The following is a 576716-nucleotide window of genomic DNA, read 5'->3' as shown; positions in this document are numbered from 1 at the left end:
TAAATATAAACTGCAAGTGCATACTATAGAACACCAATGGCATAAATTATAAAAATACATGAATGAAATAATATATATGATATAGCAAGGGCGAGATTTCAGAGCAGCAGTGCGTCATGTGGAGTACTGAGATAGTGGAACAGCGGTGAGGCGCGTGTAGCGCTGAGTTAGCTGGGCAGCGGTGTGTGTCCTGAGTAAGCGACGCCTTGGGGTGCTGGAACAAGCCATTCACAAAACGCAGTCTACATAAATTAGTAACATTAGAGTGGATTTAGTGATGGTTGCGAACAGTATTCCAACTCCTTTCACGAATGAATCGATAAATATGAGTTGAATGGGCCATGAGGGGTACACAATGGTGAAGCCATTTACAAATTTGGGAAAGGTGTAGGTAGTCGGTTATTATTATTAAGGTGCATCAACTAGACGGGTGTTGGTAGGGTGGTACTATACTTTGGGGGAGGCTTGGAAATGCAAAACCTCACCAAACTAAATGGTGGTGCATGAGTAAACACCCCACAATGGCGCACTTCTTTTTTGCAATGCTTTTCCATATCGCATTCGATCAGCTGGAGGTCGCTTGCTTCTAAACTCCCCTCAGAGTTATAGTCTGATCAGCGAACATGTTAAGGGCTTAGGTGTGGAAATAAATTTACGGCTGGGTTTTCAATTGGTTGAAATCACCCAGGCATTTAGACGGAAGGAGGTAAGAAATCACGGTTAAAATAGGTATTGCGTAAAACATATGGGTTCTTTCTGTGTTAAGTTCCTATGCATGGATTGATAGTGAAGATAGTTCTAATATAGGATGCAAGTATGATCCCTTTAACAGTGGCAGCAGCAGCAAGTACAGCACGTGGAGAGAGGGGAAGGAAGGTTGTAGGGGCTCAGGTGGCGACAGCGGGCGCAGCTAATGGGACGGCGCAGGTTGGGGAAGGACCAGAATGGCGGGTTACCATAGTGTCAGATGTTTGAACTGGCTTCACCCCTTGCAAAATCGCCGCCGCACACGCGACTCCCCATTGAAAACTCACTCTGACAGGCGGAGCGGACATGTTTACAGCTTCGCGGTATCAGGGTTAAAACGGGAAAATTACTTAATGCAATCACTTCTACATAAATATTCTTATTTAGAATTAACTGTGTTGGTACTGAACATAGAGCTGCTGTCTGACCACTTGGCGTATCATAACACATAAATAAAAATAACGTAAGGAAAATACTGGTTAGAACTAGGAATTAAGTAGGCTGGGCCAGCAGAACAGGCTGGGTTGGTAGAGCTCCGATAATCTCCTTCAGAGAGGGAGGCTATGGTGACATCTTAGTTATAGCATGGAAGCATAAAATACATAATGTATGTGTAGGGTGTTCATCTGCAAAGGAAAATAATAAGGTGGTTACTTGAACCTTGTTACTTTTCCTTTTGGCTGATATAACTGGAAAGTAAGAAGTAACTGGGTGTTTAGTCCCTGGATCTAAGGGCATATGGGTTTTTGAATCTCAGAGCTTATCTAGGGCGAGCTGGTGGCGGTGGAACTTTCCGTTTTCTCCACTTTGCAGGAGGAACAGAACCTGCTGAAGGTCTGGCGCTTGTCTTAGAAGGTGGGGGGGGGGGGGGAGACATAGTTCCTGAATAGGGTTTTAGCCTATCAAAGTGGATGATCACTTTGCCGTCAGGCAGTTGTAATTCTGCATTAACAGGAGAGGTGAGCGAATAATTGAATATGGTCCGTCGTACAGGGGGAGTGAGTTTCTTCACTCTTTCTTTCTTTACACCACGTTTTTTAGTAAAACCAAATCACCAGGTTTATGGGGGAGGGGGGTGGGGGGATGGCATTTTTATTGCTTCTTTCTCTCTGATTCCTGGTTGCCTTGCAGTTGTTCCCTAGTACCTTCTTCCAAATGGCCTTAAGGTGGTGGGATAGCCCCTTAACAGTTGCGTGATCGATTCCCAGAGGTAATTTATCGATCTCAAAGAGGGATTCCATAGTGCAGCCAAACACTCCCTGTTAATGGGTATGTTCATGGCTTCATGGAAAACGGCTGTAGTACACACTTGCCACGTACAGAATATATCTTTGCCAGTCACTGTGAGTTGAGTTGTAATACGAAAGCATCCGTTTCACAGTGCGATGGACATGTTCAATGCGGCCATTTGCCTGAGGGTGAAAAGGGGTGATTCTCCATTTTTTAAATCTCAGAAATTTGCAGACTTGGACAAATAAGGTGAACATAAAATTGGTTATAATGGCTTCAGGCCTCTGAAAGGAAGTACAAGACGATCAACAAAAGCTCGTGCTACAGTTTCAGCTGATATGTCAACGATGGGTATCAAAATAAGATATCGAAAAAGTGATCAATATTAGATAGAATATATTTACTTCCTTGTGTACTTGTGGGATGTGGCTCAACTACACCCAATGCTATGAACTGAAAGGGTTTTGATGCCTCGGGAACAGGTTGTAAGGGAATTTTTATTCGTAGGGGTGGTGCTCGTTGGGTACATCGTAGGCAGTATTTTATACACTTGGCAACATCTCGCCATCTGTTGTCCCACCAATACTTCGTGGAAATACGGGAATTTGTGGCACTTCATCCACTATGGCAGGCTTGGATGCTGTTGTGGCACTGGGCAATAATTCTTGATTGCAAGTCTTTAGGTATTACTATATGCTTACCCAGGGGGGTATTGCAGTATAGAATTCCATCCTCTGTAACAAAATTCGGATGGGAGCGATACTGGGAGCATTTGGCATCATTTTCCTGGGAGTCTTTTAATTTGTCAATTTTAGCACATCGTCTGTTTGAGCTACTCTCACTTTTCTACTTAGGGCAGCAGCATTCTGGTGCAACCTTCCAGCTTTGTTTTGCACTTGGTAGTCATCCTCACTCAGTTTCAGGGTCCAGCGGGTGAGACGGCTGCTAGCGTCTTTTAAACTTAATAGCCACTGAGGTGCTGCATGATCTCCCTTAAAGATAACAACTAAAGTAGTTAACTCCAAACATTAACGTCAGTAATTGTTTCTCCATAGTGTTGTAATTAATTTCCGCCTGGTTCAGCCGACGGGATGCATAACCAATTGGTCTTTCCTCACCGTCAATACTTTGACTCAGAACAGCTCCTACTGCAAAGTCGGATGCGTCACATAAGAGAATGAATGGTTTTTCGAAATCGGGATACATCAATAAGGAGGAACTAGTCAGAACGTCTCTGATATGTTGCACAGCAGCTTCACACTCGGGGGTCCATTGATAGGGTACATCTTTTTTCAACCGGTGGGTAAGTGGTTTAGGTATTGTGGAACAGTCCTTTATAAAACGCCAATAATAATTGCTGAGTCCCAGAAAGCTTTGCAATTCTATTTCATTCTTAGGGAAAGAGAATGTCCCAACTGCTTCAATTAGACGGGGATCTCGCTGTACTCCGTCAGCACTAATAATATGCACTAGGTACTGTACTCGACTCTCAGCAAAGGAACATTTCTCTATCTTTAAACTTAGATTAGCACATCATAGTCTAGACAAAACATTTCTTAACCTGGTAACATGCTCATCTATGGTCCTGGAGAAAACAATGATTTCATCTAGATAAACTAGGCACATTGTAGTTTTCAATCCTCTTAACAGTAGTCTTCAAACCGTTGGAAAGTGGCTGGCACGGTGCACAGCCCGAATGGCATTCTCAGAAATTCATATAGACCGGAGGGAACTACAAACGCTGTTTTTGGCCCGGCCAGTGGTGCAATCGGTGTTTGGTGGTACCCACTCTTCATATCAAGGGTAGTGAAGCATTTGTAATCTCCTAACCTGTCCAGTGTTTATTCGATGCGGAAGAGAGGATAAGTATCAGGAGTGGTTATCTTATTTACTGCTCACATATTGACGCACAGACGATAGGTCTTCTCTCCATTGATTGATTTCTTGGGGACCACGACGACTGGGGACGACTAGGGACTGGCGGAGGGTTGTATTATCCCTGCCTCTAGCTGCTGTTGGATAGTTTCCTCCACAATTGGCTGGAGGTGATACGGCATTCTATACGGTTTCTGGGCAATAGGCCTAGCATTTTCGGTGGGAATTTCAGGTTAAACAAGGTCAGTATCCGGCAAATAACGCCATTCCTCGCATAACCAGCAGTGTTCTTCCAAGACAGAGTACAATTTATTTTGGCCAGCCGCAGGCAGATCAGCAAACTTATACTCAAAATTTGTCTTTGAGCACGGGATCAATATGACCTATGTTACGGAAGCCGGTGTTTGTGGTTACATTTTGACTTCTCTTGTACAGGGTGGTTTCTGGGAATATAAAATTTCTTCCCCTGCACTTCTGCTGTTGTTAAACCGCGTTTAACATGGACCTGTAGTCTGTCGAGGACATCGTTTTGACAGAGAGGATCCACGAATACGGCTGCTCTCGTCAGTTCGCGGGATTTGACCCTATGCCAGAGAATGCGTCCCGTGTCACCACTGATTCTAACAGAGGTAGAAGTACGTAACATCCACGTTTGCGGGGAAGGAACATGTGGAAGCGGCCGCGTTTCACAAATGACCTGCGACGGAACATCGTGGGAGCCGCCAAAACGGTGGGTTTCCTAGCCGAGATGGACGGTTTGCGTTCAGTAATCTACTACACTCTGATAGTGGTGGAGGAAATTACTCCCCAGGATGCCATCGAAATCTCGCCTTCATTTTCGAATTACCTTCGTGTCAAAAGGGTGGTGGCTGGTTCCAATTCTCAGCTTAACTTGGCGATACCCAGCGGGTATGATTATCTCGTCGCTCAGACCGTTAATGTGGCGACGGGGTGGTTTTAACACTTGTCTCTCCCCATGTCCTACGAATAAAACACTGGTTTGTGCTCCCTTGTCAATAAGTACTCTTACTTTCCTTCCTCAAACTTTACCGTTGTGGCGGATACTCGACGCCTCATTTACGACGCCGTGGGAGACTGGATGCGTAAATTTTACAGGGGGCGCGGTCTGGCGGCGTGGCTTGCCCCTCGACCATTCCCCGTGTGTCTTTGGTGTCGGGGTGGATTGTTGGTGAATTGTTCCCTCTGCTGGTTGTGCGAGGGGCCCCCGTTTCCTGGGTTCTGTGGGCAGTTTTTATTCATATGCCTTATGATTCCATACCGAGAACAATAATGTACACGGCACTGCGCGGCCGCGTGGCCTGCCTTTCGGCAATGTTGGCATGCCTGCTCGTATTTGAAAATTGGATGCTGCTGTTCGTCCGGGCGCGCCTAACTGATTATAAAATGTGCTACCTCCTCCCGCATCATCGCGAGTCATGTGGCATCATGCTTCCCCCCCCCCCCCCCCTAGCATACAGGTCGATTCCACGTATAAATACGTCAATCGAGCGGGCTTCCGCTTGCTCGATTAACACGTTGTGGGCGGGATCCGAACCCAGCGTGTAAGTGCGGCAAGTCACGTGCGGATTCGGTCAGCAAATGCCTCTACATCCTCCCTTTGCTTCTGGCGGAGGGTGGATAATCTGTCCCTGTAATAGCGGGCGTCACGTCTGTCAGAATATCTCTCTTTCAACCCAGTTTCTAACGTGGCAAAAGAAGTAGTGTCCCTAAGGGTGTGAACTGATTCGATGTACGTACGGACGTCACCTGACAGTTTAAGGTGGAGTACATTTAACAGGAAATCGTCTGGCCAAGCACAAGCGCGGCCTACATCTCGGACAGCTTGTAAGAAGGAATTTATTAGCTCATTGGGTTTCCCGGAGATCTTGAGATAATGTTGACTGCAGGGAAACTGTTAGCCGAAGTTGCAATGTATGGCTTGGGTACTGTGCTACTGGAGGTGCTTGCAGCCGTCATTTGCGGCGCATCAGGGCGTGTTCCTGGGGTACTTGGATTCTAAGATTGGGTTTGAGCCAATTTTTGGCATTCTTCTGTCAATTCTAAATGGTTCAAATGGCTCTGAGCACTATGTGACATCAGTCGCCTAGAATTAGAACTAATTAAACCTAAGTAACCTTAGGACATCACACACATCCATGCCCGAGGCAGGATTCGAACCTGCGACCGTAGCGGTCGCTCGGCTCCAGACTGTAGCGCCTAGAACCGCACGGCGACTCCGGCCACCTCTGTCAATTCTATTTTTCGTAATAATAACTTCTGGGAACCGTGGTGTGGGGTGCGGACGTGTTCGGCGAGCGCTCCGCTTGTTTTCGCTTTTGTAGTGGGAAAAAGTGGTCGTAGTGCAGTGGAAGTTTCAGCGTAGATAGCTAAAGGCGTAATCTGTCACGTTACGCATTAAAGACTAGTTCGGAGGCCGTAGTTTGAGCGTGAGAGGTCTTTCTTTTCTGTGATAGTGAATGCATTCTTGCGTGCCGTGTGGCAAGTTTCGTCGGCGGAACGGGAGGCTGTTGTCTTCCCTGTGGGCTGCGACGCGTTGCGCTTTCTGCTGACGGCGCGGAGTGCAGCGGGTTCCAGGGGCGTCGGACGCTGCGGCGCTGACAGCGCGGATTGCGGCGGGCTGAGTGTGCGAGCCACAGCCGTTGGTAGCGTCGGGCGTCCGAGACAGCAGCGAACGACTCAGCGGACGGCGTCTACGGAAAACTGGCTGCAGGTACTGTCAACTGGCGTGTAGCTCTCATTTCCTGGCGTTACCGAGTAACAGAGCGGCAAACTGTGGAACAAATCACAGAGCGTACTGCGCTTAACGGAACTGGTTGCGCTCGGTTTAGAGACGAACTACATGCTCAGCGGATCCAGAATTTGGGAATCGGCTGCCATACAGCAAATTTCGTCCGGTGCGCGCTCTATTCGCCTCACTCTGTGAAGCATTTGGGACATGGGACAGGTGCATCGGCTTTTAACTAAATTAAGCTCCACGTCCGCGAGTACACACAGACACTGTAGCATACAACCTGGTCCACGCTGGCGGCAGCCCCTGCTACTTTTGAAAATGCCGTACGTGCTCCCGGAATCAGTGTGAGCTACACATCAGTCGGAGGACGTCAAAACAGTGACGCGACTCCGACGGGCAGGAGCAAGGTAGCAATAAGACGAGTGGTATCCAGCGAAGAGTTAATTCCCAAAAGAAAGAAGATGGTAACTAAAATTATAAGCGCTGTAGATGAGATCCTAGCGGAGTTCCAGAATGAATTAAAGCAAAAAAGGGCATCAACCGCAATTACATCGCAGGTTAGAGGCAAAATTTGGGCACTCGCACTAGGTCAAGCAAGGCCTTATGGACAAAATGAAGAGCTCAGAACTGAAAACGCCAGACTCAGAAAATAACTAGCGGTTGCAAACGCACCCGATGCCCAGGAACGCATTCAGCGCCTGGAACGAGAAATAGCGGAACTCAAATCCGAAAATCAGAGACTAAAGTCAGAAAATAACCCCTCTCTCATCTGCAGCGGTTGAGGCTGCCGGTCCAATTGCTAAACCTAAAACCAAAGTACAGGAACGCATTCAACAAACAAAAGCTAAACAGTTCAGCACACTTTTCTTAAATCAGAAACCAACCAAGTTGTGAGAACCCTTAGAGAAACCATCACGAAAACAGTTAACACCAAACAAGACAAATTAAAAATAAAATCAATCAGGTCAACAGCAAACACCGTAAAAATTGAAACAGTAACCCAAGAAGTTCAGACCCCTGCTGGCAGAGTACCATGACTCAACAAATTTAACTGACCAGGAATTCTTAGAAGAGCTCTACAAAATAAAGCTGAGTGAACACATTACTAAAGACGAGCTCGATAACGAGGTTAAAGTAAAATTTAAAACAGGACCAAAGGGCAGAAAGATAGTAAACAATATTCTAGAAGTGTCGCCAAGAGTACGATTACTGCTGCTTCAAAGAGAAACGGTTTTTATAAGTTTGAATCTTTGTACATCAATGACTTTGTTGCTGTACAAAAATGTTTCTAACTGTTGGGCCTTCAGTCACCCATCGAAGCGTTGCTACAAAGATACAGTATGTGGAAGATGTGCAAAACCGGGACACAAAAAGTCAGAATGCAGGCAGGAGAATCCTGTAGGCTATATACCATGCAAACACAGAAACAGAACATGAGATAAGGCAGCGGGGCCAGACTGTCCTACATATAAGCAGCTCTACAAAAGACAAATAGAGCACACCGAATACGATATTCTGTACAACGTCCATTAATAAGGAATGCTACCGTAATTGTCAGAAATCCCCTAACACACGCAGGAACAGACGTAACTACTAACACAAACAGGGTAAGGTACAAATCGCCGTCGACTAGGATGAGAGGCAGGCGGCGATCCGTTGCCTCGAGGCAACACATGGGGATATTACAAACGCCAAATGCAGATACCGATACTAATTTAATGCCTTAGTTCTGGGAGACAATACAGTGTAGGTACTTCATTCAGCATTACCACCTGTACAGACGAGATGTGCACTCAGGGTGCAATTGAATATGAGGTTGCTAGGCACCTGATTGGGCCATCTTCCAGGCTGGTCTCCTTTTACGATTTTACGAACTGGAAGCCGAAATACTGCGAGATAGTACAGAGAAATATAACGACGTCCTTGAACATCCTGAGAATGATGATGTCACTGAGGTCACAAGAAATCCAACACCATAGGCAAACACAAAGACAATTGCACAACAAGTAGAATATGATACAGCCAAATGTAGACCCTATATTACACCAGTTCGTTTTATCTACGGGGATACTCACTACAAAAATCAAAACAGTACGGTAGCTGAACAGAAAGACACATCCTGCACCGGCACAATACCAGACACAACCACTCCAGAAACGGACATACAACAGTCACATTTTACGAGCAAGTCCCCGATAGAGATCAAAAACAACAAGTCACTATCAGGGGAAATTCTCAGCGAAAACACATCAAATTCCATACTACCAGAAACCATAAAGCAGGAAAGACATGCTGCACTACAAAATTACTCGAAATCGGAACAACAAACAAACAGTCAAGAACACCAACCAGACATAACCAAGGACCCCAAGCTGAATACCGTTAATCACGTAAACTACAAAAAATTAGAAGTTAACCTACGGCTTAGCAGACTAGAGAACAAGGATATATTTCAAACACCTCTTAGCTATGTAATACGAACTAAGCATGAAAACGGGGATAAAATCGCCTTTCCAGAAACAGAACAAACTGACGGGATAATCCTAATATTTGAACATTTGCCAATGAACCCCAAAGAGCTATGTAAGCTTTTAGGGGAGGCATGCTCGCGAAGGAGAGAGGACCTAAACCTAGAGAAAGTACACAAGGTCTTAGTGAGAACACATGGCCGTGTGTTTCTGGATTGTAAAGAAACCACACCCAAGTGTTTTTCCTTCACTAGATATCCATTCTGAAGGTAATGCAACTAAATTGCGAGGCAGCACCCTAGTAAACATGGAACTAGGTAGGATCTTAGAAGAAACAAAAGCAGACATCGCCTGCGTTCAGGAACCTTTTCTGCGAGGCGGAAAGTTTCTGGGCTCCCCTCACATTACATCACAATAGCAGGAACACGAATGCCGCGATAATAGTAGTTAATAAAAAGCTCATAGCAACACAGATCACTCAGTTTTGCTCTGAACACATTGCCACAGGATGTATGACTCATGTCGGCTATTTACTGAGAGTATTCGTATGATATAGAACCTTTCTTAGACAAAATAAAAGACATTGCACGACACTCAGAAAGAAAAAGGCTGCGCATTCTAACTGATATCAACGCCTAATCCCCCTCGTGGAACTCAGATAGAACAGACGACAGAGGGCAAGTAGTGCTTGACGTGGTAAATGAATGCAACCTCTTCATACTGAATAGGGAGTGTCACCCACCTACCTACCGCGGAGACGCCGGTGGTGTAAGTAACATAGACATCTCTCTAGGGAACGCAAAATCTCTTCCACTAGTCAATACATGGAGGATATTAGACACAACCACACACAGTGACCACAACACAATCGTCATAACCACGGACAGATATATCAATACACATAACATAGACATCGAACAGCAGCATTTACTCATAGGAAGAGCATACTGGCAACAAGTTCGAGATAATGTTGAGACGTCGTCACTACATACTGTTCAAGGCAGTATAGATTACATAACGCATGTACTGACAGAGATGCTACAAAGAGCACTGGAAGCAGCTGTACCACGGGAAAAAGCTGGGTGGGGACAGAAACAACCGTGGTCGGCAGAACTAGCAAGACTAAGGAAGGATTAACGGGACAAAATAAAATACTACCAACAAGCAAAGACAGCTCCTGAAAGACAGACAAGACATGCCCTGTAGCGTGACACTAAACAGAAATACTAAAAACAACTAAAGACAACAAGGCAAGACTACTGGACCAATTTCGTCAAAACGACATCTGGGGACAATCTTTCAAAATAGGAACAGAACGAGTTAAGACACTGACAGTTCTGTCAACACAAAAACAAGCTGACGGCACAATGAACGGAGGATGGAGAAGCACAGCAGACTATCTTCTGAACAGGCTCCTCCCAGATGACGACCCCACACAGGACGAGCGACACCACGCTGACCTAAGAGAGAGCATGAGGCAACCATACATAAGTGACAGTGAACCACGCCATTCGCGCAAGAAGAAGTAGCGACGGCAATCAGCAGGCCCAGGCAAAATACTTTCAGAAACATTAAAACAAACAGTAACACAAATCACACCGTTTATTACTAATATGTTCAACGAGGCACTACTAACAAGCAGAATTCCAAATCTCTGGAAAACTGTTAATGTAGGAATAATCAGGAAATCACAAGACAAAGAGCCAACAGACCTCAAAACGCACCAACCGAACTGTCTCTTAAACACTCTCGGCATGGTACTGGAAAGGCTCCAGTGTGACCGTTTACAACATCACAGACGCCTCCTCAGCCTAACGCCCCATCAATTAGGCTTCAGGGAATGTATATCAATAGAAGACGCCGTCAACCAAGCACTGACAGTTACGAATAGCATGAGCGTGGTGGCCATCCCTCTTCGCCAGGTTAAGGGAAATGAGACTATCAGCTTCCCTCTACAATAGCCTCCTCGACTACTGCAGAGGCAGAGTGCCGGAGTGGAGGGCTGGTACACGGAATGTTGTCAAGAGAATAACAAAGGGATGTCCACAGGGCTCGATCTGCTGACCAATATTCTGGGATATCGTAATCGAGCCCTTGCTGAACACCCTGGACAGTGACGACAGGGTAAAAGGTGTGGTGTCTTACGCAGATGACCTGCTCGTAGTGGTGTCACCCGACTCGAGAGTAGGACTAGAGACAAAAGGCACGCAACTGCTTCAGAAAATCAACAGGCGGTGCAAAGAAAATAAATTAAATATAGCTCCTAACAAAACTGTATAGTTACCGCTCAGAGGGACACTACAGAGGAATCCACTTCTAAAATTAGACAATACAAGCAAACAGAGGAAGCAAGGCACACGTTATCTCGGACTGCATCTAGACGAAAAACAGACTTTCGACCATCATATAAAATTGACAATTGACAAAGCCTGCAAAATTATGCACAAACTATCAAGACTAAACACAAGTCAGTACAAATTACTTATTAAGACGATAAGGACCTACCACATTGCGATATTTGAATCCACCGCATGCTTCGCCGCAAGTCCTTGGGCTCACAGACTGAACATACAGACTAACAAGACAATTGACTCCAGAGAATGAGCAGAGGCTTCAACTCCACGTCACCATAGGCACTTTGCGTTGTAATGGGGACCTACCCTATAGACATAACAATACGTTATAGAGGTGCACTTTACTGCACTTTAAGAGGGACAGGCTCGATAAACTCACTGAAATTACGGGAACCAACATTATGAACAAAACAAAAATGAAACAATGGCGGATTCAGACATGGCAGAGAGACTGGGATGCATCCGACAAGGGTCACCGAGTACACTCTTTCTTACCTGATGTACACGAAAGGGTACAACTGAAACATGTCGACCCAAGCCGGGGGCCACGCTCCGTATCCGGTACATTTAAACCGTATGGGACTAACGTTGGAGTACGCGTATACGGAGAAACTGGGACACCAGAACATGTCACACTGCAGTACGACATGCTACCACAAGTGAGACCTATACACAACGACAATGACATCGCTAGAATAATACGTAATCCCGATGACTTGAACACATTAAATAGCACAGCCGATATTGTATTGACCACTCTACACGAAGCATACAAGCACCAAAACCCATATGGAAAAAGGAGGCGTAGACAAGCACAAACAAGACAACAACCACATGGGAGGACACAAACACGACCATATATTCCGAAACCGAAGAAGGAACACTAAGTGAACTTGATTCAGAAGGGATCAACATGTAAGGGACCAAACCCAAGAATGCATGACACTGCATGGCAAAACACAGTCACAAACAACACAACAATCATAAAACAAGTAAACACCGTCACCACATACTAAGACTGTAGTAATGAGGTAATGTCGCTTGGAAGGAGAATGCTTCAAAAAAATTGTTCAAATGGCTCTGAGTAGTATGGCACTTTACATCTATGGTCATCAGTCCCCTAGAACGTAGAACTACTTAAACCTAACTAACCTAAGGACATCACACAACACCCAGTCATCACGAGGCAGAGAAAGGGAGAGGGCTCGAAGAGCTTTTATTCTGAGGCTCCTGTCCCCAATGACATCCTGCGTAGTGTTTAAAGTATACTGCACACAAGCAGTAATGTATTGCTCGTCTTATTCTGTGCAGACATAAGTATATTCTTTTGTCTGTTCAAAGCTACAATCAATGAAGTTTATATATCGGAAATGTATCAAGTTATTTAAGGAATAATGCATTCAGGTATCAAAGAACTATATTCTATTACTACTAACAAGTTAGAAACCTAAGTGTATTTCTAATGTAAAACTAAAATTCATATATTCCATGTATGAAGTGGTCAATCATCGATTAATCTGTATAAACTGTGTAAACATACATTAGCACAAACCATTTCAGATGAGAATACCTCGAGGTTGTACCGAGACCTTCGCATCTGAAATAGGTAGAAATAGGTCATTATTAACAAACATGCTACTTAGACTGTATTACACATTCAAATATCACTTCCCTCTGTAACCTCCCCCTCACTTACCGACCTCAATGACAGTGAAAAATTAAACCGCGTGTACCTAATGGAAATTTGGGAAAATCAATCGTCACCGAAGTTAATCTGTCGGTAAAGAGGGAGGAAAGGGTTACATCTAAATGGAAGGAAAAATGCTAATGAAACTGGTGGAAATTAATTTTGAAAAGGGGTAAAGTTAATAAAGAAAGTAAATGTGCGGCCGTTACGTTAACAATTAACTTGCGGTAATTAGATATTTGAGATTTGGGGGAAATTACGGTCGCCAGTCCTAAGGACAATTACTATAGTAACTGAAAAATAACGGTTATTACACATATAATTAGCACTAGAAGCGTGGCAACTGAAGGTTGACACGTGTAGTGTGAAAACTGAAAGTTTGTCAGAAGTAATAAATTTCGCTACACTCTGACTTAATTTCGCAAAAGAATTAATAAAACCGGAAAATCGAAACTTAATTTTGTGACTGAAGTTAATAGTGAGCTTTCTTTCAGAAGCACATCGAAATTCAGTAAAATACGGTTAGTCTTGGACTACCTCAACAATCATTTCAAAAGCTACTTGAATCTACGCAATTTAGAAATAAGAGATTTAACTTTGAACTTGAATTAAATGATTCTGAACAATTAACAATAGTAAAATTTAGTACGTACCAAGCTGAGCTGCAGTCACAGGTAAGCTAAAATACGGTAACAAAACTCGCACTCTTAATTTGCGCTTGTGTAATCTGAATATTGTAGCCAGCTTTGAATACCTTAACTGAACTTTGAAATTAAAGCAGTGAAATAAAATGGTGCTGGCGTTTGAATTTCAACGACACTCGGGCTCATTTCGGAAAAGGAAGGGACCCTGCTTGGTAATGCAATTGGGACAATGAGCAACAAAGGTTCATGCTAAGTAGCTGTAATTTTGTGATGCAACAATTTTAAAAGTTTGTAAAGCTGAGGTCTGCCATACAGTTCTAAAACTTTACGTGCTTCCAGTCTTCCTTGTTGGTTGAAGGAAGGTTTGAAGCCGTCGATCGAGGAGGTGGCGACAGTCACTCATTGTCGGCCGTCGCTGTTGCAGAAGCTGGACGTTGGCGCGCCTTCTTCTCGACACGGTCACCATACGAAACGGGCTCTTGATGTGCGCCAGCTAATGCTTCCCGTCCGCGACACCATTTCAGAAACTATCATCGCAAGTAGAGCGCAATTACATGCTGCCAAACCCCGAAAGCGCGGCAACTCGCGGGAGCTTCACACAACACACCTGCTCCACTCGCTACTCCAGCCAGACCCTCTCTCTCTGCCCGCGCTCCACGCGACAGAGTTAACACTCCCAAAGATCCTACACACTCTGATTCTTCACACGACCTATCGATGTAATCGTTCGATAGCAGTTTTCCCTAGGCAAGACCCAGCGTAAAAATACAAATAATATTTACGAAACAAACCAATTATACATCGACATAAATGCATAAATATATATGTACGAATAGTAAAACAGTTACAATATGTAAAGACACAGAAATGTCATATATTCAGGTAACAAAAATAAGGAAAACAAATTTATAGTACAATAGATGGAAATAGGAGGATATACACTTCCGGTGTTACACCTCTACATGCTACAAATTATTTTCACCACGCTCATTGTGTTATTTTTTTTTATTTTTCTTTGACATTTGAGTTATATAAATTAATTCACATCAACTACGTAGTAACAAATTATATGGAACCATTTTAACAACTGTTAAACATTCAAGTCACTGTAACCTCAGAGAAATCTTTATATATTATGTTCTTTATATTATTAAAAAACATTAACACTGTATACCAATAAGATTGTAACAATGAGAAGTCTTTGCTATAAGATTCTGAAGCATCTGACCCACCTTACATTACTCTGTACTGTTAATAAAATAAATAAATAAACAAGTAACTTATCTATTTCTGCTTGAAGTGCGGCTACTGGGTCTGGTTTTTCCGTAGGTGGAGTGTTCCCTCGCCAGTGGCGGTACTACGAGTGTGAGGCATGGCTACAATGTTAGGACACCAAGTGCTCGCTAACAACTTTACAATAAGCGCACGAGAAGAAAAAAAAAAGGGCCTATACTTGACAAGATGACGGCCTAGCTGGAAGCAAGGATGCCGCGGCGAGGAGAAATGAAGCGACGAACTTACAGAAGTTGCAGCGGTGGTGCGTTGGACGACGGCGCCAGGAAACGGCGGCGAAGGTGATGTCGGCGGTGTTGATGGCTGGGCGCCGTCCTGCAGAGCGGAGCAAGAGGCGGCTGCCCACGGCGTGGAGGCGGCAGAGGGGCAGCAGCTGGCTGTGTGGTGCAGGGAGGAGGCTGGCCAAGCGGCCTGGCCAAGAGAGCAGGAGAAGACAACGTTTGGTGAGGTCGGAAGCGGCCAGCAGAAGAGACCGGACGGAATGACCGCTCCCAGCGGCTGGTCGCCGCCCCACCCCCACTTGACCACCTCCAGGCCTCCATATTGGTCGGCGAAGTCGAGGAAGCGCAGTTCGATAACGTTACCTCGTTCACCAACAAGTGAATTTAGCTGCTGATGGTTCAACACGTGAGTTTCAAAGTGGATATGTCCGGTTCTGGGCAACGCGACTGGCACGCTGCAACTAGCCGCCAGGCAGAAGGCACTGACGAACATCAAGTGAAAAATCAAAATCAAATTTTTATACCAGTAAATCCATTTAGTAACGGCCCCCACTGTACAGTAGTCATCCAATTTGACGTCCCATGCGCAGAATTTTGAATTCATGTTACCTTCTGTGACCGTCAGATGGTAGATAGTGTTGCCTAGTGAAGTTTCTGTTTCCCATGTTTCATGTGGTGCACTGGGTAGAGTAGATTCGCGTTGCTGGTGCCTAGACATCTTATTAATACTTTAGTATTGTATGTGTGCAATTTCATGTTGTGGCTGTGACTTCTATGTCACTTGTATGTTTGTTTCTGACGGCAAACGGTGTGGTGCTGATTTGTTAGGAATGATTGAGGTTTTAGTTTGTGAGCATAGACCAGCGTGCTGCATTCTGAATTCGTTGTCAGGAACTAGGAATCAGTAGTTCACGGGAGTGTAATTTAGAGTAGAATCTGTGTGGCAGAGGAATATGTAGTGCTTAACTTCGTTTGGGTCAGAATTAGAGTGCATGCCTACAAGACGCAAGGCGCGTTTGCTACAGAGTAGCGTAAGTAATTGTGTTTTGTTAACCATGGATCAACGTCAGATTATTAGCGGTGACCCGGCAGATAATAAACGGGATTCTCAGGTAAATGAGGTTGCGGACCTGGCAGAAATGTCTAACGTAGAACCTGCAGAGTATGACCACAATCTCAGTCAGGTGACGAAAGTTAATGGGAGACCGCAGCAGAAGAAATGTAGGCGCTGCTTGTACGAGACGCACCATCAGTGAGACTGGCAGACCAGAATCACGAACGAAACGTCACAGAATAATGGAGTCTCGTTCGTCTAGTCCTGGAGGTTTTAGCGGTGGACCTCAGTTTGAGGCTCTCATGCAATTCATGCAAGAGGCAGAAAGGAAGAGACAAGAGGCAGAGAAAAAGAGACGGGAGGAAGAGGAGGAAAGACACAAGCTAGTCATAAGAACGGACACAGACGGTATAGATGGAGTCAAAAACGAGATTTAAGGAATCCAAGAAGAGCTAGAGAATGTCAAGAAAACGACAGCAGAAACGCGTGAGGTCGCGGACCAGGCGAAGCGCGAGGCCAAAATAGCGCGATTGGTAGCTCAAGCAGCACGAAAGGACGCACCAGTGGCCAAAGAACAAGTTAAACTAGCAATAAGTGAGGTGTGTAAGACAAAAATGGTACATGCAACTCTCCAAACGCAAGGCAAAAAATAGTTTAAGAAACGCAGGAAAAAATGAGTGGGGTCGCGAAGCGAATCGAACAGATAGAAGTTAAACAGGCCGAAACCTCTGAAGTTAAAGATAAAAAAAATGGTTCAAATGGCTCTGAGCACTATGGGACTATACATCTGAAGTCATCAGTCCCCTAGAACTTAGAACTACTTAAACCTAACTAACCTAAGGACATCACACACATCCATGTCCAAGGCCGGATTCGAACCTGCGACCGTAGCGATTGCGCGGTTCCAGACTGAATCGCCTAGAACCGCTCGGCCACTCCGGCCGGCAGTTAAAGATCAGCAGAACCGAGTCGCCGCGTGACAAAATGAGTGGTCAAAGGACGTCCGGCAAGCACATCAGCGAGTCGCGCAATTGCAAACACAATCTCGTCCGGTAGAGCGCCATCGAGAGCATCACAAATGTGAAGGAAATGTCTTGCGACTCTCCGAACCGCTATATGAAGAGACACTCCCTGCACATGGGCGACTGCAGCACGAATATGCTCCTGCCGCAGCGAAACGAGTAATGGAACACGCTCTGTCGGTAACACGCAGCGTGTCGGAGACCGAGCCGGAAAACAATTGTACACGTCTACGGAGGTCAGAAACGTTATTACGTGAATCTGACAACAAGAGGGGATACCATAACAGTGCACGAGGATCGTTTGGGCATGGATACATGGAGTCAAGCGCTGCAGACAAGAGGGAAAATTCGTACCGCAGATACGTCGAACCCTTCGACCACTAACTTTTCTTTACCATCGAGAATTTTCAAGTTTAGAAGGAGGCGAACAACGAATTAAATCCAAAGGCCTAGATGGCACACTACGATCACGTGCTACCACAATCATGCCCACTGAAATACAAGCTCTAGTTTATCTGTGGTTTCTTAGAATGGTCGACTGCAGAACATATGCGCGGAGTTGCGGAGAGTTGTCGCTGGTACCAAGAATTTAAGGACGCATTCCTCAGCACATATTGGTCGCAAGACACAAAGGAAATGATAAAATAGGAGATCATGTTAGGAAAGGCTTTAGAACTGCCAGGATTCCGCAGTCCTGTCAATTTCTTTGAATCCTCGGTCAAGAAGAACTGATTCTTGGATCAACCATACAGTTCGAAGGAAATTATAAGGCACTGGTGCATTAAATTAACTTTACGTTACCAGCAACTGCTCATCGGTAGATGCAGCGATTCAATCGAAGCTGTCAAGAGTGCGCTGTGCGAACTCGAGTGCATGAATGTAATTCACAACTCGCGGGAAAGTAGTAGTAGTAGTGACCCTAACTCGCCAGATTCGCCAGAGAGGGTTGGCGATGGACGAAATGGGGGAAAACATCGATCGAATCGAAACCAAAACTCAAACTTCAATGGCAATAGCCAGCCCTCATGGGAAAAAAAGAAGACGAGGAAATTATAATCATAACAACAACAACTACCGACGAAACGGAAACTGGAGAGAGCAACAGAACTCGAACCAGGACCAACTGATTCTAGGGACCAACATCAAAGCAATAGCAGGACACACAACGGTCAAGGTCAGTGGAAAGACCAAGATAGCGATTATGAGGAATTGAGGCCACCTAACCCACCGCAGGGGTCACGCAGAGAAAATTCAAACAGGAATTAATACACAGCCGGTGCCGACTCAGCTCAAAACAATGCCGCAGAAACTATCGGAACGAGCGATATTAACCTGTTAGAGTACAAAGATACAAGAGAACTGCCATGGCAAGAGAAGGTGCAGTGTCTAAATAGTCTCCATCAATGAACTGTTTAACGTAATTTAATGTTGATATTGTTTTGCTTAGCGTAATTTTCCATTTGTTCTATTTCGGTGTTATTTTGTTTGTTTGTCATTTCCATTAGTTTTCAGCATGAGTCATGACATGAAACAAAAGGTAAAAACTCCTTCCTGGACGACCACTGCTCGATCAACCCCTTACCTACTCGTCTCACGCCCTCGGTATAAAATCCACTGGGACTTGGACTACCCTTGGTTTCCTTTTGGAATTAGGTCTCCGCCCGATCAGAAAGAAAACAACACATAACAAAGTTATGACTGCGATGACACTGGGCACAGAAGTGCTCAAAATGATCATTACTCGCCGTTGCCTTTCCCTATATTGAGCAACATTTTGCACAATCTGTTCGGCTGATATGCGCCCCTCTTGCTCTAAAATGAACTGGTTTACAAATCTCAACAGACCTGGCTCCAGAGTTTGATTTAACAAGGTCAGATTCTGTCTTGGCAAAACTCTAAAGTGGCTTCTGTCCAGTACAGCTCTGACTGTCTAACATTCAATTGCGTGACTCCTGAAATTGCCGCTGGCAGATGGAAGGTTGGTCCTATTATGTTACACTTAGCTCCATTGATTAAAATTCCCCTCCCCTCGAGATCTACACGTTTCGTTTCTGCAAATACTCCCCGCTCAAAACAACTTTCTGCTACTACCAAATTCTCGTAGGTGGAGAATATCCAACGCATCCTGACCCGTTGCAAGCTCAATTTTGGCTCCACGATGTCCCTTGGACAGTCTATTCCTTTTCCCCTAGCTAGAAATAACTGCACCGTGCATGTGTCTCATATTTGTAGCTTCACAGATTTTCCTCCAACAGTCACTATTTTTTATCCAAACCCAACACCGATTGTGTGACATTTTTCATCCTTAAACTTACATTATATGAATTGGTGCAATAAACACGACTTTCCTGACCCCGCACTGTCGGTAACAAAAGATTTAAACAGGAAGTCGTACTACTCTGACATCGATCAACACATATTTATTACGGCTTTGCCGCAAAATTTACTCCCACGCAGTTATTTCTTGACAAGGACAACATCAGGTCAATTAATCCATGTCCAATACAACGGGTATTTACAGCAACGGCGCTCACACTTTTAATGTTACGGAAACTCCTGTGTTCCTGACAGTATTCATGTCTAGGGTGAGTCTCGGAAGAGGTAACTCACTGATTATTTCGTATGCGGTTGAAGATACCGAAAACATGCTTCAAGAAAATGATAGTACACAGTCTGGTTTGTAATCTTACTGTACCCGGAATTTTCTAAACTCTTGTACCCAACGAGAAACTGAAAAAAATTGGAAATTTGTGGTAAGTTGCTATGGGACCAAACAGCTGAGGTCATCGGTCCCTAGGCATACACACTACTTAATTTAACTTAAACTAACTTACGCTAAGGAGAACACACACACCCCTGCCCGAGGGAGGATTCGAACCTTCGACGTGGAGAGCCGCGAGAAATTGAAACAATTATAAAAAGTTTTCGGTGGTGCAGTATATTTTTAAAGAAAAAAGCCACGATTTGACTGTATATTACTGTAATTTTTTTCTGTACTCTGTAGATTTCGGTTTTTATGCCATTACCTAGTGCAATGCTAAAAGTTTATGTTTTCTTACTGGAAAGATGTACAGGGTGGTTATGATTAAACTTTCGCTTTCTGAGGGAGTTCCCATCAAAAACGAATGTTTGCAGGACCATGGAACTTACTGGAAAAATGAGGAAGGACATGCGGAAGAGAAATAAAGAGTGAACCATCGAAAGAAACACATTTTTAAGTTTTAATTTCCACCTGAGGGGGCGTCATTTGTTAATTGAGCATCACGATTAGGTTCCAGATCGTAAACGGGCTCTGTGTGACGATCTTCTGCATCCGCGACAGCCGAGATCGGCATTAGAGGTTGCTCTTTTGCTACCCCAAACATCTGAGTGTTACCTTGGCTATCTCCCTCGCTGTGCTCGTCTTTAACCTCCAGCATGTGTTAGCGTCCCGTTGATACACACTGTCCTTCAGGTGACCTCACAGTCAGGAATCATAGGGTTCGAATCTGGTAATCTTGGTGGCCACGCAGTGTGGAATGATCGGGCAATGATTCGGTTTTCTTCAAATGTGTTACGGAGTATTCGAGTTACCTCAGGAGCAACGTGAGTTTGAGCTCCATTGTGCATCAAAACAGTTGACTTCAAAGCACCTCTCTCTTGTTAGAACAGGAGTTACATGTTCCGAAGCAGGTTACAGTAACGTGTGCCGTTCACGCCGCTTGTCCTTGGTTGCTAGGATCAGAGGTCCTTGAAGAAAAATGGACTAACATCGGCGTCTAACGGCAAGTCATGACACCAAGGCACCGACAACGCAAATCCAACAACGCACAGTCTGTACTTCTTTCTTATGAAGTTGGGTAACCAAACGGTAAATACTTTTGCATTACAGTGACTCAGATAACGGAAGTTTAATTATAACCACCATATACTTCTTTTAACGGAATTCGTTATACTAAGCATTTCGACAGCTAACCTGTCTACACTACCGAACTAAAGGTGTGACATATCCCAGCTATTGAATGACCACTCCCCTCACCTTCAAAACGTCTTTCACGCGAATATCTGGGCTCGTGAGAAGATACTGCAGATGTTCTACTTGTACACCAATCTCAAGGAAATGCTGCCACGATTGTCCCATGTGTGGGGATTTCTACCCATATATGTAGTGTCCGAGGTTCCAGTCAATTATTCGGCCTCCACTCACTGAATATTATTTAACACGCCATTCTTATTTTGTTTATTTGTGTCCACAACTGCTGTGTTTTCTGCACCTGTAACCTCCTGAAAGGGACCAAAATTCCGAAATTGCAACAGTCAATATATTAATAAACGGACAGTCAAGGATGAATACGAAGCCATTTACAAACAATGATATTGTGATTTTGGTTTTGGGGAGGGTCTGCCTTGACGGATACGCAATACTTCTGTGTGGAAACCACTCTTTTTAAGTACGTGTAAGTGTGTGTGTGTGTGTGTGTGTGTGCGTGCATGCTTATCCGTGTTTGTGTATGTGTGTGTCTCTGACTGTGTTTACAATGTGTTCCACTTACTTCACAATGAAAAACAACACTATTATACTTTCACAAAATATAATAGCAACTGCGCGGGTACTTTGGATCTTTGAGTGGTGTACATTGGTGTACATGCCATTTTGTGTGTGTGTGTGTGTGTGTGTGACTGTATGTGTGTGTGTGTGTGTGTGTGTGTGTGTGTGTGTGTGTGTGTGTCTGTGTGTGTGTATGTGTGTGTGTGAGAGAGAGAGAGAGAGAGAGAGAGAGAGGGAGGGAGAGAGAGAGAGAGAGAGAGAGAGAGAGAGAGTAGGTGAAGAAGGCGTTTTGTATTTATTTAATTACTTATTTATTTTATAATTTATGTATATGTTTCTAGACTGGTGTTGTGTGTTAGTTCTTTGAGGACAGATCACAAAGCTCCGTCGTGGAAAGCTGTGTATTTATTTATTATTAGTTTTCCTTATATGCGAATAAGTAGTGAACAGCATTTTTCCTGCGTGATAGAAAGAAAACAAAAGACCAATGAAGATCATGAAATTTCAGTGAAACATGTCTGTCTGAGAGAAGAATACGAAAAAAAAGTGTGTTTGGTTCAAGGCGGGTCTCCTCCGACCTCAAGGAGATTACGGGAATATTGTATCTGTAAATTGCGCGGAAGTGCGAAGCCAAGAACAACACAATATTTTTTCGGAACATTTACTCGTACGTCTGAGACAAAAGATCATTTAAGCTATCCATCACCACAATTGTTTTATTTCGTTCATAACATTCGTTACAGCCGGCCGGAGTGGCCGAGCGGTTCTGGGCGCTACAGTCTGGAACCGCGTGACCGCTACGGTCGCAGGTTCGAATCCTGCCTCGGGCATGGATGTGTGTGATATCTTTAGGTTAGCTAGGTTTAAGTAGTTCTAAGTTCTAGGGGACTTATGACCACAGCAGTTGAGTCCCATAGTGCTCAGAGCCATTTTGAACCATTCGTTACAGCAGAGAAATACATTGGAAAAAGCAAAATGTTCAAATGTGCGTGAATTCGTGAGGGACTAAAGTGCTGAGGTCATCGGTCCGTAGACTTACACACTACTTAAACTAACTAGTGCTAAGAACAACACACACACACACACACACACACACATGCCCGAGTGAGGACTCGAACCTCCGGCGGGAGGGGCCGCATAATCCACGACATGACGCGTGTAAATGGGCGGCCACTGCGCGTAGCTCTAAAAATAGCACATGTACGCGATAAATTATACTCGTTGGTGCACTGAAATGTTCGCTGAAAACTCCTTGGATTTCTTTCATCCCCTCCGCATAATTTCTGCTTATGTTTTGCAAGGTAAGAAATTCTGTCGGAACACGCAACCACATCTTCCAGTGCCGACATTCTAGCTATGAATGCAGGAAGTGACAGAAAATTAGTGTTATAATATTTGTTTGTTTGCACACACACTCACATTGTGGACAGAACATACATAGTTACAGACCAATGCCGTATTGCAATTGTAAAATCAAGTGTTATAGAACACTTCTGTGCAGTCCACTGTCAGTGATAAGTTGGTCTTGGATGCGTGCCGTCATGCAGGATGGTAACGGATGACTAAGCCTGACAAGTTCATATGAAAGCATTCTGTACTTTCATGTAGTCTGGGGCACCCGAAGAAAACGTAATTTGCCTTCTCTTCTCCTCCACAAGAGCAGAAAGATGTCTTTACGGTATACAGGCTGTTTAGGGAAACATCCGTGGCTAAATTTGCGTCCGGGTGTTAGAGAGGCGAGTTGCCTAGACACTGACTTCCTGTGAGATTACATGGATTAGGGGACCGACGGGTGACTTGCTGCGCACTTCTTGCCTTTATGTCTAGTTGTCTCCTCCCATTCATGTTGCCAATTCTTCTGTCATGCTCTATATAGGATATATCGTAATCACTAATTCGGACCGGAGTGCTTCCTGTGACAGTAGCCTCTTTTTGGCTAAGCAGCCGATAGCTTCACTACCAGTTATCCCATAGCGTGATTTCACTCAGCCGAAAGTAACGAAATGACCTTCTTCATACATCGATTGTATCACTTCGATAATCGAGCGTACAATGAGGTATTCACTCAGACACAATCTAAAACTCTAAGTACTATTAGAGTAGATAAAGAGTCACTGAGTACGATACATAGGGACGCTTTTATCTGCGAAAAGAAACCAAGTGCTTCTAGCATCGCAACAAAAAAAAAAAAAAAAAAGAAAAGAAAATCCGAAAGACCAGACACCACACGGAATCCGCAGCTGTGATTCATTACACAATCCTGGAAATGGAAAAAAGAACACATTGACACCAGTGTGTCAAACCCACCATACTTGCTCCGGACACTGCGAGAGGGCTGTACAAGCAATGATCACACGCACGGCACAGCGGACACACCAGGAACCGCGGTGTTGGCCGTCGAATGGCGCTAGCTGCGCAGCATTTGCGCACCGCCGCCGTCAGTGTCAGCCAGTTTGCCGTGGCATACGGAGCTCCATCGCAGTCTTTAACACTGGTAGCATGCCGCGACAGCGTGGACGTGAACCGTATGTGCAGTTGACGGACTTTGAGCGAGGGCGTATAGTGGGCATGCGGGAGGCCGGGTGGACGTATCGCCGAATTGCTCAACACGTGGGGCGTGAGGTCTGCACAGTACATCGATGTTGTCGCCAGTGGTCGGCGGAAGGTGCACGTGCCCGTCGCAGTGCCGTAGGGGACCGCACCGCCACTTCCCAGCAAATTAGGGACACTGTTGCTCCTGGGGTATCGGCGAGAACCATTCGCAACCGTCTCCATGAAGCTGGGCTACGGTCCCGCACACTGTTAGGCTGTCTTCCGCTCACGCCCCAACATCGTGCAGCCCGCCTCCAGTGGTGTCGCGACAGTTGTGAATGGAGGGACGAATGGAGACGTGTCGTCTTCAGCGATGAGAGTCGCTTCTGCCTTGGTGCCAATGATGGTCGTATGCGTGTTTGGCGCCGTGCAGGTGAGCGCCACAATCAGGACTGCATACGACCGAGGCACACAGGGCCAACACCCGGCATCATGGTGTGGGGAGCGATCTCCTACACTGGCCGTACACCACTGGTGATCGTCGAGGGGACACTGAATAGTGCACGGTACATCCAAACCGTCATCGAACCCATCGTTCTACCATTCCTAGACCGGCAAGGGAACTTGCTGTTCCAACAGGACAATGCACGTCCGCATGTATCCCGCGCCACCCAACGTGCTCTAGAAGGTGTAAGTCAACTACTCTGGCCAGCAAGATCTCCGGATCTGTCCCCCATTGAGCATGTTTGGGACTGGATGAAGCGCCGTCTCACGCGGTCTGCACGTCCAGCACGAACGCTGGTCCAACTGAGGCGCCAGGTGGAAATGGCATGGCAAGCCGTTCCACAGGACGACATCCAGCATCTCTACGATCGTCTCCATGGGAGAATAGCAGCCTGCATTGCTGCGAAAGGTGGATATACACTGTACTAGTGCCGACATTGTGCATGCTCTGTTGCCTGTGTCTATGTGCCTGTGGTTCAGTCAGTGTGATCATGTGATGTATCTGACCCCAGGAATGTGTCAATAAAGTTTCCCCTTCCTGGGACAATGAATTCACGGTGTTCTTATTTCAATTTCCAGGAGTGTATATAAACTGTATGTGAAGAGGGGAGAAAGAAAAGGAAAGGAAAGGTATTACTGATGTACTGATGTCAGCTGCATCGGGATATTACGCGGAATCACCGGCGACGAGTGAAAATGTGTACCAGAACGGGATTCGATAGGCAGGTGCGTTAACCACTGCGCCATCAGGGACACAGTGCTACCGCAACTGCGCAGGACGCCACATAACCGACCCACATTCACACCGAGTGCCTCCTCTCCCCAGTCCATGTCCATTTCCTCCGTGCTCGCTACTCTGCGATTCCCGCAGGAGGTCGGATGTACTTGTGCATCTGCACTAAAAACGGTGGATCCATTGCCCGTGTATGCGAATCAGTTATATGAATGCATGATGTCTGCTCTTTCGGACATGTGCGAAAGAACAGACACCACTCATTCACATGTCCGAAAAAACAGACACCCGCACCCTCTCCCCAACGCATTCAAATAACTGATCCGCCTTGATGGGCAATGGGTCCACAAATACATCTGACCTCCTGCGGGTAGTGGACAGGAACTGCGGATAGGCGGCACTCGTTGGGGGTGTGGGTCGGCCGTGTGGTGCGCCGAGATAGTCCGCACAGTAATATTGTGTGCCAGGTGACGTAGTGGTTAACGCGCCTGCCTCGGAAGCAGGCGATCCCGGGTTCGAATTCCAGTCCAGTACACGTTTTCACTGTTTAAGGGACATGTAACTTTAGTTTCAAAAAGTATTTCGAAACACTCTGCAAACTACCTATTGTCTCCAAAACTGGGTGATAGTTTTATCATTAATGTAATCCTCATGGTCAAAGACCACACCAGTTATAATTCCAGTTATTCCCTGCCAATGAACAGTCATAAGGCTGAGGTACCATGCACAGTTTTTCTATTTTAATTCTTGAAGTTAGTCACATTCAGGGGAAAAAAACCATGTATTGCTTCTTTGACAAATTAAGCTACGGTTTTTGAAAGTACCCTAACCTAGTCGCAGTAGTGGTCGTTAGATCCAGTATCTTCCTCTACATTCTCAGTGCTACACCTATAATGAAATGTGTGTTTACAAGATATTAAACGCTAGCCACGTTTGTACGATTGTGACGACAGAGAACGCTCATCAGGTAGAGCAGCAAGGGCAACTGTAATCTCTTCACTCATGAGCTACAGAAGCACAGGAACTAGCTGGCGCATTGGTTAAGGCACCATACCTTCTCCTGAAGGAATTAAGATTCCAGTCCTCGACCAGCGAATCCCTGTTTCCAGCAATGTCGCTTCCAAATGAGCTCCTACCACCCCACTCCCTACCTTGACAGCATGAAGCCTCCAATTCATCCCCTACTACAGGAGTGATTTGACCATGTTTTAACAATCAGAGTGGAGTACATCAGGTCTGATGAGAGGTTAATGACCGACAGAAGCAGCACTGTCCATAGATACACTGTGTCATTAAAAGTACCCAGACACCACCAAAAACATATGTTTTTATATTAGGTGACTTGTGCTGCCACCTACTGCCAGGTACTCCATGTCAGCGTCCTCAGTAGTCATTAGACACCGTCAGATAACATTATGGGGCGTTCCGCGGCACTCACGGACTTAGAACGCGGTTAGGTGTTGGGTGTCACTTGTGTCATACGCCTGTACGCGAGATTTCCACACTCCTAAACATCCCTAGGTCCACTGTTTCTGATGTGACAGTGAAGTGGAAACGTGAAGGGACACCGCCGACTGTTGAAGAGGGTCGTAATGTGTAATAGGCAGTCATCTATCCAGACCATCACACAGAAGTTCCAAACTGCTTCAGAATCCACTGCAAGTACTATGACAGTCACGCGGTAGGTGAGAAAACTTGGATTTTAAGGTCGAGCATCTGCTCATAAGCCACACATCACGCCGGTAAATGCCAAACGACGCCTCGCTTGATGTCAGGAGCGTAAGCATTGGACGATTCAACAGTGGAAAAACGTCGGGTTGAAGGGGCGAATCACGGTACGCAATGTTGCGATCCGATGGCAGGGTGTGGGTATTGTGAATGGCCGGTGAACGTCATCAGCCAGCGTGTGTAGTGCCACCAGTAAAGTTCGGATACGGTGGTGTTCCGGTGTGGTCGTGTTTTTCGTGGAGGGGCCTTGCGCCCCTTGCTGTTTTGCGTGGCACTGTCACAGCACAGGCCTACATTGACGTTTCAAGCACGTTCTTGCTTCCCACTGTTGAAGAGCAATTCTGGGATGGCGATTGCATCTTTCAACACGATCGAGCACCTGTTCATAATGCACGGCCTTTAGCGTGGTGGTTACACGACAATAACATCCCTGTAATGGATTGGCCTGCACAGAGTCGTGATCTGAATCCTATAGAGCTTCTTTGGGATGTTTCTCAACGCCGACTCCGTGCCAGGCCTCGCCGACCGACATCGATACCTCTCCTCAGTGCTACATTCCGTGAATAATGGGCTGCCAGTCACCAAGAAACCTTCCAGCACCTGACTGAACGTATGTCTGTGAGAGTGGAAGCTGTCATCAAGGCTCAGGAAGGGCCAACACCACACTGAATTCCAACATTACCGATTGAGGGCGCCACAAACTTGTAAGTCGTTTTCAGCCAGGTATCCGGATACTTTTGATCACATAGTGTATTATACAGGTATATATGTGTGTATGTATGTTTCACCTCTCCTCCTAAACCAGTGGACCGACTTCAACCAAACTTGGCACACATTTCCATTACTGGAGGCAACAATCGCTGTACGGGTAACAGCTCTCTAGTTACCATAGTCTAGGAAATAAAACGACATAGACGCAGATGAGTTAGAAAGTGGTGCACCATGCATGAAATTCTTATACATTTAACCTTCACTATCAGGACAACTTTCAACTGCGAAGCGCAAACCACTGTGAGGCCAAAACTATACTCATCTACAGAGCTATGAAAAGGCGTTGCGATAGAGATGTTTACAAAATCGCGTTGCAGGCATGCGAAACAGCTGCGTCCAGCGTACAGCAACTGTTCGGGATCATCTCACACTGATTCTACTTTGGAATTACATATAACATTTCGTTTCTAATATAAAACTGGCCGTTACTCAAGTGGCGCTTAAGTAAGAGTCAGCCACATTCTCAGTTAAAGATGAATATTTTCGTAAAGAACCACAAACATATTAACATCGGAATTCACACTGTTCCAGATAAAAAGGAACTGAAATAGGCGGAAAAAGTACTTGTATACAGGTACATTACTACTGAACCGGCAGACAAAACAGCGTCAAAAGAAAAACCACACACTTATGTAATCAGAAGATACAGAATGAAGAAATAAAAGACGTAACTGAGAGCGAACAAGAGAGGTACTGTCAAATGATTTCACGTGCAACAGGGCGTAACGGATTACTTTAACGGCCGCCTGGAAGCGCCAGTGCTCCGGATGCGAGTTGTTATCATAATTCCGGATAACGTGATTGTCGCGACTAGCGAACAACAGGAATATTAACTATTTCAGCAATCTTTTACCGACCCTTCTGGTGCGTCTAGCTCTCAGGTAAATAGTCACAACTTGGTGCCTAGGCTGTCGGACCATGTGGGCTGTAGAGTAACTGTACCAGCCATGTAAACGCATCTTCACGACAGAAAAAATCGGTTCCCAGTGACGCAGACCTCTTTTGGGCGGACTGCTTAGCTGACGTAGCTTGCCAGACTCTGGCTTCTTCTATCGGCCAAAATCGTCTGTGGCATATCTCCTTTATATTTATGCACAAGGGTCCATTCCAACGTAGCACAGAAGACTCCCTTATCAGAGCGCAAAATTATCAACTTTTGAATTAATTGAAATGAGCAGATAACTTACGGACAATACCTCTACAGTGGGGCATCATTACTGTCGATTTCATATGTCTTGTTCACCCACACAACAAACATGAAATTAAGGATGAAATTACAGTAGAATCTGAGCAATATCGTTGGTAGCCTTAAGACTTTGTTAATCTCTGCTTAACCTAATTCTGTTGTGGCGATAATAGTTTGTCACGCCTGGAGTGCACCGCATCACACTACCATTGGGTTTAATGTTGTCACTGCTGTGTCAGTATGTCAGTATGCTTCCTTTAGAAATGATATGGTTGATTTTCTTAAGCATCCTCGTACAGTCCGAGCTTTCAATAAGAAATAAAAAATTAAAAAAATAAAACTATTCGTTGTCGACGGTATGCTGTACCCTTGGCTTCTTTTTCTTTCAAAAGGTGCATGTCGGCATTTGTGTGGAATGCTTCTTCCTTCTCATAACACGCAACTAAAATTATAAATCACTCCATAAAATGAAAGAAAGCGAGATTCTTAAAAGGGATCCTAATAGGATTTCGAGTATCCCAACTGGCGTATTTCCTTTACTGCCAACGGCCTTGCCGCAGTGGTAACACCGGCTCCCGTCAGATCACCTAAGTTAAGGGCTAACGGGCTGGGCTAGCACTTGGGAGGTTGACCATCCAGTCTGCCGTGCAACTGTTGGCAAGCGGGGTGCACTCAGCTTTTTTGATGCAAACTGAGGAACTACTTGACTGAGAAGTAGCGTCTCCGGTCTCGTAAACTGACATACGGCCCAGAGAGCGTGGTGCTGACCACATGCCCCTCCATATCCGCATCCAGTGACGCCTGTGGGCTGAGGATGACACGGCGGCCGGTGGGTACCATTGGGCCTTCCAAGGTCTGTTCAGTCGGAGTTCAGTTTTTAGTTTATATTTCCTTTACTACTGTGAACTGTATCTTTACCAAAATTGTAGTTTGCATACACCAGTATTTTTGAGAAATATTTTTTTGCATATTATGTGCAACCCCGACATGAAGAACGGAAAACTGCACACCCTGTAGCTACGCTAAGCTGACAGAACATCCATAACAGAGCCTGCGTTTATTGCATCTCCATGCGCTGCTCTAATCACAAACATCAATCTCATGGATTTACTATGAGTGTATAGAGATAACCTGTGCATTCAGTGTTCGTGAGATTTTATATATCCAGTTCGTTGCAGTTTGTAGGGAAAAATGAACAGTGGGTGGTAATACCAGTCTATAGTCACATATTAATTTCCTTTTTATAAAATTGTTGTTGATTTATTTTTTTCATATTTGTAGCCGTCGTTTCCTGTTACCCAATTACTCTCGAGCAATTTAGGAAACTACTTTAACCCACTCAGTACAACTGTTAACGTGGATATGCTGTATGTGTTACTCTCAGATTAATAGTCAGTTTTGCAGCCAATTTATATTGCCCCACGTTTTCATGAATCATAATCTCACACATATATTTACGCAAAAATAAATATAGTTGTGACTATCCTCTTGAGTAGCTTTACTCCAAAATTAACGCCGCTTATGTGGACGCTATCACAATCCATTTTCAGTCAGAAAGGAGAGCAATTAAGATTCTCAAGCCTCGAAATCTACACTTTGTTGAATAATGTGGCCCTAACGCTGGGAGGACGCTTCCACCATCGCACTCAATCTTTGTATCGATAGAGCAGTACTTGACACACAAGAGGAGATTCGCTGAGCAGTGCTAACAGAATGACACTGAGTGGCAGGCTGTCCTCTACACAGAGCGTTTTCTCCAGGTAGTGAGTACAAAGAGACGAAAGGATCTGTTACTGCGCACTGATCCAGTAGCAATGTGATGGCAAATTGTAAAAGTGTAAGTGGTACATCACAAAAACTCTGTGTACTACAGATGTGAATCTGATATTCAGATTAATATCAGGATGAGATTTAGAACAATGACGTTAGGAAGAACAATAACAACAGTAACTCGTTTTCTTTATATCCGTAGCGTGAAGCACAACAACCTTAGAATGGATTTGTCAGCATGATCAAAGCATTTAAAATGTAAAAGAGCAGCACTTCACTAACAAGTAGTGTGCATGGCCTTTTCCCCCCTGTACACTCTCTTCCAACACTTAATGAAGCCTACAAGAGACCTCAAACGCAATCCGAAGCTATGTATCATTGTGATATGTCAAACCTTATAGAATATACCTTTCTCTCCTGTGTGCTTGCAGCTTTGTGCATACAGGTAAAGTCGATAGCTTAGACCAATCCTTGATATGGCCACATATTGTTTCACTGAGGAGAGACGTACTGAAGTTTCTCCTGCCAATAGTTGTTTGGATGCCACAATACAGCCTTCGGCTAATAAAAATAAGATTACCGGTAAAATTGCAAAAATTATTACTAAAACCCTAAAAATCAAAGAGAAACAATCAGTACAGTAAGGACAATAAGTGCCTGGAACGCTAATTCGAAGGTTTAAACAATTAAGCAATAGTACTAAACGCAGACAAAGACAATTCAATTGGTATAATGACTGAGATACAGTACATAGCTAAAACAATTAGGGTTTTTTATGCAAATGGAATCACAACTTTAGTACATAAAAATAAAGTTCAATAAAACCAGAAAAGAAGGTCAAAGAAGGGAAAAGGAATTCAGCGAACAGGTAACTGACTGCCGAATTGCTTTCTCTGTTCTAAAATTTACTACAGTCACTGTACACATGGTTGCAATGGAATTAAACTTGTTACAAAAAAAGGCTTTAAAAACATTTCAGTTTAAGTTCCTGATTTTGAAATAAAAATAATACTGTCGTAATCATATATTGGCTGGTAGACCCCCAGCGCCCCCCAACGTCCTCATCATTGGGGCCTTACTAGACTTCAGAATGAAAAAGAAATTTCTATGAACACCTTTATTTTTAAAATGGCGAATTATACATGATTATTTAGTTTCTGTAGGAGTTCTATTATACGACGAAATAATGAGTCAGTGAGACAATTAGTACTATTTACTTTTAACAACCTTTTCTTATGAACGATGAAGCAATTCTCAGTCTATCGCGGGTACTACCTACAACACCTTCTATGAAAAGAGAGCTTATTATCTACATAAAGGCTAGACAATTGTTACAAAACAAGCTGTCGCTGCAACTATCTTCTTCCTAACGACACTTGCCTCACCCGTACCTGACACTCACATTTTAAAGCGATCAAAGTAAAACGGGTGCACTACGCTTCCAGTTTGTACTTCACTTCGTTACAGGACTCCTACTTCTGAACTGACAGACGTTGAAAGACTTAAGTCTGCCAAGGCTTTGAGATCTCAACGAATAACACACAAAACAGGTAATCTTACACTGCCTAATTTCGTGTAGGCACGCACAGGTGCAGCAACACGAAATGGTATGGACTCAGCTAAAGTCTGAAGTAGTGCTGGAGGGAACTGACACCATAAAACCTCCAGGGCTTTCCATAAATCCGTAAGAGTACGAGGGGTGGAGATTTCTTCTGAACAGCTCGTTGCAAGGCATACCACAAATGCTCAATAATGTTCATGTCTGGGGAGTTTGGTGGCCAGTGGAAGTGTTTAATCTCATAACAGTGTTCCTGGAGTCACTCTGTAGCAATTCGGGACGTGTGGGGTGTCGTATTGTCCTGCTGGAATTGCCCAAGTGCATCGGAATGCACAATGGACACGAAGGATACAGGTGATCAGGCAGGATGCTTACGTGCGTGTCACTGTCCTAGTCGTATCCAGACGTATCAGGGGTCCCATATCAGTCCATCTGCACACGCCCCACACCATTACAGAGCCTCCACCAGCTTAAACAGTCTCCTGCTGAAATTCAGGGTCCATGAATTCATGAGGTTGTGTCCATAACTGTACAGGTCCATCCGCTCGATATAATTTGAAACGAGACTCGTCAGACAGAACTACATGTTTCCAGTCATCAACAGTCCAATGTCAGTGTTGACGGCCTAGGCGAGGCGTAAATCTTTATGTAGTGCAGTCAGCAAAGGTGCACGAGTGGGCCCTCGGCTCTGAAAGCCCATATCGATGATGTTTCGTTGAATGGTTCGGACGCTGACACTTGTTGACGGCCCGGCACTGAAATCTGCAGCAATCTGCGGAAGGGTTGCACTTCTATCACGTTGAACAGTTCTCTTGAGCTGTCGTATGTCCCGTTATTGTAGGATCTTTTTCCGGCAGCAGCGATGTGGAAGATTTGGTGTTTTACCACATTCCTGATATTCACGGTACATTCGTGAAACGGTCGTACGGGAAAATCCCTACTTCATCGCTAACTCGGAGATGCTGTGTGCCATCACTCGTGTATCGACTATAACACCATGTTCAAACTCACTTAAATCTTAAATGTCTAACTTTGTAGGATCGGTAACCGAGCTAACAACTGCGTCAGACATTTGTTTATTTATACAGGCGTTGTCGACCGCAGCGCAGTATTCAGCCTGTTTACATCTCTCTGTATTTGAATACGCATGCCTATACCAGTTTCTTTGGCGCTTTAGTGTGTAAGATGTATTATGAACTACATTGTCAGTCCAGTTACTTAATGAGGGAGAAGTAAAATAAAGTTTTTTTAAAAAAAGCTGTATCGACCTGGCGGTTAACTGAAAATCATTCAAATTTTCCAAACTACAAAAGATTCCGATCCCCCAGTTCAGACCAGTGTTTTTAGATTGTTTCCCTTGATTGTAAACCAAATGTCAGAGCTGCTGATAGCCGTCCATTTATGCCCCATTGGGGACCTGTCTGAGCCACTATCAGCTCACGTGGTAACTGGCTGAAAAGAACTCCAAAAACTTAGTGTAGCCGTTGTTGTAATTCCGAAACGGCGCTGTTTATCTAAGGTCCAAAAAGGCATGATCATTGGTTTTCTGGCCAAGGGTGGAATCATTTCCGAAGCAACTACATTTGTAAACTATACGTCTGCTGCCACGCTTAAGTACACTGTGCGTGGCAAAACAACGCTAACCAAAACCGGCGCCGAGGCAATTGTGGTACACCATGGCCATAGATGATAGGGGTGAACGACGGCTGTGCAGATGTGTACGAGCGAATAGAACAGGTGATAACCCAGATGAATCAACGGGTTACTAACAGTACCTGATCAACGACCGTTCAGCGAATGTTGCTGTGCGTGGGCTTCTGAAGCAGGTGTCTGGTTTATACAACCATGCTGACTGCTATTCATCAGTGATGAAGGCTGGAATTTACACGCCAATACCGCAACCGGATGGCCAATGCGAGGTGGGAGGTGGCCTCTTCAGGCGGATTACGTTTTGTGCTCTAACGGACAAATGTCAGTTGTCGTATATGGCGTGCAACGTCTGAAAGCAAACTAAAATAGCTCTGAGCACTATGGTACTTAACATCTGAGGTCATCAGTCCCCTAGAACTTAGAACTACTTAAACCTAACTAGCCGCCGGCCGCAGTCGCCGAGCGGTTCTAGGCGCTTCAGTCCGGAACCGCGTGACTGCTACGGTCGCTGGTTCGAATCCTGCCTCAGGCATGGATGTTGTTGTCCTTAGGTTAGTTAGGTTTAAGGAAATCACACACATCCATGCCCGTGGCAGGATTCGAACCTGCGACCGTAGTGGTCTCGCGCATCCAGACTGAAGCACCTAGAACCGATCGGCCACAGCGGCCGGCTGAAAGCAAACACCCTGCAAAAATCGTCAGAAGGTTCCAGTCCGGATGAGGAAGCGTTGTTGTTCGGAGAACGTTTTCGTTGCATTCCCTGGGTTATCTCGTCATTACAGACGGCGGAATTGGTCAATACATGTATGCAACTGTGCTTGTGGACTATGCCCACCCTGCATGCAGTTTCCTTTACTTTGTCCTCAGCACGATAGTATCTAGCAGGAGGGCCGTACAACGTGTCAAACAGCTTCCACTGTACCTGCGTGGTTTGAAGAACACCAAAATAAGTTTATCCACCTCATCTGGCCAACAAATTAATTGTACATAAACCCAGTAGAAAATCTCTGTTCTCACAATGAATCCTCAACTGAGAAACCAAGAGAAACTAGCCATGCTGGAGTCAGCGTGGCTCCACAGCTCTGTCTGGATCTTCCAGAACCTCGCTGACTCTCCTTCTGCGCTTCTCGCAGCAGCGTGAGCTGCGAAAGGTGGTTATTCAGATTTTGGGCAGGTGGTCACACTAATGTGACCGCAGAGCGTATCATGAAAACGCCATCTTCAGTTTGCCGGTAGCTGCAACAATGGACTAGAAATTGCCTCATTATTCACTACGCAACAGATAAACGAACTAACTGATAGCGAAACGTGTAGTTACTATGTAATGGCTAATAACCTACTGTGGAACATCAAGTGTATTATTATTATTATTATTAGCAGTGGCAGTTGTGAGAAACAAAGCCTTGGCAGACTTAAGTCTTTCAACGTCTGTCAGTTCAGAAGTAGGAGTCCTGTAACGAAGTGAAGTACAAACTGGAAGCGTAGTGCACCCGTTTTACTTTGATCGCTTTAAAATGTGAGTGTCAGGTACGGGTGAGGCAAGTGTCGTTAGGAAGAAGATAGTTGCAGCGACAGCTTGTTTTGTAACAATTGTCTAGCCTTTATGTAGATAATAAGCTCTCTTTTCATAGAAGGTGTTGTAGGTAGTACCCGCGATAGACTGAGAATTGCTTCATCGTTCATAAGAAAAGGTTGTTAAAAGTAAATAGTACTAATTGTCTCACTGACTCATTATTTCGTCGTATAATAGAACTCCTACAGAAACTAAATAATCATGTATAATTCGCCATTTTAAAAATAAAGGTGTTCATAGAAATTTCTTTTTCATTCTGAAGTCTAGTAAGGCCCCAATGATGAGGACGTTGGGGGGCGCTGGGGGTCTACCAGCCAATATATGATTACACATAGGGGTAAGAGTTTCATAAAGGTTTTGACAACCACCGTCCTAAAGCATCTTCAGCAGAATTATAGTAACGATTTTTTGCCTTGAAGGAAATCAGAAGCAGACACAGATAAGTACAACAAATGCTGCAGTCACTGTTCTAAAATATTGTGTAAGTCGGTGGACTTTGTTATCAAACAGTGCTGTTTAGAATTCTCAGATCGGAAGGACTAGAGAGATTATTCTGTTGAGTGATCCTATACTTTGCATGAATTTCAAAGAAACGTCTGTTGGGCCAGAAGCCTTTCTGAGATTGAGCTCTTCACAGTTTCTCCGGACTCTGTGAATAGACGGGTAGCAACCACCTAAATTTGAGAAGGTTTTGCTATGTATTCGAAAGAAAGAGTGAGGTAACAAGAAGTTGAGGTATACCTTTCAGCACCTCAGTACATTGGCTGTCCGTGACTGCGATTACTTCTTCTCCAGGAGAAAGGGTTCAATGTGCGAGGCAAATGCGCCCACCGCAGACTCATAAAAATTACTTCTGTCACTGTCATCGCGTAAATTGTAGTACTCTTGTTTATTGTCGCTGTCAGATTTTCCTTATTATGATCCGACCTGTTTCAGCTGTTAGAAACATGCCCTCTTCGTTCTACAGAACAGATTCCAAACAACTATTGACAGGCCTCCACTTCAGCCATTGTTGAAAGCTTTCATCAAACTGGGCTTGTATTTATTTTTCTGGAATCCAACAGCCTTTCCTGCTAAATCTCAACTGATCTTTCGAAGTGTAAGGTACTTCTCTTGTGCCGGCTGGATGGTGAGTCAGCTGGTCTGAGAAAGAGTTATTTTACTCTGTGGTGACAGTTTCAGGTAGACGTTTAAATGTTAGAAATTTTTCTAGAGCGAATGACAATTTGAGTAGGAGGCGTTCGATGGGCAAGGAACCTGAAGAGTGGTGATAAGTGGCTGGCAGTCTACGTGATGAGGATGGCTTTCATGTCGCGTTGTTGGATGACGATATAATGAACATGTGTCAGTGCTTGAGTCTGGGTGTATTGGAGCGGTCTAGTAGAACGTACCTGTAGTCGAATTCCTTGATTCATGAGAAAGAGTACTCAGATATTTTGGAACTGCATTTCTCAGCTCCTTCTTTTCCCATTATAGACTCCATGGACTACTGTACTTCCCTGTCGAGAGTGAAAATGATAGAGTAATAAGAACTTATCTTCTGAAGAATTTTGATGAGAACAATCTTCAGTTAGAGACCGCATCATCATTTAAGGGGAAATATACGGCAATACATACAATGAAGTTTTTTTCGCATAGCGACAGGAGAAGTTTCACGTTCTTTTTACTTACTGTATACGAAAAAATCGGTTATCATTCCACAAACTAGTCTTCATAGCAAAACTACTGGCTTTAATACAACGTTCTGTTTACCCCCTTGCAAAAAAATGAAGTAACTAGGGCTGCCATGAACGACCTTCCCTCCATCTGGAATCTGGCTTTACTTAGAAAACTCGTATCAATATTTAGGCATGCAGGCTCGCTAATTACAAGCTTTGTCTAACCTTTTGATCTGCTGTTCTTATCGAACAAGTTAAGCATTCTTTTTACACACAAAGTTCAAATTGTCATTCTGATTAAGCTATTTTATTTCCGACTGAAAATGCAAGAGATCATCTCTGTGCAATTGTCCACCCGCGTTTAAATGTGACTGCTAATATGGAGCCTAATTGTTTCAGACTTTTGTCCACCCGGGAAGGTAGATGGTATTGCTAAGGGTCCCAGATACAGACGAAGGACCGAGTTACAGGAGGCCCAGGAAGTCAACCATCACACTGTGACTGTTCGTTTTGAGTATCGTACGTTAGGATAGGCTTATAGCAATCTCCAATAGTTATCAACTGCATGCAGCTTCCAAAATCTCAAGGAAAGGAATACCTAGAAAGATCTCGGAGATCAGGAAGATATCAGCTGACTAAATCATAGTTACGCAAACATATAGAAATAAAATTCTGGACAGTAAAGCATATTCGTCGCAAATACATACTTATGTGAGTCATAAACGTATAATAATGAACAGGTTAAACTTCACGAAGGTAAAGAAAAAGAAGTGTAGTGTGAAATGGAATAAGTCAAGTTATAGCTATAGAAAGCACATATAAATAATTATTCCGTTTGCTAATTTGTTTTATGTATTACGTCCAGCAATAAGTGTCAATGCATTAGAATATTACAAAAACAGAAATGTTTCAATATATCTGTATGTGTTTTTGCCGCAAGAGTGCCTGTTTTCGACTATCGAAACGACCGGTCGAGAGGTATCGCGATATCGAAGGAGAACACTGATAGCTCATTTGTGACGTGGCTGGTGTTCAAGTTTTCGTGTGTAAAGACATGGACAAAACATTTAAATCCCTATGTACACTACATCGTGTGAAGTGCAGAAAGACAGTGATTAATATTGACACGGAACCTCTTGAGTGGGAGTCGCAAAAGACTGATGATGTTTTCGGTATTCGACGCCCCACATATCGTCCACCATGCAACAACAATAATGGCTGCTATTGGCAACAGAGAGCGGGGCTGGAGGTATCCATTGGTGAACGCAGGATGAGGCTACAGAACGTAGTTGAATTGCTTAGTCCACGAGTAACTGAAAACGCTGCTACAGTGCTAGTGATGTTAATACCAAGCAGAGCAATGACAATAATAAACAATAAACAAAGCAACAAAAATCTAACATTCTGCGTGGTGTCTGTTGTTCTAACTTTCCGGCATCGAAGCTCTGAGCGTGTTTTTTAGGGAATTGACTGGTTTGAACCTGGGACCTGTTGCTGGTAAGGAGACGCCAGACCACACATGACATGTAGAGTTCAGAAGAGTTCAGTGAGACTAGCGATGATATAACCAAATACTTAATGATTTCAGCGTCAGCTCCATTGCACTCCCTGTAAAAGAATCTTAATACTAACTAAATTTAGTGGAAGAGGTTCAAGGCTTTCCTATTTTTAGTTAGCTGGTAAAATAACGTCGAAAAAGCAGTTAAGTTTACCATTGGAAATTTTATTCTACTCGCAAAACATTGTTTATAAATTGCACTGTTGATAAAAGGAAATCTTTTAATACAGGATGATAAAAACCAACTGTGTTCAACAAAAATGTGAACGAATATTCCCTGAATGGGTTTCCAAGTTCTACAATGGATCGAAAGATGACCTATGCCATATCACATCTATAATCTAGGTGTAAATTCAGTTTCACAAAAAAGAGAATACTATCAAAATGATCTACAGTGACCCTCAATTATCTTTAATTACTTATCTAACTTGTCGTAAATTACAGTGGCTGATGTGGCTTCTCAATAATTATATAACAGAAAAATCATCACGTTTCAGATTTTAACTTATGTAGCAAATGTGAATACCATGAGTTTTAATTGACGATTGACACTAGTATTACGCAAAACGGGGGTGTAACAGATGAGACTTCTGCAGTTCTCAGTGAAGCCTTATGCGCTCAAAAATACAGCATCGTGGGCGTTCATTAGCTTGTCGGTGTTCGTCAGGGGGCGGCGGCCGGCGCAGCTCCATCCAGTTTGCCATCTCGGAAGCAATTCTTTTCTAACATCTCATTTCTACAATTTACCAAAGTTGGTTTAAAAAAACTGTCTGGTTGTGTTTTCATCTGACCAATCAGGGTCTCAATGTTAACCTTAAGCTCTGCCTACAAAACTCTGTCTATCCAATGAGAAACGTTATATTTTTCGTGGTGGGGCAATGTTCTTAAAGTTTGCAACGTAATAGAGACGCGAAAATGTCTCACGCAAAAACTTGCAGCTGGTGTGGCCCTTTTAGTGTTATCGTGAGATCTATACTGTTCCTCTGGAGGGCTCTATCTTTTACCATGGGCTGGGAGGTGGTCCTGTCGGTTACTTTTCGTGGTGGGGCAATGTTTTTAACGTTTGCAACCTAAGAGAGACGCGAAAAAGTCTCACGCTAAAACTTGCAGCTGGTGTGGCCTTTTTAGTGCTATCGTAAGATCTATACTGTTCTTCTGGAGGGCTCTAGCTTTTAACATGGGCTGGGGGGTGATCCTGTCGGTCAGCTGGTGATGTGGGTGTCCGTCCCTTATCGTAAGGCCTTCTAGCTTAACATGGTTCTGCTCTCGGCTTCTGTTCTCGTTTCTCCCCTCGGAACTGCATCTGTCTTACGGTGGGAAGGTATGACATGCATTTAGGCATTCTTGTGGTAGTCTGTGGTATTCCATTTGCTCATTCGTTAATCGTATTACTTTGGTTAATTTAATGTCACGATTTATTCGGAGCTATGTGTCGTACTACTGGATTTTCTTATCATGTCAGGGTTTTCATGGAAGGTGTTGGATTTGCCTGACACCTTACATATCAACACCACCCTTCGAACTTAATTTGTGCACTGAAGTTGGGCAATGATTGAATCGTTGTCTAAGCCAGTCAAAAATTATTCCTTTATCTAAATTTTCTTGCCTACTGTTCAGCCACGTCATCCTGGTTCTATGCTAGTTTGTATTACTAATTTATATTTTTATATTCTTCCACTTTAGTCTCAAAAATATGTTTATATTGACAAGAGAAGAATATTTTTATATTATTATTATTATTATTATTATTATTATTATTATTATTAATTTTGAATTATTTTCTTTCTTTATTTAAGTGAGAAGTTTGTTTTTTAAGAAGTTTCTTATCGAAAATGAGGAATCTTTCACATCGATTTTCTTAGAAATATTATATATATATATATATATATAGTAATTAAGTAAAATCTATTCCTAACACATTTTCTAAATATCATGTACAAGTAAAATGTTTTTGTTTCTAGACACTCATTTCAACATTGTTACACTAACAAATAAGAATTATTTCCAAGAATTGCTTTGACAAAGAAATATAAATACACAAGTATTGAGATATTATCCTAACAAATGGTACAAATGTTAAAAAAAGGGGGAAAACATCCAACAAGATAATTTTTATTCTTTGTTTTTATATGGAGAAAATAAGTAAAATATAGTTATTCTTTTATTTTTATGAGGAGAAAATAAGTTGAATACAGTTTTAGTGTTTATTATGCCTTACCTTTGTTCTTTATATACTGTCCATTTCAGACCTAATGACTTATTTTTATCGACAGTCTATTTTTTACTTAAGTCCATAGTCGATGACTGTTATTTTGTAGTTTATTAACTGTCTTTTGTGCTTAACTTATTTAGTTTTTCACACGTTTCTTTTGCACAGTTCCTACATCACATAATTTGATTTCACACATTCACATAATCCTATGAATGTTTAAGCATGAGGTTGGCGAATGTTTTTGCACGAAGGTGATGGACTTGAGCGAGATGTATGTGGGCAGGTATTTAATGTACAGCTTCGTTTGTCATTCCCTGTTGGCTTTGCAAGTGTGTGTTGCTGTTGTGAAGGTCCCATAATGGAATGGAGCTGTGAGTGCAGAATCTCGTGGTTTACTGGCTTTGTATGCATGAAAGTCATCGTTATGTGTCTCTGAAAGCGGTCGTTTTTCGCTGTAATACTTCGCAGACGACTAGTTTACAATAGGATAGGGATTTGGGATGGTATGTCGTCTATTCTTCACCCATCTTCTTTCTTGGTCTCAATCTTGCGAATCTTCAACTTCTGTTCTTCCTGCTTTTTCTCTGCTTCTTACTTGATTCTTGGTTCTTCTCTGGGCAGGATATGGAAATATTTATTGATAACTAGTCGCTTTGAAGTTCTCCTCCCAGGAACAGTTTGATAAATTGTTTGGGTGTGTCATTTTTACTTTGTCAAAGTTTTCATCAGTTTCGTGCATAAGCGTGCTGCTTAATAGCAGTAGTGTGACTTTTACACATATATTTTGCCAGTGGTGGCTTGCCCAAGCCGTATTCTCTTTGGGCCGTTTTTTTGCTCGCTCCGCTGAGTCGGGGCGTCCCAAGACCCTCTTGGCTTTCCGTTTTCTGTCACAGCAGGGTTTTGCTTAGCGGTCAGATTTACTGCCCACTTCCGCTACAAGAGCCCTCTGTTGGTCTCGCTGTCTTTTCCCTTCTCTCGATGCTTCTGCCTTGTAGGAATTGTGTCTTGCTAATTACGTCCTTTTCTTTCTTGATACTTCTCGTGTTGCAACTTGTGGGTCATTGCATCTGGTCTTTGCTGGAATTTTTACAATGGTTCTTACAAAAAGTTTTACTTATTATCATCTAACATATGTCTAGTACCTACATTGTTTTACGCCTTCTTAAAAAGCTTTACAAACTTCAGCACCCTTTCCATGTTACAATTCTAAGATATTTTGAGTCTTAACTTCTACAAGAATCCTCAAATTCGTTTTTTATTTTTGTGTAGTGTCGTGGTATATAGCATTTTAGTATTTCATGCTGTTATTCTATCTACATTTTATCCCTTCACCTTAATCTTTGGTACTATTGGTGTTATTTTTGTTTTTGTTTTTATTGAAACTACTTTCTTTTTCCCACCTTCCTCTCTCTTCATTCTTCTTTCTCCTGATGATCTAATCTGCAACATAATCTTGAAATACTGTGCTGATTATTTACCGGTAATAAAATTAATCTTCAAACTTTTTGATATGGCTCGCATGGTGAAGTCCTAAGGTTTTGCCAGTTTTACTTCAAACTTGTACTGAAAGTGTTTAATACTGCCAGTCTTAGGTAAAAATACCTTTGCTTTATCTCGTAAAATACCCCCTAATTCTCTTTTACTGTGTTCCGAAATACCTTGAACTTCTTGCAATTTTTTGTCGATTTCTTTATGGACTTCTAACATGAGTTGAGGCGATTCCCCATTTTGTGCATACCATTCTAATTCTTCATCCTCTTTATCTCGCATCATTCTTAATTGTTTGTTTATAACTGGTATTTCTTCTAATTTTAGCTTTTGCTCAAAGAGAAGTGTGACATTCCCAAATGTTATGCTACCTTTCCCCATATCTATTATTGCTCATCTCTCATTTAAAAAGTCTGCACCTATAATCAAATGTACAGTTAGTTTAGGTATAATCATGAAGTTGGCTTCGATCTTTTGACCTTGACACGAAAGAGTTAACCTTTTTTGTCTCTTAACTTCCGCAGCATTCTTTCTAATAGGACCTCTTACTTTAATCTTACATGTTTTCAGAACTGGCAATTCCTCATTGGCATTACACTGCATGAATAAATTTTCTGAGATCGCTGTCAGTTCGCTTCCGCTATCAATTACAATATTGACTGGGATATGCTTTACCATGGCCTTCACAATTGTTTGAATTTGAAAGGGTCGGTTCTGTTCTTCTTCTTCTTCTTGCATCAACGAATCCTCCACTGAATCTTACATGAGTCTTTTCAGGAATTTCCCTTGTGAATTCGAACTTTCTGTAGGATAACCTTCAACTGCTACTTCTCATTCTTTTATTTCCTCTTCTCTATTAGTTCCTTCATGTACGCTTTCTTCAACATCCTCTACTTTTTCCTCATCTTCGTCTACCTTCTTCTTCTTCGTCGCTACTTCCACATAATCGCATCTAAATACTCTAATTATCGCTTCATAACTTCCTTCATTATATACGTTGGGTTGTGTGCCCACTAGTAACTTATTTTCAACTTCTGTCGACTGCACATTATCCTTATTGAATTAGCTTTCCCTGGTTTCCATCTCAAATAGCTCTGCAATACTCATTACTTCGTCCTTTCCTCCTACATTCGTTGTGCATGCCTCTGGTAATTCATCTTCCTCGTCAGTATTCTCCCAATTAATTTAGTCCCAACATGATATTGTTATTTCCCTGTCTTCGTTTTCATCTGGTCCCTGCGGATTTGTTTCTTCCTTCTTCTCTTCTCGTGATAAGGTATTTACTTCTCTGTTCTAGGTGCTGCAATGGTCCTGGGTCGGTGCGTCATTCCCTTTGGCATGGGCGCTTAGCTGTCAATTCGAACGTTTATCGGGGTTTGGTCGTCTTACCTCCACCTCTTCTATCTGTAGTCTCTTTTCTAGTTCAGCTTGTTGATAGTGGTTATTTTTTTGATAATTTGTCGGTCTATTGGTTCTCCAGTACCCGTGTGGTTGTCGTTATTCCCTCTGTAATAGTTGTTGCCGTTCCTGGGTGAATTATAGTTATTGCCATATTCTCTTCTAAATCCATAACCGGTTCTTTGTTGAAATCTATTGTCATTTCTTGGTGCGAAGTTATCACATGGTTCGTAATTATTGTTTCTTCGTACTGTGTCTTGTGGATTCCACTGCTTTTTGCTTTCGTTTTCACGTGCGCTTCGTCTTTTTCTTGCGTCATCTTCCGAAAATATGAAATATAGTTCCCTTAGAATACCTTTAAATGCTGCGACGTCATTGCTTCCGCGACCTACTAATGATTGCTGGTATTTCAATGGTAACTTCATCGCGCATAATTTAATCAACTCTCCGTCACTGTATGGTACATCTAAGCATTGATTTTTCTTTGCCATTAATTCGAAAATTTCACGGGCTCTTCCCTCCTGAATTTTCAAAATATGGGTTCTGTAATAATTCGTACTTCACTCTGTTCTTTGCTCCGCTGGACCAATGTCGTGAAAGAAACTTCTCTCTGAAATCTTCGTACGATCGGCATGCCGCTGCAACATTCTGCATGGTTTCTGCGACTGTTCCTGACATGTGTGCACATATAAAGTCTAATTTGTGTACTAGCGTCCAGTGTTCTGGTAATCCTACTCGGAATTGATCAATAAAAGTTCGTGGATGTAATGAGTTTCCTTCTCGAAAGTGTTGAAATTTTCTGACTGTGAGGAAACGACTGTTGTCGTACTTCGTCATAGTTCCATATGAAATTCGCGATTCTTCGCCACTTTTGTTTCTGATAATTTCTCCCGTCGTTCTTTTCGGTTGTGGTAGATCCATTGGATATTGTCCACTGTAACTTTTACTACCCTTGCGTAGTATCATTGGAGTAGTACGCAATAATTTTCTTCCATCGGTTGTGAACGTGTAGCTGAATGCATTGCACTGTACTCTTCGAGACCTGGCTTTCCATTGTCACGTACTGGTTCGGTATCTTGTCTGGCCAACCTTTCCGCTTCATTCCACGATCCGAACTGTCTTGAAACATACATTTTGGTTCTGAATGTGTTTGTGGTGCCGTTTGTTCAACAAGAATTCCGAAATGTGTTTGTTGTGGTGCAGGCTGTCTGATTTCACGTATGGTACTTTCCGCCTATGATTGGAATCGCAAATGCTTAATATCTTCGTTAATTGCTTGTTTTTCCGGTGCTGTTACAGATACGGATGTGGTTGCAGACTCAGTGCTTGGTCGATCCTGTTCAGTACGCTCTTCAATGGTTTGCAACAACTCTGTTCGCAATTTCTGAAGTTGTCGCTTCGTTTGCGGTTTTATTTTGATTGTGCGGTTATCATATCTTTTTCAGCGCTGCTTTTGTGATTCGTTAGTGTAACACACTGTTTTCAACAATTTCACGCACTGTACCTGCTGCTTGTCTAGTAATTACGTTTATCTGTTCCTCTAGTTTCTTGACTTCTCCCTGGGTGTTGTTGCGTAATGTTTTGATCTCGTCCTGAATGTCACTACGCAATGTTTGTACGTCCACTTGTACCTTGCCAACGTCTGTTCTCAATTGATTGTGGCCTGTTATTAAGTTTCCTATCACTAACGTCGCTCTGAGCGTGTTTTTTAGGGAATTGACTAGTTTGAACCTGGGACCTGTTGCTGGTAAGGAGACGCCAGACCACACATGACATGTAGAGTTCAGAAGAGTTCAGTGAGACTAGCGATGATATAACCAAATACTTAATGATTTCAGCGTTAGCTCCACTGCATTCCCTGTAAAAGAATCTTAATACTAACTAAATTTAGTGGAAGGGGTTCAAGGCTTTCCTATTTTTAGTTAGCTGGTAAAATAACGTCGAAAAAGCAGTTAAGTTTACCATTGGAAAATTTATTCTACTCGCAACTCATTGTTCATAAATTGCACTGTTGATAAAAGGAAATGTTGTAATACAGGATGATAAAAACCAACTGCGTTCAACAAAAATGTGAACGAATATTCCCTGAATGGGTTTCCAAGTTCTGCAATGGATCGAAGGATGAGCTATGCAATATCACATTTATAATCTAGGTGTAAATTCAGTTTCACAAAAGAGAAAACTATCAAAATGGTCTACAGTGACCCTCAATTATCTTTAATTACTTATCTAACTTGTCGTCAATTACAGTGGCTGATGTGGCTTCTCAATAATTATATAACAGAAAAATCATTGCGTTTCAAAATTTAACTTACGTAGCAAATGTGAATACCATGAGCTTTAATTGACGATCGACACTAGTATTCTGATTGAAGCCTTATGCGCTCAAAAATGCGTGATCGCGTGCGTTCATTACCTTGTCGGTGTTCGTCAGGGGGCGACGGCCGGCGCTGTTCCATCCAGTTCGCCGTCTCGGAAGCAACTCTTTTCTAACTTCTTGTTACTACAATTTATCGAAGTTGGTTTAAAAAAACTATCTGGCTGTGTTTTTATCTGACCAATCAGGGTCTCAATGTTAACCTTAAGCTCCGCCTACAAAAATTCTGTTAATCCAATGACAAACGTTATACTTTTCGTGGTGGGGCAATGTTTTTAACGTTTGCAACGTAAGAGAGACGCGAAAAAGTCTCACGCTAAAACTTGCGGCTGGTGTGGCCCTTTTAGTGCTATCGTAAGATCTATACTGTTCTTCTGGAGGGCTCTAGCTTTTAACATGGGCTGGGGGTTGGTCCTGTCGGTTAGCTGGCGACGTGGGTGTCCGTCCCTTACCGTAGGGCCTTCTAGCTTAACACGGTTCTGCTCTCGGCTTCTGTTCTCTTTGCTCCCCTCGGAACTGCGTCTGTCTCACGGTGGGAAGGTATGTCATGCATTTAGGCATTCTTGTGTTAGTCTGTGGTATTCCGTTTGCTCATTCGTTACTCGTACTACTTTGGTTAATTTGATGTCACGATTTATTCGGAGCTATGTGTCGTACTACTGGATTTGCTTATCATGTCAGGGTTTTCATGGAAGGTGTTGGATTTGCCTGACACCTTACAACAACCGTAGCCGACGTTGAAATCTCGTCAGTAAGTATCCCAGGAAATTCGGCAGCGCCAGAAAGAAGTAGCAGAGGAAATATTAGCGTTTCAGCAAGATGAGTAAGAGGAATGTGTGGTGTCGAATACGCTTGACTGTGCGGATATTAAACATAAGGAGTATAATGATGACAATATGCGCTTAACAAGTGAAATTGATATTGAAATAGTTATCGAGCCATGTAATTCATCGTCCTTGTCAGACAGGAAGCCATAAATCCCGCCTCTAGTCAAACGTAGTGAAGGACAATCGTTGTCCAAGGACCGGCACTAAACACAATTACATACATGAAAGGTGGTCTGCGGCATATTAAAAAACTCATGTACAGATTTGGAACAAGTTCGCAGTAATATTACCGTCTAGTGCAAAAGAAAAGCTACGTGTACTGAATGGGGGACAAGGCGCACTATTTACAAAAATCGGTGTTTGCGCGTTTCAAGGACGCTAGGTCACTTTACCAGCTACGTTATGCACATTAGATTTCGTGAGGTCTTAAGGGAAACAGTTGACGATTGCGTAAATTCAAGCAGTGCTACAGAGTTAGAGCACGTCAGTTAACAAAATTTCAAAACAAGCGCTAACTTGACGATGCACAGAAAATTAAGGAATCGACCCGAAAATTTGTAGACGAGATAAAAAGACTTCAAAATGGCTCTGAGCACTATGGGACTTAACAGCCGTGGTCATCAGTCCCCTAGAACTTAGAACTACTTAAACCTAACTAACCTAAGGACAACACACACATCCATGCCCGAGGCAGGATTCGAACCTGCGACTGTAGCAGTCGCGCGGTTCCGGACTGAGCGCCCGAAAAGACTTATTCCACCATTCAGTAGAGACTTTGTTTTCAACTCCGACAAATCGGATTGAAGAGAAAATACATATGAAAGAAACCCTGTAAACTGGTGGTACCAAGAGAGCTGTATCTTGATGGTTCAAATGGTTCAAATGACTCTGAGCTCTATGGGACTTAACATCTTATTTCATCAGTCCCCTAGAACTTAGAACTACTTAAACCTCACTAACCTAAGGACATCACACACATGCATGCCCGAGGCAGGATTCGAACCTGCGACCGTAGCAGTCCCGCGGTTCCAGACTGCAGCGCCTAGAACCGCATGACCACCGCGGCCGGCCGTATCTTGATGAACTAACACCAATGCTTCAACGCACTCGTATAGAACCATGCCAGGTGTTAATTTGGATGGTAAATTGGCTGGAAATTATTTTTGTGGTGCGGAAAGTTGTAGCTGCACTGTTCCTACAATTGTTTCTCATGTGTGCGATTTGGAAGGGCAGTAGGAAATACTTACGTCACAACAACTATGAGTGGCAAATTTTGGCTTAAGAGAACTAGAACGATGGTATGAGCTTTGCTTTTGTCCAAAGGCTGATCAAAATAACTTGATTTTGTTTAATTACTGGTCTGCCGATAAGTAGGATATAAATTCCGATCCTAGCCCCCTTGACCCAGCCCTGGCTCACACTGGAACTGACCCAAGTTATCCAGAACTGGTACTTATGTCGTAATATAATATACATTTTCGTGTATTTTCATTTAAATAACACATATTTTAGTATACATTACTTGGAAAATTAATAAAAGTCAAAGTTTTTTCTTATCACCTTCACCTATTATAAAATAATTATTTCTTTCATACAAGAGGTGAATGCAAGATAGTAAATTTAATACTTCTTTTACAAAAGGTCCAAATGAGAAAAAAGTTAATTAATCCTTACAAAGAATAATTCGTATTAAAAATTAACTGGATCTTCCGTTCAGTGTATTTTATTGATTAACTGGGCAGTCAGACAAAATTTAAATACAAAATTTGTTCTCAAAAAGTCCAAGAACCTTCGACGTGCCATGAAAGACACCTGGAGGGCTTTTTCTTAAAGTTTTACTCTCTTTATTTCTCAAAACTCTCCAGATATTTTCGAAGTCCATCTCGAAGTCCAGGTAGCTGTTCTTCATTGCACCCGGTCCTGCCATTTTTAACTGAGGGTTCAGAGGTTGAACAGCAAAACTTGGTGATCGATGATCCCGCTTGCTTAAGTGGCCAGCCCACTTCTAGCATGGGTCACTCCAGGAGCACATGTTTTCGACTGCAGTTTTTATATTTAGTTGGAATATGAATGACAAAGTACACTCTAAAAATGCTATTTTCGTCAGTTTAGTTTTGTGTGTAAATAAATTATTTTCTTCACATTTTCGAACAGAGACAGAATAAACAGGAAAAGCCAGTCTGCAGCCTTATCTCATTTCCTCTGACGCCAGCACTGCTGGCAATTTTGTGCTAGGTCAGTATTATCTCATCTAGAGGCCACATGCTGCCAGATAAATACAAGCTGTAAGTTCCCAGAACTGTCAGCTGCCTGAGAAGGCTTACGCAGGCAAGACCTATGTTTCTTTGTATGGATATGTGGGGAACAAACATCGATCTCAATCAGACATTAACTGATTTTGAAAATTCGAAATGTTAATATAATCTACATAACAATATCTATCTGAAATAATATATTCTAATTGACATACTAAATTTTTCAGTTTCCTTTTCCGCTTTATATCTGAAAATATTTCAAAAGGAAATGTAAAGATGAAGGTAACACTTCTATAACTTTTTACAAGTTTTAGGCATTTATGTAGTTAAAAATTTTCAGTAACTATTCCATGCTGTGCAACATAAGTTAAATTTTTCTTACCATATATTGTATATGCTAAGGTATCTGAAGTAATCTTTTCTGATTAAAAGTTGCACAAAATTTCACAGTCGTTTCCTGTGAAGTTGCAACATTCATTCCACAAGTCATGTTACTCACATAGATTAGATAATTTGAAGTAAAATTATATGGAGTTTTGTTAGTGCCTGATCTGACTAGTGTACCTCGTATAAAATCGAAAAATACATTGTATGCTTTGAGTAAAATATTTGGAGGATTAATATTCCACACGTCCTGTGGGAAAATTCCTTTCGTTCCATTTTTCAATTACATATTCAGTGGATTAATGTGGTGGAATAATGGTCAAGTAACTGATTATTTTCCAACTTATCTAAAATATAACAAATATGGAATATGGCATATCAAGTTCTTCAGTGTTGTAGTAATGTGTGATAACAAGTTGAAAACTACTACGGTTTGCAGCTCATAAAAAGATTCAGACTTTTGGGATTCTTCAGAATAATTTCTTATTGTTCTGACTCATAATTTGGTTCACATTTAAGAACTGGTACACGAATGTTCATCATTTTAATCACTATTTTTCCTTCCTTAGGAAGTGTATCGCTAATTTCAACTCCAGCATCATTATAATCAGGCCATCTAAGAATTTCATCTCCAGAATTAGAAGACCTATTAAAAATTACAGTTAAATTTCCGTCTTTATAATCTTTAAAGAGTCCATGAAGTAGTCCAAGTGGATAAAGTACCTCGTTTTTCTTACTACTTATTTTTCCATTTTTAGGAATATGTCCTTGCAAGCTTATTTTATCAGTGAAAGGTGAAATCAAATATAACATAGCTGTTGATGAAATAAAAGCCTGTTCAGTTCCAGATGAAATATTATTGCTTTTCTGTATGGACACAAAATCAAACAATGTTGCCACATAATTATCGATTAAGTTTTTAATCGACTTTCCATCATACTGTAGAGGACAAGGTGTTATTTTTAGGAAATATGCTGTGAAATTGTGATTTAGTGTATTTCAGTGCACGATGCGCCAGCCTCACGGCACATGACGGATGAAGGCTGGTCAGTGCACTATGCAGGTGACACAGTTTTGCAACGAGCGTCGCTATGTGTGTATGTGCGTGGCAGCCATCATCAGCCAGAACGCAGCATTAGCAGAATTACGTAGGTGCAGGCCGTGTGTGGGGCGGTTGCGTTAGCCAACTCATCGAGAACATTCTAATAAACATGGCGCCGTGTAACCGGCGGATTCAGCAGTGGTCTGCACTATTTAAGGACATCAGAGATGGGCATCAGCATCAGTTCGACCGATTGGGCTTTCGGTCGCTGTTATCTCGTTGTCATCAGCGACGCTGTGCCCGAGGACTGGCCGGCGGAGGGCGTTACCCACTGCTGCACTGGCGACTCCCGGCGTCATCACTAGCCGCAGCATCTGCAGGAGGCGAGCTAGGCTGGTACCCATGCTGCTAACCTCCTACTGCCTGTGCAGCCGATGACCGAGCACGGCGTCGTGTTCCTCGGGCTGCGCGCATCAGCACATCTCCACCATGACACGAGCTATGGGGCTGAGCTACCAGAAAATGTGCTGGAAGAACAATAATAAAGAGGAAGATTGCCAAAAACAGCCACCTTCTTCTACCCAGCCACGCCCTACAACTCTGACCACATCACCCGCTCCGATCATCCTATTACAAGTGGTGTCATTTGGGAAACCTGCGCATCAGACACCCCTGTTACAATTGGTGACAGTGATGGTCTTCTCCCTGGATTTGGAGGAGGTTGTGGCTGGTAATCGACGAGGATATGTGGCACCCGAGAAGGGCAACATTGGATCAGCAACTCCTACAACATGACAAGTAAGTGTCAATTTTTCGTTTGGTGCTTTGTCTGAACCTGTAGCACAGTCCGTCTTCCCTTCCTGTTCTTCTTTCTAGGCTTACTGTAGTCTTGATTCGATAACTGGTAGTGATGGAGCAGTCTGTGTCAGCCGAGGTGGCTATTCAGCAGCAACTTGAGCAAGTGTCGAAATAGATAGGGCTTGTTCGGTCTAAAGAAGCAAGCAAGGAACGGTTTCCTGTTAATGCAGTAATTCTTGACACTGACGCTGCATCTTTGGTCACCCCTCTCTTGGGAAAAGCTGGGGAGAATGTTATGATTTTTTTGAGAACCTTAGCATGACCGCTAAATTGGGAAATTGGGGTGCACAAACACTTTTGCATGTGGCTAAGTTGAAAGTAACTGGGGATGCCAGAGCATACGTTACATGCTGTGAAGAATTAAGGGATGCTCGGACATTTGAAGTATTCAAATAAGGGTTGCTGGAAAGTTATCAGAGGAAAATTACGTCTAGATATTATCGGGAACAATTGAATAGAATGTATCAAAGGAATGTAGAACCAATAGAAGCTTTTGTAGATCGAATTCGAAAGATTAATGTTAAGACCTATGACCTAACAGATACCGATAAGGTTAATAAAGCCATTCTGCAGGAAGCTGATTGGTTCAATGGTTCAAATGGCTCTGAGCACTATGCAACTTAACTTCTGAGGACATCAGTCACCTAGAACTTAGAACTAATTAAACCTAACTAACCTACGGACATCACACACATCCATACCTGAGGCAGGATTCGATCCTGCGACCGTAGCGGTCGCGTGGTTCCAGACTCACGTGCCTAGAACCGCTCGGCCACCCAGGCCGGCCCAGGAAATGCAGACGTTGGGGTCATCGCGAGTATAAATGCAATGGGTCCTGGCAGAAACATGATAGGAAACCGCAAGGTGGGCCTCAACCCCTCAGTTAAACGGGGCAGGGGGTGGTGTGTCCAATGTGCAACACCCCCAGTAAAGATTAATACTAGTGCAGAATCAGTGGCAGACTTTTTTCTGACTGGCTTGGTGAGGGGCAGACCGTGCAAATTTTTATTGGATACCAGGTCTCAGGTATCTGTGCCGAGTAGAAATGTAGTTGGTAAAGTAGAATTAAAACCACCATGCTGGGCGTTAAGTGGCGTGGGTGGAGGGCAGGTGAAGTCACTCGGATCAGCGGTGTTAAACTCCCGAGTGGAAATAAGGAACTTCCAGGTGAAGGTAGAAGTTCTTCCATTTGTTGGCAGCAGCTTTGTCATACTCGGATTGGATTTCCTGGTTGCGCATCATGCAAAAGTTAACCTGGAACGGTGTACAGTAGAACTGGATGGAATACCATTTCGTCTAGGTTCTGCGGCCGAAAAACCATTACTGTCGCAAGGAACCGCCCAGACGTCAGGTGGGACACCTAAACTGTGTTCAAGGTCCCTTAGGGTTAACTTGCTAAATATTATACCGTCGGGTACAGGGATAATAATCTGGGCAGATGTTGGAGCTAGCGTGCCAGTAAATTCGTTCTGTGTCGTTGAACCTTTGTCTTAGATCGAGCCGCTGGATAAAATGAAGTATTTTACGCGCCGTAGCGTGTCCTAAATGTGGGAGGTAGAAGGAAAAAATGTTGTGCCTGTCAGTATTGATAATTTTGGCCTTGAAGAGGTGCAGTTAGCACGGGGTACCATAATAGCGAATCTGGAGATAATAGGGGAAAATGAACTGGATAAGAATTTCGCAGCAGATTACACAATGCCAGGAGAGTCCGTCAGCTGGTCCGCACTTAGGGGTAAAGTAGCACATTTAGAAGGGCAAGACTGAGAAGTCATGGAGAACCTTTTGAGAGAATATAAAGAGTTATTTAATTCTCATGGTTCACTGCCCTCCAAACCGTTAGTTCAGCATTACATCCCCACTGGAAATGAAGCACCGGCGTATAAACGTCCGTATCTTGTTCCAAAAAATTTACAGCCCGTCATCTAAGAATTTATTAATCAACAGTTTAGGGATGGGATAATAGAAACCAGTAGTAGTCCCTGGTCCACTCCTGTCGTAATAGTGGGTAAAAAATCACCTTATGGGGGCAAGGCATATCGTTTTTGTTGTGATTATTGTTTCCTGAATCAAAAAACTGTGTCAGATGCATACCCAATGCTTAATATCACTGAAACTCTGGATAATTTGGGTCAGTGTCGGAATTTCACGACCTTAGATCATCGAAGCGGTTGCCACCAGTTAGAGGTCGCCCCAGACGACCGACTGAAGACAGCTTTTTCAACACTTAAAGGTCATTTGCAGTATCGGCGAATGCCTTTCGGACTCAAAAATTCTCCGGCAACCTTCCAACGGTTACTAGAAAGCGTGTTATGAGGGCTGAAACCTAATCAGTGTATGGTAAATTTGGACGACATAATTGTTTTCTCAAAGGAAGTGCAAGAACATGTGCGCCATTTAAGTGATGTTTTCGATCGTCTGAAAGCAGCGGAGTTAACTCTTCATATGGAAAAATGTCATTTTTTGTTTCAAGAAGTCCGTTATTTAGGTCATATTATAGGAAAGGAGGGTGTCTGCATGGATCCAAAACTTGTAGAGGCGGTAATGAATTTTCAGACACATACAAATGTAAAAGAGTTGCAGTCTTATTTAGGTCATACCAATTTTTACAGGAGGTATATTCCAAAATTTGCAGAAATTGCAAGGCCCCGCACATAGTTGTTGAAGGAGGGAGAAAAGTTTCACTGGTCAGCAGAATGTGAAGAGGCTTTTCAAAAATTAAAAAATTTGTTAACATCTAGTCCGGTTTTGGCTTCTCCAGATTTTAGTAAACAGTTTATAATATCTTGTGACTAGCAATTTTGCTTTGGGTATTGTATTATCTCAGGAAATAGATGGGCAGGAACACCTGATAGCATATGCTTCCAGACAGCTAAACAATGCAGAAAAAAATTACTCAACAACCGAGAAGGAGTTGTTGTCAATGATTTTCGGAATAGCCTACTTCCAGTTTTATTTGTATGGATGACGTTTCAAGATGATTACTGAGCATACAGTACTTAAGTGGTTGTTCTGGCTTAAAGACCCAACGTGTGGATTAACTAAGCGGGCTTTGCATCTTAGTGAGTACGATTTTGAAGTGATTCATCGACCTGGTAAATCGCACGGAAACGGGGATGGTCTGAGTCGTAAAGTATGCACCATGGAATGCACAGGAATAAATGAGAACGAATGGGAGGAGGCACAAACCGCTGACACAGATTGTCAACGATTTAGCTCGCAGTGACAGTTCATCACAGAAGACGGGATATTGTACCGTAAAACTAGGAACGGTCCATGCATACTCGTACCAGAAAAATTGCAAAGCGAAATTTTAAGGCAAGCACATGATTCAATGTTTTCTGGTCATTCGCGTAGAAGAGCAACGGAAAGGAGGGTAGCACAGAGTTATTGGTGGTCAACGCGTAGGCAAGATGTCAATCAGTAAGTAAAGAATTGCATTCCGTGTGCTCAACGGGCAGAATTGAGTCATCAGAAAACTTTGTTGCAACGACTATCGGAAGCAGATAGACCTTTCCAATTACTTGGCTTAAACGTCTTGGGACCGTTTGAGCAAACACCAGCGGGTAATCACTATGTTTTAACAAGAATAGATCATTTTTCGCGCTATGTGTCGATGACAGCTATTCCGCACCAGTGAGCCATACAGTGGATCACGCCATGGAACATCAATGGATATTGAAATTCGGAACACCTGAAACAAGGAACAGATCAAGGGACAAACTATATATCCGATTTGATGAAACAGTTTTGCAAGTTGTTGCATGTAAAGGAACTGAGAACAAGCGCGTTACACCCACAGGCTAATGGTCGGACCGAGAGAGTTCATCATGCAATAGCTAAGATGTTAAGTTATTATGTAAATTCGCAACACAACAATTGGGATACCCTATTGGTGTTTGTAACTGTGGCGTATAACTCAAAAGTGCATAAAAGTACAGGATTGTTTCCGTATGAAGTACTGTTCGGTCGGAAGATGCAATCTCCGTCTGAATTGCTCAAGACCCCACCAGGAACCGATATTTCGTCTGTTAAGGAGTTATCCACAAAGCTGAAAACAATCTGGCAGCAGGTGAAAAAAAATGAACAGTAAAGCGTTAGACAGACAGGACAAAGTTCACAATAGAAAGGTGGCTTTACCCAAACATCATGAAGGACAATAGGTGATGATGACTAATCTGTATGTACCAAAAGGCAAAACGAAAAAGTTTGTATCCAATTACCAAGGTCCTTTCCAGGTGTTCGAGATGACATCGCCAGTGAATGTAAAATTACAGCTTCCATCTCGCCCTACTATTGTGCATTTGAGCCGAAATAGGCCTTTCAAGGGGAATTTTGAGGAACTTCGTTCATTGTCTGCAGTAACTTCTAGTGGAGAGAAAGATGAATCTAAGAAAAAGAATAAGAAAGGTGTAGATAAACAAGGGAACCAAGTTAATGGTTGAAGCGATCAGACATGCTACTATGCTCTTAGGCCACGTGTAAAAAGGAAGAGCTAATGTGAGTTGCTTTTCTTTTGTTTCTCAGGAGACTTGAAGTTCCAGTAAGACCAGCAGTTCCAGCGTCATGGGTTGTGCTGAAGAGGGAAGAGGGAAGGTGTGCACTATCTCTTAGCATTGTTATTCTGTTTTGCTGTTGCAACTTAGCTGAAGCCTTGAAGGTACGGCCTATATCAAGTGGTGTTTTGTTCTCGCGACAAGCGGACGTAATTATGTCCGGACATCAATGGACCTTAAGGGTGGACTATAATATTTGGGCGGTTGAAGACGAAATCTATAAACTAGAGGATACATTTAATGAACTTCATTCCACGGTGGCTAATCAATCAAGGTTTAATGACACACAGGGGGAATATCGGCTACTACAATCAACTTTTGCATGCTTACAAGCTCAGTTGTGGCAAACTGCAGGGTTAATCCCGCACGTCCGTAGGAAAAAAGGATGGTTAGACGTAGGTGGCCGTATACAAAAAACTGTTTTTGGGACCTCTGACGCGGAAGATATTAAAAGTATTAATGAAACGATACAGCAGGTACAGGATAAGGTGAATAGCAACCAGGGAAGGCTACATCTTCACACAACCCAATTAGAGAGTTTGGAGAAAGATGTAGTTAATAATATGCGCCAACTGCGAGCCTTGGCCATGACCTTGTTGTCCCACATTAAGGCCACAGCCGACACAACCAATCACGACTTGGGTATAATCAAGTACCGGTTGGATAACATCGATTCACAGTTGATAATCGCTAAGCTGCTCCGTTTTCTTACAGATGGTATTACGGAAGCACCCATAGAAGCCACAGAACTACACGAGGCTTTGTTGCATGCAATGCACAGGCACCTAACCCCGGTACTGTGACCTTCGGAGCAACTTCGGGAAAGATTATGGGAAGTTCAGTCGCATTTGCCCGCATCCCTGGAGCTACTGACACAGACGAACACTTATCTCTGTACTACAAAATGACCATTGTTACCACTACACGGACAGTTACCCTGCCGTGAATTCATATCATAATACCATTAACATGTAAGGATTGTAAATTTGAACGTTACGTCTTGCATACGTATCCAGTGAAGTGGGAAATTTTGCAGAAATTCGTACAGTTAACCGTATGGGAAATATTATTAGTGGCACATAACAGACAAGCTCATGCTACTCACTGCACAAGACTTTCTGCGTTGTCGAAAAGATCCAGTTACCATCTGCCCATCGAAATTGTTACACACTGTTCCCAAATCTTGTGGGTATTCTCTATTCCACACACAACAACTAGTCACGGAGTGCACTAAGGAAATTATAGCAGGCACGGTAAAGTTCTTTCAGCAAGTGGGTCCACATTGGGTACTTTCACTAATGGAAAATCACAGTCGTTATTTGCGTTTGTTACGAGCAGGCTAAGCAAGGTAGTACACAAAGAATAGAATTGCAGGGGCAGGGACGGTTAATTAACGGCACACAGTGTGACATTTCAGAGCCGACTTACCGTTTACCAACCGTGATTACTGGAGCTACAATCATGAACATAACACACACATTGATCTATGTACCCGACCAACTGGTGCAATTCGTCACGAAAGAAAATCTCACTCTTTTGAATAGCACATTAGACCAGACTTTGCTCGCCTCTTTGGACCGGATACTAGCAGCTCAGGATGGACATATAACTGTGGAACATCTTTTCAATGAGTGCATGAGTACCATAATGAGCATAAACAACGCTTACTAGCTATTGGAGCATCAACCACCGCAACCTGTATTTTTATCTTTGTTGTAGGATTAGTGTACTATCGGCTCAAGAGGAAGGTAGCCCAAATCCCGCCCCTTCCAACCTTTAACCTAAGGGCCTAGACAAAATCACTGAGCAGTTGTGAGGCACTGCAGCAGAACACTGAGTAATGTTTATGAACGAAGATTAGACTGAGCATAGAAGTGAATGAACATGGTGTAAATAGTGAATCGGTCGCATTTTGTGGTGTTTGTGAAGCGAACTGTAGTTGTTTTGACTTTTTGGTTGATTTCTGGGACCAATTATTTTTGTATGAAGGAGGAATTGTAGAGGAAAAGGGGTCATTTTTAGGAAATATGGTGCGAAATTGTGATTAAGTGTGTTTCAGTGCGCAATGCGCCAGCCTCATGGCAGACGGCGGATGAAGGCTGGCCGGCACATTATGCAGGTGACACAGTTTTGCAACGAGCGTTGGTATGCGTGTACGTGCACGGCAGCCATTAACAGCCAGAGCGCAGCGTTAGCAGAACTATGCAGGTGCGGGCTGTGTGTGGCGCAGTTGCGTTAGCCAGCTCATCGAGAACATTCTAATAAACGCGGCGCCACATAACTGGCGGATTTAGCAGTGGTCTGCACTATTTAAGGGCATTAGAGGTGGGCATTGGCATCGGTTCGACCGATTGGGCGTTCGGTCGCCGTTACGTCGTTGTCACCAGTGACGCTGTCCCTGCGGACTGGCCGGCGGAGGGCGTTTCCCGCTGCTGCACCGGCGAGTCCCCATGTTGTCACGAGCCGCAGCATCTGCAGGAGGCGAGCTAGGCCAGGCCTCGTGCTGCTAACCTCCTACCGACTGAGCAGCCACTGACAGAGCACGGCGTAACGTTCCCCAGGCTGCGTGCATCAGCACTTCACCACGACAAGAGCGGTGGGTCTGAGCTACCGGAAAATGTATTGGAAGAACCAACAATCAAGAGGAAGATTGCTAAAAGCAGCCACCTTCTTCTACCCAGCCACACCCTACAACCCCGACCACATCACCCGCTCTAGTCATGCTATTACAATATGTTTGATAAACTGATTCTATATTACTAAAGTTCATGTGCAAATGCGCATGGTATGGATGAAGCCATCCTTCTCCAATTTTTTTTCAATCTCTGTATTCCTGTTGGGTGCATTTAAATTATTTTTAGTTTTCTCATTCACAGGGAATGAGCAGAACTGATAACTCCCAATTTTGTGGAATATTTAAAAGGATAAATTTTATAAGACATTTTTAAAACAACTGTTACACATGCAATATTAAAGTCAATCAGATTGTAATTTTTATCAGTTATAGCACTTTCTAAATTTTGAATAGGATGAAATACAGGAGTATCTAAAGGATAAAGTGGTTCCTGAATTATTGGTCCACCGAATTCTGTGTTTGGTTTAAATGAAGCAATAATATTAGTCTCTGTATGAAAATGATCAGTATGGTTTAGGAACTTTCCATCAGCTAGATTAAAGATTATATTAATTAACAGAAATGGAATAATTTTAGGAACATGGTTACCATCAGTCATTTTATTGGCTTCAACAGTCCACTTCGAACACTACCTTTTATATACCTGTACATTTTTACATCACTTCCAGTAGTAAATCAATTTAAGATATCATCTGCAGTAATGTGAATATTGGAGTTTTTCGAATGAATAAATGTTTCAAAAATTTTTGAACTATACTTACCTACCGGAATTTCTGTCCTTTCTCCATCACAATATAGTTACTTTTATTTTTCGATGTAATATTTAGAGCTAAAACGTCTTAAAAACCAAGTAATGTAAAAGTTTTGTAAGTTTCTCTTATTGAAAAAGTTGACTTTTTTAACAGTTGAAAGCAAGGGTAAACTACAACCCAAATTTTTCCCCAGGGCGTGCAGCTTTACTGTGTGGTTAAATGATGATGGCGTCCTCTTGGGTAAAATATTCTGGAGCTAAAACAGTCCACCATTTGGGTCTCTGGGTGGGGAATACTCAGGACGTTATTATCAGGAGAAAGAAAACTGGCGTTCTACGGATCGGAGCGTAGAATGTCAGATCCCTTAATCGGGCAGGTAGGTTAGAAAATTTAAAAAGGGAAATGGATAGGTTAAAATTAGATATAGAGGGAATTAGTGAAGTTCGGTGGCAGGAGGAACTAGACTTCTGGTCAGGTGAATACAGGGTTATAAATACAAAATCAAATAGGGGTAATGCACGAGTAGGTTTAATAATGAATAAAAAAATAGGAGTGCGGGTAAGCTACTACAAACAGAATAGTGAACGTATTATAGTGACCAAGATAGACACGAAGCCCATGCCTACTACAGTAGTACAAGTTTATATGCCAACTAGCTATGCAGATTACGAAGAGATCGATGAAATGTATGATGAGATAAAAGAAATTACTCAGATAGTGAAGGGGCACGAAAATTTAATAGTCATGGGTGACTGGAACTGGATAGTAGGAAAAGGAAGGGAGGGAAACGTAGCAGGTGAATATGGAATGGGGCTAAGGAATGAAAGAGGAAGCTGCTTGGTAGAATTTTACACAGAGGAGATCTTAATCATAGCTAACACTTGGTTCAAGAATCACAAAAAAGGCGGTATACATGGAAGAAGCCTGGAGATACTGGAAGGTCTCAGATTATATAATGATAAGACAGAGATTCAGGAGCCAGGTTTTAAATTGTAAGGCATTTCCAGGTGCAGATGTGGACTCTGACCAGAATCTACTGGTTATGAACTGTAGATTAAAACTGAAGAAACTGCAAAAATGTGAGAATTTGAGGAAATGGGACCTGGATAAACTGAAGAAACCAGAGTTGTATAGGGCTTCAGGGAGGGCATTAGGGAATGACTGACAATAATGGGTGAAAGAAATACAGTAGAAGAAGAATGGGTAGCGTTGAGAGATGAAATGGTGAAGGTAGCAGAGCATCAAGTAGGTAAAAAGACGAGGGGTAGTAGAAATCCCTGGGCAACAGGAGAGATACTGAATTTCATTGATGATAGGAGAAAATATAAAAATGCAGTAAATGTAGTAGGCAAAAAGGAATACAAACGTCTCAAAAATGAGATCGAAGGAGGTGAAAAATAGCTAAGCAGGGATGGGTAGAGGACAAATGCTTACAGAAAAATTAAAGACACCTTTGGAGAAAAGAGAATCACTTGAATGAATAACAAGCGCTCAGATGGAAGCCCAGTTCTAAGCAAAGAAGGGAAAGCAGAAAGGTGGAAGGAGTATATAGAGGGTCTATACTAAGGCCAAGTTCTTGAGGACTATATTATACAAATGGAAGAGAATGCAGACGAAGATGAAATAGTAGATATGACACTGCGTGAAAAGTTTGACAGAGCACTGAAAGACCAAAGTATAAAAAAAGGCCCCAGGAGTAGACAACATTCTGTTAGAACTACTGCCAGCCTTGGGAGAACCAGGCCTAACAAAACTTTACCATCTAGTGAGCAAGATGTACGAGACAGGCGAAATACCCTTAGACTTCAAGAAGAATATAATAATCCCAATCCCAAAGAAAGCTGCTGTTGACAGATGTGAAAATTACCGAACTATCAGTTTAATAAGCCACGGCTGCAAAATACAAACACGAATTCTTTACAGACGAATGGAAAACCTGGTGAAGCCGACCTCACGGAAGATCAGTTTGGATTCTGTAGAAATGTTGGAACACGTAAGGCAGTACTGACCCTACAACTTATCTTAGAAAATAGATTAAGGAAAGGCAAACCTATGTATCTAGCATTTGTAGACTTAGAGAAAGCGTTTGACAGTGTTGACTGGCATACTCCCTTTTAAATTCTGAGGGTGGCAGGGGTAAACTACAGGGAGCGAAAGGCTATTTACAATTTATACAGAAACCAGATGGCAGTTATAAGAGTCGAGGGGCATGAAAGGAAGCAGTGATTGGGAAGGGAGTGAGACAGGGTTGTAGCCTATCCCTGACGTTATTCAATCTGTATATTGAGCAAGCAGTAAAGCAAACAAAAGAATAATTCGGAGTAGGAATTAAAATCCATGTCATCCATGTCATCGCCGATGACATTGTAATTCTATCAGAGACATCAAAGGACCTGGAAGAGCAGCTGAACGGAATGCAGAGTGTCTTGAAAGGAAGATATAAGATGATCATCAACAAAAGCAAAACGAGGATAATGAAATGTAGTCGAATTAAATCTGGTGACGCTGCGGGAATTAGATTAGGAAATAAGACACTTGACGCAGTAAATGAGTTTCGCTACTTGGGGCGTTTACTTTCTCCTGATAACGACGTCCTCTTGAGTAGTCTCCGCCCGAGGATCCGAATGGGGGACTATTTTACCTCCGGAATATTTTATCCAAGAGGACGCCATCATCATTTAACCATACAGTAAAGCTGCATGCCCTCGGGAAAAATTATGGCTGTCGTTTCCCCTTGCTTTCAGCCGTTCACAGTACCACACCATCAGGGCCGTTTTGGGTAATGTTACAAGGCCAGATCAGTCAATCATCCAGACTGTTGCCCCTGCAATTACTGAAAAGGCTGCTGCCCCTCTTCAGGAACCACACGTTTGTCTGGCCTCTCAACAGATACCCCTCCATTGTGGTTGCACCTATGGAATGGATATCTGTATCGTTGAGGCACGCAAGCCTCCCCACCAATGGCAAGGTCCATGGTTCATGGGGGGAGATGTATGTGATAAACTATGGAAAAATCTTATTATATAAGGTATAGCTTTTGGATTGTTGATTACAAAGTGAAGATATGTGTTATTCCAACTTTTTCATTATGATAGTTCTTATCTCTAGCTAATTTTTCTCCAAGAGTTACTGTTAATCTATTAGTGAATTTATTTACATAATTCATCCAAATATATTAAAATGGTTTTTCGTTTACTTTGTTATGAGCTTGATGTCTAGATTCTAAATTTTTATGATCATGACAGGTGATTTCATTTTGTATGTATGCTTCATCTAGTTGATTTTAAGCTAGAACTCATTAGGAAGTCGATTATATGGTGGATTTATTAAACCTTTAGTAAACCTTTACCTCTTTTCCCAGGTGAATTTTTTCTGAATAATCTCAAGCATCTGAAGTGGAGTTATTACGTTAAGGAAAGAAATGTCAATAATTTTATTTTATGAAATGATTAATTTTATTCTAGTTCAACCATACTGGAGCTGGAATATAACTGTCAATCGTTAGTGTAGTTTTTCCACTAATGCTTGGAAATGTAACTGCACATGAAATAGAGGCATGTTCCCTTTTTAAAAGCAGTTGATTTATCCACTACTGGCTTGCTAGGCCTATCGCAGCTTCACCAGAGCCCCGTTAGCCGTCACGTTTCAGGGTTCCCATAGAGCCTTCTCAGCTACCGTAGCGGTCCTGGGGCACACGAAGTCCCCGCTGTACATCGCCCCTATAGGCAGTCCCCTACTTTGTGCCGTTGCCCATCTCCCACGACTTGGACGAGGGGTTGGACTTATGGCATACGGAAGTGAGACATGGGTAATGCACAAAAGCGACAAAAGTAGAATACAGGCTAGCGAAATGAAGTTCCAGAGGAGCAGGTTGGGTGTAACAAGACGAGAGAGATTGCGAAATGAGTATGTGAGGGAAAGACTAAAGGAGGAACCAGTACAGGACAGGATAGAAAAATCAAGACTGCAGTGGTATGGACACATGAAGAGAATGGATGAGGGAAGAATTCCTAAGAGGATGTTTGATCTGCAACTGGAGGGGAAGAGGCCCAGAGGAAGACCAAGAGATAGATGGGTGAAGGGAGTGAAGGAATGTGTGACGACAAGAGGAGAGAACTGGACGAAGGTGGAAGAGGGGGAATGGTGGAAAGACAGAACACGATGGAGAGGCTTGTGTTCCCGACAGACCCAGCCAGTGGCTGGAAACTGTCCAAGATGATGATGATGATGACATGAAATAGAATTTGGCCAAATTTCACCAAATTATTAGTATAAGTGGTTCATTTATTTTAGTTGAGTAATAAGTCAGATGTTCTTGAAAAAAGATTGTTGTTGTTGTTGTTGTGGTCTTCAGCCCTTAGACTGGTTTGATGCAGCTCTCCATGCTATTCTATCCAGTGCAAGCTTCTTAATCTCCCAGTACCTACTGCAACCGACATCCTTTTGAATCTGTTTAGTGTATTCATCTTTAGGTCTCCCTCTACGATTTTTACCCTCCACACTGCCCTCCAAAACTAAATTGGTCATCCCTTGATGCCTCAGAATATGCCCTACCAACCTATCCCTTCTTCTAGTCAAGTTGTGGCACAAATTTCTCCTCTCTCCAATTCTATTCAATACCTCCTATTTAGTTACTTGATCTACCCATCTAATCTTCAACATTCTTCTGTAGCACCACATTTCAAAAGCTTCTATTTTCTTCTTGTCTAAACTGTTTATCATCCACATTTCATTTCCAAACATGGCTTCACTCCATACAAATACTTTCAGAAACGACTTCCTGAAACTTAAATCTATACTCGATGTTAACACATTTCTCTTCTTTAGAAACGCTTTCCTTGCTGTTGCCAGTCTACATTTTATATCCTCTCTAATTCGACCATGGGTCACTGGAATTGGACAGTAGGAAAAGGGAGAGATGGAAACATAGTAGGTGAATATGGATTGGGGCTAAGAAATGAAGGAGGAAGCCGTCTGTTAGAATTTTGCACAGAGCATAACTTAATCATAGCTAACACTTGGTTCAAGAATCATAAAAGAAGGTTGTATACATGGAAGAATCCTGGAGGTACTAAAAAGTATCAGATAGATTATATAATGGTAAGACAGAGATTTAGGAACCAGGCTTTAAATTGTAGGACATTTCCAGGGGCAGATGTGGACTCTGACCACAATCTATTGGTTGTGAACTGTAGATTAAAACTGAAGATATAGCAAAAAGGTGGGAATTTAAGGAGATGGGACCTGGATAAACTGACTAAACCAGAGGTTGTACAGAATTTCAGGGACAGCATAAGGGAATAATTGACAGGAATGGGGGAAAGAAATACAGTAGCTTTGAGGGATGAAGTAGTGAAGGCAGTAGAGGATCAAGTAAGTAAAAAGATGAGGGCTAGTAGAAATCCTTGGGTAACAGAAGAAATATTGAATTTAATTGATGAAAGAAGAAGATATCAAAATGCTGTAAATGAAGCTGGCAAAAAGGAATACAAACGTCTCAAAAATAAGATCGACAGGAAGTGCAAAATGGCTATGCTGGCATGGTTGGAGGACAAAAGTAAGGATGTAGAGGCTTATCTCACTAGGGGTAGGATATATACTGCCTACAGGAGACCTTTGGAGAAAAGAGAGCCACTTGTATCAATATGAAGAGCTCAGATGGAAACCCAGTTCTAAGCAAAGAGGGGAAAGCAGAAAGGTGGAAGGAGTATATAGAGGGTCTATACAAGGGCGATGTACTTGAGGACAACATTATGGAAATGGAAGAGGATGTAGATGAAGATGAAATGGGAGATACGATACTGCATGAAGAGTTTGACAGAGCACTGAAAGACCTGAGTCGAAACAAGGCCCCAGGAGTGGACAACATTCCATTAGAACTACTGACGGCCATGGGAGAGCCAGTCCTGACAAAAAACTACCATCTGGTGAGCAAGATGTACGAGACAGGCGAAATACCCTCAGACTTCAAGAAGAATATAATAATTCCAGTCCCAAAGAAAGCAGGTGTTGACAGATGTGAAAATTACCGAACTATCATTTTAATAAGTCACATCTGTAAAATACTACCGCGAATTCTCTACAGACGAGTGGAAAAACTGACAGAAGCCGACCTCGAGGAGGATCAGTTTGGATTCCGTAGAAATGTTGGAATACGTGAGGCAATACTGACCTTACGACTTATCATAGGAGAAAGATTAAGGAAGGGCAAACCTACGTTTCTAGCATTTGTAGACTTAGAGAAAGCTTTTGACAATGTTGACTGGAATACTCTCTTTCAAATTCTAAAAGTGGAAGGGGTAAAATACAGGGAGGGAAAGGCTATTTACAATTTGTACAGAAACCAGATGGCAGTAATAAGAGTCGAGGGGCATGAAAGGGAAGCAGTGGTTGGGAAGCGAGTGAGACAGGGTTGTAGCCTGTCCCCAATGTTATTCAATCTGTATATTGAGCAAGCAGTAAATGAAACAAAAGAAAAATTTGGAGTAGGTATTAAAATCCAGGGAGAAGAAATAAAAACATTGAGGTTCGCTGATGACATTATAATTCTGTCAGAGACAGCAAAATACTTTGAAGAGCAGTTGAACGGAATGGACAGTGTCTTGAAAGGAGGATATAAGATGAACATCAACAAAAGCAAAACGAGGATAATGGAATAAGTCGGGTGATGCTGAGGGAATTAGATTAAGAAACGAGACACTTAAAGTAGTAAAGGAGTTTTGCTATTTGGGGAGCAAATTAACTGATGATGTTCGACGTAGAGAGGTTATAAAATGTAGACTGTCCAATGGCAAGGAAAGCGTTTCTGAAGAAGAGAAATATGTTAACATCGAGTATAGATTTAAGTGTCAGGAAGTTGTCTCTGAAAGTATTTGTATGGAGTGTAGCCATGTATGGAAGTGAAACATAGACTATAAACAGTATAGAGAAGAAGAGAATAGAAGCTTTCGAAATGTGGTGCTACAGAAGAATGTTGAAGATTAGGTGGGTAGATCATGTAACTAATGAGGAGGTATTGAATAGGACTGGGGAGAAGAGAAGCTTGTAGCACAACCGGACTAGAAGAAGGGATCGGTTGGTAGGACATGTCCTGAGCCATCAAGGGATCAGAAATTTAGCATTGGAGGGCAGCGTGGAGGGTAAAAATCGTAGAGGGAGACCAGGAGATGAATACACTAAGCAGATTCAGAAGGATGTAGGTTGCAGTATGTACTGGGAGACGAAAAAGCTTGCACAGGATAGATTAGCATGGAGAGCTGCATCAAACCAGTCTCAGGACTGAAGACCACAACAACAACATCACATACATTTTGGAAATCAGTAAAACATGTTTGTGACTTAACTTACAGGTTAGCAGTTATTCATGATACAGAAATTGTTGACAACACAAAGTATTTCAGTCAAAAAGATGGAATAACAAAAGTAGTGACAAATAACTTGAGGGATTTCATTCTCAATAAGCCAAATGTAACCATATTTTATCAGAATTTTGAATAATACACCACATACACGTTGTAAAAGTGAATAAAGGGAAAAGTCTTAGTAAACACGGTGATTAATCTAACTGGAATGCATAATATCGATTTAACACTTACTAAGTAACAGTACTGTGATCCATGTAACCGACTATATAAACTACTTGCTGAATGAGTAACAATCAATTGGATGAAGATTGAAAACAATATGACATCGCCTTTCATAATAATAAAGATTTAGAATCTAGACATTAAGCTGCTAAAATAATTCAGTTAGCTGCAGAAGAAACAATTGTGCAAATGATGTTTTTGAGGAGGGAAAAGTAGCTGCAACTGGAGTTAGAGGAATGATGTATAGAAAACGAAAATTATGAATGCATTTACATGTTGATGAAAACTGAGGGGGATTGTAAAATTATTAACCTTTAAAAATTTTTATCTATGTTAATGAATATCTTAATTGATCATTGTACTTTGCTACCAAGTGGCAAAACTAAACCAAAATCAATTAAAATTAACTTAAATAATTAACACTTACATAGTATTGACCAATTTTTAAGAGATGCACAAAAAAGGAAAAGAGACAAAAATCGTGGAAATTTACTTATTACATTCGGTATTCCTATTGTAAAAAAAATTTTAATATCTACCAAAAAAGGAAGAAGGCTCTGGATTAACAAATAACGATGTTGGATTTCTACCAATATTTTTAGTTACATTAACATACAAAGCGACTATAGGTTCACCTGCTAGTGGTTCTGCAGCAGTCGCAAATGCAGCAATAAACAAGAAAAAATCTGATGAAGAATTAGAAAACAAAAAAGGTATCGTTTAGCGATGGAAAAGAAAGGAAGTGGACGGAGAAAAAATTTCAAAAAAATAATCAAACAATAAAGTAATGCTTTATCTAATTATGATATACAGGGTGTTACAGAAAAGCTATGGCCAAACTTTCAGGAAACATTCCTCACACACAAATAAAGAAAAAATGTTATGTGGACATGTGTCCGGAAACGCTTAATTTCCATGTTAGAGCTCATTTTAGTTTCGCCAGTATGTACTGTACTTCCTTGATTCACCGTCAGTTGGCCCAATTGATGGAAGGTAATGTTGACTTCGGTGCTTGTGTTGACATGCGCCTCATTACTCTACAGTACAAGTATCAAGCACATCAGTACATAGCATCAACAGGTTAGTGTTCATCACGAACGTGGTTTTGCAATCAGTGCAATGTTTACAAATGCGGAGTTGGCAGATGCCCATTTGATGTATGGATTAGCACGGGGCAATAGCCGTGGCGCGGTAGGTTTTTTCGAGACAGATTTCCAGAACGAAGGTGTCCCGACAGGAAGACGTTCGAAGCAACTGATTGGCGTCTTAGGGAGCACGGAACATTCCAGCCCATGACTCGCGACTGCGGAAGACCTAGAACGACGAGGACACCTGCAATGGACGGGGCAATTCTTCGTGTAGTTGACGATGACCCTAATGTCAGCGTCAGAGAAGTTGCTGCTGTACAAGGTAACGTTGACCACGTCACTGTATGGAGAGTGCTACGGCAGTACCAGTTGTTTCCGTACCATGTACAGCGTGTGCAGCCACTATCAGCAGCTGATTGGCCTCCACGGGTACACTTCTGCGAATGGTTCATCCAACAATGTGTCAATCCTCATTTGAGTGCAAATGTTCTCTTTACGGATGAGGCTTCATTCCAAAGTGATCAAATTGTAAATTTTCACAATCAACATGTATGAGCTGACGAGAATCCGCACGCAATTGTGCAATCACGTCATCAACACAGATTTTCTGTGAATGTTTGGGCAGGAACTGTTGGTGATGTCTTGATGAGCCCCATGTTCTTCCACCTACGCTCAATGGAGCACGTTATCATGATGTCATACGGAATACTCTACCTGTGCTGCTATAACATGTGCCTTTACAAGTACAACGCAACATGTGGTTCATGCACGATGGAGCTCCTGCGCATTTCAGTCGAAGTGTTCATACGCTTCTCAACAACAGATTCGGTGACCAATGGATTGGTAGAGGCGGACCAATTCCATGGCTCTCCTGACCTCAACCCTCTTGACTTTCATTTATAGGGGCATTTGAAAGCTCTTGTCTACACAACCACGGTACCAAATGTAGAGACTCTTCGTGCTCGTATTCTGGACCACTGTGATACAATACGCCATTCTCCAGGGCTGCATCAGCACATCAGGGATTCCATGTGATGGAGGGTTCATGCATGTATCCTCACAAACGGAGGACATTTTGAACATTTCCTGTATCAAAGTGTTTGATGTCACGCTGGTACGTTCTGTTGCTGTGTGTTTCCATTCCATGATTAATGTGATTTGAAGAGAAGTAATAAAATGAGCTCTAACATGGAAAGTAAGCGTTTCCGGACACGTCCACATAACGTATTTTATTTCTTCGTGTGTGAGGAATGATTCCTGAAAGTTTGGCCATTCCTTTTTGTAACACCCTTTAGATCAACCTTCTAAGGAATTATGAAATTAATTATTATGACTGATAATTACCTAATGAAACAAAAACCAAAAATATAGTATGTGGAATAGTAAATTTAGACACATCTGATTATGTTGGTACTCATTGGACATATTACAAATAAAACAATTGAAATTAATTTTTGATTCATTTGGAGGAAATACACCTAAAAACTAAACTATTTGAGAACAATTGTCTGTACTACAACATCGATGGTGTATAGAGTGTACAAAGCTTTATTGAAGTAATTTGCGGTCATTTGTGTTTGTTTGTTTTAAAACAGTTATCAGATAGTTATAAATTCAATGATATTTTGAATCTAATAAATGGACATTTTTGAAAATAAAATGACCTTTAGGGTCACACAATTAATGCTCAAATAAATTTAGAAAACACAACATATGAATTAGAAGCAAAAATTGATCCAAGAAAAGAAAATTTAATTAAAAATTTCAAAAGGGATTATGTAAAATTTTTAAAGCAACCAAATGATATATTGATTTTTAAGGTAGAAAAGGAGTAGATATAAACGATCTAGTAGATGGTTATGATGCAGTTACAAAACAGTTAACTACTCTTGTTACAAAACATGATTACACAATTATTCTTACACAACTCAGTTATTACGTCGCTACTACACTGCTTACTGTAAAAGTTAATTAATTTAATAAAAATATCTAACAAAGTACTTAAAAAAAGTAAATAGAAAAACCTTTTCCATAATTTTTCTCAAAGGCAGATTGAACACCATACCTAAGTAATCTTCATAAAAGAATGTATGAAAGAAAACTGGCCTGCCAGTGTGGCCACGCGGTTAAAGGCGGTTCAGTCTTGTGTGTGATGTCCTTAGGTTAGTTAGGTTTAAGTAGTTTTAAGTTCTAGGGGACTGATGACCTCAGATGTTAAGTCCCATAGTGCTCAGAGCCCAAAGAAAACTGATATTTAATTTTCTTTAGAGGTGATGAAATATTGAAATATACATTTGAATATGGTGTAAAATTCAAGATAATTATTTTTATAGGACCAATATAGATGGTGATTTGTCAAACAATGATTATAAAATGGAGATAAACAGACATAATAACGACGAATTACAAATTTTATATCCAACTCAATTCAACAATCCATTACTTGGAATGAAAAATGAAAGATAAAATACTTGTCATAACTTTAAATCAGTCAGTTAAAACTATACCTGTTTGAGGTGAATTAACATTTTCTTGAACTGATTTTAGAATCAAATAATGACGATGGGACAGAACAATAAATTAAATATTTCGTCTATATGAATAGAAGCATACAAAATTTATTGAAACATGTAATCTTCACAGAGTAACAACTAAAAGTAGAAGACAAAATATAGAAATACAGTATGTAAAACTAAAAAGAATAAGTTTGTTTAAAAAATTGTAAGTAAAGTTATGAGCAAATATCTCACCCCTAATATTCATTAAGAAATCATTAATAAATTAATTAAACCAATCAGAGGAAAATTTTAAAAGAAGAAATTTAATTTCTTTTGGTATAGATTATTTATGGTGAGCTGATAGGATTGAAATGGTTTCAGGTAATTTCAAAGGAATTAAAAAAATAAATGAAGGATATAAATATTTATTAACTGTTTTAGATGTTTCTTCAAAATTTGCTTGGGCTATTCCAGCTAAAGATAAAACAGGTAAGAATGCAGTTGATGCTTTCGAAAAAATATTTAGAGATGAATGAATGAATGAAATTATGGAATGAATGAATGAATATAACCCTATTGTCCCATTAAGGGCAAAGGCCTCCTACAAGTAGGGGTAGCTGGTTTTAAAGACTCACATGGTGAGGCAATCTGTGTAAGAGGGTACCACACTTAATGCACACTACACATCGAACTACACCTGATCACTTAGTTGTAGTTCTAGTTCTTTCCACTCCTTACTGTTTCTACCAATGCCGGTCCACTGTCTTCCTGCTTGTTTTCTGAATAAGTCTGACCATTTGCATCTTGGTCTTCCTAGGAGTCTCTTGCTGATGTAAGGGTCCCATAAGGTAGCTCGTGCTGTCCTTCTGACGTGTTGCAGCCTCACCACATGCCCGCCCCTGTAGCCTTTTGTGCAATGTCTATTGTTGATGACTTCTTGTGAGTTGAGGTGTTTGATATTCTGTCTTTCAGAGAGATGCCAAGGATCCTCCTCTGCGTTTTCCTTTGGCATACTTGTAGAGTGTTTCTCTCTTTGGCTATGAGAGCCTATGTCTGACGTCTATATAATAACATTGGAAAAACGTAGGTTTTGAAGTGCCTCCATTTTGAGCCTCCTATTAAGGGTTCGGTCTAGCAATATGAACTTTAAGGCCCAGAAAGCTTTTCAGGCTAAGGAAACTCTTTGTTTTATTTCTTTTTCCATTTTGTTGTTAAAGGAAACTATTTAGCGTAGGTATATGTTTTGTGATGCATATATTAATTGTGTTCCTTCAATATATATTGGGGTTTCTAATCCATTTGTCATTATTGGCGTTTTAGATTTGTTTGTTGTGAGTCCTGCCATATTTCTTTGTGTGTTAAGCTCCTGGAACATTGACTGCAGATCCCTAGCAGTTTTGGAGATGATGACTATGTCATCAGCAAACCTCAAATTGCTGTTGAGGCATATTGGCATTGAGGCATATTCCATCTTTCTTATTCCATTTTAGTTTCCTGAATATGTCCTCCAATATGTAGGTAAATAGTTTAGGGGAGATGGGATCCTCCTGTCTAACTCCTCTTTCCACATGGAAAGGTTGGCCTGTCTTTTCGGTTTTAACTCTAGCGAAGCTGTTGTTTTGAATGTTTCCTAGTAACTGGATGTATTTTGATTATAAGCCTTGATTTCTTAATGCTTGAAGTATGTTTGGGTGTTCGATGGTATCGAATGCTTTGCTGTAATCAACAAAAGCAAGGTATATTTTGAGGCAGTGATCTTCCGAATTTTTTTTGTTATCTGATTAATGCTTTGAGTATGGTGAATTGTGCTACATCCTTTATAGTATCCTGCTTGTTCTGAGGATTGGTTCTCGTATAGTGTTTTGTTAATCGTCTTGTTAGTATTTTATAGAACAGTTTATACAGGTTAGACTTCTTGCAACGTATCCTTCCAGTACTGGTGGTGGTATAAGTCGACCTAAATAGGTAGGTTACCGTCGCTTTGACGTATCCTACCGCTTCTGCAAGCTACCGTCTGTAGTAGATGGTTTCTTAAATTCGTGTGGTCCACGAAATTACTGGCCCCTGCAAGTTATTGCTGGGTATTAATAATTTCTAGCGAAAGGTTTTAACGAACCGGTAGAAATTTGAACGCAACAGATAACGCATTTTTTTGAACCACTACAGAAGGCACCTATGGAGGGCTTAATAGGCATTATATAGCTTTTGTTTGCTTTCATGACCCAGAATTCGACTGTGGTACTGACTGCCACCTAGTCTTTATGATGGAAGGAGTAAACAATGAGTCGAGGTAGAGAGTAATTGATATTTATTCAGTACCGATGGTATTTCAACAACTAGTCATGTTTCTCTTGCAATGTACATAATCAAAACTGGTCTCTAGTTAACATGGTTCAGTTTCTCTACGTAATTATGGAATGGGACAGAGGAGCGCAGACCTAGCTTCAATGTAATTATATACAACCACACAATTATACCAAAACCCTCGGTTATTACATTCAGTTTCTATAGATTACTCAGAACAAGTTCTCCAAAGACAATACTAGCAAAACTAGGTCAGGGTGGAAGAGTATTTGGCAAATATTTATCAAATCAGTGGGCATTAATATCCTATACTTTTCTAGTGGCACGAGTATTTTGCTTAACGCACATCGCCAACAAATCACCTCGCTATGGGGCCAAATTTCAGTAGCCAACAGAAACCCAGAAAAATTTGGACACACAAGATTATTCCTTCCCTATTTTACACTCGCTCACTATCGTATGATTATTCATCATGTACAATATATTTTCAGACCGAATCTAAAATTTACCAATGCCGCGGTTGCTCCAACCGACCATGTGGCACGAAAGCAAGTTCACAAAGAAAACATATGGAAAATAAATAAAAACCTCCAAAATAATACTGTAAAAGGAAAAGCAGATTAAAATACATTAAATGAGTGAATTTCCGTTAAGCACAGAGCAATAACATGACCCTGAGCTTAAGGCACATGAAACTACAATTTATCAGTGTGGCGGTTGCTCCAACCGACCACGTGGCCCGAAAGCAAGTTCACAAAGAAAACATATGGAAAATAAATAAAAATCCCCAAAATATTACTGTAAATGAATGTGCAGATTAAAATACATTAAATGAGTGAATTTCCGTTAAGCACAGAGCAATAACGTGACCGTGAGCTTAAGGCACTTGGTGCGTTGCCTGAACAAGGCACTAACGCAAGGTCTACTGAAATTCGAGTACATTAAGAAAATCAATTCCTTATGGGGTTCAGTGGTAATTTCGCGCCTGATTTCACCATCTGGTCTTCATTACAGACCAGATTTCAGACAATCTAATACCTATGTTAACATTACCAAAACGAGAGCTGCGTCTCCATGTCTGTCCAGCACCACGACCCAGGAACAAGTGCCCTTCCAACTGAATTCGCCTAACCGTTCCGTTTACAAACGTGGTGGGGGTGGCGCACCAACCTGACAGAACCAATAGCGCGCCTATGGGTCATCTTTGCCCTGACCTGCAAACTTGTTCTCTGCTGAACTTGTTCACGCTTGGGAGGTTGGTACTACCCTACCCCAGAACGACCATTCATGCAGTGTTTCAATCTGCGCCTAAAGCTTTCTGCTAGTTCACACACTCACTCATTTATACCGTCCAGGCCGCACAAACGAAAGGAAAATGGGAAACGTGGTACACAACAGAAAAAAAATCAATAAATAACCCTGTTTAGTCCAATCTCTCCTTTTGGACACCAGCTGAGGTATTATCTGCAAGAGAAAAACTCTTGCTAATAATTTCTGCGTGCTAGCAATTTATTAAAACAATGAAATGGTACAACAAGTTCCGTTTCAATCTAAATGGATCTGTAATTGTTCACGTAATCTTTTGTGCCTGTTTTGTGCTAAAGTATAATCATACTTTTCTCCACTGGTCTGAAATGTCTTTTGTTTGTATGACTTTTTTGAACACTTCTGTGATGGCTGGTGTTAGGAGATCTTAGCCTTCTTTTAAGAGCTCATTCAATATGTTGTCTTCTCCGGGTGACTGTCCATTTTGCAGTTCAGTGATGGTTGTTCTAACCTCGCTGTGTATTGTAGTGGGTATGGTAACAGTGGTGTATGGGTCTGGATCATCAGGGAGCAGTCTGTTGCTTTGTTTCATAGACAACTTGTGTATACTGCTTTGTAGAAATCCGTTACTGATTTGATTGTATCCTCTCTTGTGTTTAGATGCTCTCCTGCCTGATTCTTCATTCCTAGTAGCCATTGATTCCCATCCTGGGGGCTTATCCTCGCTCTTCTGATTGATTTGTTTGTTTGTAGTATTTGTCTCCTTGCTACTGATTGGTGTTCACGGACAACTATCATATTTCGCTTTTCGTTATTTCGTCTTGTTTTGCATATTCTTATTTATTCCTATCTGAAATATCTCTGGTTTTTAGCATTACCGATCTTCGGTCAATTAGCTGTATGGTACTCTGACTTAATTTGCTTCAACTTTTCTTCATTTGCTTTTCTTTACTTGTGTCCTTGTGAGCTTTGTTTATGCATTTTTCTGGTCCATTAAACAGTTCTTGAGTTCTTTGTTTCGTATTGAAATTTGCTTGTTGTACTTGCTTCTGTAGTTCTGGGATTAGAGTTTAGAGGTAGAAACCAAAAAATGTACAAACAGATAGTGACAAAGAATTTTATAATAAGGATTTTCAAGGATTGATGAAAAAATATAATTTTAATCACTACTCAACTTTTGTTGAATTAAAAGCACCCATTGTTGAAACATTTAATGCAATACTTAAAGAAAATATGTGGAAAAAATTAACTTACAAGGAAATTATCGACAGATTGAAATAGTTTCAAGATTTCTTGATGAAGTTAGTAAGACAAAACATTCAGCTATAAAAATTGAACCAATAGAAGATAATGAAAAGAACTGTAAACCAGCTACTACTACTACATCTAATGAAAAAGCGAAATTTAAAAAGGGAAATAATGTTAGAATGAGCAAACGTCAAGGAATTTTTGAAACAGAATATACAGCCAGTTGGTCATCAGAAATTTTTGTAATTGAATCAGTTATTCATTCTAATCCAATACATATATACCAAGAGACTTAACAGCTGAAGGAGTAAAAGGAAATTTTTGTGACCATGAATTACATAAAACGAGATATAGTGATGAACATCTTGTTGAAGAAGTTTTGAAATGGAAAGGAGATAAAGTATACATTAAAGGGTTAGGATTTGAAAATTCACATACTGCTGGGTAGAAAAAAAAGGATATTATCTAATAAAACTTTATATATATATATATATATATATATATATATAATGGAGACTGAGAATATATTACAACTGTATAATAAAGGTTTACAAAAATCATTTAATGTTGGAATCATTTCAGGATTTTCAATTTGAGGTCATGGAATCTGACAGTTTTGAATCATTTAGCATTGTGGATTTTATTATTGTTATATACAATTTTTTTACTGAGAAATTATTAATGTTTTGTTTTACTATTTGTTATTTATTTTATAAGGATCTAAATTTAAACTTGTTAGAAAATTATTATCTTGCGAAAATATTTGTTATCTTTTTTCCTTAAATTATATACATTAACTGAGTCTGCATTACTGATTCTTAGAAAGTTATTTCCATTTCTGGATAACCTTCTCATAGTTCATTCTACCTAAAATATACAGAGTTATTTTGAGTTCTTATAATATAATGTGGATATCCCTGCATATGATTTTTCTTGAGTAAAATAAATTTAATGTGTTTACCTTGCGTAACTGTTGTAGGAGTGACATGATTGTCAATAATTTCATTGTTCTCTTGAATTTTATCTGAGGCAACATCAACTGTAGTGTTATTCTGTCTACTAATATTTTCAACTTTATTTTCTAAATATTCTTCATTAATTAATTTTACTTTGTAGGTAATATTAACCATATTTCCTCATAGATAGTAATACTTCATCAAAAACCAAATCTAGGAATTGTTCAGCTTCTTTCATTTTTAATTTCTTAATTAACGAATATAATCTGTGTTCACGTATAAAATTAGTAGCTGAATGCAAGTGTAGCTGCTGCCTACACTTCAGTTCTTTATATTTTTTAATATATTTGCTTTTCACATTGTCCTTCAAGATATCCCTTGCATTAACATATTCCAATAAATCACAGACATATTTTGCTTTAAACCACAGATTATTCTCTTTATCAGTTAGCACAAAACTTCTTCATTCGAATAAACCATTCTGTTGTTACTCTGAATAAATTCTAAAACATACATCAAGGTATTTCTCAACTAGCATTGGCTGCATCAGATGTGATTGAAATTGCTACCATTTAACAGAAACCCTTCTTATTAGATGTTTTATTTTCAATATACAATTAGGTGTAGTTAGGTTTGATGAATAGTAATTATACCATTAGTCAATTGTTCATGAATGTAATTATTTAAATTACTAAAGTAAAGGTGCCAACAAATAATTATTAAAATGTCTTTCATTTGTTGACACACATTTACTGAATTAGGATCATACTTAAGTCTCAACATTTATTCACAATTAGGAGGGCTATCCTGGATTCTATGCAACTGTTCTGTAAACTTCTTCTTTGTGTTCTAATTACATAATAATGATATTCTCAGTTTTCATCAGATTATTTTAAAAGATTAAAAGTTGGTATTAAAGTTTCGTTAACTGCCTGAGGAACAGCATGAGGTAATCATTTATTTATTTGTTTGTTTATTTCATTTATTATTCCTGAATAAATATTAAAAGTTTATCTCAAATTTCCTATTATTTCCTCCTCTGATTTGATGATTTCGTCATTTTTTGGACATACTTTTGCTAATTGTTCCACACAATAATTTTTTTGATTTATCTGATCCTTATAAAAAGGTATTACCTCGTTTCAAATCTTATGTTCTCCATGTTTTCGAATTGAAAGCAAAACTTCTTCATAACCCCAATCCTGAAGTCATCACTTTGATTTCATGATTAAGGGACATAATCCACATTCATTAATACAGTTTGTTTCAGGATGCAAGAGGAAGAAATCGTTCCCCACTAATTTTTTAATTTATACGAAGTTTTGCTCTTACAAGATCTCCAATTTCCTTTCTAATGTTTGTAAATTCTAAAAGTTTAGCAACATCTTTTGTGTTAACCTACAGATAGTGCATTTCATCAATAATCACTTTGTTATTACAATATGAAAGTTTGTTCTTGATGGTGCCAAAAATCAACTACATTTAAGAGAAGAAATTTATTAGATTTTTGTTTTTATTAGAAATATAACACACAGATGCAGCTTCTTTAATAAATATCATTGGTACTATGGTTTAGATTCATCATATAATATTTTAAGTGTATACCAATGAAGTTATTTTTGCAATTGTTGTTTGTGAGAATAGCAATTAGTGATATAAAAATTATGCAGTAAAGTATTTATTTGATTTTGCTTATTTGAAGATTCCACCAACACCTGATTTAACTCTAGTGAGTAATGATATAGTAATAGAATAATTAATATTATTTCAGTTAACACAAACTTGAGATAAATGGTGAGTAAAGTACAGGAACTTTAAATTTTATGAACTGACTAGATGTGGTGTATAAGATTCATTTAATAGTTACAGAACTTGTATGTATAAATGGAATAATAAAAATATAAAATAGAATTATAAAGGAGGAAATAAAAAACGTTAAAAGTAACAGAGGCAGCATTTCATTTATGGTAAAAATGTATTCATATTCAGTTTGTTCATGGTATTAACAACCATGATATTTTAGATACAACTGAAGAAGAATACATGCACCTGAAGTATCTGATCACTGATGTTCAAAGGAACTAGACAGAAAAGAAATGTGTTTGGTTCTACATCTTTTTGAGATATGAATAATGAATCTTTATAAATAAATAAGGATAAATATGAGACCTGGTATACAGAAACTGATAAAGTATACCAAATTATCAAACAAATTTATATGAAGTTTCAGTTCATGAAATTGGTCACTTATTAGGTTTATATCATTCAGATGTTTATGGCACAATAATGTTTCTATACTATATTGGTTCACATTTACAATTATTTCAAGGTGATATTGAGCAATTCAAAGTTAATATCATAAGAAAATATCTACAGAAATGAATATACCAAAATCTCCACTAGTTGTACCAACAGTTAAATTAAATAAATCAGTTGAAACACTATATGAAATTAATAAATTTCATTGCTTATTAATTATGAGTGGAGTTCTATATATTTTTATCAGAAGTGGGTAAGAATAGGTGATGATATGAATTCAGAGTTAATAAGTCATTGCTTAACGATTTTACTGCAGGATTTACAAAAAGTGTATGGAATATACCAAAGATGAGTATGTGCCAAGCAAGATCGAAAGAGATGGAAAAGAGCCACTGTGGTACAACAACCGAGTTAGGAAACTGCTGTGGAAGCAAAGGGAACTTCACAGCAAACATAAACATAGCCAAAGCCTTGCAGACAAACAAAAATTACGCGAAGCGAAATGTAGTATGAGGAGGGCTATGCGAGAGGCGTTCAATGAATTCGAAAGTAAAGTTCTATGTACTGACTTGGCAGAAAATTCTAAGAAATTTTGGTCTTATGTCAAAGCGGTAGGTGGATCAAAACAAAGTGTGACCAAAATGGTACTGAAACAGAGGATGACAGACTAAAGGCTGAAATACTAAATGACTATTTCCAAAGCTGTTTCACAGAGGAAGACTGCACTGTAGATCCTTCTCTAAATTGTTGCACAGATGACAAAATGGTAGATATCGAAATAGACGACAGAGGGATAAAGAAACCATTAAAATCGCTCAAAAGGGGAAAGGCCGCTGGACCTGATGCGTTACCAGTTTGATTTTACACAGAGTACGCGAAGGAACTTGGCCCCCCTTCTTGCAGCGGTGTACCGTAGGTCTCTAGAAGAGCAGAACGTTCCAAAGGATTGGAAAAGGGCACAGGTCATCCCCGTTTTCAAGAGGGGCCGTAGAACGGATGTGCAGAACTATAGACCTATATCTCTAACGTCGATCAGTTGCAGAATTTTGGAACACGTATTATGTTCGAGTATAATGACTTTTCATGAGACTAGAAATCTACTCTGTAGGCATCAGCATGGGTTTCGAAAAAGACGATCGTGTGAAACCCAGCTCGCGCTATTCCTCCACGAGACTCAGAGAGCCATAGACACGGGTTCACAGGTAGATCCCCACAGTCGTTTAATGAACAAAGTAAGAGCATATGGACTATCAGACCTATTGTGTGATTGGATTGAAGAGTTCCTAAATGACAGGACGCAGCATGTCATTATCAATGGAGAGAAGTCTTCCGAAGTAAGAGTAATTTCAGGTGTGCCGCAGGGGAGTGTCATAGGACCGTTGCTATTCACAATATACATAAATGACCATGTGGATGACATCGGAAGTTCACTGAGGCTCTTTGCTGATGATGCTGTGGTGTATTGAGAGGTTGTAACAATGGAAAATTGTACTGAAATGCAGGATGATATGCAGTGAATTGCGCATGGTGCAGGGAATGGCAATTGAATCTCAATGTAGACAAGTGTAATGTGCTGCAAATACATAGAAAGATAGATCCCTTATCATTTAGCTACAAAATAGCAGGTCAGCAACTGGAAGCAGTTAATTCCATAAATTATATGGGAGTACGCGTTAGGAGTGATTTAAAATGGAATGATCATATAAAGTTGATCGTCAGTAAAGCAGATGCCACACTGAGATTCATTGGAAGAATCCTAAGGAAATGCAATCCGAAAACAAAGGAAGTAGGTTACAGTACGGTTGTTCGCCCACTGCTTGAATACTGCTCAACAGTGTGGGATCCGTACCAGAAAGGGTTGATAGAAGAGATAGAGAAGATCCAATGGAGAGCAGCGCGCTTCGTTGCAGGATTATTTGGTAATCGCGAGAGCGTTACGGAGATGATAGACAAGCTCCAGTGGGGGACTCTGTAGGAGAGACACTCAGTAGCTCGGTACGGGCTTTTGTTAAAGTTTCGAGAACATACCTTCACTGAAGAGTCAAGCAGTATATTGCTCTGTCCTACGTATATCCCGCGAAGAGACCATGAGGATAAAATCAGAGAGATTAGAGCCCACACAGAGGCATACCGACAATCCTTCTTTCCACGAGCAATACGAGCCTGGAATAGAAGGGAGAACCGATAGAGGTACTTAGCCACACACCGTCAGGTGGCTTGCGGAGTATGGATGTAGATGTAGATGTAGATTTAGACCATATATTGAAGTTGTATTCTCTGTTGACAGTATGATATACATGGCTAACATAAAAATACTGCAGTTTATTTCGGGATATTCAATGTCAATATCTAGTACAAGTGTACATACAAACTTTTGATTAAATGGCGTAATCAACACTCATTCATGTAGAAGGTTTTTATTCTTTAGTGAACTTGTAGAAATAGATGAATGCAATATTAGATATAAATAATGAGGAGTTATAACTGGAGAATCTCCTAGGTTACCTACCAGAATGAATTCGGCCTTCAGATACATTAACGGATTATTGTATTTTTTCAAAGACGATACTTTTTATTAATATAATGAATTCTCAAAAAGTAGTTAGAGCTGGTCATCATAAAAACTGAAGAAACTGATCATCAATGTCAACATGAAGAAGCGGATAAGTAGATTATATTTTACCATAGGAAAGTCTCATGAACTTCAAAAATTATTGTACAAGCCTCTGATACTGATACATGAATAGTTTTGCTGGGAAAGATATTTGAGAAAGAAATTTACTTGGTAGGTCCAGCAACTAAGACAAAAAACAAGAAAGACCTTAACTGTATCAACTTCACGCAATCAGCACTGAAGTTAGGAGCATCATTATGTCTAATTCTACTAGCGACTCCTATTATTAGATAATTACAAGGCATGCAGACCAAAGTACTCCCTCCAGTGTTTACACTGGTTACTTCTGTTTTTTTTTTTAGGATCTTTACATATGCAAGGTGTCTTTCTTATAAACAATGAAATTTCCATCAGCTCTTCCTTCTCTTTGGCTCTCTTCCAAGTCTATTAGGACCCAACAGATTTCCGATTGTAGCCGTGAAAAAATTTCGTCTACGGGCACGGGCAGTCTTAGTTTTCCAGTTTTCTCTCGTTCCCTACTACTGTTGACTGTTGAGAAGAATTCAGTCAGCAGGAATGCGGCTGTGACTGTAATGACACAGGCCAGATGAAATATTATGCAGTAGTGTAAAAAACTTCGATTATTGAGTTTAAATCAACTTAGTAACTGTGGCTGATAGAAATTAGAGTGACATAAACATACTAAATCGACTAACCCCTTCAGTGCATTTGTGCTCGCAAAGAAATATTCATCAGATTTTCCATTGGAGTGCACATAGTACTACACATGTGACTATTGTGATGAGCTTTTCATCGTGATACAACTTGGGGAAGTAACATCGCCGCTGGTAGGAGTTTTTCGTTTGTTTATTGCTTTCAGTGAGGATGTAACGTCTGCATGAACGTTTTATTGGAATTTTCTGCGTTGGGACTGCCACTAATAAAAGATGAAAGAGACATTGAAAGCATAAATGGCGAACAACGGAAAATAATAAGGCTGGCAACGAGCTTTGTAAAATATAACGCATAAGTTCGAGAAATTAGCCAGAGAGAAATTCCAAAAATGTATTATGAGAGTGGGGTATGGCTGCAGGGCCTTCCTGGTGGGCCACGTCCATCGACAAAGGACCTGCCAGCAGCAGACAATATTAGTGTTTTTACCATTTGTAGAGAGCAAGCGGCGGGCCCCAAGACTGTTCTACAACATGATTCGGTTTAATGGAGGCTTTTTTCTACAGGATGAAAGAAAGCTGGATTCAAATACAACGTAATTAAATACTAATTCAACGTTTCACAGAATGACAATCCAACATATCAGCGTGCTTATTGCACTGAGGCGCATTTATTCAGACCATTTTATCAATGTAGGAAAACCATTGAAGTTAGTGGAAATCAGTTAACAAATATAGTTGCAATATTCACTACAAGTTAATAGCTTCACGCGATCCTTAGAAACGAAGCAGTGGATGATAGCTCATGACTCTAGCTACCATCCCTGTAAGTCACACATTGATATATATCTTATACATTGATTTATTGCAGTTTATATCTTTTTACTGTGTAGATGTGTCAGATGATAGTATCCATCTCAGATACATAGTATATGAAAGTAGTGTGGCGTGTCACATGTCTAGTCATACATGACCATGTTACATTCATTTTATTATAGACTCCTGGAAATGGAAAAAATAACACATTGACACCGGTGTGTCAGACCCACCATACTTGCTCCAGACACTGCGAGAGGGCTGTACAAGCAATGATCACACGCACGGCACAGTGGACACACAAGGAACCGCGGTGTTGGCCGTCGAATGGCGCTAGCTGCGCAGCATTTGTGCACCGCCGCCGTCAGTGTCAGCCAGTTTGCCGTGGCATACGGAGCTCCATCGCAGTCTTTAACACTGGTAGAATGCCGCGACAGCGTGGACGTGAACCGTATGTGCAGTTGACGGACTTTGAGCGAGGGCGTATAGTGGGCATGCGGGAGGCCGGGTGGACGTACCGCCGAATTGCTCAACACGTGGGGCGTGAGGTCTCCACAGTACATCGATGTTGTCGCCAGTGGTCGGCGGAAGGTGCACGTGCCCGTCGACCTGGGACCGGACCGCAGCGACGCACGGATGCACGCCAAGACCGTAGGATCCTACGCAGTGCCGTAGGGGACCGCACCGCCACTTCCCACCAAATTAGGGACACTGTTGCTCCTGGGGTATCGGCGAGGACCATTCGCAACCGTCTCCATGAAGCTGGGCTACGGTCCCGCACACCGTTAGGCCGTCTTCCACTCACGCCCCAACATCGTGCAGCCCGCCTCCACTGGTGTCGCGACAGGCGTGAATGGAGGGACGAATGGAGACGTGTCGTCTTCAGCGATGAGAGTCGCTTCTGCCTTGGTGCCAATGATGGTCGTATGCGTGTTTGGCGCCGTGCAGGTGAGCGCCACAATCAGGACTGCATACGACCGAGGCACACAGGGCCAACACCCGGCATCATGGTGTGGGGAGCGATCTCCTACACTGGCCGTACACCACTGGTGATCGTCGAGGGGACACTGAATAGTGCACGGTACATCCAAACCGTCATCGAACCCATCGTTCTACCATTCCTAGACCGGCAAGGGAAATTGCTGTTCCAACAGGACAATGCACGTCCGCATGTATCCCGTGCCACCCAACGTGCTCTAGAAGGTGTAAGTCAACTACTCTGGCCAGCAAGATCTCCGGATCTGTCCCCCATTGAGCATGTTTGGGACTGGATGAAGCGTCGTCTCACGCGGTCTGCACGTCCAGCACGAACGCTGGTCCAACTGAGGCGCCAGGTGGAAATGGCATGGCAAGCCGTTCCACAGGACTACATCCAGCATCTCTACGATCGTCTCCATGGGAGAATAGCAGCCTGCATTGCTGCGAAAGGTGGATATACACTGTACTAGTGCCGACATTGTGCATGCTCTGTTGCCTGTGTCTATGTGCCTGTGGCTCTGTCTGTGTGATCATGTGATGTATCTGACCCCAGGAATGTGTCAATAAAGTTTCCCCTTCCTGGGACAATGAATTCACGGTGTTCTTATTTCAATTTCCAGGAGTGTAGCTTGACAGAACGACAAAGAAAATCATCCACCATAGCCGGATCATCAAACATATGTAATTCAAAAAATGGTTCACATGGCTGTAAGCGCTAGGGGACTTAACATCTGAGGTCATCAGTCCCCTAGACTTAGAACTACTTAAACCAAACTAACCTAAGGACATCACACACTTCCATGCCCGAGGCAGGATGTTAACCTGCGACCGTAGCAGCAGCGCGGTTCCGGACTGATGCACCTAGAACCTCTCGGTCACAACGGCCGACTACGTAATTCAAACGACTAGTTCGAAGCAACACTTTTACCATCTTCAGGTCCCCTATAAACCACAAGAGTACTTTCGTTCCTTGGCATCTATGATAAAACGTTGTACGACAGGACCAGTGAACGCATGCCAAACATCACGTGTGCTGGTCGAGGGCAGCCAAAAGCCCGGCCTGTCACTTGATTTTGCTCGGTCCTTCTCGGAAGTACCTGGAACAGAGCGACATTTCATTTAGCATTGCGGTGCAGCATTTTTCGTTCGACGCAACTTTCTGGGTTAGGCAGAATCGTCCTGTCGGTGCTATTTGACCTTCGCTTTTCATTCACAGGTTCAGGCAGTCTAGTGATCTATCGTCGCAGTCTTTTAAAATGAATGGGAATGACAGAAGAGAGAGTATCTGCCACGAAACGACATTACAGTAGGATGCAGAATAAATTTAAAATTATTGGTTTACTAATGGCTGTACTTTTCAGCAATTGTAGTGCTTTTTTTAGGGTTACAGATACGTAGACGTGATTCAGTTTTTGTAACTTGTCAATCAGTTTTTAAAATAATCACATACAATATGTACATTTGTGAACATAGCGTGGCGTTATGCCTGCATGTAGAAGATATTGAAATCTTCTAAACCAATGCTGAAGATCACAAATTAAGTTATCGCAATCGGTAAAACGTATTAAAATTTAATTGCAACCGATGACTGAATTTTATCCTGAAAACTAAATTTAAAGATTTATTTGACAATGAAAGAAGAAAAAATTACAGCGATTGACAGATGAAGTTCGTTGTCCTGTACATCAAAAAGCACTTCATGATAAATTTGATGGCGTGTATAAATAGGCAGTACTAGTAATAAAATTTTTGTGGTCCCACGCATAGTTGCAACTGCATTCAATGGAACTGAACGAAGAGTATGGAGACTTCATATACACTCCTGGAAATTGAAATAAGAACACCGTGAATTCATTGTCCCAGGAAGGAGAAACTTTATTGACACATTCCTGGGGTCAGATACATCACATGATCACACTGGCAGAACCACAGGCACATAGACACAGGCAACAGAGCATGCACAATGTCGGCACTAGTACAGTGTATATCCACCTTTCGCAGCAATGCAGGCTGCTATTCTCCCATGGAGACGATCGTAGAGATTCTGGATGTAGTCCTGTGGAACGGCTTGCCATACCATTTCCACCTGGCGCCTCAGTTGGACCAGCGTTCGTGCTGCACGTGCAGACCGCGTGAGACGACGCTTCATCCAGTCCCAAACATGCTCAATGGGGGACAGATCCGGAGATCTTGCTGGCCAGGGTAGTTGACTTACACCTTCTAGAGCACGTTGGGTGGCACGAGATACATGCGGACGTGCATTGTCCTGTTGGAACAGCAAGTTCCCTTGCCGGTCTAGGAATGGTAGAACGATGGGTTCGATGACGGTTTGGATGTACCGTGCACTATTCAGTGTCCCCTCGACGATCACCAGTGGTGTACGGCCAGTGTAGGAGATCGCTCCCCACACCATGATGCCGGGTGTTGGCCCTGTGTGCCTCGGTCGTATGCAGTCCTGATTGTGGCGCTCACCTGCACGGCGCCAAACACGTATACGACCATCATTGGCACCAAGGCAGAAGCGACTCTCATCGCTGAAGACGACACGTCTCCATTCGTCCCTCCATTCACGCCTGTCGCGACACCACTGGAGGCGGGCTGCACGATGTTGGGGCGTGAGCGGAAGACGGCCTAACGGTGTGCGGGACCGTAGCCCAGCTTCATGGAGACGGTTGCGAATGGTCCTCGCCGATACCCCAGGAGCAACAGTGTCCCTAATTTGGTGGGAAGTGGCGGTGCGGTCCCCTACGGCACTGCGTAGGATCCTACGGTCTTGGCGTGCATCCGTGCGTCGCTGCGGTCCGGTCCCAGGTCGACGGGCACGTGCACCTTCCGCCGACCACTGGCGACAACATCGATGTACTGTGGATACCTCACGCCCCACGTGTTGAGCAATTCGGCGGTACGTCCACCCGGCCTCCCGCATGCCCACTATACGCCCTCGCTCAAAGTCCGTCAACTGCACATACGGTTCACGTCCACGCTGTCGCGGCATGCTACCAGTGTCAAAGACTGCGATGGAGCTCCGTATGCCACGGCAAACTGGCTGACACTGACGGCGGCGGTGCACAAATGCTGCGCAGCTAGCGCCATTCGACGGCCAACACCGCGGTTCCTGGTGTGTCCGCTGTGCCGTGCGTGTGATCATTGCTTGTACAGCCCTCTCGCAGTGTCCGGAGCAAGTATGGTGGGTCTGACACACCGGTGTCAATGTGTTCTTTTTTCCATTTCCAGGAGTGTATTACTGCAAAGAACGTTGGTTAAGGCAAGGTGTGTTTTTTTATTTGGCGTTGGGGGCAATGCGAGGCAAGGTTTAGCGCTTTGACACTTGGCCATGGGTACGGTGAGTGAGCCGAAATCTTGGTCGCCCTTGTTGTAGACCATACACTCCTGAGGAATGCAGTCCGCTACAACTAGTATTATATTGATTCTGCGATAGATGGACCAAGGAACGAAACTATTCTTTTGGTTTATTGTCGACTTCAAGATGGAGTAAGTGTTTCGTCGAAACTAGTCGTTTGAAATAAATTTCCTTTTTGATACGGCTGCGGTGGTTCGTTTTCTTTAGTTATATCATTAGCAGCTGTTCCATCGACGAGAACGATGGACTTCCACCAAGTGTGGTGATTCTGTTATGTGCTGGGGCTGGAAACAATGGACTTAATTAACAACTGTTGTACCTCCTGTTCCTGAGAACCCAGTTGATAATATAGTACTGAGTCAGGTACATCACGATCAAAAAGGGCTAACATACAAAATTCCAGATTATGCTCAACAAATAATTTTTTAAAGTCTGTATGTGGCCCTAAGTGATCATCTGACTGCATACAACATACGTTTCCTACAATTATCGATGATACAATTCCTACAATTATCGACGATCAAGAGTCAAAGAGTATATATCTTTTTCAAGGACTAAATAATTCTCTCTAAACAAATATTTGTGATCAGTAACTATTGTGGCATTTACAAAATTTTAAATAGAACTCCAGTGGCCAATCGGTTGTTAAGACCAATCAGTCATCCCATCACAGCTCAGGCGTGAACATTAGAAGACCTGCAGTATCTTAACCCTTTCTTGTCTCAACTACCAAAAACAATTTTTTTCAGTTTTTTATGGAAAAGAGAAGTAAATAGTAACAAGATAACACTGAACATTTTTCAAATTTTTTATTTCGTTGTTTTCACTATAATATAAAGGTGGCAGTTTTAAGTACCCTTGGCACTCTGATGGCTTGCTGAGCTACACTTCTCCGTATAGCACATATTGAAATTAACGAAACAAAATGAGATAGAATCTACAAAGGCTACAGATTAGTGACTATCAGGAAGGTAATTATGCAGTTCAAAACGTAATTCAGTAAAGTAAATTTTCTTTTTCGTGCAGCAAAGAAATTAATGTATGTAGTCTAGTTTGAAACTTTCTTGTACTACGTACGTAACATCTTCCCTTGTTAGCTGGGAAAGTGAGAAAGTTAACTTCATTATTCCCTAATGTTACACGCTTTTGGATTAAGTATTCCCATTTCTTCCTTTTGTTTTATGTGTTTCTGTCTGTCAGAACTTGCCTTCGATCTCTACATCTACATCTACATCTATACTCCGCGAGCCACCTTACGGTGTGTGGCGGAGGGTACTTATTGTACCACTATCTGATCCCCCCTTCCCTGTTCCATTCACGAATTGTGCGTGGGAAGAACGACTGCTTGTAAGTCTCCGTATTTGCTCTAATTTCTCGGATCTTTTCGTTGTGATCATTACGCGAGATATATGTGGGCGGTAGTAATATGTTGCCCATCTCTTCCCGGAATGTGCTCTCTCGCAATTTCGATAATAAACCTCTCCGTATTGCGTAACGCCTTTCTTGAAGTGTCCGCCACTGGAGCTTGTTCAGCATCTCCGTAACGCTCTCGCGCTGACTAAATGTCCCCATGACGAATCGCGCTGCTTTTCGCTGGATCATGTCTATCTCTTCTATTAATCCAACCTGGTAAGGGTCCCATACTGATGAGCAATACTCAAGAATCGGACGAACAAGCGTTTTGTAAGCTACTTCTTTCGTCGATGAGTCACATTTTCTTAGAATTCTTCCTATGAATCTCAACCTGGCGCCTGCTTTTCCCACTATTTGTTTTATGTGATCATTCCACTTCAGATCGCTCCGGATAGTAACTCCTAAGTATTTTACGGTCGTTACCGCTTCCAATGATTTACCACCTATGGCATAATCGTACTGGAATGGATTTCTGCCCCTATGTATGCGCATTATATTACATTTATCTACGTTTAGGGAAAGCTGCCAGCTGTCGCACCATGCATTAATCCTCTGCAGGTCTTCCTGGAGTACGTACGAGTCTTCTGATGTTGCTACTTTCTTGTAGACAACCGTGTCATCTGCAAATAGCCTCACGGAGCTACCGATGTTGTCAACTAAGTCATTTATGTATATTGTAAACAATAAAGGTCCTATCACGCTTCCTTGCGGTACTCCCGAAATTACCTCTACATCTGCAGATTTTGAACCGTTAAGAATGACATGTTGTGTTCTTTCTTCTAGGAAATCCTGAATCCAATCACAAACCTGGTCCGATATTCCGTAAGCTCGTATTTTTTTCATTAAACGTAAGTGCGGAACCGTATCAAATGCCTTCCTGAAGTCCAGGAATACGGCATCAATCTGCTCGCCAGTGTCTACGGCACTGTGAATTTCTTGGGCAAATAGGGCGAGCTGAGTTTCACATGATCTCTGTTTGCGGAATCCATGTTGGTTATGATGAAGGAGATTTGTATTATCTAAGAACGTCATAATACGAGAACACAAAACATGTTCCATTATTCTACAACAGATTGACGTAAGCGAAATAGGCCTATAATTATTCGCATCTGATTTATGACCCTTCTTGAAAATGGGAACGACCTGCGCTTTCTTCCAGTCGCTAGGTACTTTACGTTCTTCCAGCGATCTACGATAAATTGCTGATAGAAAGGGGGCAAGTTCTTTAGCATAATCACTGTAGAATCTTAAGGGTATCTCGTCTGGTCCGGATGCTTTTCCGCTACTAAGTGATAGCAGTTGTTTTTCAATTCCGATATCGTTTATTTCAATATTTTCCATTTTGGCGTCCGTGCGACGGCTGAAGTCAGGGACCGTGTTACGATTTTCCGCAGTGAAACAGTTTCGGAACACTGAATTCAGTATTTCTGCCTTTCTTCGGTCGTCCTCTGTTTCGGTGCCATCGTGGTCAACGAGTGACTGAATAGGGGATTTAGATCCGCTTACCGATTTTACATATGACCAAAACTTTTTAGGGTTCTTGTTTAGATTGTTTGCCAATGTTTTATGTTCGAATTCGTTGAATGCTTCTCTCATTGCTCTCTTTACGCTCTTTTTCGCTTCGTTCAGCTTTTCCTTATCAGCTATGATTCGACTACTCTTAAACCTATGATGAAGCTTTCTTTGTTTCCGTAGTACCTTTCGTACATGATTGTTATACCACGGTGGATCTTTCCCCTCGCTTTGGACCTTAGTCGGTACGAATTTATCTAAGGCGTACTGGACGATGTTTCTGAATTTTTTCCATTTTTGTTCCACATCCTCTTCCTCAGAAATGAACGTTTGATGGTGGTCACTCAGATATTCTGCGATTTGTGCCCTATCACTCTTGTTAAGCAAATATATTTTCCTTCCTTTCTTGGCATTTCTTATTACGCTTGTAGTCATTGATGCAACCACTGACTTATGATCACTGATACCCTCTTCTACATTCACGGAGTCGAAAAGTTCCGGTCTATTTGTTGCTATGAGGTCTAAAACGTTAGCTTCACGAGTTGGTTCTCTAACTATCTGCTCGAAGTAATTCTCGGACAAGGCAGTCAGGATAATGTCACAAGAGTCTCTGTCCCTGGCTCCAGTTCTGATTGTGTGACTATCCCATTCTATACCTGGTAGATTGAAGTCTCCCCCTATTACAATAGTATGATCACGAAACTTCTTCACGACGTTCTGCAGGTTCTCTCTGAGGCGCTCAACTACTACGGTTGCTGATGCAGGTGGTCTATAGAAGCATCCGACTATCATATCTGACCCACCTTTGATACTTAGCTTAACCCAGATTATTTCACATTCGCATTCGGTAATAACTTCACTGGATATTATTGAATTCTTTACTGCTATAAATACTCCTCCACCATTGGCGTTTATCCTATCCTTGCGGTATATATTCCATTCTGTGTCTAGGATTTCGTTACTGTTCACTTCCGGTTTTAACCAACTTTCCGTTCCTAATACTATATGCGCACTATTTCCTTCAATAAGAGATACTAATTCAGGAACCTTGCCCTGGATACTCCTGCAGTTTACCAATATTACGTTAACTTTTCCTGTTTTTGGTCTCTGAGGACGGACGTTCTTTATCAACGATGATAATGTCCTCTCTGGTAAGCCGTCAGGTATTTTATCGTTTCGCCCAAGGGGGGGTCCCTCTAACCTAAAAAACCCCCGTGTGCACGCCACACGTACTCTGCTACCCTAGTAGCTGCTTCCGGTGTGTAGTGCACGCCTGACCTGTCTAGGGGGGCCCTACAGTTCTCCACCCAATAACGGAGGTCGATGAATTTGCAACCATTATAGTCGCAGAGTCGTCTGAGCCTCTGGTTTAGACCCTCCACACGGCTCCAAACCAGAGGACCGCGATCGACTCTGGGCACTATGCTGCAGATATTAAGCTCAGCTTGCACTCCGCGTGCGATGCTGGTTGTCTTCACCAAATCAGCCAGCCGCCGGAAGGAACCAAGGATGGCCTCAGAACCCAAGCGGCAGGCGTCATTCGTTCCGACATGTGCTACTATCTGCAGCCGGTCACACCCAGTGCGTTCAATAGCTGCCGGAAGGGCCTCCTCCACATTACGGACGAGACCCCCCGGCAAGCACACCGAGTGCACACTGGCATTCTTCCCCGACCTACCCGCTATTTTCCTGAGGGGCTCCATAACCCGCCTAACGTTGGAGCTCCCTATAACTAATAGGCCCGCCCTCTGTGACTGTCGGGACCTTGCCGGAGAATCGGCCACTGGCCCAACAGGCGAGGCATCCTGTGGTGGCTCGGAAACGATGTCATCACCACTAGGAAGCACCCCGTACCTGTTGGAAAGGGGTAAGGCAGCTGCCACGCGGCCAGATCCCACCTTCGCCTTTCGGCCAGGCACGCGAGAGCCCACCACTGTCCGCCATTCACTCTGGAGTGATGGCTGACCGGTAAGATGCTCACTGCCGGAAGACGCAGCGACATCAGGGGTTCCATGTGATTCCAAGGCCACCGAAGTAGGCATAGGTCTCACCACAGTTGCCCCAACGCCACTACGAGCCGACGCCTGCGCCTCGAGCTCGATGAGCCTAACAGACAAAGCCTCCACCTGCCCCCGAAGAGTGGCCAATTCTCCTTGCGTCCGCTCACAACAACCACAGTCCCTACACATGACTATGTTTACCCTACCCTATACGGTGACAAATTCCCAAGATAATCTTCTGATGAGCTACTCTGATAATCAAGAAACACTCACTGAAATACGAGACGCGAAAACTACGCTAGGTTTTCCCAGAAAAACTATTTAAAAGCTAAGCGCAGCAAATAAGTACAAAAACGCTTTATACAAACAGTACTCGCTGCTGCTGGTGCTCTCGCTGTCACAAGACAACTGCTGATTCAAGTGACTAGTGGCTAACGGCCGCGAAACAAACAAATGACGGTTTTAGGGCGCTTTCTGTTCTAAACGATCAAGAAAACACTAAGAAATCTAACACGAAAACTACGTAAAGTTTTATCAAGAACTGTTAGTTACTATGCAGAGCAGATAAACACAAATAGAATCCCTTCCTTAGTGGAAGGTCGTAAACAAAATGCAAAATAAACGCTTTATACAAACAGTACTGTGCTGCTGCTGGTGCTCTCGCTCTCGCTGTCACAAGACAACTCTTGGACCGATGTGCTTTAAATTTGTTTGAACCATCGCTCCTTGAGCAACATTCCTCCTGAACTCTAGCAGTGGAATCATTCCAAACAGTGCACAGTATAGTACATCAGATTTTACAGATTCTATTTACATCATACCCTGGAAAAGGCAATGCCACCACTTTTTGGATTTTCTTCTCACCACATAATCTGATATAGATCTGTCAGCATGGTCCACATGTCTCATATTACAATTATAGTACTTCACTACACGCGGGTATTTTATATCTTTTTTTGTGCCATCCTTCCACATTCTGGATACAAAACTTACTTCTAAACTATGGGAACTGGAAGTAAGATACACAAATTTATTGCTTTTCTACAAACATACGTCAGTTCTGAAAGATGACCCTTTGTTAGAAAAGTCACGTCTTTATTTCCTTAGAATGTGAGAAGCCTCATGTAAAATCTGGATTTTGCTCCTCATTGTGTCACAAGCGAAAGTTATCTATACTTTTAGTGTTTTAGGCAGGCCTATGGAAATAAAAATGTTATCGAAGCACAAACTCTTGTTTTCGCCCAAAATCTGCTTTGATAAACCTAAAATTATCCTCTCTCTTAATGCATTATTATCAGATACCCTCTCTAGATCTTCATTTATCCCTTTGCTAATACACCACAGTTTGCAACGGTATTTCACTAGCTTCATTACGTTGTATTGTTTCATCACAGAAGATGGTATTTACCTGTCAAGAAAACATTTACAAAAATGATTATCGTGCTTGCGCTAAAATAAGTCTTGACCTGTATGCATGTGGATCAATGAAGCTAACAACATCAAAGAAAAACAGCAAACTAATCAACAAATTACGCTTGTGTATCAGTATACGAAATATGCACACATGGTTAGACAGTATTCTGAAATGGAACACGGTTTTCTGTTAATTTCGTAAATAAGACCTACCTATTTAACAAAAGAGGTGCTTGAGAAGATAACAGTAACTAACCTACATCGAATCAACGTTGGTAAACTCGAAAAATAAAACCATTTGCAAGACAATATACACATGAAATATGTTCTCTCGGAAGCCGCTCTTCAACTGTGACCAAAGGTTACACAGAAATACTCCTCGAACAGAAGCACAAGAAGAGGCTGAAGAGTTGCTAGCTCAAGAGAAACATGTACTTAAACTTACCATCAGCCCAAGATGTAGGATACATGAATATAATGGGAATGACCTAGAACAGAAAGTGGTGGTACTTAAAGTACCAACAGGAAACAAAAGTTTAAAGGCGAACACTGAGACATTGCATCATGTTTTCCCGCTACAGTAATCTTTAACATTTTTTTTTTAAATGCAGAACAGAATTTGGTACACAGATGGAATAAACTATTCAAAAACAGATTTTCCTCTTCACGCCAGTCACGGAATACGTTCCAGTAATTGAATTTTTTAATAAATGAATGCTTAAAACTTGTTTATGGCTTACACCGTCTAACAATGTCGCATAATAACTCTTAAGTTAAACAAAATGACAAATATACATCATTAAATGTGCAGGGTTCACTGGAGTGTTTGTTGCTATTTTCTTACATATTTTCTTACAAACGAGAGACAGTTGGATATTAACAAACCAAATGACAGTATAAAATCATCTATGTAAATTTTTATTATACTTCCTAATTTTTTCTGTTCTACACTGTAGATCTAGTGATTGAAACTACAGTAAACACAAAATAAGGCAGCAATTATCTGACGATAGGAATCGTATGTCCAGTAACGCAACTGATTTACAGTTGTTGAACATTCTGTTATCAAAGAATACGAGTGTCAAGTGACTCATACTCGAGTTCATTCCATGAAGATACTTATTACCACTCATCAATAATATCAAGAGTAATCTCATATAATAGTAAGAATCGCTACAGTAATTTACTCTTTAATAATTACAAAGAGGTCTTTTGGTTACGATTCTCATACTAGAAAGAAGTCATCTAAGACAAGCGGATTTATTATTGAAACAGTATCACTCAGAGTTCACCACAACGGTTATTAGGTATGCTGTTTATTGAACATTAGGCTTCCACGACAGAAGGAAGAATTTGATATCAGAGGAATTCGTTAACGGATATTTGCCAGCATTGATGAACTGAGCCCATTATCGCCTGACCCATTAACGAAAGACTGGTATGTGAACCCCGACAAGAGTGTCCACATAGCATCACGATTTATTGAACAAAGCAGCCTGTGTACGCTTCTTGTGACGCCACAAACTCCCCTTGCATCGTAGAATGTGTCACGTAATGATTCAGCAGATGATAGCGACTTGTCTTAAGTAGTCAACGTTTGTAAAGTGTTTCTCTATAGGTTTAGGTCAAAAAATTAGTTCCTTCCTTCATTCTAGTCTTTTATATCTGATTTAGGTGTAGAATTTCTGAGAGTGTTTTTAGATACAGAAGTTTGAACTGACAATGAATGTCTGCGCTCCCAGTGCGTTTTTCTAAATGAGGGTGGGCTGTCTGCACTGACCACAGCATGAAAAATGTTACAAGACGGAAACATATGATGGATATTTACTACAGACGTTTCTGTACTAGAAACAAAAATTCAACACCAATTTGCTAGAGTAAACCAAGAGAAGAACTGAGTGAAAAAGTAGTTAAGGAGGAGACCATTGAAATTGGTACATACAATGAAAACTGCTCATTTTAACGTATTATCTAAAAGCATATACGATATATCGATTACAAAGATGTACGTGTGAAAGAACACTGCGAGGCAGCTATCGCTGAGACATAGTATGTGTAACAAAGAGCTTATGTTAGGTCGCGCAGTAGGAGCCACTGGTTGCTCATGAGGAGAGGGAATAGGGCACCAGAGGGTGTCAGTGTCTGTTGCGATGCTCCAGAGTGGGCAGTCGCTTAATATTAAATATTGAGTGTAATAATTTCAGTGTTCTGTATTGATGATTTACTGAAGAAATAAAATCTGAAGTAAAATTAATTACGAAAATGCTACAGATATTATTATGAAATTTTGATGGAGAATCTTTGTACATATTGTTACATCGATCTACAATAAGATAATCAGTATTAAAGTAGTTATGGGCTTTTGCTGTGGAAGTATTTTGAATGAGACCAGTTTTTTGTGTAACCACAAGCTTTTTATTACATTTTTTTTGTAAAGATCATTTGTTTGCGTAAATGTAATTTTTATGATATGACTTACCAATTGCAAGTCAGTTTCAAAATATAGTAAAATTTTCAAGTGAGATATTACAGTTATGTTCCGCCTCCCAATTCCAGGTCGTTTTTATTTAACCAGATTCTAAATGAGTCTTAGCCAAATATCTTGCATTTTGGCTTTTGCAACTGTAGTTAGTTTAGTAGGGCTGAGAGCAGAATAAAGCGTTATCCAAGGCGACACCAACACGATGTAAGAAATTTATTTCACACAGTTAATAGATTTTCTCACAGTGACAACTTTCGTACTTATTCGATTTACAGATCGATTAGATCTGAATGTACTTACCTATAATTTGTCATTACTGGGCACAGGCTTTATTTAGTTTGGGTTTACTGGTACTGCTTTCTTGCTAATAGACAGACTGTTTAAAACAGGGGCAGGTATATATACAGATAAACGTAATCAGATAAGTAGTTGGCGCACCACTGGAAATAACAGTTCTCTGTTAGACATAAAGATCACACTTTATTTTAGACATAAACGTTACGCCATTAGTTTAATTGCCTTTTCCGTGTTGTGTATATTATGAAAACAAATTTTGTTCATTTGATATACATGTTGTAAAAAAGCTACGTTTTAAGCATTTTCTTACAGATTACCATCGAGTACTTTCTATCACAATAATGAATTACTTATTATGTTCAATTAAGGAAAGACATATGTGAAATGGTAGACTAAAAAAAAGAATGTAAAATAACAATTCAAAATTTAAAAAAATATAAGTGAAATAAATAATTAGCGTATCAAAAAATGTCTAGATATTTAAAATGCGTATGTTGGAAATACTCTCACAGAACCCTGTGTATAGTTTCTTTTCCTAAAATGGTATTTCAGGCTTCTGCTTTATTACACAGGGATGTATGTGGCTTGAATACTTCTTCCACTTATGTTGTAACAAAAGTTTTCGTTTTTAAAAATTTGTTGTTTGTTGAGTATTTTGAAAAATTTCCAGTTATTACAAAGATTGATTGTACAGTTTTCAGAAACATTAATTACGTACCAGCTTTTTTACGAAAAACATTTTTGTATATCATCGTTTCGGAGCTATTCGCTCTAAACCTACAATAGCCAATTACCTTTCGGGGTGTGCGTTATCCCTTCAGAGATAAATTGGACACAAACAAAAAAAAAGGTATTGCATTATTTTGCCCCTTCTAGACATCCGCCAAGGTCCAGCAACATCGTTTATTTACACTTGGGTATTTTCCCTTTAAACTTTAATCGATTTTTCAGCTGACAATTCAAATTAACTCTAGAATGAGATACAAGCTGACCCTAGAAGCACCTGGGTAACCATGGTTGTCCTAATTCCATTAATTCGTGTCTTAACAACTGCCAAATTTGCGCGTGGTGAATAAAATCTTCCTCAATGGCTACTTAAATACTCCTATTAAAAAGTCAAAACCGGTTTTGTGTCAGTGAAGATGCATCCCCGGACGATCGTATTTTACTGTTTAAAATTATAAAGAAACTTATCACCTCAAGAATCATCTTCGCTGATGTGAAACCGGTACTGACATTTTAATAGAAGTATTTTAACAGCCAGTGTGGTAGATTATATTAAACGTGTGAAACTATACACAATTCCTTGTTTACTTTATCATATTAGAGTCGTCAAAGAGAAGTCTTGCAGTGTTAACTGATGCGACAGTCAAGAAAACGACCTCGACATTCGACAGAAGAAAGTTACGGAGTTTACATAAACTGACAAAGTGCCTGTTGCCTTGTGACCCAGGTTCTACGACGGACGTTTGATGACTTTTCTGACGTTTCGCCAGCACGAGTGGCTGGTATTGCCAAAGCTTCACCCTCCATTGCTGGAGGTTGACTGGAGTAGAGTTCGTAGCCGCTGTTTATATGTACCTGGCACGTCATTTCCAAAAGCTTTTCCTCTGTCATTTCCGCTGCGGTTCTCCCCTTTCCACCTGCAAAGGTCGTTCGCTGCAGCATGCAGCTCGAGAATACAGGATCCGTTCATCCTGACGTTTTCTTCTTTATTGATGAAACTTTGTCATGTCTGTACATTTCTGTACATTCTCTGAACAAATGGGTACGAAAACTCTTCTCTACAGCAAGAACTTTCGTGTCAGCGAATTGCACTATGTGCTCGGTCTCACACAGAGAGTGCTCAGCCACGGCCGATTTCTCCGCTGCCCCAACCTGCAATGCCGCTTATGGTCGGTGGTCCTGGTGTTGAGGTGATCGCCCAGCGTTTCAAACAAACTTTTCGCATGTATATGGTATGCGGCATGCTCCCGACATTTCAAGTGAGTCCCTTTTCTCCTTCGTCGATCTGAAACACTATTTGATTTTCTTTGTCGGTTTATAAGCAATCGTTACGCCGTGTCTGCGCGATATACGGCAGATTCTTTCAGCCACTTTGGGGAGCGTATGACAGAAAGGCCGTAAGCGACATTTTTTCACCGATGTGTCTCCTCGTCGTGCGTTTGATTCTGGGTTGCATCTTACGTAACTGATGCAGTAGCCGTTGCTCCTCGGGACGCTTTCCAGGTGTTGCATCTCGCGTCTGAGGTGCATCGGCTCACGTATTTGTCTTACTCGCGTTACGAACGTATTGATCATAACCTTCTAACATATGATGATTTGACTGTTTCTGCAGGTGCCGGTCCGAGTGTGTCAGTTATCGATACACGCTGTGTCCCAGGTTTCCAGCATCCCTCGTGACCAGCGCTTCTAGAATGCGTAGCTGTTGGTCCTTCTCTATCTCCAAAGTACTTTTTATGTTGGCATGGAGCCTGCTCAGGTGTCTTAAGAAGTCACCAAGCTGTCCCTCACCATGGCCCCACACAACGAAGTTTTACTTAGGGCCAGGTCTAATGCCTGTGCTTTGAAATGTTCAATGAAGAAGTTGGCCACCACTAGACTAAATCGACTACCCACTGCGACATCTTCCCGCTGTTCGTAGATGTTAACACTCCGTATATGACAGCTTTCGGTGAGAAAGGTATGAAAGAGATTAGAGATGTCTTGCGGAAAAATGGAACCGATGTACTCCAGAGGGCCACTGAGTGGCACTTGGGTAAACGGAGGAACACCATCAAAGCTGATCAGGATGGCGTTTGGTCTCAGTTTTAGTTTCTTAGCATTCTCAAATAAATGTCCTTAATCTTTCCCACGAAGGAGGCATGCAACCAGCTGCGGCAGTTGCGCTCGCAGATGGCCCAAGACATCCGTGAAGACGCTGCAGGCGATGAGAAACCGTCAGCCGCCGCTCCCCTGGCGGAGCAGCCGGCGAAAGGCCACACCGAGGAAGAAGAAGAAGAAGACGGAGCGTGCCGCACCAACGCTGAAGTCCATCGGCTCCGAGCAGCTGCTCTGCTCCGATGAGTAGGCAACCAGGGCGATGAGGACGTCATCCGCAGCACGGGGAAGACGCAGCCACGGCTCTCATTGAGCCTGTATGCGCAGCCAACAAGCGAGGAGTGGTGCCGCTACGCGGTCAGTCATCTCCGAGCGCTTCGCTTCGACGCACGCTGACCCGACGCCGATGTACGACCTGGGCCTTCCCCCGCTTGATGTCAACACTGACAGCGCGGTAGGGACTCGCGCATCTCAGCAGTCTGTGCTGCAGCACCGTCTAGGACTGATCTCTTGTGACGAAACTTGGCATGACACGGTATCCGATTGCATGATACCAACTTCTAACATAACCCATCCTTCCATGACCTGTCGCAGTCAGCAAGACATCCGCTACTGCTCTTACTACCCGACCTAACTATCGCAGAGGTTTTTTTCCCTCGGCGCTTGCCTTGGCACTTTTTTCCCTCTGCCCTTCAAACCGCTACCCCTCGTTCGACTTTCGACCTAATCTATCTCCAGATGAGCGCGTATAAATGGGTAACCACAGCCAGACGTACGCAAACATCGCAGTACCCACATCCTGCGAAACCTCACATTAGTGGACACTAACCCTTTATGCAGAGATGGCAGCACACCTTTTGAGTTGGCCATCATGCCAGTGTGGGCGTGGAGGGGGTCCACCTCTTTAAAAATGAACTATGTTTGATATTTACAGCAATGTAATGGATCAAATGATTAGAGCGATTAACTTAGTTAAAAGTAGGAGTTCGACAGTATCTAAGTTAGTTAAAACGTGAATATTGGGGGCCAGAAGTCATTTGCGTGTTACATTGTATTGTGCTTCTCAGTTGTTTGGTAACGTGATGCAAGTAGGTCGGCGGAGTGCCGAGTTAAGAAAAACGAAAGAGAATACTGTGTCACCGACCAGCAGGGGACGTGAGAAATAGCAGCTAGTTTGCACGCCAGGGTGTCAACATCGAGGGCGATCATCGGTCAGTTATGCCAACCGAACAGCAACAGGACATTCCACCGACCAACTGGGGAGCAAGAACCGCAAAAATCATCAGCAGAAAGCCATATCTAAGGATTGGCAGCCAGCTCGTCATTATCGACTGTCATGGGGCGTTTGGATGACGCTGAGCCTGTGTCATTCAGTGCTGCCACCAGTTCGGAGTCGTCACGATCATCGCAGTCATCATAACGGTCACCGTCGTAATGCTGGTCGTCGCCAAGGATGCGCCACAGTGGCGCCGCTACCATAGTCATCACCATCACTTTAGTCGAACGCCTGGGAGTAGTCGCCTGAGGGGCGTTGTGGTAACACACTGTTCCTGGGACGCTGCCACCACAAAAATCGTGACCGGGGCCAGAGCTGGGGACCCTGAACCGCCAACGCCAGACAGCCGCCGCCGGTGATGGCCGCTAAAGCAGGGCAGTAACCTATCCCACTGCCGTTGCCGCCACGCGTCCCAGCCGCGATCGCAACAGAGCCCTGGAGTGCGTGGTTCCAGCCACCGTGTTACGACCCAGAAAGGCCGCAGCACCGGTGCCGAGGCAACGGATTCCAATTACGCCAGCGCAGATAGCAGTCGCAGCAGTGAGCGCACATGTGAGCATTCACCGGTCACCTTCGTTGTCGCCGGGAATATTATGAGTGGTGGTAAACCTCTCCCAGAGGGACAACGACCAGTGTATTGCAGATGATTAATAAATGTTGTCGTTTTGTCATCAGGAGTCATCCACGGACACACCTCCACTGTCCTCTTCGTCACGCCCCACGCCCCACGTTCGAATCCAGCGACAGGCACTGGAGTCCCTCGTCTGTTCACAGCAATGTACGGGGGCACCCAGTGGTTCCTTTCGTTTTCTAGTTTTCTAAGCTTTAAACAAAGATAAGCCACAATAACGCCCTCCTCAGAAGAGCTCATTTTTGCAACAGAACATGATTCATGCTGTTTTCTTGCTTGTATCGTGAGACGCATTACGCACCGTATAGCATGTTGTATCTCCCGAATGGAAAAGACGTAACGAGGCGTTTAATCCGCAATGTGCGGAGGGGGTGAAGGTCAGACCAGAGGTGCTTCTGTGATGTTTCAGGGCCCACCGATTCAAGAGATGATGAGGATGCTGTGGACTCTCTCCTCTTCCAAGACGGCACTAGCCGTGTTCGACTTCACTATGGATCTGCAGGCATACGTTTCTTGTTTGACGATCACTCCGACCCGTACTGCACCTCGAGTGGCCTGCTAAATCACACGGTCTTAATCCCATGGAAACTGTCTGGGAGTGTTTGGAGCAGCTGGTGAATCGTAGCAGTCACCATCTACATCTACATTATACTCTACACGCCACCTAACGGTGTGTGGCGCAGGGCGCTTTGCGTACTAGCGTCACTTCCCACTTTCCCTTGTTCCAGTCGTGTATGGTTAGCTGGAAGAATAACTGATGGGCTGGAATGACTCTAGTTTTACCCTCATGGTCTTTTCGCGAGGTATACGTAGGAGGCATAAATACACTCCTGGAAATGGAAAAAAGAACACATTGACACCGGTGTGTCAGAACCGCCATACTTGCTCCGGACACTGCGAGAGGGCTGTACAAGCAATGATAACACGCACGGCACAGCGGACACACCAGGAACCGCGGCGTTGGCCGTCGAATGGCGCTAGCTGCGCAGCATTTGTCCACCGCCGCCGTCAGTGTCAGCCAGTTTGTCGTGGCATACGGAGCTCCATCGCAGTCTTTAACACTGGTAGCATGCCGCGACAGCGTGGACGTGAACCGTATGTGCAGTTGACGGACTTTGAGCGAGGGCGTATAGTGGGCATGCGGGAGGCCGGGTGGACGTACCGCCGAATTGCTCAACACGTGGGGCGTGAGGTCTCCACAGTACATCGATGTTGTCGCCAGTGGTCGGCGGAAGGTGCACGTGCCCGTCGACCTGGGACCGGACCGCAGCGACGCACGGATGCACGCCAAGACCGTAGGATCCTACGCAGTGCCGTAGGCGACCGCACCGCCACTTCCCAGCAAATTAGGGACACTGTTGCTCCTGGGGTATCGGCGAGGACCATTCGCAACCGTCTCCATGAAGCTGGGCTACGGTCCCGCACACCGTTAGGCCGTCTTCCGCTCACTCCCCAACATCGTGCAGCCCGCCTCCAGTGGTGTCGCGACAGGCGTGAATGGAGGGACGAATGGAGACGTGTCGTCTTCAGCGATGAGAGTCGCTTCTGCCTTGGTGCCAATGATGGTCGTATGCGTGTTTGGCGCCGTGCAGGTGAGCGCCACAATCAGGACTGCATACGACCGAGGCACACAGGGCCAACACCCGGCATCATGGTGTGGGGAGCGATCTCCTACACTGGCCGTACACCACTGGTGATCGTCGAGGGGACACTGAATAGTGCACGGTACATCCAAACCCTCATCTAACCCATCGTTCTACCATTCCTAGACCGGCAAGGGAACTTGCTGTTCCAACAGGACAATGCACGTCCGCATGTATCCCGTGCCACCCAACGTGCTCTAGAAGGTGTAAGTCACCTACCCCGGCCAGCAAGATCTCCGGATCTGTTCCCCATTGAGCATGTTTGGGACTGGATGAAGCGTCGTCTCACGCGGTCTGTACGTCCAGCACGAACGCTGGTCCAACTGAGGCGCCAGATGGAAATGGCATGGCAAGCCGTTCCACAGGACTACATCCAGCATCTCTACGATCGTCTCCATGGGAGAATAGCAGCCTGCATTGCTGCGAAAGGTGGATATACACTGTACTAGTGCCGACATTGTGCATGCTCTGTTGCCTGTGGTTGTGTCAGTGTGATCATGTGATGTATCTGATCCCAGGAATGTGTCAATAAAGTTTCCCCTTCCTGGGACAATGAATTCACGGTGTTCTTATTTCAATTTCCAGGAGTGTATATTGATTTACTCTTCTAGGAATGTACGCTATCGGAACCGTAACAGTAGGCCGTAACGTGCTGCAGAACGCCTCTCTTTCAGCGTCTCAGACTGGAGTCGGTTCGGCATTTACATGGCGCTTTCGCAGTTACTAATAACGAAACGTGTTGCTCGTCTTTGAATCTTCTCTATTTCCACCGTCAATGCTATCTAGTACAGATCCTATATTGTCGAACAATATTAAAGTATTGGTCGAACGAATGTCTTACAATATAATTCCTTTGTCAATGGACTACATTTCCTGAAGATTCTCCCAATAAATCTCAGGCTGGCATCTGAATTACTAGCGATTAATTTTATGTGATCTTTAAAACTGAAATATATATAAATAACTGCTTCCAGCGACTGGTCAGCAATTTTGTAATCATACAATAAAGGTGTTTCTGTCTATGAATGAATGATCGTATGGAATCGTTGGCCGGGGTTCCCATTAGGGTTCGGCCGTCAACTGCAAGTCTTATATCAGTCGGCGCCACAGTGGGTGACTTGCGGCCGATGGTGAGGATGAGATGATGATGAGGAGAACACAACACCAAGTCCCCGAGAGGAGAAAAATCTGCAACCCGGCCGGGAATCGAACTCGGGCCCAATGCATGAGAGGCAAGCACGTCACCACCCAGCTAAGCAGACAGACTTTCTGTCTATGTATTCGCAATATGATACATTTGTTTATGTTAATACTCAACTGCCACTCCTTGCGCCAAGTGCTGATCCACTGCAGGTCTTCCTGTATTACCCTACAGTTTCGGAGCGTTGAGACTTCTCTGTAGGCAAGATTATCATCCGTGAAAAGTCTCATGGAACCTCCAACATTTTCTCCTAGATCATTTATATATCTTGTGAAAAGAAATGGTCCTATAACTCTTCTCTGGAGCACGCCCAAGTTAATTTTACGTCTGAAGACTTCTCTTCATTCAGAATGATATCGGCCGGCCGGAGTGGCAGAGCGGTTCTAGACGCTAGAGTCTGGAGGCGCGTGACCGCTACGGTCGCAGGTTCGAATCCCGCCTCGGGCATGGATGCGTGTGATGTCCTTAGGTTAGTTAGGTTTAAGTAGTTCTAAGTTCTAGGGGACTGATGACCTCAGAAGTTAAGTCCCTTAGAGCTCAGAGCCATTTGAACCAACCAGAATGGTATCTCCTATTTGCTAGAAAACTCTCTAGTCACAGATCTTGCCTGATTTTGTATAGGCTCATATTTTGTTCATTAGGTGGCAGAGCGTAACTGTATCGAATGTCTTTCGGAAATCAAGGAACACACTATCCACCTGGCAGCCTGTTTCTGCTGCTCTGTGTATCACGGACGAACAGAGAGAGCGGGTTTTCACACTATGGTTGGGTCCGCCGCTCGTGGTCTCGCGGTAGCGTTCTCGCTTCCCGAGCACGGGGTCCCGGGTTCGATTCCCGGCGGGGTCAGGGATTTTCACCTGCCTCGAGATGACTGGGTGTTTGTGTTGTCCTCATCATTTCATCATCATCCAGGAAAGTGGCGAAATTGGACTGAGCAAAGATTGGGTAATTGTACGGGCGCTGATAACCACGCAGTTGAGCGCCCCACAAACCAAACATCATCATCATCATCACACTATGGTTGATTCCGCAAAGTATGGTTCCTACGGAGGAAACTTTAGTTTCCTGAAATTTCATAATATGCAAGTACAAAACACCTTTCAAAATTCTGCAACAGACTGACGGCAGAGGTATAGACTACAGTTACGTGCATCTGTTCGACGACCATTCTTGAAAACGGGAATGACCTCCGCTTTTTCCGAACGCTCAGGAGCACTTCGCTCCTCCAGAGACCCAGATTACATAACCGCTAGAAAAGGGGCAAGCTCCCTCGCATACTGTGTGTAGAATCGAACTGGTATCCTATTAGGTCCAGTGGCCTTTCTTATGTGGAACGATTTCAGTTGCTTGTCTGTCCCAGTCACTTGTTTCGATATCTGTCATTTTTTCGTTCGTGCGACAATTTAAAGGAGGATCGTCAGTGCGATCTTTCTCCGAGAAAAAGTTTTGTAAGAAGACGCAATTTAGTGGTTTTAGCTTTGTGAGGTGGTCATGAAGGAATACCTAGACTATCTCCCTCGCCGAATTTAGACAGTTGTCAAGACTAGAGAGGACAGTTGTATAGTGTAAGCATGTTCACATGGATGTAATTGCAATAGTTACGCAGAGTTGAAGAGGCTTGCACTGAATTGACTTGCGCCATGAACTGCAGAAAATTAGGTTTTGAACTGAAGACCACAGTATAAACATCGTGCCTTGGAGTAGCCCGATTTTTGTAGATTTTCTGACGGTTTGATGCTGCTCCTCATCACTTCCTCTTCCCTGCAAACGTTGGAATAAGAAATGTGGTTTAGTCTCGTGGCGTAATTTTTATTCCGCTTGGTGGCCAATGGTTCTGGCATACAGTACGATCCATAGTCAACCTCACGATAAAAAAAAATGCAATATGTAGAACAACAAGGCAAGAGAAATTTACAAAATGTTTTTTACTATGGCAGCAAACGTATCGTATGCAGTGTAACTTTAAAATGCAGAGGTGTTCCCTTACCACTGACACTAAGTCGTCGTGCTGGTTTCCCAAGTATGCGTATCAAATTCTAAAAGTAAAAGTCAATTTTGAGCTTTAAATGCATGGATCGGTCAAAAAGTTACTGAAACTTACCGGAGATTAAAACTGTGTGCCGGACCGAGACTCGAAATCGGGACCTTTGCCTTTCGCGGGGAAGTGCTCTACCAATTGAGCTACCCAAGCACGACTCACGCCCTATCCACACAGCTTTACTTTTGCCAGTACCTCTTCTCCTACCTTCCAAACGTTACAGAAGCTCTCCTGCGAAACTTGCAGTACTTGCACTCCTGAAAGAAAGGATATTGCGGAAACATGGCTTATCCACAGCCTGGGCGTTGTTTGCAGAATGAGATTTTCACTCTGCAGCGGAGTGTGCGCTGATGATCTTAGCAGTTAAGTCCCATAGGATTTCACACACATTTGAACATTTTTTGACATGCTATAGAAATGTTTTTCTGTGCTCCCCAGAGTAGCACAGGAAGCATTGTTCCTAGCGGTCCTGACGAGATATGCAAGATGGGTCTTGCTTCGCAAGTGTTTACCATGGCTGACGCATACCTTTTACAGTTGTGGGTCCAGCGGAAGATTAATTGCCTAACGAGAGATGTCTGCACAGCGGATCATCTCCGCAGGCGCAGATAAAAGGTTCTCAGAGTTATAATGAAGTCACATGCCTATGTAATTACGAGTCAAGTCTACCTCTTGGAAATAGTAATGTGCCACACAAATAGTTAACGGCCGCTTTGGTAGGAGCTTTCGTGATTTCTAAGCAAATCTGCATGGAAATTCTTGCCTTAACAGGAGCTGTTCGCGAAAATGGCCCAGAATAACATAGAATGCATTCTTCCTGATAATCCTAACGAGGCATCCCACGCTACCCTTCCTGAAAATCGTTGTTTCCAGCTTTCACAATACGTCTCAGAAACGGTAAACGTTCTCAACGCTATGGAGAGGTTCCTATGTCCCAGCACAAAGGATGTCTTGTGAATGAATGGAACAATCTGATGAGCTGTTACTGAATTTGGGTGCCAAATTACTGATGCTGCCGGTGTGGGAGCACTGCCCGCCTTTTTATTCTGCAGACAAGACTTTCAGTGACAGAAATATAATGTTAGGATAACCATATTGCACAGTCAGTTAAACCCCGCAGAAGTAGTCTACAGATCGACAAATACATCCCACGTACTCAACGTGCTGCTGTGCAGCGCCGACGGAGGAAACTGCCGCCATAAACGCCGCCTATGACCGCAGTCAGGGAAGGGCTTATCAGTCAGAGAGAGGCCAACCGGCCGTAGACGACCACATACCCCAGGAGGACCTGAGCGTTAGGAGTTCAAACGCTGTCAATAGCCAAAGGGCAAACACTCGTTGCATTGAATCTTCTCCGATTTCCGCAGAGTATACAAGTGCAACATCCCGTCCCTATGGCAACTCAACGCAAACTTCGTATCAGTTCACTATAAACCCATCCTGGGGGGAGCCGCGAGATAAATTGTCATGAACCAGAAGCTGTACATAGAACAGGCAAGCCCCAGCTCGGAAAAAAGCTGTCCGCTAAGATGCTGTTTGTGCCCGCAACCTGCTTGGTTGCTGCTGTGCTTTCTATAGCCATCTCCAGACTCACAAAAATATTGGGAACCAGGAATATTTATCAGTGTAACTACAGTTAAATATTAGGATTCCTGTCACAGTCTGACACCGACCAAAGTATTGGGAATGTCTCCTTCTGACGGCCGTGGTTGTGGAACGAATCTTAATATCTATAGTGCAGATAATTTTTCATGTAAAAAAAAAAAAGTCTTTCATTCCCCTTATGGCTATCGATGCGCTGAATCTATAGGTCCCTCACGATAGGACACACAGTAACGATCACCAGACAATCGTACATATACCATGAAAACTGTTGTTCAATGGCTGGGTCGGTTCCCCTCGACACAAAGGCGTCACTGTTCCTGGACCCAACCTGCTTGTTTCCTTTCTACACCCAACTCCAGACTCTGGAATTACAAGAACACATCAATTTTCACATGCTTTGACAGAATATTTTACCATTTACGCGGTACTTCTCTGTATCAAGGACATAGAATATCGCTTGCATAGCAGTATCGGTTACACAGTATAATTCCGAAGATATAGACTGGAAATTATTTCTCTAGAAACTCGAAACTTTAACAAGGTGCAGCGTGCTTTAAACCACTGGGGAACTAGAAACTTTTTCCCGTATGTGAACATCTTTACGTCAAAACTCGAAAGAAATAGAGGAAACTGATATTTTCACTCGTGAATAGCGACGTCGGTGATATAACAGATTCCAAATCATTCTTATAGTTTAGAAAGTCGAGTAAGGTGTTTGTCATATCTAGAGAAGCAATAAACATGTCTTCCACCCGTCTTTCAGCTGCTAAATGTGCGCACCACAATCGATGGTCTCTCAACCAAATAAAGGCAGGAAATGTGCAGAAGCAGTCAATCAGACAATTTACTTGGAAGGAAATAATAGTCCAGCGCAAACATATGTCCATATTGAATCTTCCCAAATTTCCACCGAGAACACACGGATCACGAAGGCTGCCCAATACATATTGGGTATTAGTTCGCTATTCAGCCGTCTAGAGGATTACATGATTAAGTCAGCTACATTCCTGCATCCCAACAGGCCTTTCCATTCAGGTAGCTCCTGCCTTTAGCCGGAATTGTGAATCATTCACGCTGCAAGCCACCGCAGCCACGCGTCGCGTTCCCCCAGACAGAATCGTCATAGGTAACTGGCTACGTATATATTTTATCACCGTACTTACAATTAAATGTTACCATTTCGGTCTCAATCTAACAACAGTTGACAATGAGTGAAGTATTCCCCGGCTGATGGATATGGCTGTGGATATAGAAATATCTGTACCATTCTTATGACTTGACATACTATTTCCTTTGCGGCTATCGCAGTATTCCAAGTCAAATCCATACCTTCCCTTACAACAGGACATAGTCATTTTCTTTGCACATGTCGGACAACATACATACTTTATAACCCTGATGCTCAAGGCCAACCTATCACACATCCATTACTACTAAGTATTATACTTCGTCAATAACTGACTGCTGGCGATACGAAACAATACTGAGCGAAAATCTGCAATGGAGGTTCGTGTCTCATTTAGTTTCTCATGCGAATGGTACCATACTGTCTTAAAAAGTGAAATATAATGAGTAATTCAGCAAAGGAACGTGGTATAAAGCAGTTATATGCAGCTCCCTCATTCCCTCGCTAGATATTCCTCTATTATTAGCAACGCATTCTGTCTCAATGCCGCATCAGGGATTCTGCGATATATCCACTGGGTTACAGGCGACGGCTGATTAAGAATGATCACAAACAGCAGATGCTGTGCTGATTGAGGTCGAAAGAAATGTACATACGCTTTTCACATCGATAGTGCTACGCTTTCCGGTATTAATGCCATCTGCGATTTGGAATCAAGCTTTTCCATTCAACCACATACCTGCGCTGGATCCTATGGAGATTTCTTCTAATGAATACAGCCACTGGGGAGTCATATTTCTGGGACTCTCGTATCTTGGAAGGAGTCACCTTTTTCAAACCTATCTGCTACAACGAAATTTTAGATAGTCCCTATGCCTTTTGCAAATACTGTCATTTCTGCAGCTTTGTGCATGTGATCGTTCATTTTAAGTCGGAACTGAGCAGAAGTCAGTGAGACTATATCTGCCACCTTCTGCAACCCCTGTAGAGACAGAGTGACCCGAGTTATTGTGACGGCACCGTGTTTTGACCATTCAGTGGAAATGGGAACATGTTGTCGTGGCTCCACCAACAGTTTACGATGTGTAAGGTCAGTGCCAAACGAAGCCTGTTCCTAAAACACGAAGTAGTATAAAAGATAGTGTGGGAACTGGGAGAAGGACGAGGATTTTGCTACTGCATTCAGGTGTGTCCCCAAACTACATACAGGTACTGCAGTCCGAAGCAGAAGCACATCCCTCAGGGTTCATTCACGTCTATCACCCCACCATGCTATCATCATCATTCTGTACCATCCAACAGACGAAAATTACGAACTAATAAAGCCTCACTATTTTCATCCAACAGAGAGCTCGATAAGATTTTTAGCACATCTATTTCCTCCCATATATCTAAAACAAATACCGGTTCCATGCTGGCATCGAGCACATGTGACCATCCCATTAAATATACAGGGATGGATCCATTGTGCAGACCAGTGTAAAGTTGCATCACCTGCATTGTAGGAGAATGACTGTATGCCACAAACTATACTGTAAGTCGCAAGAGATGCCTCCTGTGACACTGTGTCACAGCTTGAAACATTGTTATTTTCTGCTGTAACACACTTTGTACACTGGTTCTTCCGCCATCACTTCGAGGCCTATGTCAGATTCTAAACTGACATTAAAACGGTCTAACCCATTTCTTCTCACAGAAAAGTAGACACATATGGTGTAAATCTTGTTACTGCTGCTACCATAACACGCCACACACTGGATGATTTTAAATAACAGTTACAACGTAAGGAAACTGGAAGAGTTTGGCAGCATTGTGGAGCGTTCCCAAACTGTTGCCCAAAGGTGATTGGCAACATCTGCATTTAAACTCCTCTGTCATTGTGACGGAATAGCTGTTGGCTCTGCATTCCGTTTCGACTGAATCCTCATATTGCTGTCATGCACACAATCACTGTTTCGGTGTTAGCCATCCCCAGGAGATGTTGCCCCTCCACCAAAGCTCTTTCTCCATCTCCAACAAGCGAAGTCAGTCTATCATTCTGTGGTAACCTATAGCATACCAGTGAATGTATGGGATGGATAAGACACCGTCGATGTACTGTAATAATAAGCATTGCAGTTGACAATGTGAACAATTTTAGCAATGTTACAGTAATTTCAACACTGACCAGTGATGCGACATCATCTTTGGCAATTTCAGTATCACGCCAAACTGCCCCTTTTCCACTTTGCGAGTGTCATCGTGAATGTAGATAGATGACTCTGCAGTACGTCTATTCATTATTAATTCTCGATCTTATTCAGTTTGATTAGTGGATGTAGTCCAAGTGTTCTATCATCCCACCAAAATTAGAGCTTCCCACCATGACTTCATTGCAATGTTGCCACATTTACAGCTGCCATCTTGGATCTGCGATCTTGAATAAATTTGACACCAATGCAGAGTGGGGCCACACAGCCCTTGTCCCCTTACTCCCATATACCGTAGTCAGTAGATCAAAGTATACCAGACAGCATTCTACAAATTTCTAGCACCTCTAGCATAGTGCTTAATTTACAATCTACCTCTATACAGATGGGAGTCACAGAGCATTCTCGCAGTCTTAAGATAAAAGTAGAGACTGAGGGACCCTCTCGAACTGTCTTTGACCAACCCCTCGACAGAAAAAAGAACTTGACTGCTTCACGGGTTCCCTTCACTTCCATGTCGACATTTTCTCGTATTCCTCTTGATGTCGCATACTTGTTCCCAGTTCAAATTGGTCTGCGCCAACCAGAAGACACGCAAGTACTTCCTCAATTACCCTCATTTCGGTGTATATTCCCTCAATTTATATGTATTTTCTGTCATTTTTCTCAATTCTATCGATTGTTTTTTCACTTCTACCCATGCAATCATGTCATAACCTCTCCTTTCATGTTCTAAAATTGCTTGTAAATGTAGTACAGCTGCCAATACCTAGCACAAATGCACTTTTTTTCTGATAGGAAGGCATGGCATAGCACTGTACTCGATTGAATCCAGTCGCCTCCACCCACATACTCCACATTTGCAGTGTGTTTCCTGTATGTCTGTGTATGAGTATTGTAAGTAGGCTGTTTAGGTTTTTATGTTGGTAACGCCACGTAACGGTCTATATGAAATTCACTGGTTGTGCTGTGTGCAGTCTGTGGCCGGTTGGCCTTGTTGAAATATTCGCTACTGTAGTGTTGGGCAGTTGGATGTGAGCAGCGCGTAGCGTTGCTCAGTTCGAGGTGAGCCGCCAGCTGTGGTGGATGTGAGGAGAGAGATGGCAGAATTTTGAGAGCGGTCGATCTGGACGTGTGTCCATCAGAAAGAGTAAATTTGTAATACTGGATATCATGAACTGATTCTTCAAGAAGAATATAATAATTCCAATCCCAAAGAAAGCAGGTAATACTGGATATCATGAACTGATTCTTCAAGAAGAATATAATAATTCCAATCCCAAAGAAAGCAGGTGTTGACAGATGTGAAATTTACTGAACTATCAGTTTAATAAGTCACGGCTGCAAAATACTAACGCAAATTTTGTACAGACGAATGGAAAAACTGGTGGAAGCCGACCTTGGGGAAGATCAGTCTGGATTCCGTAGAAATATCGGAACACGTGAGGCAATACTGACCCTACGACTTATCTTAGAAGCTAGATTAAGGAAAGGCAAACCTACTTTTCTAGTATTTGTAGACTTAGAGAAAGCTTTTGACAATGCTGACTGGAATACTCTCTTTCAAATTCTGAAGGTGGCAGGGGTAAAATACGGGGAGCGAAAAGCTAATTTCAGTTTGTACAGATACCAGATGACAGTTATAAGAGTCGAGGGACATGAAAGGGAAGCAGTGGTTGGGAAGGGAGTGAGACAGGGTTGTAGCCTCTCCCCAATGTTATTCAATCTCTATATTGAGCAAGCAGTAAAGGAAGCAAAAGAAAAATTCAGTGTAGGTATTAAAATCCATGGTGAAGAAATAAAAACTTTGAGGTTCGCCGATGACATTGTAATTCTGTCAGAAACAGCAAAGGACTTGGAAGAGCAGTTGAACGGAATGGATAGTGTCTTGAAAGGAGGATATAAGATGAACATCAACAAATGCAAAATCGAGGGTAATGGAATATAGTCGAATTAAGTCGAATGATGCTGAGGGAATTAGATTAGGAAATGAGGCACTTAAAGTAGTAAAGGAGTTTTGCTATTTGGGGAGCCAAATAACTGATGATGGTCGAAGTAGAGAGGACATAAAACGTAGACTGGCAATGGCACGGAAAGCATTTCTGAAGAAGAGACATTTGTTATCATCGAGTATAGGTTTAAGTGCCAGGAATTCGTTTCTGAAAGAATTTGTGTGGAGTGCAGCCATGTACGGAAGAGAAACGTGGACGATAAATAGTTTGGACAAGAAGAGAATAGAAGCTTTCGAAATGTGGTGCTACAGAAGAATGCTGAAGATTAGATGGGTGGATCACATAACTAATGAGAAGGTATCGAATAGGATTGGGGAGAAGAGAAGTTTGTGGCACAACTTGAGTAGAAGAAGGGGTCGGTTGGTAGGACATGTTCTGAGGCATCAAGGGATCACCAGTTTAGTATTGGAGGGCAGCGTGGAGGGCAAAAATCTTAGAGGGAGACCAAGAGATGAATACACTAAGCAGATTCAGAAGGATGTAGGTTGCAGTAAGTACTGGGAGATGAAGAAGCTTGCACAGGATAGAGTAGCACGGAGAGCTGCATCAAACCAGTCTCAAGACTGAAGACCACAACAATATATATATATATATATATATATATATATATATATATATATATATATATATATATATATATATATATATATATATAATGACTTTTGAATATTATTAAGGTAAATACATTGCATTGTTTGTTCTCAATCAAAATTTTTCATTTGCTAACTATGTCTATCAGTAGTTAGTGCCTTCAGTAGTTGGAATCCTTTATTTAGCTGGTAATATTGGCGCTCGCTGTATTGCAGTAGTTCGAGTAACGAAGATTTTTGTGAGGTAAGTGATTCATGAGGGGTATAGGTTATTGTTAGTCAGGGCCATTCTTTTGTAGGGATTATTGAAAGTCAGATTGCGGTGCGCTAAAAATATTGTGTGTCAGTTTAGTGATGATCAGAATAAGTAAAGAGAGAAATGTCTGAGTACGTTCAGTTCTGCTCAGCTGTTGGAAAATCAAATAACGTAGGAGGTTTATCAGCACAGTAATTCACCAATTTTTCTAAGGGGATGTTTCAGTATGTGCCATGGACAGCTCCCAGGACCTGATCCTCCTGCCGTTGGACCCAACTTCAAACCTACAAAACCTCTTCGGACGTAACGCCTCGTTGGTCCACCTGTGTGCCCTATCATAGGTGTGACGTGCGGTGGATCCACCTCTGAACATCAGTCTGGATATATAGTATGCAGAAGATCCACACTCAAACACTAATTCGGATATGGCATATTATGGATCTTCAGCCCAATATCCCTCTGTACATTCTGTGTGGCGGATCCACCTTCAAACCATATCCCAGACATGGTGTATTGTGGATATGCATCCCAGCATTGCTCCAGATATAACGCGTGGCATATCCACATTTGAACACTCAGGTCTACTGCGGGTTGGTGTTCAAACTACTGCAAAATTGTTAAAATTGTTCACATTATCAACTGTGATGCTTATTATTACACTATATCTATGGTGTCTTTTCTATCCTATCCATCCACTGGTAAGCTGTTGGTTATCATATGATGATCGACTGACATCGCTTGTTTCAGATGGAGAAGGAGTTTTGATGGAGGGGCAACACCTTCTGGAGATGGCTAGCACTGAAACAGTGATAGCGTTCTAGACTGCAATATGAGGAATCAGTCCTAATGGAACGCCGAGCCGTCAGCTATTCTGTCAGTGTGAGAGATGAGTTTAAATCTAGTGGTCGTTAGTGACCTTCAGACATCTGTTTGTAAACGCTCCACAATGCTGTCAAACTCTTCCAGTTTCCTCATGTTGTAACTGTCTTTTATTTAAAATCATCCACTGTGTGAGGCATGTTATGGTAGCATCGGTAACAACATGGTTTACACCTTTCATGTCTAGTTTTCTGTGAGAAGCAATGTATCATAACGTGTTAATGTCAGTTTAGAACCTGACACAGACCTCGAAGTTGGGGCAGAAAGAACAAAATGTATGGCAGTGTACAAAGCAAACAATGTTTGGTTCAGATAATGACAGAGAGTCACAGGGAGCGTCTCTTGCAACGGTTATCCTCCTATAATACAGGTGATGCAAGTTTACACTGATCTGTGCAATGGATAAATACCTGTATATTTAATAGGATCGTCACAAGTGCACGGTGCCAGCACACAGAGGGTATTTGTTTTGGATATATGGGAAGAAAGAGGTGTGGCAAAAATCGTATCGAGTTCGCTACCAGATGAAGTTAGTGGAGCATTAACAGGTCGTAAATTTTATCTGTTGGATGGTACAGAATAACGATGATAACATGTAAGGGTGATAGACGTAAATCTGCCCTGTGGGATGCGGATCTGCTTTGGGCTGCAGTACCTGTATGTAACTGTGTGTACCCCAATGCAGTATCAAAATCCTCGTCCATCTCCCAGTTCCCGTACTCTTATGCTATCTCGGGTTGCAGGATCAGGCTTCGTTTGGCGCTGACCTAATACATGATACACTATTGGCAGAGCTACGACATGTTCACATTACATTTCCACTGAATAGTCATAACACGGTCCAGCCACACTAACTTGGGTCACTCTAATTTTGTACAGGTTGCAGGAGATGGTAGATATAGCTCTCTCCAACTTCTGCTCAGTTCCCATTTAAATTGGAACGATCACATACACAAAAATGCAGAAATGACTGCAGTTGCAAGGGACATAGGGATTATAGGGATTATCTAAAATTTTACTGTAGCAAATAGGTTCGAAAAGGTGACTCCTCCATAAGATCCAGCGCAGGTACCTGGTTGAATTGAAAGACTTGATTCCAATTCTCAGACCCCATTTCTACCGGAAAGAGTGGCCTGAATAGCCGGTGTAGATTTTTTACGACTTCAATCAGCACACCATCTGCTGTTTGTGATCATTCTCAATCATCCATCACCATCACAGAACCTCTGATGTGGCATCGAGGCACAATGTGTTACAAATACTGAAGGAATACCTAGCGGCGGAAGGAGGGAGCTGCAAATACCAGCTTCATACTGCGTTCCTTAGCTGTATAACTTATCCCTCTTTCTAAGACATTGCGTTACCACTTGCATGAGATACTTATGAGACACGTCCACCCATTGCTGATTTTCGTTCAGTATTTTTTCATATCTCCAGCAATCAGTTACTGATGAATTATTACACTTAGTAATAGGGGATGCGTGATAAGGTGGCTTTGAGCATTAGGCTCATAAAGTATATGTGTCTGTACTGATATGTACAAAGAAAATGACTGTGTCCTGTTGTAAGGGAAGGTATGGATTTGACTTGGAAAATTGCGATAGCCGCAAAGGAAAAGGTATGTGAAGTCATAAGAATGGTACAGATATTTCTATTTCCAGAGTCACATCCATCAGCAGGGGGATACTTCGCTAATTGTCCACTGTTGTTCGATTGAGATCGAAATGGTAACATTTAATTGTAAGTACGGTGATAAAATATATATGTAGGTAGATTCCTAGGACAATTCTGTCTGGGTGAACGTGGCGCGTGGCGGCGCTGGCCTGTAGCATGAATGATTCACATTTCCGGCTAAACGCAGGAGCTATCTGACTGGAAAGGCCTGTTGGGATGCAGGAATGTAGCTGACTTAATCATGTAATCCTCTAGACGGTTGAAGAGAAAACTAATACTCACTATGTGTTGGGCAGCCTACGTGATGCATGTGTTCTCGGTGGGAATTTGAGAAGATTCAATATGGACATTTGTTTGTGCTGGACCATTATTCCCTCCCAAGTAAATCGTCTGATTGACTGCTTCTGCACATTTCCCTCCTTTATTTGGTTTAGAGACCATCGATTGTGGTGTGTGCATCCAGCAGGTGAGCGATGGGTGGAAGACATGTTTACTGCTACTCTAGACATGAAAACACCTTAGTTGACTTTCTAAAATGTAAGAATGATTTGGAATGTGTCATATCATTGACAACGGTAGTGAAAAATATCAGTTTCCTCTATTTTTTTCGTGTATTAGCTAAAGATGTTTACAGACGGAATTAGTTTGTAGTTACTCAGTGGTTTCCAGCTTGCTGCAGTTCGCCAAAGATTCGGGTTTCTAAAGAAATAATTCCCAGTCTATATCTTCGGAATTATACTGCTATGTAAACAATATAGCTATTGCATTGTATCGAAAAGTATCTCGTAAATGATATAATATTCTGACAAACCAGGCGAAAATACATGTGTTCTTGTAATCCCAGAGTATGAAGATGGGTGTAGAAAGCAGGCAAGCAGGTCAGGGCCACAAACAGTGACGATTTTTGCGTCGAGGGGAACCGACCCAGCCTTTGTACAACAGTCTTTGCGGTATATGTTTGAGTGTCTGATGGTCGCTACTGTGTGTCCTATCGTCAGGGAGGTATAGATTTAGCACATCAATAGCCGAATGTGGAATAAAAGATTCTTTTATGTGGAAAGCTATCTGCACTATAGATATTGTGATTCATTCCATCACCAGGGTCGTCAGGAGGAGACATTTCCAGTACAGTGCTCGTTGTCAGACGGTGGCAGCAATCCTAATATTTAATTGTAGTTACACTGATAAATATGTGCCAGTTCCCAATATAGCTGTGAGTCATGAGATAGCCTTAGAAAGCACAGCAGCGAGCAAGCAGGTCAGAGCCAGAAACAGCATCCTAGTGGACACCTTTGTTCCGAACTGGGCTTTGCCTATCCTATGTACACACGTTAAGAGAGTCTGAGAAAGCTTCTGGTTTATGACGGTTTTGCTTGTGGCTCCACCTAGATGGGTGAATATTGAACTAATACCAAGGTGCATTGAGTCGCCATCGTGGCCGGGTGTGTCGATTGTATACTCTGTGGAAATTTGAGAAGATTCAATACGAGTGTTTGCACTGGGAGTATTGACAGCATTTGAACTCCTAAGATCAAGTCGTCCTGCGGTGTGTGGTGGTCTATGGCTGGCTGTCCTCTCTCTGACTGACAAGCCCTTCCCTGGCTGTTTTCATGGGTGGCGTTTATAGCGGAAGTTTCCTCCGTAGGCGCTGCTTAGCGCCACGGTGAGTACATGGGATGTATTTGACGACCTGTAGACCACTTTTAAGGGGTTTAACTGACAGTGCTACATGGCGATGATAACAAGATATTTTTGTCGCTGAAAATATTGTCTACAGAAAAAAAGAAAGATGGACAGTGCTCCCACATCGGCACAATCAGCAATTTTGCGCGTAAATTCAGTATGAGCCCATCAGAATGCCCCATTCATTTACAAGACATCTTTTGTACTAGGACGTAGGGTCCTCTACAATGTTTACCATTTCTGAGACATATGATGGAAACAGGACATTACGATTTCCCAGAAAAGTAGCACGGGATGCCTCATTTTGACCATTGGGAAGAATGTATTCGGAGTTATTCTGGGCGATTTTCGTGAACAGCTCCTGCTAAGGCAAGAATTTCCATGCAGACAAGCTGAGAGATCAAGAAAGCTCCAACAAAAGCGACCGTTTACTATTTTTGTGGTACTTTACTGTTTCCAAACAGTAGACTTGGGTCTTATTTACTTAGCCATGTAATGTCAGTATTACACTAAGATTCCTTTAATTGTGTATGCGAGGATGCATCGCTATGCAGACTTCTCCCGCTTGACCATAAGGCTTCCGCTGGACCCACAAGTCTGAAACATATGTCTCAGCCTTCTTAAACGCTTCCATGGCTAGACACATGTCGCATGCCACGTTAGGGTCGCTAGGAACAGTGCATACTATGCTATTCTGGAGAGCATTGCAAAAATATCTATATCATGTCCAGAGGGGGACTTGGCTCTTATTTACATAGACCTGTAAAGTCAGTATAACACAGAGCCTTTTTTCTGCTCCTATGACGGTAAGCCGATCGGCAATTAGGTCTTCGCCGGACGGCATGTAGAGAAGCATTGACCCAGCAATGGCAAACAAGTGTGCGTGGTCCAGAGGTGTCTCTCATGTGGGACAGGCGTGAATGCGCCACCCAGCATGCATAATTCGGAGTCCTGTAGGGAAGACTTCGTTGACATGTTGTGGTTCCCATTAGTTCAAAGGCGTTTTTACGTGCAGTGACTATTTGTGCAGTGCATTATTTTGGGGTGTTTAACCATGTGAGCATGTCTGCATACAGTTACACATGTATTACTTTTTGACAGTTTTTGAGTAGCGGACAGTTGCATTATATTGTGAACCGGTCTGTAGGCTGTTCAGTGCATTATTTCTACTGTTTACAATTACTGAATGTATCTGCAGAGCGTTTTACATACATTATTTTGACAATTTACGAGTTGTTTTCGTGTCTGGACAATGGTGTATTGCATTATTTCGGTGCTTTACGAGTATTTCGCGGGTCTGTAGGCCATGTAGTGTCACTCAAAGGCCGTGCGGTTCTAGGCGCACCAGTCTGGAACCGCGAGACTGCTATGGTCGCAGGTTCGAATCCTGCCTCGGGCATGGATGTGTGTGATGTCCTTAGGTTAGTTAGGTTTAAGTAGTTCTAAGTTCTAGGGGACTGATGACCTCAGCTGTTAAGTCCCATAGTGCTCAGAGCCATTTTTTTGTGACTCAAAGCATGTCAAAGTGAGTGATTTGTATCAGTGTAAGAAATGTACTAAGTGAAATCCATCCCCAAATAAACGTTTCCAAAGTGAATAAAGTACACTCCTTCCTCTCTCCAGTAGCTGTACACAGACTGAGTCCTTTTCCCGTCATTATTCCCGCAGACCACAATGGGACAATGGCGCCCTCTGGTGGCAGCACTGTGTACTAACTCAGTGGGGCTCCAGACCTCATGGTGAACATACTGGATGGTGCTACTGCCTATGACAACTCAAATTGTTTAAATTAGGTCTGCCTTATAAATGAAGACTTATGTCCATCCTATCCAACAGCCTAGCACTGGTTAAGTCCTTTTCCCACAATTCCATAGAAGAGGTGGCCGTTGGATGACTTAGGTTTGTGGAGGCAGCCCAAATGACCTATTTCCCCACCATTTAATTTGGTTAGTGGAGGTAGTCCAAGTGATCTACCATCCCACCAAAATTAGGGCTTCCCACCATGACTTCATTGCAATGTTGCCACATTTACAGCTGCCATCTTGGATCTGCGATCTTGAATAAATTTGACACCAATGCAGAGTGGGGCCACACAGCCCTTGTCCCCTTACTCCCATATACCGTAGTCAGTAGATCAATCATTCAGTTCAGCAAATTCTATAATTTTTCTTCACATTCTCTGAGGATATGCATGTCACCAGCGAATCTTAACACTGATATCCTTTCACCTTAAATTTTACTTCCACTCTTGAGTCTTTATTTTATTTCCATCATTTCTTCCTCAATGTATAGATTCATCAGTAGGGGTGGAAGATTATATCCCTGTCTTACACCATTTTTAATCCGGAAACTTCATTCTTGGTCTCCCAATCTTGGCTCTTGTACATATTGTACATTATCCATCTCTCCCTATATCTTACCCCTATATTTCTCAGAATTTCGAATATCAAGCACCATTTAACATCGTCGAACGCTTTCTCCAGGTCGAAAAATCCAATGATCGTGTCTAGATTTTTCTTTAGTCTTCATTCCATTATCAACGACAACGTGAGAATTGCCTCTCTGGGGTCTTTATCTTTCATTAACGCCAAACTGACCATCATCTAACATGTCTCTAATTTCCTTTCCCAGTTTTCTGAATATTATTCTTGTCAGCAACGTGGATGCATGACTGTGCGATAGTTCTAGCACTTATCAGCTGCCATATCAGCAGACTCATACATTCCAAACACCAAAGTGAAAAACTGTTTTCTTCCCATTTCCCCCATGATTTCAGAAATTCTGCTGGAATGTTATCCATCTCTTCTGCCAAATCTTAAATCTTCTAAAGCCTTCTAAATTCTGAGTCTAATACTAGATCCCCTATATCTTCCCTGTGGACTCCTGTTCCTTTTTCTATCACATCTAAAAATTCTTCTCTTCCTGTCATACGCCTTCAGTGTACTCTTTACACATATCTGCCCTCTCCGTCCAAAAGTCTACAACACCAAAAGTCTACAACACACCAGCGTCAGAGATATAGGCTATAGTTTTGTGTGTGTGACAATCGTTCTTGGAAACGGAAGTGACCTCCTCTTTTTCCGAACCATCAGCAACAGTTCGCTCTTCCAGGGACCTACGGTACACATCTGCTGGAAAAGTCCTGTATTCTTAATGTCACTGCCCTTGCTTTAAATTTCGCCGAAGGTTGTTTTGGCGTTTCTATGTGCTGATTCTTCCTTCCGATAGCCATTTCTTTTTTAATCTCTTTACATCTTTCATTCAGCCATTACGCCTTAGTTTCCCGAAGCTTCATATTTACTTCATTCCTAAGCGACTTTTATTTCTGTATTACTGAATTTCCCTTAACATTGTTCTACATCCTGCTTTCACCTATCAGCTGAAGTGTATCTTCTGTTACCCATGGTCGCTTCGCAGTTACCTTCTTTGTACCTAAGTTTCTCTTACCAACTTCTGTGATTGCCCTTTTCAGAGATGTCCATTCATTGTAAACTGACTCTACTGAGCTATTCCGAATCTCAGCATCTGTAGTCTCAGGGAAGTGTATCTGCGCATTGCTTAGTACTTCCATATCCCATTTCTTTGCACATTGATTCTTCCTGATTTGTCTATTAAACTTTTAACGACTATTCATCACTACGAAATTTTTATCTGAACTATATCTTCTCCTGAGTACGCCTTACTATCTAGTATCTGGCTTCGGAATCTTTGCCTGACCATGATGTAATCTAACTGAAATATTCCTGTATTTCCCAGTCTTTTCCAGTATACCTCCTCTTTGATTCTTGTATAGTGTATTCGCTATTACTAGCTGAAATTTATTGAAGGTCTCAATTAGTTTTTCTCCTCTCTCATTCCTAGTACCAAGCCCATATTCTCGAGTAAGCCTTTCTTCTACTCCGTCCCCTACAATCTCATTCCTGTCTTCCATGACTTTCAGATCTTCATTTCCCTTTACGTACTGAATTATTCATTCCATAACCTCGCTTACTTTCTCTATATCTTCATCCTCAGCTTGCGACTTTGGCATGTATACCTGAACCATCGTTGCCGGTATTGGTTTGCTGTCGATTCTGATAAGAACAACCCTACCACTGAACCGTTCACAGTAACAAACTCTCTGCCCTATACTCGTCTCACCAGAAATCTGTCTTCTTTCCATTTCACACCACTGAGCATCACTAAATATAAATATTGAGCCACTGCATTTCCTATTTTAGATTTTCTAGCTTCCCGACCACATTGAAGTTTCTGACATTCCAAGGCCCGACTCGTAGAACGTTATCCTCTCATTGGTTATTCAACCTTTTTCTTAAGGTCACCTCCCCCTTAGCATTCCACTCACGGAGATCCGAATGGGAGATTATTCCGGCATCTTTAGACAGTGAAGAGATCTTCATGACACTTTTTCAATTTTAGGCCACATCTCCTGTGGGTACTAATTATGTGTCTTTAATGCAGTTCTAACATTCTGCATGGTGTCTGTTTGCTCTAAGTCGTGTCTCCGTACCACTTTCACGCAACGATGATCTGAGCGTGTTTTTTAGGGAATTGACTAGTTTGAACCTGGGACCCGTTGCTGGTAAGGAGACGCCAGACCACACATGACACGTAGAGTTCAGAAGAGTTCAGTGAGACTAGCGATGATATAACCAAATACTTAATGATTTCAGCAACAGCTCCACTGCACTCCCTGTAAAAGAATCTTAATACTAAATTTAGTGGAAGGGGTTCAAGGCTTGCCTATTTTTAGTTAGCTAGTAAAATAACGTCGAAAAAGCAGTTAAATTCACCACTGGAAATTTTATTCTACTATCAAAACATTATTTATAAATTGCACTATCGATAAAAGGAAATATTTTAATACACGATGATAAAAACCAACTAAGTTCAACAAAAATGTGAACGAATATTCCCCGAGTGGGTTTCCAACTTCTACAATGGATCGAAGGATGACCTATGCCATATCACATCAATAATCTAGGTTTAAATTAAGTTTCACAAAAGAGAAAACTATCAAAATAGTCTACAGTGACCCTTAATTATCTTTAATTACTTATCTAACTTGTCGTAAATTACAGTGGCTGATGTGGCGTTTCAGATTTTAACTTACGTAGCAAATGTGAATACCATGAGCTGCAATTGACGATCGACACTAGTATTACGTAAAAAGGGGATATAACAGGTGATACTTCTGCTGTTCTGAGTGAAGCCTTATGCACTCAAAAATGCAGCATCGCGAGCATTCATTACCTTTTCGGCGTTCGTCAGGGGCGGCAGGCGCCACAGCTCCACGCAAATCGCCATCTCGGAAGCAACTCTCCTCCTAACTCCTCCTTACTACAATTTGCCGAAGTCTGTTTAAAAAAACTATCTGGCTGTGTTTTTATCTGACCAATCAGGGTCAGAATGTTAACCTTAAGCTCCGCCTACAAAAATTATGTCTATCCAATGAGAAACGTTATACTTTTCATGGTGGGGCAATGTTTTTAACGTTTGCAACGTAACAGAGACGCGAAAAAGTCTCACACTAAGACTTTCAGCTGGTGTGGCCCTTTTAGTGTTATCGTAAGATCTATACTGTTCTTCTGGAGGGCTCTAGCTTTTAATATTGGCTGGGGGGTGGTCCTGTCGGTTAGCTGGCGACGTTGGTATCTGTCCCTTATCATAGGATGTTCTACCTTAACATGATTCTGCTCTCGGCTACTGTTCTCGTTTCTCCCCTCAGAACTGCGTCTGTCTCATGTTGGGAAGGTATGACATGCATTTAGGCATTCTTGTGTTAGTCTGTGTTATTCCATTTGCTCATTCGTTACTCGTATTACTTTGGTTAATTTAATGTCACGATTTTGTTTGTTATCGAAAGTGAGGAGTCTTTCACATCGATTTTCTTGGAAGTTAATTTTTTATAAATGTAGTAATTAAGTAAAATCTATTCCTAACACATTTTCTAAATATCATGTACAAGTAAAATGTTTTTGTTTGTAGACACTACTTTTCAACATTGTTACACTAACAAATAAGAATTATTTCCAAAAATTGCTTTGACAAAGAAATATACATGCACAAGTATTGAGATATTATCCTAACACATGGTACAAATGTTAAAAAAAAGGGAAAACATCCAACAAGATAATATTTTATTCTTTGTTTTTGTAAGGAGAAAATAAGTAAAATATAGTTATTCTTTTATTTTTATGAGGAGAAAATAAGTGGCATATAGTTTTAGTGTTTATTATGCCTTACTTTTGTTCTTTATATACTGTCCATTTCAGAACTAATGACTTATTTTTATCGATAGTCTATTTTTTACTTAAGTCCATAGTCAATGACTTATTTTGTAGTTTATTAGCTGTGTGGTGTGCTTAACTTATTTAGTTTTTCACACATTTCTTTTGCACAATTCCTACATCACATAATTTGATTTCACACATTCACACAATCCTATGAATGTTGAAGTATGAGGCTGGCGAATGTTTTTGCACGAAGGTGATGGACTTGAGTGAGATGGATGTGGGCAAGTATTTGATGCATGGCTTCGTTCAGGTCTCAATCTTGCCAATCTTCAACTTCTGTTCTTCCTGCTTTTTCTCTGCTTCTTACTTGATTCTTGGTTCTTCTCTGCGCAGGATGTGCAAATTTTTATTGGTAACTAGTCGCTTTGAAGTTCTCCACTTAGTAACAGTTTGATAAATTGTTTGGGCATGTCATTATTACTTTGTGGAAGTTTTCTTCAGTTTCATGCATCAACATGCTGTTTAATAGCAGTAGTGTGACTTTTACACATATTTTTATTTATTTATTTATTTTTGCCAATGGTGGCTTGCCCAAGCGGTCTTCTCGTCCTGGCCATTTTTTGCTTGCTCTGCTGAGTCGGGGTGTTCCAAGACCCTCTTGGCCTTCCGTGTTCTGTCCCAGCAGGGTTCCACCACTCTGTGGTTCCGTGTTCTGTCCCAGCAGGGTTCCGCCACTCTGTGTATCTGTGTTCTGTCCCAGCAGGGTTCTGCCACTCTGTGGACCCGTGTTCTGTCTCACCAGGGTTCCGCCACTCTTTGGTTCCGCTTGGCAGCAGATTTACTGCCACTTCTGCTATAAGGGCCCTCTGTTGGTCTCGCTGTCCTTTCCTTTCTCTCGACACTTCTGCCTTGTAGGAATCGTGTCTTGCTAATTACGTCCTTTTCTTTCTTGATACTTCTCGTGTTGCAACTTGTGGGTCGTTGCATCTGGTCTTTGCTGGAGTTTTCACAATGGATCTTACAAAAAGTTTTACTTACATTCATCTTACATATGTCTAGTACCTACATTGTTTTACACCTATTTAAAAAAGCTTTACAAATTTCGGCGCCCTTTCCATGTTACAATTCTAAGATATTTTGAGTCTTACATTCTACAGGAATCCTCAAATTGGTTTTTTTATTTTTGTGTAGTGTCGTGGTGTATACCATTTTAGTATTTCATGCTGTTAGACTATCTATGCTTTATCCCTTCACCTTAATCGATGCTACTATTGGTGTTAGTTTTGTTTTTGTTTTTATTGAAACTACTGTCTTTTTTTCCACCTTCCCCTCTTTTCATTCTTCATTCTTCTTTCTCCTGACGATCTTATCTGCAACATAAACTTGAAATATTGTGCTAATTATTTACCAGTAATAAAATTAATCTTCAAACTTTTTGATATGGCTCACATGGTGAAGTCCTAAAGTTTTGCCTGTTTTTGGGTTCATTAGTTCCACAGCATTATCATGAGCAATTTGGCTAATTATGACAGGTTCTTTGTAAGCAGCGTAAAACTTATGTATTTTGTGTTTCTGTTTGCTGGAGAGATGATGTGTTTTTACAAATACTTTCTGCCCTATTGCGAATGTTCTTTTAATTGCTGTTCTATCTCCTCTTTCTTTTCTTTTAATGGCTGCCTTTCTGATGTTGGAGAGTGCTGTTGCTATTACTTGTTTGTGCTGTCTATGTGGTACAATAGTAAATCTAACATTTTCTCTGGTTATGTTTGGGGGTTCAATATTTTTAAATACAGTAACTGGAGGTAGTAGTGTAGTACTATGTGGCATTTCATTTATTACTTCTTGAAAATCTTTAAGGTATATATCCCAAGTGTTGTGTTTTTGCCTGCGTATAATCGGCATAAAGTGCCTATGTCCTTCATAGATCGTTCTGCTGGATTTACGCTAGGTTTGTACTTAGATATGTAGATGGGTTTTATTTTGTGTTGTTTTAATGTGTTCTTCCATTGCACTGATATGTATTTTGGGCCATTATCCGAAATTATTCATTCCACTCAACCTACTTGTCTGAGAAAATCTTGTCTAAATGCTTTACTTATAGTAAGACCTGTTGCCTGTTTTAATGGTGTCAAGGTAACATATTTAGAAGTAAGTTCCAAAACGACAAATATGAAAATATATCCATTTCTGTGCGTGGGAGGGGCCTCATCAAATCTGTTGCAGCTATTTGTTTTAATTTTTTAGGGATTATTGGAAACATAGGTGGTTTGGTTTGGAAAGTGACGTGTTTAGCCCCCATACATTTTTTGCATTTGACTAATACTGTTCTTATTCGTCTTTCCATATTATGAAAATGGCTTATTTGTTTTATTTTTAAAAAGAATTTCTTTGGTCCAAAGTGGCCATTACTTAAATTTTTACACCATATGTACTTATTAATTAGTTCATCTGGGATATAAATGAACCATTCATTCATTGCAACATTTCGTCTAAAAATAAAACATTGTTTTTTACGAGATAGTGCTGTCGAATGTCTGGAAAATCCTTAATCCTCCACTTGTGTTTGATTCCTAGTATTTTGGGATCCTTGTCCAGTTTTTTGCCTATGTTTTTCAATGCTGTCGTAATGTAGTTTTGGAAAGGTACTTGTTTCATATAGTAAATTGTAAACTGGTCTTCTGCTGCTTCCAAACCTATGTTATTGGATGCACCCTGTGGACATCGTGATAAAGCATCTGCTAATACATTCGCTGGTCCTCGTATGCGTGTAATAGTGAAGTCAAATTCTTGAAGTATTAACATTCATCTGGCTAACCTCCCATGAGTTAGTTTGACGGATAACAGAGATTCTAATGCTTTGTGGTCGGTGTATACTTTTGTTTTTCTTCCGAATAGAAAGTATCGAAAACATTGGAAGCCCCACACAATGGCCAATGCTTCCAGCTCCGTGACTGAATAGTTTTTTTCGCTTTTTGTGAGTACACGCCTGGCAAATGCAATTGTTCTATACGATCTTAGCCCTGCCTGTTCTTATTCTTGGAATAAAACAACTCCTAAACCTGTTTTCGCGCTATCAGTGGCCATACAAAAGTTTTGTGTTAGATCAGGATGTGCTAAAATCGGTGCTGTTGTTAGTGCGTTTTTCACCTTTAAAAATTCTTCATTGGCTTGTTGATCCCATACCAATGGCGTGTTTTTTCCAGTCAATGCACATAGAAGTGGTGTTGCGATAGAGTCGATCGAAATAAATTTTTTATAGAATCCGGTGAGACCTAGAAATCCTCTGAGAGTTTTCTTATTATATGGAGTACAGAATTCTTTGATTGCGGTTAGTTTTTCTGGGTCAGGCATTACCCCTTTCTTTGAAATTATGTGTCCTAGAAATTTGACCTCTCGCCTTCCAAATTTGGATTTTGTTATATTTACTGTGACCCCATGCTCTTTCATGATCTGTAAAAACTGATTTAATGTGTCGTTGTGATGTTCCCAAAAGGGTTCTGCTATAGTCTCATCATCGACATAACAAGTAATTTTTTGTAAAATTTCAGGACTGAGTATAGTATTAAATCCCCTATTAAACGCTGCTGATGATATGTTTAAACCAAATGGCAATCGTTTAAATTAGTAACATCTACCGAATACGATAAATGCTGTAAATTTTCTACATTCTAGGGCCAATTGTATTTGCCAGAAACTACTCCGTAAATCAACTGATGAAAATATCTTAGCACCGTGGAAGTTTTGTATCAATTCCTCTAATTTTTCTGGGCGATCTGTCTCAGTGATTATGATTGTGTTGATCTGTCTGGAATCAAGCACTGACCTGATGCTCCCATCTCGTTTTTGTACAATACGGAGCGGGCTGTTATATGTGGAGGTAGCTGGTTCAATAATATCATCTATCATTTTAGATATCGCCTGGAATACTTTATTCCTGTAGCTTAATGGGATTTTATAGGGTGGCACTCGAAATGGTTTGTGCTGTTTTACTTCAAACTTGTACTGAAAGTGTTTAATACTGCCAGTCTTAGGTAAAAATACCTCTGCTTTATCTCGTAAAATACCCTCTAATTCTCTTTTACTGTGTTCCAATCAAATCTACAGTTAGTTTAGTTGGCCTCGATCTTTTGACCTTGACACGAAAGAGTTAACCTTGTTTGTCTCGTAACTTCTGCAGCATTCTTCCTAATAGGACCTCTTACTTTAATCTTACGTGTTTTCAAAACTGGCAATTCCTCATTGGCATTACACTGCATGAATAAATTTTCTAAGATAGCAGTCAGTTCGCTTCCGCTATCAAGTACAATATTGACTGGGATATGCTTTACTATGCCCTTCACAATTGGTTGAATTTGAAAGGGTTGGTTCTGTTCTTCTTCTTCCTGCATCAACGAATCCTCCACTGAATCATACATGAGTCTTTTCAGGAATTTCCCTTGTGAATTCCAACTTTCTTGGAGGGTAAGCTTCGTCTGCTACTTCTCTCTCTTTTATATCCTCTTCTCTATTTCTTCCTTCATTTACGCTTTCTTCAACATCCTCTACTTTTTCCTCATCCTCATCTATCTTCTTCTTCGTCGCTACTTCCACATAATCGCATTTAAATGTTCTAATTATCGCTTCATAACTTCCTTCATTATATACGTTGGGTTGTGTGCCCACTAGTAACTTATTTTCAACTTCTGTCGACTGCACATTATCCTCATTGAATTCGCTTTCCCTGGTTTACATCTCAAATAGCTCTGCGATACTCATTACTTCGTCCTTTCCTCCTACATTCGTTGTGCATGCCTCTGGTGATTCATCTTCCTCGTCAGTATTCTCCCAATTAATTTCGTCCCAACACGATTTTGTTATTTTCCTGTTTTCGTTTTTATCTGGTCCCTGCGGATTTGTTTTTTCCTTCTTTTCTTCTCGTGATAAGGTATTTACTTCTCGGTTCAAGGTGCTGCAACTGTCCTGGGTCGGTGTGTCATTCCCTTTGGCATGGGCGCTTAGCTGTCAATTTGAACGTTTTTCGGGGTTTGGTGGTCTTACCTCCACCTCTTCTATCTGTATTCTCTTTTCTTGCTCCGCTTGTTGATATTGGTTTTTTGTTGATAATTTGTCGGTCTGTTGGCGCTCCAGTACCCGTTCCGATTGTCGTTATTCCCTCTGTAATAGTTGTTGCCGTTCCTGGGTGAATTATAGTTATTGCCATATTCTCTTCTAAATCCATAACCGGTTCTTTGTTGAAATCTATTGTCGTTTCTTGGTGCGCAGTTATCACATGGTTCGTAATTACTGTTTCTTCGTACTGTGTCTTGTGGTTTCTACTGCTTTTTGCTTTCGTTTTCATTGCGCTTCGTCTTTTTCTTGCGTCATCTTCCGAAAATATGAACTATAGTTCCCTTAGAATACCTTTAAATGCTTCGACGTCATTGCTTCCGCGACCTACTAATGATTGCTGGTATTTCAATGGTAACATCATCGCGCATAATTTAATCAACTCTCCGTCACTGTACGGTACATCTAAGCATTGATTTTTCTTTGCCATTAATTCGAAAAATATCACGGGACTCTTCTCTCTTTCAAAATATGGGTTCTGTAATAATTGGTACTTCACTCTGTCCTGTACTTTGCTGGACCAATATCGTGAGAGAAACGTCTCTCTGAAATCTTCGTACGATTGGCATGTCGCTGCAACATTCTGCATGGTTTCTGCGACTGTTCCTGACATATGTGCACATATAAAGTCTACTTTGTGTGCTAGCGTCCAGTGTTCTGGTAATCCTACTCGAAATTGATCAATAAAAGTTCGTGGATGTAATGAGTTTCCTTCTCGAAAGTGTTGACATTTTCTGACTGTGAGGAAACGACGGTTGTCGTACTTCGTCATAGTTCCATATGAAATTCGCGATTCTTCGCCACTTTTGTTTCTGATAATTTCTCCCGTCGTTCTTTCCGGTTGTGGTAGATCCATTGGATATTGTCCACTATAACTTTCGCATACCCTTGCGTAGTATCGTTGGAGTGGTACGCAATAATTTTTTTCCATCGGTTGTGAACGTGTAACTGTACTCTTCGCGACCTGGCTTTCCATTGTCTAGCTAACCTTGCCGCTAACTGTCTTGAAACATACATTTGTGGTTCTGCATGTGTTTGTGGTGCCGTTTGTTAATCAAGAATTCCGAAATGTGTTTGTCGCGGTGCAGGCTGTTTGATTTCACGTATGGTACTTTCCGCCTGTGATTGGAATCGCAAATGCTTAATATCTTCGTTAATTGCTTGTTTTTCCGGTGCTGTTACAGATACGGATGTGGATGCAGACTCAGTGCTTGTTCGGTCTTGTTCACTACGCTCTTCAATGGTTTGCAACAAATCTGTTCGCAATTTCTGAAATTGTTGCTTCGTTTGCGCTTCTATTTTGACTATGCGGTTATCATATCTTTTCAGCGCTTATTTTGTGATACGTTTGTGTAACACACTGTTTTCAACAATTTCACGCGCTGTACCTGCTGCTTGTCTAGTAATTACGTTTATCTGTTTCTCTAGTTTCTTGACTTCTCCCTGGGTGTTGTTACGTAATGTTTTGATCTCGTCCTGAGTATCATTACGCAATGTTTGTTCGTCCGCTTGTACCTTGGCAATGTCTGCTCTCAATTGATTGTGATCTGTTACTATGTTTCCTATCACTTCTCGAGATTCTTTTGCCTCACCTTCAATGTGACTTAGGTGTAACTGAATTTTTTTTGTTTTGTTCTTTAATCTCACGCATTTGTCTCGTGGTTTCCGCAATTTGGTTCGTCGTTTCTGCATTTTGAATTTTAATTTGGTTCGCAATTTCTTTATTTTGTCTTGTCATGGTTTCCGTCATTAATTGTAATAATTCTGCCAGATTTGTGGGTCCTATTGCGTTTTCTTCCGACGTCCTACGCTCTGTGTTTTCGCCCAAGTGTTGGATTGCAACCGATTGCATTGAACTGTGCGGTGACAAGTTTCTCCTCGAATTCCTTATACTCTGTGGTGAGGGAGCTCTGATTACTTGTACTATGGGTTCTACGTATTCAAGACGCAAGTTAGAATCCTCATCGGCTGTCTCTCTACTTTCCTGCTCCTCTGTCGTATGCTGACCTAGGTTTCCTGTGCCTTGGCGTACATTATCCTCGTTATGGTGCGTTATCTGTCCTATTTCTCGCGATACTGCTTCGTCTGTTGTACTGTCCTATATTCTCTGTCCGTCTTCATATTGGGTCTACCTCAATTCGGTCAAGGTCTCGATCTGCCATTGCTAATCTTACCGAATCCCTTATTTTCTGTTTTAAAGGCAATACACGCGCCCTACATCGCGTCAACATGCGCTCATACAAACTCACGCGTTTCATAAACTTTTTGCACTCACGACTTGACAATCCATTCACTTACTTGTTGGGTCAGAACCAACTTGTCAACGATGTATCCGCCATCTGCGCGCTTGCATTGGAGAGCAAACTTAATTCTAACAATATTAAAATTCACAACTTAATTATGCTATTGTCTCTGCTAGAATGTCTCACTTTCTATTGAATACTCTCTTACTATCTATCGCTGCAGCTACTGTATTCGACTATTTATAACTTTAGTAAAAATATTTTTGTTACAACAATTTTCCAACAAGATATTTTTCTGACCTAGTTAGGCATGTGGTCGACCTTCAATCATGGTATTTTACCATCCTGGCAGGGTCGCCATTCTCTAACATTCTGCATGGTGTCTGTTCTAAGTCGTGTCTCCCTACCACTTTCGTTCAACGACGCTCTGAGCATGTTTTTTAGGGAATTGACTAATTTGAACCTGGGACCTGTAAGGAGACGCCAGACCACACATGACATGTAGAGTTCAGAAGAGTTCAGTGAGACTAGCGATGATATAACCAAATACTTAATGATTTCAGCGTCAGCTCCACCCCATTCCCTGTAAAAGAATCTTAATACTAACTAAATTTAGTGGAAGGGGTTTAAGGATTTCCTACTTTTAGTTAGCTGGTAAAGTAACGTCGAAAAAGCAGTCAAGTTCACCATTGGAAATTTTATTCTACTCACAAAACATTGTTTATAAATTGCACTATTGATAAAAGTAAATATTTTAATACAGGATGATAAAAACCAACTATGTTCAACAAAAATGTGAACGAATATTCCCCGAGTGGTTTTCCAACTTCTACAATGGATCGAAAGATAACCTATGCCATATCACATCTATAATCTAGGTTTAAATTAAGTTTCACAAAAGAGAAAACTATCAAAATGGTCTACAGTGACCCTTAATTATCTTTAATTACTTATCTAACTTGTCATAAATTACAGTGGCTGATGTAGCTCCTCAATAATTATATAACAGAAAAATCATCGCGTTTCAGATTTTAACTTACGTAGCAAATGTGAATACCATGAGCTTCAATTGACGATTGACACTAGTATTACGTAAAAAGGGGATGTAACAGACGAGACTTCAGCAGGTCTGAGTGAAGCCTTATGCGCTCAAAAATGTGGCATCGCGTGCGTTCATTACCTTGTCGGTGTTCGTCAGGGGGCGGCGGGCGGCACAGCTCCATACACCTCGCCATCTCGGAAGCAGCTCTCCTCCTAACTTCTCCTTACTACAATTTACCGAAGTTGGTTTAAAAAAAAACTATCTGGCTGCGTTTTCATATGACCAATCGGGGTCTCAATGTTAACCTTAAGCTCCGCCTACAAAAATTCTGTCTATCCAATGACAAACGTTATACTTTTCGTGGTGGGGCAATGTTTTTAACGTTTGAAACATAACAGAGACACGAAAAAGTCTCACGCCAAAACTTGCAGCTGGTGTGGCCCTTTTAGTGTTATCGTAAGATCTATACTGTTCTTCTGGAGGGCTCTATCTTTTAACATGGGCTTGGGGGTGGTCCTGGTGGTTGGCTGGCACGTGGGTGTCCGTCCCTTATCGTAGGGCCTTCTAGCTTAACATGGTTCTGCTCTCGGCTTCTGTTCTCGTTGCTCCCCTCGGAACTGTGTCTGTCTCATGGTGGGAAGGTATGACATGCATTTAGTCGTTCTTGTGTTAGTCTGTGTTATTCCATTTGCTCACTCGTTGATCGTATTACTTTGGTTAATTTAATGTCAGGATTTATTTGGAGCTATGTGACATACTGCCGTATATGCTTATCATGTCAGGGTTTTCATGGAAGGTGTTGAATTTGCCTGACACCTTACACAGTAGTTTCCACTGTCTTCTGCACGCTCATACCGTTGATCATTGCTGTCTCTTCCGTCTTTAGGGAATTTCTAAAGTGTACTGGTCGTTGTTCTAACCGACAGAATGTCGAGAGCACATCTTGATGAGAGTATCAGTTACAAACGACCACCTGAATTACTTGTTGGATATGTGTGTGTTGTCCACTTTTTCCTCTCTGCGGTTCCCGCTTCTACCAAGGAATTTACTCCTTGACATCTTACCTCGTACCATTACACCACTCCCTCTAGTCAGTGTTTTCTTTTCTTCGGCGAGCTGTAGTAAATCTCATATCTTTTATTATCAATGCAATTAATTTTCAACATTATTCCGCTGGACTAGAACTCGAACTCTTCAATATTAACATTTCCCGGTTTTCTACAACCCATGTTTCACTTTCAAATAATGCCGTGCTCTAGACGTAGAAGGGCGTTCGATAAGTAATGGAACACTTTTCTGTCAGACGATTTCCATTTAATAAATGCGGAATTTGCTGTAGAACGTCGCGGAATTTTCTCGCTCGCTGGAGCTGGTATAGTTTCATAAAGTTCAGATACGTGGTGGCGCTGTAAGCAGCCATCAAACTGACGTCTGAATCGGAGGCAAATTCCAAGCAGAGAGCTGTCACTGAGTTTATGTTGGCGGAGAACTGGAGCACCGCAGATATTTATAGGCACTTGCAGAATGTTTGCGGAGAGTTCGCAGTGAACAAAGCTACTGTGAGTCGTTGGGCGAGGCGTCTGTCATCACAACAAAGTCGCGCAAACCCGTCCAGTCTCCCGCGTGCTGGCCGGCCGCACACAGCCGTGACTCCTGCAATGTGCTACCCTCAGAAAATTACAGGAACAACATTAGCGTGTCCGTCGCCACAGAAATTCAGACAAATTCTCCTGCTTCATGATGACTCAAGGCCCCACACAAATCTGCTCATTCGAGAGGAGCTCACGGACCTTCATTGGACTATTCTTCATAATCCACCCTTCAGCCCGAATTTCGTACCCTCCGACTTCCATCAGTTCGGCCCAATCCGTAGGAAACAGTACATGGATGATGCAACAAGACGTTGGCTCCGAAATCGACCAGTTCGAATGATACAATACATTCAGTCCGTCCTAGTAAGGTGACGTAAGGCCATCGCATAAAACGAAGATTACGTTGAAAAAATAGCGTTTTGTGGCCAAAACAGTGGGGAATAATATGGTGTATTGGTAACCTGAATAAAACCAATCTGCTTTCAGGAAAATATGTCTTGCATTACTTACAAAACTCCCCTCGTATATTCTCGGATGATTCTTCCTTTCAGCAAGGAATGGTCTCTTTGCGTGTGCTAGTTTGCTTCTTGTGACACCTCTCATAAGTTATTTTGCTTTCAAGGTATCAGAGTCGTTGTCTTCCTGTAGTTCCCGATGTTCTGTTATGATGTTACATTTATCGGTACTACACCTTATTAATATTGTAATTTTTTGGTTTGTTCTCAGTGCTCATCAGACAGTTCTTTCCATTTAACATGTCACGAAATTCTTCACTCTGTGAGCGAATTTTCTCACTGATATCCTTTAATCCTGAATTTTTACCTCCTGTTTAAGTGCAGGACAGGAAAGGTTGCACTCCTGATTCTATTTTCAATATGGCATTTTAAATGAGCACCTCGACTATTTGGCTGTGTTCACGCATGGGTCTGAACAGAGGGATTGCGTTGACTGCTCTGTTACTTCCCCTGATCGTCTCCTGAAGATTCGTTTGCGTCTAGACTTCGCTGTCTTTGATGGCGAATTATACCCGATCCTGAAAACGCTGGAGCAGATGTGATGTGCCGTTCTTGCTAAATCCCTCATCTGTTCCCACACCATGAATGCCCTTCAGTCTCTACAACACTTTTACCCAGCAGATAAAATAGTCCAGGATATCCAGGACGTTCATCTCTACTTACAAAACCTGAGGAAGATGGTTTTTTTCTGCCGGGTGCTAGGGCACAAGGGTATGAAGCGGAACAAAATGGAGGATGTAGCAGTCAAGAAGGGGTGTCGTGACCCTCAGTTTCTTCAGTGAATGATGGACAACAAACTGCGTATGGTCAAGTCCACAACTCGGCCATGGTGTACCTCCTTCTAGCCATCCGGACGGGATGAGGACCTTCTCACTCCTCTTCGCAAAGGACACAGCGCTCTGACTGAAAGGTTGTTGCTCCATCGAGAGGACCATCCAATGTGTGGTGCTTGTGGCGTGCAGATCACGGTGCGTCGTATTTTAGTAGACTATATTTAGTATTCAGATAACAGAGACCAGCTCATTTTTTCAGTAGATATGCTCTGTATTTAATATGAAAATGATGAACATAGTATGCCTTTTTTAAGTTTTATGCGACGTCCGACTTTTTTGGCAAAGTTTTCGGACGTCAGTTTCATGGTGGCTTTAGGGTTGCTGCCTCATCCGTGCTTTTTGTAAGCGATCAGCCAGTCAGATACACGTGCAAATCCATTTTAGTTTTTCTGGCAGTTTTAGAACATATAACCAGTTCAATGCTCTCTTACGTCATTTAAGCTAGCTTAATTGTGCGGCTGAGAATGACGTCATCAGGAGAAACTGAACTTGCGCTCTACGGATCGGAGCGTGGAATGTTAGATCCCCTAATCAGTCAGGTAAGTTAGGAAATTTAAAAAGGGAAATGGATAGTTTGAAGATAGATGTAGTGGGAATAAGTGAATTCCGGTGGCAGGGGGAACACGACTTCTGGTGAGGTGAATAGAGGCTTATACACACAAAATTAGATAGGGGTAATGCAGGAGTGGGCTGAATAATGAATAAGAAAATAGGAATGCGGATAAGCTACTATGAACAGCATAGTGAACCCATTACCGTAGCCAAGATAGACATGAAGTCCACTCCTACCACAGTTATACAAGTTTATACTCCAATTAGCTCTGCAAATGATGAAGAGATTGAAGAAATGTATGAGGAGGTAAAAGAAATTATCCATATTGTTAAGGGAGACGAAAATTTAATAGTCATGGGGGACTGGAATACGATAGTAGGAAAAGGAAGAGAAGGAAAAGAAGTAGGTGAATATGGTCTCGGAGTGAGGAATGAAAGAGGAAGCCGCCTGATAGAATTTTGCAAGGAACATAATTTAATCAAAGTTAACAACTGATTTCAGAATCATAAAAGAAGACTCTACGCGTGGAAGAGACCTGAAGACATAGGAAGATTTCACATTGATTATATAATGGTGAGACAGATTTAGAAACTAGATTTTAAGTTATAAGTCATTTTCATGGGTAAATTTGGACTCTGACCACACTTTATTTGTTATAAACTGTAGATTAAAACTGAAGAAATTGAAAAAAATGTAGGAAATTAAGGACATGTGAGTTAGATAAGTCGAGAGACCCAGAGGTTTCTGAGTTTCAGAGGGAGCATTAGGCAACGGTTGATTAGGACCTTAGGGCCGGGTGGGGGGGGGGGGGGGGAGAATAAGGCAGAAAACGAATGGATAGCTTTAAAAGATGGAGTAGTCAAGGCGGCGGTGGATCAAACAGGTAAAAATACAAGGCCTAGAAAAAAAATCATTGGATAACACGAGAGATATTGAATTTATTTGATGAAAGGAGAAAATATCAAAATGCAGCAAATAAGGTAGGTGAAACGAAATAAAAACTTTTAAAAAATGAGAATGACGGTAAATGCAAAATCGCTAAGCATGAATAGCAAGAAGACAAATGCTAGGGTTTGGAGGCATATTTCACTAGCGGAAAGATAGATACCACCCACAGGAAAATTACAGAACCCTTCGGGGAAAAGAGAAGCAATCGTATGAGTATCAAGAACTCTGAGAACCAGTCCTCAGCAAAGAAGAGAAAGTTAAGAAGGGGAAGGAATATGTAGAGGGTCTGTACAAGGGAGATAAACCTGAAGGCAGTATTATAGAAGAGAAACGGACGTAGATGAAAACGGAATAGGGGAAATGATACTGCAAGAAGTGTTTGACAGGGCTCTGAAAGATCTAGGTCCAAACAAGACCCCGGAAGTATACCATATTTCATCAGAACTATTGATTGCCTTTGGAGAACCAGCCATACAAAACTCTTCCATCTGGCGTGCAAGATGTATGAGGCAGGCAAGATACACTCAGCCTTTAAGAAGAATGTAATAATTGCAATTCCGAAGAAAGCGGTTGCTGACAGCTGCGAATATTACAAAACTATCAATTTAATAAGTGATGGTTGCAAAATACTAACACGAATTCCTTATAGAGGAATGGAAAAGCCGGTAGACCTCTGGAAAGATCAATATGGATTTCGAAGAAATGTAGGAACACACAAGTATTTCAGCTCAAGATAATGAGATGCATATGAAGCCCGAAAATTACGTAAATCCATTTTTTTTTGTTGTTGCGGATTTCTGCTAGCCCTGTAGTATCATGCCTCAGAGATGGATAACTGAATGCATACTTTTACATACGATGCCCTACTGTGTACGTGCAAATATAGCACCACAAAGTATAGAAAACCACAAATACTGGTCACTTTAGACACTAATTAAATTCGCATCTCTACTTCAAAGCTAGAAATATCATAGGAGACCACATTAATATCAGGTACCGATGTTTTTCCATTGCCGCCGTGCTGCTGAAATATCTGTCTCACACACGTCTTCAGGCCTTAAGAGGCAGCTTTATCTTCATGGGAGTTCAATAATTATCATACATACACTCGAATCCATAAATTTCTAATACAAATTTATTTTCCTTGCATCAGATGGCGTTCTTATTTACATCAAATTACTTCATCTTCAACTGTTTACTTTCATTCCCTTGAGAATTTTCGAGTAGCATTGTACAAAAAAATATGGTGTAAGGTTGAAAATGCGAGATTCATGTTCCACGCAGTAGTATGGAATATATCAATTTGTAATGTCATCTGATGTTGCCATCAAACGGGGTAATCACGCCATTTCAGTGATACCATGATTAGCAGTCAGAACTGTTTACAAATTTGGGTGTCATTCCTTCATTTCTGGGTGCAATACTTGAAACTGGAGCGGCATGACTGCGCCATTTGACGGTATTATATATTTATGAATGTAATGAATATAGGAACAAATACCCACCCGGGTAGTCATGCATGTTAAAGGGCCGCTTCCGGGAAGGGAGATCTCTGACCGAATCCGCTTGGCACACTAACGACGAAGGTCGGTGTGCTGGCCTGCCTGGATGTAGTTCTCAGGCGGTCTCCCCCATCCCACTAAGTGAATACGGGAAAGTTACGTAAGACATGACTCAGTTACACGATCTTCGAGCTTTTAGAAATCCTTTACACACTCTCACACAAATAACGCTTTATGCAGAAAGCTGGGTACACCCATTAGTCCTGAACGAGAGAGCGTGGTGGGGGGGAGTGACGAGTGACGGGAAGGGTACCCGGCCACCAATTAAATTAACCATGCTAAATCCGAAATTAACCATGCCGAACCTGCATAGAAGTGGGACAATTGTACAAGAATAAAGAAAAAATAAAGAAACTAATACCCTGAACTTACAGAAGTCATGGATAGCGATGCGCAATGTGCAGATGGCGGTGATATCGTGAACACAAAGTGTAAAAGGGCAGTGCATTGGTGGAGCTGTCATTTATATCACAAGGCTTCCAAAGATTGGGGCTGTGCGATGGGAATCACTACACTTTGAAAGCGTAATGGCAATTGGAGCTAGACACATGGGATATACGATTACGGAAATTGTCAGGTAATTCAGTTTTCCGAGATCCACTGTGTCAAGAGTGTGTCGAGATTACCAACTTTCATCACAGCCAATGCAGTGGCCGACGGTCTTCACTTAACGATCGTGTGCAGCAGCGTTTTCGTAGTGTTGTCAGTGCTAACAGACAAGTAAATTGTCACTGCTTGCAATAGTCGCAGGAATCAACGTGGGACGAACGACGAACGTATCTCTTAGGACAGTGTGGCGAAACGTGGCGTTAATGGGCCATGGCAGCAGACGACCGACGTGTCTTTTCTAACAGCACGACGCCGCCTGCAGTGGCTCTCGTGGGCTCGTGACCATATCGGTTGGACTGTACACGATTGGAGAACCATGACCTGGTCAGCTGAGCCCCCATTTCAGTTCATGTTAGCTGATGGTAGGGTTCGAGTGTGGCACAGGCCCAACAAATCCATGAATCCAAGTTGTTGACAAGGACTTTGCAATCCGGTTGTGGCTCCATAATTGTGTGGTCTGTCATTACATGGAATGGACTTGGTCATCTGGTCAAACTGAACCAATCATTGACGGGAAACAGTTATGTTCCGCTAGCTAAAGACCACTTACAGCCATACATGGACTTCATGTTCTCAAACAACGATGGAATACTTATGGAGGACATTGCGCCACGTCATTGCGCCACAGGTGTTCGCGGTTGGTTTGAAGAACATCCTGGACAATTCGAGCAAATCATTTGCTCACCCAGATGGCTTACAGAATCCCATTCAACAATTATTGGACATAAGAGGTCAGTTCGTGCACAAAATCCTGCACCGAGAACGCTTTCTCAATTATGGACGGGTATAGAGGAAGCATGGCTCAATATTTCTGCAGAGGACTTCCAACAACTTGTTGAGTCCATGCCACGTCAAGTTGTTGCGCTACTCCGGGAAAAAGGAGGTCCGGCGCCATAGCAGGCGGCAACCCATGACTTGACACCTCACTGTACAGGAACAATTGGTTCAAACACTTGATAAGAATGGACAATAGTCATGTTTCAGATTTATATCTTCGTTATAAAACTTGACGAATACTCAGTGTGGGTCGTCCCATAAAGTGGTGGGCTTTTAAACTAGAAGAGACCTTTTAGTTCAGGCAATGAATATGATGGTGACTTTCAGTACCTTTTATTGCCTTCCGTATGGGGAACGGCGGACCGGATGAGAGTTCGCAGCCTCTCTGAGGTCTATGCTCTTGGATTTTTTCTTCATTGACAGTTTTTAAGTATTCATTGTTCCTTATTTTCATGCTTATATTTAGTTATAATAGATTTCATTTGTTGCTCTTTTTTTCGTATACTGTGACCACTCTGAAGCAGAGTGTCTTCCGTTATTCTCTTATACTGCTACTTGTGCTAAGCGGGAATTCGCGTTACTTAGAACAATATTTACAAATAAATTGGTTTCGTTACTTTTGTTTTTCGGTATAGATGTTGTAACCACTCTGTGTCAGAGTATCTTACAATAATTGCTTATTATAAGAGGCAGATTACGGTACTCGGAAGTGTATTTACAAATAGGGCTTATTTTCTAATTTCTACGTTTCCTGGTACAATGATGTGATGGGGATGGTTATGTTCAGGGTTCACAGTAGTCGGAAGATATATTGCTGGGTTTGTTGTGTACAGTATTTGACTTTATAAAGTTGTCCATTTTAAAGTTTGTCTACTAGTTTCTTAAGACGTCTTTATCGTCATATTTAGGTGTCTTAGTGGTCTGTTACGGGTTCCATTTTGGGGCGTTAATAATCAGAGTTTGGTTCGTCTAAGATTAGGGACGTGTGCTGTTTTTAGTAAGTTCGTCTATCTCGTCATTGATCTCCTCTTATGTATCCTTGGTGTTGCAGGCTGTGACAAGGGAAGGGTTGATGTATTTATGTTTACGTTTGATTGTGTGTCTGGGCTTTTGTGTAAGCATGTGTTGCATATCAGCTCAGTTTTCAGAATCCACGACCGTATCTGGCACGACGTTTAGTCAGTCTGGTTTGTAAAGGGAGGATTTTTGCTGCAGTGTACACCTCTACTCTTGGAGTAATCCACTGAAATCGAAGTACGCTACGTAGGAGTCGTCTTTCAGTGGCGTAGAGACTACCGCTGGAGGGTCGAGTCACACCTGAGAGTGGGGCTGATGAATATACGATTAGTGACCTGATGAGTGTCTTGTAGGTGTTGATTGCTGTGACAGCGCCGCATCCATCCAGTCTCATTGAATTCTGTCTTTTATGTAGTTTATATAGTGTATGTTTTACGTGGGTCTTCCAGTTCATGTATTTGTTTAAGTGTACTAAGTATTTTGAGTTTCTGAGGCTCACTCTAGAGCTCCATAAGTGAAAATCGAGATGATGTGGGCTTTGTCCACGTTTGCTGTAGAGTTTACTGTGACTGAAAATAATGGTCTTAGTTTTGTCGCTTTGGGCTAGGTTCTCCATCATTTCGTGCAGTATTGAAGTCGTTCTGGGTATGGTATGGGTATGGTCTGTCGATGGGCACTGCACCACTAGGCAGTGTCGTCAGCATACATTGCCAGATTTTCGTTGTTCCTGTTGGTTGTGGGAACATCAGTTCTTCATCTACATCTACATACATACTCTGTAATCGACCATACGGTGCGTGGCGGAGGGTACCTCGTGCCACAACTAGCATCTTCTCTCCCTGTTCCGCTCTCAAACAGAACGAGGGAAAAATGACTGCCCATATGCCTCTTTACGAGCCCTAATCTCTCTTATCTTTGTGGTCTTTCCGCGAAATATAAGTAGGCAGCAGGAAAATTGTACTGCAGTCAGCCTCAAATGCTGGTTCTCTAAATTTCGTCAGTAGCGATTCACGAAAAGAACGCCTCCTTTCCTCCAGAGACTCCCATCCGAGTTCCTGAAGCATTTCCGTAACACTGGCGTTATGATCAAACCTACCAGTAACAAAACTAGCAACCCGCCTCTGAATTACTTCTATGTCCTCCCTCAATCCGACCTGATAGGGACCCCAAACGCTCGAGCAGTACTCAAGAACAGGTCGTATTAGTGTTTTATAAGCGGTCTCCTTTACAGATGAACCACATCTTTCCAAAATTCTACCAATGAACCGAAGACGACTATCCGCCTTGCCCACGTGCCATTACATGCTTGTTTCACTTCATATCGCTCTCCAATGTTCCGCCAAAGTATTTAATAGAACTTGACTGTGTCAAGCGCTACACTACTAATGGAGTATTCAAATAATACGAGATTCTTTTACCTATTATCTGCATTAATTTACATTTACCTATATTTAGAGTTAGCTGCCATGTTTTACACCAATCACAAATCCTGTCCAAGGCATCTTGTATCCTCCTACAGTCACTCAACAACGACACCTTCCTGTACACCACAGCATCATCAGTAAACAGCCGCACATTGCTATCCACCCTATCCCAATGATCATTTATGTAGATAGAAGACATCAGAGGAACTACCACACTTTCCTGGGGGACTCCAGATGATACCCTCACCTCCAAGGAACAGTCACCATCGAGAACAACGTACTGGATTCTATTACTTAAGAAGTCTTCGAGCCACTCTCATATTTGGGAACCAATCCCATATGCCCGTACCTTAGTTAGGAGTCTGCAGTGGTGCACCGAGTCAAACGCTTTCCGGAAGTCAAGGACAGGATAGACAGCGAAGTTCACGAAAACGCATATTTGGGAGAGAGCACGTCTCAAGGTGATTGCTCAGTCGGTTTTTTTCAGTCGAATGAAATAACCGATAAAAATTATTCTCTGCGGCCACATCAGCTATGTGAATGTTTTTCACTCACTCTCTGAGTTACGACGGTTTCGCTTAATTTGGGAAAACGGACAGACACAAGTATGTGACAGATATGTCAGCTATATGCTTCCACTCTGTCTTTGTGTTTGAGTGATTTCTCTTATAAACTTTTTCATTCTTTTCGGTAGTTTATGAATTGTGACTAGGGTTGTTAACTTTTTTAGAGACAAATAATGTATTTTATCTCAAGAAGAGGCGAAAAAGAAATTTGAGCGCATTTTTACTTAAATGAAAATTTTTGGTTTTTCTGGATTTAAATATGGATTTTTGCTTATTTTTAAAATCTTGGTAACTTGTCCTACAATACAAATTGTGTTCAAGTTAATGGGTAATTACTTAAAGTTATTGAAGCTCTGTCTCTCTCTTGCAGCTGGTCTGCAGCCATCATTGATAATTCTGAGGTGATGTGAACAGAAACCATATGAGATACAATTTCCATCCTGATGATTTAATCACTTGCTTCTTAAATACTCGTATATACTTTCACTTGTAGGAACTACTTTTGTTTGGAGAAATATTTGTCATCATTCGTTAATTTTCTTTGAATTTCTTTAATTTATGTTGATTCATATTATGAATCACCCTTGCAGACACCATCGCACTGAATTTATCTTGAGGATCACTTTTTATTCAGTGATATGATTTCTTCCATTATCAGGTCAGTTAAAGTTCCGACAATGTGATTCAGACACCAAGTCCTCTATTAAGTAAACCGCTATTCACAAATATGGGCGAAAAACTGAACTAAAATCTGCTATTGGTACTGCATAAAAAGCAAATACCGGAACTATGGTAACAGAGACGACAAGCGATAACACAGTGTTGCCAACGATGACGATTTAACAATGCCAAAAATATCGACTGTCTCCTCCGCTTAAAAATGAATTTGCCGGTAGTAAGGCGGCTCCCGTTATCGGTCCCACACACAAACCTCCTGAAGTCAGACACTCTGATCGGTGCCAAACATTGTGTATCGATAGTGTGTGAACCAAAACACGGATTTAGTTCGTGCTATGTGCTATCGTCCAGCAGAACATGCGTAAACGTTAATTGAAAGTAACACCAGAACTACGGAGGACATGAAAAGCGTATCTGTGAACGACAATATTGCACATTTTGTGTGGGTGAGCCGGCCGATGTGGCCGTGCGGTTCTAGGCGCTGCAGTCGGGCTCCACGAGACCGCTACGGTCGCAGGTTCGAATCCTGCCTCGGGCATGGATGTGTGTGATGCCCTTAGATTAGTTAGGTTTAACTAGTTTTAAGTTGTAGGGGACTAATGACCTCAGAAGTTGAGTCCCATAGTGCTCCGAGCCATTTCAACCATTTGTGTGGGTGAGTTGGTAGAGCGTGAGCGCGTCTTATAGAAAGTTCCCCGTTGAAACCCCACTAATGACGACTCTTTTTAACTCGCGCATGAAACATTTACATGGGAGAACACTTTCCTAATACGTGAAACAACTTTAAGAGTTTGTAGCAATGTTCTTTTGACAGTCTGTTTTCGCTTCGTTAGTTGAAAGTAGAAATCCTATAGAGTACATTTGTAGAGAAAGGTGTTGTGTTCTGTCAGATATGTGCAACAGCACTGACACCACTCGTGGTGAAGCAAATAGAGCATTTGTAGTTCCACAGAACTGATCTTCCTTTCTTCAGAAAGCACAAGCACATGATTCGTAAGATATCCGATACTGTTCGAGATTCTTCGGAAGAGATTAGTCTGCAACACGGAAATTATATTCAATCGGTTGTGTTCTCCATGTTTCTATAATTCGCACCGTCACAGATGGATAGTGGCTAAACTCGTTGATAAACCCGGACCCTCCGAAACTTCGACGAAATACTGTTTCAGGCACAGGCTTTCAGTTTTTTAATCTACAGGGTGGATTCCCGAATGTAGAAGTCATCAAATGTGCTTGGTATACGGAAGTGATTTTCTTCACATACTTCTTCGTATGCGACCATTATTGTGAAGCCTCTGATCCTGAATGAATGACATTGTGTGTGTGTGGGGGGGGGGGGGGAGGGAGGGAGTGGGGGCAGGGTCGTATTTGCACTGATGTTTGAAAAGTTATGTGCATATTATTGATGTTATTATTTTCTTTTGTTATTATTACTATTATTTTTGTTGCGGGTGTTGCTATTTTTATTATTATTAGTACTACTACTGCCGCACGTTTGATGCAACTGTTTCCTCTTTTTTCTCTTCTGGATGTGTATTCTGTGGTCTCCAAATGTACTCCGCAGGTTTACTACTTTCAAAGAAACGAAGCGAAAGCAAACTGCCAAGAGAGCACAGCAAACACTGCTTTTACATGTCATAAACATGTTGTCCCATATAACACTTTCACGCATAGTACAGTAAATAAAAGTCATCATTGGAGTTTACCTCAGAACCCTTCGTACGAATGCTTAACGCTCTACCAACTTCTCCACGGAAACTATACGTGTTGCTTTCTCGCAGTAATGCTTTTGATATCCTTCATAGTTCTGGTGTTACTTTTATTTAACGTTTACGCCCTTTCGGTTGGACGAAAGCACACAGTGCGAACTGAATCGGAGTTTTGGTTGATTCTCTATCGACACACAACGTTTGGTACCGATCTGAGAGTCTCACTTCTGGAGGTTTGGGTGCCAGCGGCCCAGAGGTGTGAGAAAGTGGTTTCAGACAGCTTACATAGGCTTAACTTTGAAACTGAAACACCGGTATGTGAATTTGAATAGTAATTCCTAGTGCCCATAAATACTACATGCTACTTTTCAAATCCTGTACAATGTAATCTGGTGGTTACGATTTGTACATATTTAGATTGTAACGTAATTTTTTGCACAATAAATTTACCTTCCCCGCAAAAGAATATCTGAGTAAATGTTTGAGAGATAGATTCAAAAGGTTTTTAATTAATGTACACCATCAAACGTTCTCAGTAAAACGGAATGAAACAGTCGCTAAAATTTGGCAATGTTCCTTTCCGCTTTGCATACCACTAAGGGAAACTTCATCTTCAACTATGTATTCTCAACTCCACCATAATTAGAACGTGTTAATTGCATCTGGATCAACTTAACCCACACCAATATACTAATCAGTTGTAAATGATGAAAAGAAGAATTAGTCTGTTCAGTACAGGCTTAAATGAAAATGCTATAATGCCTATTTCAGCTTTGGCATATTCCCTGATTTGTCCTTACGTACCACCAGGAGTAGGGCTACGATCCAGGGGTATGTGTAACACGGTTGTATACCACTGCCTGAATTCAGCCAGTGGAAGTATTGCAGACTACTTTACTCAGAGGAATGTAAGAACTGCTCAGTCATGAAAACAATAAAAAGTGGTCTCAGTTGAAAGAACGAATACACAGAAAGAACGAATGAGTGAGTCAACACGAAAAACTACAATGCACTGTGTCGGCTGAAATCATTCTGTTGCTCCCATACACTGGTTTCACTCAAAAGAAACGAACTAACTCATACATAAAAGTATAAGCGACTGAATACATTGTTTCCAAGTTTGTTGCATCCACAGACTGGTGTCCCTCAAGAGAATGAATGAATAAATCAACCAATGAGTAAACCTACAACTGAATGAGATGAGTATTTTCCAATATCCAGCTGAATCATATTTTTATAGCGGGTGAGTCCCTGCAGACCGGTGTTGTTCATTACCGTCTCGTCTCCAGCCTAGCGGATGAGCAATGCGGAGGGAAAGAACATTCATCAGTGGAAGACCAGTGCTCTCTCACGTCTGGAATAGTACCTTCAGCAGATAACGATCTCTTTCTAAAAGGAACATGGAACTCCACAAAATAAGAGCCTTGCAACGAACAAAGTAGGTTCTTAGGAACTATGATGATAGGCTAGCTGCTGGGCAGAAAAACGTGTGATTGGTAAAAATCGCTTGTAACATTAGGAAGACAGATCATAGGGAAAAGTCACTGGGGCACTGATCGGACATATTTCTTGGCATTACCTTTGCAGAAGAGTTAAGCATGCCATTGGTGGACTGAGAGCCCTTAAACGACAATTGGTGGTCATGTATTGCCGGGTGGGAAGTGAAGAATAAGCTCTACGATTTGGAGAGAAATTTCGGGAGTTCTACGCCGGTTTTGGCACTCAATAAATATCTCTCTGGGCTGCAGTCTCCACTTACGCAGCCGACTCATGCTCCAGAGTTCATGCCAGCAGAAGGACTGCTGTCACCCTGCACTTAGAGAGCCAGCCATGATGGTAACACTCTGCATATATCATGCTGATAATTTATGGTGAGCACTATTAGTAGCACCAGCACCTTAAGACAATCCTTCGCCAGAATTTAGTCAGACCATTGCAGTTCTGTGTCCCAAGTCCATCAGCGCAGTGGTAGATGCATACGTTTTTCAGTCTAACAGTCAGGAAAACAGTCACTGTATATACTTTCTGAAGTCAGTTGCATCTATATGGCATATTGTCAAACCTTTCAAATGACTTTTGAATACAGCAAGTGTAAACCATCTTGTGTACTTTTATATTATTACACTAGAACTTATAACAGAACGTAAAATTATGTATGTCAGTAATTTCTTTACGTGTAATGTTTTATGTAAATATAGCCTTTGACCGCGAGTTTAACAACTAAGAGACGGTTATCTTTGGTCATGCGGGTAGGGGATTGAGGGTCTTTGGATCGAGAGCATGGGTTGGAGGAGGTGGTAATACAGATGTGGTGTAAAACAATGTCTTATTTCATATTATTGTAGAAGTGTTAAATGTGAATAAATGAATTAAATAGTGATGTGCAAAACTAATGTAACGTTTGCTCTCTAAAAATCAAAATACCACATCGCCCTACAAACCAGTTAGTCTCATCCAAACACAAAGAAAACCGCGGGAACATCGCAGTGGAATCACCTCTAGACTTCACGAAGACAACAACGCAGCCATCGATATGAGTTAAGTACCAAACTGTTCGTACTTGTTAACGACCTCGGACTATAAATTTGAATCTCCTGTAGTGCCTGAAGTCACCATGTGGACGAAGGAGTAGGACCACTTATAGACTGTGGAAATCATAGGAAGAGGTCCGTTAAAAACTGTCAAACTGTAAGGTCCATCACATTTTTGTGATTTATTTGGTTCATTTAAAACTTTTAATTAATCTCACTCTCAATATTAAGCAATTCTCCACAGCATGAGTCTTAACATTCATCGCATTAGTTAATCCTTTTGTGCACAGTAATTCAGCTTGGATCTCAAAGGTGTGTCTCCTTTTTCTAATGACTGCCATTACCTATTGCTAAAAGAATGAGACTTTTCGTGAGGCCTGTACATAAGCGTGTGATTGTTTATTTCTATATCTATCATTTCAGCATTTGTACGAAGATTGGCAGAATGGATTGTAGTTCGATCTTTCTCAGCGAAACAGTTTCGCTACACGCAATTAGGTACTTCATTCAGCCTTCTTGTGCCATTCCCGCTTACGATACCAATACGATCAGTATGGAACTGGGTAGATGACTTTGATCTGTAAGTGCTCTCTGGATGGAAAATCTCATCTGTTTTAAATGAACTGACATTACTACCGGCCTTTGTTAAAATTACCAACTGATTCTTCACATTCTTAAAGACGATTCAGAAATCCACACCATACGTTAATTTCAGATTTTTTACGCAAGTTTTACTGTCGACAGATGCTTTAAACAGACATCCAAGCTCCACAGAACACGGACCTGGCTGCCTACCGACAGTAATTTTCGCTGCAACGTCGCTACTGTCGACACATGTAAACCAATTTAAATTAGACATCAGTTTCGGATTGTCAGTTCGTTAGTTTAATAAATATGCCTTTTTGCCGTTAATTCGAAGTTAGGTGCATAGATGAATGGGAGAAAATCTTGGCAAGAATGAATACTAAAGACGGAGATAAATAATTTGAAATAGGGGGACAATTAAACTTTTAAATCAAATGTAGATGGCACCTCTTTAGACTCAGTAATAAATGGTACATTTCTAAGAACGAATGTGAATTCTCAGCTGAAGTGTTGCGAACACAGAACGATATTTGCAATGAGAATGTCATCAACATGTTACGCCCTTAAGGGTCCTACCATCACTGTGCAACGGCCAGTGTCTTCTAGTTTCTAATGGTTTGAGTTCGTTTGTTGCTCCAACGATTGCGATAAACTCATTTATTAGCTGTGGCATTCTTTTCTGGAGAACAAATGTACAAAATATGAACACAGTTTTCTAACTATAGGAAAGGTTCTTACGGATAGTAACCAAAATTAGTAGTAGATCTCATTGTAAAGATCTGTTCCAAACAGTAGGGATTTTAACTCCACTGTGCGAATATGTTTACCAGTCAGTAGCAAACACAAAAAATAGCATTGATAATTACACCACAAACAGTTCTGTCCACGACTATGGAACAAGATCAAAACTGTACATTTACAAACAAAGAATAAACATAAAACTTAAGACAGCACTTTTTACCAAGGAATAAAACTGTACAATAAAGGAGGTTAAAGAACTTCTAAAGACAAAGTTATTTGAAAAGACAGGGAAATTGTACCTGTTATGTAGTACTTTCAGTAGACTGAAGGATTACTTAACACAGATTAAGGATTTGGTAAAAATTGTAACAGACATAAACAGTAATAACAATAATAGAACGTCTAACATTCCATACAACTCTTTCGCAATAAATTTTTTCCTTCTCTTCTCCCTTTCTGGGAAAACCTACTCCCAACCGTATGCAACGTATAATTTAACACCTTATACTCTTTCTGATCGTAACATCTCACTAGTTTTAGAGGAATGCTGACTAAGGTTTTCAGGTTAGTAAATAGGAAGTTACGATGCAGAAAATGGTTCTGACATCAGCTGATGGAGTGTCTGTAGTGTTATGAAAGAATGTGTGTACAGTTTGTGTAGTGCTTGGAGCGACTGAGCGTGAGAAATGATTGGACAATCCAGTGTCAGATTGTTTCATTATTAATATTCGTAAAACAGTATTGTACACTAGTGGTAAACCGAGTGAGGTAGCATTGTTATAAACACAGTAACCTTGCGTTCTGGAGGGTGGAGGCCGTAATCATCATCCAGCCATCCTGATTTATTCTGTGGTATCGCTAAATTACTTCAGGTGATGGCCGACTGCCTGTTCCATTCTTGTCCTACTAGATCTGTAAATGTCTGTATATGTGAATTACTATATTTTTTTCTTCAATTGTAATATTAAGACATGAACAATATCGTTGTAAAAAAGATCTACGGATGGATAAAACTACAACTATATTACTACTGCTACTACTACCACCACCACCACTACTACAGACCAAAGAGGAAAGAGGGAACCGAAGAATATATATGTTTACCTCTTCTCTATAGCACGGAAGAAGGAAACCTGGTCTACTGAAAACATGTCTTTTGAGAACTCAAAGGCTCTTTCTTATATGCTGCGAGCGGTTTTATTGCTCTTGTTGCTTCAACTGTTGATCTGCAGCTACTGCTGCTGCTACTGCTGCTACTGCTACTGCTGCTGATATCGATGATGATGCGGATGATGATGATGATGGTGGTGTTGGTGATTTTGCAGATGACTAATGGTCACAGGGTAAGATACTGCAAAACCTCGTGACAGGAACAGGTACCCTTACGTAATTGTTGGCTAGGAGCGTCCACTCATACGAGAAGCAGTCACGTGACGGCCTGACTTGTCGACCTTGTGTGCACCGGCGGACGGCGGGACGGAAGCCGCAGCTGGAGAAAGTGGCCGGGCGCGACAGAGGGAGGGGGGGAGGATGTGGCGGGGGTCTGATAGCTCAGCTGTAGTCTAGATCAGGGCGAGCTCGTGACCGGCAGCAACACGGACCAAGCGGGGGCAGTCGACGTATCACGTGAGTAGGGCAGCGCCCTGTGTAAAAACACCATGCTTTGGGCTGTAGCGTTCTAGCACACTAGCGTAGCTGAGGCACAACCGTCCGCTGTACTGCGATGGCTTTGTCTTTTATATAACGCCTCATTCTAGTCTGGAACCAATCAGTTAAGGCAGCGTAACCACTCTTCCCGCTTTTAAACGAACTCTTTTGTTGACATGCGATACTGCAGTTTCGTGGTGAACGTAAAATACATGTCTAAAGGCTTTCGACACCGTTCCTCACAAGCGTCTTCTAAGCAAACTGCGTGCCTATGGAATATCGCCTAAGTTGTGCGACTGGATTCGTGATTTCCTGTCAGAAACATCACTGTCCCTAGTAAAAGACGGAAAGTCATCGAGTAAAACAGAAGTAATATCCGGCGTTCCCCAAGAAAGTGTTATACGCCCTTTATTATTCCTGATTTATATTAACGACGTAGGAGACCATCTGAATAGCCCTACTAGATTGTTTGCAGATGATTCTGTCATTTACCGCATAGTAAAGTCATCAGATGACCAAGACGAATAGCAAAATGATTGTGATAAGATAACTGTGTGGTGCGAAAAGTGGCAATTGACCCAGAATAAAGAAAAATGTGAAGTTATTCACATGAGTACTAAATGAAATTCGCTAAATTTCGATTACGCTATAAGTCACACAAATCTTGAGGCTGTAAATTCAACTAAATAGTTAGGGATTACAATTACAAATAAACTAAATTGGAACGATCACAAAGTTAATGTTGTGGGTAGAGCAAACCAAAGACTGCGATTCGTTGGCAGAACACTTAGAAGGTGCAACAGGTCTACTAAAGAGACTGCTTACACCACGCTTGTCCGCCCTATTCTGGAGTATGGCTGTGCGGTGTGGGTTCCGCATCAGGTGGGACTGACGGATGACGTCGAAAAAGTTCAAAGAACGGCGGCTCGTTTTCTACTATCGCGAAACAGGGGAGATAGTGCCACAGGCATGATACGTTAATTGGAGTGGCTACCATTAAAATAAAGGCGTTTTTCGTTGCGTCAGTATCTTCTAATGAAATTTCAATCGCCAGTTTTCTCCTCCGATTGCGAAAACATTCTGTTGGAACCCACCTACAAAGGGAGAAATTGTCATCACGATAAAATAAGAGAATACAGGGCTCGCACAGAAAAATTTAAGTTCTCGTTTTTCCCGCGCGCCGTTCGAGAGTGTAACGGTAGAGAGACAGCTTGAAGGTGGTTCATTGAACCCTCTGCCAGGCACTTTATTGTGAACAGAAGAGTAATCACATAGATGTAGATGTAGATAGGCATACCGAAACAAGAACTGCTATTAGTTCTTCGCAGAAGCCTGTTTCGTATGCTAAGCTATCGTTGAAGTTCCCAACTCGACTCATGTCTTAAACAGAGCACTATTTTATTGATCTATACTAAAGAAACTGATTGTATAGTAAATGGGAGAATACAGACGAGCATTTTTATTGAATTGCCACAGTCCTCTTGCCGTCATTTCACACCGCTTATTTTTTTCTTCACTTATTTCTTTTATCAGACAACTTTCTGCAAGGTCTTATTTCATCTATGACTCACATCTCGAATATCTGCGCGGGTATCTTTCTTTTAGTAGTACTTCGGCTTCTTTTGCTGTATTTTGTTTGTACCAGACGTTTCAAAAATTGTTTATAACCTCGTAGTACATGTAGTTTGTCCCGCGTAGATAATTTCAATGGCCTTCCTTGTTACATGGCCAAACATGTGTATCAATGTGCTCTCCTACCATACGCGTCTGCTAAACAAAGAGTGATAACAATATAGTTGGTCCTGATAACTATTCCATTTATATATAGCGAAATAGCACTATAATTCAGTTTGAAGTGCGAAAGTACTTGCGAAAGTTAGGTCAATATTGACATTGTTATATATTCTTTCTGCAATAATTTCCATGCCCTTTCACTAGCACAACAGCATTTAGCACTGACTATTGTTATCACATGAACTACCGGGCTAAAAATGGAGCTGTTACCACAGTCATATCAAATTTCTATCCCAAAACATGCAGGACTGTGAAACTCATTGTTTTTCTTTCCTAGCTGCAAGATTCTGAAAACCAAACGTGTCGGGAAATGGTCTCACTAAAAATGCATTTATAATGCCTCCTCTTGATGTCATAGACGTGTAAGAAGTTAAAATTTTTCAGTCATCAAAAAGCTGATGTATAGGAATTATTTTTTACTGATGAATAGTTACCGTAATGGGAATCAACACCTGATTGACCCAATATGTGAACATATGATGCTCCCAATTATCGAAACTATTTATCAGAAAGGAATATTATGCTCAGCGGCACAAGGCGTCATTTCTTTACATATACAGGGGATAGGATTTGGAGCACTACGAGAAAACGAAACACACAAATATTCGAGGTGTTTGTAACAACATAACCAAATAATTTTTGTAACACGTTTCAGCTAGTAATAGCGAATACCCTGTTCAAGAATCACAAGAGCAGGAGGTATACTTGGAAAAGGCCGGGAGATACGGGAAGATTTCAGAGATTCAGAAATCAGGTACTGCATTAGAAGGCGTACCCAGGAGTAGATACAGCCTTGGATAACAATATAGTGGTGATGGCGATTAGGTTGATATTTAATACAATAGTCAGGAAGAATTAATACGCGAAGAAGTGAGATACGGAAGTACTAAGGAATTACGACATACGGTTGAAGTTTTCTAAGGCTGTACATACGGCAATAAGGAATTCCTCAGTAGGCAGTAGAGTTGAAGAGAAATGGATATCTCTAAAAAGGACCATCAAAGAAGTTGGGAAGGAAAACATAGATACAAAGAAGGTAACTGAGAAGAAACCATGGGTAACAGAAGAAATACTTCAATTGATCGATGAAAGGAGGAACTACAAAAATGTTCCGGGCAACTCAGGTATTCAGAAATTCAAGTCACTGAGGAATGAAATAAATAGGAAGTGCAGGGAAGCTAAGACGAAATGGCTGCAGGAAAAACGTGAAGACATCGAAAAAGAAATGATTCTCGGAAGGACAGACTCAGCATACCGGAAGGTCAAAACGTCCTTCAGTGACATTAAAAGCAAGGGTGGAAACATTAAGAGTACAACGGGAATTCCACTGTTACATTCGAGGGAGAGAGCGGATAGGTAGAAAGAATACATTGAAAGCCTCTATGAGGAGAAATATCTGTCTGATGAGATAGAAGAAGAAACAGGAGTTGATTTAGAAGAGATAGGGGATCCAGTATTAGAATCGGAATTCAAAAGAGCTTTGGAGGACTTAAGATCAAATAAGACAGAAGGAATGTTTAACATTCCATCAGCATTTCTAAAATCATTTGGGGAAGTCGCAACAAAATATATGAGTCTGGTAACATACCATCTGACTTTCGGAAAGCATCATCCACACAATTCCGAAGACAGCAAGAGCTGACAAGTGCGATAATTATCACACAATCAGCTTAACAGCTAATGCTTCAAAGTCGCTGACAAGAAAAATATACAGAAAAATGCAGAAGACAACTGAGGATGCGTTAGATGATGATCAGTTTGGCTTTAGGAAAAGTAAAGGCACGAGTGAGACAATTCCGACATTGCGGTTAATAATGGAAGCAAGACTAAAGAAAAATCAAGAACCGTTCATAGGATCTGTCGACCTGGAAAAAGCCTTCGACAGTGGACAATGGTGCAAGATGTTCGAAATTCTGAGAAAAATAGGGGTAAGCTATAGGGAGAGACGGGTCAAATAGAATATCTACAACAGCCAAGAGGGAATAATTAGAGTGGACAACCAAGAAGGAAGTGCTCATATTAAAAAGGGCGTAAGGCAAGGATGTAGCCTTTCGTCCCTACTGTTCATCTGTACATCGAGGAAGCCATGATGGATATAAAACAAGGGTTCAGGAGTGGAATTAAAATTCAAGGTGAAAGGATATCAATGATACGATTCGCTGATGACAATGCTATCCTGACTGAAAGTGACGAAGTATTACATGATCTGCTGAACGGAATGAGCAGTCTAATCAGTGCACAGTATGGACTGAGAGTAAATGGAAGGCGAAGGTAATGAGAAGTAGTAGAAATGAGAACAGCGAAAAACTTAACATCATGATTGATGGTCACGAAGTCGATGAAGTTAAGGAATTTTGCTACCTAGGCAGTAAAGTAACCAATGATGGACGGAGCAAGGACATCAAAAGCAGACTAGCAATGGCAAAAGAGGCATTCCTGGCCAAGATAAGTCTACCAATATGAAATATCCGCTTTAATTTGAGGGAGAAATTTCTGAGATGTACGTCTGGAGTATAGCATTGTATGGTAGTGAAACATAGACTGTGGGAAAACCAGAACAGAAGAGAATCAAAGCATTTCAGATGTGGTGCTACAGACGAATGTTGAAAATTAGGTGGACTGAGAAGGTAAGGAATGAGGAGGTTCTACGCAGAATGAGAGAGGAAAGGAATATGTGGAAAACACTGATAAGAAAAAGGGACAGGATGATAGGACATCTTTTACGACATGAGTGAATGACTTCCATGGTACCAGAGGGAGCTGTAGAGGGCAAAAACTGTAGAGGAAGACAGCGATTCGAATACATCCAGAAAATAATTGAGGACGTACGTTGCAAGTGCTACTCTGAGATGAAGCGGTTAGCACAGGAGAGGAAGTCGTTGAGGGCCGCATCAAACCAGTCAGAAGACTGATGAACATATGCAGATCTATATCATGCCCTGCAAGCCACCTAACGATGCGTGCGGCAGGAATCACTAACTGATCCCCAATCCTTGTTCTATTCGCGAATGGTGCGTGGGAAGAATGATTCCCGATAAACCTCTGCATTAGGTCTAATTTCTCGAATTTTTCTCGTCGTGGTTATTCGCGAGATGGAGTGGGAGGAAGTACTACGTTGCTGACTCTTCCTGGAAAGTCTTCTCTCGAATTTTTTGCGGCAAAGTTCGTCTTGATGCACAATGCCTCTCTTATAAGTCTGGCTTTTTGACATCTCAGTAGTGCTATCGCGCCAACTACACTCCTGGAAATGGAAAAAAGAACACATTGACACCGGTGTGTCAGACCCACCATACTTGCTCCGGACACTGCGAGAGGGCTGTACAAGCAATGATCACACGCACGGCACAACGGACACACCAGGAACCGCGGTGTTGGCCGTCGAATGGCGCTAGCTGCGCAGCATTTGTGCACCGCCGCCGTCGGTGTCAGCCAGTTTGCCGTGGCATACGGAGCTCCATCGCAGTCTTTAACACTGGTAGCATGCCGCGACAGCGTGGACGTGAACCGTATGAGCAGTTGACGGACTTTGAGCGAGGGCGTATAGTGGGCATGCGGGAGGCCGGGTGGACGTACCGCCGAATTGCTCAACACGTGGGGCGTGAGGTCTCCACAGTACATCGATGTTGTCGCCAGTGGTCGGCGGAAGGTGCACGTGCCCGTCGACCTGGGACCGGACCGCAGCGACGCACGGATGCACGCCAAGACCGTAGGATCCTACGCAGTGCCGTAGGGGACCGCACCGCCACTTCCCAGCAAATTAGGGACACTGTTGCTCCTGGGGTATCGGCGAGGACCATTCGCAACCGTCTCCATGAAGCTGGGCTACGGTCCCGCACACCGTTAGGCCGTCTTCCGCTCACGCCCCAACATCGTGCAGCCCGCCTCCAGTGGTGTCGCGACAGGCGTGAATGGAGGGACGAATGGAGACGTGTCGTCTTCAGCGATGAGAGTCGCTTGTGCCTTGGTGCCAATGATGGTCGTATGCGTGTTTGGCGCCGTGCAGGTGAGCGCCACAATCAGGACTGCATACGACCGAGGCACACAGGGCCAACACCCGGCATCATGGTGTGGGGAGCGATCTCCTACACTGGCCGTACACCACTGGTGATCGTCGAGGGGACACTGAATAGTGCACGGTACATCCAAACCGTCATCGAACCCATCGTTCTACCATTCCTAGACCGGCAAGGGAACTTGCTGTTCCAACAGGACAATGCACGTCCGCATGTATCCCGTGCCACCCAACGTGCTCTAGAAGGTGTAAGTCAACTACCCTGGCCAGCAAGATCTCCGGATCTGTCCCCCATTGAGCATGTTTGGGACTGGATGAAGCGTCGTCTCACGCGGTCTGCACGTCCAGCACGAACGCTGGTCCAACTGAGGCGCCAGGTGGAAATGGCATGGCAAGCCGTTCCACAGGACTACATCCAGCATCTCTACGATCGTCTCCATGGGAGAATAGCAGCCTGCATTGCTGCGAAAGGTGGATATACACTGTACTAGTGCCGACATTGTGCATGCTCTGTTACCTGTGTCTATGTGCCTGTGGTTCTGTCAGTGTGATCATGTGATGTATCTGACCCCAGGAATGTGTCAATAAAGTTTCCCCTTCCTGGGACAATGAATTCATTGTGTTCTTATTTCAATCTCCAGGAGTGTAAACGATCCCGTGGCGAAACACGCCGCTTTCCATTGGATATTCGCTATCCCTTCTGTCAGTCCTACCTGCTAAGTGTCCCACATGGATGAACAATAATCAAGAATGAGTCCAAACTACCGCCTTTTAAACCACTGCCTTCATGGATGAGTTATATTTTCTTAAGGTTCTTCCTATGAATCTCAGTCTGGCATCGGCTTTTACTACTATTTGTATTATGTGGACATATCACTTCAGGACGCTCTTGACAGTACTCCTAGACATTTTACTGTAGCTACTGTTTACAACGATTTGTTATTCCTATGTATGCGCAAAATGTTACATTTATTTACTTTTAAGGTCAACTGCCAGAACCTGCACCAATCATCAATCCTCTGCAGGTCAGTCTTCAGATCGATGCTGTCTTCTGTCGCAGCTACTCTCTTACAGACAACGGCCTCACCTGCGAACAGTGTTTGAGAGGTTCCAACGCTACATTTTAAACAGTAACGGTCCTACCACACTTCCTTGGGCTACTCTGGAAATTACCATTAAATCGTCGACTTTGTTTCGTTAAGACGACATGTTGAGTTCTGTCTGCAAGGAAGTCCAGTAGTACATCGGGTGCGATAGTCAACAAGCTCGTATTTTTACCACTAAACGGCAGTGAGGGGCGGTGTCAAATGCATTCCTGAACTCAAGGAACATGGCGTCAACCTGAGTGCCGCTATTTACAGGAGGAGGAACAGGGCGAGCTGAGTTTCCACAAGATCGCTCTTTGCATGATGATCATGAGAGAAGAAAGGGAGTGAAACCCGGTGCCGTGACATAACCTGCTCCTCGAGAATAGCACCAAGGGGACAGCCAAGTTTAGCGTCCCCATCCGACGGATGGATCACCATCAACAGTGTCGCATGTGCTCACTTCATGAGACACTGTGGATATGTCTGGTATTTATACCAGGACATGTGCGCAAAGTCTCGCGATGAGGAACTTCGCGCCGCTACCTCTCCTCCCCATGTCGGCGAAATACTGGAAGTGGAAATTTTTCCACCGGCGGGATTCGAACCCCCAAGTCGAGCGCCACTGCACAAGCATGAGTTAGCGACCTTGTCCACGACCTCAGGAACTCAGTTCCGTTGACAAAATTTTATTTCCAAAGTTATTCAACGCTTGTCTTCTTGCTCTCCTTAAGCTCATTTTCGCCTCGTTCAGTTTTCGTGTGTCAGCAAGGTTTTGACTTCGCTTGAATCTGTAAAGAAGTTCTCTTTGTTTACGTATGCGGTTTTTTACACAGCCATTAAACCACGGTGGATCTTTCCCATCCCTTAAGACCTTACTCAGAACATACTTGTTAATGCATATTGCACGATACCTTTGAATTTTTCCCATTTCTGCTCTATGTCTTCCTCCTCAGCACTAAATATTTGATGCTGACTGCTTAGATACTCTGTAGTTTCTATCCTGTCACCCTCACTAAGCAAATATTGTTTCTTACCTGTAATATCATTCCCTGTAAAATCTATGGTCACACTCTACTGGCCATTGAAATTGCTACACCAAGAATAAATGCAGATTGTAAACGGGTATTCGTTGGAAAAAATATATTATACTAGAACTGACATGTGATTTCATTTTCACGCAATTTGGGTGCATAGATCCTGAGAAATCAGTACCCAGAACAACCACCTCTGGCCGTAATAACGGCCTTGATAAGCCTGGGCATTGAGTCAAACAGAGCTTGGATGGCGTGTACAGGTACAGCTGCCCATACAGCTTTAACACGATACCACACTACATCAAGAGTAGTGACTGGCGTATTGTGACGAGCCAGTTGCTCGGCCATCATTGACCAGACGTTTTCAATTGGCGAGAGATCTGGAGAATTTTCTGGCCAGGGCAGCAGTCGGACATTTTCTGTATACAGAAAGGCCCGTACAGGACCTGCAACATGCGGTCGTGCATTATCCCGCTGAAATGTAGGGTTTCGCAGGGATCAAATGAAGGGTAGAGCCACGGGTCGTAACACACCTGAAATGTAACGTCCACTGTTCAAAGTGCCGTCAATGCGAACAAGAGGTGACCAAGACGTGTAACCAATGGCAGTCCATACCATCACGTCGGGTGATACGCCAGTATGGCGATGACGAATACACGCTTCCAATGTGAGTTCACAGCGATGTCGCCAAACACGGATGCGACCATCATGATGCTGTAAATACAACCTGGATTCATCCGAAAAAAATCACGTTTGGCATTCGTGCACCCAGGTTCGTCGCTGAGTACACCATCGCAGGCGCTCCTGTCTGTGATGCAGCGTCAAGGGTACCCGCAGCCATGGTCTCCGAGCTGATAGGCCATGCTGCTGCAAACGTCGTCGAACTGTTCGTGCAGATGGTTGTTGTCTGGCAAACGTCCCCATCTGTTGAATCAGGGATCGAGACGTGGCTGCACGATCCGTTACAGCCATGCGGATAAGATGCTTGTCATCTCGACTGCTAGTGATACGAGGCCGTTGGGATCCAGCACGGCGTTCCGTAGTACCCTCCTGAACCCACCGATTCCATATTCTGCTAACAGTCATTGGATCTCGACAAACGCGAGCAGCAATGTCGCGATATGATAAACCGCAATCGCGATAGGCTACAATCCGACCTTTATCAAAGTCGGAAACGTGATGGTACGCATTTCTCCTCCTTACACGAGGCATCACAACATTTCACCAGGCAACGCCGGTCATCTGCTGCTTGTGTATGTGAAATCGGTTGGAAACTTTCCTCATGTCAGCACGTTGTAGGTGTCGCCACCGGCGCCAACCTTGTGTGAATGCTCTGAAAAGTTAATCATTTGCATATCACAGCATTTTCTTCCTGTCGGTTAAATTTCGCGTCTGTAGCACGTCATCTTCGTGGTGTATCAATTTTAATGGCCAGTAGTGTACTTACTATCATAGTCTCATGATCACTGATATCTACCTTTATGTTAACTGGTTTGATAAGTTATAGTCTCTTTGTCGCTAGGAGGTCTAAGATGTTACCTATACAAATTGCTTCTCTAATTATCTGATCGAAGTAATTTTTGATAAAGACATTCAGAATAACGTCACAAGGTCCTTTCTTTGGCACTAGTTTTCTATAGCATGACTCTCGCAATCTACTTCTGGCAAGTTTAAATGACCCACTATAATTTAAATGATCACGAAAATTACTAAGGATATTCTGCAAGTTCTCTCTGAAGCGCTCTGGCACTACAGCTTCTGACCCAAGCGGTCTGTAAAGTTATCCGATTACCATTTTGCACCATCCGTAGATGCTTACGTTCACCCAGATCAAATCACATTTGGAATCCGTGACAACGTCGCTATATATTATCGAATTTTTTACTGCAATAAATACACCGCCACCATCACGACTAAGTATCCTTACGGTAGACATTCCAGTCTGAACTTATGATTTCATTGCTATTCACTTGTGATTTCAACCAGCTTTCTGTTCCTAATGCTATATGTGCATTGTAACTTTCAAGCAATACTAATTCTCGGACCATTCTGTGGATGCTTCTTCAGTTTACTAATATAATATTAACCTTTTCTGTATCCGATCCGACGAGCATTCTCTGATATCATTGTGGCTGATATAACTTCGATTTTGGTCCCTCATCTCAAGGGAGATTCTCAAATGCAAAAAACCTCTATGAACACGCCACACATACGTCGAGGGGAAACCGACAGTTCCCCACCCGACAGCGGAGGTCGATAAATTCACATCTGATACCGCCACAGAGCTATCTGACCCTCTGGTTTAGGCCTTCTGCTCTGCTCCAAACCTGATTACTGAGATCAGCCCTGGGTACGGTGCTACAAATATTCAGCTTAGCCTGCAACCTGCATGAGATGCTAGTTTCTTTCTCCAAATAAACCATCCACCGAAAGAACCGAGGATGGTCTCAGAAACCAGGCGGCAGGCTTTATTAGTGCCGACACGGGAACAACGAGTTATACAGGTCTTGCTACGAACTTCTGACGTCACACTAGTCGTCTTGTGCGTCACTTTACGCGAACGCTCGGCTCCATGCAGGGCCCACGGGAAATCAGTATTTGATTGAAAAAATACCCACTATATGTCTTAACTTAATCGTGTGCTGTCGAGAGCTTCCATGCATTTAAACAAGCAGTCTCGTCTGAAATACTCACTCCCCACCAGACGGCTGCAGGCACTCGTAAGTCCTGCAGTGCCACGTGGTCTGAGGCACGTATCATGGCCTGTCTTTCTCGTGGGACTCGTGCCGACATTTGCTACTATTTGCATCCAGTTGCCCTCGATAGCCTCTGGCATAACAACCTCCATGTCACGGACTAGACCACCACGGAATTCTTTCCCATCCTGCATGATATTGTACTGTGGCATCCCGCTAGCCGCCTTACGCTGGGACTCCCAGTGACTAGCATATTAGCCCTCAGCACTTGTCCGGACTGGGAAGGAAAATCGGCCGCTAAACCAACGGCAGAGACATCCAGTGCTGGCTCGGTAGTGTTATCAACACTGGTAGCACTTAGTACCTGATTGGTTGGTTGGTTTGGGGAAGGAGACCAGACAGCGTGGTCATCGGTCTCATCGGATTAGGGAAGGATTGGGGAGGAAGTCGGCCGTGCCCTTTCAGAGGAACCATCCCGGCATTTGCCTGGAGTGATTTAGGGAAATCACGGAAAACCTAAATCATGATGGCCGGACGCGGGATTGAACCGTCGTCCTCCCGAATGCGAGTCCAGTGTCTAACCACTGCGCCACCCCACTCGGTCTTAGTACCTGATGCCACTGCGTACGTCGCTACCCTGTATCAGTGGTGATGTCTGTTGGGAATGTTCCGAACGCCATACGTAATGCTTCCGCTGATGTGGTTTTAAAACTTTTTTCTCATAAACAAAAATCTCAACTGCTTTTCTAGACTTTCTTTTTCGTTACGATCCGGAAGGAAGAACACTGGACACAACTGTGACTGGTGATGAGACAAGTTTTTCTGTAATAAGTGCGGAGACCTACATGGTGTGGCACCATGCAGCAGGATCTGAGAAATACACTCGAAGGAAAGGTATGGCCACTGTTTCCTCAGACACTGAACAGAAATTTTTGGTGGGTTTTGAGGAACGTGGGAGGAAGCTTAAATCTGAAGCTTGATTTCAGACGTTAAGAAACTAAAAAGTTCTCTTGACTTCTGATATTGTGTTATCTCACAATAATACACAGCCACAAATACACGTCAATGAGATGTCCGTAACTTGCTGCCACGATATTTCAGATCATAGTCTTCTGACCATCTTCGGGTGAAAGTGTTTACCCCGCGCCGAAATATCGTGGCAGCAAGTTATAGACATCCGGCGGTTCGTTCGAAATGTCATGAAACAATCTGTGTGGAATCAGGAAAGTTTTAAACCTACTGAAAAATCCTCCTGTCGAAGCACAATAACAGCGAATAAGCTCCTCTTTAAAAGACTATGACAGAAAAATGGGGAACAAGCTGCCTCAATCCTCATTTTGTCTTCTTCGTCAAAACTTTGGCTTGAGAACATATTCGCACTCCTTTAACACATAACACTCTAAATCCTTTTACCCAGTCTCTCTTTGTAGTGAAGCCTTTAACTCAGCATCTCTCTCTCTCACTGCCAGTCTATATATACCATTCTCTCACTGTTTCCTTTTTCTTCCATTAGTTTATACAGACACAGCACGTCACACAGTCTTATTGGTGTAAAAATTGCAACCGAAAACGTAGTTTGGTGACGCCAGAATCTTTGCGATAATCCCAGAACCCTTGCCATATGTTCACTGCGTTTGTTAAAACTACATTTACGCCTCTTACCGTACACAGGTGCAAATTTTACGTGCATAAGTACGGTAACTTTGAATCGCTGGATCGCGGTAATCTATTACTACATCGAAAAATGTTTCAACGTTCCAGGAGTTCATCATCTTAAGAACGTACGGTAAAAGTTACAAAAAAATGGTTCAAATGGCTCTGAGCACTATGGGACTTAACATCTGAGGTCATCAGGTCAACCTAACTAACCTAAGGACATCGCACACATCCATGCCCGAGGCAGGGTTCGAACCTGCGACCGTAGCGGTCGCGCTGTTCCAGACTGAAGCGCCTAGAACCTCTCGGCCACCACGTCCGGCGTAAAAGTTACAGAAAGGGCCATCGCCACAGTAGTACTTGTATTATCCAAACATCATGGTTTGTCGTTGTTTTCTCGAGAAAGTTCCATGAATAAATAGTGCTTTTATAAGCCGCCTAAGATCCATTCTAGATCACACCTAATGAAAAAGAACCAACCCGGTTTGTTCAGTTTGCTTCGACTGAAGGTGTACTTAAATTTAGACCCTGAACAGTAGGATAGTCACAGTATACCCAGTTTTTTCCAGTAGGTACGCAAATGGTCACTAGCCGAAGGGCTACCTGCAGTACCTGATCCATTATATCCGTGAACAATTGAACCGGAGTTCTGAACCCCTGAAAAACCACATTTTCGCGAGCATTTCTTTTGAATATAATGGTACCGTGTACTGTCGCACACGGACCGATTACATAATTACAATAATTGTTACGTCTGTTCATATGGGACTTGTTTCTTCCTTTTGAAGCATACTCGGATGAAAAGGTGGCTTGACTGGTTGTGGTCAATAGGGTAGAATTTGGCGTAAAGAGAATTTGTCATCTCTTTAAGGGATGTGATAATGCTTAAATCAGAATAGTAAGCATGTAGACAATAAATACAGTGATGTTGTTTTAAGTTTTTTCAGTAAATTTTCGTTATCAAGTATTTTATCAATTAAACAAAAAGTTTCTCAGGAGATACGTGACCATCTTTAACGCTAAAAGGTACTATACTTATCTTTGTCGTCAATATAATTATTTTCCATTAATTATCATCTCATGACACGTTTCACGAAAACGTCGTCATCTGAGCTGTTAAAATCGATAATTTTACGATTTTCATATTATGCCTAAATTCTTGAGGCTATCAAAATCCAACCTTGCTTCAGTTTCAGAGTTACGTGTAGCTTACCCAATAACTCACTGGATGAAGCCTTTTGTAATCCTAGGATTACGAGAAAGTACTGCCATAGGCATTACAGATAATTGGATGTACTACTTCTGAATGTGTGTTCAGGCTAACAATGAAACGTAACAGTGACTTACAGACAAGCCAAATGCAAGTACAAAATGGAGCCCAAAACGTTGCACCACCACCGTTAAGTATCGGATGAATTGGGCATTCATCTTGCACTCGAAAGGATTGGTGTTCGAATATTCACTTGTGGTGGTCCCAATTTAGGTTCGTGTGGTGCCTCTGAAATCAGTTAAGAATGATGCCTAAATGAATCGTTCAACAAGACCATGTTGGGTACCCTTCCCGAAGAATCGTTAATTCATCTCTATATCGAGGAGCGGCAGATGGAAGATGGAAACCTTCCGCAATGAAGATGTAATTAATGAGCTAGACATAGTGAACAGACGAGCACAAACCAACTGTAAACCTTCCACATTGTCTTTCGTAGGTCAGTAAGAATGGCTGACTGAGATAAAACTTTGAAATCCTCTATTTTAAAGAAACAGCGATAGTACAGGGTGTTTTTCATATGCCTCCAGGGCGAAATATAGCCAGGTGGACAACAGTGTAAGGAAAACAATGATCTTCACGTTTGAGATCGGCCTGCTGTCAGATGGAATTTGACATGATATACTGAATCAAAACGTGCAGAAGTTGTCATTTGCGTAACGTTATATTTGCAGAAAAACATCAAGAAATAGAATTTCAGATAAATGATCCCTTTAAGGAAATTACTGCACACAGTACAGTGAGCCAAGTTCAAAAAGAGCATTAGTAATCGCACAGAAAGCATTAGCCTTCAGGGTGCCCTCGTTTTCTACTCGCGATGAAATCACACCCACTATCCGCGTCCTAGGAGCAGACGCAGCAGCCTCTACGCAAGTCGTCAGGCGCTGATGCCGCATCCCACGGCTAATCTGGATCTACGAAAATTCACTATTTACGTACTAACAGTCAGTCTGCTGATATTTCTCGCTAGGACTGCGCTACAGATGTCTCACAGGCACAGAGGACACTTCTCCTTTCCATCCGCTCTCGTCATTCTGATAGCGGACATCTCTTGGCACGACCAGCGCAATCTGTTTTCTTTACGCGAAGCATCAGGTCAGAACTGCAAATTAACGGGAACGTCATGGAAGATCTACCCACAAGCTACTCATCTGCATGTAAAATCATGTTTTCAACGAGTTAGTGAATGTTTCAAATGAAGACGAAACGGTGTGATGCAGTGATTAGGGAATTGAGAGAATTGACTAGAATGTTTCAAAGAATAAATAATGAAAGACTCCTGCTAACTTTACAATAAAGTTATCACACATTAAAAACAAAGGGAGATAAGGAAACTGCTACAAAATGACCAAGTGAATATGATTATTTGATTAGCTAACAGACAAAAATTTGCAATATATAATAACAAATCTTACTTCTCTCCTCCGTAAGGTCTATAAAAATGTACGGATACACAGACACACACACACACACACACACACACACACACACACACACGCACACACACAGAGAGAGAGAGAGAGACGTCAGACGAAAAACAAGTGAAAGCAAAACCCGACAGACTTGGCAACTCCAAAGCAAACGACCCCTAGATTCTGAAAATGGCACCAACAAACTAGAAACTGCATTGATGCATGTTCACAAGGAACATTGCATCGCAATTTGGAATAACGTAGGCACTCCAATATTGTGTTGATCCATCGACACCGGGCAAGTGGCTTTCAAGTAAAATGTCTCCCCTGCACAGTAATACACATATGGATGTACGAGTACAGGTTGTACATAGTTTGGATTCGGCCGTAAGTCGTCCTCGAGTAGCCTGATGGTTTAGGCGAACGCTCTCGACAAGCGAGAAATCGGGGCCCAAGTCCACGTCCGGAACAAATTTTCACTGTCTTCATTTCACTATATTCCATTATACAGCTGATGGCTATCGATATTCGAAATTGCCAATGCATTTCATGTAATTCATAACGTGTGCAGTCGCCGCAGTACTTGTTCCTTCAAAAGGAACAGTGCATCGTTATTTGGAATAACACAGGCACCACAATATCGTACACTGCTGGCCACCGTAAATGCAACACCAAGAAAGACAAGAGGTAGCACAACAAAATTTATTTTGTAGATAACATGTTGACCAAGTATCAAATGATTACGTTTACAGACGTCTGTGACATGTGGTTCCTGCCAGAATCAGTAGCCACAGTAGCTGCCATTGTTGGAGATCACCGCTGCCACACATCTCGGCATTGAGTCAGAGAGACGTTGGATGTGTTCCTGGGGTACAGCAGCCCAAGCAGCTTCCACACGCTGCCAAAGATCATCTGGTGTGGCAGCTGGGGATGTAATCTGGGTCACTCGTTGAGCAACGATGGACCACATGTTTTCTATCGGCGAAAGATCCGGAGAGCGAGCCGGCCAGGGAAGCAATTCAATCTGGTTATTGACGAAGAACGTTTGGACAATGCGTGTCACGTGTGGTCGCGCATTATCCTGTTGAAATATGGCTGTGGCCGAGCCCTGAAGGTAAGGAAGGACAACTGGCTCCAGCACCTCGGATATGTAGCGCCGGCTATTTAAAGTACCGGCAATGCGTACTAGAGGCGTGCGAGAGTAATATCCAATACCGCCCCATACCATAATACCCGGTGCAAGACCAGTGTGGCGGTGCATAATGCAGCTGTCCAGCATCCTCTCTCCACGGTGTCTCCACACTCGAATCCGACCATCGTGATGCTGCAGACAGAAGCGTGCTTCGTCAGTAACGACAACGTCATTCCACTCTGCCGTCCACATCCATCTGTCATCACACCATTGGCGACGGTGACGTCTGTGGTTCTGCGTCAATGGTAGACGAAGCAATGGACGTCTTGCGGACAGACCACTCTGCTGTAAACGGCGTCGAATGGTACGCGCAGGCACTGGATGATGCGTTACAGACGCAATGTGCTGTGCTATGGTTCTGGATGTCACTGAGGTTTCCGTCACTGCCATGCGCACAATTTGCCTATCAGCACGTGCAGTGGTGCAGCGAGGTGAATGCGATCGACCACGTCGGTCCGTCGTACCCTCCTGCATCCAACGGTCACATATCCGCATTACAGTTGTTTGGTTTCGGCCAACACGACTAGCGATTTCTCTGTATGATAATCCACAATCTCGGTAAGCCACTATCCTTCCTCTGTCGAACTCGGATATTTGATCAAAAGATGTTCGCTGTTTTCTACGAGGCATAACTGATCGTCTTGTGAAACAACCACAAGGTAAACACACGTGCCTAACGTACACTCGTCGAAATCGCCAAGCCTTAAATGGCACTATGAGGTGGCGCCACAGGCGCGCGTGATGTGCGTCTGCGCTGAAATTCTAATCAGTTGTATATCTCATCGCTGCAAACTCATGGTGTAAATTTCACTTGATTCGGATGCTTCCTTCAGAGTGTTGCATTTACGGTGGCCAGCAGTGTATTATAGGAAGTGAGAGCTGGTTGCAATAGCAAAATTTTCGACAACACTTGGAACACATATCGGAAAGAAAGATTACACTCTCACGAGGATAGTGTTTATTGAGACAAGAAAAGTATTAGATTTAGCGAGTACCAAAATGAGTCCGATCGCGATCTAATATCGACAAGACTATCTGGTGGTCGACGAATTTAAGTAATCGAATTTTTATACCAACAACCAGATTCAAGCACACCGGTCGCAGAGTTTTTCGAAGATGGCCAACGTCTTATAATGTAATACTGAAAATTTAATCCAATAACTGCTACGAATAACTAGTCCGACAGTCCACACGCGAAAGAAATATTTTAGACCTTCTTTTTACAAACAGACCCGATCTGTTTGCGGATGTCGATATTGAGAAGAGGAATTAGCGACCGTGGCGATGTTACAATAACAATTATTGCGGATGGCAAAAAGTCATCAAGAGATCTAGGGAGTAGCTGTGGTCGTTCCAAAAGTTAGAGTCCTTATTAATTTATCTAAAGGATGAAATGATAATATTTAGTTCAAATCTGGTAAACGCAGACGAATTGCGATGAAATCGAAAGACATTATGAACCACGATATGGATAGGTACGTTACAACTAACAGGATGAGAGGCGGCAAAGACCCGGTGTGGTTTAATGATACGTTTCGGCGCTGTTTGGAAATGAGAGATCACAGTCTCACTATAAGAGATATTGCAGGGAAACTAACGAGAAAAGTTACACAATGTTCGTGCACAAGAGAGAAGCATGAGACCTACAATACTTTTTACAGTCAGTTCCCGGAGAAAGGTTCATCACAAAGTCCTAGAAAGTTCCGGTAAGACGTAAAGCCAATGAATGGGTGCAGACTTTATATTCAGTATCTCGTGGATCCATCTGGTGTTTTAAATCGAAGGCAGCAAAGACAGACCAGGAATAATAAATACGGTATGTAGAAAAGTACTTACGCATGAGGATGCGACCGTCCAATGTTCGCCAGCTGTAAAGATTCAAAAGTGAGAAATACTGATACTAGCATCTCCGATATTGAAAAACAGTTGCGACTAGGTGAAGCGAAGAGTCAGATTCTACATTTAATACGCCTCGGAATTAGCTCATATATGCGAGAACTGCTTGCGTTGCAAATGCTGTCAGATGAGAAGACTGCAAATACTTATGTTTTCTCTAACGGCAAGATACTGGATGCAGAATTAATACCTATAATGCTGCTGATTTCTGTAAGATGCAGCGTACTAGAGAATATTTGATGCTAAAATATTATGACAGTCCTGCGGGAAAACAATCGTGTCTCAGAAAATCAGTGCAGATCCAGGAGAAGCTCAGCTTTCTTTTTTCTGGCACAACATCTTGCGAAAAATAGCTGCAGATACTCAGGGAGATTACATCGTCTTAGATTTCTGGAAGGCGTTCGTCTGACTAACAGATCGCAGCACGTAACAACACATTCCGATGACAAAAGTCATGGGAAAACGATATGTACATGCACAGAAGGTGGTAATATCTCCTACGCAAGGTATAAAAGGGCAGCGAACTGGCGAAGCTGTCATTTGTACCTGAGTGATTCATGTGAAAAGAGTTCCGGTTTCATTATAGCCGCACGAGGGAAAGTAACACTTCTTGAACGAGAAACGGTAATTGGAGCTAAACGCATGGAACACTCCATTTCGGAAATCGTTGGGGAATTCAGGATTCCGTGATACACAGTGTCACGAATGTGACACGAATGCCACATTTCAGGCATCACCTCTCATGAGAACAACGCAGCGGCCGACGGCCTTCACTTAACGACCGAGAGCAGAAGCGTCTGCATGGAGTTGTCAATGATAACAGACAAGCAACACTGCTTGAAATAACCGCAGAAATCAATGTGGGAGTTACGACGGACGTATCGGTTAGGATAGTGCGGCGAAATTATTTTAACGTTAATGGCCTATGAAAGCAGACAACCCAGTAGCTTTGCTAACAGCACGGCATCGTCTGCAGCACCACTCATGCGCTTACGACCATATCGGCTGGACCCTAGACTACTCGAAAACCATGGTCTGGTCAGGTAAGTCCCTATTTCAGATAATAAGAGCTGATGGCAGGGTTCGAGTGTGGCGCCTACCCCACGAAGCCGTGGACCCAAGCTGTCGAGGAGGCACTGTGCAACCGGCGGTGGCTCCATAACGGTGTTGGTGGAAATTGTTATGTTCGGCTACGTGGAGATCATTTGCTGCCCTTCGTGGACTTCATGTTCCCAAACAATGATGGATTTTTTATGGGTGGAAATGGGTATCAGTGGGCCACAATTGTTCGCGACAGGTTTGAAGAACATTCTGGACATTTCGAGCGAATGACTTGGACACCCAGATCGCCCGACATGAATTCCATTGAACATTTATGGGACATAATCGAGAGGTCAGTTCGTGCGGTTATGGACGGCTATAGAGCCTGCATGGCTCAATATTTCTGAAGCGGACTTACAGTGGTTTGTTGAGTCCATATCACGTCGAGCTGCTGCACAACACCGGGCAAAAGGAGGTCTGACACGATATTAGGAGGAATCCTAATAATACTTTCGTCATCTCAGTGTAATGTTTTCATCATAAATAAATTACCTACCAGAGAAGGTAAGCAGCGGTATGAGCCTATTCCGTGATGAGGCTGTTGTTTGCAGGTAATTTACCGTCGCTTGACGATACTAAGTAGTGTAGAAGAACTGGGATAACACTTCTACTTGCGCAGTGATCGGCAGCTCTCTTTAATCCTGTACTGCATGGTGTTGCCATTTGCAACAAACCTTGAATTTAGAAGTAATGTTAAGAAAAATCTATCAAGTGCATGACACTGTCGTGTGGAAACGCACAGAGGCTGGCTGCATGGAGATAGTCTGTGTTAATTGTCGTTATGTTGGCAGGACAGTGAAAAATCGATCATTCATACTGAAGGGCTATTGTACGGAACGTACACGGAAGTGGATGGAACAGTGAATTAATTCTACCACTTAGATCACAACTAAGGAAATAAGAAATTATGTTTATGCAGTATGTAAAAAGAAGCTTCGAGGAAGAGCAGATTATGTTTTCATTTTTCTGGCACTCAACCATAAATAATCAACCAATGGCTTCGGTTGGTTGCCAAATGGAAACACTATGATTTTGTTGCCGTAAACGTGGGCAGGTTCAATATAATCGTGTTTGTTGGTATAACATATATTACTGCTTCGTTTTTATAAGGGTACAGACATTCTGCTGCAATTAGGAACATTTCTGGAGAAATTGATGACACCGAATGGATGACACTGACAGCAAAAGTATTTGCAGATAACTAAGAGGGAAGTCGGGTGAAGACGGGTAATACATAGTATGTACAAGAGCCAAGATGGCATAATAAGAGTAGGAGACCAAGAACGAAGTTCTCGGATTAAAAAGTGTAAGAAAGAGATGCAGTATTTCTCCCGTATTGTACAGTCTCTGCAAAGAACCAACAATCACGGGAATAAAAAGAAAGTTACAAGAGTTGGATTAAAATCGTGGGTGAAACGATATCAAATGATAATATTGGCTGATGACGTTGTTATCTCAATAAAAGTGAAAAAGAATTACAGGATGTGTTGAATGGAATGAACGGTCTAATGAGTATGAAATATGTAAAGAGAGTAAATTGAAGAAAGACGAAAGTAACGAGAGGTAGCAAAAATGATAACAGAGAGAAACTTAACGTCAGGTTTGATCGTCACGCAGTAGATGAAGTTAAGGAATTGTGCTACCCAGGCAGCAAAACAACCTTATGATGGATGGAGCAAGGAGAACATAAAAAAAAAAACAGATCAGCGCTGGCAAATAGGGCATTCTTGGCCAAGAGAAATCTGGCAGTACCAAACATAGACCTTAAACTTAGGAAAACTGTCTGAGAATGTACGTTTGGAGCACAGCATTGTGTGGTAGTGAAGCGTGGACTGTCGGAAAACCGGAACAGAAGAGAATCTAAGCATTTGGGATGTGGTGCTGTAGAACAACGTTGAAAATTAGGTGGACTGAGAAGGAAAAATGAGGTTCTCCCCAGACTCGGTGTGGAAAAGGAAAATACGGAAAACACTGACAAGAAAAAGGGACAGGGTGATAGAACATCTATTAAGAGATCAGGGAATATTATCTGTATTACTAGAGGCAAATGTAGAGGGTAAAACATGCAGAGGAAGACAGAGATTGGAATAATTACGACAAATCATTGAAGACGTAGGTGGCAATTGCTGCTATGAGATGAAAAGATTGGCGCAGGAGAAAATTTCGTGGAGGGCAGCATCAAACCATTCAGAATACAGACTATATCAAATAGTGGAAATTCCAGTACAATTGTCTCTGAGACTGATGATTGTAGTGAAGAACAAGAGGGGCTTACAGGAAGAACGAGATGAAAAGAATTTGTTACATCAAATTATCATTTTGCCACAGAACAAAGAAAAGCTCAAAGACAAATAAAAAGCCTGAACTTCCATGTAATTGGAAGAAAGCTCGAAAAGAACATCCGTGCCAAAACTTATTAGTATAGTTGATACACCTTCTCATATAGACCTACACCATCCAAAAGATTATTTTCATAAGTCTCTTTGAATATTGGGCATTATTAAAAAGGTAGGCAACAGGTTATAGGTAAAAAAAACCTTGAAGAATAGATGTTCAAAAGGCGTCACTGAATAAAACAATACAATCAAAAATTAAAATACAAAGGGGTAGGCCTAAAATTGTTCCACTATCTGATGTCAATTGCTTAGCATACATCTTTGAAATTTATGCTGTCAGGAGTAACCAAAATGAACATCTTCCTGACATAGATGCCAGTGGAAATGCGCTAAGACTTGCTACAATTATACCACAGCAGATAACATGTGAAATGTTTTTGACAACTGGTTCCGTAGATTAGGTTTGTAAACGGAACTAACAGAAACGGGAAATACTGTTCGATCTAACCGTGTAACGGGAAATATGTTTGACTGTGCCAGTGAAATGAAGAGGTGCAGGGGTTGTAAAGGATAAAAGACTATGTTCCTTGAGATATATACATTATTCTGTTCTAAAGTGGAGTGAGAACAGATTTCTGACATTATTCATAAATTTTGTAGGAGCATACCCAGTGACTGAAGTTGGTAGTTATCACAATAGGTTGTAGAGATCAGCGAAGGTAACTAACCTCAGGGCGACTATGCAGTATAATCAATTCCTGGAATGTGTAGATCCTATGGATCCATGTTAGCTTTGTGCAGGACCCAAGTACATTAATTTTTTTTTTTTTTTTTTTTTTTTTTACAGAAGAGATATATTGTCAAATGGAGTTCATCTGTAAAACACACTTGCCTTAGCCGAGTGCAAGATGGTCATAGGTAGAGGTATGCTGTTCCAGGGAAAAGTGATGGTAGAAAGCAGGCAAGCCCAAAATGTAGTTTTATTGAGAGATCTTCTGCCATAAAAAGGAGAAAGGTGCCGGTATTGTACTGCCTTAAAAGGGATGTGACAGGGTCGCATAAGACTTTTGCCTATTGTGGACACGAAAGAATGATGCGAGGTTCCATGATGCCATCAAATAATAGAGTGAAGTGTGAATGCAAAGTGCGTTCATCTTTCACTGCGAATTACAACGTGAATCATAGAATGTGGTATCAAGAGTATCACTATAAAATTTATGGGAGATTGTAAATAAAATGGAAAAACAAAAATTATTTTTAGATAAAACTTTTCCCTCGTTTATTTAGAAGTACATGAGTGTTTTTGATATAACATTTTATATATATTAATAAATAAAAATACTGTGAGTCTTTTGGAAGGTACATTATATTACCATATACATCGTTCTGCCATATGGCAACAAATGTAAAATAATGGAAAATAAAATTACATCAAAACTTCTATTTTTTAGCTAGTACAACTGATCTGCGTAGAAGACTATACCCCACGATATTCTTTCATTGATATTGGTTTCTCAAAAAACAAAGTCATTCTACAGACGGATAGATGTAGATAAATGAAAAATAATAAATACAACGAAGTAACTAACCCGATAATATCTAACTACAAGATTATTGGTGAACATATTATGCACGTTACATCCACTAAGTATTTTGAGCTAATACTAAGAGGAGATATGAAACAGGATCACCACATAAAATCACCATTAGAGAAAGAGAATTCAAGACCTAGAACTGCTGGAACGGACGCTGGATGATGCAAAGCACCTGTAAAGCAATTGGATAAAAGTCGTTAGTGTGTCCATTTTTGGACCTTTTCTCAATGTTTGAGCTTCTCTTCAAGTGAACTTGACAAAAGACATTGAGTGAATTTAGAGAAATATCGCTACTGATTGTAAATGGTCCGAAACTCCCATACGAAAGTTTAAAGGTAATTCTCGGAAATTTAAATGGGAATCCTTGGATGAAACACGAGGTAGCTCTCGCGGAACCCCGTTGGCCATATTTAGAGGATCCATATTTGAAGATGACTGTGCGACTAACATGCCTCTGCAATCGTATATCTCGCTTTTGAGTAATGAGAATGAGATGAGAGAGTTTGGGAAACGTACGAAGGCTTATAGACAGTCATTTCTCCCTCGCTCAATACGTGAAAGGAACAGGAAGGAAAATCGATACCACTGGTACCATGTACTCTCCACCATGCACTGCACACTGGCTTGTGGAGTACGTATTTAGATGTGGATGTGGGTGTAGAAGGTCGTAATGCTCTACATCATTTATTCATATGTTCCAGTTCAGGTCATATATTGCTGCGTTTGAAAGATTTATTTATGGATATTAACGCGTAATCTGATGTAATCCCTTGCCATTGAGCACTGAAACTGCGTATTACACACTTTTATTATAAAATTATAGTTTTTGGCAGCCAGAAACCGCTAACATATTAACAAAGACAAAGACAAGGCTGGAATTTTTCAATAGAGAGAACTGCTAAACCTGATTTACAGACTTTATAAGGCTATACGCCACCATAGTTCTTAATTTCTACTAGTACTTCTTGTCGTTCTTCGTGATTCTTAAATATTAATGTTATCCGATTAATTGTTATTGCTAAAGATGACCCTAATGTACCATTTAGCCTAAGTGATGAAAAAGGAAACTGGTACATCTATGTCGTAGATCACCTTATATATTTTCGGTACAAATAGTTGACATAAATGGGTGACTGAAATAAAAGTGGTAGTATTTGAAAGTAATTTTACCAAATAGGTAGGAAAGAATTTCTTTATTAATTAAATATTAGCTCATTTTGCATTGTTGAAGGATAGTCCTGATGCTCAATATTTGTACCCTGAACGTTAAAGCAACAAGTACAATAACCAAGAAATATACACTCCTGGAAATTGAAATAAGAACACCGTGAATTCATTGTCCCAGGAAGGGGAAACTTTATTGACACATTCCTGGGGTCAGATACATCACATGATCACACTGACAGAACCACAGGCACATAGACACCGGCAACAGAGCATGCACAATGTCGGCACTAGTACAGTGTATATCCACCTTTCGCAGCAATGCAGGCTGCTATCCTCCCATGGAGACGATCGTAGAGATGCTGGATGTAGCCCTGTGGAACGGCTTGCCATGCCATTTCCACCAGGCGCCTCAGTTGGACCAGCGTTCGTGCTGGACGTGCAGACCGCGTGAGACGACGCTTCATCCAGTCCCAAACATGCTCAATGGGGGACAGATCCGGAGATCTTGCTGGCCAGGGTAGTTGACTTACACCTTCTAGAGCACGTTGGGTGGCACGGGATACATGCGGACGTGCATTGTCCTGTTGGAACAGCAAGTCCCTTGCCGGTCTAGGAATGGTAGAACGATGGCTTCGATGACGGTTTGGATGTACCGTGCACTATTCAGTGTCCCCTCGACGATCACCAGTGGTGTACGGCCAGTGTAGGAGATCGCTCCCCACACCATGATGCCGGGTGTTGGCCCTGTGTGCCTCGGTCGTATGCAGTCCTGATTGTGGCGCTCACCTGCACGGCGCCAAACACGCATACGACCATCATTGGCACCAAGCCAGAAGCGACTCTCATCGCTGAAGACGACACGTCTCCATTCGTCCCTCCATTCACGCCTGTCGCGACACCACTGGAGGCGGGCTGCACGATGTTGGGGCGTGAGCGGAAGACGGCCTAACGGTGTGCGGGACCGTAGCCCAGCTTCATGGAGACGGTTGCGAATGGTCCTCGCCGATACCCCAGGAGCAACAGTGTCCCTAATTTGCTGGGAAGTGGCGGTGCGGTCCACTACGGCACTGCGTAGGATCCTACGGTCTTGGCGTGCATCCGTGCGTCGCTGCGGTCCGGTCCCAGGTCGACGCGCACGTGCACCTTCCGCCGACCACTGGCGACAACATCGATGTACTGTGGAGACCTCACGCCCCACGTGTTGAGCAATTCGGCGGTACGTCCACCCGGCCTCCCGCATGCCCACTATACGCCCTCGCTCAAAGTCCGTCAACTGCACATACGGTTCACGTCCACGCTGTCGCGGCATGCTACCAGTGTTAAAGACTGCGATGGAGCTCCGTATGCCACGGCAAACTGGCTGACACTGACGGCGGCGGTGCACAAATGCTGTGCAGCTAGCGCCATTCGACGGCCAACACCGCGGTTCCTGGTGTGTCCGCTGTGCCGTGCGTGTGATGATTGCTTGTACAGCCCTCTCGCAGTGTCCGGAGCAAGTATGGTGGGTCTGACACACCGGTGTCAATGTGTTCTTTTTTCCATTTCCAGGAGTGTATTTAGGTTATGTAGTGGATAGAGTGCAAAAACCAGCGCCCGATAGATCATTGGCATACGTTACAAGGATTAATTATTTCAGTAATGTTTTGAGACAGGTGCCCACGTTACGAATTTGGTTATTAGCTATGAAATATATCACAGCGCATCGTCCAAAATTGCCTAACTACACCAAAATGGTTTAAATGGCTCTGAGCACTATGGGACTTAACATCTGAGGTCATCAGTCCCCTAGATCTTAGAATTACTTAAACCTAACTAACCTAACGACATCACACACATCCATTCCCGAGGCAGGATTCGAATCTGCGACCGTAGCAGTCGCGCGGTTCCGGACTGAAGCGCCTAGAACTGCTCGGCCACCGCGGCCGGCTAACTGCACCACTCGACCGGGAACACACTGAACGAGTTGACACAGAAGTTCCTCTTCACGATAGTTCGTGCCTAGAACGCAAAAAAATTTCGAACTTGATTTTCGGTTCCAAGAAAAGTGTCGGGATACTCTTAAAAATGAAATGATTAAAACGCAGTAGAAAGGAACGGTTGCAGGTAAAGGTCTGGATAATGCGACCACTGTGCCTTTAAATATGACTCTGTAAGATCAGCACGTGTACTAAGCAATAGAGGCAGTGCCGATAGACAGCGTGAGGCAACGATGGCTGCAGGCATACGCCACTGCGTGCCAGCACGGCGAGCGTTTTCATGCCGTATTACATCGTTTATTTTACCTGTGGTAGTGCTGACAACTTTTGGTAGATAGTCTATTGTAGTAAAAGAAGGTGGCATTTTCTGCTTGAACTATGATTCAGCACGAACAGAGAGTACAAGTTTCGAGATGCTCTCATTTCAATATGTAAGCTACACTCCTGGAAATGGAAAAAAGAACACATTGACACCGGTGTGTCAGACCCACCATACTTGCTCCGGACACTGCGAGAGGGCTGTACAAGCAATGATCACACGCACGGCACAGCGGACACACCAGGAACCGCGGTGTTGGCCGTCGAATGGCGCTAGCTGCGCAGCATTTGTGCACCGCCGCCGTCAGTGTCAGCCAGTTTGCCGTGGCATACGGAGCTCCATCGCAGTCTTTAACACTGGTAGCATGCCGCGACAGCGTGGACGTGAACCGTATGTGCAGTTGACGGACTTTGAGCGAGGGCGTATAGTGGGCATGCGGGAGGCCGGGTGGACGTACCGCCGAATTGCTCAACACGTGGGGCGTGAGGTCTCCACAGTACATCGATGTTGTCGCCAGTGGTCGGCGGAAGGTGCACGTGCGCGTCGACCTGGGACCGGACCGCAGCGACGCACGGATGCACGCCAAGACCGTAGGATCCTACGCAGTGCCGTAGGGGACCGCACCGCCACTTTCCAGCAAATTAGGGACGCTGTTGCTCCTGGGGTATCGGCGAGGACCATTCGCAACCGTCTCCATGAAGCTGGGCTACGGTCCCGCACACCGTTAGGCCGTCTTCCGCTCACGCCCCAACATCGTGCAGCCCGCCTCTAGTGGTGTCGCGACAGGCGTGAATGGAGGGACGAATGGAGACGTGTCGTCTTCAGCGATGAGAGTCGCTTCTGCCTTGGTGCCAATGATGGTCGTATGCGTGTTTGGCGCCGTGCAGGTGAGCGCCACAATCAGGACTGCATACGACCGAGGCACACAGGGCCAACACCCGGCATCATGGTGTGGGGAGCGATCTCCTACACTGGCCGTACACCACTGGTGATCGTCGAGGGGACACTGAATAGTGCACGGTACATCGAAACCGTCATCGAATCCATCGTTCTACCATTCCTAGACCGGCAAGGGAACTTGCTGTTCCAACAGGACAATGCACGTCCGCATGTATCCCGTGCCACCCAACGTGCTCTAGAAGGTGTAAGTCAACTACCCTGGCCAGCAAGATCTCCGGATCTGTTCCCCATTGAGCATGTTTGGGACTGGATGAAGCGTCGTATCACGCGGTCTGCACGTCCAGCACGAACGCTGGTCCAACTGAGGCGCCAGGTGGATATGGCATGGCAAGCCGTTCCACAGGACTACATCCAGCATCTCTACGATCGTCTCCATGGGAGAATAGCAGCCTGCATTGCTGCGAAAGGTGGATATACACTGTACTAGTGCCGACATTGTGCATGCTCTGTTGCCTGTGTCTATGTGCCTGTGGTTCTGTCAGTGTGATCATGTGATGTATCTGACCCCAGGAATGTGTCAATAAAGTTTCCCCTTCCTGGGACAATGAATTCACGGTGTTCTTATTTCAATTTCCAGGAGTGTATGTTAGACGTATAAAATGCCGCCTTCTCTTACCATATTTGGGAATGATAACCCTAAGGTTTTATTTATCTCTAGAAAACATCACTTTCCTGTTTGAAGACACACTTGACAGACGACCTGTCTACAAGATATAGCGCCAATATCAGTAGACCAGCAGTAGCACAGAGGAGAGACTGAAGGGAGCCGAGGACTGATTCACGAGGCAGCGTCTAAAGGAGTGCTCAGTCAGAAGGTCCTTTCACAGGGGGCAATAGCCGAGCCTGCTCCTCACCGAACGTCAATTATTCATGACTGCCCAGTACTGAGAGCTGAAAACAAGTCGCAATGTACTACCAGCTCTAAGGAGCTACTAATGAAAGCAAAATTTGTTAACAACCTAAGAAAAATTCATAATGTATGATCTCGACAAAAGTCGTGTGATAAATTCTACACTATTGGGAACTGAAAGAATTATAAACGTGGAACAAACAATAATGCTTACTTAACTGACTAGTTTCAGGACTTATTTAGATAACAATATTCGCTGTGTTTCTTGCTTTACCTGTGCGTCTTTTTTTAATAGTAAAATAATCAAAATAAACTTAATCTTTATCTATACCGAGTGTTTCATTGTTTAATTTTGTTAAAAACGCAATTTACACAACACCAAATTATATTCTTATTTGTGCCCCGTGTACACGTTTTCTTTGTAGATGCACTGTAAAACTTACATTACTTACCGCTTTAAGATATTGGGTCGTTTTCGTTGGGGAAGAACCTTATGAATAATATGATACACTTATTCAACATTCGTAGTGTGTAATGAAAACAAAGCGAATATTAAAACAGAAATTAAGAAAACTCAACAATACTATACTAAAATCAAGTGCGGTGAGAATAGATTGAATCTTTAACTTTAGTTATCCTGTAGTCCTCATTTGCGTGATTATTATATTGATAACTTCCAGGTTACGTCCGTTTATGTGCAACAGATTAAAACCAAATTTATCACCCCATACACGTTTTGCCTTTATTCATTGAAAAGCACCATTAGTGCCTGACATACACTCTAAGACAAAAGAAAAGCGATGCACCACGAAGGAATTATACAAATGGGAGAAAAACAGGTAGATGTGATGTACATGTAAAGACAAACAAATGATTTGAGCTTGAGATTAATTTGGATGATTTATTCAAGGGAAAGATCACAAATTGAGCAGACTCTGCCCCTTCTGCAAACAGTTATTCGGTTTGGTGTTGACTGATAGATTTGTTGAGTGTCCTCCTGAGACGTATTGTGCCAAATTCTGTCCTACTGGCGCATTAGATAGCCAAAACCCCGAGCTGGTCGGAGGGGCCTGCCAGTAACGCTCCAACCGCTCTCAACTGCGATGAGATCCGGCGACCTTACTGGCCAACGTAGGCTTTGGGAATCACGAAGACAAGCAATAGAAGCTTTCGCCATATCTGTCCGGGCATTATCGCGCTGCAATGTAATCCCAGGATGGCTTGCCATGAAGGGCAACAAAACAGGGCGCAAAGTATCGTTGATGTAACGTCGTGCTGTGAGGAGTCCCGCTATGAAAAGAAATGGCACCCCAGATTATCACTCCAGGTTTTTCGTGCTGCATGGCCAGTTATAGTAACGTTGGTACCCCTTTGCTTTCCAGGGAGTCTCCAAACACGTCCTCATTAGTGATCGGTGCTCAGTTGGAAGCGAAATTCATCACTGAAGACAATTACACTCCAGTCAACGAGAGTACAGGCCAATGACTAGTCTAGAGACGCGCCAGATAGTGGTAGCATACCAACCTGGCATTTGCCCGCCTTACGACGTGACAACCAAAAGTGATGGTCATACCTTTTCATAGCCGGACAACTTCTGTTGTCATCCGTTGCACTCTTACAGCATGTGGCAAAGCCAGCGAGTGTGCCCAGTTCACTGCTAGGAGCGCCACGTCACCACCACGCGTCTGTGCGTAGCACAGAAGTATTGCACCGTAATTTAAGAATGGAATTAAAAGTTAAAGTTGCTTTTCTAAACTTTCCTAGCATGTGCTTTAGTATATTAATTTGCAACCTGTCAAATCTCAGATTGATCAGTTCAATATTTTCCCCTAAATACATCGTTTTAAGGAAACAATAAGTGGCACTAAATATAAAAGCTAGAAATCCAAAAATTGGTGATAATGTGCAGACGTATGTCAAAATTAACTAATACAAGTCTCAACGTGATTAAAGAAATATTTTGGTCAGGATCTGCGTTCCTAAGAAAAATAGGAGGCGCTAAATATTAGACATAGAAATAGGAAAATTTGTGTGAAGCTTAATTTCAACACAAAAACATTAAATATGTAACTCCATTTAGCTATCTCTAATAGTCTTCGAGGTTTTGCAGGAAACTAATTTTGGAATTAAGATGGCCTTATTTGTAATAGATCAAGTATCTGTTATACACTCCTGGAAATTGAAATAAGAACACCGTGAATTCATTGTCCCAGGAAGGGGAAACTTTATTGACACATTCCTGGGGTCAGATACATCACATGATCACACTGACAGAACCACAGGCACATAGACACAGGCAACAGAGCATACACAATGTCGGCAGTAGTACAGTGTATATCCACCTTTCGCAGCAATGCAGGCTGCTATTCTCCCATGGAGACGATCGTAGAGATGCTGGATGTAGTCCTGTGGAACGGCTTGCCATGCCATTTCCACCTGGCGCCTCAGTTGGACCAGCGTTCGTGCTGGACGTGCAGACCGCGTGAGACGACGCTTCATCCAGTCCCAAACATGCTCAATGGGGGACAGATCCGGAGATCTTGCTGGCCAGGGTAGTTGACTTACACCTTCTAGAGCACGTTGGGTGGCACGGGATACATGCGGACGTGCATTGTCCTGTTGGAACAGCAAGTTCCCTTGCCGGTCTAGGAATGGTAGAACGATGGGTTCGATGACGGTTTCGATGTACCGTGCACTATTCAGTGTCCCCTCGAAGATCACCAGTGGTGTACGGCCAGTGTAGGAGATCGCTCCCCACACCATGATGCCGGGTGTTGGCCCTGTGTGCCTCGGTCGTATGCAGTCCTGATTGTGGCGCTCACCTGCACGGCGCCAAACACGCATACGACCATCATTGGCACCAAGCCAGAAGCGACTCTCATCGCTGAAGACGACACGTCTCCATTCGTCCCTCCATTCACGCCTATCGCGACACCACTGGAGGCGGGCTGCACGATGTTGGGGCGTGAGCGGAAGACGGCCTAACGGTGTGCGGGACCGTAGCCCAGCTTCATGGAGACGGTTGCGAATGGTCCTCGCCGATACCCCAGGAGCAACAGTGTCCCTAATTTGCTGGGAAGTGGCGGTGCGGTCCACTACGGCACTGCGTAGGATCCTACGGTCTTGGCGTGCATCCGTGCGTCGCTGCGGTCCGGTCCCAGGTCGACGGGCACGTGCACCTTCCGCCGACCACTGGCGACAACATCGATGTACTGTGGAGACCTCACGCCCCACGTGTTGAGCAATTCGGCGGTACGTCCACCCGGCCTCCCGCATGCCCACTATACGCCCTCGCTCAAAGTCCGTCAACTGCACATACGGTTCACGTCCACGCTGTCGCGGCATGCTACCAGTGTTAAAGACTGCGATGGAGCTCCGTATGCCACGGCAAACTGGCTGACACTGACGGCGGCGGTGCACAAATGCTGCGCAGCTAGCGCCATTCGACGGCCAACACCGCGGTTCCTGGTGTGTCAGCTGTGCCGTGCGTGTGATCATTGCTTGTACAGCCCTCTCGCAGTGTCCGGAGCAAGTATGGTGGGTCTGACACACCGGTGTCAATGTGTTCTCTTTTCCATTTCCAGGAGTGTATTAATGCTCTGATCACAAATGACAGTAAATCTGAAGAAATCAGTATTTGATCAATGCATTCTTCCTGTGCTGACGTATGGTTGCGAGACATGGACACTGAACTGACTTACAAAAGGGGAACTTGACAGCACAGAGAGCTGTGGAAAGATCAATGCTGGGCTGTACAAGAAAGGATAGGAAATGGGCAGATGACATCCGGTTTCTGTGTCGAAGGTTAAGGACATCTTAGAGACAGTAGGCTCCTTGAAATGGCAGTAGGCTGGCCACGTCACGAGAAGAAAAGACGGCAGATGGGCGAAGCTAGTATTGGAGTGGTGTCTAGGAGAGCATCGGAGGCGTAGAGGAAGACCACCGGACAGATGGGACAAATATATCAACAAGATCGCTGGTAGCACCTGGCAGAGAACTGCCGAAGAGCGTTCCACTTGGAGAGGACTGCTGAAAGCCTACCTGAATCCACGACTCAAAGAGGCCACATAATTTAATGATTGATTTGACTGATGATGATGATGATGATGATATTAATGCTAGAAAGTTTTGGTTACAGCACATGATGAAACCTATTAAATAATAGAGCTATAACAAGTTTCAAGTCCTGGATTAAATGCTAACAAGTATAAGGTCTCTTAAAGTTGTAGTTCAGACGTCAGGTTCTACTGTCAGTCCTCTTCTGAAAATTCTAGGCGGCAAAGTTTAAATGCAGGCGAGCTAAAACTTTTTCTGTGATTTTAACCAACTTAACTACATGCATACGCAAATTACGAAGATTCTAAATTAATACACAACACTGTTTTAAAATATTATGTGTCCGAGAAAGTGGCTGTTTGTGGTTGCCACTGTGGACATAGAGCGGATGACAGCAGGTGTTCCCTTGGCCATCCGCTACGCCACATATATATAAATACAGCCCTAGAGGCAAGACTAGGCTTCACTTCGCACCCAGCCACTGTACGATCCGCGTCAGTTAAACGCTGAAGTGCTTGCTACCTCGGATGACATCAGAGACATGCTGTTACTAAACGCATATTTTCAGTAATAATAGAAAGCGAACTCGCGAGGACTGTACACTGTCCTGGATCGCTTAGATTTTGCAGAAGTAACTGTTAGTGTGCCGCCCGTAAGGTTAACAAATCTGCATAGCCTGTGGTGATACTTATTTTCCACTTTTTGGCGAGCAATTATTTTGATTAGAAGAAGTCAGGGAGAAAGACAATTTAATACTAACTTACAATAGAGGTCGCGTCTGAACTGCTCATAGTGCTGTTTAGGATAGAGAGATTCACTGTCAGTATGAACATAATGAATATTACAGTGTACTGAGTGTGAAACTTTACCAAATATATGTATCAATTAGAATTCAAAATCTTCATTTATAATAATAGTCCTGATCCCACTCAGCAAATAGAGAACAGAAACATTTCTTTCAGTGATCTGGACAAGAATGCGGATTTGTAGACTGGGAACTACGCTCAGTATGATCTCCATCGCTTTCTGGCTGAACAAATAAATAGTTTCCAGGTTCTCGTAAAATACGGCGAACAATATTCTAATATTTACAGCAATTCAACAATATTCTAGTATTTCAAGTATTGTCTCCTAATACCTATGATTGAGAAAAACCCGCCACTCCACAAGCACAGCGGTACTACGACCATATTTTACTCCCCGTTTCGTTGTCCTTCATGACAAGGAACCCTGGACTTAACATTTCAGTTGATGATGCCCGCACGCGCACGGCGGGAGTTTCAACTGCTTGTCATCGTGCATAACCCTACATTGTAGCCGGATCACTCTGCAGCTGAGAGCGTTTGGAGCATGATGGGCAGGGCTCTGACTCGAGATTTTGACAATATGACGTACCAGTTGTACAGAATATGGCACGACATCCCTCAGGAGGACACCAGACAATTCTGTCAATGCCAAGCCGGTAACTGCTTTGATAAGGGTCAGAGGCAGACAAACGCATTGTTGACTTGCTGAGTTTATGGATGTTTTTCTCTTGAATAAATCATCCACTTCTTCTGAAAATGTAATGATTTCTTTCTCCCCACATGTACATCACTTCTAGCGATTTGTGTGGTGCCTCGTTCTTCGGATATATAACTATTGGCGTAATATTTTCCTTTGCGTATTAGACATGTACTTTCAGGTGAGAAACAGTTATGGCACTTCAAGACTTTCTGCAAGGCAACAATGGTGCAAATTTACTGAGATTTCAAGAAGCAGCTCTATATGTGCCCTCGCTTTGATGTTTTTAACACTGTTATGTGCCTCACGTCTATCGCATTGTCACTAAAACATCATTTACTTTATCAGGCTCAGCAGTGTTGGTGTATGTCCGTGACTGGTTGTTTATAAACTTTTCGTTTCTTCGATATGTTAGTTATCCTGCATTACTACAAGCTATTCTTTGTACTTATTTATACTGATGATTTTCCCATATTTTTCTTTGTTGACGGTATGAATGTAGTGTGTTTTACATACCCTGCGAATCTGGCATGACTTATTTCATACTTTCAACATATGAATGTGTTTTAAAATTTCTCCATGACGTTCCTGTAGGTAATGCATCACAATTTTAGTATAACATTTGAATATTCCTACTTCATAGGATTTGCTCATCCTGATTTTTAGTTGGCATACTTTTGTTTGGTGAATTTGCCCCTTTCTACATGCTATGCTGAGGACCTGCTACTTTTGCCACTATGGTGTTAGTTTAAGTGTGTAAGTCATTACATAGCATGTCCTTTGTCCCTGTGTGGTATCGTTATTGTGTTTGCATGCTTTGTGTATTTCTGTTTTGGGGACTTGTGGGGTTTCCTCCTCTGTACATTATCTGTTTGTTTTTTAGCTGAGTTTTAGTTTTTTATTCTGTCAATGGCATGTATGTAATACACATTGTTCCTAGATATTTGCATTATTACACACATTTCGTTTTGATAAATACTCTTGTTTAGTGGAATCCACATTACTCTATATAACATGTGCCTGAGAGCACATAAAATACTAATATATTCATTTAACCATACATAAACATATACCAATTCACAGAGACATCCAGGGGTGGGTATAGCAGATACACATTCGGCATCTGGCGAAGACATTCAGTAGTTGGCCAAACCATTCAAAACAGTGCATGAAGACTATGTGGGCTTGTACTGTCAGTACTGTGGTGGTAAAAATTCGATACACTGGAGGCAGGAGAACAGATTTAAAAACAGAAAAGTGAGCACACAGGTACAGCAGCTTCTACAAACACTGCAGGTAAACGTTTGGACCATTATTGCGTTATAGGAAGACAGAAAGTGCCACATTTGTTTCTAACTTGAACGCACATTGGCTAACATGCAAAGTAAAACAATGTATACGTAAATGTGTATGTATTTCAGGACAATGATGATATCTTTCAAAAAAGCGGCGAACACGTATGGTATGATCAATTTGGCTTTATTCATTTGCACATAGATGGCCCAAAACGGAACATTATCTGCATAATATAAGGATATGTTAGCATAACGCTGTTAGCAGCTAACGTCGATGTCCCATCAAAACCTTTCTTCCAGAGAATTCATGAAGCTGACGTTACGTACCGTTCCGTTCTGTCTGCAGTTGGTCTAACTGTTTGCGACGTTTCGTGAAACGTTTTGACGGAACCTTCCAGGACGTAATGTGATATATAATCTGTATTGAGCTTAGCAGTGCTTATAAATAGTACAAACAGAATGCAGTCTCTCTCAAAACAGTATGAGACAATACGGTAAGCAAGAAGGTCTTCGCACTATCTTCCCAACCACTTTTTCCCTTCAACTCCCCAAAATATTCCAAGAATAATCAAAATCCAGAATATATCTGCCACTCTGCAGCAGGGTGGACGCTAATGTGAAACTTCCTGGCCGAGTAAATCTGTTTCACCGGACTTATAACTCCCGCTTCCCGGGATTTGCGAAATTAAAAGTTTACAAAGACCGTGAATTATGAATTTTGACCCGCGTCAGGATAAGACATCCGAATCCAAAGTAAATAATGATTATTGCGCGGGAAACAGGAGACGTTATAACTTGATCGTTATTGAATGAGTAATTTCGTTCACTAACGATCAGTAAATGAAATAATGGAAATAATTTGGAAATAAATTTTGCCAGTGGAAATTTTGCCGAAAGAAATTATTTAGTTGTAAAAGCAATTAAAAAATCGGTCGCCAGCTCAACTGTTAAGTACTGTTAAGTACGTGAATAATTGTGTCAAAAATAAAGTTTACCTGTTTGTAGCGCAGCAGGTGGAACGGGAACCTTTACGTAAGTGCTGTAGCTGGCTCAGTAGTCATATAAGACAATGTCATAACAATCTAACTACACTTATTTTGTTCATAATTTGTCTGCTAAGTGCAATGCTGACAACACAGATAATTATCTATCGAGATTTTGAATAATGGACTATCATTCTGTCTTTAAAATTAGGTACTTTGCACAGTTTAATCTACTGATACTGAAATGCATTGCCAATAATTGATTAACTATGTTTTGACTGATAATAATTCATTAATTGGGGGATTGTCAGGTGGAATAAGCCATATAGTTTCATGAAATATCCTTGAATTAACTTCAGCTGAATATGCATTGAAATAAATCTTAATAATCAGATTTATTACTTCAGTCTATTATTATGTTACTACGCTTGGCGTAAGCTTATTAAGTGCAACAATTGACTACGATAACCAGACTGAAATTTACCCTTCACAGTCTATGCAAATAATTTGATAATTAACATATTTTCTCTTGATAATGGCGTGACACACTCGGTTCAATAAGGTAAGGATTGGAAGGAACCTACTTGGTGTTATTGTCGGGTGGAATGTAATTGCAACACTTCGATTATAAAGTGCTGGTTATTAACTGTTCAACTTCAGAGAAAAGGACAGTCACTGGCAAGCCTTCTACAATTTTAGCCAACGAAAATTACGTATATCTTACTTCCCTCGTTGTCGGTGGATCGACGAAGTCCACGGTGGTGACACAATGTGACAGCGGGCTTTTACTGTTGCGACTTTGGCCCACAGTGCGCTTCATATTTAAGCCCTCGTTTCTTCAGCACTATGCCCATTAATCCATAATTACTTGCCCGGCCATGCTCCCAGATATTCCGATCATAACTTTCCCGTCGTACTTAGATCCACACACTAGCCGTTATATGTAACACAGCTAGGGCTAACAGCCCTCGACTGTACTTCTTACTCCGAGCACGGCGTTACTGCTGCTACTACCCGCTGGCGCGCTCCCGCGCCCAGAGGTGCGACAAAACAATCTCTCTGACTTCAACGTTAATTAAATATACCCTGAATTGCCAGTGTTAAATATTACATAATTTAAACATAGTATTTACAATACATATTTACACTAGACAATACGTGGTTCATGGTGTGGGTTCCTGTAGTCATGTCCTAGTTCATGAACCACGGGCAACGTATGAGTGGCCAAGTAAGTGGTCCCGACAGTCGGGATACCAGTTACTTTGGAATAAGGCTGGGCATCTCGGACATATTCTGAGTCGTGGTCACCTTGTGCTCATACGGCAAAGACTACCAAATCCACCGGTTAGTCCCTCAGCCGTTAGGGGTAAAACCCAATGACACTCGGGGCAAGTAAGGCTAGCAACCTGCTTCCCAGGTACTTTAAATATGATGCTGGCAACAATCAGAGCAAAATGCCTCGGACCTTTGGAGGTGACGGAGTCCCACCTCTAACTGACAAACCAGGGACTACTAAGATACGACTTGGCAAACAAATGGTAATGAGATGGGGAGCTATTAATATCAATGGGGCCTACTCTGGGAAGAAGGTAGAGCTGGCAGAGGCTGCAAGTAAGATGGGGCTGGACGTTTTAGCTGTTAGTGACATTCGGGTAAGGGGTGAGAAAGAAGAGGAAGTGGGAGAATACAAGATCTACCTGTCAGGAGTCAAAGCAGGAATAGCACAATGGGGTGTAGGGCTTTACATCAGGAAAGAAATGGAACCCAGCGTAGTTGCAATAAGGTATGTAAACGAACGACTTGTGTGGATAGTTTTGACAGTGTCTAGCAAGAAAATTAGGATTGTGTCAGTATATTCGCATTGTGAAGGGACAGATCAAGATAAGATGGACAGTTTTTATGAGGCACTCAGTGATGTAGTTGTTAGAGTAAAGGACAAGGACAGTGTTCTGCTCATGGGTAATTTTAACGCCAGGATTGGAAATCGAACAGATGGGTATGAAAAGGTTATGGGTAAATTTGGAGAGGATATGGAGGCCAACAGGAACGGGAAACAACTCTTGGATTTCTGTGCCAGTATGGGCTTAGTAATCACAAACTCCTTTGTTAAACATAAGAACATTCACCGGTATACTTGGGAAGGCAGGGGAACCAGATCAGTCATTGACTACATAATAACAGATCAGGAATTCAGGAAGGCTGTGAGGGACACACGTGTATTCAGGGGATTCTTTGATGACACTGATCATTATTTAATCTGCAGTGAAATTGGGATTGTGAGGCCGAAAGTGCAGGAGGTCAGGTCCATATGTAGGAGGATAAGAGTGGAGAAACTTGAGGATAAGGAAATCAGGCACAAGTACATAGCAGCGATCTCAGAAACGTACCAGTTAGTTGAATGTAGTCAATTACAGTCACTGGAAAAGGAATGGACAAGGTACAGGGACACAGTACTAGAAGTGGCTAAAGAACGTCTTGGAACAGTAGTGTGTAAAAGTAGGATGAAGCAAACTGCTTGGTGGAATGATACAGTCAAGGCAGCCTGTAAAAGGAAAAATAAAGCGTATCAAAAATGGCTACATACCAGAACCCAGGTAGAAAGAGAAAGTTATGTTGAAGAAAGAAACAAAGCCAAACAGATAATTGCAGCATCCAAGAAGAAATCTTGGGAAGACTTTGGAAACAGGTTGGAGACTATGGGTCAAGCTGCTGGAAAACCATTCTGGAGTGTAATTAGCAGTCTTCGAAAGGGAGGTAAGAAGGAAATGACAAGTATTTTGGACAGGTCAGGAAAACTGCTGGTGAATCCTGTGGATGCCTTGGGCAGATGGAGGGAATATTTTGAAGAGTTGCTCAATGTAGGTGAAAATGCGATCAGTAATGTTTCAGATTTCGAGGTAGAATGGGATAGGAATGATGATGGAAATAGGATCACATTTGAGGAAGTGGAAAAAATGGTCAATAGACTGCAATACAATAAAGCGGCTGGGGTGGATGAAATTAAGTCGGAACTCATCAAATACAGTGGAATGTCAGGTCTTAAATGGCTACACAGGATAATTGAAATGGCCTGGGAGTTGGGACAGGTTCCATCAGACTGGACAAAAGCAGTAATCACACCAATCTTTAAACATGGAAACAGGAAAGATTGTAACAACTACAGGGGTATCTCTTTAATCAGCGTTGTGGGTAAAATCTTCTCAGGTATTGTTGAAAGGAAAGTGCGAGTATTAGTTGAGGACCAATTGGATGAAAATCAGTGTGGGCTTAGGCCGCTTAGAGGTTGTCAGGACCAGATATTTAGCTTACGGCAAATAATGGAGAAGTGTTATGAGTGGAACAGGGAATTGTATCTATGCTTTATAGATCTAGAAAAGGCATATGACCGGGTTCCTAGGAGGAAGTTATTGTCTGTACTACAAGATTATGGAATAGGAGGCAAACTTTTGCAAGCAATTAAAGGTCTTTACATGGATAGTCAGGCAGCAGTTAGAGTTGACAGTAAATTGAGTTCATGGTTCAGAGTAGTTTCAGGGGTAAGACAAGGCTGCAACCTGTCTCCACTGTTGTTCATATTATTTATGGATCATATGTTGAAAACAATAGACTGGCTGGGTGAGATTAAGATATGTGAACACAAAATAAGCAGTCTTGCATATGCGGATGACTTAGTTGTGATGGCAGATTCGATTGAAAGTTTGCAAAGTAATATTTCAGAGCTATATCAGAAACGTAAGGACTATGGTATGAAGATTAGCATCTCCAAAACGAAAGTAATGTCAGTGGGAAAGAAATATAAACGGATTGAGTGCCAAATAGGAGGAACAAAGTTAGAACAGGTGGACGGTTTCAAGTACTTAGGATGAATATACTCACACGATGGCAACATAGTGAAAGAACTGGAAGCGAGGTGTAGCAAAGCTAATGCAGTGAGCGCTCAGCTACGATCTACTCTCTTCTGCAAGAAGGAAGTCAGTACCAAGACTAAGTTATCTGTGCACCGTTCAATCTTTCGACCAACTTTGTTGTATGGGAGCGAAAGCTGGGTGGATTCAGGTTACCTTATCAACAAGGTTGAGGTTACGGATATGAAAGTAGCTAGGATGATTGCAGGTACTAGCAGATAGGAACAATAGCAGGAGGATGTCCACAATGAGGAAATCAAAGAAAAACTGGGAATGAACTCTATAGATGTAGCAGTCAGGGCGAACAGGCTTAGATGGTGGGGTCATGTTACACGCATGGGAGAAGCAAGGTTACCCAAGAGACTCATGGATTCAGCAGTAGAGGGTAGGAGGAGTCGGGGCAGACCGAGGAGAAGGTACCTGGATTCGGTTAAGAATGATTTTGAAGTAATAGGTTTAACATCAGAAGAGGCACCAATGTTAGCACTGAATAGGAGATCATGGAGGAACTGTATAAGAGGGGCTATGCTCCAGACTGAACGCTGAAAGGCATAATCAGTCTTAAATGATGATGATGATGATGATGATGATGATGACTAGACAATGCGTCGTATACAAACAGTTTCATGTGTAAGCGAAAACATTCATAGCAAGGACTGCGTTGTAGCGTTACAGACTGAGCCTCGAATCCGAAACAGGCAGGGTATCCTCTTCTAGTCTCGACCAGCATGCAGTTTTAATCAACCAGGTAGTTTAATTACTACCAAGATGTTCGCATTTTTTGTGTTGTGTGTTGCGCTCCACTTGTTACGAATACGCCATCCAGGCCACAATGCGACCTCAGACCCGTCTTTCCCCCCACTCTTGGACACGCGCCCTATCTCGTCGCATTGTTTACAAAAGCACGACCGTTGTCTCCAAGTCTTCGTTAGTCAGCTCAGATTTCTGAGTGCACGGTGGCTGTGGCGCGTGAGACTTACCACAAACTGCAAGTTGAAAATAATGTGATCTACTGATTTGTTTCTGGTAAGTGTCCACGTTCCTCTTCATGCGAGTTGCGTCTGATAAGTTCAGCGATTGGTCTCAGAAAATGAAGGAAACAAAGGTTACAAGCAAAAACACTTTATTGGCATTCAAAGCAATCAACTTTAGGACACACTTCTGGCGTCTGTTGTGACGCGATTGGTAACAGTCAGCAAACGCTGCGAGTGGAATCGCTCGTAGCACCGTGGTCACGCATTTCTGGGTATCCACAACGTCTGCTCTCCTTCTTCTCCATATTTGGCTCCAGCAGACTTATTTTTCCGTACTCACCATAGTTTGCGAGGCCTAAACCTTTTAGGACTAATTTTAAATAGTCCTAAAAGGTTTAGGCCTCGCAGAGTATGGCGCTTCGAGTGGTTCCACAAGAAGCGTTTTCTGACAGCTTCCGATGTCGGAAATGTGTTGTAGCTAATAGTGATAGTAAGTCAAGGTATAATGTTTACAGCTCTGGTTTTCTTTATTTTCTGAAACCATTCACCGAACATTTCAGACGCACCTTGTAGTATTGTACACAGCGCAGAATAAAGCAGAAACATGTCGTTAGACATGTTGAATATTTTGTATTTTGTTATAGTTAGCGAGTGCATTTTTTGTAGATTTGACAGCCTCAGCTTTGTCCTGAAATTTACCAAGTTATGACAGCCACAACACATTCTTCAGTCTGCCCTCTGAAATCGTAACTCAGTGTTACGCCTGTTGTGCTTTATACATATAATTAGTATTTTTATTGGTTACGTAAGTTGAGTGAATATATCTGCTTTTGATGATTGTATAACGAAATACACGAGGATCAGTTGAATGGAAATGTGATTCGAATGCTAAAAAACAGTTTCACCAAATGGGTTTGGAGGAATACTGAGCCAGTTTCCTTTATGTGTATCCAGGAGTGGCAAAAAACCTTAAAAGTCCCTGCAGGGTTTGATCCACATATCTTTGTGAGAACGGATTCCCGACAATAGCCGTAATGAAAATAATAAAAAAAAACACCTTCATCGCCTGAACATGGAGAGTGAAAGGTGCTTTAACTGCTTTGAACCCAAACCTTCAGGAGCTGCTTAAAGAAAAACCGTTTCAACCGTCTCATCGATGTACCGAATTTTTCTTGTGATTTTCAGCACAAAAAAAGAATTTATGTGAAAAGTGTTGTTCAAGTGGAAACAATATCATTAGGTACTTAAGTTAGACATGAATTCATTTCTATAAGACTATAGATTTGTGTTATTCTACATTTAATAACATTCTTTTACTATAGTGTGCTTTGGAGGTTATTGTCAAATATACTTTCTCGAAAGAAGCAAAAAATATAAAAAGTAAATAAATAAAACAAATAATCATAGGGCCATGATATATTATGGGGTTGCAAAGCGAGGCCCAGGTGGAAAAGACTGAGACTCACCGTTCTGGAGGCAGTGATACTAACCACTAAACCACAAGTTGCAGACGTGCGCTATCAAACAGACGGCTACTAGTTAGGCTTCTTTCACAGCAGCGTTAATTCTCAGTTTTAAGGGATATTGTTTAATTCTCAGATCCTCTGAAATCTTTGCAACATACGTTTACTGTTATGCAGATGGTGATAAACGTATTTCCGCAGTTTCCAATGTAGCGATATTTTGATTTATAGCAATTGTTTTACGAAATCTAAGATAACGATTGTTACTGATTAACTTTGCCTGTTCTGAATTATAAATGAGTTGCATCTATCACATCTTAATACTTTCCTTTCTATTTATTCAGACAGCAATTTATAATTTATGTGTAACTGACGTCTTACGATCATTGTAATAGTATCACGTGCCTTCCACCTTCGAAACTGTTTCTGAAAACATGACGTCTGTAATCTATTTTATGTTTCCAAAATCTTTCGTAAGTTTATAACTCCTAAATCTCCAGCTGTTTGTTTACAGGTTTCCCGTGACAAACCTACAAGTGGACAATGTAGGTTACCTTACAGATGTTTTATATGACGTTAAATGACTTCCTGAACAATTATTTGCTTTATTATAATTTATGTCAACCAAACAGTGATGGACTTAATCGAAAGTAGATGACTGACAACAGCTGTTTGTTCATTCATGATAATATTTGCGAGGTGATATCCAAATGTTGGTAAAATGTAATTGTTCCACACAAATGATTACGGTTACACTTAAAAGCCATTATGTGTCCCACATACATGCTGTTTTAAAGAGTGTAGTACGTGGCTGCCAGCTGAGGGATTTAATTAAGTGTTGGTCAGAATTTTTCCATTGCCTCCTTTTCGTGAATTTTGCACTACCTGATTGCAAAAGGCAACGTGTCTCTACAATATTTTGTTTGAAACTTGCGAAAATTACTAAGCTTTTGGAGACACCGCTTGAAGTCAGACACAGACATACTACTAGAAGGGTTTCTTAATCGAGTGAACATCGACTGACGGTAACAACCGTTCGTGTCGGCTATTTGTATCCGCCACTGGAATGACCACACTTTTCATTATTTAGAATCAATTGCTACTTATCACGCCACACAGGTATCCTGTAGAAACCACTTTACAATTTGTTTTGGTCTTCTGATGACTTCACTGGATGGCAGACGACAACATCACAACCTAAGAGAACTGCTTACACTGTCACCTAAATTGTTTATATACGAGATTACGGACAGCAGAGGGCCTATAACTTTCCTTGGGAGCGCCAGACATCACTACTGTTTTACTGTTTCCAAGACATAAATCCTGTTTAACAGGCGAAGATTTGATACAGTAGAGGAGATTCAAGAGGAATCGCAGATGTTAGTAAACACTCTAATAACGAATAAAGGCATCTAGGTCTCCAAAAACAATCGAATAGTCTATTCGCTTCCAAGGGGAGTATTTTGAAGGTAATGGTGCAGAATATGACGGAAATATTGTACTTAAACATTTCGGTAGCTTTTGGAAGACCGGAAAAAATTTAAGGCGATTTCCATTCTGAATTTTATACATATGTTGGCTACATTTGCTTTTTAAAATTGTTGACTCCTAATACGGTTATTGAAGTATAATTTGGTATATATGCTTCTAACTCAACATTAAATTCAAGAGTGCAAAGTCCAAACATATTACAAAAATGGATGTATATATTTGTGTGTGTGTGTGTGTGTGAGTGTGTGTGTGTGTGTGTGTGTGTGTGTATGAGTGTGTGTGTGTGTGTTCCACATCTTCATCTAAACCGCTGGATCAATTTCAACCATATTTGATACACATGTCCGTTGCTATAAGCCAACAGTCGGTGTCTGCGTAAGAAGCATCAACTTATCATCGTTCAGGATATGTGAAGTCATAAACACTGAGATGTGTCAAAAACTCCTCCTTCATGCATGAAGTTTTAATACATTTACGCTTTTCTACTAAGACACTCCTATAGTCGAGTCAACTTAAGGAAATACCTAGCACCTAGCAGAGCATTTGACAGCTTTTAAAGGCGAAGCGAAAACGGCCTGCCGTAGGCGGAAACAACAGCCTTTATAGTTCTATGATGAGGCATTGCCATAGAGACGTTTACAAAATCGCGTTGTAGACGCGCGATGCAGCTGTGTTTATACATTTTTACGATTGTTTCATAATTTAGAATGTGTTTTCATGAATACCTTACACTACAAATACAGTTTTTTTACCGTTTCTGATACAGAAGTTGCAAAATGAATAGCTTGGCAACGCCGGGCTTTTCAGCTAGTAATTCTATATAGAGTCACGCTCAGTGCATGAACTTGTCCAGGGGCACGTTTACACCCCTTTGGTGCGCATGTTAAAACATGTTATGAGCACAATAATGAGTAGAGAAAACACACTACTAAAGTTTTCAAAATGTGTTTCATTGGTACTAAACTTACTTAAGCCAGTTAAGACACTAATACACAAAACTTTTACTGGCAGTAAATTAAACTTTGGGTAACATCTACCTTTTAACATAATATGGCCTACATAGAAGTTTAAACCTTAATTAAATGCCTATTCATCATGATTGTTCGAGTTGTAATTGCTTCACGCAAAAACGTGTCTCGTATGGCACAATCATCGTGAACCCACCTTCTACATCCAAGGCACTGTTCCCGTTCTTGATATCTTTTTGATTGGTTGTATCGTTTCAAGCAGCAAATACATAGGCAAATTTCAGTCTCTTCATAAGAAGTGGGTTTATACACTTTTTTCCTTCTTCTTGCTTATAGAAAGTTCATTCCCTGATCAGTCCTTGCACTCATAGAATAAACTCTTTCTGCTTCAAATTCGTTAGAGTCAAATATATATTATTTCTTGTGATTTTTTTTCCTTTTATTCTGCTATGTCTTCAGTTTTCTTAGATTGGGTTTCTGACTGCTGGTGTCTTAAGGTTTCCTTGATTGGGACGTCAGTTAGGATAGCTGATTACCTCTTTTAAGCAGTGCATAATAGTGTCTAAAGGAGCCCCAACAGAGTTACGTGAATGTGCCCCATCGCCGAGTTATAATTATTTTCGAAAGCGCAGTCGTAACTTTTAGGCTTTCAGATTATACAAATATACCTAGTAAAGGAGAATAATTTCGTGTAAGAGAAGATATATTTATCTGTTCTTATTTCTAAAAGGCATGTTCCTCAGGATCATCGATATCTGAGTGACAAAATTTACTCACTCTTCAGAAAAACAAAGAACGTTCTTCTCGCTAAGACGTTGAGTCAACTGGGATGGTGGAGTTTGGGAGAGACCTCAGTGGGTGGGAGCATCAGTCTTCCATTATCGGCAGCGCTCTAGCAAGAATGGTTCCCGCAAAAGTGCTCTGCGTAAACATGCACCGTGCGTAAACGTGGCCCTGTCTCCCCTCCTAAATTTAAATTTTTTACCTATCACATTTTTTATCGTAGAACATTGGCTTCCCGATGACGACCTCGCAAGTCATCTAGCCCAGTCATTCATATACGAAAGGGACGGGGTCTTCAATCAGATAACGAAAAAGTATATTTCTTGTCCTGTGGATAAACTTTTGAATCTCATTCTCTTCCGCTTTCATGCTGTATATTAATAAGCAGGTTTCGATAATTCAGTGTGTAAGAAACTGATGTACGTAGTTAAATGTCGCACACCAAGTCAAGTAGTAGTAGGATTATTATTTGTTTAGTACAAGAGATCGTTTTTTCTAAGACACTATACATGAAACAGACAAACGCTATGAAATTCATTAGTCATGTTCAGCAGGAAGCCGCTAGAACAGAAGCTTCGTGGCTTCGTTGACCTCGATATTATGGGCCACAATTGTTCAAAAATGGCTCTGAGCACTATGCGACTCAACTGCTGAGGCCATCAGTCGCCTAGAACTTAGAACTAATTAAACCTAACTAACCTAAGGACAGCACACAACACCCAGCCATCACGAGGCAGAGAAAATCCCTGACCCCGCCGGGAATCGAACCCGGGAACCCGGGCGTGGGAAGCGAGAACGCTACCGCACGACCACGAGATGCGGGCGGCCACAATTGTGACCCACTTTGCTGCCTGGTGTTTGCTTCGCACACAGTTACCTCCGGAGCATCGTTGACGCCGGTCATTAAGGCCAGTTATGTTGGAGCCCCGTTGGTGTACTCACCTTCTCCCTCTAGCTTAAGTCTCCACTCGGCTCCCTTGTATCTCTCTCCCTCTCTCTCTCTCTCTCTCTCTCTCTCTCTCTCTGTGTGTGTGTGTGTGTGTGTGTGAGTGTGTGTCTCTTTCTCACTCTTGACTCCGCTTCTTTCCCCTCTTCCCTCCGCTCCCAGCTCCTTTCCTACCTAGTACTTGATCCTTTCTTTCCCTCCCTCCCTCTCTCTCTCTCTCTCTCTCTCTCTCTCTCTCTCTGTCAACATAATTTATCATCGTACGCTTGCAAATCATAGAGATCCTATGAACGCTGTTGTTAACGTGACAAACTATTTACAAGACACGTAAAGTAAGAACTATTTTCCGTGAACAAGAAACTACACTGTTTAAAATCGCTTTCACCATTTCAGCAAGAAGTGAATCTGTGTCATAAGCATCAGCATTCCATTTTAATACTTCGTTCAGATATTTCAGATATTTGTAGGATGTAACGGATTGAGAGAGTTCCAATATAGTTTGTGAGATAATAGTAATTTCCTGTAGAAGCTACAGATTCTACAAGGAAAACTTCGAAAGATTCACGTCTCTTTTCCAGCATAGCATTAAAGTCACTCTGGTATACAATACATTGAAATATTGACATTTAAGTGTCTCCCTAGTCCGTTTTTCGAAGAGTGGAATAGTGGAAGCGCTATTATATGCTGTGTTCCATTTCTCAGGTATTTAAAGATTTTCATAGACATGTAATGCTTTGTCACTTCACAGTCGTGCCAAACATTCGTATTTGTACCTAAATTAATTTACAAAATGGTTAACAGAATGTAAATCGTAATAGAGAGCCGCAATAATGAAAAATTACTGATTGAATATGTCCAACTTGGTGACACGTTCTCAGTCTGTAGCGAAGAGGAACAGTGGATAGTGGAACAAAAAGATTAACAAAAATTTCAAAGGATGTCACTGATTTCTCGCGAGTGAACTGTACTGGTCTTTAGATTGATTTGCGTACAATATAAGTGGCTAATTACTGATGTAACTAACATTTCTCTTATTTCATATATCTACGTTTTAAAACAGAACAAATATCCTGTCTAACATTCTCGTCACGAGCTCCGCTGTAATCATCTAGAAAAAAATTTTGCTGCCCTAAACGAGTATCTTCAAGAAAAAATGATTTTTTTCAACGCAAAATGAAACTCAATGATTCTGTGGACTTAGAAAGTGATATGAAACTGTATATTAGCAGTTCCCCCCGAAAACGTCAATACAACGGACTTAACTGTAATTCGTAATCAGCTCCCTGCTCAACATTTGAGGTCAGGTATATAAGATGCTCTTTTTATTAAATTATCGATTACCAATTCACCAGTGCCTCGCATAACAAACACCACAAAGTAATTATTCTCTCAGTCAAGCATTTTACTGCCATGGGTGTAATTATACATGATGGCTTAGAAACCACATGCAATACGCTAGCTTGACGAACAGCACTTCCAACACTGGGCAAGACGTTAGACAATACAACAAATTTAAAACATGGTCCCATATCCATAAATGTGTGTAGGGTTCCTTTAATTACACTGGCCGTCAATGAAAATGTTTTGGGCTCAAAAATAGTTAATTCTTATGTATTTCCATCTGCTGCATTAAAAAATCAAAATGAAAATGACAGATTAGCTCTTGGTTTGGAGATAAAGTGACATTTTATTTTTACAGTCAACATTAGCTGTTTGGGGCATATCTTGTTTTCCGAGTTGGCACACCCCAATAACAAAACGCAAATCCTCTTAAGCTGTCATGAGCACAGATACGGTAGCTGTCACTGTGTGTTTCATGTAGTTTCTGCTGTAATTAAAGCATAATTTCTGATTAGCGAGTGCTTTTGTACTGTAAAATTCGTAAAAATATGTGTAAATAAGATGAATAATTTTTGTTACATTTTTGGTGAAAAAACATTTTCCGCACAAAATCGCAATCTGACACCTTTTGTGAAAACTGCCTATCAGCATTGTTTCCGTATGAAAGCAAGGGACCGAGATAAGTCTTGGGCTCCACATTCACGTTGCAACAACGCATGTTCATTTACACTGCGAGAATGGCTGAAAAATAACAAACGATCAATGACTTTTGCTGTGCCTATGATTTTGGGGGGGGGGGGGGGGGAGGAGCTTACATACCACACAGAAACTGCTATTTCTGTTTGACGCCACCTATAAAGGCAGGATGGTCTATGAAGAAAAGAAAAACAGTTCAACATCCGAATTACCATCACCTAATTGACCCATTCCGTATTCAGATAGTTTATCAGTTCCTACTCCACCTGAAAATTGTGTGTTTGAAATAAAAAATGAAGACAGTGTGGAAAAAGAAGGAGAAGAACAAGAACCAATGAAGCCTTCCACATCCCGTGACCAAGATTTTGGGGGGAAATATGATAAACAGCACAGACTGAGTCTAGCGGAATTGAGTGATCTCATAGGTCTGTCAAAGGAGAAGGCATAAATTCTTGGGTCTCGACTACAGCAATGGAATCTTCTCGAAAGTGATGCCACAATCTCACAGTAGAGAAAACGTCACATGGAACTGCTTCTCTTTTTGGAGAAGAAAAACAATCTTGTTATTTTCTGCGACTTAATGGCTTGATGAAATCTTTGAATTTGAACATGATCCAACTCAATCGAGTCTGTTCATAGACTTCTCAAATCTTAGCTTGAAAGCTGTATTTCATCACAATGGCAACCGTCTTCCTTCTGTTCCTGTTGGTCATGCAGTTCACACGAAGGAGACATATGCAAATATGACAGCCCTCTTGGACTCAGTCAGATATCATGAACACAATTGGAAAATCTGTGGTGATCTAAAAATCATTGCCATTCTCTTAGGAATGCAACTGGGGTACACAAAACATTGCGGCTTTTTATGTAAGTGGGACAGTAGGGATAGGAAATCGCAATATATTAAAGCAGACTGACCTGCAAGAAATCTTAACCCTAGCGGAAAAATGTCATTGCCGAGCCTTTCGTGGACCCAAAACAAGTTCTTCTTTCTCCCCTACATATCAAGCTGGATTTGATGAAGAATGTTGGCGAAGGTATGAACCAAGAAGGAAGGGTCGTTAAGTACATAAGAGAGAAATTTCCGAAATTAACGTTGCAAAAGTTAAGGAAAGTATTTTTATCGGGCGAGAAATTCGAGAATTTGTAAAGGTTCTTGCATTAGACCAAGTTTGGGAGGGGAAAGAGAAAGAAGCTTGGGAAGCCTCCAAGGGAGTCGTTCGTGGATTTTTAGGCAACAAGGAGATGAAAACTATACTCAGTTGGTGGCACTGCTCCAGAAACATACCATAACCTTGGATGCAATATGTCCCTTAAAATCCATTTTCTCCACTCCCACCTAGACTTTGTCCCTCCTAGTTGTGAAGCTGTAAGTGATGAACATGGAGAAAGATTCCAGTAGGACATTTCTGTTATGGAACAAAGCTATCAGGACCATTGGAATGAAACAGTGCTTGCGGTTTACTGTTGGTCTTTTTGTAGGGATTCTCCGGAACTCCGTTACAGGAGGCAAGCTAAAAGACGACGATCTCATGTAGCCACCATATGAATCTCTTCAGCCTCAACTATGGTTCGAAATGGCTCTGAGCACTATGGGACTTAACATCTGAGGTCATCAGTACCTTACAACTTAGAACTACTTAAACCTGACTAACCTACGGACATCACACACATCCATGCCCGAGGCAGGATTCGAACGTGGCTAGAACCGCTCGGCCACACCGGCCGGCGACTCAACTATCTGCGAGGTATTTTCCAACAATTTAGAACTCGTAAAACGTAACTACCGTTTTAAAAAATTCAAATACCCTTTCAGTGTTGTCGTAATAGAAATGTATATCTTTCTCTTAATCTGTAAATATAAAATGCTTCCAGTGTGTATCACAGAAAGTAGAAATAAGAAAAATTTTTCATAGTCATATTCGTTTTTCTCGATCAGAAACTAGTAAGGATTGACTCATGAAGCGCAGGAAACTTCCTTTTCTTTTTTTTTTTTTTTCTTTTTTGGGCCAGTGCTAGATGACAGTTTGCAGAAAACTGCCGTTCATAGAGCAGACGTTTGAAATGTTGGAACTTCCCCGGCAAACTTGTTTCTGTTGGTGACCTCGCTTAAGAAGTCCCCTCGTTTAACATTTCCATTCGTCCAGTCACCTTCATAACGCTGTCATAGCAAATCTGCCACGTGCATAACACATAATTTTCCGACGGAACGCTTTGTTAACATGTAGGAAACTGTTTGTGCGAGCAGCTTTCTTTCTTGTTCGCCGGCTGTAGAACGAATTATGTAATACTTCACACAAAACAACAACACCCACAGGTAATGGCAACCCTTTTGGCTGAAAACTGATGCTTACAGAAACAGAACTTTTATCACAGATGTCTTGCTTGTTTGCTATGTGACTGCCAACTGAAATTTGAAAACATTTTTGTTAGACTCTCCCGCGAACCTAACAAGTTTGTAACATTTCGTACCGCTCTTCTTTGTTTAAACGGTGATCAAGAAGTTTCTGTTTGAGTGCGGTGCTGCAGCCAATATACAAAATAGCGTGACTCCGATGTGTTTGTATAAGCACCGACATGTAGCCAAGGGCTTATAGTGGGATTCGCGGCTTTCCGGTGTGCGTGCGGCAAATATGGAAACGTGAACCAAGACGACGTTGTTACCAGATGCATCCAAACAGGACTAACGTGCTGTTATTCCTTTCATGGCCGTCGAGGAACAAACACCGATAGATATCCATTGGAGAATGAAGAACGTGTATGGGGCAGCATGTCTGTCCAAAACCGCCGTTGTATAAAAATGTGACAATCGGTGCTGTCGCTTCTTGATTAGGCAAGACTCTACATCGCAAATGCCGTAACGCAGAAGCTACGCCAACTCAAGTGGGAGACACTCGAGCATCTTCCCTACAGTCCTGGTCTCTCCCCATGCGATTATCACACCTTTGGTCCCTTGAAAAAGCTCCTGAAGGGTTAAGACTTCCTATTGGACGAGAACGTGCAGCCAGTTACAGACGTCTTCACACAGCAGGACACATTGTTGTTCCATAAAAATGAATATCTCGTAACACCAAGTTATCCAGATATTCCTCTTCCATTTTAATTAATTCAGAAAACACTAAAATACTAATCTACAGCCAACGAAAACGAGTCACACGTCATTTTAGATGAAAGTTGTCGCGCACCAAGAACATGCAATTTCATTTCTGGAGATCATACGTAATGTATTAATGAAGCCATTTCAATGAAGTCAACGCCAGCTTGAAAATGTATCCTTAATGAAAGTTATGGGGACTGTAGACTCTTTAGAGAGAGCACATATAATAACATTCGTAAGTATAGTTGCCCATATGAAGAACCTAAATTTGAATTTTCTCTACCCAAGTATTTTTGTACTCTGATAATTCTCAGTAACCTATTTATAATAGCGTTTTAAAAGCGTTTTCCAGTATAACGATAGTGGTCACACCTAAAAACAGATTAAAAACCTTTCAAACTAGGAAAGGTCCAACTGCGGGTATAAATAGGCTGTTTAGGTTTTTATGTTGGTAACGCCACGTAGCGCTCTGTATGAAAATCACTGACTGTACTGTGTGCAGTCTGTGGCTGGTTTGCATTGTTGGAATATTTACCATTGTAGTGTTGGGCAGTTGGATGTGAACAGCGCGTAGCATTGCGCAGTTGGAGGTGAGCCGCCAGCAGTGGTGGGTGTGGAGAGAGAAATGGCAGAATTTTGAGAGCGGACGATCTGGACGTGTGTCCATCAGAAAGAGTAAATTTGTAACATTGGATATCATGAACTCATATATATATATATGATGACTCTGGAACATTATTAAGGTAAATAAATTGTTTGTTCTCTATCAAAATCTTTCATTTGCTGACTATGCCAATCAGTAGTTAGCGCCTTCAGTAGTTAGAATCTTTTATTTATCTGGCAGTAGTGGTGCTCGCTGTATTGCAGTAGTTCGAGTAACGAAGATTTTTGTGAGGTAAGTGATTCATGAAAGGTATAGGTTATTGTTAGTCAGGGCCATTCTTTAGTAGAGATTATTGAAAGTCAGATTGCGTTGCGCTAAAAATATTGTGTGTCAGTTTATTGATGATCTGAATAAGTAAAGATAGAAATGTCTGTGCACGTTCAGTTTTGCTCAGCTGTTTGAAAATCAAATAACGTAAGGCGCTTATCAGCACAATCATTCATAATTTTTTTTATGGGGACGTTCCACGGGTTACCGAGAGCTTCTACATAATCCACGCGAAATGTGGCCTTTCACAACATAGCTTCTTTCATTCTGCAATAGACTGTGAGTAAGGAGAGCTCACACTTTTATAAGATGCAACAACATTTTCGACCAAACAAGGACGACACGACTGAAAACGCAGTTAGAAATTGCAAATGCAGTTGTTTCGAGGCAACGTAATTTTATGTATATGGGAAACAACTGTCATACACTCTCTTTACATTACTAATTAACAGGATACACTTTTATACTGATATACACTATGTAATCAAAATTATCCGGACATACCCAAAAACATACATTTCTCCCATTAGGTGCATTGTTCTGCCACCTACTGCCAGATACTCCATATCAGCGACCTCAGTAGTCACTATAAATCGTGAGAGAGCAGAATGGGGCACTCCGCGGAACTCACGGACTTCGAACGTGATCAGATGATTGATTGTCACGTTTGTAATACGTGTGTACGCAAGATTTCCACACTCCGAAGTATCCCTAGGTCCACTGTTTCCGATGTGATAGTGACGTGGAAACGTAAAGGGGCACTTAGAGCACAAAAGTATACAGGCAGGCCTCGTCTGTACAGGCAGACCTCGAATCTGTATTGAAAATTCTTGATTGCTCCCGGTTTTGGTTCAAATATAATAGCATGTTTGCGTAATATTCCATCTAAACCCTGCATTTGTTGATCTGTTAAGACCTCTAGACTTTGTATTTTTTTTCCATCTCTGTGTGAATATCTTCAAGAATTTCTACATCCATAGGCTCTGATTCACTTATCCTTAGATATCGTGGATTATCCTGACATGCCATAGCTCCTTCTACTTGCATCTGTAACTGTGTGTAGTTTCCGCAGATTTCTTCGTGTTTCAGGTTGTCTTCAAACTGTAAAGTAATTTCTCCTAAACTGAGACTTCCTCTGCCCATATCTAATACCACTTTCTGTTGACTAAGAAAATCAGCTCTGATAATCATATCGACTACCACTTTCGGTACTATGACGAAATTGGTTTCTTTGATATGACCCTGGCAGTCAAATGTGAGACTTGTCTGCCTTGTGACGTTCGAAGATTGTCCTATAATTGGACCATGTACTTTAACCTTGCGTGTTTTGAGCTCTAACAACTCATTGTCACTACTACATCGATTAAATAACGTCTCCGATATTGCCGTTAACTCACTTCCGCTATCTATAACCGCGTTAACCCCAATATCTTTTATTGTTACACACAGTGTTGGACTTATTTCCAAAATGCTATATTTCCAAAATGCTATCATCTGTAACTTCCTCCATTACATCGTAATTTAATCGAATAATTTTTCTCTGTTCAACTATTTGGGGAGAAATATTTCCCGTTTGCAATACTTGTTACTATTTTTGCTGCTTTTAGATAATCTGCTACCTTAGCAAATCTCGGTTTTCAAATCACTTTCGCTCTCTTTTAAATGTGTTTATTAGTCACACATTCGAGTGATCGTGTTTAATTTGGATTTTAAGACATGACAACTGTTCTTTAACTGTGATAGTACTTCTCGCTTAGATTCTATGCTTTCATTAAATTCTATGTTAGGTTTGTCTGTACTCGCACCCTGAGTCAATAATTCGTTCTCATGCTTGTTGTCTGCCACTGAAGGTTGCAGATTCATCTTTGTAGCTAAATCGTCTTTTATAGCGACGCTGTTTTCTGTATTTGGCTTGATGATGACTAAGTCTTGGTGATTTTGCAGTACTATATCCTCATATGTACCACAATTATATACGCTACACTCTGGTTTATCGGCCTGTTCAGATACTTTCTGGTCTGATTAATTTTTCGCCCTAGCCGAAACATGTTCCCTATTATTGGCATCTCTATGATCTACTTGTTCGTCTCTAATCTGTTCGATTCGCTGTATCCATGGCGCTTCCGACTCTTTCTGTTTCTCTTATAATGCGCCATGGAAGGAGCTTAGCAAATCTTGTAATGTGTCCAACTTTTGATTAGGTGTAGGAGTTTGTACTTTCCTTTTTTCTCTCGGACCTATACTAGCCGTATTTGGTGGGTTACTCTTGTCGTCTTGATCAAGTGTATTGTGACTTACATTTGGATGTATATTATCCTGTGCAGAATCGTCTTTTGTTTGTTCAGAATGAAATATTTGCACCATATACGTCAACGCTTCCTCATTGTCATTTGTTTCCTTGATAGGTAAAGCTAGGAGTCCGATCTCGTCTTCCGTATCTGTCCCTTCTATCTCGTCCCAAGACTTCAATTGGGACTTCCTTCCTATCTGAAATATTGGTCCTCATACTTCTGACGAACCTTCTCTCGTCCCTATTCCCAGTTTCGATTCCTGACCATCACATATCTTAACCTATTTATGGCTACGTTTACTGTGTTGTCCGTCTCTGCAGAAGGTATATCATCTGTTCGAACCCCTTCAATACCGGATGTTAGTCATTCTGTACGCTTCCCTGGATTTGGTGGTCGTAATTCTACCTCACTTTGCGGTTCATTTCTCCTGTAATTTCCTGACGTGTTTGGTTGTGGCTGCGTTCCAGCATCCCCCCCTCCAGCTGTTTTCTCTCCATGGACCTGGCGATCGCTGATTGAAATCAGGCTGTCGGTTTTCCCGAGTTCTCCAGTTGCCATTTTGATTATCGTCCCTGTTTGTCCTGGCCATACCCGTTACGTTGTGGTCGTGTGTTTACACTGTTCCCACTTACGTAATTATTGCCATTTCTCTCTGAATTGTAGCCCATTACCTGTCTACCATTACTGCCAGTACTGTCATTCTTATTACTTGTCCTTTCAAAGTTATTCTGTCCTGACTCGTTACGTCTTTGAGCGTCGTTTTTATACATGAATTCGACGTCTCGCAAAATACCTTTGAATGTTTCAACATTGTCACCCCCTCGTCCTACCAATACATGTTGATATTTCGTCAGTAATTTCGTCTTGCATATTTGGATTAATTCACTGTCACTATATGGACTGTAAATATTGATTTCGTTTAGCCATATTCTAGAAGAATTTGACTGCGGTTTTCTCTCACGAGTTTTCAAATGAGACATTTTGCAGTATGCCATACTTTATTCTCATTTGTGCCTCCAGTGACCAATATCTGGCAATAAAGGCTGCTCGAAACGATTCATACGAATCACAAGTCTCTGCTACCTTTTGCATAGTTTCCGTTATACTTCCGTCCATGTGTGCACGAAATCTAATTTACGTTTCACAGGCCAGTGTGCTGGTATCCCTACACTGAATTTATCTATGAACGTGCGAGGGTGCAGACTGTTTCTGTCTTCCTTGCAGTGCTGATATCTGCGCACTGTGGGAAAGTGATTACCATCAAAGTTCCGTACTTCGTTCTGCGATGTACCTTCTGTGTTTTGGAAACTCAAATTCTGCCCTAGGTTTGCATCAAATCTCCTCAAACGTGTGTAATGTGGCTGCTCATTGTGTGACTTTTGTGCTACAGAATCACTTGCAGAAGTCATTGCGCAATATGTGTGCATAACACCCGCTGCTACCGGCTCTGTATCTTGTCTAGAAAGCAATTCTGGCTCGTGAGATACTGTACACGTGCTACTGGCTGTGGTATTGCGTAATGTGGCGCTATCACTTGCTCTGCTTGTGTCACTCTCTGTGTTGACGTAGTAACCTTGCTGTAAACCACATTGTTCCCTACTGTAACTGTACTGTACTGGAATATGCAGTTTTGAGTTAATTTCCCGATCTCTGTCTGTGTTTTCGGAATGACATTAACATGTGCCTTACCGTCGTGTGTCACACGTACTTTCGCGTTCGTTTTCTGTCGTGTTACTGGCGACTGTTGACTTTGCCGTCTTCACAGTAGTATCTGCTGATATTAACGTGGATTCTGCCGCCGTCTGCGACTCCCCACTAACGCTTTCTGCATCTCCTCGACTTTCAATTGAACGAAATATTTCCGACCTGAGCCTCTGAAGTTGATGTTCGTTTTTCTCTTGTGTCTTTACTATACGAGCATCGAATTTACGTAATGCAGCTTTAGTTGCTCGTTTGTGAGACATTTTCTCGGCAATGGCATGTTTCGCTTTTGTCGATGCTCTGACGGCAAAGGCTTCGGCCTGTTGTTTTACCTTCTTGACACTTTGTTGTGTATCTTCACGTAACGTATTCATGTCTGCTTCTGGAGTGTCGATATCTATTCTCATTTGTGCGCCCCTTGTCATAAGCGTTTGAAGCGTGACTTTTTGCTTCTTAAGCTTCAGTTGGGATTTGATCTAACTGTCCTTATATATTATCACGCGTTTTCTATATTTCTCTATTAGTTTCTTTCAGCCCCTGTGTTACACGTCCTTCTAAACGTCCTGCTAATTCTTTTTGCCCTTTATTAGTTTCTCGAGATGTTTGTAGTAAACGCTGGAACATGTTAGTATTTTCTACACTTACATCATTCTCACCTGTTGCCCTGTGATGCAACCGTTCCCTCTCTCGTTTTTCATAAACCCTTTCCCTCTCTTCCAAACACCGTGTAGGTGCACTAACACTCAGTTGAGTCACATTTAATGTAAAAATTAATTTTTCTCCAATTTGCATTAGCTTTTGTCAACCTCTTTATCTATCAGTTTTCTATCCTGTCTAGCAAAATGCTATTAATTCAAAATCCTGGCACGCTATCAGAATGCTGTTAATTCAGTATCCTGGCAGATTCGCCATTTTGAAATGTGTCGTTGGAATTGTTTATTTGTAATGCGGCAGAGGATAACGATCTGACTGTCTTCTCAAGCCCAGGATGGTAAACAGACATTCCACATAGCTGTTCATTCTGGCTCTACCTCAAAGTGATTAAAAACGCTATTGTGACATTCCCAGAATACATAAATTGATATTAATGACAAGTTTGGGATTTAACCGGAAACGATAATTCAATCTCTCCCTTCTCCATATTACATTTAATTTACCAAAGCTCTCAAGAATCAAGTTATAATCAATAAGCAAGTTTAGTTACTTCTTTTCTCAATAAATCAATTAATATTTAAACATTGAATAATTAATCAGACTATACCTCTGTATGTGAAAATGTTATCAATTGAAACAATTAAATCTTTAGCAGTGAAACTTACACGTACGTCGTAGCTGTACAATGAACTAAGTAGGGGGAGGATGACTTTATCTTGGAGTATGCAACTCTGGCAAAATTGGACTCAACATTTAATTTCGCCAAAAGCGCTTCGTACATTACCAAACGGCAACTAAGGCGACGTTGTCTCCGTGCCGGATCTGCAATTGCTAATTCCCTACTCTGGCCTTGACTGAAACTAATCAGTGTGTGTGTGAAATGTGTGAAGTTCTGTGGGACTTAACTTCTAAGGTCATCAGTCCCTAAGCTTACAGACTACTTAACCTAAATTTTCTTAAGGACAAACACACACACCCATGCCCGAGGGAGGACTCCAACCTCCGCCGGCATCAGCCGACTGCAGCGCCTCAGACCGCTCGGCTAATACAGCGCGGCAAAGTAATCAGTCTCAAATGCTATGCGTTCCATTGAACGTTCAAATTTCCCTAGCCGAAATTAATGGCAATTGCACACTCGCTCTGGGTTGAAGCGACGTGAGCAAAATTCAGCCAGAAAACATTCCCGCAGGAATATTTAACTATCGCATTACGTTTGTCGCTACCATATGTGAAGCGTATCGCCCTCACTTCGCAAACGTAGAGTCAGGGTCGCGCCATTACCACAAGCAGGTGTGTGGCCCGCCGCTAGACGTGAGCACCCTCTCTCCCTGTCTCTGTGTCTTAACTGAGTTCTCAATGTGCTTTTATATGACTTTATCATCCCCACCTTGATTCTACGACGTCACACGTCTGGCTTCAAACGCCCACTTGGACGTTAAAGGTAAATTCTTATTTTTCTTTCCCAGGTCTCCACTCGTTAATGTACTCGGACCACTTACTTGCGTTTCGGCCGTGTTTATTCTGATAGGTATTGTATTGATTTTCCGTTATTTCTTTCTGCAGTGCACCTGGGCTTTCTTTTGTTAAAGCTAATTGAGTCGTTTCAGTGTCATTAGCCACCAGCCCTGTCCATCTCCACGCTGCGTTCACTTTATTATATTGCTCATGCCCCTGTCGCTAAAAGGGTAGATCGTTTGTTATTCCGTACATGAGATGGCTCTAATTATTTCCTGTTGTCAATAATATCATTATTTGCTGGGGATTTTATTCGGTATCGTCGTTATGCAGCTTATGTAAGGCCCGAAAATGTGGACACCTTACCATCTCAATACATCGGAGATCTCAGAAAAAATTAGGCACATCCGATGACATAGCAATAGTTTCTATATCTTTAAAACAACCAAAGTTAATAATTTACAGTGACTAAACATTTTCACAATGAATTTCTGAATTAACAACGTTTAAATGCTTCATGCAATTGCAACATACGATTTCTCAGTTGATAGTTTCGCACTATAGCGGTCATCTCGGAAAGCTACTCATCTGTGTCTATTTTACTTGTTGACATACCTTTTATATCTCTTTATTACGCAAATATTTGACAGAACATTGTATTCTCCACATTTACACAGTTACTGAATGCAGCATGAATACCTCACTTGCTGTCACATTTGTGTATTTCTTTAATGAACAATTTACTATTTTACCAATAACTTTACATACATGTTGACTGCAATTGCTATTAGAAATCTGTGGTAATTTAACAATGGATAATCACATGTATTAAGTGACACCACAGTTGTAAAGAGAATGAAAACACGCTTCACTCAAGGAGGCATCAACAATGGTTTAAGTAGTATTTTATGTCAGTTCGGTGTCATTTGATGTGAGCACACTTGCACGAGAAGATTGACTTATTTATTTGTGAAAAATCCTGTTTTTGTAATTATTGTGAATGATCTGATTGAGAGCAAATATTTATAACATTTCTTTAATTAAATATTGTTTTAATACGTTATAACAGACCAGGAAGTGATCGAAATTAATCAAATTATTTCTGTAGCACATAAGAATGATGTATTTTGGGTGAAGTGGCCTTCAGCCAATTGAAAAGCTGACAGTAGTGGAACACTATTGGAGTCAAGTGGAAACTAGGACTTTTCGAGTGAAGAACTCAAGAGAGTGATTCTGGACGTTTTTTACTTGAAGGATACAGGCCTACCTGTGGTAACAAGTGACATTCAATCCAATCATGTATGTGTTTGATTGTGGGTGGTGAATGGCCACTACCATACTTTAACTTCTGAAAGGACTTTACATTTCGACAGATGTGAATGTACTCCAAAGTATTACTCTAACGTTTTCCGATTGTATAACGAAACTGAAGACAGACAGACTATGAATTACTACGCTTCATATCGTGTGTGTCAATTTGTGACTCATCATGTTCAACTCTGAGCTAGTTTGAGCTGGTGAATGTTTAATGTATTGTAATCACGAAATGCACTTACTTTTGGTTTATCTTTGACAACAATTTAGTTAGGGGATTTAGTGACCATTCTCATAACGCTCTCAACGTAATTTTACTGTGTTTGATGAGGACATAATCGGTCGGTATTTAATTGAATATCGTACGACCACTTCTCGCCTATTTGAGACGTCCTCTCTTGAATAAACATTATCCAACACAATTTTCTGTTGTCTACATTAATTTCAGACGGTAGAACAGAACCCTTTTATTATATTACTCATTTATCTTTTATTTTACATTTCTGTGTATTTTATTAATTCGCAGTTCTAGCCAATGTACAGACTATTTGACTGCAGGATCACAGCTACAGGTTATTATTTGCAGCGAATTAGCTGCGGGGCATGAAAGCGAACGTGTGCAGCTCAACCCTTTAACTACATAGAGCTGTTCTTTTTAAATATAACCATGCATAGCCCACGAACCTAAAGTACGAGTGATCACTGGTAAGGAAGCAACTGGTTCGCTCGTATGGGACGTTGTTAGGAAGAGCAACTACTCAACAGTAACTGTTAGGTACCGTCACATGTTCTACCAGTGGGTCACCGGCGACATAACTTATGTGGGAACAAACACTGTCACTGTGCATGACCCATTCCAGGCACATGCCTTCGTCACCAGCCATGCTGGAGGTAACAACTTGGCCCCTTCCTACCCCAGTGTGCTTGCTGGTCAGCAGCTGTGGCCACTTTATGGTCGTCGTCACCACTGCCCGTTTTAACGCCTCAGCTACTGTGCTGACCACAGCACCTCACCATCCACCACCGTGGCCCTGGGATACCTGCACCTTGCCATCCTTGAGGTGGGCTACTGGTGAATTAGACATGATGTACTGGCTGAGGCCACCCACACAATAGAAGCAATCGATCACCTCTCCAACTCCATCTCCACTGCTGCATTTGCTATGTAATAAACGACATATTCAACCACCTTTGTTTCCATGGAGAATCGCCACATGACATCAGCCACCACTCCACTTAAGCGATGCCCTAGGAAGTGAACTGCCATTCATCCTGACCTATCACATCCAGAGTCACCTTCCATGATAGCAGTGTTCCATCCTGGCTGCTGTAAGTAGTGATAAAAGTTCTTGGCTGCTACAAATGGCTGCATCATATCTGTCATTGCCTGTTCCAGCTTGATGTCTGTTCACATTCATGGGGTTGGCTAGGAGTGCTGCCTGTCAGTGTAACTTCGTGGTGCAGTTCGTGAGGGTGGAGAAACCTATCAACCTTTCTCAATTCAGAGGGACTACTAGAGAACATTATGCTCGCCTGTGCCAAAGGGATGCATGTTGTGCAGTCTGTTACGCCATGGTGCCTGTTATGTCTCATTAGTACCAGTACTATGGTCATTTTACAAGCAATATACAGAGTCTAGGTGCATGACGAATAGATGGTAAGACTAAGACATGGTGTGTTACTATTTCGAGTGGCTGAATATTATTGTCTTCGTTTGTTTTCTGTAACTGTGTTTTTAATTTTTATTTTGGGTGGTAAAGGTTCCACAGTGTCAAAGATACACAGGACTTTCCTTGAAGGAGGCTTATCAAGCTTTGATGGACCAAACAGAAATCCTGAAGTTAAGTAATATGGAGATGCAGAATGAACTTACTGAAGTGATGGAAGAAAAAAGCACCGTACAGGGTAATGATGGATTAATTATATTCAATTGCTGTCAGTCTGATTACCCCTATTTCGAGCAAGACAGCAGCGAGCAAGACAGCAGACTATGTTTTGGCATTCTTATGTGACCTGGAAGCTGCTACAAATCTAGGTCTCTGGACAGGCAAATGGCAGATGGTCATACTGCAATTAACAGGTGAAGCAAAGGCTTACGAGATGTATCATGAGGACTAGAAAAAGTGTATATATAAGTACTTTAGGAAGTGATCATGCAGTGCTATACAAAGCAAATTAGTATAAGAAGTTTCCTTAAGCAGATGAGTATCTCAGAGACTGAATGAACCAGTGGAAAGTTTACATATTAGGATAACTTAATAGCAAATGCCAAGACAAACAGAGTTATTCTTCAGGAAGAAGAACTTAGAGCTTTGGATGCTTTTCTAAGGGGGCTCTTACCTGATATGTCGAGGATGGCGCTTGCAGTCAACCTGGAGGACCTCGCCACCACCGTCAGGGAAGTTATAGAGTTGGCAGAGGTGGATGTGGTGTCAGAGATGCGAAACAAACTGCATTCTTGTCTATCGTCATAATGTGTAATAGATGAGGACACACTGGTCATGCTTCTAACCAGTTATTAGGGTGTGTTCTAAGACAACACATACAGAGGAAAGAGCAACCAGTGGTTTACACATCACGGCAACAAAATAAGCCTGAGAGGAATTACTCAACCAAAGAATATGATGTAATACATCATTACTATATGGTTTAATATATGGCATCACATAACTTAGGCGTTATCTGTATTGAATTAGATTAAGAGTATTAACAGAGAAAGCATCATTAAAGAAAGCTGTCAGGTTTAAAAGAGGCTGACTCAGTGGGCATTAAAATTAAGCCAATTTGGCTTTGAAGAGATTCACAAACTGTACAGAATTCATGTTAATGCAGATAGATGGAGCAGGAAGATTTATTTCATACAAGTACTTGCCCATAGTCCTGTGGAACGACAGAAGATTAGTTTTTAGATTTGGTGGAGGGTACCAAACAGCGAGGCCATTGGACACATCGATTAGCGAAGGATGGGGAAGTAAGTTGGCAGTGCCCTTTCAAAGGAACTATCCTGTCGTATGTGAGGCACTTTGCATGAGGTGAACAATATTCTCCCTTCAGTCACCAAACCATTCAAGAAAATTGGGATGGACGTCTTATCTTTATTCAGCTGGGCACCAGTGGGTAACTACTACATTCTGAACGTTGTCTATCTCTTTCATGATGCATCACAACGATCAACATTTCAAATTCGGAGCGAGTACAGTAGCACTGTTGATGGTAAACAATTTTTTTTTCCAATTTGGTGTATATGAAGCTACGATTAAAAATCAGGGCACCACCTTCATGTCAGAGTTAATGAAACAATTACGTCACCTGCTATGTATGTGAAAACTAGGAACTTGTCTGATGTACCCAAAGGGTAGGGGAGGCACTGAATGTGTTCACCAAACAATTGGGAAGATGGTGAGTTATTATGTAAATAGTCACCTTAGTGGCTGAGGTGTTTTCCTTCCACAGATCATGCCTGCATCTAATTCAAAGGTATGTGACACTGCTGTGCTCTCACCATATGAGGTAGGGCATGGAAGAAAGATGCCATCATTGATTGGAGTTATTAAACCAAAATTAGGGAAAAGTAGTAAGCGTGTCTGGATCTTTTCTAAGTACAGGAAGCACACTAAGGCACTCCAGGAGAAAATGGGATTGTGTAGTAGGAAATGGCAGGAGTATAGGATTGACCAGTGTATAACGTTAACTAGCCCATACAAACTGAAGGGTAAGAAAAGGAATTTTATTACACGACATCATGGGCAATTTCTGTAGGTGTCATCTGTAGGTGTTAAATCGAAATTCCTAATGTGGACAGCCATTGTTCATATAGGGCATATTTCTGGCTCTCCGGCAGCGTTACTGTGGGTACCAGCACCGCTAGCTGGGAAAAAAGTATAGAGCGAAAAGTGAAGTAAGGTAAAGAAATTGGCATGCAGGTTTCCAACTCATTCCATAAGGGTCCATAAATGGTCCATGTTCAGATTTTGTTCGTATTTTTGATGTTGTAGCTGTTGGGAATATCGATTCAATTTAGGCTGATTTATTTTACTTACGATATTTTTTAACAGCAGGAATAGTACAGAGTTTATTATGTAGGAGTTAAGTGAAAAGGATAAGTGTTACGTAACATAGTCATACATGGTCTATCGACTTGTTGTAAGTGTCCAGTCTTTTCAAGAGGGTGATGAAGAGTGATTGTACCTTCACTTCCCCAGGCACCATTTACCACTAACGACAATCACGATGCGTGCCGTAATTCTGGCAGTGAAGTACATCTTGAATGGGGAAGTGGTAGGCGCATTGCCGAACCATCAACTGAAGAGACTGGTGATGATATGCCAGACCTCAGTGGTCTAGACTGACATGCAAGGCACAGTTGTTTCTAGGGAAAGCAGTAGCAGGAGGATGCTAACAGGATATCCTACCACCGAACTCTTATTGCCAATGGGCTGGTTTGTACGGATCTAATCCAAGTTCAAATCTGAACTGGTCACCACGATTTGCTAGAGCAGCGTGGACCAGAGAGGACGATGACGCCAGGGGTTACTGGTTAATGGAAAAAATTGTGAAATATTAAGAGCAATTTTTCGTCCCTCACAGATTATCACTGAAATCACTGTGATGAAAGTGTTACACTATGGTTGTTCTGAGTTGACGAATTACTGGAGGTACTTCTCAGCCAGAATTTAACTTACCTAGACAACACCCTGGGATCACAAATTCAATATTCGCTAAATGAACTAGTATTAATTCAAAGGGCACATTACTGCAGAGCAAATGCTTCAGCAAGTAAAATAGTGTCATGATGAACAACATGGTAAAATCATGATAAGCGCCTCTGTTTCTGGTGCCGTAGTGGTTCTCACTCTGTTTTGTGCTGTCTGCATTTACTTTTGGCGAAAAACTGTCTGTGACTTGAGTTCTTAGTGTATCAGTTGCCCACAGACTGGATTAATATTAACACATTGTAATTAATTGTAATGAGCAGCCAATGAACATTGTGGCTCACACTGGACTGGAGTAAGGATAATTGGAGAATGTTGTACATATGTGTCAAACAAGAAATATAGTCTGAGATTTTTCTAGAAATATAGACAGTCGACTATCTGGTGGATCAGATTTCCTGGAGGAGAGAGGAGTGTTACACCACAGTTACAGCTATCGAAATACATGGCTCTTGAGACCACACAGCAAAACGATGTCATAAAAAGGTCATTAGGTGCCATGTTACAAGAAAATGCATTCATCATGCAAGAATCAGCATTTAGCAAGCTGACTAGCCTAAGTCGCCAGACAGGGCTTCTGAAAGGAGAATTTGTGACACCTTTATAGTAATACCAGGGCTGAGAAGTATCTGATATTATGGAAGAATTGAAGCATGATGGCAAATTACGCAATGGCTAGGCCTAACACCTTGGCTCAGAGGGCTAAACCGCTACTGTTGCAGAAACGACACTAGACCTAGCTATCATAAATACTGTCGTTCTCGGTCATCACCAGCCAATAACCTGTCTACACACTTAAATTCCCCATCCTGCTGATGTCGCCAGACTCTACCCTAACAGATACAGGCCACTGCCTGAGCTGTGTCCAAATGCTGTCGACTTGGTTTTGTTCCACCACTGGGTAAACTGCTGAGTGACTGTCATCTGCTGCGGGGTTGCTTGCCTGGGGTACTGGGGCTCGAGCATAATCCTTCTAGCTGTCCAGCTGTCAACGCCTTATGTGGGCAAATTGTGTCACTGTACATCATACAGCGCAGGCACCTGCCATTGATCCACACATTCTCTGGTGTGCTTGCCACTGAACTGCAGAAAAAGGTCAGCGTTCTGTTGTCCACCACAGGTGGTCATCACTGCTTCCAGTGTTGGCACCTCTGCAACTCTGTCGACCACAGCACCTCAACAGCCACCGCCATCGCCTAGAACACCCAGCTCTATACCCTTCTTGTGGGTTACTGCTGGCTCCAGCACACCACACACGTCAAGGTCCCCTATGTCAGAGAGGTCACTGACCACCCCTCCGGGACTATTTCAGTCAGCATTGTTTCCATGAAGGATTACCGCTCTACATCTACCACCAGACCACCTGTAAGATGAACTGCCATTCATCCTGCTATCACAACCAGATTCACCTTTCACCATAGCTGTCGTCCATCCTGCGGTTATACAACACATTTCAGAGGATTTTAACAATTGCATGTCTGTCTTTTGTAGTGTGCATGTTTTGGACTCTTTCAGGACCGTCATCCAAACACAGATTTCAATGAAAATTTTTTTGGTTTTAAGATTTACAGTTTCGAATGTAAGGAACTGTTTCATTTTATAGAAAGGGTTATGCAGTCCCTGTTTTTACATATTCTTAGATTATCTATTGTTTCTCCAAGATAGCGAAATTCATACTCTTCATTAAGAGCTTTGGTTGAATTTGATCATTTAGTCATCGAACATGTTATTTTTTGTTTATTTGTTTGTGTGTATATTATACCCATCAGCCAGCAGACAGCCCATATCATTGAGAAGTCATCTCCATTGTTGTTCGTTTTCGGCTACCGTTTTTATGTCACCAGTGAACCGTGACAACAAGCTACCTCTTCGAGATAGTCATTTCCTTCCTTCATCGAAATAAGTGTCCAAGGAATAGAGAAGCAACTGGAATCACTCAACAGAAGAAACTCCACTGGACCTGACGGGATACCAATTCGATTCTACACAGAGTACGCGAAAGAACTTGCCCCCCGTCTAACAGCCGTGTACCGCAAGTCTCTAGAGGAAAGGAAGGTTCCAAATGATTGGAAAAGAGCACAGGTAGTCCCAGTCTTCAAGAAGGGTCGTCGAGCAGATGCGCAATACTATAGACCTATATCTCTGACGTCGATCTGTTGTAGAATTTTAGAACATGTTTTTTGCTCGAGTTTCATGTCGTTTTTGGAAACATAGAATCTACTATGTAGGAATCAACGTGGATTCCGGAAACAGCGATCGTGTGAGACCCAACTCGCTTTATTTGTTCATGAGACCCAGAAAATATTAGATACAGGCTCCCAGGTTGATGCTATATTTCTTGACTTCCGGAAGGCGTTCGATACAGTTCCGCACTGTCGCCTGATAAACAAAGTAAGAGCCTACGGAATATCAGACCAGCTGTGTGGCTGGATTGAAGAGTTTTTAGCAAACAGAAGCATGTTGTTATCAATAGCGAGACGTCTACAGACGTTAAAGTAACCTCTGGCGTGCCACAGGGGAGTGTTATGGGACCATTGCTTTTCACAATATATATATGACCTAGTAGATAGTGTCGGAAGTTCCATGCGGCTTTTCGCGGATGATGCTGTCGTATACAGAGAAGTTGCAGCATTAGAAAATTGTAGCGAAATGCAGGAAGATCTGCAGCGGATAGGCACTTGGTGCAGGGAGTGGTAACTGACCCTTAACATAGACAAATGTAATGTATTGCGAATACATAGAAAGAAGGATCCTTTATTGTATGATTATATGATAGCGGAACAAACACTGGTAGCAGTTACTTCTGTAAAATATCTGGGAGTATGCGTGCGGAACGATTTGAAGTGGAATGATCATATAAAATTAATTGTTGGTAAGGCGGGTACCAGGTTGAGATTCATTGGGAGAGTCCTTAGAAAATGTAGTCCATCAACAAAGGAGGTGGCTTACAAAACACTCGTTCGACCTATACTTGAGTATTGCTCATCAGTGTGGGATCCGTACCAGATCGGGTTGACGGAGGAGATAGAGAAGATCCAGAGAAGAGCGGCGCGTTTCGTCACAGGGTTATTTGGTAACCGTGATAGCGTTACGGAGATGTTTAACAAACTCAAGTGGCAGACTCTGCAAGAGAGGCGCTCTGCATCGCGGTGTAGCTTACTCGCCAGGTTTCGAAAGGGTGTGTTTCTGGATGAGGTATCGAATATATTACTTCCCCCTACTTATACCTCCCGAGGAGATCACGAATGTAAAATTAGAGAGTCGTTCTTCCCGTGAACCATACGCGACTGGAACTGGAAAGGGAGGTAATGACAGTGGCACGTAAAGTGCCCTCCGCCACACACCGTTGGGTGGCTTGCGGAGTATAAATGTAGATGTAGATGTAGATGTAGATCGCCTGTTCATTACACAAATTGAATGTCACTTGTCCCAATGAGAATTTCTACTTTACGCCTATCTTGATTTTTGTGCATTGTACCATGCTATATGTGCTGCCCAGCTGCTTCGCGTAAACAGAATGGTTACCCTTCTATCTATGGAGTTGATACATTAAATTGAAGATATTTCGTTCAGTTCATTGTTTTCAAGAGCCTTCCTGAACTCTACAAATGCAGGGTGTTTTCTTCTCAATCCTGGTCTAGCTGTCTGTTATGAGCCCAGCGTTAAAATTGGTTCTGAAGAGTCTCTACTTTTTCTAAAACGAAATTGGTCATTTCCTAATCCACGCCGGCCTTGGTGGCCGAGCGGTTCTAGACGCTTCAGTCTGGAACCGCGCGATCCCTACGGTCGCAGGTTCGAATCCTGCCTCGGGCATGGATGTGTGTCATGTCCTTAGGTTAGTTACGTTTAAGTGGTTCTAAATTCTAGGGGGCTGATGACCACAGATGTTAAGTCCCATAGTGCTCAGAGCCATTTGAACCATTTGAACCTAATCAGTAAAGTAAGCCGGCCGCGGTGGTCTAGCGGTTCTGGCGCTGCAGTCCGGAACCGCGGGACTGCTACGGTGGCAGGTTCGAATCCTGCCTCGGGCATGGGTGTGTGTGGTGTCCTTAGGTTAGTTAGGTTTAAGTAGTTCTAAGTTCTAGGGGACTTATGACCTAAGATGTTGAGTCCCATAGTGCTCAGAGCCATTTGAGCCAACCAGTAAAGTAATTTTGAGAATAGTTTTGACGCACGTCATACTAGACTGATCGTGGAGCAATTTGCACATCCATCCGTTCAATCGGTGACGTAAAAATTAGAGTGAGTTCAGTTCAGTTTACGGCACTATAGTCTCACAAAATGAATTCTAATTGTTCTTTAGTGGATCTTCACGGGTAAATTTAGGACCGGTTCGATGGATGAGGTAGACCGACGTGAAAGGCAGAGACAAACGATCAGTTCACTTTGCCATGGCTGACACACTGAGATAAATGGCTTCAGGCAGTCTGTGGGTTCATCCCATAAATTATATCCCTACGGCATGCGGAGGTCTGCGACGTGATCGGAACCGCGGAATATCGAACACAAGCCGTAACGCCTCGCATGGAGTCACCTACCAGAAAACACAGACATCGGACTATACTATCTACATTTTCTTCGTATTATAAGTGAGCAGCTTAATTTTCTGGCATTAATCTAGATTATATACTCTTTATTCTTTAGTTGCTCCACTTACAATTACGGTAAAATCTTATAATATTTTGAGATGTTACTTCCTACTACAGACACTTTTGCCAGCCATTCTGCCCGATAACCCGTTATTTTTGTTTGACGTGAACTAATTGAAATGTTCAACGATAGATCCGGATACGAAACACGAGCTGAAATATCGGTAACAAGTCTTTGCCAAAGGGAATGATAAAACTTCTTTTTTTCTTTGATTGCAAATAGCTCTTCGTGAATTTTTTAAATTTAATTTTTCGTCGCAATAGTACTCCAGAACTGCTTTAATATCTTACAGTTGTCTTTATACATCTTCGTATCCGTCTGAAGTATTTCATAATTTTTTCACTTAATACGATATACAATTTCGTCGCTTTTCTGTATTCTTCCTTCCATGACTAAGCACATGTCCAGAATCATTCGACACATGTATCATTTAAGGAACTGGAGCGATCGTTCTTCTCCCACTCTTATATTCATTATTCTGATCAGATGCTTAAAACACGTGATTTCAGGTTTGTCGTCCCATAGTTATTATATCCGCTTCTCATTTCTTCGATAGCTAGATGTTACTGCTTTTCTGTAAATCGAAACTGTGTCCTTCTGCTAAACTCCTCTTGACCACAATTCAAATATTGTTTTTAGTTCCCATGACGACCATTTTCTTAAGACCACTTTCTTGCAGTAGTAAAATACAAAACAAAAATATGAAAAATACTACGTACGATATTCGAGTTTCTAAACTGGGTCGTCCGTAGTATTTCGAGAACAACGGTATACTCCGCTTCATAACCATAATAAAATCTAGTTACGTCACAATCTTGTCCAGCACAGTCATTCTGAAAACAAAGTAGAAGAGAGCCTTTCCAACGAAGACAAAAACCTGAGCTTTTTATGGAAATGTGAAAAAGAAGAGTTTATACTTAATGACCAGACCGAACTTGCAAACAGGGTTTTTCTATGTAATTTCCAAGACTTACTAACTCAAACGTTCATTACATATCTGTACCTTAGTTATGGGAGAGTTGTCTGTAGTGTACCGGTACCTAATTTGTACAACTGCTACAAAACTTTAACCTATCGTACCATCCAACATTTAGTTAGGTGAACATGAACCACTTGCTTGTTGAAACCTTCTGTTAGCTATGGGTTCTTTGTGTTGAGGGACAGATCGTCTGAATACAACGCTTATTTTGTAGTAGTCTTCGTCTGGCTATGGCAACAGAAAGGCATTTTGGAAAGAGGAGCTCACACCAATTGCATGTAAGTGTAACAGTATACATAGAAGGGTATCATGAATTAAACTAACAATTAAGAGGAATACCGAAAATAAAAGTAAAAATGCACAGGGGGGAGGGGGGGATATAAAAATGTTTGGTGGCAGAACAGTTTTTTTCCAACGAACTTGAAAACGAAATGGAGGCGCATATCCATATACCTGAAGATATGCCGGACGTTAGAAAACGTGCCTTTGGCATTGCAGAATGAAACGGACTGCACCGTAATTTTACTGTTGTAGAAATTAGGGCAGCCAAAAGTGGCCTGAAGGAGTCCATTCAATAAATATCGCCAAATCCGAGGGAAATGCAAAAAAAACCTAAGCAAAGGAGAAGAAATCCAAATATAAAATTTCAAGTTTCACTTGTGGAAAGAAATACTCGGTGACGAACCCACCACAGGAACTCAATCGTAAAACAGAGACATGATCAGATATCTGAAATTGAAAAAATAAAAAAAATGGATCCATGCAAATGCTGCAGGGGTGGAGAAAGGAATGAAAAAGTCCTATTGCAATAAGTGCAATTACTACTTTAAGAACTAGGAAACAAGTTTCCTAATTTGTACCACTTGCAAATGTTTAATAAATTAAGTCTAGCACGGTTTATTTTTCGTGGAGGTTCCACTAGTTATATCAGCTAGCAAGAACATCATCATGCAGTTGCGGATAGCATTCTTTAAGTAATTTTGTAACTTATTGCTTAGGCTAAAATAAAAAATACGTCAATAGCGGCGCAGTTTAAGGAACACTTCACTAACTCACACGCACAACTGATATAGCTAAATATAAAAAGCGTTAGTTACAAACTCAGACAGTAAACTTGCAGATAAGTGTGTGTCTATGCACGGAGATAGTTGTAATATTCTTATGTAACACGTTTATGTACAGACTTAGTCAAAAACAAATCAACGTACCACGAACGAATTATCCGATTGAGACGTAAATCGGTAGTGGTGATGTATACGGACAGACATACAAATGATTATAATTTCAGAAAACTGGGTGATTTATTCAAGAAAGAGGGCTTCACAAATTGAGCAAGTGAGTAACACGTTGGCCCTCCTCTAGCCTTTGGTCCAGAGAATCCCGAGATGGTGGGAGGGCCCAGTCTATTATGCGCCAAATGTTCTCAATGAGACACAGATGCAGTGACGTTGCTGGCCAAGGTAGGGTTTGGCAAGCACGAAGACAAGCAGTAAAACCTCTTGCCGTGTGCAGGCGGGCATTATCATGCTGAAATGTAAGCCCAGGATGGCATGCCATGAAGGGCAACGAAATGGGGCTCAGAATATTGTTGGCGTACGGCTTTGCTATAAGTGTGCCCCTGATGACAACCAAAGGTGTCCGGCTATGAATAAAAATGGCACCCCAGACCATCGGTCCTGGTTGTCGGGCCGTATGGAATATGGCGAGCGACTGTCAGTTTGGTACCCCACTGCTGTCCGGAGCCTCTCCAGACACGTCTTCACTAATCATCGGGGGTCACTTCGAAGCGGGACTCATCACTGAAGACAACTCAACTCCAGTCAATGAGATTTCAGGCAGAAGACGTGTCTGGAGACATCAGAGATGGCAGTGGGATACCAACCTGACTGTCACATGCCATAGTGCCTGACAACTGGAGTGATGACCTGCTGTGCCATTTCTTTTCCTAGCAGGACTCGTTCGGTTGTTGTTGTCGTTGTTGCAGGACAGTGGTACGTCGACGATATTGTATCCCCATTTTGTTCCACCTCAGGGCAAGCCATCGTGGGCTTACATTTCAGCAGGTTAATGAACGTCCACACACGACGAGAGTTTCTACTGCTCGTATTCGTGTTGCCAAACCCTATCTTGGCTAGCAACGTAGCCTGATTTCTCACCAGTAGCAAACGTTTAGATCTTTATGTCCAGGACCCTCCTACCACCTTGGTATTTTCACGATCTAACTCACCAACTGGACAGAATTCGGCACAATATCCCATGGGAGGACATCCAACAACTCTGTCAATTAATACCAAACCGAACAACTGCTTGTATAACGGCCAGAGGTGGACCAACGCGTTATTGACTTGCTCAGTTTGTGAAGCTCCTTCTCTTGAATGAAACATCCAAATTTTCTGAAATTTTAATAATTTGTTTGCCTGTTCGTGTACATCACTCTTTCCGTCCCATTTGCTTAATTCCTCCTTCGTGTTTGTTTGTTTCTTCTTTTTTTTTTTTTTTTTTGACCTTATAGTGTATGCGCAGATTTGCTTTATAACAATGCTGCGATTAAGATGATTTCTGAGCAGTATATTTAACGTTCACGCATAAAATGAATATCTTTCTATTGACGTCAGTTGTACTGTACATCATGTGCTGTATGCTGGTCACTACCTTACGGGAGAGAGGGTTTCTTTTCCAGACAAACAGTTAATGCTGTTATTCAGTTGTTGTGTAAAGTTTTACACTTTCTGGCTGAAAGACGAAGGTAATGAAGCTGTTAGTGAGATATTCATAGACATGCTTTCTACCCTGCCACATTAGTTAAGTTCAGTATTCTACATTCTACAAAAGTCATGTAATCTCCAGTACCCAGCACGACGCTTTGAAAAATAAAATGTAGACCTTCTGCACGCTACGTCTCAAGTTGAACTGGTTATAATTTGAAATTGTTGCTGTAAGTCAACAAATATTTTATCAAATGGAAGATTGTATCTAATTGTAGTTACTGAATAAAACTAATTTATTTTATTTTTAAAACTTTCGACGTTTGGTAAGCATAACCCAGAAGGTAAGATATCAAATACTGCAGAATTGTTCAACTCTGATCGTACAGATCATCGGCATGCTGTGACTGCATACTGGACTTTCTCCCACATCCTGATTCATCTTTTCTTCCTGCTTATATGCCATGACGCTGCAGTACCGCTCTTCTCCTCCGATCCGCACCATATACGTTAACACATTTACTCTCAAATCATTTAAATCCCTTTTTCTGTATCTCTATATGTTTTTCTCAATCAGTTTCGTTGAGCTTCGTTGGACATCCTGTTATTTACAATGCAACGTATGGTGAAAATTGCAGTTTTAAGTAAGCCGTTCGTAATGAGGAAAACTGTAGAGCACGTTTTACAATCGCTCTCACTGACAGTACTACGCTTTCACTAAGTCGTCTTTAGCACATGTGGGACGGTGGGTTTGTCATGACATTTCTGTGACTACGTCACAAGGGCTTGCAAGCTACTTTGGTTAGCACTCAGGAAGTAGCCTGAAACGTGACAGTCGCAATCTACATACCACTTGTACACACTTCAGCTCGCCTAAACTGAAATATAAAGTCGTACTCTCTGCTTTGAAAAGGAAAAGAAAGTAAGGGTGATAAATTAAAAGTCGTTATTTTCAGTACTAACGTATATTACAAATTCTACGCTTTAACACACACAAAATCTTTTATAGGGTACGTCAACTTTTACTATTGTAAGGAGTATTTCACATAATTCAGACCTCCGTCTTCTCAAAATCGTTATCATGTTCATTACTGTTGTGAAACCGATAGTTCTAATAATTGAAGTACTGTTTGTTGCTCCCCTGAAAGCTGTAAACTTTAATAATACACTTGCCATGCAGATTCAGAATACAAGGTCGGCGCACATACCATTTGTTAGACCGAAACGAAAGGTACATTTCAAGTATTCCAGATCACGCAAAAGCTCATTTCTACCAGTTCCATAAACTCACCATCTGTCGCTGTATCTTTGTAAAATCCGTTAAATGCGTTATTGTTTTCTACATTGATGTTACTTTTTATATGGAATGCAGTGCTCTATTTTCTACATTCTGGCTTATATTTAACTGTAGGATGACTACATAGCTTTAGTGTCTTTTTAGTGCAAAATTCACGCGCATTTAAAACTCTCAAAAAATATATATGATAGTTCTATCAAACCTTCTACATAATTCTTTACATCAAAATACATATATTTGCAAAATTTTAGCTTTGTATCTCTTTTCCTTGCTGGTTGTGAAATTTACGAAAAATAACGATTTTTGTGGAAACTACTTACTGCCTTTTGCTTAAACTTAGTATTACTTACAACTATATCATTTATCCTATCTACGATCTAATCACAAAATTATACCAATATTTATTTTTTGCATAGCTTTTTGTACACGCAGAAGGCGCCCTCGGTTTGACCTTGGCGTTCGGTCGACAGAGTAGTGTTAGTCCCTTTCTACCGGTAATTCGCCAATGTTACTTGGCAGCAAAAATTTTTTCTTCCCCACATCCACCATAAAAGTATAAGTACGAACCCGCATTTAGCAATCATCATCAGTTCCATGCAATGTTAAAAGCATTGTGAATAGATCAAGCGTACGTTATAAGAAGACAACAGTGTTTCTGTTGACATTCGAGGCAGCTACACCCCAAGAATTCATTAAACTGATTTTTTCTGCCTCAAAATATGGCCCGCTCAGATGGTTGAAAAACCAATGTTGCGGTGATATTTCATTGGTGTGAACACAAGGCAACGTGTGGTGAGAGGCTAGTCTACTGCTCATCCAGCAGGGACATCATCTTCATTTCTAAAACCGCATGTTAATTTCTCTCCAAGGTATTTTGTTTGGAGTAGGATGTTTGCCACCTACCCGGAGAAAAGCAAAATCCGAGAATTTAAGCTTTAAAAATACATGCTATTTTGTGAAAATCAGGTGTTATAAAGGTATCTGTGGCCATAATCCACGACTTCTTTCATGCCTGCTGTCGCTGATCCCCTTCAGAAAATTCCACTTTAACCGCATCAGTTCGGAATAATACAATCTCTTCCAATCGCTGCAAATGGCCACTGAATGAATAGGAGAGCAAGTTTGTGTTGGAAGAATACAAGCAAAGAAAAGCTAAGAATTGCATCTCAAACTCCTGCCAGTATTTCAACTAGTCAAGAACTGCTCCCCCTAACGATCTAAAAGTTTGTAAATTCTAGGGGTGGGTATTAAACATACCCCCCCCCCTCCCCATCCGCCCACAAATCTAGTTCTTTGAATAGTCGAAGTGTCGAATGAAGTTTTCGGCCATCGGAAGAGTAGATATCTGGTTCCTCACAACCAATACGCAGGCGTCTATTAAATTGAACCAATGTGCCTAAAAAAATCTGTGTGGTGTTTCCCATATGTATAGGGAACCATTTTTAGTGACTGTTGTGAAATTATGAAGATCACTTATCGTACTTCATCAGTTTCTTTACATCCAGCATCACTCATCCTGCTTAGCCGCATAAGTGGTTTCAGTTATGTCCCGGTACTAATAATTCAGTATTTCAATTACTTCATCCTAAATTGTTCAATATGTCTTTCGAGATGCATCTTTTATACATGTTCCCCTAAGAAATTAATTTGTCATTTACTACTGATGGATTGCGATATACTTAATATTCTGTCATCTTCGCACGATTTTGCCCACTTTTGAGTAATGAAATTATTTCCCATGAATACTAAATCACGACCACGATTCAAATACTTTTTATCACTTTCACATTCATTATACTTCTGAATTAACTTCTGACCACGTCGGTGAGCCGCACCATTCCACCACTCTCGACTCAGTCCAACGTTTCTAATGCGAGCATAGTCTGTCTGGGGTTCCCCGCCAAATGAGGCTTCACTGAAGCTTCAGGAACCTTCTAGGACATTATCGATATCGCAGCCACCGAAAATAAACTGCTGTTATTATTTTCTTGTCCAGGACAATACAACATAATTATACATAAATTCAAAACAATACAATATACACGTTAGACTTTGTACATGTCAAATTGATTTTGTGGCCCAAAATTAAGCGTTCTTGATTGCTTCGCTTCGAAATATGCGGTGCCTGGAATCCTTTTCCTGTTTCTTTTTCTCAACCTCTGTCGCTGTTCTTCATCTGATATTCGGGGGTGCTACGCCTAGAAGAAAGTTGATTTTATCAACTGGAGTTGTTCCTAGGCAACCAACTACAACGCGACCTGTCTCGTTAACAGCGATGTCAAAGTGCCTGAAGTGTGCGGAGATCTGCCAGATTCGTGCAGCAGAGAAACAAAGAGATAGAGCAAACGTACGTAAAATACTTGGTTGAGTACCCCACGCGCTGTTAGTGAGCTTGCGTATAATATTATTTCTACTGCAGATGTTGAGCTTCATCTTCTCGCAATGGTCTTTAAAAGTAAATGTGCGGTCTAGGTTTACTCCGAAGTATGTAGGTGTGTCCCAGTGTTGTAGTTGCTTTGGCCTCCTAGTTACTTCCAATTTCTCCTAGTTTTCCTATTTATCAAATGAAACGCACATACCTTTGGTTTGGATAGATTAGGATTTAGGTTGTTATTGATATAGTATTCTGCAAGATCTTCGAGGGCTGCATTCAGTTTCATTTCTATGTCCTCGAACTTTCTCCCTTGGGCTGCAACCACTGTGTCGTCGGCATATATGAGAGATCTTTTGTCTCTTCCGACAGATTGGTGTTTGGCGTAAATATTGTACAGCAGCCGTGCCAGCACACTCCTTGAGGAAGACTGTTCTTCTGGCCTCCAGTGGCTTTTCTTGTTGCTCATAGTGACCAAAAACCGCCTGTTTTGTAGCAGGGCCCTGTGACCTGCCCTCTCTCGTATTCGTTCTCAATATGCTGGTTTAGGTTGAGCATCTGGTCACAACATGATTTTTCTGGACAGAATCCAGCATATTGGTTAATAAGAGTCTGGTCAACATATCCAGATATTCGATTCATAATCATTCTTTCCAACAGTCTGTGTAGGTGACATAGGGGTCTGTCGCATTTTTTCCAGGTTTTCAGTATAGGTTTAGCTTTACGGCAGATTTTGGGTGTCCGTAACGTCTGGATCAGTTGTTAATTCGATGTAAAATCCACTTTTTAGTAATTGGTCCGAATCTCTTTATTTGTTCAACTCGTACGTCATCTAGGCCAGGAGCTTTGTTATTCTTCATGCAGCATACAGCGTCCTTTAGTTCCAATATAGTGAAAGGGCAACAATAAAATCATTTTCTTCAGCATATCTTTGTAGCTTTTTTCTCTCAGATTGTCTTTTGTTTTTGCGTATGATGACCTATTTGATGAGGGATTAGACTGGATGTGTCAGCAGAAACTCTAACGTGCTCATCACTAAGGCGTTTCAAAAGTTTCCATGCCTTGTGAGTGCTATGCTTCATGTCTGTGTTACCAGGTTAAACCACTTTTCTTTAATTAGATTAAAAACAGCCGACCAGTTGCAAAGGATAAAGTAATCTTTACCTAGGTTTCGATAGGTTTAAACTTATCTTCTTCAGAAGGCGGCAGTATTACATTACCATGGAGTGATACGTCATTGCCATTTTTACAAACATCTCCATAGCTCCATTAGTTCAAATACAATATAGCCCTAAGAGTAGGGTTTGTCAGATAAATAAAATTAAGTACATGGAAGTCGGAGAGCAGATATGGTAGACATCAGTTTCTCTTCAGAGAAAGGCTCTTCATTGAATACTTGCTCATATTTCTCCAACAGTCCTTCTGGATCTCTGTCAAGTCCTGTGATATAGGTAGTGCTACAGCCCCTAAGCATATGTTTCCATGAGATGGTTATCACTAGGATTATAAATTGATCATATTTTTCTGCGAAAGATTCCGCATTTCCCACTTCCCTATCGAGATCTTTTGCGAAATTAGTTCACTGCGCTTTCTTAAAATTAAATCGTCTTTACCACCACAGCTGCTGCCGCAACACAGATGATAGGTCGGTGCAGAGAGCTTGGGACTGGTTCCATAACATGTGTTTCCTACTGGTGTGCTATATGTTCACTTACAAAGATGATATCAGGGATATATCCAGAGCGCCACCTCCCCCTGTTGAAAGAGTGTGGTGTCTTCAGGTCATGTAAGAACTTCAGTTCCACACTTTTGGTCCAAACTTCAAGATCTTCTCCATTTGTGTCAGTTTCCCTGTAGCTCCATGAAGGGCTGTGACAACTAAAATCACCCATGATTAATTTCGATGTTTTGCGGCTGAAGGTTTTTGGTTGAAACTGAAATCGGTCTTCAGTGGTTTAAACAACATTGATGTTACTGTGCGTGACTGAACTTTAACACTCAGCATTTCTATATCTTCTTCTGCCGTAAGGTCAATCGATAGGATAAGAAGGTTCGGTTTAGAAGAGATTGAACTTCCATACTGATCATTTGGTCTGTCTGTATTCTGTTTCATGCCGTTTACCTTTGTCCTCCGATGATAGAGGCTTCTATGGGTCTCATGTATTATAAAAAAAATTCAGTTTGTGTGTCTGCAAATTTCTGATAGCAGAACTCCATTCTCATATGATGTCCCCTCAATGTTTATGGAGATAACCGTCAGAGCAGGCATTGATAAAACCCCTTTGGTCTTGTTATTGTTATTTTCCTGCTAATATCGACCTTTAGTTATAGTATCAACAATAGCGTCTTTACACAGGGAAAAGTTAACATCGAAAGTGATTTACACACTGCAGTCGATTTCTAGACACCGAAGCAGAACTGAAACACTTGTCACAGAGTTAGCTCACATGCTTCCGAAACTCCCTGGCAGATGTTCCTGTTAGGAGTAGTACTTTCGCCAGGCAAGATAACGTTACGCTTGTGGACTTAATGAACGTCATAATACACTCTCCTGTCCATTTATTTAACGTTGGTACTTAAACACGCGCAGTACGAAATGTGTTTCATGATTTGTTTGCACCATGGGCCCTCGCACACGTTTGTCCTTAGTACTGTCAGGTTCATGCAGGTCTGCACTGCTGCAAAATCATGGTGTGCCAGTTAACTCTCGTCCTGCTCTTGAGCCCTGATCGACGTGTTCGTATCAAGTGGCTGATATCAGTGATCATTTCCTGCTGTGAATCGCTGAACCATATGGAGCACACTACGGAAGAAAGCCGCATGGGCAGAGTATTGAGTCCTCACCGTCGTCGGCCCGGATCCAAAGCAGCCTGTACCTCGATTGAGATGGAGTGTGGCGGTACAATCCGGCATTAATTCCGACACCAGCACAAAAATGCACAGCTGCCCGCGCGTCACTGCAGCCCGCATATCGCAGCTGAAAGTCACGTTCGTAACTGCTACTCGTATGCGTCATACACAAAGCCGTCGTCGTGGCACAAAATGACAGAACATCAGCGAATATAAAAATTGATTAGAAATCGATAGCAAATATCCGATAAACTAACGAAAGTATAAAGGAAATTTACAAGGGCTGGCCAGAGTGAATGGCAACACTTCTTTTCCATCAACAATTGTTTTTTGAATACAACGAAATGTACACGCTAGAAAGAATTGTGTTTCTTCATCGCTCCCTATTTTTCCACTTAATCTCGCATTCTATGGCCTTCCTCAAGTGAGAGACAAGGGCTCTTACACCATACGATTCTCATTTGAGCGATACGCAGGTTATTGTAGTCATCATTTCAAACCGGGTCTTGAATCTTCGTTGGCAGGCTTTCGTGGTACAGTTTCCATCTATCTTCAAGCGTCTGCGAGTTACGTTCTTTCAGCATCTCAGGGACATTCTCCCATAAGTGAGACAAACTTGTAACCATTCCTGGTGTCCTCCTCTGTATATGTTAAAACATCCGCTGCTAATCCTATCTGGTACGGATTCCACACACTTAGGCAATATTCTAGGGTGGGTTGCACGAGCGATTTGTAAGCAGTTGCATTTGTCTAGTATTCTGTCAATTAACCCAAGTCTGCCACCTGATTTACCCATGGCTTAACCTATGTGATCGTTCCACTTCATGTACCTAGTAAGTGTTACATCCAAGTATTTGTTGGCTTACAGGTTTACAGATTCCAACAGTGACAAACTAATGTTATATTCATAGGATCTATTCTTGTATCCCACCTGGAATGCAGCGCAGGTGTCAGCTCCTGAAAACTGAATGGTTGGCCGAATGAAGGAAGCTAGTAGGAGCAGGTGAGGTAAGACACGTCGGTACTGCAGTATGAATTTAAATTACCTTTCCTCTAGCAAGAAGAATACGAAACTTTGCAATGAGGTGCGAAGTGTCTCGGCCGTCTGCTCCTAATGAAATGGGGGTAGAATCTGGAGCGATGCTCGTAGAGCTCTCCAGCGCCGGCTAGAGGGCGCTGTCGTCGGTGTCGGTGTCGGTGTCGTAGTGCCAGCCTAATGACCTGCCCCTCGCCGTGGCATCTTTGCTATCAATACCACAACTATGCTTTTTTTCGTTTCGTTAAGTGCCCAGTTTTACGTTTTTGAGTATTTAATGCAAGATGCCCATCATTGCATTACTTTGAAATCTTATTAATGTCTGGCTGAATATCTGCACAGCTTTGTTCACACTGTAATTCGTTGCAAATTATTACACTAGGTGGGAAAAGTCTAAAGTTGCTATTAACATTGTCCGAAAGATCAGAATATGCACTCCTGGGAATTGAAATAAGAACACCGTGAATTCATTGTCCCAGGAAGAGGAAACTTTATTGACACATTCCTGGGGTCAGGTACATCACATGATCACACTGACAGAACCACAGGCACATAGACACAGGCAACAGAGCATGCACAATGTCGGCACTAGTACAGTGTATATCCACCTTTCGCAGCAATGCAGGCTGCTATTCTCCCATGGAGACGATCGTAGAGATGCTGGATGTAGTCCTGTGGAACGGCTTGCCATGCCATTTCCACCTGGCGCCTCAGTTGGACCAGCGTTCGTGCTGGACGTGCAGACCGCGTGAGACGACGCTTCATCCAGTCCCAAACATGCTCAATGGGGGACAGATCCGGAGATCGTGCTGGCCAGGGTAGTTGACTTACACCTTCTAGAGCACGTTGGGTGGCACGGGATACATGCGGACGTGCATTGTCCTGTTGGAACAGCAAGTTCCCTTGCCGGTCTAGGAATGGTAGAACGATGGGTTCGATGACGGTTTGGATGTACCGTGCACTATTCAGTGTCCCCTCGACGATCACCAGTGGTGTACGGCCAGTGTAGGAGATCGCTCCCCACACCATGATGCCGGGTGTTGGCCCTGTGTGCCTCGGTCGTATGCAGTCCTGATTGCGGCGCTCACCTGCACGGCGCCAAACACGCATACGCTCATCATTGGCACCAAGGCAGAAGCGACTCTCATCGCTGAAGACGACACGTCTCCGTTCGTCCCTCCATTCACGCCTGTCGCGACACCACTGGAGGCGGGCTGCACGATGTTGGGGCGTGAGCGGAAGACGGCCTAACGGTGTGCGGGACCGTAGCCCAGCTTCATGGAGACGGTTGCGAATGGTCCTCGCCGATACCCCAGGAGCAACAGTGTCCCTAATTTGCTGGGAAGTGGCGGTGCGGTCCCCTACGGCACTGCGTAGGATCCTACGGTCTTGGCGTGCATCCGTGCGTCGCTGCGGTCCGGTCCCAGGTCGACGGGCACGTGCACCTTCCGCCGACCACTGGCGACAACATCGATGTACTGTGGAGACCTCACGCCCCACGTGTTGAGCAATTCGGCGGTACGTCCACCCGGCCTCCCGCATGCCCACTATACGCCCTCGCTCAAAGTCCGTCAACTGCACATACGGTTCACGTCCACGCTGTCGCGGCATGCTGCCAGTGTTAAAGACTGCGATGGAGCTCCGTATGCCACGGCAAACTGGCTGACACTGACGGCGGCGGTGCACAAATGCTGCGCAGCTAGCGCCATTCGACGGCCAACACCGCGGTTCCTGGTGTGTCCGCTGTGCCGTGCGTGTGATCATTGCTTGTACAGCCCTCTCGCAGTGTCCGGAGCAAGTATGGTGGGTCTGACACACCGGTGTCAATGTGTTCTATTTTCCATTTCCAGGAGTGTACAATACGAACAATAAGGGATCAAACGCACTTCCCTGGAGTACACTCGAAGTACCTTCTACATGTGCCGACCACTCTCCATCCAGCACAACAAGCTGCTTCGTCTGTTACTCCATATCATCGTACGTTTGATAACAAGCGTAGGTGTGGTACTGAGTCATGTGCTTTTGGGAAACCGAGAAATCTCACTTGATCCATTGCTTTTAGGATGTAATGTGTAAAGGTGCGATTTAGTTTTCCCACGATCTATGTTTTCGAAATCCATGCTGGTTGGCATGGAGGAGGTCGCTCTGCTCGAGATACGTTTGAGCTCAGAATATGCTCTAAGTTTTATAAATAACGGATTTCAAGGATATTGTTCGGTAATTTTGTGGATCATCACCACTAGCCTTCTTGTTGACACTTGTAACCTGTGCCTTTATCCACAGTCTTCTGTTAGAGGGAATTACGAAAGGTTATAGTTAACAGAGGGATTAATTCAGCTGCGAATTGGACTTAGGGACTCCCTCGAGTCCTGGGTCTTTATTCAGTTCTAATGATTTGAGCTATTTCTCAACGCTACTGAAATATGTCTATTTCACTCATCTTTTCAGTCGTACAAGAATTAAACTGGTTCAATACACTTGGATTTTCCTTTTTAAAGGAACATTTGAAAACAGAATTTAGCATTTCTTCTTTGTCTTTCTACACTCAGCTTCATATCCTCTCCCGTCCATGAGTGACTGGACACTATCTTTGGTGCCGCTAACAGCCTTGAAATATGATCAGAATTTATTTGGGTTTTGTGAAAGATCATTTGTAAACGTTCTGCTACGGCAGTCACTGAAAGCTTCATGAATTGGTGTCTTGACTGTCAAACGCGTTGTACCTCTCTATCTGCAGCTATCTGTTTTGTCTTATCGTCATCCTCAAAATGTCTTCTACGAGTGGCATCCTTTAATGACCCTAGATAAGTGAAAATCTGAGGGAGCTAGGTCAGGGTTACAGGGTGGATGGTGTAACAATGTCCAACCCTCTTTAGTGATGTGTTCCGAAGCCCTCAAACTTGCGTGAGGCAGAGCACTATCATGTTGAATAAATCACCTGAGTTGTTATGGCGCTGAAGCCGCTGGCAGTGATTCTTAAGTTTAGTTAATGTGATCACATATGCTTCAGAATTAATAGTGCAGCCTCCTGGCATCACGAATGAGCACATCAGTAAGCTGCATCTTGTAAGGTGTGACGGCCTTCCCGAAAGCTCTGCCGAACCGCCTTCTAGTACCGGCCTGATCCTCTGACCAACGGCAACCGTAGTTCCGTCAACTGCAGATACTCCATAGGTGAAAGGAGTTTGTGAATGTTCCCAACAGTTTCTTTCTCCGCAGTGAGAAATTTAATTATTACGTGCTGCTTGTAACGTACGTCACTTACAGACGCCATTTTGAAACAATGCTACCGCTGCTCTATCTGTCGGAGGAAACGGAAAATTTACGCGCGCTCCGGAAATTTCAAACAATGCGCAACTACAGTTTCGCATTCGTGCCATTCTTGTTGGCTGAGAAAAAGTGTGATGCATTACTTTCTGGACGACGCACGTAATGTCACCGCAAACAATTTGACTAATATTTACCAAAATTGTAGGATGTGAGGTCCACCAGTTATGCAAAATAGCGCTTTTTCTCAACACCCAAACATGTTTCAGCACCACTGTGCCATTATCAGTGGGTTTCCGTTTTATTTATTCTGTAATGTGAACATTTTTATTAAATGATTACAAAATTATGTGGATGTCTAGTTCAAACAATAGTTTGTTTCTTTTTGTTAGTACCTCTACACATGGTGTGCATGATTTTCCCGGATAACTTGTGTATTATTTACTACAGGTAGCTTGTCGTCTGTAACCAAACGATGTTGATGAGACATTTTCCTGGGAGTTAACCTATCATCTAGAATGTAATTTAGTTTGTCGCGATATTTCTCACCTATATTCGTTCTTACTTGTATTTTCGGGTGGCAAGCCCTTTTATTCCCTGCATCATGGTGTGGTGTGATGCACACGTAAATATAACATGTATTTTCCTCAAATAAGGTCCTAAAACACTTTCCACTTCACCAAAACACAGTGTGATTGTGGTTTGTTGTGTGTCCCAGCCCAGTCAGTGTTCAGTTTTTCACCAGAGAGTCCGTTGCCAATTTGAATTTTCTTTACTTTTCATCTGTGTGTGTGTGTGTGTATGTATGTGTGTGTGTGTGTGTGTGTGTGTGTGTGTGTGTGAGTTTTCTGTTACCTTCTTAGCTGTTTGTGTTCTCTTTTACGTCTTTGGGGATTGTAGTGTACACATCTTTCGTGTGTGTGTGTGTGTGTGTGTGTGTGTGTGGTCGTCTGTGTGTGTGTGTGTGTGTGCGTCTGTGTGTTGACTTGTTGACTTTATCTGTTTGTATTGTATTTTTTGTAAAGTTCGTTTAATGTGTTAAATAGTGTGCCCTTGCAGAGTATAGTGTATTCAGTTAAGACCTGTTTTCCTTCTGCTATTGCCTTCTCTATATGGAAATTTTCCTCAATAGGCAGTTTGCTGTATAGGCTGTGGCTGGGTTTTAGTATTCTTAAGTCTGTTTCTATTGTAGTTGGGTGGTGATTGTGGGCTACAAGATGGTCAGCAAATGTGCTATGGGAGCTGTTGCTTTTTTGCTCTGAGATTTTCTGAATATCTGGTCTTGAAATTTCTGCGTGTTTGTCCTATGTACACTGAATGGCAAGTGTTGCATGTGAGTTCATATATTCCTGATCTGTTAAATTTATCAAAGGGTGTTTGTTGTGTTCTGATCTTTTCTGTGTTGTGTTCTCTGTCCTGTATCCTATTCGGAACCCTGCTTCTTTAATATGTTGCCTATTCTGTGAACAATCTTGTTATTGTAGGTGAGTATGTGCCATTTCGTTTTGCTCTGTTGTGTCTTGTGTGTAGTCATTGTTTGTGTTTTGTGTTGTTCTGTGTTGGGCGAGGATTTGTATGCATGTAGTATGTTCATTTTTGTACTGTTTACACAAACAGATAAAGTCTACACACACACACACACACACACACACACACACACAGACACACACGAAAAATGGATACACTGCTATCTGCAAAGGCTCACCATTTACACACGAAAGGAACACCGTGTAAAAGACAACACAAACAGCTAAGGAGCGTACAGAAAACACTCACACACACAAAGATAAATTGTAAACAAAATTCAAATTTGGCGCCAAAATCTCTGGTGAAGTAATGAGCACTAACTAGGCTGGGAAACACAACAAACCACAATGACACTGTGTTTTGGTGAAGTTAACAGTGTTTTTGCGACCTTATTTGTGGAAAATACGGGTTATATTTACGTGTGCATCTTGACACTTCACCATGATGCGGAGTATAAAAGGGCTTGCCACACGAAAACGTAAGTAAAAACTAATATAGGAGCGAAATATCGCGACAAACTAAACTACATTCTCGATGATAGGTTAACTCCAAGGAGAATTTCTCATCAACATAGTTTGGTTGCAGAAGACAAGCTACCTGTATTAAATAACACGCAAGTGATCCGGAAAAGTCATGCACACTAAGTGTTAAGGTATTAACAAAAAGAAACGAACTATTGTTTGAACTAAACATCCACATAATTTTGTAATCATTTAATAAAAATGATCAAATTGCAGAATAAATAATACGGAAACCCACTGATGATGGGACAGTGGTGCTGAAACATGTTTGGCTACTGAGAAGAAACGATGTTTTGCATAACTGGCGGAGCTCATATCCTACAACTTTAACTGCAAACACGCTCAACACAAGGAGCTGCAAATCCAAATGATGAAAATAAAGTCTACCAAAATGATACTCCAGTATCTGTGGGATATGTTGATTAAAATTTCATCCATAGGAGTACTTTTTCCGGACTGGGAAGTAAGTCCTACAGACGAAGAATTGTGTGAGTTCACTGGGTGTGTCTAATGTTACTTGAACTTTTCAGGTGGGGTTCACAAAACGGTATGCCATGAGGACATCCACTTGCACCTTGCGGCCATCTTTCGCACTTTGAGAAAGGTCGGGTCATTGACATTGGAGACAAAGAAGCATCATACCTACAGAACCAGACGATTTGCTGTAGTGTAAAGCTGCAGAACTGGGGTGGGCAGGAGAGACTCTGGACAACGGTGTGGCAAGAAACGTAGGCACCCTGTGCTTCCAGAAGAACTACACCACACGCAGAAGATCGTAGGATCGTTCGACTGCCTCCGATGAATACACGAATAACAACTGTAGAGTGTTAACACGAGCCAGCGGCAAAAACTACTGGAAGCCTGAGGCTCAAGTTGCCATGTGTCGTTTACCACTGACAGCATATCACAGACAACAGAAATTGGATTGTGCAGAGGTCAACTGGGACATGGAGCGTCATTCTGTGGAGTTCAACAATGGGTCTTGGCTTCTGTTTGTGGCAGCCAGATAGGCGGAAGATCACAGGAAGCAGTGATTGTCGAGACTTACACGTGTTATGTGGCCACTCTTCTCTGAAATGGTCCCACAACATATATTACATTTTATGCTTATTTCTCTTGATCAGATAGTCGACTAGTGACGGTGCATATAACAACTACAGTCGAGAATAGGTATTTCCAGTGACTGAATCTTTTATTGCCTTCTACTCACTTCTCTTTTTGTTTAGTATGATGGAGGGACTGCACTGTTGGAAGCCTGAGGGACGGCTAACAATAGATAGAGATCTTTTCAATAGAAGCTGGCTACTATAAAAGCGTTCCAGGTAGATGAACAAGCATGCCGTTCCCTCACTACCAGCTCCCCAGGAAGGATTTCGAGCGGTCGCCTTGTGTCGAAATATCACAGTATTCTTCACAAAAGCCTTTGAGCAAGATAAGAGGTCTCCAGGCAGATGCCGCTTACCAGAGAACCATGTGCATTTTTGTTAAGACGCCTCGAATTAACGTTCGGGATAACCTTTCAGAATCCAATGTTCTGGTTGGTACTTAACTGTATTTTTTCGTAGAGCACGTAGCCTATCTCGGCCGTACCTAAGTGTCAGGTTTTTGACATGTCCTTCTGAATATTGTGTTGTGTAGTGGGAGAGATTTTCTGCCCTCCTCCCCACCTCATTGCGCGACTGCTTAAAAATAGCAAATAATTGCGCGACCGCTTAAAAATAGCAAATACCCGCAAGAGTAAGAGACTTTATAACATCTTTACTTAAATTTTACTGGACGGAGCTCGCTCATTGTCCTTATTGGTTGGCGAGTTCATACTTTGACGAAAATCAACCAAATTAGAGAGCGTCCTAAAAGAAAACACTTCAAGTTAGGCTTTTGAAATGAACAGATCACGCTAGACGACGCAAGGGTGATGACTTCACGTTAGGCGAGGAAAAAATAGTCTTCAAGCTGTGAGTTTGTCGAGCAAAGACTTGCTGCTTGACGCGGAAGCTTGTTTCGGCAATTCCGTAGCACTGCGATATTACTTCACTCCCTTCAGTAGTCAGTAATTCCAATTAATACTTTGCAGCCAGCTAGTTTGCTTTCATATGTGCTTTGGCGATCTCACTGGTGGTCGACACTATTTTCCTGTATTCTCCCAGTAATTTACTAACGATGCTTACAGTCACTGGTTGTACCTGTGTATTATCTGCGTAACTTTGCACTTATCGTGGCTAGCCATCTGCGTCAAAATTACAATTCACTATTATAGCCCGCGCGTCCAAGTCCATGAACCATGGACCTTGCCGTTGGTGGGGAGGCTTGCGTGCCTCAGCGATACAGATAGCCGTACCGTAGGTACAACCACAACGGAGGGGTATCTGTTGAGAGGCCAGACAAACGTGTGGTTCCTGAAGAGGGGCAGCAGCCTTTTCAGTAGTTGCAAGGGCAACAGTCTGGATGATTGACTGATCTGGCCTTGTAACAATAACCAAAACGGCCTTGCTGTGCTGGTACTGCGAACGGCTGAAAGCAAGGGGAAACTACGGCCGTAATTTTTCCCGAGGGCATGCAGCTTTACTGTATGATTAAATGATGATGGCGTCCTCTTGGGTAAAATATTCCGGAGGTAAAATAGTCCCCCATTCGGATCTCCGGGCGGGGACTACTCAAGAGGATGTCGTTGTCAGGAGAAAGAAAACTGGCGTTCTACGGATCGGAGCGTGGAATGTCAGATCCCTTAATCGGGCAGGTAGGTTAGAAAATTTAAAAAGGGAAATGGATAGTTTAAAGTTAGATATAGTGGGAATTAGTGAAGTTCGGTGGCAGGAGGAACAAGACTTCTGGTCAGGTGACTACAGGGTTATAAACACAAAGTCAAATAGGGGTAATGCAGGAGTAGGTTTAATAATGAATAGGAAAATAGGAATGCGGGTAAGCTACTACAAACAGCATAGTGAACGCATTATTGTGGCCAAGATAGATACGAAGCCCATGCCTACTACAGTAGTACAAGTTTATATGCCAACTAGCTCTGCAGATGACGAAGAAATTGAAGAAATGTATGATGAAATAAAAGAAATTATTCAGATAGTGAAGGGTGACGAAAATTTAATAGTCATGGGTGACTGGAATTCGAGTGTAGGAAAAGGGAGAGAAGGAAACGTAGTAGGTGAATATGGATTGGGGCTAAGAAATGAAAGAGGGAGCCGCCTGGTAGAATTTTGCACAGAGCACAACTTAATCATAGCTAACACTTGGTTTAAGAATCATGATAGAAGGTTGTATACATGGAAGAACCCTGGAGATACTAAAAGGTATCAGATAGATTATATAATGGTAAGACAGAGATTTAGGAACCAGGTTTTAAATTGTAAGACATTTCCAGGGGCAGATGTGGACTCTGACCACAATCTATTGGTTATGACCTGTAGATTAAAACTGAAGAAACTGCAAAAAGGTGGGAATTTAAGGAGATGGGACCTGGATAAACTGAAAGAACCAGAGGTTGTACAGAGTTTCAGGGAGAGCATAAGGGAACAATTGACAGGAATGGGGGAAAGAAATACAGTAGAAGAAGAATGGGTAGCTTTGAGGGATGAAGTAGTGAATGCAGCAGAGGATCAAGTAGGTAAAAAGACGAGGGCTAGTAGAAATCCTTGGGTAACAGAAGAAATATTGAATTTAATTGATGAAAGGAGAAAATATAAAAATGCAGTAAGTGAAGCAGGCAAAAAGGAATACAAACGTCTCAAAAATGAGATCGACAGGAAGTGCAAAATGGCTAAGCAGGGATGGCTAGAGGACAAATGTAAGGATGTAGAGGCTTATCTCACTAGGGGTAAGATAGATAATGCCTACAGGAAAATTAAAGAGACCTTTGGAGATAAGAGAACCACTTGTATGAACATCAAGAGCTCAGATGGAAACCCAGTTCTAAGCAAAGAAGGGAAAGCAGAAAGGTGGAAGGAGTATATAGAGGGTCTATACAAGGGCGATGAACTTGAGGACAATATTATGGAAATGGAAGAGGATGTAGATGAAGATGAAATGGGAGATACGATACTGCGTGAAGAGTTTGACAGAGCACTGAAAGACCTGAGTCGAAACAAGGCCCCCGGAGTAGACAACATTCCATTGGAACTACTGACGGCCTTGGGAGAGCCAGTCCTGACAAAACTCTACCATCTGGTGAGCAAGATGTATGAAACAGGCGAAATACCCTCAGACTTCAAGAAGAATATAATAATTCCAATCCCGAAGAAAGCAGGTGTTGACAGATGTGAAAATTACCGAACAATCAGTTTAATAAGCCACAGCTGCAAAATACTAACACGAATTCTTTACAGACGAATGGAAAAACTGGTAGAAGCCGACCTCGGGGAAGATCAGTTTGGATTCCGTAGAAATGTTGGAACACCTTACGACTTATCTTAGAAGAAAGATTAAGGAAAGGCAAACCTACGTTTCTAGCATTTGTAGACTTAGAGAAAGCTTTTGACAATGTTGACTGGAATACTCTCTTTCAAATTCTAAAGGTGGCAGGGGTAAAATACAGGGAGCGAAAGGCTATTTACAATTTGTACAGAAACCAGATGGCAGTTATAAGAGTCGAGGGACATGAAAGGGAAGCAGTGGTTAAGAAGGGAGTAAGACAGGGTTGGAGCCTCTCCCCGATGTTATTCAATCTGTATATTGAGCAAGCAGTAAAGGAAACAAAAGAAAACTTCGGAGTAGGTATTAAAATCCATGGAGAAGAAATAAAAACGTTGAGGTTCGCCGATGACATTGTAATTCTGTCAGAGACAGCAAAGGACTTGGAAGAGCAGTTGAATGGAATGGATGGTGTCTTGAAGGGAGGATATAAGATGAACATCAACAAAAGCAAAACGAGGATAATGGAATGTAGTCGAATTAAGTCAGGTGATGTTGAGGGTATTAGATTAGGAAATGAGACACTTAAAGTAGTAAAGGAGTTTTGCTATTTGGAGAGCAAAATAACTGATGATGGTCGAAGTAGAGAGGATATAAAATGTAGACTGGCAATGGCAAGGAAAGCGTTTCTGAAGAAGAGAAATTTGTTAACATCGAGTATAGATTTAAGTGTCAGGAAGTCATTTCTGAAAATATTTGTATGGAGTGTAGCCATGTATGGAAGTGAAACATGGACGGTAAGTAGTTTGGACAAGAAGAGAATAGAAGCTTTCGAAATGTGGTGCTACAGAAGAATGCTGAAGATTAGATGGGTAGATCACATAACTAATGAGGAAGTATTGAATAGGATTGGGGAGAAGAGAAGTTTGTGGCACAACTTGACCAGAAGAAGGGATCGGTTGGTAGGACATGTTCTGAGGCATCAAGGATTCACCAGTTTAGTATTGGAGGGCAGCGTGGAGGGTAAAAATCGTAGGGGGAGACCAAGAGATGAATACACTAAGCAGATTCAAAAGGATGTAGGTTGCAGTAGGTACTGGGTGATGAAGAAGCTTGCACAGGATAGAGTAGCATGGAGAGCTGCATTAAACCAGTCTCAGGACTGAAGACCATAACAACAACAACAACTTTGCAACCAGCTAGTTTGCTTTCATATGTGCTTTGGCGATCTCACTGGTGGTCGACTTTATTTTCCTGTATTCTCCCAGTAATTTACTAACGATGCTTACAGTCACTGGTTGTACCTGTGTATTATCTGCGTAACTTTGCACTTATCGTGGCTAGCCATCTGCGTCAAAATTACAATTCTCTATTATAGCCCGCGCGTCCAAGTATTTAATTTTCATTTTACTTTACGATGATAAATCTGTTTCTGTTATAGATTAGACAATACTTCCTTCCATTAATATTTATACGTGCGTGATATATTACCCATATTGTCATGTTTGATTAGTCCATCCCTTTTTTTCCATTCAGTTGAAATGGTTCAAATCGCTCTGAGATATATGGGACTTAACTTCTGAGGTCATCAGTCCTCTAGAACTTAGAACTAGTTAAACCTAAGTAACCTAAGGAGATCACACACATCCATGCCCGAGGCAGTCGCGCGGTTCCGGACTGTAGCGCCTCGAACCACTCGGCCAACCCCCCCCCCCCCCCCCCCACGGCTCCATTCAGTACGACGTTTCCAATGTGACATTATTATTTCCTACTTAACTTGCAAGGTAATATGTTTTGCTTCCTTCTCTGTACGTCACCAGAGATTGGACTTTACCACCATAGGGGTATGCAAGGCAGCACAACCGACATCCCAAATTCAACTCCTCGAACAATGGTGTGCGAAGCATTCGCGAAGACAACTATTTAAAAATAAGGTTGAATGTGCGCCAGTATGTGACAAGAGTATTGTACCCTTTGTGATCAGGACACCAAATTGCATTTTCTAGCATAATACTCCAATTAATTTAAATGTTCGTTTTTCCCGAGTGCCGTTCGAGAGTGGAATGGTAGAGAGACAGCTTGAAGGTGGTTCATTGAACCCTCTGCCGGGCATTTAATTGTGAATAGCAGAGCAGAGTAATCCAGTTCGTACAACGAACGCCTGGAGATAATTTACGAATTCCTTCTGTCCGGTCATTTGTCACCCACTTAGCATTCCTGGGTTTCGATGGGAAGATATGCGAGGTGACAGCGAGCAAACTTCAGCACAGGACGCGTTTCAGGTGCAGTGGCAAATTCCAGAAGATCAAGCTCGGAGACCGTTTGCTTCCATAGCACGACACGAGTATATTTGCTGCCGTCGGGCTCACACGGTATACATCAATTCCGAGTGGAATGATAGTTTAATGTCATAGTACCCGCTAAGCGATGTCCGTCTTCATAAAGTTTGATACATGTCGGACTGGTACATGATGGTATAACACTTTTGATTTCCGTCAGAAGAAAGAAATATTTTCATTTCCGAAATGAAAGTATTAACAGGTAACGTGCCGCAGCCCACAAAGATATCTGACTGCTTCCCTATCCCAAATTGCTCTCCGTCTCTAACGACCTCGACGTGCGTGGCAAGTTAGGCTTCATCCTTCCTTTTTCCGTTCGCTATTTCGCTACCTAAGCTGAGCATTTATGTGGGTCAGAAAGGTGCCTTACGACCCAGTTTGCGCAGCGAGACGGTTGCCATTTCGTCTGGTTTGGACCCTCGTATAGTAAACTAACATAAATTAATGAAAGACCATCCACGGTAACGTCGACAAGTGCAATGTTTTCTTCATTAGTTGCACGTTACGCTTCAGCACTTCGACTAATTGCTTTGGCCAGCCAGGTTCGGGTACACGAACGTAACGACGTTCCCTAGGGGAACACCACTGTAATGTAACTGACGACGCCGCATCGGCCAAGCGTAGGACGGAGAGCAAGCACTGGCAGCGAGCCAGAGCACCGGTGCTCAGCGCGTCACAGAGAGCAGGCGGGCACCGCAAACTATGGCCCCGCACCTCCATAAATCAACAGACTCTGACGTCAGTACCAGCAGGGAGAGGTATCAGCTATAGAGTGCCACCGCGTACCTTCTTTGGGACCCTCCTCTGATTGTGAGCTTTACTGTTAGGGGTGTTCAAAATGTTTCCATTTGAACGCGTTGCAACCTAAAGAGACTCCGATGCGGCTGTATAAGCACCCACATGAAGGCGAGGAATTAGTGCGGAGTGTCTTTCGGACGCGCGTGCGATAAATGCGGAAACGTGAACTACGGCGGCGTTGTCAGCAAAGGCGTTCAAACAGGACTAACGTACTGTTGTTCTTCTCTTGGGCTCAGAAGGACACACACCGATAGACATCAATCGGTGAATGAAGGATTTGTTTGGGGTAGCATGACTGTCGAAAGCAACTTTCGGCAGTTCTCGAATCGAGATACTGACGTGGCTTTTCGGTCTTGCACGGCTGAGCGACATATATGTCTGCTCTCTCCGAAGAATGAGGCCGTTGAGTTCCGACATGACGTTCAGTATGACCTTCCTGATCCCATCAATCCCGTACTCACATGACAGTCGCGAGACAATAAACTGAAAGTTTTCCGTCAGCTCATGTATCGTTACCTTTGTATCTCTTCCTCTCTTCCCTTCTATCTATGCTAGAGTGTGCCGGACATGTGTGTGTGGCGAAGGCGCCTCATTTACACGTGCTTACCCGCTTGGTTCAATGCTCGGAAGGATTGCATTTAAGGGAGCCGGCCAGACGTCTAGTTATTATGTTAAAATTGCGTAACGGATAACGCGGGTGAGGGCTCAAGAAACCAAGTGGGCAAGTAAGTAAATGCCACGCTCTAACATGATTTATAATGACTCCAATTTGTTGATAACATTGCTCTCTACACAGGACTGGGGTTTTTAACGACCACTAAATCCATGACAACGACTTCATGAGACATTTATTATCTATATTCCCAGAAACTTTACAAACTTAATAATTGCAGCAAACAAAGCCAAGTCAAATAACTTCTAGTTGTGTCTCGCACTGAAGGTGCTTAAACTAACAGGCATCTCATTGCTACTTAAGCACTGGGAAAGAGGATGGGACTACGTTGCTGTCCTTGTGGTCCGTCTGCTGGGACAGTGATCGAAATTCGCACCCAAGATTACTACTTGGACCGAATAACAAAAATTCTTTTGGCGGGAAAACAGGGGACAAAGCAGACACGAACGTCTCCCTTATACACAAAAGAAAGCAAATTCTTACAAAAATAAAACATCCTGTGAAATATGGCACACACAAATAAACAATTAACAGCACATGCAAGCATCCTACCTTAACTAATTTTCAAGATCGAACTGGTAGTTCGCTGGCAATGCAATTCGACACCACGTGGGTGACCGATACCAGCAGCTAATTTCTTTCTACTCACACCTCTGTTCGTTCTTGCTTTCCATTCTATACAATTAATCAGACGCTCAACCTATTCTTTATCAAAGTAGTTAGGACGTGCTGCTTGCAAATGGGGGTTAAAAGGATTCTTGAACAAAATTTATGAGATTGCCAAAAAAATTACGTCACACTCTTAGAACCTTAAGTAACTCACACGAAACACATGCATCTCCTACCACGTTCCACACGGAATCGTCATCTAAATTAGTCATCAGCCGTTACGACCACGCGTTAAGTTAACTAGACGGGGTGAGGCCCCAGGTTACTTTAAAATTGCTAAACGCTGCTTCTAAAAGTGAAACTATACGATTTTTTAGAGCTATTGCTGCTCTCGTGTGCTGAGAGGCACCAAGTGATTGCAGCACTATAAATGGATAACGGGAGCCCCCACGCTCACCTCTGGAAAAGAAACCCTAACTGAAAACTTTAATTGTACAGGCAACATTTCTCAAAAATGAATGAATGGCTTTAACGACACGCTAACTAATTCAGTCCTGAAAAAGAGCTGACTAATAACAATGTAACACATAATACCTCATCCCACAGTGAAATTGGCGGCAAAGACGGAGATCGCCCTCGATTCCGTCCGATGAATCTATTATGGCGGCTCTCAACGGCCGTTCCCCTTACATGGAGGGCAAACAGGTGCATAATCACTGTCTTTACTGCGGGCTTAGGTTGGCACTAAACCGACCTACAGGGTGACCACATCTCTGCCGTGGCACTACCAGCAGACGAATTCTTAATACAAATCCCAAAGTTAATTAACCCAAGGCAACGTAGAGGGATTAAGGAAAGGAAGGGCATTTATATAATTATGAATGAAATAAACAGGTAGTCCATTTCTTCACCCGAGTTAAACTGAAAAAAAGTGTTGAAAGTGTATTCAATATAATGCAACAAAAAATCTTATTGTAAAGAGATGGAACAAACTGTTCCCTCTCAAAACTTCAGGTTCGATATCCCGCGATCCTGACCCTGTCGAATTTCGACAAGTACTGGCCAAGAGAAGTCTACTAATATCAAATACCGGCCTTAATTTGAGGAAGAAATTTCTGAGGATGTACGTCTGGAGTACAGCATTGTATGGTAGTGAAACATGGACTGTGGGAAAACCGGAACAGAAGAGAATCGAAGCATTTGAGATGTGGTGCTATAGACGAATGTTGAAAATTAGGTGGACTGATAAGGAATGAGGAGATTCTACGCAGAATCGGAGAGGAAAGGAATATGTGGAAAACACTGATAAGGATATGGGACAGGATGATAGGACATCTGCTAAGACATGAGGGAATGACTTCCATGGTACTAGAGGGAGCTGTAGAGGGCAAAAACTGTAGAGGAAGACAGAGATTGGAATACGTCAAGCAAATAATCGAGGACGTAGGATGCAAGTGCTACTCTGAGATGAAGAGGTTAGCACAGGAAAGGAATTCGTGGCGGGCCGCATCAAACCAGTCAGCAGACTGATGACAAAAAAGAATGGTCGACGTATCTCCTTCTTCCACGACGCTTAACACGATCTTCTCACAAACTACAACAGTTATAATGAGATTTCTGGCCCAAGAACCAGCTACAAAATCTTCATTTGTCTGCGGAATGGATAAGGAGTATACGGTAAGTAATGCAACACATTTCGGTTGAAAAAACGCATAATTTGTTGTAAGGCATCGTGGAGTATTCTCACTTCAGCCGCTATAGTTTCATGGAGTTCCGACAGGTGGCGGCTCTATACGGAGCCTTCAAATGGTGCCTTCCCAGCTGAGAGCAGTCACTGGATTTCTTTTAGCGGTAAACCAGAGTATCGCAGATACCCATAGGTGCTTGCAAAATGTCTGTGGAGACTTGGCAGTGAACAAAAGTGCGGTGAGCCGTTGGGTGAGGGGTCTGTCACCATCACAACAAGGTCCACTAACCTGAGCTATCTCCCGCGTGCCGGCCGGCTGCACACAGCTCTGACTCCTGCCATGTTGAAACGTGCGAACACTTACTCTAGGTGATCGAAGGATCAGAATAAAATATCTCTCTGCTCAGCTGGACGTCTCTGTTGATCGTGCTAACACACTCATCCACCAATTGGGGTACCGAAACTGTATGCCCGCTGGATTCCTCGCCACCGAACAGAAGACAAAGGGCAACGAAGGAACGTCTGTGTGGAATTGCTTGCGTGTTACGAGTCTAATTGTGACAATTATTTTTATCGAACATCGTCACAGGCGAGGTTACATGTGTCCATCACTTCGGAAGGGAAACAAAACAGCAATCCATGACGTGGCGTCACGTCACCACTCCTCCGAAGAAAAAGATCAAAGCCACACTCTCATCCAGTACAGTTATTGGGACGGTCTGCTATGGCCCTGAAGGAATTATTCTGTTTGATGTCCTCGCTCATGTGCAAACGATCAGTTCTGAAGTATCTTGTGGTACTATCAGAAAAACTGAAGAAACGACTTCAGTATATTCATCGCCATACACAAGAAAATGAACTTCTCCTTCTCCGTGACAAATCAAAGTATTACACTAGCCTGCGCACACGAGAGGAGCTCACGAAACTTCACTGGACTTATCTTCCTCATCCAACCTGCAGCCCGGATTTTGCACCTTCTAGCCGGCCGGAGTGGCCGTGCGGTTCTAGGCGCTACAGTCAGGAGCCGAGCGACCGCTCCGGTCGCTGGTTCGAATCCTGCCTCGGGCATGGATGTGTGTGATGTCCTTAAGTTAGTTATGTTTAATTAGTTCTAAGTTCTAGGCGACCGATGACCTCAGAAGTTAAGTCGCATAGTGCTCAGAGCCATTTGAACTATTTCTGCACCTTCCAACTTCCATTGGTTCGGCCCAATGAATGATTCGTTCCGCGAGAACCAGTACGTGGATGAGGAGGAGGTACTGATGCAGCAAGGTGTTGGCTCAGACGTCGACTGTTAGAGTGGTACCATGCAGGCATGCACCCCCTCCCCCCAGTAAGTTGCCGTAGAGCCGTCGCTTTTAATAGAGATAATGTTGAAAAATAGGATTTTGTAGCCAGAAGTGTAGAGAGTAATATCGTCTGTTGGAACCGTGAAGAAAACCATCCCGCTTTCAGAAAAGAGTCTTGCATTATTTATTATTGAAAACCCATCGCAAATGGCGTTACTTCTATCTACGCTGTGGGATTGCTCTAAAATGCTAACCGTTTAAGTAACCAACCATACAAAAAAGTGTTCAAATGTGTGTGGAATCCTAAGGGACCAAACTGCTGAGGTCCGCGGTCGGTCCCTAGACTTACACACCACGTAAACTAACTTACGCTACGAACGACACACACACCCATCCCCGAGGGAGGATTCGAACCTCCGGCGGGAGGGGCCGCGCAGTCCGTGACATGGCGCCTCTAACCGAGCGGCCACTAACCATATCAATTTCACGTTTGTTGCTTGCCACCTTCGTTGTGTTTCACGTTGAATGGTCACCAGTCAATACAGTCAATCCGTTGATAGCGACATCGCTTGTAATGATGTATTTGCTATGGGTCTAACAGCGAAACCTGACGGGCCCGTGTAAATCCTATGCAATCGGTACACTTAAAAAGTGGCTTAGTAAGACATCGCTTCTTGCAACTTATCATATAAAACGAAGTCTAACATTTTCGGACAATATAAGGGCTATAACATCAAATGTTTATTTTTCTTGGTTACGCATCTGGGGGTTACTAACAACAATGTAACTTTAAATAAAACAACAAGTTTACTGGTACCAGTCACTGTTTATTTATCTTCACGAAGCGTTTCAAAGATTTAAAACATTGAAACGCGTCGTGGAGATAAACAGTGGCTGGTAAGAGTAAACCTGTTTCCAGAACGAGGTTTTCAGTCTGCAGCGGAGTGTGCGCTGATATGTTGCTTCCTGGCATATTAAAACTGTGTGCCGACCGAGACTCGAACTCCTTTCTTTCAGGAGTGCTAGTCCTGGAAGGTTCACAGGAGAGCTTCTGTAAAGTTTGGAAGGTAGGAGACGAAGTACTGGCGGAAGTAACTCTGTGAAGACGGGGCGTGAGTCGTGCTGGGTAACTCACATGGTAGAGCACTTGCCCGCGAAAGGCAAAAGTCCCGAGTTCGAGTGTCGTTCCGGCACACAATTTCAATCTGCCAGGAAGTTTCTTAGTAAATTTGTTGTTTCAATTACTGTAAATAACAGTCACGTTAAAGCCTAACCTAAAATGTTCGTATTAAAAAAAATAAAAGAAACAACGTAACGCTTATTTTTAAACCATTTTGCTACAGACTTGGTTTCAAACCAGTATGTGATTAAACAGCTAATGCAAGCAACGCTTTAAAGAAGTCGCAGAAAAAGAGCAAGAAAAGTCCCACATAATACTGCGCTCAGAAAATGGGGAAAGAAACGTCAGCATCGCAAAGAAATTGGGTGTCTCACAATTAACGATTTCTACAATTTGAATAGAAAGGTGGTTAATTAAAAATCAAGCGGGCAAACCACAAAGATATAGAAGAAGCTTTACTTACATGGCTTAAATGGCAAACGTCAAATAATGTGTCGATCAATGGACCTGTTCTTCGTGTCTGTTGGGAAATCCGAACTTCTATTACGGTTCTTCATCTTGGATACATTGGTTTCCAGCTCACCTTGACATTATCGCCGGAAAATTTGTGGGAAGCCGTCGGTGTGCCTGATGGCGTTAACAGCCACCTATTTTTAGTGAAGGTCAGAAGCCATATAATATACTTAGAGCTGATAAAACTGGGTATTTTTACAGCGTGACCCTTGATAAGACACTGAAATTTAAGAATGAACAGTGTTCGGGTGGGAAAATGTCTAAGACAAGAATCACAATTTTGGTTGCTGCAGATATGGCAGGATCATGAAAATAAAAGCATTTGGTGATAGTAAAATACAGAAAAGCTGGATATTTAAAAACATTTACTGGCCACCTGTAGTTTATGAAAACAATGAAAAATCTCAGACGACACTTGACATTTTTGAAAAGTGGTTTAATTGCTGGGACTCTCATCTGAATTCAAAGACACGAAAAATTATTCTCCAGATCGATAACTGCCCGACTCTTCCAGTAGTCGACACTCTTTAGTGCATAAAGCTTGCGTTTTTACGTCCACATGGCACTTCAGCTCTACAACCTAAGTAATAGGAAGTTATAAAATCTTTGAAAATGCATTACAGGAAACTTGAAGTGAAAAATAACTTACAAAAAAGCCGAAGAAGGTACAGAAAGAGTCTTCAACGTTTTTGATGTAATTTTAATGGTACCGAAAGTGTGCTAAAATGCCACTCAAAAGATAATTGCCAGTTGTCTTAAACACGCAGCACTTAGTGAATTTTCTTCACTATCTCACGGCGAGGATGATACGTTTTCAGCAACAGCTCGTGGTGCTGATGATGAACATGAGGACGAAATTCCTCTGGCGGAATTAGTGCAGGAACTCTGTAGATATTTATCATCTTGTGAAACGGAGGACTTCGTCCAGGTACCGTGCACGCCTCAATGACTGATATCCAAAGCCAACGCGTGACGGCCGAATGTGAAATGAACAAGAAGAACAGTTTGTCGTGCCATCACTCAAGAAGGCTCTCAGTACAGACAAACCTTTACAAAAATTTCTTATTTTCAAACAAGAGTTTAATACAAATGACAATAACGAGACTTTAAGATGAATGCATCGTCAAATGCAAAATACATTCGCATACATTAAATCCAAAAAGCAAACAAAGTCGACTGTTTACCTGAAGTAGGACAGTATACTGATGGCATTTTAAGGTTAAAGCAACTGGTTAAGAAACTAAACAACACTGCCATTGTTGTGACTTCAGAAAACTAGAAAATTAAATTCTAATGTATGCCAATTTTTTTTCAAAGTGCAGAACCGGAATAAGTGTGTATACGTTATTGAATTTTTTTAGTTGTGTGTGTGATATTTTCAATGTGTTAGGTACAGTACATCACATTTGTACAACAATTTAAAGAGAAAGGAAGGAGAACGTCTCTTCGCTTTGGTACTATTGATTAATTTTTTGTAATAAGTAAATGTTTGTCATCAGGGAATACATGCCTTACAACACTTACGTAAAGTCTTAAACATTTTCTCTCATTCATTATCCAACAGTGTGTTTGGATATTAATGAACAGTTTACATGGTTGCTACTTCTTTCTTCACTTAGTAAAGATTTTTAGATTTTTCTGATTTGGTACTGCTGTACCTGCTGCATAAACATAGGAAAAATTCTTCTTCAGTCCCTCTCCAGAAACACTGTATCAAAAGTGCTGTAGGTATATGTACGTCTGTTACTTTTGATGTTTTATCTCTGTGACAGTATAAAATTTACATATATACGAAATTTTTATCAAAAAACAAGACAACAACTCGGGTTATACGACTATAGGCTATAACGACCGTAAACCGCCGTTCCCTTCGATGCTGTTACAAACGGTTTCCACTATATTTAAGTGCTCTGTGCTCGCCCTCTGATGTGAACAAATGCTGTTTAAAAACAAAGTGGATATGCGAAAGTCCAAATCAAATAGCGAGTAAATCTCTGTATGATGTTTTCCGATGCTATTACGAAACATTCTCTGTTGTTCTGGATAATCCGTATTTACTTTTTATGCCGTTCGGTTGCTGCTCGATTTGCAGTATTTCTCCTATACTTACAGGTTTCCACGTAATGATCATAGAGCCCTCTTTCGTATTTTCGCTCTCAAATATATTGCTTGCGTTACTGTTCGTTTCATCAGCTACGAGCTGCATTATGTCATCTGTAACCAGTAGCCTAAAGAAACCCATTGGCATATTGCCATCAGGAATTATCTGCAAACATTCTGCTTTTGTAAACGGATGATACTGCATCCCATGTCGTTCTTCATGCCAAGTTGCACCTGGTTTGCTTACTTCTGCGAGCGCGGGTTCTTTATCGTCAGCGATTTCCTCATCATTGTCGTCCGTATCGTCTGATTCCGAACTGTCGCGAAACATATGCGACAGTTCTGCTTCCACAATGTCATAACGTTTCTGCAAATTCCAGCCACCCTCCAATGATTTGTCCCCTCTGAACTCAACATCGCAGTCTGCAGCTCGTGGTTTCCGGGTTCACGGGTTCGATTCCCCGCTAGGTCAGGGATTTTCTCTGCCTCGTGATGACTGGGTGTTGTGTGATGTCCTTAGGTTAGTTAGGTTTAATTACTTCTAAGTTCTAGGGGACTGATGACCATAGATGTTAAGTCCCATAGTGCTCAGAGCCATTTGAACCATTTTTTTCAACATCGCTATCTTCTAACACACTCAGTAACTTGTGATCAGTATATTGTTCACTCCTCCTACTCTTTATCTGGTTAGAAGGCCCCAGTGTCGGTTGATTCGCCGCCATTGCAAACAATGCACAACACTGACGACTAAAGACGAAAACACACCACTGCAAACAGGAAAACGTTACGTCATATTTCACTGTTTGCTTGTACTAACACGAGTGCACAGCCGAAAAACAAAACTGAGGACTCAGCTATCGAACTCGCCGCTTATAAGCTCTACCCGCACTGGCTTGTTGGTGGCGGGAACGCTTTAGCCGCGTCCTACGTGAGCGACAGAAGCGAGCAACAGCGCGCGGCAACTTCAGGCGACAAAACACAACCACAGGTGTAGTTATGGAAGTGTCCTACGTGAGCGACATCTGTGTCGCTGCCTGTCTCCCACTGCAACTGGCGACGTTTGATTTCAAACTTGTTTGAATCTTGTCACTGCAACACGTGAGACACAGCGTGACAGCCATGTAACTTCTTGGCAAAGCAGTGGAGCGGACGCGACGGCAGCTGTGAATTACTTAACATCCGATTTTAAAGAAACTATTCGGTGAAAAATTTAGATTCTTGCAAAACCTAAAGCTTGATATCCTTAAATGATAACAGTCACAATTTGTTTTTGTTATTCGTCATAGTTACTGTGCTACACTAAATTGAGTAGATGGCTGCACGAAATTTTTAAGAATATACAGAGGTAAAATAACATTGTTTAGACTTTGCGTATAGTTCCTTTACGGCCATACATTATTGTGTATGAAATGTATCCAATATATCTTAATTGTATTTAAAGTTTAGATGCAGTGATATCTCTTTTCATTCTTGAGATATTGGTTGCTAAATTCGCGGACGGGTCGCTCGCTTCGGGAATCAAGTGGTCGTAAAAATCGTCATATCTCATAAAAGGTTCAAAAATGGTTCAAATGGCTCTAAGCATTATGGTACTTAACATCTGAGGTCATCAGTTCCCTAGAATTAGAACTACTTAAACCTAACTAACCTAAGGACATCACACACAGCCGTGCCCGAGGCAGGATTCGAACCTGTGACCGTAGCGGTCACGCGGTTCCAGACTGAAGCGCCAAGAACCGCAAGGCCACACCGGCCGACCATAAAAGGTTCAAGATATAGAAACGACGATTTTTGGAAATGACAGCACGCACAAAGGACCATTTTAGCATATAATTAACACTCGATACTTTTTTGTAAACGCGTGAGCAGAGCGCAAACAAGAGTCCCTATAACTTACACCATGAGATTTTGTCCAAATTTTCATAGCAAAACAAATGGAGAGAAACAGGTGAACGGAGTATCAAAGTGGCCAGCATGAGGTCTAGTTTGGTATGAAAATATTTAAGTGCTTGAAAGTTATCATGGTAATGAACTAAAACTTAATTAATAAGCTGAGGAAAAATTGAAATATTTCATGAAAAGCTGCTTTAAATGAAGTGTCAAAAATGTCATCTGTTCAAGACCTAGCTATTTTGCACATAAGACGTACAATGGTGCAGTATTTCAATGACAAAAAGGCTTCCTTCGAATCAAGCACGTCAGGAAGGCAAATGAGGAGTCAGTAAGATCATGATTTCTGAATGAAACTTGAAATTAAAAAATGGAAGAAATCACTCAAATACTTTATGAACTTATTTGTGTAAAAGAAATAAGTAGATCAGAGAAACGTTCTACATGCCTTTAAATGATGCTTGAAGTCATGAACAGAAAATGAGGTGCACCAAACGTTTCCCTAATATTTTTTATTTCATACATTTAGACAAATCATTACACAAAACGTTTGACTTTCCTTTCAAAAATTTCGTAAGCTTTACTTTTACAGATTATTTAGAGTAATTGAAACGCTTGACCTTGATACTGACTGCTGATGAATTACGTTCGCAATATCAAATATCTGTAAAATGTCATGGTTCATTGTAATTTATTTAGGAATTAAATGTGTGTGATAAACTGGAATAGGTGTGGAGATCAAGTTATTTGGCAAGACCTTAAAAATATAGTTAGCGATGCAGTGTAAACAGAATACATAAAACTTAGTATACAGAATCATAATTGAGTCAGTGAAAATATAAAATTTGCCGGGAGTCGAACTCAGGACCGTATTTTTTTACGAAATTTTAAACTTTATATGCTAACCCCACACCACAGCTACTTATGGTCTACATACATCATTCTTTGTGCTTATCTTTGTATTTAGCGTAGGTTGTCCTGTAATAGTCACTCCTCCGCATTTACTGGCTGTTAAAAGTTCTTGATCATGTAAAGAAACATTCGTATGTAATTTATTGATGAGACAGTAGAATGCTCCTCTGCTCACTCACGTGTATTCGAAGAACTTGTCTGGTGATCTTCGTAGTTGACGATACTTATAAAATTCTCCATGGAGAGTCCTCCATTTGTAAATTTCATGCACATCATTCCTTTCCGCTTTGTTTTCTTAAGTAAACCTAATTCTGTAGCCTTACTCTCCAGATACAGTATCCTACAGGTTAAGGACGCTTCTTTATAGAAACAGCTGGTTGACTCTAAGCATCCATCTTGTAGCGCGACATGGTCGCTCGCATGCAAGACACCCAAGGTTGTCGCCCGATGTTGCTGATTGTCGCTGGAGTGTCGTGTAACCAGAAGTCGCTCGCTGTCGCTCGCTTCTGTCGCTCACGTAGGACACGGCCTTATAAGCGTCAGCCGCAGCTAACGTGTTAAAATATGCATTTGTTGCAGACTCATTCTGCTCACTGAGCAGTTTACTAGCTTTTTGCGTTTCGTAATATAAATTTCCTGTTCCGAAATGTCGAACTGCATACTTCTTTCCACTTTAAGTAATATTCCCAATTCTTTGACAATGCTAGCAATAATATGTCCCTTTTTTGCATTTGTAAGCCAAATGCTATTTCACCGCTAGTGTAAGTGCGCTCTTTAAATCTTAAGTCAATAGACCTAGGTGTCTGGCCAATGTAGCTTTTTTCGCACTCACCGCATGATATTTTATAAGAGTTCTGTCCGAACAGGCCATGAAAGCCCGATGGTACCGACGGGCTGTCGTGTCACCCTCAGCCCACAGGCGTTTTAGGCGGCAGATTTCCCCGTATTTATTTATTATTCTTAGGTGGCAAGTCACGATGCACTTGAGTTTTTGTACTATCAGATGTCCTCAACGCAATTTAACTCACTTTCTCTGGAATTTGTGATCAACATCTTACATGTACGTTATGTCTCTCCTCTGTCTATATTATTACATAAAGACAAACCATTTTTAACGTTGTTACCACTAATCTCAAAAATTGTTGTACGATATTCTGATAAACGTTCAGACGAACATAGTCTACATGTTCTATACACACAGGGTGTTTCCGTAAGAGCGTGCAAAAAGTTAAGAGGACATAGAAAACGCTCTACTGAACAATTTAAGGTAGGGGACTTGAGGTCGGAGAAACCAGCATAGGGAGATAATAGGAATAAAATCACATTACTATTGTGTACGAGCCGGCCTGGGTGACCGAGCGGTTCTAGGGGCTGCAGTCTGGAACCGCGCGACCGCTACGGTCGCAGGTTCGAATCCTGCCTCGGGCATGGATGTGTGTGATGTCCTTAGGTTAGTTAGGTTTAAGTAGTTCTGAGTTCTAGGGGACTGATGACGTTAGAAGTTAAGTCCCATAGTGCTCAGAGCCATTTGAACTACTGTGTACATTTTTATTTACGTTAGTTAACTGCAAATAACATCATTGACACAAAGAACGTACCATTTGTACTGTATCTTACAAAACTGCTGAAAGTGGCCGCTATGAACCTCAATGAAAGCATGACATCGGCGAACGAGATTCTGACGCACCGTGAAAAATATCCCTTATGTGTTTGGAATCACATCGCAGCAGCAATTCTGTCAACAAATTCCATCTCCATAAAGTTTTATTCTCGTATCGCTGGCCTGCCTTCCGGTACACCACAACTACGCAGCCTGGTGCGAGATGCCTGCTTGGCAGTGTTTGCACCGCAAATGCCGTTTCCGGCCACCGTGCTCTCACATTCTAGGACATTTCTCGAACTTTTTTACGACAGGTTTCAACGTCAAAATTAACAAACGCTACATCACTGTAATTGTCTTCTCAAGACTTATCGAATGCAATTATAAAAAGTATAACATTACATTTAAAAAAAAACGTACTTCCCTCAATATATCAGTCGATGCCAGAGCTATGATCATTAACCGAACAAAAACATACATCGGGCTTACAACAAGGATCAGTAATCACGTAGGAATCGGGGGTCGCAAATTCCATCTGCTACTACTAAATGGTGTTGCAGTTATTTAGTCACATGCTACAAATGGACTCTCACTACAAGAGATGCTCTAAGTTTTGTCCGAATGCACAGAAACACGCCTGACACTGACGCTGCATTGAACGGTGCAGCCTCTCAAAATTACCTGGTGTACCTCAAAGATTAAGGAAAGGCAAACCTACGTTTCTAGCATTTGTAGACTTAGAGAAAGCTTTTGATAATGTTGAGTGGAATACTCTCTTCCAAATTCTAAAGGTGGCAGGGGTAAAATACAGGGAGAGAAAGGCTATTTACAATTTGTACAGAAACCAGATGGCAGTTATAAGAGTCGAGGGACATGAAAGGGAAGCAGTGGTTGGGAAGGGAGTAAGACAGGGTTGTAGCCTCTCCCCGATGTTATTCAATCTGTATATTGAGCAAGCAGTAAAGGAAACAAAAGAAAAATTCGGGGTAGGTATTAAAATCCATGGAGAAGAAATAAAAACTTGAGGTTCGCCGATGACATTGTAATTCTTCCAGAGACAGCAAAGGACTTGGAAGAGCAGTTGAACGGAATGGATGGTGTCTTGAAGGCAGGATATAAGATGAACATCAACAAAAACAAAACGAGAATAATGGAATGTAGTCGAATTAAGTCGGGTGATGTTGAGGGTATTAGATTAGGAAATTAGACACTTAAAGTAGTAAAGGAGTTTTGCTATTTGGGGAGCAAAATAACTGATGATGGTCGAAGTAGAGAGGATATAAAATGTAGACTGGCAATGGCAAGGAAAGCGTTTCTGAAGAAGAGAAATTTGTTAACATCGAGTATAGATTTAAGTGTCAGGAAGTCATTTCTGAAAGTATTTGTATGGAGTGTAGCCATGTATGGAAGTGAAACATTGACGATAACTAGTTTGGACAAGAAGAGAATAGAAGCTTTCGAAATGTGGTGCTACAGAAGAATGCTGAAGATTAGATGGGTAGATCACATAACTAATGAGGAAGTATTGAATAGGATTGGGGAGAAGAGAAGTTTGTGGCACAACTTGACCAGAAGAAGGGAGCGGTTGGTAGGACATGTTCTGAGGCATCAAGGGATCACCAATTTAGTATTGGAGGGCAGCGTGGAGGGTAAAAATCGTAGGGGGAGACCAAGAGATGAATACACTAAGCAGATTCAGAAGGATGTAGGTTGCAGTAGGTACTGGGAGATGAAGAAGCTTGCACAGGATAGAGTAGCATGGAGAGCTGCATCAAACCAGTCTCAGGACTGAAGACCACAACAACAACACCTCAAAGGCGTCTTGCTGCTTAAGCTATCCTGCCCACTAGGTACTCCGGCGATGTGACAGGTGTTTCATACACAAGGCCCTTCAGATACTCCCCATAAGAAAAAATTGATTGGCAACACATCGAGTGATCGTGGTGGCTATACGACTGGCCCACCGCGACTAATTCAGCGACTGGGAAAGGTTGCCTGCAGATCTGCCCTGATTTGTCCGCTGAAATGCGCAGGGGCTCCGTCGTGCTGAATCGAATGAAGCGACGGATAGCCATGGAAACATCGTTCAGTATGTCCAGCAGAACTTCTCACAGGAATACGAGATACGTGCGACCATCTAGTCTGTCCTGGAGAATGTACCATATGCTTCAAATTTTAAACGGGATGTGTTAGTAGCAAAAATCAATGAGTTATTGACCGGTTTAATGCGAGTTTTACACGATACTCTAATGAACATTTGGACAGGCACTTTTGTAATATATAAACGGGAAACGTTGTTACCAAAAAACTCGGAAAGCTTATCAGCTAATGATTAGAATATTGCCACGGAATCTGAATCGATCATAACTTCGTAATCTTACTGATTCACAGAACTACGCGAAATACTGCCATTGTAACTACTATCCCCACAGATCCAGCAGTTGAAGATATCTCTTGTACCCGTTTATTTATAATCCCAATCTAGTTAGGCAACTTCCATCCCCAATCAAGGTTTCGTTCAGGATAACAATAAACAAGGCTCAGGTCAGAGAGGACAGAGGAGGTAATGGTCAGAGAGAGTAAGAGCGCAGGGTAGGGGGCGGGGGGGGGGGGTGGAGGAGGAGAAGATGGACAACGATGCAGGGGTGGAGGAGGTGGGCAGAGAGAGGGGGAAGGTGTTTTGGATGTACATCAAATTGGCATACAAATTTAACATTACGAAGCATTGCCACATTGGCTAGTTTTCTTTATAATTTTCTATGTTCTATGTTCACTATGTCTGGATTATATTCGTTTGCAAGAGCGACATACCTTAATATGCCTATCATATGCAGCGTTTACGGCCACGAGCCAGATCATAAGTGGAGCATTTACCACCTTCCTCGTAAACCAAGAAGAAGAAAGTGAATAAACATTTACAGCGTGTTCGAAAATTCCCGTTACAAACTTCTAGGGCTTTTAGAGGGGAGTGACTAGATAACATTTTGAACTGGAACCCATGTCCGGAAACATACCGTGTCAGTGCTACAACGATTAGAAAACATGTAGGTAACACGACCACTTTTACAAGTAATTGATCAGGCGGGACCTAGTACATCACTTGTTTTACAGTTCCACACAGTAATAGCCAAAGAAAGGGCCCGTGGACCCATTGAAGGGTTTCCACGAGTACAGTGCGACCTCTTCCCATTTGGGCGTGCGATGTCTCCTTGGAGCACCACAGTCACACCTGCTGACGGTGAAGGTATCCTTCCTCGAAGCCGTTTCATACTTGTGGCGAAAAGGATATGCGATGGTGTCGGACGTTGTGGAGAACGGTCTTGATAAAGACGACGAGCAGCTATACCATTACCGTGAGCTTTGCCATTCAGAAGGATCATGTCGGTGTATTCTGTAAACGTGATACAACCATGTTGCTGTAACATTCACAGACTCTTGCATGAGCTGGGACCAGGTCAGAGAGATAGGAAAGACGTCAAATGACATCATCCGATCCGACGTAACATCGCCCCACCATCACTACCTTGTTGCATACCTTTCTAGTAAACATGTTTTCAAACGGCTGCAGCACGGAAACAGTGCCTTTCCGAAGATGGGTTCCTATTCAAAATATTTTGTGCTCACTCACCTCTACAATCATAGTAATTTTTAACGGGCATTTCCGAACACGCTGTATAGGTGATATCCTGACTGCAGGCAGGAATGCATTTGTTAGGTGGGAAGGGTTCAAAGATCATTTCCAAAGGTTGCATGGAGTACGATCAACTTTTGTACAATAACAGCACAAATGCCTCATGTTTGTTTGTATGTCTATCGCACTAAAATACTGGGCAACTACTTCGTCAGAATCAATATCCGAAGAAGTAATAGAACACATAATAAATATCATACGAAAACACAGGAGCCCAGGAGTAAATGGTATCACTTATAATTCTACAAAATTTTCTGCCCAGTCATCAAGAAAAAGTTCACGTAAATAACGAGGAAGACCCAGCGCAGCGGACGCCTTTACTATCTTAGAATGGAAACGTGAGTCTTTTGAGAAAATCAGTTAAGTTAAAAAAAAAAGAAGTACTGGGAGGTGGGTACGCTTAAAGACAACGTCATGATGCCTTCATTTTGTAGTAATTCAGTCACATACTGCGTTGTCAACGTGTATTACCTCGTAACGTACGGTAATACTTATAAATAGTCATTCCCTTTCCTGCTTGTCTCGGAAGTGGAGCTACGGAAATAAGTCTATCTATATGCTTCCGTGCTAGCCATATTTTCTGTCCTGTCTACGCGAAATGTATGTTGGCGGCAATAGAACCGTTCAGTAGTCAGTTGCAGGATTTTCAAGTGCGTTTCTTCGCGGTGTTTAACGCATAAATTGCAGCAGCTTACGGGTATGTGAGCACACTGATATTTATTGGAGAAGACTTAATGTTACGCATCTGCAATGTCTACTAGAGTAATTCTCTATCTGTGTATAGTTTTACTTACATACCATTAAACCAGATGGACATTGGTAACACAGACTACATGATTATTATGCGTAGGTGCTAAATTATACCCGGCCGGGGTGGCCGAGCGGTTCTAGGCGCTACAGTCTGGAACCACGCGACCGCTACGGTCGCAGGTTCAGATCTTGCCTCGGGCATGGATGTGTGTGATGTCCTTAGGTTAGTTAGGTTTAAGTAGTTCTAAGTTCTATGGGACTAATGACCTCAGAAGTTAAGTCCCATAGTGCTCAGAGCCATTTGAACCATTTTTTTGCTAAATTATAGCTGGGGAAACATTTTCCCCCTGAATCTGGAACCACGTTAAAGTGCTATAACACACTTCGAAATTCCGTATCGAGACGGAAAATACCAAATTTGCCTTTTACCGGCAACAGATTCGAGAAATCGCATCTCACGTCTGTGATCCACAGCAAAACATGGTCTGAGGTCTGAGCATGAAGGACGTGGTTGATCGACTTGCTATTGTTGAGTGGTACTTAAGTAAATAAATTAGTGAAATCAAAGTGAAGTAGAAATTAGAATACAAATGAAAAACTTGGTTTAGTTTAGAGAGTTACATACTGGCAAACAGCGGGCAGAACAGCAAACAGAAGAGACAATGACGGTGAAGTCAGCAAGTTTCACACAAGCGGGCGCTGTCGATTCAGCCGTCAAAAAAATTCAAATTGCTCTCAGCACTATGGGACTCAACTTATGAGGTCATTAGTCCCCTAGAACTTAGAACTAGTTAAACCTAGCTAACCTAAAAACATCACACACATCCATGCCCGAGTCAGGATTCGAACCTGCGACCGTAGCGGTCTCGACGATTCAGCCGTCAGGGCATCGCCCGACCGGCTCACGTGTTTCTCAGTTGTCGCATGTGAGCAAAGGCTCTCGCCTACGTTCCAAGAGCCAATGACCGACATTAAGAAGATTCTTCGAGAAGCTTTTCAACGTGACAGAAGAGGCAATGACGGGCTCACGTGTTTCTCAGTCGTCACATGTGATCAAAAGCCCTCGCCTACATTCCAAGAGCCAATGACCGACGTTAAGAAGATTCTTCGAGAAGCTTCTCAACGTGACAGAGGAGGCAATGACCGTGAAGCCGTTCACCTCCAGTAAACTGAAGTGAATAAATACGCGAGACGCAGTGGGCCCGACAGACGAAGACGAAGACGAGAGACGAAGAAGATGAAGAAGTGAAGAAGCGTAGCAGTAGTTTTCAGTCAGTTTCGGTGCTGAAGACCGTCATGCAAGAAGAGACTACATCATGCACAGACGCACCAAGTCCGCCGCTGTAATGGAATAGCAAGCAGCAGCCTCGGCGCCAGAAGACAGAAGTTAAAAGGTATTTGAAGTCTGATTTTTACGTACCCGGGTGACTCGTGAGGACGGGAAGGAGACGGCCTCACATCAGCAGTCACCTATGAGCTGGGATGAAGATCTCACAGCCGAGGACTGGCAAGCGGGAGTCCGTGGTTCGAGTCCGCGACATTGGCCTTCCCCCGCAGCGCCGCTCCGCTGGCCGACGCACAACACACGCGGCCGCTTAGAGAAGAGAAACACTGGGACGCCACATCCAAGGTATCACCATCCGATGCACGACTTCGCTCGCAATAATTAAACGGGCCACCTCGCGCTGCGCGTCTCCAGTCAACTGGGCGAGACGGCGACACGAGATACACACTGCCACGCGTAATCAGACGCCGCCGCTGCCGCAGCAGAAGGCTACGCAAACGACACAGCTGCCGCTATCCGAACCAGAACATCCAGTAAGATACAGTTGTACGAAACTTGCAATAAAAGTTATCTTATGTAAAAATGCTGTTTCATTCTACCTCATATCCGAGCCAAGGAAGAACCCACCCTGCCCACGTGTTGTTAAGAGAGAAAAATTAATTTATCTAGTATTTTCACCCTGACATAATGCTTTAGAATGCTCATCCTGACAATTGACTTGCATCAAAAGAGAAAACCCAGTTACATTTAGTAGCAGAAGTGCTACATTTAGTATCACAACAGTTACACTATTGAGCGTATATCTCGGTAGTGCCAGCTTCACGGATGGTGCAGTTCGTCATCTCCTTAGATCCGTTAAACCGTATACTAAACACCTACACACCAGGACCACACGGCAGTTCACGGTCAACGCCTATTACCGCAATACTTACAGAACCCCAAGGCATCTCAGAAATATTGGGTGGTGCTAACTGCATTCGCCTAAGTGCATAGCTGTAGGGCAGGTCGGGGCCGATGAGATTCTTCGGACTTCAGCATGTCCTCAGAGGCAGGGTGGCATGTTGTTTTGATCATGACGTTAATTCCAGTTATGACTCCTAAATTGTAGAGCTCAATTAGTTTTACAGGCATACTCCTCAAGCTGTCGTGTAGTGCTTGGTGAATGGTTTCTTGTATAGCTACTACCCGTTCCCTTTACTATTCCGCTCGCAAATAGTGAGGGAAAAATGATTGCCTATAGACATCCATACTAGCCAATTTTCTCTTCTATTGTCTTCAAGAAATGCACTTTCGTAGCAATACAGTCGTACTGCAGACAGCCGGAAATGCCTGCTCTCTTAATTTGAACAATGATGCTTCACGAGAAGAATGTATTTTTTCGTCCAGGGAACCCCAGTTCAATTCATGAACATTTCCGTAATACTCGCATGTTGATGGAAGCTAAAAGCTATATATCACATTCCTTACTACTCTAATGATAAAAGACAGTAAGCTATGGACATTAAACCGCCGTAGAATACCTGCAAATACCTAGCAGGACAGATATAATCTAGAATTATTTATCGCCTGCATGACACGTTCCGGTTTTTTGGGGTGGAGGAATGGGGGACGGAGGTTTTCAAAAGATGTAAATATATGTCACATAACGTGCAGCGTCGAGTCAGTTTATTTGCAAGGGAAATCATTGTTTTCATTTCTTACTTTTTGTCCTGTTTATTTCACAGGTCATTTGGATTACTTTGTATGAAAAAACGCCATTTGGGACAATATGTAAGGATGATGGCTCGTTAATAACAACGTATCATTCCTAAAGCACATGCTTTCGCCTTATGTTCTGTGGTAGGTCTTATCTTCAGCCCAGTGTGGTGTTAGGTCCTGTCTCTCTCTCCCTCTGCCTATCTTCCTTTTTTTTTTAAAAAAAAAAAAGAAAATGAAAGAAAAAAAAGAGCCAGCGCAGCGCTGTGGAGTTTTTGATTAGGTAATGTATGTAAAATGCAAATCGCACTACTAATAACTAGGCAGGAATTAAGTTCGCACATGCGCCTTCCACATTTGAATAGTATGCGGGAAAAATGAACAACACGCATATTTTAAAATGATTACACTTAAGCAACTTGAAAGGCTATGTTTCTTAAACAGTAACACGTAATTGCTTATCGTATTTTCGTCTTTTTTTCATTTTTGAAAAGAAAACGATGTTGCCTTGTCGTCAGCAGTTATATTTCTGTTGTTACATCGCAATTTTGGCAATAGCTCGACACGGCGGAGAGTCCTTGGTATAGATTTTACGAGAATGTGCTTAGAGAGGATAGTTACATTACCTATAAGTGTATGTCTTGTTATTAGCCTTAATAAAATGTGGTGATGTGTTGAATAGACTCGAGCAGATCACTATTAAATAAATTACCTAGAGCGTATTGCAGTAGACGGAAGAAATATATCCACCTCCCGCTTGAATCCAGTATCGGAGTCCTTTTCACTCGAGTAGCATGTGAGAAAAAACGCAGAATACACTAAATCTTCACATACCTCGCTGTTCTGCGTGTGTTATTCTTAGGTGATTCAAGGTCTTGTAAAAATCTCGGATACGGTTATAGCCCGCACCTCCAATATCGCTTAACTACAGATTTGTTGTGAAGTTCGGCACTGCCTGCAGTATTTTTGTAACTTGTAACTGGCCAAAGATTACCTCTTTTCGAGTACAAAGCATTTACATACGTAGCATTACTCTCGGTCTGCTGTAAGAACAACACATTCAGGTCTTTTAGTATAGAAATCCACCTTCTAGAGTTGTCAAGGCGACTCACAGTATTCAAAACCGTTGTGGGTACATGACACTTTGCTACCGACGGCGCTTTACTGCATAAGGGTTTCATATAGTCATTATATTAACGCAGAATATGTGATGGAAAATAAACGACGTAATTCTCACGAAACATTCTGGAGAGAAAATGCATTCAATGTGGACTGTAACTCCACTGTGTAGTCAACGTCGAGTATCCGATAGAGCAATCATAAGAGCGGTTAGGGGCGCCGTAAAATGCCTAGGTGGAAACGCCTGGGGCAACTCAATGAAGTACGTATGAAACATATTCTGGGTTCAGGTTCACTTGCAGGAATCTACGACAGAACTGGCATACAAAACACGTATTGGACTCATCGCTGTTTCGAGTATTTACCCGGCAGCCGGGTTCCTATGTGGATTAATACGAGGGCTGTTCGGGAATATGGTCGGAAAGGCCGCGAAATAAAATCACAAATGTTTTATTTGCAACAGTTTGCTACACTTTGCAGCTACTTCTCAGTATAGTCGCCGCTCCGACATTTGTCGTAGCGTCTATCAACTTTCCAAAGACCTCGTCATAGAAGGCAGCCGCCGACTTTTTCCGTCAGATGTTTACGCTTGTCTACAGCTCGTTGTGTGTGCCAAAATGTAGCCTTCATAGCTAGCTATTTACGTGAGCAGAGATGAATCTCCGGAGGAGGCATTTACTGGTTCTATTGTGGGTGATCAAACACTTACCATTGAAAATGCTACTGGGGCGTCTTCATTGCCCTTACAGAGTGCGGCCGAGAGATTTCATGAAGAAGAAAACGTATGACAGTTGTATTACACGTGCTCTGCAAGATATCAGGAGAAATCTCTCACCAGGCCCTCATACTTGGCGGGAGACACTATTTTCTAGTCATTTTTAAGTGCTCACTGGGCGCTCAGAACTGAAAAGAGTGACATGACGCCGGGAAATAAATAATATTTATGTCTCTTCGCTTCAGAAGAAACATCACTCCATCAAATTGACAGATCGCTTCCATCACTGAAACATGTGTCACCTATATGATAGTAATATTTACCGCTATTTTCTAAGCAGGATACCTCTGTTGCTGATTTTCCATCTCACTACAGATTATAGGCCTCGACTGACGGGGAGGAGGGGAGCGATTGACAATAATTATTGCAACAATAAACTTGACACTGATTTACTACTGTTATTTATAAGACATACCTCCCACATACAGTCATGTTCCTGTCACTCTGGAGTACAGAGCACGAATGAATAACAAAACTCACACAACTGAGATAATAAATATTGGGGAGGTGACATAATGGGGAACATCATTCCTACTAACCAACGGGAAGAGGATAAGGGGTCCAGTGACCTCGATACATGAGAACAATGGCCACTTGTCCCAATACCAGCTCTATGATTCGATCACCTGGCCATATGTCAGGTGAGGGGGGGGGGGCGGGAGGGGAGGGAAGGCAGATGCAGCTTATCTTATCGGTGAAATCGCTGTATTACAACAAGAGCCCCCATTGAGGTTGAACCTGTCTTGTAGTTCTATGGCCTCACTGGTGCCCAGAAGAGGGGAGAGGAGGGTGAGTGGGCAAGTAATATCGTGAGATAAGGAGACAAGTAGGCCCACTGAGTTCGCGCCAGCCCCGTTGTTCTGTGATTTCGCCACGTGTCGGGAGGAGGCGGATACAGGTGGAGGAGGCAGGGAGATGAGAACAATAGGTTCATTGACGTTGAATCTGTCTTGCCCTACTACTGCCTCGTAGTAACCGTATTGTGGCAACTAGCTCACAGTGTTCGTAGCCTATTATGGATTCAGTGCCTCAACTGTAAACGACAGCAGTTGCTAATGTCTGAATGTCTGAAGACAGGAATACATGAAAATGCGACTCTGTTACAGTTTTGTGCCGTAACGAAGCGATCCAATTATACTCATAACGCATAAAGAGCCTAAAAAGTGTATTTTACTTGAGAAAATTAAGTCTCCGATTGTGAATCTCTATCGCAGATTGTCCACGAGATCGTGAATCATGTAGCATAGAACGAAAAGAATGAGAGATTTGCGTCTGTGGTTGACTGTCTTTGCTGCTGTCGGACTGTTTTCGAGGGGCGCTTTTTGACTGTTTCTTCTGATCTCCAACTGTTGTATTGATAACGACGAAATTTGGCACAGATGTTGGTCTACGTCTACTTATGCAGGCGCCCTACATTGTAGAAGCTTTTCGAAGCCGGTTATTTGCTGCAAAAGCCATACTGTGACTTGAGAAAGCAGTCTAACATCATTTCTGGCAGAAATGCGAGTAAATTTCCAACTGGCGGCAAAGTGCTTCCGTTCGGGAAAGGCGTGGGTTGCGAAATATTGCAGAAGCCTGACAACCCTCGGTGAAAACGACATCTCTTGGATGCCTGTCGCCCACCGCTCCCTCTCTGCCCCAGAATCTCACAGCAGTGAAGCACTGTATGGCACAGTGAAAGCAGCACATGTTGCTAGGAAGTCCATCAGTATCTGCGTTGGACACTAAAGGCTGTGAGCGTGACTTTGCCTGCATAGTTGTGGGTTGTTTCTTCTGTAAAAGACACTGGCTCTGGATGCTTCCATCGCATCTTCTGGACTTTAGAGTATCCTTCATGTAACCACCAGAGACTTTTTCCTTTACATGTGTGAATTTTCAGCATCTTATGATAAACTCCATTTGATCAGGGGAAATCTGTAATGATCAAATCTCTAATGATTATCCCTATCAATGGAGCAGCTAGTAAACAAAGTCTGCAGTCCTTTGAAGTGCTTATGAGTAATAAATGAATAAAGTGGAAGATCACTAAGGAGTGTATGACATACAGTTAAGAAAGAAAATCTCTGCGTCTGTTGAAATTAAGAATCGTTTCAAAAGACACATGTGGTGTTTGTAGACCGAATCCCCATGCCCCGTAAAGGGCTCAGATTACAACTGCGGAACTCTTCTAGATACGTTTCTTGACGTTATAAGACAGTTTCATGTGCTTATCCGTCCGTTAAAGTAGCACACATATATCCACAACACCTTGGTAACAATTAAAACGGCCAATAATTATCGTCTGTGACGCACTGGGTAGTGACAATACCCTCTGCGAGCGCTTTTTGAATTTCACGAATATTCTACCATTCTTCATTACTATTTCACCTTTTTAAGTTTCTGGAAGGAAATAAAACCATTTTTATTTGGTTCAAGAGAAATGTATGAAAGTAAGTTATGGATATTTTCTTGATCTCCTATCTCCAGTCACGGAAGAGAGAATGAATAATTGACTTGTTTCTAGCTATTTTGCTTGATAACTGCTGTTATCTGCTTCATGTCACGTAGATGATATAACCTGCAACGATTTGCTGGGGAGAGAATCATACAGTCAAGAACGGCATGATAAAGGAAAGACCGGAACGCTTGAGTGATGCTGGTCACGCTTAGCTACCACCTTACGGCGTGCAGACAGGAATGCATAGCTGAAGGCAGCACGGTAACGTTGTGTGTCGCTTAGGTATGCTATTTAATTCGTTACTTTACTGGCACCTCGAAATGTGAAAATCGCTTAGAATTTTCAAGAAATTTTCACATTTTCTTTTTCTACACAAGCCATGAATTCTCACAGAATTTGCTATTAATTGAACTATCACTTAACAACAAATTTCAGATGAGATTTCAAATGGCGGACGTAATGCCGCAGAACGTTTCTATGCCCCAAGGAAATGACATCTTGCAATTTCCAAAACATGTTTTCAGATCCCCTATAGGAAACACTAAAAGGAAGAAAACACGGAGCATCTAAAATATATCATCTTCTCAGGAAAGCAGTTCTGTTGAATGCAATGGGGTTTGATAAACTAGGGACAAAGTAACGAAAAGCAACAATAGCCTGTTAAAGCGTCACACATGTTAGATGTGAACAGTGAGTACCAGCCTTGAGCTCGAACAAGGTTAACAGCCTTTCGCAGACACTGGTAATATCAATGGCATCATCAAAAGACATGTCGACTCAATGATTGGACAAATGGAGGTTGATCCCTCTCGATTGCTTCCACACTATACAGAGGTTTTTCGACGGTGCTGTGGGGGTAGTAATACTGGAAGAAAAGCAGAATTCTCATACCTTCTTGGAAGGTGTTTTGAGGGCTTGGGACGATATCGGCTTTAACCAGTAGCCATTTGAAACTTGGAGTCGATATGAGAGGTGTTTTCAAATATCACAAATGGTAGTGCACTGGCAGCAAAAGACTTATCAGTGTTGCTTACATTTTCAACTTGTCATACAGAATTCATCATAGGATATATTTGTTAAACAGTAGAGATATGTCGTATCAGTGATGTCCGTAACGTTATGGGTAAATGCAACGCACAACTCAGTTTTTACCTCGCTTAGTTTGTTTATCACATAACTTGAGAGGAAAGTGTTTGTAACATATAGCGGAGGCGTAAACTCTGTTATGTGAAAGAAGTATGATTTCTCTAAACCTTTTTGGATCATATTGGCGGTTATAGGAATATTATTATTTCAATCGCGTTGCAGAGAAAACGCTTCTGCTTCATGACATAGCGAATTTATCGACTTGAAGAATTTTTGGTTGTCAAAATAATTAAAATAATACTGCGTAACGCCACTGTGTATAAGATGTCCCAAAAATTAGGGCCTAAATAGTACAAAGGGTGGAGGATCCTCAGTCGAGTATTTTTCTTCTGGAACCAATAGCCAGAAGGAATACTACAGGCGTTAGAAGGTTTTTGTAAGCAATGAGTCTGAGGCACGTGATTTCAAACGCTTGCGTTTCATAACATATATCAGTAATTTTTCCAAGCGCACATAACCACAATTTACAATTCAGCACTGGCTGTGGCAGATGGTGCATTACTCTTCATAAGGACTAACAGATATACTCTTCATATATGGTGCACCGTGATGTAACGCTCGGACAGCCGAACAAATGTACAAGAAGCGCCACCCTCATTGGGAGAACTTTATCGTTCTGGACAGAAATTTACGAGAGACTGGATGGAATTAGTCAGAGAAAGCTGACCGAAAATCTCGACAAATAGTTAATCGCACAAAATAATTTGAGGAAAATCGTAATTCCGTTTATTCAGTGGCTCATATTTAATACATCTACATCTACGCTCCACAAGCCACCCAGCGGTGTGTGGCGGAGGGCACTTTGCGTGCCACTGTCATTACCTCCCTTTCCTGTTCCAGTCGCGTATGGTTCGCGGGAAGAACGACTGCCGGAAAGCCTCCGTGCGCCCTCTAATCTCTCTAATTTTACATTCGTGATCTCTTCGGGAGGTATAAGTAGGGGGAAGCAATATATTCGATGCCTCATCCAGAAAAGCACCCTCTCGAAACCTGGATACCAAGCTACACCGCGATGCAGAGCGACTCTCTTGCAGAGTCGGCCACTTGAGTATGCTAAACATCTCCGTAACCCTATCACGCTTACCAAATAACCCTGTGACGAAACGCGCCGCTCTTCTTTGGATTTTCTCTATCTCCTCTGTCAACCCGACCTGGTACGGATCCCACACTGATGACCAATACTCAAGTATAGGTCGAACGAGTGTTTCGTAAGCCACCTCCTTTGATGATGGACTACATTTTCTAAGGACTCTCCCAATGAATCTCAACCTCGCACCCGCCTTACCAACAAGTAATTTTATATGATCATTCCACTTCAAATCGTTCCCTACGCATACTCCAGATATTTTACAGAAGTAACTGCTACCAGTTTTCGTTCCGCTATCATATAATCATATAATAAAGGATCCTTCTTTCTATGTATTCGCAATACATTACATTTGTCTATGTTAAGGGACAGTTGCCACTCGCTGCACCAAGTGCCCACCCGCTGCAGATCTTCCTGCATTCCGCTGCAATTTTCTAATGCTGCAACTTCTCTGTATACCACAGCATCATCCGCGAAAAGCTGCATGGAACTTCCGACCCTATCTACTAGGTCATTTATATATATATATATATATATATATATATATATATATATATATATATATATATATATTGTGAAAAGCAATGGTCCCATAACACTCCCCTGTGGCACGCCACAGGTTACTTTAACGTCTGTAGACGTCTCTCCATTGAGAACAACATGCTGTGTTCTTTTTGCTAAAAACTCTTCATCCGCGAAAAACTGCATGGATCTTCCGACCCTATCTACTAGGTCATTTATATATATTGTGAAAAGCAATGGTCCCATAACACTCCCCTGTGGCACGCCAGAGGTTACTTTAACGTCTGTAGACGTCTCTCCATTGCGAACAACATGCTGTGTTCTGTTTGCTAAAATCTCTTCAATCTAGCCACACAGCTGGTCTGATATTCCGTTGGCTCACTTTGTTTATCAGGCGACAGTACGGAACTGTATCGAACGCCTTCCGGAAGTCAAGGAAAATGGCATCTACCTGGGAGCCTGTATCTAATATTTTCTGGGTCTCACGAACAAATAAAGCGAGTTGGGTCCCACACGACCGCTGTTTCCGGAATCCATGTTGATTCCTACAGAGTAGATTCTGGGTTTCCAGAAACGACATGATACACGAGCAAAAAACATGTTCTAAAATGCACCGCGATTGGCGTTTGTCAGTTTGATGGTCGGTACGATATGCTGCTGTTGCCGTAAAGTAAAATTTGTCTAAGTCAATAAATAAGTAAACATTTATTCCGTACCAAAGTCCATTGTATCCATGTACTGAATTTTGTATCCTGTAATATCTGAATAATCATGTCGCTAAAGTTATGGAACATCCTGTATAGATGAGTACTGGTAGGATAAAGTGCAAGGAGAGGGAATTACTAAGCGAGACTAACGAGAGTACTTTGTGCTGCAGATAATGTTCGAGCCCAAGTTCGAGAAGCTGCAGGACGAGTTTGGTCTGCGGGTGGCAGCCGCCTGCCCTGGGATATTCAAGTCGCCGCTGTGGAGGGTCACGCCGTCGCGTTCCGTCGTCACGAGTCTCTACCCAGACATGTGGCAGCGCTTCACAAACTTCGAAGTCTACCCTGACGATGTGTGGGTGGTGACTTTCCCGAAATGTGGTAAGTTGGCAATCTGTATAACAATATAAGAGAACTAACAATCTACACTCCTGGAAATGGGAGCCATAAATACACTCCTGGAAATGGAAAAGAGAACACATTGACACCGGTGTGTCAGACCCACCATACTTGCTCCGGACACTGCGAGAGGGCTGTACAAGCACTGATCACACGCACGGCACAGCGGACACACCAGGAACCGCGGTGTTGGCCGTCGAATGGCGCTAGCTGCGCAGCATTTGTGCACCGCCGCCGTCAGTGTCAGCCAGTTTGCCGTGGCATACGGAGCTCCATCGCAGTCTTTAACACTGGTAGCATGCCGCGACAGCGTGGACGTGAACCGTATGTGCAGTTGACGGACTTTGAGCGAGGGCGTATAGTGGGCATGCGGGAGGCCGGGTGGACGTACCGCCGAATTGCGCAACACGTGGGGCGTGAGGTCTCCACAGTACATCGATGTTGTCGCCAGTGGTCGGCGGAAGGTGCACGTGCCCGTCGACCTGGGACCGGACCGCAGCGACGCACGGATGCACGCCAAGACCGTAGGATCCTACGCAGTGCCGTAGGGGACCGCACCGCCACCTCCCTGCAAATTAGGGACACTGTTGCTCCTAGGGTATCGGCGGGGACCATTCGCAACCGTCTCCATGAAGCTGGGTTACGGTCCCGCACACCGTTAGGCCGTCTTCCGCTCACGCTCCAACATCGTGCAGCCCGCCTCCAGTGGTGTCGCGACAGGCGTGAATGGAGGGACGAATGGAGACGTGTCGTCTTCAGCGATGAGAGTCGCTTCTGCCATGGTGCCAATGATGGTCATATGCGTGTTTGGCGCCGTGCAGGTGAGCGCCACAATCAGGACTGCATACGACCGAGGCACACAGGGCCAACACCCGGCTTCATGGTGTGGGAAGCGATCTCCTACACTGGCCGTACACCACTGGTGATCGTCGAGGGGACACTGAATAGTGCACGGTACATCCAAACCGTCATCGAACCCATCGTTCTACCATTCCTAGACCGGCAAGGGAACTTGCTGTTCCAACAGGACAATGCACGTCCGCATGTATCCCGTGCCACCCAACGTGCTCTAGAAGGTGTAAGTCAACTACCCTGGCCAGCAAGATCTCCGGATCTGTCCCCCATTGAGCATGTTTGGGACTGGATGAAGCGTCGTCTCACGCGGTCTGCACGTCCAGCACGAACGCTGGTCCAACTGAGGCGCCAGGTGGAAATGGCATGGCAAGCCGTTCCACAGGACTACATTCAGCATCTCTACGATCGTCTCCATGGGAGAATAGCAGCCTGCATTGCTGCGAAAGGTGGATATACACTGTACTAGTGCCGACATTGTGCATGCTCTGTTGCCTGTGTCTATGTGCCTGTGGTTCTGTCAGTGTGATCATGTGATGTATCTGACCCCAGGAATGTGTCAATAAAGTTTCCCCTTCCTGGGACAATGAATTCACGGTGTTCTTATTTCAATTTCCAGGAGTGTATACGACGCGAAGGGTACAAATAGGAGAATTTCTAACACTTACACAATCCTAATTTCCAGATGATTTGATGATACTATCCGAGGGGGCAATTCCGACCCACGGCCACGGAATGTGATAATTGAATAACACAGCACTTATCCAGATCTTTCATTCACCGAAGACGCTCAACGACCTTCAAACTCTATAGTGAAAATTCGCGACTTAATACGATCAATGAAAAAAATTTATTGTGGTGCTAGCATGGTTCCCTCTAGGCTCACAACGAATTTCTTACACACTATCAGTTAATGAGAAAACAGGATAAATTATATTAAACTTCATGGTACTACCATCAGTCACTGCGTCAATCTAAATTTTGTGGAGGAACCAAGTTCCGATACGTAGATACAAGTTTAATGTGTGGAAATGTCCAACTCGTTGGTATGCGTTCGACACTTGTCCTTACAAAGTATATAAATATACAACGAAACAATATATCTAAATGTAAATATGAAGACACAAAATTGTAAAGCCTCATAGGGGAGTCATCAACTCCTTTTGACCTACACGTACGGCATAATTCTAGTGCTCTCGAGCCGCTGATGACTCGTTCCATACCGTGCTCTCCCTACTGTATTTAATCTTCTGAAGTCACCACCAGGCTCGTGGCTCAAGCCACCTGACTTCGTCTACGTTCTTAATGAGTATCGGCGCGCCTACTGTCTCGATCTCTCTGTGGCGGTTTTTGCGTATCATCAACAAGGACAAATGCAATGAATATCGATGATACGATACTCTACGGTATGTATTCTGCGGTTTGAATTCACTCTGGTTATTTTTTTTTAGCAGTTGCATTTATTTGATTTTGTAAATTATACTGACTATATTATACACATGTATAACGCATTATTCATACTACATCATCTCCCGGATAATTATTTAGTTCAAATTGCACAAGAATTCCACCTGAGGTACTGTAATAATGTTGACTGTAAGTTGTGTTCATATCACTAAAATTACAGATCGTACATCAGAGCTTTTATAATTTTTGTCTTCGATGGATTTAATTATTCTTAGCAAATTGATCATGAAAAGGAACCACAGAATATCACCAGCACACAACACTGACGTATGCTACCAGAAATATTTTTCTCCGTGATTCGTGCGTAGTTTAATTTTGGCCTCATACATCAGCAATGAAATCTGGTTCAGCAATAAATACCATCAGTACTGTTCCTAGAAAATGCAGTCTGATTCGATTAATTTTTTCTTGTATAAATAGAGTTCAGTACCACCGGTGCACATTTATTTCTTACACATCGGAATATTCTTTGCAGTTTCAAGTAATTTAAATTTGCCGCTGTGATAAAAGTTAAGATGGCGGCCAACAAAAGATAGAGGATTCCTTTTTTAATTAAGATTTTCCTTTGCTCAATAAATAATTAATCATTTATATTGATGCCACCAATAGAAAAATTATTAAATTGTTTTGCAAATTAGTTTAACACAACCCATGCTATTTTCAACTAGAACTACAGACGAAGTTGCTATATAATCGCAACTAACAATGGCTGCGCTTCTTGCAGCTATGATAAAACAATTAATACAACATTATAATTAAAAGAGGAAGTGAATTTTCAATAATTAATCATAAATAGTTTTAACGCATTTGGCTCTGTTTGTTTTTACCAGCAAATGAACATAAAAGTACAATAATTGTACATTAATTGTTTTCCATTCAACAGACCTCAAATCGATTCCCGTCTTGCGTCGGCAACGTGCATCGGAAGAACACGACAAAAGGGTACAAAACAAAAGAAAAGAATGACATAGATTAACAAAGAATGTGAAACAAATATTGTCTCTGTTTTACATAATATCATCTTTTCAAGAAATAATTACATAACTGAATGAATGTTATTGAGTTACGTAATTTTCCACACGTTCATATTCCACTCGTAATAAAAAATACATATCTCGTGGATGTTATATCTCCCCGTACGATTTCCATGTTTTTGGAGCCCTGTAGAAAGATATACGTGGTCGTCGATTTGATTTGGACAAAGAGCTCCACGCCTGGGTACGATCATGGTTCTGCAGGAAACCGCAACCACTTTTCCCTGAAGGCATTGACCGTCTTGTCTCACAGTGGGATAAATGTGTTAACAGCCCAGGCGATTACTTTTGAAATAATAAACAGTTTACTTACATTTTTATATCTGCTTATACTTGACTGCCCCTTGTAGATCATTTTGTGGATAAGGCGAACCAAACGCTGCGTCTTGTTGGAAGAACACTTAGAAGATGCTACTAATTCACCAAAGCGACTTCAACACTACTCTTGCTCGTCCTCAGAGAGGACCGGAGAAGGATATCGAGAAAGTTCAAAGGGCAGCTCGTTTTGTACTATAGCAAAACGGGGAAGAGAGTGTCATGCATATGATACCCAATTTGAGGTGGCAACCATTATAACAAAGGCGACCTTTCCACGGAATTTCAATCAGCAACTTTCTCCTCCGAATGCGAAAATATTCTGTTGGCGCTCTCGTACATAGGCGTAGATGATCATCGTAATAAAATAAGAGAAATTAGAGCTATCCTGAAAATATATGTCTTCGTTTTTCTACTAGCAGCCGGATAGCGGAACAGGAGACTACAGTGTGAAAGTCGTTCGGTGAGCCCTCTGACAGGCACATTTCAGTGTAGTCACGAGTTTATAGATGTACATATTTTGAAAAGCTTGTCACGCTCCACACCCTGTCGTAACAGAGAGAAAAAAATCTTGCTCTCATTTCTCAGTCCAAATAAAAGGTCACCATTCTATGGGAAAAGACTATAATTCAATAAACTAAAGAAAATCCTTTCTTCTACCAAGGTCAGATATGATTTGTGTTTGATGTTATTCACATTAGCGGTGTTGAGAATAGTCGACAATTTGAAGACAATCGTTTTGGATGTTAGGCCACGTCACTACAAAACACTAATATGCAATGACGCAGACTAACACCCAAACTGATTTTATTCAAACTTAAACTGGTCGTGGAAGCCTACAAACTTCTCCCGAGGACCTGCTCCCATTTTTTATTTTAAATACCTTTATTAGTCTTTAGAATATCTAACATTATGGCTATCTACAAGCAGTTTGTAAACCTAGCGACTTGTCTCCTAAGATTTGTTAACCGCATTATGTAGGTGAGATCTAACAACTGTTGTCTTAAATACTTGGAGAGATATAATGGATCAAACGGAAGTTCAGAATTACACATTATCTAGTATCATGAAGCGTCAGCTAAATAAATCAAATACATGAGAGGAAAAACCGCGATATAACTCACACAGCACACAGATAAATAATTAATAGATTTACGTTAGGTCATGGGATAAACAAAGTACTACAAATACGTATGTTAAAAATAATTTCGTGTGGTTCAGTGCAGTGAGGTCAATAGCAAGTAATTAATTCACTATTCCACAGCCCTTTATTTAAACTCACAGATGTATTACAATGAGTTTACAATGAGTCAGATCGCAAATATCAACACTACATGAAATCAGTGACGTAAGTTTCTTGGTCTGTATCGATTTACAACATCTTCCCCAGCCTGGTCAATCTCCAGGTGAGTGACCAACTAAACCGTACGTGCTATCCGTTGTCCTGAAGTGCGCAGTATTACCGTCCTTATTTTAGTCTTTCCTCATTGTACTTGTATATATTTGCATTCCTCCAGACATGTCGCGTCCATCATCTCGCATCAAAGCCTGGTTACCCTGCCACAAGTCGATACAACTTGCAGACGTGTCCCTAATTTCGTAAAAGCTCCAAAGGTCCATGATACATTTCTTAACACTCTATTTCAGAAGTTCTTTAGCACTCTGCGTGTTTTTGTGCAACTGAAGAAGTTATACAGGACTCTTTCATGATCGTGCCTATCTTGATATACATGGTTGTCAGAAACAGTCTGAAAAGGGTGTTTCAGGGTAGCTTGTCCCGAGAAATAATTATTGAACAAAAATTCGATACTTTGCTCCGTTTCCGAGTTAATAACCATTGAAATTAGCCAGTGAGGCAGTGACGCACGAAAATTCAAACAGTCCGCCAGATACAACTATAAGTTGTTCTCATAGCGTACATGATAGCGCACGAAACTTCTCAGCCTTTGGCTCGGGTCCGATCGCTGGTTCCCGTCCTATGTGCTACTTTTGTACAGCGTTCTTGTTCATTTTTAGGAAACCATATGAAGAAGTTTGGCGACATCGTCTCTGGCAGGCCGCATGAAGTTGCACACGAAACGACGTGAGTGGAAAACTTAAATGCATATAAACTCGGAAACGGCGTAACTTATTGAATTTTTGTGAACAGTCGCTTCTTAACACAGCTCTGAAACACCCTTACAAACTTTTCAGACCATTTCTGACCACCCTGCATAGAGTATTTGCAAAGTGACAATAAAAGATTTGGACGGCCTTACTCGATCTATAGCTGGTGGAGTTTTTGTTTGTTGTCCGCTTGGAGTATGCGTGGTCTTGTTGCACGGTGAAAATGTATCCAACACTCTTTTAACAGTTTAAAGACCTTTAAGTATCCAACATTGTTTCGGAAGTTCGGATAAAATAATGAAGATCATTTGTATTTGGAACATGGGGAGTTTCGTGAAGTGATATGACCAGTCAGGGAGTACTGGATTTCGTTGTCCACTGATCAAGCACGCATAGTGTAATCTACCTGCCAGACGAAGGAGATCGTCTTCAGTGGCTGGATGAAATCATCGAAATTTAGAGTCTTCCGATACCTACATCTACATGGATACTCTGCAAATCACATTTAATTGCCTGGCAGAGGTTCATCTACCCACCTTCACAATTCTCTATTATTCCAATCTCGTATAGCGCGCGGAAAGAATGAACACCTATATCTTTCCGTACGAGCTCTGATTTCCCTTATGGTGGTGATCTTTTCGTCTTATTTAGGTCGGTGTCAACAAAATATTTTCGCATTCTGAGGAGAAAGTTGGTGACTGGAATTTCGTGAGAAGATTCCATCGCAACGAAAAACGGCTTTCTTTTAATGATTTCCAGCCCAAATCCTGTATCATTTCTGTGACACTCTCTCCCATATTTCGCGATAATACAAAACGTGCTGCCTTTCTTTCAACATTTTCGATGTACTCCGTCAGCCGTATCTGGTAAGGATCCCACACCGCGCAGCAGTATTCTAAAAGAGGACGGGCAAGCGTAGTGTAAGCAGTCTCCTTGGTAGGCCTGTTACATTTTCTAAGTGTCCTGACAATAAAACGCAGTCTTCGGTTAGCCTTACCCACAACATTTTCTATGTGTTCCTTCCAGTTTAAGTTGTTCGTAATTGTAAGACCTAGGTATTTAGTTGAATTTACGGCTTTCAGAATAGAATCATTTATCGTGTAACGGAAGTTTTAACGTGTTCCTTTTAGCACTCATGCGGATGACCTCACACTTTTCGTTATTTGGGGTCAACTGGAAATTTTCGTACCATTCCGATATTTCTTCTAAATCGTTTTGCATTTTGTTTTGATTTTCTGATGACTTTATTAGTCGATAAACGACAGCGTCATCTTCAAACAACCGAAGACGGCTGCTCAGATTGTCTCCCAAATTGTTTATATAGATAAGGAACAGCAAAGGGCCTATAACACTACCCTGGGGAACGCCAGAAATCACTTCTGTTTTACGAGATGACTTTCCGTCAATTACTACGAACTGTGACCTCTCTGACAGGAAATCACAAATCCAGTCACATAACTGATACTATATTCCATAAGCACGCAATTTCACTATGAGCCGCTTGTGTGGTACAGTGTCAAAAGCCTTCCGGAAATTCAGAAATACGGAATCGATCTGAAATCCCTTGTCAATAGCACTCAACACTACATGTGAGTAAAGGGCTAGTTGTGTTTCACAGAAACTATGTTTTCTAAGCCCATGTTCTAAAATCCTGCTGCATATCGACGTTAACGATATGGGCCTGTAATTTAGTGGATTACTCCTATTACCTTTACTGAATATTGGTGTGACTTGTGCAACTTTCCAGTCTTTGGGTACGGATCTTTCGTAGAGTGAACGGTTGCATATGATTGTTAAGTAAGGAGCTAATGCATCAGCATACTCCGGAAGGAACCTAATTGGTATACAGTCTGGACCAGAAGACTTACTTTTATTAAGTCATTTAAGTTGCTTCACTACTCCTAGGATATTTACTTCTACGTTACTCATGTTGGCAGCTGTTCTCGATTCGAATTCTGGAATATTTACTTCATCTTCTTTTGTGAAAGCATTTCGGAAGGCTGTGTTCAGTAACTCTGCTTTGGCAGCATTGTCTTCGATAGTACCTCCATTGCTATCGCGCAGAGAAGGCATTAATTGTTTCTTGCCGCTAACATACTTCACATACAGCCAGAATCTCTTTGGATTTTCTGCCAGGTTTTGAGACAAAGTTTCGTCGTGAGAACTGTTATAGGTTCTCACATTGAAGTCCGCGCTAAATTTCGAGCTTCTATAAAATATCGCCAATCTTGGGGATTTTGCGTCTGTTTAAATTTGGCATGTCTGTTTCGTTGTTTCTGCAACAGTGTTCTAACCCGTTTTGTGTACCAATGAGGATCAGCTCCGTCGTTTGATAATTCATTTGGTATAAATCTCTCAATTGGTGCAGATACTATTTCTTTGAATTTAAGCCACATCACGTCTACACTTATATTATTAATTTGGAATGAATGGAGATTGTCTCTCAGGAATGTGTCAACTGAATTGTTATCTGCTTTTTTGAATAGGTATATTTTTCGCAAATTTTTCAAGGATTTGGGGATTACAATATTCAGTCTCACTACGACAACCCTGTGTTCGCATCTCAGGCCACAAGTGGCCCATCGGGACCATCCGACCGCCGTGTCATCCTCAGCGAAGGATGCGGATAGGAGGGGGCGTGTGGTCAGCACACTGCACTTCCGGTTGTTATGATGGTTTTCTTTGACCGGAGCCACTACTATTCGGTCTAGTAGCTTCTCAGTTGGCATCACGAGGCTGAGTGCACCCCGAAAAATGGCAACAGCGCATAGCGACCCGGATAGTCACCCATCCAAGTGCCGGCCACGCCCGACAGCGCTTAAATTCGGTGATCTCACGGGAACCGGTGTATCCACTGCGGAAAGGCCGTTGCCTGACAACCCTGTGTTCGCTAATCCCTAAATCGATTTTGATGCTCGTTATTATCTCAGGATTATTTGTTGCTAGGAGGTCAATTGTGTTGTTACTATCGTTTACTATTCGCCTAGGCTCATGGACTAACTGCTCGAAATAATTTTCAGAAAATGCTTTTACTATTTTTGAGTGCGTGGATTTCCCGCTTGAAACACAGTCGTTGGAGCGTTCTGATCCAGTAAATACGTGCACTTTCGAGCACGACTGCCGTTCACTCTGCAGTAAGGTTATCTTTGTGGCGAATATTTTGTGTGAAGAGAACCATGTTGTGCAAATTAGTCTCCAGTAGGAACTCTATTTGGAATTGTCTATGAGGCTGGAAGGTACAGTGAGAGCCTTGTCATGTTTTATATTTCTTTTTTCTTGTGCGAGGCCATGACACGCACTGGGTGTACTTGATAGTGCTGCCGGGTATGCACGCAACAGCGATCCTTTCAACCATACAAGCGCAGATTGAATTTGATTGCCAATAAGTCTCCGTATTGGATGATGAAGTTGCGCTATTATGTCCAGGACAATGTCTTTATTGATTGGTAGACGTGTGTGGATGATTATTTGCCACTCTGTTACAAATGTAACTCTCCCATCGATTAACATCACTGCTTATACACTCTAAGGTCACTACAACATCCGTCTACAACACCATGTAAGTAATATCGTACCCTGCTGCTATGCAGCAATGGCTTGTTAATTGTGCTTCACGAGTGCTCCTACAAATTCCAGATGTGACAATGTTACCTTCTGACAAGTACTGATCTATTCTTGCTACAGGCTAAGTGAATTATTGTGTTGCCGTGTAAACACTGTGGATTTACAGGGCTGCCCCGTACACTTGCGAATCTGGACATCGAGATTTTTAGTAGGTGATATCCACCGTGGGATACAAATCCAGCACAGTGGAGGGGATACCCATGTATTCCATTGTGCTGCTACATTGTTAGATAGCAAATGATTCCAGTCAATTCACCTGCACCAAGATTCTTGGAATAATAGTCTAGCCATGGCTGACACAGAATAGTCCTAGTGGGTAAAAATTTAGTTATGGCGTCTGACAGTTTCTTTTTTACAGTACGGCCGTTAGGTAATTTTTCTTTAACATGCTCAGTCTTCATGTAACAGTTGTATATTGCTATATTCCAGTATACCTAAGATCAGAGTCTTGTATGAACGTCTCGCTCGTCAGATTCCCATTTGTATTGCAACTGAAGTAGTGGCCTGCGTTCAATAGTTTCATGACGGCCGTTAGTTCATAATACATACTGATAGCTTCATTTTCCTTATCTGTGCCAAACGTGAAGTCATCGATGAAAACGTTGCTGGCAAGAACCCGTGCGGCAATAGGAGGTGAGATCTCATGTCAAAAAGCGTTGCTGAAAGCAAGAATCGACTGCATGTCAGGCAGAATTGGAGTGAAAAAAAATTTTTTACAACACTAATAATAGGTTATTGGTGGCTTGTGATCCTTATACAGCTGTGTAGAAACAGTTATAACATAATTAAAAGGAGGAAGGATTTGTTCCAAATCCTTGTACAATTTGTTTACTAACGAACCTAGTAGTAGCAGTTGCTATGTAACGTAACAAAGGTCAACTCACACAGCACCCTAAGAAACAACATCGACATAGATTAGATCCGTATAGACGGAAGAAACTAAGTTTTCCAGAGGAAGAATGTTCATATGGATATTACTAGTACGGGTAGTACCACATTTGGATGCTGGAATTGAAGTTAATACCAAGTCACCTTCCATAGGTGGTGTTGGTGAAGGTATAGCTGTATCAACTCATTCCTTTCTTCTTTTATTCTCATTTAAATTACACCATAAATTTATAATTTCCTACTTCCAATTACTGCATTTTTCTTTAGAACATAAGAGTAATTGCTGTAAGTAAATAAAAGATAACACCAAAGTGCAGACAAAAGAACTCCATGCAGCCCCACCTCCACATAGTGCTGCATGGGCAACGGTGTCCGTAGCCTCAACTGCGTAGCCCAATTTTGCTGCTTGGTAGTGGCCATGGGAACTGTCTAAAATGTCTGTTTGAAGCGCTACGGCCTGATTGAAGTAATAAGATGGCAGGTCCTTGAAGTCAAGACACAACTTGGAAAAACGCACCAGCTATTCTAGTGAAACGCCAAGTAGTTACTTCGTGGTATGATAACTTCCGTGACTATTTTGAAAAACGTTGTGCTATAAAAATCTTGTCAAATTACTGATGTCTTCGTGCGAGACGAGTTACAGAAATGCTACCATAATATCGCAAATAATAGCCGCGGGATATGGTCGGAACCGTAATGGAGCAGGGAGTATTTCTGATAGAAGATTGGGTCCTTTCTTGAAGATGTTGTTCAGAGAATGTGCATTGTTCTCACGAGAAGACACATCAAAAACGATTCTACACTTTATGTTACCCTGTTGTTCCACCTTGACAACCACTTGCGAAAGATAAAACATGGTATTACTTGGTTCTTCAGGAAGAGCGAGTTTTGCATGGTTCTTTTTAACATAATCCAACATGAGGGGGTGGTAAATGTTATTAAGGACTCGTTCCTAAGGAGTATTTTATGTAAACTTTTAAATATACTTTCTTCATTCAGATGATTATTAGGATTTAAAATAATATTTGGTTTGGAGAGGAATTCTGCGCAAGATACCTTTGTAGTTCTGCTTTCAACGAGACATGTTTCAGCACTTTCTATGCTCTCTTCAGTGGGTTTATTTGTATTTACCTTCCACTAAATTGTTGTTTACATGTTAATTTTTAATGAAACATTTGGTACAAAATATTCATATTTGTAAAATGAACGATTATTGCCAAATATATTACACTGTTGGCATACAGTACACAGCACAGAGTTTAAGCCAGCGTTACCTGTTGTGGCTGCGTAGTGTTCATTTGTTTCGTGACACGTTTGTTTGGGATGTGGCGCGTGGATCTGAACTGTTGTTGACTTTTTTTGTGTTTAATTCGTGTGTGTGTGTGTGTGTGTGTGTGTGTGTGTGTGTGTGGGAGAGAGAGAGAGAGAGAGAGAGAGAGAGAGAGCGAGTGTGAGTGTGTGTTTGTATGTGTGTGTGACTCAGTGAGTGGCTGAGAATGTGTGTCCAAGATAAGGAGGGGAAGAGAAAGAGTGTATTTGCGAGAGAGAGAGATAGACAGAGAGAGAGAGAATGGGTGATGGTTGTGCACACGCATGTAAAGCATGTAAAGTTTAATTGCAGAGGCTATCTTTTACAGTTTTAGGTCGGGTGTTATTTCTATTCTGCCAAAGAGGGATTTATTGCACGGGGATGTATATTCGTTTAGTACTTACTTTCATTGGGCTATTGGTTTTTGGATATGATATTTTTCTTATTTTGTTAATTTTTGGTACAGGCTGTTAGCAGTTTCAAGGATTGATATGTCTGTTTCTGTGTTCATTGAGTGGTGATACTTTGCTGTTAGGTGATCTGCAAATATTGAGTGTAGGTTATTATTATTTTTCTCAGTCCTCTGACATTTTCTGTACACCTGGTTCTAAAATTCATGAAAGGTTGAACACATATAGAGATTGACAGAAGTTGGCAGTTAGTTTAGATTTATCACACTGGCCATATTAGTCAGTGTTGGTGGTATTTCTTCCAAGTCTCTCCTTTATTGTGTTGTTGGATCCATGTGCAGTGTTACGTCCTTGTTTTTTAATATATTGCCCACCCTTTGTGAGATTTTGTTGCTGTAACTAAGTATCTGCGATTTGTTGCTTACTGTCTGCTGATTTGTTGTGAATTGTGTTGTGTTTGTATGTTTTGTGAATATGTGTTGCCTGTTTTTGTATTTTGTTGTTTATTTTAGCTACTATCTTTGTTTTGTACCCATTCTACTATGCAGTTTGTTTTATTGTGTTCGGTTCCTTTGTGTAATCATGTTTGTTCATGGCTGTTCTGTTCAGTCTGTGTAGTAAATATCTGAAGCTGGTATCTTTATATGTTGTGGGTTGCTTGGGTTCTTTATGAATGATAGCACTCGTGATTGTAGGTTTACTGTAAACTGTGAACTCATGTTTGTTGTTTCTCTTGACTACGGTGAGTTCTAAAAAATTGGGTTTTTCATTTGTTTGTTTTTATATGGTGAACTGTATTTCTGCATGGATGGTGTTTATGTCCTCATGAAGTTCTCTTACAAGAAATTGTGATTCATCTATTAGACGTATTATATCGTCTACATATCCGCACCAACACTTTATGGTGTACAGCTTTGGTTTTACTGTATCAAAATGTCAGCTAGGAAGCCACTGATTGGGGAACCCATAGGTAATCCTCTTTATTGAGAGCAAAGTTTGTTGTTGAATGTGAAGTAGTTCTGAATATCTTCAACATTTCGCGGCCCTGTCAGCAACTGTACAAATATTAATTTTAATAATGAACAGCATCAGTTGCACCGTTTACCTAGAATTTCCCTAGGTTTCAGTCAGGATACCCCAGCTTTCTTCAGAATAACAGTATCTATCGTTTGTCCATAGTGGACATCGTCAAGCTAAAACTACAAATCCATAATTTATCGTCAAACTGTAAAACTTATCTGGTAGTGCCTCGGCCCCACTTCGCGACCGCGATGCGGCAGCCACGAGTGCTGTACTCGTTATCCCGACTCAAACCTAGGTAAATTCTAGGTAAACGGTAAAGCTGAGGCTGTTCATTATTAAAATTAAAATTGAAGTAGTTTTGCTCTGTGATGAGCTCGAGTACCGCTGATATTTCTTGTATGTGTGTTGTGAGTACGTATTCTTGCACTTACAGATTTCTATCTACACTACCGTTTGTGGAAATTGCAACACCAAGAATAAAACGCATGAATTCAATTTGTTTAATACCACAGGTTGGGTACAAGACAAGTAAGAAATGATTACCTTTTCAAGTCTGTACATGTCCTTTCAGCCCTAGTATTCGTCGTGTGGCGACCATGCGATACAATTAGAGCTGCTGTACGATGTGGCATTGATTCAATAAGATTCTGAATACGTTCCTGAGGGATTTCCCTCCACGCAGTTTGTATCCGAGCCCACAAATCCGTGAAACCAGTTATTGGAGGATCGTGCCGCACCAGGTGCCGACCAACCATATCCCAGACATGTCCGATGGGCGACATTTCGGCGAACCCGCAGGCCAGGGCAGCAATGGTATCCTTCGCTCTTCGAAGAATGCCTGTACATACCTCGCAATATGTGTCCGGGCAGTGCCCTGTTCAAATCTGGCCTGTGGAGATGCCTGAAGCAGAGTGAGTACCTCAGGCTCCACAGCCTCCGTTAGGTAATGATTTCTGTTCAAAGTGCCCGCAATACGTATGAGGAAAGATCGGTTGTTGTAACCAGTGGCGCCTCAAACCATTACACCTGGTGTTTGTCCGCTATGCCGCTCCACAATGCAGCCCTCCAGGTTGCGCTCACCACGGTACCGCCGGCACGTATGCGATCACCACTGTAAGACACGTTGAAGCGGGACTCATCCGAAAATATTGTATACTGCCACTCAGCACCCCAGTGACGGTGTTCACGTGCCCATTGCACTCAGAGGAGCTTGTGGGTTCTGGACAATGGAAGCCGACGTAATGGCATGGGTGCACCCAGTACAACCTGCAGCAGACGGCGACGAACCGTCGATGCAGACAAGTTCTCACCTGTTGCAGTCCTCCAGCGACGAGCCAACATTGTGGATGACGCTGTACGGTCCGTAATGGCCATGCGAGCAAGATGACGGTCATCCCGCGCTGTGGTCATGTTCCGTGGTCCAGTTACCGCTCGTCGCTGCGTACGACCTTCCTCTATCCACTGCTTCGACACAAGCATCACTGACGTAGCAGAATGTCCTCTGCGAGCCCAAATTTCACGGTATGACAATCCCGTTTCCCGGAGACCGATCATTCTGTCCCGTTAGAACTCGCTCACATGCCGATATGGCTCCTTTTGACGTCGACGAGGCGTACTGGCACTCACTGTATTGTTTCCACCTTGTGTGACAGCCGCCCGCCGACTACACCAGGCGCAACACCGACCCTGTCGGACCGACATGAAAGGACTCCGCTCGGCCTACGTGCATCACATCTCGCTGAAAAACGTATCACGCATTGCTTGACACCCTCGCCACTTCCACCAGTGTAGCGCAGTTCGGGTAATTTCTTCTCGGTGTTGCACTTTTTACAAACGGCAATGTATGACTTAAAAATCCTTAAAACTAGTAACAGCCTGTACTAAAAATTAACAATAGAAGGAAACTATCACATTCAAAAATCACTAGCCCAAGGAAGGAAATTACTAAACGAATACACATCACTGTGCAATAAAACCGTCTTTGTCACACTATCAGAAACAATCCAAAAATGCAAACGATCAGCCTCTATAGTTAAATTCCGTTCTCCCCTTACTTCATACCACTCACTCTACATGCCTATCAACAAGCTTCCCCCCTCCCCCCGTCTCTCCCACTCTTGGATACACACACTGACTCACTCTCTCCCTCTCTCTCTCTCTCTCTCTCACTCACACACACGCACACACATACGCACACATCGGCCATGAGGCTTACCGAGACAGTCCGTGCAGTTCACATAACGCTATGTTCTGGATGGCGCAGTTGTTACCGCACCTGCCTAATAAGAAGGAGATTCCGAGTTCGAATCCCGGTCCGGTACACTATTTCGTTCGTCGCCGCTGATTCCTCTTAATGTCCTGCTGCTGCTGACAGCAATGATCCCCCTTCAGTACTATTAACAGCAACTACCCACACCACCACACACGAATCAACACTACGTTTATAACGGTTGTTACGGGGGACAATATACTTACGCAGCAGGTGTTGGTAGCGGCCATAAACATATCGATCCGAAGTCGGCCGACTTTCAACGATCACAGAGGGCAAGTAAAAGTTTGTTTGCAATCAGAGAAATCTTACAAGGAGTTTTCAATAAGCTAGATCACGGATGTCAACATTACATCAAATAAGAGACGTAAATGTATATATAAATTCCCAATGTGAATTACACACCGCATAGCTAGATAAATAATAGATGTATATAAGGTCATGGGATAAACACAGTACTGCAAATATACAAGCTAAAAATAATTTCGTGTGGATCAATGGGTGAGAGTAAGTATTTCAATTTGTATTGTGTCTGTATAGTGAATGTTATTACTTGTATTCTAAAGTACAACTCTCAGTGGTCATTAAGTTCCACTTAAAGGTTGCCGTTCCATCGAAACTGAATAACGTTCAATGAAAATACTATGATACAGTCTGACTACGCTCAGTCGCTGCTCTACGGGCATCCATACTTAAACAGGACAACGGAACATTTTGTTTAACAATTGAAATATGTTTGTATTGCATACTGGTTAATTTACCTCCACAGAAATCAGTTTCAGTCTTCATAATAACATTTATTTTTTGACTAATTGCTACGATGTGTACCCAAATTTGTGCATTCACATATGAAGTGGCTATACTTCCTCGTGATGATGTTGCAACACCACTGTATCAGAAATCATATATGCGGAATATCTACAAGCTGACCTACATATTGGCGCCACCTACCTTCTATGAACTTCCACTACAAGTAGATAATGTTCTGATTGAAATGCTGACTGAAGTGCGGACGAGAATTCTTTGTTTAATTAATTCCACATAAGGCTTTTGTGGGAGACCTCAGTGTTTTGCACTTATGCTATCCTAGAAAATTGGTACTTCATTTAATCCATTTTATAAAAAGCATGAATCTGAAATAAAGGTATGAGACTTTATTAACTTTATGCTTATTATTCTATCTCAAGTATACAAAAGATTTATATAGATCAATCAGGATTTCCTTAATAGTCATACATAGATCAGTTCTAGCATACGTTTGACAAGTATAGAAATGCAAAACGGATTGTGTGAATGAAACACCGACTTACAAAATCCGACGGTCAATTAAATGAACTTCATGAACAGAACGGAATCTGCTCCACTGATTGTAATCTTTAGCCTCACTGCCATAGCATTAGGCGTCTAAACCGATAAATCTCAACAAGCAACATGGCTCACCACACACGTAGTAATGGAAAAATCTTATCTTCTGATCCAGAATAGTCACTATGAGAGAAACTATATATTTCACTGAAGCACTTCACACATACAAATTCATGCTGCTTTCATATTTTGCTCTCTCTCTCTCTCTCTCTCTCTCTCTCTGTCTCGCTGTCTCTCTTTCTCATCATGTAAACTCGTATGTGTAACATCTCTCAACAGCTTACATTTTCACACTGTAAGAAAGCAGACATTTCCACTACCACCTCCACCAACAGAATAGAGAGAACAAACACGCTTTGATCTCCGAAACTCGCAATGCCTTAACGTCCGCGTGCCTTCACCCCTTATTGGCTTAGGCCGTTCACGCTCCAGAGAACTTCAAGAGAGAAATTCCCGTGGCCGACGCCACAGAGAAAATCTATTAGTGGGTTCAGGGATAACAGTGAATGTTGTTCGCAAATAATTGACACGTAATAAACTCAATGTTTGCAACTTGGAAAGTATACGAATACAGCGACAACTTCCATCAGACTGTCCTGAAGTTGGAGAGCAGATTTAGAATATTGTCCGTGTAGCAATAACAGAACACATTCCCAGCTGATCGCTTAAACCATCCTAAACTGCGGAATGTGGTCTCCAGTCACAAATTAGTACAAGAATCAACAAAGTTCATGATCCACTACATAGTACAACAAGTCCGTGCACATACAGTCCTGAAAAGTCATAGAAAGTTCGTTTAGAAGTTATCATTAATTTATGTAACAGCAGTGAACTTTTGTTATCTGAATGTAGACATTAATCTCAAAATCACATATGAAACATTAAACTCTATGGAACGTAATAAAAGTCCTTAAAATAGAGACTGGACGAAGTTATTACTACTGAAAATAGGATCAGAGCATGGTCTGAATTCTCCTAAAAAATGGAAAGTGTATGAGTTAAGTCTAAGCTATGACCCCACTATGACCGTCATTACATTAGTAAAATGTGAAATGTGAACAAAATTATTCAAAAGAGCAGTGTAGTAAGTTAACAGAAAATATGAAAGTTAAAGTGAAACATCCATAAGTAACATGTGAAAATCGTAAAAAAAATTATGCAGTTGAATAGTATACTGAGTTAACTCAAAATACGGCTGTAGCACAGCCATGATGTGGCAAGTAAAGTATCCAAAGTACCACGTGACAATGGTACAAAATTACACAGCTGAACAGTATAACAAGTAAACACAAAATATGGCAGCACTACAGCTCTGATTTTACAAATGCGTTGTCCATAAGGAACATGTGAAAATGGTGCAAAATTATGCCATTTAATAGTGTAGTAAGTTAATTCAAAAGATGTCATCGCTACTACCATGATCTTGCAAGTGAAACATCCATGAGTAGCGGCACATATTAGTGTTCTAATGATCTCGTGTTTAAAGATACTGCTAACACCTAACCTTCTGAAGGTAACTCTAATTGTGCAAACTTAACTACTGCATAGACATGAGTACTCTTTCTTTCTCTCTCCTTCTTTTCTTGAGACCTTTGTTCCTCTGCAACGTGGTGTCCGCCTTGATACTATTTATTTGGCAGTGTTAGTTGCAGAGGGTGGCCGGATGCCCTTCCTGCCGCCACCCCAAACCCCGTGGGATGGAAGTAGTGTACCCCAGCTGTGTGCGTCTAGTATAAGCCATGAAATAGTGTGAACGGTGTTCAAATTTCTGTGAGTCGTGTAACTGTGGCGGAACGTGGGGACCATCCCGGTATTCACCGAGCAGGATGTGAAAAACCGCCTAAAAACCACATACAGGCTGGCCAGCATATGGGCCCTTGTCGTTAATCCACCAGGCGGATTCGATCCAGGGCCGGGGCACCCACCCAAGCACCCAAGTCAAGGAAACAGCGCATTATCGCTCTCGGCTACCCTGGCAGGCCACATGAGAACCCTTCTCAAGCGTGATTTCTTTGGACCTTGTAATTTAAATGGAAGAAGTGAATATACCAAAAATCGGTAAATTATTACTGTTGCTATGAACTCATGAAAATTAAATCAGAATACTTTAAATGCTTAAAGTCACCTAGTTGGCATAAAAGGATTAACAAATTGTAGTACTTGTGGTGCCATAAGAAATTAAACATATTATTAGCATAAGGAACGAGTGAAGTTCAGGCAGTGCTGACCTTACAGAGAACGAATAAGAACATCATTGGCTTCACAAACAAGATTGTGACATCAGTAATACAACCACACACGTCACAGAATAGCTTCTAACTTGTCCTAAAGAAAAACAAGGATTGCCTCGACTGGTATGTTTAAATACTTAACTAATTGCATAGTACGTAATGGTTACAGGATAACATACACAACATCTTTCAGGTAATCTAAGGAAAGTCTGTGGGAGATTATTAATTAATCATGATGGCCCATAATGGCAAAATTTAATCTTCCAGTGCATTGAAGAGAGGCGAAATTGTGAGTAGTATGTATTATACAGCACTTCAGCAAAGTTCTGCGGCACACGGACAGCTAAGGAATGAGCTTTTGTTTACAACACAGTTGCTGATTACAAGGAAATATTTGCAAACTTCGTGTAGGAGACTCAGTATAATAACTCCATGTAACATGACTCAGCCATATGGAATTGGCTACTGCCAGACAAATATCTTGTTTTCTCATCTAGAAGCCGTTAGTCCCTACAACCTTAGCGAAATTCCTCACTGCTCTAGTATCAGGCTTGGGCATAGTAACAGATTGGTTTGCCATGTCCCTCTCATCTCATGAAGGTTAGCTACCTCCTGCCTCACTGCCACATATTTTTTTAAATGATACACGTCGAAACAAACATGGTTAATTATAATATTGTTCTACCTCTTGTGGGCCGCTCTGTCTTTCACTTGTATTAACAAAAATTGTTATGAATTTGTTTGTTACTGATCTTACATATCGCACAGAGGTCATGGCTTTTTTAATTGGATCCTTACAGATCTAGCAACGTACTATGTAACAGGTATTTAGTGCAATATTTATATTGGTGACTAAGAACAATCTGCTGACAACATTACATCAGTGTTTTCTATTTTTACAGACTAAAGGTTATAGCTATTAGGAGTACAATGTTTTTGGTTTGGTTAGCAACTCAAATATGTGGCCAGAGCAAGTCGTTAACGCTTATTTACCCTCGGGTAGCCGGTCAGGTGCTGAAGTGTGGACACGTGGACATACAATGGTTAGCCTACACTGACAGGCATAGAGCACTTAGTGGTGCAGCTACGACCATACAGAAAACATTTGATACTAAATTATATGACATGTCTGTGGGAAGACTGTCCGACGTAGAGGAAGACCAACCAACTTACTGATTCATGTACAGTCGTGCTCAAAAGTATCCGAACGACCTGAATTGCATTTCGCCAGATTCGCATGCAACCCACATAACGAAGATGTCTAGCAGGTCATCTAATTGCTACTTGGTACAGTCGTTTGACTATTGAAAATGGTTCCAACAAGTCACCACTAGAAAACACTGCGCTGTATCAAAATAACTCAATATGTAAAGTAATACTACGATACTAAAAATATCAGGGAACACCTTATCACAGGTAAGACTGTCCTTAAGGCTTGTCAGCTCACATTTATTACAACAAATGACATTCCTGAAATATTACCACTCTCATTATTACATCAGATAGTTAATGCACGTAGTAAATTCGTCGTATTCATGATTTCCTCTTTAAAGTAACATACCGTACTTATTATTTAACACAAAATGACATTAAGAATTTAAGTTATTCACGAGCAGATACTTGAGAATATGTATGAACTTCAAATGACACGACGAACCGTCTCGTTCTGCATATGGATTCAAACTCAGGTCTTGCAGACTAAGAAAAGATTTCGTGACTGACGGAAACTAACAATCATTCCTAATTAGGCATACAGAGAGTGATATACCTACATTTTAGACAGTATTAGTTAGCAAATACCAACTTTAAATTACATAACGCAAACATTTTTAACGGACGCGAATTCCTACCCAGCACCTATTGTCCCTGTTAACGAACTACGAGAGATCTTAAAAATTGCTTCTTAACAAGTAAATTATTTGAAATGCCGTGAGGTAAAGCTTTGTGTTGGACAGGGATTCGCACCCAGAACCTAATAAGATAGATATCGAAGCACAATCAACTGTGACATATCGGAATTTCTCGGCAGTAGCTACATGTTTTAACTGAAATGACGAGACGAAACATTAATTTTTTCCTTCCCAGGACTCCAACCCGGCACCTATCGCTGTTATATTCTAGAGAAAACGAACGTTAAACATTGGTTTGTTGCACCAGCAGCGACATGTGAGCATATTTGAACTAGAAACAATATGACGAAGAGTGCAGTGCTGACTGGGAATAGAGCTCCACACATATCGTTGTTGACTACACACAAAGAAACGTCAGCTACCGAAATATTCTCCACTAGCAGCTCGGAATAACATCTTGAACTTACAGTGATCTCGCAAATAGTTCTGTGTCTCACTAGGAGTCGAAAACGTCAAACATCGTTAGTGTTGACAACGAATGAAAATACATTAAAAATCGAAATTATTATCCACCAGCAGATAGGTGTTCTCATGCTAGAGCTTGATAATACATAATGAAATCTTTAGTGCCGGGCCAGGATTCGAACCCATTCACGCGCAATATGTGGAGATATTGAGGAGTCTGGAGTTTTGAACAAACAACAAACTGTAGACGAGCTGTATTGTCACAAAGGGATCAAATTCCGCGTTAAGGGCGGTCTGAGTTGCATTCCCAGTTCAGAACCAATTTTATCGACATACAGAAGGTCAGATAAAAGATATAATAAGCGTCCTGTGAGCCTACATTGCGTTTGTTTCGTCACTAGAAATAAATAACTAGTATAAGAAAGGTTACTGGTGATAGAGTTTCTACATGCCGCCACTCCAGACTTTATTGTGGCTCAACCTAACGTCTACTTGGTAGAGAAGGAATACCATTTTTAATTTGAATTTCAGACCACAATGCCATTATATCTTGTTCACTTGGCGTAGCCAGAAGAAAATGGAATCTCTCTCTCCCTATCTAAAATCATTGACCGAAGTTGGAATCGAACGCACACCATAGATTTATGAACCTATCATCAGCCCAACAGACCACCAAATCTTCTGCTCAGGGTGCTCATTTTTCTATCATTACGCCGTTGTACCACACTGGCTGAGAATTCTGACATACAGGCTCCCTATATCAATATGCAGCATGTTCAGTAAATTTATTTACTTGGTTGACCGAATCACCATGAACTAGCTGCCTCAGCTACCCAGTGCATGCATTCATCTTTATTTTGTAATCACCAAAATAAAATCACGTAACTGCCACCAACACAGAACTGCCAACAGAGTAGGATGCAGAAATTAAAATAGGAACTGTTCCTTTCCACTTGAGCTACTCTATTGTGCCATCGGTTTGTAGAAAACGTCGTGCAGTGCAAAAGAAAAGGTATAACTGTTTGTCTCTCATAAGTATTGACCTGGCAATATGCATTATCCCACAGTGCTGTGGAATGCAGATGTTCTGGAGGCATTGTTGTTGACTTCTGGAGCTGTTATAGCTATGTGTCAGCTAGTGGCGTAATGGTAAGTATCGCATACGGTAGATGAGATGTCCTGTGTTTGAGTACATTCACTGCTATATTTTTTAAAACGCAATTCTGCTGTCTGCTAAAATTATCAATCTAATGGAACTTGTAACATAATTTCCTTCACTTCTCAACCCAAAACAGTCGTGTGTGGAAATAACGGCTAACTTCTGCGACATTTTGTTCATTTCAGGTTTAATAGACAGCCAGACAGTAGATGCATCTCGAAACTTTTGTATTATGTATGGGTAGAGCGCATCGTGCCAAAATACGTCGGAAAAGTATTTCCCACATTAGCTGTCGTCTGGTAGTGGCATTTTATTCTTCTTCAAACCTTGTTTGGCAGCTCTAACTCAGAACAAGTTTTCTACATGCATGTAATCAATAAACTGCATGTGCATTTTCAGTCTGTTATAGATGACATCAGAGAAATCGCATATATCGTTGAGGATTAATTTCTCTCTCATGTTTACTTTTGTTTTAACAACATTAAAGGAAACCTTACGAAAATTGTCTACTGTAATATAAAAAATGATATAAAACTACGCACGATAACCTTAGGACGAAAGTCTGTTTAAAAAAAAAAATGAGTATCTGTACCCAGGCGTCCTCTATCGTCACGAATTGGTTAAATACTACTCACTTAGATTTTGATTGGGTCTGTGTTTAATTGGTATGCTGTGTCATACTCAGGAGGTATGCAAATGTGGCATTTCATAATAAAAAGTTATGTATTCCCAGAAACCCAAAATTTGCTTGTCAGCAGCGGAAAGTGGCGTTACCTGTTGTGCAGCATTGTAAGTTTTTCACCATTGCACTATGAGCCGAAAGTATTTTCTGGCGATTTCCTTATCAATGTTTGATCTGGTTGCTTGTAGCTCTTTCACAGAAGGGATAAAAACGCTACACTCAGACAGGAACTGCAAACCATATCAGACGCCTTTTCACAGGTCATCACGTTACCACAGAGCTGGCGAAGACGTATTTGCCTCGGCTTCCTCCTACGAGACCAATAGTAACTAGAACTCGTAAACCGCTATTTGAAGGACGAGATTAGTTGCGATTTCCACGTGTCACGTCTTTCCTGGGCTGAAAACCGTAAATTTACAATATTTTGTTACAGCTCAAGCAATAATAACTCAGATTATTCAATGGAAATGACAGGGAAAATCAAGTGAACTTTGAGTCTCAAATTCCGTGAACACCAGGAAGTAACTCGTCGATCACAGAGTTGCCAAACATATATTGCCTTGTTGCAAAATCTCAGTTTCAATACCAGCAGGAAGAACACGAACCGATGTGATCTTACAGCAAGTCGCGGCTGCCACGGCCTGGAATACGTAATGCGTCTGATTCGCATTTCTGTAACTAGGTTTAATGACTGGAGCGTAGTTACTAATAATAGTCAGAAATGACTGCAAACTAAGCATCATAAATAAGTAACTCTCATAGTTGTTTTTATATTTCTTTCGTAAGTGTACTCAAAACTAAGAAATTCATTCACAATAAAAATAAAAACGAATATGTGTGTGTGTGTGTGTGTGTGTGTGTGTGTGTGTGTATGTGTGTGTGTTGCCTAAAGGCAAAGAGATCTTACTGCCTTCCGATATACGTCGCTGTCAGTTCTTCCATATGATTTGGTCGACATCACCTGTTTCAAGTTGTGTATGACAGACAATATTTTAGAAAATCAATTGTTTTCCTTTGCAATGAACAGACAGATTTTTCATTCTAAGCTATCCAAGTACAAAATTTTCGCAATATTAGTTCAAATTTGATATTCGCTTCTATAATGTAGGAAAGTATTTCACAGTTGCAAAACTCGCATCCGACTCATTGACCTTACACTTATTCGCTGACCATAAATTCTAGCTCAGAGTAAGACCAGTTTAAGTAACATAATGTAGCGAAGACTGTTTGCCAGTGATCTTTCTCACCGGGAAATACGCAATTCACTCATTGGGCTCCGTAAGTATACTGTAACAGTAATTTCTGTGTGCATGCAATGCATATGGATTAGAATTTAGTGGTGCTCTCTCTTCCACTTCTGTATACAATATGCCTGACCTAAACGGGCCCTTTGTCATTACAGGCCCTGGGCAGTGCAAAATCATACTGACAACAGTAATGTGCTTATACTGACAACCTGACTGTTCGTTTTACCTGATTTTGTAATAATTTATATAAAACAACATGACCTATCAGTGAAATTTGTCAGTAAGCTTTTTGCCTTTCAGCCAGCGAAATTCTGCAGAGTACGGCCGGTAAACGATCCACAAACCACAATTTAGTGCCGTTAAGACGATTTCTTTAAACATTGTCGTAGCTGAAGGAATTTAGTTTCGTCCTAAATCATCTCAAGCAGCAACGTTCACAGACATCTCAAATAGGAAGAAGCTCATTATCCAGGTACGAAGGTTGTAAAACAAACTTCCCACAGTTTGTGTCAGGTTGATCTTTTCGTCTGATAGCACTGCATAAGTATTTTTGTCTATGAGGTATCACAAGTAGTGGTCCTGTAGCTGTGGGAATCATTGGTTGAAAACGAGTTTAAAACCAATGGGTACAATACTGCTAAATATTCAAAATGATTATCAACCTAATTCTGACTTCATCCGCAAACTGAGGCGAACTTATAATATTGAAGCTAGACTGTGTATCCTTGTCTTCCTTGAGTGGGAATTGGAAGGCATTTACACACACGTATACAATACTATGAATACTTCGAACGCTACAGTTAACGTAGCTCTTATAAACTACTTTTGTTTTTTAATTCTTCTAGGTCTTCAGCGTGCAATATGTGTTGTAGATATAGTCTTACAGCAATAAATTGACCGCCGAGTCGTTCACGTAAGGTGGGCAATACAGTTGTGCTCCTCTCAGAATCCTATGTCCGGCAATATGCTCGATCTGGCGACATTGTAGACTGCGGCACATCCCAGAGGAATTCTTGACTTCAGTCTTAGTACTTTATTCTTGACTACGACCGTAGTCTTGAGGTAAAACGCGAGACTAGCTAATACGACGTCTGGTAAATAAAAGCACACGTAGACAAAGTTTTTATCGCCCCTTTCCTCTCGGTGCTGAAGCTATGAGTGTAATTCAAGAGGATCTACAATAGGTTTCGCTTTCTGTCACACTGGTAATTATAGTTTGGTCCAACAATATTTTAGCGAAAGATTTCTTTGCCGACTATCTGCCTCTGAACACCGCATGCGTCTGAGTTCTCTGGGACCCGTTTACTGCCTACCGGCGGGGGCTGAGGCACTGCATTGTCTCGCCTTTTGCCGACAACGTCTGCTCCACTCCGCTCTCTCGACCATGTAAAATGCTTTAATGGTGTTGAGTGGTGACCCATAAAATCTGTCTACTTTTTGTGTTTCACTCTTGATAGCAAAGGAGCCGCAAAACCGTTTTTATTTGATGATTATTTTATTATACTAGAATGCAATACATCAATGCGGCACAGAATTAATTTCATTGTTTCTGATCCAGTGCACTACAATTAAAGCGTCACATTCTGTTCTTTTTCCTTTCACGGGAGGTTCCTCAAATAATTTATTATTGTCATGGATTCATAAGTGTTAGTCAAGGCACAGAGAGTAAATGCAATGTAATGTGTTTGGTTTCTTTCTTTGATTCTCTATGGTAAATGGATGCAAAAGATTGTGTCAATACCTATCAGAACCTGCTGTGTAGCTACTCAGGCAAATTGCTTGTTTTGAGGTCTATACCTTAATGAATGGAGAAGTGAACGCTGTTCACAAGTGATATTTAAAATATTCAATTGGATATAAGGCGACAAAACTGCCCATATTTGAAGCTACCCAGAGAAAAAGTAAGTTGCTAGAGCGGCTGTTAGCAAATGTCTGCAGGGAGTTCCTAATTGCTACTGTGGAAATTTAGCATAGAGGCCCTAAAGTAATCAAGAGGTTCATTTCCTTCATACTTGTCACCCTGGCATGTGAGTCTTAAGTGAAGAACGATATTGAAATTCGTATCGCTGATGGTCGATTCGAATTTCTTCAGAGACGCTGGTATTGCGAAGCAGCTTGGCAGTCACAAAGTCAAGTTCTATGACCATTAACAAAACCTACTGAGTCGAACTACCAAGAGGATATGATGTGTAAAGGTTTTCTCCCGATTTCGATTCAGAATTTTTTCTGGAAATTTACAGCTCCATAAAATATATCAGAAAAAAAGCTCTCCCACGCTGGCCCATGCCACGGTTAGAACTGACGAATGATTGAGCCGATCTGACCAGAGACGCGGGTGGTACCACCGGGCTACGGACACACTGCTGCCTGTATCCCCGCTCTCATCATGGTATTGGTCGCTCAGCCTCATAACGCAACGCGAAAGATGATAAAAGTTGTCACTTACGTGAAGAATAGCATTTCTTTAGGCAAAAAACTGAATTTTCTGTTTCAGTGTCTTACTTTACATGAGGCTTATATAGCACGAGTCATTCAAATGGAAAGGGAATATCAAGTGAATTTAGCGAGTCAATTCAGTATCATACGCGGAAGTGATTGCCCTGTCACAGTGTTGCCTAATGTTTGTGACGATGTTGCCAATTCTCAGCTGTGCTAGGAACAGCTCTGTAGCGGTATGCGAGGAGAATCCCGTGATCGTGTCATAGGAGGATACGGAGAGGAGGCGCGGGGTTTGGTTAATATGCAGCGATTTCTCCTATCAGTTGTGTCAAACATTCAGCTGTATAATCTTCCATCACGATTACAGTTTCCTACAAAATAGATATGAATAAAACACTTACCTTGTTACTTTGTGACAAAAGATTACTTCAGTACAATAAAAAGTCTTTGGAAATCACTTATTTCCACCTGTCACAAAAGTAAGATAACAAACACTTTGCACCTCGAAATCGATTGCACCTATGTGCAGTCTTGCACCGTTTAAATAAATCGTCTTAACGGCACTAAATCGTGGTTTGTGAATCATTTACCGGCCGTACTCTACCTCATTTCACAGGTTGGAAGGCAAAAAGCTTACTGACAAATTTCACAGAAGGAAAAGGGGGACGAAATGTCTCCCACTGGAAGGTCATATTGTTTTATTTAAATTATTACAAAATCAGGTAAAACGAACAGTTAGGTTGTCAGTATAAGCACATTACTGTTGTCAGTATGATGTTGCACTGCCCAGGCCCTGTAATGATAAAAGGCCCGTTTAGGTCAGGCATATTGTATACAGAAGTGGGAGAGAGAGCACCACTAAATTCTAATCCGTATGCATTGCATACACACAGAAATTGCTGTTACAGTGTACTTATGGAGCCCAAAGAGTGAATTGCGTATTTTCCGGTGAGAAAGAGCACTGGCAAACAGTCTTCGCTACATTAGGTTACTTAATATGGTGTCACTCTGAGCTAGAATTTATGGTCAGCGACTAAGTGTAAGGTCAATGAGTCGGCTGCGAGTTTTGCAACTGTGAAATACTTTCCTACATTATAGAAGCGAATATCAAATTTGAACTAATATTGCGAAAATTTTGAACTTGGATAGCTTAGAATGAAAATCTTTCTGTTCATTGCAAAGGAAAACAATTGATTTTCTAAAACATTGTCTGTCATACACAAATTGAAACAGGTCATGTCGACCAAATCATTTGGAAGAACTGATAGCGACGTATATCGGAAGACAGTAAGATCTCTTGTTTTTTGGTTTGGCAGTACTCGATAGCCATTTCTAGGCGCAAGTAAATGAAGAAAGGCAGCGCATTTTTGTTATCAAGTAACGTCTTCATCAATTACTTTAGTTTTAATGTAATCTACGAGTTATTACTTATATTTGATATTAACATGAAAAGGATTCCGTAGACAGGGAAAGAACCTTTTCTTGGGAAACTGCTTCTATAATGACCAAAAGGCATCAAATGATCTGCAAGTGAAGTGTTCCAGCAGCGGTATGAAGAAATTGATAGTAATAATGAGGATAATAATCGAATTATCCGGTAACTTCACACGTCCCAGTGGGTTCTCTCGAATTAAAAAAATTGCTGAATTTGTGAAAATTTCAAAATGGCTTCACATCGAGCCTATGATGCCTAGAAGAGCCTTTACATCCTGCTGACATGAGAATAGCATAATCTCCGCTTCAGAAGCTTGCTTCTACTTAACCATTCAATAGTCTCGCGTTTTTTCACTGTGACTAATTTTGTAAGCTAAGCACATCACCTGTTACCGCACACTCCTGGGGCTGGAAAATGTGGCCACAATGGTCTGGCGGAAGGAACTATCACAGGTGCAATGCATGGGTTCAGGCATTTAGTTTTAAGAGACAAAAACAGATTTGCTTTACCCCCGGTAACATCAAGAGAAAGACGTTATAATCCAGAATCCGCAATAAACATCACGTTCCTTCATTACCAACTGGGAAGAGCCGGTTTACGTGTGGAAAGAACATGGCGGAAGTCATGGTAAACAGAAATACATTACTTACTTACATTTAAAAAATTTATTTTATTTGATGAACCGATAGCCATTTACAGGAACAGGGCTCATACTTTACTTGTACTTGATTGAACTAGAGAAGTTGAAAAATTTGGTGCTGGACTGTGATTCGAATTCGTATCTCCTCTCTCGAGGATCTGAATGTCTCGGAGCAGTAAAGTTCAATCATTTTGTTCCTTTTCTCAAGACTGCAGTAATCTCTAGGTCTCCTCCAAAGGTAAGTATATGGGTCCGAATCCTGATCCAGTACAAAATTATTCATAATTTAATTTCAAGCCCTATCACGTGCACACCGGTCTGTTACTGAAAATTAACGTGCATTTTTAATGTCTGTTCATGTGTTGCCAACAATCACAATAGGTGTCGTTATTTCTGGTCAAACACGCACGCATCTTACTATTGGTGAGTAAGCAACTGATACTTAGGCTATATTCGTGGATGCATGGTAGGTGTGCAGTTCGATTGTCGCTTGGGCACAAAAGATTGTATCCTTATTTTAGAGTCAAGCACCTAGCAGCTGGTAGGAAAAACCGATACGTAACATTTGATTTTACTTTGTTAACAATCCGATTACGTGTTGGGTTCGTAACTCCGTCACAGAACTTCACATCATGCACTTCATCTTTAAATGCATGCACACTTTGTTACTTCAGAATAGAGGTATATCAGACATCTCTCGTGGTTAGTTAACAGGGACGAAAGGGTCTTGATAGAAGTCCCGGTTTATTACAAAAACTGTCGTCTTTTATTTTCAAGCTTAGATTTGGTTACTGGTATTGGCAAAAACTTCGGTAATTCATGACTCTTCATGGCTAGTCATCAATATGATACGATTAGATTAGACTACATTTGATTAATTCTTGTTTGATAAATCATGAATACGATATTTCTTAATGATGTGGAACGTGTCATTTTAATGAAAGATTTCTTTACATACCGTGATTCAATTTTTTTACAATTTTTTACTCTCCCTCTCTTTCATTCTTTTTGATTTTTATCTCTCTCTCTCTCTCCCTCTCTCTCTCTCTCTCTCTCTCTCTCTCTCTCTGTCACACACACACACACACACACACACACACACACACTTTTTTTTTTATTTGTTTATTGTGCTCGACTATCGGCGAGGCACGAAAACGTCTATGAAAGAATTTCTTAGTTTTAAGTACACTTACGAAAGAAATATAAAAACAACTATGAGAGTTACTGATTTATGATGCTTAGTTTGCAGTCAGTTATGAGTATTATTAGCAACTACGCCTCAGTCCATAAACCTAGTTACAGAAATGCGAATCAGATGCATTACGTATTCAAGGCCATAGCAGCCGCGACTTGGAGACACCAGCTATGGTCACTTCCCAGCCCGCTGTAAGATCACATCGATTCGTGTTCTTCCTGCTGGTATTGAAACTGAGATTTGGCAACAAGGCAATGTATGTTTGGCAACTCTGTGATCGACGAGTTACTTCCTGGTGTGCACGGAATTTGAGACTCAAAGTTCGCTTGATTTTCCCTGTCATTTCCATTGAATAATCTGAGTTATTATCGCTTGAGCTGTAACAAAAGATTGTAAATTTACGGTTTTCAGCGCAGGAAAGTCATGGCATGTGGAAATCGCAACTAATCTCGTCCTACAAACAGCGGTTTACGAGTTCTAGCCACTATTGGTCTCGTAAGAGGAAGCTAAGACACATACTACTTCACCAGGTCTGTGATAACGTGCTGACCTGTGAAAAGGCGTCTGATATGGTTTGCAATTCCAGTCTCAGTGAGTGAATCGTTTTTATCCCTTCTATGAAAGAGCTACAAGCAGTCAGATCAAACATCGATAAGGAAATCGCCAGAAAATACTTTCGCCTCATAGTGCAATGGTGAAAAACTTACAATGCTGCACAACAGGTAACGCCTCTTTCCACTGCTGACAAGCAGCAACTTTATTTATGAAATGCCACATTTGCATACCTCTTGAGTATGACACAACATACCAATTAAACACAGACCCAATCAAAATCTAAGTGAGTAGTATTTTACCAATTCGTGACGATAGAGGCACGCTCGTGTACAGATACTCATTTTTTTAAAAACAGACTTTCGTCCTAAGGTTATCGTGGGTAGTTTTATTTCGTTTTTTATATTACAGTTCACAATTTTCGTAAGGTTTCCTTTAATGTTGTTAAGACAGTAGTAAACATGAGAGAGAAATTAATCATCTACGAAATATGCGAATTCTCAGATTTCACCTATAACAGTCTGATAATGCACATGCAGTTTATTGATTACATACATGTAGAAAACTTGTTCTGAGTTAGAGCTGCTAAACAAGGTTTGAAGAAGAATAAAATGCCACTACCAGACGACAGCTAATGTGGAAAATACTTTTCCGACGTATTTTGGCACGATGCGCTCTACCCATACATAATACAAAAGTTTCGAGATGCATCTACTGTCTGGCTGTCTATTAAACCTGAAATGAACAAAATGTCGCAGAAGTTAGCCGTTTTTTCCACACACGACTGTTTTGGGTTGAGAAGTGAAGGAAATTATGTTACATGTTCCATTAGATTGATAATTTTAGCAGACAGCAGAATTGCGTTTTAAAAAATATAGCAGTGAATGTACTCAAACACAGGACATCTCATCTACCGTATGCGATTCTTACCATTACGCCACTAGCTGAAACATAGCTATAATAGCTCCAGAAGTCAACAAACAATTCCTCCAGAACTTCTGCATTCCACAGCGCTGTGGAGAAATGCATATCGCCAGGTCAATACTTACGAGAAACAAACAGTTATACCCTTTCTTTTGCACTGCACGACATTTTCAGAGAACCGATAGCGCAATAGAGTAGCTCAAGTGGAAAGGAACAATATTTTAATTTCTGCATCCTACACTGTTGGCAGTTCTGTGTTGGTGGCAGTTACGTGATTTTATTTTGGTGATTACAAAATAAAGATGAATGCATGCACTGGGTAGCTGAGGCAGCTAGTTCATGGTGATTCGGTCGACCAATTAAATAAATTTACTGAACATGCTGCAAATTGATACAGGGAACTTCTGTGTCAGAATTCTGAGCCAGTGTGGTACAACACCGTTATGATAGAAAAATGAGCATCCTGAGCAGAAGATTTGGTGGTCTGTTGGGCTGATGATAGATTCATATATCTATGGTGTGCGTTCGATTCCAACTTCGGTCAATGATTTTAGATAGGGAGAGAGAGATTCCATTTTCTTCTGGCTACGCCAAGTGAACAAGATATAATGGCATTGTGGTCTGAAATTCAAATTAAAAATGATATTCCTTCTCTACCAAGTAGACGTTAGGTTGAGCCATAATAAAGTCTGGAGTGGCGACATGTAGAAACTCTATCACCAGTAACCTTTCTTATACTAGTTATTTATTTCTAGTGACGAAACAAACGCTATGTAGGCTCACATGACGCTTATTATATCTTTTATCTGACCTTCTGTATGTCGATAAAATTGGTTCTGAACTGGGAATGCAACTCAGACCGCCCTTAACGCGGAATTTGAACCCTTCGTGACAATACAGCTCGTCTACAGTTTGTTGTTTGTTCAAAACTCCTGATTCCTCAACATCTCGACATATTGCGCGTGAATGGGTTCGAATCCTGGCCCGGCACTAAAGATTTCATTATGTATTATCAAGCTCTAGCATGAGAACACCTATCTGCTGGTGGATAATAATTTCGATTTTAATGTATTTTCATTCGTTGTCAACACTAACGATGTTTGACGTTTTTGACTCCCAGTGAGACACAGAACTATTTGCGAGATCACTGTAAGTTCAAGATGTTATTCCGAGCTGCTAGTGGAGAATATTTCGGTAGCTGACGTTTCTTTGTGTGTAGTCAACAACGATATGTGTGGAGCTCTATTCCCAGTCAGCACTGAACTCTTCGTCATATTATTTCTAGTTCAAACATGCTCACATGTCGCTGCTGGTGCAACAAACCAATGTTTAACGATCGTTTTCTCTAGAATATAACAGCGATAGGTGTCGGGTTGGAGTCCTGGGAAGGAAAAAAGTAATGTTTGGTCTCGTCATTTCAGTTAAAACATCTAGCTACTGCCGAGAAAATTCGATATGTCACAGTTGATTGTGCTTCGATATCTATCTTATTAGGTACTGGGTGCGAATCCCTGTCCAACACAAAGCTTTACCTCACGGCATTTCAAATAAGTTACTTGTTAAGAAGCAATATTTAACATCTCTCGTGGTTTGTTAACTGGGACAATAGGTGCAGGGTAGGAATTCGCGTCCATTAAAAATGTTTGCGTTATGTAATTTAAAGTTGGTATTTTCTAACTGATACTGTCTAAAATGTAGGTATATCACTCTCTGTATGCCTAATCAGGAATGACTGTTAGTTTCCGTCAGTCACGAAATCTTTTCTTAGTCTGCTAGACCTGAGTTTGAATCCATATGCAGAACGAGACGGTTCGTCGTGTCATTTGAAGTTCATACATATTCTCAAGTATCTGCTCGTGAATAACTTAAATTCTTAATGTCATTTTGTGTTAAATAATAAGTACGGTATGTTACTTTAAAGAGGAAATCATGAATACGACGAACTTACTACGTGCATTACCTATCTGACGTAATAATGAGAGTGGTAACATTTCAGGTATGTCATTTATTGTAATAAATGTGAGCTTACAAGCCTTAAGGACAGTCTTACCTGTGATAAGGTGTTCCCTGATATTCGTAGTATCGTAGTATTACTTTACATATTGAGTTATTGCGAAACAGAGCAGTGTTTTCTAGTGGTGAGTTGTTGGAATGCCGGCCGCGGTGGTCTTGCGGTTCTAGGCGCTGCAGTCCGGAACCGCTGGACTGCTACGGTCACAGGCTGGAATCCTGCCTCTGGCAGTGATGTGTGTGATGTCCTTAGGTTAGTTAGGTTTAAGTAGTTCTAATTTCTAGGGGACTGATGACCTAAGATGTTAAGTCCCATAGTGCTCAGAGCCATTTTGAACATGTTGGAATCATTTTCAATAGTCAAACGACTGTACCAAGGACCGATTAGATGACCTGCTTGACATCTGCGTTATGTGGGTTGCTTGCGAATCAAGCGAAATGCAATTCAGGTCGTTCGGATACTTTTGAGCATGACTGTACACATTAAGGTACCACATATAAAAACATCTGAACTTATACCAGTTACACTCTCATCTCCATAGACGTCTAGCCTTGTTTTCCCGAATATGGCAGCTAGGCGAGCGGCTGGTATCTCTATACGGCGATGGGGAAAGGCTGTGGCATATTAGAGGGAGACCTCGTCCAGGGTATGGCGATGAATCTTGTCCCACAACTCGAGTGTAATCGTAAACATTTTATGGGCGTTAATAGGACATTTGTGGTGGTTTACACCTTGCAGGCCGGCCAGAATGGCCGAGCGATTCTAGGCGCTTCAGTGTGGAACTGCGCGATCGCTAAGGTCGCAGGTTCGAATCCTGCCTCGGGCATGAATGTGTGTGATGTCCTTTGGTTAGTTAGGTTTAAGTAGTTCTAAGTTCTAGGGGGCTGAAGACCTCAGAAGTTAAGTCCGACAGTGCTCAGAGCCATTTGAACCATTTGAACATCTTGCAGGTTATGGTCGTCGTATACTGATATTCTGTCTCTGCAATAGAGTGCAGCGTGTCCAGTGCGTCCACAGAAAAAACGTACCGGCGTGTTGTTCTCTGTCCTCCAAATGTCAGTTTTTCTGCGGGACGATGCACTTGGCGGAAGAGTTGTCTGTATCTGCGTTGGTGTGATGCTGAGTTCACGTTTGATAGTTGGCCAAGTCTGTATTTCGTGGTGCGTGATGGAGACTGACGTCACAGATCGATAAACCGCTTCTCGACGTTCTCTGTTCTCTGTTACCTCTTGACGCATACGGTCGACATTAACTGCTGCTGTACACCTCTGCAGCTTTTCTCTTAGTGTCTGGCGTACGAGACAGGCAGACTCATACTGGTCTTTCGCAACTGCCACAGGGACCACATTTGGCTTTTCTCTTGTTGCATTTCTTCGATTCTCTGACGCCACTTGACGATTTCCTCTGTTGATGTGACACCATTTACAAGAAGATCTCGGTAAATGTCTTCTGCGACTTCTTTCATAGACTGTTGTAAGGTAGCAGTATTTGCACCTTACTGTAATATAATAATTGTTGCAAAGACAAGTTAGATATCGGTTATTATGTTATTTATCAGGAAATCAGTCTATTGAAATTAATATAGGGAGTATCAGACGGCATAAGACGCGTATTAACTTTAAGAAATTCTCATGTTGCATGAAGTCGGGGTTCAGGTGATATTTTCACGGAGTTTGGCTGGAGCGGACGAGCGGCACTGCTCAAAGGCAGGGCAGAGGGGTGCAGAAATGTACAACCGACCATTACGAGTCGGCATGCGAAAGCGTCCCACTGCGGGAGACGCGCCGCCGGAGCAGGTAGGCACCCATTTGCGCAGACAACAGAGGCAGGGCTTCGAGGGACGGCGCCTCATTGGCGCTGGACGTTACGCCGATGCCACTATGTCGAGATGAGCTGGCGCCTAAGGGAGCCTTCCCACGAATCTTAACGTTTTCTGGGGCTTCTAAGAAACGCGGTTAAGCTAGTGCAATGACCTTTTCCCGCGCGAGGGCGAACAGAGAGACACGATTGACGGGTTCAATTTTGAACGGAGTTACAGTTTGTTCCAGATCATTCTAGGCGCAGGAAGGCGCATAATGTTTTAATTGGCTGGAAGAAGCCAGGAAATAATAGTGGGAGCGAACTGTGCTGGTCTAGAGCCACGGGATTGGCCAGTTCGAAAAATAGCGTGGGGGTGCTGATTTTTGCAGAGGGAAGCTTTTGGAGCTGTTATCGAGGAGAAGCGTCTTAGCTCCTGTAGCGAGCGAACGTCGTGCTTTCGGCTCTGCTGCAGGAGAGTAAATTCTTTACAGTGTGCTGTGCAGAACTTTGAATAAGTCTGCCAGCTGCAACTGAAACTAGTATTCAGTTAGGTGTACTGTCATGTTTTACTGTTAGAGACAGGCTGATTCCGCTAATTACGGTTGGGAATACTGTCTCACAGGAAGCATACAGGAGCAGAGCAATTTCCTTGAGCCACACTTTATTAAAGGCGTTACTGGATTCCGCCTTTGGGCTGGTGAGTCCCGTCTTAACGAGTGCGAGACGATTGGAAAGAAAGCAGAATTTGCTTTTGAATAGCAGTTTACGAACAGGAAGCCTATTTTTTCATTTTCCATTTTTGTTACAATTGAGGCTCCCCGACGACGCAGACGCCAACGGCAGCTTGCTGACCTGTTCACGACGCTGCATTTGGTAACGTGATGCTCAGCTTCGGCATTTAATCCGATATTACGCACGCCTGTGATTACCAGAGCTCAGTTTTCCAGCCACGCTCTTATTGAGAATTTGTTAATTGCAGTAGGTTTGTCTGACGTATTTTATGCCGTCTGACTAGGGGATGGAGTAGAAAATAACAAGTACAGATGCGTTATCCTCCCTTAAGAGTTAGTTTTGGAATTAAAGGGCCATTGCCATTACTAGCTTTATTTTATAACTTATAAGTGTATGTCATAGTTCAGTTTGATAGTAGGAAGATTGTTGTTCAATAAATGTCTTCAATGCCATCCTTGTTTGTTTAGTAGTGATCAGTTCCCTGAACACTATTTAGTTATTAAATATTAATCAAATTTAGTGAAGGGGCAGTTTTAATTAACAGGTTGGGTCTCATAACAGGCCTTCAGCCAGAGCCAACGACCCGATCCAGTAGGGAAAGTGAACAAGTAAAAGCATTCTTGTTAAAACCCCACCGACATTTGGCTGACCTGCCTAGTGTCCCTAATCATCATTGTATTGAAGGAAAACCCCTTCCAGTGTGACATTTTGTCACTTTTTGTCATGTTTGGGTTCACAGTACGGCTTAAGGCCTAGACCTTCTGTGTCTTGTCTATTACTGTTTCTCTTTTTCATGACGTTGGGCTTTGTCCTTCAATAGTTCATCCCTTAAGCGGATTTGCTACTGACTGTCACCAAATATTTTCTGCAGTTACACCTATAATTTTTCCAGCTACTGAGCTTCTCTTCCTTGTTCCCGAACCACTGCTGCGCTGCGCCGTCCACGTAAAATTATACGTTTTCCAGACACATCTTTTCATCCACCTGTTGTATTTGGCGAGCAGACCGAATTCTTTCAGCGATTTCATCGATTCCTGAACGCGTCTCTGGGAAACACTGATGGACGCCTGATATGCATCTGACTTACTCCTGCTTAGGAGTCCATCTGCCTTTGGAGTATACGGATCTTAGGAAAAGCGTACTGTTTCTATTCCACTGTCCTTGTAGGCGACGACTTTTACGTTGCGTAATTGGAGCCACTGTGACGCGACGCTTTGAAGTACACACCAAAGGACCCGCTTCCAACAACCAGAGTCACGCTGGAACCACAACTGAGTCGAAATACGATAACAATGTCGTCAATGAAGTACAACACTTAGCACTGAAATGACGTTTATGATTGACACCAACGCGCAGCCAGAACAGAGTTGGACTCTTGGACGAAGAGTGCTGTTATTTATACAAACATCGAATATGTCAGAATGCTTCTATTTATTCAGACATAGAATATTTGAGAATATTGACACATTACAAACATAAGATTTTTGAGAATCGTCCTCTAATATTATTTTCATAATAAAAGGTTCGTATTGATCAAACAAATTTTTACTATTTTTTTTTATTTCATAGTATGGCTTGGGCCCCCCGTCGGGCACACCGTTCGCCGGGTGCTGATCTTTCAATTTGACGCCAAAGTTCGTTTGTTGACCCTTCAACTCAGTTTTTTATTACGGAGGCCAACCAGCTCTCTGACTGAACACGCTGAGCTACCGTCCCGGCGACCATTCAGCTACTGGGGCCGGACACAAACTTTTACTGGCTGTTACCTATTTCAGAATGCTGAAGATTAGATGGTTAGATCACATAACAAATGAGGAGGTATTGAACAGAATTGGAGAGAAGAGAAATTTGTGGCACAATTTGACTAGAAGAAGGGATTAGTTGGTTGGGCACATTCTGAGGCATCAAGGGATCACCAATTTAGTATTGGAGGGCAGCGTGGAGGGTAAAAATCGTAGAGGGAGACCAAGAGATGAATACACTAAATAGATTCAGAAGGATGTAGGTTGCAGTGGGTACTGGGAGATGAAGAAGGTTGCACAAGATAGAGTAGCATGGAGAGCTGCATCAAACCAGTCTCTGGACTGAGGACCACAACAACAACAACAACCTATTTCAGCTACTCCCATATTCAGAACTATTACACACAAAAAATAATGGTGTAACCAACTAAGTTACATTAACTGAAGGAAAACCTATAACAGGTCTGGCGACACATAAGAAAAATAAAAATATTTACGTGAGTAACAGCCTTGCATACTAGCCATACAGACTATAAAATATTCTGGTGTATGTGTCAACGTCAAAATTGTACATGTAGGTATATAGTACGAGGTGCTGGTGAAGACCTGGAAGCATTTGGTGTTTATACATGGATAGCTGAAGCCAGCAGAGGCGGATATATGATTATCCAACATCGTAAATTTAATAGTTAAAATGCAGTAGGCTAAGTCATCAATTAAAGTTACTTCACGTGCAAAATAAGCGTCTGACAATGAAACATACACTGATATACAATATATGGAATTAGATCCGTACTTAAAATCAACATAAGAGGTTCAAATAGTAATAATGGGAAATTCCTAGCCGGCAAAGCAAAGCCAGTAAAAAAAGTTCAAACATATAACCACATCTATAAACCGAAACCTTTGAACATAACGAAATAGTTAAACCAGAAGGGTAAGTGTATGGTAATCAACGAAACAGTGGTAATTAAAAATTCACTAGTCAGTAATACATCCGGAGTGAGACCTCAATGGCGCCTCCTCGTGGCTTCTCTGTATCCAGTTCTTGTTCTTCTGTGGAGGAGGTTGCGGAAGAAGGCCCAGTCTCTTCGCCGCACGTCAAGCTGCCGAGGCGCTGGAAGCTACCCGAACTGAGTTTCTGAATACATCAAAATAAGTATTCATGTTCAACTCATTCTATTCAGTCAGCAGTAATTCCGTTTGCCGTTTTCTGTGTACATATATCTCCATTTCCACGAGTAGGTTCAGTAATGGTCCCTTTGGTGCCCTATGCGACACTCCCATAATGTCTTCCATGTTTGCTGCCCATGCTTTTCTTTATCCAAATGTGTATCGAAAGAGCTCTTGTAGTGGCTACGTTTATGATCTCTAAAAACGAATTTTGAAATTTCTTTCCGTCTGACCGATATGAAACTTGTCACACTTTTCACAGTTGATCTTACTCTAAATATTTGTTGCTGTTGTTGCCAGTTTTGTGGCGTGGCATATAACCAATGGTACCTTTCGTTTCAGGTCTAATTTTTACTTTCGTTTTTCTGAAAGCTTGTGTAATTCTGTCGCTCAGTGCACCATTGTATTACATAGCAACAAACTTGTTAACCTCTGAATCTATTTTCTCCTTCTTGTCACACATTTTTAATTTTAGATTATTATGAAGGTTCATTACATCACGGTCCTTATACCCGTTTGTCCCGGCTACTTCTCTAATCACATTTACTTCTTCCACTTCGTCATTAGTGGTGAGTGGTAGTTCTGGCATCCTGTTCATCATTGCTCTGTTCACTTATGCTTCTTCGGGTAACAGGATTTCACATTTACAATCGTGTCAGTAGCCGTTGTCAGCAATATGCTAATCTTATGGCGTCCATGCCTCTTAGTTAACCTAGGATCCAAAAACTTATACTGCCAGTACTGTGACTATTACGAAACCTACACCGGCCGTTGTGGCCGAGCGATTCTAGGCGCTTCAGTCCGGAACCGCGATGCTGCTATGGTCGAAGGTTCGAATCCTGCTTCGGGCATGGATGTGTTTGCTGTCCTTAGTTTAGTTAGGCTTAAGTAGTTCCAAGTCTAGGGGACTGATGATCTCAGATGTTAAGTCCCTTAGTGCTCAAAGCCATTTGAACCATTTTGAACGGAACCTACTTGAGGAAATGGAGATTTATTTACACAGAAAACGGCAACCGGACTTACTGCTGGATGAAAAGAGTGAGTTTATCCTGATGCTTATTTCGCTGTATTCAGAAACCTACTAGTCTGAGCAGCGTCGAGCGCCGCAGTAGCTTGGCGTGCGTTTGTGTGCGCCGACCACCAGCGGCGAGGAGGCGGGCCTTCTTCCTCAACCTCCACCAGAGGGAAACGAGAAGTGCGTACAGGGGAGTCACTGGGCGGCGCCACTGAGATTCCGCTCCCAATGTCTCATCGACTATCGACTCTTTAACAGTCGTTAATTAATTCGTAAATCACCCTACACTTACGGTTACGGTTTAATTGTTTTATCATGGTGGAAGGTTTCGATTTATACACTCCTGGAAATGGAAAAAAGAACACATTGACACCGGTGTGTCAGACCCACCATACTTGCTCCGGACACTGCGAGAGGGCTGTACAAGCAATGATCACACGCACGGCACAGCGGACACACCAGGAACCGCGGTGTTGGCCGTCGAATGGCGCTAGCTGCGCAGCATTTGTGCACCGCCGCCGTCAGTGTCAGCCAGTTTGCCGTGGCATACGGAGCTCCATCGCAGTCTTTAACACTGGTAGCATGCCGCGACAGCGTGGACGTGAACCGTATGTGCAGTTGGCGGACTTTGAGCGAGGGCCTATAGTGGGCATGCGGGAGGCCGGGTGGACGTACCGCCGAATTGCTCAACACGTGGAGCGTGAGGTCTCCACAGTACATCGATGTTGTCGCCAGTGGTCGGCGGAAGGTGCACGTGCCCGTCGACCTGGGACCGGACCGCAGTGACGCACGGATGCACGCCAAGACCGTAGGATCCTACGCAGTGCCGTAGGGGACCGCACCGCCACTTCCCAGCAAATTAGGGACACTGTTGCTCCTGGGGTATCGGCGAGGACCATTCGCAACCGTCTCCATGAAGCTGAGCTACGGTCCCGCACTCCGTTAGGCCGTCTTCCGCTCACGCCCCAACATCGTGCAGCCCGCCTCCAGTGGTGTCGCGACAGGCGTGAATGGAGGGACGAATGGAGACGTGTCGTCTTCAGCGATGAGAGTCGCTTCTGCCTTATTGCCAATGATGGTCGTATGCGTGTTTGGCGCCGTGCAGGTGAGCGCCACAATCAGGACTGCATACGACCGAGGCACACAGGGCCAACACCCGGCATCATGGTGTGGGGAGCGATCTCCTAACTGGCCGTACACCACTGGTGATCGTCGAGGGGACACTGAATAGTGCACGGTACATCCAAACCGTCATCGAACCCATCGTTCTACCATTCCTAGACCGGCAAGGGAACTTGCTGTTCCAACAGGACAATGCACGTCCGCATGTATCCCGTGCCACCCAACGTGCTCTAGAAGGTGTAAGTCAACTACCCTGGCCAGCAAGATCTCCGGATCTGTCCCCCATTGAGCATGTTTGGGACTGGATGAAGCGTCGTCTCACGCGGTCTGCACGTCCAGCACGAACGCTGGTCCAACTGAGGCGCCAGGTGGAAATGGCAAGGCAAGCCGTTCCACAGGACTACATCCAGCATCTCTACGATCGTTTCCATGGGAGAATAGCAGCCTGCATTGCTGCGAAAGGTGGATATACACTGTACTAGTGCCGACATTGTGCATACTCTGTTGCCTGTGTCTATGTGCCTGTGGTTCTGTCAGTGTGATCATGTGATGTATCTGACCCCAGGAATGTGTCAATAAAGTTTCCCCTTCCTGGGACAATGAATTCACGGTGTTCTTATTTCAATTTCCAGGAGTGTAGATGTTATTGTATGTCTGAACTTATTATACTGGCTTGTACACAATTGGGTGTTTTATCTTGTAAGGCTAGGAGCTTTCCATTATTACTATTTGCACGTCTTATGTAGATTTTAACTATGGATCTAATTCCGTATGTTGTATATCAGTATATGTTTTATTATCAGACGCTCAGTTTGCTACGTGAAGTAATTTTAAGTAATGAATGCGCACACTGCATTTTTAACTATTAAATTTACTGTATTGATTATTCATGTAATCTAGCTACAGAGGCCTCTTGTGGCCTCAGTTGTTTGTATAAGTACCAGAAGCATCCAGGTCATCACCAGCACTTACTCTCTACCTAGATGCACAATTCTGATGTTGAAACCTACATCAGAATATTTTATGGCATGTATGGTATTCATACTGTTAATCATGTAAACGTTTTTTAATTTTCATATGTGTCACCAGGCCTGTTATAGATTTTGCATCAACTAATTTTACTTCATTGCTTACACTACTGTTTTTTGTTTGTAACGGATCTGAAGGTGGCAGTAGCTGAAACCGGCAATAATGAATTGTAAAAATTTGTGTAACCAAGACGGACCTTTACAAATAAAGTGTCACAATATGATCAATGACTCATTTTCAGACTTTATGTCTTCCATTGATGAATGTTCAATGGCAAATAACAGCTAGTCGTACGGTTTGAAACGGCATGCCAGTGTGCCAGTGACGCTAACCACATCACTACGGTGATAGTACCGAAACAAGCTCCAGTAATTAAAATGGTGCATTAGCGGCCTATTTATAACCGCTTTTTGTTCCACTCTAAACGTACCATTCATAATTTTGATTCCTGGAAACGGAAACTAAACATCGGAACAGAAGAAATGAATTAACTTCTGTGTTGCGTCCGGCATTCGAACACGGCTCGCCTTGTTTGCTAGGCATAAATACTAACCATTACACCACTACAACACAATGGTCAACAGTGCTGCACGAAGTACTCAAGTCGATTGCCCTCCCCAACACAAACTTCAGGTCATATCTTCAGCTTATTTTTCCTTACATTATCGAGTCCCGGCCGCAGCACAAATTTTAATTCATTTCTCCTGCTTCGATCATTATCGTAGACGACGAAGAGACTTAAATGTCTCAGGGAAACATTTTATTATAAGATGTATAAGGAAAAAAATCTGATATAATTTATCGATAATTGTTTGTGTTGACTATCATCTTTGTTGCTTTCTTTGACAAGCTTTTCTAATAATCGACCAGACTTAGTATTGTTTCGACCGCATGGTCACATGTGAGACCTGTCATATACAGGGTGTTTCAAAAATGACCGGTATATTTGAAACGGCAATAAAATTTAAACGAACAGCGATAGAAATACACCGTTTGTTGCAATATGCTTGGGACAACAGTACATTTTCAGGCAGACAAACTTTAGAAATTACAGTAGTTACAATTTTCAACAACAGATGGCGCTGCAAGTGATGTGAAAGATATAGAAGACAACGAAGTCTGTGGGTGCGCCATTCTGTACGTCGTCTTTCTGCTGCAAACGTGTGCTGTTCACAACGTGCAAGTGTGCTGTAGACAACATGGTTTATTCCTTAGAACAGAGGATTTTTCTGGTGTTGGAATTCCACCGCTTAGAACACAGTGTTGTTGCAACAAGACGAAGTTTTCAACGGAGGTTTAATGTAACCAAAGGACCGAAAAGCGATACAGTAAAGGATCTGTTTGAAAAATTTCAACGGACTGGGAACGTGACGGATGAACGTGCTGGAAAGGTAGGGCGACCGCGTACGGCAACCACAGAGGGCAACGCGCAGCTAGTGCAGCAGGTGATCCAACAGCGGCCTCGGGTTTCCGTTCGCCGTGTTGCAGCTGCGGTCCAAATGACGCCAACGTCCACGTATCGTCTCATGCGCCAGAGTTTACACCTCTATCCATACAAAATTCAAACGCGGCAACCCCTCAGCGCCGCTACGATTGCTGCACGAGAGACATTCGCTAACGATATAGTGCACAGGATTGATGACGGCGATATGCATGTGGGCAGCATTTGGTTTACTGACGAAGCTTATTTTTACCTGGACGGCTTCGTCAATAAACAGAACTGGCGCATATGGGGAACCGAAAAGCCCCATGTTGCAGTCCCATCGTCCCTGCATCCTCAAAAAGTACTGGTCTGGGCCGCCATTTCTTCCAAAGGCATCATTGGCCCATTTTTCAGGTCCGAAACGATTACTGCATCACGCTATCTGGACATTCTTCGTCAATTTGTGGCGGTACAAACTGCCTTAGACGACACTGCGAACACCTCGTGGTTTATGCAAGATGGTGCCCGGCCACATCGCACGGCCGACGTCTTTAATTTCCTGAATGAATATTTCGATGATCGTGTGATTGCTTTGGGCTATCCGAAACATACAGGAGGCGGCGTGGATTGGCCTCCCTATTCGCCAGACATGAACCCCTGTGACTTCTTTCTGCGGGGACACTTGAAAGACCAGGTGTACCGCCAGAATCCAGAAACAATTGAACAGCTGAAACAGTACATCTCATCTGCATGTGAAGCCATTCCGCCAGACACGTTGTCAAAGGTTTCGGGTAATTTCATTCAGAGACTACGCATGGTGGATATGTGGAAAATATCGTACTATAGAGTTTCCCAGACCGCAGCGCCATCTGTTGTTGAAAATTGTAACTACTGTATTTTCGAAAGTTTGTCTGCCTGAAAATGTACTGTTGTCCCAAGCATATTGCAACAAACGGTGTATTTCTGTCGCTGCTCGTTTAGTTGTTATTGCCGTTTCAAATATACCGGTCATTTTTGAAACACCCTGTAGATCAACTGCAGGGAAGGTTCCCCAGCAACGAAGTGTAAGAATTGTAGTAATTTGCGGTCGTATATTAATTTATTCGTTCATTAATGTATTGACGCCGATAGTTTCGGAATGGTGGATTGTAATATATGTATTTACTTACATAGGTTATTTGATAACACTGACCCCCCCACTCGCCCTAACACATTACTAGTTGTTCGCGTCAGTAAATGAAGACTGAGTAACCTATGTTAGTAAATAGGTATCCTAGATGCTAGTGTTCACTATCTAGTTAAGTGAATATATCAAACTGCAGTGGCAGAAGATCGTTAAATTTTTTTTCTTGTGTTACTTTTTCATTTGCTCTATCGATATCATCATAATGTTAATCTCAGAACAACAACGTCAGTTTCTAACGTTATAAAATGTCATGTCTTTGTTACGTAAACATTGCGACGAACTACAATACTGCGTAGTACATGAAATTCTACATCTGTTGCGTTCGTCAGTAGTATACTTACGATTCCGGTTTCAGCGCCTGTCACTGAATCATAATTCTTCTCTGTTTAGGTACTACCTGGACCCAGGAAATGGTTTGGCTCATCGGTAACGACTGTGACTTCGACACAGCGAAGAAGAAGAGACTTAACGAGCGCGTGCCTTTCATCGAGTAAGTAGTTATCGGCCCTTGTAAATTGGAAAAATCTACGGTGTCCTTGATACATTACACTCAAATAGTTTCTAAGTTACTTCACGATAAAAACTAATGTAATACGTTTTACAACAGGCTTACGTCTATAGAAACAATTATGCTGAGGTTGCTTAGCTGATAACACTTCCAGAATTAACTCTTCCGCTTTACTTTATTTTATTAATTGACGCCATGTCGTAGGAAACAGAGATCTCTGTTCACGAACTGCACTTCGCGCCCCCGTACCTAAGGATGGTCTACAGTGCAGTATGGAAGCGATAGTCGATAGTAAACGAAATTATCCAGATGGTGCTTGCTAATTTATTATTCACCTTATTGATTTATTCATAACTAGTTTTATGGTTGAGGTGTTGTTATCATGTGCTCATACTTTTACAAGTGAGACGTAAGTTTATTATCTGTCATAAATAGGAGTAGCATATGTGAAGGCTACTCATAAACTAACTACCGACACCATTAAAAAAGAAATAATTGTTTAAATGAAAATATATTTTTATGTAATATGTTTTTTAAATCTGGATAAAAAGCAAAAAAATAATTTCTTCTAGCGCCATACAAATTCATAGCCCCATACAGCTAGCCATAACAATTTTTGCTTGTTAATTTTTAATGGCTATGACAATAGTTGGAAGACTTGTAATTCAAAACATGGAACGCATGCATTACATACTTCATACTTATTAGTTCACTTCCCAACTATTACTATTGCATGCGCTCCACGTTTTTCGTTATAAAACTTACAATTCCTGTCATAGTTGTTAAAATTTCGAAGCACAAATTTTCAGAACTATTTGTATGGGGTTAGAAATCTGTGTGGGGCTTAAATCAATTATTTGGAGCTTTTTAAGTCCGATTTAAAAACTTGTTAATTTAAAAATTTATTTAAATGATTTTTTTTTTGCTTTTTAGTATTGTGTGTGTGTGTGAAATTTCGCAACGACTTTTATTCTATTTTTTGTTTAACTACACACATAAACAATGTTTCGCTTCGCCTTGGTTCCGAGAGTTCCGGAACCTGTACAGAATACTGGAATAGAGTTCAACATAAACATCCTTTCCACCCTTTTTATTGCTCATGAAAACCACACATGACCTGTTGTACCACCATACAGCGAGACCTTAAGAGTGATGGTTCAGATTGCTGAACACACCGGTACCTCTAATACCTAGTAGCACGCCCTCAAGCGTTGATGAATGCCTGTATTCGTCGTGGCATCCTAGCCACAAGTTAATCAAGGCACTGTTGGTTCAGATTGTCCCACTCCTCAACGGCGATTCGGCGAATATCCCTCAGAATGGTTGGTGGGTCACGTCGTCCATAAACAGCCCTTTTCAACCAGCCCAGGAGTGTTCGACAGGGTTCATGTCTGGAGAACATGCTCGCCACTCTAGTCGAACGATGTCGATATCCTGATGTGCACGATGGGGGCAAGAATTATCGTCCATGAAGATGAACTCCTCCCCAATATGTTGCCGATATGGTTGTACTATCAGTCGGAGGATGGCAGTCACTTATCGTACAGCCGTTACGGCGCCTTCCATGACCACCAGCGGCGTACGTCGGCCCCACATAATGTCACCCCAAAACAGCAGGGAAACTCCACCTTGCGGCACTCGCTGTATAGTGTGTCTAAGGTCTTCAGCCTGACTGGGTTGTCTCCAAACACGTCTCTGACTATTGTCCGGTTGAAGGCATATGCGACACTCATCGGTGAAGAGAACGTTATGCCAATCCAGAGCGGTCCATTCGGAGTGTTGTTGGGCCCATCTCTACCGCGCTGCATGGTGTCGTGGTTGCAAAGATGGACCCCGCCATGGATGTCGGGAGTGGAGTTGCGCATCATGCAGCCTAATGTGCACAGTTTGAGTCGTAACACAACGCCCTGTGGTTGCACGAAAAGCATTATTCAACATCGTGGCGTTGCTATCAGGGTTCCTCCGAGACATAATCCGTAGGTAGCGGTAGTAGCCCTTGGGCGGCCCGAGCGAGGCATGTCATCGACAGTTCCTGTCTCTCTGTATCTCCTCCATGTGGGAACAACATCGCTTTGGTGCACTCGGAGACACCTGGACACTTCCCTTGTTGAGAACCCTTCATGGCACAAATTAACAATGCGGACGCGATTCGACCGCGGTATTGACCTTCGAGGTGTATATCTCCTTCCTGGTGGAATGACTGGAACTGATGGGTTGTCGGACCCCCTCCGTCTAATAGGAGCTGCTCATGCATTGTTGGTTTGCATCTTTGGACGGGTTTAGTGAATGTCAAAGGGACTGTGTCTGTGATATAATATCCACAGTCAACGTCTATCTTCAGAAGTTCTGGGAACTGGGGTGATGCAAAACTTTTTTTGATGTGTGTATTTATATATGTACTGTCTGTTTACCTGGAGCTCTGCCTGTGTAAGCATATGTCACACATATTGCATGCATCTCCTCTTCCCCTCTCTTTGTCCATCTCCTCTTCCCCCATTTCTGCTCAGGCATGCCTGTTCATTCACATACTGCCTTGAATGCATTGTATGGACCTATTGGTAGAATGAGTGTGAATCCACTGTTTGGAATGTTACCAGTTTCAGAGCTCCCATCTGCACCCATGTCTCGTCCCGGTTCCCAATCCTATTCACAAACTCGTCACCCCCTTCACTGTAGCACTAAAGGAATGCCAAGCCTAAGCCCTTTCCTTCAGTTTTGTGAAGATAGTTTAGGCGTCTTGGTACCCATTGTATACAAAAACTGTTCAGAAAGTTCGGAAATTGCGAAACGGCGTTTCGTACGCTCAGTTTCCGCAGACGTTCACCACCCACACCTGAATACCTTATTCACCAAATTGCATCATTAACATACGTGGAACGAGCCTTGAATTAATCTGCACCATTCACTCACCACATAAACATTCATAACGCCATCCCTGTACACATGCCACAACTGATGATGAATGTCGATGGTATTGACTCCTTCTGCATGCAGCAAGCACGTGGTACAAAGTATCTCGCAATAACTCCGTCCATTTTAGTTGCTACTTACACACAGACGAACGCTACGGAGAGCTGAATGACACATCAACTCAGAAGTAAACATTTTCAACCCCGCAAGCGACTTGAAGCTATAAGTATCTATTTTTAATTGACGATCGGAGATCAATTTACAAATAGCCATCGTATGCGTGACTCCCGCATATACCAGATAATAGACTGAAACCGTTTGTCTAATAAACGTGAACATGGTCTGTAGTAGGCTGTAATGTGATGTTTATATAATGGTGCGATTAGTTAATTAGGACTAAGTGTGATTGTCAAGGACATTTGTATGTCATTTTCAAATCTCTCGTAATTAAAATTAAGAAATAGTCATATTCCGTCATTTTACGAGAGTGACACCTTTTAAGACCGTATTCTGAACTTTGCTTTATGTATAGCAACATGATAACTTCAGTTTGAAAAGCATATAATCGCTGCCGCTCTGAACCCACGCTGAGCGAAGCTGCTCACTCCTTAGCATACTGGAATCGCTTCGGAAGGACGACGGTCCCAATTACTGACGGCCATCCAGATTTAGGTTTTCCATTATTTTGTAAAGTCTCTTAAGGCGAATGCTGGGATAGTTCCTATGAAAAGCTCATTAGCGATTTTCTTCCCCATCCTTTTCTAACCAGAGCTGGTGCTTCTCTCCGTTGTCAAAGGAGCATTTAACTCTAACCTGCCATCCTATGCTAATCCTATAAACGCAGACACAATCCAAACCCAGCAGTAGCGTCATTTTGTGAATATTCTCAGTGCCCATGATTTCCACCTCGCTGCTCACAGCCGGTGTGACACAAATACTAACCCTGGTGCCATTAGTGATTCTCTTAACTTCTAGAGACGCACCACAGTAGAAGTCAATAGAAGTAGATATAAATAGACCGCTAATGCACCATATTAATTACTGGCGCTGGTTTTGGTACTATCACCGTAGTGATGTGGTTAGCGTCACTGGCACACTGGCATGCCGTTTCAAACCTTACGACTAGGTGTTATTTGTTATTGAACATTCATCAATGGAAGACATAAAGACTGAAAATGAGTCACTGATCATATTGTGACACTTTATTTGTAAAGGTCCGTCTTGGTCACACAAATTTTTACAATTCATTATTGCCGGTTTCAGCTACTGCCACCTTCAGATCTGTTACAAACAAAAAACAGTAGTGTAAGCAATGAAGTAAAATTAGTTGATGCAAAATCTATAACAGGCCTGGTGACACATATGAAAATTAAAAAACGTTTACATGATTAACAGTATGAATACCATACGTGCCATAACATATTCTGATGTAGGTTTCAACATCAAAATTATGCATCTAGGTAGAGAGTAAGTGCTGGTGATGACCTGGATGCTTCTGGTACTTATACAAACAACTGAGGCCACAAGAGGCCTCTGTAGCTAGATTACATGAATAATCAATACAGTAAATTTAATAGTTAAAATGCAGTGTGCGCAGTCATTACTTAAAATTACTTCACGTAGCAAACTGAGCGTCTGATAATAAAACATATACTGATATACAACATATGGAATTAGATCCATACTTGAAATCTACATAAGACGTGCAAATAGTAATAATGGAAAGCTCCTAGCCTTACAAAATAAAACACCCAACTGGGAGTGAACAGCTATCTGTCCATCTCCAGATATCGTACGATTTAGCAAACCAGATCCCGTTATCCACCCTGACAAATCCAGCACTACTCCTGCCCAGACTGGAATACATATCATACACAAATCCATACCCTAATCGGCGACCACGATTCCCATCTCCAGAGTCCTGAGGACATCCAGCAAGATGCTGAATCCATACTACACATCATCGCAAATGCAACTGCCAACCTTATACTGCTTCGAACTGTCGATTATGACCATCCAGCTCCTCCTTATGCGCTGTTGCTCTACTCCAAGAACCCCATCGTCTTTGCATAAAATTTTGTCATAGTTGTGACTGAGACGCGTTTAGGCGCCGCCGACACCTCCAGCGATATGTTCACTGTTGTTTACCAGGTAAACGACGTTTGGACTTGCACATGATATGCAATATGTTAAACGAAACATCTGCAAACTCTACGAAGTACTGGAAAGCTTTCCATAGACTTTCGGGTTAAAAGACCATTCCCACATATCCACACTAAAGCTAACTACTTCGCCTCCTAACTGCAATACATTTTCGTCATTGCCCATGAGCCCAACTGTGATAATTCGACGGTCGCCTGTGACCATGAAGGTACAACCATAGTCGTATACGAAACGCCTTTGACAGAATACAGCACCCTGAACTTCTATTCAAGCTACAAACCTATACATACCCACTTGACTAAGTCTACGTTATAGCATGCTTCCTTCATCAGTCCTATACATGTTACTATGAAACACGCCAGCATCCGCATGTCTCACCCCACAGTAAGTGTGCCTCAAGGAACCGTCCAGTCCCTTCCCCTTCACATCCTCCACATCGTACAAACTCCCAAACCTACTCCCCTCCCGCCCCTTCACCTATCTCCTGCAACGTTTTGACAGCACTGCTTGCCTATCCGCTACACCCTCCAACTATCTCATTCGTTCCTCCAACGACACAAGCTTCTCCTGGTTGAGTGGTGTAACTCATGGAAATTTCCAGTAAATCTGCAGAAAAGCCAAGCCAATACCTTTGCTGGAACCGCTCTACGTTTCCGTCATCCATATTTTCAACTGTTCATCTGCAACCAACTCAGTAAAAAGATTCTGTCTGGGTAGAAAACTCACATAGAGGGCATTCCAATACCAAGCCCGAATACGACTGAAGCTACTAATAGGACTCACCTATATATCTCTCTTATGTCCCATCCAATCTTATGACGATGTGTTTACATGTAAACTGAACCAACGAATGAAAATTTATACCAAGGCTGTGATTCCAAACTGGGTCTCCTGGTCACCTGACAAATGCAATGCAATGCAATCCTGGCACAGTGGCTTTGCACAACTGCATGAACTCCCCTAGCAAGCCTCCCTCCTCAGCCCAATTCCCAGTTGCGCGTCAGCCCACTTGGTACTCCCCCTAAACTCGAATATCATTACAGAGGCTCTCCAACTCTAATGGACTAGAACCTCATCATCGAAAGAAATCGAGGATCCTGCCTGAAATCCAGGACGGGTACTTTAACCAAATGAAAGTAAATGGTTCCAGAGTCCTTTCCAAGACTCAAACATATGTGATGTGTGTACGTAGACTGAAACGACAAATTACCATTGCCTATTGGATCAGGGTTCCGAAACTTTTCCTGTCACGGAACACTGAGAGTCCTGGTACTCGTGTGGAATATCTTGTTTATTTTTGGAGTTAATAAAATAAATAAAAAAAATTATAAGATGAGAAACTTCCATTGTTCAATGATTACTAAGTATTACGTCTTAGCTAATAACAGAGAAATCATGATACAGTTATAAAAAATAAGAAAAAACTCCGAGAAAACAACATTTTTCCCGGGACACTCATTCACTTCCCGCAGAACACCAGTTTAAAAATCGCAAATTTAAAAAAGCAAGAATATTGTGGGCAAAAATGAACTGCAACTTGCACTATAAACTGAAATCATAATTTTTAAAATTGTGCACAAATACTGAAAGATGCCAACTGAGCTCGACATGCTGCTTAGCTGTCGCAGTGGCCCGCATCTGCTGGACTGACCAAGAGGCATTCGCTCCCTATGGACTCAGATACTATAACGAATCTTCAGGCAATGGAATAACGATATGGACTAGGTGGTCATAGTGCAGTAGGGCGACAAAATTAATGGGTTATCTCATAATATAGTGCCAGACCTTTTGCCCAGCGTAGTGCCTCAACAAGTCTTTGGAACCCCCTGCAGAAATACAGATCCACGCTGCCTCTATAACCGTTTATAATTACGAAAGAGTTGCCAGTACAAGATTTCGACCAGACCATCGGTTTTCAGTCGTCTAGGCTCAATCCGATATGGTCACGAGTCCAGGGCAGGGTCTGCAGACGATGTCGTGCTGTTAGCAATGGCACACACGTCGATCGTCTGCTGCCATAGCCTATTAACGCCAAATTTCGCCGCGCTGTCCTAATGGATGCATTCGTCGTACGTCCCACATTGGAAGAGGAGGAGATTAACGTTTAACGTCCCGTCGACAACGAGGTCATTAGAGACGGAGCACAAGCTCCGATTAGGGAAGAAGGGGGAAGGAAACTGGCCGTGCCCTTTCAAAGGAACCATCCTTGCATTTGCCTGAAACAATTTAGGGAAATCACAGAAAACCTGAATTAGAGTGGCTGGAGACGGGTTTCAACCGTCGTCCTCCCGAATGCGAGTCCAGTGTGCTAACCACTGCGCTTCCTCGCTCGGTTAAATCGTCCCACATTGATTTCTACTGTTGTTTATGCGGTGTTGGTTTGTTAACACAGACACGTTTTTGCAAACGCCTCTGTTCTCGGTCGTTAAGTGAAGGCCGTCGGCCACTGAGTTGTCCGCGGTAAGAGGTAACGCCTGAAATTTGGTATTCTGGCACACTGTGGATCTCGGAATATTGAACTCTCAAACGATTTACGAAACGGGATGTCCCGTCTACCATTCCGCTTTCAAATTCCGTTATTTCCCGTCGTGCTGTCATAATCACGTCGGAAAACTTTTCACGCTAATCTCCTGAATACAAATGACAGCCCCGCCAGTGCACTGCTTTTTTATACCTCATGTACGCGGTAGTACCGCTATTGTATACGTACCTGTACATGTGTCATCTCAGTGTAAGTGAATCCTGGGTGTTGGTTCTTTCAAAAAGCATTAGGTAAATGATAAAAAGGGGTCGTTTAAATACTGAAATCAAATATTAGTCCAAATCTATTTCAATATTCTCTCTGCGTACATGCAAGAACGTGAACCAAAGACAAAACATTGTCGTGATCGATCAGAAACAAAGAAAGCGAAACTTAACATTTAGAAGCATTTAACAATATAACAGAGATGATTAACTGACTTGGCAAAGTCCGCGAGGAGTAGAGCAAATGGGAGTGTTCGTCATGTCCCAAATCATTCATGGAAAACAGGAACTTGGTGAACACCTAGTGGTTGCAAAAGCGTTTCAGAAGGGTGTATGACAACTACCTGCAAATAACATAAATAGCCTGGTCATTGATGGGCCTGCGATCAATTAAACTACGAATAGATTAGAGAACGTAAACCCGCGAGATAGTTAGCAAATCTCACTTCCCGATTCCGATGCTGTAATCACTCACCGTAATTCGCCGTTGTCAGAATAAAAGACGAAGTCTTCTTATCCGCAGCCGAACGCCGATTGTTCTCTCCCGAAGCCGAAGGCTGAGTGTTTATAGATAAGAATCTTATATTCCGCAACAGAAGACTTAGTGTTTTCAAGAGCAAACTGTTCTCTTTCTGCTCTACATAAGTTCACAAAAAACAGCTCTGCAAATCAGACGGCTTCTCCAAAAGTGGTCCAGTGGCATCATTTTAAGCAAACTGACAGACTTCTCTCCTAGTAAAAGTTTTACACGCTATCCAATCGTCTTTCTACCCACATAAACAATTTCTGAAGAGATTCGGTGTCAAATCCCCACTCACTGAGATTGTTAATCCTTCGGCCGATCTGCTATTAACGAGGCCATAAATTGTCAGATGTTTTCTTATAAAATCAGCCGTTAAACCTGTTTCGTCCCGTTTATTCTAACAGAGGCCATTCGCACCACATGCTGTGGCCCTCAGGTGTCGGCATGTCGTCCAAAACAAAGAGAGGAAAAGGTTCTCAAGAAATACACTCATGTCCCTTCTCTCAACAAACAACGGATATCGCTATCTTCTGATTGGCTCTGCTTGTAAAAAATTATTCTGCAGTGCTTCGGGCTTTCTCCTCGGTTCATTATACTAGTATTCTAATTAGAGTCGGGGACACCACGTGGTGTCTTTGTGACGTTTATATAAATTTTCGGTGCCTACAGTGTCGCGTCTTTCAGTGTCACACAAATTTTTATTTTTAAAGGGGATCACTTAAGACTATTTCCATGAGTTCGCCCCTCAAATTTCTCCCTCATATCACAAAATTGTCGTCTGATATAGTACAAACTGAAAAAAATAAATTCCTTTTAAAGCACAGTTTCGTATATAATTTATATTCAAAACCTTACACCTGTGTCACAGAACAAATCCTATATCGACAATACTTTACACAAGTTTAAGGGAAGAAATGTTTCCGATAATTATTATTACAGTATTTAAAGAACATCAAAATATGAACAGACTGAAATGAACAAACATTACATGAGACTATGTTAATCAATTTAACTGTAAAAAGCTAAGGAGCATATTATTAGCAAAATGAGAAATATGCAAAAGTGAAATGCCAAAATGAGCACTTCTCAATTGGGAGTAAATCAAAACAATCAGAATGGCTGAAAGAGAGCACAATAACATGAGCCATCAACGAATAAGAGCTAAGCAACTAAGCAAATAAGAGAATAGGCAAAAATGAGATGCCAACAAAATGAGAGCTGGCCGAATTCCGTCGGCGGCTCCTCGCGGCCCGTACGCAAGTTGTGCGATTGCTGTCGCAGGACGACCATAATCTATGATGTTACATGGCCCCCAATGTGGAAGGCGGTTAATTTATTAAATGCCTGACACATTTTGTCAGTTTACAGCGATCGCAAAATTTTACTTTAAATTTTCAAATTACTATCCATGTTTCTACCACCTTTACATTCAGTGGTTCACAAAATGATAATTGATTATCACATACATTGATATAAATACAAAACATTTTAGTCATATTTCAAAATTATGACGACAGTAATACAAAACATTTTATTATATATTCTTCTACATCTATTGAATAGAAGGTATTGTACAATATTTCAGTTGATGCTTTGGTGTAAATATTTAATTATTTTACAGGTTTTATTTTACTACGAAAGCTGCAATGATTGACAGGCATTTTCACTGTTTGAAAATTCATTGTATGTATATTGTGACATTTATGGGACATGGAAACGTCTGGAAATCGTTTATGTAGATGAAATTTTTCTGTAGTGTACTTTGTTAACTTCGAAGGTACTACTTCAAAAATGTGTATAGAAATATATAGCACACACACATGTATCTATCCAACCTTTTGCATCGATAAGTTATTTTTCAAAAAGAATATATGTCAGGTTGGCTCAAAAGACCCCAAATTATCCGAGTCCTTCGAGTAATGATGTTCAACAGACATACATTTCAATTATATAAGGTAACATTTCTATATCCTTATCCTTTCCAATTTACTGTCTATTGACATAGTTTGAGTGTGGTTGAAGAAGTAGTCCAATATCACCTAGAAATTTTGAATATTGCCCTTTTTGTTAAGGTCCTCAGGTCAAGCAATAGTGTATCACTCATTGTTGATAGGGCACATCGTTTACCTGTCCTATGACTAAGGTATTTTCTTTTGTTTAGACATAAAAACTATTTTTGCATTTTATGTACATTATACATATTTCCTTGTTTCTTTGCCCTTTTTGGACTTATCACTACTCAGAATGTAAGTACCACTAATTATAGGCGCTACGAATTACGTGTGACTGTTATCGTGTTGTTTTGCTTCTCTTCACAAAAATTTAAACTATAGACTACAGTCAACATCGTTCTTGTAGTCACGTTTATATTCACACGACTCTGTTTTTTTTTTTTTTTTTTTTGCACTTCATTTCTAGTCTCAAACGATATATATACAAAATAGTACATATTCATATCTATTAAAAGAAAAAAAAGAGAAAAGTATCCCTGAATGAGTGCAAGTAACTTATCTTTCGTGGATTACAAGTTGGAAGGACTTGAATCAAAAAATGGCTCAAATGGCTCTGGGCACTATGGGACTTAACATCTATGGTCATCAGTCCCCTAGAACTACTTAAACGTAACTAACCCAAGGACATCTCACAACACCCAGTCATCACGAGGCAGAGAAAATCCCTGATCCCGCCGGGAATCGAACCTGGGAACCCGGGCGCGGAAGCGAGAACGCTACCGCACGACCACGAGCTGCGGACGGACTTGAATATTCTGAGTCTTTTCTTGTATTGATGTGCATTTCAAAATTCTATCTCTAATTTGGCTTGTATTTTCAAACTTCTACTTCTCCCTCCAATCGCTCCCAAAACCTTACTATTGCTAACAGGCAATATTGGTACCCGTTTTGCTTTAGTGATCTGTCTAAATAAGTCCATAGAAATCACATTAATTTCAGATCCAGTATCAAATATTGCGTTCACTGAAATACCTTCGATTAATATTTTAAGGGCAGGTTTTAGAACTGCCGGATGATTGGTGTTGTATTTAGTGTCCTCGTTATACAATTCATTTCTCATGTCAGTGCCATCATTGTACCTTAACATTTTTAAACTTAAATCAGAATCGTCCCTATCTCGCCCACCCGCCAGCACTTCGGGACTTAATGCGGTGGTAATTTGTTTCCCGCTGGCTGAGAAATCGGCCGCATTTCGGTATCATTTTTTTATCGATTACTATTGGTGGTGGATGCTGTCGCCAATTTTGATTTATCGGGTTTTGTGTCTGGGTATTCTGTCTCCCTTGATTTCTGTTTTGTGTCGTTTCGTTATTATTGTAGTATCCTGGAGTGAACCTACGTTCCTGCCTCCTATCCGCAGCGCCTCGTTCCCACCGGCCTGTTCTACCGTAGCCATACGCGTTGTTCTTGTCTTGGCTTTGGTACGCCGAGCTGGGTTCTCTGCCAGCCGGCTCGCGATGCCGAATATTTCCATTCCTCCACGACTGTCTGTGATTTACAGATTTTGCCCGCACATCCTCCTGCATCAAATCAATTGCATCTAGGATGGGCATAAACTCGTCAATGTTTGCGTCTGGGGCGTGAATTAATTTTTCGCGTATATCAATAGGCATATTACTCTTAAGAATGCGCAACAAATCTTTATGCGAAATTGGCTCGTCCCAGTATATCGTTTTACTCAGATACTTCTCGAAATTCTTTCGGAGCGTTCCTTTGCTATATCTTAACTGTTCGGGGTTCAATACAGCCTCACGAAGTCGTTGCTGTACCCCTAAAGACCAATATTTCGCGAGAAACCTTTTTTCAAACTCGTCATATCTGGAACATTTTTCAATGACTTCAGTGGCCCACAAGGCCACATCATTTAACATGAATCCACTTACGTAGCGCATCTTTTGTAATTCCGTCCATTTTGTGGGTAACAAGCTACGAAAAGAACGAATAGATACTACTGGATGCACCCCACTCATGTCAGGTGAGAATGACTGACCCCTCCTCTGTTTGATAATGCTTTCCTCCGTAATGACATTTACATAAGGTGTCGTAGCCCCCGGTAATGAATATGATTCCTGATCCCGAGTTACCTCAGAATTTACTTCGGTGGCTTACCCCCGCTTTTGTGTACTAGCATCTACTACGTTCTCTCCACGTGTCGGTGTTGAAACATCACTCTTGACTACCTCTTTAATATCGGTAAGCCCATTGCTAAATATGTTTAATTGCTCATTTACTCCCCTTCGCCACTGAGATAATTCGTGAGTAATTTGCATTTTTACTTCAGAAATCTGAGCAGTTGGGTCTATCGATTGTCTTTCTTGTTCTTTTGAAATGGAATTTACGGCTTCCTTTACCCGAGAATCTATTTCTACAGATATTTCCGTATGCATTAATGACAATTCGTCGAGTGTCATAGACAACTGATTTACTCTGACCTCGAGAGCGCCTTGATTTCCTTTTAACTGTTTTACATCTGAATTTAAATCTCTGACCGCGTCCTCGTGTTCACGTCTGAGATTTATTATTTCTTGAGCCATTTGTGTTTGATTTTGAGAAATTTGCCCTAACTTACGAGACATTTCGCCTACTTGTGCCGACACTGATTCCTGACTTTTATGTATGTCATCTACTCGTATCGACAGGGCTTCCTGATTTTTATTCACTCACCTACTTGAAGAAATATAGCGGAGATTGTACTCGTCATGATTCGTAATTGCTTTTGTATACTGGGAAGATTTTCAGCAGCTAATTCCTCAGTCTCACTAGTCTCCAATTGTACTGCACCTACTTCCTTTAAATCCATGATTACACACGTCAATTTCAAATCTTATGCTAGTCGTCACACGAAATACGGATAAATATTCAGGGACACATGTCCCTCACGCTTACGCGATGGCCTGTTTTGATTACACTTGGCCGTGGTTCCAGTTATCTACAGCACTACCCGCTACGCTACGTACCGTAGGAAAGGAAAATTGTTCACTAAGTATCGGTTGGAAACTACTCACTACACTTGGGTGTTCTACAGGACAAAATAAATTATGTTGCTCATCAAATACCTCGTTTAACCAGCTGAACCGTTGATTTTGAAGAATCCATTTATAATTACAATTGCTCATTCACTCGTTTACATGAAAAAGAAAACAGACATAGATTATCAGAATGCCAGTTTTTATCAGAAAAATAGAAATATAGATATAACTCCTATTTTGATGAATAAATTGGGAACTTACTATAGAAATAGGCTTAAGCGAAATCCCTCCGGTGCCTCCAGTGTGACATATATATATATAAATTTTCGGTGCCTACAGTGTCACGTTGAAACCTTCCCGTCTCCTCTATACCTCTTGTGTTATTGATAACCTTCCCTTTTACAACAAATTATGTAACCTTTTCTTAGGATTTCTATCTCTTGCTTAATAATAACAAATGAAATCTTCCCTTTGAAATTTATTCTCTTTCTCTATCTTCGCATACAAATTTAATTGCTGCTTATTAAAAGTGATTTTATGATTATTTCGACGAAACATAGAATGTGTCGTCGTCGTGGCCCTCAGTCGTTATCTGCAATAACACAAAACTCTTCCTTGCCTTTTTTACTGTTAGTGGATCGCCATCTGACTGCTACATCGAACTGCGACATAAATATACTTACTCTGTTTTACTATACTCTATTAGCTGCTGGTGGGCTTTCATAATAAGTGGCTGTATTTATTACCAAAGCTGACGTTATTCTTTAATAGCAAAGCTGATGTTATTCTATAATTAATTTGACTGAAATTACGTAATTCATAGTTAAACTTTTTCTTGACAACAATAAAATTTTGCAAAGTTTTACGTTGATGGTTTTTGGGATGGATTATAATTAGAAATGCAATATTGCTGGCAAAAGTTAATTATATTCTGAATGAAATGATTTTACGAACGTTCAAATGGGACTTACTTTTTACAATAATCTTACAACTAGCAATGCGCAAACATACCTTCTGTAGTCTTGAGTTTCTCAAAAACTTAATTCAGTAATATAGTTCCTTTTATTATAATAGTTAGCTGATGTCTCTGTACGTCCGTTTATAATCTCTTGTAATTCATAGCTAGTGGCTGGCAGGCACAACGCTCCTCTCAACCTCTCGCTTCAGACCTGCTACCGACTCACTTCACTTCTTGCTTACTACTGACTTCCTGCGAACGGTAAGGTGCGGTTTCTCCTGCCAACAATGCTTTCTGGTGCAGACAATCCCTGCTACCATTACAAAATGTATCACTGCGCGGTCTTTCCCACTCTTTTCTTAAAATGTATCCATACGTGGTCTCTCCCACCCTTTTTAAAGTTATATCAATTTGCGGTCTCTCTTGTCAACAATACTTTGGTGCAGACATTCCTTGCTACCACAATTATTTTCAACATGACAAATGTTAATTATTCCTACTTAATCCTATTAATAAAATATCAACATCTTTCATAAACTGTGGTTTGACAATAAACAATAGAAATATACACGTCTTACATATCCCTGCTACCACAATTATTTCCAACACGACAAATATTAATTATTCCTACTTAATTATATTAATAAAATATAAACATCTTTCAGAAATTGTGGTTTGACAATAAACAATAGAAATATACACGTCTTACAACGTCTTTCAGTCTCACACAAATTTTTATTTTTAAAGGGGATCACTTAAGACTATTTCCATGAGTTCGCCCCTCAAATTTCTCCCTCATATCACAAAATTTTCGTCTGATATAGTACAAACTGAAAAAATAAATTCCTTTTAAAGCACAGTTTCTTATATAATTTATATCCAAAACCTTACACCTGTGTCACAGAACAACTCCTACATCGACAATACTTTACACAAGTTTAAGGGAAGAAATTTTTCCGATAATTATTATTACAGTATTTAAAGAACATCAAAATATGAACACGCTGAAATGAACAAACATTACATGAGACTATGTTAATCAATTTAACTGTACAAAGCTAAGGAGCATATTATTAGCAAAATGAGAAATGTGCAAAAGTGAAATGCCAAAACGAGCATTTGTCAATTGGGAGTAAATCAGAACAATCAGAATGGCTGAAATAGAGCACAATAACATGAGCCATAAACGAGTAAGAGCTAAGCAACTGAGCAAATAAGAGAATAGGCAAAAATGAGATGCCAACAAAATGAGAGCTGGCCGAACTCCGTCGACACTTATATAGGGTTGCGCTCGTGGCGGCTCCTTGCGGCCCGTACGCAACACGCGCGCCTGCAATTGCAATGACCGCGCGGCTGCTACGGTCGCAGGTTCGAACCCTGCCTCGGGCATGGATGTGTGTGATGTCCTTAGGTTAGTTAGGTTTAAGTAGTTCTAAGTTCTAGGGGACTGATGACCACAGATGTTAAGTCCCATAGTGCTCAGAGCCATTTTTTTTTCAATTGCAATGCACTCTTAGCGCTCGCGGCGTCGTCTAGCGGCCCGTACGCAAGTTGTGCGATTGCTGTCGCAGGTCGATCCTTCATCTATGATGTTACATCGTCCGGCGCTTGCGTAATTACGCACCTGCCTTGCTTGACAATGGCCCAGGCCATAGCTGACTACCTGGCCGCCCATCGCACCAGACACTCCTCCTCAGCCACTGCTAGATATTCAGACGAAGTGAAAGTAGATGTCTCGAGACTTTGCCCAGTTCTTGCCGTGTATAATGGATTCTCTCGGTCACACCAGTGCCCTGCTGACTCTCAGTTTAATTCTCTTGGCGGTCGCAGAGTCTGTATAATGAGTAAACTTGGCAGACTTGGCGTAACTTTTAGAAAGCCGGACCACGCTCTCCAGGGTGCCTTCGGGGGCTCGGAACTAGTGGCCTCCCTTCTCCATCCCTCCCCCCCCCCCCTCGATCCTCTTACTGCGGCTCATCAAGACACAGCTAACTCACAGAGATACGGGCGTGCAAGCTACTACACAAGATACAGCCAATTTTTAGGATAGGGGTTGATGACTCGATCCTTGCCATAACTGATGTTACACATAATTAGCATTAAACTTTTTTTATCGGTTAAAATGTGAACTCTGTCTGGGATAAATCAAATTAACCGTAGTAAAATATGAGACGAGTCAGTCCACCATTGAACAGAAGCATTTGACAGTATTTTTAAATGTTCAATTCATCCATTTTTATATGTTTTAAAAACTAATTACGTATTATCTTGGTCAGAAGAGCAGTTCTATCCGCAGCAAGCTCACATCTTAACGGGGAAATGAAATGAGAACAAAGAAAAAATTTATTTTTGACAGTATTTAGCTAACAGAGTCCACCAGACGATCCTGAAGAGCATCTCAGCAGTGGAGTGGAAACGTCTACTGTGGAAAAGAAATTTGATGAAGAACATGACGCCGTCTAACGCCCTAGGACATGAACATTTCATTATCAGTGACAACAGCCATCAAAGCCTACAGACATGCAAAGAATAAGGGACCATAATTTCAATACTTAAAGAAACTAGACGTCATTTCAATCATATTAATAAACATGACGCCACTCCCACTTCTCAACGCTGACTTCGAGATAATAAACAAAGCTATTGCATGCCGTTTGTCCACAGTTCCTGGAAAATCAATATCGTAAATACTGACTGACTATAGAGAAATAATATGTTTAGTTAAGTGACAGCAGCGAAAACGTAGAATTAATTACCTTGGAGCTAGCCCTAGCGTTCTTTCAGATAAGTCATTGTTACTTGTTGAAAACAATGAGGAAGAAGGGTTTAACTCAAGAATTTTGAGAAATTAATACCAATGTGAGCTCAAGCGTGATGATCAATGGCAGAAACAGATTTCAATTGGCACGATCTGTAAGAGAAGGTAGCCCTTATCAATGGTGCCATGTATTATCGCTGTGGAACATGTTTTTTAATTAGAAAAAGAACTCTTAGGGGCAGACAGATTGTATACAGCGAGCTTGCTGACGACATGGGTCTTATCATGAAAGCAGATCAAATAAAACAATTGAAAGAGATCACCAAAATATTTTCCCCATATTCTGAAGAAGAATGAAACGAAATACAAAACTTTTGGACGGGAAACTGCAACAAATTTCTATCACAGCACAAGATAAAAGTGGTAAAAAAGGTCAAATAGTGAGGAATATAATTCAACAAAGGCTATTATAGTACCGATTAAAGTGAAAATTCTTATACGGAAAGTATAAGTACTGCTTTGGAAAAAAAACGGATGTAGAGATTAGGACCACATACAGAAAGATAATGTTCCGACTTATACATTCCAACGAAAGCATATTACTTGTCCAGTATACTGCCATCAGTGCCGAAAACCAGCAATGGGATCAGGACAGCAGTGTGTTAATTTCTGCGAAGGGGAAAAATTTTTAGGATCAGGCTAAACACATCAGTCTTCCAAGGAGGAACAGAAGTTATTGTTGTGGTAGTCTTCAGACGGAAGACTGGTTTGATGCAGCTCTCCATGCTACTCTATCCTGTGCAGGTCCCTCATATCGGAATAAGTAAAGTAACCTTCATCCATCTGAACAACCTCACTGTATTCATTTCTCGATCTACCTCTACAGTTTTTAATCCCCATGTATCCCTCCAACACTAAATGGATGATTTCTTTATTCTCAAAATATGCTCTATCAACCCACCCCTTCCCCTAGTTAAATTGTGCCAAAAATTTATTTTCTTCTCTTAGTACCTCCTCATTAGTTACTCGATCTACCCATCTAAACTTTAGCACTCTTCTGTAGCAAACCGTTTCAAAGGTTTCTCTTCTCTTCCTGTCTGAAGTGCTTATCGTCCATGTTTCACTAGCATACTAGGCTACACTCCAGGCAAAACATCAAAGAAGACTAACACATAAATTTATATTCGATGTTAAACAGTTTCTTTTCTTCAGAAGGGCGCTCTTATCACTGTCAGTATACATCATCTGTACTTCGTTCTTCATTATTTATTTTATTGCCCAAATAACAGAACTCATCTACAGCTCCAAGTGTCTCATTTACTAATCTAATTCCCTCAGCATTACCCGATTTGATATGACTACATTACATTATCGTTGTTGTGCTTTTGTTGATGTTCATCTTATGTCCTCCTTTCAAAACATGTCAATTCCGTTCAAGTACTCTTCCAAGTCTTTTGATTCCTTTCATCTGAATACCTCAATGTCTTTATCTCTTACCCCTTTCCTTTGGTTTCCTTTAATATTTGGTCAACTTGTAGAACAAATAACAACGGAGCAGGCTGCAACCATGTTTCGCCTCCCTCTCTATCACTGCTTCACTTTCATGCCATTTGACTCTTATAACCGCCGTCTTATTTCTGTAAAAGTTATAAATAACTTTTTGCTACCAGTATTTTACCCCTGTTGCCTTCAGAATTTCAGAGTATGTATTCCAGTCAACAATGTCAACAGCTTTCTCTAATCTACAAATGTTGTAAACATAGGTTTACTTTTCTTCAGTCTATCTTGTAAAATAAGTCGTAGGTTCTATATTAACTCGCACTTTCCTACATTGATTTCACCGAGCTCAACTTCTACCTATTTTTCCGTTCTTCTACAAATAATTCCAGTCAGTATACTGCAGCCACCAATTATTAAACTTATGGTTCGGTAACGGTCACATCTGTCAGCACCTGCTTTCTTTGGAAATGGAATTATTACATTCTTCTTGAAGTCTGAGAGCATTTCGCCCGTCTCAAAAATTTTGCAGCCCTAGTGGAATAGCGTCATGGTTGGCTCTTACAAGGATATCAGTAGTTCTGGTAGAATGTAGTCGACTCCGGTGGCCTTGTTACGACTTAGGTCTTTCAGTGCCCTGTTAAATTCTTCTCGCAGTATCATATCTCCCATCTCATCTTCATCTACTTCCTCATACATTTCTATAATATTGTCTTCAAGTTCGTTTTATTTCTGTAGTGCCACTATACGTTCCTTGAGCGTTTCAGTTTTCCCTTCTTTGCTTACTACTTGTGTTCCATCTCTGAGCTATTGGTATTCATTCAGCTGTTTCTCTTTCCTCCAAAGGGCTCCTCAATTTTCCTACAGGGGCGTGTCTGTCTTTGCCCTGGTTTTTCTGGCTTCTACAGCTTCATTTGCTCCATTTTAATATCCTCTCGTTTCATCAGTTACATTCAATATCTTCTTCGATATCGAAGGATTTTTACTGGACCTTGTGTTTCTACGTATTTCATCCTGTGCTGCCTTCACTATTTCTTCTCTCAAAGCTGCCCACTGGTCTTCTACTGTATTCTTTTCCCGTGTTTCAGTAAATTTTTGCCAAATGCTCTCTCTGAAACTCAACAACCTCTGATTCTTTCAATTTAACCACGTCCCATCTCCTTAATTTTCTACCTATTTGCAGTTTCTTCAGTTTCAGTCTACAGTTCATAACCAATTCGGACTGTTTTAGTTTTATTTCTAGACCATACCCTCGTAGACATATTATAGAATCAGGTATATCTTCTGAAGAAGGTTCAATTACTTTGCACGTCAACAGCATGTTAAGTTATTTGAGATACGTTCAGAAAATTTGACGGTCTATGCAATTAAAGCAGCAAGATCTGGAGGTCTGAGACGGGACTCCCTGCTCAGCTACCGCGGTTACTTGAACAACATAAACTGCTGACACCAGCGTATTATGATACATTGACTACAGTTACTTGAAAGAGGTGGACAAAACAAGAAACTACATCGCAGATGAGACCTGGAGGGCCCTGATGCGTCAGCAACACGTTAATAAAACCGAGACCAAATGACAAAAAGCTGAATGAAATAAGCGGGTGTGTCACATACCTATGTTAGAAGTATATTGTATAAGTCAATAAATTACTTGATACCAACAAATTCCAAACTGTAAGTCTATGTTACACCGCCAATTGTTCGGACTAATCAATGAGGACATGAAAGAACATTAAATCATTTCCAACACATCTGCAGAAATATGGAACTGGATAAAAGGTGGCTATGTTGTTGTCTTCAGTCCGAAGACTTGCTTGACACTGGTCTTTCCTGTGGAAGTCTCACCATCTATGCGTAACTGCAACCTACACCCTTCTGAAAATGCTTACTTTACCCAATCGTTGGTCCCCTTCTACAGTTTACAACCTCCCCTCCTCTCCTCACCAATTCCTCCCGTTACCAAACTGGCGATTCCTTCACGCCAAAATGTATGCTATATACCGAGCTCCTAGTCACTGTATTTTTCCTCCCCATTATAGTTCACTACGCTGTCATTAGTTATTCAATGTAATCTGTAGCATCACGTTTCAAAAGGTGCTACACTCTTCTTGTCTTAACAGTTTATAATCTGTGTTTCACTTCCGTACAAATACCTTCAGAAAAGACTTCTTGAATCAAAATTTATATTCGATGTTAGCAAACTTCACTCTTTCAGAAACGCTTTTCCTACTATTGCCAGTCTCCATTTAATATCTTCTCCAACCAAGACAACAGGACTCGTATACTATACAGGGTGGACCATTGATGGTGACCGGGCCAAATATCTCGTGAAATAAGCGTCAAACGAAAAAACTACAAAGGACGAAACTCGTCTAGCTTGAAGGGGGAAACCAGATGGCGCTATGGTTGGCCAATTAGATAGCGCTGCCATAGGTCGAACGGATATCAACTGCGTTTTTTAAAATAGGAACCCCCATTTTTTGTTACATATTCGTGTAGTACGTAAAGAAATATGAATGTTTTAGTTCTTGTAGTTTTTTCGTTTGATGCGTATTTCGTGAGATATTTGGCCCGGTCACTATCAATGGACTACTGGAGGGTCTTAGAGGGACCTTTTGTCATTTCATTCACGCATGTGGAAACAGGAGGGCTGAAACTGCATAAGCATCCTTTGGTGCATCAGATCACGTTGAAACTTCGTCGAATGGCTTTTAACGGTTCCTAATGGTTCCAACCCAGACACGAGAGCAAAAACTGTGGTCGCGCTGCACTCCAAAAGGGGCGCGGTCACGTTCAATGGAGATCCAGACCCAACGTGTCCTTAAAGAAGGGTTGGGAAGTCCTCCGGTGTCAGCAGTGTAGCAGTGTCAAGCAGTGTAGCAGTGTCAAATGTTGTCAAGAATGTTGTCCCTTCTGTGAACAATCGTTGTCGACCGCGAAATATGTGGGGATCAACGCCCCAATGCAAAGGGTGTTTTCATCGGCGTCTTTTATGCCACTACTTGAGGCCTATTCCTGTCCATTCTGAGCGGCAGTGTGACTGAAATGCTTTTCTCGGCCACCCATAAGAAAATGATTTCAACGCTAAATGTCGGGGATCTCACGTCCATCGCAGAGACATCAAACGAACGGGTTAAACGTGTATAAGATGGGACGACCTTCTCATCGTGTAACAGATCCACGTCGGCGCTGGGCAGAATTGTGGTGAAATCTGGCGTCAGTGTGACATCATTATCCCACCTTACACGTCACATGAACTTCTGAGCTCTGGCCATTTTTTTTTCGTATGTATCGACACCCAACAGTTTTTGCCAGACGTTGACGTCTCAGGGCGCCTCGTTTTTGCATCATTACAGAGGAAGGTTGTAGCCACCTTTGAGCCAAATATGAAATATCTGCGTCGTACTGGGAGACAATTACGGGGTTTCGAAAAAGTAATCCTGTAACTATTTTGCGCAGTGTATAGTAAGGATAAAACCCATAATAATTTCGCTGCTGACTACTTCATTTCACTTATTTCTTTCAGTCGAATTAAAATGAAACCTCAGCAGTTTGACCGAGAAAGGTGGCGCAGTGCTTAGTACAATGGACCCGCATTTGGGAGGACCGTGGTTTAAACCCATGTCAGGCCATCCAGATTTAGGTTTCCGTGATTTCCCTAAATCGTTCCAGGCTAATGCCGGAACGGTTCATTCGAAAGGTCACGTCTGATTTTACTTCCAGATCCTTTACACAGTCAAAGACTGTGCTCCTTCTCTAATTACCTTGGGGTCGACGGGACCTGAAACCCAAATGTTCCTTCCTCTCTTTTTCAGCAGTTTGCGTAGACAAGGAATGATACTCGCGATTAAAGTGTGTACAATTTTCACCGTGTTCAAGCCACTTCTTTAAACATGACGCGCCTAACGCACCAAGACGAGTTAACTCGTGGATATCGCCACAAAAACCTTCAAAGCCATATTTGCGATAAAAGTTACCAGGAACATCATATACAGTTTAGTGATGCAGTGCCTATAACTTTAACAAAATTAATGGTGAACGAATACTTGCACTTCAGGTGTTAAAGATCTTCACTACGAGGTGTACCAATCAAGCATACACATTTCCCTCGTTTAGCTATGAAATACGCCATGCACTGCACCTTGCCCTAAATTTCAATGAAAGAGCTGTCTCATGGAATATTTGGTCGTGTAGGGTGTTAATGTCACTGCATGTTCGGATTTTCAGAGGCTTTGTCGCTACGGTAGCCTCATTCATATTCAGATTCCATGCATGATGGCACTCGAATTCCGCTGTTATGTCCACGTTCTCGGTAACGGCCACGGTCACCGTGTTTCACAGAAGGAACCTTTTACCCCCCATTTATGGTGAAATACCATATCGCTGTAGTAGATCCTAATAACATTACCGTAATTTCAGCTATAACAGATACAGGACAAGCTGTGAGCATGCTGTTAGTGCAGGAGAAACACACCATTACAAGTAGGATCTTTCTTTTCACTGAAAGAAATGTAGGTTGCACACACTGTCGTTTCTGTCTATCAACGAAAGTTCTGCACTACCCTTCGTTTAGTTATAAATTAAAGGGGCGTCTGCAATCGAAAATATGTAGCAGTGATAATCACCAATGGTAGATTCAACCTTTGGGAAAAACACGATTTGCGTCAGCCAACTTAGTACTATAAACAATAACTACTAAATGTATACTAAGATGCTATCTGTTCTTTCGGACATGTCCGAAAGAACGGATACCATCTTAGTATATCAATAGTTAAGGCTCACCGGCCACTTGACCATCTTCTTCTTCTGTGCCAATGCACAAACAGAGCCCGAACTCTTACGGAAATCGGCAACGCGCCGCGAGTAATGAGTATAGTGGGCGGGGGCACTACGAATGTAGTGCGGGACAATAGGTTGAGAATGTGGGTTTCGCGGGAGGCGTGCCAGAGATAAATCCCTGCAGTCGCGGTCTCCTCTGTGTCCTCGGTGGCTCAGATGGATAGAGCTTCTGCCATGTAAGCAGGAGACCCCGGGTTCGAGTCCCGGTCGGGGCACAAATTTTCATCTGTCTCCGTTGACGTATGTCAACGCCTGTAAGCAGCGAAAGGTGTTCATTTCATTGTAACTACAAAATGCTCTCAAGACATTCAGTAAATTTAGGGAAGAACAGGAGGCAGTACCACAGGGAAAATATACCTTTGCAGCTAAGCTTATTGTGTCTGTCGTTGTCTCAGTCTCCCTGCGTAGCACAGTGGTAACGTGTTTGCTTACCATGCAGCCCGCCTGTGTTCGACACGAGCCAGATTGGAGATTCCCCCCCCCCCCCCTCGTACACTGGATGTTGTGTTGTCCTTATCATCTTCATCTCATTATCACCGACACCCATGTCGCCCAATGTGGCGTCATGTGAAATAAAACTCGCAATCTGGTGGCCGGACGTCCCCGCATGGGGTCTCTCGGCCATTTCATTTTTTCTTGTTTTCTTTTTCAGATTTACAACGTCCACCATCAAGAGAATATGTCCGTTTCCTTCGTTATCATTTATAAGCTACCTGTGCCTCCGGTAGCTGCGTGTCGTCGAATCCGACTAAAAGGTGGTTGTCTAAAGTATGCCGTTTTAAATGACATGGTTCACACCAGATTGACAGTTCAGACAGTCTAATTGCACTTTGATACTGAATAATCTAGGGTTTATGCCCAGATTGTGTCTCATCTATCATAATTTACGCACAGATAATGTCTAGCTACAAACTAAACCGGTTGATGTCGTATAACGCGATCTTTCGAATGCAGTAAACTGACATTGAAGTGCCACAAAATTTTACGTATGACAAACGGATAATTAACACACTCACTATTTAAATTCTTAAACCACTGTCCTTGAAATCTACTAGTCAAATCAAACTAAAACCGATGTGCACAGTAAGCACAATTTCGAAATAACACAGTTCACAGTGTGATACCATTGTTTCAGTACTAAATTATGGAGATTGGTACAGTCCATGATACTAATTACACATTCCCGGTTCAATTAATCTTTTACAACAGTCACTGAATTTTCAAATAATATCCCAGACACGAAATTTCAGATGAATTGCTATATTTTTTTCCAGCTTGTAAATTAATGCTATCTCGCCCTTGGTACATATTTGGACATGTATCTTATCATTCCATAACCTTGCACAGATTGATTCTCCATGACTTCTGAGGAGCTTCTTTCATAAGATCGCAATAACTGTAGCTAAAGTTAGCTATTGTTGTTCGATACATTTTTATAAGTCACAATTAAACATAGTCTAACAAGCGTGAGATTGGTTCCGATCTACTGTACCTTCCCACCACAGCTGCGCAAGGACGCTCTGTGAGAATTTGCGTTGAAGGTAGGAAGACACCAGCTCACCATGCAGAGTTCAGAAGACTGCATCAGTACGGACAGTGACGTAATCAGACAATGATCTCAATGTCAGTTCCACTACCCTCCCTGTAAACGCAACGTTATCACTAACAGAAATTATTGTACGGGTTCAGGCGCAACTATATGTTAGCAAAAAAATGAATATCTCAGATTTTCGTTATTAAGGTTTATTTTTTACTTTATAACATATCAATCATAATTGTAATACTTACAGGATGCTACAATATTGATATTGGTTGTTCACAACTGTGAAGCGAAATTCCTACCTATTCTAAGGTTCTTTAATAGTAAGATGGTTGATGACCATGCCTGGGGGCCAATAAAACACGAAAATTAAATACGTTGGGGGCCATGGATATCAATTAAGCTAAAATGCACAATTAAAATACCAAAAAGTGAATTGGGTCTCAGTAGGGTATGTAAATATCACAGCCAAAACAATTGCTTAAATAAAACATTTCAATGACTTCAGAGTATAAAGCAATCTGTAGTGGATGATTAATCGTTTTCGTTGGATCGGATATATCGCGTGTTTTCCTTCCAATTAAGCTCGACAAACGTGAATATGTTTAACTACAGGTCATGTTTGAATGTACCGCAAAAAAGGAGAGACGGAGACGACCGCAGTTCTCAATGTCAATTGAATATCACTTGCTGGCGTAGCGCGAGCGTGCGTGTTTACCTTTCGTTGGCGGTGGCAGTGGCTGCTGTCGGCGGGAGCTGTGAACCGGAGAATCTATTCTAAATCTCTCTCGACTGTTAAACACGTCTGATACATTTCCTACGTCTTCTCCTACTGGAAAAACATTGTACACACACTTGGTAAATTAGGATTACTCATGATAAAAACTGAGTGAAATCACGCTCGTTGGCTAATTTGATGCTCTAAATAAGCTCCGGATGACAGAGGATACTATCAAAAAATTGTAACACCGTATGGAAAGTCACCGCTGCATATGATCCTTTGGCTATTGAGTAAACAATAATAAGTTAATTTTACAACAGAATTACCTTTCAGAAGCACGTTTGATTTATGGTATTTGAGACGTCGCTCCATTCGAGTGTGTGTGAACGTCTCGATACGCAGGTTAGGGCTGCAGCAAAATTAAGTTGGACAAAGCTGAAAAGATGTATGTGGATGGCGACGAAATGTTTCTCAAAGAGCTTGATGATATCGCAGTGTAGAATGGTGATTTGTACTTGTTGTCTGCCACACATTCTCCGTCTCAAAACGTAATAAGTGTAGAGAAATGAAATTTCGGCTTTCGTCTTGAAAGGCGGATATAAGATGAACATCAACCAAAGCAAAACGAGGATAATGGAATGTAGTCAAATTAAGTCGGGTGATGCTGAGGGAATTAGATTAGGAAATGAGACACTTAAAGTAGTAAAGGAGTTTTGCTATTTGGGGAGCAAATTAACTGATGATGGTGGAAGTAGAGAGGATATAAAATGTAGACTGGCAATGACAAGGAAAGCGTTTCTGAACAACAGAAATTTGTTAACATCGAGTATAGATTTAAGTGTCAGGAAGTCGTTTCTAAAAGTATTTGTATGGAGTGTAGCTATGTATGGAAGTGAAACATGGACGATAAATAGTTTTGACAAGAAGAGAATAGAAGCTTTTGAAATGCAATGCTACAGAAGAATGCTGAACATTAGATGGGTAGATCACATAATTAATGAGGAGGTATTGAATAGAATTGGGGAGAAGAGGAGTTTGTGGTACAACTTGACAAGAAGAAGGGACCGGTTGGTAGGACATGTTCTGAGGCATCAGGGGATCACCAATTTAGCATTGGAGGGCAGCGTGGAGGGTAAAAATCTTAGAGGGAGACCAAGAGATGAATACACTAAGCAGATTCAGAAGGATGTAGGTTGCAGTAAGTACTGGGAGATGAAGAAGATTGCACAGGATAGAGTAGCATGGAGAGCTGCGTCAAACCAGTCTGAGGACTGAAGACCACAACAACAACAATGAAATTTCGGGACTACATACTGTTGGTAACATATTTAAATGATTAGCATTGTAAGCGCGGGGGGGCATTGCAAATGTGAAATACTGGTATATTAATAATCAGTGGAAGCCTCTGAATGTTGAAGGCAAGCATCAGACGTGCATGCAATTGGTTGTACAGGTGCCGGATGTCAGTTTGTGGGATGGAGTTCCATGCCCGACGCTACTGGTCAGTTAATATAGAAACGGTTATTGCTGTCTGTGGATGACGCTGGAGTTGTTGTCTGTTTATGTTCTACACGTGCTCGACTGGGGACAGATCTGGCGATCGAGCAGGCCAGGGCAACTTGTAGACACACTGAAAAGCATGTTTGTCTACAACAACAGTATGTGGACGAAGGTTGTCCTCTGGTTCAAATGGCTCTGAGCACTATGGGACTCAACTGCTGTGGTCATAAGTCCCCTAGAACTTAGAACTACTTAAACCTAACTAACCTAAAGACATCACACACATCCATGCCCGAGGCAGGATTCGAACCTGCGACCGTAGTGGTCGCGCGGTTCCAGACTGGAGCGCCCTGAACCGCTCGGCCACTCCGGCCGGCTTGTCCTCTGGGAAGACACCCCCTTGAAAGCTGCTTATGAATGACAGCACGACAGGCAAATCACCAGACTGATCTACAGTCAGGGTGCGAGGGACAACCACGGGAGTACTCCTGCTGCCATACGGAATCACGTCCCAGACCATAACTCCACGTGTAGGTCCAGGATGTCTAGCATGAAGTCAGGTTGGTTGCAGGTCCTTAGCTGGCCCTCTCCTAACCAACACACGGCCATCTCTGGCACTGAGGCGGAACCAGCTCTCACCAGAAAACACAGCAGATACGCAACCTGCCCTCCAGTAAGCTCTCGTTTCTTACCACTGGAGTCGCAAATGGTGGCGGTTTGGGGTCAGTGGAATGTACGCAACAGGGCGTCTGGCTCTGAGATGTCTGTGAAGTAACCGATCTCTAACAGTTCGCTGTGCCAGTGTGGTGCCAACTGCTGCTCAAGTTACAGACTCAGAAACGTGCGCCAGAGCCCCACATCAGACACGATGGTCTTCCCTCTCGGTAGTACCTCGTGGCCGTCTTCTAGCGACTGTACATTCTCGTGACAGCAGCTGCCAGCAATGACGTACAGTAGCTACATTCTCGTCAAGTCCTACTGCAGTATTGCAGAATGAATGTTCAGCATCTCGAAGTCCTATTACAGGACCACGTTAAAACTCAGTAAGGTGTTGATAATGACGTCTTCGTCGGCTTAAAGGCATTCTTGACGAACATGAACTCACCACGTCCAGTCACAAAGGTAACTAACGCTCATGTCCGTTACAGCATATGTTTAAAGTAAACATGATTTTTACCCTCATAGTGCCGCAACTGGCGCCATTTTATGCGACTGATGTGAAATCTGAACAGGCATCATCTTTTAGATGTAGAAACACGCCTACCAGCTTTCGTTTATGTCACACGATACCTTCCTAGTGTTGCAATTTTTTCCCGTCATTGAAATAAAGAAATTTTTACTTAAATAGTTTTTCTCTTTAGCTCGTATATATCATTATAGTTTGGTATCTTCAAGGACAGACATAATATTCATTAGGCAATAATTACAACATTCATCGCTTTGTGTCTCCTATACGATTCTGACGAAGAATCCTCGTCTCCTAGATTGTGGAAACGAAATCAAACAATCTTCTAGAGAGCAGTTGATTTTCGTACATATTACTTTGATTTCTGCTGTATTTGAAACAATGCATGGGTGAAGTGACCTGCACTGCAGCCATCTGCGCTGTTGACCCTGCTGTCTGCAGATGAGTAGTGGGCTTGACGTCTGCTGCTGCGACGACTCAGCCAAGTTTCAGCGAACACAGCAGAGACTTTGCAAGAGTCAACAACTTTAGAACAAGCAGAACAACTTTCACGTAGTTAGGTACTTGTGAGAGCACACAAACTGCCCATAAAACCCGGAACTCTACGCTAATCTACGTGGTAAGATCTCTTTATCTCGAATTCACAACGGCGAGGTAATTAATGTGCTAGTACGTAATATAAAGATTTGGGCAAGTCGGATAACATTTAACGACTCCTTGCTTTGTTGATGCTGTATTAGTAATCTAAGGAATTAATGTTTAAGTAGGGTTCTAATTTGCAGCCTTAACCTTCCGATTTATGTCTTTCATGAACAATGTCAGGGCTTACACAAACTTACCGTCGATATTTTTTCAATTTGAGAAAGTGGTCTGCCTTGCAGTGACCAGCCTTGAAGGATACGTAAACAGTAACACGCAAGAGCTCTTCACGTGAAGGCCAGAGGCCAACAGTTCACGGAGGTAACCGTACTACGTAAAATTCTACCGCCAAATCGCTACGGTGGCCAACAAAAAACCAAAAACAATAAAATGTGAGAGTCAAATGGGGGGAACCGCGGCCTTCGTAAACACGTGCTGAAATGTTTCTCCAACGGATGCTTCATGCGGTGTTCCTCATTTGTTTCGAAATTCGGTGGTAACGTCTATAATACAAAGGAATACAGACTTTGCACCGCGAATCCGCGAAATTTGACCTCAAAAACGTTGCAGCGCTATGTATTACGTTCGGCTGGTAACTATTGGCAGTTTTAACGTACGTATAACAAACGGTTCTGTAGTGATAGACAGCGTGTCCGATTGGGCGCAGTTAACGTTGCGTCAGTTTCAGAGAGAACTTTGTTGCCTTCGAAATTACGCACCAATGTTGCTGTCTCGTAAACCGAATTTGGCTTAAAGTATTAGTCGAGGTTTTAAATGTGGTGTTAGTTTGTATTTTTGTAATGCATAGTGTGCCTGGAACATTAATTTGGTAATCAAACACGTATTATTATTATTATTTCTTTCCTTTCTCAGACGTTATGTCTGGTTAAAAATGGAAAGTGACGCGGACCTTGATCAAGCGTGGCTTCCTTTTAACTGTACGGTATATGTTACATTGCATTTAGAAACTTTCGGGTAATTGAACATGTATCAATAATTGCAGATTTCTGTAGTTGTATATATGCGTTTGGATGTAGCCGTATTGCGTTGATGTACTGGTGGGTATTGTGTGGTATGATTCCTGTAGTTGATAGTATAATTGGTATAATGTCAACATTATCCTGATGCCACATGTCCTTGACTTCATCAGCCAAACTGGATGTATTTTTCAATTTTTTCTCCTGTTTTCTTCTGTATATTTGTTGTATTGGGTATGGATATTTCGATTAGTTGTGTTAATTTCTTCTTTTTATTGGTGAGTATGATGTCAGGTTTGTTATGTGGTGTTGTTTTATCTGTTATAATGGTTCTGTTCCAGTATAATTTGTATTCATCATTCTCCAGTACATTTTGTGGTGCATACTTGTATGTGGGAACGTGTTGTTTTATTAGTTTATGTTGTATGGCAAGTTGTATTATTTTTGCTACATTGTCATGTCTTCTGGTGTATTCCGTATTTGCTAGTATTGTACATCCGCTTGTGATGTGATCTACTGTTTCTATTTGTTGTTTGCAAAGTCTGCATTTATCTGTTGTGGTATTGGGATCTTTAATAATATGCTTGCTGTAATATCTGGTGTTTATTGTTTGATCCTGTATTGAAATCATGAATGCTTCCGTCTCCCTGTATATATTGCCTTTTCTTAGTCATGTGTTGGATGCGTCTTGATCGGTGTGTGGCTGTGTTAGATGATACGGGTGCTTGCCATGTTTCCTTTTTCCAATTTACTTTCTTTGTATCTGTTGATGTTATGTGATCTAATGGGTTGTAGAAGTGGTTATGAAACTGCAATGGTGTAGCCGATGTATTTATATGAGTGATTGCTTTGTGTATTTTGCTAGTTTCTGCTCGTTCTATAAAGAATTTTCTTAAATTCTCTACCTGTCCATAATGTAGGTTTTTTATGTCGATAAATCCCCTTCCTCCTTCCTTTCTGCTTAATGTGAATCTTTCTGTTGCTGAATGTATGTGATGTATTCTATATTTGTGGCATTGTGATCGTGTAAGTGTATTATTATTATTATCAGGCGTTTAACATTAGTTGCTGGGTACATCTACATTTACATCTACATTGCAACTCCACAATCTACCTTACGGCCTGTGGCGTAGGATACCCCGTATCACTACTACGCATCTCCTTTTACTGCTCCACTAGCAAACGGAATGAGGGAAAAGCGACTGTGAGCGCTACTTTTTTCGTATCTTATCCTCGTCGTCATTACGCGCAACGTATGCTGGAAACAACAGAGTCGTTCTGCAGTCATCTTAAAATGCCTGTTCTCTAAATTTTCTCAATAGTGTTCCTCGAAAATAACGTCGCCTTCCCTCCAGGGACTTCCATTTGAGTTCCCGAAGCATCTCTGTAATACTTGCATGTAGGCTGAACCTACAGTAACAAATCTAGCGGTCCGCCTCTAAATTGCTTAGCCACGTAGGCAGATAGCGTTCAGAGCTGGAAAGAAAGCCAACGGGGATTCGGTATGTGTGCCAGGCTGCCTCATCAGAGATGTGGTCGCGGTCTTGCCTGCGGCTGTCGAGTATGCTGGGTGCTGTTCATTGCACGTTTTGGCTCACATCGGCACCAACGACGCCTGGTGCATGGTTTCTTAGGCCAGCCTTAGTTGAAACAGGCGGCTAGCGGAACTGATGAAAGCTGTTGGCCTCATGCGTGGGGTGTAAGCAAAGCTCGCAGTTTGCAGCATTGTTCCCAGAGTTGATAAAGGTCTATTGGTCTGCCACTTTTTCTTTCCAAGTATATACAAAGTACAAACATTCACGTGCACAGAATGAATGAAAGACAATGATTTTTATCAAATAAAATTTAAAAAAAATTTATTCATGCTCTTTGGAATATACAATATTTTTGGTCTTTCTGTCTTCTGTGTTCAGCTATTCCCTCGTGATCATGCAACATGCAACTGGACATGTGAAAAGCTACGTGCTCATCGCTTTGCCTATGCTCGCATATGTTGCATAATTTCACGTGTACGCTGCTGTCCAAAATTAAAGCAACAAACCGCTACTTCCCCATCCTTTGTGTAATTCCGATATAATGATACAAACTGTTAACAGATGTCCGTTCGACTGTGTTCTGCATGGAAATGGCCATGTTGGCGTTTGTAATACGGGGTAGTGTCTGCCGACTAGTCACACATCCACAATCGCTGTGTACAAAGTCACAGATGGTGCAGTATGGCACAGAGAAGACGCCGACCAGACTGTCTGCCGTGGAGGGTCATAGGAGGAATGGAAGCAGGGTAGTCCTAAACTGATGTGGCCCGATGGCTTAATGGGAGCCGGCAGCAGTGGCCGAGTGGTTCTAGGCGCTTCAGTCCGGAACCGCGCTGCTGCTACGGTCGCAGGTTCGAATCCTGCCTCTGACATGGATGTGTGTGATCTCCTTAGGTTAGTTAGGTTTAAGTGGTTCTAAGTCTATGGGACTGATGACCTCAGATGTTAAGTCCCATAGTGATTAGAGCCATTTGAGCTTAATGTACTCGTGGGGGCAGTTTATAGAGACCGAAACTGTATCCCGAAGACACGTGCACAGTTGATCACGTGTGACATCAGAAAAAGAAGACCGTTATTTGACTGTAAGGGTACGACGCTAGCGGCTTAGTACTGCTTAGAAGCTGGCATCTGACCTCGCAGCATCCACTGACGTGTTGTATCGAGGCAAAAGGTGTACAAAAGGCTTCGGCAGAGTGGCCCTTATTGTCGGAGACCTGCTGTATGACCGGTATCGAGGAGAATCCCCATTGGTGAGGGTACGGACTATGTTCATCACTCGAACACCTCTTTATGAAATTGTGTGAGTCAATCGCCAAGGTTTAGCTGCTATCAGGTATGGTGACGAGATCTTGGGACCTCACGTGCGGTTGTTGTTGTGGATCCAGATTTCGTATTGATGGACGATAACGCTCGACCTCATAAGAAGGGGATCAGTGTTTTCTAGAATATGAAAGATGATGCACACATGGCGTAGCCAGCACTCTCTTCCGATTTGAATCCCACAGAGCATTTCTGGACTGCACTAAGGAGACGGCTTGCATCACGTCAGTATCCACAAGTCACTCTCTAAGACTTGCGAGTAGGTCTGCAGGAATAAGGGGCGTTATTGCCTCAGCAAGAGATTAATGACATTAGTCACAGCATGCCCAGTCGTTGTCAGACCTGTGTTCCTGTCAGAGGAGGTCACATCCCGTACTCAGCCCATTAACCGGTTGTTGGCATGTTTGTGCAAATCAGTTAAATTGGAAAAAAAAGAAGAACGTTGCTGTCTACCGTCATGCGTGCTGCAGTTGTTTACGTTTTGTACTCTTTATGTTGTTTCTGCTTTACTGTCAACCCTTTACATTGTTTGTCGAAAAATAAACTCAATTTTGCAAAGATTTCCGTTTGTTGCTTTAATTTTGGATACCAGTGTATATACACAATGGCGGGAAATATTGATACATCCTTTTACACGTTCCTAATTAACTCAAGATCCATTGTAGCAACAGCACATATCGAGTACAGAAATGATTACATTTACAGATCAACAGTACAAGCGGTTCTTAGGTAAAAGGTACCGTTCCATTCTGAAATGCTCATATTAATGTGTGGTGTAGCCTTCACGGGTCACGGGTCACGGGTCAGTCGATCGTTCAAATGGCGAATACTGTCCTGGCATACGTTATTCCAAGCCTGCTCGACCTGTTCACGTAGTGTTGTAAGAGTCGTTGGTTGACGAGTCTCACGACTAACTTCTCGTCCTACGATGTCCCACTCGTGCTCAGTTGTTAACAAGTCCGGAGATTGTGGTGGCCAGGGAAGTTGCTGGACGTCTTGCAGAGCACGCTGAGTTTCAAGGGCACCTGTTGGAACAACACATCACCTTCCTGTTTCAAGAATAGCAAAAGAACGTATCGAACAATATTCTGCAGATATCGAGCAGTGGTTCCCTCCAGAAACACCGAACTTGAATGAGATTTGTAGCATACTTCACCCCAGACCTTAAGGCCTGGGTTGGGCCAGTGTGTCTTGGACGAATGCACTCTGCGAGACAGGGATCACAAAGTCTACGTCGTATGCGCCGACGACCATCATTTGCGTGCAGGTAGGATCTGCTTTCATCGCTGAAGATAGTGCCCCCCTTTCCATGTTCGAAGTGATCTTTTGACGGCACTAGTCAAGCCGTGCATGTCGATGCTGTGGCGTGGGTGGAAGATGGGCTGGAGGTGTGTGTGCCCGTAGTCCGACTGCTAATGTCTGTTTCGATACAGTTCGTGTTGACACGACTTCGGCTCGTAAGTCCTCTTATCTGTGCTGTGATAGCTGTGCGATCTGCCACTACTGGCCTTACAATACGACGATCCTGGTAAGCGCCTGTGCTGCGTGGGCGTCCAGAAACGCGCTTGCGGGTGTGAGATGGTTCACGTAACGCCTGATACCAGCGTCGTTGCACAATCGACGCTCCGAAAGGAGCATTCTGCCACTCGAAAGGCTGCTATTTGATTGATTTTAAACACGTTCATTTGGCTGCAGGAGGTACGAATGCATCTCTGTGTCATGGTTGCCTATTTCCATATTTCTCATACACTCCTGAAAATGGAAAAAAGAACACATTGACACCGGTGTGTCAGACCCACCATACTTGCTCCGGACACTGCGAGAGGGCTGTACAAGCAATGATCACACGCACGGCACAGCGGACACACCAGGAACCGCGGTGTTGGCCGTCGAATGGCGCCAGCTGTGCAGCATTTGTGCACCGCCGCCGTCAGTGTCAGCCAGTTTGCCGTGGCATACGGAGCTCCATCGCAGTCTTTAACACTGGTAGCATGCCGCGACAGCGTGGACGTGAACCGTATGTGCAGCTGACGGACTTTGAGCGAGGGCGTATAGTGGGCATGCGGGAGGCCGGGTGGACGTACCGCCGAATTGCTCAACACGTGGGGCTTGAGGTCTCCACAGTACATCGATGTTGTCGCCAGTGGTCGGCGGAAGGTGCACGTGCCCGTCGACCTGGGACCGGACCGCAGCGACGCACGGATGCACGCCAAGACCGTAGGATCCCACGCAGTGCCGTAGGGGACCGCACCGCCACTTCCCAGCAAATTAGGGACACTGTTGCTCCTGGGGTATCGGCGAGGACCATTCGCAACCGTCTCCATGAAGCTGGGCTACGGTCCCGCACACCGTTAGGCCGTCTTCCGCTCACGCCCCAACATCGTGCAGCCCGCCTCCAGTGGTGTCGCGACAGGCGTGAATGGAGGGACGAATGGAGACGTGTCGTCTTCAGCGATGAGAGTCGCTTCTGCCTTAGTGCCAATGATGGTCGTATGCGTGTTTGGCGCCGTGCAGGTGAGCGCCACAATCAGGACTGCATACGACCGAGGCACACAGGGCCAACACCCGGCATCATGGTGTGGGGAGCGATCTCCTACACTGGCCGTACACCACTGGTGATCGTCGAGGGGACACTGAATAGTGCACGGTACATCCAAACCGTCATCGAACCCATCGTTCTATCATTCCTAGACCGGCAAGGGAACTTGCCGTTCCAACAGGACAATGCACGTCCGCATGTATCCCGTGCCACCCAACGTGCTCTAGAAGGTGTAAGTCAACTACCCTGGCCAGCAAGATCTCCGGATCTGTCCCCAATTGAGCATGCTTGGGACTGGATAAAGCGTCGTCTCACGCGGTCTGCACGTCCAGCACGAACGCTGGTCCAACTGAGGCGCCAGGTGGAAATGGCATGGCAAGCCGTTCCGCAGGACTACATCCAGCATCTCTACGATCGTCTCCATGGGAGAATAGCAGCCTGCATTGCTGCGAAAGGTGGATATACACTGTACTAGTGCCGACATTGTGCATGCTCTGTTGCCTGTGTCTATGTGCCTGTGGTTCTGTCAGTGTGATCATGTGATGTATCTGACCCCAGGAATGTGTCAATAAAGTTTCCCCTTCCTGGGACAATGAATTCACGTTCTTATTTCAGTTTCCAGGACTGTATTTGTCCATATATTTCATCAGCGTCTCTTGCGGACTTCGCCCTGCGATTTCATTTGAATTCTGCAGGAATTTGTTATTTTTCCAATTACTGAATGTCGAAAAATGGTTGAAATGGCTCTGAGCACTATTGGACTCAACATCTGAGGTCATCAGTCCCCTAGAACTTAGAACTACTTAAACCTAACTAACCTAAGGACATCACACACATCCACGCCCGAGGCAGGATTCGAACCTGCGACCGCAGCGGTCGCGCGGTTCCAGACTGAAGCGCCTAGGAAAAGGACTGTTGCTACAATTGTCTTATTCACAGCTATTTTTCACCCTGCGACTCCAGACAGGACGTGAGATGTGCCTGTGGTACTGATCAGTGTGGGAATATATTTGGTCCCGAGACACGATGTGGTCTTGTTCTCCAAGGGTAGATGATTATATGTATTGTTCCCATGTACCTTCCAGAAGGATTAGATCACCCATGGAATGCCTCGAAAACATTCCCCAGACCATAACGCTCCTACGATTGTTGCAGACTGCTTTGTTTCAGACGCTTCACGCCGATTCAGCTGAAATGGGCATCTGCCACCACTCACTGGACGTCAATTTACGGTATTGACGTACAAATATCAGCATTTGTCGCCGATGGACAGCAGTCGGCATCGGTGCACAAAAGGCGACAGGTAGGGTGATCCATACGCAGCAACGTTGTCTGAATAGTAGTTGAGGAGGCATTATCGGTAGTAGCGCCTTGCTTCATGTGGGCGCTTACGTGGACGTTAGAACACTACTGTAGCCTCGACGCAGTTTTCGGATAGCGCCATTTTGCCATGCCCGCCAGGTGTATTTCAACCATGGCGGCACCCGATTGGTTTACTAACTTACCTTTTTAGAGATGTTTCCACACTTCCTCTGACTAGGATATCAGATAAATCGCTCCGTTTTCACATTACGAAGATGACTGCATTGTTTTCCGCGTTCCCCTGACACGCTTTACATACCCTTCAATGCATGTGCTACCGCCTGCCGCATTTCAGTTTTTCTTACACATTGCACATTGACGTCGGACATATTCAGTGGTGACATTAATGTGGGTGGGTCATGTGAATAATTTTATGTTTGCCAGCGCGAATATTGTAAAGTGGGCTCCAGCTGTAAAGAGCAGATTGCGAAGCGTCGTGATCACCAGTGAGGGCGCCTGATGGTACCAGACAACCGGTGGCCGGTGACAGCCTTCTGCTGCACAGAGAGGAAACTCTCAAGCAGAAACTATTCTGACCAGGACAGGCTGCCGCCGTACCTTGCGCGGAAATATTTTTGGAAGGTTTTGCTGGTACTGACGAGTTAGAAACTTAAGTAAATTATGTTTTCGGTTACATCAGACTGATATTTTTAATAGACGAAATACAGTTTAAAAAAAATGAAGCAAGTAGCAAACTTTAAGTTTCGTCTGATTTCTGTATCAGCCGATCGTCAACAAGTCTTTTATTCCAGCATTATTTTCGTGGGTCTCGCCAGATTCACATGCACTGATGGAAAAAGTCGCAGCACCAAGAGGGAGTTATGCGACATAAACGAAAGCTGGTAGGGTGTTCCTAAATCTGAAAGCTGATGTCTATTCAAATTTTGCGCCAGTCGCATAATAATGGCGTTAGTAACGACACTATGAAGATGCAATTAAGGTTTGCTTGAAATACACTCCTGGAAATTGAAATAAGAACACCGTGAATTCATTGTCCCAGGAAGGGGAAACTTTATTGACACATTCCTGGGGTCAGATACATCACATGATCACACTGACAGAACCACAGGCACATAGAAACAGGCAACAGAGCATGCACAATGTCGGCACTAGTACAGTGTATATCCACCTTTCGCAGCAATGCAGGCTGCTATTCTCCCATGGAGACGATCGTAGAGATGCTGGATGTAGTCCTGTGGAACGGCTTGCCATGCCATTTCCACCTGGCGCCTCAGTTGGACCAGCGTTCGTGCTGGACGTGCAGGCCGCGTGAGACGACGCTTCATCCAGTCCCAAACATGCTCAGTGGGGGACAGATCCGGAGATCTTGCTGGCCAGGGTAGTTGACTTACACCTTCTAGAGCACGTTGGGTGGCACGGGATACATGCGGACGTACATTGTCCTGTTGGAACAGCAAGTTCCCTTGCCGGTCTAGGAATGGTAGAACGATGGGTTCGATGACGGTTTGGATGTACCGTGCACTATTCAGTGTCCCCTCGACGATCACCAGTGGTGTACGGCCAGTGTAGGAGATCGCTCCCCACACCATGATGCCGGGTGTTGGCCCTGTGTGCCTCGGTCGTATGCAGTCCTGATTGTGGCGCTCACCTGCACGGCGCCAAACACGCATACGACCATCTTTGGCACCAAGGCAGAAGCGACTCTCATCGCTGAAGACGACACGTCTCCATTCGTCCCTCCATTCACGCCTGTCGCGACACCACTGGAGGCGGGCTGCACGATGTTGGGGCGTGAGCGGATGATGGCCCTACGGTGTGCGGGACCGTAGCCCAGCTTCATGGAGACGGTTGCAAATGGTCCTCGCCGATACCCCAGGAGCAACAGTGTCCCTAATTTGCTGGGAAGTGGCGGTGCGGTCCCCTACGGCACTGCGTAGGATCCTACGGTCTTGGCGTGCATCCGTGCGTCGCTGCGGTCCGGTCCCAGGTCGACGGGCAAGTGCACCTTCCGCCGACCACTGGCGACAACATCGATGTACTGTGGAGACCTCACGCCCCACGTGTTGAGCAGTTCGGCGGTACGTCCACCCGGCCTCCCGCATGCCCACTATACGCCCTCGCTCAAAGTCCGTCAACTGCACATACGGTTCACGTCCACGCTGTCGCGGTATGCTACCAGTGTTAAAGACTGCGAGGGAGCTCCGTATGCCATGGCAAACTGGCTGACACTGACGGCAGCGGTGCACAAATGCTGCGCAGCTAGCGCCATTCGACGGCCAACACCGCGGTTCCTGGTGTGTCCGCTGTGCCGTGCGTGTGATCATTGCTTGTAGAGCCCTCTCGCAGTGTCCGGAGCAAGTATGGTGGGTCTGACACACCGGTGTCAATGTGTTCTTTTTTCCATTTCGAGGAGTGTATATGTCGTAACCACCTTTGAGATTGGTCGTGGTGAAATATTGATCAAGAATGGCTTTAAGGCGATAAAGAAGCCACTATCAACCTCATTGAGCATGAATGGAGTCGTGTAATACGTCTAAGAGAAGCCCAACGTTCCTTCTGCGACAATGCAGAAAGACTTGGCAGGAATGTAGCAATTGTAAGTGACGCTGGCACCGGTGGACACGAGTACATACGGATGCAAGAAGAGCGGATTTCATTCTACGAAGTGGCACTACCGAGAGAGAAGACCATCGTGATTAGCGCATGGCTCTGGCGGATCGTGCTGCATCTCCAGCAGAAATTTGAGCAGCAGTTGACACCACTGTGACACAACGAACTGTTACAAAGGACAGCTCCGAGCCAGGCGCCTGTATCTTGCATTCCACTGACCCCAAACCACCGCCATTTGTGACTGCAGTGTTGTCAAACGAGAGCTCATTGGAGGAGAGGGTGGAGGTCTGTTGTGTTCTCTGACGAAAGCTGCTTCTGCCTCGGTGCCAATGGTGGCCGTGTGTTGGCCACAAGATGGCCTGCAACCAACCTTTCTGCGTGCTAGACACAATGGACCTACACCCGTTACTGGGGTCTGAGTTGCGATAACGTATAACAGCAGAAGTACACGCACCCTGACTCAAAACTTGTATGTCAGTTTGGTGAATCGAAATGATGTGCTACCATTCATGAACAGCATTCCAGGGGATGCTGCCCAACAGGATTATGCCCTCCCACATAACGCTGTTATAATCCAATATGCTCTACAGAGTGTCGACATGTCGCCTCGGACGCTCAACCACTAGATCTGTCTACAATCGAGCATATGTGGGACATCATCGGACGTCAACTCTGGCGTCATCCGCTAACAGCATTAACCGTCCCTCTACTGACTAACCAAGCGCAACAGGAATGAAACTCCATCCCACAAACTGTCATCCAGCAGCTGCACAACAAATGCATGCACATTTGCATGCTTTAATACAACATTCTAGCTGTTACACCGGTTATTGACGTACCAGAATTTCACATTTACAAGGGCTTATCTCGTGCTAACATTAACCTGTGCTCTTGAAATTTTAATCATTAAATGTGTTATCTATACAAATGATTTCCCTAAATTTCATTACTATGGATGAATTATATTTTAGTGTTGCAATTTTTTTAACATCGAAGGACATCATTCATATCTACCAAAATAAAAAGAGGAAAACCGGGCGCCACCATTGTTTCCAATACCATTGAAACACGATGTCTGTCGCTGCCTACAGGTGTGAAGTAGGTTTAGCTTCAAATGAGAGAGACGGAGAAAATGAAAACTCGGAATGCTACAAACGAACTTAGGGTTTTATGTCAATATTGAAAAATGAGACATAAAAATAATAATTATCCTTTGCTTCGAGAAAAATGAGACATAAAAATAATACACTACTGCCCATTAAAATTGCTACATACGACGATGACGTGCTACAGACGCGAAATTCAACCGACACGAAGAAGATGCTGTGATATGCAAATGATTAGCTTTCCAGAGCATTCACGCAAGGTTGGCGCCGGTGGCGACACCTAAAACGTGCTGACATGAGGAAAGTTTCCAGCCGATTTCTCATACACAAACAGCAGTTGACCGGCGTTGCCTGGTGAAACGTTGTTGTGATGCCTCGTATAAGGAGGAGAAATGCGTACCATCACGTTACCGACTTTGGTAAAGGTCGAATTGTAGCCTATCGCGATTGCGAATTATCGTATCGCGACATTGCTGCTCGCGTTGGTCGAGATCCAATGACTGTTAGCAGAATATGGAATTGGTGGGTTCGGGAGGGTAATACTGAACGCCGTCCTGGATCCCAACGGCCTCGTATCACTAGCAGTCGAGATGTCAGGCATCTTATCCGCATGGCTGTAACGGATCGTGAAGCCACGTCTCGATCCCAGAGTCAACAATTAGGGACGTTTGCAAGACAACAACCATCTGCACGAACAGTTCGACGACGTTGGCAGCAGCATGGACTATCAGCTCAGAGACCATGGCTGCGATTACCCTCGACGCTGCATCACAGGCAGGAGCGCTTGCGATGGTGTACTCAACGACGAACCTGGGTGCACAAATGGCAAAACGTCATTTTTTCGGATGAATCCAGATTCTGTTTACAGCATCATGATGGTCCCACCCGCGTTTGGTGACGTCGCGGTGAACGCACATCGGGAGCGTGTATTCGTCATCGCCATACTGGCGTCTCACCCGGCGTGATGGTATGGGGCGCCATTGGTTACACGTCTCGGTCACCTCTTTTTTGCATTGACAGCGCTTTGAACAGTGGACGTTACATTTCAGATGTGTTACGACCCGTGGCTCTACCCTTCATTCGATCCCTGCGAAACCCTACATTTCAGCAGGATAATGCACGACCGCATGTTGCAGGTCCTGTACGGGCCTTTCTGGGCACAGAAAATGTTAGACTGCTGTCCTGGCCAGCACATTCACCAGATCTCTCACCAATTGAAAATGTCTTGTCAATGGTGGCCGAGCAAATGGCTCGTCACAATACGCCAGTAACTACTCTTGATGAACTTTGGTATCGTGTTGAAGCTGCATGGGCAGCTGTACCTGTACGCGCCATCCCAGCTCTGTTTGACTCAATTCCCAGGTGTATCAAGGCCGTTATTATGGCCAGAGGTGGTTATTCTGGGTACTTATTTCTCAGGATCTATGCACCCAAATTGCGTGTAAATGTAATTACATGTCAGTGGTAGCGTAATATATTTTTCCAATGAATACCCGTTTATCATCTGCATTTATTCTTGGTGTAGCAATTTTAATGGCCAGTAGTGTAAGTATCTTTCTTATAACGCAGATATTTCAGGGTTACAGAACAATAAATATATTGTTCGTAGTGACTGTGATCCTTCCGCATTATAAAAATTACATATGTCTTTTTATTTGTGTCGGCTAAAACGTAGTAAGCGGTATGTAGCAATGCAAGAAAAACGTGATACGGTCAGGACACGAACCACCGAAGTTCGTGTTTATTGTCTAGTGTCAAGTCAGTTCGCCAGAGTTAGTAATTAAACAAGTAAGCTTACCTTTTAAGAAAAACTCACTTCCTTGATTTGCCATTTCAAATAATTGTATGTATTAGTATTACGTATCAAGATACGTTAGTATGATTGTAATTATTTTTTTATATAAATCGTGGATTTGGGATCAGCTAGTTGTGGCTGTAGGGTTCACAATCGATTGTCAACATTTTTAGTAGTGGGCATTAGTGTATGGAAGTAATAAACAAGATGCATGGTTAAGTTTTCCACACACATTTCAGAAATCAGAAAGACGCAATGTTAATAAAAATAATTAATAAAACTAATAATCACTGCAACCTGCTCCTAGAAAGACTTTTTTTTTGGTACTGTTAAAAATATGCTACCACATCGATCCACGATACGCGGTAGTTTATTGCCTTAATATGTATTTTTAAGAGAATTGTCAGCAATCACATCAGCACTAACTTATATTCTTATTAGTTTTAAATTTTTATTTTAGTTGCTACGTCTACAGTAAGTATTAAACGTAGTGGAGAGGACAAATAACGTAATATTCAGTTTTAGAAAACTACTAGTGACCTGCCACGCATAAGGGTTATTTCTATCCTTGCGTCTGGTAGAGCCAGTGGGTGGCAACTACCACGCAGACGGTTCGAAAATGATGGCGCTCAGTGGCCTCTACCATTCATTTAGTGAGGCTTTAACTAAAAGATATCGGAAACCTCAGCAGTGATTACGCTTTGGTTGGGGGAGAACATGGGAAACCTTCTAGCTTCGTCGCAAGGAGACTATCTCCGTGAATATTGCAATCTGGCAAAGCAGTTGGAACGGAACAAACTGTACCGCGTTTCCGCGAAGCCAGAAGGCCGGCTTGCCGAAGCGCTCAACTTCAAGTCCCTGGGAAACGCCGAACACAGTAAGGTTTGTAAACTTTGCTACGAATCCTGCCCGAAGCCTAGAGTTGTTACGGAAACATAGAGGCTCTGAGAACACGGATGTTATTTGCAAACACCGAATGGATGTTGGTCGGTCGATGAATGTGTTGTTTCCCTATTAAAACTAAATGTTTGTGATTGTCAGACGATGCTATACCGAGAAATCTACTTGGAAGGAGTAAGCAAGGCGACTGCATAGAATGGAGCCCAGTGACCAATGCGAGCACTTCTTTTCGATGTTTGTGAAACATCGAAAGAGTGAAGGGGCAAAGAAGGCAAGGAAGTGAGCGGGGAAGGAGCTGAGTCAGTCGGTAGTAGGTTGATCGATGGCTGCCCAAGGGTGGAATGGGGAGAATGGAGTGTGACAGTAGATATTACGGCAGCAGTGGATATGCTACACGAAGAAAAAAACTAGGTGTTCTATCTGGAGTGGCTTGACTCAGGGTGCATTGATGAAAGGAACTCGATGTACTTTGTTTGTGGGTGGAATGATGGAAGTCTGTTCGGTAAAGGATTGGAGGATCCGTAGTTTTATCTAACTGTGACTATTTTCCAGGAGAATCTAAGAGTTGCTAAGGGTTCTAATGAGGCCTCGCAAAGTCTTTGCAACTACTTGTGTAAAGAAACAATACCAAGAATTGCTGGACATTATTCTAACAGTGTAACTCTGAATTGGAATTTAACAAGAAAAGATTCATGCTTAATTTTCATTGATGTATCGTTATTAGTAGTTAGTCTTTCCTTTATGTAAAGAATGTCAGGTAATTTGTTTTGTCACTGCATTCCAGTAAGTTCTGTAATATTTCTCTGTCGCAGACTTTAGTGAACGGAAGGGTTGAACATTGGACGTTACATTTCAGATGTGTTACGACCCGTGGCTCTACCCTTCATTCGATCCCTGCGAAACCCTACATTTCAGTAGGATAATGCACTACCGCATGTTGCAGGTCTTGTAAGGGCCTTTCTGGATACAGAAAATGTTCGACTGCTGCCCTGGCCATCACATTCTCCAGATCTCTCACCAATTGAAAACGTCTGGTCAATGGTGGCCGAGCATCTGGCTCGTCACAATACGCCAGTCGGTTTTCTTGATGAAGTGTGGTATCGTGTTGAAGCTGCATTGGCAGCTGTACCTGTACGCGCCATCCCAGCTCTGTTTGACTCAATGCCCAGGCGTATCAACGCCGTTATTACGGCCAGAGGTGGATGTTCTGGGTACTGATTTCTCAGGATCTGTGTACCCGAATTGCGTGATAATGTAATCACGTGTCAGTTGTAGTATAATATATTTGTCCAATGAATACCCATTTATCATCTGCATTTCTTCTTGGTGTAGCAATTTTAATGGCCAGTAGTGTACGTTACACACCACCGTGTTAACGCTACAACTGGGAGCCCTCTAGTGGCAGAAGGTGCAACTTGGAGCGGGAAAGTCGATCGACTAATAAGCCTGACATGTAATTCCTCAACCGATATTGAGAAGAGAATAAAAAATTCGGAGGCCTTACTTTTCAGTACACCCCCGTTTCACAAAATTTTAGCATTTTTCGTGAGAAATTGTGAATATAGACTGACTTGAGTCGCTTAGTACAAGAGTATACAGCTAAGGTGTGAAATTAAGTGTTTGGTTCCGCTTATTACGTAACGTATGATCGTATCAAAAAAAAAAAAAAAAAAATGGTTCAAATGGCTCTGAGCACTATGCGACTTAACTTCTGAAGTCATCAGTCGCCTAGAACTTAGAACTAATTAGACCTAACTAACCTAAGAACATCACACACATCCATGCCCGAGGCAGGATTCGAACCTGCGACCGTAGCGGTCGCTCGGTTCCTGACTGTAGCGCCTAGATCCGCACGGCCACTCCGGCCGGCTATGATCGTATCCGTATTTTACGTGCAGTGGGTAAATATTGCATCGAATACTATACAGCACTATAATCAGACAAAATAATTTACACAGAATACTGAGTTTTGCCTCTGCAGAGAAACTTTTCTTGTATTGAATTATTTTATCTTGTTCTATATCTTTCAGTAGATGATGGGAAGGATTACAAAGTTTGCAAAGCAGTTATTGTTAAGTTAAAAGTAATTTTCTTTCGCAAGTCTGTATCATAAATGACTTTGATTTTGCTAACACAGCTATTACAGTAGTGCGAATGATTACATTAGGACAGAGTCGTCCACGGCGGTCCACAGCGCACGTGAGCACGACGTGCGGGCCGAGGCGCGGCCAGTCTCGGCTTTCTTCGATGGTTCTCGGAAGTACTCGCTACAGAGCGACATTTCATTCGACACTGCGGAGCGGCGGCTGCTTCCAGCTCGGCAGCTTCGTGGTGCCAGGGCCGTTTACATGTCGCCACTTGTTTGTGGTATTAAAGACGTTCGCAGGTCCAGTGGCTGATTTCACAAGAAGAGGCAGTCTAGTGATCTACCGTCATTAGCCTTTAAAAATGAATGGGAGCGACAGAAGGGTAACAATTCTCAATATCTAATAACCGATATACGGTCGCGTAATCGACGCATAAACGACACTACAAGGCAGTGAAGAAATAATTTAAACGTTTAGTTCACGATCAAAGAGCAAAATAACTACGACGACCTACAGACGGGATTCGTTGCCAGGCACAGGGCACGTAATGAAACTGTTGGTACGAATAGATAATTTTCTGATGTTGTACGAATTGTTCACTGTTAGGTGCAACAGTTTTCGATGGAACTGAGCGAAGAGTGTGGAGACTTTGTACGTTACTTAAGGTACGTTTGCTAAATCAAGAGACATGCCTGAAACGATTTTTCGATTTTAAACATCCTGTTCTTGAATTTGTGAAGGATAAAAGAGAACAGTAATTTAAATTAGAACGTCTGGAATGGATTTCAGTACCCCACATTTTTAACATTTGGACCTGACTGCACACTGCCCGACGAAAGATATCGCAAGGCGAGAAACAACTTATTTCTGATTTGATGACAATGCATTTAAAAAAAAAATTGTATTGCGTAAGGAACACATTCAGACATAAACACCATCCATATCCCTGAACTCTTTGGCGTTAAAGAAAACGCAAAGTCTGAAGAATTCATTGCACGAAAAAATTACAAGGATACTTACCTAAACGTTTTGAGGTCATTGTCAATCTTACACCTGTTTCGAGTTATTTACGAGACTTGTAACCTCCCCCTTACTTATCGACCTTAATGACAGTAAACATTAAACCGTGTCTACCTAATGGGAATTTGCGAACAGCAATCGTCACCGAAGTTAATCTGTCGATAAAGAGGGAGGAAAGGGTTACATCTAAATGAAAGGAAAAATGCAAATGAAACTGGTGGAAATTAATTTCCAAAAGAGGTAAAGTTAATAAAGAAATTAACGTGCGGTCGTTACGTTAACAATTAACTGGCGTTAATTAGATATTTGAGATCGTGGGAAAATTACGGTCGCCAGTCCTATGGACAACTACTATAAAAACTGAAAAAGAAAGGTTGTTGCACATATAATTAGCACTAAAAGCGTGGCAACTGAAGGTTGACACGTGTTGTGTGAAAACTGAAAGTTTGTCAGAAGTAATAAATTTCGCAACTCTCTGACTTAATTTAGCAAAAGAATTAATAAAACCGGAAAATTGAAAGTTAATTTAGTGACTGAAATTAATAGTGAGCTTAGCTTCTGAAGCACTACGAAATTCAGTAAAATAAGGTTAGTCTTGAGCTACCTCAACAATCATTTCAAAAGCTACTTGAAGCTACGCAATTTAGAAATAAGAGATTTAACTTTGAACTTGAATTAAATGATTCTGAACAATTAACAATAGCAAAATTTAGTACGTACCAAGCTGAGCTGCAGTCACAGGTAAGCTAAAATATGGTAACAAAACTCGCACTCTTAATTTGTGCTTGTGTAATCTAAATATTGTAGCCAGCTATGAATACCTTAACTGAACTTTGAAATTAATCGTATGATATTAGTTTAATGCTGGCGTTTGAATTTCAACAACACTCGGGTTCATTCCGGAAAAGGAAGGGACACTTCTTGGTAATGCAATTGGGACAATGAACAACAAAGATTCACGCTAAGTTGCTGTAATTTTGTGAGGCAAATGGAACAATTTTAGAAACTGAGGTCTGTCATACAGTTCTAAAACTTTACGTGCTTCCAGTCTTCCTTGTTGGTTGATTGAAGGTTTGAAGTCGTCGGTCGAGGAGGTGGCGACAATCGCTCATTGTCGGCTGTAGCTGTTAGCAGAAGATGGATGTTGGCGCGCCTTCTTCTCGACACGGTCTCCAGCCGAAACGGGCTCTTGATGTGTGCCAGCTAACGCTTCCCGTCCGCGACACCATGTCAGAAACTAACATAGCAAGTCGAGCGCAATTACATGCTGCCAAACCCCGAAAGCGCGGCTACTCGCGGGAGCGTCACACAACACACCTGCTCCACCGCCCTACTCCTGCCAGACTCTCCTCTGCCCGCACTTCACGCGGCCAAGTTCACACTACCAAAGATCCTAAACACTTTGGTTCCCCACACGACCTATCGATGTATTCGTTCGATAGCATAGTTTTCCCTAGGCAAGACCCAGCGTAAAAATACAAATAGTATTTACAAAACAAACCAATCGTACATCGACATAAATGCATAATTATATATATATATATATATATATATATATATATATATATATATATATATATATATATATATATATATATATATATATAGTAAAACCATTACAATATATAAAGACACAGAAATGTTATATCTTCAGGTAACAAAATAAGGAAAAAAATTATAGTACAATAGATGGAAATAGGAGGATATGCATTTCCGGCGTTACAGACTGTTTGCTTTTTCAGTTGAAAACACCCCTTTGCATGTGCAGATGGAACAGATTGATTTGCCGTATAATTCGCATTTCAGACAGGAATACTTTTACTACAAACTACAGGAGGTCTACGTTGTTTTCCTCGAGAAGAGTTTCCATGTGTCCATAGTGAGACTGTTAATGCGGTAAAATATTTCGATCAAAATATGTCTGTGAAAGGGTTTTCTCAATTATGAAACTAAATAATTCACGATTACATGGCAACCCTAGTGCGAAACTGAGTGAAATTATCTGTGTCTGTCCGTATTCCGACAATATGTACCAAATACAAATGAAATGGTGTCTTCAGCGCACCAAAAATAATTAAATACCACCGAAAATTTGTTTTGTTTGTGATCTATATTATTGAGAACTATGAAATATGAAATAAAGTCATGTGCAGTGCGACTGTGTTGCCATTTAAACATGGTGCTGTCGCAGTTTCCACCACATCCCTCTCCTCATGCTCTGAGACTGCAAGGGGGTGGCGGCGCGGGAGGGGGCGATGGAGGAAGTTTGCAGCCAGGTAGGAGAACAATGGCACGCGAGTGAGACCACTGCTCATGTGCTCAAATCTTGGCCATCACTGCATTAGATGATTAGGCATGATGGAGTTCCGCGATGACCGTGTTTTATTGTGTTATTAAAAAATAAAACCAGTATATCAGATTATCAGTACCTAAAATATTTTGTACCTCAAAATTAGTGAACCCAATTAATTTGTCACAGCTGTAATTTTAATGCTTTGTAAGTTACTGAGTGCTAAATTCAGGTAGTTTATTCTGGCCTTTGTGGATTAATACAGACGAATGCCATCACAAAGAATGTTTGGTAACGGAACGACATAAATGTCCATTGATAACAGCATACTGCTCGTATGTTTATTTAAAAAAGAGGTTCATTTAAGATAATATATTTCCAAGTGCAGACAACATCATGTTGAAAAGTACGTGTCACTGTATGTATGAAACCGACGTTTTGGCCACAGTAGCAGTGGTCTTACTCTGGGTTTACTGGAGTTATTAAAACGATCCAATCTTCAAAGCGAGTAGTTGTGATTTTAATACCATGGGGTAGCGAATAGTTGTAATTTTAATACCAATGGGGGATCTTACTTTGTCGAATATATCGGTTTGCTAAGATCAATTCATAAACCACGCAATTGCGACCTATTAGAAGAGATCAGTCTCGTTTGATGACGATGTGTATTTTTTCCTTGCATATTAAAATAACCCTTGGAAGCAGAGTTTCTTGTTCCGCTTAGTTTTATACCTTCAACTAAATGTCCACACTATCTCACCATGGAAATGCTTCATTCAGAGTTTCCATTATATACAACTGCTTTATTCTTGACATATTCAACCAAATATTACAGATTTTCACATTCTGTTACAAGACTGCTCTCACTAATACACAGAAATACATTCTCATTGATCACAACTTTTAAGTAATACATAATGTTTGAGGGTCAGTAATACAAAAAATGTCTCGCATTATAAATGGCGACAGGTAACAGAAACTTCCTCTACTCCACAATGCAGAGAGGCTGTAAATGTAACCGTAGCATGTCTCCTGGAAAATATATTATTTCAGAACAAACTGTATAGTTACTTTGAGTGCAAACGAAAAGTTTACCGCTTCTTAGGCTAGTGGACCATATTAAAACATGTATGGACGAGGACAAAATACAGATATCTAGAACTGGAACATATTACTGAAACGATTTCTACAACAGAGCGTAAACCGTCACCTAACTCTTATCATCCGTAAAATTGACTGCCTTCTACTTCGTCAGGTAAAATACGTTGACTAACGAAATGCGTATTGTGTGGATATGTGATCGAGAGGAAAGTATTGCTACGTTACCATCAAGAATATGAGGAAATATAGTTGTCGATTTTAATAACTGTGTTGTATCCTCCACAGGTAACCATTTTGTCTAGGTTGTTACATCACAAATACATCTGATAGGAAAGCAGGAAGGAAATTCGCAAATATGTGAGCGACAATTTAAAGGCATCCGAAGACTAAACGAGGAAACATACGCGACTGAATTTGTAAGTAGGCTGTTTAGGTTCTTATATGTAGGCTGTTTAAGTTCTTATATTGGTAACGCCGCCGCCACGTAGAGCTCTCTGTATGAAAATCACTGGCTGTGCTGTGTGCAGTCTGTGGCTAATTTGCATTGTTGTCTGCCATTGTAGTGTTGGGCAGCTGGACGTGAACAGCGCGTAACGTTGCGCAGTTGGAGGTGAGCCGCCGGCGGTGGTGGATGTGGGGAGAGAGATGGCGGAGTTTTGAAATTTGTAATACTGGATGTTATGGGCTGCTATGTATGTTATGATTTTTCAACACTATTAAGGTAAATACATTGTTTGTTCTCTATCAAAATCTTTCATTTGCGAACTATGCCTATCAGTAGTTAGTGCCTTCCGTAGTTTGAATCTTTTATTTAGCTGGCAGTAGTGGCGCTTGCTGTATTGCAGTAGTTCGAGTAACCAAGATTTTTGTGAGGTAAGCGATTTGTGAAACGCATAGGTTAATGTTAGTCAGGGCCATTTTTTGCAGGGATTTTGGAAAGTCAGATTGCGTTGCGCTAAAAAAAATATTGTGTGTCAGTTTAAGCACAGTCTTATATAAATGTTCTAAGGGGATGTTTCAAATTTTATTAAGAGGTTGGGTATCATACATCATTATAAGGCAGTGAATCTCAGAACGTTTCTAAATATAAAGCGTTATCTTCAGGCAGTCTGAATGAGATTTTTCAAAGTGGTAAGAGACGCAGAAAATTTAAGGAATTTTAAAGATAGCATGAATTGAATGATTTTAGATTTGAGAGTAAAATCCATGGAAAGAGTCCAAAAATGGAGTGAACCATAAAGAGAATGAGAAGTCAATGGTTGCACCTTAGAAGCACAAGAAACAAATGTGAAGAGAGGAGTCAAAGAAGTACGAGGATGAAATGATTATTATATCACGGAAATAATTAGTACTAGAAGTTTATAACAGGAAGAAAAAGCTCGAACACTGCTGAATCCTCCGTCGCAAGAATGCCGTAGAAAATCATAGAACGGAAAAACACACAGCCCTGTCAAATTTGCCATATAGAATTATGGTTACACGCACATAATTCGAGCAGCCCACCAGAGACGGTGTCGCCAAACATGTTCTTCGTTTGGTTTCCTAGAACCGAACAAAAGAGCGGTACAAAAATTGGACGTGGAACGGTATTAAGCAACAAACCCGGGCCAGAGCCTCAGCAGTCTCGTACACTGTCATGAACGCAATGAAAAATGTCGTGTGGCGCCAGGACATGGTGCAAGTTTTTTAGTAGGACGCCACTTCGGCTCTGCGCTATGGGAACACTGACAGTACTTGTGGCTGGCGGGCCGTTTGTATTTGATCACGCAACGACTTGATTGGCTAACTTCAGTGCTAATTAATTCGGAAACGGCGCAAGGTATCGAACTTTTTTTAAGAATCATTTCTCAGCGTAACCTCCCCTGCAACACCCTTACGACCTTCCCATACTGTTTATGGAGGTATGTGACATTAGATGCCTATGCACAGATCGTGTAATTCGCGTAAACAACGGACCGCTGATTTGCGTACGTGGTTATCTCACCTGATAGCGACCCAGATGGATTCTATAGGACCAACATCAGGCGGATATGGTCACCGAGACGTCAACGTGAGTACACTATACTGCTCCTCAAACCATTGTGTCTCGATTCTGGTTTCGAGACACGAACAGTTATGACAACTCCGTCGGGAAAGACATCAAGCATGAAGGGATGCAGGTTGCTCGCAGCTATCCGCGTCTCTTCGATTACTACCAGAGGTACCATGCAAGAATGTCTCCCGTAGCATGATACTGTTCCCATCAGCCTGCGTCCGTAGCGCGCTTCACGTTTCGGACCGCCGTTCAACTCGATGACAGCGTTTGTGGAGACCACTATAGGCCTAGTATAGCAAAAATGTGATTCACCCGAAGATCCGACACGTTTCCATTGATCGACGGTCGAATATCGATGGTCCCGCGCACACTGCAATCGTAATTGTCGATGTCGTTGGGTTCAAATGGTTCAAATGGCTCTGAGCACTATGGGACTTAACTTCTAAGGTCATCAGTCCCCTAGAACTTAGAACTACTTACACCTAACTAACCTAAGGACATCACACACATCCATGCCCGAGGCAGGATTCGAACCTGCGACCGTAGCGGTCACGCGGTTCCAGACTGAAGCGCCTAGAACCGCACGGCCACCTCGGCCGGCCCGATGTCGTTGGGTCAACACGTAAACACGTAGGCGTGGTCTGCTGCGGAGCTCTATGTTCAACAATGTACAATTAACGGGGTACTGCGAAACACTTGTGGGTGCACCATCATTGTGCTCTTTCGGCAGAGATGACACAGATCACGATCCGTCTTACAGACATGCCTTCGAACCCCCTGTTCTGTGAAGAGTCGTGGGCGTCCACCATTTAGCGCCTAGTGGTAGTTTCACACTCCTCCTACTTACTTTCGGTAGATGCTCACGACAGTCATCGCCATTTTCGAGATACTCGTTCACAGGCTTTGCGTAATAATAATCTGTCCTTTCTCAAAGTCGCTTATCTCAATGAATATCCCTATTTCCATCCTATATCTTCGCTAGGGTAATTCCCCGACCGTGTCTGCTCCGCTTGTATACGAGTGTATTTGTTACCAACTCACACGCCCGTAATGCCACCTAGCGTCATTTAGCATCGTGGTCGACACTGGTCTTAATGTTCTGCCTTATCAGTGTATGTATGGAACAGGAATTCAAGGAAATTTTATTGTTACAGTGATCTCCAACAACATCGACGATAGACAAAACTATTGCTAGAGGACAGTGATAATTTCATTTGTCAACAAAATGGTGCTCCATTGCACTTCCATAACGATGTTCGTGCATCAGCTGGCAGTTTATTATTGATGCAATGTCCCCCACTTTCTCTGGAACTCATACTGTGTGATTTTTGCCTTTGGGGTTACATCAAATACAGGGCAACAATTAACTAAAAAAACGCAAATTAGTTACAAACTACGCTGTGCACACACTTTATTCGACATGTACGCGTCACTACGGATATTCGAATTTAGGTTATGACATGTTCGACATGCCTGCCATCATTTGCGATGATGTGGCGTAGACGAATAACAAAATTATACATGATGCGCTGAAGTGTCGGGAAATCGATGCTGTCGATGACATCCTGAATGGCTGTTTTCAGCTCAGAAATGGTTTTGGGATTATTTCTGTACACCTTTTCTTTAATCTAGCCGCACAAAAATGGGTTGTATGTGTTCAGATACGGAGAATATGGCGGCCAATCGATGACCATGCCAGTGGCCTCTGGGTACCCCAGAGCCAGAATGCCGTCCCCAAAGTGCTCGTCCAGGACATCAAACAATCTCCTGCTTCTATGTGGTCGAGCTACATCTTGCATGAACCACATCTTGTCTAAATCAGTGACACTTTAGATAAAGGCGATGAAATCGCCTTAGAAAACCTTCACGTACCGTTCGGTAATCACAGTGCCATCCCTGAATATCGCACCAATTATTCCATGACTGAGCATTGCACACCATACCGTCACCCGTTGAGGGTGAAGACACTACTCGATCGCGAAATGCAAGTTCTCACACTCCCAAATGCGCCAATTTTGCTTATTGACGAATCGATCCAAATGGCGTCGCTAAGCCAAACCATATATGCGCATACTAATTCCCATCATGTCCCGCGGCCAACCATGCAGTTTGAACGTCCTAACGAAAACAGTTCAAACGTTATAACGATTTTATTTCATATAGTTCAATAATTGTCACCCTGTACATTGTTTTCGCTACAGCACTTCCCCACAACATCGCTCACTAATGAAAGCGTATCAGGGAAGCTGTGACTGACATCAATGCAGACGCTGTAGGGCGAGTGTGAACGGATCTGGGCTATAGACTTAAACTGTACCGTGTGATTAACGGTTCACTCAATGAACATTCATCAATATGGCACAAACAACCTCACGAGTTGCTGTTTCCATATATACACTCCTGGAAATGGAAAAAAGAACACATTGACACCGGTGTGTCAGACCCACCATACTTGCTCCGGACACTGCGAGAGGGCTGTACAAGCAATGATCACACGCACGGCACAGCGGACACACCAGGAACCGCGGTGTTGGCCGTCGAATGGCGCTAGCTGCGCAGCATTTGTGCACCGCCGCCGTCAGTGTCAGCCAGTTTGCCGTGGCATACGGAGCTCCATCGCAGTCTTTAACACTGGTAGCATGCCGCGACAGCGTGGACGTGAACCGTATGTGCAGTTGACGGACTTTGAGCGAGGGCGTATAGTGGGCATGCGGGAGGCCGGGTGGACGTACCGCCGAATTGCTCAACACGTGGGGCGTGAGGTCTCCACAGTACATCGATGTTGTCGCCAGTGGTCGGCGGAAGGTGCACGTGCCCGTCGACCTGGGACCGGACCGCAGCGACGCACGGATGCACGCCAAGACCGTAGGATCCTACCCAGTGCCGTAGGGGACCGCACCGCCACTTCCCAGCAAATTACGGACACTGTTGCTCCTAGGGGTATCGGCGAAGACCATTCGCAACCGTCTCCATGAAGCTGGGCTACGGTCCCGCACACCGTTAGGCCGTCTTCCGCTCACGCCCCAACATCGTGCAGCCCGCCTCCAGTGATGTCGCGACAGGCGTGAATGGAGGGACGAATTGAGACGTGTCGTCTTCAGCGATGAGAGTCGCTTCTGCCTTGGTGCCAATGATGGTCGTATGCGTGTTTGGCGCCGTGCAGGTGAGCGCCACAATCAGGACTGCATACGACCGAGGCACACAGGGCCAACACCCGGCATCATGGTGTGGGGAGCGATCTCCTACACTGGCTGCACACCACTGGTGATCGTCGAGGGGACACTGAATAGTGCACGGTACATCCAAACCGTCATCGAACCCATCGTTCTACCATTCCTAGACCGGCAAGGGAACTTGCTGTTCCAACAGGACAATGCACGTCCGCATGTATCCCGTGCCACCCAACGTGCTCTAGAAGGTGTAAGTCAACTACCCTGGCCAGCAAGATCTCCGGATCTGTCCCCCATTGAGTATGTTTGGGACTGGATGAAGCGTCGTCTCACGCGGTCTGCGCGTCCAGCACGAACGCTGGTCCAACTGAGGCGCCAGGTGGAAATGGCATGGCAAGCCGTTCCACAGGACTACATCCAGCATCTGTACGATCGTCTCCATGGGAGAATAGCAGCCTGCATTGCTGCGAAAGGTGGATATACACTGTACTAGTGCCGACATTGTGCATGCTCTGTTGCCTGTGTCTATGTGCCTGTGGTTCTGTCAGTGTGATCATGTGATGTATCTGACCCCAGGAATGTGTCAATAAAGTTTCCCCTTCCTGGGACAATGAATTCACGGTGTTCTTATTTCAATTTCCAGGAGTGTATAATAATATAGTACCTCACCTCAATAGATAATTTTTTTGGAATACTTGACTGTGTCTAGATCGTTTTCAATAACCCTGTAGTGTGCAACGTCACAGAATTGAGACGATAATTTAACACATTGCTTAAGTCGGTGGATTTTCTCAGAACATGACAGAAGAAAGAAACGTTGTCTATATTTTACTGATTTATCCCCCTTCCTCTAGGTTCGTGGCAATCTCGCGGTACACAGGACCGGACGGGGATACCTTGCAGCGCTGTACCGACATGCCGCGCCCGCGGTTCATCAAGAGCCACCTGCCGTACGAGCTGCTGCCGCAACAGCTCTGGACCAAGAAGCCCAAGGTAAGAAATCATGTGGGCGAGTAGCTCCTCTCTGAACAATTCCGATAATCAACCAGATAAATGAGCCTTTAACTGGGTCATATTCCCTGATTATCTACATCTACACACAACTACATACACACTCCGGAAGCCATCGTACGGTGCATGGCACTGTACCGCTACTACTTTTTTCCTTTTTCTCAGAAGTAGAATAGGGACGTACGGAGCATGGCTGAGGATACACTGCACCCCTACTACTTTTTTCCCTTTCTATCAAAAGTACGAGGGCAGTTCAATAAGTAATGCAACACATTTTTTTCTGAAACAGGGGTTGTTTTATTCAGCATTGAAATACACCAGGTTATTCCCCAATCTTTTAGCTACACAACACTATTTTTCAACGTAATCTCCATTCAATGCTACGGCCTTACGCCACCTTGAAATGAGGGCCTGTATGCCTGCACGGTACCATTCCACTGGTCGATGTCGGAGCCAACGTCGTACTGCATCAATAACTTCTTCATCATCCGCGTAGTGCCTCCCACGGACTGCGTCCTTCATTGGGCCAAACATATGGAAATCCGACGGTGCGAGATCGGGGCTGTAGGGTGCATGAGGAAGAACAGTCCACTGAAGTTTTGTGAGCTCCTCTCGGGTGCGAAGACTTGTGTGAGGTCTTGCGTTGTCATGAAGGAGAAGTTCGTTCAGATTTTTGTGCCTACGAACACGCTGAAGTCGTATCTTCAATTTCTGAAGAGTAGCACAATACACTCCAGAGTGGATCGTTTGACCATGGGGAAGGACATCGAACAAAACAACCCCTTCAGCGTCCCAGAAGACTGTAACCATGACTTTACCGGCTGAGGGTATGGCTTTAAACTTTTTCTTGGTAGGGGAGTGGGTGTGGCGCCACTACATTGATTGCCGTTTTGTTTCAGGTTCGAAGTGATGAACCCATGTTTCATCGCCTGTAACAATCTTTGACAAGAAATTGTCACCCTCAGCCACATGACGAGCAAGCAATTCCGCACAGATGGTTCTCCTTTGCTCTTTATGGTGTTCGGTTAGACAACGAGGGACCCAGCGGGAACAAACCTTTGAATATCCCAACTGGTGAACAATTGTGACAGCACTACCAACAGAGATGTCAAGTTGAGCACTGAGTTGTTTGATGGTGATCCGTCGATCATCTCGAACGAGTGTGTTCGCACGCTCCGCCATTGCAGGAGTCACAGCTGTGCACGGCCGGCCCACACGCGGGAGATCAGACAGTTTTGCTTGACCTTGCGGCGATGATGACACACGCTTTGCCAAACGACTCACCGTGCTTTTGTCCACTGCCAGATCACCGTAGACATTCTGCAAGCGCCTATGAATATCTGAGATGCCCTGGTTTTCCGCCAAAAGAAACTCGATCACTGCCCGTTGTTTGCAACGCACATCCGTTACAGACGCCATTTTAACAGCTCCGTACAGCGCAGCCACCTGTCGGAAGTCAATGAAACTATACGAGACGAAGCGGGAATGTTTGAAAATATTCGACAAGAAATTTCCGGTTTTTTCAACCAAAATTGGCCGAGAAAAAAATGTGTTGCATTACCTATTGAACTGCCCTCGTAGCATAGGGAAATCAAGTGTCTATATACCTCCACACGAACACTAATTTCTCTTATCTTCTTGGTCCTTACGCGGAATGTACATTGCCGGCAATATAATTGTTCTGCAGTGAATTTCAAATGTTGGTTCCTGAAATTTCCTCAATAGTATTCCCCGAGAAGAACGTCGTCTTCTCTCCGGAGATTCCAATTGGAATTTCTGAAGCATCTTCATAATACTTGGATGTTGTTCGAATTGCTTCGATGTCTTTCTTTAATCCGACTTGGTGCGGATCCCAAACGCTGTAACAGTACTCACGAATGGGTCGTATTAGTGTTATATATGCGGCCTCCCGTGTGTGCAGCGCCTTAGTAATACAATATTCGAACATTACGAAATTGTTATTCCTACTCATCTGCATAAACTTATATTTTTCTACATTTGTACATAGCTGCCGTTCATCATAATCATCTACATTCGTGGATTAAGTTTATCGTCTTAGCTCCAACGTTTCCTCTACCGACCTACATCCCTTACCCCTTTGTGTATATATTAGAAAACTTTTCGTATTGCATTCTGTCTCCGTATTGCTTCCACTTCTGCTTAAATGTGTCGATTTTTTCAGTTATTGCAAACATTTTAAGCTCACTTCTATTTTCATCATTTCATAGGCTACCTTCTAGTTCACATCCTTTAACCGATTTCTGACGTCACTGTTCGACTTATGTCTTCCTTGTTTGCTAGCCAAGTCCCAGATCCGTAAATTAGCACTCGATCAGCAAGTGTTTTATAGTATTTCAGTTGCCTTTCTGCAGTTGTCTTTTTGTTTAGTATTCTTTTTATCGTTCCACAGGTACCCTGAAATTTTTCTGTCTTGTTCCTTATGTCTTTATCGTAATCAAAAGAAATGTCGCAGCCCCGGTAGTTAAACTGACCTACTTGCTCCATGATTTTGATTACCATCACTACTTTCGAGCGCATCTCTTGTTTCCCTCGGAATACCATTAGTTTCTTTTCCATTGACCTTTTTTAATTACAATTTTGGCCAATTTGATTATTACAGTTCTTCTTCTGATGTGGCGGTTATACTCTGGTTGCCAGCATACATTAATGTTTTTATATAATTGTCGCAACCTGGTTTCACTCCCTTGTTATTTCTTGTTGCCTCATTCCATTTTTTTGATCATATCATTTACATATAAACTGAATAAAGTTGGAGAAATACTGCTACTCCTTGTTTAGTTATAATGCCATTATTATTTAGTATTCCCCCGTTTTTATTGAAAATTTAAGTCGATTATATAAGCTTCTTATAGCCCGTTTAAAGTGTGCAATTCCATTTTCTTGTACTATTGACCAAAGTTTTGTTTTGCTTCACCTGTCAAGTTCCTTGACATAGTAGATAAAAGCTATCTGCGCCTCATTAATAAATTAACCTCATTTACTTATCAATGTCTGGAAAGTAAATCTCCTATCATTGTTGTTCGTCCAAACCTAAATCCACCCCGGTCTTCAGTCAATATTGTTTTGGCTGTTGATGTTAAAATTTTTGAATGTGCTTTATACCCAACTGTTAAAACACGTTCTCCCCTACAATTGTTACAGCCGTTTCGATCTCCTCTTTATTTAAAAATTGAGTGTATTTCCTATATTCCCTCTTTTTGTAGCATAAATTTCAGAAACGTAAAAATCTTAGTTTCAGCAGAATTCCGCAATATTTTATTAACTCTCTGTTAATGGCATCTATACCAACTGCCTTTCTGTTGTTCATTTTTTTCAAGCTTTTCCAATTTTTCTAATATCAGTACAATCCCCCCATCATACATTTCCGCATCATACATTTTATAGTTTTACCCACTGTTTTTCATTGACTGTGTTATTGTTTAATGTACCTATTTCTTGTCTATGTTTCAGTGGTTTCTGGGCAGTAGCTTGTTGTCTACCAATGCCATTTTGTAGATAAATGACATATATGTCGCAAGTTGCTCTATATGCAGGGTGGTCCATTGATCGTGACCGGGCCAAATATCTCACGAAATAAGCGTCAAACGAAAAAACTACAAAGAACGAAACTTGTCTAGCTTGAAGGATGGCGCTATGGTTGGCCCGTTAGATGGCGCTGCCATAGGTCAAACGGATATCAACTGCGTTTTTTGTAATAGGAACCCCCATGTTTTATGACATATTCGTGTAGTACGTAAAGAAATATGAATGTTTTAGTTGGACCACTTTTTTCGCTTTGTCATACATGGCGCTGTAATAGTCACAAACATATGGCTCACAATTTTAGACGAACAGTTGGTAACAGGTAGGTTTTTTAAATTAAAATACAGAACGTAGGTACGTTTGAACATTTTATTTCGGTTTTTCCAATGTGATACATGTACCTTTGTGAACTTATCATTTCTGAGAACGCATGCTGTTACAGCGTGATTACCTGTAAGTACCACATTAATGCAATACATGCTCAAAATGATGTCCGTCAACCTCAATGCATTTGGCAATACTTGTAACGACATTCCTCTCAATAGCGAGTAGTTCGCATGCCGTAATGTTCGCACATGCATTGACAATGCGCTGACGCATGTTGTCAGGCGTTGTCCGTGGATCACGATAGCAAATATCCTTCAGCTTTCCCCACAGCAAGAAATCCGAGGACGTCACATCCGGTGAACGTATGGGCCATGGTATGGTGCTTCGACGACCAATCCACTCGTCATGAAATACGCTATTCAATACCGCTTCAACCACATGCGAGCCATGTGCCGGACATCCATCATGTTGGAAGTACATCGCCATTTTGTCATGCAGTGAAACACCTTGTAGTAACATCGGTAGAACATTACGTACGAAATCAGCATACATAGCACCATTTGGATTGCCATCGATAATATGGGGGCCAATTATCCTTCCTCCCATAATGCCGCACCATATACTAACCCGCCAAGGTCACTGAAGTTCCACTTGTCGCAGCCATCGTGGATTTTCCGTTGCCCAATAGTGCACATTATGTCGGTTTACGTTACCGCTGTTGGTGAATGACGCTTCGTCGCTAAATAGAACGCGTGCAAAAACTCTGTCATCGTCCCGTAATGTCTCTTGTGCCCAGTGGCAGAACTGTACACAACGTTCAAAGTCGTCGCCATGCAATTCCTGGTGCATAGAAATATGGAACGGGTGCAATCGATGTTGATGTAGCGTTCTGAACGCCGACGTTTTCGCGATTCCCGATTCTCGCGCAATTTGTCTGCTACTGATGTGCGGATTAGCCGCGACAGCAGCTAAAACACCTACTTGGGCATCATCATTTGTTGCAGGTCGTGGTTGACGTTTCGTATTTGCGTGAACACTTCCTGTTTTCTTAAATAACGTGACTATCCGGTGAACGGTCCGGACACTTGGATGATGTCGTCCAAGATCCCGAGCAGCATACATAGCACACACCCGTTGGGCATTTTGATCACCATAGTCATACACCAACACGATGTCAACCTTTTCCGTAATTGGTATACGGTCCATTTTAACACGGGTAATGTATCACGAAGCTAATACCGTCCGCACTGGCGGAATGTTACGTGATACCACGCACTTATACGTTTGTGACTATTACAGCGCCATCTATCACAAAGCGAAAAAAGTGGTCTAACTAAAATATTCATATTTCTTTACATGCTACACGAATGTGTAATAAAAATGGGTGTTTCTATTTTTAAAAAACGCAGTTGATGTCCGTTTCACCTATGGCAGCACCATCTAGCGGGTCAACCATAGCGCCATCTGGTTTACCCCTTCAAGCTAGATGAGTTTCGTTCTGTGTAGTTTTTTCGTTTGATGCTTTCTTCGTGAGATATTTGGCCCGGTCACTATCAATGGTCCACCCTGCATAGTTTCACATTCTCGTTTAGGAGTTGCTCAATTCCGATCATATTCTGCTCTTAATTCTGGAGTTTTTCCTTGCAGATATTTTAGGTATGCTTCCTATTTCTCTTCAGGTTCGTCGTAACACAAATGAATTATCCCAAGTCGTAGTACGCCTAACACTTCCAAAAGTTCACAGACCTCTGGTCTGAACAACACTCTCCACACACAGCAGCATAAATACCTCATTGGGTGTTAGTTGCACTCGATACCTCAAAACGACGCCAGGTCGCGAAGGTTTGTACTGCACTATTCACCTCCATGCACCTGCTCTCCATTTCCGGAGTTTTTTGGCCCACTGAAAATATGAATTTTATGACCCGCTGTGTGCCATGCCCTTCCACGAGGTGGCCAAACCACGACCCTTCGTACTGTACTGTTCAGTTCCATTTAGCGGCTCGTCATTTCCGAGTATTTCTGGTCCACTGAAGAAACGAAGATTTTGTGTTCCGCTATTTACCATTCCCACTTCGTGTGGTTACCCACCCCAGCTGTCCTTTTCATGCATTTACACTCGCAATGTTATCTCAGAAACTGTTTGATATGGATCTGCAGTCACAAACTGCATAAACTTCTTTCGGGTCTGAAACCGAGATAAATTTACAGGAAAAGATTGTGAGACATACACGAGAACACCGCATATAAAACTAGATCTTTTTGTTCATGTTTCACACGTCCTAGGGCTATATTAATCATAGAAACAGGTCAAGCAGTAATTGTCTCGGAATTTTTCGCATGTTGTAAACGTCGCATTTTTCTTCCTACACTAAAACAAATTTGGTTTACCGTCATAGAAGGTAGTCTCTCATTGCATAGTTTGGCAGGAGCTCTTGCGTAACGCTGCTCGAAGTCAAAAAAGGAAACTAACAGTGTACGAAGTTCTGTACGCTTTAATTAATCACTTCGTGGAAATTTACTTGCAGAGTTCTCGTGAAAGCTGTAACTACAATCCTTTCTTGGAAATTTATTGCTATCGCAAATTTTCCTTTGCCTTTGCTTTCTATGCATTTCACGAATATGCTACTGAACATTATCTTCACTCATTTGTGCGGAAAATGACATAAAAACTGAAAATGAAAATACATGCGCGTAGATACTTGGCCCAACAACCCTCAGATTTCAGTTCTGTACAGTATCAATCGTTCCCCGGAAACTGCAGTAATATACGTGGTTTATTCCTCGCCAGACCCGCACCAAACACCCTTTTTTTAGCTCTTGGCCATCTGGAGCTCCCATTTTCGTCACTTTAATTTCTGGTCAAGCCGCTAACACAGCAATAAATCTGGACGAAATCGGTGATGACAAAGAGGCTCCGTCTGTTTGTATGATAGGTTTCGACGGACACAGGCTTAGTAGCGTACTTTAAACACAAGTGAATAGGTTAACAGGTATTTTATTGTACGTTTTCTTCCGCGCGGTGAAGCCTAATTTTTCCTACTAAGATGCAGCTCAGCTTGTGTTAAACTGTCAAAGATTTTTTAATCTCTTTCCCCATCACCTTCTGTATGTGAACAATTTTTCACGCTTTTCTCCAACGGGCTTATCTGATATGTTTTGTGACTGTCATTTCAACTGATGTTGTTGAACATGCTGTTATGTTGTTTGTGTAAATCTTCTCTCCAGTGGAGTTCTATTACTTATTTTTATATCTATAAACCTGCATTTACATAGAGTCTAAAGTAGTTATAAATTCAGGTAGAGGTGTAATATGATTACGTTTTCCTTATATTGTCTTCGTCTTCTGCTTCCTCTTCACACACACACACACACACACACACACACACACACACACAGGTTGTTCTCTCAACGTTTAGTCTTAATGTTTTCTGGTATGTTCCCTTCACCTTTACTTACTCTTTACCTTAAATAGTTGTCTCACATGTGAACTGCTGAAGATGACATTTACTCCGTTTTGCACCTCACTCTTTGTGTGTAATATACATTTCAAAGGTTTTCAACAGAACTGAAAACTCTTTCATGAAGATCATAAGAGTCGGATGATGGTCTTGTAAGCCTAAAACTGGTTGACTAAATACATAAAGAAATTAGTGCCGTAAAATAAACCTATTTTTACGTTTTTCTTACATATATGTGAAGTTATCGTACCAAGCAGCGCCATATAACTCAATTAATATGATAGTGGTTGGCCTTTTCATGCATGATAGTGCTTTCGTTATTGAGAACGCTGAGCTGTAATTGTGTTTGTCACAAATAGAATGATTGAAATTATTGTCTGTGGAGTAATTTAGGAGAGGGGTTAAAGAGAATTGCAAAGTTAGCCATTTTTGAGTCCTCTTTTCCTTACAACGCCAAGGACATTGCAGAACTTTTCTTAAAACTGGCGGTGTAATACGTTCTGCGGTAAATTGGACCCTCTTCGCCTGTTCGTTTATAGTATACACAATTCACAGTCTGTGGGTTCTTACATGACAACAGATGTTATTTTGTATTCCTTTCTGTATCACGAGCATACCCTATGAAAATAGAGCACAAAAAACGAAAAGGCAAATAAGATCCCTAGAAGTACCAGTCCACTTATTCAAACGTTCCACTACGTTTATGCCCTGTTTACACAGTAGGCCAGAGAGGAAAACAAATTAAGGCTTTAACAGCTACGTATTGTAAATTTAAATGTACTTCAGTTTGCTGTTAGCCTGAATACACAGTAAGCTAATTATGCTGCAGACGGGGTAAACGCAGAAAGAAAACAGTCAGAAAAGAGATTGAATAAAGGAAGTTAAGCTACCTGCTTGGAAATCTCTTTTATAGCTTACCAGTCTGTTTGCTTTAATTCTAAAACAATTCATTGTTATTTATACACACTCGAAAGCATATTCATGAGCTTAGAAAATACACTCCCCGTTTCGGTGAGAAAACGGCCAACGAAATGCGTTTATGGACATCTTTCCAAATAGCAGGTAGTCTCTTTGGTACTCGAACCGGTTTCAACTTTCAGCAGCGATTTTTACCTATAGCATTGTCATATGGATTTTCTAATTAATAAATTTTTTTGTGAATGTAGATACGTAATTCTGGATGAGATACCTATTAGTACTCCTGACGATCGTTGAATTACCGTGTAAGTCCTGCTTACTAACGTATGGGCACGGGAAAACATTAATTAAGGTTGTCATAAATCTGCAACATCCACTTTCAGTCTGTTGGTTACTCGTCGTTATGATTTCCACGGGACATACAGTCGTGTCTAGACAGTAATGATGCAGCTTTATAAGGCTCCGTTTCTCCTTCAGTCTTTAGTAATGTGGGAATTATGATTCTTTATCATTCTCGTAAGTACGAAGAAGGTCAATAACGGCAGTCTCCGTCTCTTTTTCTACAACATTACAGTAAATACTTCGGTACAACACTGATGTTAGAAAGTCATGAGGCGCCGATATGCACCTATACACATGGCAGTAGAACCGCGTTTACAAGGTATAAAAGGGCAACGCATTGGCACAGCTGTCATTTGTACTTACGTGATTCATGCGAAAATATATCCGACGTGATACGGATGGACGATTGGTATTAATAGACATTGAACGCGGAAACGTAGTTGGAGCTAGACTCATGGGAGATTCCATTTCGGAATTCGTAAGGGAATGCAATATATAGAGATCGACAGTGTCTAGAGTACGCCGAGAATAGCGGATTCCAGGCATTACATCTCACCACGGACAACGAAATGGCCGACGACCTTCACTTAACGACAGAGAGTAGCGACGTTTGCGTAGAGTTTTCAGTGCTAACAGACAAGCAACTACGCGGAAAATAACCGCAGATGTCAATGTCGGGCATAGACGACAGTGTGATCAAATCTGGCGACCAATGCGAGCGCCTTTGCTACCACCACGACTTCTTCCTGCAGCACCTGCAGACCATATCTATTGAACCCTAGACGACTAGAAACACCGTGGCCTAGTCTGATGAGTCCCGCTTTCAGTTGGTAAGAGCTGATGGTAGGTTTCGAAATGTGACGCAGACCCAACAAAACCGTGGACACGAGTTGTCAATAAAGCACTGTGCATACTGGTTGTGGCTCCATAATGGTGTGGGCTGTGTTTACGTGGAATGTACTGCTTCCTCAGGTCCAAATAGGCATTCTGGACATTTGGAACGAGTGATTCGGGCACCCAGATCGCCCGAGGTGAACCTGTCGAATATTTATCGTATAGAGTCGAGAGGTCAGTTTGACTGATGACCTCGCTCTGCAAGGCACTTAGAATGACAGGTACATTAGCTACAGCATGAAAACACAAACACGTTAATAAACTCGAATATTTTTAAGTTTGGACCCCAAATTATGCCAGTAAAAATTTTCGTTTTGAGAAAGTCTTTCGCTGTATAGCATTGAAAACACAAATTCCCATCATGAATTTTGATATCGATTTTAGCAAAGTTAGGAAGTGTCTAACAAAAGCCGAAAAACGACTCTCTTTATTTTCGTACAGAATGTTCTTTCAAAATTTGATCAAAACCGGTGACCAACATGTCACAACGCCTCCACCACCACCGGTTGTATGCAAAATTAACTCTGCTGTGCGTAGTAAATGGTTTCACATACCTTCAGTTACAAAAGTATGTATACTTCAGTACAATGATCTATACATTAGCTTGAAAGTAACACATACAAAACATTTTTTTAACAACTCATTAAGCCATATGTGTAACCACTTGCACAATTCCTGAATTGAAACATGATGACGTTAAGCCTTTGTTTAAGAAAAGAGACAAAGAAATACCATCAAATTTCCGTTCAATTTCACTTTTACCAGCATTCTCAAAAATTTTAGAAAAGTTAGTATACAGTCGGTTTCTTAGCCATCTGACAACAAATAATATATTGTCCAAGTCTCAGATCGAATTTCTAAAGGGTTCTGATATTGTGAAGGCTGTTTACATATACAGCGAAAATGTATTTAATTCATTAGGCAAAAAATTACAAGCTACTGGTATAGTTTGTCATCAGTCAAAGGCATTTGACTGTGTAAATCACAATATCTTTCTAAGTAAATTAGAATATTACGGTGTAACAGGAAATGCTGCAAAATGATTCCATTCCTGGTTCTCCTAAAGGAAACAAAGGGTGTCATTAGGAAAAAGGCGGGACTTCAGCTATCATATTCTATTCAACTGGGAACCTGTTACATGTAGCGGACCGTAAGGTTCCATCTTAGGGCCGTTGATTTTTCTTAGGTGTACAACGACCTTTTATAAGCCACAGAATCAGATACCAAGTTTGTACATGATACAAAGATCGCAACAAATATCAAATCAAGTATAGTCTCAGGTATATCGGTTAACGAAATTTTCATGGACTTCAATAAATGGTTTAAGCGGACAGTGTTAAATTCTTGCTTGATAATAAATTCAACTGCGAGGAGCACACCACAGAACAGATGCGCCTAAACAAGTCTTTGTTAGGAATACGTAAGTTGTCAAACATAGTGTATATGCAAACGAAACGTCTGACATACTATGCTTACTTTAATTCCATAACGTTATATGAGACTGTTCTTTCGGGTAACTCATCAAGCCAAGGTAATATTTCCGGGTACGAAAACATGTTCAAATGTGTGTGAATTCCTAAGGGATCAAACTGCTGAGGTCATCGGTCCCTAGACTTACATAGTACTTAAACTAACATACGCTAATAACAACACACACACCCTTGTCCGAGGGAGGACTCGAACCTCCGGAGGGAGGGGCCGTGCAATCCGTGACACGGCGCCTCAAACCGAACACATGTAATAAGTATCATTTGTGGAGTGAATTCAAGAACATCCTGCAGACACCTGTTTAGAGAACTAAGGGTATTGACAACTGCTTCCCAATACATTTACTTCTTTGTGAAATTTGTCATTAAAATACACCTCTCTTTGAAAGAAACAGTTCATGGAATCGATACTAGAAATGAGAGTAATCGTCACCCTCACTTTGGCCCAAATAGGTATCTGTTATTTAGGAACACACATTATCGTTATCTTGGCAGCAGACATTAAAAGTTTAACTACCATTAAAATTCAGTTCAACAGGAGCCTAAGCATTTACCGTGGCCAATTACTTCGACTCCATTGATGAATATCTTAGTAGAAACAGCTGACGTGTGTATGTTACCATTAATATAAAATAATACGAATATTTTTGTAATCAGACCTCTGACAATTCAGGGCACTAACTCTGTCATTGTAAATAGGTGTTGAAAAATCATTCTTCAGTTCAATGTTTCTTACCTCACAAACGCACTCATTGCACATCCATGACGATCATTCCACTTGGTATCTGTGGAAGGTTCATTAGTATATTTGTTTACTTTGTAAATATTTATTATGCATTCCTGTTCTTCTGACACGTTCTGTAATCTCGAAGATCTCCTCAATACTGATCAATTGGATCAAAAAGTATATCTAATCTAATCTAATCTCATTCAGTATAAGAATGTAAGAACCGTAAGACCTGCATGACATTTGTGGAAAGGTTAAACTTCCAAATTTGTTGTGAACATTAAAACTTTATGCATTTGAATATAACATCCTTTAAATAATTTTACATAGATATTAATTTAATGCACTGGCTGTCTGACTATATTGCAACTGTATTACAGAAGGTACTTCTTTCTTTCGTGATATAAATGCCCACTTAGGATTACACTTTACAACAAGAATCTTTCGAAAGTTTAACTTCGTTCCGAACAAATATTGAGTACTAGTTTCTTTAACGAAGTAAGCTGGCAGTCTTGCTGTGAAAGCAGCATTAATAGTGAATTTATAAGCAGAGCAATTGTCCACTGCAACTTGTATACGTACTTGAATAGACTATGATGGAACTGATAGGGTACCCTCTAACTATAAAGGACTCCAAGTTTTACTTTTCTGTATACTACAACAACAACACTACAGAATAACCTACACCATGTAAAAAGGGTAACGAAATACAGTGCTTAGAGCTTGCCTTGGATGGACAAACTCGACAACTTTCTGCTCATTTAATAGTTGCACATAAATCTGGTTCTATTTTGTACATAGCACGGACTATTGGCATAGTCTTCTGCTCTTGGTACGACGTCATGTGCTATACCTTTTCCACCAGTTGTCCATGATAATGGTCGACGCTGGGCTGGTTATTATATTTTAGGCGAATGCACAACCATCTTTCGTATGCTCTAAAATTACTCTATCCTCAGATTTTCAAAAAACCACATCCCTGTGCCGAACACACGACTCTGTCCATTCGATCACTACGAACAATGAAACTTCTTGGCAGATTAAAACTGTGTGCCGGACCGAGACTCCAACTCGGGACCTTTGCCTTTCGCTGGCAAGTGCTCTACCAACTGAGCTACCCAAGCACGATTCACGCCCCGTCCTCACAGCCTTACTTCTGCCAGTACCTCGTCTCCTACCTTCCGAGCACTTGCCCGCGAAAGGCAAAGGTCCCGAGTTCGAGTCTCGGTCCGGCACACAGTTTTAATTTGCTAGGAAGATTCATATCAGCGCACACTACGCTGCAGAGTGAAAATCTCATTCTGACTACGAACAATGTTTTACCTGTTACTTTCATAAAATATCTAGGATGAATTAAATTGGAACACCACATAAACTAATCGCAGGAAAGACTGGTGCCAGACTGCGATTCGGAGCTCACAGAACCTCGTTCGCGCAAAGCTTGAAATTGCTCATAAGTATGGGATAAGCACCAGATAGGACTGTTAGAGAAAATAGAGGAAAACCTTGAACAGCAGCGCGTTTCGTTACAGGTTCATTTATTAAGCACGTAAGCGCCACGGAGATGATCAACGAAGTCCAGTGGCACAAGAGAGGCGTTCTGCATCACTGTATCGCTTACTGTTAAAGTTCCGAGGGGGTGCGTTCATAGAAAAGTCAACAAATATAATTCTTCCTCTGACGTATATCTCGTGGAAAAACCTTGAAGATAAAATCAGAGATTCGAGCCCACAAGGAGGTTTACCGTCAATCGTTCTCCCGGAAAACTTTTTACGGCTGGAACAGCAGAGGGTTGAAGTGGCAGTGCTACAAAAAATGTCCTTTGCCAAACACCGCAAGGTATCTTGCGGAGTGTAGCTGTAAATGCAGATGTCGTTGTAGATGTTAACAACAGTTGTACACTGAGCATCGTTCACACGTACGGCGACTTGCTACTACATACAGACTTACCTGCAGAAATAATGAAGACAGAACATTGTTTATACTAGTACTGGGAGCGTGTCGCCCAGTAAACTGCTTGTGACTCACAGGCCATCTGTCGATTGACAAACAAATTTCCTTTTGAAGGGTGCAGTAACTTCCCACGTGATCCCACGTCGCTGCAGCGTACCACATAAAAATTAATTTTAACTCTCCTCAGTGTGACATTTTATCAAAGAAGTACTCGATGGATTTTATACAGTAGTTTATAATACTCCACATTTTTACGCAACTCTACAGTCAGATGTTGATGTTGTGGTCTTCAATCCAGAGACTGATTTGATGCAGCTCTCTATGCAACTCTATTCTGTGTAAGCTTCTTCATCTCCCAGTACCTACTGCAAACTACATCCTTCTGAATCTGTTTAGTGTATTCACATCTTGGTCTCCCTCTAAGATTTTTATCCTCCACGCTGCCCTCCAATTGGTGATCCTCAGAAAATGTCCTAACAACCGATCCATTCTTCTAGTCAAGTTGTGCCACAAATTTCTCTTCTCTCCACTTCTATTCAATACCTCCACATTAGTTAAGTCGTCTACCCATCCAATCTTCAGTATTCTTCTGTAGCACCACATTTCGAAAGCTTCTACTCTCTTCTTGTCTAAACTATTTATCGTCCACATTTCAATTCCATACATGGCTACACTCCATACAAATACTTTCAGAAACGACTTCCTGACGCTTAAATCTATACTCGATGTTAACGAATTTCTCTTCTTCAGAAACGCTTCCCTTGCTATTGCCAGTCGACATTTTATATCCTCTCTACTTCGACCATCATTAGTTATTTTGCTCCCCAAATAGCAAAATTCATTTACAAGTTTAAGCGTCTCATTTCCTATTCTAATTCCCCCAGCATCACCCGATTTAATTCGACTACATTCCATTATCCTCGTTTTGCTTTGGTTGATATTCATCTTATATCCTGCTTTCAAGACACTGTCCATTCCGATCAGCTGCTCTTCCAGGTCCTTTGCAGTCTCTGACAGAATTACAAGGTCATCGGCGAACCTCAAAGTTTTTATTTCTTCTCCATGAATTTTAATTCCTACTCCGAATTTTTCTTTTCTTTCCTTCATTGCTTGCTCAATATGCTGATTGAATAACATCGGGGATAGGCTACAAGCCTGTCTCACTCCCTTCCCAAGCACTGCTTCCCTTTCATGCCCCTCGACTCTTATTACTACCAACCGGTTTCTGTACAAATTGTAAATAGCCTTTCGCTCCCTGTTTTTTACCCCTGCCACCTTCAGAATTTGAAAGAGATTATTCCAGTCAACATTGTCAAAAGATTTCTCTAAGTCTACAAGTTCTAGAAACGTAGGTTTGCCTTTCCTTAATCTATTTTCTAAGATTAGTCGTAGTGTCAGTATTGTCTCTCGTGTTCCAATATTTCTACGGAATCCAAACTGATCTTCCCCGAGTTCGGCTTCTACCAGTTTTTCCATTCGCCTGTAAAGAATTCGTGTTAGTATTTTGCAGCCGTTCGGTAATTTTCAAATCTGTCAACACGTGGTTTCTTTGGGATTGGAGTTATTATATTCTTCTTGAAGTCTGAGGGTATTTCCCCTGTTACATATATCTTGCTCACCAGATGGTAGAGTTTTCCACAATATTTCGGCTGACAACCTTACAGTCATCTTCAGGCGAGTGTTTGACACTGGAGATCGCTAGTGCAAGTCGTTCTATTTATACGTAAAAGTGCCGCAAGACGCGCAAGCGCAAGTTACCCTTGCATGCGCGCCACCTGTCAATTCCAAGGCCCTCTACAATATTACTGCATCTATGGAGCACAAACGAATGCGTGAGACAAGTAAAACATGCACGCAGACATGTCCAAAACAATAAAATGCTAAATTTCAATATTAAAATTAAAATTACTTATCGCTCGACATGTCAGAGGCCATAAAAAGTTTTCTTTTGGTTGATATTAAAGAAATCAACGGGTCCCAGGCCTTATTCAATTAAAAGCCGCCATCACGATTAATGAGATTCTCCGCCAAACGTATTTCCACGGATTCCTTAACCACTGGATCCCAGAAGGATCTCGATGAGGCCAAGATTTTCGTGGCAGAATGATCAATAGTATGTCCTGTGGAAATACAATGTTCGGCTATGGCCGACTTACTGGGCTGTAAAAGGCGAGTGTGGCGCTCATGTTCAACGCTGCGATCGTGTACTGTGCGTGTGGTCTGACCAATGTAGGCTTTCCCACACTCACAAGATATTTTATAAATTCCAGCCTTCCGTAATCCCAGATCATCCTTGGCTGAGCCCAGAAAAGCACGAGTCTTTGTAGGTGGCCGGAAGATTGCTTTCACACGATGTTTCTTTAAAATTCTGCCTACTTTCGATGAAATGTCACCGACATATGGGAGAAATGCTCTGGACTTAAACACCTCCTTATCCTCTTGATCTTGTGGGTGGTCACGTTTTTTCATCCTTAAAGCAGTACTGACCTGATGTGCAGAATATCCATTATGTTGAAATACAGATTTCAAGTGCTCTAATTCGTCTGCAAGGCTGTCTTTATCAGACACGACATGTGCCCTATGCACCAACGTTCGAAGGACGCCCATAGTTTGTGACGGGTGATGACAGCTTGACGCCTGCAGGTACAGGTCCGTATGCGTGGGTTTTCGACAGACAGAATGCCCCAATGACCCATCCACCTTGCGATTAACCATGACGTCCAGAAATGGTAGGCAAACATCCTTTTCAACTTCCATCGTAAACTGAATGTTTGTGTGGATGGAATTCAGATGTTGTAAAAACCGTGACAGCTCTTCTTCACCGTGAGGCCACACTACAAAAGAGTCGTCCACGTATCGCCAGAAGACTGTTGGTTTAAACATCGCCGAATCGAGAGCCCTCTCCTCAAAGTTTTGTCAGGGCTGGCTCTCCCAAGGCTATCAGTAGTTCTAATGGAATTTTGTCTAATCCTGGGGCATTGTTTCGACTTAGGTCTTTCAGTGCTCTGTCAAACTCTTCACGCAGTATCATATCTCTCATTTCATCTTCATCTACATCCACTTCCAGCTCCATAATAATGTCCTCAAGAACGTCGCCCTTGTGTAGAGCCTCTATATACTCATTCCACGTTTCTGCTTTTCCTTCTTTGCTTAGAACTGGGTTTCTATCTGAGCTCTTGGTATTCATGCAAGTGGTTCTCTTTTCTCCAAAGGCCTCTTTAATTTTCCTGTAGGCAGTATCTATCTTACCCCTAGTGTTATACGCCTCTACATCCTTACATTTGTCCTCTAGCCATCCCTGCTTAGCCATTTAGCACTTCCTGTCGATCTCATTTTTGAGACGTTTGTATTCCTTTTGCCTGTTTCATTTACTGCATTTTTTTTTTATTTTCTCCTTTCATCAATAAAATTCAATATCTCTTCTGCTACCCGATCCTCTGCTGCCTTCACTATTTCATCTCTCAAAGCTACCCATTCTTCTTCTACTGTATTTCTTTCCCCCATTCTTGTCAATCGTGCCCTAATGCTCTCCCTGAAACTCTCTACAACCTCTGGTTCTGTCTGTTTATCCAGGTCCCATCTCCTTAAATTCCCACTTTTTTGCAGTTTCTTCAGTTTTAATCTACAGTTCATAACCAATAGATTGTGGACCGAGTCCGGATCTGCCCCTGAAAATGTCTTGCAATTTACAAACCTGGTTCCTAAATCTCTGTCTTACCATTATATAATCTATCTGAAACCTGAATGAGATTTTCACTCTGCAGCGGAGTGTGCGCTGATATGAAACTTCCTGGCAGATTAAAACTGTGTACCCGACCGAGACTCGAGCTCGGGACCTTTACCTTTCGCGGGCAAGTGCTCTATCAACAGAGCTACCGAAGCACGACTCACGCGCGGTACTCACAGCTTTACTTCTGCCAGTATCTCGTCTCCTACCTTCCAAACTTTACAGAAGCTCTCCTGCGAACCTTGAACAACTAGAACTCCTGAAAGAAAGGATACTGCGGAGACATGGCTTAGCCACAGCCTTGGGGATGTTTCCAGAATGAGATTTTCACTCTGCAGCGGAGTGTGCGCTGATATGAAACTTCCTGGCAGATTAAAATTGTGTGCCCGACCGAGACTCGAACTCGGGATCTTTGCCTATTGCGGGCAAGTGCTCTACCAACAGAGCTACCGAAGCACGACTCACGCCCGGTACTCACAGCTATACTTCTGCCAGTATCTCGTCTCCTACCAGGCTGTGGCTAAGCCATGTCTCCGCAGTATCCTTTCTTTCAGGAGTGCTAGTTCTGCAAGGTTCGCAGGAGAGCTTCTGTAAAGTGTGGAAGGTAGGAGACGAGATACTGGCAAAAGTAAAGCTGTGAGTACCGGGCGTGAGTCGTGCTTCGGTAGCTCTGTTGGTAGAGCACTTGCCCGCGACAAGCAAAGGTCCCGAGTTCGAGTCTCGGTCGGGCACACAGTTTTATCTGAAACCTGTCAGTATCGCCAGGCTTCTTCCATGTATACGACCTTCTTTTATGATTCTGGAACCAAGTGTTAGCTATGATCAAGTTATGCTCTGTGCAAAATTCTACCATGCGCCTTCCTCTTTCATTCCTTACTCACATTCCATATTCACCTACTACGTTTCCTTCTCTTCCTGTTCTTAATATCGAGTTCCAAACACCCATGAGTATTAAATTTTCCTCTCCCTTGACTATCTTTATAATTTCTTTTATCTCATCATACATTTCATCAATCTCTTCGTCATCTGCTGCGCTAGTTGGCATATAAATTTATACTACTGTGGTAAGCGTGGGCTTCGTACTATCTTGGCCACAATAGTGCGTTCACTATGCTGTTTGTAGGAGCTTACCCGCATTCGTATTGTTTTTTATTCATTATTAAACTTACTCCTGCATTACCCCTATTTGATTTTGTATTTATAACCCTGTATTCACCTGACCAGAAGTCTTGCCTCTCCTGCCACCGAACTTCACTGATTCCCACTATGTCTTACATTAACCTATCCATTTCCTTTTTCAAATTTTCTAACCTACCTGTCCGATTAAGGGAGCTGACATTCCGCGCTCCGACCCATAGGACGCCAGTTTTTTTCTCCTGATAACAACGTCCTCCTGAGTAGTCCCCGCCCAGAGATCCGAATGGGGGACTATTTTACCTCCGGAATATTTTACCCAGGAGGACGCCATCATCATTTAACCATACAGTAAAGCTGCATGCCCTCGGGAAAAATTACGGCTGTAGTTTCCCCTTGCTTTCAGCCGTTCGCAGTACTAGCACAGCAAGGCCATTTTGGTTAGTGTTACAAGGTCAGATGAGTCAATCATCCAGACTGTTGCCCTTTCAACTACTGAAAAGTTGCTGCCCCTCTTCAGGAACCACACGTTTGTCTGGCCTCTCAACAGATACCCCTCCGTTGTGGTTGCACCTACGGTACGGCTATCTGTATCGCTGAGGCACGCAAGCCTTCCCACCAACGGCAAAGTCCATGGTTCATGGGGGAGATTGTCATATATGTAAATATATACTGTCAGATATTTACATGAAATAATACACATATAAAACTGACATTACGATCCTTCTATGACTTGAATATTATTTTAAACAGGTTTAGTTAGAAAAATTAAAAGGTGCACACAAATACAAACATGGTAAAACAAATATATCAATCTGCTGGTTATGTGTTTATTTAGTGTAGATATGTTACATTGCGCACTTGTGAGAAGACATACCTTCCTTAATTATTTAGTACTAATGTAAGCTTTACCGTCTAGAATTATACTATAAGTTCGGTTGTAAGATGTGGTACCTTTTTGCAATATGTACATTACTATGTATAGATTATGCATGCAGAAGATGTCAGAACAGATTTTTGAGTGAAAAAAGTATTAAACTTTTCTGCACATAGATAATTCATTATACACAAATCAGAGAAAACAACGTAAATTGTTAATGGGAAATGCGAGCAACGTTGCAGAAAAGTTTATACTACACAGTTTATATGCTTCTGCACGTAAACCATTCTTCAGATATCGGGAGTGAACAACCTGTGTGTGGGGAGCAGGGTTCGACCAAACATAAGTTGCACTCTATGCAAAATAAATATGTACACACGTATAAACTGTTAATAGTAAACGTGTCAATGTAGGGGATCTGAGGGAATCAGCATTAAATCATTCGCATTGCTACCTTGCTGAGCTTGTTAAAAGTGAATGTCGAATAAATCACAAACACTCCAAAAATGTTTCACAATAGGTCGACAGTTATTGAATTCAGAACTCTGTTATTTGTATTGCCGAAAGTTTTCTTGTTCTTGGGCGCTGAACTCATATTGAAATGTGATTCCCATAAAGCTACCTACGAATTCGAAATTTACGTTCAGAGCAGTTTCCGTTCCGCGCTAGATTCTTCACTTCTATATGTTTACCAATAAGATTTTGCCTGAAATAGCTTGGCAATAACGTTAAGGGAATTGTAGAAGATTCTAGAGTCACTACTTTTGTAGAGAAGAGTGGCATTTCCATTCACATATTAAATTAAACTCACGACGCCCCGCGGTCTGTTATAGCCAGGGTATTATACGATGCTGCGCAGAGATATTTCTGTACAAGCAAACCAGAGAAAACCACACAATGTAGCAACGGAAAAATGCAAACAGCCTTAGAGTAACCACTCTTCTGCACAATTTATATGCTTCCTCTTTTGTCAGTATGCCATAATGAAAGGACAGCAGTAAGGCTGCTAGAGATGAGTGACAGCAAAACGTCGCATAGCTGTAAGAAAGAACGCAGTAGGAGGAAATATCAAAGTTTAACGTCCCATCAAAAGCAAGTTCATTACAAGTGTAGCACTACTTCGGAGTGGGGAGCCTTGTAACGACTCTCTGTTATTCACAGTTCTGCTGACCGCAGTTGGTGGACTTGTGAGTCGTCGTCATAACTAATGATCCCAAAAATACAAAATGCAAAATTACCTTTCAATATAAAAAGTTAAGTAATGGAAAATATAGAAAAATAATGAATATGCACCCAGTATCTTCTTACGAAAGTAACACGTCTGATAATTATCTAGCGTCCAAATTGCTCACTTTAAATGAACTGCCTTGCTTGCCAATGCGTAGTACTTCCAAAATGGCAGTGTTTTGTTCCTAGAGAAGTATAATAAAATAAATTTATTAGTCAATACAGGCTCCGAACTACTGATATTCCACCCTTGCAAAGGCAGAGACCAGTTATTTTAACAGATAAAGTAACCTAAATGTATTTTTTATGTCGGCGATTTTTCTTCGACTTCCGTTCCCTCTTCCTAGCTCCTCGATTGGGGTTAAGAGTTACCACGAACATCTCGTTTACCTGGAGCACTTGATGCTAAGGAAATTTGTCTGTTGTATGCTGAATTAGAATCTCTAAAAGCAACGAAAAAATCCGTAACTAGCGATTAATTTACTAGTGTTTCCAAGAGAAAATTCTGTGTTTGTTCGTCCGACTAATTTAAATGCTGATATTCTAAGGATAAATGAAAAATGTAAAATAAACATGTTGATTTCTTATTGTTTTATCTTGGCATTGCTTATTCTATTAAATCTATAATATATAACCCTTCATCACCTATTCGAATCCAATTTCTTATTTGTGAAGGAAGTACGTTTAAGTACTAGGATGTATATTTATATTTAGGCCTATGTCTTTCGCTATTCGTTGAAAATGCGGTCTTAAGCTCCGATTCCTCTAAATTCCTTAAATCTGTATTGCGATGTCCTTGTTTTCAGTAGTATGATAATTACATTTCACCTGACTGTAGCACTGCAACGTTGACAGTCGCATGCAGTGTCAACTCAGTGATAAAAGACCCCCAGAACTAAACATCCAGCTCTTGCTAGTGCTGACTAAAGCCAACTATACACTCAAGAGCTCACACATTTAACCAACCAACAATTCATATAACTGGCAGATCACGTAGTTTGCAGTTTTATATAAAGGGAGCATTTCATGATTAATTTACAACATATAGGGTGGCGCAGAAATGTTGCGACACACTTCGAGAGGTTGTAGAGGATGTCCTGAGGAACAAATCGACGATAGGAGCCTGTGCCCGAAAACGGCATGCAACGACGCTACACAGCATCGAAGTTAAAGTCGCCGGCACTTTCCGCTAGGCGACCCCGTTGGCAGCAAACCTGACTTTGTACGCTGACGTAGCGCTGGCGCTACGTCTCGCAATGTTGTTTGTTATTCAGTGATCGCGACTGATTGCCACGAACGCCAGTGCAGGAGATGGAGCTAGCTGCTGCGTAGAGAGGCCTTAGCTCCTTTGAATGCGATGCTCTGTTGCTTCAGCGGATGGCGGTTTTGGACACGGGTTTCCATCTGCAGTTCATTTTTCTTCTGGGACTCTCTAAAATATCCAACATATTTTGGTGTACAGGAGACAAGTGTTCGAAACCGTCATCCACCAAGGCAATAGAGCATGAAATTCATAGGAGACAAGGACTGTCTGCACAGTAGCATTTTCTCCACTGGCGATCGAGGCAGTAGGTAGCGATCACAAACAACATTGGAATACATTCCGCCTACGCCCCATCAGCGTACAAAGTCACGTTTGCTGCCAGAGGGATGGTCTGGTGGCAGGCGCCGGCGCCTGTAATTTCGACGCTCTGTACTGTCACTGGACGACGTTTCTGGACACGGTTTCCAGTGTTCGATTCGTTCTTGAAGACATGCTCTGCAACCCGTCGAAGTTTATCGTAGTGTTCTGGGACACCCTATATATTAAGCAACTTATATAGCACGTACTCTCGCGACAGGCTGTAAAGTCATAAAAAGCTATAAGGAACATCCTCACCTTCCAAGTAGAAAAAATTAATTAAATGAAAATGCCGGTACCTCTCAAATGAACTTTTTAAATGTTTCTTATCCGAAAAATGGTTCAAATTGCTCTAAGCACTATGGGACTTAACATCTGAGGTCATCAGTCCCTTGTACTTAGAACTACGTAAACCTAACTAACCTAAGGAAACCACACACATCCATACCTGAGGCAGGATTCGAACCTGCGACCGTAGCAGCCGCGTGGTTCCGGACTGCAGCGCCTAGAAACGCTCGGCCACAGCGGCCGGCTTTTCTATCTGGATTTCTGCTAATGTGTCGGTTTTTGTGCAGCACATAATAGCTGAGAGACAAGGGCAGGGCTTAGTGTTGTGTGGCAAGAGTCGATTTAAGGAATGAAGCCTTCCAACTCATGACATCATCTGATGTTTGAAATGAATAGAATGATAGTCACCCGTTTGTTTCTATAATGAAGGAAGCTGGTACACCTATTTGCTGCTGCTTCAGAATCTCCAATATATGTTTACTACCACGTGATACGTTGTAACTTTACCAATTCGGATTTACTTGGTAACAGGTATTCAAGTATTTTCCGATTTTCCGAGAATCTGTTTATATCGCTACTGCTGATCTGATATTAAACGTGAAATTCAATTGATTGTAAATGACTGATTATGCTAGCGGATCTTTTAACGACAACAAATATTAAGACCGAAGAACTGTTTCTCATAACAGCAAGCAACAATTAATATACGTAATACATTGCCTATGAAAGGTAAAATATCTATATGATAGCCGAAAAACGACAGATCAATGATCATCACCCTCTATTGGGTCGGCCGCCAGGGCGATGATCCGTGATCTGTCTTTTTCCAGCTTTCATATAGACATTTTATCTTTCATAGGCAATTTATAGGTTGCTACAGGCAATGTGTTACGTATATTAATTGTTGACGGTAAATTCACCATAAAAAGGATCGGCCCTATTCTCTTCATATATTTCCTTTTCATAATTTTAAATGGGTAACTGTATCCGTCTTTTAATGTATCACAATTGGTTTTTATGATAGTTATCAATTTTAGAAGTCTGCTACACCTAATGTGTTTTTATCAGATTATGTTTTTTTTGCGTAAATGGTGACTACATCTAAGCCCACAGTAGCGACATCTAGGGAGGATGCAGGCAAACAGTTTTCTGGTACCTACTGTACTTCAGTAGCCAGTTGCAATAATGACTGTGTGAACGATGTGGCCTATTCTACACCTTATTTTAGATCTATGTGACGATGCTGTGCTGATTATATTTATATGTTTTGACGATGCCATTATGGCCTTATCACTTTAAGACTTGGTGTATAAAAGCTACGTTTTGCCGTATTTTATCTGTACATTTTCCTGGTTGTATGATATTGTGATACGTATTGCTGTATTATGTTGAAAGACACACTGCTCACTAGGTGTATATATTTGTATATTGTAGATATGAGAATGGTCATTACGGAATGAAACCGGTCATCGTCTAAAGAATTGATATTGTGATCAAAGACTGGAATAAAAAACATTTGACAGTATTGGATCGCAGTTTGTATACGCGACCATGTCGCAATCGGATATACAGTAAAACACGTGGAATAAAAACAGCCACCAGTTGCAGAAGCAAGATTCTAAATTGTACAATAAATACTCATGGTTATTAGCGACCCCATATCATATTACGATTCTGCAGTGCCTGTATTGTTCAGAAGCAAGATACAATGTGCCCTCAAACACAACTGCTTGCTGTAAAATGGAATGACGACAATGAAAATTTGTGCCGGAACAGGAGCCGAACTCGGATATTTCGCTTGCCGCGTGCTGTTGCCTTAGGGATAAGCGGAAAATCTGCGTTCGACTCCCGGTCCGACACAAATGTTCATCGTTGACATTTCATTATATAGCTGATGTTTACCCACATTCGCAACTCACAATACATTACACATATTACATGTCACATTGTTGAGTTTTAAACATAACAAAATAACCTATTTCATTCAGTTTTGTACACAAGAAACGGAACTGTAGAAAACCGGGTCAACTTAACAATTTTATTCACATTGGTGATGTGATCCTACTTTAGTCACATGTCTTACACACCATCACTTTCTAAATCTCGTTAAATAAACATGTGGATTGATAGGATAATGGATAGTCCTCTGACGCTTGGGAGAATCGTTTGTGTACCTCTGGACAAATCTTGGTTTTGGCAGCCTTATTCGAATTATTCAATAAATAATTTAGAAGTATCATATATTTGCCAATAAATCCGTAAGCACATGGCGTAACACTGACCTCAGATGAGCATCTTTCTCGTCTGATCCCATCTCGATGTAACTATTTGTATGCTCTGTCCAGTACCAAACCTAATGTACCATCCCCAGCCACTTGATGGCAACCATACAATCCTCAACCAAATACTCTGCTTCTATATACAGTTTTGCAGACAGATCGAACCTAATGCCTCACACACACACACACACACACACACACACACACACACACACTTTGTGTTATAACTGTCTGCTGATTGTAACATGAAGTAGCAACATGGTAACAGTGTGTGAATATTGTTTTCATATTTACTCATTGTGCCGAACGTTTAATAATTCATGCACAGGGTGGGTGTCATTAGAGAATACATATATTCATAGCAACAAACATAAGTCTAAGCATGTTATTCAGCCACGCCACTGACACTATTAAATTTTCTCTTGGGTTTGTAATCCTGTGATACACATTCATGAATTTAAATGAAGCCCATGTTCGTCTTTTTTTCGCTTCTGAACTACTACATTGTTTGAAAATTCCTCACCTAATTCTACCACCACATTCCAGACTCAACTTCCATTTCCTTATATTGCTCTAATCCTATGCTCAACAAAGTCCTCACAAACTATGTCTCCTGTGTGCTTATAGAGGCATTCATATGCAATAAAATAAAAACGCCAGAAAGCCTAATATCTACAAACAACATAATACAGAAACATACACTGCAGCATGTATACACTCTCATGGTGTTTCAGTATATAATCTCAGTTCTGTAATATCTAATAAAACAAGTGGTGTCTTACATATAGGTTAAGCTAATTGTAGACACCTGGATGTAGGCATCCCACTAACTAAAATGGCCTATGGTATAACTCACACATCTATCTGAAACAAACTGACCTGTGTTAAAATTTGTTTTGGCACTCTTACATTTATCAGACAACACATCTCTAATTTATGGCTCACACTCTTGCTTGTATCCCTCATCTGTGGGTATAGGTAAACATTTTTTTTTTTAAATTTCTACTGCTGAAAGGATATACACATGCCCCTACGACCTCCTGGTAAAGGTCCAAATAAATCAACTGCCAGTAGCTCACCTGTTTTGCTTTTCAACAATAGTTACCATTTTGCCCTGTATTGCTACTTCACTATACTTGACTTTCTGGCATGTATGGCAAGCTGCCAGCTGCTTCTTTACACTACCAGCCAATTTGTTGAAAATAATGTACCCCTACATTATTTACAGTCATTTATGTGCACAATACTGTCTGTACTGAATAAAATCGATTAAGGTCTCTATGTGTTCATCTAGGAAAACTAATTTCCATTCCTCCCTGTCCAAAGATTTAACATACTCTTGTAACAGTTTTTAAGTTTTTCATTCCCATTACATCCAAAGTTGACTTTAATAAATAGTAATAACTGATCCCCTTTTTACAATCTCTGCATATCTTTATAGGTTACTTTCCTGCTCTTCCATTGCACTTCTTTTATATGGTGTCTGAAACCTTTCACCTTCCATTTCTTCCTCATATTCAGCTTCAACTGAAGGCAAACGTGATAAGTCATCTACTACATCATTTTCCCCTCCCTCGGCTTATGTAGTATTATACTTAAATTCCCGAAGGACCATATCACATCTGATTAGCCTAGCATCTTGTAAATATCTTAAGGCTTAGTGAGCAGTGGAATTAATTATCTCTCTTACCTCCACATCAGATCCAAACTGCTAACATATCCTTTTCCAATATATCACACATACGTTCGTGTTTGGTCAGTATCCAGCTAGCAAATGCAATAGTTCTGTGCTCGGTTCCCCAGTTTATTATCTCCTCCTTGAACAAGTTAACGGTTGAAACATAATCTAAGCTGTCTGAGGCAATGAAACAAGATAGTGATATGTCTTGATAGTATAATAATTTACTGCTAAGTAAACGACTTTTAATACCTTCAAGCTTTGTTGAATACAGATGTCCAGTCCTATGTGGAACACTTTTTCAACCACTTACACAGGTTGTGTGAATTCATACTGTGATCACTAATGAATTTTCTATAAAAAGGGCATAATCCAACGAATGAATTTTATTGTTTCCTATTCTTAGGTATTTTTCATCCAGGAATAGACTCCATCTCTTATCTGCTAGGTACAATACCTTCAGAAGTTAGTTAGTGCCCCACCTGTAAAATGTCACATTCGTTGAGCTTGAGAGTCACTCCCTCTTATAAATTGCTGTGAACACTTGCTCTTGCGACTGGCACTGTTCATGCCAGGTGCAACTGGTAATAAGTATATTAGCTACATATACAAATAATCTCTTCAATAATTCAGATCCAATACAATGATTTAGTGCACTGATAGCGAGAACCAGAGTGATTAATAAACCAAAACCTACTACTCGGCATATGTATTCTCGTTTCAAATGGAAAACTGAATACTTTTTCCTTGCCTCAAGTAAAGGCATCTGCCAAATCCATGAATCATATCTACACTAGACATGAGCTTAACATCATTAAAATTTTCCAACAATTCATCCATTTTTTCAGACTGATCGTTCTAACAATTCCTTAACCCACTGGGTTAGGCGAGAGTGCTAAGTGCTACTTCCCAGACTCGAGTAGGGGCGCTGGCCCCAGATCGGATCCACCCAGCGGATTAACGACACGGGCCGGTGTGCCAGCCAGCCTGGATGTGGTTTTCAGTCGGTTTTCCACATCTCGCTAGGTGAATACCGAGCTGGCCCCATGCCCGCCTCAGTTACACGACTCACAGACATTTGAAGACGTTTGCGCTATTTCATGGCTTACACTAGACACAGACAGCTGGGGTACATTACTTCTGTCCTGGGTGGTACAGGGTGGTGACAGGAGGGGCATCTGGTCACCCTCTGACAGTAACATTGCCAAACCCATCGTAATAGGGCCGACCCCGTGTTGAAGTGGGACGAAGGCCTGAGAAAATGATGATGATTCTAACTGTCCCTTATATCTATGCAGTCTTCACTGATCCATCTTTTTTAACCTTTCCAGTAGAATTACAATATTTACTCCCACCTAAATCTATTACCTACCAATCTTGCATTTTTTGCATCCTGGCCATTACGCTTTCTATATCTGCAACAGCAAAAGGAAATGGCTTGACCTCAGAGAATATTTAGAATCAACAACTTCCTTTGGCTTACCTGAAAATTATGTACACAGTAACTCAGTGAGCTATGATTTCTGTTCCTCAGATAAACGATCCCTATCATCTATTGATTATACATCTTACCTATTACGCATAAATGTCCACTGTCTGCAATTTTCCTTCACAAGTGACTCTTTGTTTGACCATTTTTCAATAGCTTTTTAATTTAATTCTTTTTCTGCAATCCATCCCTAGCATGAGATTCCATTTTCCTAATTCTTACTACAATATTACAGTCACATTTGTACATAAAATCCATCCCCAATATAATTTTCATATACAAACTTGGAATTACAAAGCACCATCTATTAAAATAATGTCCCTCAGTTTTAAAATCTTATAAAATCCCTTCGTCAATTGGTTTACTACATGCTCCAGTTGCTGTTTTAATTTTCTTATGTGTTACAGGTAGTTCCACCAAATCCTTGCACATAATTTGCTGCTGTATGTGTTACAGGTAGTTCCATCAACTCCTTGCACCTAATTTGTTGCCAAACTGGCTCAGATACTGCTCACACACAACATCCCAATTCTTTTTGTTTCCATCATCAGTCTACTGACTGGTTTGATGCGGCCCGCCACGAATTCCTTTCCTGTGCTAACCTCTTCATCTCAGAGTAGCACTTGCAACTTACGTCCTCAATTATTTGCTTGACGTATTCCAACCTCTGTCTTCCTCTATAGTTTTGGCCTTCTACAGCTCCCTCTAGTACCATGGAAGTCATTCCCTCATGTCTTAGCAGATGTCCTATCATCCTGTCCCTTCTCCTTATCAGTGTTTTCCACATATTCCTTTCCTCTCCGATTCTGCGTAGAACCTCCTCATTCCTTACCTTATCAGTCCACCTAATTTTCAACATTCGTCTATAGCACCACATCTCAAATGCTTCGATCCTCTTCTGTTCCGGTTTTCCCATAGTCCATTTACTGGTTATTTTACTGCCTAGGTAGCAGAATTCATTAACTTCCTTGACTTCGTGACCATCAATCCTGATGTTAAGTTTCTCGCTGTTCTCATTTCTACTACTTCTCATTACCTTCGTCTTTCTCCGATTTACTCTCAAACCATACTGTGTACTCATTATACTGTTCATTCCGTTCAGCAGATCTTTTAATTCTTCTTCACTTTCACTCAGGATAGCAGTGTCATCAGCAAATCGTATCATTGATATCCTTTCACGTTGTATTTTAATTCCACTCCTGAACCTTTCTTTTATTTCCATCATTGCTTCCTCGATGTACAGATTGAAGAGTAGAGGCGAAAGGCTACAGCCTTGTCTTACACCCTTCTTAATACGAGCACTTCGTTCTTGATCGTCCACTCTTATTATTCCCTCTTGGTTGTTGTACATATTGTATATGACCCGTTTCTCCCTGTAGCTTACCCCTACTATTTTCAGAATCTCTAACAGCTTGCTCCATTTTATATTGTCGAACGCTTTATCCAGGTCGACAAATCCTATGTAAGTGTTTTGATTTTTCTTTAGCCTTGCTTCCATTATTAGCCTTAACGTCAGAATTGCCTCTCTCGTCCCTTTACTTTTCCTAAAGCCAAACTGATCGTCACCTAGCGCATTCTCAATTTTCTTTTCCATTCTTCTGTATATTATTCTTGTAAGCAGCTTCGATGCATGAGCTGTTAAGCTGATTGTGCGATAATTCTCGCACTTGTCAGCTCTTGCCGTCTTCGGAATTGTGTGGATGATGCTTTTCCGAAAGTCAGATGGTGTATCGCCAGACTCATAAATTCTACACACCAACGTGAATAGTCGTTTTGTTGCCACTTCCCCCAATGATTTTAGAAATTCTGATGGAATGTTATCTATCCCTTCTACCTTATTTGACCGTAAGTCCTTCAAAGCTCTTTTAAATTCCGATTCTAATACTGGATCCCCTATCTCTTCTAAATCGACTCCTGTTTCTTCTTCTATCACATCAGACAAATCTTCACCCTCATAGAGGCTTTCAATGTATTCTTTCCACCTGTCTGCTCTCTCCTCTGCATTTAACAGTGGAATTCCCGTTGCACTCTTAATGTTACCACCGTCGCTTTTAATGTCACCAAAGGTTGTTTTGACTTTCCTGTATGCTGAGTCTGTCCTTCCGACAATCATATCTATTTCGATGTCTTCACATTTTTCCTGCAGCGATTTCGTCTTAGCTTCCCTGCACTTCCTATTTATTTCATTCCTCAGCGACTTGTATTTCTGTATTCCTGATTTTCCCGGAACATGTTTGTACTTCCTCCTTTCATCAATCAACTGAAGTATTTCTTCTGTTACCCATGGTTTCTTCGCATCTACCTTCTTTGTACCTATGTTTTCCTTCCCAACTTCTGTGATGGCCCTTTTTAGAGATGTCCATTCCTCTTCAACTGTAGTGCCTACTGCGCAATTCCTTATTGCTGTATCTACAGCGTTAGAGAACTTCAAACGTACCTCGTCATGCCTTAGTACTTCCGTATCCCACTTCTTTGCGTATTGTTTCTTCCTGACTAATGTCTTGGACTTCAGCCTACTCTTCATCACTACTGTATTGTGATCTGAGTCTATATCTGCTCCTCGGTACGCCTTACAATCCCAATTCTATTAAAGCAATATTCTTCCATTTTACCACTTCAGTATTAATAATTTGCTGAACCTTTTAAGGAGTTACATTTTTAACTGTATTTCCTAAAATCAATCCATTTCATCTCTTCTCTACTTTCTTCCTCTGTCACAAGTACGTTATTATAAATCTTAACTGTCGAGTGGCCACACCATTTTTCATAACATAAATGCATGTGCAGCATACTTCGTAAACATGTAAAGGTTAGTTGTCTTTATGTTGTTAAGATAAACATGTATGAGCAAAATCACAGTCTAATCTTAGTTTAATTAGACAATTACAAATTAAATGGACATAGGGTGAGCTAAGGCATTATTTAATTGAGCACTCATGAAATAGACAGGTGTTAAAACCACAGTAATAATCCATTCAAAACATTTAAGCAGTGAAGTTGCATCAGATCAAAGCCAGCCACTTACTCGATTACTAATTCATGGACAGCTTCATTGGGGAATTGTGCTGATCTAGATCAAAATCTTCGTCATTTTTTTGCATGAATCTTAATTTTTTGTTGGCTAGTTCACTGAGTCATATGTTCATCATACAAAAAAGAAACTTACTTCGGCAATGAAATCCTCAATAAAAAGACTCTCATCACTACAACTCATCATTACTTCTCTCATAAATTCGTCATCACTATGGGTATAGTTAATGTATGCTCATGGGCCTAAGTATACAATCAACAATGATTTTATTATTTACTGTACCAGCGCTGCATGCATTATTAAAATTAGCACATGATCCACTTGGACCAGATTTACATACCCTTTTTGTAGAATTCTCGACATCACTATCAGTGCAGTAACACATTTTACCTACTCACAATCACTTCCATTTATTTTAACTTCCTTGCCCCTGGAGTCCATTTCAGCATTTGTTTTCATCTTGGATGAAACTAGGGCGACTGTCTCAGACACTTCAGTAATCTTAACTGAAGCTAAAGCCACATTGTTTTCAAAATTTTCTGGCCCACAAAGCCAATTTCTGTCAAAAATTTCCCAAGTATAAAATTTAATTTGATCATTATTAGACTTAGTTTTATTACATTCTGCTATGAATTGCAGCACATTCGTCTTTCCCAGTACTGCTAGTGTGTGTTCAAATCATGTGAGAGATCATAAACAGAGTGCATAAATTGCTTGGAGTGCTAGCATCACTTGGCAACAGGCAGTTTTGGTAGGGCACAGGCAAATGGGTACTGGCCAGCAAATGTAACCTTACTAGCAACTTGGAGGGTGAGGACCACTTCCTGGAGAGACGAAACAGGAAATGTACGGCAGAGCAGCGAGGCATCATGATGGACAGACGTCGAAGGCTGGCAGCTGGTTTTCTGTCAATACAGGACATCGTTTCGGACAGAGCAGCGTACAGTGATGGGCTTTGCATATCCAAGGAATGCAGTGCAGCCAGAAGTGAAGATCTGTTTGTTTTAGTCTGTTTTTGGACACAGCTGTTAGAGGAATGTGGGTTTTTTGTGGTAAGTGCTCCGTGTAGCGCATAAAAGTGAGGCACAGCTGGCCTATTTGATTTGCCTATTGGTTATGTGCTGAAGCACAAGAAGGCCAATGTCGACTAACTATGGTGTTGGCATTAGATGAGTATTTTTGGGTCTGCTTTCAGGTTAGACTGAGTGTCTCGTATGCTTTCACTTTTCACTTTTGTGTAATGAACTGACACCCCTGTGCGTGTAGTCTGAATGACCTAAGAGGGTCTGATTTATTGACATTCCGGATATAACGTCAGGTACTAATGAGTTGTCACAATTGCATGTTCACTGTTACTCCACAATTGCAATGTTGATGGTTTCTGTCTGGGTGCGTTAACTAAAAGTGCTTTATTTTTATTAGGTCATAAGCCATACTTCGTTTCTCTCAGCGCTGGTTCTTTAGTCATGGTTTATTCTCCATGCGCGCTCAATTCTTTACCCTTCTGAATAATTTGATTTTTTTAAAATTCTGTGCACCTAGTTCATTGTTTATTATTTAGTCTGTATGCACACTAAACTGTTGCACCCATTAATCAATGGCATTAAATTTGCTTGAGACTTTGTGCCAACACGTCCCCCAGCCACTTATCTCTCTCATTAGATCTCTGTGCAACAATATTTGCTACAGTAATTCCTTCTACTCCATCTACTGTACTTATTATATCCCCAACATATTTGTTCACAGCATCTGTGTGTAGAATATCCATCGCTTTTCTGCTCATTGTGTGGTGATAATCTCTTATACTGTTGCAATCCTGTCTGATCTTATTCATAGCATAGATATTAGCCCGACTAATCACCTTCAGTAAAACACCTGTTAGTTTTCTGACTATATGTGCTGAGAGTTCGCACCTCACGGACTTCCATGGTCTGACCCCTACCATTCCATCCTCTCTTCTTGGTCCAAAACTATTCCTTCCCCCCACCTGTAAAATTTCTGCCTTCTCCCTGTTGCCCATTTCTCCAGTTTGAATCACGCTTATCACATCTCTCTCATCTCTCCGCCTATTATCATTCTTCCCATTACAATAATTCATGTAATTGTAATTTTCCATGTTCTGATTTGCAACACCTTCTCTGTGCTCAAACAAATTGCAGTCTGTAACATCATCCTACCAATGTCTTCAATGAAATTGAAAAATTCTTCCACAGTATCAGTAGCAACGTGGATAAATCTCCATTGCAAAGTTTCTGGCCGTCTCTTCTTCAAAGATGACAGTTGTGGAAGCACAGTCAGTGTTATTTTCAAACGAATTAATTAATTCAAGAAACTAACACAAAACGCCTTCATTTTTTCCTTCTCAGTCTTATAACCTGGCCCATTCTAAAAATCGTTTTGCAATGTCATTTGCTTTGAGTGCTCCCAAAACGTACTCAAGAACGTTGTTTTAAAGGTTTTGTAATGCACAAACTGTTCAGCGTTCTGATTAGCCAGTGTCTGAACGTCCCCATCCATCTTCCTTTTTAAAACAGCCACAAATTGTCCTTACATGCAGCCAAGAAATCTACTGCATGACATCCCCACTGAAAACTTGGTATTCAGCCTTTGCCCATAGGACATCCTAACGTGAAATTACTACGCCCTGTTGTTACCATATCGATATTCTCTTTCGAAACAAATATTTCCCCTTTCCAATTCCTTATTATTGTTTCTTATCCGTTCATTACATTACAAATTATACTCTTACATACATAAATTATGTGTTTGCTTGTCTTTCATACATCTTACATTTCCATTCTTGCGCCTCAAACTGTCCCACAAGATCAACTTCCACAGCCTCCACCTTGGGTAATAAACCATTCTCTTCCTCATCAACGCTATCATTAACCCCTTGCACTTATTTGGTATTATTTTCAGTTTTATTTTCAATTTCTGTAAATTTTGGTTTACAATTGATAACATTTTTCAATTACTTCACTTATTTTTCACCCAAGATCTGGTTTTAGTTCTCCAATACCACTGCCAAGCTTCGATTCCATATTTCCAAAGCTTGAATCTATTCATGATAGCCGTTAGTCGGTTTCCTAACGCAGATTAATACAACGTATCTGTTTCCTTTCTAATCCTTGCACTGCTTGTATCACCTCTTGCTCCCTAAGTTCACAATTACTTGGTGACTCTTTGATTTTTCGGCTATGACTGACGATCGGAAAGACAAATGCAATACATCTGCAGATGTACTTAAATTTGTCATACATTGCCTCTGTTCCTCTGCTCTGGTGCGATGCACTGCTGAAGGTGGCACCTGGGATCGCCATATGCAGTGCGGAGATGTTACAGTGCAGAGATGTTGTGTCACGGAGCTGTGGTAGTAAACAGACACTGTGACATGGAGTTGCGGTGGTACTGAATTACTGCAGTGTGAAGTTCAGGCAGCATGGAATTGTTCCAATGTGGAGCTGTAGCTATACTAAGTCCCTGTGACACTGAGTCGTGGCAGTGCAAAATTACTGCATTGTGGACTTATATTGGCATGTAGACACAGCAATGTGGAAATGTTGTGGCTTGGAAATACTGCTGTGCAAACTGTTGGTGGTGTGTAGACATGGTGTCACTGAGACGTTGCAGCATAGAGAATGTGGCGTGATGAACTACACTGCAGAGACTCCAGTGTGGGACTGGTGCAGGCCTAAGATTGCGGCGCTGTGCTGTGTCATGGAGATATTGTGGCATGGCCAGCCGATGGCATGTACATCTACATCTACATCTACATTTATACTCCGCAAGCCACCCAACAGTGTCATTACATCCATTTCCTGTTCCACTTGCGTGTGGTTCGCGGGAAGAACGACTGCCGGAAAGCCTCCATGCGCACTCGAATCTCTCTAATTTTACATTCGTGATCTCCTCAAGACGTATAAGTAGGGGGAAGCAATATATTCCATACCTCATCCAGAAACGCACCCTCGCGAAACCTAGACAGCAGGCTACACTGCGATACAGAGTGCGTCTCTTGTAGAGTCTGCGACTTGAGTTTGCGAAACACCTCCGTAACGCTATCACGCTTACCAAATAACCCTGTGACGAAACGCGCCGCTCTTCTTTGGATCTTCTCTATCTCCTCTATCAACCCGACCTGGTACGGATCCCACACTGATGAGCAATACTCAAGTAGTGGTCGAATTAGTGTTTTGTAAGCCACCTCCTTTGTTGATGGACTACATTTTCTAAGGACTGTCGCAATGAATCTCAACCTGGCACCCGCCTTACCAACAATTAATTTTATATGATCATTCCACTTCAAATTGTTCCGTACGCATACTCCCAGAATTTTACAGAAGTAACTGCCACCAGTGTTTGTTCCACTATCATACAATCGTACAATAAAGGATCCTTCTTTCTATGTATCCGCAATGCATTACATTTGTCTATGTTAAGGGTCAGTTGCCACTTCCTGCACCAAGTGCCTATCAGCTGCAGATCTTCCTGCATTTCGTTGCAATTTTCTAATGCTGCAACTTCTCCCGTTGATTAATCCTGGACTATTCTAAACAACTGTAACTTCACTGGGGATAGGTAACAATAATGAGATGTTAATTATCAGTCAGCATCAATTCGTAACTATCTAACCACCTAAAGTGAGTCAAGGCCCTTAGACTTGAATATTTCTCATGTGACCAAAAGGTATTCGCTTTCAGAAAAATTAGGCAGCTCAATTTAGCAATGACAAAACAGCTATACAATTAAACAAATCAATAAGTACATACCAATTATCAAAAGGAAAAAGTATTAATAGCATGATCCAACAGAATAACAATTTGGGCTACAACCAAACGGTTAGTCTTGATTACTCGTTTATTCCAATTGCACGAAGGTTGTTCCTGAACAGAATATGCTCGTAGATACAAAAAACCAAAGTGGTTAATTATACAGTAAATGCGGAGTATTTTAGACAGTAACAGATGTCAACTACAGGCTTGAATCGTCATCAGTTTTCTGTTATATTAGCAGGTCCTTTGCCTCTCCATTTTCTGCGATCCATTGCTTCCTTCTTAAGGCTGCTGTATGTTGCACCGTCCATCACGTCATCCAGTATCTGAAATCTCTTCCTTCCCCGCTTCCAGCAGCATGCACAATCAGGTCCAGCAGCATGCAGAATCATCTCACCACTCCCTACTTTTTGACTCAGCTCCAATGCACGCATGCGTGGCATTATTCAACGATTTCGTCATTGTCGGAACTAGCATAAACATTACAGTTCATGGGTCCACATAAAATCAACAGATTTTAGCCATGGAAAACCATGGAAAATGCAACTTCGGGCGTCAAATCTTTAGAAAACACTTCTCTGATATGATTTTGACGCATATTTGACCTTTTTCATTCCTATAATGCCCACAAGTGTCTTTGTTTAGTATCTGAACTCCACAGTTATATACGAGAATTTTAACTCACCCTTGCAGGCATTGTTGATGACAATCATTTCTGGTGTTTGATACTGTGAACTCAAGTTTATTCACGATAAAAATATCTTATTGAACTGCACATTCCAAGCGATACTGCTTCTTTCTGACATTTTTGACTTTTGGAATTGTGTTGAATTACACTCCCCATAGTTTAACATTCATTCCTGTTCGATCCTAAGAACAAGACCTAGGAACAGTAGCCAATATGAAAGACCCCCGGCTAAATTTATGGTACTGTTAGCGGTCGAATAATGTAGCAGCCTAACTATGTTAAATAACCGAGAGCTAATGGAAAAGCGCTACTCGCTGTTTACTTCTATGGCAGTTGTTTCTTCCGAATTACGAGTATACCAGCTAGATAGTCCTACACTCAAAGAAAAGAGGTTTCGTATTAATCGAAGTCACGAAAAGTATGCAGAAAGTGGAGTTACACGTTGTCACTAATCCTAAATGGAGACGGTCGCTTTCACTGTCATACACTTTATTTCACGTTTAATCTTAGCACAGGTCGAATGTATTGAAATATTGTCACACGCTGCTGTAACGGTCTGCACAAGCTATCCTCACTACAATCCACTGGGCGGCGCAGCAGACACGAACACGTATTATACACACTCTGTATTTATAATAACATTTTGGTAAAAAAAAATTTGTCATCATTCGGTATAATTCGATTTAATGAGTGTAAACCGACGGTTGTCGGGACACAGATCCGGCCGGCACGGAATGTATCCTCCTGCTAGATCATTACAACAGCAAAGTTATTGACTGAACTGCATCTGACAACAATATCACTTCCTGGGCTCTCTCGTGCTTGACTATCGATTCTTGGCCCATCCTCAGACTGTGCAAATAAAACATGCTTATCTTTGAGTAACAGACCGTGGATCCCTCACAGACTCTTATTACAATGGTGGCGTCATAGTACATAGACAGTTTTATGCAAGGGGAGGTGCGATTCAGAATATTTATTTATCACTTGTGTCTATCATATGTTGAGGAAATTAATAAATTCCTCGTCTCCTTGAGTGTGCTCGCTTATCTTCAAGTCTTTGCCCTACATGAGGAATCCCAGGCATTAAGTCCAGTATTATCGCTGCTCTTCTCCTAACTGGATAAGTTCATTTTCCAAATCATATGAAATCCCTTCTACATTCGCCAATAAATGGTACTGCAGTCGTCTACACTTCGAGATGTATGAATTGTTACGACCTTTTGCCACAACAGAAAAATTCTTATTTTCTCGAATACCAGTGCCCACTATTAGTCCTAAGAGCTAGCCCATGTCGTTCCATTTACGTCATTCACTCTTCTATTTCAACTGCCTTTCCTGGCTTGTTTTGGTATCTTGTGTCCTCTTTAGATCCCGCTAACAAAATTTTCCTCGATCGATCTTTTTTACCCAGTATCTTTACTTTCAAAATGTTTTTCATTAATCGTTTATTCTTCAGTACACACCCCAGAAATCTTATCTTTCTCATTTCCGTTTCTTTTAGATGTTTTCATTATTCATTTATTTCTTTTATAGTCTCCTGATTTGTTTCTCACCGAATCCAGCCAGCTCTAATGAACGTCCATGTCAAACATTACCTTGCTTCTAGTCACTGTAGAATTACTCCCCAGTCTGTCACCAACTTAGAATCATCACATTTCTCCATTTATTTTAATTTAATCTGCTTCTTCATTAAGATGCTTATCCCTTTTTCAGTAACATATTTTAAACAAGTGTGTTGAGGCATCCGTATCGGACTCCTTTCTCAACTTCAGCTGTGCAAATACACTCCTGGAAACTGAAATAAGAACACCGTGAATTCATTGTCCCAGGAAGGGGAAACTTTATTGACACATTCCTGGGGTCAGATACATCACGTGATCACACTGACAGAACCACAGGCACATAGACACAGGCAACAGAGCATGCACAATGTCGGCACTAGTACAGTGTATATCCACCTTTCGCAGCAATGCAGGCTGCTATTCTCCCATGGAGACGATCGTAGAGATGCTGGATGTAGTCCTGTGGAACGGCTTGCCATGCCATTTCCACCTGGCGCCTCAGTTGGACCAGCGTTCGTGCTGGACGTGCAGACCGCGTGAGACGACGCTTCATCCAGTCCCAAACATGCTCAATGGGGGACAGATCCGGAGATCTTGCTGGCCAGGGTAGTTGACTTACACCTTCTAGAGCACGTTGGGTGGCACGGATAACATACGGACGTGCATTGTCCTGTTGGAACAGCAAGTTCCCTTGCCGGTCTAGGAATGGTAGAACGATGGGTTCGATGACGGTTTGGATGTACCGTGCATTATTCAGTGTCCCCTCGACGATCACCAGTGGTGTATGGCCAGTGTAGGAGATCGCTCCCCACACCATGATGCCGGGTGTTGGCCCTGTGTGCCTCGGTCGTATGCAGTCCTGATTGTGGCGCTCACCTGCACGGCACCAAACACGCATACGACCATCGTTGGCACCAAGGCAGAAGCGACTCTCATCGCTGAAGACGACACGTCTCCATTCGTCCCTCCATTCACGCCTGTCGCGACACCACTGGAGGCAGGCTGCACGATGTTGGGGCGTGAGCGGAAGACGGCCTAACGGTGTGCGGGACCGTAGCCCAGCTTCATGGAGACGGTTGCGAATGGTGCTCGCCGATACCCCAGGAGCAACAGTGTCCCTAATTTGCTGGGAAGTGGCGGTGCGGTCCCCTACGGCACTGCGTAGGATCCTACGGTCTTGGCGTGCATCCGTGCGTCGCTGCGGTCCGGTCCCAGGTCGACGGGCACGTGCACCTTCCGCCGACCACTGGCGACAACATCGATGTACTGTGGAGATCTCACGCCCCACGTGTTGAGCAGTTCGGCGGTACTTCCACCCGGCCTCCCGCATGCCCACTATACGCCCTCGCTCAAAGTCCGTCAACTGCACATACGGTTCACGTCCACGCTGTCGCGGCATGCTACCAGTGTTAAAGACTGCGATGGAGCTCCGTATGCCACGGCAAACTGGCTGACACTGACGGCGGCGGTGCACAAATGCTGCGTAGCTAGCGCCATTCGACGGCCAACACCGCGGTTCCTGGTGTGTCCGCTGTGCCGTGCGTGTGATCATTGCTTGTACAGCCCTCTCGCAGTGTCCGGAGCAAGTATGGTGGGTCTGACATACCGGTGTCAATATGTTCCTTTTTCCATTTCCAGGAGTGTACTTCCATTATTATTTAATAGTGTGTGTTGTACCTTCCACATTATGCAGATCAGTCATTTTCTTCCAGTGTATTTCCTATCTCCACACTGGATGAAATCATATTGACAGCATTTTGAAAACCAATAATGGCTATGAACGACTCCAAGTTCACCTCTAGTGAAACGGCAGCAGTGTTAAAATAGCTACCCTAGCACTAACATCAAAACGATCTTCCTTCAAACAAAGGATTTTATTGTTCCTTATGCTATTTTTATCGAACTGAATAATATCTTTGTTGCTTGGGATCAAAGTTATATTATTATTATTACATTACATGTCCTGAGTACGGTAAGCCAATCATTTCACTCTTACTGAAGTCTTCAGAAATTCCCTCTTCTGGAAGGAGTTTTCAACGATATTTGACAAGGAACTGTTCAACATTTTGTAAACATTTTTGTACGAAATATTAACCTTTAAATCGTATAGTTTTGCAGAACGATGTGTTGACCTCGGTCAGTAATTTGTACCGTATGAGTCACACGTTATTTTAGTTTTGATTTTAATATATCGTAAGAGAATTCTTGGAAGCAATAAAAAAATTAAATCCCACCTTTCAAAAAGCTCTACTGGCATTTTAACAAGTGCAGACACCTTTTTAGGCCTCAGTCAGTAATTTAGTCAACCCCTAAAGGTTAGATGCATGACCGTAATTAATTACATAGACTTCCGCGGCCAGAGTCTACATTGTAACAGTCAATGAAGGAAACGGGCATGCTATACCGTAGATATGCCTGTACTTCATCTGTAGAAGCAGATGCTCCTGGTACAGCAAGAAATAGTCATTCCTGTGCTCCAAAAAAGAGGAAAATTGTGAAATTCTAACATCGTGAAGACGTATTCAGCTAAAGTTGCGACCTTTCCAAACAGTGTGTGGTGCAATACACCGCGGTATATAGTGATAAGGCGACGAATTCTGCAAGGGTACATCATAACGGGCCGAAGTTTGGAGATATTACAATCTTTCTTCAGTCATAGACTCAATCTGATGGTGATTTGCAACGATATCTCACACTCATGTCGTCGAATGCTGCCCCTGGGATCACATGTGATATAGTTTACAATACACGTTTCGTTAAAACAGCATTATTGCTACCAGCAATAAAAATAGGAGGAATGAGAAAACTGCATTAAACCCATTAACATGATCAGATGTGAAGTTTTGTAACTAATAAATGTTATACGAGCAGAATGTATTAAACTTGAATATGTGTTCTTGTTTTCTGTTTGGTTTATTTGCTGTTTGACCATTTTCAGGGGTACTAACTAGTGGCATTTTCGTTGATATTACGCAGAATTTTTTTCAGTCGCTCTGATTTCTTGTCTAATTTTAGACTTTTAATTTTAAGTTTCAGCCAAACATGATTGATATTTGATTAAAAATATCTTTGTGAAGAGTTCCCAGGTTCACTTCCTAATTTGTTGATAGGAAATTGGGGTTTTTACATCCAGTCGCCGACTAGGTTATTAGAGATATAACACAAGCTCGGTTGGGGACGGATGGTGAAGAAAACTGGCTGTCACCTTTCAAAGGTGTCTAGATAAAGCAAAATGATTAAAAAAAATGTGCGGTGTATATTAGCGTTTGCAGACCTTTCAAGTATCAAAGTCGTCGACCTCAAAAAGTACTGCAGGTATGAGTATTTAATGTTTGAGAAACAGTAAGTTTTGTGAATTTCCTTTAAAATTTCGTTCGAAAATTCATCGAAACATTTTTATCAAAAATGGAAATTTTAGAAAGTTGTACCCTCTTGGATAAATTTCTCTGGATGCCCATGTACATAGCATTAATTGGGTTTTTGCATTGTTTTCACCTTTAACTACAGTATATCATGAGAGCACTGAGAAATGCACAGAGCTTCCCTCTGTGTAAACTGAATAACCAACTTCAGGAAAGTTCCAGACTTCCCAGAATCCACAAGCGGAGCGCGCAGGCGAGGAAAATTATAAAAGTTAGTAGCTCGCAACTGATGTGGGAGCTGTTTCAACGGAAGAACAGCGCATCAAAATTTCATAGTGCAGTCAAATTTCAAAGGAAACACATTGTAAAACAGGCACGATGTGTTAAATACTTTAGCTGGCGCCCTATATAAAACACAGATCGAAACTAATATCTCTCAATAATACAAAAATAATTTTTTGTTGCTTAAAGATCACATTTTAGTACTTGTGATATACTCTATATGTGTAACTACGTTGTCATTACCTCATAACTTACATTAGTTTGGTCATTAGATAATTTACGTGGCTCGGGATCCAAAGGACACGGCGTTATCATACTACCACCACCATCGTTTGTGGAATGGCTACACAGGAACTCTGGACGACTTCCTCGAGGCATTTATTCAGGATGCACGTAAGTAGACATTCAGTCACTTCTTCTATTTGGTAATCGCCCAGCCAATGCAATATGCTGAAAATTTCCTACTCCTTTCTCGTCTTCTTTTCCTTGGTTTCTTTCATCTCAGTTTTCGCCTCCTGTCGCTCTCTAATTCTTCTCCTCTTTGATTTTCCTCTTTGCTGTCAAACTGCCGTACTCGTTTGCTCCTTGTTCTTATGTCAGTTATATCCCAGATTAAGCAGAGAAATGAAATTTTAAAAAAGCAGGAATTTTTGAAAATAGTGGCAGTGTATTTTATGGAAGAACGAAAGGCAGAAGCAAATTAAGGACGAACCAATTTAATGTGAGAAGAAGCAGGAGAACTGTCGAAGCAGTTTTATCACTACAGCTAATAATATAAGGCAGGCCCAGGAAAAACCGGGAAACAAACATTATGAGCTGTGTTCGACGAACAGTGAGACACTTTTTTATGTCGGCCAGTTTCGGTTGAAAAAATTCAGAGTTTGTTGTAGGACATAGTGGAATATTCCTGCTTCAGCTCCTATAGTTTCTTGAAGTTTACATAAGTTGCGGCGCTATACATAGCCTAACTATGGCGTCTGTAACAGAGGTGCGTTCCAAACAGAGATCTGCCTTTGAGTTTTATTTTGATCTGTGTGATAAAATTCTGTGTAGGTCAAACTGGTCGGAATTTCAATATTCGACACCGAGAACACATAAGAGAGAGTGGCAGTAACTCATAAACTGTCTTCCACCACTTGAAAACGGAATGACGTACAGCGGACGGTATAGAATGAGCTGTCAAGTTTTTTACACATTGCACAAAGAGAATCACCTCTTGAAGAAATCAAAATATATTCACACACACAAAATTACCTTCAAGTAATCCTACATGAACCGATTGTTTTAAAATACAAACATTACATAGAAACTGTTCTCGAAAATACCATTGCAACACGAGGTGAATAAAAAAAAATCTTCGAACGTATCAGAGATCATGTTACCACGCAATTAAAAATATCCACTAGAAATACCACGTTTAAGAATAAAACAACAACATCGCGAAATTGTCACAAACCACGCGCACCACAACACTGTCTTGCGTAACCAGTTCCCAAAACACAGCTTGATTAAACTACAAATGAGCGTAGAACCACATAAACATGAATTGTACAAGCAATATAACATAGCTGGTAGGGAAAAAGGTATGACCTAAAGAATACCAAAGATGCAAAAGAAGCAAACAGCTTATAACCGTATAATATCGCTGACTCCACTGTCAATACAGCTGTCAAGAAACGTCATTACGAAATAAACTTCTCTAATTTAACAAGTACACATATAACTGCTGCAGCAAAGGTTTGACACCCACTATAGCTCCAACAACATCAAAGGAGCAAACATATTCAGTAGCGTGGCAGCAATTGAGACATCGATGTCATACGGATATCAAGACCACCTGATGCACGTAATAACCGTATTCTATAAGACGTTAAAATTATCTGGTTAAAAATTTGGAACGTTGTACCAAACTATGTACTCTTTACAGATAACCTCAATATGGGAATCACGCCGAAATATGCCTATAGTAATAATAACATGAAACACAGCAGTGTCTTGGTTTCATAACATAGTATATTATAACGTAATAAGAGGTGACAGAGACATGAGACGAATTTACTTACTTAATCATTTATTTCCTGCGTCCGTAGATGAGGTCGTTAACGCAGTGACCAGTGGCTCAGGGGTAGCAAATAAAAAACCTAACGCTAGAAAAATTTTCAGTGTTTGCTTGGCATGGGTTACACAGCATCAAAAACTCCTAACGGTTGAAAAATCCATTTTTTGATTACTTTACTTTGTTAAACGAAGCATTTTGTTATCGAAATGAAACTATTCTCGCCCTACATCGATCACTATGGTTTGCATTTTCATAAAAATCTGTGAGCCTGCTGAGATTTCCACCATATTATTTCGGTTTCTACCATTCACTTTGTTCTTTTTTATTGTAAAGCAAGCACTTGATCAATTGTGCTGCGCCTTCGGAAACACGATCAATGCGTACTAATTATAAAATGTTTATTTTACCTACCGAAATGTCAGTGTGAGTTAGATGTCGACAATGTAGTAACTTACTCCTGTAAGTAAGCAATCCTATTTATTGTTTTTTTTTGCTGCAATTTTAGGTCTACTTTCTGAAAGACATGATGGACCCTGATTTGCCAAAATATATATGGTATTACATTCATAATAAGTATCGTAGCGGTAATAATAGTTTTAATTATGTCCAGACATTAAGATTATAGTGTTTTTGTAACTATGTTTCGAATATACTTATTTCACAGTGCAGGTATCTTGTTTTATTGGAAAGTAGCAAATGAGCTTAGACAAATGGTTCATTGATAGAAGATAGTCGATATTGTAGGGAAACACAACCTACCACTGTCGCCGTAGAGTACTACCATTGAATTAGATTAAACCTTGTACTGTAGTGACTGGTTTCTATTACTGCTGGCCTAGCCTATAAAATCCTACATCTTGAATTCCCTGGTGACTCAATTTTTACGTTATTTAAGTGGTGATACGTTATTATACTTACAGATTATGTTGTCAAGATTCATTGTTATTGGAAGTTTGAAAGTTAGGCTACCTTATTAATACTCAGCTGCTGCTTTGTAGCAATATCGGTTTGCCTCATTCGTAAAACGGTGTAGCGTGCATTTCGTGATCTTTCCCCATCTGTACATCGGTGAGGCCAGATATATGGCTGTTAGCATGGTGTTTAGGTGGCAGGGTGTGGAAGGCGAGGCACCAGCGCCCATTTCATTCTTTAACATTTGGCTAGTGTTAGTCCTTGAACATCACTCGTTAGGTGAATGAGTTTTTGAGCAGTCTGATATTTCAGCGGATATGGTGACAGACTTGCATGTGGTTTATACTCTTTAACGCTTCTCCTGGTGAAAATTAAAAATTGTTGGAGAAAAACTCCGCTTTATGCAAGTGTCTCGCACCAGGGAGATTTCTCTCCAATTTTTCTTAACAACCATGGAAATAAGAGGAACTCCCAAAAGAATAAAATTTTTCTTGGGAAGCACGGAAATAAGAAAAACTCCGTAAGGAGTAAAATTTACTGAATGCTACGGAACTTCGATTTTATCAGCTACCTACGTGAAAATTGTTTTCGAAAATCGCATATACGCATGCTTAACTGTTTTTTTATATGAGTTACTCCATTGCTGGAATGGCATATCCCATGTGTCATTAATAATTTATTTAAATTTATTTCTATCTGAATTCTATTCATGTCAGTTAATAATTTATTTAATACTTGCAATAACTGAAATCAGTGACTGACACGATTAAGCCATCTACTTTTATATTAATTTTTTGCTCTTTAAAAATGGCTGCCTTGCATGTGATATTTTCTGTACTTCAGCCGCGCCCACGATGAGAGAGGGTCGAGAGAGAGCCCAGGGCATTCCCTGGGGATTTCGGCTTGATTTTATGAGGAAGAAATGTCTGCTAGCAGCAGGTAAACGCGCAACTCAAGCATTCTTCGTGGTGGGGAATTTAACGCTGCATCCTGGCAGCTTTGCGCGTAATGCGGTCTGCGCAATATGAGGTTCAGGTCCACATTCACAGAAGTCATACGGCGTACCATGATGAACATATACACTCCTGCAGGATCTTAGCTTTGACAAGCAGTGCTGGCTGTCCTAACACATTCCACAGAAACTTGGTTTTGTCCTGATGGGTCGACTTCTGAGAATGCTATGCAGGCGGAAGTTAGTACCAGACAGAGATCTCCGCGTTATGTGAGAAGCGATGGCTGGCACTGTTGACAGGAATCCTTTCTTCCCTTCGTCAAGCAGCGGGCCAACTTGCTGGCATCACCTTATGCAGTGTGAACACCATCTTGTCCAAAAAGTTTTTGATTTCTCCTCAGTGGTTAACCTTGAAAATAGCAGAGAAGGGGAAATCAGGACGCTGGCCTCCGAGGATTATGGACGTTGAGACTAGTGTATTGGTTCACTTAGAAAACTTAGCTGAAGGGAGGGAGTGCTGCTCGGACTTGTTGAGAACTGCACATGTAAGAGCGAAGCGACTCATTAATGTTGTGAAACTTTTCCCAAGAGGGGAGATGGTTGCCATGTTAACAAAAATACCACTGGCCAGCATTTTGCCGTGGGTGATTTTGCATGTGGAATGGAGAATGTACTCCGTTCCGGTTAAGAATACTTCAGCTGTTTACCAAAAACGACACACTTCAGCAGGAGACACGGAACGATGTACTTAATCAATGGACGAGAAAACAGCGTCTGCATATCTAGAGAAGGGCTGTGCTAGGAGTCTGGAGCTGATATGTTGCAGTCTGTAACAGATCACGGCGCTCGTAACTTCCCACAGTCGAGTGCAGAATATGATGAGTAACTGTGGCTAGGGCAAAAACTGTAGGACAGTTACTCAAATTTTGTAGGTGAATTGCTATTGTCGAATATGTTGTGTGAATCATTTTATTTTCTTGGGTCACTGAAGGCTCTCGCATGAATAGATCAGTGGTGTCATTTGCATGTGGTAATTTTTCATTTTCTTGGAAGATTCAAATGAGATATATGCCTCTCGGATTTGTCTTCCCATAAAACAGTTTGTAATATTTCATTTGCACAGGAACGCACCTCACTTAACCGCAGTTTTAATGATCTTAAAGTAGTTAATAAAGTGTTACTTTCATTCTATGAATTAATAGAAACCTGTATTCAAATACCATCCATGCGTTTGGCGTTTACGAGCAGTGTCGAAATGATTCAAATGGCTCTGAGCACTATGGAACTCAAAAGCTGAGGTCATCAGTCCCCTAGACTTGGAACTACTTAAACCTAACTAATCTAAGGACATCACACACATCCATGCCCGAGATAGGATTCGAACCTGCGACCGTAGCAGCAAAGCGGTTCCGGACTGAAGCGCCTAGAACCGCTCGTCCACAACGGCCGGCACAAGCAGTATGGATCAACCCGGTCCACACTCACCATATTTGTTATTAAATTATCGAAGGTGCTTTCACTAAATGATAACATATGAAGCGTATTATTGAATTAGCTAGTACGCCCGTAGGGCATAAACGAAGTGGCATACAACTCACCAACAATACACTTGAGTGTAATTATAGTGTGTACGTTTGACCGGTCTGCCTCAGCAAACATCTGGTTACCCGTGTCAGTGAGAAGCATTACATTTGGCAATCGTTACGTGTGAGGTAAGAACACCACCACGTGACATTACCTCTATGATTACAATTCCAAGCGAACGTCATTCGAGACAGCCTCTACTACTGTCGTCCAAAGGTGAGCCTTATGGACGCTGGACCAGTGTTAGCTACTCGTAAAACGACGCGTAGAAGTAAACAGATCTTATTTGCTGCGCAGAAAAAAAAATTCGACCACTGCTTTCATATGTCGATGAGGAATGCGTAGAAGGGAGACTACAGATTTGAGTTGTCCAGTAACCGCGTGGGACGGATTTACTACTCTTGAAAGTAGCCACAATTCGGTCTGGTTGAGAAGGACCATAATAAAGCATGGCAGCTCAAAGCACTATAAAAGGTTTCCACCCCTTTCCATATTTGATCATACACTGTCACAGATATCGTTAATGTGTATACCGTCTCTCGCTTAAATGCTCATGTTGGGATTTGAAATTAAAAATTGTTCCTATGGCTCTAAGCACTATGAGAGTTAACATCTGAGGTCATCAGTCCACTAGACTTAGAAGTACTTAACCCTAACTAACCTAAGGACATCACACACATCCTTGCCCGAGGCAGGATTCGAATCTGCGACCGTAGCAGCTGCGTGGTTCCGGACTGAAGCGCCTAGAACCGCTTGACCATTGAAATTAAAGCGAATATTGTTACGAAACACTGGCTTCTACATTCTTTGACTTCACAGATCCAGGATGCCATAGTTTTAACATTTCTTCTTTCATACTAGAATGTGTCTGCAGTTATCACCGTAATATTAAAGGTGACATGCCATTACCAACAATTGTAGTTTGCTATGTATACATCGTATCTTACAGTGAACTTTAAGAAAATTACATATTAACGAATTTTTTGATGTTCATATTCACGACTTCTGTAAATACGGTGGTGGTGGTGGTACGTATAGAGCGCTCAGTAGCATAGTCACCAGCGCCCATACTAATTTAATTGGTGGCTATATGAACTCGAGCAAACGAATTAGAAATTGTTGCTGTGCAGGGGAGACAGTAAATTGAATAGTTAAGCGTGTTACATGACTGAAATGTCGTCACAACATTTACTGACCGTCAGCATCACGGTTGGGGAGAGTTTATGGAAGACTCACTATACCAGACGCTATTAGAACTGATCATCAGTACATCGATTTGGCAAAACTGCTATGGCTTTGGTAAACTGTCGTAGGAAAGAACACCTAGATAACATGGGTCGCCGTCAACTACTGAGAGTTGTTACCAGAGAATATACAGGCCACGGTGCTACAGATGACTCATCATTTGTATAACAATTTCTGTGCAGTCACATAATCGTTAGCAACTACCCTGTGAGACACGGTGGTAGTTCCTGATCTAGCCCTGACTGTACAGTACTGCTATTTACCGATGAATGAGCAATCTCAGACATTTATGTGGTGCCGCCAGTTCGCTGTTGGGGTAACTAGAATAACTAGCCCACCAGGGGAGACAGGACCCACTGTAGTCCACAGAACTCGAGGAGCAGAAGTGTGTTGTTTAAAAAGCAACACGAGTTGCCGCTGTCGTCAAGCTATGTGTGATATTCATATGTGTGTGTTGGGAAGCGAAAAGTTTCAGAAGAGAAGAGTACATATGAGGAGGAGAAAAATGCTGGTATACATTTAGCGTCCAGGCTTATAGGTACAACTAACTGTTGTGTCCATTTTTCTGTGGTAGTCGTTACTGTAACTCAGTGAAATAAACAAAAATTACGAAATTTTAATAGTGACGACCTCGAACTGTAACTGATATAACCATAAAGATTTTCATTTTTATTTCCGTTTAAGAAGTCTTGGTACTTCCAAGACGACTCCAGACTGTTATCTGGACCAACGAGCCAGAATTGTACCTTTATTATGTTCTTAATTCGCACCAGTTGGATGCTAAGCCGTAGCATACAGGCAATGGGTGTCAGTGTCTTCTTACAGTACCCGTTATTTTCAATTTGAATTTGGTAGCTTATCTTACGTGCTGCTATTATCATTATTATTATTATTATTATTATTATTATTATTATTATTGCCTTAATTATCAGGTACGTAAGTGAGACGTTCACGATTGCGCAGGAAGGCTGTAGTAGTCACATTACATTAAAAAATTCGTAATGTTTTTGTGTTTTTCAGTCTTAAGACTCATTTGAAGGACAGAAAGTTGGCTGAAACCAGACGTAAACAGTAATGAAATCCTAAACTCAGATTGGAATGTATACCGCAGAGACAGGCTGGACAGTGAAGGCGGGGCGTGTTTATAGTGATAAGAAGTGCAATAGTATCGAAGGAAATTGACGGAGATCCGAAATGTGAAATAATTTGGGTGAATGTCAGGGTTAAAGCAGGCTCAGACATGGTAATTGGATGTCTCTATAGGCCTCCTGGCTCAGGAGCTGTTGTGGCTGAGCACCTAAAGGATAATTTGGAAAATATTTCGATTAGATTTCCCCACCATGTTATAGTTCTGGGTGGAGATTTTAATTTGCCGGATATAGACTGGGAGACTCAAACGTTCATAACGGGTGGCAGGGACACAGAATCCAGTGAAATTTTTTTAAGTGCAATATCCGAAAACTACCTTGAGCAGTTAAACAGAGAACCGACTCGTGGCAATAACATATTAGACCTTCTGGTGACAAACAGACCCGAACTATTTGAAAAAGTTAACGCAGAACAGGGAATCAGCGATCATAAAGCAGTTACTGCATCGATGATTTCTGCCGTAAATAGAAATATTAAAAAAGGTAGGAAGATTTTTCTGTTTAGCAAAATGACAAAAAGCAGATTACAGAGTACCTGACGGCTCAACCCAAAAGTTTTCTGTCAAGTACAGATAGTGTTGAGGATCAGTGGACAAAGTTGAAAACCATCGAACAATATGCGTTAGATGAGTATGTGCCAAGCAAGATCGTAAGAGATGGAAAACAGCCACCGTGGTACAACAACCGAGTTAGAAAACTGCTGCGGAAGCAAAGGGAACTTCACAGCAAACATAAACATAGCCAAAGCCTTGCAGACAAACAAAAATTACGCGAAGCGAAATGTAGTGTGAGGAGGGCTATGCGAGAGGCTTGTAACGCCGGAAATGCATATCCTCCTATTTCCATCTATTGTACTATTTTTTTCCTTGCTTTGTTACCTCTAGATATGACATTTCTGTCTTTTTGTATATTGTAATTGTTTTACTATTTGTATATTTATGCATTTATGTCGATGTATAATTGGTTTGTTTCGTAAATATTATTTGTATATTTACGCTGGGTCTTGCCTAGGGAAAACTGCTATCGAACGATTACGTCGATAGGTCGTGTGAAGAATCAAAGTGTGTAGGATCTTTGGTAGTGTTAACTCTGCCGCGTGGAGCGCGGGCTGAGAGAAGGAGTCTGGCTGGAGTAGCGAGTGGAGCAGGTGTGTTGTGTGACGCTCCCGCGAGTTGCCGCGCTTTCGGGGTTTGGCAGCATGTAATTGCGCTCGACTTGCGATGATAGTTTCTGACATGGTGTCGCGGACGGGAAACATTAACTAGCGCACATCAAGAGCCCGTTTCGTCTGGTGACCGTGTCGAGAAGAAGGCGCGCCAACATCCAGCTTCTGCAACAGCGACGGCCGACAATGAGTGACTGCCGCCACCTCCTCGATCGACGGCTTCAAACCTTCAATCAACCGACAAGGAAGACTGGACGCAAGTAAAGTTTTAGAACTGTATGGCAGACCTCAGCTTTTCAAACTGTACCATTTTCGTAACTATAATTACAGCAACTTAGAATGAACCTTTGTTGCTCATTGTCCCAATTGCATTGCCAAGCAGGGTCCCTTCCTTTTCCGGAATGAACCCGAGTGTCGTTGAAATTCAGACGCCAGCATTAAAGTAACATCATTTCACTGCTTTAATTTCAAAGTTCAGTTAGCTGGATACAATATTCAGATTACACAAGCACAAATTAAGAGTGCGAGTTTTGTTACCATATTTTAGCTTACCTGTGACTGCAGCTCAGCTTGGTACGTACTAAATTTTTCTATTGTTAATTGTTCAGAATCATTTAATTCAAGTTCAAAGTTAAATCTCTTATTTCTAAATCGCGTAGATTCAAGTAGCTTTTGAAATGATTGTTGAGGTAGTCCAAGACTAACCGTGTTTTACTGAATTTCGATGTGCTTCAGAAAGAAAGCTCACTATTAACTTCAGTCACTGAATTAACTTTCGATTTTCCGGTTTTATTAATTCTTTTGCTAAATTAAGTCAGGGTGTAGCAAAATTTATTACTTCTGACAAACTTTCAGTTTTCACACTACACGTGTCAACCTTCAGTTGCCACGCTTCTAGTGCTAATTATATGTGTAACAACCTTTCTTTTTCAGTTACTATAGTAATTGTCCTTAGGACTGGCGACCGTGATTTCCCCCAAATCTCAAATACCTAATTACCGCTAGTTAATTGTTAACGTAACGGCTGCACATTTACTTTCTTTATTAACTTTACCCCTTTTCAAAATTAATTTCCACCATTTCATTAGCACATTTCCTTTCATTTAGATGTAACCCTTTCCTCCCTCTTTACCGACAGCTTAACTTTGGTGACGATTGCTTTTCCAAAACTCCCATTAGGTACACGCGGTTTCATCTTTCACTGTCATTAAGGTCGGTAAGCGAGCGAGGAGGTTACACGTGGCGACCTGGTGACAGGGCAATCTTCGGATTTGAGGTTGTTCTGGACACGAATTTTGCATGGTGCAAATCTCATAACAAAGTACTGGTTACGTACAGGCCGTTACGTCAGCGAGAATAAGTAGTGGGAGTAATCCTAATTATATTTGAGGTTTGGCATTTATATTGAAAATTATTAAAATGAGTGAAGGCAACAATTGCCAAAATTTGGTAGACTTGGATACGGAACAATCGGTCGAACAGTGGGAAACGCGCACCGCGGTACCCATTGTTCAGGGGCAGGCGGCTAGCATGAAAGACGCGACCGCCGAAACGCAACAAAGAGCAGAAATGGAATTCCAAACTTTAGGAAATGTTTCGGAATCGGAAGTGAAAATCAAATGTGAATCCGTTGATGACGAATACGGGGGGACAATTAAAGAGGAAGCCGCTACGGAAGTAAAACCGGTAGTTTCCGGGAATTTAACTGATTTATTGAATGTTTTGATTAACGAAATCAAGAGTCAATCGGCAGAAATTAAAGCTCTGTCTGCCAAGCAAGAAGATCAGGCTGCCAAGCAAGAAGCTCAGGCTGCCAAGCAAGAAGCTCAGGCTGTCAAGCAAGAAGCTCAGTCTAAAAAAATTGAACGGATGCTAGACAATCATAACAAAGCTATTAACGTTGTTAACAACAATGTTGGAGTTGTTAATACAAAAGTTGATAAAATCAAAGAAGATATTGTTGTAATTAATACCGAAATCGGTAATCTTAAACAGGAAATGATAGGCGTTCAGGCGGAAATTGCGAGCATAAATACTCGTTTTGATTCCGAAATTAGCAGAATCGAGAAAAATGTAGGAGAAGCAGTTGCTCCGATCATCGAGAATAAGGTGACGGAACAAATTCAATTAGTGAAAAAAGAGGATCAACAGAAGGTGGAAACTTTAAAGGCTTTTGTGTCCGAAGTAGACACTAAAGTGAGGGAGCAGGCTAATACCTGCGAAGAGAAAAAGAGGGAAGTGGAAACGCTTGCGACAACCACTTGCCAAGTAATTACGAGAGTGTCGGAATTAGAAAAGAAACTTGACGAAAAACAGAGCTATGTGCCAATCTGTGCACATAGTTCGGAATTGTTGACGAAAGAGGAGCGGTTCGACCCCTTGAAAAAAGGCGGTATACACGCGACGGATTTCATTAAAAATTGTGAAAGAGTTTTACCCAGATCATGGACTAATGAGAGAAAAATTAATGCGGTTATTGATGTGCTGGCTGGTGATGCCAAGCGTTGGGGCTTAAACCTCAACATTACGAACCTGACTTTTGAAGAGTTTAAAAATTTGTTTCTGGCTGAATACTGGTCAGAGCAAAAACAGCAAAGTGTCTGGCGCGAATTTGTCGTATCGAGGCCTTTCGATGCGAATTCGCGTGGTTCGATGAGGGAGTTTTGTGAGGGCTGGATCCGCAAGTTGGAATATTTGCGTGATCGCCGCACGGAATCCGAAATAGTCTGGGAACTCTACAGGAAGCTTCCAGATGACACAAAACGCTACGTAGGAAGCAATCACAGGACAATCAATGATTTCCTGGAAAGAGTTGAGGACGAGGACAATTGGCGCAATAATCGCGACAGTGGTAGAGGCCGTGGTAACAACAACGAGTACCACAGCAACCACAACAACGATAACCATGGAAATAATGCATACCGCAACCATGGCAGCAATAACAATAATGGTTCGGACCGTAATAACAATCGGTACAATGCAAATAATAACAGGAATGACAGAAACCAGTATCATACTAACGCGATACGGGCTTCACAGAATAGTAATAACGCCAGAGGGTGTGATCAGCCGCCTCAGCAGCATCCGGGGAGCGTATCTGCTGGGACGAGACAGGGAAACCATTAGCCACGCCGGTGAGGGGCCGAGCGGGCGTGGAGAAATTTTGGCGGCCCAATAACAAGAGAAAACCCAGGTGTCGCCGTTATGAAAATTCCGTATGGAATAATCAACGGCGGGAGAGTGTGCCAGTGTTAAGAGAAAAGAGTGCGCCCACAAGTAGTAGATCAGCTGTATACACGGCAGTAGAAAATACATTCGCTGTCAGTGAGAACAATTTAAGTAGTGTTCCGGAAATCGATCATAAAGTGGCAGCTGTAATACCCACAGCGGAACTGGAGATTGAGTTTAATAATGATTCACAAGTGTTGAGAGAAGATCAGATGTCGGATAAAACGTCCGTCATCGAGCGAGGGGATGCAGAGAGGGATGAGGTCTGGTTAAGGCAGTTCGGTCGCTTATACGACGAACTAAGAGATTATAGGGGTCTGTATGGGAGAAGCGTTTATGGGGAGCGCGTGCAGGATTTTCCGCGTCCCGTCCCGCAGGAAGATAGTGTTTGTGAAATGATAGAAAGTTCTGGCCATAATCGGCAGACTTTACTAGAAATAGTTGATATTAAGGGGGAGCACGAGCAAGATTCGTCGTGTTTCGTCCCGCAGGAGTTAGATGTTGAAGTAGTAACGGAAAGTTCTGGCCCTAACCGGCAGACCTTACCGAAAGTTTCAGTGGTAGAAGTAACCGACCCATCCGACGCGAACCTCCAGTTTAAACATTGCGAGAGTATTAAGGAGAAAGATTACGAAAATTTTAGTGATAGCCGGACGCAATTGGTAGAAAAGCACATAGATTACAGCGTGTATGAGGTTAGAGCTGACATTATACGGTCAGACGATAACAGTGTGGATTGCGCAGATCTAGAGGAAGTAATTGCAGATACTACTGGGCACATTTCTCCAGGTAGATTGGCAGATGAGATTAATCTGACCAAAGTGGAATCAACGAAGGTGACGATTAATGAATTGATAGCAAAGCAACACTCACTAGTTGACGAGTTACAGGAAAAGGTTTCGGTATTGGAGGCGAAGCTACAGGCTAAGTCTCAGGACAAACGTGTTGAAATTAAAACTGTATGTGAACAGAGGCTGAAAAAGCCGCCAGATAAGCCGGATTTAGGGTCAAAGCCGGATGGTTTTTTCTGGAATGACCTGGATATAGACGAGGATTTACTGTGGGAAAATAAAGAAACAGCCGAGGACAAGTGTAGACAGATAGTAGTGTCGGTTAATATGCACGACCTACAACTAAACGTGTTGATTGACACCGGTGCAGAATTGAGTGCTGTATCTGGGAAAATATTTGAGTTACTGAAAGACAGACCTGGCATCGTAGTTATGCCAGTAGCAGGAGTGAAAATTATCGGTGCTACTGGGAAGGCCAGTAAACCGGTCACAAAACAGATTTTTGTCAACTTCGAGATATGTGGGGCACGATTTGAACAAGAGTTTGTCGTCGTGCCAGACTTGACTACGGAAGTAATTATCGGGTTAGATTGGCTATTAAAGTACAGTGCAGTGATTAATTGCGAAAGTAAAACTTTGACATGTATGTCACAAGATAAAACAATAGTAGTTAGTTTTGACGAGGCAGGAGACGGTGTGTATAGGCAATACCATCCTATACACATTGTTAACTGGCCGGATGGTATTGACGTAGGTATTAATTTGAACTGCCGTAACGTGAGGAATTTCGGCAGTGACAAAAGTGTAGAAAGTGAATTGGAAGAGATAATCAAATTCCCTCCACGGATTGACATTAGTATTGGTGTGAAAAAAGATCGTTTGCGAGAAGTAATGAAGCTAAAAGCCGATGCTCGCATACGTCGTCATGACGCTAAAACGCGTTTTGTTAAGTTTGCAATCGGAGACTTAGTACTTGTAAAAGCTCATGAGAAATCGAGCGAGATAGACAATGAAATCTCTAAATTTAAGTTTGTTTATAATGTACCATATAAAGTCATTGGTATACCTCACACAAATGCTTATTGCTTAGAGTATCCAAGCTCTGGAAAACGATTAGGTATACGGAATATTGTAGACTTGAAATTGTACCAACCTAGGATCGATTAATACCACACAATGGGTAATTTGTACAGTATGTAAATATAGAGTGTAAGATTTAAGGATGTGCCATGGTACGATGCTTTTACCTGACCTAGAGGTCATTAAAGAAGTTGTAATTAATAAGTAATTAATTTTGACTAAATGATTTAAGAGTAACTGATTAGTAATCATCTGAATAATCCAAGCTGCTAGTTTAAGTTTTCAGCTGAGTCACAATAGATTAAGGAATGTAAATATGATTTTGTAACTTTCTGTAATATTTCATGAAAGTGTGTTTTTATTAGTCATTGCCGATGTACTTAGACGCTGTTTTAAGTTTCAGGCTAGTACATGCGTGTGATGATGGACAGTGTTGAGTTATCCACTGTGATAGTGTTTATGGACTCCTTGAGATTACTCGGGAGTGAGTTTTTCCGAAAGAATTCAGTGAAACGGACGTTCTGGAAATGCCGTTACGCAGGCGAGTGAGATCAAGCGTGCCGCACAGGCGGGCACAACAATACTTGCGAGGCGAAGCCGCTATCGGCTCTTGTGTCGCTGTCGGCATTTGTACCGCTGTCGGCATTCTTTGTACTCGCGAGTACGGAATGTGGAGTTGCTTTTCTTACCCGGGCAGCTGATGTGAAAGAATTCTGCTGTCAATATTTATGTTTTATTTTATCTGCTGTATATTATTTTCTTGTTTAGCGTTAATTGGACATGACGAGAATATTAATTATGAAAAGGTTACATAAAATTGTGTATTCTATGTAATTAATTATTAGTTTGCGTATTTTGATATACCTGTTTTTTTTGACCATGTACTCTGATCAATTTTGCAAATAGTATTCCATTTCTTATAGTGTTACGAATTTTAATGATTTTGTAATAGCTAAACCATTTTCTATGTTTTCTATGAATTTTGATATGTTGTCAACCTGTTTTATTTTGTGCAAGATGGCAGAGTGGAATAAGATTAGGAGTGTCTCCACTCAATTATTATTATTGTCTAAAAAAATTAGGTTATGGTTAATTAGACGAATGCTAAATTTTTTTGATGTTTTGAGCATATGCATTTCCGCTGTTTCTTTTTTGGGACATTTTCTGAGTCTGTTTACGTTACACGAACATCCTCAGACAATGTGGGGCACGTGTAACGCCGGAAATGCATATCCTCCTATATCCATCTATTGTACTATTTTTTTCCTTGCTTTGTTACCTCAAGATATGACATTTCTGTCTTTTTGTATATTGTAATTGTTTTACTATTTGTATATTTATGCATTTATGTCGATGTATAATTGGTTTGTTTCGTAAATATTATTTGTATATTTACGCTGGGTCTTGCCTAGGGAAAACTGCTATCGAACGATTACGTCGATAGGTCGTGTGAAGAATCAAAGTGTGTAGGATCTTTGGTAGTGTTAACTCTGCCGCGTGGAGCGCGGGCTGAGAGAAGGAGTCTGGCTGGAGTAGCGAGTGGAGCAGGTGTGTTGTGTGACGCTCCCGCGAGTTGCCGCGCTTTCGGGGTTTGGCAGCATGTAATTGCGCTCGACTTGCGATGATAGTTTCTGACATGGTGTCGCGGACGGGAAACATTAACTAGCGCACATCAAGAGCCCGTTTCGTCTGGTGACCGTTTCGAGAAGAAGGCGCGCCAACATCCAGCTTCTGCAACAGCGACGGCCGACAATGAGTGACTGCCGCCACCTCCTCGATCGACGGCTTCAAACCTTCAATCAACCGACAAGGAAGACTGGACGCAAGTAAAGTTTTAGAACTGTATGGCAGACCTCAGCTTTTCAAACTGTACCATTTTCGTAACTATAATTACAGCAACTTAGAATGAACCTTTGTTGCTCATTGTCCCAATTGCATTGCCAAGCAGGGTCCCTTCCTTTTCCGGAATGAACCCGAGTGTCGTTGAAATTCAGACACCAGCATTAAAGTAACATCATTTCACTGCTTTAATTTCAAAGTTCAGTTAGCTGGATACAATATTCAGATTACACAAGCACAAATTAAGAGTGCGAGTTTTGTTACCATATTTTAGCTTACCTGTGACTGCAGCTCAGCTTGGTACGTACTAAATTTTTCTATTGTTAATTGTTCAGAATCATTTAATTCAAGTTCAAAGTTAAATCTCTTATTTCTAAATCGCGTAGATTCAAGTAGCTTTTGAAATGATTGTTGAGGTAGTCCAAGACTAACCGTGTTTTACTGAATTTCGATGTGCTTCAGAAAGAAAGCTCACTATTAACTTCAGTCACTGAATTAACTTTCGATTTTCCGGTTTTATTAATTCTTTTGCTAAATTAAGTCAGGGTGTAGCAAAATTTATTACTTCTGACAAACTTTCAGTTTTCACACTACACGTGTCAACCTTCAGTTGCCACGCTTCTAGTGCTAATTATATGTGTAACAACCTTTCTTTTTCAGTTACTATAGTAATTGTCCTTAGGACTGGCGACCGTGATTTCCCCCAAATCTCAAATACCTAATTACCGCTAGTTAATTGTTAACGTAACGGCTGCACATTTACTTTCTTTATTAACTTTACCCCTTTTCAAAATTAATTTCCACCATTTCATTAGCACATTTCCTTTCATTTAGATGTAACCCTTTCCTCCCTCTTTACCGACAGCTTAACTTCGGTGACGATTGCTTTTCCAAAACTCCCATTAGGTACACGCGGTTTCATCTTTCACTGTCATTAAGGTCGGTAAGCGAGCGAGGAGGTTACAGGCTTTCAATGAATTCGAAAGTAAAGTTCTATGTACTGACTTGGCAGAAAATCCTAAGACATTTTGGTCTTATGTCAAAGCGGTAGGTGGATCAAAACAAAATGTCCAGACACTCTGTGACCAAAATGGTACTGAAACAGAGCGTGACAGACTAATGGCCGAAATACTAAATGTCTTTTTCCAAAGCTGTTTCACAAAGGAAGATTGCCCTATAGTTCCTTTTCTAAATTGTCGCACAGATGACAAAATGGTAGATATCGAAATAGGCGACAAAGGGATAGAGAAACAATTAAAATCGCTCAAAAGAGGAAAGGCCGCTGGACCTGATGGGATACCAGTTCGATATTACACAGAGTAAGTGAAGGAACTTGCCCCCCTTCTTGCAGCGGTGTACCGTACGTCTCTAGAAGAGCGTAGCGTTCCAAAGGATTGGAAAAGGGCACAGGTCATCCCCGTTCTCAAGAAGGGACGTCGAACAGATGTGCAGAACTATAGACCTATATCTCTAACGTCGATTAGTTGTAGAATTTTGGAACACGTATTATGTTCGAGTATAATGACTTTTCTGGAGACTAGAAATCTACTCTGTAGGAATCAGCATGGGTTTCGAAAAAGACGGTCGTTTGAACCCCAGCTCGCGCTATTAGTCCACGAGACTCAGAGGGCCATAGACACGGGTTCACAGGTAGATGCCGTGTTTCTTGACTTCCGCAAGGCGTTCGATACAGTTCCCCACAGTCATTTAATGAACAAAGTAAGGGCATATGGACTATCAGACCAATTGTGTGATTGGATTGAAGAGTTCCTAAGTAACGCAGCATGTCATTCTCAATGGAGAGAAGTCTTCCGAAGTAAGAGTGATCTCAGGTGTGCCGCAGGGGAGTGTCATAGGACCGTTGCTATTCACAATATACATAAATGACCTTGGGGATGACATCGGAAGTTCACTGAGGCTTTTTGCAGATGATGCTGTGGTCTATCGAGAGGTTGTAAGAATACAAAATTGTACTGAAATGCAGGAGGATCTGCAGCGAATTGACGCATGGTGCAGGGAATGGCAATTGAATCTCAATGTAGACTAGTGTAATGTGCTGCGAATACATAGAAAGATAGATCCCTTGTCATTTAGCTACAAAATAGCAGGTCAGCAACTGGAAGCAGTTAATTCCATAAATTATCTGGGAGTACGCATTAGGAGTGATTTAAAATGGAATGATCATATAAAGTTGATCATTGGTAAAGCAGATGCCAGACTGAGATTCATTGGAAGAATCCTAAGGAAATGCAATCCGAAAACAAAGGAAGTAGGTTACAGTACGCTTGTTCGCCCACTGCTTGAATACTGCTCAGCAGTGTGGGATCCATACCAGATAGGGTTGATAGAAGAGATAGAGAAGATCCAACGGAGAGCAGCGCGCTTCGTTACAGGATCATTTAGTAATCGTGAAAGCGTTACGGAGATGATAGATAAACTTCAGTGGAAGACTCTGCAGGAGAGACGCTCAGTAGCTCGGTACGGGCTTTTGTTAAACTTTCGAGAGCATACCTTCACCGTAGAGTCAATCAGTATATTGCTCCCTCCTACGCATATCTCGCGAAGAGACCATGAGGATAAAATCAGAGAGATTAGAGCCCACACAGAGGCATACCGACCACCCTTCTTTCCACGAACAATATGAGACTGGAATAGAAGGGAGAACCGATAGAGGTACTCAAGGTACCCTCCGCCACACACCGTCAGGTGGCTTGCGGAGTGTGGATGTAGGTGTAGATGTAGATGTAGATGATGCAGCCTTCCATGCAAGTCTATCCCGTCCAGGTCTCGTCTTCTTTACATAAGTACTGTGACCCAAATAAACATCAGCCTACTTATTGTTGTCAAATTCCAGTTTCTCACTACAATTTTTACGCCCTCCCCCCTTCCCCAACTATCCCACATAGCCAAATAGACTATTCCTTGATGGCTCAGGATGTGGCTTTTCAAACGATGCCCTCTTTTAGTCATGTTTTCCACAATGCTCTTTTCTTCCCATTTCGATTCTGTACTTCTTCATTAGTTATTTGAAGGGACCACTTGAAATCCCGTGGCCAAAAGTACTGTTGTCCCAGGACGGTGCATGGGTTATGAGGCAGGAATAAAAGGAATTAGAGAACTCAGTCACCGAGAGAAATATCGTATTATAGTCAACTTTGGTACAGAGCGTGCTTTTCGAAATCCCTATACAAGTCATTGCCAAAGCTGGGAGAAGTTAAAACACTTTAACAGTTCACAACGTAGATGTAAACACAAACCGTGGGGCTAGAACAGTTGTATTACTTTCGTACGGAAAATTCCAACTGCACTGTGACGATTTTTGACTGCTCTAACTGGAGCCACTCGACAACTGGACAAGTATCCAGCAATAACTGCAGCAGGGTGGCCTCTTATTCACGTGGTCAGTGGAGCTTCAGCTCAGGGGGACGTGGCACTTCTGTGACCAGCAGTTGTGCGATACTGTCGCTGTCACTTCCTCTGTCGGACAACTGCGGAACCTCTAGTGCCAACTTATGCAAGCGGAACGATTCCCTCTGTGTGGTATCGACTACCTACGATACCACGCTATTCGATTTTCCTATTTAATCTCTGACACTCTTCTCTACCAACTCATTTGAAAAGCTTATATCCTCCTGATGCCTATGGTACTTACTGCACCCATCTAACTTGGTCTTGAAGCTACACTGCGGGCAGATACTTTCATGGAAGTATACTTAACAAATAAATTTGATGTTGCAAATAACTGTAATTGAGGAGGCCATCGCCGGCCGAAGTGGCCGTGCGGTTCTAGGCGCTGCAGCCTGGAACCGCGTGACCGCTACGGTCGCAGGTTCGAATCCTGCCTCGGGCATGGATGTGTGTGACGTCCTTAGGTTAGTTAGGTTTAACTAGTGCTAAGTTCTAGGGGACTAATGACCTCAGAAGTTGAGTCCCATAGTGCTCAGAGCCATTTGAACCATTTTTGAGGAGGCCATCACAGCTGTGTCCTTTTGTGCAGTTTATTGGCTTGTTCGGGTGACGGATGTTGCATTGTTATTTTGGCGTTCCACGATTACAGTCCACTCCAAGTCATGAAAGGAGAAATCTAAACTACTATATAGTAGCTATTGCGTTGTTGTCGGGTTATTCGATCGACTAATTTTATTTCTGTTGCTTTTCCATAACAATGAGCGTATTACTTGGAAACCATATTTTATAATAATAGAAATACCAGAAAACAATCTTCAACTGCCCATTGATTACCCATTTCTGCAGACAGTATGGTGGTGGGCACTTCGTTTTCGATCATATTACTCGCTTAGAAAGGGTCCTTTATTATGAGTGTTACCTTTTAAAACTGGAATTAAATTAAACCGTTCAACACCTCGGAGGAAAAGTGCTTCATTTTGAGCGTTAGACATTTCACTTAAGTTCTGAACAAAATATTGTTCAAACGTCCACCACCGCTTTGGACAACCTGACGCAAACGATGGCTCCTATCAGTTAATCGCTGTCTCCCACATTAGCGGCTCCAACTCTTGAGTGGGTTCAATTTCGTAAAGACACTGCCCAAATCCCTTCGCGAAATTGACGAATCTGATGTCTGAGATAGCCGAAAAAGTCGAGATTGTCTCGAAATTGACACATTTGACTTTTTCTGAATACTGGCCGCTACTGCCACGATATTGTCTTCAATTCGCGCTTTACGTTGTCTTCTTAATGTCATCTGGTCGTGTATAGTGAATTCCTGCTCAAACCTGGACATACATAAAAAAATGTTACAAACTGGAAATTACGGTTTTAAAAAAGTATCACTCTTAATCACAGACCCTGCCTAACGACTGTTTTGCTGAACGTGGAGACGGCACTGTCGACAGTCATTACCCGGCAACAATAAAGGCGAAGAAGTTAAAAATTAAAATTGACAACTGTTGCTAATACCAGAACTCTATTTATCTATTTTATGACAAACTAATGAACGCAAGGGCACGTAGGTGGCGTGTTGCCTCATAGCAGTATTTTTCCATTTCAGTGGTCTACTGCCCTTTTTGGGAGCACGTACTGAGATTCTGGGAGTTAAGAGATGAGCCGCACGTGCTGTTCAATACGTTCGAGGAAATGACACAGGTAAGCACAAAGCTCGTGAGCTAGTCTCGCTGCTACATCTCATGAAATTCTTCTGTTTCACTGTTTAGCTTTTCAGATGAGATCTTCCAAGAACAGCAGCAGTGGTAATATTTTTGTACAGCACAAGTTTGCAGGGGCAGTGGGAACCAGGAGGAAACAAGATGAATGCCTGATCACGTGACATCACTAGAGTGTCATTTACTATATAACGATACAGTAGCTCGTGTATTCCAGTTTTCTTGGTATTTTACGCTTTTATGGCGGCAAGAGTGTTTATAAGGAAGTAACGGAGAATGCTCTGTCGAAAAAGTGAGTAGACGTGGAAGAGAAAAGCAAAGCCATATCGTTCGTTGATAGCTGAACGAATTGTGAAAGTAGTACTTGGCTATTATAAAAGCTTATAGCCTACGTACAAAGAGTCGCGACGGGTGATTATTTTGGGATTTAACTGCGGAATAAGCCACTTACCAGTTGTTCAGAGACGGAGCTTAAACTGGCTGTTAGAATCAAACAGGATATGATTACGAGTCTCTTTATGGTTTCTGCATCACAGCCACCATTATAACTCGAGGAAAACAGCTTTAAAAAACAGTTACAAGGTTTTCACGTAAACCCGCCCGTTAAGCTGACACAAGCACACGGCTTTAGCTTAGCCCCTGCACATCACGTGAACTAATTCATCTGCGAGTGATGTTAGCAGGAATCGATGCAAACTAGTGATGCATTTGTCGATTCCGGGTAAAGAGGGATCGAAGGTACTGCCAACCTTAAAAAAATTTCATTACCGGCGCCATTTTTGCACAAACTCTTGTAGCAGGCGGAGGACATGACTATCAACAGGGAACAACAATAATTGTGGCAGCACTTATCCAAAATGAAGTCAAGCAAACTATATCACATCGACACTACGATGTCGAACAAGTTTAACGATTTGAGTCAGAAAAAAGGTGTACAGAACAAACAGAAAGCAGAATAATATGTTCGTAATTTTTTTTCGGTGAAGGAGTACAGAACAAACAGAAAGCAGAATAATATGTTCGTAGTTTTTTTTTTCGGTGAAGGTTTAACGTCTTGTCGGCGAATAAGTTATCACAGGCTTAGGTACGTATTTGTTACACTTTTGCGTTTAAGGAATAAAACTAGTAACTTTGAACTGAGCAACTGCAGTGTTTGGAAAGCTATAGCCTACATTATCTTCTAGTTCAGACTATCCAGTCTGTTTGAGAGCTAGTTGTAATAGTAGTACCAGCAGAGAAAATTAGTAGTTACGTTTCTATAGATATGGCTCTGCTGCACCCTGATATTTTTAAATGGTAATAAAAACAAAACTGTTTTATTTTTGTATGCCTCTTAGGAAGCTTCGAACTTATTCGATAGCAACATAGTACATAGTATGTAACAAAATCTGTGATACAATCTTTCATTCTAAACTGCACTGCGGTCAGTCTGAACTAGTAACAAGCCATCGAAAAAAGTCTGTAGAGAGTATTAAACATTGATGAAAATAACAATATCAATAGGTTTTCTTAAATTTTAAAATGCCCTTCTTACAAACATCGACACATGAGCTAGACATCCGAATCTACAACCATTTTGACAATCATCCAAGTCAGTGAAATTACTTGCACAATTAGCCTACGAGATAAAACCTTTTAACGTAGTTTCTCCTAACACGAGATTTTCTTGTAGGTGTTGTTTTAGCCGTTGTGAACCTGTTTTTTCAGGAAAAATATTTCGTGGAATTAATTGCCTCATCAACTTCAACTTCCTTATCGCAAGTTTCAGTCATGATCATTCGTTACCACAAATTTCTCGTCAAAAGCCATTTTCTTTTAAATTTGTGTTCAAATGGTTACAGGCAAGTATTTCGTTTTCAAAAATTTCTTCTTCATAACTGCATAAGTCATCGTTCAGTCGTAGCTCAAATATGTCATATCCACTTCCAGACACACTATTTAGATTTACCGTTACAGATACCTGAAATTAAACAGCATGCTCAATAAACAACAAAAACAAGAAGCTGATAAAATATTCGTGGGTCCATAGGACTCGTGCGTACACCAAGACTGACACTCGGAGTGGCGAGCGAAATACGTCAGTCACACAGTACGGTCTTTGGCTTTCGGAAGATACATAGAAGTGCGTGGGAGGTGAGGCGGAGGGGGGACGAAGCTGTGACTCTGACTACATTTTTATATATGTTCGGAGACTGCACATGGATCCACTGGACTCACGACTACAGTTAAGGGTTAAATTCAGCAGAATTGATTTGCAAACTGACTCAGTATCAATTCTACAACATGTATAACGGAATTGCCAATACCCCCTTTAACCAAATTCACTACCATACGTTTTCTATATTTACTGAAACAAGAACTCTTTGATTGAAGGACTTCTCCAATAATGCAATGTCCACTGTACTATTGAAGAATCTGATGGGCACATAAGTACACTCTGACGAAACGGGTTTAACCATCTTGCAGAAATAATAATGTTTCATATAAGTTTGAAATGAATTTATCAGAAAGTGAATGTAACTGATGAAGTCTTACCGGGTCATCAGCCGAGTTGTGACGTCACATCGGAGTTTGTAACCTTAGAAGATTTCATCAACGAAATTCGTCAAAAAAGCCTAAATTTGCATGTAACTGAATGTAACGCACAATTATTTTAATTTCAACGATTTCGCAGAAGCCTTTATTAGAGAAAGACAAGAGAATATTATTGGGTGCAGTCTTTTCTGGTATACAGTTTTCTCAGGAAGTTTATCTAACAAAGGAACGTTACGTAGTGGCCTCCTTCGATTTTCTTCATACTTATAGGGTTTGGTAGTCAGTGCCCCGGATATTTCCTAAGTTGGTACGAAGCAGTATTCAAAAAAAGTCTAAATAACTGCCTTTGGCGGTTAGAAGATTAAAAAGCTCCTTGAAGTAAACGATATTTGCAGTACGTATATTAACGAATTGGTTGGTAGCAAAATTCAACAGCTATCATGAAAGTCATTGTTTGAGTCTTGTTACGTTTCTTTTAATGATTTTCTGATTCCGTATTTGTTAACAAAAACAAACGTTGATTAATGTAAATGATATCATAATTTTTCATAAAAATAACATATTCATGTACTTTTGATGTGAAAATAAATTTAAAGCTTATACAAACATGCGAAATACTTTTATGTTAGATAAAAAATATGTGCATTAATGATACCCTTCAATCGCTTTGATTTTTTGTCCAGTGTTCCATATTCTTGTACGTAATTTACACGTCAGTCCAGACGGTTGCTCCTAGGTATTTTACCGCCGCCGATTTAATAGTCCTCATATTTTTATGTGCTATGGTTAACATTTACCAGCGTCCAGGTTCCAAGTAACAATGATCCATCACTTGCATTTTATTTTGGCTTTCCAGAATTGTTTTCTTCTTATGGACTGTCGTACAATCTGCGACCTTGGGCGATAAAGTGATACATACTGCACAAAATCTAGTCTACATGAAATGCTTTCGATGATTGTTATTGCACAAAGGAATCATCGACCGAATGGCGAAGTTTTCTGATAGGTCCATAGCGTTGAACTGCTGTGAAGCACTTAATTCGTCACGTTCTGTCACTGTCCAGAGGCTGAGGATGCGTCTGGACGCTCGCTGCACCTGTGTTCTCCTGAAGCGCTGCTGACGTGATTACGCGTCCTCTCCCGTCCCGCTGACCTCTCAATGCAGCGGATAAGTAACACCCTTATCTCTGCGAATAAAGAAGTTTCGAGTGTCAATCATACAATATATATACACTCCTGGAATTTGAAATAAGAACACCGTGAATTCATTGTCCCAGGAAGGGGAAACTTTATTGACACATTCCTGGGGTCAGATACATCACATGATCACACTGACAGAACCACAGGCACATAGACACAGGCAACAGAGCATGCACAATGTCGGCACTAGTACAGTGTATATCCACCTTTCGCAGCAATGCAGGCTGCTATTCTCCCATGGAGACGATCGTAGAGATGCTGGATGTAGTCCTGTGGAACGGCTTGCCATGCCATTTCCACCTGGCGCCTCAGTTGGACCAGCGTTCGTGCTGGACGTGCAGACCGCGTGAGACGACGCTTCATCCAGTCCCAAACATGCTCAATGGGGGACAGATCCGGAGATCTTGCTGGCCAGGGTAGTTGACTTACACCTTCTAGAGCACGTTGGGTGGCACGGGATACATGCGGACGTGCATTGTCCTGTTGGAACAGCAAGTTCCCTTGCCGGTCTAGGAATGGTAGAACGATGGGTTCGATGACGGGTTGGATGTACCGTGCACTATTCAGTGTCCCCTCGACGATCACCAGTGGTGTACGGCCAGTGTAGGAGATCGCTCCCCACACCATGATGCCGGGTGTTGGCCCTGTGTGCCTTGGTCGTATGCAGTCCTGATTGTGGCGCTCACCTGCACGGCGCCAAACACGCATACGACCATCATTGGCACCAAGGCAGAAGCGACTCTCATCGCTGAAGACGACACGTCTCCATTCGTCCCTCCATTCACGCCTGTCGCGACACCACTGGAGGCGGGCTGCACGATGTTGGGGCGTGAGCGGAAGACGGCCTAACGGTGTGCGGGACCGTAGCCCAGCTTCATGGAGACGGTTGCGAATGGTCCTCGCCGATACCCCAGGAGCAACAGTGTCCCTAATTTGCTGGGAAGTGGCGGTGCGGTCCCCTACGGCACTGCGTAGGATCCTACGGTCTTGGCGTGCATCCGTGCGTCGCTGCGGTCCGGTCCCAGGTCGACGGGCACGTGCACCTTCCGCCGACCACTGGCGACAACATCGATGTACTGTGGAGACCTCACGCCCCACGTGTTCAGCAATTCGGTGGTACGTCCACCCGGCCTCCCGCATGCCCACTATACGCCCTCGCTCAAAGTCCGTCAACTGCACATACGGTTCACATCCACGCTGTCGCGGCATGCTACCAGTGTTAAAGACTGCGATGGAGCTCCGTATGCCACGGCAAACTGGCTGACACTGACGGCGGCGGTGCACAAATGCTGCGCAGCTAGCGCCGTTCGACGGCCAACACCGCGGTTCCTGGTGTGTCCGCTGTGCCGTGCGTGTGATCATTGCTTGTACAGCCCTCTCGCAGTGTCCGGAGCAAGTATGGTGGGTCTGACACACCGGTGTCAATGTGTTCTTTTTTCCATTTCCAGGAGTGTATATACCACCTAGCGTACTATTATATTCATAAAACATTTTTTCAATATTTTAAACCGTTTATGGAATATGACGATTATTGTGACCACTTGAGTCCCGATGTGCAGTGACAGAATTTTTTTTTAGTCTTGGTTCTTCTCACTGGTTTGATGTCGCCCCCCAGGAACTCAGCTCGCTGTAGTACCATGGAAGTTATTCCCTGATGTCTTAACAGATGTTCTATCATCCCGTCCTTTCTTCCTTCGAGTTTTCCACGTATACCTTTCCCCTCCGATTCCCGGCAAAACTCTTTCGTTCCTTATTAGCCCACCGAGTATTCAACATTCCTCTGTAGCACCACATCTCAAATCCTTCGGTTCTCTTCTCTTCCGGTTCCATGTTTCACTACCATATAAAGCTGTTCTCCAAACACACATTCTCAGAAATTTCTCCCTCAAATTAAGATTGTGTTTCATGCCAGTAGACTTCTCTTGACCAGGAATGTCCTTTTTGTCAGTGTTAGTCTGCTTTTGATGTCCACCGTGCTCCGTCCATCAATGGTTATTTTGCTGCCTAGGTGGCATGATTCCTTAACTTCATCTACTTCGCGACCATCAATCCTGATAAGTTTCTTGCTGTTCTCGTATCTGCTACTGCTCATTACTATCGTCTTTCTTCGATTTATTCTTAATCCAGATTCTGTACTCAATAGACTGTTCATTCAGTTCAGCAGATCATGTAATTCTTGTTCACTTTCACTCAGGGTAGCAATATTATCAGCGAATCAAGTCACTGATATCCTATCACCTTGAATTTTAATTCCACTCCTGAACCTTTCATTTATTTCCATCATTGTTTCTTCGGTGTACAGATTGAAAAATAGGGGCGACTGACTGCATCCCTGTCTTACACCTTTTTTTTTAATCTAAGCACTTCTTTCTTGATCTTCCACTCTTATTGTTCCCTCTTGGCTCTTGCATATGTTGTTGTATATTACCCTACTCTTCCTATAGCTTACCTCCCTTTACCTCAGATTTTCAAATATCTTGCACCATTTTCAACTGCGAACGCTTTCTCAAGGTCGACAAATCCTGTATGTGTCTCGATTTTTCTTTAGTCTTGCCTCCATTATCAACCACATCGCCATAATTGCCTCTCTGGTGCCCTTACCTTTCCTAAAGCCAAACTGATCGTCATGTAACTCATCCTCTATTCTCTTTTCAATTCTTTTGTATATTATTCTTGCCAGCAACTTGGATACATGAAGTGTTAACCTGATGTTGCGCTAATTCTCGAGGTGTTAATCTGATTTGGCGGTAATTCTCGCACTTGTCACCTCTTGCAGTCTTCGGAATTGTGTGGATAATATTTTTCTAAAATCCAGATGGTGTATCGCCCGAGGAATTTTATCGATCCCCTCTGCATTATTTGGTCGTAAGTTTTTCAAAGTTTCTTTTTTTTTTAATTTTGATTCCAATACTGAATCTCCTATCTCTTCTAAATCTACTCCTCTCTTCTTCTATCGCATAAAACAATTCTTCCACTCTCATAGGCCTTCAGTGTACTCTTTCCACCCATTCGCTCTCTCCTCCGCATTTAACAGCGAAATTCCCGTTGCTCTCTTAACATTACCACGCTTGCTTTTAATTTCACCGTAGGTTGTTTTGAGTTTTCTGTATCCTGAGTCAGTCCTTCCGACAATCATTTCTTTCTGGATTTCATTATATTTTTCATGCGGCCATTTTGTCTTAGCTTCCCTGCATTTGCTATTTATTTCATTCCTCAGCAACTTGCACTTCTGTATTCCTAAATTTCCCTGAGCATTTTTGTACTTCCCTCTTTCATCGGTCAACTAAAGTATTTCTTCTGTCACCCATGGTTTCTTCGCAGTTACATTCTTTGTACCTATGTTTTTCTTTCCGGCTTCTGTGATTGTCATTATTAGAGATGTCCATTCCTCTTCAACTGCTCTCCCTATTGAGCTATTACTTATTGCTGTATATACATCCTTAGAGAACTTCAAGCGTATCTTGCCATTCCTTAGTACTTCCCACAATTTTGCGCACTGATTCTTCCTGACTAATCTCTTAAACTTCAGCGTACTCTTCTCCACTACTACATTGTGATCTGAGCCCATAGGTGCTCGTGGGTACCACTTATAATTCAGTATCTCATTTCGAAAACTCGATCAGACCATATTGCAATATAACTGAAATCTTCCCGTATCTCCCTGTATTTTCCAAGTATATCTCCTCTTGTGATCCACGACCGGAGTATTCATCATTACTAGCTGAAATTTATTTCAGAACTCAGTCTTTCTCCTTTCTCCCTCCTTGTCCCCAGCCCATGTTCTCCTCTATCCTTTTCCTCTACTTCTTCCCCTACACCTGCATCCCAGTCACCGATGACTATTAGATTTTCATTTCTCTTTACTACGTAAAGTATTATCCTTTCAATACCCTCATATACTTTACCTCTTCGTTTTCAGCTTGCATCTTCGGCTTGTATACCTGAACTACTAATATCGATGTTGGTAGTGTGTCGATTCTGATGAGAACAGCCCTATCACTGAAATGATATTACAGTAACACACTCACTGCCCTATCTTCCTATTCTTAACAAATCGTACTCCCGTTATACCATTTTCTGCTGCTGTTGGTATTACTCTATACTCATATAAACACAAATCATTGTCTTCTTCCCATTTCATGTCACTGACACCCACTACATCTAGACAGAGCCTTTCCATTTCCTTTTTCAGATTTTCTAGATTTCCTACCACGCTCGATCCTCTGACGTTCCACGCTCCGACTCACTGAACGTTATCCTTTCGTTGGTTGTTCAACCTTTTTCTCATGGTCACCTTCCCATTGGCACTCACCTCCCGGAGATCGGAATTGGGGCTACTCTGGAATCTTTTGCTGATGAAGAGATCATCATTACACTTTTTCAGTTATAGGCCATGTGTCCTGTGGACACACGATATGTGTCTTTGATGCAGTGGCTTCCATTGCCTTACGCATCCTCATGCCGTTCATCTTTGCTGATTCTTTCGCCCTTACGGGCAGATTCCCGATCCATGGCCAAGAGTGCTCTGAAACTCCGTCTGCTCGTCCGCTCTCTTTGACAAGGCCGTTAGCAGAATGGGTGTGACTTCTTATTCCCGAATTCTTCGGTCGCTAATACTTATTTTTATTCAAAATTTAAGCTGTGGCGGGGTTCTAACCAGGGACCTAGGTCACTTAGATTACTAATTAACGACGCTGTCCCTAGACCACGGGTCCTACCACCGGATGTAAAAACCAGTAACTTGAGAATCAAATGAGATAACTTTCTACTTTCAATTTTAAATAAAATTTCGGTAACTTATTTACATCTCATACATAGCAATGCATGAGTTAAAACGAACGTTATGCAAAGTTCCCACAGTGCGTTCTAATCTCTACAAACTCATTAATATATCGAACGATATTTTACTTAATTTGATGCTGCGCAGTAACTATGATGAATAGCGAAAAGAAATCAGTCTTTCATCGAGCAAAGGTATCAGATCGTAATACGCAAAAAATCAAATTTTTTCAGCAAATAGTTTTCTTGTAATTGGACGGTAGGTATTTCATAGCAGCTGGAACGCCGTCTTTCAACATAGGTAGCCGTATTGGATGAGCACTACAGCCACAAAAAAGCCATGCTCAGCATGGAATGCAGAGGAGTACATCTATAGCAGCTCAAGGGTTAGAGAAGCATGCCTCTACCTGATCAGTGCTTTCAGTCCCTTGTATGATGTCACTTCCCTCCTATGTTTCTGCGTAATATTGTTTGAAGTGCATGGTTATATGGTTTGTTAGAACCATACGCTATGTAACTTGATGTATAACTTAGAGTGCTTCGTGAGCTTGATGCTAAATATATGTTATCATCTCCCTCTTCTGTGTAGTACTTATATTAATGATCCCCGGCTTCTTTTACAGATGTTTATTACTTAATGCGTATAGTGATTTGTTCTACGTCTTTCTTTAAATCAATGTAAGATGACACGTGGATTATGCAAACAAGTAAGTTGCTAAGTAACAGGTGTAGAGAATTTTCTATACAATACCCATCAACATACCATTGAGCCGCTTCTAACTTAAAAAATGGTTCAAATGGCTCTGAGCACTATGGGACTTAACATCTGAGGTCATCAGTCCCCTAGAACTTAGAACTATTTAAACCTAACTAACCTAAGGACATCACACACACATCCATGCCCGAGGCAGGATTCGAACCTGCGACGGTAGCGGTCGCGCGGCACCAGACTGAAGCGCCTAGAACAGCTCGGCCACTCCGGCCGGCGCTTCTAACTTAGTGTTGCCTCTGGAGTGCTAACCTCAACATCACAGAGCACACACAGAGCAATTAAATGATCCATCAGTCAGGTAACGTTAATTGACAGTTAGCTCACGCTTTTACCTAGAGCAATTAATCATGCATAACAGAAAATATAGGATCTATGATGATGACTCCGCGTCCAGAGTATTGAAGATACGAATGAAGCAGCTACTCACATTAATGTAAGAAGGAATTTTAAAACGCAAGGCTGGCACACGTGTCGTTATATAAAGGCTTCGCTAACATAAAGCGGAATAATATGTTCGAAAATTCGTAGATTTTAGGGATAAAGTATACTGTAACAGAAATAAAACGCAGTATCAATAGAGTCCAGCAAAGACATGCAGTACCTCTTTGTTCCTAGAAGAAAATTAAATTTGTTGTCAGTAGGACATTATTGCTACTTTTGCAACCGCGTTTCATAAATTAAACCGATGCAGGACTATTCACATTTCCTGGATACATGCCGTGTCTCTCGAACAAATGTCATTAGTATAAAGGTGACGACAAGCTACACAAATTCATTTGCAAAACGTTTGTTTTCGAGCGATATTTCACGCTGACACAACTGGCTGTGACAGCAAAATCCTTTGAAGCCTACACGGGAAATTAAAGGCTGAACACCGATAGCCACCAATACGATCGGAAATGCATTCCACAAAAACTCGTCAAATGGTCAATTAAAGTTGACTTACTTTGTGAAACGTAACAGAATGCAAACTATTTGCCATTTAAACGCATGTATTCATGTTATTTAGAGGGCATAGGACGTTCATTCATTTACGTGTCTATAGAATTACGCTGCACAATTATACGAGAAGTACTGACAGACGGATTAGATGTGTGTGTATATACTTCACTTTGCTGGTAATATCTGCGATACAGGCTGCATACTATGGCATCATCAAAGCATGTTGGTGGGTTTCTCTTATTTGGGGAATAAATATTGATGATCAGTAGTTTGTTGTCAGGGGACTACAGAGGGTAGCATAAGGTTATTAATCTGAAATTATTTCGTTGAAGTTCTGAGTGATAATGAGGGCTGCGTTCATTAGATGGATACAAAATGCCTATGCCAAATTCGTTGCACTCGAGAGGAGCAGGCTATATGCCACCATCATGTTTCACTTTCGCCTTTTCTTTCATTTTATATTAAATTACTGAACCATAAATCGGCACACACCGTAAGCTCGTATTATATTCAGCCACATGATACAGAAATTCTAGGACTGCTTAGGTCAGAGAAGAACTACTGCAAATTACCGTCACTAGCACACAGTTCACGTTAAAAATTCGTGATTGCCCAATGTTCATTGGGTATGGAATTCAAATTTTGTACCATATTGCAAGTTCTTAGGGAGGCATACGATGTGATGGAAGTTCCAGATACGTTTAGCAAGTTGAACGGGATACGTTGTATGAATAGTATTCCCTTGAGTGGCGAAACGCTGAAAGAGGCACAGAAGAAGTAAAATAAATATATTGTATGGAATTTCATTTTAACGGCGAGATATATTACTCCCTCATACTCAAAATATGTTATGTGCCATTCAGGATGGAATAAAGTTGAAGTAGCTCTCACAGTTGCGAGGAAGGAGAAAATCCCCTTAATGGCCCATACGTCGTCGTCAGAAACTGGAGGATTTTCATTGTTAGTATCTCAATAGCAAGCTTACCTCGATCTGCACTAAAACCAATTAATTTTCTCCATGTGCGATACTATAAATACAAGGACAGCACAGAAATTACATGCACGTAAAGCAGCTGCTTCTTATAAGCGTCAAGCTAGGAAGTCTCAGAGAGTAACCGCGCTCCGCGGTGTTACCCGCGGTTAAGCAGTTATTTATAAATGTTAATGCCGGAAGTCCCTATCCACGCTTATGAGTCATCGCAAAAGTTACGTCTTAAGGAGCGAGCCACTTGTGACCCAGCAAACCGTGCGACATCGGGAAAAAAAAAATGTTGAGACGATGGAAGAATCTGTCAGAATACATGTCGCTCGCAACTCACTCGTTTATTTCAGGAGAAAAAAAAACTAATCTCTGCGCTAAGCTAATTGTATTCATTTGATAGTTAGCTTCCATGGATAATTTTTAGCCGCGTTACCTTCCCCTGGAAAGAGTCGCGTTGATCATCCCACAAAAACAGTGATTTTTTTGTTTCAGGGTAAAACGTAGCCTATGTGTTAATTCAGTGTATAGGCTATCTCTACTCCAAAATTTATCCAAATCCGTTTGGTTGCTTGAGCGTGAAGGAGTAACCAACGCATTACATATTAACTCGACGAAGACAGAGAAAAATCAGTTTATTTTCGGCACAGCGCTGATTTTATAACATTTGTACGTGCAACAACGTCACCTTTCCTCAGTGAGTGTTACCAGCGGATACGCTCGTAAATCATAATGAGACCGAGCCTCACTAAAAGTGTACCACGTTCTACAGGGAAAGCCACGACGTCTCTCTGTCGTACAACATTTAAATGACACCGACGTCGTGCCTCTTGAAGCGTCTCAGAAGCTGTAAGGTACCCCAAGCGCTCAGCGACTAAAATGCAAAGGGCTTGTATCGAAGTAAGGATTAAACACTTTGAGAATTTTATAGACACTGTATTCGTTACGTTGAGTCGTGTTATGTAGAAGATATTAAACCATAAAAGCGTTTTCACAAATACGATACAGTCCAAAAGTCAAAGAGTAAATCGATTTTGCTAAGAGTAATTATTGTTCCCCATTTCGCGTCATACTCTTCAAATCAATAAATAACTTGAATAACGCATTTTAAAAGTAGCCTATGTGTTAATTCAAGCTGTAAGATAGTTCTTTCCCAGATTTTGTCCAGCCGCTTCAGCGTGAAGGAGTAAATAACGTACTCATAGACAAACTCTCGTATTTATAATACACACTGAGGGGACGCAAGCCATAGGACAGTGATATGCACATACACAGATTGGCGGTAGTGACGCTTAAGAAAGGTCAGGCCCCCACAACCGCACGAGTGGTCGACTGTGAAGAGCGGACAAATTGAATAGCTGGGCGGCGGCCATTAGAGTGGTAAACTGACGCGCGGAGTTCGAATGTTTATACATCGCTTTTGGTTATAAAATGCCTTCCATTGAGTTAGGTCGCAAACATATTGCCTCATTTAAATACGTTACTACAATATACTTTTTAATTTATGAACAAACAGCAACTAGTCACTGTTTATGAATTTATCTTACGTACTACATGGAATCTGCCGTAGCTAAAAGTTATGTACTGGGCCCCTAGCATTTTTCGTAGTTCATTTACGATAGATGTACGCAAAATGCATCAAAATACTCGAAGATTTGCCCATTATATTAATAGATATTTTCTGACTCTACCTTGCTTTAGATTTTATGACGAGAAGTGCGTTATATATGGCATAGTGCTTTGGCAACGCACGACCAAATTATGAAGTTTCAACCTAACCTAGACCATGGAAACACTACCGATAAGCCAACTTTCTTCAAAATGATCAGAACATGTAAAATGGTATTCTGTCGGTCGGAAATCTTGCTTCCTGACAGCGTGTAACTATTTTTGTAACAGCTGTGGTTTTGAGAAAGGAAACCTGCAAATAGATGCACAGACATGATGCTAATACCGTGTTACAAAAACATTTATTAAGCAAGCGCACTGACATACAAAACAACTTAAAATATTCACATAGCTGTGAAATGTAATATTCGTTTCTTTCTCGAATTTATTTGTACAATTAATCGCTGCACAACTCTTCACCATTGTACTTCTTTTGATCGGAATGCACAGACAGTAGAATTACGAGTAACAAATACTGTATGTACGCCCCAACAAATATACAACGTTGAATCAGGGTCTTCATAAACAACAATACTACACAACACATCAGACTACAACCACTATAATGGCGTCCAGCCGAAGGTTCAAATTATCCCGCGACTGCAGCGCCATCAGTGAGTCTAGTTATTTTTTACAATGTCTTTGAGAAAGGTATAAGAGATCAGTGCATTGGCAGACCTATGAAAAGGTTTCCGATGTGATTACGGCTGCACGCCGGAATTAACAGACTTTTAACGCGGAATGGTAGTTGCAGCTAGATGCACGGGACATTCCAATTCGGAAGTCGTTAGAGAGCTCGCAGTTGCAGCTAGATGCACGGGACATTCCAATTCGGAAGTCGTTAGAGAGTTCAGTACTATGAGATTCACAGTGTCAAGAGAGTGCCTTGAATATCACATTTCAGGCATTGCCTCTCATCAAGGGGAACGCAGTAGCCGGCGGCCTTCACTTAACGACCGAGAGCCGTGGCGTTTGCGTACAGTTGTCAGTGCTGACAGACAAGCAACACAGCTCGAAATAACTGCGTAAATAAATGTGGGATTTACGACGGACATATCCGTTAGGAGAGTGCAACGAAATTTGGCGTCAGTGGGCTATGGCAGAAGGTGACCGATGCGAGTGCCGTTGCTCACAGCACGACATCGCCTGCAGCGTCTCTCGTGTGATCGTGACCATATCGGTTGATGTCTTAGATGACACGAAAACCATGTCCTGGTCGGATGGGTCCCAGTTTCAGCTGGTAAGAGGTGATGGTAGGTTTCGAGTATGGCGCAGACCCCCGAAGTCATGGACCTAAGTTTTCAACAACGTTATGTGCAAGCTGGCGGTGGCTCCATGATGGCGTGGGCTGCGTTTACACAGGATGCACTGGGTGTTTTGGTCCAAGTAAAGGGATCTTTGACTGAGAGTGGTTATGTTTGGCTACTTGGACGCCATTTACAGCCATTAATGGACTTCGTGTTCCCCAGCAAAGATGGAGTTTGAAGGATGACAATTCGCCATGTCACTGGGCCACAGTTGTTCACGATTGGTTCGAAGAACTTTCTGGACAATTCGAGCGAGTGGTTTGACCATCTAGAACGTCCGACCTGAATCCCACAGAACATTTGTGGGGCATAATGGAGAAGTCAGTTTGCGCACAAAATCCTTCACCGGCAATACTTTCACAATTATGGACGACTACAGAGGCAGCAGGGCTGTGTATTACTGTAGGGGATTTCCAACGAGTTTCTGAGTTCATGCCACTTCGAGTTGCTGCACTATGCCGGGTGAAATGAGGTCCGACACGATATTAGCAGGTATCTCATGACTTGTCTCGTCGGTGTACCCGGAAAGGCGTGACGTCTGTGTGTCGTGAGCATTTAAATGATACCGTCGTTGTGAGTCTTCAAGCATATCAGATACACCTTATGCTCAGTGACTAAAATGCAAGAGTTGTATAGAAGAATGGATTAAACACTTTGGGGACTGTATAAGCATCATATTCATTACGATGGAACGCACTATGTACGACATATTAAACAATAAAAGCATTTCCATAAATACAATACAGTTCAAAATTGAAAGAAGAAATAGCTTTCCTAAGATTAATTATTGCGCCACACTTCGCGTTACATTCTTCAGATCGATAAATTTAAGCTAATTCCATTCAAAATTTCTTTCAGATCCGTTATACATGGGATAAGATGCCACTATTATGACGTCCAGTGCTACCTTGTATAATCGTATCTACTGTTAGTACTATTTTCATCAAAATTTACCACTTTAATGCGTCTAAAAGAAGAAGTAATACGATCGCCAAGGCTCGTCTTCCTGTTACTTGCAGCTGTGTATGTCAAAGAATGATCATTCTGAGTACGCTTTCGACTAAATTTTGTGAGGACAGTGTGTAGCGCTTTATCGCCTTAGTGCCTCTATTTTATTTCCAAGTTACCCCACGGCTTGTGCCTGCTGATGTTTGACTAAGGGCATATTACAAGGCTATTTATACGTCTGGAATACGATAAAAATAAGCTGACGTTTGGACACTAACTTCTGACGCTCTTCATATTTACTTGGGAGGCGTGACGCTACTTTCTTGATAACATTAACTGGCGGAACTTGCAATATCTGATGACTCTCTCGCTGCATGAGACACTCTTAACATATATCGACATTCAAATAAATTTATTACCGTGGATTTGCATAGAATAAATATCTTATAAATAATAGATAAGCCGGCCGCTGTGGCCGAGCGATTCTAGGCCCTTCAGTCTGGAACCGCGCTGCTCCTACGGTCGCAGGTTCGAATCCTGCCTCGGGCATGGATGTGTGTCATGTCCTTAGGTTAGTTAGGTTTAAGTAGTTCTAAGTCTAGGGGACTGATGACCTCAGATGTTAAGTCCCATAGTGCCTAGAGCCAACACCACGTAATAGAAAAGGTAAATACATAAATAATATATTGTCTACTCGGGTAAACTTATACTCAGTCAGTCCCATGAAGCACATACGGTACGCACTTCCATGGCGCTCATACTCAGCCAATCCCATGTAGTATTTCGGTACATCTTTCCTCTATCTGATCGCAGCCAAGAGGAGCTCCTTCCCATCGCTTTTTAGCATACCTAGCATCCGCCTCACACTTCACTGTACGATTTTGAAATTACGTTCGGCTTATACAGGGTGTCTCACCTAGAGCTGTCACCTCAAATATCTCTGGAAGAACAATAAATATACAAAAATGGTTTTCACCAGCATGAACGTACGGCAGGGGCTTAGGAAACCAAATAATATGTGAAATTTTAAAACGTAAATAAATACTACTTTCAATATAAACTTGTGTATTTTTAAATGGACACCCCCTATTATTTCGTATGCAATCAGTAGCATTAAAAATCACAAAAAAATGGCATTGGCTACATCACAATACGTCAATTACATCCCGAGATATTGCGAAGCGAAGTTGACGCTTGAAATAAATGAACTGCCCAGAAAGCCACGTCCTGAGACTCTAGCGTCACCTCACGCTGCCTGTGTCTGGGGCTCACGCAATGGGAAGGTATGCACAATCCAGAAAAATAAACAAGTAACACGTCCAGCGCAAAGACGTTTTTCGAATTGTAAATGTATGTTTACTATAACGGAATGACAACTAGAGCTAAAATTAGAGATAACACGCTTGAATTCACTTTGCTAAACACAGTTACTAGTGCCCTGTCGCCCACAGAAGCTGTATTGTTGTGCATTACATCCAGCATAGAAAATACACCCACATGTTGACCAATGAAACTGTGTCACGTCAACATATGTTCGAAGTGCCCTCCGTTTGCATCAATACACTTTTGCAGACGGGTAACGTGAGACTGTTACAAAGTTTGCAGAGTTTCTACAGATATTGCCGGACACGCCGCAGTAATACGATGTTGGATATCCTCTAATGTCGTTGGGGGTTCATGATAAACTCAGTCTCTCACTGCGCCCAGAGGAAGAAGTCTAATGGCGTCAATGGACTGTGCTGGCCATCGCACACGCCCCATCCGCCTACTTGGAAATGTCGCATCTATAACGTCTCTGGTTACTTTAGCATTCTGTGCGGGACATCCATCATGTTGAAACCACATTGATAGGCGAGTTTCCAATCCTAGATCCTCCATGAGGAGCGCTAGTGTGTGTTGAAGAAATGATGCATATCGCTGTCAATACAGTTAGCAATGATACCGCACCAAACATTGACACTCCACTGTCATTCATGAGCGAATCCAGTGGGGATTTTGAACGGACCAGTAGTGCATGTTCCGCAGATTCACATTACCATGATTTATAAATGAAGCCTCGTCCGTAAACAACGTATTGCTTAGGAAAACTGGATTACCTTGCAACTGCTGAAGTGCAAAACGACAGAATGCAATGCAGGATTCAGAGTCATTTCCGTACAGTTCTTGGTGCAGTGAGATATGGGACGGTTGAAACCGATGCCGATGCAAGATTTTGCACACACTAATGTAGCTTATTCCTACATCTCGCGTGGTTTCTCCTACACCCAGCAGAGGATTGTGCGCTAAGGCAGCCAGAATACCAATTTCGTTTCCATTGCCAGTCACTGGCGTTGTACGTAGACGTTTTGCGGGAGCGCAGCTTCCTGTTTCCGTGAGTGTCTTGCAGATGTTTCCAATGATTCTACGTGACGAACACCGCCGATCTGAGTAGCGTACAGCGTACAGTGTCACAGCTACGGTTGCATTTTTGTGACATTCGCCATAAATTGAAATAATATCAAAATTTTCTTCATTATTGAAGGCCGCCATATCGAGGGTGATGACGGTAAATGTAACAAGCCACAAGAAAAAAGGTTTTAATGTGGAAACGCATGTGAATTACGTTACAGTATGAGAGCAGTTCAACAGACCAGATTATGAGATACGTGTACACTGAAGGTAGAGCGTTCCGTGGTGATATTGGTATGTTTACGGCAAGATACAGGCGGCAGTTCTGGCAACCTCTGCTTTGAGCACAGTACTACATGCGATGCATTATGCCAAAAAGTGTGACGCCGTTGCTATTCTTTACAAGCCACATATTTCAGAACTTATGAGGTTTAGAAACGTTAAACCAAGTATGTTACCACTACCACTACCACTAGTTGTCACTTCGCAACAATAAACATTATGCGCAGGACATCCATCATTCAGATACCGCGTTATTTAACACACTGTAAGTGGTGGACCGGTTCAAGTAAGGGACAGCTCAAGAAGGGGCTAAACTCTCCCCTTTAGAAGTGCCATCATTGAAATACGGGCCAGTGATATGTTGTCATTCAATATCACACCATATATTAACACTCCACTGACGTAGTACATCAATCACATCACAATTAACGGCAGCGTGAGGTGCGCGCTTAAGTCTTAGGGCGTGCGCTAGCTGCGTGCTTTATTAATTTCAAGCGTCAACTTCGCTTGCAATTTCTCGGGATGTAATTGACGTATTGCGATGCGACCAACGCCACTATTTTTGTGATTTTTCATGATATCGATTGCATACGAAATAATACTGGGTGTCTATTTAAAAATACACAAGTTTGTGTTGAAAATAGCATTTGTTTATGCTTTAAAACTTTGCATAGTACTTGGTTTTAAAAGTCTCTGCCGTACGTTCATGCTGGTGAAAACCGTTTTTGAATATCTATTGTTGTTTCAGAGATATTGAGGTGGCAGAGATAGGGGAGACTTAAGTAGGGACCTTTATATATATATATATATATATATATATATATATATATATATATATATATATCGTGTATGTGAATGAGATTGAGTGATCTGTGTGTAGCGTAATTATATCGTATTGACAGATACTGGTTAATTATCTTTGTCACAGATCTTCTTACACTCTATTAAACCGTAAAATTTTAACGCAGTCTTGCTACACGCAAAACGTCGGTGTGCTAAATGACTGATTCTAATTATTTCCTTTTATTGGAGTTACCTTACCGTGCAGATACGTTATTGCACACCAAAAACACATATGAACAGGGTCTGTCGGCCGCGGTGGCCGTGCGGTTCTAGGCGCTCCAGTCCGGAGCCGCGCTGCTGCTACGGTCGCAGGTTCGAATCCTGCCTCGGGCATGGATGTGTGTGATGTCCTTAGGTTAGTTAGGTTTAAGTAGTTCTAAGTTCTAGGGGACTGATGACCACAACAGTTGAGTCCCATAGTGCTCAGAGCCATTTGAACCATTTTTGAACAGGATCTCTTTTGGTCTCACGGTTTGAAACTTTAGGGTTCTGTACGTATATTTATTTGTAACACACTGGTTTATTAATTTTAATTGCATGAAGCATATTTAGTTCTAGCTTTCTCTGTAATGGCGCCTACATGAAAAAATGGCGTACTCGACATTAGTGGCCAGTACGGCAAAGTGTGCACCAGAAAATGAAAATAATGAGGGAGATGCCTTAGTAATTTCATAAATGTATAAAGCGAATCAGTATTCTCAATAATATGTGGGCTAGAAGAGCCGTAATTACCAAAAATACTCGTACCGACTGTAACTGGTGACAATAACATGGTAAGATCGTAACTAGTATAACTTTCAATGACTGAAGGAAAGAACAATTCTCCTATAAATAAAAGTGTTTCTATAGTAAGAAATAACATACTGTGTTCTGAAAACGATTTAGATAAATTAACACTTATTACACTTATAACGGACTTCTTAATATAGAACGTAGGAAGAGTGATTCTTGCTAGGTCAGCGGTACTACTGGAAAATGATATAGCGTCTTCTCTTTTATCAGACAATAAAAATTACCAGAGTATATATTGTCGTCTTCACTGGAATACTCTCTTTCAAATTCTGAAGGTGGCAGGGGTAAAATACAGGGAGCGAAAGGCTATTTACAATTTGTACGGAAACCAGATGGCAATTATAAGAGTCGAGGGACATGAAAGGGAAGCAATGGTTGGGAAGGGAGTGAGACAGGGTTGTAGCCTATCCCCGATGTTATTCAATCTGTTAATTGAGCAAGCAGTGAAGGAAAGAAAAGAAAAATTCGGAGTAGGTATTAAAATCCATCATGAAGAAATAAAAATTTTGAGGTTCGCCGATGACATTGTAATTCTGTCAAAGACAGCAAAGGACTTGGAAGAGCAGTTGAACGGAATGGATAGTGTCTTGAAAGGAGGATATAAGATGAACATCAACAAAATTCAGCTACATTCCATTGTCCTCGTTTTGCATATGTCGGGTGATGCTGAGAGAATTTGATTAGGAAATGAGACACTTAAAGTAGTAAAGGAGTTTTTCTATTTGGGGAGCAAAGTAACTGATGGTCGAAGTAGAGAGGATATAAAATGTAGACTGGCAATGTCAAGGAAAGCGTTTCTGAAGAAGAGGAATTTGTTAACATCGAGTATAGATTTAAGTGTAAGGAAGTCGTTTCTGAATGTATTTGTATGGAGTGTAACCATGTATGGAGGTGAAATATGGACGATAAATTGTTTGGACACGAAGAGAATAGAAGCTTTCGAAATGTGGTGCTACAGAAGCATGCTGAAGATTAGGTGGGTAGATCACATAACTAATGAGGAAGTATTGAATAGGATTGGGGAGAGGAGAAGTTTGTGGCACAACTTGACTAGAAGAAGGGTTCGGTTGGTAGGACATGTTCTGAGGCATCAAGGGATCACTAATTTAATATTGGAGAGCAGCGTGGAGGGTAAAATTCGTAGAGGGAGACCAAGAGATGAATACACTAACCAGATTTAGAAGGATGTAGGCTGCAGTAGGTACTGGGAGATGAAGAAGCTTGCACAGGATAGAATAGCATGGAGAGCTGTAGCAAACCAGTCTCAGGACTGAAGACCACAACAACAACAACACCATATTGTCGTCTTTAATCATTGTTGACACAGATAATAAATCATACCTATTGTCTTCGTCCTTTTCTCCCGATGCTCTTCACATAAAACAATGTCAGTGTTTTCCACATATTACAGACAAATACTAAGTCCTTTCCTCAAGGATATTTACAGGTAAAAATACGCCAGGAAACGGCACACCCTCCCGCTGTCTTTGTCCATCATCTCCTCCTTTCCCTCTCTGTGTCCATCGCCTCCTCCTCCTCCTCTGTTCATCCCCTCCTCCCCTCGTCTCTCTCCATTTCCTCATGCCCCCTCTCTCTGTCTGTATCCTACTTCATATTTCTATGTCCATTTCTACCCATCTGTCGGTCAATCTCCTCTTATCTGTCTCTGTCCTTGAGCGCTGTTTATTATTTTTGAAAATTCAGATTCTGAACCTGTATTCTAATTATAAACCAATAGGTCACACATAGCTTTCCTATTTGTTAATAATTTACAGAATCTAAAATTGCAATAACAATAAATAAGGCTGAAGGTCAGAGAGAGGGAAGAGGAGATGGTCGCATGGGTGGGTGCAAATAGACAGAGAAATCGTTTTCACTTATATTACATATACAACACTCAAATATCAAATAGCGTTCCAGTGTGTGTAAGAGAACACTTTAGTATCAAATTTCAACGTTGTCTCAAAATTTCAAAGCAATTAGTGGAGAAATTTCAGAGATACACGATTTGAACAAACGAAAATTTACGTTTTTGTTTATATAGAATTACAAAATTTTGCTCAGTAGGCGCGGCATTGATGTTGGGGAAAGATTTTTTGTGATAATCATAAGATATTAGTACCGTTATTACATAACGCTCGTGAGAAAAGCTCTGTTGAAAATATTAATAGTTAAAAGATAAGATAATCACACGCTTTTACAGACCACCTGTCTCAAGAAGTGCATTGGCAAAAACATACAGAGAAAATTAGGGTAATATTGCTCGAAAATTATCTGTTCATGTAATGGTAGAAAGGGGAGATTTCAGCTTGCTGTCTATGGACAGGGAAAGACGCATAATTATGATGAGTGGCAAGGACTGGGATCCTTGCAATCTTTCCACAAAATTACCTACAGCAATTAGAGATTCAAATCAGTTCTTCTGGTAACTAATAGACAAATAATTCCATTATGTTAATGAATGGTAGACAGTTATCGTAACTGTCGTAATATGAATGATTATGTGTATCAGTAGATCATTTTATGAAATGCAGGAAAACATCTTTTCATAGCTAGGGTGCCAGTAAAATTTCAAGATTAGCTTTGAACCAATATTAACATCTACGCCTGAGGACAAAGATGTGGAAAGGGACAAAATTCAAGAGTATTTTACATTACGCTGTAGACAGAAAAGTGCTAAACAGGCTATGGTTAGGGTTTTGTTGTCCAAACATGCCGTGATTTTTTGTGCCACTCGTGGTTAGACTCAAAAGTAGACTGCCCAGCGGGCGAATTTTAATAATGGTACGTGAAGTGTAGAACTCAAACATAAGTCATTCAATGCTATTCCATTCACAATCTCAAAAATTCTCGAGAGAGCCTACTTTGAAGATTCCTAAGGCATTTTAATTCACTAAAGTTATGCCTACAACCACAGCAGACCCCATAGCTCACTTGGTAATGTCAGACAATAGTAACTGGGTAAACAATGGATTGTTGGTTTGAATCTCACTACTGTATTTTAACTTTTTTTCGTTTATTTCGAGTACATACATCATTTATATATGAAATTTATCAAATATATTCAAATTAACGTATATCCAGTGATAAATTTATGAAAAATGCAGATATTTTTGTTTCTAACTACATATCGCATGTGTTGCAAATATAAATTTTTAATTACCAATATTTTTTAAAAACTGATAATGACGATAGTTTAAATAAGAAAACATTACAAAACTATTAAGAATCTCTTATGAAACATCGAATAGTTAAGAATTAATAATAGAAACGATTTTTGGAATTATAAGTTATCAGAATCAAGAAAATATGCATTTTTCTAAAGAATATGACGATTAGATATATGTGTTAACCAGCGTACATTTGATGAATTTTATGTTTAAATGATGTATGTAATTCGAACTGAACGAAAAAAGAAAAACGATAAAAAGGCCACAGTACTGTACAGTACAGTATTCGAACCAGCAATCCACTGATTACCTGATTTCAATTCTCAAACGCTACCACGAGCGCCACGTGGTCCATCGTGAACACAGATTTCATTGTAGTGAATTAAAGCTCTTCCAAAAACTTCAGAGTCGATTTTCTCGAAAATTGTTGATTCATCAATGAGTTTTCACTGATGGATATTTTGAGTTACAAGCTGTGCAAAGCACGAAACACTCCCTTATTAAACCCACCGTTATTGACTACTGGATAAAGCTTAACAGTTTAGAATAGTTTAATTGTGTGCAAGTGATAAAGGCTGATTGGTTAATATATGCACAGAAGTTGTTTCGTATCAAATCCAGGTAGCAATAATCGATTCATACTTTGTTGTTAATGTTGTACATCTATTGTCTAAACAGCACGAATGAGGTAGTTACTACCTTCGTCTAACAAAATAATAATGGTTGACTCATCACAGGTCGTCTTTTAATATCGTCACATGCCAATATTCTTCAGGCAGAGTTCAATGCACAATCCTCACTGCAATCCAAAATCGTGGATTCCCGGCGCGGTTGTCATGTAAACACGCTGCACAAATGAACACTTAACCACATCATCAAATCACTCAGTTAACAACATTTTCGTATTTGCTGGAGGTCAGGCCCAAGGCATTGGGTGACACACACAGCCGTTAAACAATTGTAGACATGGTCGATCGACCTGCTAAAACCGCCCTGCTCGCTTAACAGCCAATACCTTACTTGTCCAAAGTCTCAACACTGACTATTCTGGCTCACCGAGCGCTCGACTATCGATAGTACTAACTGCGACCTACGTAAGACAAAGATATACTGTTCTCAATACCTTAGGGGCGAAATGACCCCTTACAAATCACTTTCCCCAAAAGGACTTCTTTGAAACTGGAGGTGGAAAATTATATAGACAGAATTCACAGTGAAAGAATGAGAATAAACATATAAATACAAGTAGAATGAAATTTACAAATTGAATGCTAAATCCTCTTACTCCAGTCATAAAGTGCCTCTACAAAACAAGTTACATCTAAATTACAACCCAACATAATGCCACAACTCAAAAAATGTAATTTGTTAAAACAATATTATCATATTTAGTCTACAAAAAACTCCTCTCTACTGCAGTTGATGAACTACAGAACTCAGGATATGTGTTGAATCATATTGTAACAAACTATTTTCATTTTGTTCATATCAGCGAGGTTTGCCATCCAGAAAGCAACCAGAATCCTACTATATTAGCACCACACATCACAGGAAATAACTATCTCTAGTTAGACTAATACCTACTTAACCTAATACATCAGTGACCAAAAACATAGTACATAACAAATAATATTTAATACAAATGCAGATAATTGATTATAATTTACTCTCTACTCAATAATGCTTATTTGATTCTACCATCAGCATGGTCATTACAAGACCAATATCTAAAGAAATATCTTTCTCATTACTTACAAATTGTGTTTCCTGCTTTTGAGTGTCCATTATTAACACAATTCACAAAGTGGTCCATATCAAAGTCATATTAATACACACTACATTAGTCTCAATACTCATACTTATCACACTATAAAGTATAACAGTATCTCAGTTCCTATGTGCAATTCATCCCTTAAGTATGGCTAAGTCTTTTCTCATCATGAAACCCATAAACCTGAATAGATACAAATATAGTAACCAAAAGACAACAGCTGGCACTTGAATACCAGTTATCATAATCTTTACTCTCCAAATACACATAATAACCCGATACACGTTTACGTTTTTGCCTGGTTATGCCCTATTTCATCATCCTGATTACTTCTCCCCTTTGGCTTGCCCTGATCTTCACACAGATACTATCTCTTTATATTATCAATATGTTCCTTTCCATGCACTCAATGGTTTGAGCATATTCCAGCTCCACAGTATTGGGGTGTTCGATCTTGGTTATTCCATACAGCCCCTTGTATTCATGGTTAAATTTTCTGTATTTCAGAATCTATCTTGTTCGACTTAGTGTGCACTTTCACAGACACTAGGTCTCAGAGCCATGTGAACCATTTTTTGAACTGTACATCTCGACTGCCTAATCCAGAGTGACGAACAGGAATATAATTAAAAATTGGAAACTAATCCTACGACAGACAACATGTCTGTTCTTCTCGACTGCCTAATGCAGAGTGACGAACAGCCCGAAACACTTCGAGCGCCATACCATGAAATGTGTGACCCGAACGGTTCCGAAGTGCTTCGTCTGCAGTTTCGTCAGTCTTTTGTTTTGATTTAAATTTTTTTTAATAATTCTAAAATGACTGATTGATAGTCAGCTGTTGAGAGATATTTATGTTAAAAGGTGAAGTCATTCCAATGAGTAGTTTAACTAATAATAACAACTATACTTTAACTTGAGCACCCTTGCTCCGAATACAGCAGCCAAACACAGAGCAGTAGCATTATGCAGGCGGTCTTTCTCACGGAAATGGTACCGAATCTAACATCTGTCACAAGTACCTCACACCACATTTCGTCATCTATATACTTCTTGCATCTCCACTGCTCTGGGAACAACTTCTTGGAGCCTAATATGATGGCTGACTAAGCCAGAAATATTACAAGGTATTCCTTCCAAGTGCCGTGTTTCCTGTGACAATAGGCCCGACACAAAAGATTTAAATCCTTCATCATCCATTCAGCCGGTTTCGAGGCCAGTCTCTATCTACAGATGGCGATCTGTTCTATTTGACGCCTATTCAACCTTTCCTTCCACTCCTTGGATCGGAATTCTGATCCATTATCAATTACATAAATTTCTGAAGTAATTGTTTTCAAACTTAATAATGATGGTCTTGCTGGTTGCTTCCTTTAATGGATGAAACTTCACAAATTATACTAAATTCTTCTGCAACGGGTTTACTGCTACAGTGTCTCTAATTGATTCTGGTATGACTGGATGCAGGTAATCTTGATGCTGAATAGTGGTAGTTTTAGTTTTCTGACAGGTATCACAAGTGCTCAGCAACATGCACATACGCCTTCCCATGTTGTTGAAGACGCAGTCCAATTCCAGTTTCTCAAAGCATTTCTTAGGTCCATAATGGACATTGCTATAATGTGTGCATTCAAGCTCGTGCTACCAAAAGCTATAGTCTTTATCGCCTCGGTATCTCCTTCTTTCTCAATCTGGTATAAATGTACGCCCAGTCCATAATCTGAGCTATCCATTCCCAAGTAAAAGTCTCTAGAGAAATCAGGATGGCATAATATATCTGCATAACACATTGGTTCTTCAATTCTTTTAAATTCTTCTTGGCATTCGTCATTCTAGTGCCAGGTCATTTTGGCTTTTGTAAGTGTTCTCAATTTGGGGGCAGTGAGTACAGGAATTTTCGATAGAACTCACAGAGGCTCAAGATTGCTCACAGTTACCTTTTGTTATGAGGCATTGGAAATTGCCTAATTGTCTCGAGCTTACTTGGGTCAGGGTAAATACCCTTCTCCTTAATTATGAAGCTCAAGTATTTTTTCTGGGATTCACCAAATTCTGACTTATCCAAGTTTGCTGTCACCCCAGTTTCGTCAAAAGCCTGCAAGACCCCCCCCCCCCCTCTAGTGCCCCTAAATGTTCTTCTCATGTCTCAATTGCAATTAATATGTCACACATGCCAACAGTGACCTTCTTAAGTAATTCTTCACCCAAAATCTTGTCGAATGCTCTAATGAATTCCGACACTGATATGTTATGCCCAAATGGGAATAATCTAAAATGATAACTCCTGCCAGCATACGTGAAGACAGTATACCGTCTGACTCTGGGGCCAGAGGCATTTGCTACTACCCAGCAGTCAGGTCAATGCACCCTGAAACCTTTGAATTAATTCTTCTATCGTTTCTGGCTTGTCTCGCTCTGCTCCAACGGTATTATTTACCGTATGTGGATACAAAACTATTCTCACCCTCCCATCTTTCTTGTATACCACAAATAATGGAGTATTCTATTGGCTCTTGGTTCTCTCAATAACCCCAAGGTCAACCATTCTTTGTATTACCTCTTCTACCGCTTGCCTTTTAGCCTGAGGGATGGAGTATTGTTTAATACTGAAAGGCTTAGGTTCCTTAACTTCCAGTTTGCATTCTACCCCTTTCATAAATCCTGGCTGCTGAGAGAAGACTTTGCTGTGCTTGTGTAAGACCTCTGTTAACCTCTTCCGAATCCCATCATCCAAATCTGTCATCTCTTCTAGTTTCTTGGCTATAGCATCTTTACTAGGTTGATCCGCTGGTGCTTATCTCTCATAGAATATCAATACTTCCTCATCATCCAGTTGTTCTCCTGTAACCCCCTCCTCATAACACAAATTCACCTGTTGGAACTCTTCTTCCTCTTCTGACTTCTTGCTTTCTACCAAGGTCAAGTCTCTCCTTTCGCCCTCACGTCCTTTTACACTCGAGTACCTTCATCAAAATTCATGATTGCTCCTACTTTGTTCAGCCAATCAATTTCCAAAATAACTGCCATGTTAAGACCTGGGACTATGAACTGTCGCTTCATATACTTCTCCCTCTACTTCAAATCCAATCAATGCTTGCTCCTAAATGGGCTAAATTTTGGCATTTACAACTGGGACACCATTTACAGGAAAAGTAGGTAAGCTGGCGTTAGTGTTCAGTATCTGTTCATATGGTTTTCGAGATACAGTGCATGCTTCAACTAGAGCATCAACATCTGATCCACACATCTTTATCCTGACTACAGGTAATCTCAGTTCTTGGAACTATGTTCCTTTTCCCTCAAGAGGTCTTCTCTCAGATCACCATCATCATGCCTAATCAGTTGTATATGGGTCCCCCTTCGTCTCACTCCTGACCGGACCTCATCAGGAGTGTGGTCTAGTTTACCAAACTCCTTTTCTCCTGATCTTGAGCCTCACTATTTCTCCACCTGCCACCTTCTCTCTCATATTCCCTTCTATTTTCATCTCTTCTAGAATCGCCTTGGAACTGACATCCATTTCCACAGTCTCCTCTTTCTCAGTTGAACGATTGATTATTAAACTGATTCCGTTGGTAATTGTCTTCTATTTGGCTCTGCACACCTGCCTGACTATTCTCTTGCCCAAGTGTGGACTCCAGTTGCCCCAGTATCTCCATAAGGACTTCTCTGTCTTTAATCAGACTTCATGACAAGGTTTCTTGCATATTCTGACAATCTTCTCTTAACTGCAGATATCATTATCTCATCATTTAAGGGTTCCTGTAAAGTTTCATTCAGTTCTAATAAATGGTCAGCAAATTCTCTCAAGGTACCTCTCCAGTTATTAAGAGACTTGTGATGGAGCAGGTTGTCCAACGTTGCACATTGATGGTTCTTTGACCAGTACTTCTTTAGAAATTCTCGTTCAAACTGCTTATAACTACTAACTTCATCTTCCTTCTTGACTCCCCATGTAAAAGGTTCACCTTCCATTCAAACTGAATTTTGTCCATGTCTCGAAAATGTGTTGGAAAAATGCCTCTCAGACACTTCATAAAGATCGTCGCGTGTAGTGGTTCCTTCGGCTTATATTTTTGTCCCACATGAGCCTTTGGATGCCTATTATCAACACTCATTAAAATTATCACTTTACCTTCTCCTATAGCCACTGCTGTACTACCAATCCTTCCGTCAGTCTCCAAAGTTTTCGTTTCTAATTGTGGGATTTCGCCTTGTAAATGTTGCATATCTTGTGCAACTATGCAATTATCTTCTTCCCACTGCGCTGCTATTGCGTTTTGTATATTTTGAGCTAATTCAGTCTGTTTGTAGCCTAGTCCTTTAACAACTGCTTCACATTGCTGTTGCTTGTGTGTTATCACTTCGATCCATCCTCCTAATTCTTCATTTACGTCTTGAACCTCTTCATGAATTTTCTCGATTATCTCCTCTCCTATCTTCTTTGTATCTTCTCGGAGCAGGTTTATACTCTGCTGGAATCTGCCATCTCTCTCCTTGCAGTCTTTACTCTCCTCTTCCTTATAATCCTCAAATTCTCTCTTCAAATTTTCTTGTTCTTGAATGGCATCTGAATTTTCCCATTGACAGCGTCAATCTTTTCTTGGGTGTCCTCGATTTTCTGATTGGTGGCTCTGATTTTCTTATTAGTGGTTTCAATCTTTTGTTGGGTCGTTTTATTGTCTTCCCTGACTTCCTGCTTGGAGTTCTCCATTTTCTGATTGGCTTCCTCCATTTTCCGATTGTTAGCTGCAGTCTTCTGATTGGTAGCTTCAGTCTTAGCATCAGTCTTTTCTAATATCGCCAATAGCGTGTCTTGCTGTCCTCGCTCTACAATGTTTGATTTACTACTCCTGGTTTTAACTGGTGTCTCGAGGTAATTAGTGGAATGTGCTAACGGGCTCTGTATTAACAGTGCAGTCACTGATTCCTGAATCACCTCTATCCTCCGGTCCTATCTCCTTCTTCCCAGCTTCTACCTCCGGAATCTCCTGCCTGGTGTCAGTAGACATGTTTGGTTACGTATATTATATACCAGCAGTACTATAAATTAACCTTTTGGTAACCTAAACACTCTCGACCATCTGACAATTTAAACGAAATAATGACAGCAGTACTTCAACCAGCTCAAAACAGAAACAATACTTGTTTGTACTGGAAATAAGAAAACCTCACCGACTTATCTGAATTAAACATCAGTGCACATTACAGCAGAGCCAGAAGGTTCCGAAATGGATGGGAAAATTACAATGCAGTTCTAGTAGCGTTACATACTGTGATTAAATTCGTTATATGATCTGCAGATAGCGTAATATAAATTATTAATGCGCCTGCGGGTTGTCTTTAGTCACCGCTCGACACTAATACTCGCGCAGATTTTGATGTTTGTTGTGCGTTGTGTTTATTGTTGGCTGGTCGCGCTACAGTCAAGGCAAATTAGGAAAAATGGGGGAAAGGTTTATAAAGTTTTCAAACTTTGGGAAAACACTTATAGGGGTGCAAGAAGTAAAAAGTAGAAAAGTTTCCTAACCTGTTGGGGGAGCTTCCCCTCCATCACCCCATAATGTAATTTATTTTCCTTTTTCCAAACTTCATGAAAAACGGTTCATTTAACGACGTTATCTACATGACAGAAAATATTTCTGGTGAAATTTTACTCAGAGAAGGTGAAATGCATGTTTAAGCAAGGTAATTAGTTTGTGAGTGGTAAAATTTGTAGGTAAAACAAGTGAAATTTCTTTTAAAACAGACTTTTATTTATACATATCAATTTTGGGTTATAGTCTTTTAATTTAGATTTGTGCAACTTAAAATATTGGAATGAAAATCATTTTTCTTGAAAATTAAGAAGTACTGTAAGAGTAATTATGAATTAATTTAGTTATGATATTTTTAAAATCATATGTACAGCATGTAAACAATAAAAATACGACAATATCTATCAAACAAATAAAGTCTTGAAATATTTTTTTTATATAAAACCATCATCCAAATCTTCTGTCAAATCACTATGAGGCACATTAGTGCAGCTTTGTCCACGACAGTTTTTGCACATTGTTCTGCAATGTAGGTTAGCCTTCACGCGTCTGCACTTTCTTCTGCAGATTTGAGTGCAGCCGCATGAAATCAGTAGCATCTCTGGAGAAGGTGGTCATTTCATGTGAATCGGGGAGAGGAATGAGTCTGAATCCCACCAGCCCCAGTTTCTAGGATCCAAGATGTTCCCCAGCCTTAGCTGCACTTGTAAGTAAACTCAATAAGAGTGGAGGCGTCCTGCATCAGCAGTGGGTGGCAAACGAGAGAGTATGACAGCATTGTTTGTGTGAACCACAAGTACATTAAAACATTTCAATCAAGTGGCATTTAACTTATCATCAGGACTCTCTACTGTTTTTGTGTAGAAAGTATAAATTTTTCTCCTGCTTTTGCAGTGGTATCAGGAGAGGAAGCACTATCGTTGGATATTTGTGGAATATTATGAAGTTGGGGATACCTGTTGAATAGTTGGAAAGCTTGAAGCTTTCCTTTCCCAAACAAGGCTGAAGTGCTGTCGCAACCACTTACTGCATGAAGAAACGATATTGAATTCTTGCATTCATTGACGAGTGAGGAGTTACGTATATCTTTAGAACTGTTACACCTTGCTCTGGCGAGCTCTTCCTTCATCAGGATTATGTCTGTGTCGTCTGGAGCAGGAGCGATAAGTCGCAACAGAAGATCTACATCTGGACCCACTATAATCACTTGCTGGTAAATATGTGACTCATTTATTGCTTTTGAAACAATTTCATGATCGGCATCGTCATCCGCAATACTGGTTTCAGTACCAAAACTGTCTAGTTTTTTACAATCTGTGAAATAAACATTTCCTTATTGCTGAGGTTACCAAGAAAGGCAGACTGTGATCCAACGTATAACGTCTCGTCATTAAAGAAAATGTCTCGTGAAGCTTGCTTCGTTATTCGCCTTTGGCGTTTTTTCTCTGCCTCGTGATGACTGGGTGTTGTGTGATGCCCTTAGGTTAGTTAGATTTAAGTAGTTCTAAGTTCTAGGGGACTGATGACCATAGATGTTAAGTCCTATAGTGCTCAGAGCCATTTGAACCAACCTTTGGCGTTCAATAGCTTTTATGTTCAGAGAGCTTTCTGAATATCCGTCAAATGCAACTGCAGCATCATCTTTATAATTTCTCTGAATGTAGCCTATGGCAAATGGCACCAAAAGTTCCATTCTAGGGCCACACGATGTGATGGATAAGAAACCCTCCATCTATAACAGAGAACTTCGATTCATTATTGTCAATATTGCTTTCAGGTACGTGATTGAAAAGATTGTGCACCGATGACTTTTTTGTTTTCCTCATCAGTCCACTGCTGTCAATCGGAGACATTGCTACACTCGATAATTCGTACATGAGGCAATCCTTTAAATCATCACGTGTATGAAACGCGCACAGTATTCTCAGAAATAAGTGAGTTTGTATCTGCTTCAGCTACATTTTTTTCAAACCTAACAATTGACATGCTGGATCGCTTAAGCTTCAGAGAACAGAATTTTGGTGAGACAGTAACTATTGTTCGAAGAGCTTCTTCACCAACAGACATAGCTTTGTAGCAGTTTACTTCCTGAGAAGCTACTAATCCAGGTCTTTATGTATACAATTGCTCCATATAAGTGAAAGGAGTATGTTGTCGCAAGATAGCGAAGTCTTCTGCGAATTTCCTCGTCAATTTCTATCCTCCCACTCCTCAGTTCCTCATGCTGATGACTCTAAACCGCATGTAAATGGCAGAACTGTTCCTTAGCTTCACATATGTGATGGGCCATTGGTATACAGCAAATCCATCGGTTCAACACACAATCGATGAAACCTCTTCCGTGTGAAACACCTCCAACACTACAGAATGAGATTTTCACTCTGCAGCGGAGTGTGCGCTGATATGAAACTTCCTGGCAGATTAAAACTGTGTGCCGGACCGAAACAAGAACTCGGAACCTTTGCCTTTCGCGGGAAAGTGCTCTACCTTCGCAGAAGAGCTTCTGTGAAGTTTGGAATGTAGGAGACGAGGTAGTGGCAGAAATGAAGCTGTGAGGGCGAGTCGTGAGTCGGACTTAGATAGCTCAGATGGTAGAGCACTTGCCTACGAAAGGCAAAGGTCCTGAGTTCGAGTCTCGGTCCGGCACTCATTTTTAATCTGACAGTCAGTTTCGCCTCCAACTCTCTTCAGGTTCTTCATAATCGTTTGTTCTATCATCATGTCGGTCCATACTCCACAATTCTCCATATGCTCTGCTTGAATGAAATGCAATGCCAAGATGACAAGCTGAACGTGTTGTATCAATATAGCTGGAAAATTTTTCCTCTTTGCTAAATATCATCCATTGTGTTGACAAATTTGATTTTCAGCTTTTCAATCACTTCAACAAAGACGGGCAAAGGTACATTCTATGCTGTGGGTGGAATCAGGTGTGTGACCCCAGGGAGAGCGATAGAACATTAGAAAGTAACGAAACTCTCTCTCGTGCTAATTTTTTCAAACCGCCGAAAGATATACTGTTCCACTCGTATCAGAAATTGAATATTTAATATGTTGCTTCTCCTCCTCCTCCATGGCTGCCATTTCCTCCAGTATTATGATGGAAAGAGCACACATGACTGCAGAGAGAGCTTGAATAGCACTCGTATATGCACGACCAGAAAGTATATGGGGAACAGAAGCTGTAGCATATAGTGTCTCCAGAAGTTGAGAGAGTCCACGGTCTCTCATTAAGAATCCTGTTGCTCCTAGAAAAGACATTATCAAATGAAAGCCTCCTAATCGAATAACTACATTAATGAATAGCTCATTCCCTCCATTAGCCTCCACTTTCATGTAGAGTGGTTGATCAAACGTCACAATACATGGTTACTGTGTGGTCTTCTTATTCTCTGTAACGGCGTAAGTTAAAGCAGCTGAAGTAGTGCTATAGTCTGTGGGCGCGTTGTCGATGAATGGAAGCGCTAATACATTTGATTGCATATAAAGTACTCCAGTTGTGATTTTTTTCCTTAGAACATTACCATGAAGGAATAGAAAGCTTTAGAAACTTCCCAATCATCCAAGTAAAATCGTGATTGGTAGACACTGTTGCTTTAGTGAATGATTGTCCTGAGTAGACATTTTACAGAATAATTTCTTCAATTCCAACACTATTCTGCCTTCGGAATGTTAGCAGATTAATATTTTGGGTACTTGCTGTTCCAGTAGAGTTCAACATGAGAGAGAGTTTCGTTACTTTCTGATGTTCTATCGCTCTCCCTGGGGTCACACACCTCATCCCACCTACAGCATAGAATGTACCTTTGCCCGTCTTTGTTGCAATATTGAAGTGAGCATTACCGAAAATGAACTGTGAGAATGAATCATTTTAAATATTTGGTTTCCAGAACTGAACTGCAGAAACATCAAATAAAGCTATAGTGCTATATGAAGTGCAGAAATCTATATTCGAGACAATTTCAACGATGTTTTTTGATCCCACTTCACGAAACAAGTATACTGCAAGACCAAGTTGCAGTGGGGAGCTAACTCAACGAGGCCTTATAGCTGACACAATGGCATGGGATGTTGCTGTACATTTTTTTAAAGGGACTGTTCACTACCTGTCTTTTTTGACAAAACTACACCCTCCACAAATTCATGTAAAGTGTGAGGAACCGTAACTTCAGAATTGTCAAGTCACTGATATCTGGATTGTCGGCTATACTGGTAAGGAGTCATTCTTATATCTTCATGGATGATGCTTCTACTATTATCTTTCTCTCAGACTTAAGGGATGATAGCTGCTGCTGCATCTACTATTCTTTTTCTCTCATCTTTTTCATTAACAGCTCGTTCATTGTACCATTGATTCAGAAACTTTTGGCCACTGCCACGAGAACATACAACTGGGGGATTTTTTGGCAGTGTGGCAAACAAGACCTCATCACCGAAGTGTTCAGTCAATTTATTTTTCAGAGTTTTTATTGTTATTGTCTCTAATTTTGGGAGACATTCCTTAACTTTCTACAACAAATCGAACAGTGAAAATTTACATTCCTCTGAATTATCTATAAATTTGGGTAATTCTTGAAAAGTGGCATCAAAATTGGTATCGTGAAGGTTCCTCTTTTTCGAACAGAGGAGGGGTTCGACACTATTTAGCATGGCAATCTTGATGATAACGGCCTTCTGCAGCCATTAAACGCAAAACACTGTTGATGCGTTTGGCAACATTTCTACCGAAATCATCATCTCGTTTCTCTGCGTATGTTTCACAGGTAAAGAGATAACTTCAAACATTCCACGACGTTAGTGGAGTGGTTTTTTTTTTCCGCCTCTATGTCAGACTTTTCAGCACATATGAAACAGTCTTTTTTGAAATTGAATGGCTAAGAGGAAGAGGATCTCAAACTTGTATCATCTGCTTGTGCAACATTCTGCTTTCCGTATATATATTCCTTACATTGTATTCCTTAATATATCCACGTCAACATACCTTACGCACTTCAATCATTCCAGCGTTTTGTAGAAGGTTATGAGCACCATCCTTCCATTCCTTGCTGAAGTGTAGCAGAGTATCCAAGCCCTCTGTCACTATTGATTTCTCTCCTTCCAAAACAATAAAACACGTAGTAGGGTCCAGCATTATTGTTTTCTCAGCCCAGACAAAAGGAATGATACTAAGAAGAAGCACTTCATAACACCACAAACTGATATGTACCATCACAAAAACAGAACTTTCTGGCACTGCTTTGACAGTTCACAACATTAACTCAACTGAACTGGACACTGGATAGGAAGAAACGGCAGCGACAATAGTGGTAGGGGAGCGCTGAGTGAATGGGAAGGGCAACTTGACGTTTTCATTGTTGGCACATACACCAGATTTTAACAATACTAATCACAAAAGAAATATCAATAAGTAAAATATAAAGGCTACGAAATACACTCCTGGAAATGGAAAAAAGAACACATTGACACCGGTGTGTCAGACCCACCATACTTGCTCCGGACACTGCGAGAAGGCTGTACAAGCAATGATCACACGCACGGCACAGCGGACACACCAGGAACCGCGGTGTTGGCCGTCGAATGGCGCTAGCTGCGCAGCATTTGTGCACCGCCGCCGTCAGTGTCAGCCAGTTTGCCGTGGCATACGGAGCTCCATCGCAGTCTTTAACACTGGTAGCATGCCGCGACAGCGTGGACGTGAACCGTATGTGCAGTTGACGGACTTTGAGCGAGGGCGTATAGTGGGCATGCGGGAGGCCGGGTGGACGTACCGCCGAATTGCTCAACACGTGGGGCGTGAGGTCTCCACAGTACATCGATGTTGTCGCCAGTGGTCGGCGGAAGGTGCACGTGCCCGTCGACCTGGGACCGGACCGCAGCGACGCACGGATGCACGCCAAGACCGTAGGATCCTACGCAGTGCCGTAGGGGACCGCACCGCCACTTCCCAGCAAATTAGGGACACTGTTGCTCCTGGGGTATCGGCGAGGACCATTCGCAACCGTCTCCATGAAGCTGGGCTACGGTCCCGCACACCGTTAGGCCGTCTTCCGCTCACGCCCCAACATCGTGCAGCCCGCCTCCAGTGGTGTCGCGACAGGCGTGAATGGAGGGACGAATGGAGACGTGTCGTCTTCAGCGACGAGAGTCGCTTCTGCCTTGGTGCCAATGATGGTCGTATGTGTGTTTGGCGCCGTGCAGGTGAGCGCCACAATCAGGACTGCATACGACCGAGGCACACAGGGCCAACACCCGGCATCATGGTGTGGGGAGCGATCTCCTACACTGGCCGTACACCACTGGTGATCGTCGAGGGGACACTGAATAGTGCACGGTACATCCAAACCGTCATCGAACCCATCGTTCTACCATTCCTAGACCGGCAAGGGAACTTGCTGTTCCAACAGGACAATGCACGTCCGCATGTATCCCGTGCCACCCAACGTGCTCTAGAAGGTGTAAGTCAACTACCCTGGCCAGCAAGATCTCCGGATCTGTCCCCCATTGAGCATGTTTGGGACTGGATGAAGCGTCGTCTCACGCGGTCTGCACGTCCAGCACGAACGCTGGTCCAACTGAGGCGCCAGGTGGAAATGGCATGGCAAGCCGTTCCACAGGACTACATCCAGCATCTCTACGATCGTCTCCATGGGAGAATAGCAGCCTGCATTGCTGCGAAAGGTGGATATACACTGTACTAGTGCCGACATTGTGCATGCTCTGTTACCTGTGTCTATGTGCCTGTGGTTCTGTCAGTGTGATCATGTGATGTATCTGACCCCAGGAATGTGTCAATAAAGTTTCCTCTTCCTGGGACAATGAATTCACGGTGTTCTTATTTCAATTTCCAGGAGTGTATTTCCAAATACTTAAATACGCTTTTTATTTAAATACTTTGCTAAGCAATAAAAATGCAAACCTTTACATTAACAGAATTCTATTCCAATTCTTTTTTCGTGTCCAATTCTTTTTTCGTGTACAATTTTGCGAGGGGATACTATTATAAAGTACTGTTTATCGACGATTGTTTTTCACGCAATTTTTCGATTGTTCATGCATACGTAAACTAATGTGAAGTTTTCGTTACCATTTGATCTTATGCTTGTTGTCTGAATACTGCCAATGTTTCTTCTCCATAAACACGATTAAACCATTTATTGTTATTCTCTTTCTCTCATCGTCTGTCCGATAACTGCACAATGTGCACTCACGGAGCGCCAGGATGAAACACTTCCTTATTAAGCCCACCGTTGTTGACTAATTGATATCGCCTAAGAGTTTAGAATAAACCGACCGTGTGCAACTGATAAAGGCTGATCAGTTAATATTTGCACTGGAGTTGTTTCGTATCAAATCCAACAAAGTTAACTAGGATGTCAGGTAGCAATAATCGATTCATACTTTGTTGTTAATGTTGTACATCTATTGTCTAAACAGCACGAATGAGGCAGTTACTCCCTGCGTCTGAGAGAATAATAACGGTTAACTCATCACAGGTCGCCTATTGATATCGTCACTCGCCAATATTTTCAGGTAGCACTGAGTGCACAATCCTCAATGCAATCCAAAATCGTGGGTTCCCGGCGCGTTTGTCGCGTAATCACGGTGCAAAAATGGTCACTTAAACACATCAACAAATCACTCAGTTAATGCCATTTCCGTATATGCTGGAGGTCAGGCCCACCGCTTTGGGTGACACACACAGCAGTTAAACAATTAGAAACGCAGTTGGCCATCCTGCCGAAAACCGCCCTCCTCGCCTAACAGCCAATAACTTACGTGTCCGGAGACTCGACACTGACTATTCTGGCACACGGGCGCTCGACTATCGATAGTACTTACTGCGACCTGTTTCAGACATAGATACATTGTTCTCAATACGTAAGGAGCGGTTGACTCATTACAAGCACAGATATAAAAAATGACAAAAATCCAATTGTCGGGTGGTCCCCTTGTCAGTTAGAACCCACGTTCTAAATTACAGCTGCCGATGTGAGCTGGAAGTTGCCTAAAAGCTACTGTATTGCGTATTTCCTTTGCTTGTCGCTTGAAAATAAAAGAGAGACACCCCTGGATCTCATCAGCGTTTTTGTGGCGAAAGACTGCACATGATTCGCAAGCGCTGTGTCTTGCTCCCGGCGGAGTGCTTATTGATGAGGAAAATCGCTTCAACGTTTTGTTGAACAGGAAAGCAATAAACGTTCTTCTAGGCTCTTCCTTTTGATTTCTGGTATCTACCAGGTGATCAAAAAGTCAGTATAAATTTGAAAACTGAATAAATCACGGAATAAGGTAGATAGAGAGGTACATATTGACACGCATGCTTGGAATGGCATGGGGTTTTATTAGAACCAAAAAAATACAAACGTTCAAAATATGTCCGACAGATGGCGCTTCATCTGCTCAGAATAGCAATAATTAGCATAACAAAGTAAGACAAAGCAAAGATGATGTTCTTTACAGGAAATGCTCAATATGTCCACCATCATTCCTCAACAATAGCTGTAGTCGAGGAATAATGTTGTGAACAGCACTGTGAAGCATGTCCGGAGTTATGGTGAGGCATTGGCGTCGGATGTTGTCTTTCAGCATACCTAGAGATGTCGGTCGATCACGATACACTTGCGACTTCAGGTAACCCCAAAGCCAATAATCGCATGGACTGAGGTCTTGGGTCCTGGAAGGCCAAGCATGACGAAAGTGGCGGTTGAGCGCACGATCATCACCAAACGAGGCGCGCAAGAGATCTTTCACGTGTCTAGCAATATGGGCTGGAGCACCATCCTCATCGTACGTTCCAGCAGGTGTTTATCAGCCAGGCTGGGGATGATGCGATTCTGTAACATATTGGCATACCTCTCACCAGTCACGGTAGCAGTTTTGCTGTCTAGCGCCATCTGTCGGACATTTTGTGAACTTTGTTTTTTTTTTGTTTTGTTCTAAAAAAAACCCGTGTCATCCCAAGCATGTGTGTCAATTTTTACCTCTCTATCTACATTATTCTGTGGTTTATTAAGTTTTGAAATTTATACTGATTTTTTGATCACCCTGTACATTAACGCTTTCTAATAAAAAATATTCGACACCTGTTAGTGGAGAATTATATGTGGCATTTCCGGGCCTCCGCGTTGAATTCTGATTGCGACACTTCCAGTAAAGTGTCTGAAGGTCTGTGGAGAAACGTCATTTGCACTCTTCCTCAAGAACCTTAACCAGAAAAATTATGGAGTTTGACGCTGAAGTCTGGAGAGAAGTCAAGGTGGTGACTCATCCTACAGGTTTTCCATCGATCAGTAGACCCAGAAGGAGGCCACTGTAACCGAGACCGACAAGTTCGTTTGTACAGTTTTATAAATGATGACACGGTACGATACTCAAAATTTTTATGTCAAGTATTAAATTGCGTCCATCCTGGGATTCTGGACAGACTACCCAACTTCAGAAATGTTATTATCCACAAACCATTGCCTCACAGATGCTGCTTTATGACAGCGTGCATTGCCATGGTGATGAAAACAATCCTCGTCACCGAAAGGTTCCTCTACCGTACGTAGTACAAAGCTGTAAAGTGGATTCATATCATTCTGCATTAAGCGTTTTCTGAAGTGCCATAAAGAGACCACACCCCAACCACTGAATACTCCCCCTTAGCTTCACCACCGCCTCTGTAATTCAATGTAGGCACTGCACATAAGGACAGAAAACGTTCTCCAGGCATTCGCCAATCCTACATCGTTCTATCGGAATTTCACAGTGTACAGCGTGATTCATCACTCCAAATAACTCGTTTCCAGTTGCCCACTGTCCAATGGATTCGCCAAGCGTCTTCTGGCATTCACTACAGAAATGTCCGACTTATAAGTAGCTGCCCGACCACTGTACCCCATTCTTTCCAACTCCTCATGAAAAAATTTCTTAATTGGAATGCTGGTAGAACTTTGTAACTCACGGTTGATTCCTTTCGCTGATTTCATGCGATGTTTTACTACCATCCTCCGCAACGCTCAATCCTTCCTGTCCGTCTGTACATCGAGTCTGCCAAGTCTTGGTTTAGCAGAGGTTGACAGTCACATCACCGACAGTCGACACGAGCTGCTATAGATGGTTTGAAAGGTCTCTGTTTGATCTGTTACTCAGGTGATGTCCAGTGACTGATTACGTTAGAAGTCACTTAACTCCCTGATCGATCCATTCTCCTGTTACTGTTTCTCTACTGACAACATGATATTCCCCACATCCTTCAAACATTTGACGGGTCCGCCTCTCGTGCCATCTGATGATTAGTTCCGCATTATATAGGGGTGTCTGGGTATTTTGCTCAGATAATCTACATCTACATCTATACTCTGCAAATCACGATGAGGTGCATGACTGAGGTTACTTCCAATTGTAACAGTTTTTAGGTGTTTTCCTCCATTCCGTTCACGTATGGAGCACAGGGAAAATGGGAACTATACTTTGGGAGATACGGTTCATTCTAGTCATTTTATAAGCAGGCTTTCATGGGATGGTTTTCTTGTATCTTCATGAGCCAGCTCAGATTTTTAGATGCTCATTGACAACATCCACCTGTGACCATTCACGCTCTCCTTAAGTGTGTACGTTCAGTATCCCTTGTTAGTTGTATACAGTACGATTCCACACACATGAGCAATATCCCAGGGTGGTTCGAATGAGTGTTTTATTTAGAATCCCCTTTGTAGATTGATTGCATTTCCATAATATTATACTAATGTAAAGCAGTCTAGCTCTTGATTTATCTGCGACTGAGCTTGTACGATCCTTCCATTTCATATCCGTACAAATCGTTACACCCAGGTATTTGTATGAGATAATCGCTCCCACCTATGACTCATCGAAACTGCAGCAAAAGCTTGCAAGGTACTTTCGTTTTTTGAACTGTAAAATTTTACATATCTAAAATTTTAAACTACATTGCCAATCTTTGCATCACTTTCATATGTTATCAACATCTGACTGAATATTTGTGCAGCTTTTTCCAGAAATAGCTTCACTACAGATAACGGTTTCATCTGCAAAACCTTTGACGTTACTATTAACATTATCTGCTCGGTCATTAATATACAACTTCAACAGCAAGGCTGCAAACACACATCTCAGATGCACACCTGAAATTAATTCTACATCTGTCAATAAGCATTCATCCAAGATGAAATTCTGTCTCCCTGTGCCAAGTAGTATCCAGTCGCAAATCAAAAGTGATATTAGTAGACGAGCAAGCTCTAGATGATCTTGTCCTTGTGGTACATTTAGAGTCACTACATTGAACGTCACCACCTCTGCCCTCCCCTTTTCTCTCTGGACTAATGGAGTAGCTTAAAACGGCGAGAAACTCCTGTAACAATACGAATCAGTCACTTGGGACTTTGCTCTGGACAGAAGTTTAGCGATAAATGCAAGCTTAAGTAAGGGGCCAACGCCGTACAAAACTCGTTGTAAAGCCGAACTCTGATTCCATCTGGATTTGACGACTTATTGTTTTCAGATCTTCCAGTTGTTTCTTTACGAAGGATGGATGGATGGATGGATGGATGTGGTGTTATGGGCGCTCAACAGTGTAGTCTTTAGCGCCCGCGTTTCTCTACACCAATTATGCCTAATACTATGTCCCCCTTATGGGAGTCTGAGTAGTGGCCAAAAGATTCTATGTTTCTATGATCCCCGTGTATGAATGAGTTCTGAAACGTGAAATTTAAAACTTCGGCTTGTCTTTTGTTCCAACGCCAGGTTGTTCAACGAATGACTGGATAGAAGCCTTCGACCCATTTAACCATTTTACATGGGGCTATAATTTTCTTGGATCACGGCGAGATGTTTTGGTAAGGTATGACGGTGGCAACTGTCTGCTTGCCGCATCAATCCTTTAACAGACTCACGAGTCTATACTACTTTTGCCTACGTCATTTGCTCATTGTCTTTTGAACCGAGAGCGCTATCCTCTTTGCTTCCTCAGCATATTCCGAATTTTGTTATTAAACCACAGGCTGTATTTTTCGGTCCTTAATCCACTTAGCTGGAACATGCCTCTTCAGAGCACGATTTACAACCCGTTTAAGTTTTGTACATAATTCCTCTACTTCCTTCACACTGGACATAAATGTTCGCCTTTTACTGTCGAACTCGGATGCTAGCAACTTCTCTGCTCTCTTTAGCAAAAATACTCTCCTAGTATTTTTAATTGAGTTACAAACTTCAGTAACCAATATCGTTATGATGATATCATAACCACTATTCCTTTTCTCTACAATGACTGAGTCAAAAACGTCAGGCGTATTTGTAGCTACAAGGTCTACAATAACTTGACTATGTGTGGGCTGTAGATCCATTGTATAGTACACGTCCGGTTTCGCGATGGTTTAATTGCCTCCTTGTATACATGTAACTCAAAAAAAAAAATGGTTCAAATAGCTCTGAGCACTGTGGGACGTAACATCTGAGGTCATCAGTGTCCTTGAACTTAGAACTACTTAAAACTAACCTAAGGACGTCACACACATCCATGCCCAAGGCAGGATTCGAACCTGCAACCGTAACGGTCGCGCGGTTCCAGACTGAAGCGCCAAGAACCACTCGGCCACGGCGGCCGGTTATACATGTAACTAATTTAAAGTTGAGTCGTTAAAGATACACAGTCTCCCACCGTTCAGAATTGTCAGAAAAACTTAAATTGAGTGGTTACAAAATGAAACATCCAAAATTCCAATGGATTGCTGGTTTTTCAAAGCAAATGAATAACCACTGCCTGAATTTACACTTTAAAGTTACAAAACGCGATGTTACACCTCTTAAATAAAAAAAAAAAAAACAGCACAGAATTTAACGCAAATGCTACTGAGAAGAAAAAGAAAAAGTTATACTCAAACTTGCTGCTCAGCAGGTGAGTTGCAGGAGGAAGTTGGAGCCTGTCTTGTTCAGTAGGTAATAGGGAAAGGAAGGCCCATGCGTGCCAGAAGCAGCGTGTTCTTACTTAAATAATGGCGGCGGTGTACGCAGTGAGGCGAAGAACTGCGTGTTGCTAGTTCAAACCCAATTTCCAGGAATAATTTAAAATGTTCCACGGCGGCAGCGACCGACCGAGGACGTCTGTTTACGCTCGATCCTACAGCGTGTGTGCGAGGTAGCGGACGATGTAAACATTCTGTGGGAACCCCCACATTATGTGAGAACCCCTACATGGCCAAATAAAATATAATAGCAGTTTTTAAAAAAGCACGGCCAAGGAACGTGGAATGACTAGGCAAAGTTAAGAGAAAACATATTTCACCATTTAGTAACACACTTCATTTAAACAAGCCAAGTCTCTTCAATTAAAAATTTCCCAGTGGTTTATAAAAGAAAAAAGACGGTTCCAAGCATTCAAGAGAAATCAACCATTTTAGGGATTGCCCACGTATACATTCAAGGCAAGCTTCAATTATCCACGACTGTCACCGTACTTAATAAAATATTACATCCTGTTTCAGTTAAACAAGAAGACCATTTAAACCTTAATGATTTGAGAAAAGCAGGAAAACAGATTTGGGAGCTCAGGCCAAGGTATACCAAGGCAAGCTTTTTACTGTGCGTAATGCCTTACGTAACTCTGGATTCTGTGAGCCGCCTGCCAAGCCGCCGTCGCTGGGTGGTTGCAGGTGCGGGCGTCCTTCCGCTCCGTCAGACCGGCGTCGTCTTCTAGAAGGCGTGGCCGTCACACTGGAAAGACTAACACACACAAAGGTGTGTGTTAACGGCCGAGTCCACGCCAGAGGTTGAGGAGTAGTTTTAGTAAACAAACGCAGGAGACAAATAAAATTCCGGTGCGAAGCAGCACAGCGCCTCTGTAAAACCATAGTCAATATGGAAATGCCAGGAGTTCAAAGGTAACGGGCGGAAACTGAGGCCCGCAACTCGACGCGGCCAAATCGAACCGAAACATCACAGAAATGTTACCGAAACCCAGAACGACTGAAGAGGTGGCCGACAGATGCAAACCTTAAACCAAACGATCCCCCAACTTGGCCCGCATCTCGTGGTCGTGCGGTAGCGTTCTCGCTTCCCACGCCCGGGTTCCCGGGTTCGATTCCCGGCGGGGTCAGGGATTTTCTCTGCCTCGTGATGGCTGGGTGTTGTGTGATGTCCTTAGGTTAGTTAGGTTTAAGTAGTTCTAAGTTCTAGGGGACTGATGACCATAGATGTTAAGTCCCATAGTGCTCAGAGCCATTTGAACCATTTTTGATCCCCCAACTTAGATGAACTCGGAGGAGGCAGCAACTTACACAGTCCATGGGTGGAGTTAATAAGACACACCAATTACCCTGAAGACATCGGGAAGTATCCACAAGAGAACACCGGCTGGGCATCCAGATCACTTGGATAGATATAACAACCGCCAGCAAGGCGACATCATCCAGGAGTATCTTGCAGGAATACACACAAGCAAACTGATAAGCCATAAATCAAGTTGGTAGCTAGGGTCAAAAATAAAATTATTTTTTCTGCAAAGAGCAGATACGCAGTTGTTAGTATCTCACTTAGACAAGGAATTTATATCAAATGGTTCAAATGGCTCTGAGCACTATGGGACTCAACATCTGAGGTCATAAGTCCCCTAGAACTTAGAACTACTTAAACCTAACTAACCTAAGGACATCACACACATCCATGCCCGGGGCAGGATTCGAACCTGCGACCGTAGCGGTCGCGCGGTTCCAGACTGAAGCGCCTAGAACCGCTCGGCCACACCGGCCGGCCTGACCGAATTTATATCATTTAGTTGCAGTGTAATGTACATAGAGGAATGATGTGTACAGTTTACACGGATTGTAATTGGGCTCTACGGAAGTATGTGCAGAACAAACGGATTAAGGACGGATAAAGCCCCACCATGGTTTGGCAATAACATTCGAAATATACTGAGGAATCCAAGACTGTTATACTCTCAGTTCAAAAGAGTAAGCGCAAATGACGACAAACAGTAGTTAATAGAGATGCGTCATATGATCGCCGTCATAACTTGCCGATTACCTGAGAGAATTATGGTCCTATGTAAAATCGATAAGTGGGTTAAATGTTTCTATCCAGTCATTTGTTGACCAATCTGGGGTGGCGATGGAAGAAAGCAACGGAGTTTAAATTTTAATTTTGTATTTAGGAAATTGTTCACTTAGGAGAGTCGTACAAACATACTGCCCTTTAGCCATCGCACACACTTCCGTGTAGAACGCATGGTAATAGGCATCCCTGGAGTAAAGAAACAACTGAAAGTCGCAAGTCCAGATGGAATCCCAATCCGGATTTACAATGAATGCTGGAAGGTATTTGTCCCTTACTTGCATTTATTACTAATTTTTCACCAGTTCCAAACGACTGGTAGAAAGCGAAGGTTACTCTTGTATGTGAGAAGAGCAAAAGAACGGAACCGCAAAATTACAGAACAATATCATCAAAATAATTATGCTGCAGAATTTTTGAACATATTCTCAGCTCGAATATATTGACGCTGTTTGAGACGGAAAAGCCCACAAACCAGCATGGATTTAAAAAGCATCCCTAATGCAAAACTCAGGATGCCTTTCTCCCACATGACATCTTGCGCACTATGGACGAAAGGCTATAGGCAGATTCTATGTTCCTAGAGTTTCGAAATTCGTTTGACAGGGTGATCCACTGTAGACTATTAATGAAAGTACGGGGATATAGAACAAGTTTTCAGATTGTGAGTGGCTCGAAGACATCTTAGATAACAAGTCCTGTACGTTGCCCTCGACGGCGAGTGTTCATCATAGGCAAAGATATCAACAGGAGTGCTCGAGAGAATTGTGATAAGAACACTATTGTTCTCTACATGCATAAGTGATCTGACAGATAGGATGCGCAGCAATCAGCGGTTGTTTCCTTATGTTGCTGTGGTGTATGGGGAGGTGTCGACGTTGAGTAACTGTAGGAAGATGCAAGATGACTTAAGTAGCTAGTTGAAGCGAGGAACATCAAACAGCTCTAAACGTAGAAAAATATTAGTTAATGAAGTTGTTGTTGTTATTGTGGTCTTCAGTCCAGAGACTGGTTTGACGCAGCTCTCCATGCTACTCTATCCTGTGCAAGCTTCTTCATTTCCCAATACCTACTGCAACCTACATCCTTCTGAATCTGCTTAGTGTATTCATCTCTTGGTCTCCCTCTACGATTTTTACCCTCCACGCCCCCCTCCAACACTAAATTGGTGATCCCATGATGCTTCAGAACATGCCCTACCAACCGATCCCTTCTTCTAGTCAAGTTGTGCCACAAATTTCTTTTCTCCCCAATTCTATTCAGTACCTCCTCATTAGTTATAGGGTCTACCTATCTAATCTTCATTCAGCATTCTTCTCTAGCATCACATTTCGAAAGCTTCTATTCTCTTCTTGTCTAAACTATTTATCGTCCATGTTTCACTACCATACAAGTCCACACTCCACACAAATACTTTCAGAAACGACTTCCTGACATTTAAATCTATACTCGATGTTAACAAATTTCTCTGCCATTGCCAGTCTACATTTTATATCCTCTCTACTTCGACCATCATCACTTACTTTGCTCCCCAAATAGAAAAATTAATTTACTACTTTAATTGTCTCATTTCCTAATCTAATTCTCTCAGCATCACCTGATTTAAATCGACTACATTCCATTATCCTCGTTTTGCTTTTGTTGATGTTCATCTTATATCCTCCTTTAAAGACACTGTCCATTCCGTTCAACTGCTCTTCCAGGTCCTTTGCTGTCTCTGGCAGAATTACAATACCATCGGCGAACCTCAAAGTTCTTATTTCTTCTCCGTGGATTTTAATTCCAACTCCGAATTTTTCTTTTGTTTCCTACACTGCTTGCTCAATATACAGATTGAATAACATCAGTGATAGGCTACAACCCTGTCTCACTCCCTTCCCAACCACTGCTTCCCTTTCATACCCCTCAACTCTTATAACTGCCATCTGGTTTCTGTACAAAGTGTAAATAGCCTGTGCTCCCTGTATTTTACCCCTGCCACCTTCACAATTTGAAAGACATTATTCGAGTCAACATTGTCAAAAGCTTTATCTAATTCTACAAATGCTAGAAACGTAGGTTTGCCTTTCCTTAAGCTATCTTCTAAGATAAGTCATAGGGTCAGTATTGCCTCACGTGTTCCAACATTTGTATGGAATCCAAACTGATCTTACCGGAGGTCGGCTTCTACCAGTTTTTCCATTCGTCTGTAATGAATTCGTGTTAGTATTTTGCAGCCGTGACTTATTAAACTGATAGTTCGGTAATTTTCACATCTGTTGGGATTGGAATTATCATATTATTCTTGAAGTCCGAGGCTATTTCGCCTGTCTTATATATTTTGCTCGCCAGATGGTAGAGTTCTGTCAGGGCTGGCTCTCTCAAGGCTATCAGTAGTTCTATTGGAATGTTGTATACTCTCGGGGCGTTGTTTCCGCTCAGATCTTTCAGTGCTCTGTCAAACGCTTGACGCAGTATCATATCCCCCATTTCATCTTCTTCTACATGCTCTTCCATTTCCATAATATTGTCCTCAAGTACATCGCCCTTGTATAGACTTTTATATATTCCTTCCACCTTTCTGCTTTCCCTTCTTTGCTTAAAACTGGGTTTCTATCTGAGCTCTTGATATTCATACAATTGGTTCTCATTTCTCCAAAGGTCTCTTTAATTTTTCTCTACGCAATATCTATCTTACCCCTAATGATATATGGCTCTACATCCTAAGTTAATGAAGATGAGTAGGGAAAACAGTCCCGTTATGTTTTAACGGAGCACTGGTATGTTCCGGGGTGATCGACATGTAAGAGTAGTACTTTTAAGCTATATACGTAGATAAATGATTGTATGTGTCTTTTCGATTCAATTCTTACATTCTTCTTCTACCATTGTTGACATGAAAATTCTTGCTTATGGCCCACTTCTAATTGATCACTTGTAGCAGCGTGCCATGTGGTGCAGTTGTATTTCGGGTAATGTCGTGTGGTGTTTCGAAAGATAAACTGAAAATCCTCGTTTTACCTTACTAACTTCCCCTTTCATATGAACAAAATTTGCCGAGCTTTCAGTATGTTTCATGATTCTTAAACATGTTTGGTCGACGAACGATTTGAGATCAAAAGAATTAGACACGAAATCATACTGGAAGTCTCGGATATTGGAGGCTCTTAATCTGACGTTGTCGTGAAATCAAATATTCATTTCTGCAATCGTGAGTGCTTCTTAACCATATTCGAATGCAAACTTCATCATAGGTTTCCTTAATAATGCGTCCATAGTAGGTATCTTATTTGGATTTGAGGAGTGCGGCTCAGCCGCCTTCCAGTACCAGGGTTCTGTTTGTCCTTTGCTTATCCGCTTCTGAGATGTCCTGGTTGTCCTGGTGGACGCACTCGCCTCGCAGCGCCAGCTCGGTTTTAGCGACGGCGGCCGCGAGGTGGTGCGATCGGCAGTACGGCGGACAGAGCAATCGATGCAGGGTAGTTGCGTGGAGCAACACTGGCCGGGCGGAGGTGGCAAGAAGAGGCAGGACGCGACCGCCTGTGCAGACAGGGAACGGCCCATTCGTTTTTCAAAATGAGGGCCACAGGTGTTGGCGACCGGTGCAAGGGCATTATCGCCCGCCACGCTCGTGTTTCCACTACTTCTTTCATTTCCGTTATTCGGTGGAGTGCCCGTAGTGCTTAACACAATACTAAGTTCGTAATTATTATGATATTGCTGCAGAGCATACCTACTGTTATTGTCATTATTATTAACGTCATTATTATTAGTGGCGGTGGTCAACAAAAAGCATTGGCAACCTGAATTTTTCCAATCCCTGCCAGGTTAGAAGTAAGGAGTACAGCAGTAACGTGATTTACAAACAATACACTAGACACATTTTAACTTGGATGATTTAAAATGGGCTCGCAGGATCCTGATGAAGAAAGTGTTCTTAGGGAGAGGAGTGGTGCAGAGAAAGCACGTTTTGTAGTGTATGCCCTTCGTGTGAACAGCGAACTTTATCTTGAAAGGAGTTGTAAGTAGTACTCGCTATGCACTGAGAACTGCTTCAGCATTCTATTAAACAGGTTGTCAGAAATAAGCATTATCAATTGTCTCACTGACTCATTAGTTTGTTGTTTAATAAACCCCTGCCAGAACTAAATATCATTTATCTTTTTTTTTTAATTTAAGAATAAATATATTCAAAGAAAATTCTTTTCTATCCTAAACTTTATTTAGAAATTGACGTTGATGATTTTCTTGGGGAAGTTAGGGAACCACTGCTGTATGCTGACATCGACGATAGGGTCATGCCTGTTTGTAGCTACAAGGTCTAAAATAATTCCATTGCATGAGGGCTGTCAAACTACCTGCTCAAGACAGTTTTCGGAAAAAAGTACAAAAGCATTTCGCAATACTGCCTTTTCTTACAAACTGCAATGAATCCATAGGGGCCCCAGGTTAAAGTCGCCTCCAACTAATATTGCATGATCTGGGTATTTCCGCGTTACTACTCATGGACTTCCTTTGAATTAGTCTAAAACTGTAGCAGCGGAGTCGAGTGGAAGGTGAAAACATGAAACAGCTAATCTGATTTCATGTAGACCTGTTATGTGGGTGTGTCTGCCTTCACTGTCACATTCAAATTGGACTTTAATAGAGACAATATTTTTGTCAATTGCAATGAACACACCTTCTCCTACGGCGTCTAAACAGTCTTTCCCATACACATTCCATGACTCGCTTAATATTTAAGAACTTTATACTTCTCGGTTCAGCCAGCTTTCGGTCCAGAGACTAACCTGAGCGCGATAAATTTCCTGGAGAACAGTAAACCCGGTTACTCTGTAAGGAGTACTTCGGCAGTTTACAGATAAAATTTTTAACAGTCGAAGTGTCTTTACTTTGAACGCAGTCTGACTTCACCATCTGTTAGTCTACTGGTAAGTCTTCATCAGAATACTTCAAACTAAGACATAGCCTAAAAAAAAACCTATGTGTAATCCACAACTACTATCCTAATCGACTAGTTGCTTCCTTTGTGTAGTGCACCAATGACCCATCAAGGGGAGTCCTACAATTCTCCACCCAACAAAGTAGGTCCAGAAAGCTGCAGCCACGACCGTCGCAGAGTCAGCGAAGCCTTTGGTAGAGGCCTCAAACAGAAGGACGCCGATCAACGCTGGGAACAATTCTGCAGATTGCGAACTCTGCTTGCACCTCACGAGTGAGGCCAGCAGCCTTCTCTGCCAGCCGCCCGTATGACCTGACAGCGTCTTCAGAACCCTTGGTGCCAACGTGAACCACAACTTGCAGACGATTACACCGTACGCGCTCGATTGTTCAGCCGAGGCCTCCTTCACATCTCAGATGAGGCCCCTTGGCAGACAAACCGAAGGCACACTGACTTTCTTTTTGGTCCTAAAACGCTATCTTCCTAACGGGCTCCATAGCGAGCCCAACAATGGAGCTCCCTATTGGGTGGCTGTCCAGACGCTGCAGATTGAACGGTCATCTGTCCACTCGCATCCTCCGACTTAAGCGTAAGTGCTGCATGGCGCGTGTGCCGCGACGCAAGGCAGGGACCACTTTTATGGATAGCACGTTCGTGTGGGACCGCGCAAATTGGGATGCGACGGGACGGTGTCACGACATGCGCGTGAACCAGGTCGCGTGGTGGTGTGGGTGTGGCATAGTTTCTCGCGCCGTGCGCCACGCTAGTACTGTGGGGGAAGTGACATGGGGAACGGGAAAGCAGTCTTCCCATATGCTCCCTCAACACCGAGCATACGGACAGTGGCAGTATTGGCCGTCCGATAAATGTCGCCTTACTACGGAACTCTACTGTAAATTAGCAGTGTATTATTTTTCACCATTTTAGGCCTCTGTGATTTTTCATTAGTACGTTATATTTTCAGTTATTTTTTTCAAGAAAAAGGCACATTTCAATGGTTGGTGAGCCATCAGCCGCTGGGATTAAATCATCTGCCTCCACAAAGTCTTCAGATGGCAAGAAAAAAGTTAATGTTAATCACCTACCACAAAAATACTGCCAGTTTTTGTTCAGTTTAAATCAGTTCCTGCGCATTACATCCATTTCAATCAATGGCGTGTTGTATCATACCATGTACCCAAGAAAACTGCTGTCAAGTCATTGTCACATAATTTTTAAAACCAGCAAATGGAGCAGGCGGAATATGAAAGTCTAAAAATGAGATTTACAGGAAGCGCAAAATATCTAAGCAGGAAAGGTTAAACGACAAATGTAAGAATTTAGAATCTTATTTCTCTAGGGGAGAGATAGATAACGCCTACAGGAAAATTAAAGAGGCCTTAGGAGGAAAGAGAACCGGCTGTACGAATATCAAGATCTAAGGCGGAAAACGATCCTTAAGCAAAGAATGGAAAGCTGAAAGGCGGAAGATAAATTTGAAGGCAATCTTATAGGAATGGAAGAGGACATAGATGCAGATGAGATGGCAGATGTGATACTACGAGAAGAATTTCACAGAGAACTCAAAGACTTAAGTTGAAACAAGGCCCTGGGAGCGGACGACATTCCGTCAGAACTACTGATAGACTTGCGTGAGCCAGCCATGTCAAAACTCTGGTGTGCGGGATGTGTGACACTGGCGAAATACCCTAACACTTCAAGAACGTAACAGAGAAAGCAGGTGCTGACAGGTGTGAATATTGCCAAACTATTAGTTAATTAAGTCACGGTTGCAAAATACTAATATGAATTTCCAGAACAATGGAAAAGCTGGTAGAAGCCGACCTTGGGGAAGATCAGTCTGGATTCCGTAGAAATGTTGGAACACGTGAGACAATACTGAACCTACGACTTCTCTTGGAAGATAGATTAAGGAAAGGCACACCTACGATTATAGCATTTGTACACTTAGAGAAAGCTTTTGACAATGTTGACTGGAATACTCTCCTTCAAATTCTGAAGGTAGCAGAGGTAAAACACAGGCAGCGAAAAGTTATTTACAGCTTTAACAGAAACCAGACGGCAGTTATAATAGTCGAGAAGCGTGGAAGGGAAGCAGTGGTTGCGAATGTAGTGAGACTAAATTGTTGCCTATCCCGATGTTATTCGATCTGTACATTGAGCAAGCAGAACGGAAAAAAAACTCGGAGAGGGAATTAAAGTCCAAGGAGAAGAAATAAAAGCTTTTAGATTTTGCCGATGAAATTGTAATTCTCTCAGATGCAGCAAAGGACTGTGTATGTGTGAATTTCTAAGGGACCAAACTGCTGAGGCCATCGGTCCCTAGACTTACACACTACTTAAACTATCTTAAACTAACTTATGCTAAGAACAAGACACACACCTTTGCCCGAGGGAGGACTCGAACCTCCGGCGGGAGCCGCCACGCAATCCGTGACATGGCGTCTATAACTGCGCGGCCACTCAGCTCGGCAGCAAAGGACTCGGAAGAGCAGTTGAACAAAATGGACAGAGTCGTGAAAGGAAAATACAAGATGAACATCAACAAAAGCAAAACAAGGATTACGTAGTGTAGAATGAAATCAAGTAATGGTAAGGAAATTGGATTGGGAAACGAACCACATGAAGTAGTAGATGAATTTTTCTATTTTAGCAGCAAAATAACTGATGGTTCAAATGGCTCTGAGCACTATGGGACTCAACTGCTGTTGTCATAAGCCCCTAGAACTTAGAAGTACTTAAACCTAACTAACCTAAGGACATCACACACATCCATGCCCGAGGCAGGATTCGAACCTGCGACCGTAGCGGTCGTGCGGTTCCAGACTGTAGCGCCTTTAACCGCTCGGCCACTCCGGCCGGCAAAATTACTCTCTAAGTAGAGAGAATATAAAATGCAAACTGGCAATAGTAAGAAAAGCGTTTCTGACGAAGAGACATTTACTAACATCGAATATAGATATAAGTGCTAGGAAGTCCTTTGTGAACGCATTTTTATGGAGTGTAGCCGTGTATGGAAGTGAAACGTGGAAGATAAACAGTTCAGACAAGAAGAAAATAGAAGCTTTAGAAATGTGGCACTATAGAAGAATGGAGGAGGAGATTAGTGTTTAACGTCCCGTCGACAACGAGGTCATTAGAGACGGAGCGCAAGCTCGGGTGAGGAAAGGATGGGGAAGGAAATCGGCCGTGCCCTTTCACAGGAACCATCCCGGCATTTGCCTGAAGCGATTTAGGGAAATCACGGAAAACCTAAATCAGGATGGCCGGAGACGGGATTGAACCGTCGTCCTCCCGAATGCGAGTCCAGTGTGCTAACCACTGCGCCACCTCGCTCGGTATAGAAGAATGCTGAAGATTTGGTGGTTAGATCATGGAACTAATGAGGAATTACTGAATAGAACTGGGGAGAAAATATATTTGTGGTACAATCTGACTAGAAGAAGGGATGGGTTGATGGGACACATTTTGCTCAGACGTCAAGGGATCACCAATTTAATCTTGGAGGGAATGCGGTGGAGGCGGCTGGGGGAGGGGAGTCAAAATTGTAGAGAGAGAGACCAAGATATGCACATAGTAAGCGGATTCAGAGGGATGTAATTTGAAGTAGTTATTCGGAGATGAAAAGGTTTGCACGGGATAAAGTAGCGTGGAGAGCTGCATCAAACCAGTCTTCGGACTTATGAACACAACGACAACAATAGAAAGCTACTTCTCACCATCAAGTACCTTCTTTTCCTGACTTTGTACATTATCGACATACTGTACTCTACTCAATGCTAAAAATTAAATTATTTCAGGAGTAAGCTGTCGCGCCTATTTACGACCATTTTTACTGTCGACTCTTTGAGATAAGAAAGACTACTACTGGAACGTAGTTATACCTACTCAAGTGATAAAGTTGGTTCCCACCACAGTCGTGACTACAGATTCATTTCTCTTTTGACAAAGGCGAGAAGGCAACAGTATCTGCAAGTTTAAAGCTGCCGTCAGCCGGATGATATTCAGACACTCTGCTCGGGAAGTTATAGTTGGGTCGGGTATCAGTATACCATTCAAAAAAATGAAGTCCGTACATTAATACCTGTTTCATACATAATCATTAATTAACTTGACTGGAATTATCCAAGTATAGCAGGTCAACGTGATACGTTACCGAACGCCGACGAATTACTAACTTACTTTGATGGTTTTAGGTAGATCGTCGATGCTGTCGGTAGTAGGTCCTCTGCCTTCGGAAATCATCGCTAAACCATGTTCAGAAATGGTTCAAATGGCTCTGACCACTATGGGACTTAAATTCTGAGGTAATCAGTCCCCTAGAACTTAGAACTACTTAAACCTAACTAACCTAAGAAGATCACACACATCCAAGCCCGAGGCAGGATTCGAACCTGCGACCGTAGTGGTCTCGCGGTTCCAGACTGTAGCGCCTAGAACCGCTCGGCCACCCGGACCAGCGCTAAATCATGTTGAACATGGCCATACGTACCAGCAATATAGTGTGGACTTTTTAATTGGTTGCTGTCAGAAGTGCCGTGCTCAACATAATACTTCCGTGAACACCAGTCAGCGAACAAATGCTCCTGCGTAGTGAAATGAATAAACTGTTACTCTTTATCTGCGGAGGTCATTGGCTATGAACAGAATTTAATTAAATCGAATTTTCTGCTACAGTCCACACCTGTGGCAGTTTTTTTACAAAGTGCACACGGACATCTAAATGTTGGAGGCAGATCATGAAGTAATTACAAAAGTGGCCAAATTTTTAGGAGCTAGAAAGTTGACAGAAATCTTATTCTGGCAAGACAAAACGTTCCAGGAGGGTTTTAATGAAAATAGAGTCGTAGCGAAATTAAGGCCCTACAAACGGGCTTATGAGGGCTAAACTGGCGTGCCGTAACAGGCGGGAGAAAGCGCAACCGCACCAGCTACGTACGCCGCAAAGTGTACAGCCCAGGCTCGGGGGAGATCATTAGCTACACGTAACGCAATAAACTGCAATCAGATTATTGTTTCAGCTCGAAACGCGTGCTGTAATCAATTCAAAGGCGAGGTGCAAGTGGTCTGGGGGCTAAGAACAAATTTATCTCGTTTTACATGGGGAGCCTTTAATCACCTCGGAAACTCTTTGGCGCGCTCGCCGAAGACCGGAGGAGCGGACAGAAGCAATCGCATCGATCCAGCCCCGTGGAAAAGTAATAAAGGGCGACGTGAGCTGCGTGCGTTCTGCACGGCTTCCGTCACTGGCCCTCCTCCCACCATCCTCTCGCGTTTCTTCCCACTCCCGAGTTTTGTGGCTCACGACACCCAGTTTCGATGGAACTGATGACACCACACTATTCGCTACACGTTTCCTGACAATTTTAAATTTGTGGATCAAGGACCAGTGTATTTTTACAGGGTGTTTCAAAAATGACCGGTATATTTGAAACGGCAATAAAAACTAAACGAGCAGCGATAGAAATACACCTTTTGTTGCAATATGCTTGGGACAACAGTACATTTTCAGGCAGACAAACTTTCGAAATTACAGTAGTTACAATTTTCAACAACAGATGACGCTGCGGTCTGGGAAACTCTATAGTACGATATTTTCCACACATCCACCATGCGTAGCAATAATATGGCGTAGTCTCTGAATGAAATTACCCGAAACCTTTAACAACGTGTCTGGCGGAATGGCTTCACATGCAGATGAGATGTACTGCTTCAGCTGTTCAATTGTTTCTGGATTCTGGCGGTACACCTGGTCTTTCAAGTGTCCCCACAGAAAGAAGTCACAGGGGTTCATGTCTGGCGAATAGGGAGGCCAATCCACGCCGCCTCCTGTGTGTTTCGGATAGCCCAAAGCAATCACACGATCATCGAAATATTCATTCAGGAAATTAAAGACGTCGGCCGTGCGATGTGGCCGGGCACCTTCTTGCATAAACCACGAGGTGTTCTCAGTGTCGTCTAAGGCAGTTTGTACCGCCACAAATTCACGAAGAATGTCCAGATAGCGTGATGCAGTAATCGTTTCGGATCTGAAAAATGGGCCAATGATTCCTTTGGAAGAAATGGCGGCCCAGACCAGTACTTTTTGAGGATGCAGGGACGATGGGACTGCAACATGGGGCTTTTCGGTTCCCCATATGCGCCAGTTCTGTTTATTGACGAAGCCGTCCAGGTAAAAATAAGCTTCGTCAGTAAACCAAATGCTGCCCACATGCATATCGCCGTCATCAATCCTGTGCACTATATCGTTAGCGAATGTCTCTCGTGCAGCAATGGTAGCGGCGCTGAGGGTTTGCCGCGTTTGAATTTTGTATGGATAGAGGTGTAAACTCTGGCGCATGAGACGATACGTGGACGTTGGCGTCATTTGGACCGCAGCTGCAACACGGCGAACGGAAACCCGAGGCCGCTGTTGGATCACCTGCTCCACTAGCTGCGCGATGCCCTCTGTGGTTGCCGTACGCGGTCGCCCTACCTTTCCAGCACGTTCATCCGTCACGTTCCCAGTCCGTTGAAATTTTTCAAACAGATCCTTTATTGTATCGCTTTTCGGTCCTTTGGTTACATTAAACCTCCGTTGAAAACTTCGTCTTGTTGCAACAACACTGTGTTCTAGGCGGTGGAATTCCAACACCAGAAAAATCCTCTGTTCTAAGGAATAAACCATGTTGTCTACAGCACACTTGCACGTTGTGAACAGCACACGCTTACAGCAGAAAGACGACGTACAGAATGGCGCACCCACAGACTGCGTTGTCTTCTATATCTTTCACATCACTTGCAGCACCATCTGTTGTTGAAAATTGTAACTACTGTAATTTCGAAAGTTTGTCCGCCTGAAAATGTACTGTTGTCCTAAGCATATTGCAACAAACGGTGTATTTCTATCGCTGCTCGTTTAGTTTTTATTGCCGTTTCAAATATACCGGTCATTTTTGAAACACCCTGTAAATACACTTCTGGAAATTGAAATAAGAACACTGTGAATTCATTGTCCTAGGAAGGGGAAACTTTATTGACACATTCCTGGGGTCAGATACATCACATGATCACACTGACAGAACCACAGGCACATAGACACAGGCAACAGAGCATGCACAATGTCGGCACTAGTACAGTGTACATCCACCTTTCGCAGCAATGCAGGCTGCTATTCTCCCATGGAGACGATCGTAGAGATGCTGGATGTAGTCCTGTGGAACGGCTTGCCATGCCATTTCCACCTGGCGCCTCAGTTGGACCAGCGTTCGTGCTGGACGTGCAGACCGCGTGAGACGACGCTTCATCCAGTCCCAAACATGCTCAATGGGGGACAGATCCGGAGATCTTGCTGGCCAGGGTAGTTGACTTACACCTTCTAGAGCACGTTGGGTGGCACGGGATACATGCAGACGTGCATTGTCCTGTTGGAACAGCAAGTTCCCTTGCCGGTCTAGGAATGGTAGAACGATGGGTTCGATGACGGTTTGGATGTACCGTGCACTATTCAGTGTCCCCTCGACGATCACCAGTGGTGTACGGCCAGTGTAGGAGATCGCTCCCCACACCATGATGCCAGGTGTTGGCCCTGTGTGCCTCGGTCGTATGCAGTCCTGATTGTGGCGCTCACCTGCACGGCGCCAAACACCCATACGACCATCATTGGCACCAAGGCAGAAGCGACTCTCATCGCTGAAGACGACACGACTCCATTCGTCCCTCCATTCACGCCTGTCGCGACACCACTGGAGGTGGGCTGCATGATGTTGGGGCGTGAGCGGAAGACGGCCTAACGGTGTGCGGGACCGTAGCCCAGCTTCATGGAGACGGTTGCGAATGGTCCTCGCCGACACCCCAGGAGCAACAGTGTCCCTAATTTGCTGGGAAGTGGCGGTGCGGTCCCCTACGGCACTGCGTAGGATCCTACGGTCTTGGCGTGCATCCGTGCGTCGCTGCGGTCCGGTCCCAGGTCGACGGGCACGTGCACCTTCCGCCGACCACTGGCGACAACATCGATGTACTGTGGAGACCTCACGCCCCACGTGTTGAGCAATTCGGCGGTACGTCCACCCGGCCTCCCGCATGCCCACTATACGCCCTCGCTCAAAGTCCGTCAACTGCACATACGGTTCACGTCCACGCTGTCGCGGCATGCTACCAGTGTTAAAGACTGCGATGGAGCTCCGTATGCCACGGCAAACTGGCTGACACTGACGGCGGCGGTGCACAAATGCTGCGCAGCTAGCGCCATTCGACGGCCAACACCGCGGTTCCTGGTGTGTCCGCTGTGCCGTGCGTGTGATCATTGCTTGTACAGCCCTCTCGCAGTGTCCGGAGCAAGTATGGTGGGTCTGACACACCAGTGTCAATGTGTTCTTTTTTCCATTTCCAGGAGTGTAGTTACGTAACGACATTGTTCTGATTTTTTGTATCCTTTACAGGGAAAGATAATTCTATTATTAGTGTTAATAGTTTCACATGTGTCGGAAATGGAAATTGTTGCTCGGTTTCCAATAGCTTCTTTTTCAAAAGCGAACTATGATAAATGGGAGATCATCATGAGTTAATAGATACCGGAGGGAAATACTGTACGGAGTGTATCAAAAGGAATCATATGATTTAAAAGAATCATAAGTATTATGTTATTCGAGATATGTACGTGAACAAGGTACTGTTGTAAAGAGTAAATTCTTGAGTTTTACATGGTTCCCGATAGGTAGCAGCAGTGTGCGCCATCTTGAGTTCTAGCAAAAATGAATAGAAAGCGTTTTGTGTTCTACATTTCGCGCAGTGCGGGTCAGTACTAACTGTTTCTCGTGACTTTCGTACTAGGTGTGGTGTGGATCCTCCTACAGACAGAGCATTAGACGATGGCATGAACAATACCGAGAAACAGGTTGTTTGTTTAAAGGCAAATCGCATGGCCGTCCCCGAGTGTCTGGGAAAGACGTCGAACGCGTCCGCCCGCAAAAATCCGTTCGCCGTGCAGCTCGGCAGCTCAACATGCCACCGATGTCCGTCTGGCGTATGTTGCGTCGACGTTTACACATGAAACCATACAAAATTCAGCTACTGCGAGCTCTTCGTGAAGGTGACAAACAAGAGCGTGTGGAGTTCTGTAATTTCGTTCTTGGCAAGATGGAGGATGAGAGTTTTCTTCCACCTGTAGTGTTCATAGACGAGGCAACATTCCATTTAAATGGAAAGGTCAACTGTTGCAATGTGAGAATATGGGGTACGGAACAACCACACGAAGTTGTACAAAATGAGAGGGACTCTCCAAAATTTAATGTGTTGTGTGCAGTTTCACAGGAAAAGATGTATGGTCCATGTTTCTTTTCCGAGAACACTGTTACAGGAAGCACATGTCTCGATACGCTTGACAACTTTCTTTTACCACAGTTGGAGACTGATCGGAACGACTTTATTTACCGACAGGGTGGGCCACTGGCACCTGGAAGTGCGGAAATTTTTAAATCAAAGGCTTACTGAACGATGGATCGGTCGCACTGGACCAAATTTTTCAGCCTTACATTACTGGCCTCCAAACCTGACTGTATGTGATTATTTATTGTGCTGCTTCATAAAAGACTCTGGTTATGTGCCTCCGTTACCAACAACAATGAAAGAACGGAGACATCGCGTAACAGCAACCGTGGAGGCTGTAAGTCAAGACATGCTCGCTGCAGTGTAGGCACAGTTTGAATACCGCATTGACATATGCCGTGCATCTCAAGGGGGGGCATACTGAACACCAGTGAAAAGTTATGAAAAAAACTTTTTGCGTTTCTCGTTCACCAAAAAAGTAAAATTCATTCTACTCGTGTATGTTTATTAGTTTCAGAAACATAGACGCGCCAAATCGGATAATTCTCTTTGATACACCCTGTGTATCTGTTGTAAGTATGGAACTTCAAAGGGTCGCAGAACTTGTCTATTTGGGTCAACTGCTAAATATGAAAGGAGATCTAAGACCAGAAATATTACGACGTATTAAACTAGGTTGGCAAGCTTATGGAAGATACTCCTCAGTTTTGAAGTCCAAGATGTCGGCCTAGCTGACGAACACAGTCTTTGACCAATGTATATTCCCAGTAATAAGTTTTGGCTGGGAGTTCATTGTCAGAAAACTAATAATAGCCCAAAGAGGAATGGAAAGATCTATGTTGGACTACACACAGAAAGACAGAAAGAAAGCAGCTGTCAGACAGATAACAGTCACTTAATGTAAAGAGTGAATACTTTGAAATGGCCGTGGACTGGTCATGTCACTCGATGAAATGATGGTAGGTGGTCAAAACAAGTAATAGACTGGAGCCCAATTTACCAAAAGAGACCAAGGGAAGACTACCGGGCAGGTGGGACAGAGACTTAAGAACGCAGCTAGACAAACTGGCAACGAGAAGTACATGATTGGCAAAAATGGAAGAACCTACAGGGATCCCTCGTTGCATGCCAAGAGGCCACGTCACCAAGTCATCGAATTGGTTGATGATGAGGATGATGATGATGATATAGTCCTACGTACATAACAGTATAGTACCTTGGAACATATTTTCACATTTGGAAAATCCTTAATTTTCTGGACTTATTTTTCTAATTTCAGAAAAAGACAGCAGCATGTAAAAAGTGTATTCCATCATTTAAAATGCAATAATCATTTAAAAACGCAATAATACCATGCATTAATGCTCTATAGGTCTGGCTACAGGCGAAAGGCTGAAAAGTGTTCCGAGGTAGAACACTCTCCCCTGCAATGCCTCGGCATTCGTTCTATTTAGTTCCTGTTCTCATTTGTGTGTACAAAACATACGACAGAAGTAGTACAACCTTTTGACCCTGTACTGCGATTACAGATTGCTTTCATACAACCATTCGCAATAAGGTTCTCTGAGAAATCACATTACATCAACTTATTATTATCCGGCAACTAAGCTCTGTAGGGGAGGAATTTTTAATTGAAATTCGCTGTCGGACGTCGGCGGATAAATACGATATTGCAGCGCCTGTGTTGTTAAGAAGAAAGATGTGCTCTGTTCCTTAGGACATGCATGCATGTATACGGATAGCCAAAGCCGTTAAGGTGACGGCTCGCTTAAAGCGGGAAATCCGGGATCTAAAGATGGTCCAGCTATAATTTTCTCTGTCGTTATTCCCCTATACAGCTGACGGTTTGTTTGTATTCGCAACTGCAAATACATTTCACGTGTTTCATATGTCGGAATGCCTGTTGCTTCGGACATGCATGTATGTCTGAAGGAACATTTCATTGTTCCTCTTAACAACACATGCACTGCAATATCGTATTTCTATGTTATTCCAATGAAATACGTCAGTGCATAAATATCGGTTAGACAGCGTCTACCTTACCACTTTACTTTTCTTGTAGGGTCCACGATAATTTTATTGCCGACCGCGGTGGTCGTGCGGTTCTAGGTGCTGCAGTCCGGAACCGCGAGACTGCTACGGACGCAGGTTCGAATCCTGCCTCGGGCATGGATGTGTGTGATGTCCTTAGGTTAGTTAGGTTTAAGTAGTTCTAAGTTCTAGGGGACTGATGACCTAAGATGTTAAGTCCCATAGTGCTCAGAGCCATTTTGATAATTTTATTTCGTAAAGTTAATCAGTGCAGTGAATCTAGGCTATGCTAGAGCTTTTTGTTATTACTGAGGGAAACAGATTGTAAGTATAAAATTATCGTTTTCACGAAAACATTGTACTCGCTGAAAATAAATTTCTAGGTGGAACGCTGTGTGAAAGTAACCTCATAGAGAAACGGCATGTTGAACCATATGTAAGACTTTTGTTTCACAGTCGATTCGGAAGTTCGTTGTGTGCGTAGCTGTGCTTGGGTCGGCAACAGCAACATTCTGATATTCCACCAGTTAACCCCAGAAGTCTTATGCGGTTTAGAAATAAACACAGACGTCCTTTAGCGTCCGAGATGAATGGTCCGCTTATGGCACGTAGACTCGCGCACCCCTCGCATTGAGCGTACAATTATTATCCTATGGCAACTTCATCGCGCCTCTGGTGATCGGCCTCGATCACCCGCAAATAGTGTCTAGCAGTGCTATCTTATCGATGACTGCAGAATTAGTAGTTGATTCTCAAGACATCACTCTTTCGGTTTCTGTTTTCAGCACGTATCAGCAAAATAGTCATCTTAGAGAGCAAGTTGACTAAGTTGCTCTCAGGTTTCTGAAAAGCAAAGTCTATCTTCGACGTGTGTTAGCTATTTTAAACCCATTTATTTCAGCGTCTTTGATGGTTTGGTGTAATTCATTGGACGGGCGCGAGTCTGGTCTTCTTTCTCCAATTGCAGAACTCGTTCCACATCCTCATTTACAGCATTCATCTTACAATCTTCTTTGCGTTAGTTCTTCTGTAATCAACATTTTGCCATTTATTTGAAAAAAAATCCCTGTCTTTTTACAGTATGGGTGGGATACATGAATTTCCTTTTGTTTTCCCAGATCTCACACACTCGTAAGTTCTTGTGCTTTCAGAACAGTTGAATTACGAAAACTGTTAGCTGCCTGCCAACGGCCTTGCCGCAGTGGTCTGCCGATCGCTGTTAACAAGTGGGGCGCTCTCAGCCCTTATGAGGAAAACTGAGGAGCTACTTGACTGAGACGTCGCGGCCGGGAGAGCGGTGTGCTGACCACATGTCCCTCCATATCCGCATCCAGTGACGCCTGTGGGAGAGGATGACACGGCGGCCGATCGTTACCGTTGAGCCTTCCAAGGCCTGTTCCGACGGAGTTAAGTTTCAGTTTTTAGTTAGCTGCCTAGCGATCTCACACAGCAAACAATGACAAATACTGAGCTTAAACCCACTGAAGTGGTTCTGGAAAGAGCAGGTGAGAAGAGAAGCTTCTGGAGTTTCATTGTTAAAAGAAGAGTGCAATTTATGTAACTACTGTTGTGACGAGCTGTCAAGTAGGTCATTTATCTGTAATGGTTAATAAGCAATTTCTGGTCTACTACAAGAACTATCTATAACTTGATGAAGACATTTTCATGAGATATTCAGTGTTTGCTACTCAGCTTCACTGTAAACGACGTATGGTGCATAGAACCAAATATCTGAGTAGTGGATGGACTATGTGAGGAATCTGTAACCTCCACCAAATAGTGTCACACTTTAATGCTAGTAACTGAGAAAAAAATTGTGTTACTGGTAAATTACATAAGCAGTATTACAGTCTTACAAAATTGTGATCGCAGTTATGATGTTATAAAAATAATTTATTTTTATGACTGCAACACAATCAAACTTTTTTGTGATTAACTCTAACAAACTTGCATTTTACCTCTCGGGAAATAGCTGCTACCACGATGGGAACCACTCGTACGGGCTAACTTTATAACGCTTGATTATCATGCCGAATTTAGCGGGAAAAGCACCAAATTTAATATAAAAATCCTGTAACTGTCAATGATGTTTTACTAACAATAATGATTTGTTTTGGTGTGTAAAAGAACGTAGCACCGACTGCCTAAACCTTCTCACGCCTATGCCTAAAAGTTTTTCTGAATATGTGTGCCTAATTCAATTTAGACGAATTCAACAGTGAATGGTTTTATGTCCTCCTTCCCATATAAACGCACTAAAAATACACTCAAAGACAATAATATCGACGGTCAACGAAGGGATTGTCCGAATGAAATCTGTAGATGTGACGTACATCTACAGAAACAGATATGATTACAATTTCAGAAAAAAATGAATGATTTCTTCAGGATAAAGAGATTCACATGTTGAGCTAGTCAATAACGCGTTGGACTACCTGTGGCCCTTATGCAAGCAATTATTCGGATAAGCATTGATTGGTGGAGTTGTTGGATGTCCTCTTGGTGAATATTGTTCCAAATTACGTCCACTTGGTGTCAGAGATCGTAAAAATCTCGAGATGATCGGAGGGCCATACCCATAATGCTCGAAACTTTCTCACCTGGGAAAAGATCCAGCTACCATGCTTGCTAAGGTAAGGTTTGGCAAGAACGAAGACAAGCAGTAGAAACTCTCACCGTGGCCATGCGGGCTTTCTCTTGCTAAGATGTAAGCCCCGGAAAGAGTGACATAAAGGGCCACAAATCAGAGCGTAGAACATCGTTGACATACCGCTGTACTGTAAGAGTGCCGCGGATGAAAACCAAAGGTGCCTTGCTGCGAAAGCAAATAGCATGCCAAGCTGTCCTTCCTGGTTATAAGGCCGTATGTGGTAAGTTCCTGTAGGACCAAACTGCTGACATCATCGTTCCCTAAGCTTACACAGTTCTTAATCTAACAAACTAACGCTAAGAACAACACACACAACCATGTCCAGGGCAGGACTCGAACCTCCGACGGGGAGAGCCGCGAGAACCGTGGCAAGGCACCTGTGACCACTCGGCTACCCAGCGCAGAGGTCGTATGGCGGGCTACAGTCGGGATGATAACCCACCACTGCCCGGTGTGTCTCCAGACACGTCCTCGTTGGTCATCGGGCCTTCATTCGAAGCGGGACTCATCACTACCGACTATTCTACTCCAACAAGTCAGATTCCAGACCCAGATGACCAGGGAAGACGTGTCTGGAGAGGCCCCGGATAGTGGCTGTCATCCACCATACGGCCCGATAACTGGTTAGGGTCGCTATTTCTTGCCTTAGCGGGACTTCTTTGGTTATCATCCGCGGCACCATTACAGCACAGTGGATCGTCGGCAATATTCTAAGTTCCATTTTGTTGCCCTTGTTGGCAAGCTATCCTGGGCTTACATTTCAACAAGATAATGTCCACCCCCACACGACAAGAGTTTCTACTGTTTGTCTTGGTGCTTGTCAAACCAAACCTTGGCCACCAGAGTCGCCGAACCTCTCCCCAACTGAGAACGTTTGGAGCATTATGGGCAGGGCCATCCAACTGTCCCGGGATTCTGATGATCTAGCGTTCTAGTTGGACAGGTTTTGGAACGATATCCCTCAGGAGGACATCCAACAACTATCAGTCAATGTCGAGCCCAAAAACTGCTCGCATAACGGCCAGAGGTGGACTACTTGTAACTGACTCGTTCAATCTGTGAAGCTCTTCCTGTTGAATAAATCATCCAATTTTTCAGAAACTGCAATAATTTGTTAGTTTGTACATGCAGGTCACATCTATTAATTTCTGTCCAATTTGGATAGGACATTCGTGGTGCGTCGTGTTCTTTGTCTTAAAAATTATTTTGTGCACCCTACTTGTGGCAATAGTTTATGCAGTCCATCGCATGATACGATACTCTGACTTATGCAGGTGAATTAAGATAATACGTTGATAAAGTTATGTACCAAAGTGTATAGTGGCTATAGTGAAATCAGCGGACACGAGATTGTGGTTTATAGGTCGCAATAAGAGCTTTTGGTAGATAACAACGAGAATGTTTCCGGGACTATATACTGTAATAGTAGAAGGGAAGCTCCCACACTGTGTTACAAGGCTGTTTCGATCTGTTCGCAATAGGTATGCGGAGCCATTGGAGAGTAACGATTAAAAGTGCAATTAAATGAAAGAAAAATTCGATTGCGAGTTAAAGTCGTACAGTCGTTCCATTTGCCTGACGGGCGAAAAATCTGTTTCCATGTCAAATGAATAATTTCATCCTCTCTCTACGTCAGGTATCTCGTGAAATATATCAAAGGGAATGCGAATTTAATCGCAAAGAGAGATTGGAACCCAGTCGTGGGCGAAGGTAAATGTATCTACATCAATTCAGGAACTCTGCAAATCACATTTAAGTGCCTAGCAGAGGGTTAATCGAGCCTCCTTCACAGTAATTCTCTATTATTTCGCTCTCGAACAGCGCGCAGAAAATACGAACACTTATATCTTTCTGTGCGAGCTCTTATGTGCCTTATTTTATTATTATGATCGGTTCTCCCCATGTAAGTCGCTGCTAACTAAATATTTTTGCATGCGGAGGATAAAGTTGTGATTGAAATTTCGTGGGAAGATCCAGCTGCAATGAGAAACGTCTTGTTTTAATGAAGTCCATCCAAATTCCGGTATCTTCTCACGACACCCTCTCCCTTATTTCTCGATAATACAAAACACGTACGGCCTTTCTATGAATTGTCTCGATGTACTCCGTTAAACGTATCTGGTGAGGATCCCACACGGCACAGCAATGCTCCAAAGGAGGACGGACAAGCGTAGTACAGGCAGCCTCTTTAGTACGTGTGTTACTTCTTCAAAGTGTTATTCCAATAAGACGCCGTCTTTGGTTCGCCTTCCCCACAACATTTTCTACGTTTTCTTTCCAATTTAAGTTGTTCGTAACTGTAATTCTCAGGTATTGAGTTAAGTTTACGGCCTTTGATTTGTTTAATTTATCGTGTAACCGTAGTTTCAGATTCCTTTTAGCACCCATGTGGATGACCCCTTCTGGAATATAGGGGGGTATCACATACGCTATGTGATTAAAATATCCGGTCACCCCAAAGAAAATATTAGGTGCATTGTGCTGCCACCTACTGCCAGGTACTCCATATCAGCGACTCAACAGCCAATAGACATCGTCAAAGAGTAGAATGGGACGCTCCGCGGCACTCACTGACTTCGAACGTGGTCAGGTGATTTGGTGTCACTTGTGTCATAGTGTTTACGTGAGATTTCCACACTCCTGAACGTCCCTAAGTCTACTGTTTCCGATGTGATAGTGAAGTGGAATCGTGTAGGGACACGTACAGCACAAAAGCGTACAAGCCGACCTCCTCTGTTGACTGACAGAGACCGCCGACTGTTGAAGACAGTCGTAAAGTGTAATAGGCAGACATCAATCCACACCATCACACAGGAATTCAAAACTGCACCAGGATCCACTGCAAGTACTAGGACAGTTAGGTGGGAGGTGAGAAAACTTGGATTTCATGGTCGAGCGGCTACTCGTAAGCCACATATCACGCCGGTAAATGCCAAACGACGCATTGCTTGGTGTAAAGAGCGGAAACAATGTATGATTGAACAGTGGAAAATCGTTGTGGGGAGTGACGAATAACGGCACGCAATGTAGCGATCCGATGGCAGGGTGTTTGTATGGCGAATGAGCGGTGAAACTTATCTGCCGGCGTGTGTAGTGCGAACAGTAAATTTCGGAGCCGGTGGTGTTAGGGTGTGCTCGTGTTTTGTCATGGAGGGGGCTTGCATCTCTTGTTGTTTTGCGTGGCACTATCACAACACAGGCCTACATTGATGTTTTAAACACCTTCTTGCTTCCCATTGTTCAAGAGCAATTCGAGGATTGCGATTGCATCTTTCAACACGATCGAGCAGCTGTGGCGGAGTGGTTACACAACAATAACATCGCTGTAATCGACTGTCCTGCACAGAGTCCTGGCCTGAATTCTATAGAACACCTTTGGGATGTTTTGGAACGGCGACTTCGCGCCAGGCCTCACCGACCGACATCGATACCTTTCCTCAGTGCAGTACTCCGTTAAGAACAGGCTGTCATTCCCCAAGAAACCTTCCAGCACCTGACTGAACGTATGCCTGCGAAAGTGGAAGCTGTTATCAAGGCTGAGGGTGGGCCAACACCATATTGAATTCCAGCATTATCGATGGATGGCGCCACGAACTTGTAAGTAATTTTCAGCCAGGTGTCCGGATACTTTTGATCACATAGTGCATCTAGATTCTGACATTGTTAGAGACCATAACCCAGTAGTAATGAAACCCTAGTTGACTTGTAATAACTTGTAAAAAGCTGCTGAATCCTTGGCATTAGTACAAGTTGAAGGAAATAAAAATTTACTTTGCCTCGTAAGACAACGAGGTAATGACATTTCAAGGATTTATTGGTTGAAAACCAATGGATTGGCCTTAAAGGGCGTCTATCGAATGCAACAGAGAAGTACTGGGATTGAAAATAAGTAGAAAAGTGGCATACTTAACGGATTCGGTAATGGAATTAACAAAAGACGAAAATGTAAAAAAATATTAGAAGTGAATCCTAGTCACACAGTATAATCAGAAGTGAAATAAGACAGAAATGTAGAAAATCTATAGAAAATGGATGGGAGATATATATACGAGGCAGAAAAGTGTAAATTAAGGCAACTGAATGGGAACGTACCTGGGGAAAGATATAACTGTCAACAAGAAATTACGTCAGTGCAAAATACGAACAGTAGGTGAAAATGATAGAAGATATTAGAAACTTTTCTCTAAATTTAAAAGCGTTGTACGAATTTTGAAGCATGCCCACGTATTGATGAAATGCTAGTGGAACTTAAAGCGAGCATTAAGTCAAAGACTGAATCAAATTTATGATGTTGGGGAATTTCCACAAACATTGATAATGATGCAGTTCTTGCTCGTCCGATAAGAGCGAGAATAGATGAGTAGGAAATATCGCCTCAGAATACTTCATTTAAGAATTTTCTTCGTTTCCTTCAAATGTAAGTTACTTTGTATAGCATTTTTCTTCTTTCTGCGAGTTCTCTTCACCAACCGGCGCCTCTCGCATCCAGATTTTCATCTCCTTCTATCTTACCTGTCCTCTTCTTGTTTCGCACGCCACCGTTCAAATGTAGCTGGGATCTTCCTTCTTTCCTGTGTTTCAGAGGTTTCCAGTGCCATATTTCAGAAGTTCACCTTTCTACTGGCATTCTTATAAGATTCCGTACCATGTTAGCGTTTATTTTCAGGTGTGTCTACAATATCCTTTTCAGCTCCTATTTGTTCTCATAGCACTTAGTTTCTTATTTTTTCTCTTCTTGTTATTTCACAACTTAGTGTCCGAAACTCCATTTCCACTGCCTTTAATTTCTTCTCGGTGGCGCTGGAGACTTCTTACGGTCCAGCAGTATACATAGCAACGCTATCAACTATAATTTCGTATAGATTTTTAGATATTTTGATAGTTTTATTCCAAATAATGGATTGTAACTGCTTAATTGCTTTCTCTTTCCTCTTATGTGCTTTGTTTCCTGCTTGCTTACAGCTTTATCAGAAATCATTGTCCTTAAATATTTATATGATGAACTACACTTTACTATAGATCCATCGTCCCTAAAAAGAGCCCTTCCTATACCTCCGACGACCAAGTATCCGGTCTTTGTGAAGTTAATTTTCATACGCCACTACTCATAACATTCTTTAAGCTTTTTATCATATAAGACACCTCCTCTTCTTCCTCGGTGAAGATGACCTGATTGTTGGTGAAATTTAGGGAAAAGAGGATGTTCAAAAATGGTTCAAATGGCTCTGAGCACTATGGGACTTAACATCTATGGTCATCAGTCCCCTAGAACTTAGAACTACTTAAACCTAACTAACCTAAAGACGTCACACAACACCCAGTCATCACGAGGCAGAGAAAATCCCCGACCCTGCCGGGAATCGAACCCGGGAACCCGGGCGCGGAAGCGAGAACGCTACCGCACGACCACGAGCTACGGACAAAGAGGATGTCATCACCTACTGTAATTCCAATGCTTTTCCACTTCCTTTTCCAGTTTTCCAGTGCTTCGCCAAAACAATATTTTAAAGAGGATAGGCACTGAGCACTATCATTTCTCATTCCTTTACTAACCTTAAGTTTCTGTGATACTAACTTTCCAACTTTGACACGACAAGTATTATCTGAATATAGCTTTCTAGCGGCTTGTACCTAACAGTTATGATAGTTGTGGTTATTCATTACTCCGCACATCCCAGATTCATTAAATGGTTCTTTGTACATAAAAACTTTTGTGGTATGTAAATGTAACATAACTCCTATACGTTACAAGATGGTATTTGCTATGGTTAACGATACCAAAATCTCAGGCAAACTAAATAGTGGCACCACGAAAAACTATGAATAGTTTCTGTAGTTAGGCGACTATTATTGGAGAAAACTATCTGACAAGCGAGGAAAGGGGAGAGAGATGAGGTGAAGCAGATAAATTCCACAGATCCATAAGGCACGCATGTCGAGAATTCAGTTTTTTGTCGCTATGACAACAAGTTTAAGAGGAATCCGTAAAAAAGTAATAACGTGAAACTTTTTTAATGAATATCGGCGTCCCGTAAATCCCTCATCCCTGTAAACGCTTCGACTGTAGCGCACGTGCCATCAAATTTCCGACCAACTTTTTCAATCGTGTAACCTGTTGACCATGCATCGGCGATCGCTCAGTTTTAATCAGATACGTAGCCATGGTGTTTTCACTTCTGCCGTTTCTCGATTATCGCCTGAAGATTTATGTAGCCAGAACACGACCGCAGCAATCGACGCCTAATGGAAGTTGTTTCGTTATTGGGTCTTTCACTTAGGTAGCCGCCTCTTCGGACGTATAGAGCTACATTCATTTTCGTCGTAGGCTTTCAACTTTTCATAATGGTATACGAATGATAGCGAATTTTAAGAAAAGGAAAACCTCTAAAACAAGATCCGAAATTACAGCCTCTTGTCTGTTAACCAAAAGCAGTATATAAGAAAAACAAGTGAACAATTAGTTGCCTCAAAACAGAAACGAGTTCCTCTAGTTTTACGACGTTTTTCAATTAATTACTACGATTTCTTTTTACTTTTCTGTATTGCATAAACTCGTGAAAACTTCAAGTTATTACCGTCAGCACGCATTAAAAATATATGCTAGAATACTTTACTATGTTACAGATTGCTAGAGAGTTTGGCTGTTAATCTCAAGAATGCTTGGATTAATTCATGAAACGTTTCATTATACGGGGAGAGTGATTTTGATGGTTTTCATTGATAATATCTGTCGTAGTACATACACTCCTGGAAATTGAAATAAGAACACCGTGAATTCATTGTCCCAGGAAGGGGAAACTTTATTGACACATTCCTGGGGTCAGATACATCACATGATCACACTGACAGAACCACAGGCACATAGACACAGGCAACAGAGCATGCACAATGTCGGCACTAGTACAGTGTATATCCACCTTTCGCAGCAATGCAGGCTGCTATTCTCCCATGGAGACGATCGTAGAGATGCTGGATGTAGTCCTGTGGAACGGCTTGCCATGCCATTTCCACCTGGCGCCTCAGTTGGACCAGCGTTCGTGCTGGACGTGCAGACCGCGTGTGACGACGCTTCATCCAGTCCCAAACATGCTCAATGGGGGACAGACCCGGAGATCTTGCTAGCCAGGGTAGTTGACTTACACCTTCCAGAGCACGTTGGGTGGCACGGGATACATGCGGACGTGCATTGTCCTGTTGGAACAGCAAGTTCCCTTGCCGGTCTAGGAATGGTAGAACGATGGGTTCGATGACGGTTTGGATGTACCGTGCACTATTCAGTGTCCCCTCGACGATCACCAGTGGTGTACGGCCAGTGTAGGAGATCGCTCCCCACACCATGATGCCGGGTGTTGGCCCTGTGTGCCTCGGTCGTATGCAGTCCTGATTGTGGCGCTCACCTGCACGGCGCCAAACACGCATATGACCATCATTGGCACCAAGGCAGAAGCGACTCTCATCGCTGAAGACGACACGTCTCCATTCGTCCCTCCATTCACGCCTGTCGCGACACCACTGGAGGCGGGCTGCACGATGTTGGGGCGTGAGCGGAAGACGGCCTAACGGTGTGCGGGACCGTAGCCCAGCTTCATGGAGACGGTTGCGAATGGTCCTCGCCGATACCCCAGGAGCAAGAGTGTCCCTAATTTGCTGGGAAGTGGCGGTGCGGTCCCCTACGGCACTGCGTAGGATCCTACGGTCTTGGCGTGCATCCGTGCGTCGCTGCGGTCCGGTCCCAGGTCGACGGGCACGTGCACCTTCCGCCGACCACTGGCGACAACATCGATGTATTGTGGAGACCTCACGCCCCACGTGTTGACAATTCGGCGGTACGTCCACCCGGCCTCCCGCATGCCCACTATACGCCCTCGCTCAAAGTCCGTCAACTGCACATACGGTTCACGTCCACGCTGTCGCGGCATGCTACCAGTGTTAAAGACTGCGATGGAGCTCCGTATGCCACGGCAAACTGGCTGACACTGACGGCGGCGGTGCACAAATGCTGCGCAGCTAGCGCCATTCGACGGCCAACACCGCGGTTCCTGGTGTGTCCACTGTGCCGTGCGTGTGATCATTGCTTGTACAGCCCTCTCGCAGTGTCCGGAGCAAGTATGGTGGGTCTGACACACCGGTGTCAATGTGTTCTTTTTTCTATTTCCAGGAGTGTATATCTCTTACCTTTAAATATATTTATGCTCTAGCTAAGTTCCTATTACCTGTTTTCATAGAAAACTAATCCCACAGCATCTCACGGAAAGATTCTGACTGAGCAGATGGAGAGAATGGCTTCTTTAGCGACGCTGGCGATAATTGTGCGCTAAGAAATACGGCTGCTTACATCAATCAGTTCTGAAAATTGTAAGGTTTTCACTGCAGCGTTATTTAGAACTGTTTCTGCATTAGTAACTCTCAAATACACCCATTTGTAGACATTGTCAGTACCTTTCGAGTGAAGTTTTGCACCAGGATAATGTAGGGCATTGGTCAATTGTGGCTGAGAAGAGAGGCAGATGCAAATTACTGAAATGCAAGCGAGGACCAGAAATCGTCTGAATCTACAAAAACGAACTGTTTTCTGATCTTACACAAAGAATAAGAACTTTACAGGTCAAACGCAACGAATTCTTACGTATTGTAATAAGTCAGAAAAGTGTACCAGTAATTATTCAAAAGTTAACGTATAACTCACCTATATTCTAAATTTCCTGTTGAAAAAAAATATGAGGCTACAAAATACACTGTCTAGGGACCGATGACCTCAGCAGTTTGGTCCCTTAAGAACTCACACACATTTGAACCGCTGCGACACGTACAGGAAGAGTCACCGAAGTTATGAAAAGTACCGATAGGAATGTGGAGGCATGGCGACTCCAGTCGCGTGGTCAGCTGCGCTAGATTTCTCGGTTGACGGTCCATGGCGCGAACAGTCTCATCAAGGCGGTCCCTTTAAATCCGGGGAATGTGGCAGCCAGGGGAGTACGATTAACTCACCCTGCTGCTCTCCGAACCAGACACACACGGTGCGATATGTGTAACACATTGCATTGTCCTGCTGGTAAATGTCAACATGCCGTGGAGAAAAACAAGCTGTATGTATGAATGGACGCGGTTCAAAATCGTTCAAATGGCTCTGAGCACTATGAGACCTAACATCTGACGTCATCAGTCCCCTAGAACTTAGAACTACTTAAACCTAACTAACCTATGGACATCACACACATCCATGCCCGAGGCAGGATTCGAACCTGCGACCGTAGCGGTCGCGCGGTTCCAGACTGAAGCGCCTAGAACCGCTCGGCCACAACATGGACGTGGTCCCCAAGGACTGATGCATAGTTATGGTGATCCACTGCACCTTCCAGAATGACCGGATCACCAAGGGTATTCCCCAGACCATAACACTACCTCCTCAGGCCTGGACCCGTCCAACGGATGTTGCAGTGTATTAGCTTCCAGGCGTTTCACGCCATACACTCCAGCGGCCATCTGTCCGATTGAGCATAGAGTTTGATTCATCTGAAAAGGCCATCTGTCACCAGCAGTAGAGGTCCAGTTGCGGTACTGGCGTGCCATTTCCGAATTTCGTCGCCGGTGAACAGCAGTCGCCATGGGACCACAAAGAAAGGACTTATCGTGGAGGCCCACATGCAGCAATATTCACTGAACGGTCGTTGAGGAGACCCCGTAGGTAGCCTCTTAGTTCATCAGCTGCTCAACAGTAGAACGTCTACGAGCCAGTACACATCTATGCAGTGTCGCTCACTCCTGTCACCTATGGCCCTTGGTGCACTACAATTGCCTCAGCGCCGGGTTTGAATACCGCCAATTTGACATGCAGGTATACTTTAACCACAACGGGACACCAACAGTTTACTAGCTTACTCGTATCGGAAATGCTTCCACCCTCGGATCAAAAGCAAATGATCATGTAATTTTGGACGTCAGATAAATTTCCCCATCTCCACATAACGTCAACGAGTTCTCTGTTATCGCATCGTCCCCATCGGCCCCCAACACCGCTTATGAAACCTACAATGTTAGTGCTGCCACCGGCCACCTGTGAGTGTCTATTGCACACGGTCCTCGTACATAGACAGTGGCCACATTAATTTGATTGTATCGTGTACAATTCACATTACAAACTTGACTAATTAATATTTTTATCCAACATGTTTATTGCTGATCTTAAATAAGGTAAAGTAAAGCCTGTGGTAGAAGCTCGTAAACGGCTATTGGCCTGACGGCCGACAGCATGTACAGTGGAGACTTTCTTCGCCGAGCCACGAAAATGGGAGGGGGGCGAGGGGTGGCGGGCCCGTCGCCCGCGCTGACTTGTAGCCCGGGGAAGGATCCCCGCTAACCTTTCTGTAAAATGCTGGGTGGACTTGGGACCATCCTGCAGCGACTGGAAAGGAGAAATTCCCACCCCTGTCCTGTCTAGCGCCGGCTAGACCACCACGTCCACATTGTGAACTTTAACACGAATTTAGCGATCAAAAAGATTTTCAAACGGTTGCATTTGAGGTTATCAAGCCATTATGGTCCGTATTGGAAAAACTGTTAAAGATGAATTACATTCTTCCAACGTCTTCAATGAAACTGAAAACGCTTCCTATGCGAGAAACGGTAGACAAGATCAGGAAGATTAGAATGTGATTCCTCGTTGGCTACAAGGTCATTGGAAATGAAGTAGAATCGCGGACTGGGAGAGATGGGGAAATAATATTGTCTCGTAAGTAAGTGCGAAAATATATCTGCAATACATAAAAAAGCTGGAAACGTCACTGTCTGGCAAATATAGTGAAGCTGTGATGTACACTCCTGGAAATGGAAAAAAGAACACATTGACACCGGTGTGTCAGACCCACCATACTTGCTCCGGACACTGCGACAGGGCTGTACAAGCAATGATCACACGCACGGCACAGCGGACACACCAGGAACCGCGGTGTTGGCCGTCGAATGGCGCTAGCTGCGCAGCATTTGTGCACCGCCGCCGTCAGTGTCAGCCAGTTTGCCGTGGCATACGGAGCTCCATCGCAGTCTTTAACACTGGTAGCATGCCGCGACAGCGTGGACGTGAACCGTATGTGCAGTTGACGGACTTTGAGCGAGGGCGTATAGTGGGCATGCGGGAGGCCGGGTGGACGTACCGCCGAATTGCTCAACACGTGGGGCGTGAGGTCTCCACAGTACATCGATGTTGTCGCCAGTGGTCGGCGGAAGGTGCACGTGCCCGTCGACCTGGGACCGGGCCGCAGCGACGCACGGATGCACGCCAAGACCGTAGGATCCTACGCAGTGCCGTAGGTGACCGCACCGCCACTTCCCAGCAAATTAGGGACACTGTTGCTCCTGGGGTATCGGCGAGGACCATTCGCAACCGTCTCCATGAAGCTGGGCTACGGTCCCGCACACCGTTAGACCGTCTTCCGCTCACGCCCCAACATCGTGCAGCCCGCCTCCAGTGGTGTCGCGGCAGGCGTGAATGGAGGGACGAATGGAGACGTGTCGTCTTCAGCGATGAGAGTCGCTTCTGCCTTGGTGCCAATGATGGTCGTATGCGTGTTGGGCGCCGTGCAGGTGAGCGCCACAATCAGGACTGCATACGACCGAGGCACACAGGGCCAACACCCGGCATCATGGTGTGGGGAGCGATCTCCTACACTGGCCGTACACCACTGGTGATCGTCGAGGGGACACTGAATAGTGCACGGTACATCCAAACCGTCATCGAACCCATCGTTCTACCATTCCTAGACCGGCAAGGGAACTTGCTGTTCCAACAGGACAATGCACGTCCGCATGTATCCCGTGCCACCCAACGTGCTCTAGAAGGTGTAAGTCAACTACCCTGGCCAGCAAGATCTCCGGATCTGTCCCCCATTGAGCATGTTTGGGACTGGATGAAGCGTCGTCTCACGCGGTCTGCACGTCCAGCATGAACGTTGGTCCAACTGAGGCGCCAGGTGGAAATGGCATGGCAAGCCGTTCCACACGACTACATCCAGCATCTCTACGATCGTCTCCATGGGAGAATAGCAGCCTGCATTGCTGTGAAAGGTGGATATACACTGTACTAGTGCTGACATTGTGCATGCTCTGTTGCCTGTGTCTATGTGCCTGTGGTTCTGTCAGTGTGATCATGTGATGTATCTGACCCCAGGAATGTGTCAATAAAGTTTCCCCTTCCTGGGACAATGAATTCACGGTGTTCTTATTTCAATTTCCAGGAGTGTAAATTAGACATCCAAAACATAAGTGCAAGTTTCATTTCACTGTATCTAATCATCAACTAAAGTGAGCATAACTGAAACGATCGACAGGGACGATCACAGAAAAATCACAGTCAGCACCATGTAATCTGCCAAGGGACAAGGTAGTGGAGTTGTTTATATCACATGATGATTACAGTATCTTTTCTATAACTACTACACGATAGCGTTAAAATGTATAATATAGAGATTCTACTTGAAAACTCGTATATAAACGTTGTAAAATGCATGATCGTAATACAAATACAATGAATCATGGAAGCTCTTTTTCCTTCGTTATTGTTATTTCATCTCCCCGTGCGCCATAAAGGGGGAAGTGGGGGGGGGGGCTGTCAGTGTTTCAGGCAACCCGCTCTTCAGCCAATGGACAATTAAACTAGTAAACTAGATTAAAAAAACAAGAAATAGCTTGCTGAGACGTATATACTACATTTAAAACTTTTTAAGAATGAAAAATAAAATGGAAGGTTCGAGATATACAGTGCATGCTCTGTTGCCTGTTACTCTGGCAGTTAAGAACAATAATAATAAAAGAAAAAACGAAATACAGTAAGCGCACAATTAAAACATTTAAAACTTGTTGTCAAACACTGATATGTAAAAGAAGAAATTTCCTGTCACTAGAAATTGGAAGGAACTGACATGGGATATGGAGTCAGTTGTTGACGGGGAAAAGATTGGTCAATGAAGAGGCTAGGAATGTGGTGGTATAAGAATGGAGGACTGGTGCATTGAAAAGATGGGTAAGAGTGGCTGTTTTTACAAAAGATAGGAGGGGGGGGAGTAGATGGGGGACACTGCTATTCTATTATTAGTGGCAACCAACAACTGGTGACACTAACAATTGTTGGGAAAGAGTGATGGGGAACGAGAGGCAGAAAGGAGGTAAGGAAATGTGGAGATGGGAGGGAGAGGAAGCCCTAATTAGGTGAACTGGGTGGGGTGGACCTATAGCTGGTAGGATGTGTAAATGTTGTGGCAGAGTACATGATCTGGGAGGGGGAGTGGTTTAAGTTCGTTTGGGAGAGCATTTGTAGGCTGTGTAAATGGAGGGTTGGTAGAATGTGTTGGTAAAGGCACGGCAGCATGTGAGAGTTAAAAAGTAAGGGGGAAAAATAAGATTATTGGAGTCGAGTCTGTGGATGTTGCAGATTGTTAGGAGGCATTCAGTGCGAATGAGAAGAGCCGGGAATGTGATGAGTGGGCAAAGGATCCTTGTGGGGGAAGGTAAGCAGATGCGGAAAGCTAGGCGGTGTGCATAGCGGGAGAGAAGCTGGAGGGACTTACATCTTGGAAGGGGCAGATATCCATGCAACATATGCACAGCAAAAGATGGGGCAAGTGGTCCTGGCTGCAGATCTCTAGGCCTGCGTGATCGTGAAGGGACGAGGACTCCTCTTGATAGGTCAGGGGTGCACTACACAAAGGAAGCAGCTGCTCGGGGAGCAGAAAACTTGTGAAGTTCACTTGAGGTTTTCGTGGGCTAGGCATTAGTTTGAGATGCTCTGAAGAACACTCGCCAGTCGATATGCAGCAAGAGCAGTCATACGGTGTTCAGAATAAAGCCACTTCAACTGTCACAACTTTATCAGTTATTGTAGAACTATTCGTAAAATGATGTTCCCGAATTTACTGCCCTCTAAAGTTCTCGCGCTCAAATTATTCTTCGGACTGAGAGCTAGCTGAAACCCGAAGTGAAAAGCTATGAGATATTTAGCGTGTCGTGGGACGTATATAGGAAAGAATGATTAGAGGCACAGAAGGGGTAATATTCATTCCAGTTGACTAAAATATTGTTTCTGATGAGGTCGAAGTGGAGTGGGCCAGTGAAGTCATCTTGTCGGCTATAACAGGTGTAGATCCTACCAAGTTAATTGATGCATTTTTACCGACCACCCATTTCTGCAGTGACGCTTCTACAGTCATTCAAAGAAAGTCTACGGTCAATAGCGCGTAAATACCCAGATAATGCAATGCTACACTGAAGCGCTAAAGAAACTGGTATAGGCTCGCTTATTAAATTACAGAGATATGTAAACAGGCAGAATACGGCGCTGCTGTAGGCAACGCCTATATAAGACAAGTGTCTGGCGCAGTTGTTAAATCGGTTGCCGCTGCTACAGTGGCAGGTTATCAAGATATAAGAGAGTTTGAACGTGACGTTACAATCGGTGCACGAGCAATGGGACACAGCATCCCCGAGGTAGCGAGAAAGTGGGGTTTTCCCGTGCAACCATTTCACGAGTGTACCGTGAATATCAGAAATCCGGTGAAACACCGAATCTCCGACGTCGCTGCGCCCGGAAGAAGATCCTGCACGAACGCAACCAACGACGACTGAAGGGAATCGTTCAGCGTGACAGAAGTGCAACCCTTCCGTAAATTTCTGCAGAATTGGTTCAAATGGCTTTGAGCAGTATGGGACTTAACATCTGAGGTCAACAGTCCCCTAGAACTTAGAACTACTTAAACCTAACTAACCTAAGGACATCACACACATCCATGCCCAAGGCAGGATTCGAACCTGCGACCGTAGCGGTCGCGCGGTTGCAGACTTAAGCACCTAGAACCGCTCGGCCACCACGGCCGGCTCTGCAGATTTCATTGCTGTGCCATCAACAAGTATCAGCGTGCGAACCATTCAATGAAACATCATCTATGTGGGCTTTCGGAGCCGAAGGCCTACTCCTGTACCCTTGATGACTACACGACACAAATTCTTATGTCCGCCTGAGCCCGTCAATACCGACAATGGACCGTTGATAACTGTAAACATACTGCCTGTTCGGACGAGTATCGTTTAAAATTATATCGAGTGGGTGGACGTGTTCGTTTCTGGAGACAACCTCATGAATCCATGGTCCCTGCATGTCAGCAGGGGTCTGTTCAAGTTCGTGGAGGCTCTGTAATGGTGTGCGGAGTCTACAGTTGGTGTGGTATGGGACCCCTGATACGTCTAGATACGACTCTGGCAGGTGACACGTACGTAAGCAACCGCATCCATTGATGTCCATTCCGCATTCCGACAGACTTGGGGCAATTCCAGCAGGAATTGCTACAGAGTGGCTCCAGGAACACTTCCGCTGGACACAAAACTCCCCCAGACGTGAACGTTACTGAGTATATCTGGGATTCCTTGCAATGCGCTGTTCAGAAGAGATCTCTACCCTCCGTACTCTTTCGGATTTATGGACAGCCTTGCAGGATTCGTAGTGTCATTTCCCTCCAGCAGTATTTCAGACATTAGTCGAGTCCATGCCACGTCGTGTTGCGGCACATCTGCGTCCTCGCGGGGGCCCCGCACGATATTAGCAGGTGTACCAGTTTCTTTGGCTCTTCTGTGTAGTTTGAGGCGACTTTAACCTGCCGAGTATAGACTGGGATGTCTATGGATTCACAGCGGGAGCTACATACAGTCATGCGAAATGCTTTTGACTGCGTTTTCTGAAAATTTTCTTGAGTAGCTAGCTCGGCAGCCCACACGCAATGGAAATATCTTAGACCCTTTAGTTACGAATAGGTCTGACCTTATCTACAGTGTAAGTATCAAAGCGGAAATTAGTGATCATGTTGTCATTATAGCAACTATGATCACGAAAGTTAATAAACCAGTATAGAAGGCTAGGAGAATGTATCTGATAGATGGAGCAGATAAGCAGTCATTAACATCTCACTTAGACAGCGAATTGGCATCACTTAGTTCCAGTAAGATGAATGTAAATGAATTATGGGTAAAGTTCAAGCAAATTGTAGATCGGGGTCTGGAGAGTTATGTGCCTAGCAAGTGGATAATAATAAAAAGGCCCACTATGGTTTAATAATGAAATTCGGCGGATGCTCAGGAAGCAGAGGCTCTTGCACTCTGCGTTCTAGAGGAAACTCATAAATGATGACAAGCGTGTGTCTGTGAAATGATCTATGCGCGAATCATACAACTACCACCACCACACCTTAGCAAAAGATATGGCAGAGAACCCAATAAAATTCTGGTCGCATGTGAAATCACTAAGTGGATCTAAGAACGCCATTCAGTCACTTCTTGACCAGTCTAGTGTGGCAGTTGAAGTTAGCAAACCAAAAGCCGATGTTTTAAATTTCACGTTCAAGAAATCGTTCACACAGAAGAAGCGTGCAAACATACCGTCGTTTGACCATCGGACAGACTCGTGTATGGATGACATAGCAATAAGAATCACTGGCGTAGAGAAACAGCTGGAAGACTTGAAGGCAAATAAATCACCAGATCCGGATGGAATACCAGTTCGATTTTACAAAGAGTTCTCTATGGCCCTGGTCCCTTACGTAGCTTGCATTTATCGTGAATCTCTCACCCAGTGCAAATTCTAAAGCGACTAGAAAAACGCGCAGGTGACTCTAGTATATAAGAAAGGCAATATTACGGGCCAATATCCCTAACTTCTGTTTGCTGCAAAATCCTTGGACATATTCTCAGTTCGAATATAATAAACTTTCTTGAGACTGAGACGATTATGTCCACGAATCAGCATGGTTTTAGAAAGCATTGCTCATGCGAAACTCAGCTTGCCCTTTTCTCACATGATGTACTGATAGCTATGGATGAAGGACAACAGGTAGCTTCCATTTTTATAGATTTTGGGAAAGCATTTGACACGGTGCACCATTGCAGGCTGTTAGCGAAGGCACATTGAATAAGTTCACAGTATGAGAGTGGCTCGAAGGCTTCTTAAATAATAGAACCCAGTAGTAGCCGACCGAGACAGACGCAGCAACAGGGAAGTAACCGCTTTTGTGACATTTACGAGTTCCTAACCAGGAGCGAATTTTATTATATCTTCTGTGTGCTTTAATAGTTTAGTGTCTTGAGTTTGGGGTGGGTGTAAATTTAATATCTAATAGCCACAGTTATTGCGTTTCCGTTTCCGTCGGAAAGTAAACCGATTTTGTGACATATTACAAGTTCCTAATCAGGGGTGAATTATTTTGTTTCACCTGAGTGCTTCGGTAGTTATGTTTCTGAATATCTGCGTATTATTATTCCTACGCTTTCGTGAGGGTCTACATTAGAGTTGCGCAGCACATGCCGATAGTACGTTTATCTGCATAGTTTAGTTTTCCACGGTCTTTAGTATGGACAGGGACTGCAATTGTTCTGTGCGGATGTGAGCCGAGTTGGTGAAACTTCGCTCTCAGCTTCAGGCTGTGATGGCTTAGGTTACACAGCTTGAGGCTGCAGTGGATGGGCACCACTGTTGTGGGACGGCCGTGGGGATCCAACGGACGTCCAGCACGTTCAAGTCCTCCAATCGGCCCTCACTGGTGGCCAACTCAGTTACTGTTCGTACTGAGATTGACCCCTCACCTGTGGTCGAGTGGGAGGTCGCCCCAAGGCGAAGCAGGTGGGGAAAGACTTCCCAGGAGGCTGCACGTAAGGCCTCCCCGGTTTGTCCGACAAACAGGTTCCAGGTGCAGTCTGTGGCTGGCACTGTCACTGAGCCAGATGCTGTCACCTATCCTGTTTCAGAGGAAAGCACTCAGCCTGTAAGATCCGGGCAATCGCAGAGGGTGGGATTATTGGTAGTTGGGAGCTCCAACGTTAGGCGTGCTACGGGGCCCCTTAGGGACTTGGCTTACAAGAGGAGAAAGAAAACCAATGTGCACTCCGTGTGCATACTCGGTGGAGTCAGATTTGGAAAGGGTTCTCCTGAATGCCATGAAGAGCACAGGGTGCAGCCAACTGCAGGTGGTTGCTTACGTTGGTACCAATCATGTGTGTCACTTTGGATCAGAAGACATTCTCTCTGGTTTCGAGCGGCTAACAGAAGTGGTAAAGGCTGTCAGTCGTGCATGCAAGATGAAAGCAGAGCTGACCATTTGCAGCATAGTCGACAGGACCGTTTGCGGACCTCTGGTACAGAGCCGAGTGGAGGGTGTGAATCAGAGGCTCAGGCGATTCTGCGACCTTGTAGGCTGCATATTCCTCGACTTGCGCCAAAGGGTGGTTGGGTTTCGGGTTCTGCTGAATAGGTCAGTTGTCCACTATACACAGGAGGTGGCTACACGGGTAGCAGAGGCTGTGTGGCGTGGACTGGGTGGTTTTTTAGGTTAGAAGGTCTCGGGAAAACACAAGAATGGCTTCAGTCACAAAGCGTGCAGGCTGAACACATGAAGAACGTAGATACAGGAACCACTGGTATAACAGTTGTAAGTTGTCGTAGCTATGTTGGGAAAGTATCAGAGCTCCAAGCGCTAATAGAAAGCACTGATCCTCAAATCGTTATAGGAACTGAAAGCTGGCTAAAGCCGGACATAAGCCCACCCGAAATTTTTGCGAAGAGCCTAACGGTGTTCCGAAAGGATAGGCTAAACACGGTTGGCGGTGGCGTGTTTGTTGCTGTTAGAAATAGTTTAACTTGTCGCGAAATTGAAGTAGACACTTCCTGTGAATTAGTTTAGGCAGAGGTCATTGTTGGCAACCGAATAAAATATCCTTTTACTGACCTCCCAGTTCAGATGATACAGTTGCTGAAAGGTTCAAAGATAACTTGAGTTTGATCTCAAACAAGTACCCGACTCCCATGACAATAGTTGGTGGTGACTTTAATTTACCCTCGATATGTTGGCGAAAATACATTTTTAATTCCAGAGGTACGCATAAAATGTCATCCGAAATTGTACCTAACGCTTTCTCAGAGAAATATTTCGAGCAGTTAGTTCATGAGCCCACGCGAATAGTAAACGGTTGTGAAAACACACTTGACCTCTTAGCAACAAATAATCCTTAGTTAATAACGAGCATCAAAACCGATACAGGGATTAGTGAAGACAAGGTTGTAGTAGTGAAATTGAATATTGTAATCAATAAATCCTCGAAATATAAGCGAAAAATATACCTCTTCAAAAAAGCAGATAAAAATTCACTTGACGCCTTTCTGGGAGACAATCTCCACTCCTTCCAAATTAGTAATATAAGTGTAGACCAGATGTGGCTTGAATTCAGAGAAATAGTATCGGCAGAAATTGAGAGATTTATACCAAGTAAATTAACAAACGACCTAGCTGATCATCCTTGGCACACAAAACGGGTTAGAACACTGTTGCAGAAACAACGAAACAAACACGCCAAATTCAAACAGACGCAAAATCCCCAAGATTGGCGATCTTTTACAGAAGCTCGAAATATAGAGCGGACTTAAATTCTAGATGCTTATAACAGTTTCCACAACGAAACTTTGTCTCGAAACCTGGCAGAAAATCCACAGATATTCTGGTCGTATGTGAAGTATGTTAGCCGCAAGAAACAATCAATACCTTCTGTGCGCGATAGCAATGGAGATACTATCGAAGACAGTGCTGCCAAAGCAGGGTTACTAAACACAGCCTTCCGAAATGCCTTCACAAAAGAAGACGAAGTAAATATTCCAGAATTCTAACTGAGAACAGGTGCGAACATGAGTAACGTAGAAGTAAATATCCTCGGAGTAGTGAAGCAACTTAAATCACGTAATAAAAGCAAGTCTTCTCGTCCAGACTGTATGCCAATTAGATTCCTTTCGGAGTATGCTGATGCATTAGCTCCATACTTAACAATCATATACAACCGTTCGCTCGACGAAAGATCCGTACCCGAAGACTGGAAAGTTGCACAGTTCAAACCAATATTCAAGGAAGGTAGTAGGAGTCATCACTAAATTACAGGCTCAGATCGTTATCGTCGATATGCAGCAGGATTTTAGAACATTTATTGTGTTCAAACATTATGAATTACCTAGAAGGAAACGGCCTATTGACACACAGTCAACATGGGTGTAGAAAACATCGTTCCTGTGAAACACAATTAGCTCTTTATTTACATGAAGTGTTGAGTGCCCTGCTTGAGCGATGTTGGTGAGAGAAAGAATCCGTTATACTAGATGAGTATTAGACCAAGTCTCCAGAAGCCTGCTCTCACTTCATCTGAAGATCTCGTCGTATCTGTCAGCGGATTCCTGGGGGTGGGTGGACAGCTCTACTTGGGCGCTTTCGGACTGGGCGCGGCAGCAAATCACGGCGCGTCAAACTTCTAAGTTCCAACGCCTTACACACCGGTCACTGCAAGAAGAGAAATTTAGCAGACGGACTGTGTTTAATCTCACAGATAAACCACTGAGTGACGCTGCAATGTCAGTGTTAGAAAAGGGAATTAATTTTGCGCCTACTCCCAAGACCTTGCCCATCAAGGAGTTCATCAGTGCCGTTGAACAAGGTGTTTTAAAACTTCTGAATGACGCTGCTGAAGAAAGAAGGCGAGAGGCTTGCTGATCAATAACCAGGGTGCCTGCACCCAAGCAGAACGTCATCATTGAAAGAAGAAGAGCGCTCCGTTCTTTAAAAGAAGACAATGATACAGTAATTTTACCAGCTGACAAGGGTAACGCCACTGTTCTCCTGCCTGCTACATCTTATTTTGGCAAGATGATGGACTTACTACAGGATACAGCATATCGTCGTCTCCAGAAAGATCCGACGGATGCCGTACAACGGAAGACATCCACTCTCCTCAAATCCAGCCAACTTCCTGACCATCAGAAGAAGAGTTTAAGAGAACGAGCACCAGTTCCGCCACGACTTAATGGCCCGCCAAAGATACATAAGGAGAATGTTCCGCTTCGTCCTATCGTCAGTAATATAGGCGCCCCAACATACCACCTAGCTAAACATCTGGCTTCTCTTCTGAGGCCCATGGTGGGGAAATATGAACACCATATTCGAAACTCAGAAGATTTTATATGGCGACTGAAGAACCTGCGCCTTGAATCTACTGACTTACTAGTGAATTTCGATGTGGTTTCTTTGTTCACACGGGTGACTCTGATGGACTCATTACAACTCATAGGAGCTAAGCTGGAAGAGGACGTCTTACACCTTTTCAAACACGTGCTTACCTCGACTTACTTTTTATTTATAATAATAAGTTTATTGCAGCCAAATAGAAATACAAATTCAACGTACAGTGATAGTAATAAGATAAATTAGAAATTTCACATATTGTGATTTGCATAGTCACTTATTGTTCGTGTCCTTTTGGTACAGAGCTCTATATGGTAACGTTTGCAACTTTGCTGACACAGTTTACACTCACACATTTCGTTTGGTTCATAATATGACATGTTGTTGCAAATAAGGTGGTGGAATCCATGGACTGCCAATCTGGTGATCACGTGTCTCATTTCGAAGTTTTCCTTTGTCCATGTTCGGTCAATCATGGCATCTGTGCTGTAAAATTCTGGAGGTATGTCTTCCCTGTTTTCCTTCAATGTTTTAAGTAGACTTTCCAGGGCGCTGCTATTGGGTAGTATCAGGATTGTCCGAAGGTCTTCAATGAGGAAGGGTTCCCTCGCCAGCAGGTATACCAAGTCTCGATCGTGTTGTTTTGGACACTCCTATTGCTTTCTTTATGTAGGTCGCCTTCACTCTTTCTAGTGTTGTTAGGTTGTTTACTGTAAGATGTGGTCCAATAATTTCTATGCCGTACGTCAGTATTGGGAAGATTTTGGCTATGAATAGTGTCTCTAGGCTAAGGGATCTGATGTATTGTATTTCATGTATTGCCGTTATTGCTTGCATTGCTTTCTCTGTTACATGTTTTGTGAAACATTTTGCAGTTGTTTGTATTGTGACCCCTAGGAACTTGTAGTCCGGTACAATCTTCAGTTTTCTCTGTCGTATGAAGATCTCAGCTGATGCAGGTGTTCTTCCTCCATTTCTGAGTACCATCATTTCTGTTTTCGCCACATTTATTTCGAAGCCGTGTTCGACACACCAATCTTCCATGTCGTTTATCGCTTCTTGTAACTTTGCAATATTCTTTGCACCTATTACAATATCGTCTGCATATGCATATGAGACTACACCCTCCCTTTGAGACTTCCTTACAATTTCTTCCGCTACAAGGATAAATAGCAGAGGACTCAGTGGGTCTCCCTGTAGTACTCAGTTTGATTGGAGTATCGGCTCCGATAGAAAGAGATTGTCTGATATTGTTATTTCGTTCCATTGCAGTATTGTGCTTATAATTCGTGTCCAGATGTTGTTTTTTCCCAGGGTTTCCTCTAGATTTTTGGTCATTAATTTTCTGTTTATAAAGTCAAAGGCTCTTGTAAACTCTATGAATGCTACATAGAACTTGTCTCTGTCTTCAAGGGCTTCCCATACGCTCTTTAGCAGGATCTCTATTGCTGTCAGAGTTGATCTTTCCTTTCTGAATCCCATTTGGCTTTCGTGGAGGTGTTCGTCGATTATTTGCTTTATTCTTTCTGTTATTATTTTTGTGAACACTTTGAAAGTTAAGTTTTCTAGGGCTATGCCTTTGTATTTTCTAGGGTCCTTGGGGTCTCCTTTCCCTTTATAAATCACTTTTACTGTTGACGGTCTCCACTGTTCCGGAATGGAGGCTGTTTCTATACACTTATTGTAGAGTTTTGTCGACATTGGCGTTAGTATTTGGGCAGTGTCTTTCAGATATTCGCTATAAAGTCTGTCAGGGCCTGCAGCTCTTTTACCCTTGGTGCTGTTAATGGCATCTTTGATCTCTTCCGTGGTCAATGGGATCCAGTCCACAGTTGTTTGCAGCATTGTATCCTCTCTGCCGTCCGGTCTCCCTCTTAGTCCTTCCTTATTCAGTACGTTGTCGAAGTGCGTTTCCCATATTTTCATGTCTATGTAATGTGTTTCCGCTCGTTTTCTGGGGCGTAGCACAATATATGGATCTTTTGAGGCATCCTCCACTAGTTTCTTTCCTTCTTTTGCCCAGAATGATCTCTTCTTTTCCTTTAGAGTTTTCTTATAGATGCTTCGTTTTTCGGCGTAATTCCTGAGGAGTATAGGGTTCTCTGCGCACTGTTGTAGTTGATATAGGCTTCCTAGTACATCTTTTCTTAGACTGTAACACTCTGTGTCGAACCATTTTTTCGCTCTTCTTTTCTATCTGGGGTTGGCGGCTTGTCTTAGCAGTTCCCCTATCACTTCTGTTGCTTCCTCTAGTCGCGAATTGTCTATTAACATTTCGATTTGTTTTATATGATCGGATTCTGCTTCCACTTTCCCGACGTCTATTGTTCTCGAGAGTGCTTCTTCCTCCTTTTCTTGCGTTTTTCGCCATGCTCCTTGGATATTTATTTCCAGAGGGATATGTTTCGAAGTGTTGTGTGGTCTGCAGTCCAGAGAGGTGATATATTACCCCTGACTGGTCCCCATATGAACGCAATGTCTATTGTACTTTTGCCGTTGTGGGAAATATATGTAGTAATGTTGGAATTGTTTAACAGGATAAAGTCTTCTTCCTGCAACTTTTCCACTGTTACTTTTGCTTTGTAATTTTGTACATCCATTCTGCGATTTAAGTCTCCAGCAATAATTAGTGGTTTATTATGTCTACTCTGAGTGATCAGCTGGCCTATTTCATCTGTTATATCAATGCATGTTTTGTTCGGTTAGAAGTATGCTGATATTATTGTAATGTGTTTCGTTTTATTTGACGACGAGTATTTCGAGAAGACGGTGTTGCTGTGGGTAGACCTCTGTCTCCCATAGTAGCTAATCTTTTTATGGAAGATTTCGAGGACAAAGCACTTCAGACGGTGGTTTTGAAACCCAAATGTTTTTGGAGATATGTAGATGATACGTTTGTGGTATGGCCGCATGGGACAGCAACGCTTCCTTCTTTTCTGGAACATCTGAGCTCCCTCCATCCAAGCATCTGTTTCACCATGGATGTAGAGAAAGATGGTGAGCTCCCGTTTCTGGACGTTTTGGTTCGTAGAAAAGGAGACGGCTCATTGGGTCACAGTGTGTTCCGGAAGCCTACGCACACAGACTTGTATTTACAAGCCACGAGCTGTCATCATCGCCCACAGCGCAGCGCTGTATTACGGACGCTAGTGCATAGGGCTAGAGCCATCTCAGATCAGGACAGCTTGTCGACAGAGTTTAGCCATCTCCGCTCTGTGCTTGCCCCGAACGGGTACTCCGAGAAGCAGATCCGGAACGTATTTCGACCAGCACGCTCCAAACCTCAAGAACAGCCTGAAGAGGCAGAGAACACCACGGCGTTGGGTTTTCTACCGTATGTCCGTGGCGTGTCTTTTAAGATGGGCAGAATTTTCAAGAAATACCGGATTAAATGTGTTTTCCGGCCTCCAGCACAAGTGCAGTCAATGCTGGGCTCTGTTAAAGACAACCTCGGCCTGAGGAGACCGGGAATATATAAAATCCCGTGCCAATTTGGGAAGTCTTATATTGGCCAGACGTGTCGTACTGTCAAAGACAGATGCGACGAACATAAACGTCACACGACGTCTCACGAGGTTGGGTCAGCCAGAGAAATCTGCGGTTGCTGAACACTGCCTTGACACGGGACACGGCATGAATTATGAAGAAACCAAGATCCTCTACCATGCCTCCACATACTGGGACTCCATCATCAAAGAGGCGGTCGAAATACGTATAAGCAGTGACCTAATAAACAGAGACACGGGGTTTCACCTGAGCAAAGCCTGGGAGCCAGCCTTGGCGGCACTAAGGAATTGTCAGCCGCAGATTAGCAACCGCACCGAGTCAACGCAGATGGGAAGCCTTAGCACAGATGCTCAAATCGCGCGCCAACACCTCGAGCGCGCGAACGGGGTCCGTCGTTCCCGGCCGCATTTTCCCGCGCCGCGGCGCGCTACCGCAGACCGCGACCCGTTTCTCCAGCAGAGGGCTCTGGTATTCGACGCTGTCTACGATTGGTCTTCGATGATGATATGCCCCGCTGGCGCCTGCGCTGTTCTAGAAAGCCAGCATATTAATTGACGAGCTTCTCAGCGACGCGACAGTTGTCTCTCTGAAATATTGTGCGGTTTCTATAATATTATCCGGCGTAATTACCCGGAACCTATCAAGCATCTTAGGTGTTGCAAAACAACTTAAATCACTTAATAAAGGCAAGTCTTTCGGTCCAGATGGTATATCAATCAGGTTCCTTTCAGAGCATGCAGACACAATAGCGCCTTTCTAGCAATCATATACAACCACTCACTTGATGAAAGGTCTGTCCCTAGAGACTGGAAAGCAGAACAGGTCACGTCAATGTTCAAGAAAGGAAATAGGAGTAACCCATTGAATTACAGACTCAAATCACTGACCTCAATTTGCAGTAGGATTTTGGAGCGTATACTGTACTCGAACATTATAAATTGGATTGGATTGTTTGGGGGAAGAGACCAAACAGCGAGGTCATCGGTCTCATTGAATTAAGGAAGGACGGGGAAGGAAGTCGGCCGTGCCCTTTCAAAGGAACCATCCCGGCATTTGCCTGGAGCGATTTAGGGAAATCACGGAAAACCTAAATCAGAATGGCCAGACGCGGGATTGAACCGTCGTCCTCCCGAATGCGAGTCCAGTGTCCTAACCACTGCGCCACCTCGCTCGCTGCACATTATAAATCATCTCGAAAAAAATGACTTATCGATACATATCCAACACGGATTCGGAAAATATCGTTCTTGTTCTACACAGCTAGCGCTTTATTCCCATGAAGTAATGAGTGCTGTCGACAAGGGCTCTCAGATCGATTTCATATTCCTGGATTTCCAGAAGGCTTTTGATACCGTTCCTCACAAGCGACTATTAATCAAATTGCATGCATATGGAATATCGTCTCATTTGTGTGACTGGATTCGTGATTTCTTCTCAGAGGGGTCACAGTTCGTAGTGATAGACGGTAAACCATCGAGTAGAACAGAAGTGATATCTGGCGTTCCGCAAGGTAGTGACCTAGGCCTTCTGTTGTTCCTGATTTACATAAATGATCTAGGTGATAATCTGAGCAGCCCCCTTAGATTGTTTGCAGATGACGCTATAATTTACCGTCTAGTAAAATCATCAAACTATCAATTCCAATTACAAAATGATCTAGAGAGAATTTCTGCATGTTGCGAAAAGTGGCAATTTCCACTAAACGAAGAAGAGTGCGTGGTCATCCACATGGGTACTAAAAGAAATCCGATAAATTTTGGGTATACGATAAATCGCACAAATCTAAGGGCTGTCAATTAGACTAAATACCTAGGAAATACAATTACGAGCAACGTAAATTGGAAAGACCACATAGATAACACTGTGAGGAAGGCGAATAAAGACTGCGCTTTGTTGGCAGAACACTCAGAAGTTGCGACAAACCCACTAAAGAGACAGCCTACATCACATTGTCCGTCCTCTGCTGGAATATTGCTGTGCGGTATGGGATCCTTACCAGGCAGGATTGACGGAGGACATCGAAAAAGTGCAATGAAGGGCAGCTCGTTTCGTGTTATCGAGCAATAGGGCTGGGAGAGTCACTGATATGATACACGAGTTGGGGTGGCAGTCACTGAAACAAAGGCGGTTTCCTTTGCGGCGAGATTTACGAAATTTCAATCGCCAACTTTCTCTTCGGAATGCGAAAATATTTTGTTGACACCCAACTACGTAGGGAAAAATGATCATCATACTAAAATAAGAGAAAGCAGATCTCAAACGGAACGATTTAGGTGTTCCTTTTCCCCACGCGCCATTCGAGAGTGGAATGGTAGAGAAGTAGTATGAAAATGGTTCGATGAACCCTCTGCGAGGCATTTTAGTGTGAATTGCAGACTAATGATGTAGATGTAAATGTAGATGTAGATGTAAATGTTGCTCCGAATTTCAGATTTCTGCCTGTCAATCACGATTCTGTGCAATTGTTCCTTTCTATTTCTTTGCTTACTTCTGTATTCCATGCTGTCGTCGGTTTCTTCTTCCATAAATACAGGATTATTTGTTTCGGCCGTACGTGGTAGCCGCGCTGTCTAGGGCGCCTTGTCACGGTCCGTGCGGCTCCCCCCGTCGGAGGTTAGAGTCCTACAGGGTGTTTCAAAAATGACCGGTATATTTGAAACGGCAATAAAAACTAAACGAGCAGCGATAGAAATACACCGTTTGTTGCTATATGCTTGGGACAACAGTACATTTTCAGGCGGACAAACTTTCGAAATTACAGTAGTTACAATTTTCAAGAACAGATGGCGCTGCAAGTGATGTGAAAGATATAGAAGACAACGAACTCTTTGGGTGCGCCATTCTGTACGTCGTCTTTCTGCTGTAAGCGTGTGCTGTTCACAACGTGCAAGTGTGCTGTGGACAACATGGTTTATTCCTTAGAACAGAGGATTTTTCTGGTGTTGGAATTCCACCGCTTAGAACACAGTGTTGTTGCAACAAGACGAAGTTTTCAACGGAGGTTTAATGTAACCAAAGGACCGAAAAGCGATACAATAAAGGATCTGTTTGAAAAATTTCAACGGACTGAGAACGTGACGGATGAACGTGCTGGAAAGGTAGGGCGACCGCGTATGGCAACCACAGAGGGCAACGCGCAGCTAGTGCAGCAGGTGATCCAACAGCGGCCTCAGCTTTCCGTTCGCCGTGTTGCAGCTGCGGTCCAAATGACGCCAACGTCCACGTATCGTCTCATGCGCCAGAGTTTACACCTCTATCCATACAAAATTCAAATGCGGCAACCCCTCAGCGCCGCTACCATTGCTGCACGAGAGACATTCGCTAACGATATAGTGCACAGGATTGATGACGGCGATATGCATGTGGGCAGCATTTGGTTTACTGACGAAGCTTATTTTTACCTGGACGGCTTCGTCAATAAACAGAACTGGCGCATATGGGGAACCAAAAAGCCCCATGTTGCAGTCACATCGTCCCTGCATCCTCAAAAAGTACTGGTCTGGGCCGCCATTTCTTCCAAAGGAATCATTGGTCCATTTTTCAGATCCGAAACGATTACTGCATCACGCTATCTGGACATTCTTCGTGAATTTGTGGCGGTACAAACTGCCTTAGACGACACTGCGAACACCTCGTGGTTTATGCAAGATGGTGCCCGGCCACATCGCACGACCGACGTCTTTAATTTCCTGAATGAATATTTCGATGATCGTGTGATTGCTTTGGGCTATCCGAAACATACAGGAGGCGGCGTGGATTGGCCTCCCTATTCGCCAGACATGAACCCCTGTGACTTCTTTCTGTGGGGACACTTGAAAGACCAGGTGTACCGCCAGAATCCAGAAACAATTGAACAGCTGAAGCAGTACATCTCATCTGCATGTGAAGCCATTCCGCCAGACACGCTGTCAAAGATTTCGGGTAATTTCATTCAGAGACTACGCCATATTATTGCTACGCACGGTGGATATGTGGAAAATATCGTACTATAGAGTTTCCCAGACCGCAGCGCCATCTGTTGTTGAAAATTGTAACTACTGTAATTTCGAAAGTTTGTCTACCTGAAAATGTACTGTTGTCCCAAGCATATTGCAACAAACGGTGTATTTCTATCGCTGCTCGTTTAGTTTTTATTGCCGTTTCAAATATACCGGTCATTTTTGAAACACCCTGTACCTCGGGCATGGGTGTGTGTGCTGTCCATATTGTCCATAGAGTAAGTTAGTTTAAGTTAGATCAGTAGTGTGCAGGCTTGGGACCGATGACCTCAGCAGTTTGATCCCATAAGGCCTTAACACAAATTTCCAAATTTGTTTCGTGCGCTTGTTCTCATTAATTTAGTAGAGGTGCCCAAAAAAAGTTCAATCTTCTTTTAACCATTACTTCTGATGTTTGCCCTATATTTCTGCAGATCTCATCACTTCTTCTCATTTTCTTGCCATCTGTATTTTGTGTTGCACGCATTACTTTTGTAACAGTCCATCTTTCAAGTGCGAGTGTTCTGTCCAGCTTACAGTTAATTGTTAAGCGTTCAAATCCGTATAAACATTCTGGTGACAGTAAACTGGTAAAGAATTTTAGTTTTTTTTCTTTGTGAAACAATGTGCTATATACGTTTTGTTAACTTTTACATCCACTGCTAATTTTCCAGTCGCTTATGTTTTATAGTTTCTCCAAGATATTTAAATTTACATACTCTCCCTGTGTTACCTGTTTGTGTTTCTGTGAAGTTTGACGCATTTTATTTTATATTTCTCATGAACTTTTCCTTTCAGTTGAAATTTTGAGATCAGTGTTATTTTTTATTTGTTCCAGAAGCTTGAGTAGAACAACTGCGCGTGCCAGATGTTCAGAAAGTAGTGCAAAATCGTCAGCAAAAGTCAGGCAGTTTACCTTAATTCCATTTGCTTTATTTCCTAGAATTATTTGGTTGAATTTTGCTGTTAGTGCTGTTTATTTTTCATGCATTCCAGTCAAAACGGCCTATGGCGGAAGTCCAGATAGTGAAATAAGCATATTGTATGCAGTGAAAATGCGAAAATATCTTTTCGAAAATATCAGAAAAATGTTGCTGTCATTACGCACTCTGTGTTTGGCCAGTGCATTCTTTGTGATAGTTTAGAGCGAAAGACCGAACTGAAACGTAAAGACATTATCTCAAACACTGCTCCTAGATTACGGCTGCAAATGCTTGTCTTACTAGTGGAATGTGTTGTTGTGCCCATAGGACTTGAGTGCGGTCGTGAGACGCACAGCGGACTTCATGGGCCGGCAGCTCTCAGATGAGCAGGTGTCGGCACTGTGCGAGCACCTGAGCTTCTCCAAGATGCGCGAAAATGCAGCTGTGAACCACCAGGAGGGCCCCCCTACTGAGTCGCCTGTCGCGGCGGCGGCGGCGGCGGCGGGCGGAGCAGACGGTGGCGACCCGGCGCTGCGGTTCATGCGGCGCGGCAAGGCGGGGGTCTGGCGCCAGGAGATGCCCGCCGCCTTCGTCGACAAGTTCGACCGCTGGACCCAGCAGAAGACGGCGGGCACGGGCTTCCGGGTCGGCGTCTCCGGCGGTCACCAGTAGCGTCGTGGGGCACCTCGTGTTTCCTCTGATATGCTCCGCACGACGTCTCTAGGCGGTTGACTACGGCACGCTATTTGAGTCTAATCATGGAAGTCGCAAGGAAATGTGAACGTGTAATTCTTCAGTCCTTCCCTGTCATACGATGCGTGCCGAATAAACGCTTCTTCTGCCGACTGTTCGCGTCGTTCTCCCTGAGTTGAAGAAGACATCGAGTCACGCCGTCGAAATACCATGCGAGTACCACACGGAGAAATGGCAGAGAGACCGGCTTATTCAAAGTATCAAAACAGAAGGTTTTGTATTTTGATGTGTTGCAGGCTTTTAGTTGAGTTTTTCCACCAGTGCTATGTTTATTAAGTATGTAAGAAAGTTAGAAAGTAACCTGTCACTACCTTATTATTAATTTAGTGTTTGTTTATTTCGTAATATCTTGTGAATTTGCCTACCATCTTACTTAATACATTCGACATTTGTTTAAGTTACAGCAGTCATTCTACGTGTTCCAGTAGAATTCGTAACGATTCTCGAATGCAGAATGAAATTTTCACTCTGCAGCGAAGTGTGCGCTGATATGAAACTTCCTGGCAGATTATAACTGTGTACCGGACCGAAACTCGAACTCATTCGCGGGCAGCTGCAAGGTAGGAGACGAGGTACTGGCGGATTTAAAGCTGTGAGGATGGGGCGTGAGTCCTGCTTGGATAGCTCAGTCAGTAGAGCCTTGTCTGCGACAGGCAAAGGTCCCGAGTTCGAGTCTCGGTCCGGCACACAGTTTTAATCTGCCAGGAAGTTTGATTCTCGAATGCTTTGGCACGTGTCCTGTTAATATGCCTCATTTTCAGATATGGACTGCTCGTAAACAAAATTTCTTCTATCATGATTTCAAGTACCTCTTCACTTCGATCTTTATCAGACAACTTAGTTATTACTTTAATCTTACCTGGGTTACTGTTGTACGTTAATGAGCTAAAAATGAACAATTTCACGAACTTATTTCAGATCTGCAAATCAGTTTTTGGCAACATTACAGCTCTTATGTTGAACAAAACTTTCTTCGTGAGCACCAGTCTGCTGTTGTTGACCCTATTCGTTCTAACGTCCTGAACAATTACGATCTCCACAAAGAAATGTCCTGCTTACATACATATGTATCCTAAAGACAGTCTGAAAAAGAGGCTCCACTAATATCAAGCTGTAACATGCATAAAGTACTAAATCATATCGTGATTGAAGATAATGAATTTTCCGTTTTTTACGTACGTTTGAAACAGGCGAGGTAATCTTTCAGAGTTATACTGCTTTGTGTTTTCTTTCCTTAGGTCACTGCCTTTCTAAAACCTACTAATTTTCATAAAGTAAGATTAACATAAAATAGTTTTAAATTTAATTCATTATGTAGCTTCTCTGAGAATTTTTGTTGTTGTCATAGATGAATCTTCATGATAAGTTAGCTTACGAAATATGGTATAATAAATTTTGTTATAAAGGTACTTATTTCTGTACGTTTTCGTATTCATATAAACTGTACTTATTGTCAGACACTAGAATCTGAAATAAATATATGTAGTTCAGGATATACTACGAGCTCAAAATTTCACATATCCGCTCAGGATTGACTAATAAAAATCACTGCACATGCAATTTACAACACTTGAAACTTTCTAATAACGTTCTGTTATTGTAATCCAATGAATATGATGCAGCTACACTGACGGAAAAGATGGCGACAACAAGAAGTGGTTGTGCGACGTAAACGAAAGCTCGTAGGCATGTTTCAACATCTGAAAGATGATGTCTGTTACAATTTCACGCCAGTCGCATATCAGTGAGGCTAGTAGCTATTTTGTTTTACATACACGCTAAAACGGTCGTGAGAGTTAGTTAGGTTAGTAATTAGAGCTGGTGAGTTGATGTGAGTCAAGAATGTCTTTAAGGCGACAAAAACGACGTCATCAGCACTCCGATGAGTTTGAACGAGGTCGTGTAATAGCGCTACGAGAAGCTGGATGTCCCTTCTGCGACACTGCAGAAAAACTTAGCAGGAATGTAGTCACCGTACATGACTGCTGGCAGCGGTGATCACGAGAATTTATGATTGCAAGAGGACCGGCCTTCGGACGGGCACATGGCAATACCGAGAGGAAAGGCCGTCGTGTTCGGCGTATGGCTCCGTCACATAGTACTGCATTTGCAGCAGCAATCTGAGCAGCAGTTGGCACCACCGTGTCACAACGAACTGTTACAAACTGGTTACTTCGAGACAGCTGATAGCTAGACGACCTGCAGCGTGAGCCCAGGCGTTACCATTTTCGACTTCAATGGAGTCAAGCGAGAGCTCATCGGAGGACAAGGTGGAGGTCTGTTGTGTTGTTGATGAAAGCTGGGTCTGCGTCGGAGACAGTTTGTAACGTCCACGTAGAAAAATTTATAAATGACTGTACTGATAAACCTCTTACGTCATTTGATTTTCAAACAGCTGAGCAAAACTCAACGTACTCAAACAGTTATCTCTTTACTTATTCTGCTCATCACTAAACTGACACACAATATTTTTAGCCCTACGCAATCTGACTTTCAATAATCCCTACAAAAGAATGGCCCTGACCAACAATAACCTATACCTGTCATGAATCACTTACCTTGTAAGCTAGGCTGTTTATGTTTCTTATTGGCAACGTTGCGTTGAGCACTAAGGGACTTAACATCTATGGTCATCAGTCCCCTAGAACTTAGAACTACTTAAACCTAACTAACCTAAGGAAAGCACACAACACCCAGCCATCACGAGGCAGAGAAAATCCCTGACCCCGCTGGGAATCGAACCCAGGAACCCGGGCGTTGGAAGCGAGAACGCTACCGCACGACCACGAGATGTGGGCCAACGTTACGTAGCGCTCTGTATGAAAATCACTGGCTGTGCTGTGTGCAGTCTGTGGCTAGTTTGCATTGTTGTCTGCCATTGTAGAGGGGCAGCTGGATGTTAACAGCGCGTAGCGTTGCGCAGTTGGAGGTGAGCCGCCAGCAGTGGTGGATGTGGGGAGAGAGATGGCGGAGTTTTGTAATTTATCATGAACTGCTATATATATTATGAGTATTAAGGTAAATACAGTGTTTGTTCTCTATTAAAATCTTTCATTTGCTAACTATCCCTATCAGTAGTTAGTGCCTTCCGTAGTTTGAATCTTTTATTTAGCTGGCAGTAGTGGCGCTCGCCGTATTGCAGTAGTTCGAGTAACGGAGATTTTTGTGAGGTAAGTGATTTGTGAAAGGTATAGTTTAATGTTACTCAGGGCCATTCTTTTGTAGGGATTATTGAAAGTCAGATTGCGTTGCGCTAAATAATATTGTGTGTCAGGTTAAGCACAGTCGTGTATAAACTCTTCAAAGGCGACGTTTCATATGTCGACCCTTAGCCTAGGATACCTCACTGGAATCTTCTGATTTTTTCTTGTACTTTGTGTAATTAGTGTAGCTTTTGTTTATTGCTAGCACGTAATTATAGAGAGAATTTCCTTTGTAGTTGTAGTTTTTCATTGTTGTACTGTGAAACAGTTGTGGCATGCATGTAGATTTGCACCAAGTATTTCGCAGCTACGCTTGCAATTAACTAGATATTATGTTCAGTGCTATGTTAATGTGTTCTCTTATTTTTGCACTTCAAATTGTGCTTTTCTGTGTTATCGTGTGAAATATTGTGACAATAATGGCGTGTGAAAAACGTAACACTAGGCTCCAAAGCAAACTGAAAAATAATAGTGACGACGAGCGTAGCTTATCAGCACCACTGTGTAGTGAATTAACAGACATTCGAAGTAGTAATTTGGTAACTGTGCTTAGGGAAATGGAGTGGGCGGCAAACAATGGCGTAGGCAGTGAAACAATTAGTGAACAGGGAAGCATTATCGATCGATCGGTCGGCAACAGCTCGCCTCAGGAATCCAAAATGACAGAACACAATACTGCAAATACTGTAGACTTCGGTTTTGGGTCCTCACCGTTTTCTCAAATGAGTCAAGACACATTTTCAGCTTGTCAAAACGTGAATGTTGCCGGTGCAAATGCACTGCCGAAAAGCGTAGAGGAACAGGTTCCAGACACTAATGCATTGTTATTACAACTAATGCAACAAATGGAACAAAATCAGAGACAAACACAGCAACAGTTAGACACAATGGGACAAAATCTTCAAAAGTTAGACACAGTGGAACAAAATCTTAAAAAGTTAGACACAGTGGAACAAAATCTTAAAAAGTTAGACACCACACTTGAACAAACACGTGAAGATTTAACTACTGAGTTACATAACATTGAATCGAAATGTCAAAAAGTCTGTAACGACGTAAAAACACAAATTTGTGAGCATTTTCAACCTATTTTTTCTCGGCATGAAAATGCATTACAGAATCACGAAGCAGCCATAAAAGAACAGCAAACTATTGTTCATGAAAATCATGAGACCTTGCAAGCTAAAATTGACTCAGTTGCATCTACCGATTTGGTTACGCAACTTTCAAAAACTCAAAAAAACTTAAAGAACACAGTAGATTCGATTTCAACACAAATGGATACTCTGAAACTTGGTTCAGAAAAACACACTGAGGAAATGTGTTCACTATCGGACAAAGTAGCCGAACTTTCGGATCAGGTCACTAACTTATCTACAAAGGTAGATGATGATCTGAATGACACAAGACCCGTAGCCTTCACTGACACAGAAGAGTATGAACAAATAAGAAAATTCAAACAAAATCAAAATCAAATCAATACGCAGTACAAAAGAGAAATCCGGGAAGTACAAGATCAGTTGACGCAGGTAATACAAGAATTACATATTTCAGAGGACACTCGCACCCCAATATGGGAAGAGGGACATAGAAATACGGAACAGCCACAAAATAATAACACAGGCCATTGCGGAAGTTATGAACGAAACTGGCAATGTGCACCGAATTTTGAGATCGAACCGCCGACACGACGTAACAATGTCCGACATGCTACTCGCCGACACAATGATTTTGACTATAAGCTGTTCATTACTACACGTAAATTCAAAACGTTTAAGAATTCTGGCAACGACATTCATCCACAAGCATGGCTCCATCAATTCTCTCATTGTTTCCCTCCTAACTGGTCATTGGAGCACAGGTTAGAATTTATGTGTGGCTACTTGGAGAATGAACCAGCGTTAAGAATGCGATCGGTCATTCACGATTGTCACAGTGAAGGAGAATTTTATCATGCCTTCCTCTCAGCGTATTGATCTCAAGCTACACAAGACCGAGTAAAACATGGCATCATAATGATGAAACATTTCGAACAATCTGAATTTTCCAGTCTTGTGAAATATTTTGAAGACATGTTGCACAAGAATCAGTACCTGTCAAACCCATACAGCCCCTCAGAACTCATTCGCATTTGCTTAATCAAATTACCTGAACATTTACGGCATATTATTTTGGCAGGACGTTGCAAAGACGACATTGAAGCTTTTCAGGGACTCTTACAAGAATTAGAAATTGACACAGACAGTCGCGGGATGCGAAAATAGGAAAACAATCACTACAGGTCACATACGTCACAATTCCCTGACGACAGAAACTATAACTGGACACGACAAGGCTATTCTTTCAACGCAAATCGTGATCAAAACAGACACCACCCGTATGACAACCACTGGCAGAGTAATAGTTACAGAGACAGATCGCATTTCCGTAGTAATGAATATGACAGAGATAACCATAGAATCAGACAATATGGTAATCAGAACTATTATTATCAAGGGAGACAGAATAATTTCAGACGCAACAGTTCAGCGCGCAGTTACGATTCAGGGAGAAATTCTCCACCACGAGACCGACACGAAAGAAACTGTGTAAACTACCGACAAAACGACAGACCTGAATTCCATCAGAACTGGCGAGCTTTAAACAGAACTGGGCCCTCTCGGCAAGGCGAATTTGTGGAAGTTAGGCCTCCTAATCCCAGTAACGACGCGCGCCAACAAAGGAACAGACAATGACTCGCACCGCAGGCATACACGTGCGCCGGCTGGCTCCGAGAAAAATAACATTATATCTGGTACTGCTAATGAGATTTTAATGCAACATTTTGGTTTACTTGAAAATACATTTGGGATTTAAAGTACTTTCTGTGAGATTAAAGATGACTTAGTATTTGGTTTCTTTGACAGCTACACGGTTATATTACGACACTACTAATGTGTGACACAATTTACATTGTTGCTTTTGCGGTGTTTCTGTTTTATATCTGCACAGTTTTTCTGTATTATTCTGGGAAGTAAAACATGTTTTAGTAGTAACTTTTGTGGTATAGCTACAAGGAGACAGCCTTTTCCATAGCACAACAATACGTTACAGCACAGTACTTTCATCATCACAACAATAAGTGTAATAACTAAGATATCTATACGCAAAGCATTTCACTTTTGTTTATCATGAGGTAAGTACATTGTCTTCTGTAGAACTTAGCTTTCGGAGGACGATAACTACGACACTTCCACAGAGATTATCTTACAGCAAGACGCATATTTAGCGCTACAGCACACGTATTTGAGTGATTAATTTTGTACTTAAAACATTTATTTTTTAAGATTTTTGAATTACAAAGAAAGTTTTCCGTGATACATTTCATTCCATTGCTGTAATCTGTAATACCTGAGGGTACAATTACATTAAACCTCAGGGGGGTACACGCCTACTTTGTGTACCATGTGTTTGGCAAGCACAAGGAGCCCTAGCTAATATGGTATTTGCTTATACAACTTTACACATCGGTACCATATTTCTCTAAAACATAAATTACATAACTATCTGATCATTTAACTGAGAGATAAACACTTTTTTTACTACATCAGTGACAGATGTTTACGTAATTACACAGTTGGATAACTTCACACTTATGAAATTGTATTTTGTTTGTACTTTGTGAAATGCTCATATTTTTCGGAACCATTGTGATACTATGAGAGCTTTGAATGATATATTTGGTATGAGATCATGATTTTTAAAGTACGTTTGAGGCAGATGACACTATTGAAATGAGCAGAGAATATTTTTTATGGTTTGAAATTATTGCAGAAAGCTACGACGATTTTGAGATTTGACTGAGGTGTTATGATGTTATTTTTACGATGACGATGTGTATTATGCTGTTGAGGTATGTTTATGTCAATAAGATGATGCTACTATATATGAGGAATGTGATTACGTGTTTATATGTATATGAATAATGAAAGAAGTTAAGGACTCTTGACTTGTGAAAAAGGATGTTGGAAACCGAGAATCGTACTTTAAGAGTTATGAAATGTGTGTGTAAATGCGTGAATGTATCACAATGCCGGCGAAAATTTTTTTGGACACTGTTATATTCATAGGATTTTGTTTCTACACACTTGTGACGTAAATTTTCGACCTGTGAAATTTTCGTATGAGACTGTCACTGTAGCGGAAACTGGTGTCGTAAATATTTCCGTAAGAAAGTTAAGTGACCACCTGCACGTAATGCGTCGTGGGCACACAGCTGTGTCAAACACCTGGAGAACAAGCCATTAGGGTGTGCCTTTCCGGAAGCACAGGTAAAAAAAAAGAAAAAAGGCAGGCCTTTATCCTCGCCATTGACATTCCTTTAGAGAAAATATTGCAAATGCGACACCCTCATTACTTCCATTAACCTTGCTATTGACATTCCTTTGTAGAAAGCATCGCAAATATTACATGCTCATTACCTGAAAACATATGATTACTCGTACTTTGTGCTAAATACTGAAATGCTTATGAATTGATGAGAAATAATCGTACATCTGCACACCTGATTATGACAAGCGTCTTTCTACGAGAGTTGAGAGAATTTCTACTAACTTATGAAATGTCACATGACTACTGAATGATATTTTTATGCTTTGGTTTGCGTAATTGCTTATTTCATTTGATACCTGTTTTCCAGCTGTGTTACAGCATTAGTTTTATAAAATAAACTTAGATGCATTTGCTAATGTGAACACTTTCTGTCAACAGATCTATTAAATGATAATTTTGTAATCCACATTCTTTAAAAAAGGAGCACTTGGAAAGGAAAGAACAATAAGAAGGAACTAGTAACAGTAACAAATAATTTTCTTTTCAAGTACATGGTAATATTTCTTTTTACAGTAAATTGTTGTGGTGCACCACTTTAATTACGTAGACATTAAGATGTGAATAGACATTTCCCTTGTCTGCATTATTGTCTTTAGTGTAATGTTTTTTCTGCTTGAGCTATGTCATGTTTAGATATAAGTTATTTCTGCTGCTGTTTGCCAGGCATAGTGTTACTGAATTTCACTTTGTATTACTCTGTTAAGCTAGTTTTACTATTGATTTATTTTTATTGTTGCTGCACATTGACTCATATTGTTTGTAATGTTGCATTGCTTGGTAATTTAGATTTACTGTAGCTTGCTTTGCGATTTTCCATTTTTTTTGTCATTTATGTTTGTGTTAATTTGTTTTGTGCTGCTGCATTGCCTCGTCCCTTAGTTTAGCATCTGAGCTCAGTAGATTTAAGTTAGCTTAAGAGGGTTAGACTATATAAGAAACTGACTATGGAGAATAGGTAAAGAATGCATTGCGAAGTTATATGAAAAAGATTTGGGCCAAAATGAGTGTTGTACAATGAGAAATAATTATTTTGAAAGAAATATGAATAGAATACAGGAAGGAGGTATAGATAGGACTTTTTGGGAATAATGATGAATGAAGGGAGATCTCCAAGAAGCAAAGAAAGTTTTGTTTGCAAAATACTGCAATGAAACAAACCTTGTCCTTTCCTTTTGTGTTATCCCACTATGTGTTTGTGTACCCTTGTGTATTTGTTTTCTTCCTGTCTCTGTGTAGATTCATAGAATTTTTTCTTCTTCTAATACTGAGCTACATTCACTATGATGAGGAATACTGTTATCTTCGAATATAATTGGCATTAATACTATATTATTTACTTTGTAAAGATGTTTAGACATTATTCATTCTGTTTTGTTTTAATGCTCATGTGTGAAGTTGATGTTTCAAACGTTCTTCTGATCTTTTATGTATTTACTTATGTCATAATTCCTGTAACACTGATGTATATGTTATTTCGATTCTTTTGTAAAGCCCATATTACTACAAATGTTATCTGTATTGTTATGTTTTTAATTATGTATTTTGTACCTTTGTCATTGTATTCGTATGTTATAAAATCTTAATTGACAGCAGTTCATCAAATTAAGTAACTTGTAAGTTCCATTTCACTGCACACATTTCTGTTGGTCATAGTATATGGACATTAGTGTTTGCATGTGTGTTGGTAATTCAGCAAGGGACTGGATAACAGCATTGCTCGTTCTAAGGACAATTCCAAAAAACTTTGTGAGTGCACAAGTGGTGGTTATGGACTTGCTATATTAACTGCAAGACTCTTCACTGGTGATTGTGCACCCGCACAGTCACAACAGATGGCTGCTGGTCATCTCTACCAGGACTACAGTGGGCCTGTCCACACTTTCTACAAGGACTGCAGTGGGTCTGCACCTCTGGTGGCCCACCAATACCATACTCTCTACCAGGACTACAGTGGGTCTGCTCTGTGATGACCTACCTACTAATATTCATCAACTTCGACTGACTCTGCTGTGGGTTTGCTCTGTTGTGGCCCATTACCTGTCAGCATGTCAAGAGTCAGCACTGTCTTTCCGTTGGAAGGACAACACTACTTCTTCAAGACTGCATGGAAATCCACTACTTCTGTGTGCAATTTCTTTTACTAATGAGACTTTGTGAAAAACAGAAACTGTAATTACTATTATGATGAATGATCAGGACTATCTTTGGGGACTGTGAGAAAATTTTAGCTTTTGACCAACATTGTATCAATAAGTGTGTGCATTGGATATCTTTGTTAGTGTAATTATAAAAAATTTTATCAAATCATTATTGGCCACTGGCCAAAAAAAATTTGTAAAATTTTTTGTGGGGAGCATGGGGGCTATGTAAGCTAGGCTGTTTATGTTTCTTATTGGCAACGTTACGTAGCGCTCTGTATGAAAATCACTGGCTGTGCTGTGTGCAGTCTGTGGCTAGTTTGCATTGTTGTCTGCCATTGTAGAGGGGCAGCTGGATGTTAACAGCACGTAGCGTTGCGCAGTTGGAGGTGAGCCGCCAGCAGTGGTGGATGTGGGGAGAGAGATGGCGGAGTTTTGTAATTTATCATGAACTGCTATATATATTATGAGTATTAAGGTAAATACAGTGTTTGTTCTCTATTAAAATCTTTCATTTGCTAACTATCCCTATCAGTAGTTAGTGCCTTCCGTAGTTTGAATCTTTTATTTAGCTGGCAGTAGTGGCGCTCGCCGTATTGCAGTAGTTCGAGTAACGGAGATTTTTGTGAGGTAAGTGATTTGTGAAAGGTATAGTTTAATGTTACTCAGGGCCATTCTTTTGTAGGGATTATTGAAAGTCAGATTGCGTTGCGCTAAATAATATTGTGTGTCAGGTTAAGCACAGTCGTGTATAAACTCTTTCTAAGTCGACGTTTCATATGTCGGCCCTTAGCCTAGGATACCTCACTGGAATCTTCTGATTTTTTCTTGTACTTTGTGTAATTAGTGTAGCTTTTGTTTATTGCTAGCACGTAATTATAGAGAGAATTTCCTTTGTAGTTGTAGTTTTTCATTGTTGTACTGTAAAACAGTTGTGGCATGCATGTAGATTTGCACCAAGTATTTCGCAGCTACGCTTGCAATTAACTAGATATTATGTTCAGTGCTATGTTAATGTGTTCTCTTATTTTTGCACTTCAAATTGTGCTTTTCTGTGTTATCGTGTGAAATATTGTGACAATAATGGCGTGTGAAAAACGTAACACTAGGCTCCAAAGCAAACTGAAAAATAATAGTGACGACGAGCGTAGCTTATCAGCACCACTGTGTAGTGAATTAACAGACATTCGAAGTAGTAATTTGGTAACTGTGCTTAGGGAAATGGAGTGGGCGGCAAACAATGGCGTAGGCAGTGAAACAATTAGTGAACAGGGAAGCATTATCGATCGATCGGTCGGCAACAGCTCGCCTCAGGAATCCAAAATGACAGAACACAATACTGCAAATACTGTAGACTTCGGTTTTGGGTCCTCACCGTTTTCTCAAATGAGTCAAGACACATTTTCAGCTTGTCAAAACGTGAATGTTGCCGGTGCAAATGCACTGCCGAAAAGCGTAGAGGAACAGATTCCAGACACTAATGCATTGTTATTACAACTAATGCAACAAATGGAACAAAATCAGAGACAAACACAGCAACAGTTAGACACAATGGGACAAAATCTTCAAAAGTTAGACACAGTGGAACAAAATCTTAAAAAGTTAGACACAGTGGAACAAAATCTTAAAAAGTTAGACACCACACTTGAACAAACACGTGAAGATTTAACTACTGAGTTACATAACATTGAATCGAAATGTCAAAAAGTCTGTAACGACGTAAAAACACAAATTTGTGAGCATTTTCAACCTATTTTTTCTCGGCATGAAAATGCATTACAGAATCACGAAGCAGCCATAAAAGAACAGCAAACTATTGTTCATGAAAATCATGAGACCTTGCAAGCTAAAATTGACTCAGTTGCATCTACCGATTTGGTTACGCAACTTTCAAAAACTCAAAAAAACTTAAAGAACACAGTAGATTCGATTTCAACACAAATGGATACTCTGAAACTTGGTTCAGAAAAACACACTGAGGAAATGTGTTCACTATCGGACAAAGTAGCCGAACTTTCGGATCAGGTCACTAACTTATCTACAAAGGTAGATGATGATCTGAATGACACAAGACCCGTAGCCTTCACTGACACAGAAGAGTATGAACAAATAAGAAAATTCAAACAAAATCAAAATCAAATCAATACGCAGTACAAAAGAGAAATCCGGGAAGTACAAGATCAGTTGACGCAGGTAATACAAGAATTACATATTTCAGAGGACACTCGCACCCCAATATGGGAAGAGGGACATAGAAATACGGAACAGCCACAAAATAATAACACAGGCCATTGCGGAAGTTATGAAAGAAACTGGCAATGTGCACCGAATTTTGAGATCGAACCGCCGACACGACGTAACAATGTCCGACATGCTACTCGCCGACACAATGATTTTGACTATAAGCTGTTCATTACTACACGTAAATTCAAAACGTTTAAGAATTCTGGCAACGACATTCATCCACAAGCATGGCTCCATCAATTCTCTCATTGTTTCCCTCCTAACTGGTCATTGGAGCACAGGTTAGAATTTATGTGTGGCTACTTGGAGAATGAACCAGCGTTAAGAATGCGATCGGTCATTCACGATTGTCACAGTGAAGGAGAATTTTATCATGCCTTCCTCTCAGCGTATTGATCTCAAGCTACACAAGACCGAGTAAAACATGGCATCATAATGATGAAACATTTCGAACAATCTGAATTTTCCAGTCTTGTGAAATATTTTGAAGACATGTTGCACAAGAATCAGTACCTGTCAAACCCATACAGCCCCTCAGAACTCATTCGCATTTGCTTAATCAAATTACCTGAACATTTACGGCATATTATTTTGGCAGGACGTTGCAAAGACGACATTGAAGCTTTTCAGGGACTCTTACAAGAATTAGAAATTGACACAGACAGTCGCGGGATGCGAAAATAGGAAAACAATCACTACAGGTCACATACGTCACAATTCCCTGACGACAGAAACTATAACTGGACACGACAAGGCTATTCTTTCAACGCAAATCGTGATCAAAACAGACACCACCCGTATGACAACCACTGGCAGAGTAATAGTTACAGAGACAGATCGCATTTCCGTAGTAATGAATATGACAGAGATAACCATAGAATCAGACAATATGGTAATCAGAACTATTATTATCAAGGGAGACAGAATAATTTCAGACGCAACAGTTCAGCGCGCAGTTACGATTCAGGGAGAAATTCTCCACCACGAGACCGACACGAAAGAAACTGTGTAAACTACCGACAAAACGACAGACCTGAATTCCATCAGAACTGGCGAGCTTTAAACAGAGCTGGGCCCTCTCGGCAAGGCGAATTTGTGGAAGTTAGGCCTCCTAATCCCAGTAACGACGCGCGCCAACAAAGGAACAGACAATGACTCGCACCGCAGGCATACACGTGCGCCGGCTGGCTCCGAGAAAAATAACATTATATCTGGTACTGCTAATGAGATTTTAATGCAACATTTTGGTTTACTTGAAAATACATTTGGGATTTAAAGTACTTTCTGTGAGATTAAAGATGACTTAGTATTTGGTTTCTTTGACAGCTACACGGTTATATTACGACACTACTAATGTGTGACACAATTTACATTGTTGCTTTTGCGGTGTTTCTGTTTTATATCTGCACAGTTTTTCTGTATTATTCTGGGAAGTAAAACATGTTTTAGTAGTAACTTTTGTGGTATAGCTACAAGGAGACAGCCTTTTCCATAGCACAACAATACGTTACAGCACAGTACTTTCATCATCACAACAATAAGTGTAATAACTAAGATATCTATACGCAAAGCATTTCACTTTTGTTTATCATGAGGTAAGTACATTGTCTTCTGTAGAACTTAGCTTTCGGAGGACGATAACTACGACACTTCCACAGAGATTATCTTACAGCAAGACGCATATTTAGCGCTACAGCACACGTATTTGAGTGATTAATTTTGTACTTAAAACATTTATTTTTTAAGATTTTTGAATTACAAAGAAAGTTTTCCGTGATACATTTCATTCCATTGCTGTAATCTGTAATACCTGAGGGTACAATTACATTAAACCTCAGGGGGGTACACGCCTACTTTGTGTACCATGTGTTTGGCAAGCACAAGGAGCCCTAGCTAATATGGTATTTGCTTATACAACTTTACACATCGGTACCATATTTCTCTAAAACATAAATTACATAACTATCTGATCATTTAACTGAGAGATAAACACTTTTTTTACTACATCAGTGACAGATGTTTACGTAATTACACAGTTGGATAACTTCACACTTATGAAATTGTATTTTGTTTGTACTTTGTGAAATGCTCATATTTTTCGGAACCATTGTGATACTATGAGAGCTTTGAATGATATATTTGGTATGAGATCATGATTTTTAAAGTACGTTTGAGGCAGATGACACTATTGAAATGAGCAGAGAATATTTTTTATGGTTTGAAATTATTGCAGAAAGCTACGACGATTTTGAGATTTGACTGAGGTGTTATGATGTTATTTTTACGATGACGATGTGTATTATGCTGTTGAGGTATGTTTATGTCAATAAGATGATGCTACTATATATGAGGAATGTGATTACGTGTTTATATGTATATGAATAATGAAAGAAGTTAAGGACCCTTGACTTGTGAAAATGGATGTTGGAAACCGAGAATCGTACTTTAAGAGTTATGAAATGTGTGTGTAAATGCGTGAATGTATCACAATGCCGGCGAAAATTTTTTTGGACACTGTTATATTCATAGGATTTTGTTTCTACACACTTGTGACGTAAATTTTCGACCTGTGAAATTTTCGTATGAGACTGTCACTATAGCGGAAACTGGTGTCGTAAATATTTCCGTAAGAAAGTTAAGTGACCACCTGCACGTAATGCGTCGTGGGCACACAGCTGTGTCAAACACCTGGAGAACAAGCCATTAGGGTGTGCCTTTCCGGAAGCACAGGTAAAAAAAAAGAAAAAAGGCAGGCCTTTATCCTCGCCATTGACATTCCTTTAGAGAAAATATTGCAAATGCGACACCCTCATTACTTCCATTAACCTTGCTATTGACATTCCTTTGTAGAAAGCATCGCAAATATTACACGCTCATTACCTGAAAACATATGATTACTCGTACTTTGTGCTAAATACTGAAATGCTTATGAATTGATGAGAAATAATCGTACATCTGCACACCTGATTATGACAAGCGTCTTTCTACGAGAGTTGAGAGAATTTCTACTAACTTATGAAATGTCACATGACTACTGAATGATATTTTTATGCTTTGGTTTGCGTAATTGCTTATTTCATTTGATACCTGTTTTCCAGCTGTGTTACAGCATTAGTTTTATAAAATAAACTTAGATGCATTTGCTAATGTGAACACTTTCTGTCAACAGATCTATTAAATGATAATTTTGTAATCCACATTCTTTAAAAAAGGAGCACTTGGAAAGGAAAGAACAATAAGAAGGAACTAGTAACAGTAACAAATAATTTTCTTTTCAAGTACATGGTAATATTTCTTTTTACAGTAAATTGTTGTGGTGCACCACTTTAATTACGTAGACATTAAGATGTGAATAGACATTTCCCTTGTCTGCATTATTGTCTTTAGTGTAATGTTTTTTCTGCTTGAGCTATGTCATGTTTAGATATAAGTTATTTCTGCTGCTGTTTGCCAGGCATAGTGTTACTGAATTTCACTTTGTATTACTCTGTTAAGCTAGTTTTACTATTGATTTATTTTTATTGTTGCTGCACATTGACTCATATTGTTTGTAATGTTGCATTGCTTGGTAATTTAGATTTACTGTAGCTTGCTTTGCGATTTTCCATTTTTTTTGTCATTTATGTTTGTGTTAATTTGTTTTGTGCTGCTGCATTGCCTCGTCCCTTAGTTTAGCATCTGAGCTCAGTAGATTTAAGTTAGCTTAAGAGGGTTAGACTATATAAGAAACTGACTATGGAGAATAGGTAAAGAATGCATTGCGAAGTTATATGAAAAAGATTTGGGCCAAAATGAGTGTTGTACAATGAGAAATAATTATTTTGAAAGAAATATGAATAGAATACAGGAAGGAGGTATAGATAGGACTTTTTGGGAATAATGATGAATGAAGGGAGATCTCCAAGAAGCAAAGAAAGTTTTGTTTGCAAAATACTGCAATGAAACAAACCTTGTCCTTTCCTTTTGTGTTATCCCACTATGTGTTTGTGTACCCTTGTGTATTTGTTTTCTTCCTGTCTCTGTGTAGATTCATAGAATTTTTTCTTCTTCTAATACTGAGCTACATTCACTATGATGAGGAATACTGTTATCTTCGAATATAATTGGCATTAATACTATATTATTTACTTTGTAAAGATGTTTAGACATTATTCATTCTGTTTTGTTTTAATGCTCATGTGTGAAGTTGATGTTTCAAACGTTCTTCTGATCTTTTATGTATTTACTTATGTCATAATTCCTGTAACACTGATGTATATGTTATTTCGATTCTTTTGTAAAGCCCATATTACTACAAATGTTATCTGTATTGTTATGTTTTTAATTATGTATTTTGTACCTTTGTCATTGTATTCGTATGTTATAAAATCTTAATTGACAGCAGTTCATCAAATTAAGTAACTTGTAAGTTCCATTTCACTGCACACATTTCTGTTGGTCATAGTATATGGACATTAGTGTTTGCATGTGTGTTGGTAATTCAGCAAGGGACTGGATAACAGCATTGCTCGTTCTAAGGACAATTCCAAAAAACTTTGTGAGTGCACAAGTGGTGGTTATGGACTTGCTATATTAACTGCAAGACTCTTCACTGGTGATTGTGCACCCGCACAGTCACAACAGATGGCTGCTGGTCATCTCTACCAGGACTACAGTGGGCCTGTCCACACTTTCTACAAGGACTGCAGTGGGTCTGCACCTCTGGTGGCCCACCAATACCATACTCTCTACCAGGACTACAGTGGGTCTGCTCTGTGATGACCTACCTACTAATATTCATCAACTTCGACTGACTCTGCTGTGGGTTTGCTCTGTTGTGGCCCATTACCTGTCAGCATGTCAAGAGTCAGCACTGTCTTTCCGTTGGAAGGACAACACTACTTCTTCAAGACTGCATGGAAATCCACTACTTCTGTGTGCAATTTCTTTTACTAATGAGACTTTGTGAAAAACAGAAACTGTAATTACTATTATGATGAATGATCAGGACTATCTTTGGGGACTGTGAGAAAATTTTAGCTTTTGACCAACATTGTATCAATAAGTGTGTGCATTGGATATCTTTGTTAGTGTAATTATAAAAAATTTTATCAAATCATTATTGGCCACTGGCCAAAAAAAATTTGTAAAATTTTTTGTGGGGAGCATGGGGGCTATGTAAGCTAGGCTGTTTATGTTTCTTATTGGCAACGTTACGTAGCGCTCTGTATGAAAATCACTGGCTGTGCTGTGTGCAGTCTGTGGCTAGTTTGCATTGTTGTCTGCCGTTGTAGAGGGGCAGCTGGATGTTAACAGCGCGTAGCATTGCGCAGTTGGAGGTGAGCCGCCAGCAGTGGTGGATGTGGGGAGAGAGATGGCGGAGTTTTGTAATTTATCATGAACTGCTATATATATTATGAGTATTAAGGTAAATACAGTGTTTGTTCTCTATTAAAATCTTTCATTTGCTAACTATCCCTATCAGTAGTTAGTGCCTTCCGTAGTTTGAATCTTTTATTTAGCTGGCAGTAGTGGCGCTCGCCGTATTGCAGTAGTTCGAGTAACGGAGATTTTTGTGAGGTAAGTGATTTGTGAAAGGTATAGTTTAATGTTACTCAGGGCCTTTCTTTTGTAGGGATTATTGAAAGTCAGATTGCGTTGCGCTAAAAATATTGTGTGTTCACTAAAGTGAATGTTTGAGTACGTTCAGTTTTGCTCAGCTGTTTGAAAAGCAAATAGTGTAAGAGGTTTATCAGCACAGTTGTGTATAATTTGTTCTAAGGGGACGTTTCAACCTCACAAAAATCTTCATTACTCGAACTACTGCAATACAGCGAGCGCCAATACTGCCAGCTAAATGAAAGATTCTAACTACAGAAGGCACTAACTACTGATAGGCATAGTTAGCAAATGAAAGATTTTGATAGAGAACAAACAATGTATTTACTTTAATAGTGTTCAAAAGTCATAATATATGTACCAGTTCATGACATTCAGTCTTACAAATTTCCTTTTTCTGACGGACACACGTCCAGATCGTCCGCTCTCAAAACTCTGCCATCTCTATCCCAACATCCACCCCAGCTGGCTCCTCAACTCCAACTGCCCATCACTACACAAGCGAATATTCCAACAATGAGTCCAACCAGCCACAGACTGCACACAGCACAGTCAGCGATTTTCATACAGAGCGCTACGTGGGGTTACCAACATAAAAACCTAAACAGCCAGTTATGGTTGTGTGTAGGTTAGAAGCAGGCAAGTTGAAGAGCTGCACCAACTTGTCTGCACGCTAGGCACACTGCAGCTGTACCTACAGTTATGGTCTGCGGTCCGATTTTGTATGGCAGCAGGAGCACTCTCGTGGTTATCCCGCACACCCTGACTGCGAAGTTGCACGACGACCTCGTGATTCAGCCTGTTGTCCTGTCATTCAAAAACAGCATACCAGGTTGCGTTTTCCAATAGGATAATTCTCGCCCTCGTATAACGATTGTAAACCAACATGCTCTATTGAGTGTCTACAACTACATCTACATCGATGCTCTGTTAATCACACTTAGGTGCCTGGCAGAGTATTCCTCGAACCACCTTCACAATAATTCTATATTATTCCACTCATGAACAGCGCCCGAAAAAAAGGAACGGTCGGCGTCGAAAAAAATATTTTCACATTCGCAGCAAAAAGCTGGTAAATTAAATTTCGTGAGAAGATCGCGCCACAACGATAAACACCCTTATTTTTTAAAAAAATATGCATGCCCTATATACTGTGTCATGTCCGTGATACTCTTTCTCCTATTCCTCCGTAAAACAATACGTGCTGCCCTTCTTTGGACTTTGTTAATATACTCCGTTAACCCTATCTAGTAAGGATCCCACGTCGCGTACCAGTACTCCAAAAGAGGACGGACAAGCGTAGTGTAGGCAATCTCTTTAGTAGATCCGTTGCATCTTCTAAATGTTCCGCCAATATAATGCAGTCTTTGGTTCGCCTTCCCCAAAACATTTTCTGTGTGTTCTTTCCAATTGAACTTCTTCGTAGTTGTAATTCCTAGGTATTTACGGCCTTTACATTTAATTGATTTATCGCGTAACCGAAGTTGAACGGATTCCTTTTAGCATGCTTAAGGATGACCTCACACTTTTCACCATTTGGGGTCTATTGACAATTTTCGTACCATACAGACATCTTTTCTAAGTCATTTCGCAATTTGTTTTGATCTCCTGATGGCACGTTGCTTTGGCTTGCTCGATCACCAGATCTGTCTGCAGTGGAGCACTTCACTCTATTGACCGACCAGGTGCAACAGGCATGGAACTCCGAGACAAAAACTGACATCCAGCACCTGTACAACACAATTCATGCACATTTGCATGCTTTCATTCAACATTCTGGCGGTTACACCGATTACAACGTATTATTATTTCACAATTGCTAATATTTGCCTTGCGTTTACGTTAACATGTGAGCTTGCAATATCAGTAACTTGAATATGTTAGCTAGACAAGTGTATTGCCGATGTTTAATTACCCTATATTAATGAGCTTTTCGTGTTGTAATTCTTTTTTGTCAGTGTACGTAAACAAGAAGATGCAACGTTCACGGAGTTTCGAGAAAATCTGGTTTGAAAATTTTACTCGTATTTCTACATATATTCCGCTTGGTCGCCAGTACTCTAGAAGAACGCAGCCGAATGTGTTAATCGTTTATTTTCTGGACAGCGAGGTCCTTGGATCAAAATCGCAGCCTGCATTTATTTTTTCTCTTTCCAAGTAATCATTACGGCTGTGCAAACTGTCATTATTGATTTCATATATTATTTTCATCACCTTTGTCCGGAAAAAAGGAGAAATAAATTTTCGTAGTGAATTGGAAAAAAACGGATACACAAGTACAAGGATGCACAACAACTTTCAATCAAATGAGTATAGTCATTTTCTTTACATTATTTTTTCGAAATGAGTGGCAAGCATAATGCTGACTGTACGAATTAGGATGATACACATCATAGAAACTTGGGAAACTATAATTATTGCGACATGCCGAATCTTTGCATGTGTATGGCTTTTATAATGTGTTTATTGTGAAAACAAACTTGGGTTACATTCGTAAGCGATGCTCGGACATCACACAATGTTTCGGCATACCACGCCTATCTGTTGTTATCATTACTTGGAAATTAAACAAGAAAAAAGATAAGCGGAAGAGAAATTCGATCCACAGACCTGGCGTTTATGAAACTAAGCGCTTAGTTGCTTGGCTGCGAAATTCCTAATTACTAGCGACCGTACGAATTATGTAAGTACGCGTAACATGTTCGAACTCCAATTTCTCGAAACCAGTTGAGAGTTGCGTCTTGTTCTTTACGTATATTGAAGTAGTGCCCCACACAGCCTGCCAATATTAATCAAATTTGTGACGGGAAGTTCTTAAGGTCCCCTTGTGAGTTAAATCTAGAGTTTTCAAAGTTTTTATCGGCCTCTTGATCAGGATCTCATTGGCTGACGTGAAAAATTACGACTGTGACTTACAACTCCGCGGAAATACGCTGATACATGTCGACAGATATTAGACACGGACGTATTCTCTTCACATTTAACATAAATCTAGACCGCACACAACATCGAGTACCGCAGAAATTTCTCAGGTTCCACATGGTCCTGCAGGCTGTGACCGTCCATGTTCTCATTTCCTGCCACAAACAACGAAACAAATATGACTAAGGGGACTATACATCACACCAAGCGGTGAAAGTCTTAAACTAATGATCAGTTTCCATTTATTGTAATTATAATAAATGATTTCAGATTACATCATTCACATAGTAAGTCATAGAGAGAACCTACGAGTCAACATACAAATGAATAATTTTACTAACTTTTGGTTTCAATTATGAAACCACATTCTGCATTCTTTAATTGTCATCAAATTTTACCATCCTCGACTATAAATTCCTTTCTTATTTATTTTGCTGACACAGAAGACACAGAAGAAAGTTTCTTATGTGCGGAGTAACTTCATAGAGTTTACTGATAAAGCTTCAGGAAGTCAATAATCTTACTCATGTCTTATTTTTCACGTCATTGTTTCATCAAACAGTTGAAAGCAACTAAATGTTTGTTATACGGTGCAGTATTCCAGTGACTGCTAGTTGGTCGTCCCCCCCCCCCCCCTGACACACACACTATCTTCTGGTCGACAACCCTATGCTTTTCGGCGATACCGAGAGGAAATAGGTAAGCACACAACATTTTTCGTAAAGTGTGGCATGTTTAATTTTCAGGTTTGCAAAATCGTATCTTAAAGCACTGAGAAACTGTCATTTAAAAGGCAGTATAATTGAGAATGACTAATGAAATATTCAGGACAGGACATAAAAAAATGTCGTGTGGCTGGAACCTCCCGTCGGGTAGACCGTTCGCCGGGTGCAAGTCTTTCGATTTGTCGCCACTTCGGCGACTTGCGCGTCGATGGGGATGAAATGATGATGATAAGAACAACACAAAACCCAATCCCTGAGCGGAGAAAATCTCCGACCCAGCCGGGAATCGAACCCGGGGCGTTAGAATTGACATTCTGTCGCGCTGACCACTCAGCTACCGGGGGAGGACAGGACAGGACATAATGTAATATTAATACAAATAGCGAACGATCTCTCACACAATATATGTTTGCTGTTTATGTGTATCACCTTGAAATTGATAAAAGTATTCTTAAAATCCATATGTTGTAGTACTGAACAATAACGCATCTGCTCCATGTTGCATAACCTATAAAATCAAATTATATTGTAATTTTGGCTTACGCAAGAGTTGTATTAAATTATACAGGTAATTGAGTAAAACTTCGGACTTCATCGTTTCATTAAAAATATAGTGTACATGCTTTCTTTACCATAAGCAACACTTGTTGGAGTTCTAGTAAGAAGGACAGGTTATTACTTTCATTTGTAAATGTTATGGAGCTTTACAAAAGACCTGAGCTTTTACCCGGAAAAGCAAATCTCAGGGGAGAGCGACTTCTTCTCGAGAAGAAACGGGGGGGGGGGGGGGGGGGGCTGTGGGTACTCCTCACACAACTGATGCAAATCGTGTTGGTAGAACAACAACTTATTATGTAAGAGTGTCTTGAGGATCTACGCTCCAAAAGGGGCTACAAGAATAGACAACAGCAAGGAACATAAATGTGATACATTTATTGTAAATTATGAGACTGTGATTGTAATTATCATATACAATATGCACATTTTTGGATATTTCATGGCATTACGCTACTGTGAAGAAGATATTGATATCCGCTAAACCAATATGAAGCTTATGAAGATGACGGATCTATCTTTCGAAACCGGTAAAGCAAAATAAAAATAACCGTGAAACTGGCGATTGAATTTGTATGTTACACTTTCTTATCGAAAACTATAGCAAATTGCTACCACTCTAATGATTGTCTTTTATACTGGTATTGAGCTTTTGATTTTTACATTCCAATTGATAACTGAAAATGTACAAACTCATGCTGCCCCTACAGCCGTCCATAATTGCGGAACTGTTGCCGGTGCAGGATTTTGAGCACGAACTGACTTCTCGATTATGTCCCACAAATATTCGATGGGTGGCCAAATGTTCTTAAAACCAATTGCGAACCATTTTGGCCCAGTGACATGGCACTTACACTACTCATTACTCTTCTTAATTTGTCACAGCAAGTATTGAGATGTTCAGTTGTAAATATCTTTCACTATTTTCCCATGTATATGAAATTTTAGTAGTTAACAGAATTAAGATAGATTGCAACAAAAAATCGTAGCCCATTAATGGCTGCAGATGGGCTCCAAGTAGCCAAACATAACAATTTCCAGTCAATTATCCGTTCAGTTGGACCAGTCCATTCCATGTAAACACGTCACACACTGTTGTGGCTACCATCGTCTACCTTAGATCCAGGCAACATGAGGTCTGCGCCAAACTCGAACCCTAACATCCAAGTACAAGTCGACGTTCAAAGTGTGTTGTTTCCCATCGTGTGGCGATAATCAAGTCGGAAACCTTTTCACATGAATCACTGAGCACAAATGACATCTCCGAGAATGCGTGCCCTTTCATACCTTAGTGTACGCGATACTACTGCCATATGTAGATCAGTATATGGCAATTCCGTGATCTTTATCAACTCTGTGTACTTTTTTCTTTCAGGTTTAAATAATGCCTTTCAAACTATATGCGCTACAGGCTTTTTCTGAAATTATAAAAATTACTCGGGAGAAAGAAGGTTTTTCCAAAAATGGAAATGTGTTCCAAAGTGCGTGTAACAAAGAACAAATATTCTATTGAAACATAAATGCGTTGCAATCGAGAAAATGTTGCCAGTGCTTTATTTAGCCCTCTGTACGTTTCGTATTACTCTACTACAAACCAATAATTTGTTAGTAAAATCTAATTAATTAGAAGTATTATCAAAAGCAACCTACAAGTTAAATATATAGTATTTTAAAATCTAAGCTACTGGAAACTGACACAGATTTACATTGTGAAGACAGCTATAGCTATTAAGATATTAATTCGCAAATATCCCCTGTTCCATGGTAAAAGATCTTTGTTTCAAGATGATGCGTGGCCGACGAAGTATGACTTTACCATCCATACGTTACATGACTAATTTTCAAAATATATAGAATTGTACTTGGCATAATAATCTGTAACGAAAAAATTAATAACACATTCATAATAGCTGTTATGTATTACAAAGCACTTCTACATCTACATCTACGTCATTACTCTACTATTCACAATAAATTACCTGGCAGAGGATTCAATGAACCACTTTCAAGCTGCCTCTCTACCGTTCCACTCCCGAACGGTGCGAGGGAAAAACGAGCTTTAAATTTTTCTGTGCGGTCCTGATATCTCTAATTTTATCGTGATGATGATTAAGTTGTGCTCTGAGCAAAATTCTACCAGGCGGCTTCCTCTTTCATTTCTTACCCCCAATCCATATTCACCTACTACGTTTCCTTCTCTCCCTTTTCCTACTACCGAATTCCAGTCCCCCATGACTATTAAATTTTCGTCTGTCTTCACTATCTGAATAATTTCTTTTATTTCATCATACATTTCTTCAATTTCTTCGTCATCTGCAGAACTAGCTGGCATATAAACTTGTACTACTGTAGTAGGCGTGGGCTTCGTGTCTAGCTTGGCCACAGTAATGCGTTCACTATGCTGTTGTAGTAGCTTACCCGCACCCCTACTTTTTTTATTCATTATTAAATCTACTCCTGCATTACCCCTATTTGATTTTATTTTTATAACCCTGTTTTCGCCTGACCAAAAGTGTTATTCCTCCTGCCACCGAACTTCACTAATTCCCACTATATCTAACTTTAACCTATCCATTTCCCTTTTTAAATTTTCTAACCTACCTGCCCGATTAAGGGATCTGACATTCCACGCTCCGATCTGTAGAACGCCAGTTTTCTTTCTCCTGATAACGACGTCCTCTTAAGCAGTCCCCGTCCAGAGATCCGAATGGGGGACTATTTTACCTCCGGAATATTTTACCCAAGAGGACGCCATTCATCATTTAACCACACAGTAAAGCTGCATGCCCTCGGGGAAAATTACGGATGTATTTTTCCCTTGCTTTCGGCCGTTCGTAGTACCAGCACAGTAAGGCCGTTTAGGTTAGTGTTGTATACATGGAAGAAGCCTGGAGATACTAGAAGGTTTCAGATAGATTGTATAATGGTAAGACAGAGATTAAGGAACCAGGTTTTAAATTGTAAGACTTTTCCAGGGGCAGACGTGGACTCTGATCACAATCAATTAGTTATGAACTGTAGATTAAAACTGAAGAAACTGCAAAAAGGTGGGAATTTAAGGAGATGGGACCTGAATAAACTGACTAAACCAGAGGTTGTACAGAATTTCAGGGAGAGCATAAGGGAATAATTGACAGGAATTGGGGAAAGAAATACAGTAGAAGAAGAATGGGTAGCTTTGAGGGATGTAGTAGTGCAGGCAGCAGAGGATCAAGTAGGTAAAAAGACGAGGGCTAGTAGAAATCCTTGGGTAACAGAAGAAATATTGAATTTAATTGATGAAAGGAGAAAACATAAAAATGCAGTAAATGAAGCAGGCAAAAAGGAATACAAACATCTCAAAAATGCGATCGACAGGAAGTGTAAAATGGCTGAGCAGGAATGGCTAGAGGACAATTGTAAGGACGTAGAGGCTTATCTCACTAGGAGTAAGATAGATACTACCTACAGGAGAATTAAAGAGACGTTTGGAGAAAAGAGAACCACTTGCATGAATATCAACAGCGCAGATGGAAACCCAGTTCTAAGCAAAGAAGGGAAAGCAGAAAGATGGAAGGAGTATTAGAAGGTCTATACAAGGGCGATGTACTTGAGCACAGTATTATGGAAATGGAAGATGATATGGGAGATATGATACTGCGTGAAGAGTTTGACAGAGCACTGAAAGACCTAGATCGAAACAAGGCCCCGGGAGTTGACCACATTCCATTAGAACTACTGACAGCCTTGGGAGAGCCAGTCATGACAAACCTCTACCATCTGGTGAACAAGATGTATGAAACATGCGAAATACCCTCAGACTTCAAGAAGAATATAATAATTCCTATCCCAAAGAAAGCAGGTGTTGACAGAGGTGAAAATTACCGAACTCTCAGTTTAATAAATCACGGCTGCAGAATACTATCGTGAATTCTTTACAGACGAATGGTAAAACTAGTAGAAGCCGACCTCGGGAAGACTAGTTTGGATTCCGTAGAAAGATTGGAACACGTGAGGCAATACTAACCCTACGACTTACCTTAGAAGCTATATTAAGGAAAAGCAAACCTATGTTTCTAGCATTTGTAGACTTACTGAAAACTTTTGACAATGTTGAATACTCTCTTTCAAATTCTGAAGGTGGCAGGCGTAAAATACAGGGAGCGAAAGGCCATTTACAATTTGTACAGAAACAAGATGGCAGTTGTAAGAGTCCAGGGACATGAAAGTGAAGCAGTGGTTGGCAAGGGAGTGAGACAGAGTTGTAACCTCTCCCCGATGTTATTGAGTCTGTATATTGAGCAAGCAGTGAAGGAAACAACAGAAAAATTCGGAGTAGGTTTTAAAATCCATGGAGAAGATATAAAAGCTTTGAGGTTCGCCGATGACATTGTAATTCTGTCAGAGAAAGAAAAGGACCTGTAAAAGCATTTGAACGGAATGGATAGTGTCTTGAAAGGAGGATATAAGATGAACATCAACAAAAGAAAAACGAGGATAATGGAATGTTGTCGAATTAAGTCGGGTGATGCTGAGGGAATTAGATTAGGATATGACACACTTAAAATACTAAAGAAGTTTTTCTATTTGGGGAGCAAAATAACTGATGATGGTCGAAGTAGGGAGGACGTAAAATGTAGACTGGCAATGGCAAGGAAAGCGTTTCTGAACAAGAGAAATTTGTTAACATCGAGTGTCAGGAAGTCGTTTCTGAAAGTATTTGTATGTAGGTGTAGCCATGTATGAAACATGGACGATAAATAGTTTAGAAGAGAATAGAAGCTTTAGAAATGTGGTGCTACAGAAGAATGCTGAAGTTTAGATGGCTAGATCACATAACTAATGAAGAGGTATTGAATATGATTGGGGAGAAGTTTGTGGCACAACTTGACTAGAAGAAGGGATCGGTTGCCAGGACATGTTCTGAGGCATCAAGGGATCACCAATTTAGTATTTGAGGGCAGCGTGGAGGGTAAAAATCGTAGAGGAAGACCAGGAGATGAATACACTAAGCAGATTCAAAAGGATGTAGGTTGCATTAGGTACTGAGAGATGAAGAAGCTTGCACAGGATAGAGTAGCATGGAGAGCTGCATCAAACCAGTCTCAGGACTGAAGACCACAACAACAACATCGTGATCATTTCATCAGAATGTTTTTGCAGTCGGAGGAGAAAACTGGTGATTGAAACTTCACGAGAAGATCCCGTCGCCACTCCCGTTGCCACTCCAATTCACGTATCATGTCCGTGGCACTAACCCGCCTATTTCCCGATAATACAAACCGAGCTGCCCTTCTTTCTACTTTTTCGATATCATACGTCAGTCCCACCTGATTCAGATCCCACACCGCACAGCAATACTCCAGAATAGGGCGGACAAGCGTGGTGTAAGCAGTCTCTTTAGTAGACCTGTTGCACCTTCTAAGTGTTCTGCCAATGAATCGCAACATTATCTATCTGACCGTTCCTATTTAGTTTATTTGTGATCGTAGTCCCTAAGTATTTAGTTGAATTTACAGCCTTCAGATTTGTGTGACTTGTGGCGTGATCGAAGATTAGCGGATTTCTTTTAGTACTCATGTGAATAAATTCATACAGGGTAAACCTTGGTAAGTTCGTGGCATTGCTTATTTCGTGATACTTTGTGGATTCGTCTTCAGGGATTTATCAACCACGCTAGAAGTGCAGTCACCGACCCACTGATAAGCAGCACGTGTCCCCTACCTGCACCGGCACCGCGCTACCAGCGGCCTTAGCAGCACAGTGAGTTGTTTTCTTCCGTTGGTGGTAGTTGTCTTCGGCTTTAGCGCTGCATAATCCCACGTGTTTTCAAAGTGCTGATTACTCCTCATATTAACAAGGTTACATTTTGTGATTTTGCACAGTTGTTTATGTGATATAAATAAATTTTTTTGATTAAGGTTTGTGTTTTTGTGTTCGTTAGTTTAGACGTAATAGACTTAGCTGCGCCAGTAAAAATCTTAGCATTTTAACTGCCATCTTGCCCACCCTACACTGGTTTCGCAAATACTGGCTAATGAACGTATTTAAAAGCGGATATTTAACTATTTGTAGTAGCATGCCCATGGTATAGATAGAGCACTTCATTTTAAACCTGATAATACACTCCTGGAAATGGAGAAAAGAACACATTGACACCTGTGTGTCAGACCCACCATACTTGCTCCAGACACTGCGAGAGGGCTGTACAAGCAATGATCACACGCACGGCACAGCAGACACACCAGGAACCGCGGTGTTGGCCGTCGAATGACGCTAGCTGCGCAGCATTTGTGCACCGCCGCCGTCAGTGTCAGCCAGTTTGCCGTGGCATACGGAGCTCCATCGCAGTCTTTAACACTGGTAGCATGCCGCGACAGCGTGGACGTGAACCGTATGTGCAGTTGACGGACTTTGAGCGAGGGCGTATAGTGGGCATGCGGGAGGCCGGGTGGACGTACCGCCGAATTGCCCAACACGTGGGGCGTGAGGTCTCCACAGTACATCGATGTTGTCGCCAGTGGTCGGCGGAAGGTGCACGTGCCCGTCGACCTGGGACCGGACCGCAGCGACGCACGGATGCACGCCAAGACCGTAGGATCCTACGCAGTGCCGTAGGGGACTGCACCGCCACTTCCCAGCAAATTAGGGACACTGTTGCTCCTGGGGTATCGGCGAGGACCATTCGCAACCGTCTCCATGAAGCTGGGCTACGGTCCCGCACACCGTTAGGCCGTCTTCCGCTCACGCCCCAACATCGTGCAGCCCGCCTCCAGTGGTGTCGCGACAGGCGTGAATGGAGGGACGAATGGAGACGTGTCGTCTTCAGCGATGAGAGTCGCTTCTGCCTTGGTGCCAATGATGGTCGTATGCGTGTTTGGCGCCATGCAGGTGAGCGCCACAATCAGGACTGCATACGACCGAGGCACACAGGGCCAACACCCGGCATCATGGTGTGGGGAGCGATCTCCTACACTGGCCGTACACCACTGGTGATCGTCGAGGGGACACTTAGTAGTGCACGGTACATCCAAACCGTCATCGAACCCATCGTTCTACCATTCCTAGACCGGCAAGGGAACTTGCTGTTCCAACAGGACAATGCACGTCCGCATGTATCCCGTGCCACCCAACGTGCTCTAGAAGGTGTAAGTCAACTACCCTGGCCAGCAAGATCTCCGGATCTGTCCCCCATTGAGCATGTTTGGGAACGGATGAAGCGTCGTCTCACGCGGTCTGCACGTCCAGCACGTACGCTGGTCCAACTGAGGCGCCAGGTGGAAATGGCATGGCAAGCCGTTCCACAGGACTACATCCAGCATCTCTACGATCGTCTCCATGGGAGAATAGCAGCCTGCATTGCTGCGAAAGGTGAATATACACTGTACTAGTGCCGACATTGTGCATGCTCTGTTGCCTGTGTCTATGTGCCTGTGGTTCTGTCAGTGTGATCATGTGATGTATCTGACCCCAGGAATGTGTCAATAAAGTTTCCCCTTCCTGGGACAATGAATTCACGGTGTTCTTATTTCAATTTCCAGGAGTGTATATTAAATGTACGTATCACGAATTAATCAAGCTATCACGAACTTAACCAGTTTTTTTCTTCTGCATGTTAGATGCCTCCAAAATATCGCAGATATACCAACCAAAATATTATTACAGCAGCAAGGTTGGTAAAAGAGGAGAAGTACTGAATTTACAAGGCTTCAAAGCAATGTGAAGTGCCATGGTCTACCCTGAAAGACCTTCTTTGCAGGACTGAAGGTGAATGTGTAGGGCTACCTAAATTAGAGAAACCGTTTGCTTTACCTGTACAAATGGAACAAAGAATACGCAGTTACATACTTTCCATGCAGGAATTAGGATTCGAATTGTCTGTAATTCAGAATCGAAAACTGGCGTATAAGCTAGCTACAGCAACTGGTAGGAAACGTCCCTTCAATGAAGAAGAACAAGCTGCAGGGGACTGGTGATGGAAAGATTTTAAAACACGTTATGGGCTTACCTTAAGACTGCCTGAAAATATAGCTGCTTATAGGTCTTCAGTGGGAAACAAGTCAATAATTACTGACTTTTGTCAAAAATTAGAAGCATTTGTCATGGATCTAGGAGTTCAAGATCTTCCAGATCTAGTATGGAATTGCGATGAGACAGGGCTCTCATATATGGTGAAAACACCCAAGACCGTTACAGAAATCGGCAAAAAGTATGTATATAGCAGAACGTCTGCTGATCGAGGTGAAAATCACACATTGCTTTCCTGTGTCAATGCTAGTGGTCACTGGATACCACCGATGGTGATATTTAAGAGTGTTCGAATGTCAGAAGATCTTCTGAAAGACGTAATTCCTGGTACCATTGTGAAACTATCACCAAAAGGGTGGATAAATGGAGAACTTTTTTTGGAATGGTTCAATCACTTCATACAATGTATACCTCCTGCAAGACCTATAATTTTAGTAATGGATTTCCGTGGATCCCATATTTCAGAGGAGTCATTGACCTGGCCAACAACAACCTGATCTTTCTTCTGACATTTCCTTCTCACACTACTCACATTCTGCAACCATTGGATGTAGGGGTATATAGGCAACTTAAAAGATCACGGGGAAAATTAAAACTAAGAAAAAGGAAATGTATAAAGAGGAGAACATGCCGGAACAATCTTAAGCTTTTCTTCCTTTCGTTGGCAACACTTCGTTTAAAATAGCAAGAATCCTCCGAAAATTTCAGATAAAAGTGGTTCCCGCCCACCATCAAAGATTGCAGACCTTTTGGGGTCAGTAAAGGACAATCTGCTACTACGAAAGGCCAGAATTTACAACATACCATGCCAATGTGGTATGGCTTATATAGGTCAAACCACACGCACGGTGAAAGAACGCTGCACTGAACATCAACGTTACACCCGCCTTTTGCAGTACTGAACATTGTATTGCTACTGGCCATTCAATGGAGTATGAGAAAACAATTATTTTGACCACAGAACATCTTTCTGGGACTCCATTATTAAAGAATCCATTGAAATACGTCTCGTGGAAAATCTGTTGAACCGTGACAGCGGCTACCAGATGGACAGTGCATGGAATCCCATCATCTCCACGATTTACTCAAATCGAAGACGGCCGACGGCCGCGGCAAACAGCAACGCAGAGGGCGACTGAGTTTCGCTATTCCATCAGGGAGGACACTTCCAGCGGGCAGTGTGGTCAATATATCAAGTTTTCGACACAGGCAATCATCATAGATCGTACCACACTCACTCCTTCCAGCTCCTTGATTTCTCCCATACCATCTGTGCCGGTCCTGTCCACCTCTCCCCCACCCTCACCTACCTTGGCCTCACCATTGACTGTCACCGCACCTGGATCCCTCATCTCCGCTCTATCCAATCCAAAGCCCACAACTGCCTCTGACTACTCAAACTCCTCTCTGACCGGACGTTGTGGTTGAACTCCTCTACCATCCTCCACACCTACAAATCCTTAATCTGTCCCATCCTCTGTTATGACAATCCTGCCTGGATATCTGCCCCCCCCCCCCTCAAATTCTATAAGTCCCTCCAGATCCTCGACCATCATGCACTCCAACTCGCCTTCTGTATACACCTCCAATCTCCCACATGGATCCTCTATGACCTGATTCCTTTCCCCCATCTTCTCCTGTTCCTCAAACATATCCGCATCCACTACACCTCCCACTGCCTAGATTCCCCTCATCCACTGGTTGCTCCTCTCCTCTCCAACCCCTGCCCTCTGCCATGCCTTCTGTGTTATGTCCCCCCTACCCTCCAACTCTACACCCTTCATCTCCTTACTGAAGGTGGCTTCCGTTGACTCTCCCTCTTGGATGATGCCCTCTCCCCCTCCCTTTATCCTACCTATCAACTCTGATCCTCACCTCCCCCTCCCTTCCTCTGTCCTTTTCCTGCGCTCCCTCTCCCCCCTTCCATCCTTTTCTTCCCCATCTACCATCTCTCTGCCTCCCTTCTCTCCCTCGAGTCCTTTTGTGTTCCCCTCCTCTGCCTTTCCCCATTCTCTCTCATGTCTGCCCTGCCCCCCTTATGAGTCCTATCCCTCTGTCGGTCCCCCACCCCACTTTGTTTTTCCTCTCCTCCCCCTTTTTTCCCCTCATCTGTCCAGGTCCCTCCCCCCCCCCCCCATCTGCCCTTGGCTGTGGTGTGTCATCTTCGTGCCGATTTTTTAGTGCAGTGTTTCCAGTGAGTAATAAGTATTGTGCGTCTTTTCCGAAAAGAAACGAGTCTGTTGCTGTGTTTTTAACTGTCTGTCTATTATTTTACCTGTCTGATTCCTGTGTATTTTATTAGCATCGCCAACCCTTTGTTTTATGTTTTAACTTTCCACAATTTTCCGCCGTTTTTACAATTTAAGTCACCGTTTTATCGACTGATTTTATTGTTTATTATCTTCTTATTACGTTTTAAAATTCTGTAGGCTGAAGAGCGGAGTACTAGGCTGCTGCCAGCCCGCCCTCTTCGGGGGGAATCGACAATCAATAAAGGCAAAAGGAAATAAAAAAGTTTTCGCCAGACTGCGACGGCTCACCTGAGGATGACTGGCAGGTGACCAGTTGAAATATCGTGCGAGGTATTGAACGACGACCGGCTGCAAGCCCGAAATTTGTTCGAACAGAATGAAATTGTCACCCTGCAGCAGAGTGCGCCGTGACGTGAAACTTACTCGTAGATATTTGTTTGCCGGTCCGAGACTCGAACTCGGGACCTTTGCCTTCCGCGTGCAAATGCTCTATCAATTTTTTTTTATTTTTTTTATTTTTTGTGAATAAACTCATGTAAGGAAAATTGGTTACAGGATTAAGAGAAAAAAGGAAGTTACGGACACTGGGAAGACTTGCTGCGCTATGTTCCACGTTGTCTCGCCGTCATAACACCGTCAGTTCTATCGTTGGAGGGGGCGTTGGGGGGAGTCATCCTGTCTTGCTTGACATTTCGTCGATATTTCAATTCCTGGGGAGGTTGGCGAAAATACTACGTAAATAGTTCGCGAAATTGGGCCATTAGTGTCGACGTCAGCGTAAGGTGTGGTGCTCTAGTTGGAGACGTATCCAGAAGTCCGCCGGATAGACGATGCCGTCCCGGATATAGTAATTGATAGCGATGCCCCTGATCAATGCTGTAGCGTACCACAAGTTACCCAAGCACGACACGCAAACCGCTTCATGGCTTTATTTTCGCCACTACCTCGTCTCCTACCTAACTTCGCAGAAGCTCTCCTGCGAAATTTGCACACAGTTCTAATCTGCCAGTAATTTTCATATCAGCGTAAACTTATTTGCAGGATGAAAACTCATTCCGGAAACATCCCCCAAGCTGTGGCTAAACAATATCTCCACAATATCCTTTCTTCCACGCAACACCCTTTCTTTCAGAGGTGATAGTCTTGCAAGTTTCGCAGGAGAACTTCTGTGAAGTTTTGGAGGTAGGAGACGAGGTGCTGCTGGAAGTAGATCTGTGATGTCTTATCATGAGTGCTTGGGTAGCTCAGTCGGTAGAGCACTTGCCCGCAAAAGAAAAATCCTAGTCTCTCCTTTTTTCGTCGACGCATCACAAACAATCTACCACTTGGTGCTGAGAAACTGTGCCTCGCTCTCCGTCTGTGGACAATGAAGATGGGCCTCTTTAGCACAGCCGTGTTTCTCTAGCCCACCTCTAAATTATTTATGTTACCCAATCCTAGCGGTTTTGTGTCATATAATTTGTTTTCCAGTGCGTCACCTTGCTAGTGGTATCATATGACTTCAGAGGCGTCCAAAGTTCTCTGTTCGTCATTCCACTCTCAGATTTCATCTATTATTTCGATTTGCTTTGTCTAATTATTTCTGGTTTGGGAAACCGACCACGTAACACCCACCTCTGAACCATTCTTTTATTTTCGTCATTTCTTTTCCGACGTATTTATTGCACATCAGGGTAGAAAGACTGCATAACCTTTTTAATCCTACCACTTCGTTCTTGGTCTTCAAATTTTATTATTCCCTCTTGGTTCTTGTGTATATTGTATATGAATCGTCTTTCCCTATAGCTTACTCGTACTTTTCTCACGATTTCGAACATCTTGCACCATTTTACACTGTCGAACGCTTTTTCTAGGTCCACAAAACCTATCAGCGTGTCTCGATTTTTTCTTCCTTCTAGCATCCATTATCAAGCGGAGCGTCAGAACTGCCTCTCTAGTGCATGGGCTGGTAAGCTGATTGTGCGATAGTTCTCCCACTTCACCGCCCTTGCTATCTTCGGAATTGTGCGGATAGTATTCCTTCGAAAGTTTGATTGTACGTTGCCAGTTCACAGATTCTATACACCTGCTTTAATATTCATTTGGTCACCACTTGTCCCAGTGATCTGAAAAGTTGCGATGGAATGCTATCCGTTCCTTCTGTCTTATTTGATCTCAAGTTTTCCAGACCAATTCTGATCAATACTAGATCCTCTATATCGTCCAAATGGTCTCCACGTTCTCCTATCTCGTCATCAGACAAGTCCCAAGCCCTCACCCACACTGAAGTCGTCGGCGTACTCTTTCCATTTATCCGCTCTCTCCTCTGTGTTTAACAGTGGAATTCCCATTGCACTCTTAATGTTATGGCCCTTGTTTTTACTTTCACTGAAGGTTTTTTTTTTCTTTTTCTGTTTTGTCACATCTTTCTTGCTACCCCGCACTTCCTATTTATTTCGTTCATAATAGATTTATACTACTTTACTCCTGTCTTTGCCTGGACGTTTTTGTACTTCCTTCTGTCGTCGATCAGTTAAAGTGTTTCTGCTGTTACCCAAGGTTTCTTCCCAGTTGCTTCCTCGTACCTATGGTTTTCTCTCCAACATCTATGATCGCTATTTTTAGAGATGTCCATTCTCTGCCGGCCGCGGTGGCCGTGCGGTTCTTGGCACTTCAGTCCGGAACCGCGTGACTGCTATGGTTGCAGGTTCGAATCCTGCCTCGAATCCTGTGATGTCCTTAGGTTGGTTAGGTTTAAGTAGTTCTAAGTTCTAGGGGACTGATGACCTCAGATGTTGAGTCCCATAGTGCTCAGAGCCATTTTTTTGTCCATTCTCTTCAAACGAAATGCCTACTGGTACTCTATATCTCAGTATCGATTTCCTTAGTGAACATCAATCGTGTGCCATCATTCCTCAGTACTTCAGTTTCCCGCTTCCTTCCACATTGATTCCTAGAGATTACTCTCTTATACTTGTGTCTACTCTTCATCATTACTAAATTGTGATATGGGTATCAGCTCCCGTGTACGCCTTACGCCTAACTTCAGAACCTCTGCCTCATCGTGATATAATCCAACTGGAATCATTCTGATCTCTGAGTATTTTATCGTACACCTCCTCCCCTTGTGATTCTCGAACAGAGTATTCACAATTACCATCTCTTTCCTACTACCAAGCACATACTCTACTCTCCCGTCACTCTTTCGTTTCCATTCATTTTATACAATGGCATTCCATTTCCCCACGATTATTAGATTTTCATTTCCCTTTAAATACTGAATTACCAGTCCTATACGCTCACATATTTTCTCTAGTTCTTCATCTTTTGCTTGTAGCGTTGGCATGTATACTTGAACTACCGTTGTCGGCGTTGGTTTGTTGCCGAACCTGATGAGAATAGCCCTACCACTGTAGTTTTCACAGTAGCTCTCTCTCCCTGGCCTACTTTCCTCTTCGTAACGAATCCTAAAACCCTTCCGACCCTACATGCTCCGACTCGTAGAATGTTATCCCGTCGTTGGATATTCTATCTTTTTCTCATGATTATCTTCATCTTGGCAACTCTCTCGTAGAGATCCAAATGGGGGACTAATCCGAAATCTTTTTCCAATGTAAAGACCACATGACATTTTTTCAGTCACAGGCCACGTATCTGAGGATATGCATTATATACTTTTAAGACAGTGCTTTCCATTGCTTCCATTGCCTCATTCCGTTGATCGTCATTCATTCTTTCGTCTTTTAAGGGTACTTTCCACCCTAAGGGCAAGTGAGTGCCCTCTCACGCCGAAAGTCTTTGGCCACCATAGCTGATAATGTTTCTTCAAAGATTGAGCAGTGGCTGGGTTCGAAAACGGGACCCAACACTTTTTCATTGCTAGTCAAAAAAGCTGCCCCTGGACGATAGATAGATGAGATCGATTGTTTACAACAAACTTCATAAAGGAATATCCGTAATTTGAGACTTATATCAGATTTACCTGTAAGACGATCTGAAGTGGACACCAATGTTACCGTTATTACATGCTACTGTGGAACACGTTCTTTCTCGGTGAGTATTAGTCCCAGGATATAAATCCATAAGGCATTAGGTAATTAAAATGGGAATGGCACGTCTGTGTTTTGATATTTACGTCTCCAAAGGCTGGTATTACCCGTAATGCAAATGTTGAAGACCTTATATGTTGAAGATTACTTTAACCATGTAAGTTCAATTCCGTTCCTTATAAATATAAAACCTTTAGCTGTTAGATTATTCTCTTTCATTTACAGAGTGATATTCATGCTATAGTCAGGCTTTGCAGAGCACAGAATTGTCTGCTTTCTGTATATCTAATTAAGTGGAAATCCATTACAGAGATCCAGCGGATAATTTTCAAGAAAATTTTATTTACGTTTTCATGTGTTGAAGTACCTTCGTCATGTTTCATTGTAACATTTGCATCGAGAGCAATGAGAAATATTTTAGCTTCTTGGTCATACGATGACAGAACATTTGTATATGAGAACAAAAGTGTTCCCAATATCGGCCATGTAGTCTACCTGAAGTGATTATATCCGATTCAGAAGATGCTGTTTCTTTGTGTACACTCAATGGGTTTCCAAACGTAACTTTCTGCGTTCTTTTGTTAATAGACTACGAGAGATAGTTACCATAATATCTGACTTTATAAAGGAGAATACTGTAAAAAGCACAATTAAAAGCTTTTGTGAAAGTCGTAGAAAGTACAAGTTGACAATATTTCCTTATTTTATCCTTTGTCATCTAATATGATTCGTGAATCAAAAAACTGCGTGTTCTGTGGAGGGACTGATTTGTAATTAAGATTCGTTTCTCTTTTACTACTTTTCTTGTACAGATATCTGATAATAGCACATTTCAGTATGTGATATGTCTTGCATACGTGACTGAATACAATGACTATACGTGTGAGACAGGATTTTAGTGACTGGCATAAGATATTGTCAAGCCTGTAAGAGCTTTCTCATTGGAAAGAGTTGTTATGTTCTAATTTTTTTCTAAAAGCTTAGACCATCTTGCGATGCTGTCTGCATGTAGGTACATCACTGCTTCTTGCGTGTATTCTGCTGCTTTGACTTGTTAGTACCAATCCTCGGAGAACCTTCCAGGAAGTTCTTATTCCACGTGGTCACTACTGAACTTTGTCACTGGTTATTTGGTTAATTTCACTGTATTATCTGAAAGGTTATTTGGTTAATTTCATTTTATTATCTGAACTGTTAGTTTCAGACACCATACAGACGTTTCAAGATTTTTGTAATCGATAAGATAACCTGTAATGATCCAAACGCTAGAGTGAAAAAGGTAACTGGGTAAAGTTATTCTGGGAAATCCCCAGGATGTGGGAACGCTTACTAATTTTAATACAATTCCTTTTCTCTTGGAATATTTGTAATTATTCTGTGTTGTTACGCGTGGAAGCTACAGCAAAAGTATGAAAGTTTCCTTAGTTGCAGCCCCAAAGAGGCATGATTAACGCGGAGGTAAAAATTCGTACTGTGGTATACGCTTTCCCATTTCTCTTATCTGGTACACCGAATCACATTTATTATTTTATTTATCATACCGTTTTATATATCACTTCTATGGTCTCAATGAAATGGTTTTTAAGTGATTACGCACTTCATTAATGACGCCCAATGTGTATCATGCTATGTGCACTAAGTCAATTTTTAAATGTAATAATACGGAAGATATTGCACTCATTGTGAAGTTCTATTTCCCAAAAAACAGTTTCTTTTGAATAATACTTAATAAAGTGTCTGTTGAGGTTTATCTTTTTTATATACTATTCCCGGAAAACATTTGATCGTTTCTTTATTATCATTAACTCGTCTTTTTTTGCAACGTTGACTCCGTAACTTTCCACTGATACAAAAATGTTACCCTCTCCATTTAAGTCCATTAAAATTTTGAGCGATAAGAGTATTTGAAAAAAGTCATTTGGCTGGTGTTGGTGTCATCTCTGTGTTTAGAACTTCCAGAAAAATCGTTCATACTGGCTCTGAAGCTGACAAGCGCAGTAGTAGGAGCACGAGTCGTTAGTGACTTAATCCTTCTAGACGAAGATGGCTGTCTAATGCAACCGTAAGTCGACGGCTTTTCCGAGAAATTATCGCAACAGAGTGGACTAACAATCCATTTAACCACGAAACAGAAAGGCGCCCTGCATCTTCCAACTTCTGATATCGTTCACTTACAGTCAGTCAGCGGAAGAAACTGGAGTGTCAGACCGTCCCGCTGCATACCTCGCAAACAGCGGATGTATGCCAGAACGGGAAGTCGTCGCTGGGGGCGCTATAACGAATCTCCTGTTGCTATACTACATGGAAGCTAATTAACAGCTTCATTTCATACGTGATACACAACTGTCCGCTGGTATTCCGAAATTTGCTTGACCAATGTGTTATTCACATTCGACTGAGCTTCCAGAAATCCAATACTCATCTTTAAAAAATGACGGGACACAATGACGCGTAATGAATGTTGTATCAGCTTGTAACAGTTTACCTGCGACGTCCCATATTTCAATCATTATTGTTTATTTGTTCAGTGTTTCATATTTGTAATCTTCAGATAGTACTTAAATCCTGCTAGTGAGTTGGTTATCGATTTTAGACGGATATAGAGGAGTAAAAAAAGACAAAATTGACTAGTAATATAATTTAAAATAAGTCTTCGTTTAAATCAGTTTCACACAGAGCTGCAAGTACAATTATCGGAGATGCAGAATTGAATGAAGCGTTATTAATATCTGTCTGTATAACTGAATACATACTACGTAATGTGTCCGCATCTATTCGCCCCGGGACAGAGACATTGAAAGCTTTTTAGGTCAACAGTATCACTTCATTGGACAATATAGCTGCTAGCATATTGCAGTAGCTCACTGTAAACACAGGTCCAAGAGACTCAATCAAATGACTGTGTTGTCCAGAGGGAAAGATACACAGTTTTACAATAAATGAAGTACTGGACCATATCTGGCAATCTGGCAACACGACAGGAACGTTCAGATATTGGAGACATTAAAGGTAACCCTGCAAGTTATTAGTCAAGATGTCTATGAGGTAACCACTTGGAGTCTGTTATTATTTTTACCAGGAACGATTGCCCTGATGTAACGCTTTTAATAATAAGAAAATGATATTTTAAATTTAATTTTAATCTGCAGACAATGTTAAATTGGAGAGGAAAACTGACGCATTACTGCTAGAATAAGATCCCACGTAAGCAATCTTGGCACAATGAAAAAATGGGAATTGCAAAAAAAAAAAAAAAAATGAACTGTTCCGAGAATTCACGAACTGTTGCACAAATGAAATTATTAGTGGTATTCACAAAGAAGACAAGAGAGTTCTACAGTGCTGACTTTGGAATATCAAGATATGGCTACTTTTTTGATGTGAACAAACTATACAGTCAACATGTATGTGTCAAGTTTGAAATTCCCTCTCGGTGTACAGACTTCACCAAATAAAATCATCCTGCACTTTCCTAATTGGCTGAAGCTAGTTGTCTTAGAGGAGGGACTCATATGGCATGAATATTTTACTTACAAGGGTATTTTACTAACGCACTGCACAAAACACCACATTCATCTGCATGTATTTTGTAGAGATGGACAAATAAAGAAAGAACACTCAGAAACACTGTAAATATACATTTATGCTCAGTAAACATGTTAAATAAAAAATTACGTGTCCCGCTTAAATTTAAGGAATGTTCAACACATATAAATGTCAAAATAGTGAAAATTGCCGAAAGAAATGCGCTCGCTTACCTTGAAAAACATTGACCAAAAATAATAGATTCAATATCTGTAAAGTTTTTGAAATCACTAAAAGTGATGGAAGAGATCTGGGCACAAAGTCATGTGAGGCAGGTAATATCAATTGGAACTCTCAGGTAACTCAGTGAATAAATGATGCATTCGTTATTTCAGTATTCCCTTTCTCAATCAAATAACGCGAGTAAAGTTTCCTAACAGTCATTGTCCGATGGAAAACATGTAGCTATCAGAAATGCCTTGTCTTCTTCCCACGTTGGCAAACGTACTCCAACGGTGTTGTTTATATTAGATACAGCAACACAAATAGTACTCGCGGGACGGTAACTTGCACCACGATGCAACAGAACGTTTTTTATTTACAGTCCCCTTTATGGTTGAGGTAACAGTGGTTGGTGAAATGAACAAACGTACTTCGCACAGGGAACGTACTATCTGCTATCCTCACTGCCCTTGGTAACCATTTCACTCCACTGTTCCTTCATAGTAGCTTTCATATCATTTTATGAGATTTTAATTCATGACGAGAAGCTCTTAAATTGGTTTACAATTTTTGTTTCACAGAAGATGCTAAGCGTCTAAAACCGTCCTCTTGGTACATCTTTCCTTCCACTACTGCTATGCCGTAGCCGTCATACTGTTTCCTGATACACTAGTTAAGAGGCACTTTGATGCACATAGACTTTTAATTTCTAGTCCACGCTATGCATCGGAAATACCCTATGCAATTGCTGCGTCACGTATGCCATTCCCTCTCTTACCAACATCGACGTCTCTGTATTTCCGTTCTCATGTTGTAAACGATTCAGTCACTTATCGATAGAGACTGAAACCTCTCTCTCTCTGTCTCTCTCGAAGAATATTAACATAGTAATAACTTTTTTAACTTTTTCCATAATGATATAGGTTTGATACACTAGTGACATTTCAAAAATAGCAGTTCAGCATCTGATAGAGAATAAACGCAAAATCATATTTATACAAAGTAGCATGTATTACACGGAAGTTAAATAATGAGAGAAGAATAGCAAAAAATGTTTACAGGTTTACAGTGGTATCTTTACAACCTTCATGTGTGATCCTGAATTGAACTTAGATGGCTCATCATTGATTTCGTACAGTCGGATTACACACATATTTATCACTTTTCTTATCAGTAGATTCATCTAGTCTGCAAATTAATATACTTGATTCATGAGATCTATTGCACCAATAATAGCCAACAGGTTGTAAGCACAGCGTGACTAGCTTGATGACTAACGCAGTCTGTTTATTAATTATAACATCCTAACAATGGCAACCAAATAAATGTCGTTAACCACACCAGTTACAAGTCCTCAAGTAGGTCGACACCCATTTGCCAGTTGTATGACTTTCGTCTGATTATACAAAGTTCTGACAACACAAAGTGATTCAAGCAAAGGTTTCATAACACTGAATGATGCAGTAACGAATTTTCGTTCAATATATCATACCCACACCAAGTGCAGTATACTAGCACTCGTGAACTAAAGTTAACATTAACCAAAAAGTCTGTGTGACTCATGAGATGTTTAGGTATCGCAAGAAATTAAGGATCAGTTGCTATTTACTGGATGTGAATGTGACAAGAGTCCAGTTGATCCATTCAGTTAATCTGTTACCTACACGTTGTCCATCTCCCGCAAAAATTTTCAAGCCCAGTAATAACGCGTGGTCTTACAGGTACAACTGCGACGCTCGAGAAAATTAACAAGTTGAATTAATCAGCATTCTCATCAGCGACAGAATTCTACTCTCACCAATTTTCCCAAATGCCGAGGTCGAATCCCTGCAACCATTGATACAGTGTGTCATCCTCCAATCGCTAAAACCGAAGATCTTCATGTACACTCTGTTTACAACTGATTACATTGTAAAACCACACTGTTTGGTGACTACCTAACCCACGAGTGTTACGATAGCGGAACCATGTCATTTAGTGGTTCCAAATGACCTCTAGCCGCCTCCTCCAAAACTTTGTGTAGTAGCACATAGTTCCCACCTTCCCTGGGTTAGAAATTACCACTGTAGCTCATTCCTCTTCTGTTCTCCGCAGTCTGTAAAATTATTCTTGTTGGTGTTTAACAATGCACGGAATTTCAGTTTTTGCTGATGGTAAGTGTCAATTTGTCTTTAAATATACTTTCTGTGTGCAAGAAATTTACACAAATCAGATTCCTGTTAATTAAGATAATTACTTGTAAGTACTGGTAAGTAAAGATGTAGTTGTCTGCTCGGCAAGGGAAAGATGGAATCTATGTGCTGTTGACCTGAACAGTGACGTGTATGAATGACCATATGACCACACAGAGACAATGAAAGTGGAATGGTGGTACCGCACTGTGTGACGCTTCCGCGACGTGGCTGTAGTTAATGACAGTATAATCTTCAGCAAAGAGAGACGTTTGAGGGAGTTTATAGTTGTTCTCACAGCAGGGCTAGTTGGGGCGACAATGTGTTAGCCAATAACGACAGCAAAAGAAGCATTTATATCAGCGGTCACAAACCATTGGTTCCACAAGCTAAACAGGTGACTGGACTGAAGCAACATTTATCCCCTGCGACGAACATTTGGAAGTTGTGTAACACTTTGAAACAACACCATCGTAATAAATAAATGTGGTTTTGCAATCTGCGGGAGTAACAGTAACAGCTGTGTTTCAGAGTTCCACAAAAAACAACAGTCCCATCTTTCCAGCGATTTCACTATGAAATTTCGTATAGGGCGAATCACCTAAAACTTGCGCCACAAATACTTATGACATGGAAAGTGCTATTTATGTGTGGTTTTCACAGAGTGATGGATTTTTAGTGAGAGGCTCGTACTGACAGTCAATCAATAGATTGTAGTAATACTTAGAAAGTGTATTTTTCGTGCAGACACACACTTTTCAAGATGGAACAAAGTCCATTGGCATCAAAAAACTAAAAGTATGGTAAATTAAAATGCCAGTGGTGTTTGGTGGAGGATTCTAGTGCGATTGGTTTACGAGATATCGTATTTTGAAAAGTTTCCACACTGACACTTGTTTGTGTCACTCAACGTGCATAGTTGATAGGTTGCAGTTAGCTTATAGTGTGTTTGTGTGTTCCTTGAGTCCATTGCGACTTGATAGCACACAGTCCACATGTTAGTATAAGACAACTCAAACACGAGATTGGAACCAGTCAATTGTTCTGTGAATACCATATTCCAATATATCCCACCATGTCACATATCACATCATCAGGAATTCCAAGGCGATGACTTTCGACGAAGGGTGCAATTCTCCTCATGGGGGCTACGGATGCTGCAAACGAAAAAAAAAATGTTCAAATGTGTGTGAAATGTTATGGGACTTAACTGCTAAGGTCATCAGTCCCTAAGCTTACACACTACTTAACCTAAATTATCCTAAGGACAAACACACACACCCATGCCCGAGGGAGGACTCGAACCTCCGCCAGGACCAGCCGCACAGTCCATGACTGCAGCGCCTCACACCACTCGGCTAATCCCGCACGGCTCCTGCAAACAAATGATATATTCTTGACCAAAATCTTATTTACAGATGAAGCATAATTTACAAAACAGGGCATGTTTATCTTAACAACATGCACTACTGGTCGTCTGAAACCCCAAGATGGCTGGAACGAGTGGACAAAAAAAAAAAGTCTTCTAAATAATCGAATTATTGGTCCCTGTTTTATTGATGGTAACTTAAATAGTTCGAGACATTTTGATTTCTGAATAGAGGTACTGCCACTATTGCTAGAAGGCATCCCAGTGAACATACGAAAGTTATGTGGTACCAACAGGAAGAATGGTCTGCACATTCTGCACGGAGAATTACAGAGGTACTGAGTAACAGATTTGAAGATGACTGGATTGGTCGGTCCTGCGACACAGAATGTCATGCACACTTCTAGACTTTTACCTGCGGGATAAATTGAAAGAAACTTTTACAATAAAAGTTTAACCATCCGCGAAGACATGGAAGGCCGTATTACACGAGCTTGTTCTGCTATCACCTCTGATGATATTCATCGTTCAACACTGTCCACCTCCAATCGTTTTACAGCTTGTATCATTACCAACGGTCATCATTTTGAACGAGTATTGCAACTTCTTACGTGACGTAATAAATTCCTTATTCTACATTTCGACCTAGTCTCTAGCAACCATTTGCAAATGCACTTGTAAAAGGTCCACACTATGATCTGACATAAGAAAATTATTGAAGAATCTAATGCGTTGGACTCATCTTCAAACGTGCTATTAAAAGATAAACAACATGACAAACCATTTAAAATAAGCAAGTTGACTCTCAACTCCTCTCCACCTTCCACCTGCGGAAAAAATAACGATCACCACACTATGTCCCTCTTCAAGCTAAGCAGCTTTTCACTCTCGAAAAACAGACCGCAGTTAGCTGTTGTATCATCCTTAAAGGGTACTACCTGTTTCACAATATTAATGCTGTATCTTTAGGAACACTTAATAAAAAGGAACAGATATGAAGGAATTAAAAATTTAATTTTTTTAGAGATGGCAAGAATCAAGGAAGAAGAGTATGAAGTGGTGTACAAAATACGTAACTGACAAAAGTCATATACACGAAAAGTTGAGCACATTGGGCGTCTTACTGTTCCCAGTCAGGCTATAACAAATACGTCGAAGTAGTGACGAAAACAAAATGTAGAACAGGTGGAATGAAGTGGACGGCCCTAAAAGAAGGTCAGCTCTAAAAAGAACAATAAAGTTGCAAAACCAGGAAAAGAGACAAAGATGGACAATGGTACTAAACAGGACGCTAAGCGCTTGCGTGAGTGACAAATGAAAAGTGGACGCGGCTAAGCCGAAAGAAGCAGAGAATGCATACCTACAGCTGGTGATGCCCATATTGTGAAGTTTGCTGTTAAGCAGATTTTGTTTGAAATATTTTCTTCTATCACTAAAAGTGACTGAATTATTTGGATGGCATCACCCAATATATACTCATATACAGGGTGAGTCACTAACTAACTATTGCCACCTAGAATAACTCCAAAAGCATGAGAGTAGCTGAAAAGTTTGTGGGACACATGTTGCATGGGACAACGGGAGCCAAAATCTGACGTTGGTTTTTTGTTGTTCGGGGGGTCGCGTCACAGATATGAAAGCCAACCTATTTTTTAATGGGATGCTATAGTTTGTACTTATTTTATGATAGCGACTATCAGGACGAATCCAATGATGTGTAACAGGAAGGACTTCGAAGGTCAACGAAGATCAAAAAGGTGAGATGAACGTCAATTTACAGAAGGTGTTCTAAGGGTGACCACTGGTATCAATGCAGTGCTGCAATCTTCTTATCATGGATTGAGTGGTATTCCTTATCACATAGGCTCTCATCGAAGCACATGCTCTCACAATTCTCTCTCGCCGGCCGGGGTGGCCGAGCGGTTCTAGGCGCTACGGTCCGGAACCGCGCGACTGTTACGGTCGCAGGTTCGAATCCTGCCTCGGGCATGGATGTGTGTGATGTCCTTAGGTTAGGTAGGCTTAAGTAGTTCTAAGTTCTATCTCATAGTGCTCAGAGCCATTTCAACCAATTCTCTCTCGTATATCGTGCAAACAGTAAATATTCGCCGAATACGGTGTATCCATCTAACACCATTCGACGGTTTCACAATAAAACACTAATAGGAACGGTAAGACTAGTATCGTCGAATCAAGCGAATGTGAATGATGTATTACTTCGAAGTACAAGTCGATATGCTTCTCATTTACGGAGAATGACAACGAAATCAAGTGAGCTTATAGGCTGAAAGATATGTCACAGAGAGCAAAGGACTTGGAAGAGCAGTTGAACGGAATGGATAGTGTCTTGAAAGGAGGATATAAGATGAACATCAACAGCAGCAAAACGAGGATAATGGAATGTAGTCGAATTAAGTCGGGTGATGCTGAGGGAATTAGATTAGGAAATGAGACACTTAAAGTAGTAAATGAGTTTTGCTATTTGGGGAGCAAAATAACTGATGATGGTCGAAGTAGAAAGGATATAAAATGTAGACTGGCGATGGCAAGGAAAGTGTTTCTGACGAAGGGAAATTTGTTAACATCGTGTACAGATTTAAGTGTCAGGAAGTCGTTTCGAAAAGTATTTGTTTGGAAGTGAAACATGGACGATAACTTGTTTGGACAACAAGAGAATAGAAGCTTTCAAAATATGGTGCTACAGGAGAATGCTGAAGATTAATAACTAATGAGGAGGTACTGAATAT

General features: G+C 42.1%; 1 protein-coding gene and 1 non-coding gene across 2 annotated transcripts; both read left to right on the top strand.

The window, feature by feature from the left end:
- The first annotated feature begins 151079 nt into the window (after positions 1-151079).
- Positions 151080-531175, top strand: LOC126174802 (luciferin sulfotransferase-like). The gene is made up of 7 exons (XM_049921176.1): positions 151080-151155; positions 272563-272770; positions 317893-317992; positions 373633-373771; positions 415737-415857; positions 436479-436573; positions 530214-531175. The coding sequence occupies exons 2-7, from the start codon at positions 272566-272568 to the stop codon at positions 530556-530558; spliced, it is 1005 nt and encodes a 334-aa protein (XP_049777133.1). The 5' UTR covers positions 151080-151155; positions 272563-272565; the 3' UTR covers positions 530559-531175.
- On the top strand, positions 341526-341599 carry Trnat-ugu (transfer RNA threonine (anticodon UGU)). Its single transcript has one exon. It is a non-coding gene; the product is annotated as a tRNA-Thr (tRNA).
- Positions 531176-576716: the final 45541 nt, after the last annotated feature.

Source organism: Schistocerca cancellata, chromosome 3 (assembly GCF_023864275.1).
Source record: "Schistocerca cancellata isolate TAMUIC-IGC-003103 chromosome 3, iqSchCanc2.1, whole genome shotgun sequence".
NCBI lineage: Eukaryota > Metazoa > Arthropoda > Insecta > Orthoptera > Acrididae > Schistocerca > Schistocerca cancellata.
Note: the sequence above shows the minus strand (reverse complement) of the source record. Positions and strands in the feature narration are given on the sequence as shown.

Excerpts from the sequence above, each read along its gene's own strand:
- LOC126174802 (XM_049921176.1), top strand. The coding sequence starts at position 272,566 with ATGTTCGAGCCCAAGTTCGAGAAGCTGCAGGACGAGTTTGGTCTGCGG. Across the intron at positions 272,771-317,892 it reads GGTGACTTTCCCGAAATGTG|GTACTACCTGGACCCAGGAA; the intron begins GTAAGTTGGCAA and ends TTCTCTGTTTAG. Across the intron at positions 415,858-436,478 it reads GGCATTTATTCAGGATGCAC|TGGTCTACTGCCCTTTTTGG; the intron begins GTAAGTAGACAT and ends TTTCCATTTCAG.